At 39.3% G+C, this 576,716-nt stretch overlaps 4 protein-coding genes and 2 long non-coding RNA genes across 9 annotated transcripts; 2 read left to right on the plus strand and 4 right to left on the minus strand.

Moving 5' to 3' along the window:
• Nucleotides 1–1,950: 1,950 nt before the first annotated feature.
• GTPBP4 (GTP binding protein 4) lies at nucleotides 1,951–12,925 on the plus strand. Its single transcript, XM_027720750.2, has 17 exons — nucleotides 1,951–2,039; nucleotides 2,683–2,853; nucleotides 4,086–4,189; nucleotides 4,266–4,402; nucleotides 5,021–5,121; nucleotides 5,516–5,608; nucleotides 6,123–6,314; nucleotides 6,403–6,468; nucleotides 7,169–7,258; nucleotides 7,705–7,815; nucleotides 8,073–8,150; nucleotides 8,260–8,311; nucleotides 8,900–9,000; nucleotides 9,864–10,061; nucleotides 10,960–11,025; nucleotides 12,097–12,231; nucleotides 12,728–12,925. The coding sequence occupies exons 1-17, from the start codon at nucleotides 1,992–1,994 to the stop codon at nucleotides 12,878–12,880; spliced, it is 1,896 nt and encodes a 631-aa protein (XP_027576551.1). The 5' UTR covers nucleotides 1,951–1,991; the 3' UTR covers nucleotides 12,881–12,925.
• A 1,392-nt stretch (nucleotides 12,926–14,317) lies between these two features.
• IDI1 (isopentenyl-diphosphate delta isomerase 1) lies at nucleotides 14,318–20,837 on the minus strand. Of its 3 annotated transcripts, none has more exons than XM_027720752.2 (5): nucleotides 20,741–20,837; nucleotides 19,696–19,856; nucleotides 18,621–18,713; nucleotides 17,242–17,372; nucleotides 14,318–16,195 (listed from the first exon to the last, which is right to left on the minus strand). In XM_027720752.2, exons 2-5 carry the CDS (start codon nucleotides 19,835–19,837, stop codon nucleotides 15,878–15,880), a joined length of 684 nt encoding a protein of 227 aa, XP_027576553.2. In that variant the 5' UTR covers nucleotides 19,838–19,856; nucleotides 20,741–20,837; the 3' UTR covers nucleotides 14,318–15,877. The 3 variants fall into 3 exon arrangements, with proteins under 3 accessions (XP_027576553.2, XP_027576552.2, XP_027576555.1); XM_027720751.2 differs by having other exon boundaries at nucleotides 19,696–19,859; nucleotides 20,741–20,834; XM_027720754.2 differs by lacking the exon at nucleotides 20,741–20,837 and adding an exon at nucleotides 20,657–20,675.
• Nucleotides 20,838–25,601: 4,764 nt separating this feature from the next.
• On the minus strand, nucleotides 25,602–26,783 carry LOC113987730. Its single transcript, XR_003540634.2, has 2 exons — nucleotides 26,557–26,783; nucleotides 25,602–25,789 (listed from the first exon to the last, which is right to left on the minus strand). It is a non-coding gene; the product is annotated as an uncharacterized LOC113987730 (long non-coding RNA).
• Nucleotides 26,573–71,650, plus strand: WDR37 (WD repeat domain 37). Of its 2 annotated transcripts, XM_027720755.2 has the most exons (15): nucleotides 26,573–26,954; nucleotides 32,119–32,150; nucleotides 36,005–36,182; nucleotides 39,490–39,586; nucleotides 42,028–42,123; nucleotides 42,286–42,350; nucleotides 46,069–46,204; nucleotides 47,506–47,577; nucleotides 49,515–49,559; nucleotides 51,806–51,882; nucleotides 53,456–53,693; nucleotides 54,221–54,362; nucleotides 66,056–66,190; nucleotides 66,868–66,982; nucleotides 68,480–71,650. In XM_027720755.2, exons 3-15 carry the CDS (start codon nucleotides 36,045–36,047, stop codon nucleotides 68,609–68,611), a joined length of 1,488 nt encoding a protein of 495 aa, XP_027576556.1. In that variant the 5' UTR covers nucleotides 26,573–26,954; nucleotides 32,119–32,150; nucleotides 36,005–36,044; the 3' UTR covers nucleotides 68,612–71,650. The 2 variants fall into 2 exon arrangements, with proteins under 2 accessions (XP_027576556.1, XP_027576557.1); XM_027720756.2 differs by lacking the exon at nucleotides 32,119–32,150.
• A 30,273-nt stretch (nucleotides 71,651–101,923) lies between these two features.
• On the minus strand, nucleotides 101,924–402,786 carry ADARB2 (adenosine deaminase RNA specific B2 (inactive)). Its single transcript, XM_039391362.1, has 10 exons — nucleotides 402,464–402,786; nucleotides 208,553–208,639; nucleotides 200,208–201,115; nucleotides 158,954–159,068; nucleotides 143,518–143,686; nucleotides 136,453–136,604; nucleotides 120,170–120,338; nucleotides 109,525–109,706; nucleotides 104,161–104,339; nucleotides 101,924–102,885 (listed from the first exon to the last, which is right to left on the minus strand). The coding sequence occupies exons 1-10, from the start codon at nucleotides 402,561–402,563 to the stop codon at nucleotides 102,709–102,711; spliced, it is 2,238 nt and encodes a 745-aa protein (XP_039247296.1). The 5' UTR covers nucleotides 402,564–402,786; the 3' UTR covers nucleotides 101,924–102,708.
• LOC120325342 lies at nucleotides 297,998–325,008 on the minus strand. The gene is made up of 3 exons (XR_005567289.1): nucleotides 324,949–325,008; nucleotides 321,373–321,492; nucleotides 297,998–298,116 (listed from the first exon to the last, which is right to left on the minus strand). It is a non-coding gene; the product is annotated as an uncharacterized LOC120325342 (long non-coding RNA).
• Nucleotides 402,787–576,716: the final 173,930 nt, after the last annotated feature.

Consider the following 576,716-nt stretch of genomic DNA (forward strand, 5'->3'; position numbering starts at 1 on the left):
GTGTGTTTGGGGTTAGGAATCCAGTAGCCTGATGGAGGTGAGGCTGCTGCAGCCCCATGGCCCCAGGCCCAGTTGGAAGGACTGAGTGCACACCCCAGTGGGAATACACACACAGTACAGATGTGCCTGTGCCCACCCACAGAGAGCCTTGGCACTTAGATCAGCCAGTAGCTGGACCCTGGAGCCCATGGTCTCCCAACTGCACATACACACACATACAGAGTGATTTGGCTTGGAAAGGACCTTAAAGATCATCTTGTTCCAAGCCCCCTGCCATGGACAGGGAGGCCTCCCACTAGACCACGTTGCTCCAAGCCCCATCCTGACCTGGCTTTGAAGACTGCCAGGGATGGGGCAGCCACAGCTTCTCTGGGCAACCTGTTCCAGTGTCTCCACCATCCTCAGAGTGAAGAATTTCTTCTGTATATCTAACCTAAATTTCCCTTTTTTTTCAGTTTGTACCACTTACTCCTTGTCCTGTCGCTGCAGTTCGTGACGAAGAGTCCCTCTCTGGCTTCATTTAGACCCTCTTTAGAGACTGCAAGGTTGCTGTGAGGTTTCCATGCAACCTTCCCTTCTCCAGGCTGAACAGCCCCAACTTTCTCAGCCTGTTGAATGTGTACATATGTATGATATATGTATGTACATATATATATGTACACTGACATGTAGCATGCATGTACCTCAGTCCCTCCGGTTCCTGGCACCACAGAAACATGGCTACTGTGGATCTTTGCTTCTTTTCCTGTGGCAAGCACTTGGCTTCATACTCATATGAGCAGAATAGAGAGTCCCTTCAACCAGGAAAATGGTCAGAAACAGAGTTTAGTAAGAGTAACTGTGGCAACAGGGTGTGCAGGCCATGGTCAGACCACAAAGTGCTACTGGCCTATTTTATCCCCTTTTCTCTCCATTTTCCCACAGTTTTTCCTCCCTGCTCCATCTTAATCCCTCCCTCCTCCCAGCTTTGGTCCTTTCTCTTAACATCCTGTATGTCCTTCAAGACATTCTTTAAGATATATTCTTCAAGAAGACATTGAGGTGCTGGAGTGTGTCCAGACATGGGCAAGGAAGCTGGTGAAGGGTCTGGAGCACAAGTCCAGGGTTGTTTAGCCTGGAGAAAAGGAGGCTCAGGTGAGACATTATTGCTCACTGCAGCTCCCTGAAAGGAGGTCGTAGCCAGGTGGGGGTTGGTCACTTCTCCCAGGCAACCAGCAACAAGACAAGAGGACATAGCCTCAACCTGTGCCAGAGGAGGTTTAGATTGGACATTAGAAAGAATTTCTCTACAGAAAGGGTGCTCAGACATTGGAATGGGCTGCCCAGGGAGGTGGTGGAGTCACCGGCCCTGGAGGTGTTTAAGGAAAGACTGGATGTGCAATGCCATGTCTATCTGACATGGTGGTGTTCAGTCATAGGTTGGACTCGATGATCTCAAGAGGGCTTTTCCAACCTAACCAAGTCTGTGACTCTTGCACAATCCCAAAATGCTTTTCCAGGCATCCCACGAGGAGTCCCACGGCTGCAGGCAGTGACCCTGGGTGACCCAGAGCTGCTCCTGCTGACCCGTGTGGTGGGTGGCACTTGGGGGACACGGAGCTGACCGCCTGCTGTGACAACCTGGGGAGGAGATGAGTCGGGGGACTCTTGGTCCTGATAAGGTTTTGGGGGTCTTTTCCCCCATCCTTATTCTCCGCTCATTTGCGGTCCTAAAGGGAATCAACCTTTACACATCACTGAGCTGGATGAAGGTGTATTTGGCCTTCTCGGCCCTACGGGGCACAAGCCACGCCTGCCCTAAACGACACCCGAGAGCCATTCCCGAACCCTCCAGTCGGTCAGGTGTTTCTCGGGGAAAGTCCCTACTTGCCCCCGAGCACCTCCCCTCTCCCTCCCCTTCCTTCCTCGCTCCCCTCCCTTCCCTTCCTTCCTCTCGCGAGAGCCCCATCCGCGCTCCCTTTCCGGCGCGTGGCGCGGCAGCGGCGGCCGCAATGGCGCTGTACAACTTCAAGAAGATCACGGTGGTCCCGTCTGCCAAGGTACGGCCGCGCTCCCCTCCTGTACCCTCCCCTTCCCCGGCCCCTGCCCCGGCCCTTCGCACCACCCGTCCCGCCCGGCGACTCCCGAGCGCCGCGCTGCCCTCCCCGCCCCAGCCGCTGTGCCGGCGTGGCCTCGGCCTTCGCCTCCATCCCCTCCCGCGGGAGCCATGGACTCACCCTGGGCTGGCGCTGCTGGGCCCGGCGGCCCGTACCATGTACAGCGCGGGGGGGGTTCTGTCAGATGAGATCCTGAGCGGGGATCCCGGGGCAGCGCTTCTCCTCAGCCCCGCGCGGTGTCGGGGTGGCCCTCACGAAAATCCCTCCTGTTCTCCAAACCTGTGTCACGCCGAGCCTCGCCGCAGCGTGTTCTTTCAGAATACACCCCTCTGCTGGATCGAGGGGTTCAAGCACTGGTTTAAGCAAGGGGCTCGGCGTGGACGGGGGGCAGCCCGCGGTTGATTGAAAGGGGAACCCGACAGGGAATGTAGAAATTGCTTGTCGCAAGGTGGGAACCTGCCCTGAAACACCCCTGTCAAACCGTGGGCGTGCTCAGCTGGTCAGTGCGCTCCTCCGCCAGAATAAAATCGATGGCTTTACAAGAACCCGGCAATTCGTGTGATTAATCACGTTTCCTTAATTGCAGGACTTCATAGATTTGACGTTGTCAAAGACCCAGCGGAAGACGCCCACTGTGATTCATAAACATTATCAAATCCATCGGATTCGGCATTTTTATATGCGAAAAGTTAAATATACTCAACAAAATTACCACGACAGGCTCACACAGATCTTAACAGATTTCCCCAAGTTAGATGTAAGTGTTTTGTTGCTTCATCATAAAGTAACTGTGCTTGTGCAGCATTAGGAATACTTTAGCAGTGTATTGGTTTTATTTGAATTTATTTTGGCCTGAGCAGCATCTTGTTGATTCACCACGTAGATGATTTTGACTGGTTCCCAGTAGGTTTTACTGGGAGGAGTTGCAGGCAAGTTTGTTCTGCAAAAATACTGTGTTCCTACTGAGAAGAGAAGTCTATGCCCACGGATGGTCATTAAAAGTTTTACAGGCTTTGAGCTGGTCAAATATGTTTGCCAGAAACTGCTGTTGAATGACGAGAAAGTATGTGGGGTTTTTTAAATATGTTGTGTCTGCTTATTTCTTTTTTGTGTATGCATATGTAAATTGTGCTTATGGTTAGTCTTTCTTAGAAAATATGTGCAGGAAGTAAGAAATACTCTAATATTTGCTTCCCATCATCAGGTGTTCAGAAGTTACTTTGACAGCATGAACATTGTTGCAAACATGCTCTGACAAGGTGCACATACTATTAACTTCCCAACAACTGCAACTGGATCCACGTGTCCAGTGGGGCTTTTTTATAGGCAGTTTTCTGCTTATGCTTGAATTGTTGGCCCGCAACCATATTTTTTCTTTATGTTTTCATACCCAGTGAGTATTACTGCAGAATTCCTGGATTTTTTTTTTTTAACATCACATGCTGAAAATTCTGCAAGTAAATACATAAGTAGCTGAAATACTTTGTTTAAAAGGTTTGAACCAGAGATGCTGATTCCTTGGAAAGCTAAAAGATTTATTCGGGTATTAAACCTTTTTATCTAGTCTTGCACAGAATTTAATGTAGCGCTCCAAAAAAATGAGGAATGAATAGTGTTGCTGTGTTTTCAGTATAGTATGAATTTCCTTTTAGAGACTATGTCTGTAAGCTTCTTGCAATTTCTTACTTAAAAAAAGCCTTCAAGTTGTAATATGAAGTATTTTCAAAGCAGAAGATCGAATGGAAATTCCCTATGAGTAAGTGCAAGATTTGTTTCACAAGAAATTCAAAGTGATGAAGATTTATGCATTTAGTGACCAAGCAGATTATTTTTCTTACATAATATAGTAATGAAAACTGGTTTGCTTTTAGTGTCGTTTGTGTTACTGTACTGGAGAGAAAAAGAAAAGAACTTATATAGTGTCCAAGAAATAGTCATCTTAAAGAAGGAAAATACAAGGCTTAATTTAATATTTTGCTTTTGTTTTAGGATATTCATCCTTTTTATGCAGATTTGATGAACGTTCTGTATGACAAAGATCACTACAAGCTGGCTTTGGGACAGATTAATATTGCCAAGAACCTGATTGACAAGTAAGAGACATTGATTTCTCTGACTTTGTACCTGCTTGGTTGGTCGTTTGGCTAAATTCTTAGTTCTTGTCCCCAGTGTTGCCAAGGACTACGTGCGGCTGATGAAATACGGGGACTCTCTTTACCGCTGCAAACAGCTCAAACGTGCAGCCCTGGGACGGATGTGCACCATCATCAAAAGGCAGAAACAAAGCCTGGAATACTTGGAACAAGGTTTGTCTTACATATAGTCTACAAAAAAGACATGTGAGTTGGATATAAAGTTTATTATGCTTAATCGAAGTTAAAAGAATGTGTTTAGTGCAGAATATGGACACAGGAAACGCAGAAACAGTTTCAAAATCCCCAAATACTTAAGAATTTATTTTTTAACAAAATAGTTTTCTCTTTGGATATTCTTTAAATTTTATGGTATTGCTAACAAAAAAAGTTATAAAACTTTTTTCTTTGCCTAAAAGTCACAGCCATGCTTTTATTTACCATTCTTTTCACTAACATATATTAAAAAAATAGTGCTAAACATTTTGCAGACATAATCCCTTACTTCAGACCTACTAATCCTTCAGGTTATGTTGCCTGATTTGCTGTGATCATTCTAGCTATAATATATATTATAGCTCTTAATTTTTTAAATATTTCTGAAATTTTATTTTTATTGTACATAGATACTTGTGTAGCCTGCAGACTACTCTGTGTTTTCATAAATGATCATATCATAATATCAGAAAAGTTATTAATTTGTATTTAAACAACTCAGCATATGTATTTTTATTCCAGTTCAGTAAAACTTAAATTATCATAGATATTTAAAAACATCTTTTAACATTTTAGTGCGACAACATTTGTCTCGTTTGCCAACCATTGACCCCAATACACGAACTCTTCTGTTGTGTGGCTACCCGAATGTTGGGAAATCCAGCTTTATAAATAAGGTATGTGACTGGTTTTCTCAAAAATAATACCGAGGTGCCATTTAATTAAAATAGGGTAGCATTTAAAGACTTTGGTGTCATTGTGGTAGTGTCTGACATGAGCGGTAGCAAATTCAAGTGTCTGAGTAGAGGTTGAATGAAATTCCTGAAGGGATAAATGGAAAATTATGATAGATTTCACCCTTAAAAATCCCTATCTTTTCCAAAATAGTGTGTATCCCATGAGCATATTTTCTGATAGAAAAAATGCTTGCAGAGAAGTAGAATAACCATTTTTTAGCCTTTTTTTAGTGTTTTTTTTTCTGTAGCAAAGGAAGTGCTTTATAATTATGATATACTACTTGGAACTTCAGGAAATTTTAAATAAATGTGTGTGACTAAATCTTGTTTTAAGGTGACAAGAGCAGATGTAGAAGTGCAGCCTTATGCCTTTACCACGAAATCTCTCTTTGTGGGACATATGGATTATAGGTATCTGCGTTGGCAGGTAAGAACTGTTACTATTTTGCATTTCTTTGAAAGAACGAATTGTTTATAATCTGACCTGCCATTTTGTAATGGGAGTTGTGTTTTTGTGTCTTGGTGAGATGTGCTGTGTCTGAGAGCTGCTGTGCAAGGTACAGTGTGCCAAATGAGGGCAGTAGTCACAATCTGTTATAAAAATGTACACGTATGGGTGTGTTTTCAATTTGAGGGAAGAAGGGAAATGGAATTATTGACTAAAGACTGCTCACTTTTTATCACTGTCTAATTCTGGGCCAGGCTGGGGCAGTGCTTTCTCTGCCTCTTCAGTACTTACAGTGTTGTTATGCTGAAACCTTGTTCTCCCGTTTCTCCATTTTCACATTCTCAGCTTGGCCGAATTTACAGTCATTTGTGACTGAAAGGAAAAAACATTGCTGTCTTAAAAAAGACAATACTGATGGAAAATCAAGCACAAGTTCTAAAATAGTCAGTCAATTATCCTGTAATAACACCTGACTTAATGATGCTGATTTTAGGTAGTGGATACTCCCGGTATTTTGGATCATCCCCTGGAGGACAGGAACACCATTGAGATGCAGGCCATCACTGCCCTGGCACACCTGCGTGCTGCTGTGCTGTACGTGATGGATGTGTCTGAGCAGTGTGGGCACAGCCTGGAGGAGCAGGTGGAGCTCTTCAGGAACATTAAGCCATTGTTTGCTAACAAGGTGAGTTTGGTTCATATTATTAATGAACCCCAGGGTTTTATAGTATGGTAACTTGAGTTACGATTTTTTTTTTTCTCATTTTTATCAGCCGCTTATAATTGTTGCAAACAAATGTGATGTGAAGAGGATTGCAGAACTTCCTGAAGAGAGTCAGGTTAGGATACTTCTCCCACCTTTCTCCCTGTCTTCTGACATTTACAAAAATACTGTGTTCAAGTGTTGTGGATGGTTATAATTTCTATTGGGCCAAAACTTTTACATGATCATTTCTTTATCAAACTCTTTTAATAGTGCAATGGAAAGCAGCTTTCCAGGTCTTGACCCCATTTTTCTTTACTCCTGTCTAATGCAGATCCTTGCTTGAATATCATAAATGCCAAACAGCAGGTCCTTAGTTGTCTCAGGAATCTCTGACACTGTGGGAACTTTCAATTAGTGCTGTAGTTGGAAGTTAGACAACAGCCTTGTTCAGTTATCATTTCAGTGAGAGTTCGGAGACAGTCAGCACTAGACTGAGAGCTGTTGCTTCAACAGTCACAGTAGAAAGTCCTGCAGGGCTAATTCTTTTGTATTAACAGGTTATAGCAGACATAGGATTTGTGTTTCACTGTATTTTTCTGCCCTTATGGGTTGTCTGTAGGTGCTTTTTAGAAAGTAGTTATTTGCTTATAAAATAAGAAAGAGATTAAATAGAGCTGTAGTTGTAAACTTTCTGTCACCCTTTTAGAGACCTAATAAAATAGCAACATGTTTGGTGCATGTATTAATACTGGATTAAGATTTCTGTTCTTAATGCATTAGTATGTTAAGAAATGCACAGAATGTCATTATTTGGGAAAATTTTTGTATTTTAGAAAATTTTTGAAGCTTTTGAAGCAGAAGGATTTTCTGTAATAGAGACAAGTACTCTAACTGAAGAAGGTGTAATTCAAGTTAAAACAGAGGTAGGTCTCTTTTCTCTCAGTTTCATTCCAAATGAACAGCTAACATTTGCCTCACTTGTATTAATTAATCTCAGTTAAATTAATAGTGAGCAGCATTATAGTGATAAACTTTAAAAATGTTTTCCTTCATAGCTGGTTGAGCTCCAGTGGACTTGGGTGAAAATGGAAAACAATGTTTAATACAAATAATTAATAAAAAAAAAAGAGGGTTTTCTGAGTCCTGTTGCTTTCTCTTATTGTCAGATCATTGCTAAAAAAATAGGTATCTGTATATGCATCTTCCCATGATACTTTTAATATAAAATAGTCCAATGTTTTCTTTAGAGTTAGAGAGGTAAGAAATTAGAAGATGTGAAGCTGGATATTTGGGATTGAAAGCTTGTGGTGTCATTTGTTGTATCTGGAAGGCTTCATTCCTCACCTAATGTTGCTGTGTGCACTTTCAGGCCTGTGACAGACTGCTGGCCCATCGTGTTGATACTAAAATGAAAGGAAATAAAGTGAATGAAGTATTGAATAGATTACACTTGGCCATGCCAACCAAAAGAGATAACAAGGTAGGCTACATGTTTACACTGTTTAATGTATTTCCCAGTACTCTTAGGTAGGATAGGAAATCTCTCAATATGCGAAGAGATTCATGTGATGAAATTTTCGTATTTATTATCTTTAAGTTCCTTTCCTGGGGGGAGAGTCAGCTTGGGGTTTTATATTCTTCAGAAATACATTACAATGCAGCCGGTGATTTGTAGCAGTATTAAAAAAAATGATTCAAAGTTCTTTTCCCTTTTTTATTGGGGTGGATTAATTCCAGGAGCGGCTGCCTTTTATACCCGAGGGAGTAGTAGCACGTAAGAAACGCATGGAAGTGGACACTCCCAAGAGGAAGTTGGTAAGTGGCATCTCTTAATTAGGAACTTGGCAGATGGATTTTTAGATTTGCTATATTAGCCTCTAGATTCTAGATTAGGTGGTATATAAAGCCATGTCTGTCTTTGCAGGAGAGAGATATTGAACTGGAAATGGGAGATGATTATATTTTGGATCTTCAGAGTAAGTATTACATAAGAATTGGTATTATTATTAAGCAGTAAAGTTTGCCTATTTCAGTCTTAAAGGGGAAATACCTAAACCTGACTCCTTTCAATTAAATACCCATGCCTTCATTTTACTGCATATTATCCTTCTCTTCCAGAACTGTTGATCTTCCGTGACTGTTTCTTGTTTCATAATGTCACTCAGTTGTTTCCCATTTTAGACTCACAGACATAAAATGACTGGTCTGATGATTCAAGTGATTTTTCCCTTCCATTCTCATTTCCCTTCCATTGTCATTAATTCTTGATGCTGTCTCTGTTAAGAAAGTATCAGTATGAGAGAGACTGCCTGATTGTGTTTCAGCTGGGTATTTGTTGCCTATTATGGCTTGGCAGTGGATCATGCTATTATTGAACAGTATTTGGTGGTGGGATGGAGATCAGAAGTATTTGTGAATATGTCAGAGATGCTGCCAAATTCTTGCCCCTTAGGGGATATGGTGCTTTTTTTTTTCCCCAGTTGTGTTCTGAGGGTTATTTTCTGTCACTAAACATTCTTTGAAATTAATTTTGTCTCTTTATTAACTTGTCTTGTGTTTTTAAGAATACTGGGACTTAATGAATGCATCTGAGAAGTACGATAAGATACCAGAGATATGGGAAGGTCATAATATACTTGACTACATTGATCCAGAAATAATGAAAGTGAGTTTTCCATTAGTTGTTTTACACTTTTCTTGCCTCTTTAGCTCCATTTGTTTAGTGTAAGTTACTATTTGCAGATTAAAAACAATATATCATAAGAACATATTCCTTTTTGTCTGCATTTGCCATGAGAGAAGATACTATTTTTTGAATGACCAAGGACAGAATTTCAGAATGGAAAATTGCTTTACCTTGTCAGAATGATGGTGATCTTATCTTTTCCATCCTAAAATATGAGGTTTGCACGAGAAGTTGTATTTCTTCATTCTTTGACTGCAGCCAGAAGAAATGTAGCTATCAAAATTTATGTATTATTAATAATATGAAGGCCATCAATCAAATTTATGTCTACTGGAGTATGATGTTAAAGGAAATGGACTGAATTCTCAATTTATAACGTTTTGATTTAATAACAAGCACTGCTTGGATTTCTTGCTGACTGTTAAGGGGGAATAGTGAGTGCAGCCCAGGGAGCCTGCCAGTTGTGCAGTTGGGTTCCTCTGAACTGGCGTTGCAGTCTCTGCTGAATGTCGAAAGAGAAGGGTTTTTCAGAGTGTTTCCAGAAATGGTACAGCTGGCAGAGTTCACAGGATAGTACAGCTACTCTCATGCACTGGGCAGCTTCAGGGCAGTCAGACAAATGCAGCCAAACTCTAAGGTGATGTGATGGAGAAAGTGTGCACAGTAATGTGCCCACAGATTCACAGCTGCATTAATTGTGGCTGGAGGGGTCATTCATTATCAGGTAATGTAGTCCCTTCTTGGAAGGACCTGCATGTCGTGGCCTTGGGCCATGGAGAAATGTAGTGTTAAGGATTGTAAGTCAAGGATCTGATTTCCATTTCACCTTTTCAAAATCTAAGAAACTGGAAGAATTGGAGAAAGAGGAAGAGCTGAGAGAAGCTGCTGGAGAATATGACAGTGAGCCAGAGAGTGAAGATGAAGAAATGATGGAAATCCGACGATTGGCAAAGAAGATCCGAGAAAAGAAGAAACTGAAAATCCTGCAGTCAAAGGAAAAAGATGTTCATGGTCCAAGGATGCCTAGAACAGCTAAAAAGGTGAGTATAGAACATGTTCTGTAACAAAATCTTCCTGCTGTGTAATAACATCATGAAAACCTGGAACAGTACCAGTTAGTGGAAATGATGGCTTTTTTTCCATGCTTGGCCCTCTCACTTGCTGCTTACTTCCCTCTGTCCTCCCTGGAAACTACTTAGCTGTGGAGGCCATACCACATGAGGGATAGTAGCCCTTTTACTTTTGTGTCACATAAGTGTTTCTTTTGTAAAATTCTACATATATTGCAGAAAAAGTTTTTGAACAACACAGTTCAGTTTGTTGAATTGGGGTGTTTGTATATTTTTATTGTTGTTCTTGTTGGTTGGCTGTTTTAAATTCAAATAGTTAGAAGAATTAGATAATTACTTAAAATCACAATCACGTAAAATTTTTTCTGAGGCCCTCCCAAGTGCTTGAAAAGATGATGTTTCTTTTTGGAAGCTGGGTATCACTCTTTCTGATAGCAGAATCTCTTGTGACCAGTCCAGGACGATTGCAAATTACTAAGCTCATAACCAGACATTTTGAGAAAATGAATCTAGCTGATGTTGCTCCCAGTATCTCTTACTTTCTCCAAAGTGTGTGCCTTTTGGGAGAAAAGGAAACATTTCTGACCGAAATACCTCTCTTTGCCTTTCAAAAAAGGCAAACTATTTATAAGGTATTTAGAAAATGCTGGGCCATTGCAGTCTGTGAAGCAGGATTTATGGGTGAAGAGAATTAAGTTGTAAAAAAATGAAATGTGAAGGTAGGACTTCAATTATCTGCTTGTGGGATGTGACAAAGGAAAAAATATATAGTGAATATAATGGGCTTGTGGTGGTATATTGAGACAAAAGATAAGGTGGAACCATTCTCTTCTGAAAGAAATATGTTTTCATAACTGTCTTTTTGCAGGTCCAGAGGAAGGTGCTAGAGAAAGAAATGACCGATCTTGGACTTGACATGACTAATAAAGATGATGTAAGTTTTTGCTAATTAAACACAATCTTTATCAAAAAGAGATTTAAATTTAAATGCGTATTACAGTTGGCACAAGAGAGGGGGGGATCTGTTAAGGACAAACTAGGAACCTCAGATGAGGCAGTTGGTACTGGAATTTTTTGAGTAATGTGATCAAAACAGGTTGGGTAAGCTGAAAAACTAAACTGACATTTAGCAAGAATCACATATATATGTGCACTGCTTTCTTGGAATGTATGTAGGATTCAAGAATGGTTTTGGTTAAACATACTTCTTAATTTTCAAGTCTGCTTTGTTGGATGAGACTGCCAGAAATAGTAAGCCTGACCTGTCATTGTTATCTTTTTACCGTTCACTCATTCTCTGAGCTGTAATGCAGCTGGCATCTTTAGATAAAGTAACTAAAGCTAAAGTACTTCAAACATAGATTTGCCTTCAGGAGACATTTCATTTTAACTGAAATTAAAAAAAAATCCATTTTGTGCAGCAAATCCAGCAGTATTATGGCTCTCTAGATCTTGAGACCTCAAATTCTTTAGCTAAACAAGGAGTTAGGAAACAAGGAATGTCAACACTGTCTGAAGCAAGCACTTACTGTTCTCAGAGCTGACATCCATTTGATGTAGGAATGATCTTAGTGAGAAGGAGTTTAATACTTATGCTATAGCATGATAAGGTCTTCATGTCTGAAATTCTTAGGGCTTTCCCCTGTACACAGGACACTAATCAGGGTAGGTTTCTTCATTGCTTTTTTGCTGTTGCAAAATTACTTCAGTATTGCTATCCATTAATTTGTGTCTTTTTATGGATTACTTATCAGTCTACTCACAAAACCCAGAAAACTGTAGTTAGTAATTGTGGAGGAAAAAAGTTAATATTCGTTGAAATTTGAGTGTTACTGAGGACAGGGAGTCACTGACCAACAGTTGACAATATCTTTATGGTACTATGAAATAACTGATATAATTTATCACAGCAGTACATGTCCTGTTTTTCCTCTGATTAGAAGTGGAGCATGTCTGAGCTGATTGTTTCTGGTTTTAATGGCTAAAGTGATGCTTTGAATTGCAGGCACATTATGTGAGAAGGTCCCGTAGCACCACAAGGAAACGTAAACGTGATGAGTCTGAAACCCCCACATCCGTGGCGCGGAGCCGCAGCTGCTCCCGCACACCCCGGGATGTGTCTGGACTTCGTGATGAAAAGGTTTGTTATTTACCTCTGTGGCGCTTAAACCAGCTGCTGGGAAACTTCGGAGCAGGCTGGTTGTGTTTGTCCAGAGTTCATGTTGGGTCCCTTTGCAGCTTCAGCATCTTTTCATTTGAACTCTTAAATGTTCAAGTTCCCTCTTAAAAGTAACATGTAACAATACAGACCAAGGGAGCATATCTTAAATTTTTGTCTCTAAATCCAAGTCTGAGGGAAGAATTCTACAAACTGTGGAGTTCCACCTCTAGTGAGTGAGGAATTCCAGGGGTAACATGATCCTATGTTAGTGTACTGGAAAAAGTTCTGCTGAGGAGGGTTAGTGCCACCTGCAGTGATACTGCTCCAGAGTTGCACACGGTGGCATGTGTTGGGTGTGAATGTCCTTGTTAAAACCGTCCAGCTTTGTGGGTTTTTGAAAGGTAGAGCTTGTTACCCAAGTTACTGGGGAACTTACTCTGCATGTTTGTTTGTTTGTTTGTTTGTTTTTAAATAGATGGTGAAGAAGGTCAAGACCATGGCAAAGAAAGCTCAGAAGAAGATGAATCGCCTGGGCCGGAAAGGAGAGGCAGACAGACACATATTTGACTTGAAGCCAAAACATCTGCTGGCTGGAAAGAGAAAATCTGGTAAAACACAGAGAAGATAAGCAGTCTTGTGAGTCAAAATTAAAAACTAAGTTTATTAAAACTAATTTCTAGTCCTGTCTTCCTTCTAATAGAAAGTGTTTAAGAAGCGTGTAGTTTGTGTTAGTGGTTAAGATAATTCAAGCTGAAAGTTCTAATACCTTGATCTTGCAGTTCTTTTAAGCAGTACCATGAGAAATTTCTCAATACCAGTGGCAGAAACCCATTTCTGAACAGACATAAAAGTTACTTTGTGTCATTTTCTTATTCCTGACTTTGATGTATCAGTAAAGCATTTAGATTTCTACATAAAAGTAATTTAGAATGAAGTTAAACCTAAAAATGTGAACTACCTGTTAAAATACTATCAAAATTAAAAATGCCCAGCTTCACTAAGGTTTAGGTTTCTGTGTGCAAGTGATTCTTAAATGTAGAGAATGTGATGAGTTTATGTTGCAGGTGAAGGCTGAAACTGGTGGGGAAGTAATAGGGGACTTAACAAGGACTGCACAAGGTTGGTGTTGGAGCACTGAACCAGTTTTGAATGCAGGGGAGAAATGCTGCCAGTTTACTAAGCTTAATTGTGACTGAAACTGGAGGAGAAATTGCAGTTTTAGTACCGACCTGCCATCTGTAATAATAGCATGGGCAGGGAAGGTTACACCTTAAAACTGTTAATTTTTCAGTATAATATTAACATTTCAGATATGTAGAGAATGAGGGTCAGACTGACTTTTGGTCCTGAGTGCATGTGAGTTATGCTGCTGTCACCCTCTGCCTAGGAAGACAGTTTCTCTTCAGGAGCTGATAAGAGAAAAATTCAGTATCTGTTCAAGGCAAAAGATATTGTCAAATGTGAAATATTTCCTTTGTGTCCCTACTTGGTCAATAGTTGCCCAGAGGCTAGTAAAATTATGCATTCTAAATGTGTTGCCTGGACAGTACGCTTAAAATGCATGTTGAAAACTAACACCCATAAAAAGTAAGGGGGGAAACCCTTAAATTTATTTATTATTTTTAAATACAGTAAGTAAGAAGAGTGTTCAGATGTCAGCTTTAGCATACTGGAGCTTCATGCGTAAATCCCTGTTGTTTCCCTCATCTACCTTGTGTAATAATTTTGGTACTAAAACACATTGTAATTCTGTAAAGATGTTCATTGTCGACAAAAGCTTTGATAACAGAACTTCTAAGGGATGTTGAGGAACTGTTTGGCAAAACTTTTCTTTCACCTGCCTTATGCACAGTATTTCCACTTCTAGATAAGCTTTGCCAGCTTTTGCTCCAAGCTGGCCCTTTGAAGTAGAAAAGCAGAACTTTGTTCTAATACATCTGTGCCCTGCTGCCCACATTGTGCTGCTTCAGTGGTGTGTAAGGGGCAGGATGGTGTTTATAGTGTAGTGATGACAGAGATTATTCTCATGTGGCTTCATGTCTGAAAAGAAAACAACAGTCCAAGGTTTTAGGTTAGGTATTTTAATCATAATCTTTAAGATAATCCTAGATTTAAAAAGTATTTGAAGTATTTGAAAAGTACTGTAATTACCTACAGCTGGGCAATGCAGTTGATTGCAGTGAAGTGGAGGGAGCTGCTACATCGCATCATTGTTCCCTCACCCACTGTTATTTACTTCAAGACAATACATCAGTTCTGGCCAAGATACAACAATATTGGCTCTAAAACCTCTAAGTGTTGAACCACTGGAGATGCTGGTGCGGAGAAGCTTCAGTGTTGCAGTCACAGTTGGGATAAGAAAGAGAAACCTTGACCACTGGAAAAAGTTAATTTCACCCTTAAACCAGACACAACCAGTTACAAACGTATTTTCCGTGCAATGAGAAGTGGAATGACAAACATCCTATTTCATTAAGACACCTCTAGGAAAAGTTGGCTTAAGAAATCTAGCCTGAGTAGTGTGATAACAGAAGAAATCACAATTAAGCTTTTTTAGAGAAAAAAAACAACCCCAAAGTCTAATTCAAATTGAGAGACTTGAGTATTTGTCTTATTGAAAAACAGCTTCCATTTTACTCTTGTTACTAGCCATTGACTGCAAGATCAAAAAGGATTACCTCCAGTACAATTTCTAACTAACTGTACTGCAAGACTCAGTGTAAGCCCACAAATTGTCAGTCTTAAATTTTGGAGTTCAGTGTGTTTGAGTAGTCTGGGAATGACTATTACAGGAGATGTTTCAGGAAAAAAAATTTTTTCAAGATGACTTTGTTTTCTGGAAGATGGAGAAGAGCCATTTAGTGCATATCCCATCTCCAAAGACAGGCTACTTCCTGTATAAGACAGGTACCATTTACATTTGGCATAGTTAACCCTTTTTGTTATGTAAGAGATGTCCAGTACTCAGACTTCAAATAACCAGAAAAGGGTGTCAGGGTGAAAATCCCAACCAGACCACCCACTGTTTGTTATCTAAAGCTTTGACACACAACTCAGCACCCCAAAGTGAAACTCACTCCACCCTGACAATCCAATTACTTAAGCTTTTATGTGTTTGGTTAATTATAGAGTACGGTAGCTGAAGAATTTGCTTTCTGCAATTAAAATAATCCTGATTACTTTGCACTAATTGTTTTTTTCTTCAGGCAACTCGTCTTCCCAACACCAGTGCAGAACCAAATTCCTGTGTAATCATTTAAGGCATACTCGTGTTCAGTGGGAACGTACCAGCCCTCCCAGCTGAGCCAGGCTCCCTCCCCAGCTGTGCAGGGCACACACAGGGTGAGGATCTTTCACCAGGCCATGGGGAAAGAGGAACCCAGGGGTTTCATGCCATTGATACCCATTTTACATTAGATCAAGGTAATTTGCACAAGAGAACAAGGATGAGGGGGCAGAGGAGGTGATGAAAGCAGAATTAAAAACGTTGGCTATAACAACCTCTATACCAAGATACTAAACATACTCCAGGTAGACCAGTTCTCTGCACCCAAGTCATGATTTACCACAGTGTCAATGAGACAGCACATCATTGCTGGCCTTCAGCACCTTTTACCCCAGCTATTTACATTCGGTGTATTTTTTCATGCTCAACAAATTTGTTCAAGTTATTTAAGTTATCCCACCACTTGAACAGAAAGGTCTCTGCTATGAGCTTAAACCACGGAGTGATCTTCACTTCATTCTTGGCAGCTTTGTCCAGGAGCTGTTTCAGTTCTTTCTGTGTCACATAGCAGTAGCTTTGGATCTCATTGGGGTCAGGATTCAGTGTCACATCCTTCTGTACAAATAAGATATAGTCTATCTCATGTTCTCCCCAGATCCCATCAGACTTGGCCTTGTAGTGAATTCGTGTCAGGTAGGAGATTTCTTCTGGAGTTACCTACAACCAAAACACTTGTCAGAACCGGTGCCAGACCAGAACAATTGCCCTGCTGGGCACTGCAATACTATTATCAGCTATCATCCTGTTCCTTAGAAGTTATTTTCTCCTAAGTGTACAACTGCAATGTACTTCTTCACAAGTTACTATGAAAAAAACTTTTAAAGCACTTTGATGGAATGAGTGGCACAGCATTTCTCTAGTCAGACTTGCCCTGTAGTATTTTCAGTGTATTTCTCCTACACAGCAAATTTTAAGTAATGTTTACCAGACCTTACCACACGCTTACTGAGCACAAACAGTTGCACCTACCCCTCACCTCCCAAGAAAAGGGCCTGGCAACTACTTGAAGCCAAGGTCAGAGCTGTGTAACCCTGACCTCCAGGGAATCCCCGTGAATTGCAGACTGGGTGGTGAATTCTGGGCACCACCTCACCACCATATTTCCCAGGAGCACTGGGAGCTGCTGCTCTGTGTCCCATGGCAGAAATGTAATTTACGTGTAATTAATGTGGAAAGAGATTTCAACTCAGAGCATAATTCAGTCAGCTGCACCCTGCTCTCTGTGCACCCCCAAACTGCCTCCAGAAAGGAAGGTACCAGAAGTGGGCTGTGCGACTGCTCTGGGAGAAATACCGAGTGCTCAGGCCACCTGAATTCCCACAGGAAGCTTGGGATTGCAGAGGGGCTTGTCTACAGGTGCTGGCAGCAGCAATGCCCTCCAGGAGCACCAGGTGTAGTGAGCACGTACAGCACTCACTCTGCCAACAGCAGCCAGTCAGACATGGAGCAATGCAATCCTTCATTAGAGTGTGGTTTACTCTTTGGCTCGTATTCAGTTTGAGCAGTGGAATATTCTAAAATACAACCTACTGGGATAAGCTTTTGAGAGTATGGAATATAGAAGACTCAAGTTCACTCAGTTCTCTACACCTCCAAAGCTAAATGCATTTTTAGGTTTGAGGCTGACCCTGCCTGCCAGACACAGTTAGTCTGTAAACTGGCAAACGTTGACAAGAATTCCTGTTTTTCCCTCCTTCCTTTACCTGCTCCATGGGAATTCCTAACTCTGCTTTCAGTCGTCTCTGTGCTGCTCTCCGAACACCGATGGCATTATTTTCTTCCAGTTCTAGTGGATGGCTTAGAGGGTGGCTGCAACAAGTGTTGGTAAAACAATCTGCAAGAAGTTTGGATCAGTACATTTTTGACATGTATAAAGCATCAGGAAAAAAAACAACACAACAACCAAACCCCCCAAAGGCCAGTTATTCAACACATCACATCTTTGTTTCGTTTTCCCAGAGAAGGGTCACAGAAGGTGGAGGATATTTTCACCTATTATTTTTCTTTACATATTTTGCACTGGGATTTGCCTCCACCAAGCGCTACTTTGCGGGTTAGTATGGATGCATGTGAAGACAGGCATTCTTATCCCCAAGAAAACTTAGAGAGCCAGTTTATAAAGACCTTGTTTATCCCTCAAATGCTAATTAAAATTTACTTTTGGGAGTTTATATGCAACAGAATATTGAAAATATTCCCAGAGCTTCAAGACCAGCTGACAGTAAGTAGAATTAAATACAAAGTTTATACTTGTGTTTAAATGACAGCCCATCTATACTCTGTCTCAAACTTTTGTCTATAAAAATCAAGATCAAAAGCATCTAAAATAGAGTTAGAATATCTACAAACCATACTCAAGCATTTTGGTTTTAATTTTTTCCTTCACTGCTAACCAATCAATCTCTAAAGTAAAGATTCCCTTGGAAGGAAGAAAAAGGTCTTTCCTCCTGAAGCTGGAAATGCTTGAATTTGTTTTCCATTGAAAATTCTGCAACAGACAGCTTAATGCTCCCTCCGACACATCTCATGTAAGCTACTTTTCTTTCATTCCCCTTCTTATTTTTATGCCTCTCCATTTGCATTTGATAGTAATAGTTCAAGAGTTTTCAAAAATCATGCACTGTATAGTTTGGCCACGCAGTCTCACTTCTTGTGTAGTTAAATCACACTCCTCGAATAGTTAACTGTTTGTTGGGACATACACAGACAAAGGTCCACAGATTTCCCAGGCACCAGGGCTCTCTCCACAGATACCAGAGCCATTTCTTCAACTCCAATAAATATGTCTTGCAGCAGAAGTGGTAAACAACACACCCTCTGCCTTTGCATCCTCAGGATCAAACCTGTCAGGGAACAATCCTTTCCCAAGAATATAAATAACAATACCCTAGTGTTCCCATTATCTTACTTCATCCACAAGATAAGTACAACTTGAACTCTTAAAAGTATTGGAAGTATCTCCTCTCCAAAGCAATAAATTCTAAAACCTCAGAATGAATTACACTGCAGGATTAGATTGACGTATTTTTTTAAAAATATTGATTTCAATAAAACATTTTGATAAATACATTTCATTACTAACCTGGAAATGTAATTTTTGCATTTGACCTCTGCTGCAGCAACAGTTTATTTTCTGTATTAAATAAGAAAACACTGAAAGCTCGGTGTAGTAAACCTAAAAGTAAAAAATAAAAAAATCCTGAGCTACTTAACAGAAGAGAAAAAAAACATATGAAGACAGTTTAAGGGCTTAGAATGGCCTCATTTTTGGGTAACTCAATTTAAAATTAATACATGTTAAAAAACAAGGATTCGATAACTCAGAGCTATTATTTGGGTTTCTATGTCAGCTTATGCAAAACACTATGAAATTAGAAAAGTGTTAGGAACGACAATGCAACAGAAGAGTTCTACTCTACTCAGTTCACAATTCTGAATATGCACATTTGGGCAAGCTTCCAAGGAGGGCTCAGCATCCATAAATTTACTATCAAAAAGGGATGATTCAAAAATTCCTAAAAAACTATGGAATTTCAAGAACTGAAAAAACACAAGGAAAACAGGCTCCCTTACAAACAGTATAAGTGCAGAATTGCTGTTTTCTTCACTTTTCAAGTTTATCATTCCTCACTCTCCAGGAAGATGCTTCCCCCAGCTTCATAAAAGGAGGTCACACACTACTATGAGAGATTCATGGATCTGATCAACCTCAAATAAACTCACAATCAGTTAAACCCCTTGTTATCATCAGTATTTGAAGTAGAACTGGGTGTGAACTACTTCAAAATCAAAGCCTCTACTTGTAAAGAACTCAGCAAAGAAGCAAGTGGCATTCTTCAGAAAAAACTACAAAGAATCAGGTGTCTATAATAGGAAAAAAATACTATTTCATCTTCAAAATGTGATTCAAAAGACACAAAGCTTGTATCTGCAATCACACATTTCTCTCCTTTGCAACTGCCGCCAATTCAGTGTTCCTCATATCACAGAATTTTAACATTAGATGTTGTTCGCTGGGGAGGAGGAGCTGTGGGGAAGCACTTGCTCTGGTTTGATCCAACACTCACCTGAGATTAAGGCTTCAATTTAATCATGACTATACTTCTGAAAATATCCAGTCAACTTAATGGTTCAGTTAGAAGGTAAGTAAGCTGTACCTTTATCAATGTTTTCATTCAAGTGACAGTTTTTCTTGGTATCTGCTCCAATCCTTTTGTCATTTTCATCGATAAGGATGCACATCTCTGCCAAGAGCTGCACCTGCTGCTCATCCAGGTGGTCTGTGTTTACTTCAGGCATGGTGATGGTAGCACAGGTCCTACTGAAAACAAGCAGTGAGTAGTCATTCAGGAATAACAACATCTGCAAGGCTGTGGGCAGACTGTGGGAGATAATCAAATGACTCAGTTTTCTGACATGGTGTAAACTGTGCACCAATTGTATTTTGGGGAGTTTACATGCTTTTAGGTTCCTGAAATTTCCTGCCTACGACACGAATCACACAGCACACCCCTAAGGGCTCAGGAACGAGATTTCCCTGACCAGGACACGCAGCCCAAGGCACCTCAAAAGCAACCCCCGCCCTGCTCCGAGCCTCTGCCGCCGTGCGTGCTCCCTCAGCTCAGCCACAGATGGGTCAGGCTGGAAGGGACCACAGCGGGTAATCCGGTCCCTGCCTAAGCGGGGTCGTCCCAGAGCAGATGGCACAGGATTTGTCCAAACGGTCCTGGGATATCTCCAGTGAGGGAGACTCCATACTCTCTCTGGGCAACCTGTTCCAGAGCTCGGTCACCGCACAGTAAAGAAGTTCTTCCTCATGGTCTTCCTGTGCATCAGTTTCTGCCCGTTGCCTCTCGTCCTACTGCTCGGCACCATGGAGAAGAGCCTGGTCTAAAGGCACCCCCCCTTCAGACGTTTATACACATTGATGAGGTCCCCTCGCAGGCGTCTCCTCTCGAGGCTGAACAGGCCCAGCTCCCTCAGCCTTTCCTCGCAAGAGAGAGATGCTGCAGTGCCTTCATCACCCTCGCTGCCCTCCGCTGACCCGCTCCAGCAGCTCCACGTCCCTTTGGTACTGAGGAGCCTAGAACTGGACACAGCGCTCCAGACGCGCCTCACCAGGGCTGAGGAGAGGAGCAGGATCGACGCCCTCGGCCCCCGCTGCCCCTCTGGCAGCCCCGTTTCCGCGCTGTCCCCGCTCACCTCCGTGCCCGCCCCGGCGGTACCTCAGAGCCCCTCAGTCCCCTCGCGCCGCGGTAACTCCACAGGGCCCCGCGCCCGGCCCCGCGCAGCGCGCGCCACATGGCGCGGCCCGCCGCCTCGGCCAATGGCGGCACCGCTCGCCGCTGACGTCACCACATCGCCCGATCGCCCCACTGCGGCGCGGGGGGCGGGGCCAGCAGTGACACCGGGGAGTGGCGGCGGGAGCAGCCAATCGCAGCACGGTCTGGCAGGGGCGCTGGCCAATAGGGAGAGAGAGTAGCGGCGGGGCGGCCAATGGGAGCGGGGCGGCCGCGTCGGGCCGTGCCCGGCAGGGCGGGAGGGGCGTTCTGAGGTGGCGACCCCGGCACAGGGGGACCGGAGTCGGGATAGGGAACGGGAATGAGAAGGGGATCGGGATAGGGAACGTGAACGAGAAGGGGATCGGGATTGGGCTCCATTACCAGGGAGAAGCCTTCAGCTTCTCCTAGTAACCAGGGATCACTGAATTCATGGCTAGGCTTCGCCAACGAAGATTTGGGAAGGTCTCTACCGACATTTGCTACAAGCGCGCTGGTGGCTAAAAGAGGCAGGAAAAGACCTCTGAGATCATCGAGTCCAACCTATGACCCAACATCACCCTGCCGGTCAACCGGACCATGGCACCAAGTGCTATGTCCAGTCTTCCCTTAAACACCTCCAGAGACCTCCCTGGGCATCCCATTCCAGTGTCTGAAGCTTGACCCATTTCTAACATTGAGCCCTACCTGTTGCCTTTTTACCCATCCATGAAAACCAAAGGACCACTCCGAAGTGCCGGTCCTACAGATGTGGAGATGTTTGTTCAATTTCTGTTCAGCTCTGGGAGTGTTTCAAGCAGCAGCCATAAGCGTGGGTCTGTAGAGTCACAGGGTGTTTTGGCACATCTAGTCTTGGATGCTTTTCTTTGCTCCATAGCAGCATCCCTCGAGCCAAAGATTCATGTGTGTCATACAGCTCAGAGTGGGGCAATACAGGCCACTTGGCCCCCCTCCTGCACTGAGAGCTACAGCTTGTGGAAAACAGTTCCTGTGCTAGTCAAGCTCTGAAACTGCCTGACTCATCGAGTTCTTGAGGGGCAGAGAAAGAAACACCCAGTTTCCTTGAAGGAATGGAGCGTAGGCCAGACGTCAAGATGAACTGGTCAGATAGGGGACTTATAGATATGCACAGATAGAGGCAGAGAAACTTCAATAGCAGCCTCTAGAAACTTCACACCACCACAGCTGAGTACCTTCTCAGCAAGACTTTTACTGCAAGGCTTTTACTTTATTGCCTGTCCACATATTTGGATTTATAACTAGATTGCATAAAAGGCCTAGAAGTGACATTTCACATGCCTTGGGGGCATGGCTCTTTCTGATTGTCTCTCAGCTCAAGTTCCAGTATTTCCATCTGGTTGGTTTGATTTTTCCTGTGAAAAGGACAGATGGCCTATCATTTAGAGATACGATTATCAGCAGAAAATGTTCAAATGGACAGTTAATATTTTACAAGGGTGGTATCTTACAGTGTTTCCCTGCGCAGAGCTTCATTAAAGGAGTGTGGAAGTGGTTTAAGTGGAAGGCACTTGAAACCAGCAGAGTATCAAAAGTAAAAAAAAAAAAAAGTAAGAATGGTCAAGCTGCTGCATTTTCCTTTAACTACACAAAATATAACATCAGAACATTAGTATGAATTAACATTAGTAATTATGTTAATATTTTGCTATTCATCAATATATTACAAATCTAATGTTATCACAAGAACATTAACATAAATATGTACTCTCACAAAGGACTGGAATGTACACAGATTACTTTTTATTGACTTTACTTATCATTACTTTACAGATTACTTATTGCTGAGTCACTGTTTGGCATGAAAACACAGTAACTGGAGACTGAGCTTTGTAGAAATAAAGAGAATATCCTTTACCACATCAATTACTTGCTCATTTGATTGTTCCAGATAAAAAAAATCTGTAATTTTTTCTTCTATGATTTTCCTAATGTAACCAAACAAGCTACACAAATCCATCAAAAATATAACTACTAAGATGCACATACAAACCAGCATTTCATAGGGAGACAACAGAGTTAACAAGCAGCTCTCCTGTGAGTGAAGCTTTTTTGGAATAGTTACTTCTACCCCGAGAGGCAGAGGTGGGTCTGTACATGAGGAAAAATGGATGTGTGACACACACCAATGAGCAGGTGTACACAGTGGTGTTCAGGCTACACAGCAGAGGGAAATATAAAAAAAAAGTCCTTATAGATAATGGAGAAAAGAAAAGAGATTCTTATTTTCCTAGTAATAGCTATTGAGAACTTCTATACAGGCACTTTAGAACCTGACAGTCAGAAACAACTACAGTTTCTGTCTTGCCGAGACAAACAAAGCACTTCACTGCAGCAAGGCTGGTGAGCACCAAGTGACAAGTCCTGGATAATGAGAGGCAAAGAAGGAGACACAAAGGATGACAGAGACAAACCCAAACATTTTCACAAAACAAACAAGGGAGAGACCTCCCAAGCCTTTAACCGAAGACACTTTCAGGATCAGGTGTTGTATGTCACCTGTCTCATCTTTCATCTCGCTCCCCTCCAGACTTGCTCTGTACTTTCAAAGCTCTTTGTGTTGAAAATAAAGCATCCTAATTTCTGTAGTGCACCTCACTGAAACCTCAGAACTTTTACTCCACCTGGCATAAACAGAAGAGTGCCTGAAGTGACATATAAATGCCTTTGAGACTTAATTTACACATCTCCTGAAGTCTGCTAACTATTTTCAAACACCACAAACAAGAGGAAAACTGTTTCCTGTCACCACTGGGAAGACTTTAATTTCACCTGAAAATCCAAACAGCTGCAAATCAGTGACAGACTTTTGCTGTCTACGAAGATAAAGGGAAATGCAACCTCCATCAAACTGGAGGAGAACATTTTAGTTCTCCTGCAAGTTAAACAAGAAGATGGTGAACCACAGGATGAAGTAAATTCTGAACAAACCTGGTATTTGACCCCTGCCTAGAATGCACAGACTCCTGAAGCATGCTTGTCCTCGGTTTTCAGATTTGCCTAGGAATATTAAGGGCTTTTTCCCATACTTCATGTCCAACCTTCTTCTTTTTCATCTTCCTGTTCACTTGCCCTGATATTTAAGACTTCCAGTTCACCCATCTCAGCTATAGAGCTATCCTTTTTCCTCGTCTCCCTGGAGAATTCCTCTCGGAAGTCTGCTCCTGCCTCGGAGCCATAGCTCTCCAGAAAATATTTGTCTAAGTGATCCACTTAGGTGGAGAGCAAACAACAACCTGAATGTTATCTAAAAGGGGAGGTAAATACCTCCCGTTCTTAACTAATCTGCTGTTGTTCACTTGAATCTGCTCTCTTAAATGACCTGGTTCAGGGAAGAGGATTGGCTTCAGCTTGCTCCAGAGAAGACAGATGGCTTTGTAGTAAAAATGTAATACATGTATGCTAAATATATAAGTAGGATGTTGTATTTGCATTTAGGTTTGCTATCTCAAGTGTGATGGAAAGAGTGCTATGATGGACAGTTTCAAAATGTTTTTGTACAGCATAAGGTGAATGAATAACGATATAGGAAATGGCTCTTTTAGGAAGGAGTTATTAGAAGCATTCCTATAGGAAGAAGTAATGCTTGACCTCTTAAATCTTTTTGTTTGTTTGTTTTTCTTACTTTTAGTTTGAACTCTGGATAGGAGGTTTTGTTTTTTCCTGCTACTTTTACAGCTTTGGAAAATGTTAATTTGGGAGATTCAGCTGTTATTCAGAAGTAGGTCTGGAAGGTGATGTCCAGGACAACCTAACTTTTCTCGCTCAACTTATTACAATACTTATTACGAAGGCTTCTTAGCTGTTGAAGAGATGCTGACTGGTACTGCCCCTCCCGTTTCCCCAGGCTCCTGTATTCCTATCTTTGTCTCTTTTTTTAAAACAGGTAATTTGTGAAAAGCAGTCTTCTGTTCTACTCTTTCTCCTGTACATTACACAGTGCCTGCTACTCTTGCACTGCCACAACAAAACCAAACCAGCAGCAGAGCTGGAGTGACAACAGGCCACTCCTTGTTCTTTTCTCATGGAAAAAGCAAAGGCATCTGTACAGATGTAGGATACTTCCAGGCTATTTGGGATTCCCTGTTAATTTTCAGGTGAAGCACCCTCTGCCAAGGATAAAGTTATTTAAACCCCTGTCTTTGTTTATTTTAGTATTTTACATTTCTTCAGGAAAAAAATGGTCATCTCTGTATTATGCCCAGCTGCTAGAGAGAGAGCTGCTCCAGAGGACAACAAATTTGCCAAATGTTTTCCCAGGGAAATCTCAAACATGGGTCCTTGTGCTCTCACTGGACAGTTTTTTCCTTCACAGTTACAACTAAAGCTGTTATGGTACAGTAGTGTTATATTAGGCCAAAGAATTTTAGTAGGGATAATAAGGCTTGAAAAATATTTAGTTAGGAACTGAACAGCTGAGGACTTGAGTTGTGCCTTGGCTGAGATGGCTGAGCCACTGCAACTGCACCATCTGGAGAAAGAATTCAAAGCATCAAACAGTGGCATTTGGTCAGGCTGTGTTCAGGCTTCCTCCAGGCATCTCTGTTCTACCTCTTGTCCCTTTTCTTTTGCCTGTTCAGTCTCCCTTCTTTTCCACTCCTTAAAGTCATTTAGCTATTCATTTTACTCCCTTTTGGTGGCTTTGAAGAACCAAATAGGATACAATTATGGGAAGTGCTCAACCAGTTAGGCTGGTTATCTTGGAGAATGACCTCCAGTAATGAAAAATAAGCTAGTAAATAGGTAAATCACTATTTTTGTCGGTGTTTAATACAGCTTTAATTAAGACATGACTGCACAGAAGTGGACAGAAAGGAAAAAGAAGACAAAAAAGAACTGCTGGCAGACTTGTAGCTGGGAAGCACATGAAAAGAAAATTTAATATTTCCAGCCCTCACTGAGGCACATGTTCTTCTGGCCTTTTCACAGACCTCTTCTGAGGCAGCTAGATAATCTGCAGGAAGTGGAAAAATAATTAGGCAAAGGCCTCTTTTGACTTTCACTATCTGCTACGTTGAATAAGAATTTTAGGTGAAGGTTTTTTCTAAGTGTTAATCAGCAGAGGAATTAATCACATTTCAATTATGCGTTGTAGGCTTCAGAGCGAACAGCCTACTTGCAAATCATGGCTAGCTTTGATACACTGCTTCTGTCGTACCGTCTGCAGACACAGTAAAGACCAAAAGCAGTATTTCCCAGCCATTCTCTATTAAAAAATATGGAATTCCAGTGGTGTTTCACGGAAGTTTTACCCCCCAGTGTTACTGGATATACTAAAACAGTGTTAACAGTAAACAGTAAATCACAGAATCAACTAGGTTGGAAAAGACCGCTGAGATCATCAAGTCCAACCTATGAACCAACACCACCTTGTCAACTAGGCCATGACACTGAGTGCCACATCCAGCCTCTTCTTAAAAACCTCCAGAGACTCCAGGTGACTCCAATACCTCCCTGGGCAGCCCATTCCAATGTCTGAGCACCCCTTCGGTAGAGAAATTCTTCCGAATAGCCAACCTGAACCTCCCCTGGCGCAGCTTAATACCGTGCTCTCTTACCCTGTCGCTGGTTGCCTGGGAGAAGAGACCGACCCCCACCCGGCTACACCCTCCTTTCAGGGAGTTGTAGAGCGTAACACAGCGTTACCCCCGAGAGGCGACAGTCGGGATGAAACACAACTGAGCTGCTTAAACACCAGCACTGAGCTGACCCCGGGCTGACCTGGGTCAGCGGGGATGAGCCGCGGGGCGGCGGCGGGGCAGCTCCTGCCCGCTGCCATTCCCGATCCCGCGGGCTGCTCCCCCAGCGGGTGGCTCTCCCGGGCCCAGTGCCATTCCCTATCCCGGGAGGCTCCCCCAGCCCCTGCCCGTCGCCATCGCGGCCCGGAGCGGGGGCCGCGCCGCTTCCGCCGGATGTCGCCTTGAGGGCTCCGCACCGGGGAGGCGCGTCCTGCCCGAGCGGCGTCGGGATCGTTGCTGTTGCTGCTGCTGCTGCCGCTGCTGCCGCTCCCGCCCTTCTCCTCCTCCTCGCCGTCCTCATCCTCCCCCTCCTCCTGCTCCGCGCCACCCGCGGCCCTGCCCCTCCGCGCCCGCCGTGTCTGACCCGGCCGTGTCTGACAGGTGAGTGCGGGGGCAGCGGGGCGCGGACCCTCCGCCATCTTCGCGGCCGCCCGAGGCGCCGAGGGGGCCCGGGGGTCCGGGCGCGGTGCGGGGGCAGCGGCGGTGCCTCCCCGGCGGTACCTCCCCGGCGGTACCTGCGCGGTGCCGCTGCCGCCGCCCGGGCCCGCGGGGCTCCCCCCGCCGAGCACCCCCTGCCAGCCCGCCCCGCTCCGCTTCGGTTCCACGTGAAATGGCTCGCACTGTATTCCTTGAACACCGAAATAACCGAAAACGAACCCTTCCTCTTCTGCTCCCGGGTGTCGGGGTGTTTTAGCGCTCCCAGCCCAAGGCTGTAGGGATGGTTCCAGGTCTGCGGACGGCGGAGCCGAGGGTGGTGCTGAGGAGACTCGGCTCGCTAACTTTGTTCGTGTGCTGCTGCGTATCCTAAGGACAAGCCCAGCGTAGTGCCTCGTTATCTTACAGATTGAGTTCAGAGCATCTGACACATGTACAGATGGAGTAAAGATGAAACGCCCAAATTCCCTGAAGTGGGGCACAGCTGAATGAGGAAGGGAAGCACCGTTTGTGGTGGGATGGGGTGGATCTGGCCTCCAGCAGTGGGAGAATGACCTAGCACTGTCCAAGATGGGTAAAAGTTGTCTGTAAAGAGCCATTTTCAGTATTTCTCTCTTTTTCTCAGCTAAGACCTATGAAAACAAGATTGAGGGAAGAATTGATATGCTTAATGTATTTAAAGCTTGAGTAGACGTTAGGTTCCAGTTCCTTATGCAAAGATGAGGAAACTTTTTCAAGTTAAGTGTTGATCTGTGATTCAAGGACATCTTGGTGTTTTTAAGAAAAGAGAAACTTCTACATGTGTTTTTATCCCTCTTGGTACATCTTCCAGCTTGTCAAATTTGTTTTGTTTTTGTGGCTTACAGTGGGCTTTCTGTAATAGTAATTTCATGGAAGGTTTACTTAAAGAACTGGTGGAACAGCTTCTTTGAAGTGATTCAGTGTCATTGAGTACACCTTGAAATTATACAAATGTCAATTGTTCAGGCATTTTACAACATCACAGCAATATTTTCTCCTTAAGCAAATTTCTGAAACTGTTTTCCAAGCAAGCTTGCTGTTGGGGTTTCTTGATGGTTTTGAAAACGAGTTGGTAACCCCTAGAACCCACAAGTATGTTTTCTAATGAGTAGTTTGGCTTAGATAAGATCTTTGTGCGTGGTGTCAACTCTAACCTGTCTGGTAATAACTTTAAATGTAGCTTTATGTATTGTGGACTTGGGCAATTATTTTATGAAAAGGTGCCTGCACCAAACATTATAATTTAAGGCAGAGGCCACTGTAATGTTTGTTTTTTAATGCCAGTTGTTTATGTGTACGTTTGTCCCTAAATTAGGTTTATCATGTTAAATCTAAAGATTCTAAGATGAGACTGTCTCTTCAATGTAGACAGGCCCTTCCACCATCTATTTCTTAAATTTAGGATTTGTTTAAAGGATGCAGTCTTTAGTATGGACTGAGACACTTAAGTTTATTGGTACAGTCATGAGATAAATACTCTGAGTGTGGTGATAATGTCTTACAAGAAGAGCTTATTTTTATGAAATCCTGAAATTGCAAGCCAGAACTAGTGCATGCCAGGTAAGGAGTAATTAAGTGATATTGCATTTTATAAGTTCGAGGTGAGATTGGAATCATTTTATGTCATGGAATTTTAAGTCTTGGAGCTAAGACTAGTAGCTTGTCTTGTGAGGTGAAGGCCAGGGTGAGGGGCTTCTTCTGGAGACTACCTTTTCACACCTCTCTGGGGAGAGTTTATTACTCTCTGCCTGACCACTGAGGAATGGATAAGAATAAGGATGGTCTCCTTGCAAGCCAGAGTGATTTGTGTTTTCTCATCCTCAAGTAATACACACAGGCTATTTTTAGGCTGTCTTAGTGTTTCAAGAGGGTAGGACTGGGTACTCACAATGCTGTCACACAGACTGTTGGAAGGTTCTGTAGTTCTCTGTGCTAGGCCATATGAGGTAATGCTTCAAGAATGTGCTGTACAGAGATTATTTATTAGTGCTTCAGAACAGCTAAATGTGTTATAGTTAAAGTTACTTGGCTTTTGTTGAAGTCTCAAGCACTATAAGATTCTAATTTACTGGCAAGTAATATATTCCCAAATGAAGAGCAAAGATATTAGAGGTCACTCTCCCTCAATAAAACTATAATAGCAATTTATCTGGTACATCTCTAATAAGTACATAAATATTGAGTGTTTAGAGACTAGCACAATAAGATTCTGGCCTCTGAGTGTAGTGCTGTGGTTCCTTAAATAAATACCTGGTTAAACCACCTTTCCTCTTGAACTTAAGATTCCTCACCCTCAGGTCTTGTATTTGCATACCTGTGTATGCATGTAGGCTACTTCTAGGCTGTTGGGGATTTGGTAATACATAAATGGGAGTTGAAATGGCTGTGAAACAGGTAAGAAAATAGAGTAGCCTTCAAACATATTTTAGGATTTAACCAGTAATTTAGCAGGATGTGATGTTGTCTGTTGAACTCTCCAATAAAGTCAGTGAGTCAATACCTATAAATAAAAAAGGCAGGATATATACTCATAGGTAACTAATTAGCGTTGAATAAGATTATATCATACCCTGTACCATTTAAAGTATTTGAAACAGTGAGCATCCTCAGTGAGCATCATGGCACAGGTCTCAAAGGGAAGCTTTCAGGACATCAGCAATTTCACTGAATAGGTCTTAGTCTGATGATGATTAGTGGACTCAGGAAAATTTCTTCTGTATTCTAAAAAAAAGAAATAAAAAATGCAAGTTTGATAGTTATAGTTGTCTAATACTAGTTAATATAAGCTTGTATGGTGAGAGTACCATTTCTTGCTTTAGTTGACTGTATGGCAGGCTAGGTCTGCATTTTGGTGTGATTGCAGCATTTGCTGACATAGTTGAATTAGCAAGATCAAAGCTTGCTAGCAGCAAAACTGGGCTGGCTTACATGTTGATGTTGGTGTTAGACGCTTGCTTAGGGTAGTTACTAATGTGTTAAAGCTTTTATTGTTGATTTCAGCTGTATAAAGTATTTACAATTCATTCGTTCAGCTTCTTTACTCTGTTTTCTGTTGAAAGGAGGTTGTCATCTTCAGTGGTGGATGTTTGCTTTCCCCTTTTACATTTTGAGGAACCTCCAGTTTCATTTGAAAGAATACTGCACTAAATTTAGAAAAAAAATCAATAATGTAATGCTTGAGTGGATTCCACAAGGTTTGAGTACACTCATTAGTGGTTCCAGCATCATCTGTGATGATCTGGAATGGTTTTGTTTCCTAAATATTTACCTTTAGCCAAACAACTAGTTTTACAAAGCAGTCTGTTTAGCTTGATTTTTCTCAGGTGTGCTGTATTCTTGGGGATTGCATTGAATTAATGGCACTTGAATGTGCAGCATCACTGAAGGAAATTGTTCACTGAAGACCACAAAATGGAAGTTTTACTCCTTTAAATTTGATTTCTTTGCATATTAATAAAGATTGTAGTGGCGTATGTTGTTACTTAAATTCCCTTAACTCATGAATAATGCTGTCAAACTGAGTTACGTGTAATTAGGAACTTAATAACTGTAATCATTCTCCTCTTTCTCCTTTCCCTCCCCACTTTCTGGAAAAAACCCCAAACCAACCACCATGCCCGATGTTAATGGGCATCTTTGTATCATAAGGTTTTAATGCTGCACTAGACAATAATTACTATTGCAAAAATGCCTTTGTGTTTTATGTAGTAAACAGTGAAATTTTCTTCTATGCCATGTTTGAAAATGAGAGACATGAGACTAAGAGATTTAAAAGCACAAAGATAACAATAAAATTGTATGTGTTTTTTTTTTTTTTTTTAATTTTGACACAATCGTTTAAATAGTAAGTATTAATATTTCTAAACTCTAAACAAAATGGAGTTGGGAGATCTAGGGTAAGATGTTGCTGAAACTTCCTGATGCTTTCCCTTTACAGACTTGTGTGTTGTCTTGAATGAACAAAAAAGGAAATGCAATGCTGTGGCTGTTATGTCTGTGCTCTGACACATCTTAAAACATATTTTCTCCCTGGCTTCAGCAACATGCATACCCCAGGAATTCTTTCCTTTCAGCAGTTTGCCTGTTCTGTGTTCAAGAGCAGAAGTAAGCAAGTAGAATTAGTTGATTCCTGCAGTAAATTTTTAAGTCTGGTAAGGCCACTTTTCGTTAGTGCCGTTTCTCTGTTGTAGCTGACTAAAACAGTAATTGGATACACATCTGCTCTTAGCTGTTGTTACTCTGAAGTATTTCCTGTGACTGAATACATGGTAACATCTGTTACAGAAAGGTAGGTGGCGGAACTTTAATTTAACACACTGTAACATATCTTGTGAGTTTAATTGAACAGCATGTTTGAAATACTGAAATATCTTTGCATTCAGCAAGTAGTAATCACCTGTGGTCTAGATGTTTTCCAGGACATCTTTTTCTCCCCTACTTGTGCTGATTGACTTTATCAGAAGGGTTCTCTCCAGACTTTGACAGATCATTGTGTGAGGAACACTATGCAAACGTAGCATTTTCCAAAATGATTGAGCAGAATAGCTCAATATGTCTCATAAGCTCACTTTTTAATAATATAGTACTTGTGAACTGCCACCCTTAATGAATATAGTTTAGCAATAGTGAACACTCCCTCCCTCCCCTTTTTATTTCTCAGAAAGTACTTTTGTTCAGCTTTTTTTACTCTTGATTGCTAATTTTTCGCTTTTGTGAATTCAGCTCCGTTTGATTCAGGAAAGAAGATTCCAACAATTCTTGATGATTTTTCCATCCTATTTGTAGTATTACTAAGTAGAAAAGGAAAGTGAATTTAGTGAAATTTTCTTCGCAGGACCCATTTGGAACACTTAAAAGTCATGATTAACTACATCTGACTAATAATATACAATGAGTTGTTTTGAAGCACTTTTTTCTTATTTTGTTTGATTGAGATTTGGTGCTTAGACTTGAGCTGATGTTTTCCCTTGCCCCCCTTTCCTGTCGTCTGGCTGTTCTAACTACAAAAGTTTAAAGAAATTGAAAGACTGTGACTAGTTTGTATACTACTGACTGTTTTACTAATCAATATTTAATATGGTTTTCATAGGATATGTAACATGACACTGATATTCTGGACAGGTAATTTTCATTGTTTGAAAACCTTACATAATAAGGGGAATCAGGTAATTGCTAGAAATGAGCACCTTATTTATTTTTTAGCATCATATTGCCAAGGATCTGTTTTGTGAAATCTACTCTTGAAAAACCTATAGCTTCTGACTGTTACAATTAGAGTCAAAATAGTTCCGAAATTGTCAAAGTGAAGTTAACATTTAAAGGGACACTGTCACTTTTTTAAAACTTACTTTACATCCTGGCTCTAAAAACCCTTAATTATTGCTCCCTTACCTGAAGTTTGTAAGGCTATTTGGTGGAATTCAGGACTATATTAAAGGTAGTGAAGCTGGTCCCCTTGGTGTCTCCTTCCCATCCTCTGTATGCACATGCTTGTGGCCTCTTTGGTTTCAGCTTTGCTGTGGCTGTGTGCACCCTCCTGCGAGCCTGGGAACAGCGTGCATGCTTGCTCTCTCCAGAACCGTGCATGAGGGATGTGTCGTGCTGGTGCATGAGGAGAGGGCAGTCCCTGGCAGTGACACTGGCTGCAGGTGAAGTGCTGCTACCAAACAGAGACAGTGATGGAGGTGTGTCCTGCCTAAAATGTTCTGTTTGCTCACGAGCTGTGAAAGTAGAAACTGTTGTGTAGTTAATGTGAGAATTTCACTCTGTGAAGATGTAATCTTGTGCATTTGACTGTGTCCCTTTAAATTCTGTGTGCTAAAATGTATAGCTGCCAAATCTGTACGTGCTGATGTTGAGTGGCATAGTTCATTCCTTGAGGGAAGGGACACCACCCGGAGGGACCATGACAGGCTTGAGGAGTGGGCTGTGCGAGCGTCATGAAGTTCAACAGGACCAAGAGCAAGGTCCTGCACCTTGGGCTGGGGCAATCCCCAATATCAGTGTAGGCTGGAGGGTGAGTGGGTAGAGAACAGTCTAGCAGAGAGGGACCTGGGGATATGGGGGCATGAAAAATGGGACATGAGGCAGCAGTGTGGGCTTGCAGCCCAGAAAGCCAGTCCTAGGCAATGGTACAGGAAAGATGTGGATCTGTTAGAACTGGTCCAGAGGAGAGCCACAAAAATTACCAGGGGGCTGGAATACCTTTCCTGTGAAGAAAAGCTAAGAGGGTTGGATTTTTTAGCCTGGAAAAGAGGATTTACTGGGGAGACCTTATTGGAGTCTTTCAATACTTAAACGGAGCTTCTAAGAAAGATGGAGAGAGACTTGTTACCAGGGCCTGTAGTGATAAAATAAGGGGTGATGGTAAATCTACTTAAAAGGAGGTAGATTTACATTAAATATAAGGAAGAATTTTTTATGGTGAGAGTGGTGAAACATGGGCACAGGTTGCCCAGAGAGGTGGTGGATGCCCCATCCCTGGAAACATTCCAGATCAGGTTGAGCAACCTGATGCCAATGGAGATGTCCCTGCTTATTGCAGAGGAGTTGGACTGGATGGCCTTTAAAGGTCTCTTCCAACCCAAATAATTTTATGATTTTATGAAGCAATCCAGAAAAGGATATTTCTTGGTAAAATCCTTCAAAATGGAGTAGCTTGATAGAGAGGGCAAGTGGAAACTAACATAGTTAAAACAATGCCTGGTAAGGCATAACTCACATGAACATCTCTATGTATAATTACAGTTCAGGAGCCATATCTGGCAGGGATTAGAAATAGGCTTTTTTTCCCCCCCAGATCCTAAGTAAAATGCTATTAATGGGTTTATGGGATTATGTGTAGTTATGTGTATGTATAGATATAAAACTCTTAACAAATGTCTGTGTGTGCACGCAGAATTTAGTGCTTTAGGCCTTAAAAAGTAATCTTGAACATTTCAGAAAATGATAACTGAAAGCTCTTGAAAAAGAGGTTCCCAAGGCAGATAGGAAGGAGGGTGGAAGAGGGGAGAATATACACGTGTTTGGGATCTGATCCTATTTTGAAAAAAAATAGAAATGTGATGAGCACTGAAAACCGGTTCCTAATTCTTGACCATATGTCCATGAACAGGAAGATACTTAGTGAAGCCCAGAAAATTGGCAGTAAATGTTTATGGGGTGAGCTTTTTTAACTTTGGTCCTATCTTTCTACAATAGAGGAGTCTAGCCACAGTGAATAAAGAAATCTAGGCAAATAAGAAACTGCCCGATGGTAGTTCTTTCTATTATTCTTTAATTTGTGAATAAAGCTAATTAGTTACTACTGATTAATCACACATAAAAAACTGATGGGATTAGGTGCAGTGGAGAACTGTGCAGAGTCCAGAGGAAAGGAACAAAATCATTTTAGTGCAGTACAGGTCACTGGTGCAACCTGAATTTTATTTTAGATTCACTGTGGAATTAGTGTCAGGTTCCTGTAATTCAGGTGTTCCAAAAGCTAATTAAAATATCAAGCTTTTTAATGAGGATGGATGGGCATCAAAACCTTAACTAAATCTAGTCTCATTTTGATATAAATTTCTATATCTTCATACATCTTAATATAAATTTTTATATCTTCATGCATTTTCATTTTGTGATGTACAACCCAAAGGAGATTTCAAGCTGTTTTTATTCATGGTGCATACTGTCTTTTTAGTAAGGTATGCTTTTCCTTGGCTTTATGATCTGTTAAAAAGCAGAAAATACCATGTCAAAACCCCAAACTGGTTAATGCCTGGTCTTGTTAATAGTGATGGTGCTCATTCCTAGCGTGTTGGTGGATCTTAAACTGGAACTGGCCCTGGGTTTGGTTTAAATTTTCTCTGATCAACTTATTTGAAGGGAAGCTCAGTTGCCTTGTTAGCTTTGCCAACTCTGCTCTCCTATTTCTCTGCAGGCTGTTGCACCTATTTTAAGTTGTAATTGTTGTTTCAGAAATCATTTATGCTGGAGAATGAATTTTTATTTTGTTCTCAGTTTGCATGATTGAAAAATTTTGAGTAATCAATCCTAAAACATTTGGAATGTTTAGCAACTGGTACCTCATGAAACAAAAATTAATTTCTGTTGAATGTCAGGTTTAAATTAAAAAAAATCCTGTAATTAAATGTTTGTAAAAAATAAGATTTTGACAATAAAGAACATATTCTCCACGTTTATGCAATAAATGAAACATAATTTGATTTTTCTTAAACAGGGGACAGCAGTAGATCATGCATGGTAATATTGATTGGTGATACTGTCAGATGTTTTTAGGGATAATAAAATGCATATATTTGGCTTTAACAAGATGACAAAAATGAGCCACATCAGCAGCAGCCTGTTAAGTCAGCTGCACTTTCACTGTTCTGGTAAGTTCATGGGCACTTTCACTATCAAGAAAGTGAAACCGAGAGCTGCCAAAAATGGCAGAAAGTAGTTTTCAGAACTTCCATAATGAAAATTAATATTTACTTATGAGTAAACAAGGACGTCTGTTAAATTCTGTATAGTAACACTTAATGTCGAATAATACATTTTTAACCTGACAGTGTCCCTAAATTACCATGTCTATTTGCTTTCATTTTCCAGCTGGGTTTTAATTTTGCATGCATTTCAGTGAACTCTAGTATGCATATTGATTGTTTCCTGGAAGCATTTTGGGGCTCTCTCTGCTGGTGTTCTCCAAAATGAGCAAGGAAGTGGAATTTTTTTTCCTTTTGTGGAGGTTTGTTAGCTAACGAATAAGCAATGCAGAAGTGATTCCACTGTATTTATGAGTCTGCATATGGTTTTGAACTTAATGTTGTTTGAAGAATAAATGTAAGTAAGAGGGATCTCTTATTTTTGACGACAACCCAAACAACTCAAAAGTTTAGTAGAACTAAATATTTCTATTTTGAGAACAAAAAATTTGAACTGTGGTTGGTTTGGCAGAGCACTTTGTGATGTGTAATACTTGTCCTTAGTTTATCATAGGAGCCTCTGTGAAGCTGTTTTTTTGAAGTAATGCCAATAGAAAGTGGAAGTTGTGCATCTGCTCGCCAAGCAAAGCAAAAACGTAAATCACACAGTCTTTCCATCCGGAGAACCAACAGTTCTGAGCAGGAACGGGCAGGACTGCAGAGAGACATGTTGGAAGGGCAGGTAAGGTGATGCTGCTTGGGCAACTTTGTAACTTTAATGTGTGTTTTCTTTAATGTGTGGGGAGAAAATAAACAAACTTAAGTAATTAAATAGGTCCAGTAAAGCTGCAGGAACAGCAGATTTTGTTGCTTGTAAGTGCTCGCTGTGTTCGGAGACCATTGATGTGGATGTTGATGGTGTTTCAGGTTATGTTGAGAGTGAACCTTTTTATGGGCTTGTGTGTATTCTTCCATGAATACATAGACCCATAAAGCAATACAAAGAAACAGCCTGTTTACTTCACTGCAACCTTCTGCACCCCCCCAAAAAGGTTCAAGATTGTTTCTTGATTTCCTAAGTTAGAATTTGGAATAATATGAATAAACCAAAATAATTCTTATGGCGACTCTAATAGGAAAAATATTATTTGGAATGCTGTTCTGCATTCCTTTCCATAAAGCAAACAAACACTGCCTGCTTGACAGAGGTGTGAGCTAACTCAGGTTTTTGTTTGGGTAGGGCTTTTTCTTTATTTATTTTTTATTTGTCTCAAATGAAGGTGTGCTCTTCTGTGTATTAAACTCAAGGGAAAGAACAGCATCCACTACCTTCTGTAGCTTCTCTTAATCACGTCAGTCTATGTAGTGGGTGCAGTCTGGACTTGGAATGTGCCACCTAACAATTCTGAGATTAGGTAAGGCTTCTGCCAGAAGGGTGTGAAGCAGTGATGGCAAAGATAAGCAAGTACCCCTTTGAAGACTATTTATTGTCAAGTTAACTACACAGTGTTAATGTGGGCCTGGTAAAGATGATGCAAAACTCCATCAGAGAGATGGTTTAAAACACTAATAGTGTTTGCTGTGAGAAACCTCACTCTGGAGTCTGCAGATCCTCTGAAGGGAAAATGGAGTGTCTTGTCAGTGAATCTTTTTAGTTGAATCTATTATTCAGTAAATCATAGCATTATTTTTCTGGGAACTAACAGAGCCCAAGTTGTTACTTCCAGTCATCTGGAGATTTGAGAATGCAAGTACTTGGATAGAAAACTGTTCATGCATTCGGGACCTATGGCAACCTTACTTCAGGAAAGGAATGAATGGCAGCTGAGAGGTCAAGACATGCTGTCGTTTCTGCCTAGTACACTAAAATTTTAAGCTATTTTAGTATTTCTTAGCAAACTCTAAGTGATACATAAATGTTTTAAATGTTTTGTCTACCATCTTTAATTTCATTGACCTTGAACAGCCAGTGGCAGATTCTAACAAGTAGAGTATTAATGCCCCTTCACAGTGGAGCTGTAAACTGCATGAGATCTAGCTAAGTGCTTTTGCAGATAAACAGATAACATTATTACATGCTATTTTAATAAGCTAATTTAAATAATGCCAACTTTAAAGAGAATAAAGGAAGTGGATGCATTTGACTATGCTGGTTATTTCATTACAAGTTTAGATTTGCTTATGCTTTCAGACTTCGAGAACAGGATTGAAAACCTTTTCTACATCTCCTTTTTGGTTTCCAAAGTTGTAGGATAAGTTAGATTCTTTCATAACCTTGATGTATGAAATTATTTGGTTATTGAATTAGAAACAATTCCTCTAACTTAAGTGTCTCTCTTAATAGCGTTTCATTTCTTTAGTATTTAAATAATTTTGTTTCAAGTTGGTTTTAATTTGGGTATGTTTTGTATTCTCATTGTCTATAAATGTGTGAACAAAAGTACCCTCTCAAAGGCGAGGCAGATGAAGATGCAGAAAGGAATGACCTGGGGGGCATAAGGAGCGTGGTACCACTTCTTTCAGCCCAGTGCCATGGCTTAAACCAGCTGCAAAACTGGTGTAAAACTGAATTGTGCACAAAGCAAGTGTCTTCTGTACCGTGGCTGTTAGTGGTTTCTGTTCAGAAATAACTTATAAAATCGGGATCATGAAAGGCCTTTCTGGCTGTTCCTGAGGACAGTTACCTGGGCTATGGAGAAAGGTATGGGCGGGATGGATATGGAATTGCTGGAACATTGAAGAACAAAACAAGCTATAATCATCCTTGAGCTTGCATTGAATCATGAAGCTCTCTTGAAATTGGGTGATTTTCTCTGCCAACACTGGTAGTCCCATTCTAGTAATGCTTCTTCTGTACTTCTGGACTTAAAAGAGTAGTTTGGGCTGTGGCAGAAACTGACTCAGTTTTCTTTTTTTGCTCATAGCTGATGATTTCAGGAGTTTGAAATTACATACTTTTGCTCTCTAGCAAGTAGATGGGCACATTCCCTGCATATTTGATAGATGACCATTGATATATTGATAATATATAATGCCATATTAAATTCACTTTAAAATTCTTTAACTTACTTCCTTACATATGTATTTCTTGGTTTTTGAATGCAGCTGTATTATTTACAGGTTTGTCCAGTAAAAAGCTGTTGTCTTACTTAATTTGGAGATAATGGGTTAGATTGCTACAAAGGAGAAATTGAGCTTTTTCACTGTCAGGGTGAGGCTCGGTAAAGCCTGAAAACTTCTTTTCAAAAAAGCTTATAGCTGGGTACCTGGGTAAATAATAAGTGCAGTAAGATAACTTCTGTATTATGATCTACAGGCAACTGAAGAATAGAACAGGTTTAGTAGAATTTTTTTACATGGTGAGCTCAGATCATCTAAATCCTGTGTTAGCTTTTATTACGTACTTGTTTTTTTGTACCTTGGAATTGCTGTGCTGTTATGCTGAAGAAAACAAATAAGCCCTGTTCTGTGAATGTGCTTCAAAATACTTTCTGTGAAGAAGAGATGCTTGAGTAATATCTGGGGAGGGAAGGATTAGAAATTGCAGTTTTCTTCACACTTGGCTATGGTTAGTGACAAAAGTAGGTAAATGTTAAAAATGCATTTAAAAGGTTAGTTTGTCGCAAGCTTTGGTGTGTTGTGTTGACAACTTCCTAACTTACTGCATAGTCAACTTCTGAATTACTTTGCTAATCAACGGTATTTTTTCTTCTTGAACTGGAAACACCTTGACAGTATATTGAATCTTTTCTTCCACCTTTTATTTTTTTAAATGAAATGTACATATATCTTGGTTTTGTAATTTTTATCTAGGTAAAAATCCCCAAAACCTAGGTGATTTGAATTCTGTCCCTTGAAAGAGAAAAAATATGTAAAATGATGCACAGATGCACAGAGCTTATGATGCACAGAGCTTTTTGTTTTGTATTCTACTCTAGCAGTAGTTCTAATTTCTTGCTAGGACATGGAGAGAACTGTTTAAAATTGAAGAGCAATTTATATAAAATATCTGTAAAGAAAATTATAAACCCCAATATTTTGCTTCCTAGGATTCTAAGCTACCATCTTCTGTCCGGAATACACTCCTTGAACTTTTTGGGCAAATAGAACGGGAATTTGAAAACCTGTATATTGAAAATTTGGAATGTGAGTATCTATGGAAACTTATGGATTGTTTGGATTTAAGACATAGTAGCACTAAGTAAAGCTTTACCTTGTGTATTGTAGTGCAATTAGCGTTGCTTTTCTGTGGGGAGTTTAAGAATTGTTTTGAACTTGTAGCTGAAGATGGAGTTTGTACCTTTTCAGAAAAATCGCTTTCTTAGTCCTTGGCACAAGCAGAGAGAACTGATGTGTGTCATCCCTCTTGACTCTTGGGCAAAGCCAGCGAAGGGTCTCTCTCCTTGTCATTGTAGGCTCTGGTGGACACCATGTTAACGTGGCAGAAACTCCATTGCCTTTGAAGTTTGTGGCTTTGTTCTATGCTTACAGGTTAATGATGTGATATATTAGTAAATAAAATTGGAAAGGCGACTTGCTGGAAAAAGTGTATACTGGGGTGGGTTTGTGTCATCCTGCTTATACATTGCATAACCAGCTCCTGCAGCTGTTCATGAGTTTTGAAGTCGAGTACTCAGATAAAAACTCCAGGTGTTATTTGTTTAATGACAGTGCAGTTCTCTGATAATGTAGGTGATCCAAGGTGATGTAAGAGGATCCAAAGTAACACAAGCCTGTACAGTAATACAGTAAAGCCTCTGCTCAATTTCCCTTGCTGGATTTTGGAAGCTGTGTTGCATAGCTTGGCTTCTGAATTGTGGAATCTGTCTGATTTGGCTCCAAGTCAATTTTTTTTTTCCACACCTAATCTGTTCCCACAGTTAAACCAAACACTTGTGTTAAAAAAAAAAAAAAAGCCCATTCTTGCCTGCTTTTTCAAAATGTGAGATTGTGTTGGTTAAAGGCTATTATCAAAAGTACACATTTTTTAGTGACAATCTGCACAACTGAGTTCTCAGCCCCCTGCTGAGAAGTTGCCTGGTAGCAAGAAAAGTAGGGTTTCCTTGCCCAACTTTCAGAAATGCTTGTCAGAAAACAAGTGGTGGATTTGTAGCCCCCAGAGTATGATTATTTTTCTTCTATTCCATTTCTGTTTCTTCATCTTCTTTCTCTGCCTCAGTTCTAATTCACTCCTGGCCTTTGTGATCTTTTTATACCCCTCTGACAATTTCTAAAATTTTCTCTTCTCATATTCAGTCTGTTATTTTTTGTTCTAGTGTTGCAGTTACTGTACAAAGAAAAACTGTACAGTCCCTTTCCCTTAGGGCAACTTATTTCTATTTTTTTCCTTTTCTTAATCCCTTCCAGACCTCAGTCTTAGTCCTTTCAGACAATTCTTGTATCTACCTGCTTGTTTCAGTCATATGTAACTACAAGCCTCTCTCTTTGTTTACTTCTCTTTCACATTTTTTATGGTTCATGAAAGTTTGGATTTATGTGAGTAGGAAGACAGGAAAGAGAATCTTACCTTGCTTATTTCAAGTACTTGAGTGTGGTATGGAAGTGTAAACTGGCTTTTATAGTGCTTAGAACTGAGAATTCATTCTCAGAATGGCAAGAGTCATACTGCTGCTCTGTCACATTCTCCCATGTTTCCAAACCTGGGAGTGAATGACTTCTTTAAAAGAAGTCCAAAGAATTTGTGAAAGACAGGCCTACATTTCTTCTCAGGTGCAGCAAAAAAATGTGTGGTTAAAGCCTCTCAGTAAGATTTCACGTGAGGAGAACACTTTAAAGATCAGCCCAGATTTTGAGAAAAAAATCTTTAAGCCACTGAAAATGTTCCTATAAAATGAAGTTGAGCAACTTTAAGCCAGCCCAGCCACTGGAGATCATTTATGAGTATCTGATTTGTTCATCGATGCCATCATTCTGTCTTGTGTTAAAATGGCACCGGTGAGACTTGTAGAGGACAGAAAAGTGTAATCTTGTTACATATACATGCTTTGTCTGATGTGCAATGAAAATGTTTTTGTCTTATTTAGTGTTTCTAAAACAGTTGCATGTAAAATGTAGGTGCCATTCTACACTTTTAAAAAATATATTTCAAAGTACAAATAATATACATTTGGTGCACTACCTTTCCTGTGAAACTAACAGTGGACAGGCATTCAGGGGGGATGCTATTTGGTGATGAATAAAACCTTTGTGGAGAAAGGAATACTAATTCTGTGGCCGAAATATTTATGATGCTGCAAGTTTTCTTCTGTTGGATTTAATTCAATACAGATGTGCCATGCATTTCACAGAAGCTGTTTTGTTAATCCTTAGCCTCATTTATTAGTGAGAGTAATTAGAAGCCACCCATACTTTCCTTGGAATCTGGGTCAAGGTTGATCTCTGGAAAGTTCAGCATGGGTCTTGGTTTGTCTCGGTGAGACCTGTTTTTATAAAATCGCAGTTGATCTCTTTTCCTTTCCTTATCATAAAATAGATTACTTACTAACCATAACTCTTAAATAGTATGTTAATGATGTTGTTAATGATACTCAAATTTTAGTAATAATGTGAATTTTTGGTTCTGTTAGTGCGTAGAGAGATCGATACACTGAATGAGCGTTTAGCAGGTGAAGGACAGACAATTGATGGAGCTGAACTGAGCAAAGGACAGCTGAAAACAAAAGGTAAGAGAGCCACAAAGAATCCTAAACCACTGTTTTAAACTTCACTTTTTGTACTTTGCTGGCCAAAACTTAAAATGTTATTGAAGGGAATTAATACCAGTTACTTAAACAAGCTAATGCTGTATTTGAAATATCTGCCTTTGAATTTATTTGTCTCAACAGCCAGTCATAGTACCAGTCAGCTTTCTCAGAAATTAAAGACAACTTACAAGGCATCTACTAGCAAGGTATGAGACAAATTAAATCTCTACTCATCAATGTGTACTTGTGGGACTAACGTGACTGTCTTTAAGTTGTAAATTGTGGTTTCTTTAAGCTGAGTAGTGCTGGTGTGTAAGTAAACCTGCCTCGTAAGGAGCCATATCTTTATCTTGGGTTCATTCATACCCATTACTTCAACCATATTATATGGCATTTTTACAATAATTGCTTGCCTTTTTTCAAGAAGGAATGTTGGAGGGGAGAGAGTGTGCATAAGTGTGTATGTGGGATTACTGTTTTGTAAAGAGAACTAAAATAAATACTTCAGTGGGTATTGACTGAACAATGCTGTTTCCCAAAATGGACTGTGCTCCAAACTCACTGGGGTAGTGGATCACAACTTTTCTCTTCAGTCCATCCTTTATACTGCTACCGTATAGGGGGTTGGATTTTTTTTGTGTGTTTTTTTGGATTGGTTGTTTTTTGCCCCAGGGGAAATTAGAAGAGATTTAAGTTTCACAAACCACTCGTTTTGTATAATTGCACACGATTACATTTTTCTCATTGCCAACCTATAAAGAGTTTAGGTTTTTTCTACAAAGTACTTTCACTATTTGCTTATTCTTATGAGAAGGCTGATCCTTGACTGCTTTAATATTGGTAAAAAATACTAGGACTAAAACAATCTGTTCATTTTCTTTGGGAAATGCTGAGGTAAACATTCTTAATTTGAGTCCTTCATGTGAAATTTCCATACCGGAATACTTTTCATCCCTTAGTTAAGAGTCTGAATATTATATTGCCAAAACTCATATCAGAGGATGCTTTTAGCAGCAAGAGTTGTCCAGTAGTGTCCAAATTCTGAAGAGATAGAGTAGAATTAGTGCTTGGTACTCTTAAAACCAATTTTTTTTGTGTGTGTTAATGGACAAGATTCTGTAACTTAACTGCAGTTGTTTGTAGATGCAGGAATCCCTTATGTGAAATTCATATTTTGATGTTAACAAGATGTTATGTTTGTTAACAATCTCTGGCTATGACAGTTGCTAAACATCAGGAAAGCATCAACTGTTTATGCATCAACTGTTTATGCAGAATCCTAAAATAAACTGAAATGCTCCATCTAAACTAAATTCCGGGATCTCTGATTCTTTTTAATCAAGAAAAAGATTCTTAAAAGAAGGTATTTCTTCACCCCATAATTGAAAGTAATAAAACTTTTTGGACTATATAGTTTTTGTTGTTACTGCTTAGTGTTGTTCCACAGGAAATTCCATTCCTCAGTCACAGTGTAAGCTGCTGGACTGGTCCTGAGTTGACCAAGTTTTCATTCTTATTTCTAGTGTGTCCTGTCTGCATAAGAAACATTTTTACTTTGTTTGCAGTTTGTTTACAAATTGTTTCAATTTGTATTTAGTTTTCACTTGTTTACATAGTAAACAATTGTTTCCTTATTAAAAAACCTCTGTGTAGAAGGAAGCACATGAAACTGTGTGAATTTAAGAAAGAGGACAAAGGTAAAAGACACTCAGGATATGGTTGCCCACTTATTTTTGTATGATAATCCAAGATCTGCTGAGGTTAGTTAAAAAATTTTCTGCAGTACAGAGACCTCTTTTTTAGCAAGTTGCATGTTATTTAAAAATTTCTTTTCCTGACTTGGAAAATTGTTTATATATGGTTAACAAAGCAGGAAGTAATCCAGGCCCTGCCTAGTTTATCCAGTTACTGGTATGTGAAGTGAGGAACAGCAAAAACAGAAAGAAAAAAAAAGGTGTAGAAAAAGTATGTGATGAATTAATATCTGTATTAGGATATTTACTGTTGTTTAGTATTCTTGAACTCTTATCTTCTGTATGTTCATTCAAAACTTCTAGTACTCCAAAAGGAATTTTACGTCCTTGACATTAAATGATCAGTGAAACCCCTGTCCAGTACTTCTGGAAAATCTGTGCTTGTTGATGAGTAGGGGATAGTTTCTCCTAGAAAACTTTAGCATGAGGGTTTGACTCCACATTAGAAAGACAGAATGCAAGCATAGTTTGAGTGTGGGGTTCAGAGCTGGAAAACTTCAAGTTTGGAGTTTGACCTGAATGCTATATTAGTCCTTTATTGTTAATACTTAATTCAGCTGTTCCACTTCTCAGACATAAGTCCCTTTAGTTTAAGGACTATATTCAATGCGAAAGTTGCATCTTGTTCAAATTGTTCAAAACTTGTGAAATTCTGCAGCGTCGCCAAACTAATAATCTTTATCATTAACCCATTTTCCTTTTAATGCTTCCTTAATGACTGTTCCTTCTTCTGCTGTGAAACCAGAATGCATATTAGCTGTTAATTTGGAATTCAAATAGGGCATTATCATTTCATCATTGGAGAGTTGACTTGCTCAGGATTTGGAATGCTCTTGCAGATTTTCTTTTAGCTTTAAAAACCTTTTTTGAAGTAATTTGCTCTAATGACATACTTAAGACCTTCTATTTTAATACCAAAACCTTAATGGGATTTTAACCTTGGTTTATTGTAACTGAAATGTAGACTTAATTAACTTCCTAACTTTTACTAAGCTGTAGATAAGTCTTAATGTGATTTGTGTTGAAGTATTTAAAGGTTTTGATTTAGCTGGTCAGATAAATACCTGCCCGTAATTGCATGCACAGGAAAACACTGATAAATGGAAGTTGTCTTTTTGTTCCAGTTTAACAAAGCTTTTCGGGTAGTTTTTCTCAAAGAACGGTTATGAGATTGAAGACTTGTGGGTTAAAAATAGGGTATTTGTAATGGTGTTCTTACTTTTAAGTCATCTTTCACGACTTTTGGTTTCAGTTGTCTCTGGAAGTGTTCCAGTTTGTTGTTTGTTGTTTTTTTTTTTTTCCCTAAGTATTGCATTCCACTTTATCTGCAAATATAGAATTTCTGAAATTTGGTTCCTTTCTGTAGGTACTGAGTGTTTTCAGCCTTCCTGTACTGTAGCGCTTTGTAGTTTTACCATTTTACTAGACTTGTCTTCCTTTCATTTGGTATTACTTATGCACATACTAATTTGGATTTAATGAGTCTTCTCTGCTTTTCTCTTAATAGCTTGTCTTTGAGGAGGGAGTGTGCTTATCAAATGTTTAGATGAGTTTGACATATATTTTTAAAATAAGTTTTATTACACAAATAAACAGGCATATGCTCTCCGTTAATGTTTGGTTTGATTAGCTTCATGCAGTTTTAAAGAAAGACAGCAGTGAGTGTTCTGGATTTTACTAGAGTTAAGTAATAAGTGTATTTTTTTCCAAAGACATTACACTGGGTAGCATGGACTGTCTTTAAGTTATCAAATGTACTTCTTTGGGAATAGGCAAAGAAAGTTTTAAAGTCTTTTGCAGGGTTTGGTCTTTTTTTTTTTTTTTTTTTTTTTTTTTTTTTTTTTTTATTATAGTCCTTACCTAGACTGAATGGGAAGTGCACTCTGCGCTTGTACAATTCATTTCTCCAATGACATTGCATTATTATAGTACAGAATAGTTTGTCTTGCATTCTGAAAAAGGGGGAGTATTATTAAAATGAAAAAAAAATTAAGGTATATGCTTGCATCCAGGCTCACTCTTCTGTCATCAAAGGTGAAATTTTTGACAAAAGTGAACTGTCAGAACATTAAAGACTCATGAAAAAGTTAATATCTACTTGTATTCGTGAGATAATTACTTTATCTTGGGTCAGTGTGCTAAAAAAATGTTGGTCTCTCTGCTATTTCAGATTGTATCCAGTTTTAAAACTACAACATCAAGGGCAATCTGTCAACTGGTAAAGGAATATGTTGGCCACAGGGATGGTATTTGGGATGTCAGTGTTGCGAAAACTCAGCCAGTGGTGTTGGGAACTGCATCTGCTGGTAAAATTTTATGTTGCTTGAATATGTAGAAAAATCTGATTTAGTCCCTAAGCTCTAGCAAATACAGATCCAAAGCATACTTGAATACTGAGCTCCACACTGAAAGGGTCCTTTTAAAAAAGTTCTGTAGCTGAAAATGTCTTAAAATTGGAATTTCCTTGAAATGCATTTAACCTGTAGAAAGTTCAAACATCCTTGTTGATCTTTCTAAAGCATGTGCCAGTTAACTTCCATGCAGGTCACGCTCTCCTTAGTCAGCTCTAGCATGTTGGATGGTGTGAGTGGGTGGGATGGGAGCTGGTCTCCAGTGCAGTACAGAATGCCCTACGGCTGGATACAGAGATCCCTGTAGGCTTTCTATCCTAATACTGTGTAGCCTTTGTTCTGTAGAAGCTGTAGGTTTGGTCATAGTTTGCATATTCTTGTATTCTTGCATTCATCTGGCTTTTGCCTCAGGATACAGGGGCAGCTAAAAATCTTTATTTTCAGTCCTTTTTACTTTACGAGACTCCTTCCTTCCCATTGAGGGGGAACAAGTACTAGTGAATAAGTCACTAAATCTGTTATAGTCCAAAAATCAATCTAGAGGCTTGTGTAGTCTTGGAAAATTTTTATGGAAATAAACCATAACTAGATATAATTGCTCAAGTTTGAAGTGACAGTCTTCTGAAGCTGGAACAGGGACTTGAATATTATGGACTAGAAACGTTGGCTTCGTAACTGAACTGTTAGAATTTTTATGTGCCCACCAACAGGCACGTCTTGTCTTTGTCCTGATTTAACTTGGAAACAGCCATTCTCCAGTTCAGCATTAAAGTACTTCCCACTTGCATACTTGTATTATTTATATATTTTTGGGTGCGGCAGGATAAAGGTGTGGCATTTGGAGTGATTTCCTCTTTAAATAAATTTTTGTAGTGCTCTGCAGTGACCTGTGTGCATTTGGGACTTCCATGCAGGAAGCAAATAGATTGTGCATACAATTCTTGCTTCTAGTGACTGCCTTTTTCACCAAAGAATGCTTTCTCTGTGCTTCCTGAATCTCATGATACACAGGTGGAACATTATACAGAAGTATATAACCAAGTTAGGAAAAATATCAAAAGTAGAATTTGCCTTTCAATACTTTCTGCAAATCAATCTGATTAGGACAACACTATTTTTTGGGGGAGATATGTATTAAGTTATAATGATAAGAAGCTTTTATATTTTATATACAGTCGAAGATAACTTGTTTGTTAGCATTAAAAATTAAAAACATACATTTGTAACTATTTACAACTACTTCTTAATCTTTGTAGATCACACTGCTTTGCTGTGGAGCATAGAAACAGGGAAGTGCCTTGTCAAGTACGTAGGGCATGTTGGATCAGGTAAGATAAGGGCATGTTGTGAAAACTGGGAAGGGAAAGTGGGTTTTGGACAACTACAGAAATGCTTATTGTGGTTTCACTTGCAGGTTTGCCAACACCATTAACAAGTCAGTTGTGAAGTTCCACTAATTTTCATACAGAGAAGGTTCTGCAATATGATTCTTTCTTGGAGAGGCACATTAAGGCAGTTCTGCAAATGCTAAATGAATAAACAACTCCATATAAAGAAATTTACAGGCACAGTTACGACACTTGGAAGTTAAATGTCAGGACTCATTGAGGTCTCATGCATATGCAGAACAAGAGAATCTTATGTAACCAGAAATTAACTGTCTTGCAGGATATGTGTCATATTTGGGATACAAAATACAGATGCTGCGTGAATATCTGTTTGCACTTCTTTGTTTAACACATGATCCCATGTATAATTTGCTGCATAATATTAAATTGTCATCTTGTTTTGAAGACAGTTAGTTATGTATTGGCATTTGTCTTCCTTTATCCCAGTATGAATATTTCAGAAATTTTTTTTAAACCCCTCTTTGGGTGGAAAGGTGCAGTGCAATGAGTGCTTTTTATGTTAATCTTAAATTTTGGTGTCCAATTTGACAAGCACCCGATTAACCTTCTTCTCTCTCATAGTGGGTTACAATATAGAATTTTATAGACCAAAATTGAAGAGGTTTTCCTTAGCTTTAACTTGCTGTTGAGAATTGAGCACTTTGAGTGGAGAGTCATGCACCCTGAAGATGAGAAATGCAGTTATTGACCAGGAATGTTTGGTTAAATAGCACATTACATGACCCTTGTGGCAAGGATACAAATAGAATTAAGTTCTCCAGGGAGTGGTCAGTTGCTTCAGCCATGTGTTCTACTTTTTCTTCCCTCTGTATGTCTTCTAGTTCCTACAGCACAAAGATAGATGCAGATAAACAACTGGCAACACTTTAATTTGTTCAGATATCTCAGGTTGCTTGCTGCATGGACTTTCAGCTTCTATGAAGTCATGTTTAAAAACTTCAATCGCACTGTCATGCTGATAGTTTTCTTTTAAAATTGCTATTTGGATAACCATGAAAATAGTAAGTTCTAACCTGTATTTTAACAATTGTGTTGAAACAAAAAAATTATAAATTATACTGTATAGAGATTTTATATAATTACATACATATAAAAATTACATTAGAAATAATATATTTTTTATTTAATAAAACTTTTCTTGTTTGACGGTTGATTTGAAATGATGCAAAGGTGCCAGCAGTTGATGCACTGTTGATTAGTTCAGTTTAAGAAGCGTCTTCTCAGACTTATTACACCACACTCTCCCAACAACATAAGCATCTATTTTACTTGTATGATGGATGGAAATAATTTCAGAGTTCTTTCTTGAATTGAATCTTATGCACTGAAATAAAAATTAAGAGCTTTGTAGGTTGATAGAATTCTTGCAGGACTATTTTAAGTCCATCATATTTTGATTACATATGGTTGCAAGACTGAAATCTGATTTGTATTATTTGCATCAGGTTTTCAGGCATTTATCTTGCAATCCTAAGTAACAATCAGAACGTTGATGGTCCTATATAATCAGTTTTCATTAAGTTAGAAATAATTATGAATACTTGAATTCTCTTTATGGAAGTCCAGAGCATTATCCGCTGTCAGCTCACTTATGATTATTTGAATGTGGTTTCTTTGTCCTCTCTAACATGAACTATTTGTACTAGATTCAGGAAATAATTTTCTAGAAAATATGTATTGTTGTATAATCAACTATAGCTGCTTTCTTTGATGCTACACCTTTATCTCACCTAAGTTATTACTATAAAAATTACTCAAGACTCAAGATGACTTGATTTTTCAATGCTTTTAAAACAAAACATTGTGTAAGAATTCTTTTTGTATGCTAACTTAAAAATTTACTTTGTTTCACACAGTAAACTCCATAAAGTTTCATCCCACTGAGCAAGTGGCTCTTACAGGTAGGTAAAATTTTTTCATATGCTGATTATTTTAATTACTGTAGAAAATAAGTGTGATTTGCCAGCATCTGTGTAGGTGGGAGCATTGGGCAATGGTTAATGGATGAAATTTAACAAGTTCAAATGCTGGATTCTGCACCTATGACAGAGTAATGTTGAGCACATCTATAATTTGGGACTGGAGTGGCTGGAGAGCAACCCTGCAGAAAGGGCTCTGGAGGTGCTGGCTGACAGCAGATTTGATGTGCCTGCAGTGTGCCTGGGCAGCCCAGAGGGCAAACCTCATCCTGGCGTGCATCAAACACAGCACAAGCAGGTGGACAAAAGAGGTGCTTGTCCTGCTGTATTCGGTGTTGGTGCGGCCTCTCCTGGAGAACTGTGTGCAGTTCTGGGCCCCACATTTAAGAAAGATGTGAAGGTCCTTGAATGTATCCAGAGGAGACCAGCAAAGCTGGTGAAAGGGCTGGAAGGCATGTCCTGTGAGGAGCAGCTAAGGACTTTGGGTTTGTCTGTTTTGGAGAAAAGGAGCCTGAGCAGCAGCCTCGTTGCTGTCTACAGGTCCCTGAGGAGGGGAATTGGAAATGGAGCTGCTGACCTCTTCTCCCTGGGATCCAGCAATGGGATGGACAGGAATGGTTCAAGGCTGTGCCGGGGAGGGTTAGACTGGACATTAGGAAGGATTTCTTTACCAAGAGGGTGGCCAAGCACTGGAACAGGCTTTCTAGAGAGGCTGTCATTTGGACAATGCCCTTAACAACATTCTTTAAGTCAGGTCTGAAGTGGTCAGGGAGTTGGACTGGTTCATGATTTTATGTCCCTTCCAACTGAAATAATCTGTTCTATCTATCTATATCCATACATGATATTCCCAGAAGTAAAGGAAAAGAATATTGTGCTACTGAGTGTGCAGAAAAAGCAGTGTGAAAATATGATTGTTAGTGTAAAGGTGTTTTCAGGCCTGAGTGTACCATCAGTGCAGCTTCAGGTTTGAAAACTCTCTGGTGTGCCTAATACTGTGGTTCATATAGTTCAATAATTAGGCCACTAGCTTTGGAATGAAAGAGGTCTGGATTGAATTTGCTGCTACTAGGTAAGTCATTGTAAAATGAGGATAATTATTACTGAGGTTAGAAATGAAAACACTTCTGCTTTCTGCATCTGCACTGATCACTTAGAAGGAAGGTAGGGAGCATCAGGCCTTCTATCTAGGCTAATGATTTAATTTTATTTGGATTTTCCTGTTTTCATTTGCTAACCTTAGCCCTTGTTTCAGTACCATAAGCAATGTTGCTATGTAAACTGACTTGTGAAAACCAAACTAAACAAACAAAAGCTGCCTGTAGATAGATTTTTTGTTCTTCCATTATTTTTTCGAGAGATGGTTCTGCAAAGTATTTCAGTTGCAAGTTTTCAGGTGTCTTGTTCTTCAATGACAATTGATTTTATAACTGATTAAAATAAAAAAAACTTTCCCCCTAATCCAGAATAGTGACATCAGGCATAATGTAAGGCTGACCTTTCTTCTAGCCTTCTTGGTCCGTTAGACGAGTTATTTTTCTTAGTGCTTTCATGTACATTGCACTTGCCAGAGCTTTACGTGCTCATTACAAACTGTTTTTCTTAATCTAGAATGCTCAGCACTGTACCCCCAGGTATTAGAACTTGTTTGTTCTGTCCATAATAAGGAAAATCTTGGGTTTCTCCTTAGTAAATGGGTAAGTCTTTTTCAAAACCTGAGCTGTAATCTGGTGTTAGTTAAACTGAGCTTTTCAAGGCAGAAGCAGAATAGCTTCACACTTGCTCTTTAGGTTTCTCATTAAAACCCTGCTAAAAACATCTAATGGAAGAAATAATTGAATGAAGAACCACAATATTTTGAGAAATGGCAAATGAAGAATGGCACCTGTGATGTATTAAATGCCTTCTTCAAATATTACGTATTGGAATAACGCAGATACTCGTCTTCTGATGTGTAGTATTAGAGTGGGTGTTTCACTGTAGGAGTGATTAATTTGGTACCTATTTATATTTTTCAAAATGAATTATGTTCTTAATCAGTATTGAAGCCAGGAGAGTAACTGTTGATGTTGAGACTTGCTTACCATAAAGTTTGCAATGGTATCTGTTAAAAAAAGATGGAACTCAGACAGTATTGCCAAATGTAACATTAAAGGTTGTTTTTATTGCCCATGGAAATGCTCTTATTTATTCTCTATCTCTTTTTTACCTCTCTTCCCCCTGTGCAGCATCTGGAGACCAGACAGCTCACATCTGGAGATACATAGTACAGTTGCCTACACCTCAGCCAACTGCAGACTGCAATGTAAGCAATCAACTTACTGCAACTAAACTAATTGCACAGCAGTTTCATCAGATACAGGTTTTGTGATGAGACTGAATGTTAAATTTACATATAATTAAAAAATAACATGATTTGAGGATTGCCAAAGGTGGGATTTTAAGGTTTTAATTTAACAGCTGTGTTTCAGCCTTTCTTTGAAAATAGACTTGCTTCACATTTTCAAAGGTGTGTGGTGCAGAATAGAATTGGCAGCTGCAAGTGCATTAATTGACTTTTTTTTCAAGGTAGTAAATGTGTAAGTAAATGAAGATGAGTAATTTTTTTGGCAATAATTCAAATTATAAATAATGAAGTTCTTTTAAAAGTAATTAAATTCTTGTAGCTTTACTTACTGAGGCACCTGTATTAGCTATATTGAAGACAGAGGTTATAGCATGAGCTTCTCAGTAAGCTAAATAGGGGCAAAGAGATGGCTGTATCATATGAGACAAATTTCTGAATGGAAAATATTTGATTCAGTTTATTTGATTTGGCATTTCCCATTTTGAAAGAACAGTACAAATGTTATCTTTTTCACATCCATGTAACATAAAAGAAAAATGGTTTTGTCTTGTGTAAGTGAAAAAGAGGTTCAGAGACTGATGTTTCATGGTTGACAAAAGAATTTATTTTGCATCTAGTTTACATCAGCACTGCATGATGACTATGTATTGACCAACAGACAAATATTGATGTAATGATTTAAGTTTAATGGATGAAAATATGTCTGTAAATGATTGTCTTCCTGAAGATTAAATTAGTCAGTGTCCTGTAAGATGCTTCCTATCCTTAAAAATTGAAAGGAAAAAAGTCCCTTGATAAATATGATGCAATGAAATTCTAGGGTAATACAGTAAGGGAATATGAAGAAACCTTACCAGATAGTAAAGGGAACAGATACTCAGAGCTAAAGAGTTCAGAGGAGACTTTAAAATGAAGTAGAATTGTAGATTCATTTAGATTGGAAAATAAAACCCTCCTAAGATTATCAAGTCCAGCTGTTGACCCAGCACTGCCAAGTCCACCACTAAACCATGTCCTTAAATGACACATCTACATGTCTTTTAAACACCTTCATGGATGGTCACTCCACTCCAGCTTCCCTGAGCTACTTGGTCCAGTGCTTGACAACCTTTTGGTGAAGAAATTTTTCCCAACAGCCAATCTAAACCTCCCCTTGGTGCATTTCCTTTTGTTCTGTTGCTTGTTACTTGGGAGAAGAGGCTGACTCCTACCTTGCTCCAACCTCCTTTCAGGTGGCTGTAGAGAGCAATAAGGTCTCCCTTAAGCCTCCTTTTCTCCAACCTGAACAACCTATTTCCCTCAGCTGCTCCTCACGAAATTGTTAATGGAGTTATTAAAACTGCAATTAACTCACTGGTTATATTCCTTCAACTAAGTTTGTGATAGTGAGTACCTGAGTAGGCCAGGTGCTGCAGAATTAAGTTACACACATTCTCATTGAGGGGATTGGGAAGCATTTACACTGCAAAATGTAACTTTGAGACGTTCCTTCCCTTCTATAGTAAATCTTTTTTTCTCTCGTATTTTATAGCAAGTGACTGGAGAAGATGAAGTTGAGTTCTCAGATAAAGATGAACCTGATGGAGATGGGGATGGTTCCAGTGATTGCCCCACTGTCAGAGCGCCGTTAACTTCTCTGAAAAGCCATCAAGGAGTGGTCATAGCAGCTGACTGGCTGGTTGGGGGGAAGCAGGCTGTGACAGCATCATGGGATAGGACAGCAAATCTATATGATGTAGAGACTTCTGAACTTGTCCATTCTCTTACAGGTATTTGTTCACTCACAAAAAATTAAATTGGTAGTTTGTTTTTATACGTGGGATTATTTGTAGATGCGAAAACACTGGGAAAGTAATTTGTTTCTCTGGACCACAACATGAGTGTGTACAAGACTGAAGCTGCTGCTCAATGCTGTAGTAGTTTCTAAAATTACCACCTTGTAAATCCCCTGAGCGTGAATTTGTCTTCTCTTTAAGCTTGTGATTTAACCAATGAGAGTAGTTGTTTTTAAACTGAATGTACTCAAATTCTAGTTCTTGCAAAATGCTTTTGCTGTGTTCAGGGCATATAAAGCAGCAATAACCTGTACTACTTGGTGTGAAATGATAGTGTGTTTTTTTCCCTTCGAATACAGTCCCAAACTTTTACACTGGTGGTAACATTAAAGTTCAGAATGATCACTATTTTCTCAGTTTGGGGAAAAAAAGAAAAAAATCATCAGCATTTCGTTCCAAGTGTATGTGGAAATGAAAAGTCTTACTTTCATTGCCTTACATGTTCTCATCTGTGGTTGTAGGGCATGACCAAGAGCTCACGCATTGTTGTACACATCCCACCCAGCGTCTTGTGGTGACATCGTCACGCGATACAACCTTCCGTCTGTGGGATTTCAGAGATCCTTCTATCCATTCCGTGAATGTCTTTCAGGGCCACACAGAGTAAGTGACAGCTCCTTCACAGGTTTTTACAAGTTCCAAAAGTAAAATCTGAAAGAAACTGTTTCAGTGCTTTTTTTGAGGTATTTAAGTTCATTCCTGTTCTGTGAGACTGATTCTCACAGAAACCTCTAACTGTCCTCCTTCAGATGTTACACAGCAGTACTTTATTTCCCAAATAGCAGCCAGGGCTCTTGATGTGATATTGCTTATGTGGTTAAGTCTCGATAAAAGTTGTTATAATTAAAGGTGATTTAAGGTATGAGCTTGTTTTTGGTATTGGTTATGCCTGTAGTTCGGGGTTATTGCTGTGATGCAGAGGGTCAAGCAGATTGCCTCTGCTTGCCATGATACTCAGTGTGAAATAAAGGTTACTTCTTTGGAACCAGTGGACCAAAAAGCAGGATTAATTTTTACCCTTTAAAGCTTCTAATTTTTACATTAAATAGGAAATTAAAGTAAGGGCACTGATTGCCGTGTTCTGTCAAAATAGTGATTTTGATGCAACATTTTTAGTTACCAGTTCAGGCTTAACATTATTATACTGACGACTGTTGAAGAGGGACAAATGTAGTCCTGAGAATCTGTTACGGTGTTGACTTAACTGTCTGTTTATCTCAGCTTTGATACATGGAAAATACAGGAGTAACTTGGAAATACTTTACCCAAGGAAGCAAATCTTTTTTTAAGACTTCAGAACTTGTTAAGACTTTTAAGCTTGACTGTATCAGAAAAAATTTCACCTCCTTTCTTCAGAATAAAAGATGATTGTTAATCCTAGCTCAAAACAAAACACACAAATGTTTATTCACATTTTTGGTTTTTTGTTAATTCAAATGTGTAATTTGCATTATGACTGAGTTTCAGTATCCACTTCTTCATTTCCTCAGCTATTGGCTAACCTATATATAAAGTAAAACCTCTTTAACCCTCCCTGCCCCAGACTCCTCATCTTTATAAATTATTTGGTGCATCACAATCATCCCATGTAAGTAGACATCGTCTCCTGATAGAATAATAACCTTGATTTTGTGGCCTGCATCCTAGAATTGTTTCATGCCATGACTTTTGTACTCTTCTGTCACTTTTTCTAGAATGACTTGCAAAACTTGGAAGGTTTTGTATCCAATTGGTGCTTGCATTTTTTTCTGAGCTGATTAACTTCTTCGTCCCAGGACATTTTTTCAGAGAAAGGATCAAGATTGACATTCATGTTTTTTCCGTATGTTTGCTGAGGCCAAATGATGTTGATCTGGGGTGATGGTGCAGATTGTAAAAGCTGTTAGCTGCTGTTTTGGCCTCCATTGCTGAGACCTACAAGCTAGCAGCACGTTTTTTTTTTTTATGAATGGAATAGACCTTGTGCAACCTCTTCAGTCACTCTTATTCCAGCTTTTAATCGTCTTCATATTTGTGTTTGTTACATCACCTGTCTCCATTTTGTTCTTTGAATGTATGAGTTATTAGTATTGACATAGGCTTTTCCACTAAATACACCCTAAATTTAAGGGTCTCAAAACTGACTTTACCATTCAGTGTCTAAGGCTGCTGATGTCTCTGTTCTCTTGAGTAGGTGATTCTGTTAGGGAGGTGAGTGTTTCACTAAGAAGTGCAGACAGAGCAGAGATGAGGGTGGTATTTGGCAGTTGAGACATGGTTTGAGGGATTTTATTTTTGGACATTAACTGTACTGCCTTGTGGGAAAATATTTTCAAATTACTCTCTAATCAATGCTATAACAATCTCCCCACGTTAAGCAGCATAGAAGAAACTTTTATCTATTGACTAGAAAATACATACACACAAGACTTTTTTTTGGCTTTCCTGAGTGTCTCTTTGAACAATTTGCCAAGCTTTTAATATTTCGATAGGCCCTTGGCATCAGTTCTGTAAATTGGATGTTACAGTCATTAACACTGATGATTTAAAGTCCTCAGTCACCGGTTTTAACAGCCTCTGGCTGAGCAGCACCTGACGAGGAGCTCGTAGAGCAGCTATTTTTTCCCTGTGTATTTCACCAGATCAACTCTTAATACGTTAAACCAATATAATTAGATGCCAAACATCTCAATCATGAGGCCAACATACCGTGTTTTTTGTGTACTACAACACAAAATCTTATTCCATCCGAAATTCCTTCTCACTGCGGCTGCACAGCGCGCCTTGGCCGGCAGGTGTCAGCACTGTTACACTGTGTGAGGGTCCGCGGGCTGAGGAATTTGGGGGAGGGTGTAATTCCATCTTCCTTTTATTTACCTTAATGTGTTAAAGTGAAGATTTATTCAAAATGGCTCATTATCGTCTTAAAATTATAACTGATGTTGATCTGTTTAGAGAAGAAGGAATCTTGTTACATGCAGAGTATGATTTTATAAAGTAAATTGACATCAAAAAATGAAAAGAGTTGTTGTGCGTTGTCATGTACTTTAATGTTCTGTCAAAGGCAGTGTATATTTTTTAAGTGATTATTTGTATCTTAAGTGGATCTATTTTGGTGTCCTGAGCATATAGCTTCTTTATTAGAAGCAGAATGTTCCTTATTGTCTACTACTGTGACAATTTAAGAAAATAAATTATCTTCCAGTAAGGCCAAAAGGAATCGTTGTGATTGACACATCTGTCTTGAGCGTCTTGCATTGATAACTGTTAGGAATTAGGAGGCAATTTTGGGAGAATTGCTAACTGTATGTGAAGTTATTTCAGTGACAAAGATTCCAGCTTATTTCTTGGTAAATTCTGTATGTTGCTTATTGCAGTGTTTAATTAACTTCCCTGTTAAACTTTTTGCACCTCCCTAGTCTGAGTTTGTCTAGCTTCACTTTCTGTCTTCTGATTTTTATCTTGAAGAGCTTTGTTTCCTGTATTTTCTTTTGTACAAATTACCAGTTCTTATATACAAGTTACCTATTTTGCCTTAAAGTGTGTTTTTGAATATATTTTGAAATTTATAGACCAATATAGTACATTGACAGTACATTTGCACTTCAAGCCTGCATTCAGCTGAGTCTTTGAAGTATATTAAGGTCTTTTTCGAAGTTACATCTTCCTATGGAATTTTCCAGATCTGTTCACATTTTTCATATATATGACTGTTTCAGTTCAGTACATGACTTGTTTGCCTGTGCCTTGCTCACATAGTCATAAAAATACCTTGTCACATTTTGGTTTACATTTACCATGTTCATCTCACTTACTTATTCTCTACTGATTAAAATCATAGAATCATAGAATCAGCCAGGTTGGAAAAGGACCTCTGAGATCATCAAGTCCAACCCTTGATCTAACACTGCTGTGGTTACCAGACCGTGGCACTAAGTGCCACATCCAGTCTCATCTTAAAAACCTCCAGGGATGGAGAATCCACCACTTCCCTGGGCAGCCCATTACAATGCCTGATTACCCTCTCTGTAAAGAATTTCTTCCTAATATCCAACCTAAACCTCCCCTGGCAGAGCTTAAGACCCTGTCCTCTTGTCTTACTGATGCTGCCTGGGAGAAGAGACCAACCCCCACCTGGCTGCAACCTCCTTTCAGGGAGTTGTAGTGAGTGATGAGGTCCCCTCTTCTTCAGACTAAACAACCCCAGCACCAGCTGTTCTACTGAGAAATTTTTGAATTCAGTGGTTACTGATTAGAACTCTTCAAATTGAACTAAGGTTTTGTTCTGAAGAGCAAAATGGTTCTGGCATCTACCTGGCAATTTTCATTCCAACTTCGTTTTTGTTTACCAATGCCTGCATAGCTGTGTCTTATTGGGGCTGTGAAGGCCTTTCTTTTACCAGCATAGTGACCTAGTTGAATGACCAGTGTTGACATGCTCTTGCATATGTACTTGATGAGATTTTTTGTCCCTTTAAGTACCCTGCATGCACTTGATGTGTGAAACCTTCTAAAATGTTCATGTTGGAAATCTTTACTATTTGTAGCTTAAAAAAAAACCCTTAATCTGTACAGGTCTAGTCAAGTACTTTACAGATTTTATTTACTTGTTCTGTCAATTCAGTAACACTGGAAATAAATTGGCAACAGAATGCTTATTAGCTAGTGGATTTATATACAGCTTTTAAACTGAACAGTCCTTTTGCTGTATATTTGTATGCTGATGGTTATATGCAGCTGATGAATTACTTGGTAAATAATAAAGGGTTTTGTTTTGCTTAGGGACCATCAAAGGTGCACCGTGGTTGGGGACATCTCTCTTGAAAAACTTGAATAAAAATATGCAGGGCTTCCAAGTCTAGACTTGCAAATACCATCCTTCAAAGAATAAAATGATGTCTTAAGAAGCAACTTTGGGTTGCTATCCTAAACTGAATATCCTTTGTTAATGCTTCTTGATTGTTCAGTGTATAGCAATGCACCACCACCTTGTCTGGGCAATTAAATGCATTTTTGGCTTAAAAATAAATAAAAATTTGACTAGGTACTTTTGACCTAGCCTGAAAAAAAGTTACAAGGTTTGTTTATTGCTTTTCAAACTTACTGATCTTTGTGGCTAGATTGAAGCAGTGCATCAAGTGTGAATGTGTGTTAGTTGTGGAATCTGTATCTTTGTGTTACTTTCTAGAAAACTCGGTGAAAAATTAAATCTTACGCTATTTCTTCCAAAGAGCTGAGCAAGCTGGCTTATAACTCTTTTGGACTATGGCATATTCCTTCTCCTTTCACTCTGGTCGTGTGGCTGTAGGAGACCAGAAGGGAAAGTTCCTGTTCATTTGCTGCTTGAATGTCTCTGAATATGCAGCTGGATGGTGAGTTGTGCTTCATCCAGAGAACTTTGAAATTAGAGAGCTGCAAATATGTCTTGTTTCAACTTTTCATTTTCAAACTCCTACACTTGCTGGAAAATCTCAATTAAAAAATGTAAAAATGATTAAGCAGCTGCTGATTAGGATGCAGGGCTGAATTTTGGCATTTAGTGAATTGAGAGTTAATGTCAAAATGGCATTCCATTTCAAGAGACTAATAATTGCTTTAGTTTCGTGGACACTCAGCTTTCCAAGGTCAGCTGGCTTTCCCAGATTCTTGATTCTGCAAGGTTTAATTCTCATACCTTATATGTGTCTGTCTTGAAAGAGCAAATCATGGAGGGGGGAAGGGTCTTTTCTGCAGGCAGTGATGTCATTAGACATCCCTGTTGGAAAGTAGTCTTGTTATAGATATGCCCAATATTACAAGGACACTGTTAGGTATTTTTATTCAGCCACATTTTCTTGGTGAAGTTAAAGTGTATGTAGATGTAGTTCTAAAAATGCAAGCTTTGCACCTTTGACTAAAAGCTGTGCTTGTGCTTTTAGTCAAAATTTTGTGCCAAACAAAACATAACAAGTTGGATGCTATCAGTGGAGTTTGACCAGTTTAAAGCATCTGTTCTTTTCAAGATAGTCCTGTTTTTGCTTCAGCTATTAATGTGATCACTGATGCTTTGTCTACCATTTTTCTGTTGTTTCTCATCAAAGAGTGCCTTAGGCGTTCACCATGTGCAGATATCTCAATCCAGCTTCTGTAAGAAGTGCAAAATTTTTGTGATGAAACATTCAGTTTTCTCCCCAAGCCTCACTGATTAACTAGATGGTTCTGATATTGCTGTTAATATTTCTACCTTATTCTGTCTGCCGTGGGTTTTTTTTCTTCTTGCATTTCATTGAAAAAGGCTCCAAAGTCGTGTTTCACACACTGTTCTGATCCCACATTTCCATGTTGAATATTCTTTAAGTGAAGATTATGGTCTGGATTTGAAGCTCCAGGGTTATTTTTTTTTTAATGCTTTTAATGCTTCTGAACATGTTTCAAAACCTTTTTGGTTTACATTTATTACATACATGTAACTGAGCATACTAAGGATTCAACAGTTTTCTTAGCCTTGTTAGCAGCCTTAATAGCTGACAGCTCAGGCATCCAGCTTTGAATTTGTCTCACTTCCCGTGCTGTTCACTTCTTTGTCAGTCTGTCAGAACAGACTAGAGCCAGCATGTTTTACGTGCCTTCAACTCATCCTACTTACCTCTCTTTGCTCTCTTGCACAGCTTGAAATACCCCATTATCTCTTCTAACCTTCCCCCAACCCAATGTTGGAGTTGCCAAAGTGCCACAAAAAGCAATTCTTTATGTTCTTGAACCTTCTCTGGTGTCATTGGTGAACTCCTCAAGGCAGAAATGGCTTCCTAATTAATGGAGAAATATAAGAAATTGAATAATCTGCTCCTTAAACTATAAGACGAAGTGCTTAAAAGCCCTATAGCTAAAAGAAAAAAAAAAGTGTTTTATTTTGGGGTGTGGGGTGTGTAACATGCAAAGTTTGATTGCACTCAGTGTTAGCCATTAGAGTTTTGTCAGTTGCTTTAAAAAAGATGTAGATGATAAGTCTGTATCCAATTGCTTTTGACTGCTTTAAGCTTCACTACATTAGATGGAAAGAATCTTAATTCCATTCTTGAATGCATGCAGTAAAAAGTGCTATGATTTTTTTTTTCAGCTGACCCACAGAAGAGGGTTGTAAGAGGGTCCTTTCTTTGTATTCTATCTGTGCAGCAGTAGTGCAGGGATAGATGGACCTTTTTTTATCCCATCACAAATGTAATGGAATTGATTTAAAAATATTTGCACCTTAACTAATTTACTAACTTGCCATTGAGTAATCTTCATACAACCTAGTTACTGTTTTCATTGCTGTATCATTTTATTATTTTTAAGATAGCGAGAAAGGGAGACTGGCAATTTTCTGTAAATGTCATGAAACACATCTCTGGAATACACATTGTTGATTTAAATGCTAAAAAAAATGACTCTTGAGTGCTAACATTCATCTCTGAATTCCCTCCCTTTCCCTTCTGTGTTAATTCCTGGAGAAGAGGAGACTCAGGGGGGTCCTTATTACTCCCTCAACAACTCAAAGGAGGTACAACTACCTCAAAGGAGGTTGTAGCCAGGTGAAGCTCGGCCTCTTCTCCCAGGCAACCAGCAACAGGACAAGAAGGCATAGTCTTAAGCTGTACCAGGGGAAGTTTAGGTTGGACATTAGGAAGAAATTCTTCACAGAAAGGATGATTAGATATTGGAATGGGCTGCCCAGGGAGGTTGTGGAGTTACCATCCCTGGAGGTGTGTAAGGAAAGACTGGACGTGGCACTCAGTGCCATGGTCAAGTTGACATGGTGGTGTTTGTTCAGAGGTTGGTCTCTGATCTCAGAGGACTTTTTCAACCTAATTGATTCTGTGATTCTGTAATTCTTCATGGTTCATTCTTACTGTTTCTCAAGTTGGAGAAAAAGGCTTTGCTGGTATTTGGATATAAATCCATAGGCAGACTTTGGCAATTATACGTGTAGCTCCTTCTGGAATCAAGTGCTTTTAGCACTTCGGAAACCTGAATGCACTCAAATGTGGAGGTACTGGTGTTCTCCTTACGTGGGACTCCTTTGTTCACTGTCATCTCCTTGTGAGATGGGCAGCCTGTTGTCCATATCTGGAGGTTTTAAACACAGGTCCTGGCTTCCCCCCAGGCTGCAGATGGCTCAGTGTGGGGGTACACTTTGTTCCCCTGGTGCAGGAAATTTCATCCTAAATAGAGATTCCTTTAGGTTTTGTTTCTGAATTTTCCTGCTTGAAACGAGAGAGACATATTTGAGCGCTCAAATTTTGCTGTTTACCTACAATTTGATGTACCTTGAATAAATTTATCTGAAAACTCTGGTTTTATCCATTTTCATCCCACACACAGATTAACGCGTGTATGTAGATGCCTTTCCAAGGGTGCAAAAACATGTTGTCTCCCGGCATTCAGTGGCAAATCCCAGTTTAGGTTGCAAATCAAAACGGAAAGAGCAGTGTTAACTTCTTTTTTTGGTGCATTGCCAGCGAGGGTTCTGCATCAGCATTTCATGGTCCAACATTTCCAATGTTTGTTTCTTTTCCCCCTTCCCCTATGTGTAAAATTTCAGCAGATTGTTATGCAAAACAGTTTTGTGTCTCAGTGTGACTGGGGAGACAGCTGTTCGGCCTAATGAGGAGTGCGAGCACCACGGTATTTCTGGTGATTGAGACCCACGGAGGGAGCAGGATGTGCGAGGCCAGGCAGCGGTGTGTGGTGAGGAAGTGCCACGCTGTCAGCTGGAAGTACACGCTCGGCTGCTCCCTATGACAAGATAAATGAGTTTTGCTGGGGTTTGGCGGAGGCTGAGGCTTTTTTGGAGAATGGTTGTAGCACACCAAACTCCCTGTGGGACGCACAGTTTGAAGTGTCATAAGACTGCTTCCTCTTTGCCTGTTTTTTTTTTTAATGTCCTACAATACCTGTCATCTTTTTGAGTTATTAAAAACCTAATGTCTTCTAGCATTCAATTAACATGGGGTCTGATGATCTTTTGTTGACACTTTTTATTAATTTAGCCAAGGGGATGTTAACCAGAGTTTTATCTGAAGACTAATACAAACAGAAATTAAATGTAGCCACATGAAAATATAGGGAGAAGGCTTTTAATTTTTGTGATATGGATGAAGTTAGAGAGGCAATACTTTTGAAAGGTTATCTGTGTATTGGCAGCTCTGTTAACTTCTTTCTTCCCACACAGACTTTGCTTCCCTTTCTTCTCAACTTCCCCCTTTATCTGGGCTGAAGTCCTGTTTTAGTTTATAAATAGAAAGTGGCTTTTCTTCTTGTTGCTATTTTGTTTTAATTAAAACAAACAAACACAAAAATAAGAAAAAAATTGATGAGATGCATCTATCTCACATTAATAGATACCCCAGTTTGGAATAGCAGAGGACACAAAACATGGTCTGTACTGTGTAAGATCTATGAGCTCAGCACTTGCTCATGTTTTTTTAAGTCAGTAGTGTTGTGCATATTTTTGAATTTACATGTATATGGTTTTTTAAATATGAACTCAATATGTTTCACTTTATTTAAAAAAAAAAACCAAAACAAACCAGCCAAAAAACCACTTGGTCTTTACTCAGATGACAATGAAGTGCTGATAACCCTCCCCAGAGTTGTCAGGTTTGTGAGAATGATACTGCTTTTGCCTCTCTTGACTTGTTGTTAAGTTACATAAAACTTCAAGTCTTGCAATCTTATTTTGAAAGTGAGATATATTTGAGAATTGAATCAAGTGTATCTACAGGTTGTCCTAGAAGAGTCTTGTTTCATTTTGTTAAAAGCACAGTGTCTGGGAAGTGTTATGTAGACATCCATATACTGTTTGCTTTGGAACTGGGACCAAAATCCCTGATCGTAAACAGTGGGTTCAGTAAAAAGTGCAAAGCTCTGTATGTAAAAGGCTGTTTCCATAGTCACGTGTGCTTGCAAATAGTGCACATCCCAGCCTGCAGTGCCTTACAGGGACAAACGGAGGGTGGACAGAGGGCTAAGACCACTTAACACCTTTAAAGTTGTCAGTGAAAACAGAGCAGCCTTCCCTTTCTCTTTCTGTTGCTTTCCCTGTTGCCAGAGAGCTACAGCAGAACTTAATTGCATTTTTATTTTACAAACTTTTTCTTTGTGTATGCAGTAATATCTGAATGGTTAAGCTGAAAACAGTACAGAAAAGGATTTTGTTATCTTTTAGGAGTCTTCATTTTACAGGAGCAGGAAGGGTTGAGCTTCAACCTAGGGCTGACATTCTGTTCTCCTGGCAATGGTTCTGAGTGTTTTAATTTTAAAAATGTAGTCAAAGAAACCATGTTTGAAAGTGATAAGTGATAAAGGAGAACCACTATGAGATCAAAGAAGCTGGAAAGCTGTTTAAAGTTTTGAAAAAGAAAGCACCCAAAATCGGAGGGTTATTTTAAGACAGTTTCACAATGTATTCCAGCTGTAATTGAGATGAAATGTGTGATGGGAAAACAGGTCAGATTTGTTTGTTGGCAGCACAATACTAAAGCACAGTATATTCACTCACCTGGAGAATTTTGTATGACTTGAATTCCTTATGCTGTTGTGTACAAGGAAGTCTCCCAATGTGTGTGCAAATTATGGAGATTGAGAAGAGAATTTTAACCTTAAGGTGTTGCAGCAGTATAGAATTAAGGGAAAGCTTGAAATATTTTTCTGAGGTATTTTGCAGCTTGGGTAAAGAAATAGTGAGAAGATAAATGCAGATGTTGGTAAGTTTAAAGGAGGTTGGGCTGGTAGAAGACAAGGTTGGTGCTAAGAAATGCCAACTGTGTTGTGCAGCAGCTCAAACTACATGAATGAGTTTTCTTCCCAAGTGCAAAGGTGCCTTATGAAAGAGATTTAGTAGTTGTAGCCTTCATGTATGTTTTAACTTCTAGACTTTTGGTTCATAAAGTACAGAAGATTAGTCAAAGACCTCTTGGTTCTTATTGTAATCATCTCCCTGGTAGCTTTGCTGCACTCTAATAATGCATTAGGAAACTTGGTATCATGAATAAAGTGGGCCTTCGTCCTAATTAAAGCTTAATTTGGTGTCAATTTAAATTAAGAGGCTTGCATAAACTGGTCCATTGTGACCTGGCTTGTGCTAATCTCAATCAGCAGCTTGGATAGGACAGGAATTCAAATTTCTGCAGAACAACAAAAGTGACAGTAACAACTGACAACTTAAATTAAAATTACTAAATTCTAAGAATTGACGTGCGTGACCCAAGTTACAAGATAGGTCATTAAATCAAATCTGTAGAAACAGAGTTGAGAAGCCTTCCCTAATGATTGTAGGGAGAGATAGAAATGCTTTGTTAGTACATTATGTGGGCAGAAAATAACTGGTTATGGATTGGGAATTCACACAATTACAACGAAAATAGTAGTACAAAAGCTTTTACTTGGTTAATATGAAGTAAAGGTAAAAGATTAAAAAAACCCACCATTGACTAATCATGAAAACTGTTCATTTGAGCCCAGCAGTATACTGTCTTCTGAAAGTATAAAATACAAAGATAATAAAATTCTAAAATAAAATTTATTATAAAATCTCTTCTGGAAGTAGTGTTTTGCACTTTCAGTTGCTACAAATATTGTCATAAGTCTTTCTGTGACTGCCCTTGTGCATTTATAGACATAATGGGTATAATTTGAAAGAACTGTATGATCGTCCTTCTTACTACTTTTTGCCATTTTTTCATCTGACTCTCAGACTTACCTGCTTGTAAAACAGGAATAGAAATCACAATTAGAAATTGTTAGATTGCTGTAGCTGTTGGCAGTGGAGTTATACTGGAGGCTCTGTGTGTGGATTACAGCATGTTTATGTGTGTGTACAAAATAGCTTTAGCTACACCTCATGTAGGTATTGGGACCTCCTCGGTGTCTGTGCAGGGAGTGACAAATGCCTGGGGTAGTTCTACAGAAGTCTTTGGATGGAAAGAAAAGGACTTGACTACTAGTCTCAAGGCACTTAAGAGGAAGAATTGTACTCTATGCTACAAATTCAGTTTGTGTTGTCTGATAACTACTGGACATTAGTGCAGAACTTCAAAAGTGAATTAAGGTTTCAAGACTGGACATGTTTAGCTCATATCAGGATCAGTGGAATATGAAAGATGCCTCCAGAGTGAGTCTCTAGTGTCGGGCTGCTTCTCTTAGCAATTGGGCCAGTCAGATTATTTTTAAAAAAATAAAATAAAAAAGACATATGTTAAAGGAAACACAGGAACAGAAACTACAATTTCTAAATCAGATGTTAGTTTAATAAAAAACTTTAGAGCGTAATGTCTTTCTCTTTACTTCTTATTGTTTAGCACTGTGACATCTGCAGTTTTCACTGTGGGAGACAATGTTGTTTCTGGTAGTGATGACCGTACAGTAAAAGTCTGGGATTTGAAAAACATGAGATCTCCTATTGCAACAATCCGTACAGATTCTGCAGTCAACAGGTAAGCGGATCTCTGAGTTACTGTTTTTCTTCATTCATGTCTTCTTAATTAATTCATAATTTCTTTCACCTGTGGGAGTGGTCCAGAGCTGAGACACAGAGGTTTAGACTGGACGTTTTTTTACTAAGAGGGTGGTCAAGTCCTGGAACAGACTTCCTAGAGAGATGGTCGATGCCCCAAGCCTACCAGTCTTGAAGAGGCGTTTGGGCAATATCCTTAATAACATGCTTTAAACTTTGGTCAGGCCTAAATTGATCAGGCAGTTGGAATAGATGATTGCTGCAGGTACCTTCCAACTGAAATAGTCTATTCTATTAATTCACTGAATATACATTTAATTTTAGTCCCTAAAATTGGAGTTGAGATTTGTAGGAATTTGAGAAAGGTCTGAAATGGTTTTGTAAAATGCTTGTGTAGTCAGCATTAATTTTCAGTAAATACATAGCATTGTTTTTCTGAGATTTTTGTATACGGGATGCAAATGTTAAGGCTTTTTGAGGATCTGGTACAATAGAAAGTACCTTAATGGTTCAATACTTTTTCCTCTTTCCATTTGTGAATTCTAATCAGGAAAAATCCAGCTGCATCCGTTCCCGTGAGCTTAAATTTGTGCTGTCAAGTTCTATTTGCCAGGCTCGTTGTTTTGTGCGTAACCTACTTTTGTCTCTTCTGTGCAGGATTAACGTATGTGTTGGCCAAAGAATCATCGCCCTTCCACATGACAACCGACAGGTCAGATTGTTCGACATGTCAGGAGTGCGATTAGCTCGGCTCCCTCGCAGTAACAGACAGGTAACTGGGTATTTATAGCTCTCAAGTACGTCTGCTCTTATTTCACACAAGGTTAAAAGCAGGATTTGGGCTCTCCAGCTTAAAAGCTGAACAAATGATGAACAACACTTGTCTAAATAAACGCGCTGTCGTTGGTTACTGAAAAGAACCAACATGCAAATATGAAACATTTTGAACTTTTTTATTGGAATTGCAAATAATGTTTCGAGTGCCTTTCATAATTTTTTCTCCTTACTAAAGTGAAATGGAAGAAGTGTGTAAGAGCCTTTCAGAGGAGTTTCAATGCCTTGATGTGAATTGTGTCAGGAAAGTGGCTCACTATGAGATATAACAGTGGTTTTCTTGTATTTGTGTTTTGGGGTTTTTTAATTACGCAGTTTAATTTGATATATATGCCAGGTTGGATGAGGCTTTGAGCAAGCTCGTCTGGTGGAAAGTGTCCCTGCCCATGGTAGATGGGTTGAAACTTGATCTATAAGGTCCCTTCCAACCCAAACCATTCTATGATTCCATGATGCAGAAGCAGAAGGAAAAAGTGGGGGTCAGTTTTGTGAGCTCACCTTTTACGATTTGGTGATAAATTTTAATTTTTTTTTCTTCCATGCTTATGCGTGTACATTCTTGATATTTAGTACTGCATAATAAAAAAGCCTTGCTGCGCCCATCAAGCTTTGTGCATTTGTGGTGCTATTTAGCATGGCAAGCATCACTAATAGAGCAAATTAGACTAAGTGAAATTAATTGATTATGCCACTTCAGTAGGTGTTTTTTGGATTGATTCAGCAGTTCTTGACAGAATTTAGGAAGGAGTTTTAAGACTTATTTAGTCTATTTTAGGATTTTTCTAATTTGGGGGGGTTTTTTAGTTCATTGTAGTCTTGAGGGGTTTTTTTGTGTGTTTGTGCATGTCTTTTTTTTTTTTTTCTTAGTAGTTCCATTCAGACTGACACTACTGAAACCATGGTCAGTTTATCTATTCATCTGTCTGTCTATCTGTCTATCTATTTATTTAATTTTTTAACTTAAATGTTGGTCAGAATCCTATTTCGGACACTTTTGTTACTATTGGACTTGAACTTGTCAGTGTGATATTCCTCCTGCTGTGGTATTATCCCTTCTGAATTATGAACATGATGGACACTTATTCTTGCAGGCTTGTAACAACGTATTTACCAGCAAGTAGTTCCATATTTAAAGATTGCTTTTATAAATAAAAATTCTGAAATCAAAATTCGATTTGCTTTTGCAAATAAAAGATAGCAAACACACCCTGGAAATCTCAAAAGTTTAGATGCACCTGTTTCTGTGCCTCTGTCCTCATTGATCCAGTGCTGGATCTCATCATTGTAAAGACTTACCTTGCAGATGAAGGTAACAGTGACTTTTAGGATTCTCAATAACTGTAAAAACTAGGATGAGCACTGGCAAGTTTGCCTTGCTGACGCAGAGGTTTCCCTGTGCCGTGTCGGTAACGCTGCTGTCTCCCGGCTGTCGCAGGGGCACAGGAGGATGGTGTGCTGCTCCGCCTGGTGTGAGGACCATCCCATATGTAACCTCTTCACGTGTGGGTTTGATCGTCAGGCTATCGGGTGGAACATCAACATCCCTGCTTTGCTACAGGAGAAGTGAAATCCTGAAGGAGTTTCTGCGTTTGTGTCGCCATGGACTTCTACACTTTGGCAGACTGCTCTGAACACTGGTCTGCTCCCGCTGTAAAAGCTCTTCCATAAGGGGAGGCTTGAGCAAATGTTGTTCTTGTTACCACATTGTGCACAGTTTGCATGAGTTGTACAGAAGATGTGATTTTTTTAAAGATTAGTTTGTCTTGTGTATGAACTTTTATATTTTGGCATCCACTGGTCAATATGTTCACTGTTGCATAGAGCACATAAATGTTCATAAGTTATTTAGCATTCAGTAGTTACACAGTAGGGCATTACATTTGTGACATAAATGTGAAACTTATGTAATTACTGTAGAGAGTGTATAGCAGTCTGTTATGTTTTTCCATGACTCTACATATCTGCCTTGTGTTAAAAAGAATCTGCAGGGCTAAAACTTTGAAATGAAGTGTGAATTTCACTAGTTGTATGATTGTAAACATTTTCCTGTTTGCATCTGATTTGGAATACTTTTTTTAGTGCTGCATTATAGTGCAACTTCAGCTCCATTTTTATTCCAGTTACTGGAGAAATATTAGATTTGAGAAGGAAAATGCAAGCAACTTGTAGTGAATATAGACTGCCAGGTTTATTTGTAATGCTTTTTGTACTTTTTCTTTTGAAAAAAGAAAAATATTTGTTCTGCCCTTCTTATATAAAGTGATTCTAAAACCTCATTGCATTTCATACTAGCAAAAATCCAGAATATTATAATTCTAATCACTGAATCTGGTCAAACAAATTCTGAAGCACTTTAGTTTATAGCTGTTGTTATAAACCGTTTATGAAAGTTTGACTTTACCAGTGAATGTGAGCTGACCTTTGTAAGAAGGATTACTTCTTTTTGGTGATCTGCCCAGAAAGGAAATAGGGTTTTTTGGGGTGGTGTTTTTGTTCATGTACCTACAGTGAACATATTTTTAATTGTGTTCACTTCCCATATTTTTATTTTGAGCCAGCAATACAAAGCAAATGAGTACTACCTCAAAAATGAATGTTGGTCAAGATGCGTCGAATCTCTCTGTAGCCTAGAAAAAAGCACTTTTGGTCTCTGCCTGAAGTACTATCTCTGACACGAGAGGAAAGACAATCATGCTACATGTGATCCTTAAGGTAATTAACACTTAAAGCTAGTGGAGCAATACAGTCAGTAATCATCTGTTACCTTTCTGTTCTAGGACGACAAGGGCTGCTGCAGTCCCTGTCCGGTTCCAGAAGGGGATAATTAACACAGGTCTCCTTTCTTTCTTCCAAATGATCTTACTCTGGTTTTGCTCTTCGCTGTGCTTGGCTGTTTTTTGCACTGGCAGTGGGGTGTTACACTGCAGCTGCTGCTGATGTAAGTAAATGCAGGTGGCAGCTGATGTCTTCAAAAGAACAGAAAGGCTGCTTCAGACAGACACCTCTTTTTGGCTAAAGGGAGATGCTGCCCCTATAACTGTCTGACATATCACAGTATAATATGAAGGGTGAGGGTAAGCCAAGAGTACACTCTTACAGTGGGAGTCATGGGGTTTATGGTGGGTTGGCAGAAGTATTAGGAACGTTTTGTCTCATCGTTATGATTTTGTGAAACTGCAGCTGTGCTCATGTCCTCTACAGCACTGTTTATAATGACATGAAGACAGATGTGTTAGCTGGTTCTGTTAACTAACATATATATGGCATGGGAGTGCAATGGGATTGGATGATGAATGCATCAGTGAGGAACTGTAGGAAAACAGGGGTCCTAGACATAGTTTTGGAGTGTAGCATTAAGGAAGCTCAAAATATTTAATGGAGGATATATATGCAGTATCTGTACAGTACAGGTCATCATAGTAGTTTGATCCCTTGTTTTTTTCTTTTGTGGAGTTTGGGTTGTTTTTTTTTTTTTTTGAGATACAAGATACATACACAGCTGTGCTGAAGTAATCTTAAATACCAAAACCAGTGAGGTTGCACAAAGTAGCTGCAGAGTTTTAAGTCTTCTGCTGATAAAAGTTAAATGATGGTGTCAAAGTTTATTTTCACTTTTTTTTTCTGGGTTTTTAACTCTGGGGTAAAGCCGTTTGATGTTGAGTTACAGGTTTTATTCCTTAAGAAGACAAGACTCATTTTCTTTTAGTTGGTGACAGGAAGAATTTTACAAAGGTTTATGCTGTTTAAAAATAGAGAGAAAAATGTCTGGCCAGTTAAAGCAGTTTCTCCAGCGTGGCCTGCATGTAGTATCTTGAGCAATGGCTGTCCTTTATTACCTGAGGTGGGGGGAGAGGCTCACTGGTTTTGGTCCTGCTATACTAAAGTGTCTGTTTAAGCTTCTCTAATACATATGTAATACAGGACCACTGGACTCTATGCAGTTTAATCATCATTGCTGCAAACTTTTTATATCACCAGAGGGACCGTCCTCTGGTACCAGGAATGGGTTATTACATTGTTTCATTTTGAAAAAATCAAGCAAACAAGGTGCTAGAGCCACGTTCTTATGAGCAGGCTAATACTTAAATCAGCTGAACACTTAACTATCACGTAGCTTAATTTTATATGCTGTACTGAAGGGTAAGCAGAACTGCCATTCCCCTTGAAGCAAAACATGTGAGCCGTGGTGAATAATACAACATTGACTTAATGTGTGGAAAGCATTTCATGGCTTTTAATGTTCTAAAGAGTGTTTTTCAGCACTGAACAATGTCTAGCATTTCATAAAATGGAGGAGAGTTGCAGTTACAGTTTCAGTATTGTGCAGAATTTCACAGAAAACTCATCACTGGGCAAAACCAAGCTTCTGTGTCTTTCTCTCAAGCAATGCACATCAGTTTTCACAAAGTTTGTGTATAATATAGAGTCAGACAGATCTGGAATGAAACATCTTATTTGTTGCCTAAATCTGTGAAAACTACCTTTTGGGGAAAAAAATTTATAAGTTATGTGGAACCACTTTTTATTATTCTGCTAATTTGTTTTTAGATGTAAAATGTTTTTCTTCATTACAATTCAAAATGCATTAAAACATTCAACAATTTTTTTTTTGCAAGTTGCTGTTCTTCTGTGTTGCATTAAGGTTGGTGTCAGTATTTCACTTTGTTAGTAGTCAAAGGATCTTCCTATCCACATTCCACTCTTTTTCACTCAAAAAGATTGTTTCTGAGGCATTGATGAGCACAGCTCCTCTGGAAGAGAGGGACAAGGCTGTTTACTACAGCAGGAGTTCTGTAGTGCTAATGATCATGCTGCCAGTAAGGTGTCTAGAGTGAAAAGGTACTCAGGCCTGCATTTGTACTGTCTTCTCCAGTTCTGTATGGAAAGAAATTGTAATTGCGTTTTGTTATGCAAAACTGTCCATGAGACTTTTCACAGTGCTGTACAAACTGACATTTTTAAATGAAATCTAAAGCAGGTTTTTTAATATGGGGTTTTTTTTATATGTTTAGACTACAGCAAAAGTGTTGCAAAACTACTCTGGTGGAGAAACCCCACCATCATTTTATCTGTAGGTTAAAATAAATGATGGTTGATCCCATATTCTGAACAAAGCCTTGTAGTGTTGAAATAAAACCCAAAAACTTGGTGTTGTAGAAGGCCATGCCCTTGGGTTTCAGAAGCCAAAACCTGGTCAGTATCTGACTTTGCTTTAGGTGCACCATATTTTCCTTTGATGTGCTCTAGGATCCCTCATTGCCACATTTGGAATTAATCAGGGATGCTGGGAAAATAAAAGAACAGAGTTACAAGGTGGCACAGGTGACATAAGGGCTGGATTGAGATAGAATGCCAGTCCCTGGGCTTTAGATGATTTTAACTGAGGGATTCCAATCAAGACAGGACTTACTGTCAACTGGCTTAAACTTTTTTTTTTTTTTAAACCAGTGAGTAAATAGCACTAAGTTGTTTCAGGATATCTGTGTTTAAACTCACAGATGAGCTGCAGGAGAACCACTCTGTCATGCACCATGGTTTGCTCTTTAGGCCAGTCTAGAAATTATATTTAATGCTCTTTTGAGACCTGAGTGTGTCACTGAAAAATTATTCAGTCTTGTGATATTTTATTTTTAAGTAATGTTACCTTTTCTAATTCCCACAGGTCAGAGTTTTCGGAACATAACTAATCTGCAGGAGCTTGCAGAGTAAATCCTATTTAATTTAGACTGTAAATCCTGGTCAAAACATACCAATGACTGGGAAAGGTGTCATACTGGAGCGGTGTGGGATTCTGCAGATTTGCTGCTTGTCAGGGTCCTCAGAGTGAGAATATTGAGGAGTATCAGGAGGGACTGTTTCTCAGAGGTACAGAGGTGAGGCTGGCGAGCGTTTGCAGCATTGAACCCAAGTGCCTGAATTAGCAGCTTGGTCGCTTTGTACAATTTTGGGGAGTTTCTGAAAGGTGGTTCAGCGTGCCATGTAAAATTAGAATTCAAGCATTCAGATTTACTGCTGAAAAATGGAAGTGGTGCAAAGTGTTGGTGATGGTGTGTACAATAGAAGGGAGTTACAAGTAGGAAAAACAAAAGTTCCGACTTGAACTGCTTTGAAAATGGAAATTTGTTTTCTGTCTGGCTGGCAACTGCTGCGCAGTGGAATGACAGCAGTGTGTGTTAATCGTGCTGCTTGACTCTATTTGAAGCTTCATTTCCAGCTGTTGAAAATGCACAGCTCCACCTGCTTCCGCCAAAACTTGACACACTGGGTATTTGCTCGTGTTTAGCATTGATTTTGTGTGGGTCCCTTCTCCCATTTGTATTTGTCTAATAAGACTCAAAGAATGGTTTGGGTTGGAAAGGACCTTTAAATGTCATCTAGGCCAACCCCCTGCAATGAGGAGGGGCATCTTCAACTAGACCAGGTTGCTCAGAGCCCCATCCAACCTGACCTTGAATATTTCCAGGGTCAGGACATCCACCACCTCTCAGGGCAACCTGTGCCAGTGTTTCATCATCAACACAAGTGAAGTTTTTAAAAAACTTCTTACTTATATGTAGTCTAAATTGACCCTCTTTTAATTTAAAGTCATTACCCCTTGTCCTATTATAACAGGCCCTGCTAAAAATTTTGTCTCCATCTTTCATATAGGCCCCTTTCAAGTGCAGAAAGGTTCTGTATTTTAAGCTTGAGCAGTCTGAATTGACTAGGGAATCTCTCTAGCTGAGCCAAAATAGAGGCATCCAAATGTATAGATTACATCAGAGAGGTGCTGCTGTGTTTTCAGTAGGGTCTTAGTTCTGGGAAAGGCCAAACTGTCCTTTCCTTCAAATTTTCACCTTGCTGAGATGTCAAAATTTGACATCCTCCTTCACAAATCCAATGGGAAAAAAAAAAATTGGCTTTAGTGATCAAACTTCTGACTCCAGTTGGCCCCAATGACTTTTGGTCAAAGTATACACCTTAAATACAAAGAGGATCAGTCTTACACAGATGTGGCATTTTTATGGAAAGGAGAATGAATAACTGGCTAACTTCATCAAATTAATGTTCTAAACTTATGTGAGTTTAGCATTTAATACTTTTGTTCAATTTTTTCCCTTAATGTGCTTATTTGGATAAAGGCAGAAATCTGATCTCAATTTTCTTGTTAGTTTTTTTAAACCTTATCTAAATCTTTGCTGTGTCACTGGGATCAGCTTTGTACAGACTCAAACCCAAACCTGAGTATTCTGTGGGACAATGTGTGTCCTCTGAGGCTGTAATCACTGAGCATATAGGAAGGTGAGTAATCCCAATGGTAAGAAAGAGTAAAACCTTACACAGCACACAACAAACAGCACTGAAATCAAGTTGATGGTATGATAAAAACTTGAAGTACAGGATTAAGTATTAGAGAGAAGGGAGAGAAATGAAGGAAAGGCAAAACTTCTCAGCGGCACTTTAAGGGTAGAGGGAGTAGCGATGATATCATTATTAATTAAGATTGTTTTTCAGTGTGGATAATTGCAGGACATGTTATTTTGGCCTTTTGTGTTTTATGGAGCTTGTGAAAACTGTCTCTGCCAGAAGGCTGTCAGAAAGTTGGATGCTGTCATTGAGTGGAGCCACCTTCAGAAGTGCTGAGCTCCCATCAGTGTCCTGCGCAGTCTGGCGGGTGGTTAGTAGCTTGGAAAATCAGATTCATAGGTCTAAATATGGATCTAGAAACTTCATTTTAGGTGCCTGTTTTTGAAAACGATACCCTAATTTTGTATATTTTATATTGCGGCTGAATTAATGAGCTGAAAAGTTCTTGGACACAGATGCATGGTTTACTGAAATATAAGAAAACCAGAGAGATGATTTTCCCTCCCAAATTATATAAGGCTGCGTGGAGTTTACTGTTGGAAAACTGGAGCTACATTGCATCAGTCCCAGATATAACTACTTACTAATCACTGAATAAACACTTTCAGATGATCATTTTTCATCTTGCAAAAATCTTACCCAAGCAAATGTCATAGTGTGAGCTTTCCGTAGCAAAGGCAATTGCAGGATGAGCTGAAAATATATGTATGTATATATATTAAAAAAAAATTTAAAGATCCCCCACATTTCTGCCCATATCAGCAAAACTGAGGAAATCAAACCTGACTGTATATCTGTATGTGGCTCTGACCATTCAAACTGATGCTGTATTTTTGTGAAAATGTGAGGTTTTGGTTAGACCTCTCCTGTGCTGACCTACTGGATGCCCATCTGCAGATGAGCTACCAAGGGGCATCCTTGATGTCTGAAAACAAGTGTAAGAACAGCAGGTCACAGAGGAGGTACGTACATATGTGTCCAGACAGTTTTTGACCAGAAAATACAACTCCCTTGAACTGAGCAAGTCCACAACGTTTATTTACCTTGGCGCAGGCACAGGACCTTGACCTCGCATGTCAGTTACTGCATCTGAAATGGCATCAAATGAAACTTGATTGTAACTTTTTGTACCAACAATAGGTGGAGCCACATGGAAATAAAGTGAAGGGTTTTGCCTTCCACAGGTGTTCAGGCCAAACAGGAGCAGGTGTACAGAAATCAGGAGGAAAGAGCCTGCTTTTACACCAGATTGTTGGAAGAGAAGGGACCTGAGAAGCTGTGTGCAGAGCCGAGGGTGCACTGTTCTTCCCCAGGACTCCTGTTGATCCCAGGAGTACCCGTTTTTCGGAGAGAGGCATTTTTAAGAATGCCTTCAAGCATTTACACAGACTCTTTCCTATTCAATCATAGACTCACAGAGTTGGAAGGGACCCCTAAGGATTATTGAGTCCAACTCTCAATACTTGGACATCATTTGTCCACATTAAAACCTGGAATTATGTTCCTGATGCTCAAGGCAGCCATTGTAGCAAAGCCTGATTTTGCAGTTAGAGAATAACTAGGCTGGAAGGGCCTCCTATATCTACCTTTTAAATGCTGAATTTTTTCTTATCTTTTTCTTGCTCAACTGCAGCATCTCCCTTATTTCATGAAGGCTTGTGTTTGCACTAGTATTTTTAATGATTCCGTTTATTTTGTCAAACTAGTATCTTCTTTTGAAAAACATACTGGCAAGGTCTGCAATGAAGCAGCTGTAAACAGATCAACTACAAACAGTGCATTAAAGGAAGGTTTAAGACCAAGAGCCAGTTAGAGCTGTATCCCTGCAGAGATGAACTGTGGTCCACATAAAGCCAGCAGTCATGAGAAGAATATGAATATCAGCAGGCAAGACCATCCAAAATCTTGAAGTTTTGCTCTGCTGGAAATAGAGACAGATAGAGCTAATTGTGGAGAATAGAGCCAGCAAGGGAGTACTGAGAAAAACACCCTGCAAGCACAGCATCCCAAGGGTTGCTCCTGCTCCACAGCTGAAGCCATTAGACAGCAAGCAGATGCTCACAGACACACACAGATATTGGAGGCTTCTCCTTCACATTTTTTCAGGCTCCTCAGAACTTTGCAAGTTCCCTCTTTCTCCTTCCACCTCTTCACACCAGCCTTTTGCACTGTGCCGGGCTGTGTGGGAGCCACGGGGGCAGAAGAATGTGGAGAAGAATAACAACGGATTTACAAAGAGTATTGGTATCACGAGGCACTGGTTAAAAGTGTTTGTTTGGAAAGGTATTGAGTGCCTGTAATTGCCAGGGAACAGGTTAGGGGGGGCATCCAAGAGACTGGGAGAGAGGTGGGAGGAAGCAGCTGCAAAGGGCCTTGCAGTGAAAACAAGAACCTTGTGAGGTCGTGCAGCCTTAAAAAAAAAATAAAAGAGAACAACTTATGATGTTGCAGAGCTTTTAAAGAGATGTTTGATATGATCAGAGGAGAATGCCATTTCGAGCTGTATCATATGAAGCCAAAGGAAAGGAGTTTACAGTAAGTTGGGGTGTGACCGGAACCATCATTTTAGTTTGGCTGAAGAGGGAAAGGTAGAGATTCACTGATGATGTAAAATAACATAAATAAAAAAGTCCAGAACTAAACTCTGAAATAAAGGTGACATCTAAGGGTGATACCAAACTTATGGAGAAGCAGTTGTCCTCTACTTCAGTATCAGCTGAGAGCTGGGAGAGATTAATTCAACAAGAATTTGGGTAGAAGTAAAAGTTCTGGAAAGAGGTGGCTTTATGAGCCATCAGTCTACAAGCTCAGCTGGTGTTTGCAAAGAGACTGATGACAGGGCCCTGTGGTGCTGCAGAAGTACCATGTCCAACATCCCTCAAGAGCTCTGCAGGAGTGGCAGGGCTGGGGCTGGTGGCTGTGCAGAGGGCTGGAACAAGGACCCCAAGGAAGGGCACATCAGCTCTGGCATGAGATCACAAGAGAGGGTGAGAAGGTGTGAAGGTGATGGGCTTTAGTCACTGAGGTGAGCGGAGGTGTTAGAAGATGAAAAAATTGACTTAAGTCAGTGTCTGTGAGAGAAAAGAAGAACAGGCTGTGGGACGGGGAGGGTGACATCATATTTTTGCCCTACTTTTCTTTTGGAGGAGCTGATGTGATCCAGAGCAGTGAGCAGGAACACCATGTATTTGAGGAGGACTCAGCTGAGGCTGTGGGCGCAAGTCTCAGTTCAGGCAGATCCTGACTGGTGGTGTCACAGGTTGAGAAATCAGGTTCATGTGAGTTTTAAAAAAAGACACACTTCCCTGAACTCCTAGATTTGTCTTACAGCTGAAGTTTGAGAAAGATTGGAATAATTTCTGCCTTACCAAAGAGGCCACAGTTTCTATTACTGAATACAAGAGACTTTGCCCAAAGGTTGAGCATTTGATATAGTAATCTCTCTGTGAATAAGCTCTCCCCCAACAAGATACTGTGTTTGCAGCACGGCTGCACATTGCCCCGAGTGCTCCAGGAACACTGTTTAGTGTTAAAGGTACCTAAGTGCCCTATTTGTTGGGCTCTTTGGTGTCCAAACGTGCTCTGTTTCTTCCAAGCCCCATCCCTCCATGCCGTGCTGTTGGCCTCAACAAGCCTCCAGCAATCAAGTGTTTGCAAGAGTCTCATCTACTCGTTTGGGTTTTTACCTTGAACCACCTACAACTGTCTTTGAAATATAACTTATTTCTGCTCTCCCACTAAAAGCCACAGCCACTGGGATGTCTCCTTCCACTGTCTTTCTCCCCCTTGCTGAAAAAGGTTTTTTTTTTTCACTGTCTCAAAAGTGACTTGAGGGGACAGAGAAAGGTAAAGCCAAACACATGAACAAGTCCCCGTCAGGCTTTTTCCTAAGCAGCTTCTGTGATGCCACAACCAAGCTGCTCTGTCAATAGCCTTTATATTTGTTTTCCCATACTGAAGGCCATAGATTAATTTATCTGGAGGTCCACTCCACCTTGCAACACAGCCTTGTGTTATACTTGATAAGATGTAGAGCTATTTTAATGCAGCTTAATTTGATTGTGATCTTTAGTTAATGTCCTTTTGATTTTTTCCTCTAACCTGTTTTCCTGAAATTTACAAGTATAAAATCATAGGAGAAATGGTATCTAACTTCTGATCCACTTTGTTAATATGCTGATTACAAGTATTTAAAGTTATCTCCTCTTCTCCAGCTGCAACAGAACAAATGACCTCTAAACACCATCAGTCTTGCCAAAAAGTTACAGAGCTTTTGCTGGAAATAAACAATGTCAAAATGCAGATGGAGACCTTGATCCTGCAAGTCATTTGTGTAAATCCAGCTGAGCTCGGTGGAGCCCTATCAAGGCATAGATTTTCAGTCCTGTAGTTCCATCAACTGTGCAAGCTTTGACTTGAAGAAACTGCCATAAGGTGGGTAATTTACAGAAAAAAATTGGTATTATGATTTTTCTGCGGGTGGTAGGTAGTTTCCCTCTCTGTGGTTAGAGGCAACTCTAGTGCCTCCTCTGAGGACCTGTGGAGGGGCAGTTAGAAGATGAATGGGAGTGTGCAGTTTTTAGCACCCGAATGCTGGAAGGAAGGAAGCAAACAAGCAAGCTCCTTGCCCCAGGGAATCTGACTATCTGGGCAGCGGCGACTTGAAGTGATGGGGCTTGTCTACTGATTTTAGGTCTACAAGATACCTGTGAGTTGCCAGACTTGCAAGTGAGCTCTGGCCATCAGAGCTCACTGCAGGCACAGGGACAGTGTTATGTGCTCACTGAGTGATTGGCTCTTGCAGATGTGTTGAGAATAACCCTTGTCCAAGGGCTTTACACTGCAAATGTGCTGCATGCCAAGAGCCCGGGCCATTTTTCCATGTAATAGAGCCCATCTCTTCTCTATGACGCTGATTTTGTACTGATGTACCTCCGTTAGCCAACATCAGCTTTGCATGGGGCATCTGAGAGCAGAGACAGATTCTTTGTCCTATTTGTGAAGAAAACAAGTCTTTTCTTCTTCATTAGGAATGGCTCTGCAGGGAAAAGATTGAGTTTCCTGTCTGTATGCTCCCTGGTCCTTTCAATGTAAAGATCCTATTGTTTTAAAAATGCGATTCTTCGGGAGTCAGCACACACTTAAAGATGTTAAATGAGGACATTTCTGACACTGACCCTAGAGCTCCGTAATTTAACAAATAATCTGCCAGACTGAATTCTTAATTTTTGGTGGTTATGTTCCATTTTTTTTCCATTTAACTGATTTTCAAACGGTAAATCAGCTCCAATCTCTGTAAAAACCTGGAGCAAGAATGAAAGAAATGTTCTGGCTGTTTAAGGGCAACAGGTACATGCCATATTTGTGCCGGAACGTGGTGTTTGTCAGTGCCTGGTGGCCGCCAAACCATCTCTCCTACTCATGTCAAAGACTTGTTGACAAACCATTAGGTGGGCATATTTGGGATCACCACTTCCAGCCGCCCCATCCACCCTTCCTGGAGCCCCTGGCTTAGGGCTGGGGAGACCAATTTCAATGTTCACATGATGTGTGCCCTCATCTGACGGCTCTACCCAAGTTCTGCCCTGTTGCTAATGCACCTGCCTTATTTTTCTTCCTTCAAAAAAAAAAAAAAAAAAAAAAAAAATTCGTATCACGTGTGTTTACCAAAAGCTCTTCCTGGGTGAGCAGAGCTGCAGGCCCCAGGTCTTTCCCAGGGAGGAATGTTTAGGCACACGGGGATGTGTCGTTAGGAATAAATGCCAGCAGAGGGCACGCCAAGATATGCAGATGGAAAAAAGGTAAAATTGTGTCTGTTTGTTTTGTCTGAGGAGTTAAGCAAAACTCTGTTGGTTCATAATTCATGTGCCTGTAGGACATTATAAGGGAATATAATTGGTCGTTCAGGGCAGTGGTGGTCTTTTGCTTTGAAAAAGCAATCAGCAAAATATCTTAAAACATCTATGAATGTAACATGATTTTTAGATGTGCTGATGGAAAGAAAAGAGTCTCCCTTCCCCTGGCTCACCTGGTCCCCTTCCACTAACTTTTCCTCCAGCACACTTAGAGGCAATAGTGCAAACATACTTTGGCCGTTTTAAAGGCACATAAGCTTTTTAGTTTTTAATAAATACATCTCTCATTTTTATGTCATTTGAATTCAGCATAGATTAGCTTGCTTCTGAAGTGCCCTTGCAATTCAGGGCTGGATTTACACTATATCAGTTTGTGGTGTGAGTTGTTCTCTAGCTTGTGTGCTACTCTGGGTGGGACTGTGCACATCCAACACCCAAATGTGAAACTTCCTGGGGAATAGAATATCCCCACATGTCTGTGCAACAGCAGATGCAAGCAGCTGGCTTGCAACCACCTCCAAAAGAAATATTGATAACTGCTATTAATACATTGGCTGTAATTTTAAATTCAGCAATGGATGGCTCTGCCTAAAGGACCCCATGGAAAGCCATTGAGTCCAGGTTGTCCTTGCCTTCTGTGTCCATGGGTTGGGAGCTTTAGATGGGTGCTTGCCTTCTGCTGCACCTCCACTGCTGCTGGTGAGACCAGGTGGTGGTGATGGGACCAGGGGCTGGTGGGATGAGGTGCTAAGATGACTCCATGGCCCAGACCAACCCAGGAGCAAGGGAGTTGATGTGGGTGGAGAGGGAATGAAAAACGTGTAGCACTTAAAAAAAGAAAACTGTAAGCTTGTTTTTTAAAGTATTTAAAGATAGTAAAATGTTTTAGCTAATGAGGTAAATTGTTTAATCAGTCTCCTGCACTTTTGTTGCTCATGGATCAGGAACACAACTCTTACCTCAGAGTCACTAAAATACAGGTTTACTTGGCAGTTGGATAGAGGGAGGTTGATCCTTACTGCACCAAGCTGACACCAGTCTGGAGCAGACACTGCACTGCTCGGGGCCGTGCTGCAAACCCAAGCAAGGGTCAGACTTGAAGTTCCTTGCTCAGTCCCTGCTCACCAATGCTGAGTCACAGTGACAGTGCCAGTCCTCCCCACCAAAATGGTCAACAATGCCCGCCAGAGAGCACAGGGAGTGCCTGCAGCTGGACTGAGATACCGGGATGCCAAAATGCAGAGCCTTAACCCACCAGTAGATGGCCAGGGGCAGCACTGGCTCCGTGCCAGCTCCCCCTGTCTGGTGGGACGGGGCTTTCCTGAGGGCAATCCTCTCCCCAGGGAGAACAGATCATGTAAAAAATTCAAATTCCCTCAAGAGGAATGTGTTCTGCAAACTCCCAGCATAATTGACTCCTTACTCTCTAGAAATGGGTAATGGCTCTCCCCCTGCCTTGTACCTGTTTGGGTTCCAGGTAAAAATCGCTTGGCTAAAACCGTCTTGATTTACAGGGGAAGAACCTCATTCATATAAATATTATCTGTATGTGTTTATAATGGAGTGAGGTGATATCTCTCCACCAGGAAAGCCTGGTGTGCTCAGGTGGACACCTGGAATCAGCTGGGAGATGGCTGATCCAACCCCAAAGCTGATTTGGGAGGTGGCAACTCCAACACCTGCAATGGCTCTTTTTGGCTGCCATGGGCTTGAATTGAGCACTTTACTGCAGGAACCAAACAGGTAAACCAGCCTGCACATACCCTCAACCTAAGCATGGTGGTGATACAAAGTACAAAACAGTACCTGACTTAGGTTTTTCAGGGCTTTTTTTAATTGTCATTAATTTAATTGTCATTTGGCACAAACCCATGGGTGAAAGCAGCTCCAAGGTGTTTATCATTACTCGTTTAGGATTTCCTTCAAGGACAGCTTGAAGTCTTTGCTGTCTTTTCAGGTAATATTTCTTTGAGAAATACTTTGCCACACAAAACTACCTGTTGTAGTTATGGTTGGCCAACATAGTTTGCAAATCCATCAAGTAATTTCTACCCCTGAAAAGTTGCATTGCATTAAAGTAACGTGTTTTTTCAAAGTAACTGAGCAGTTTTTGATTCTTTTAGCTAAGCAGCAAAAAGATTCCCAAATGAAATGAGTCTGAAGTCAACCAAAACATCTTTTTCAATCCAGTCAAAAATTTATTTTTACTTTCAGAAAGGAAATGATAGATATATTTGGATAGTCCAAACTGTGCCTGTAAAAGCAATGTGTAGATGAAAAGCATCAAACACTTTATGAGAAAATTTCTTCAGATACAATAATGTTTTCAATACTGCCTTTGGTACCTGATCAATCTCCTAATATAAGCCTTCTGCTGAATTACAATGACAAAAAATCCTCAAAAAACTTGTTTTGTTTGGCCAAAACATGCATAAACTCTGACAGAGAACTGGTGGAGCAATAAATACACATGTTTAACACCTAAGGCACTGGTACCCTCCGTGGACTCTGAGAGTTCATTAAACCTTGCCCTGTAAACTTATGGACCAATTTTGTCTCATGCTGTCTACTCTGCCAAGTTCTTGCTCTGTAATTCCCTAAACAGGATAAACTCCTAAACATTCAGCCAGCAGCAAGAGGAGCAGCAGCTGAGCATGACTAGCAGTCCCACCACCTCTCTCGCTGCCATGCCCACAGCTCCCTTTGATCCCTCCTTTAAATGATTGCTGTAATCAATGGAGCAATCAGGGAAACAGCCTGCCTTGCTGCCTGTGCCTTTGCTCTGTGCCTTAGGCCATCCCTAGCACCAGGATGCCTCTGGTCTGGCACTGGGCAGCTGAGATCTTGCTTGGGGTGATAGCACATGCCAGCAAGGCACTTGTCTGTGCTAATAGATAATTCATCTCAGCTCTTTCCCTCCAAAAAGGAGGTGTGATAGCAATAGGTACTTACCTCCAGCTTACACCAGAAGTCTGGCTTGTGGGTGGCAAATGCTATGGGAGATAAATTCCTACATACACTCTGTAGGTATAAAGTTTTAAGTTAGCAGTTTGTTCCCAGTGAGTGAGGTGGGAGGGCTTTATGAAACATTTTCAAAAACACAAAGTTAATTTGAAAAACCTATTGTATTTTTACGTCTCTTGCCATTATAACAAAGTATTCAGCAAAATGGCAGGATATCGTGGTTTTTCTAGGATAAGGGAGGTGGTTAAAGAAGCAAAATATCTACCTATAATTATTTCCTTTTTTCTCACCCTTCTTATACCTTTTTTCTTCTCTATGAGTGAGGTCTGTGTTTATCACAACTTAGTCCCAGACTAAGTGACAGCCACTCCATGCTATTAACCTAAGTTATCCTATATTCTTTATAGATTACAGATCTCAGAAATGTCTTAGAAAACTTGGAATACAATCATTAGGCCTATTCTGTGCTCCTCTAACTGGCAAATCATGCAAGCTCCTAAAAGAGAAAAGTGTAAGTTGGTAGTCCATAAATAGTCACTTGTAAATAGCTTTTCAGCCCTCAGAAAGTCATACTTTAAAGTCCCGTAGATGTGGCCATGGCTGGTTCCCAGAGGGGATCTATGAACTGCTGTTGTCTTCCAGAATGAAGCCTCCATTCCTGCCTTTCCTGGAACACTGAGTGGATGAGGGTTTGAATGGAGACCCGGCTTGTGATAGAAATGCCTGTGCTGAGCAGGATCCAGCCATTCCCCTTCCTGGTTTTAGGCAGAGAAGAGGGGATGGGTAATACTTTGCACTGAGGGTGAGCAATAATTTGACCTTTTCTTTTATAAGGATGATGCTGTTTGAAACAGTCCAACTTTGCAGCTGGGTGTGGGGAGGTGGGAACCAGAGTGCACTGACAGGAGCGGGGGAGGGTGGCCAGAGTCACATGATACGTGGCTGTGTAATAGGGGAGCAACCTTGTCCTGCACCCCCAGGGTCTGGATGCTCAGGGATGTCTGGGCATGGTGCCAAGGTAACTTTAGAAAATTGCCAAGTTGTGAGACAGAACTATCAGAAACTGATCTGTAAGTGATGCACCCATTGAGTCAGGAGCTGCATTAAGCTCGGTCTCTCACCCTTGATCCTCATCTGAACCTACCCAAAGACTTGTTTTCCTAATTTGAATTTCCTGATTCGTTACCTTTGACTTGCCCAGCAATTGCTGTGCCGTGGCTGTTCCTGGTTGCTATCAGCAGAACTGCTTTGATTCACCTTTCCTTGTGATGTAGCTGGTCCCTGTGGCTTCCCAAGTTTTTTTTCTTAGTTTTATCTCAACTCCATGATTTTGCCACCATAAACTATTCAAATACATTGACCAGCACTCAAGAATCAATTTAATTACAGGTTAAGTTGGATTTCTGAATTCAGGGCAAAACTACTGTTGTAGGATGACAGTGCTGAATTAAGGTTATTTGGGATTTGAATGTTTCCTATTGACATCAACATCAGGCTTCAGCTAATTTCAACAACAAAAATTGTAATAAAATGTAGAAGTATGCATGTTTAAGTCACTATGTGGGAATGAAGCATTTGACTGTGATCTGGATATTGTGTACTGTTCAGAATTTTGCAGTAGTTACATTTGTACTGGAACACATTTTCAGTAAATTTTAAATAACTGGAATAATTGTATATACAGTTCTAGTAAACGGTTAACACAAATGATATGTTCCTACAGAGAAAGGATGATAACAAGTTCAGTAATTATGGGGAATGGGAATTAAACTTGACAAACTGCATGGGCACAGTAGAATTGCAGTCATGAATTTTGCTTTTGATTGATACCAAGAATCCATAGTTGCTGGAGATTAATAATAACACTGAAATATGCATCATCCCAAGCAGCAGTATTTGTACTGCAGACGTACAAGTTTGTGTACGTCTAAGTTAGGTGTTTGTCTTGAAGCATGTGATTATTAAAGAAATACAAACTTTGGTCTGCAGAGATCAAGTATGAATGTGCAGCAATCTATTTAAACTGGACATCTGCTATAGCTAAATTAATAAATATAAATAAATCAATTTTTCAGAAATTTTATCTGAAATGTTCTTTCCCGAATTTTTGAGTTACAAAACTTCTGGTGCAGTATCTCATACAGTGATGACAATGAGTGCAGGAGACTGTCTTAGAGCACAGAGCTAGACCATGATGAAGCTCATACCATGGCATTTCCATGTGTGTTGTCCAGGAGCTGATGCAGGGCCACCACAGCTCTGCCCAGCCCATGTCCATCACCCCAAGGTGACAGGCTTTGCTCGAGCCTCCCTGCTGTGGGTCTCAAGCAAGTGGTCACACCGGGGAAAGGACAGATCACTGCTTCTGAGAGCTGGCTCTGGGCAGACAGCTTGTAGTCTGTTCTTAAACATTTCTGGTTTCATGCCTGTTCCACTCCTGCCTTGCAGTGAAGTGGGTTGTACCCTTCTTTCTCAGTCCCTTGAAGCCCAAGCTTCATTTTCACAGGTGGTCTGTGCCCAGCAGTGTCAATGGGCAGCTGGTGTGACTTGTCGGCTCAGTGAATTTTGGGGCTGATTTCTTACCAAGACTTTCTTTCTTTATAAGCTCCTTTGGAGAAGTTGCTGCTGCTAATTAATCTTGTAGAGGGCCATGCTCACTCTTGGCCTTTAATGATCAGTAGCGTTTGATCAATTTTGTACTGATTAGCGCTGGTCATTCCTGGCTTAAAAAGGGTAACTTCTATCTGACTCACTAATGTTTTGGGGCTGTAAAATGTCTTTTAGCACATTAGCACTGTTTTGTAGTGTGATATTTGATGGATGAATGTGTATGTTATCTATAACCTATTTTCTCCGAGCTCAGCCCAGAAAAGCAGCGTGCTCTACTCTCTGTGGGAATATTGCAGCGTACCTTCATTTTCAGTCATAACCACATTTAGACATAGTGCTGCTGCTTTAAATTGGGGTAATGAAATCTTGACAAGTGGTTTGGACAAAAACAACACAAGCAATAACAGAGGCTTTAATAAAATGAAAGGATTTCCAGGGAATACCTTCATTTCTTCCCTCCTCCAATTTAATTCTTTTTGAGAATAATCAGACCATAACACAAGACTAAATTCAAGAGATGAAGTTCAGCTGGAGAGGAAATAATGTCCATAAAATGTTTTCAAAGGTTGTTCATTTGTTTGAAATGAGTTCTGTGAGTCAGACTGATGTGCCTTAAATACTTTATAAGCAAAACTATTTAGTGCTTGAAGTACCTTTTCATCTGGGATCTCGGAGAGTTTTAGGGGAAGGGGAAGGAATAACTGATGTTACTGCCTGTTGCCAGCTAATAGCAGGCACTGTGTCTTTCAAGGCAGCTCCTCCAGACCTGATTCCAGTGGGGATGGATTTACTATGTCCAGCCCATGACCTGGTGTATGGACTGAATGGACACATCTACCTTCCACATCCTCCTCCCCACCAGTGGTGAGCTCTCACTGCAGCTTAAATCTGTGATATGGAAGAAGTACAAAGGTTTTGTTGCATATTTTGGGGCATTTGGCTGGAAAACTAGAGGTGTCATGTCAAAATACCAATGGGTTTATTAAGGAAATCTCAGTCAGAGTGAGCTCCAGTTCAGATGATCAAAGTAACCTTCAGGCAGGTCCAGAGAAACTCCAGATACCCTCCTTCCCCACACCGTTACACAGTGAACAAAGAGCAAATGCTCAGCATCACCAGGACCACTCTGTTGTCAGACCTCTGCTCTGAAGGCACATGCTCCTCACCTGCTTTGGTCTTTGGCCATGGTAACCCTGGTGAGGTTCACAGGGGGTGTGTCTGTGTCACAGCTAATTTACTCAGTAGAATGTGGTCTGACATCCAGCAAGAACTCTCACAGAGCTCCAGTGATAACGACTTGTGCCACAGGGAACAAGTACAGAGAAAAAAAAAATCTACTTTTATCTCTCCTGCTACTGGGAAATCTTGACCTTTAGTGGCATATAAGGAAGTGATGGCTGGGGAGGGGTTGGGGGCATTGTGCACCACCTTTTAATGTGGGAAAGAATTGAGGATTATTCCATACTTCTTTGTGGCCATTGGCTCACAGTGCACTCACAGTTCAGCTTAGCTGATCTACCTGGTTTTGAGTCAGGTCTCAGTGAAGGACATTTCACTTCCAGGTGAGAGATGAGTGCCTTTACTTGGATGTGTATCTCACAGTTTCTCCTGAACACCTTTCTTTAGGTAGAGGCCTAACAAAAGCCAGTCAGAGATGATGAGACTGCGTGCTTCATTAGCACCTTTTGTGTTTCAATGGACAGCGGGACAATTAACACAGGGCTCATTACACAAGAATTTTGATCATTTTCTCTGCTTATTCATCATAATATATCCTCTGAGAATAGCAGAGGCTGTGATTAAGTGCAGGAATAATTCATGTAGTTTCTTCTTTGAGATTTCAATCACCTTTTTGGGATCTAATTGTTTTACAGCCTTCATTCCTGAGGTACTTCTGGCAGATATGCATAGAGCCCTGCACATAAACTATACTCTTCAACTTCTGATTGAGGTTATTTTCTGCTTGCAACACAGACCAGTAGCCCTACTTGGAAAAACCTCAAAGCCACAGTCTCAAGGTCTAGCAAGGTCTAATAAAGTATGAGAACCACAAAACAAGCCAGAATAAGCCCCAGGGGATGCCTGCTTTAGTCCTGATCCTTAAGATTAATGTAAAAACATTACAGAATGTCTTTATTGGACTAAGACCCCTCCAATTACCCCACTGTTTGTTATTGTCAGCAGACAATGGATGCCCTTAGAGGAGAGTGTAAGAACAGGACAAGTGAGCAGTGATACTTCTCAAGAATACTGTCCCATCCTCCAGCAGCAGGACCTTCTTGAGATGTTTATGATTTTATATTTCATAGTTTTAGATGGAATTTTCCTATATTAATTTGTTCAATATATGCATCATGAGAGGAGTAAACCACAGTCCTTTGTGAGGACGGGAGAGAGATCTAGAATATTCAGTTCACAAGGAGCAATATGATGTTCTGCCAACCTTCCCAGCATGCAGGTTGGGAGATGTGGGACCCATTTCCATCACTCACTGGGTGGGATTGGTGTGGATCACTGCCCTGTCTGTCCTGGTGCTGCTGTTTTCCTTTCTTCCCATCTTCCTCTCCCACCAGTTTCCATAAGCTTGACTGAAAAACCTCTCTCTGCTGAAGCTAGACCTGCTCTGCTGGAAATTTCAGACATGGAGGCATAGGTTGCATTTGTCCAAAGTCTACCTAGGAAGTACTCTGAGTGCAACAAAAAGGGACACACCCAGAAGAGAAAAAGACATAAAACAGGTTTAATTTTAGACAACTAGCTTCTCTGGGCCTGTTTTTCTTGTACCTATAAAATCCTCTCACTATGATGTCAATGGGTACTATTGGAAAACCTCTGTCAAATATCATACACACACAGGATTCTGACTCTGTAAAGGGTGTCTTTGAAAATCTGAAGAGAGAAATTGCATAGAAAAGTTGTAGTAAATAGTTTTCTGTTGGAAAGTCAGGTTTTAAGATATGGATACTCTGTAGGATTTTAAAATCTGGGGAAATACAAAGACTTTTACTTCCAAGTGGCAGGATAATATGAGAGAAAAATATTTTGTTTAATAAAATATGAGGAATGAAACTTCGAAAATAGTTTTCAACAGCTTTGACCAAAAACCAGTTTTAGGTTCCTAAGTCACTTAATCTTTACCTCTGTTTCAGAGTGTTGACAATACTTATTGTGTAGCTGAAGGTCTGCACTGAAAAGATATGGGTCATTTCTGCTAAAGTTCATGCAATTATTGAAGTTTTCAAACATTCAGAATAAATTAAATGAGTATCTGCTGAATATTCACAAATGGAATCTTTTATTTTTTAGAAAACTGGAAATGTATTTTGACTACTTGGTAATGAGCATGTTAACAAATCAGGGTTCCCATTATTTGATTAGCAGGGGCACTAATATATTCTGCCTATGAAGCTATGATGCAAAGATGAATGCTGAGTCCAGTCAATTCAGAGCTGGAAAAAGGTTTTCTTATTCCGCAAAGATTTAAATTCCTTTTCCTGTTCAGCACCAAGCTGATACAAAGACCTCTCAGTGAGAAAAATAATTGTGCTTAGGGCTTGGCATGTGGAGACACAGGGTGTAGAGTGTGCAAACATCCCAGCTGGTGGGAGATGCTAATACCTGGAGAGGATCCAGCTTCCCAGCCTCATCCCTGCTGAAAGCAGCCACCTCCCTGCCTGCAGAGCTTTGCCTCAGCATTCTCCTGCACCTGGCTTGGACTCAGCAAGAAGAATCACCAAAAAGCCACCAACCCCACTCACAGTCATGGCTGGTCTTGGCTCAGCAGGGAGGGACCAGCAGTGCCCCTGGGGTGGGCACTGCCTCCTCAGCCCCACAGGAACTGGAGTAGGCTCCTGAGGGAGATCCAGGATCCAACTGTACATGTTCAGCAGCCCAGGCAAGGTCCTAAAATAATGCTCTCTGCTCTAGGGAAGAGCTCTGCTTGTGTCTGCCTGTGAGCTCTGCCTTGGACTTATGTGTGTGGTAAGGAGACTCCTGGGAGTATTCAGATTCTGATGAATCAACAGCTTTTAATTTGAAAAATAATAGTTGTTTCAGTAAGTGTTTCCTGGCTGGTGCTGCTGGAGTATTTTCATCTGTGCTAGAATATCATATTGCTAGGAGGGGAAGCTCATTCCACCTAATTGTACTAAGCGTGTGGTGATGGAGATGGGAACCTAATTATCTTCATCAAATTGATTTCATTTTGGTTACCACATGGCTATTAGAGGAATGACAATAAATTTTGGTCTCTTTGATCAGGACTGGAGTTTAACCAACGTTTCTAAAGTCATTAATGTGTTATGCCTCCCCCAGGCTAATGATTTGATTACCATGTAAATGTACTGAAGCCAAACACTTCAGCTATACATTATGGATGATGGATAGAAAGTTTTGAGAAAATACATGTTGTACTAAATGCAACTGAAACACAGAGGATGCCAGATAGCTACTAGCAGTCAGGGAGAGACATAGAATTGTGGAATCATAGAAGATCTTAAGTTGGAAGGTTCCCATAAGGATCATCAAGTCCAACTCCCTGCTACGTTAAGGAGTACCTAAAATTAAATCATATGACTAAGAACATAATCCAGAATATTTTTGAAACACTACACAGTTGTCACTTTGTAATTTATCTCTTTTCAGGACTTGCTCTTTAGGTCTGTTGATTTCTGAGTTCAGAGAAGGCTGTTTCAGCCCCTCAGGCCCATAATGATGGTGTAAGAACAAAATACACCTGGAAGCTTTATTTTAGATCAGTCCTGAGCCTGGAAGTATTGAGGAACCCTTGAGGATTAAATCCAGCTCCCATCACCTTGGATGCTTCCCCACAGCTTGCCTGCTTGAGGGGGACTGAAGTGCTGAACTGCCACTGGGAAGAAGCTGGGACATATCTGTTATAGCTTTTGTTCTTATGTATCTATATATACAGTTATATAGTGCCAAGGAACTCCACGGAATTTTATCTTTGTGAATTTTTAGTCTTTTTTTTCCTGATATGCCAAAAATATGGGTTACATCACGATATGTTAGTATTTGTGCCTATTACAAAATATACATATGTATGTACAAGTTGATAATATACTTGTTACTAATGTGCTGTAGCTGTCACTTACATACCATAACACAATGTGACAAATTAATAGATTTTGCATTTAAATATTCTATAATGTATTTTAATGTGTTTTATCTTAAACCCTTTCTGGCTTGCTGCCATCCTTTTTTGTCTTTCCCAGGTTGATTTGTATTGAAAGGAAGCAGAACTTTGCTGTGGCCACCTTGGCACTCTGTGCCTCAGTTTCCCATCAGTAGGGGATCAGTATATGTACTGTTCAGGTAAGGACAGGGGATGGATTAGACGTACTACAGCCGATATGGGTCTATTAGGAACAATAAACATCCTACCTATGCATAAAAATGTATTTTTAGGCATAAAATCTTCAACCTTGCCAAAGAAATGTCTTAGAAGGGCTCTGGCACACTCAGGAGGTGAGAGGAAAGGAGCTGGAAGGGGCAGGAAAATCTGCAAGGCTGGTCCTTCTGTCACTTCTGTTTCACAAACCATCTTGTGCACTGACATCAGCCTTTCCAAAAGACTTCTGTTCTTGCCAGCATCTCTGCAAATGCCACTGTTGGTCACTCACTGGGGCAGGGTATCCCTGGTATTTCAGCCAATTCCCCCTTTCCCCTGGCCGGATGCTGCTGCCAGGGCAGAGGTGTGGCTGTGCTGAGTGCCCACACAAACCATCGCTCCCCATGGGGCTGGAGATGTCCCAGGACAGCTCCAGGGCACTCTGGGGAAGTGAGGAAAGACAGAGACATGCAATGTTGAAAGGTGGGGGGGGAAAAGGGCAAAACCTACTTGTGCTTAAGGAGGAAACCACAGAGCAAATGGCTCTTTACCACGGAGAAGGAAAATCCCTTCTCCGTGTCCCCATCCTCATCCCTCTCCTGCCCTCCCCTGGCTCTGCAGCATGCTGATCCCATGGAAAAACAACTTCAACTTCCCAGCCTAAGAGATATTTATCTTATTTTTTTTCTGTGTCAGTTTTCTGCCCATTTAGTGACTTGAAGTAGTTTGGGAGGATGGTAGGGAGAGGGTGGTAGATGCAGGCAGGAGCAGGGAAAGAATGGTGGAGAGAGGCACAAAAGGGATTCTTCCCTTTTTGGGGCAGCAAGCAGGGAGGATGACTGAACCTGCTTCACATGGCTGTGCCCTTTAGAAATGTACACAAAGAGAGGTAGAGAAGACTGGCTCCAACTTTTGATTTAATTGATTAAGAGCAGGTATTGACTTGAGGTGAGGGAAGAAAAAGTTCTTCTGTTTGATAGCGTGACGCTTACGATTCTAGCCCAAGTACATTCATAAAGAGACTTCAACAACAGTTCAGTGTTTATTGTCCATGTGGAAGAAAAAGGAGGTTCATATGATTTTTCTGAAGCCTGGAAAGGAGCATGTGGGAATAGGCCTTTGCCTCCTGCTTTCTCCTGGGTTAAAAATTTGCCATCCTTCTTTGCAGCATATGCCTGCTCCAGCTTTATGGAAGGCAGCAGGAAGGGAGTAGTGAGTGATGCTGAGAGGTGGAAAGTCTCAAAGAGAACCAAAATACATTAAATGGCCAGAACCATGAATACACACAATTCTCCAGTTGACAGAAATGTATTAAATACAGGTGCTCTTGTCACGGTGCCTGCCTGAAGAACCACTCCATTGTACTTCAGTGAGAACAGGCAGCAAGAACCCCCATCCGCAGATCAACAAGAATGACCCCCTGCACCACGCCCTTGGGCTGCAATGTGCAGGCTCCCCAGCTTCTCCTGATACATTTTCTCTCTTACTCTGCAAACATGTAGACATTTAATGAGGTTTCTTTCCAAGGGAGAGAAGTAACATCAGAAGGAGAACAGCAGCTTCCGCAGTAGGGAGATCTGAGAAATACGGAGACCTCACAAGTGAACATGTGTGTTACTCCAGTGTTATTTGCAAGTGCTTTTCAGTTATGTGTGTTCACAGGGAGGTGAGGACTGATAGTCTGAGTGTAGGTAAAAGGGGGTAAGGGGACCTGTGTTTGTAGTGTCACCATCACTGCACAGAATGGTTCCTTCTCCTGCTTTCCTTTTAACCCCCTCCATCGTGTTGGCACTGGTGCACGTGTAGTGCTGTCGTGAACCAGACTGAACAGTTGGATCCACTCTGAAAGAATATCCCAGGATAAAAAAGAGAAAGAAAAGGATACCAGATGTTCATCAGGATCAGCTTTCCTGCTCTGCACCACTGGGGACCTGCCTGGACTCCAGTGACAGGGACTTAGGGGGCCATACCTTTTTCAGAGGTAGTCCTGGGTTAAATGCAAGTAAAGCTACTGCTTAAACAGTAGGATATACAGCCCTGTATACCAGCTTTTCTGAGAGAGGAGTCTCTGGGCTGATGGGCCATGGAGCACCAGTGTCCTGGTTCAGCACACAGGATGGAGTCCTTAAGCAAATATATATAAATATGAGTATGTATACAAACACAAACATACATATATGCCAAAGCTCCAGGCCCATGGGCTGCAGCAGCTCCTTGGATACACTGAGGGTTTTTTCCTTTAGAAAGTAAACCAAAGGCTGGCCCTGACAAGCTGGAGGCAGCTGGATTATTTGCTTGCTTTTCCTGGGCAACTCCTGCCATTCCCCCAGTGCCGTCTGATGCTGCCAGTGCTTGTGGAGAAGGAGGCGAAGGACTGAAGGGCTCTAGTCTGTTAATTTATTTTAATGAATATAAATTAATGCAGTTTTCTCTGGCTTGCAGATATTGAAGGCCAGTATGACTCATAAGCGTGATCTATCTTATCATGGGTGGCAATAATACGTTAATCACCTCTGATGGAGGTTCCTGCAGCCCTGTTGCAGGTGGGGGGAGCCGACAGGCAGGGCTGGGTGGAGGAAAAGGAGCATGAACACTTCTCCAGCTGCTGCAGGCACAAGACAAGCAGCAGCAGTAACTCAAGCATCTCTGCAGCAATTTGTCCCCATGTGGTTTAGGACCCCTTTAGCAGTAAAAAAGTTAGGTTAAAGGCTGAAAGGGCTGTCAAATTATTCACCCAGTAATAAGAATAACTGTGAAGTCAGGAACTATTTCAAACCTCCCTGTAAAAGACACAGAGAACTGCTCAGTTCAAGCTGTATTTTTAGTTTGGTTTACTGTTTCTCCATGTGTTGTTTTACATTTATCTATATTAGCAGTAGGCACTTGGCAGTGCTAGCAGGGGAACACAAATGCGCCTGACCTCAGTGGCACTGTGGCTCTGAAAACAGTTGGTTTGGGACATCATTGTGCATCTTTCTGTCAGGTAAATTTGTAGTGAGAGTTGGCAAGGAGAAAAGCTCAGCAGCAGTAACTAAGCATGTTTATGGAAACTTAAGCTGACCTTATGGACCTGATCCTGGGACAGAGGCACTGCTGTGATGGGGGGACCTCATTGTCCTTTCCATCTTCCCAGGAAGGTTTGTCTAATCTTACCTGCAGCAGCTGAATAGAGCTTTTTCCCCATGAAAACTGCATGAAGAATGACAAAGGAGGAGAGAAATTAGCAGCAGGAGTAAAGTATGGCACTCCCTGGCCAATCCCATAAGCACTAAAATGCTTCACCAGTTTAATGTCATTTCACAGGGTAATCTTCAGCCAGCCTTGTCTGGAGACACTCACAGGCTGATTCGGGCGCTCAGTGGTGCAAATCATTGAGTTGCTCTGTGAAAGCACAAGGAGAGGGAATGATGAAGCCTTTTCATGTACCTTTTTCCTGTGACCTTAACCCCCTAATTCCCTTCATAAACTGAATTCTGCTCAGTTGCACTAGTCTAAGTCCTTTGAAGTAATAGATTTGCATTTAGGTGGCAGAGTTTTACCTTAGCTGGACAATTCCATTTAGTGAGCCAAATTTTTTTTTTTTTTTTGCATCTCACTAACATTTTTGGGATAGAGTGATCTCCACATCCCTCCTTGGGTGAAAAAGGGGTCATTTTCAGAATGATTCAGTCTTCTCTTTTGCCACAGTTCTTCAAGTAAGACCAGTAGGTTATGAGACAAATAGATGTACAATTTAGCTACTTCTGCTCTGTACCTCACCCTTCAAGTAACTGAAAAAGAAGATAAAAGAGTATTTTAGGAAAACCACACATGGAAAACAGAGCTGAACTACAGCAAATGTCGCAAATAATGAGAAAGGTTCTTCCGATGTATTTTCACTTGTTAGAGGGTCAAAGAGGTACTGGGTCAGATGAAAAAAATAGGTCTGGGAAATGCTGAGCCACCACAGGGAAATTCTAATGCAAAAGCTCAGATGGCAGTGATGTATGATTTTGGTTTTCCAGTGTGTACAGATGTGTCTGGGCTAGGAATGAAGATTTGGCACAAAAAATCATTCACATGGAATTAATACTCTTAGCTCTCAAGTTGAAACATGAATCTGGTATCCACCTAACCCTATTGCTTTCTGCCAGTAATGACTCTTACAATGATGACAATGGCAGCAAAGTTATGTTAAGAATAAAATCCTTTACCAAAACTCTAAATAGGCACAGTATATATTAATTTAGTCAACCACCAAAACTGATGGCTGGAACGTCTTTTTTATAGAATTTGAAAATGTTCACACAATGTTAAAAGCAAATCAATCTGTTGCACATATATATATATATATACACACATATAATATATATATACACACACATACTGTATTCTTTTCTTACAGCCTGATATTATTAATACTCAAAAACCAGCTTCCTGTGACAAGGAATACTTGCTGGTTTTTAAAATGGAGAAACAGAAGGTCCTGTGGTTTGCAGATACTTTCACTGGGAGTCATGTCCCCGTACCCAGCCCTCTGAATGCAGGAGTCCAGATTCCCTCTCTCATCAGTGGGAGAAGCAGACCCTTGAGAAGGCAAGTTCTCCTTGTCTCTTAGACACTGTTTTAAGTGGCATGAATCACCTTATGGATCCACTTTTCTCTATTCAGGGAGCTTAGAAAATGGATTCAAACTAAACACCTGTCCTCTGGGTGGGTGAAATGGCTAAGGTGAAAATGGTCCTGGAGCAATTTCCTGTGCTGTGAACTTATTACTGGAGGGAAGCTGCTCCCCCATCTGGTGGTCTTCACTTGTTCATCTCTTCCTCATTTCAGAGGGTAAAATCTAGACAAGAGCTCCGGTCTTCTCCTTTCCCAGGTAAGTATCCCCAAACCAGCTATGTTATCAAGTCTCTTTTGTTCTCTCTCATGCCAAAAGGTTATTAAATTATAATATATTGTGAAATGATATAAGCATGAGGCACATCCTCTTCACAGCTTTTTTCTCTAGTGACTTTCTGGTGGTTGTGATACTTACCTGTCCCTTTAGGCAGCAGCCTGAGGGGTTTATCAGTTGAGTCATTCGATGCAAAAGGACCCTCCTCTTTTGCTGGGATGTGATCTCGTAGAGGCTTTGAGAGGATCACAGGTAGAAAGTGTAGGTGTAGTTCATGAATCTGGACAGGTCAAAGCATGGTGGGGCTCAGCACCTGACCACAGACCAGGCAGCCAAATCAAGGCATGCCCAGAAGAAGATTTGTAGACTCTATAGGACATTTAACATCAGAGGCTGAGCAGGGATTTGGTACCCAACGATGTGGGGTTTAGAGTTGATAATGAAAGTTAGGTTAGCAAGTCCCTTTTGAATATCAGCTCATCTCCTACTGAAACCTGAGATTTAGGAACCCAAGTCCTCCCACTATTTTGTGTGATAGTTAGAATTTTAGGAGCCTGTGGTGTCAAGGGGGTGCTGTTGTTACTACTGAAAACACTTCCCTTAACCACTGAGACCAGGATGTGAATAAACGATTTGCTTTAAAAAAAAAAAATTACTTTAGAATCCACAGTAAAAATGTGTTGTCTTATAGATTTAAGAGTTAACACTCTTAAAAGAGTAAACAACTGAATTTACTTGTTAAAATAAAATGAAATAAAAGCAATTAGTAGTAAAGAGTGTGCCATGGAAGGCAGGGCTGGGTGTAGTTGGGCTGGTGGTGCTGGGAAGGAAGGGTGCTGCACCTACACCACTTCCTTCATGGTATGTCAAATAAAGCTCATGCAAACACCTGAGTATGACTTTGAGGTTGCAAGAGATGGAGAAGTAGGCACCAGTTAGCCTGTCAGAGGCACTGGTCAAATACAGCAGTAGGTACCATTCTTCACATATTTATTTTCCTTTGAGGGAGGTATTTTTTGGTAAATTTGGATGTAAAGGAAGGATTTGTCTCCCCTTGGCTTGGGTCATTTCACAGTGTTATAGGCTGTAAAGGCATCTGTTCAATGCCAGAGGAGAACGAACGGGACTTTTTCCTTTCCATGGCAGAACAAGACTTTAATGGTCTGGTGGTAGTAATTCTGTATTGCAAAGGAAGTTGATAAAATAGAACATAAACTTCTCTAATAGAGGATTTAATTACCAGGAAAGCCAGGTTGAATGAAGCATTTGAGCAGAACTATTTCATTGCTGAAAAGACGATGATTATTAATCCCCTTTCTCCAAGGCCACGTCATTTATTCAGGAGGACCTGGAGTACTAAGAAACCACATATATCTATGGGTGTGCATTTGATTGTATGTCTTTGTGTTGTTTGGGTTTTTTTTTCCTGTTTGCATCCAAACAGACTGTCACTACTCTTTAAAAAGTCTCAGATTTTCTCTGACTTTACTCAGATTTCCAGCTAAACTCGTGTATCCACATGATCAAGCTGAAACCAGCCAAAGTAATCAAGGGGCTGGACAGTAGGCACAATGGTAATGAATCAAAAAGCTTAAAAAGCTCTTAAATTGCCATTTCATTCTTCAACACACGAGCATGGCTATCAAGTTTTAACTGCAGTGGAAGGATTTATTTGTTTTATCTTGGAAACAGACGCTTCTCTGAAACCCTCTATTAGTCAATATATCATCTTGTTCATGTTTTATGCTTTTGCTTTTCCAATATACAGTTGGAAAAGAAATAAATGTGCCTGATCACACCGGGGTGAACACCTGTAAAGTTCTAAATGCGGTTCTGGTATTTAGCCTTTAAACTTAATGAGATTAAACACGGAATCCATCCATACAATTCACCCTAATGACTGCTTTGTGGTTGTTTTCAGCAGACAAATTGTGTCACAGTGTGTGCCATGGTCAGGCAGTAGCAGCTACTTTTGGAAGAGAAATCAGGCTGGGAGCCTTCTGCTGTGCTCCCAGCCATGGGCATACTGCCCAGGAGTGGGCTGAGGGACTGCCAGGCTGTGTGAAGCCCCCCCAGAGACGTCCTCACCTCCACCTTTTGCCCTTCATGGCCAAAGCTGATCTCAGCACGTCCCCTCCATAGCCCCTCTGCAAAGAGAGCTGATGCTGTGCGAGGCTTTTGCCAAGTGAAGAATTCGGGTGTTCACATTTTTTAACACAAAAATAATAAGCTCATCATCTTGAGGGTGGATAATGCCACAAGCTGCCTTTCCACTGGTGTTGCTTCTCTTCTGTCTCTTTAAGACAGTGTTATACTGCTGTGACCATTTCTACTGGTAGGAAGGCTGTGGTAAGGATGAGACTATGGGTGGGGTTTACTTTACATATATACAATTAAAGCAGTAAAACTGATTTGTGCAAATACACTTTGAGATTGACAAATACTGAGAATCTGTGGCTTTTTTTGCTCAAGGCAAAAATCCACCATGGCTGACGGAATCAGGTCAGCCCACAGTTACTTTTTTTCCACGCAAACAACTTCACTCTGTCAATGCTTTCTTCTCCCTCCTCCTTATCCTGCCCAAACGCCTAATGACATAGATCCAAGCTAAGGAAATACAACTGCAGCAAAGTCTTCACTTGAAAATAAAGCTAAGTATAGCCCCTGCTGGGGAATGAAACCCATGGGATGGTCTGTGAGGGTCCGGCACCAACTTCTTCAATGAGAGCAAGCAAGGAACTGTGGGGCCAGTGAGCTGGTGGGGCTCCCTGAGATCTGCTGGTGTTCATTTCATTTTGGAACCAAATCTTCACAAGGAGAGGGATGGGGAAATCTCTTTTTGGACAATTTTCACTGTTAGTATATTCATATTTTGACAGTGAGTGCTGCTGAAAGGCTTGGGATGCTTTGGTAGCACCAATGACCTCTATAAGGACTGGCCAAGGGAAATCATCTCAAGACATCAGGTGATGCTCATACAACAATGTTAAACCTTTGTGGGGATGGTGCGGTTTGGGTTCAGTGTAACATTAGCCTGCTGTAGCTGAATACTGATTGTTCAAAGCAAGAGTAATCCAAGACCACTCCATCAATGAAGCAGAAATCTGCAGAGAGGTACTGACCTTTTCTTCATCACTTCAGTTTTCTTAAGCAGCTTTGTACACCAAGTCCCGTGTAGTGTGAGTTTGCAAAAATGTATTTAATTTTTATTAAGAAAGATCTTTGAGAGTAACCTGGAAGAATTAAATTAGAGATGTACCCAGTTCACTCTTCTTCCAGGATAACACTACGTCCCTTTATGGCTTCATCTACATAAGCAGGCAGATCCCTCTCTCTGTCATACAGGTGTGTCATTCCCACAATACATCAAATCCAAACTGAATAAGAACATGACTGTAGATCTACAGTAGGTGTGTGCTAAAGTACATACTAGCACTCTGGAGCACGTTCCAATTGATTGCTAAATCATAGGGAAAAATGGTCAACAAACAATGAAAGAACAATTTTACTTGGTATTTTATTCACTTAACAGAAACATTCACTTATCAGGTATCACTGAAGTGCAATTTACAGAACTTAGCAGCAAATTCACATATGTAAATTCAGATTTATTTTCTTTTGTTGTCTTTTGTCTTTCTTTTTCTTTTTTTTTTACAAATATTACAAATGTACATCCATTAGTACAGTATTGCCATTCACTCATGCGTGTTATGTACAGAATCTTCACTGCAGAATTACTACTGAGCATTTTTTCCTTTGCTTCAGGAAATGCTGCATGTAGGTCATGTGTGCTTCTGGGATGAGGTCCCATCACACTGTTGCTGCACATAAGGAGAAGAAACAGACATTTAAGGTCGTATTCAACCCTGGTGCACGCAGGTGCAACTCCACTGCCTTCAATGAGATGAACTGATGCCCACTTGCAGGGGGGACTTGGTTTGGTCCCCAGTATTAAATTCATTCTGGCAGCTGAATCCAGGGTTGCATTTATGTATTTCTTGCAACAAAGGTTAATTCAGTCCCATCGCACTTTTCTTTATGTCCTTAAAAATAACCAGGCATGGTGCTTTGTTGTCACAGTAGCTGCAACACCAGCCTGTGGAATCATATGCATTAATTCAGTTGACGTCATGCCACAGCTGGAGGAGAATGGATGAGGGCAGGGAGATGTAAGGAAGAGCCATTGAGGTCTCTTGTGTGCTAGATAAGGATGAATCTGCAGAGGAAAAGCAGAAGATGTGCTTCCTCCTGCCCTGTGGATCTCTGCATGAGAAACCTTGTCCTCCTCTCTGGTTGCGCTGTGGTTTCTCTCCAGAGAACAGAACCCCTGGAACCACCACTGCCAATGTCACCGGCAGCTTGTCCCACACCTCCAGTCATTGGCCTGGCCCCCCACCTGCCCACGGCCCCTCTGGTGCCCAGATCACACTGGAGGTCTGCACCAGTGACAGCTTTGTTAGAGGACAGGACCATGTAGAGGTACCTGGAAGCTCCAGAAGGTGCCAAAAATATTCTGAATGTTCATCAGCAGAGCTGACAAAGTGGTCAAAGTATTGAGAAAGCGATTACTGCAAGGTGTTTCCATTATTGAAACATCTCAGGTTTTTGGTTGATTTTTTTCTTTTTTTCTTTTTTTCTTTTTTTCTTTTTAAACTATTTCTACTCTAAGGATACTTTTTTAAATATTTTTGGTAGTTAATATGGAATGTATTATTTTGTTGAAAAGGTTTCTAGAAGGGGAGAGCTTTGTTTTATCTAATTTAAAAATTCTAGTTTATCACAATTGTTTTTATACAAGACACTATAGATACATCTTGTAGTTTATAATCTAAAAATAAAATCTCATCAAAATACTGTAGCTATTCTATTGTGGGCATCAATAAACAATGTATTTACTGTATATGGCTCTCCAAACATGATAAACCCTATACAAAGAGCATCTATCTTTATTGATAGGAACAGTTTCCCGTGTAAAGGAAATTACATGGAAAAATATGAGCCTTGTGTTGTTTGAGAAGTAACTCAGCTTGACAGTTCTGAGAAAATACCAAGACAATTATCACAAATCAGTAGCAGCATGTTATATACAGATTTAAAGAGAATCACAGGAATAAAAAGAAAACTGTAGTCATATACCCGCAAATCCTGTCATCTAAAAACCCAAAAACTTAGAGAAATGTACAGGGCATTTGAAAGTTGGTTTTGCAATGGGACTATCAAAGCTCAGTTCTCTCATGACTGTATCTTCTGCATGCTGATGAAATTTGGGATGGTTCAAAGATGAGATTGTATCAGACCCAGCCACAGTTATGAAAAAAATATTTAACTGTTGGGGTATACTTGTCTCCTAAGTGAAAAACTCCATCTGCTTTTCAGGCTGCAGATGAACATGAATAATAATAATAACACTTGGCATTTACAAAGAGCTGGAATCTGAAAGCTCATGCATTGAGTAAGACCTTACCCAAGCCTGTAGTTGCATCTGCTGTGCTTATGTCAATTGGACTGTATGGGGAGGTAAAACTCACTGCAAAAGTGACAGAATCTGGCTTACACTGTTGCATATGACCAGGCATTTTGATCCTGCCAAATTCCTTAGACATGAAGTATTTAAGCAGTATTATCCCCATTTGACAGGTGGAGAAACTGAGGCAGGAAAGAGCCAAGTATCAAATGTGCTCTCTTGTTTGGGGATGTCTTAGTTGTGGGTACCCAACCCAGTGATTGTTCAGATGCATGGAGCATCCTGAGCTCACATCCACTTAATTCAGAGCTGTGGATCATCAGAAGCTTGCAAATGTGAAGCTCTGGGTCCTGACTATAGCCTGCCTGATTTTAGGCAGCTACCTGAAGATCCAGAGCCAGCAGCATCTGGTCTTCAGGCAGCGCAGGGTTGAATTGCCCTCTTGACAAGGATCTGCATCCTGGCTGGTGTCTAAAGGGCATGTGTGATGAACTGAGCCTGGAAAAGTAAAATTTGCAGCATGCAGAGGCTTGTGACCAGAGTTGAAGATTTGGTGGGAAGTGGTTGTCCAAGGCGTCAGAGGGAATATGTGTAAAAACCAAGGGCATCCTGACGCCTGGCTTTGTGCTCAGAGCCAGCAGTGGAAAATGGAATTTAAAAGTGCTCATTATCTTTGAGGTCCAAATTCTTTATCACAGATTTAGGCAGCTAACAGAAAGATTTTTGCATAGAGGTTAAACACCTTTTATTGTGAATGATTATTGGGTGCTCTGAGAGCTGCTGCCATGCTGTGTGCCCGGGGTACTTCCATCTCTGCTCATTATTTTCCATTATTCACTGATGACTCTTGCACTGATTGTGTGAGGGAAAACAAACTCTGTTTTTGATCAGATCCACTAACACCTCAAATCAGTAATAACCAATAAACAATGAAAAGCGGAATCTTGGTGGGGATGGCATTGTAATTTGGGCAGGTACGTTCTTGGGAAGGGATCATGAAAAATCAGTTTTCTAAGGTTGAGTTCAGTGCATCAGACACCTTTCTACTTATGTATTTCCAATACAGAATTAAAAGCAAATATTCCAATGGAGGTTGCTATTAAATCTCAGACTGCTTCAATTCTCTCTGCTCATGCGTCCTGCCTCGCCTTCTCTCCAGCTGATTTGATTCAGTCGTGTAGCAAAGATGCCGAGTGGTTTACACAGTTAGTAGGAACTGATCTTGCTCTGGGGGTTTCTTCACCCAGGTGCCCAGACCGGCTTTCTGAAATGCTTTAAACAGCTGCTGCTTAACAGACTGGTACGTCTGAGCCACCAGCTTTGCCTCGCTGTACACTGATGGCATGTCTCCATGGCTTAGTACTCGTGTGCTCAGCTGCAGAACAAAAATCAGGAAAGGGGAAAAAAAATGAAATAATAATAAAAAAACCAACCAACGAGCCAAAAGAAACAGGAGGCTTCAATAGCTGTATAATCTTCTTACATTTCATAAGCAGAAAACAAACTATCACTGTGCTTTGTGTGTTTGCTTTTAGTTTAACAGCCAAAAAAACAGGGGAGCAATAAATGCCGATGGCATGGTTTTGAGCCATTGCAAGGAGCAAAGGGGTGAACAGCTTTGCCTTGGATTGGGCATAGGTAGTAGCAAATCTTGGTGTGTTCTACAAAGGCAGGATGCTATTTCTCAGCTAAGATGAATTTTAGGGACAAAAAGGAAAAAAATCCTTTCTGGAGATCTTTGAAGAATGTGCTCAGTTTAGCCAGGGAAGCAGAGCAGCTCAGTGCTTCCAAGTAATGCCAAGAGACAGAAGACCTTCCACACTCTACCATTTCACCTTTGTAACCTGTTATTGGTGGAAATGCCGTGAAACATGCCCTGGACAGGGCAGAAATCAGGCATCAGGTTTTGTGCTGGTGCAGGAAATCCAAGTGTTCTGTTCGAGCACTGGAGTGACCCACCAGGAGAGATACCTCAGACCAAACCAGTGTCCAGTTCTCTTTGCTCCCCAGAGGTGGACAATGATGACATTATCAAACATTGTTTTGTCAAGAGCAAAGTGCCCCGTTCAGCCACAAGTTCAGCCACCTGTGAGCCTCCTGCTCACCCCGACCTCATCCCTGGTGTGAGCCAGATGCAGTCCAGCTCTCTCGGCCATGGTTCCAGCCGTGGCCCTGATTTTGTTCCTGTGAGGATCACTCCATTCTGGGGGTGGCAGGAGTGCTCCTCGCCCTGCTTTCCATCTTCTCTGCAGGAAATAGGCTGGGACCTGTGTCACTGAACTGTGACTGAGCCCTGGGCACAAAGCCCAGGTCAGTCTCTTCTGTTTACCTCAAGGCTCAGAGTCCCTGCTAGGACAGACCATGCCATCAGCCTCCCTCCCTAGGGATCTCCTGCAGAGCAGAACAACACTTTGGGCTTGTCATCAAACCTTGCCACCCTGCAGGTTCATTTTCCTTCCTTAATGACTTCACCGATGGGAGTGTCTCCACACTTCCATACCATTGCTCTGTCTTGTGTGTTTCCACTCATTTCCCACTAGGAAAGAGGTTTTGGCACTTAATAAAATAATATTTTCTTGTCTTCACCTTCTCTCACTCCACATGGACTGCAGGACAATTATTGACAAGCCTCTTAGTGCATCAGACCTACCTTGCCATGAAGCTTTGCCCAGCGAGTGAAGAACATGTGCTTGCAGAGCCGTGAGGGACTCCCACAGGTCCTCTTCCCTGTCGTGGCATTGATAACCTCCAGGTCGGTGTTCCCCACAATCCAGTTCACGCTGAAGCTGGGAGATTTTCCGGGCTGCCGGGCGTCAGCATGGCTAATCCCTGAAGGAGAGAAGGACACCAGTAACCTCCAGGGTTCAAAGCACTCAGAGGGTGCTAACATGTGGCGGGTTGTTGTGGCACATGGGACATCCTTGAGTGAACCTGCTGGCATCGTGGACTGCACGTGCTCTTGTCACCGTTGGTTAAACATTACCAGACCAACTGCCTTGCAGAGACATAATTTAGCAATTCCTATAGATTTTTTCCACCTTGCAGGCAAACCTTTCATTAGCCTAAGGAAAGCCTTTGGATTGTAGTGTGAGCTGTTGACAGCAGTGTGACAGTTGCTGAGTGAAATCTTTCAGAAAGGCTTTAATGGGATAACAGCTTTTTAAAAGGAACTAAGCAGTAAAGTGCTTTTGCCATATGTCCCTTCAGGTGAGCTTTCCACAGTATGCTGGCATATTTATCTGCTATGAGCTCCTAGGGCCTTTGTTGTGATGGGATGTCGAGATCACAGGGGATATATACAGGGAATAAGAAAATACAAAACATACACTTCCTCATCACAGAGAGATTATTAGACCTGAGTTAATAATTACCTTGTAGACATCACAGACTTACACAGAATAGTTTTGATCCCAGCCCTGTGTCTGCCTGTAAGATTCTTACCCCGTATGGGAGCATCAGCTCTTCAAGAATTAGTTAGTATCCTAACAGTGATATTTTGGACATCTTTAGGTGGAATGAATCTTATTTAATTTTAGACAGCTGCAGTGATGAGGTTTACAGTCACCTGAAGTGATTGCATGACCTTAGTGTCATTCACATGGACAGTTTTGGACATCTGAGCTACATACTAAACCACTGCCTTCATGGGTGAGATCTCCCCTGGCTCTAAATGCAGACCAGGGCTACAAGGTCAGGAGTGGGTGTGTACATGAGTTATTTTTAATCAGGTAAACTCCTGTCTCTTTTAAACCATTTAGTGTAGCTCATGAATCCTATTGCTTTCTCCTTTCTTGTACCTGAAACAAGGGAATGATTAGCCTTTGCAAGAAAATAAGAGGAATAAAGGAACTGGTTGGTTTATTTTCCAGCACAGGATAAATGCAAGCAAGTGAGCTCTGCCTTGCCCTGCTCATTAGTGCTTTTGGAGTAAAGAATCAACACTCAGAGCTTCCAAGGCTGGAAAAAACAGAGTGACCTGAAGCAGTTTGAATATTTTTGAAAACATGGGCATTGGATCATGTGTCTGGATCCAGCTGTTGTGTCTCTCTCTGCTAATTTGCTGTATGGGCCACTAGCCTGCAAACCTGGAAAACAAAAGCCAGTGTGGTGAGCAGGCAGGTGGGGACTGTGCTGGTAGGCAGGAGCTGCCTGGCACAGCCACGCTGGCACAGGACAGTGCCAGGGCTGGGTCTCTATTTCCAAATGGCAGTTCCTGCTGAAGCCCCTGCCTGCAGCAGCTCCAGCGGCAGCTCATGGTTTGCACAGCTTGGTGGGACCTGCTTTCACTGCTCCTGGGTGCAGGGAAGCAGAGAAAGGTCCTTTGCATTTTCTACTGAGAGAGTTACAAAGAACTTTTGCAGAGGGCAAGAAGTGCTGATATGAGCTGTTCAGAGAGAAGGAGATTAAAGAAAAGACATCAAAACCCCTCCTTTCCAAAGTGCCCCTTCTCACTCAGGGATGTCATTTTCAAAACAGATTCACACCATGAGCATGTGCTGGTCTCAGGCAGAATGGGAGGAGATGGGAGCTGGTGGGAATGCAGCACCTGTTGCTGTGCTGAATGTGTTGAGCTTGGTAAGCCGCTGAGAGATACCACAAGAGAAGCAGAAGGCTGTGCAGGGTCTGTGGTGACCGGGACGCTGCTTCTGCAGGCAGCCCCTGTGTCTCACTGGGCCCCCTCTGCATCATGGGAAGCAATGGCAGTGAGGGACATGCTCACTCTCTCCCCGGTCATCTCTGCTCTGAGAGGGAGTTGCAAGAGCCAGATGGTACTCAGCACACAAAGAGACAGAAAGGTGGCCACTGAAGGAAAAAATTATATGGCGCAAGCACTTTTTACTTTGTACTGGTGACAAAGCTGGAACAGCAGAAATCATCTCAGTCACTGGGACTGAACTCACTATCGTGTGTAGAAGAGAATTACAGCTAAGTCATAACCTCACCCAGGATTTGTAAACACATTCATGTCGTATTAATACCTCTTTCAATTTTTCCCCCCTGAGATAACAGATCAGTCTGCATCTAAAACTCCAGTTCACCTAGGCAACAGGATTTAAACTGAGAGCTTGAAAATCAGATAGCTGTGTGGCGCTTGAAGAGTGCCTCTACACAGAATGATATGCAAACAGACCAAAATCAGCTGTTTGACACTATGCATCACTCTCTGTCAAGATAGCACCCAAAAGCTTAGAGCATTTGAGTGCCAAAAAACATGATGGCAAACACTCTGCCATGAAAAATTGCCACAGGCCACTAAACACATAAAAATGTTGTGAAAGCAGTGGCCAGAAGGAAAGGCTGCACGGAAGGCAGAGCAGGTTGTGGGTGCCCATCAGATGGGGGCTGTGCACTCCTGCCCAGCCTAGGACCTCCCTCTGGTCTTGGACTGTGAGAGTAGTCCAGTCTTGAACCAGTGCCTGGAAAACCCTCTGGGCTGGTTTGGCTTTCATGCTTTCTCTTCCCACCTATCATGTATAAGTATACGTATTTAGGTAAGTAGAAGATATTTTCATATCATTTTCCAAATGCAAGAGAAGATATTTTAAAGAAAAAACCCATGAAACTCATGACAGACACAAATATAGAGCCTAGATATATTCTCTGTTGGTTTTTTTATCGTTTTTAAACACTTCTTCCAGATTTTCCTTTTGATTCAATTGTTCTAATTTTATTTGGAAAGTAACACCCAAATAACCTAGATGATTTTATCTCCTTTATGTAAAACATCCTCCTTAAAATCCTCATGACAGACTACAATAGAAGGCCATAGAAACTGGAAGGAAAAGAAACATCTTTGCACAAATAATATGAATTTGAGTACTGTGGGACAGGAACTAAAATCTGTCCTCATTGTCCTCTCTCTCCCAGCAAAACCTTGTGCCTCTTCAGGATACCCTTTAGAACAGTCTGAATCTCAAGAGAAGGGGATATAAAAAATACCCAGGGCTTTTCTTCTTCTAAAAATTACGCCCAAGAGTAATCTCAGTGAATGAGTGGAGTTCCATCTAGCTGGGACTGGTGTGAGTGGAAAACCTCACTGATTATTTTTCAGTGGAGCCAAGGAGTTAATCTCAGGATATCTAATCACACGCCATGCCTCTCCTCTCCATTGAAATGTTTGTACCGCTATGATCAAGTGACAAAATAATTGACACCCCTATAATTTAAGGACTCCTGCAATCCTTGACTGGCCTGATCTCCGAGACAAGTATGGGAGGTGGAGTTGCCTGGCTGAGATTGTGGAGGTCTGGTTTCTAATGCATTCAGCATGGCTTTTGCTCAATGCCCATCTCCTTAGTCACTGGATATGCTGTCAGCACAGTTTCCCAGGAAAAAGAACTGCAGCATAAGCCTCAGCAATGTAAGTTTTAATCAGCATTGGCTCCCTGGGATTTGTGGGGGAGGGAAGATTACAAATAATGGCTTTAGAGACAAAACCAGTGCAGACAGATAGAGAGAGAGATTCCTCCCACTGCTCCTGAGCTGGGGAAAACTCACAAACACAACCAAAAGCAAAGCAAATCCTTTTCCAGACAGAAGTCTCTCGGAAGGAGGAAGACAGCCCTGAAACATGCAGATGTTTGAAGCGGCACAAGGGCCCCTCTGATGCATTTCGAATTGCCTTGAAAACTCTGGCAACAACTCTTGGCATACATACACACTTGGGCCAAGTATTACCCACTGCTTTTACTCTGCAAGGCCAGCCCTGCAAAGAAATAGCTGTTGTGTGGTGAAATCTCTTATAAAATCCTCTACTGTGTTTTCAGCCCTCCCACAGTTCAAGTGGGTTTCCCTGTACATCCTGCAGACACAGTGGTAGTGTGTGTGCCTTTGATCTTAATGTATGGGAGCACTTATAACGAGTTAGGGCTGGCACAGGACGAGATCCGCTTTCCCAGTGCAAGATGCAGAGGCTTCTGGCAGCCAGGGCTGCATTGTCAAAATAACAGTCAGGTTTGGGAAATGGGGAGATATTTCCTGACCAGCTGTGAGTCCTTTCCTCCCTGCCACGATGTTACATGGGAAGGAAGAGGGGGCTGGGTCATGTCCATGCTGGAACAGGGTAGGTGGGACAGGTAGGGATATAGACTGGAGGGGGAGTGTGGAGCACAACTTCTTACCTACTTGCACTGCACAGTCTTTGGCTAGCTGCACTGAAGAGTTAAAAAATGGAGATAAGCTGCTGAAATAAAGATAAGCCTTTTGACCTATTCACCTCATAACACCTACATGAATATTACACTTGCCAGATGTACTAAACCACACAGAAACTGAGAATTTCCCCAGTGGCTAAACTATCACTTCTACCTCAGCCAAACTAATTTTGTCACAAGGACGTATTAAAAAAAAAAAAAAAGCCCATGAAATAGATAAGGGATAAACCAGCACTCTCCTGATTGAGGAACTTAGAGGACTTTGAAAGGCAATGGTACTACACTAAAGCTTCCTGACGTCCCAGCTCTGTAAAGCTGACATTTTATTTGTGTCTCAGGGAATCCTCCCAAAGAACAATTATAGAAGTCTAAGAGTAAAATAGGGATCTAATCTGATGCAGAACTGGTGGCCCTTATCACTCACATGCCTCATGAGGACCTCAAGGCATTCAAGATTTCATGGGATTTTGCTGGGATGAGGCTGGAGAGCTATTACTGGATGGGGGTTAAAGAAGTGGGAGTAAGGGGGATGGAGAAGAAGGACCAGAGACCTGGGGTAGGGACAGGGACTGGTTAGGAAAAGTGGTGGCACATTTTTCCCCCACTTTGTTCAGTGTACAGTGGTTGTTCTCCTAGTCAGCTTGTATCAACTACTGATCCTTTTTGTGGCCACTGCGTATGAAAAACGGACCTGGATTTAAACACAGTTTCTTCATTCTACAAATTCATACTCTCCAGGGGAAAAAAAAGAAGACATGAGATAATGGTTTGCTTAAACCCAAAAAACTTTTCTGTTGGTGACCAGCACAGTTAGTGATGGGAGAGGGGATCATTTGTCTGGCAGGCAGGTGCTTGCTTACCACTGAGAAGCAGCTGATTGCGCCGGTACGAAGCTGGCAGCTGACCAATGTCTTCTATCCTATGGCTCATTACCCGGGAAAGGTGACCAGTGTGATAGAGGCTTCCCACAATGATGCTGTGCAAGTACATGGGTTCGATGAAGGAGCTGAGGAGAGCACCTTGGAGCCCAAGGATGTTCCATCTGAAAGAGAAATTAAGCAGCAATAAAGCACATGGATGGAGGAATAGCCACAGTAGAGCTACCCTGGAAAATCAGCATAGGGCAGCACATGGCTTAGAGGGATGAGGGATGAAACCTTTCCTGACCCTGTCCTATGCTACACAAATCACTGCTGGGTTATTATACACCCATGGACTGATTCCCCCTCTGTGATGATTTTCGATTGCTGTGGTGCCATTGTCTTAAGGGATGTATTTCTGTCTCGTGTCACTACAAGCAGAGACTTCTTATTGGGAGCTATTCTTTCTCAAAGCGTTTTGTGTTCGATGGATGTTCGTTTAGTGTGTCTTTAGCAGAGTTTTAATGTTTTTTCCTGCGTCTATAGTTTTTCACTTGCAGTGGTAGAGCTAGAATGAGAGCTTTTACTACTCTACCTGTTCGTCATATATTACCATCCCCATGTCATACAGTCAAGCTAACACAAGACTTAAGTGGCCAAAATTCACACAAAATTTTTGAATGCCTCACAGGCTGACATTTCTTTGCAGAAATGACCATGAATATATGAAGACATTAATAAGAATTAAATCCTGGCCCTGAATAGAGAAAAAGAAGGACTTACAATTTTAGGAAATTAATTTTTAACCAATAGTTTGACCTGATTTAAAATGTTTGGAGTGATGAATACGTCTCACCCTGTTGCTGTCTTAAAGGTGCAGCGGAGCAGTGGTGGAAACCTTGGGGCCTTCTGCCTGTTAATGACTGTGAGCTCCATGCTACTGGTGTTGGATTAGTTGCCAGAATGGTTCTGCATTTTAGTAGCCTATGATTTTTTACATCGAGCTAGACACAAATATGACAGCATGCTTGCTCTAAATTCTTCAGAGGACAGCTAATTGTTAAAAAGTGGAAAAATTAAAAAGGGGAAAGAAGTCATTTTGCAGTTATCTTCTTGGCAAACCTATTCAGCTCAGCCCATCTAAGAAGTTTTTCCCCGCCACACAAATGCTAACATGTTCTCTTACACTTGATAATATTTTTATGTAAGTCAAAACCAGTCAATCTGTTTGAATAGTTTTGAGTTCAGGAGTTCAAACTGAAAATGCTTCAGAAAATGTAGTTCTGGAGGGTGTATTTTGGCTCATTAAAAACCAAAACACCGGCAACATTTGGAACTCCGTAGCTGACTGAAGGAAAGGGTATGAGTTGCCTGCTATTTAAGGCATCATCCAGTGGCTGCCATGCTAAATAATGTGTTTAAAGCAGAATCTCCATCAGCAGCAAGCATTATGGTGCTAATTTCTTACATCATTGTTCTTTTCATTAATTAACATTTCTCAACCGTTAGTGCAATTATTGCAGTGCCTCTGTGCTGTATGTCTCTTTTCATGATTAATAAGGAGTCATTATATTTCCCTTTCCTGAAGCAGTCAATTAACACGGAATACTTTCCATTAATTACTGAATGTTTAAAACCAGCATGCTGTACCTGGAGAGCAATCTGCTCTAGGAACCTGTGACACCAATTGCTTTAAAAAGTTCTCTTTAAATTTTATTCCAAAAACACAAGCAATTTAGCTGGCTGTATTAATTTGCCTCCGAAGCAGGGCTGTGAATGAGAAACATCTTTTAATCTCATGCAAGAAAAGGCAGCCATCTGGCTGCTGAGGATTTCAGAGTCAGACTCTCACTGTCTCCCTCTGTAAATGCAGGCCATTAAAGTAATGTGTTCATCTACATAAAACTCAAATGAAATATAAAAGGTAATATTTATATACAAACAATTTAGTCCCACAATTTAAACAGTCATTGGTTTTATGAAACATTTACTTTAGTCGATCAAATTTGCATAACTTCATTTTGGGGAAAAAAAGTGTGGTCATTTCTGCAATAACATCACTTTTAAAAGAAAGAACTAGTTACCTCTTTGAATAAATATCTTATCATGATGCAAAATTAATAATGCAAGCTTAAGAAACAGAGTTAAATTCAGCTAACAGTACTATGCCTCCAACCAGTGTCTAAGGAGAGTAAAAAAATTAGACATATATCTTTGTCCAGATGGAAACTTGTAAGATATCAGTGTTGTTTTCAACATTTGACATTTTCTTAAAAAAAGCCTTGCATATTGGATTGAAGGAGAGAAAAGAAGCAGCTAAACAGAAAAACAACATATGTTCAACAATATTGGGATTTTAGCAATATGCAAATTACAAGAAATCATCTGAGCTTTATTTACCAAAATATGGGACTGTGTTCAGATTATAAATTAGAAGGTTATAATGATTATTTAATTTAAATTCTTCACAAGGAACCTGCTTTTTCTTTAGACATATTTCTTTGCCTAATTCTGGGCATATTCATCCTAGTGTAAAAAGCCATTCAAATGTCAATGGAATTACATTGTTGGAAATCATAATATAAGCATGATCAGGTCACCCACTATGTATTGAAAGCATTCCATAAACATGAATTAATCCTTGCGGTGCTGCTGTAAGGTAAAGCCTCATTTTTAAGCCCTGAGGAATCAGGGCAGAAAGGCAGCATGATTTGCTGAAGTCTGCAAGAGTTCATGGCTTCTGGACAAAATAGTTGTTCCTTGAGACAATTCTGTTTTCCCATTCCAAAAGAAGGCACAGGCAGGTGCAGGGGGTGATGAAGCTTCTGTATCACACACAGTGGGTTTTGACTCCAGGGTATAAGTTTGACTCCAAGATAAACTGGACAGAGGAGCCAGACTAAAAAAATGAGGAAGAAGAAATTTAACAAAGACTTCAGAGCACAAAAGCAAGTCGTACCTGATGGGTAGAATGTGGTGCACAAAGAGACTGTCCCAATACCAGATACCATGCCAAGGTTGGAAGGACAGAGAAGTCAGGCAATGTGCTGACAGTGAGAAGGCAATATTTGATAGGGTCTGCTTGCTGGGTCTTCTTGAGCTATGTCCAGCATCAGCATGGTGGTGGTGTGAAAGGGGATGAGGGTGATGGCCACCTGTACAGTGGCCACTTCCCAGTTCAACACGGCACTGGTTTAGCAGCATTCAGTCAAAGGGATGAAGAAGCAGAGAAAGAGCTTTGCTTCCAAATCTGGCCCAGGTTTGTCAAAGTGTTTAGAGAGTTGCTTCTCTCTGGAAAGCAGCTCTGAGCATGTGCGAGTCTCACTAAGTCAGCACAAGTTCTAGGAAAGGTGAGATCCTGTGCTGAGCTGGCCAAAACCAGACCCTGGCACTGCTGCTCTTGTCCGTCAGAGTACAGTAAAAGCACATTAATGATGCGGGAAATTTTCAGTTTCTCATTCTGCTGCTGTTCTGTGGATAAAAGGGCCTACCTTGGAGGGCAGCCAGTCCAGTATTGTGCATAAACAATAGATTTTACTGACAAATATTTGGGGGAATGTCTTTTATAATCCTCTGTATTGTTCATCCCTTGACCAACACACGTGGCTGATGTCCTTTGATATATGAACAGCTATGGGATTTTTTATAGGTAGATGATAGAGAAAGGTCCATCTGAGCAACAATGAAACTATCAATAAGGGTATAAATTTTGAAGGAGCTATTTCTCTGTAGTCTAATTTAGGTCCATGAAAGTAGCTGTGTTCCCATCTGTGACAAAGTACTCTTTTCAAATGTGGCTTTTCAAAATAAAATTATTATTCAAAGCAATGCAGTGTTACATTTTGGGTCCTCAATATATCAAAGTGACTTTTCTCGCTATGAGGAAATACGCTGGATCATTCTGAATTTTCCTAATTGTTCAAGATTTTAAGGGCTGTTTTCAAGGACACACATCTCTCTAATAACTTATATGCTATGTGTTTTGTAATAATCTTTCCAATAAAGTGAAAATCAACCCACTGCTCCCTTAGTCACAGATCTTATTAAAAAAACCCCAAATCTTCAGCAAGCTGGATCAATAAAACAGAATGTCTTCCCTTTTCACTCAAATAGGAGAGCTTTTTGTGCTTTAAATGGAAGGAAAGTATAGCCTTCCTTTTGTTCAAACAGTAGATATTACTGCACTGTTTACAAAGACAAAATCCCGCGTCCAGTTTTCAATATAGATAATCCTTGAATAAATATATTTTTGTCTGTTTGTCAATCACAGAAATGCCAGCGACAAGCTGGGAGGTGTCCCAGAGCAAGCAGTCTTTCTTTAATTAAATGCCGTGCTCCCCAAATCCTGGGTGCAGAGCGGGTGGGGGTGAGACCCCATAGAAGCCCCTCCCAGCTCCTATGTTCCTGACAGCTCAGGACCACCAGTGAGGTGTGCAGGGAAATGTGCCCCCACGCCAGAACCACAGCAAAGCCTCTACATGCTGAATCTGTCTACACCCCCTCCCTGGGATCAACAGAAATATGGATGATAAAATTAATGAGGAAGGGTTTTGGAGGCAAACCGGTGGGGGTGCAGAGGGCTGCAGCCTTCCTCAGGTCAGCATGTGGTTCCTTGCCCATTGCTGAGACATGGTGTGACACCTGGAGTCCCTTTGGTGGTGTTTCTAGCATTGGTTTGCACATAGAGTTACTCAGAGCTGAAGGCTGACATGCTCCTGCCCTCAAACCCCTTCGAAACTGAGATGTGGAGAAATTCACACAAGGCTTCAAAACATCTCAGGGAACTGTGTCCAGCTGAAGTGTTTCCTTGGGACCTTTGGAAACCTTGCCCATTAAAAAGCACTACTGATGAATTTCAAAGCTTATTTTGTTAAGGCTTTTTATAAAATACTTTTTTTTTTTTTGGTCATTATTAAGAGCTTTAAGTCTTATCCACTTGGTGTGTTGTTAACCTCCTGTACCACAATTTCTATTACCAATATTTCCAGCTATGCTTCACACAACATAAATTGTTATTCAGGGTGGCCTGTGCTCAGCAGAACACCTGTGGTGTTCCTATTTATATGACCATTTAGCTATTATTGGTTTGGAAACTGGAACTAGTGCATTAGTTTTTGATCTGTATTTTAACAGTGGGTGGTTTATATATGTTTTCTGAAACATACCTTGTGGTGAAAGATTGAAATTGAACTCTCAGTCACACAGAAAGGGGTTAAGAGAGAAAATTACAAACTATGGGCACAAATCATCTCTAATTGAAGATCTAGCTGTGTTAATTGATTTTCATTTGCATTAATATGCAGCCTTTGAAGTAGCTTTTCTTAAGAGTTACCTTGTCAGGCTCAGCCTTCTGTTAACAATGGCTCTGGTCGACAGGCTAACACTAAAATAGATCTAAGAATGCCAATTTCTAACACTGACTTCTAGTCTTGCATTTTTATATGCTACATTTAAATACAGCTTAATGTACTCAACTCATCTTATAAAATGTTACTTCAGACTCCCACTGCTAACTCCTGAAATGGTGCCTTAAGGCTACATTACCTTGCCATACTCTGAACATATTCTCAAGAAAAATTCCTTCCTATTCTCTAGCTTGTGGGTTCAAATAATCCACAAACCTTAGCCATGGGACATGGATAGACTGCTCATGCTGTAAGGTAAAGTTTGGAGGTCCATTGTTACTGTTTGTTTTGTTTTGTAGGTGAGGTATAATTTAGATGTTCAAGGTCTTATTTGACTTCCGGGCTTAATGTCACTTTTTTTTGTGTGGTACGAGGAAGTGGATGACCATTAACCTGGTGGCAAGAAAATACACAGTCTTTTAAAGGTGACCTTTTGAGAAGCAGTAGTAAGAGAACAATTTTAAGGCCGGAGCTTACAAAATAAACACTGAATCCTGGCTTTTATCTGCTGTATAAAGACAGTGTTTGGGAGGATAGTTCCCTTCAAATCCTGCAATACACAAAGCACATTCCTCAGCCTGCATGCTGTCAGGGGTCTCTTGAAAGAGGACAAATGTCACTTTTCATGCATTTACAAATAAGTTTACACACTGCTAGTGTGTAAGATGCAAGTTTGCTGCACAGAAGGCTGGCCTCTCTCCAAAGTAAATACACCAGCTAGACATCCAGTGAATGTGAATGTGCTCTGCCCTGACCATAGCATGAGGTTGCCGGTCCCTTTGCTAAGGTCTATCAAGGAAGAAGGTTTGGGAAAGAGCAGTGCAATGCAGAACTCTGGGATACCCAGACAAGAACTAATTTTTAGATTAATCCTTAGTGCTAAATACTTGCACCAAGATCCTCAAAATAATTTGCACACATGGTAGTGGAGTTGACGTGGTGACATGGGACCTGGAAATTCCTGTTTGTGCCATGGGTCTGCTGTGCTGTGGAGGGCTGTAGTGGCCTTGTCTGAGTGCTCCCAGCACTTCTGCAATTCCCTACCAAACCACAGACAGTGGCAATCACTAAACCTTTCTGTGCAGCTACGCAGAGGAGAACCACTTGCTGTTTTGGGTTGCTTGACACTGGGAGAGGGAATTTCTCCAGTTTTCTGCATGGAAGAAGAAGGGACCCAGGTGCTGGTGATGAGATGAATAAACTCAATGAGCATAGAAGAGCACAGAACAGGAAAGTTTATACAGAATGGAGATGTGTGCTGTCAAATTCAGGGCATGGTGGGCCTAGAGGATGAGCCATGGTGGAAGGAGACCAGCCTGAAGCTCAGACAGTATTCCTCTGAGTCAGAGCACAAAGCATATGGAAGGGAAAATGGTTTCTCTACTCTGTGACAGACTCTGAATTTCATCTACAAGCAGTCAAGAGGGGTGATGGAATTAGAAGAAGCGCAAAGTTCTTTGATATTTTGTCCAGTCTTTCATATTTCTTCTGATTTAGGAATAAGAAGTGGAGACATTTGGAAATTATTATTTTATATATGCAATCATTTGACTGTGTGAACTGTGACCTGCAAATCTGGCATACACATACACACTGTGTGCTGTGGGAAGCCAGCATGGCTGTGCAGCAGGGAGGAGAGGCTCAGAGATGGGCAGGCTTTGTGTATCTGGAGACTATGTCACTGAAGGGTACACAGAGAGCCAGTGTCCCTGAGACCCCAGGATGTGCTGCACATGCCACCCCTGAAGCTGGCAGAAACCTGTGCACAAATCAGTCCTGAAAGTTTTGGAGGATCAGAGAAAGAATGTAGTGCTGCTGCTTCCTAGTGTTTGGTTATTGTGTTTAGATTGTTTAGATCTCCAAAGAGGATCTGAGCTCTAGAGACGTCTATTTTTCCCCCCTAGATGCGTGTGCTTGTGTGTGTGTATGCCTGTGCATATGAAAATTTTCCTTCAGACATTTGTCTGCTCCCAAATAGCAACTGCAGAGACTTCATCAGCAACAGCAGCATTAACCTTGCACTGACCTTCTAATAAGCAAGGTATGAACTGCTTCTGTGTCCATCCTTAGTCTGAGAGATGGAGATGAAAGGAGGTTTAATTTGGCCCATTGAATGGGTTTGTTGTCACAAAAAGCCTAAACTCCCCTACGGCTGTAATGTCTCTGTTGACATAAAGATTTTAATATAGGTTATGATTAGCATCAAGAAAATGTTAAATGACATAAATTTACCCCCAGATAATAATTTTCAAAATTATTTTTCCTATGTTATTGCTGCTTTTTCACAAATGTATACATTACAGAGGAAAATGGAGGTCAAAGGTGTTAGCGTAATTAATGAAATATGGGTCTAAAGAATGTGGTTTAATACTAAATTCTATGGCACTGAGAGGCTGAACTCACTTCAGCTGCACTGTGAGACTCGCAGCAGTTGCGAGTGTAAATCTGACGCTCTCTTAGGGTTGTTTAGGGATTCACAGAGCCCAAAATTTAATTTTACACATATAAATGCATAGGTTTTAAAGCCAGAAGAAACTACCAAGATCTAGTCTGACCTCCTTTATAATGCAGCCACAGAATTTCACCTTGTAATTCCCTGCCTGAGCCAAATAACATGACTATTCATGCCAGAAGGGTTTGTGCTTTAATTCAGTGAGAGAACAGGTATGATACCAGCCTGTATCAACAAAACCACAGAACACAAATAATGCATGTCAAGCATCAAATTCTCTCGAACTCGTGGTGATAGTAATGAAAATTGCTAAATGTCTTTGACTAACAAATAAATCTGATTAAACTACTCTGTGATTATAGCTATCCTGTGAGCAAGAAAGGACATAAATTGTTAGATATGTGATTTATAGAGTATTATTTGATTTTCTCAGTAACTCTCTATGTTCTTGGGTCTTTGATATTCTGATAGCAATGTCCTTTGCAAATAATGCAAAATGATGTATATTTTAGCAGCTACTGGCTAGATTCTCAAGAGGAAGCATTCTCTAATAGCCCAGTGCTCCTGAGGGACTTTTACAAGTAATAAAATCCAAAGTATACAAGCCAGATTTTCAGTCAAATCTCACTTATACAGACATGAATTTCAGCTTCAGAGATCTTTTTTTTTTTTTTTTCTCGTCGCAAGACAAGCCCAGATGATGTGCAACCAGATTCCTCCATCCTGCAGACATTTGAAGAGTCAGCTACCTACGTGGTAGGGCAAATATTTGGTGTCTGAAGTGTGGCACAGAAGCCAACTATTGATCTCTTCAGTGGGGCAGGAGTGGGGAAAAGGTCCTTACACAGCAATCTCTTTGTCCACTGAACTCCTTTCCTGCCTGCACTTTCTATTACCAGAGGTAAAGAAGGCAGAAAACAGTCCTGTATGTGCTGATACAAAGGCCAAGTGAAGAAATTTTTGATTTTTCCCCCTTACAGGTGAGGATACTAATGGTAAAAAATTATCATAGATGGCATTTAATGTGGTAAACTGAAATTTCGGATAAAGCATAATGCAGATGGCATATCCCCTCTTCTCAGCCTCTTTTTAACTGGCCCTTACTGGTGAGAGTAAACATTTGCTGTTAGAAGCAGGGAATAAGTCTTTTGGTTTAAGACAAATCCAAGCTCATTTGAATTACAGTGTAAATAAATAATAAAAATTGCAGTAATTTGTACAATTATGAAATAATAATATTAATGATGAGAGCTGTGAGATTTTTTTTTTTATCTTGCAAAATCTTTGTGCAGATTCTTTTTTTCTTCACAGCTTTAATACTGTTCAGATGTGTGGCAACAAGGAAAGGATTCACTGAAAGTTCTTAGCAGATGTGCTTGGAGAAAACCCAGCTCCTGAGACTGTGCATTATTGTCACCATCCCCATCAACAGCAAATGTATTAGTGTTTGCAAAGCTCATATATAATTCACTAGCTAATGTAATTCAAAACCACAGAGAATGCAGTATTTCTGTTCTTGAACTTAAATTTGTTTAGTTTTTTGAGTCCATATGATTCTGAATTTGGAAAACCCAGCTGCACTTAAATCCAGTGCAGGACACCCACTGAATACAGTTTGGGTTTCCTGTTATCTCCTTATGAATAAATGAAAACATTACAGCAGAAGTAGCTCTTTATCTTTCATTTAAACATAACAGTTGTGATGATTACACTTAGCAGAGGGTGGATTTTGTGATTGTGGTAGTATTTCCATTTGTTGGTTTGCTCCTATATTTTTATGCCAAAATGGCAGGCATTGCTAAGCTGACAGACTAATTTAGCTTCAGTAGGTCATCCAGTTAAAGCAAAGAGCAGAATTTATGCATTTGCATTACACAAAAGATTTATACTTTTTTAAAAGATTATGTTTATATTGGCCTTTAGTAATTGGGCCAAATTCTTGGCTGATATGATTTAACTGAATTCTTTAGGCGTGATATTTCAGCAGAGAATTTGATCATAGCATTTACATTTTTATAGCTATAATTTGATATATTTTACATGCAGATCATGTAAACATCTATGGTTACTGCACTTAATATATATATAATTATGAGCATAAGTATGCATGCATGTATAGATATATACTAATAGTACAATAAGTAAACATCCAGGAGCACACACTTTTATTTCGGTTTATGATAGCCATCATTTACCATTAGCTAGCATCCTAAGTTGACAATGGGGAATGTATCTACATTTTATGTGCCACCATGGAATAATTATGAAATATTTATTGTATGGAAATTATTTACATAAATATGTGTTGTATTTACAGGACAGAACAGAAACTTGCAGAGGGGGCTGTGACATGAGAGTTCTGCAATGACATTTGAAATAATAGGAATATTCCTAGCAGCTTTTAGGACACTTTATCCAATTGGGTACAAACGAGCTGCGTTTATCTGTGTGATGGTTGGTTTGCAAGTTTTGGGGTAAATGATCCAAGAACAGCAGAGTTGGACATATTTTATTTGCACAGTGAAATTCTATTGGCAAAAAAAGCTGCAAAGACAGTTTATATTTTTGTCACACTGTAATAAGCGACTAACGACCCACAGAGAATTTGGGAAAATGTCCTATTTACATTCCGTCCTGTTTATGTGGTCTGTTTTTGCATACAAAGGAGGTTTTTGTTTCCACAGGGCTTGTCAGCACCTTCTAGATATTCCCCACCAGTCTCCACAGTCCTCTTTGGCATCAAACTTCATTTCCACACGTAAAGACTTTTGTATGATGTGTCACGTACCTGGCGATTTTGTCTGTACAGGACATGGTGATGAGCTGCTCTCCCAGCAACACCCCGTCCCACGTCTGAGCTGCGTTGTGACACCGCACAGGTATGGTTCCTTCCCCAGACTCGATCTTTGTTCGGAGGTGCCCACGGTATTTTCTCACTATGTGCTTGCTGCTGTTCACTGCGCAAAATAAACACAGGAGTGACAGTAATTAAATATTTTTTAGAGAGAACCTGAGAGACTGTGTTCATGCCATAGCTTGCATTTGCAGAACCACCTGTGGAGGTCCTTTAAATTGGATGCAAAATTAGATGAGATTACGGCCCATGAAAGCAGCACAGTGCAGAAAAGAAGGTGCTCCCTAACATGGTTGTCTTTTCACATCAATTAAAACTTACACACAGCACACGCAGAGCTCACATTCCCCTTCTATTTCCCTTATATGTTTAAAAAGAACAGAGAAGCTTTGTTTTTTAAAGAATCAGTACAATTTCTTGGTTTAGGAGTGATCTGTGATGGGGTAATATTTGGAAAAGCTTGGTTCAATGAGTGTCATCAAAGACTCAGCTGCATGATGCCGACCAGCCCAATACTCCACTGCGATAATCAGTGACATTTCCTGAATAATTTCAGAACTGAGGTTTTGATTTTTTATCACAAAATTTCTTTGAAAATTCTGAAAAGATAAAGGTTTATACTCTGGATCAAAAGCAAATCAAAACTTGCTAGTTATTCACTGCTCGCTGAAATACCTTCTGCAGTCTACCTGAAATGATGTACCCTCCTGCCTTGTGTCATACCTTTTATCACTTCAGTGATATTATATATTTGAGTGCAAGGCAGCTACCTCTGGGATGTCACAGGGCAGCTTATGCACTTGTCCTGCTCTGCAAGGAACTGAGTCCTGCAGATATGCAGTAAGTATAGAAGATAATGACATTTCAAAAGCACTTCACCTTCATTATTATGAAAAGAGAAAAACTGAAGTTCATGATCAAAATCACTCTTACCCTCCTTACACTGCTACTTTACCCCTGGGTATTTGGATTTTAAGAAAACAACAAGGAACAGTGAGGAAATTCAATGGGTCTGCTCACCACCTTAGCCTCAGAGGATTTCACTGGAGGACAACTTCTCCCTGAAGCAGACCTTTCAGTTTCCCTCTAGCCCAAAGGAAAATAATGCAAGACAGTACATGATGGCCTTTTCTGTGTGCTTGAGGAAAAGGAGATCTGCTTCTACAGACCTGAGGCTTTTGCCCACATTTCCAGCCGTTCAGTGTATTTTTCCATGCCTTCCCCCTCAGCTGTACCAGAAGGTTTCTGCATGTGAAGGTGATGCTCCTCAGTTAAAGGTGATGCTCCTCGGTGGCCCACGGGGCTGCTTGCATTCCTGGCACTGAGTAACACCAGTGTGTCAGAGGGGGCTGATGGAACCTCTGGCCACGAGCAGGTGTCTCTGTGCATGATCCCCAGCCACCCACTCCTTCCCTCTGTCATCTTTGTACTGTCTTTGCTTTGTATGGCTATTGTCTGTGCTGTGAGCTCTGATGGAAGCAATGGATTGACTTTGGCTGCTGCCAATGGATGGTTTGCAAAAAGGGAATGGAAAAATAAATTGCTTCAGCCTGTTGGGATTAGCAGAGGCAGCAAACATATGTAGAACAGCAGAGTCAGCTGTGTCCTGCCAGCAGACGGGCAGCAGGGCCCCCACCAGTTGATCATTGCCTCTTCACTTCCTTCCTGATTTTTTTAAATTTAAGATGGGGGTGTGCGTGCCAGTAGGGGGCTGGACCAGATATCAAATAGATTGGTTGGCCATGGCCCAAACTGCTTTCCACCTAAACTCAGGCTCCATCATTTCCAAAATATTTGCAGATACTGTAGGGTTTGTTTGTGCTGCTATGGGATCTGAGTTTGAGGAAGAGTTGTTGTTCCACTGCCATCTCCATCAGCAGCCATGTCCCAGTAGGGGATGTGGAGGGGCCTTGTGCCCAGCTGTCAGAGAGTACCTTACAAACTGAGACGTTGCAGTAACCACAAGACTTGAAGTATTGTGGATTTTCAAACTTCAGTTATGAGGTAAACTGGGAAGAACCAATGGGCAAATAAAAAAATCAGTAAGCAAAAATGCCAAAGTCTCACAAATGTCTTAGATCCCTCTACTCTCAAAATTCCTGGTTGTACCAACACCGTCAGGAAACCACTTTCATGGCCGTGTGTGTTGATCCTTTCTATATCCCTCTTGTCTGGGGTGCTTACTGCAGTATCATTCAGAGGATGCTCTTTGGACAGAATTAGTTATCTGGGAACTGGTCCATATTTTTCTTGAGACTCTGTGGGGAAACATTTTTTAAAAACTTGAAACAGTGGTGAGCAGCATTTTTTATTATTAAACCACAGAGTCTTCGAAAAGGTAGCATGAAATTTGGACAACAAAAGTAGAGAGTGATCACTTCTGCTTAGCAAACACATCTGGCTGAGCAAGAGTGAGAAATGTATAACACAACCATTTTGCCTTTATCTGCACATCCTGCAAACCGATGGCAGGGCAGAGCTAGATCTCTGCCAGGGAAGCAGTGAAGAGTGACTCAAGAGGCTATTGCTGTTTTGTCTGGTAGAAAGTTTGACTTTAAGCAAATCAGTTCTCTTTTCCTAAGCTTTCCCACAGGTATAATGAAGATAATGATGCTTTCTTCTTATGCAAATTCATTTAAAGGTACTGCTCAACAGCTATTTATGAAAAACAGATGCTATTCTTTCAGTAAAGATCTACCACAGGAGTCTGCCTGCTGGAAATCCCCCAGGATAAAATGAATTTTTAGTGTTTCTTTCTCCATTTTTTTAAAAGAAAAATATTTTCTCTTGTTACACTTTTCTGTCTCCATTTCCCATCTCTCTACATTCTTCTCACTTCCTCACTCCTGCTCTGACCCTCCCCTGTAGCTGCCTTGATGTCCTAGATTGCTCTTTTTTTTGGGCAGTTCACCATGTTGATACACACACATTTCACATACATGAAAAAGGACATGTAACTGTTAGGGAATTCTACTCATTGCAGTATAATATGAGCAGCCCATCATTTACATAACTTTGATTTCACTATATAAATGTTACCTAAGTGAGGGGCAAAGCATCCCACAATATGCTGACAGAGATGAGGAACCAGTTCAGGAGAAGAAATAGCAGCAGCCCTGCAAACAACTTTTGAGCACTTGGAGAATTTAAAGCCAAAAATTTTGGGGGAGAGGAATCTGAAAGACTTCAGTGAGTTTGATGGGGGAGTCTGCTTATTTAATTTTTCATTTGTCTATCTGATCTTCTCAGTTTCCCTCAGGACCAAAGGAAGTATAAAAGCCAAAGTACTCCATGTATGGTGGTTCTTACAGCATTCTGGGCCTGGCCTGCAAGTACCAAAAACTGAACAAAAAAGTTTTTAAAAGCATCAAGGAAGTGTGTGCAAGTGCACTGATAATCTCAGTTTCCGAATTATCATATTAACTCAGTGTCAAACTTTGCTCCCTGTCATGCACGCTCTGCCCAGGGTGCATCCGAGCAGAGGGCGTTGGCTGATAGGATTCAGGCAGCTGTGGCCAGTGTCCACTCACCCCAGCATACACTTCCACAGTTCTGATAAGGGGTTTTAGCTGCTCAGCTGCTATTAAATTCAACAAATAGGGTGTGATTAAAACCTCGTGCAGTACAGCCTGTCTCAGGTTGCTCACATCGCTGGGATAGTTGGCACGCATGCTCCAAAAGATTATCTGTGGCATTTATATAAAACACTAATAACCCAAAGCTCTGAACACTTTCAGATTGCCAATGATTAAATAAATCCAGATCCGCAGTTGGAACACACTGAGTTCTTTTTTAGCTTGTTGTTAAGTAGCACAGGAAGATATAAATATTGAACAAAGGAAAAGATGAGGCTCTGTGAGTATTGCACTGAAACTGCAGACAGAGTCCAGCACATAAACTGCATGACAGCAGTAAAAAATGCAGTCCACTTTCTGGCACAACCTGCTATGGATAATTTTAAAGCAGTCTCAGAAATGTATTTATTTATACATTTTAAAGTCACAAACTACAGCCTACCGCTGTTCTGCTGTTCAGTACGATCAAAGCATCAGTGACTATAAGCACTTCTGATCTTTGCTGTGCTGGTTCTCCAACTGCTTAATCTCAGCTAATTGCAGGGGAGAAGGTGTCTGTGGATGCCACTTCAACCAGAACAAAATGTCAATTCAAGCCGGAATTGGAAAGGACAAATTTGAAAATCATTTGGAGTGGATTTACGATGTGTGCTACACTCAGATGTGGAAATTACTCCTGAGAGTTCCTAAGATAAAAAGGTGCTGGATTATTAATTATTGGATTAGAAATGTACACAGGTGCCTTGTATTTAAAATCAGTGAAACCCACTGATTTCAAGGCTCACCCCTTATTTTTGTTATTTTCTCCAGGACCAGTTATGGCTTACATGGTAATGAAAAAAACCACTCCATATTTATTATTTAGTTAAAGAGTGAAGAGGAAATGGAAGGTGATTAAACAGAATCACACTCTGTCTGAAATTTTGCATGACTGCCTCAGATGTTCATTTTCTGTTTCCCCGCTTCAATGGAGGCTGCTCTCTTCTCAGGAAGGAAGAAATAAAACAGCCTATCTTGCATTTTTTTTTCCGTGGTTGACCCTCCATCCCTCAGCATGGTTTATAAAGCATCCTTAGAGCAGTTTGAGATAAAGGGGTGGAAAGAAGAATGCTAACATCTGACTGCCTTTGTATTTTGGTGGTTATTAGAGATGCTCTTTCCTCAACCAGGTGCTGAATAAATGTACAATATTACTGTTTCTGGAGGTGTTGAAGTGAGAATCATGGCACAGCAAACACTTTGGATGTGTCTCCTCTGCTGGGAGGGCTGGCTGGTCAGATAAATCACTGCTGTGCTGTGCTTAGTGACCAGCACAGAGCCAGCCTAAAATGCCATGGGCCAGGTTTGGAAGCAAGAAACTTTAGGGGTATTCTGAAAGAAGCCTGAATTTAAGGAAAAAAGAATAGGCAATCTCACAAATTCATGCAAAGCTGAATTGTGGCTTCTGAGGGTAGGATTCATCACACCGAGGGCTGGAAGGGAAAAGCAGTGGCCTTGTCTGAGAGTCTGCGGAGCTGCCTCTGTGGTGAGTGCAGGGATGTGTCCTTCCCAGGAGGGAACACAAGCACCTGTCTTGCACAGGTTAAATGGGTTAAAACTATGTTGAGATGAATCCCTTAAAGTCTAGATGAGACTTTTAAATATAAGCCATGAGGTCTATTGCATCTGAATGCAGTCCCAGGAGGGATTTGCCTGCTCCCAGAGTCATGTGCTGCCTACCATGTTGTAGCAGAGTTCAGTTCAGATTGACATGTTGGACCTTATCATTAGGCCCTATATACAAATATAAATGCTGAATATATACTTCATCCGAGAATGTCACAAAACCTGGGATACCTGTAATTTTTTGAACTGAAATTAACAATTGAAATTGAACTTCTTTACCTTTTCTCTCCTTCCTGCATCTTTCCTTTCTGAAATACTGTCTTTTGACAGCAGTCCTTACCTTGATAAAATCTGCCATCTGATAAATGATGTTACCTTTGGTATATTATTCTTTCTCTTTATCTTCAATCTATTCTTAATCTTCAAATAACAGTTTTCACTCTTTCTACTTCTTCCATAATTTTTCATCTGCCAATAGTTTCAAGTGATGTACTGACAAGGTGTAAAAGCAAAAGCAATTTTTCCATTCATAGGTTATCAATATGTGGCATTTAATCCAGAAGAACCAATGAAGGGAAAAATTTGAGGTTTGAATCCAAAAGAACATAAAGGAAATGACTGCATTATTTGTCCTCATCTGTTTTAAGTACCTATTAATTAAATTATGATTTTTGGATTGAACTGTGGTGTTAGAGACAGTAACTGTAGGAAGGTGTAAGAAGGCAATTCCAACATGTTAAAGCATGTCAGTGGTGTTTTTTATGAAAACTCTCCATTTTGGTCCATCAAAATACTTCCATATATGATCACTGAGGGGTAAAATTTCATCTGTTCAGATGACACAGTAATTTATCGTGAATTTTTATTATTTTTGTAGACTAATATGAAAGTATTGAAAGCTCATCCTAGGGAGAAGTGCCAAAATACCTTTATTGAGTTAACTGCTAGAGTAGAGAATGACACTTTAACACATGAAACCCATTTTACCACTGGACTAACTTCTAAGTAAGCCCTGGACTCCCAGCAAGCTTTAATCACTTCAGGGGACAAAAAAAAAAGATCTAAGAAATAGCTCAAAACATGTACCCTACAAATAGGTTTTCTATAATGTCTGTCTTTGAGGAATCCTGGGATTCAAACGTGAGTAACTAGTTAAAATTCACATTAAAATCATGTGTTGGCAGCAAAGTCATGCACAGCTTCATATAAGAGTTATAAATAACTGTTCTAGGCAAGGAGGAATGAGCATACTGGGTCAGGCATCAGGGAGAACCTTTGTGCCACCCACAAATCCAGGCTGTGGACTCCAGCCTTCTCTGGAGTAGAAAAGCATTAATATGTTGAAGCCAAAAGTAGAAGATTTATCAGTGGAATTAAGATTCTGTGCATGTGGCAATCAAGGAAAGTGCAACTCAAACACTTCAAGATGATTATTTTTAATTACTAATTGCTCCTCTCATCTAAAATCAGATATGCCATGCCACTGCTTTGGAAGTGCAGCTGCTCCCACAGAGGAAAGTCTGGAGATCTGGCAAAGGGCTGCACAGGTGCTGTGAACTCTGTAATGGAGAAGACTTCTGCCTCTGAAGCTTTCATAAGCCTTGTCACCAGTCACAAAGGCATATTAGCTGGTCTCCAGCAATGACCAGCTCATCTTTGACAGAGTAGAGAGATGCTGCTGGTTCCCAGGTCAGCAGCTAATCAAAGCCAGGGCAGTGGCTGGAGGCTCCATGTGGAGAGAGACATCCTGCATCAGTTGGAGGCCACAGGGCACCAGCTGTTCACCTGTGTCCTAAGCTATGCATCGCTGTACTTTTTTTTTGTTAATGAAAAATGTTTTCTCTTAAAGTTAGGCTTTGTCTTTTAAAAATAGTTTGTGTGAAAAATGTATCAAGATCACTGGAATTGCCCATTTGGTGACAATTCTCTCCTCTGCCATGTTTTAATCAAAAAGTTTACACAAACATAAAGAGAATGTGTTATTCATCATAACCCTCTTTCTTTTATCAACAAAACATGCTGTTATTCATGTGGCTTTGGGATTTTGTTGTTTATGTGAAATTGAAATCTTCAAGAGTGATTTAAGAAAAATGTTGTGAAAGAAGTCAATGAAATATGAAACCAGAAAATGAACACCATGAGACAGAAACAACTTCAATCTGTCAATACTTTTCAGCCACCATATGGTTGGTATGAGTCTAGAGAGGCTGTGGTTCCTGATGCATCTAGTTGCATCTGATGATATATTCTAGTTCAGCTTCTGGAGGAGCTGTAGAGTCCTATGGTGTCTGGCTGAAGAAATTAAACCTAGTTCATCAGGAAATGGTCCCTGCTGGGCTTAAAAATCTATAGATTATAGTTACTAAATTATTCTGAACAATGTTATAATAGTGCTTAGAATATATAGTACTTTCCATTTCAATATTCTACTCTGAGCATTAATTACCCATTCTCAGAGCTGTGATAGCTGGATACCTTTTATTCCCATTTTAAAAGGATGGAAATAGAAATTACCAGGATGAGGTGAGTTGCTCAAGGCTGACTAGAGAAGGCAGCTAGCAGAGTCCTAGTTAGAATTAAATTGTTTGATGCTTTTATGCAGATGTCTTCAGATTTTTCTCCTAAGAATCTGAGAAATTCCCCAGGAGTCTAGGGACTTCCAGAAGTCTCACAGAGATCTTAACTGGACCTGGAGTTGCCTGAAAACCTTTATAAAACTCAGCTCATGAATTTTACCTGTGATTCCAACTCAGTGGAAGGGTAAATTAGACTAAATTAGATCCGAGTGGGTGTAGTTTTTGCCTACAGAGATTTTTCTGCACTACGATTTGATATTTTCCACACAAAATATGTGCCTTCAGTAGGTGCATATCTGTAGCAGGCTATGGGATGTTGGGGGTGGAAAGGAGGAAGCCATATCCAGGAGCATGTTGTCTCTTTGTCCCTGCTGCAGAGGACCTTGGAGAACCTCAGACATGACTATTCCTTGTCCTGGACAAATTCAGGGACAAAGAGCTTTTCTCAGTGAAATATTCTACTATTATTCTGAAAACTTCTCAGGCATGGTCTTTTGCTGATTAATGTAGCCTTTTTATCACATCTGCACATTGCATCCAAATGCAGTGTTTTACAAAGCTGCAAACCCCATAACAAAGCAGAATCAATAAATACAGTGCAATGCCCTTTGGCGATTCAAGCATTCTGTTAAAATTAGGATCTGATTATAGCTGTGGAAACCTGTTTTTCTGAATCCTAGCAAACACATTTTGCTTTATATGAAAGCTTTTCTAAGATGTGGCCAGTGCTGGCTCTCAGCAATCCATACTTTTCAGCATATTCTTTCTCTTTTCCTGCACTGACATATACTTCTAAAAATCTTATTTTCTACTTTAAAACTCCCCATGAAACAACAAAACCCAAATAAAGCAAAAGCATCCAAGAATATCACAAGCAGAAGGAATTGGGACATTTTCAATGCATTGTCAAAGGCAAAGGGTTTTCTCATGATGTGTCAGTTCTGACAAAGTTTTATAACAGAGACTGAAGAAAGGGAGCTGTCTAGCTCAGCTGATAGGGAATTCACTGATCCACGACTTGGGAGACACAGATTCAAGTTTTTATTTGATTCTAAGTGGCCTTGAATGAAAAAGCTCACCCTGAACTAGGCACGAGAGGAAATGAAATAGGGTTTTTCTACCCCTTGTTACTGTGCTGATGACCAGGAGACATGAAAGATGAGATCCCAGTTTCACACAATTATTTTTTAAAAAAAAATTGCCTGAGAGGTTTTGCTTTCTTTCCAGCCAGTCAGTATTTTGAGACCTGAAAATTGTCCATGAAGTGGTTATTTACTAGTCAGTTTTAGCAAAACTCCACTAAAAACCTAACTACCCAACCTAGTGGAGATTAATAATGGAATATAAAGCAAGAGCAACTTTCACAGGTTGATTAATTGGCACTGAAAGCTTCAGGACTTTCAATGTAGCAAAATGAGAGCCTCTTTCTGAGGTGTATTCCAGAATAAAACTGTAAGTGCTTTCATAGCTCTCCTAAGCCTGGAGACTGCTGGTCTCTCTGTCAGGTTTAGGGGCTGGAGCTGACCCTAGTGACTGGCAAAAGGTTTATCAGGGCTGGCCATGTAGGGCCTCGGACCTCTCCTTTGGATTATCCAAACTGATGGGTTTTCCAGACCTTCTGGCACTGCTACTCTGAGCAATGGGTACATCTGAGCACTGAGATGCAACAGCTGCTGCTTCTGCAGCTTTCCCCTCAGGAGGCATCAGAAGGGCTCCAGGGTTCACAGCCAAGAGCTTGGCCCAGTCACCATCTCTATTCATTCTAGTACCCCTGACATGAATCTTTTCCACCCTTTTCCATTCTCTATCTTCTCTGCAGCCCTCGATGAGCAGAGAGTGAGTAGGAGATGCTGGGGGAGGAAAAGCTTCTTGCAGTGCTGGAGATGGCTCAAACCAGTGCCTGCAGGTCCTGTGTGGGTGTTGTGCATTGGAAGAAGCAGAGGAGCTCCACCCATCTTGAAGAGTCCCCACACAGGCTTTATGTTGCTGTCTCTCGCCCACTTCCTTATCATAGCTGAACATCACAGACCCACCTTCCCTCAAACTTTTCCATCGTTGCTGTGGCCCTCCTGTTCCAGAGTCCCACTGATTCCTCTCAGCCACACTTCCTTCTCCCGAGATCCCTTTGTCCACCTTCCCCAGAAGAAGGCGGCTCCCCCGCAGTCCCAGTGTGGACTTATTTTAGATGCTGGGAAGAAATCTTTGAGCTTGGCTACATGCAGTACCACCTCCACACCTGGGAAGCCCTGAGCTAAATCCAACCATTACTCAGACCCGCAGTGCTTGGGGGGACAGAGGACCATTACATCCAGACTGGACTCTGCTGTCCTCTTTGCCCATCCTGGCAGGAGCACACTTCACCTCTGCTCCCAGCCACAATGTGGTGATGTGTGTAAGTGGTGAAACGAATTCACCAGAGACTACTGTCCTGTGACCATTCTTTCCCTACCAAGTTAATTTGAGTGAAAGCAGTCACACTGAAACAGCATTTCAGCAGCCTGGGAGGACTGAGTTAGAAAACAGAGCAATTACATATAAAACCAATGCCTGCTAACAGTCCTGAGAAGGGACACAGCCTCTTGACAGACCAGCTTGTAGTTAACTGTAGAATATAGTTTCATTCCCCTTGTATTTACTTAGGAAAATTGAGGTTGTGTCAGCAGCACAAGCAGGAAGGGGCCATTGCTTCCACAGAACTTGGTCTTAAAGGAGTCTGACAAAGGGTTTACACCTGAACCCAAACCTTTTGTATACATCCCAGTCCAGCCTTGATGAAGTGAAAGGACAATTTCCTTCCACTTTCTTTAAAACCAATTCCCTAGCCCCTGAAGTAATCCAACAGCCTCGTGCTGTATCTGCAATTTCTGCAGCATCCTTTACATGACAAAGCGATCTGGGCTGACCGCAATAATTCATCCAGCACTAGGATTATTTCTCCCGAGGCAGTATTCAGCACGACAGCCTACAGTGTTGCATGCATTTTTTTTTTCTTTCGTGTTACTTCTGGGCATGGCTCTCTGTGATAATTTTGTTCTGAGATCCCCCGAGGTATTGTTCTGCTCAGTCATATGAAAAATAGGAAAATAATGCACCTTCATCCCAGTTCCACAGACGGGCCATTCATCAGCATAAAATCAACTTTACAGCCTAGGAGGAAGGTGCTCCATGCAGTGAATAGCTACGAATTTCCAAGATGGTTTCCCAAGCTGCAGCAGGCCAACAGTTGTGACAGAGAGATGTGATACCCAGGAGCATTCGTACAATGGAAAAAAATAATAGTGTCCAAGTCCAAGGGATGACCTATGGTTACCCTTGATTTTTGCAACAGGGAAGTATATCAATCTGTTAGAACCTGTTTTTTTTTTTGTAGTTACATATATCTAATTTCTTTTCAGCTCCCTAAGTTAACTAGATGGTTCTTCTTGAAATGCTTTCCCCCTTTACTATCTACTCATGAGAACATAATTTGTCCATTTAAACAAAATATGGGACTGACAAAAGGAAGGCAAAGATTTCTTTCCCTTGCAAATCCAGAGATGTTCAACAAACCCAATGGTTTTGGGAATAATACTAGCTCAGTTGCTGCCATAAACATCCCCATTGTATTTCCATCCTGATAGCTGCCTACAGGACCCTGAATTCTGGGCTCTGGGGTTGACAGTCTCCTGACAGTTGTGGGAGATCATTTGTGTCCATCTCTTGGAGGCTGCTTAGATGGCCTCAGTTTGAATCTGGCCCTGTCCATCCAGTCTGCTCAGGTTATCTGATCTGAGGATCATACAGTGATGCAATTCTGGGTCAGCCCCATCTGAACACAGAGTGCTGAGTTACTGGTGTGAGCAGGGCAACCCTTCAAGGCAGCCCTGGATTTGGGGGTTAACAGAGAGCATGTTTTCTGAGAATGGAATAGAAAATCCAGCAGCCGGGTCGCAAGCAGGGAAAGCACAGGTTTGCACAGTGAAAGCACACTTGAAATAGAGAGCACAAACTTGTTTTCCTGGGTACTCTTCAGCTTCCCAACTCTCTGAAAACCGCAGTGCACATCTCATCACATCACCTACTAAGGCAATGATCTGGCTCACGTGGTTGCAAGTGGATCCTGCTTAGATGAGAGCTCTGTCAAATGTGTGTGCATGAGAGCTTCAGCACAGCTGTAGGTTAATAGACAAGCAGGAGGAAGACCCCATGTGGAGCAGATGCAATGGTGTGTTTCAGACCTAAAGGGAGTGTGGGATAAAACAGGAGCTGGGCTATCAAGGAGTCAATGGTACAAGGCAATACAGCATGTTAGCAAGAGATAGAAAAGCAGCCCAGGGGAGAAGAACTGAGACAAGCCCTGGGGCAGACTCTGTTTGTCTCTTTGGCAATTCATGTAGTGAAAAAGAGAGAGTGCATCTCTAGAAAAAAGATGGACAATGAGGTAAAATCCTGCCAGAGAAGGAGGAGTGGGGAAGCAGAGGGCTTTTTAGCTCAGTTTTTCAAGCAATTCATTTTGCTTTTCAAGAGGCTTAAAAAAAGCCAATGAGTCAAGAACCACTAAATTAGCTAGGAAGGTGCTTTAGCAAATCAAGGGCTTGATTATTCTGTGGCTTGACCTAGATTCAGGAGAAAGTGTAAAATATGAAACAAATACTACAGGGCTAGCTGCCCCCAGGGCTCCACCTCATGAGCTGGAGCATGTATGCTGTAATGGGAAACATCAGCCCCCTTAGAACCTTCAGGAAACCCGTGTTAACTTGGTGCCATGATACCGTCCTTGGAAGAAGTCAGAAATCCAGGAACACCTGGCTCAGATGTACACAAAGGGAGAAGGTACCAGAAAGGGAGATGTGCCAGGCTTTCTGTCCTGCAGCACTTAACTGAAGCAGGGGCAGAAGCTGAGTGTGTGAGAACACTGTGAACATGCTGCCTTTTTGCCATATAGCTGTGCTATGACCTTGAGGTTGACCTTGGAAAATGCTGAAAAAATTCTTGGGAAGGAGACTGACTGGAGAGAATGAGCCAGAACAAACCTGTAAAAACTCTCACAAACGTCTGAAACTCCTCTGGCATTTCCCAGCCTCCTATTCCTGCAACACCACCGACCCTGACTGGTCTCCTCTCCTGCTCTCACCAGCCAGCTCCTGCCCCTCTCCTCTCAACCTTCTCCCCTACTCTTTCAAATTGTGTATTCTTTCAAAGCTTTGACTTCACTTGGTTCCCCCTGTAACTTTTTCCAACCTCCTGACTTGCAGGCACCAAAAAAGAGATATAAAACCCCTCCATGCTCATAGCAGCCCTGGTCCAATTGGATTTTGTCTCTCTTTTAGAGCTGCCTCAGGAGGTATTAACAAACGAGTCATCTTACTGACAGATCCAAGAAGGCCATCTCTGCAAACCAAAGTGAGATTTTACCTCTTTGTTCCTAATCTCCTGTCTTCCTGCATGAACCTGGCATGGCGTGGGCTCCCTGGACCTCTCTTCTGCATTGCAGCTGTTCACATGAACCATGGGAAGGGCAGACTTTACACATGCCACTAACTTTGTACCCTCCTCTATCTGGTAAGAAGTAAACTGGGTTTCAAATGCATGCTAGCTTACCTCTCCCTTACCAGAACAAAGCTCATAAGAAGGAAATGTGAGGCCTCCCTGAGGGTGCTGGAAAGGCACGGTGGATAATAGGAAATTTTTGGAAGGAGATTTGAGAAGTGGATTTTACTCACTTCTTATATTGATAAAGGCTTATCATATTCCTTCTCAAAACCAGAAACCACATGGCGAGACACTGTTTTTAAATGTTAATGCATCTTTAGAGAATAATCAGTAACGTTTGATGGCTGTGCTAGCTCTAGGAGAGGCTTCTTTGTTGTTTAAGAAATGAAACAGCATTCATCTGGAGTTTCTTGTCATTACTGGATGAAAGAAAGGTTATTTCTTTAGAAAAAAAAAAAAAGAAAAGATCTGAATGATAAACATTATAAAATACTTATCTTCCCAGATGTCTCTGGGATAATGTGAACTAAAACGAAATGCTTATCTCACTGAAGGACAGCTTTTGGCAGGATGGCTTTCTACACAGTGGTAAATTATTTTAAGAGCACTGGACAAAGGTAGAGGGATATGCTTAAAAGAGTGAATTACAAACCTGATGTAACACTACTGAATCACTGTGTAACCTTGGCTAAGCCACACAGCCCTTTCTGCCTCAGCTTCTGCATCAGGACAATAGTTGGTGTAATAACCAACAGAAAAAGTATTTTTGTGATTATATACAAGTTTAGTGCTTACTGTGTGTGTCAAGTATGGGGTGAGTATATATTTTTAAACACAGTTTCTTGTATATATTGTTATCTAAAGACTCATTCCCTCATTAGCTGGGAGATTTATGTGCTATTTGAAACAATCCATGAGTCAAGCAGCGTTCACCTGCAGGGCTGGGTTCTGCTGCCTATCAATGGCCAACACTGGCTGTCAGCTGCCCAAAGCACCTGCTTTGTCATGCATGGACGAGCAGAATCGAGCCTGGACAGCCTTTGACGAGAAGGCTGTTTAAAGGTTCTTGAGAATGGACCACATTTTAAAAATAAGTACAGATTTTGGTGCTTCCACTTGTGATGTCAAGAAAAGAGCAACCTAGGAAACCTACCTTCTGGAAAACATGAGGGCCTTTAACCAAACAAAAAGCTTTTTTAGATATCTCTTGATACACCCATAAAGTGGGAAGCCAAAAATCACTATTGGTTTTTGATATTCATAATCACTCCCTTTTTTATTTTTAATTTTGTTTTTAAGATGTTGCTATGTCTTCTCATTTTGTTACCTCATCAAGAATTTGTCAATGTGCTTTTTGCCTTTTAGGCATTTAGTTGCTTTTCTTCATTTTATAAACCCTGCTGATAGAATGTAGAAATCATGTTAGGCAAGGAAATGCATTTCCTTCCTGAATAGGCGAGTTCTGCTTTCTTGTCCCATGTTTCACATATGAAAAAAAGATTCCAGTCTGGGCAGAATAATACCTAATCCTTAATAAATAACTTATACAAATACGAATTCAGAAAGGAGTGAAACCACCATCTGATGGATTTGCCTGTGAGGAGGTGAGGTCGTTGTGTGACCTTGGATGATTAATTTTACATTCCCATGCCTGTGCTTCCTCCTCCATCTATTCTTCTGTCTAATTTTACATTCCCATGCCTGTGCTTCCTCCTCCATCTTTTCTTCTCTCTTGCCTGCTTCACATTCAAGGTAGTCAGGGCAAGGACTATTTCTCATGTGTACATTTGGCATCCAGCACTGTGGGTTTTGCAGCACTGTAAAATGCATGTATGAGAAGCAATACCTAAGGGCAGAGATAAGAGTGTACCTTTCACCTTGTGTATTTGATCATGGGGTGACAGATGTGTGATAAAAAAGCCACAGCTCCCTGGAGTCCCCTGTCCCTTATTGGGGGCATTCCCTGTGGCTAGGCAGGGGCAAAGCTGGTGCAGTGGGAATGCAACAAGGACATGCCTCTGCCATGGCAGGGCAATGACAGGGACATGCGTGTCTGGGGGAGCGATGAGGTGAGAGTGCCGGGTCATGTGGTGGAAATGGGGTGTGTCTTCATGGACAACAAGCCCTGCAGGTCTGTTGGTGGCACACACTGGCTCAAGACTTGTTTTATTTGCCTCATTTGCAGGATCACCTCTAGAGGTGAAATTCCCTGAAAAAACGTGTTTTTGCTTAAATGCCATAGGTATGGGTCTAGGGACTCCAAAGCTGACCTGGTGGACTCCAACTAGCCCATCTGCCATGCAGTGACTGTGCAGTTGATTTGACAGGCAAGATGGCCTGGGAAGGATCCTTTCCATAAGGGTTTTTACATTATTTGCTGCAAGTGCAGGTAGTATTTGGAGAGAGTATGACCATCAATCAACACTACACATGTGCTGTATCACATCATATCACAACACATCTTATCATATCATACCATCTCATTACTCTACTCCAGCAGCTGCAGCCTGGACAGCACTGGTTTATTGTAGATGCAGCCCTTCAAACTACACATACTGTGTGAACCCTGAGAAGAGTCTATGCATCTCCAACTAGAGTCTCGATCCTCTAGCCCAGCCTATGGCCATGGCTTCAAGGATTTCTTTCATCACAGAAAGGCATTTATTTACTGTTAGGGTTGCACCTCCTAGCAGGAAATGCAGGCTATTGGGGATGTATTCCCTAGCAGAACCACTGAGCCTCAGGAGTGCAGAGCAGTCTCCCACTGCCTTGCCCAGCTCTGATTTTCCCTGCACACCCTGGCTGCCCCAGCAGATGGGGTGTGTTCTACAGACACTCACACCCCCTCCCCAAAACTCGTAGTAGTGTTTTTGCTCTCAAGCAAAATGCTTTCTGCCAGCAAACAAAGAGAGAAAGGAAGACTGATCTTAAAAAAAAAAAAAAAGACAAAGCCCACACCAAAAGAAGAGGGAAGATGCTTTTTCCTTACAGTCGGTTGTGATTTCGTAGGGGGAGTTGAGGCGCGCATCTCCGCAGGGTGAAGTGCTCACGTACAGATGGAACAGGATGTTCTCCCGCAGCCTGTAGCCTCCTTCTTTTAATCGCACGAAGATTGATCGCTCCCAGTCTTCTCGCCGTTTGCTATGATCACAAAAGAGGTTCCAGGTCATTTGTTACATGCCAAATCAGAAACATTTCTGTGCTCTCTCTCTCTCTCTCTCTCTCCTTTTCTCCCTCTGCTTGTTTGTTTGTTTTTATTAGCACCTGGCATCATATATTTTGCCTAGTGACAACAAGAGGAAAACGATAAGCTTCTCCATGTGAAGGAATGTGTAAAGGGGGTCAAAACCACCAAAGTGCTTTTGGCTAGCTTACCTAGAAAACATTTGAATGATAAAACATGTGGATTTTTGAAGGATAACTCTCCTTCCTCACATGTGCGGGATGCATAAACATATTGATTTTAAAGTGGTTCTGGTGCATAAAAAGAGAAAAAGTTCTCTTAGGCTCTCATGTGAACACATCAGCTCTGCTCATCACAATGCTGAGGCACATGTTTAGACATCAGTCACTGCAGCCAAGATATGAGTTTATATGTTCCACCAAAAAGGGCCTCTGATGAAGCACCCAGATTTTATGACCACTGCCAGCCCTCCCTGCTCCCCAGGTGTTGCTCTTTTCCCCCATTCTACCAGAGTGACCTACAAGTGCTCCACCTAGGCCAGCTGCGTCCTCTTGGTCTCTCTGCATTTTTGGAAATCAAAAACCATCCTGAGAAGCGAGGACAAAACTTGAGTGAGCTTTTCTCAGCTGAGTTGAAAGAGATACTTATTAAGCTGAAGCTTTTATCTTCGCAGTGGTTCAGCAGCTAGATGGGGACGCAGTGCACATATTCCATCAGCAACAGCTGCCCAGGAGGCCAAACCCTCCCAGTCCTGCCGTTTGCAGCAATAGCAGAGCATTAAGGCTTCGCCACTGTGCAGGTCCTCTGATGGGTTACATTTGGGAAGATATGGGTGATTTCTCTGACAGGCAGCTGCCTCTAATATGTACATTTGGGTGATGGTCATGATTGCAATTCTGAAGGTGAAAATGTGATTAGTGAAATTATGATGAGACTCCTTTCTGTCTGATGGCCTGGTCCTTCCCTCAGAAATGCAAGGGTCTTTTTGTAGGAATATCTCTGAACAGAACAGCACCTGCAGGTAATGGTATCCTTGGGATGCTCTTAATAAGCGGGGATCCTACCCGTTTAATTCACTAGAGGACAGCCCACTAACCAAGGAGATTTCTGCTGGTGTCTCTGCCTCCTGTTAGTGCAAACGGGTGCTTTCTACTCAGCCTTTGAGCAAGTCCTTGGCTTTAATCCAAGCTGCCTCTGCCTGTTTTCTCCCAGTGCAGCCTCTGTGCTATTGAAGCTGTTTGGCTGTCACTCTTCCATAGTTTGGGTGTTTTGTCATTTTTTGATGCCAGGATGCGTTTGCTGTCAGGAGGAATTTACAGGCACATTAGCTCGCCTGTCAGGGACAGGGAGCAACACTGGCTGCTGAGCTGGGGCCACCACATGCAGCTCCTTCATTTTCCATTGGCTGTGGTGGAATTTCCCAACTGCACTAATTATATGAATGCCCTGATACATGCCTAAGAATACAAGAATAAGATATCCATAAGTCCTGCTGCTTGGACTTTGGAGCAATTGCAGGTAGTTTTAAATAATTCACTGCAAAATCAGCTAGGAGAATACAAAGCTGTGCCGTCCAAATGCCTGCTACTATTATGTTAAACCTCAGCAGAATCAGCTTGCATTACTTAGAGACAGTTGCTATGTAAGGTTGGAGCAGTCATGCTTTGGGCTGGATTTCAGGAGTTTAGTGATCAGCTCCCATTCTGTTTTCACTGGTTATTGTTTTTCACTGATTAACCTTGCTCTCTTACCTCTCCCTGAGTACCAAGAAGGGTCTGCGGCCATTGTGGCTGACAGGTTGGGTGATAGACAGCTGCTCTAAAAATAGATGGCAGGGCTGGAGGACTCTTTCCTCCAGGAGGCCGAGATTCTTTGTATCACATATGGTCCTGACCTGCCTTCGGGATGGTTTTCTGGGAGCTGAACTCAAACATGAGATTCATTCCTGCACTGTGGCTGAACAGGTTTAATAACAAAACTCTGAGAGCGCTGTTGTAAATGTTTGTGTTGCAAAGCCATCTGCCATGGCTTAGCAAAGATTCTTGTGGATGGGATGTTCAGGGTATTTCAAAGCCCAGGGGGACTCAGGGATCTTGTGAAAATTGTCCAGGTGAAGCATGAGATGTGCTTCTGCAAAGTGACTTCTACTCCAGCACCGGTACACTTCTGCCTTCCCTCTGGGATAGATGTTTTGAGCTGTGAGGGGGCAGATGACTTTGCAGTAGCTGTTCTTTGCAATGCCCTTCTCACAGCCATACACACCTGCACAAACCAAGGGAGAAAGAAGCCCACAGCGAGCCCACAGATTCCACTCATTCAGAGGGTGGCATTAAAGTGTCATTTTTGCATGCTGGCAGTTACTAAAAGAGGAGAATTTGTCCCTAAACCTTTGCCTGTTATGAATTCCTGTGGGAGAGTTAGGATTTGAGGCTGCTTCAAGAGGAACATTTAAGAATGTGTGAAATTCTAATCTTCTGCTAAAGTCCATTATTTAGCATAACACATCTATGTTTTGAGCTGACTTCAAGAAGATACTTAAGCACATACTCACGGTTTAATATACATGAAGCATTTTGGTGAAACAAGGTCTAAGAAGCAGAGGACCTGTTTTTAGCATGTAAATGTATGTATGGGAAGTTTCTGGTACTACATACTATGACACATCATCCTAGAGAAACTAACAGCAGATTTAAAAGGAAGGAGCTGTGTTCATGAAGAAATACTAGATTTATAACAAGCATCTGGTTTTCCTGGGAAAAAAACCCTGAACTCTACTGGATTAAGACTATTCTTTGCTTTTTATCTATAAAATAAATAGTGGTTTGTGTCTGACTTGCTGGAACAGTTTACTTTCTGGTAAAATCATCTCTCTAGCACCTGCAGGGCCACTGCAGCAGCACGCTTACTGTGGTGCTGATTTATTTTAAGAATAGTCCATTAATTTTATTTTTCTTTAAAAAATAAGAGTTGGATTTTCTTTTCTTCCCTATTGGCCAGCTGGTATAAATAATGCCACTGAGATCAATGTGAATTTTCCTACCATCATTGCAAGAGAATTGGACTGTGGTATTTGTGTGCTTTTTGATGGTGATTTTTAGAAAAAAACTTCTCAAAAGGTCTTTCTTGTCCTTCTTTTGTACATCAGAAAATTTACGTCTTACTTCTCATCTCTTTCGTGAAAATCTTGAGAACTGGAGGATTATGGTTGTCATAAAAATGAAATCTGGGAGGGCTAAGAGTTTTAATCAGACAGGTTAGAAGCTGTCAGGTTTTAGTCGTGCTTTTAGCTTTTATTTAACTCAAGCTTTAGACAATGAATTGTTGAAAGAAAGTTTCCTTTTGAAGTATTTGTTGCTCTTGCTTCTTAGAGAGGATAAAGTTCCCATTCTGGAACTCTTTCCCCAAAAAAGTCAGGAAAGCCACACCTCTAACATTTAGCAATAAGGAGAGAAGGGGAAAAAATAATTTATATATTGCTGAAACTTTGGCTTGTAAATGGAATTGTTCTGCAGCTTAAATATGTGAAGATGTTACCTTATTCTCTCTTTATAGAAATGGAAAAAAAATTGCCCCAGTACATGGCAATTAATATCCCCCACAACAGATACTTATGTAGTATAGGTACATGATAGTCCCACCTCACAGATGCCAATTTCTCCCCACTGGTGATAAAAGGATCCTTGAGGATCAGGGTCATATTCGACTGCCAAGAAGTAAATTTAATTCAGTGAATCTGTGTCTCCTGGCCATTAGTTTTATATCCTGGCTCTTGCTTTCTCCAACCTGCTTGTCACTGCTCTTAGAAGCCTTCATGTTGCACTCAGACAAGTAGGTGTTTTGCTTTCAATGAGATCAATGGTAGTATTTTAAATTCTGGAAAAGAGGATCCTTTTCAAAGACAGCATAATATAGAAAAATAACTCTTGCACTGGAAGTTCCTGAAGTTTGAAATCCAGTTGCAGAGACCAGTTAGAGTAGTTAGGCTTGGTGGGAGGCAGTTGTGTGGAAAATAGGAAATAATCTCCACAGAACAAACTTGCCTTTTTCATAGTGAGTGGTGGAAAATTCAAGCTCTTTGGGTCAAGAACAATACTTTCATTGTCTGTTTGGGTTAGGGAACCATCTTTTTATCTCAGTTCATATATGACTTTGTACAACAGGTTCCTGGCCTGGGAGAGGACTTTTATTTGGGCTAGGTTACTGCAAATGCATTGCAATGCAGAAGCCATATTTGTGTTTCCTCCAAGCCTGAAGTGGTGTGCAGGGAGTCCCAGTGGAGCTGAGGTAACATGTTTGTCCTAAAAAGCCTGTTCTTTCAGCTATACAGGAGCACCAGGTGTTTTCTCTGGCAATCGGAGATGTCTTTTTCTAGAGAAAAAGGGGTAAATGTGACTTCAATATGCAGAAAATGCATTTTTTATTTAATTTTGAAATACCCCATTTTCTCATCATATGATGAAGCTACCAATGATGGCATGTAGCAATAAATATTAGAATTGAATCACAGAATCATAGAGTATATCATAACACACAGTTTTGCTTCCCCATGGACTTTAAGGAAGCAAAATCTGATTTGACAGTATCTCCAGCTCTGTCTTTCAAAGGTGCTTAGCCTTGACAATTTTGGTTGAGATTTTTATTGTGTGTGCTGGTCAGGGCAGCAGTGGTGCCTGGTCTTGGCTCAACAGAGAGCAATTTGAAGTTATTGTGAACAGAGCTTTTGCTGCACTGAGGATTCTCTTAACAAAAGACTGTTAACATTGATCCAAATAAAATAATAATATGACTGAACACGTTAAGGACGTGGATCAATACAAGTTTAAGATACAATGTTAGCACTTGTTTCCCAAGAGACCATAGCACAAAGCAAGTACTAGGGCTGCTACACTGCTGAAAACATAATAATTTAATGTAAACTAGAAAGCAATTCAGAAATAGAGAAAATATTATTTTTGATTAAACCCTTCAATGCTCTTGTCCCTCTTTGTTAGCCAAACTCATGTACTCAATATACTCTCTTGCCTTCCACTCCAGCCTGAAGTGAAAATAACCATTATTCCTATTATTGTTGCTTCAGTGCAATAGTATCACAAGTGCTTACAAGAACACAAAATCCTGTTTAGATTAATCCTTGTGTCTGTGACCTGATGCAAAACCTTCTGGAGTCAAAGGAAGTTTTTACACTGAGGTTAATGGCCTTCAGAAAAAGTCACATGAATTTACACACAAGAATGGAGGGCAGAAGAATGACCTATAGAGAAGGGGTTTTTTTGTTTGCTTTCTTTCCTCGCTTCCTTCATTCCTTGGTTCCTTCCATATAATAACTGCCACCTCAGCTTCACTTCTGCTCAGTTTCCATAGGATCATAGGATAATTCAGGCTGGTAAGGACCTTAGGCCTCTAGCCCAACCTCCTTCTCAAAATAGTTTGACAGGTTGCTCAAGGCTTTATCCACTCAGGTTTTGAAAATGTCCAAGACAGGAGGGAGGCTGCACAGTCCTGCTGATTGACCTGTCCCACTGTTTGCCTATTCCCATGGGGAAAATTAATCTTCATACTCAGACTGAGCTTCTCTTGTTTTAGTGTGTGCCTCTTGTCTGTCACCTTCCCACTGCACACCTCGGTAAAGATGTCAGCTCTGTTGTGTTGCTGACATATGTTCTGCTGGGTCTGCCATCCCACCTCCAGGCTGAACAGGTCCAGATCCATCAGCCCTTCCATGCAGCCCAAGTGCTCTGGCTCCTGAGCATCTGGACAGCCCTCGCTGAGCCCATGTAAGATGGCTGATGTCTTTTCTTTACTGGGTGACCCAAAACTGCACATAGTATTGTAGATGTAGTCTAATGAGTGCTGATTAGTGGTGGAGGATCACATCCCTTGTCTGACTCTTCGTACTTCCAGGGATCCTGTTGACCCTCTCTTCTGCCAGGCACAATACTCTTTGACATCCATCTTTCTATGAACCCTATCTCTTTTCAGCAGAGCTGCTCCCCAGCCTGTATTGTCGCAGGTCATTCTTTCCTCCTTGGTGTGAGAATTTGACAGAAAACTCAACAAGGACAAATGCAAAGTTCCTACTGGTCCAGTCCTCCAGTTTGCCTGGATGACAGATTAGCCCTCAAGAATATTGGCTGGTCCCCTGCACATTTTAGTGTCCTCTACAAAGCTTAAAAACAAGCACTACATGACCTTTTACAGATTTTTTGTAGACATGATCAGCGAGGTACCAACACAGACTTCTGCAGTACCCCACTTATTATCATCTTCTAGGCTGTGTATGACCTGTTAACCATTTAAATGGTTACCAGGTGGATTTGGCTGAAGAGAGTATCAATAATTCCACTGTAATGGTTCTACATGCTATAACATTTTAAGACATCATAAAGAAGGAGTGAGTGATAGCATCTTACACTTTGGCACAAAGTTTACTGTGCTGTTAACACTCATCGGTTCTCTAGTGAGTCAATGAAGGTATTAATGATCAATAAATCACTTCCTTGAGATCTTTCAGAAGTAGCAAGGAAGATGGGGAAATGGCTGCAGTGAGCAAAATGACCCCTTCCAGTCTCTGGCCAGTGAATGATGCTAATAAGTCTGCACATAAAGATTTGTACAGAATCATCAGGCTTCATAAAGCCGTACTTTATGAGTCATGTCTAATCGCTACTGAAAGAAAATCAGCTGAAGTTAAGGAGCTTTAGACTATCTAACTCTCATTTGTTTTTCTGTGCAGTGTATTGGTCCTTCATCACCTAAAGACTCAGAAACAATGACATATAGAAACAAATAGTTCAATTGTCTGGAGGACAGATCGATCTGTGCCTCTGAAGGCCATATAACAGTCCCCAAAAAACAACAGAATTCAGTTACCTTAAGTGCAGCTCCAGCTGTGAGTAGAGGAAGTGAACAAATGCCCTTCTTGCCAAAATTTCTGCATGGCAGTCATTGACCGCAAGCCCTTGGTCGTTAATGTATTCCCCATTTATACATTTGGTACCCGATGACAGCACAATAACCTGAGCTTGCCTGATGTCCAAACCTGTAGGAAGAAAAACAAAAAGGTTGTGAAAGTTGCCAGGGGTGAGTATGATATCATGATTGTTAAAGTTCTCACAGCCCACGTTTTGATGTGGCAGCCAGGCAGCCCTAATAGGATGCTTGTTAAGGTGATGATACGGCCTCTGGAATATGCGGGAATCTCACATCTCTGTGTTATTAGAATAATAAGGGCTCTATTTCAATCTTGCTGCTAATTCCAAGATAAAAGCTCACCACGAAGTTTACTTGTTAAATCAATAACTACATCATAGGAGAGCATATGCTGTAGGGAGGTAATAAAGATCTCCTGCAGTGCTGATAAATGGCCAGGTTTTTATGAACTGTTGAAGACATTTTCTAGTGGGAACACACACTCCCTGTAATGTTAGGTTTCATTGCTGTTGCACTATAAGTAGTAAATAAAATGCAAGTAACATTTCTGGAGCTGGTCTTTAAAAAATGCCAAGAAAAAAAACCAGATCTGACTTCCAGTCCAGTTTACTTTTAGTTTCTCTGAGAGCAGCTATATTGGTGCCCTTTTCACTGTGGTCTCAGGGATGGAGCATTCATTACTGGGATCAGCTTTGTTCCTCTGTTGCCTCTTCGGATAATGGTGATGGCAATTGAAAGATGTGCCTTTTTTAGTCCAGATAGACACTTTCTAGGATTAAATCCTAATTTCATTGGAGTCAGTGGCAAAATGCTTACAGACTTTTCTATGATGTTACTTCAATTTTAGAAAAGCTTTAGGAATTATTTTACAGAGTTGCCAATATTATTTTTTCTTATGATGAAGCCTATTGGATTAGCAGAAAAAATGAAAAACTACAGTGAGTTTTTGGGTTAGCAGCACCATAGCTGGGGCCATGTTCTCTTGTAAAATCCATTGATGCTATATAAGAAAAAAGCTGAATAGAGAAGGAAATTATATTTTAAACATAATGAACTGGTGCAGCCAATGATTCCCCACTTAGTAAATGTGGTCAACAGTACTTCATAATCTCCACACAGCACTGGGACTAGTAGTGGATGACATGGGATAGCACTGTTGTCATGCTTAATGTATATAATTGCAAGAGATACCAAAATTATTTCACACCTATATCAGGATAAGAACGACATCAGTTTAGTAGTATTGTGGAATTGCAGCATTGTGACATTTGTAGGGGAGGTATAACTATTGTGAAAAATTCAGTTAATCACATCTGACCCCCTGGTTGCAAGAGTCTCATAGAGAAGTTGTTGTAAGTCTTGGTGATGAAGTACACAGCACTGTATGCCTGTGTTGAAAGTTCAATCTCTATTTTTTACTGTAAATGTGGCCCTAAAAAAGTGTTTGGGAGTATCTATTAGAAAAAAAAATAAAAAAGAAGAGCTGGAAATCTTAAACCCCAAGCAGTGGAGATGGGAGCACATGGGAAAGATACAGAGGAGAAATGGAGTTACAAAGACTTTGTGTTTACTTGTTTTGTTACTATGTATGAGTTGAGTTGGACAAATGACAAATGTACTTTCCCTACAAAGAAAAGTGTCTATACTCTGTACATTAAAATTGCTTTGCTTTAGGGTCACTGCTTTAATGAGAAAAAAAGAGGTTATCTTAGATTGATGCATGTCCGATTAGTTAACTGTGTCTTTCTCGTGGACTAACATCAAACATTTCACAAGGCACTGCCTACCACAGAGGCATTTGAGTCCCACTCAGCATCTCAAAAAAGTAATGTATACTTTCCTGAACAGTATATAGTATTTTGCTGGTTGGAAGGTTCACAAAAAGAATCAGCTATTTTTTTTTCTATTTTACTTGTTTGCCAACATAGACAGAGTCTTATTTTCCTCAGTGCAGCAGGAGTACACCAGGAGGCAATTCCCTTGTACAGAAACCCGTGAGCCTCTCTGCCTACCACTGAGGACCTCGGTCAATATCCTTCTCAGGGCAGTGAGACCAACTGCTTCCTTCTCCTTACATTAGCGTTCCCCTGGTGTGCCTCCTCCTCTCCCCCTTCACCTCTCAGTCAAAGCACCAGGCTCTGCAAATATAAAGCAAACCATCTGGGGAAGCCCTCCTGCTCTTCTGCTCTCCGGGAGCCATACCTTCTTCACCCCTCCCAATCAGTCCAGTACACAGTGTTATGTCTTTTATTATTTCAGACATTTTATCCATAAATAAACTTAACTCTTTTTCTCTTCTCATCTGAGGGTAATTGGATGAATGCACACAGGATTTTCTATAAGATCTGGACTTAGCTACAAATGAAACAGAAAAGCATCCAACGCCTATTTAATGCAGCAATAAAATGAAACCCTCTGATGTTGTTTGCTATCACAATGTCCACCTGCACAGCAATAGCCAGTGTGCTTAGGGTGTTCATTTTTGAGTGAATTAACTCCATATGTTAGCTCTCAGTGATATGGGGCCCCAGTAGGTAGTCATGTGTGGACACAGCCTGAGGAGTCTGCCAGTCCTGGCAAAGTGCAGTTGTTTGCAGAACATCACTTAAATGTTGCCTGGGGCTGGAGGCAACGGTTTCCAAGAATTTGCAGAAGCAATCTGACTGTTAAACATTAAAAATCTCCATGTATTTTCCATTTACAATGTCAGAAAATAATCCATGTTCCTCTGTGCTCAGAAATACCCAAGAGTTATGTCTCACTACTATGGCACTGAGAAACACAGGTGTGCATGACTTATGCATTAGCTCTGAAATATTTACACCTCACTGGGGAGCCAAATGGGGAAAGTGATCTGTGACCAACATAGCACCATTCAATGCTGCCTGTGAGGGCACCCAGAATTATGAGAAATACTTCCAACAACCTGACAGTTGCCCGACGTGTTCAGGAGCATCTATGCTAACAGATTGTCCTCTAGCATGCCTTGTTTTGTACATACACAGAGTTGGAGGTTTATCCCCTGTGAACTACTTGATATTATTTCCAGTGAGCATGGGAGGAATTTTTCTCTGAGAATAAGACACGTGATCCCTAGCTGATGAAGGCGAATTTTAGCATTGAGTAATCACATTGACATTTTAGGCAGCATTTCCAACTCTGGAGCCTAGATACTTGCTTCAGTGATTCAGAATTAATAGGCACTTCTGTACATTTGTCTATTTTGCGTTAAACCCGGTAATTACTAACTCTTGTTATTAATGTTTACTTCCTATTTTATTTTGCCTGCAGAATACTTCAAATTTCTCAAGTCATTTCTATTTACGAAAGTAAAGCTACCCCCTAAACATTGATTGATTTAACCTCAGACTTATAGCAGATCTAGACTGTGCACAAAATCAAATCATGCCAGGAAAGCTACAGCTTTGTGAGTGGGTAAACCCTACACTAGCAGTAGCTGGCACCACCAGCCATATGGCACCTTCCCTACTTAGTGTTGTACAGAAGGCTATGACCCTAGACCAAGATTGCTCTCTGCAGGACCCATGTTCTTACTGAGGGGAGTCAATCTCAGATGAAAGATCCAGGGATCTAACTGTGCTCAGGTTATTTGACGAACAAGGAGAAATGGGCTACATTATTACGACCTTAACTCTTGAACCAGTGATCGTCAGAGTTCATGAGTCATTTCCTACCCTCACTGCCTTCTGCAAAGTAATGTTTGAGAAGACATTAGGTTAAAAGTAACTAGTGAACAATTTATAACACACACCTGCATTAGGTTTCTATTATTTGCCTAAAGACTTCTAATGGTTTTCAATTTGAAAAGGAAATGGAGCAGGGGAAAGGAAATTGGGGAGCTGTGTCAGCATAGTGGCTGAGTCCTGGATAACACCCTGTTGTTGAGGACAGCTGAGAGAGCAGGAAGGAAATTCACCGCCTTTTGTCTTCACAAATTTTGTCAATTAATTAGTTGCATTATAGAACAAAAATATATCCATAAATGACACATTGCCTTTGATCACAGAGTCAGTCTAATGATCTGGTGAGGTGATGAGTCTTTCTGGTGCTCTGCTCCAAGCCTGAGCCCACCATGGGTCTAGAGGCAGGGTCTCCTCTCACAGGCAGGGAGGGGCAACCTGGAACCCCCTAATATTCATTTTTTTTGTGATAGCACAGACTTTCACATCAGAGCCAAGCTGTAGAAAAGAAACTGGGTTTTACCGTAAGCTATTTTCAGTTTGCTGACACCAATGATGAGACTAATTTCAGCTGTTCCGGATAACTAGAGTTGAGATGTCCATAGCTGAGCTAATTGCTGTAGACTTTCTTTATAGTCAAAGGAGAGGAACTTTCCTAAGAGGTGATTCATCTGGCCTAGTTCAGATACTTGCTTTTGGATAGTCTGCATTATACCTCAGTATTGCCAACTTCTCTTCATGGACCCTGAACACCTGTAGACAGCCAGCAGAAGTACAGCTTTCTGCACTGTAGACAGATGCTTTTACTGAGATTTCTCTAATTACAAGTAAATATAATTTACCAATCAAAATACCGATCAAAACCCCTCAAATCATAAGAGGGTAAGCAGGACAAATTTGTGGCCTTTAAAACGTTTTTCCTTCCTTAAGTTTAAACTTTTTGAGGTTTTTTTTTTCAGCTTCCCCCCCCCGAACAATTAAGGATAATTGTATCAATATTGATATATTCATGGATAGTCATATTGCCTTGAGCTGAGCTATTACACACAGAAAGCAAACAGCGCTGTCTTTTCTACATGACCTCCCAAAACATGAGTCCTGCAGCCACAGAGCTTGCAGAAGAAATGATTCAGAAAGATGCTGACAGAAGTGACAGTAAGTAAAAAAATATGAAGGCTTGCTCAGCAGATAAGTTGGATATGGAGAACTGGATGACATCTTACAGACTACAGTTATGAGGTGGGCTTTTTCAAGTCAGTCATGGCTATAAAGAAAAAATGTCTACACCCATCTTGGAGACACAGCTCTACCAATGAAACAAGTGAGTTTTGGCTAGTCTAGTCAATGTTTCCACTGATTTTAATACAGTTACCCTCACATCTAGTGTGCTGTAATCATTAGGACCTTCCATAATATAGAATTTGTGGCCCTGCATATTTATGTGTTGGAAACGGAGAATCAAAATCACCAGGTAATCACAAGAGGTGTTACATGCAATCAGAAAACTGAATCACACTGGCTGTGTTTTGGAGAACTCCTGTGACACTCATTGAGCTTAATTCACATTGAACAGGATGGAGTTTACAACTGCTAACGCCAGAGTACAGCTGGGATCACACTTTGGCTTCTCAGCAGCTGGCACAGCACATGAAGAAACACCAGTCAGTGTGCAAGCGACTATTGCACTGCATGTTTTAGACACTGCTAGTGGGGGGTGATATCTATCTTCTTTTTCGACATGACACCGTGAAGACAACTCACTGCTCAAAATATATTCATTTTAAATTAGAAAAAAATAATCAGAAAAATCAGGTTTGATTAATTAAAAAAACCCCGCCTCTTTCATTGGGGGGGAGACAACTTACGCAAAATCCTACATTGTAAAAAGGAAAGCCAGAAATAATGATAGTGTAACATCAGCCCTTGTGAATAATTCATGGGATACAATTTCATGTTATTTTAAATGGTGCTGCTTCTCTCTCTGATAAGCAATAATTTTATGCTCTTTCTTTACCTTTTTTAACAAATCAGTCAAAAGGATTGTCTATTGTTATCTGCAAAAAAGTGTATTTGGAATAATTTTCAAGGCAGCTTAATTGAGCTCTGATCACAGAGGATTTTTTTTCTTTTTTAATACCCTCTACTCATAGCTGAATAAGTTCAGGTTTCCATTTCAGGTTTGTTTAGGGAAGGAAAATTTCTTGATGTTACATAGCACTGACAAGTCTCGCATTATTTTCTCTTATCTTCTTCCCTGGCAGCTCTACCACATCCTTAGAATGGCTTTAATTTTGTAATAAGAGATAGTCAAGACATGAAAGGGCAGTGATGCTGGAAAAGCTGTCTGCAGGGACACGCTGTGGACTCAGTCCCACATCCCACTGTCCCAAGGCAGGTCCCTGAGCCCATGCAGAGCCCTGCAGGGACTGTGCTGCCAGGCTGTGGGATTCTGCTCAACACCCTGGGAGTGGGCAATGTCCCATTGAAAATACTTTTGCAAAAGAGGCAAAGAGCTCTTCTCATCTTTTCCCTCAAAAAAATCAGGAAAAGGACACATTTCTCTGGAAGCTGAAACCATTGTCCACGTATGTTATTTATTGCACTGCGGGTAGGTCTATGGTTAGAAGTGAGGAGTGTGTTTATCCAGGTCCATTAGTCCATTTGCCCTGCAGCTTGGTGATGCATTTACAACACCCTCTATTCTGAGGCTTCATGAGGAGTGAAATCAAAATGTCTGTGCAAGGAAGGAGCTGAGGACTGAGGGATTGGTGTGTGACATGTTGTACCTTGTCTTTCAGTTTCGATGTAGAATATGCACTCCTGACACAGGGAGCTCTGCTGTCCCCAGCTCTGCATGGAGAGCAAAACCACACTCGTGACTCCAAAAAGAATGAATATGTGGCCATAAGAGAAGAACTGTGTACAGCAGGCATGACTATAAGTATGCATACATCTATTACCAGCATGCATTTTTCTACCAGCCATAAAGACTCTGCTGCAGCTCAGTTTTTTCTGTCTATTTTCTGTTGTATCAGTGGTGGTGACTGTGATCATTTCAGTGACAAGCAGCAGCCTGGAACTTCAGTGAGCACCCTGTCTGTATCCCATGGTTTGCAACTAGGTGCTCTGAAGAACTGCCCTGAGGTGGATGGGAGCAGCTGATGTGAAGTGGCTGACTAAAGTCTGGGAAGAAAGAAGTTATGTTAAGGGCTTATGAAAAGTAATAGCAGAAGTCTGAACAAAAGGCAAATACACAGCTAGCAAATAATAGGAATGAAGAAGTGGCTAGCATTGAAGTTACAGATATTTGGGGGTATCAATTGAACATAGTCTTTGAAATGCTGGAGTTGCACAGGGATTTCTTTTCCTGACATCAAACTGTGGGTTGTGTGGAACTGAATATATTGTATTTCTGTGGAAAGAGAGGGTTTAGAGGGAGCCTCTGAGAGCTTCATATTTTCTTCCTTTATTAATGTGTTGAGTAATCCTGCCTCTGACTGCACTGCCTAGGGAAGGCTTTTCTTTGCAATGGCCTTCATCTTTATCAGTGAAGGAGCAGGGGCAGAGTCCTGGTCCTCTCTGCCCTGATCTCTGACCCCCCTGTGCTGGGAACAAGAGCCAGGGTATTGTCTGAGAGTGGCTGTGGCTCTCCTTTCACAGCCAGGCATGGTAAATTTTCCCTCAAACCATGGATGTGTGTCTGTGTGTGTGCATTATTTGTAAACAAATTCCAAATTCAGCTCCTCTGGAAGAAAAATCCCTTTCTGACACAAGCCCATTTTGTACTATTTGATCACATCGTGGATGCTTGCACTAATCCATTTTGCAAGATACTCCTATGCAGGTCTTTCCATTAAGCCTCATTCAAAAGATGGATTTCCCAGTTCAGAAAAGAATGGCAAGGAGATTGCCAAAGTGGATGTGAATCAAAAAACAGAGGCAAAACTGCTGGGCCTGAAGAGAATAGTGAAAAGCAGGAAAGACTACAAAAATTAAATATACAAACTATGAACATGCTGTAAGTGTTTCTGAGTACCTGAAAGGTGAGAGGTGGGTACTAAATTTAGAGCAGTGCAACTGAGGTCCTGGGATGACATCAAAGAAAATAAAAGTCAGGCTGAATAACTGGTGAAAATTATTAGCAATGAGATCCATTAGGCTTGAATGATCTCCCAAGGTAGTGTTGAAAGCCCCATTGCTAATTGATTCATTTAAATCTAGACTGGAAAAAGCACTTGGGAACGCACCACAGGGAACAATCTTGCGCTTGCAGGGAGATGGACTGGACGACTTAGTGGTCTTTCCCAGTTCTAATTTCTATGGTCCATTTTTTTCCTCCCCTCAGTGGATGGAAAGGATGAAATCCCATCAGCTTTGCTTCTGAGGAGTGTGGAAGGAGACAGTGCTTGAAAGCACCCGTGCCCTTTGTCTTCCCTTCCTTTCCTCAATGTGGGTTTTGGAAATCCAGAGGGGGGGGAGGCAGAGTCAGGCCAAGCCCCTGCGTGCTTCATCCTGATACAAAATCCTTGAGGATTTTTTTTTAACCTAAATTGTTAGTGGCATAATCAAGTTATTTGGGGGTCCTTTCCTTTCATGTGAATTTGAATAGTGTCTTTCTCCTCAGGAAGAGAGCTGTGTAGGGGCTTACACATAATTCTTAATTTTTAAACAGGACTGTACTGCACTTTTCTTGCCAGGTCCTGACTGCGAATATTGGTGTTTTCTCTAATAAATGCTCTGCCACTGATATCTGAGCATTAAGTAAATTGACAGTCTTATATAGTAGTAAGGTCCTTAATTGCAGTGAGAAAGGATGAAATCCTAAATGTGGATTTTGGCAGATAAGTGCAGGAGGAACTTAATTCTTTTTTTTTTTTTTTTAATCTTAGGTGTACTTGGATCTAAAAAAATCTTCCTGTGTGTTTTACTAGGCCAGTACGGTGAAAGAAATGGTTGCTGTCACCAAGCCTTTATTCACCAAAGAAACTACTGTTTTTAGGATGACATGCACTCTTGGTATTGAGACTGGGACAACTTCCAGTTTGGCTTATCACAGAGCAGAATGAAAGTCTGACCTTGCCAGCTCCTTGCTTGACACACTTAGGAAACAGAAGTGCCTATTTTTAATTTTCATGTTTTATGCTAATTATTATACCCATCCCTGTGGCCAATGCAATTATATGTGACACAGAGCCAGGACCTTGTCTGCGTCCAGGTTTTGAGAAGTGTCAGTTACTGTTTCAATCAGAAAAATACTTTAAACATCAAGAATGGAAAGCTGAGGCCAAAGACTAAATAGTCAGGGATAAAAGGCCCAGTGTCTGAGAAGAGATGGTTGCTCTGAGATGGGAACCAGAGTAACCAGTGGGCAAAGCAGGGAAGATATTTGCTGCTGAAGCTGCCCAGAAGGCACCAGTAAGATGTGCTAGAGGCACCCACAGCTTCTTCTGCTGGTGGAAACTGAGGGACTCAATTCCCTTCCCATTTGGGTAATTTTCCTGTGGAAGTGCCTAAAACTGCTGATACGAGAGGGTTTTTTCTCCTCTTCTTGCTAAATCTGTGCTGCCTGACAGCTAAGAGGACAGAATTAGGTTAGACAATAACAGCAAGGAGGGGCTATGTGATGTGCTGTTTTGGGTGCTCACCTCCAAAAGTGAAGCTCCGGTTCTGTACTTAGTCCCAGCTGGTGCACGCATTTCTTGCTGTTTTGTGCAATATATATAATCTGACCTGGGGAGATGACACTGAATCTGTTTTTCTCTCAGTCTGCTCAAGGCTACAGGACTCTGTTCCATCTCATGTTCTGTTTCTAAGTAATCTATCTTCAACTACTTTCTGCTCCTTAGCACTGATTTAGCAGAAAAGATGAAGAAACAGTGTTTCACTTGTAGGGGGAGTACTTGCAGTGGCATGCCTAAGCCCACATTTTAATAGAAGTGATGAAGCTGGTGGAGCCAGAGTTTTAGCTACAAAATCTCAAATGTCCTTTCAGCTGGAATTTGGAAACCTAAGTCTATTGAGCTGCATGAATACTACTATGCCCATTATAGGTCCACATTACAAAATCCAGGAATAGAGTTACAGCTATGGAAAAGGGATAGTTTTATGGGGTTCAAGGTTATTTAGAGAGACTTTGAAGATTATTGGTTTAGGGTTTATAGCCAGAGAAAAACAGATTTCTGAAATACATGATTGCTAATTACATATCTATTTACCTGTTTTAAAATATTTTGAGAAAACCTGTCATATGGTGATGATGTGTCAATCTTGGCACATGTAAGAAGTTGATAATGTTTCCAAGAATGTCAAAGGACTTTGTGCCATGTCCTTAGGAGCATCAGACAGCAGAAGATGAAGAGACCTTATGAGATTTCTGAAAGGATGTCAGCAATTTGGACGCCCAATTTTGATTTCAGAAGTTTCAATTCTCATTGAAACATGGAATCTCTCTGGGACCAGGCTTTTAGCATCAATCTAACTGTGCAAATGAGACCTGAGAGCCTAAATTACTTCTGTGTCTCTCTTCTTGAAGGAATGGGCTCTGGACACTAATCTTTAAATCATTCACAGTTTCTCTAAGTGTTTTGGCCACTCAGGTGCAGCATGGGATGGAGCAGATTGATACTCTGAAGACCTGAATTTCTATATTTTACTACTTTGCAACTTTCCTATTTATACTAAGGATCAGAAATCAATTGGACATCAGTATTCCTGATTGTACTTAGATGTCAGGCTTTATGAGTCTTAATGTAACTGTTAAGATCCATGGAGACGTATTGTCAACTTTAGTATTTTCTGTTATTCCACTTAGCAATGATTAAGATCCATTCCATGAGATACAGATGATAATTTACCATCTTTTATCACAGCATGAAATTGCTATTTAGGGCTCTTTTGTCCAGTTCATCTTTATTTCATACAAGATAACTGAGAAGACCTCCTAATTCGCTTTTAACATCAAAATGATTGTCAGCCTTAAAAAAAAAAATAGGAGGGAGAAAATTGAAGTGAGAAATCACCTCATAACCTTTTTCTGTGAATGCCACACTGCCGTGAAAAGGACTGAACTTTCTTAATGCTTCATTTTTAACAGAAAGCATGACAAAAATTTCCTATCAGTATTTAAACTGCTAAGATTTGTCAAACACAAGTGGGAAAATAGTGTTTGAATAGCAGTTTCATTTTGTCCTTAATGATTATGGGAGGGGTTTTTTTGCAAAGAGGACCTCAGCAATAATAGATCATCTCTGCACTGAGTGACAGGAATTCTTTACTGTGCCTTGTGATTTCAGGTAGAGCACAAATGTGTGCCCATATCTGTTCAGAGCTGGCAAAGGCCAAATTCTATCCATGGTGTAAATAGTGTGAATGCCACCAGCCTCTAGACTGTGTGTGGCGCACACCTCCCACCCTGCTCTACCCTGCCCTGTGACTTCCTATCTCCTGGCTCCTGGGATGGGCAGCACTATCCATGCTCTCTCCTCAGTGCCCTGTGCAGTGGTGAAGGCAGCTGCCCTGCCTGGTGACCTGTGGTGGGTCCACACTCTTTGCTGAGCCCAACAAGTGCTGCTTTCTCACCAGAGGCTCCTCAGCCTCCTAATCTGTGACTCTGGGCATCAGGACTGGAGGTATATGAGAGTGCTGCAGTCTTGCATTTGGTGCCCTGTGTTAGAAAATATTACCTTTCTTGACTTTTCAGTGGGAAGGTACAGCAGATCAGTGGGTTAAAGTAAGATGTCCAAATTGCAGCTGAGAGACAGAAAGACAGGGAGTTGATGGGTCACCTTTCCATGACAACAACATCAAGAAACAGCTGCTATTGAAATGAAATATTGGTTGTTCCTAGCTCAGAGTCAAATACCCACCCAGCCTCTTGCTCACTCCACTCTCCCGTGGGACTGGGAGGAAATAGAAGGAAGGCAAGACTAATGGATTGAGATAATGATAGTTCGTGGTTACTTGGCAAGATAAACGCCATAAACCCAACTGTCTCCCCCTTCTACTTCTTTCCCTGAACTTTTATTGCTGGGCACAGTGTCCTATGGTAAGAAATACTCTCTCCATCAGCTGAAGACACCTGTCCTGGCTATGTCCACTTCCAGCCTCTTGCCCACCTCTGGCTTACAAACTTTGGATTTATCCAAAGCCACAAATGCAAAACACGACAAAGGAAGTTGACTCCTTGCATCACATGCCTGGATAAATATGCCTGTTCTGAGGTGATGGTTTGTGTTTGACTTGGTGTTTTCCAGACTGTCTTTTCCACAGGTGAACTCATGTTCTTAATTTACCATATGTGAATCCATTGTGTCTTCAGACAAATCAGGGGAATTATCTGGATAGTTCGTGTGCAGTAAAACTTAGGTCCTCATATTAATACTATGCTACAATGACAAGTACATTTATTGTTCTACTTGGAGATATTCTGTGGATTACAACTTCCTGTATGTGGAAGATTTGAATGCATTGTCTTATTTGTTAAACACCTTTTCCTAGAGTGAATCAAACAATTTTTCATAGAACAATCTTCTCTGAGTGTGTTTCAACAAAATTGGAATATGTTAGAGTACTGGCAGATTTCAAATACATTATAACCGAAGAACTACTAAATAATTTATTTCAGCTCTTCTGTCTTCTGAAACATTTATTTAGATCTGTTATGTGAGTTTTAAAATTATTATTATATTCAATTATTATATTACATCAGCTGGTATCTAGTCTGATAATTTGCTACTGCCTAGGCTGGTTTTTTCAAGACTATCTTGATGTCTACTAATAATATATTTTGAAAACTTACTTTCAAAAAATGCACGGAGATTTTAATTGTCATTACAATTCAGAGCAAAGCATTTCTAAATGCGTTGGACTGCCTGTTTTTCTGACTAGCAATTTATTACTGCAGAACTTTCACAGTCGGTCAATAACATAATTTTTGACTTTTTTTTCTTTCTTATACATTGGAATTTGCCCTGGGTGCTACAGCATAAGTCAATTACACTGCCCAAATGTAACTCTCTTTGGTTTCCCTGGGAAATTGAAATGAGAGAAAAAAATGTCAGAGTTCAGAAAAAGAAAACCGATCTAGCACAATTCTGTTTCCTCTGTACAGATTTTGCATTATCTTAACAGCAGTTATCACAGAATCACACTGTGCTTTTTACCAGCTTTACCAGAAAACTGTACAAGCACAGATAAATCTACTTGTAGTCCAGGTGACATTAAATTGAAAAGAAGGTAAAACAAATCAGGTTTTGTCTCTTATGGGTGTGTATCATAATAAATGCAACAAGACTTGACAAGATTTGGTTTTGTTGATGTCGTTAGTAAATTGTTTGCAGAGATCTAAGTGACCTTCTGACAAATTTTATATTAAAACTACAGGGAATTGGTACTCATTTGAGTGTTTGATGTGGAAAACCTCTCTGTGCAATCTTTCAAAAGAGTGTATTGAAGTCCTTGCTACCTCTGGGAACGATGGTGAAGAACAAACCACGAATCTACAACTTCAGTACAGAAAATAATGACACAAATAGCAAATGATTCATCTTGCCACGGTTGGCTGAGATTCTTGTGCTGGAAAGAATTCAAATCTTCCTGGAGAATGTACTAAGACAAGGCTGTTTCTAGCTTTGCATCTTCTGTGAATCACTTCATATCTGCAAGTTTCTTTTCTAGGCTCCACAAAACTAGTGAGATATTGACAAATTGGATGGCTGACAGATTGAACAAATCCATGAAAGGGAATTCATAATTGAAAAAGAAGCCTTGAGGGAAATGGTTTGTGAACATAAGTAAAATTATATTTTGTCTTAATGCTGACTAAGATGAAATATGAAACACAAATTTGTAAAATCCTACTGAGGGCATGGGACTCATCAAAAAAACAGACAGCATGAGGACACTTTCAATACAGACAGCTCCAACTACCTAACAAGGCTAACAAAGGTCTGGAAGTGCCCTTTCCTTCCCCTAGCATTGCATGCACTCAGAAACCATGATTTTGAAAATTATTTCTCCTTTCAGTAACCACTCTTCTCATATGGTGTGGAGTTTTAGTCCGCTGCTTTGGACATGTAGCAATAAGGCTGCAGTGTGCTTTATAAAGCTGGTCTAGACCTGGGTTAAAGAATGCAAGAGTAGTTTCTCAGCAAGGTAGAATGGGATGAAATTCCTACAGGCATTTCTTACAATTCTATGTTGAGTATAAGAAAACTGAACTGAACACTGAGCTGGGTACAGACCCTCTCCCTCCACCCCGAATGTGGTTAAAGCAATAGTTCTTGGCTCCTGTAGCTTAGTTTCTTATGAAAAGTATATTTAAACATTCTTCCTTGTGGTTCTGCTTGGAAAGAGCTCCTCTAAATAAACCACAGAACTTTGTTTAAATCTGACGTGTGCCACAGTCAAGAAATCTGATTGACAAGGCAGGTGGTATGCTGGGTCTAGTGTGCATCTTTCACATCCCAAAGTCAATTACACTCTTATTTTCCTTCATACTGAATATGACTGCTGTGATCTAGGGGACTTATAAACCATGTTTCCTGTTTATAAAACACTTTGTCTGTGCAGGACTTAAAATATGGAAGACTTATCCATCATTTCAGATCCAAAGTAGAATAAGAAAATTATAACAAATTTAGCTGAGGAGCAGTTTAGTTTCAACCAGAGGTCTAAAAGACTTTTAGGTCAACTTCTTGACTTTTAATGTCAGGAGAGGATTACTTATTCTTTTCATATCAGAAAGGGGAAGAAGTTGCTGAGCACAGAAATCTTAGCTGCATTTAGGCTCTGTGGTTGGAAAAGATCCATCAGAAAATCCTGTCTCCATCCTGCTGTCTTGCAATATTCACAACTGTCTCTATTGAATGTACCTAATGCAATTGTTGAAAGGAAGGAGTAAGACAAGCCTGGATGAATTATACATGCCTTCCCCCTCTGAGCTTATCCCCTCATTTCTACACTCGATCCACTGCTCTGCGTGTCAGAGTGAGAATGCAGTTCATGGAAGCATCTCCACTGCTGACATCCTCATAAATACTGAGATGCCCCAGCTGAGGTGTGCTCGCAAAAGAAAGAAAGACCATCTACAACTGCTTCATGAAAGCACTAAAGATTTCCACATAGTATGTGTCAATCAGTTAAGTCTTAACAGGAGTGCGTATCAAATTTTGGCCCTGCTGATAAGTATAAGTATTTCCCAAGGCTAGAGCAGAGCAGAACTAAAATTACACATGCTCTGAGTTTGATTTTTTTTTATTGGAAAGGAAAAGGACTGAGATTTGCTTCTGTTGTCAGTCTAAAACAAGATTTATGATAGCCTTGTACAACAGGAACTTGGTGTTTCCAGAGTTAAGAAAGCAATTAATAAATAATACCACTTTTATTGATAAATAACACCCCCCCTCCATCTAAAGAAAACACAAAATCAGAGGCCTGCATTTTGTCCTGTAAACAAAGCAACATAGGGACATATTTATGAATAAATCTTTAACTCTGTTGCCAATATTTTTAGTGTGAACTTACTTGAGGTGTAAATATTTAATGCTTCTTTTCACTGCATTACTATTTATTTTTCTGTGTGTGAGTAGTCATCCTTCAATATTGTGAACCAGGTAAATAATGTATTACTTAGTCATGAAAAATGCCAGAGGAAAATAAATGAGAGGATATCTTACCTTTGGTCATCACAATGCCTGCAAGAGTTTTGTGGCGTGCATGCATGGAAGTGAAATTGTCTGTCAGTTCCTGGAACTTCTGTGCAACCATTTGGTATACGGAGTCAGCAAAATCCTGAAAGACACAGTCAGAAAGAACTTTTTCACTTCTTTGATTGAGGAAGTTGGGCGTTTCTGCAGATTATCCACCTGCTGCCAGCAGCTGAGAGGTCCCTTTTAGAATTAGCACCACCTACCTGAGCAAAGCTACAGTGAGTCTCTCTCCTTTGACTACCTACAGCACCCTCAGAAATGGCCAAATTAACTGCACTACAGCTAAGAGACCCACGTTGACTAGGATTGGGGGTAAAGGGAGAAGACTTCAAGGCTGACCTTTTTTTCAGTCTCTTAAGACACTGGTCTAGATCACCTCACAGGAACTTAAAGCACTTTATTACAGTGAGCTGAAGAGGCGGATGTGTGTCCTACCAAACCGCTTATTTCTGTGAGCCCACTGAAAATTTCCATTAGCCCACTGACACCTGAGAGCTGATCTGAGGCCTGGTTTATAGGTAAAGACCACCTATTTCTGCAATCAAGGTGACTTTTTAATGACTCACAGCTACTATTAAGGTAAAGTGATCAGCTCCGGAATTTGTCAGAGGAGTACCGTGGTCTGTCTGCTTCTACCTTGAGAGAGACTGGGAAGAAGGGAAGGGGAACCTGTGCCTGCACATCCTACCAAAGATGTTGCTTGCAGTTCACAGTTATGCAGTAGTGCTGAGGGACTGGTCTGCCATGTCTCCTCCAGAGCACAGCAGCTTTGTTAGAAAGGCAGATTTTCCCACGGACTGGGCACTAGAGACTGTGTGGTCTGAACCCTCAGATATGAGTGAGTCCAATCACCAGGGAGAGTCTTGGGAAGCTGGTTACTAAAGCAAAGTAGGTTGAAAAGGTCTAAAAAGTGAATTCTGCGGAATGTGTATGGATGAACAGGAAACTAAACCAGTTTTGGTGCTCCTGAGAACACTACGACTTGGAATGGTTCCCTGCTGCAATGTTTCATATCTTTTCATTTACTTAATCTCTGCACTTTGTTTGGCACTGTGCCTCTCAGGCATACATTAGAGATAAGTCAGTGGAATGCTCTTTGTAAGCATGAGTTGTTCTTAAAGTGCTTTGCAAGTCTGAACATAAAAAAATAGCATCCCAAGGATTTTTTTTAAGCCATATGATTTCTTGAGGGGAACCAATCTGTAACTAAAAATCATTCTGGGAGCAGTTCCTGGGAGCTGGAGCTTACTCTGGAATGCTTATAGAGATCTCCTGGCATCCTGAAGTCTGGTTACCCACAGGTGATTGAGCCTTTCCTAGGAAAAGTGGCTTGACCAAGCAACAATTCCAGTTTTTCTTCTGGTGTTGGGATATACTACCTGAGAGGAGGCTGTGGTAAAACAGACCTCCTTGAGTTCAGCTGGTTTCTTTAAGTGGGTTCATGGCACACACAGAGGAGATGTTGAGTCTGATACACAACTTCCCTAACCGTGAAATATCCACAGAAATGTGGAAATAAGGAAATGTATTTAAGAAGATCATATCCATTCTTTTACTCTCCAGACTGCTAATGGCAACGAAAGCATGTTGGGGAAAACACAGTATTTTAAACTGGGAGAACACACAGCTATTTTTCAGAGGAAAGCAGGTTGTAATTCACAAATATCAGCAACGTTACTGTCATTAAGTGCATCTGCAGGCTGTACACCATATGTTTCTACAGTTTGTTGTGGAAATTCAGTTTAATTTTAAACATTATTATGGCAAACGTAAGAAAATCTAATTAAATAAAACATAACAACAATTAGGCAACCCCCTTTTCATAAAACCTGGAATATTTTTTCTGTGTACAATCCTTGTAAGTGATTGCAATTTACTCAAATACATAGATGATAGGATTTCTTTGACACAATAATTTGTCTTAATTTTGCTAAATGTAGCTTTCCAAAATATTGTTCTGGGATCAAACCATTTGCCCAAAAACCAGTTTAATTTAACATGGAATAAAATATGCTGGCTTTTTTCAAAAGAAGAAGAGAAGCACATAAACACTTTCTGGGAGATTCATGCAAAATTCTACACTAGTATTAGATGAAAACTAAGCAAAATTATCAAGAACAGCTTGACAGTTCCTAAATGGAATTTCACTTTCACTGCATTTATACCTCTTCTAATCTAATTGTCCACAATCACTATGTGAGCAAGGTATTGTTAATACAGTGCTTCTGAAGGATGAGTTTTGGGTCAATTCTCATTTGTCAAGCATCAAGGCACCCTTGTGATATAAATGCAATTATGGTTCCTTTACAGATGAATGAGTGAAGGCACTAAAAGGGTGAGGGACTGATCCAGGGGAATAGCATGGAGCTGGGCACAGCCAGGTGTTCTGATTTCCTGATGCTCTGGTTAAGTGCTCAGCGCTGGAACACTGCCTGTCTTTCATAATATGAAAGTTTGTTTCTCAACTTGTTTTCCCTACTGAACAGTGACTTCATCCATAACGGAAAACTAAAGTGTGTTTGCAGAACTGATATAACTGGGCCCCATATGGTGGACTGAAAATCTGATCAGCTTTATTTAGACTAGAAAGAAAGATGAGGGGAAAAAATGAGTATCTCAATAAAAATATCTGCACCATCATTTAAAAAAAGAATCAAATCATAAATTTCATCTCCTGCAGTATTGCAGTCCAATCCATGCCTGTATTTCTAGAGTACCCTCCAAATCTGCATCCCAGGGCATTTTGCTCTCATTAAGAGTTAATTAGCTTAGAGGCACATACAATTCCTAAAAGAATCATTTTAAAAATGCTAAACAGAACAAATAACTTTTAACTTTGGATTTAGAAATCCCCACAGTCATGGCTTTCTTTACTTCATTTGGCAGTGGGTTCCAAAGCCAGAGAGCAAAGAAACTCACTAAAGGCAAAATAACGACATGACTTCAGATAGCATTTAAGGACGATAAGAAATTCGGCATTTGCTGATCTCTAGGAGTGACCTGGGACATTAAAGAACAGCAAATCCATTAAATATGAAGCCTCTTAGCTAAAATAAGTCAGGCGAACATTTTTTTGTCTTGAATCCATTGCCTAAAAGGAAGCCAGTGAAACTAATAGAAGCAAAGGAGTGACATACATGAATATATGTAGGATGCTGGAAAAGCCACCAGAAACAGTGCCTAATCTAAGAGGTCATTTCCAGGCTATCTTATTGCCCTAAATTTCCAAATGGATATTCCAAAGTAAAGTGGAAAGGGGGAAAAGGAGTAGTTTATTTTGCAGACAGAGAAAAATAAGAAGACAAGAGATCCATGACTCAACCCTGAAGAGATTTGATGCCCTGAAGATTGATCCTTGTAGTGCAGCATTAATTTAGGGGCTTTGAACACTCCGACCCTGAAAGCTGCCCTGGTGACAGAGCTGGGTATGGTGTTAGGTTCCTTGCCTATACTTATACACACAGCACCCTGCTTTCCCCTCTAGTGCACACCAGAACAGCTATTTGGCTCGACCTTGTTCTGTGCAGTGAAATCAGTGACAGCATTTCTGCCTATTTAGAGCCTTTAGACTGGTTCTCCATGCTTCTGTGAAACACAGACTGGTTACAAATATATCTAATGCACACAGGAGAGATATGGTGGAGATAAGAGTCACTACATTTACCCCTGCTCAGTTTAGAACGACAGATTTAATTCCAGAGATTTTCTAGCTTTACTTTTAAACAATAATCCCAGACTACTAAAAGATACATATCCAGATGGTCATTCCTGATGGGATATAAACCATAAAAATCCAACTATTTACAGCTATTGTGAGCCTCACTGAATTTTCAGGATACAGGCTAGACTATGTTATCTGCTGTCAGAAATAACTTACAAACCATGCGCAAAAGGAATGGTTCTTTTGTTCTATCAAAACAATCTCAGAGAAAAGTTGTGTTTGGTGAAACCACAGTTTTTACTGCCAGATATGAGTGAAAATAAAAGTCTCCATCTGGAGCAAGCACAAGAGCCAAATACATCTTGGCAGCTTCTGAACAGCTATTAGGTTGGTAGAAGACAAAGGGAAAATTTCTGAAGATGAGGGAAAAAGAAGAGTAGGAACTTTCCTTGTGAAAGAGTAGTTCAGTGCATGCAATCGCTCTGGTCACATAAGGGCAGAGAAATCACAGCTCAGGGCAGGGGATGGGGTGAAAAAAATTAAAAGATACAATTAGAACTCTAAAAATTTTTGCTGGAATACGTGGCAGAATAGATACTCAAAAGCTGCTTGAGTACTGGAATTAGGAGGGCTTCTGCTTAGGGCATTAATCCCCTTGGAAAACTGTGGTCTGATACAAATTGCCACTGAAGCCAGTGGAAGTATTTCTGACTCTAAGATGTTCCAGATAAGGCCCAAGTGGCAAGGATGGGAGCTCAAGCATGCCCATGCCCTGGCCAGGCACGGTGAGCTCAGCTCAGGGTATTGGGAGTAAAAAACCACAACTCTGGAGAAGAACTGACCTTCCAGGGGCTGAGTTATTTTCAAATCCCATGCTTTGCTTTGCCTGCTATCAAAATCTTACCTTTCACAGGTCCTCACATAGATTCTTCTGTACAAACAATATTTGTCTCAGAGAGAATTTCTTTGAGATCAAAACTTTGCTCAGTCTTGTGAATACAGTGAGTGATATGAGTAAGGCAAAGAAGATTGCTGCACCCCCACTGAGGGGTGAATCTGCCCTTGGTTGGACTCAAACCTTGCACATTGCCTAAATGCTTACTGCCACTGGTGGAAGCAAGTTTCTTGTTCAGGCAGCTGGCAGAAGAAAGAAAATGTAATGCTATACTGTTCACTGTGAAAAAAGACTGAAAGATTCTGCAGTACTTAATGAACTATATTTTAACATATACAGGGAGGCTGGAAAAATGAAAAATAGGTGTCATTACTATTAAAACTGCACTGTGCTGTCTGAAGTATTCATCTGTCCTTGATTACCATATCAAATTACTTGTGTTATTCACAAAGGAAAATCAAACTTTAGATCATACCATTACAGAACCAGAAACTTTTTAGTGATTTCTTGGCACTAATATTTCAAATGGTATAAATAATTAAATGTGTTCAAGTTTGCAATGGAAGTCTTCAGGGTAAAACTGACATTCAACAGGAATAGTAAGGATATTAAAATCAATAGATTATAAAGGAGAAAGCCTTTAGTAAACATTTCCTATTGAAATCCTGTCTTAGGGTTTATAGGGTTGAAATATCAAAAAGGTTAGATTTGCATATGGATGGGAAGAAATATTCAACTATACAGATATCACCAAGGGCTCTGTTTCTCCTGTCTTTCTAGTACTTTATTTTCCAGAATCTCACTGACATTTGGGGGGTAAATGTTGAGCACAATGAATGAGGATCAGGTTGAATTAAGTTCACAACTCTCTTCACAGATAAAAGCAGATGCATACCTCGTTCTTTTTGCTGTCTGAGGGGGAACATGCGCTCATTGATACCAGGAGCGTGTATTTCTTTCCTGCAGAGAACTCTCACTGTCTAACTGGGAGGGGAGGAAAACAATGCACAGAGAAGATCAATCCAGAAGAGCTGCTTCTGGTCAGGGTGTGTAGCAAATTGTTACACAACATATTTTTTCTCAGGCTTGTAAATAAGTTTGCTGTAGCTAGTTGGAGATTCATTGCTAAGTGATTGTGTCCTCAAGTCAATGAATTAGTCAGGCTCTTTCCAGGTACTACATCATCTTCAAGATGCAGCCTTGAGAAGAGAAATAGCCGAGGGTCATGGATTGCCCTCCACCATCAGTCTTCTAGCATCAATTTAGCACCAGGAAGTCCCCCAGTATGGTGGAGAGGGCTGAAAAGAACCTAGAGGAATGGAGAGGCAGGATGATCTGTGGAAGGAAGGAAGGAGGGTAGCAGCTCCCTGGCAGTGGGCTGCAGGCTGGGCTCAATCCTTGCCCTGCTTTGCCATGAGTTCAGCTTCTCCAGAGGTGAAAAGGGGCAATTTTAACACACCTTTCAGGAACCTATGAGGCAAATGGCATTGTCAGTGATGAGATTCTCCAAGCAGAGTCGCACAAGGACTTCTGCAGCCAGATTGGAGGCTGCAGTCCACAGCCCATCATAACTCAGCCATCCTTCAGAATGCACAGGCATTTGCAGAATATTACTCAAAACCAAGGCATTGTCAGGGAATTCATCATGGTGCTTTCCTTGAGATGTGCAGTAGTTATTTCTCTCTGATCATAACTCCTACAGTATTGATCATTATGTCTGGTTTTGGCTTATCACTCAAGGTCAGCATATATGGGCTTTGTTTTATCTTAGATGGACATGGTTTTATTTTGTCTGGCTATATGTTTCATTTTAGCTGACCATGCTCGTATATCCTGTGTACATCCTGATTCAGAGAGGTCTTCTCATTCATGCTTTTCAGAGGGCATGGGGCACATGCTGCACAGGCTGCATGGGGCAGCAGCTGGGTGCACATTTCTACACTGAGCTTCTAATGAAAACTCCAATAATGCGCTTCTGACACTAAATATCCTCACAGTTTTCTTATCAAGATAGATGAGGAACATCAACTGGTCCTGTTGATTCAGTCAAAAGAACCACTTTCATCACTCTCCCCCATCTGTTCATAGTCCTATTACAAATGCTTTAGCTACATATGATGCTGAGCTACCTCAATGAATTCTTTTTTCTGTGATCATCAAATGTCCCAAATTTGCTCTGCATCAATGAAGGCTCCTCAGTGGCTTAGTTGACCTCAACTGACTTGGCCAGCTTGTCCAGACTGTGCAATTGGCTCCTGGGCTCAAAGTGATTATTTGCTGCCTACTTCTCTCTCCTCCCTCACCCCGGCTGGAGGCTGATTGCTCTGCTAATTTCCCAGGCCCCACAAAACATATTTGCCTCCACGCAGTTGCTTCTATCATTAGTGATCATTTACTAAATATCAGCAGTGTGCTGGCTGCTGTGAGACATACTTAGAACATAGTCCCTGTGTGGCAGACAGAATGATAAAATGCCCCAAAAGACCCAAGAATGAGGGTCAGAATAGAAAATTCCTTCTCTCACCCAATTGTCTTTTGGGTTTCACAGCAAACTTAGGGTTTATGAAAATTATAGTACTGCCTGTGTAGTTCGGAAGATACAGCATGCATGGAGAAATTAAGCTGAGACATGTGGAATGGGAGGATTAGTTAAGGTTCATCTTTGGTGAATCTTGGCATAAGATTTCCCAACAACTTCTTCAGGTTTTAGATTTGACCCTGTTTTAATGAATGTGAGGTCTGCAAAAAAACATTTAATCAGATTTTGATGAATTGTGCATATACCAAGCATATGCTCCAGCAATACTTAAAGGATGCAACAGGCTTCTCACTTGTGATGTTTCTTGAGTGGCTAAATGTCAGCTGAAAGCCCTCCTCTGCATCTCAAACTTTTTTACTAGGGACCACGAAAAAATATTTAAAATTTTGTTTTAAATATTTTTAGTGAGATTTTGAGCCATGACTGGCTAAGAGGTACTGTGCCAAAGTTCATAAAATTTTTTCTTACAATATTGAACTTTTATATACAAATATCAGGTTTGACATGGGGGACACTCCCCCCCAGCTTTTACTGGGGCATTTAGGGTGGGGAAGGGACAAATTTAGAAACCAATAGCTATGATGTAAGTTCAGCTATAATGAAAACATTTCTGAATTTGTACCTGTACTGCTATGGAATCCTGTAAATGAGATTAATCAGTGTTAAATATCTCAAAAGAAATTTGTAGCAACAGTAGGAAGTATAAAGATCAAAGAGAAGTTTATTCTACAAGCTCAGTGAAAAAAAATGGTCTGTTTTCTCAATATATCCTTTGACTACAGGGAATCAATCAAACAATATAATGTATCTTTTTATTTGTTTCAGAAACCCCTGGAGTGACTGAAAGAAAATAGAACACATAAAATAAGCATACTATTGAAAAAGGAAATACTGTCAAATCCAAATGCCCCAGCTCCTCCAAAAAGTATGGTTTTCTATTTAGAAGGAAAACATTTTGTATGTAGATTTAATTAGAATCTTTAAATTCATGTTAGTGTGCTAATGTTAGGATGCTAACATATGAGCCCCTCTATTTGAGGTTGATTCATTACTGTCTGCACTCATCTTGCTCTAAAAAGATGCTACCAATAAGTACCATTTCAATGAATTTAGAGTAAACAAGCTTTTCCACCACCATGAACAGTTGTTCCCTGAAGGAGGCCATGGTAGTTTTCCAGCTTTGCTCCTGCATACAGCTCTGCATTTGTCGCTCTGGTAATGAAGAATGTCCATACCAATTTTGCAGAATCATTCCTGAAGTCAGTACTGCACCTGCTAACAAACACCAGAAAGGAGGGGTTGTTTGTTTGGTTTTTTTCATTTCTTTTACTGATTGTTAATCCAAAAGCCTTCTTCCTACAGAAGCACACATAAGGTTAGTTGCAAGTGCTGAATAATTCAAAAAATGAAGTAGTGTTCGCTTTACAGCCTTGTGCCTGCTTTAGGACAAGCCTCAGGTGTCAAGCTGTTGTACACTACAGATATTAAATTAGCACTAATGGGTTTTCTTTAGCTAGATAAAAGCTCTATAAAGCCACCAGTGTCTAGGAACGGCTAACTCTGTAAAAAGGGTTTTATGGTCTCTATGAAAAACTAGATTTTAGATTCATATTATGAGATGTCTCTTTTTAATAAAATCATCTGAGAAATATAATTTCAGTTTTCAGTTTCCTCGCTTTATCTTTCTTAGGTGCATGAAAATGAATATCCTTTGGAAACTGATGGTGTCAAAACCCTTGTCACATACAATTCTCTTATCTGTTCGAGGTCCACTCTCTTCCCAAAGCCTAACCAGTTAGCAGCTCTTGGGTAAATACTCAAAGCAGGGAGAGAACAGTGCTTGATCAAATCCCTTGAGCATCACTTTGAAAATCTATGCCTGTGTGTTTACAGTTCTCATTAAGGGTCTGCGCTATTAAGCGCCTTTTCCGTCACACATATGCTTTGTTAGACAAAGCAGGGTGCAGGCAGTGTCCAAAACAAGTTTAATCTATTCTGAACTGCTGATCCCAGCAAGGCGCGGCACCGCTCAACTTTCTGAGTCACTGCAGAGCAAGGCATATAATACATTGGGCGGCAATTACTATACAGACACTGGAATTTTTTTCCTTTCCTGTTGAAAAAGATCTTGCTGTCATTTGCTGTAAGGATTCTCAAAATCTGGCTGTAACCTTTCCTTTGGCTGAGAGAGGTGGTAAAGGAAACTACATTTCACTTTACCTCATCCTTCTCTGGTCTTCTTCTCACATGTATAATTAGCAGGGAGAGTTCTCATCATCTGCAGTGGCTTTGTGCTAGGGAGGCAGAACCATGATTTCACCTGAATCCCAATTGCCACTCAGGTACCCACAGAGCCATTTCGGACTGGTGTATGCCTGGGGCTGGAGTTAAAGCAGTCCCTCCCCAGTTTTCTGTCCCTTATTGGACAAACAACGGCAATTAAAATAACATTGCTGAAATTAGGAAAGAGTTTTCATATTTTTACATCTGTCCAGAATCTGCATCTGAAGCTAAAAATTCAGCATTAGTTTTAGCCCATGCTCTAAACCCCAAATATCCCTACCCCATTACCTTCCCCTCCATCTCAATTTAGTTTAGCTACAAATTGACCAAACCCTGTAAAATTTATGTCGGATAGGTAAATATACTTATTCCTATATAATTAATAATTAAATTGAGAGACAATCTGCTTCAATATTTTGCCCAGGCAAATCAGTGTCAAAGACAAGAAATAGAATATGCAATTCTTACTTTACAGATTAGAAAAAAAAAAGGCTAATACGCATATAAATATATTCCTTCTGCCAGCACACCATACTTGAGGAAGGATACCTCAAAGCATCTCTAAGGTGTCTGGCATTACACCTCTGGGCTCCTTTGTACAGCCATGGGATAAGAAAAAAATCTCCCAAAATTCACAAAAAGAGGAATACTTCATACCCAGCTCTCAGAATATATAAAACTGTCTCACCAACCTGTCTTTTTAGGGTAATCGCTGGTTGTTAGCTGACTTGTTAAGCTGCACATAACCTAAAGGGCGCTCTAATAAATTACTTTTGTCATGTTTCTCTCTCCTACCCTGCTCACAGGGATCCTCAGCCAGAAGGAGCTACCACACAAGCCTTATGCTACCCTTTTCAGTCTATGAAACTGTCCTGACAAAACCTGGGCAGGGAGGGTGTAGTACACAAGGGATACACAAAATTCTTGGACTCAAGAATTGATTAATATGGACAGCAAGGTAAAATATTCTGCTTAGAGGTCCTGAAAATGATAAAAGCAAAAAGGTGAAGGATTTCAAGGCTGTCTGCCATTACACCTTTGTCTTCTTGTCTTTCTTCTTCCCTTCTTCTCCGGTGATTGTGTTGTTTAACCATTTCCCTCACCTCTTCTGTACTTTGTGTCTGTACTTTGCCTCACAGAAGCATTGTTTAAGTGGTCTAGAAATGCAGACAAACTATTATACAAATCGAAGTCTGTCCAGTTTCTGATAACACCAAACTAATTTATTTTTTGTTTATACTCCACTACCTTTGACAAAGCTTCCTCTAGAGATTTATATCTCCATCCTTACTGCCTTCCAACTGTTTGTCATTTTTTTGTTGTTTTGCAACTGACAAAAGGAAAAAAAAAATCTGACATCAACCTTGGAAGAGGTACTGAGTACAGAAGTGGGTTTTTTTCAAATGTGATAAAATCTTGCCTAAAACCATGTCCAACCTTTTCAGCAGAAAGTCCAGATGGCTTTGCAGCCTGTACAACAGACTTTATTCACTGATGCTTCTCTAAGTGTCAGCAGGGTGTTGTCTTCCAGAACTAGCAAATGTGCAATGAAAGGCAGCTCTGAGGGGAGAAATAAACACAAACAAAAAAACCCCCCTCACTTAAACACCCCTGCCTCCCCCCAGAAATCAAATTAATCTGAGAATTTCTACACGCATCTGGATGAAAATTCCCCCTGGGTGGAGAAAGGCTTTGCAAACAACTGGAGGTGAAAGCGATGGGGTTGAGGTCCAGGCGGCTCCAGGGTGAGCAGTGATTTAAACACTCACTGCTGCTCTTGGTTGCCCTTGCCTGCATTGCAAATATTTCAGCTACAGGATCAGGACCCTTCCCAAGACTGTATATAGGCTTCAAGCTGCAGCCTCATTTCACCATGGTCAAATTAGCACAAAGAAGCATTTATGAGTCTGACAGGAAGGCAGGGATGGGTGTGGGTGAAAGCTCAGGGATTTGGAATGAGTTTCTGCCCCTGTGCCTAGATCCGCTGAAGCCTGATGATGCCAGGCATGGCATCAACCACTGCCTCAGTTTCCAGCCTGTAAAATGGGAACACTTTGGGGGAGTCATACATCTGGTTTCTTTGACATAGGTGGGGTCAAAGTACTGTTTTACTTCAATTTGTCACCCAGCTCTGTCCTGCCCACCTCCCCACTCTGCATAGTACCTGTCTTTAGATCTAGACAATATGGGAGGATGAGTGGAAAAACAGGTCTGCTATGGCCAGCGCTGGCCCTGTGGCCATGCTGAGCCCTGATAACTGCTGGATCCTGCACTCAGCATCACGAGCATGGACAGTGTCTGCCTGACCTACGCCAGGACAAAATCTGCCCATTCTCGGTTCCACTTCTGAGTCCTCCAAGGGAATCAGGCAGAATAAAAAGCTCCAACCAATATGAAGCTCATGCAGCTGTTGTCATTTTAACCATCACCTGTGTGATACTGGTGGCAGTGGTTAACACTGCAGCTACTTCGTTGGTGTTCCCGATTCTGTTAGAACTGTGTAGCCCTGTGGTTGGCAGCAATCTTGCCATGTCTGTGCAGATTTTATCCCAACGTGGGCATGTTCCAGGACCAGTCTACCTTGGTATGACTGCAACGCAAATAATAACTGATAGCAACAGTGGGGGAAATTCTCAGAAGAGAAAAGAAAAAAAAAACAAAACAAGAAAAAAAAAAGGAAAAAGAAAAAAAGAAAGAAACCTGGTGCACAAAAAGCCTTTCCAGCACGTCTCCAGTTTTGTTTCTTGTTGACACACTATTCTCATTCTGAGCTGACAGCTGTGGTCCAGCTTTTGTCAGGTAATTAATCTGGGTAGTTCATTTTCACAGGTGAGTAGCAGGTTGGCACAGTCTCCTCTAGCAGTGGTTTGTGGGTTTGTTTTTTTTCTCTTTTCAGTGCAGCACAGCTATGAAAGCGTGCATGTATCTGTGTGTGAATATGGCACACTCCCAGACCGGGCCAGTCATTTGCTCCTTCCTTACTGCAGAGTTATACACTGCTGGTATAATTCCTGTGCTTTGCAGGGTGAATGGAAGGAAACCTCGGACAGGAATCTAAAAACATCAGACTTGCTCTCATTGATTACAACTGACAAAACATTAAAAACCCTGAGTTCCTTTGCCAAGCTTGAGCACTGCTGGTCTGATTCACACAAGAACTTCTGTGTCGGTTTATAAATGCAACTGATTAAAAATAAGAAACAGAGAACATGAGAGACAGAAAGAAAAGCCATCATATCTCTTGGCGGGGAAATGGGGAGTGACCTACTGCATTTCAACATTTGGTTAGTTGTGAAGTAATGCAGTAATAATAATATTTTGCCCATACAGAAGTGAGTTAAATTGACCACATTTTCTTTTTTAAATGCAGACAGTGCACTGCAAGGTCACTGAGCTGGGAAACGTGATTCTATGGGTCTAGGGACAAAGTGCCAAAGTATCCTTTCACTGAAGCCATGCACCTTCAAGCCATCCCTGAGCTTCACAGAGCCACTTTCTCTGGTGGTTTCTTGTCACTTCCACATTGCGCCCCAAAATGTCTATCTTGACAAATGGTTGTGTAATACATGACTGGGCAACACAATTGTACCTCAGCATCTCTGTCCCCCCCAGCCAACATGGGCTTTCTTTATTTCTTCTTCCTTATATTCCTTCTCCCTCAGATTTCTTCTTCCTTCTTCTTATAATCCAGTATGTTCTTAAAACCTAACCTGCATATTAGTCCTTTTTAGCTGCGTCCTGGGGTATTGCACCCCCTCTGTTTCCAGAGGCAGTCGAGGGATGGTTCGATTGAGATTGTGCTGTGAAAGGATGCAATTTATGTCATACATTTTTGTCTCCTTGATTAGTAATACAAACAGCTGGGTGAGCTGTAATGTCTCTCTGTCGAGGATAACAAGCTTTAGTCCCAAGGGGCAGACTATCCTGATGGAAATCAGTACAGTGGTCCCTAGGCAGCTGCCTATGCCGGGAGGGGCTTGTTGGTAGAGATGGATTTAGGACACTGAGCACTCTTCACCATATTTTGAATGTTTGAGGTAGTTATTTCTAGGTGAACATTCCAGAAGCCACCCTCATTTCCAGTGGTTGACCCACAGAGTCATCCAAGAACCCTGAGCGATGGTCATATTTTGGTCATCTGTTCCCCCTGACTGTATGGAGAGCCCTGATCTACTGACTCAGCAGAAGATTAAATTGCTTGTCTACCCCTTCAGTTTGAGTGCTCTAGTAATAGTGAATAGGTACCAGAAGTAAGAGATCAGAATAAAGTTATTTCCTTAAACAAGAAAATGGAATAAAATCTCCTCAGCTAAACCCCACTTAGCTCTACATTCATCATGTTGCCATGCTGTTGTAGTGAAATGTTCAGATCCTATTGAAATGCCCTAGATATTAATTTTCATTGCCAATAACAAGAGTCCTGTCCACTTAACACCGTCCTTGGAACACAGTAAAAATATGTTTCAGCAGCTAATGAAATTATCACAGACCCTGTGACCTGAAAAACAAACAGAATAAGAAAGGCTTACCCTTGCTGGCTAAAATGATGTGGTGCAGCTGTATATATATATATATACGCATATGTCATGCCAAATTGTAGATTGCCATCTTATATATATTAAGGTGGTTAAGGAGGCTTTTTATAGATGACATTTTCACAACATCTCAGCAACTGTTTTGCTAAAATCTATACCATGTATCATGTATTTTATGATTTCTTTAGCACATATAGGGTTTAACTGTTGGCAGACTAACACTTACCAGCTTCTAACAGAGATGTTACCATTTTTTTTCTGTCCAAACTTTCACATCTCAGTTTTTACTATTTGTATTTTATCCTTAATATTTTGCCTAGCTAGAACTAAAAAAACTCACAGAACAAACTCTCACTGAAGAGGAACAAAGATGTTTTTCAAGGCAAGGATGATGACAAATCTCTCATGGTACAAAAGTGGGGGACACTTGAAGGAAATCATTGTCATTTCAAAATGCATTGTCATACCACAGAATAGGGCAAAACCTGAGCTTCCCTGTTTTTTTTAAGTATCAGACTTATATAGGTAGATGGTTGGAGGCTTTTAAAGAGCTCATTCTCCTTGCAGGCCCAAACTAGATGTAAGGTTGTCCTTTTATGTTATGTGATGCCAAGGACATTAGGCATCCAATGCTTTTTGGTACAGACATGACAGACCAGGACAGAAGCTGAGACCCTTTTGTTGAAACACCTATGGAATCTCTCTGCCTCAAGTCCTCTACCTGCATTTATCTGCCTGCAGTACCCCAAAGATCACGTCTCTCAGGGGCTCAGTAAGTAAATCTCTGGGGCAAACTGAAGTATTGTGATTGAAGTGTTGGCAACGTGGGACCGCTCATCTGCGTTAGAGACAAAAATGAACATTTATTTCCTTTGCACGTGAAATTCAGCTATAAACCCAGTAATACAACATGTTCAAACCAATGGGAGATGACATCCCAACCCCATTCTTCTATTTCTGTCCCCCTGTATTTAACATAAATGGGCTGTGGTGTTAATTTTGCCCTCTTGGCTGCCCTGCCAGGAAGGCAGGGGGCTGCATGGAGTGTCACAAGTTACAGGAAGGAGAACAACTACTTTCCACCACATAGCTCCAGTAGATGATAGAAGATCATCAGCCATGAGCTCTTCGGGGAGTTACACAGCTGTTCTACCAGAAACACAGAAGAAATCAACTTGTCCACCACTCGTCAGAGGCAGCTCTTCAGTAACATTACTTGGGCATGAACCTCCATCACAGCCAGGAACAGCAGTGCTATTAAGTACTATTTGTTTTAAGGAGAAAATGGCCTTATGGAGACTATGGGCTGGTTCTTGTTCTGGTTCAGTCCTGGTCAAGACTGAAATGCTTTTGCAGATTGCAGCAGCTTCACAGGTATATATGGAAGTGTTTCAAGGCCAGGTTGGATAGAGCTCTGAGCAATCTGGCCCAAGGGGTGGCATTTCTGCCCATGGTGGGGAGTTTGGAACTAGATGATGCTTAAGGTTTCTTCCATCCAAAACCATTCTATGATTCTACAATTCTACACAATGCAGAATAAGGGAGAAGGAACCCTCTTAGCTTGTGATCTTGTTTTATTCCCTGGAAAGTGGAGGATTGAGAAACATTCATACCATAAACCTTTCTAAAAATCTCTTAAGAGATTAACAAAGTCAAGAAACACAATGTAAACTACACTGAGAATTTTAGGTTAGAAAGCCTCAAATGTAAAACCCAGCTCAAAAGGCACGGGCTAGCATAAAATAAAGAAGAAATAAATAATTATTAATGACTGGTGCATGTTCATATCAAGTTTGGCAAAGGAACTGCAGCTTCTGAGGTCCTCACTTAGTAAGAATAGGGTGAGCTACCTTCATTTTCATGTGGCAAGCCCAATTGTACGTGGCTGCGACTGCCATCCAACATGCTTTAATTTTAGTACTGAAGCACTTCTAGAACCAACTTCTAAATCCACCATCAACAAGAATTTCAGAAAAGTGGTGTGTTTTTTTTCCCTTCCCCCCCAAATCCTTCTTGCCAGAGTATAGTTGTTTTACATATGGAAACAATTCAGAATCTGAGCCAAAGCTTGGAGAAATCCACAGAAACTTTTACCTTTGCTAAAGCAGGCTTTGGTTTGGACTTCCTGTGTTTTTAAAAGCGGAACATTTCTGCTATTTTATGAATTGAGCTTTTTCTGCAAGGCTTTTAAAAAAATTTGCTTGTGCATTTAATTTCAGTCTACAGCTGGAGAAATTTGGAATAGCTAATGGCTATCAGTGATGCCTACCAATACATTTTTTCGGGCCAACTGGCATTGATGAATACCTGTAGCATATCTTTTGCTAACTAGTATTATTTCTGAAAATCTCAATGACTAAAAATCAGTCACTCAGAACTTACTGCAGGGGATTGCAAATAGCAGCTCTCAATTACAGATTGCAGACAGACTATAAACCACCATATGAAACAAGGGATGGGATACCGAAACAGACTCACTCAAGAAGAAAAAAATTCACAAATGTCTCTTGAAAAAAAGCAAGTGGAGATGACAGCCAATAGTCCTTGTCCCCTGCCTCTAATTCCAGATTTCTCCGTTTTTTCTTATGAACTACTTGCTTGTTCACTTCCTCTTCAGCTTTTCACTGTTTCTTCTGATTAACAATGATGTTCTTTACAAAGGTTTATCTTGTTATCCCACACTAGCTTCTTCCCCTTGTACTCTCCAGATGTGCCTTTTTATTTCTTTTTTCTTCTGCTAACATTTCTAGTCTGCTTGGAGTAGAGAAGGATCCTGAGCATTACAGGTACCTGGCAGAAGGGCATGAAAAGGGAAGACTATGGTGCTGGATCCAGGTGGTACAAACTAAATTTGGACTTGCCACACATCGAGCCAAGACGATGCCCAGTGCATACTCTGGACAATGTGATCATCCCTGCCACCAGCCATGAGACATTTGCAAACAGATGAATATTGTGGGTATCGTGGGCCCTCACAGGAGGACTATCCTTTAGCAAGATGAATACAAGCCTTTGGATCAGGTACTGGATGAGGAGGGACAGCACATAACAGGAATTAAGCTCATTTCCTTCAGTGACATTTCAGTTTCAAAGCCAGCCCAGACTTCCTCACCACCATCCACTGCTGGAATAAGAGAGCAGAAAAATAGACCAGCAACAGTAAAGTCCCTGGGTCTTTTCTCTTTTCATGCTAGAGAAATTTAGCTAGAAACCAGGAGATCACTGCTTTGTATTTAACAATAATTGCACAATTCTGTCCTAAAACCTACCTATCATGCTTTCTGTGGGACACAAGGAGGAAATTTCAGTCATATCTGAAGATTAATAAGAAAGAAAAGTCATGAAGTCCTAGATAAGTGATGTACACATGGGTTAAATAGCTGGATGGAGGAAAAGGTGCTTGCTTTGGTGAGAAATGCTGCAAAAAACCCCAAGCGTCTAAGACTACACGACTATACAGATTTTACTGCAAGTGTTTTTAGCTTACTAAGACCCTGTTTTTACTCTGCTCAGAGGGGTGCTTAGTCGAGCAGCAGGGGGGATTACTGTACCAACTCCAAAGTGAATAAAGATACTCAGAACCCCAGCATGGACATACTGATTTCACAGGCAAGCAAGTGCACATGTGCCGAATAATAGAAGTTTGGCAGTGGCTGGGAAATGCACAGATTCTCTTGGATCTGTAGGCACATCTCACCATGTAGGCTCTGTTCTCCTACCCCTTGCTGCAGATCTGGGCACGCACTATAGCTGGGTGAGCGCAAAGCATCCCGGGTGTCACTGCTGCCAGGTCCAGTGTTTCCTACGCCTCCCAGCAAGCCATACATCATCAAATATTGATATGGTTCCAGTAGGCTGCCACTCCTGACATTTGATGTATAGCTTTAGGTGCTCTTGCTTTAATTCCAAGGAGTCAATGAGGGATCAGAGGAAATGTCGTATTTATCCTGTACGGGGTGCAGTGCGACACCGCGAACCGTCGAGGAAGAAACTACAGGGCTGCCAAATTCCCACTGGCTCTTTCCTTGGTGTCACCCAGTTAAGAGGAGGAAGGCTAGACTTTTAGTCAGCAAGCGAATACTGCAACCTGTTCTCTAACGTTTCAAATATTTATCGTGTTAAATATCAACTTGGAGAATATTGCGTTCGTTTAAGCTTTTCACGTTCCAATGATTTTTTATTATTTCCATCGACAGAAAATAAATGAAGAAAATGTTTCAGACTGTACATGAAAGCATGTAAAAATCAGTAACTGGATTTTAAAAGATCTAGAATGTCTTGAATACATTCATTTTTCAAACATTTTTCTCTGATCTTTAAATAGCTTTTCTTGGAGCATAACATTATTTTGAAAAGTCAAATACAGAGCATTAAGGGTATAATTACCATTTTAATTATAACTCAATCATCCTATCTACTTTGCATAGAAATTACAGCTTTTATGTCAGGATTTTGGGTACTCACAAACATTCAGGAGTAATTAATGCTAGAGAATTTCACTGTATATGAACTTTACTTTGTAGCACTTATTTCAACTGGGCTTCATTCAAAATGTGTAAATATATTGAACTTTATATTCATGATTTTCAAGCAAAAAATGTTTCTCCATAAATATCTGTAAAACTAAGACAAAAAAATCAAAACTTTACAATCTTGAAAACTAAATGTATTTCCCTCCCTCTTCAAATGTGACCCACTTATGTAAATACGGCCAGATGAAATTCAAGAGATAGTAATGAAAAACTCCTGCTGATCACTCAGTGACCAGACTCATGGAGCATTTCTGATAATTTTGCAAATATTTCTGGAAGGTATTTAAAATTCAAAATTTTATTTCCAGACAGCTCTAATACCTATTTTTCCATTTTGAGATTTTATTTAAAAAATCTGTTTTAAAAGACTTATTTTAGAAAATGAGTTTACCTCACAAATTTGCATTGCGTTCCTCTTCAATTACAAGCATAGGTATGGGGGTGTGTGTACATGTGAAATTCAGCACAATCAATTACAGCAAAGCTGCTTTTCATATGGTTAACACCATGATATTAGATTTAAGGCATTTCTCCCTGTCAGTGTTGAAATAGAAAATATTTCATGGATATAAGGACATAAAATGATCATCCATTTACAGATGGGCCTTGTTTCTTACTTTACTGACTTTTTGTCCATTCCACACGTCACAAAAGACTATTCTGTGCATTTCTATCACCCTCCACATGTTGTGTTTTGCAGTGTGCTGGACTGGTAGATGCCTTTTTTTCTTTCCTTTAAAAGCACGATAAAGCCACAGAAATTTTACAGACTCCTGTGAGACTACCTCGCAGAACATGTCCCTCTGTCTTTGTTTGGACATTAACGCTATCATGACTCTTTCTGTGCTCATTTATCATTTCTTGGCTCAAGTATTTTTGGGGAGGAAAAGGACTATTCTCCTGACAACAAAGCTCTGGCTCAAGCTGCAGTGCTTTACCTCCCAGAAGTCTTTGTGTGGTGCAGTGGCTCTTCTGCACATGGAATTGCTTTTGCCTTCAGTGAAAGCCTTGCATGAAAGCCCAGGCCAAATCAAACCCGTCGTCTGGGAAGTGCTGCGGGATCTGGAGGAAAGATTCATGATGCTTATTATCAGCCGGCACTTAAGACAGATGTCTTAACACTCTCAGTTGTGGAGCTACAAGTAGGTTACACCTGAAATGCATGTGATTAAAGCATTTATGCCAAGTCACATTGTGCATTCTGCATATATATGTGTAAATAGCTCGAAATTTTTTGATGGATGAATGAAAAATATTTTATTATGCCCATCAGCAGCATAAAGTGAAGGTGAATAGATTTTACACTTGGTCTGCTCCATGTTCTTGACAGCTTTGCAAGCAGCCCTCTCAATCTCTCAATGTCCCTAATCTTTGCCAGATAAAACTAGAATCCTGATGCAATTTTCATACAGGTATGTCAAAATAAAATAAAAAGAGAGAGGATGTGAAATGGGAGGCAGAAAACAGATTTTATCAGAATCAGTCAGCTGGCCTGACTTGGTGTTGACCTGCATGTAGTCACTAACCCCAGGGCTAGAGAATTTCAAACTGCCTGGTACCAGGGAAGAATTCAGAAATGTCTAAACCCATTGATTTCCTATCAACTGGAGTCTTGTCCACACAGGAAACTTGCACCTGCTGAATTTAAATCAGCTGTTAATCTCTGTATGGAGCTAAACTGGTGTAAACTCATGTGAGGCCATGTTATTGTCATGTACTTACAAACCGGCAGGGAGACAGGAATGGAAGCTCTTTCCTGCCTCCCTATCTCATTTTTAAGCAAGAGTCAATCCTAATTTCACCTTCAGGCTCAGGAAAGCAGGAGTTGAGCTGACAAGGCTCAGTTAGCCCAGGGGATGACTCCAGTTATGCTGCTGGACAGGTTTCTGTGTGTTTGAGCACTAATGTGACGGGTGAAGCAGAGCTCGCTGCCCAGTCGAAGCTCTCTCAGTACACAGGGAGTGGGCACCCTCCAGGCACAAAACTGCTTTCTGTCCCATTCCTGTTCCTGCATACTGATGCTGCTGATTCAGCCCATTATGGGCAATAGGAATAAGCCCTGACTAAATCCAGATGGCTTACACCATGCAGCACAGCCTTACCTAGAGCATTCCATTCAGTTAGAAACAGGGTCCTGGCAGAGCCTGTCCAATGTATATCACTGTCCTGACAGGAAAGAGCTGGGTTGGCGTCTGATTTATCTGGTGGTTGTGGTAGGATCCTGTTCCTATTGAGGAGCTGACTGCTGCCATATCCACAGCCAGGGCCCTATGTGCAGCCCACCATGGCACCACACAGCCAGGACCTCCTGGACATGGGGAGCCAGGGGGAACTGCATTCCCAGTCAGCTGCATGTGGTGCCAAAGAGCTGCCTGAGCAAATGGTGGGCTCTGTGTTGGAAATATGCTTAAAAGCAAATTTTTCCTCCCTGGAGCTACACTGTGTGGGTCATAATGGGAGATGGAGTGATGGTCAGGCTTCCTTTACCAGAGCCAGCCATGCTGGCTGGAGACAGGCTGTCCCCAGCAGCTCCTCAGCAGTGCCCAGCTCTGCTGGCAGCAGGATCCAGTCCTTGTCCCAAAGCACAGGCTTTAGTCACCTCTACTGCAGGCATTAGTCTAACCCTTCATCTCCTGTGGGTTTCAGTGCACTCTGCTGTGTGTCTCAGCAGGAATAGGCTGTGTTTTATTTTTTTCCTCATTGAGTGGACACTGTTTTGTTAATCTATTGTGTCAGTACTGGGTTTAAAATAGGTAGATCTGCTCATCTGCATTACGGGTCTGCTGCTGATCTCTTAATGAAACAAAACACCTTGAAGTTGGCCTTTGGAGTACCAGGGATTCCTGAGTTTTTGTATTGTATTTGAATATTTATGTACTGTGAAAAACTAGGTATTTTTCTAAATAAATTAAGCTGTTCATCTGAATGGGTTTATTCTAATCATTCAGAGTTATAGTAATTTCCCAGTAAATGTTAGCAAAATCTCAACTTCCTCAGATCTAAGTTCTTTACTGCAGGAATGAAAGAGCAATACTAGAAAGCATCTGAAATAATTAATTTTTATGTCCCTCTCCTGTAAATTTTAAAAGGGCTAGGCTCAGCCTTCAAAGTGCATTAAAAAAATATTTTCCCCCAAACAAGTCTGGACTGCAAATGATCACTCATCTCAAGACTCATGTAGAAAACAGGATTTATGCTGAAAATACTAGGTCAGCATCAACCATAATGGTGCTGTAATGATGGTGAAGACTGGATTGGTTATTTCAGTTTGTTTCCTATAGAAGGAAAAAAAAAGAGGCATATATCCTTACCTAAAGAAAAATGACTGTAGAACAAGCAATAATTCTTACATTCTGTTTTGGTAATACCTTCAATTTAACAACTGTCTGTGAGAAGGAGTTTTTCACAATGAGTTATTTAGTCACTATGCCATCTAGGGTATAACTGTCCTTCTGAAGGGAACATCCATGCTATGATTTGTTGTCAGACTGTAGTACACTGTAAGTCCATTCATTTTTTTCCTTAACAGGTGAAGATAATGATGAGATACACAGTAAAAGATAAAACCAAAAATGATAAAAACAATTCTTTAAGAAAAAAAAACAGACAGAAGGGGTTTGGGAGAAAAATATGATAAAATGTTCCATTCTTCCTTTTAAAGTACTATAATAAAACATGTCTGAGGTGAAGTACAGATAACAAAACAGCAGAGCATGGGTCTGCAATCCCAGCAAGATATCGCATAAAGAGCAATCATGAAGCATTCCTATCACAGTTGCCTGTCACACATTATTAACAGGAGTGTTTAGGACTATTGAATAATCTTGCTAAAGGGACATGATCAACTTTCAAAAAAGGTGCTGTATTTGTATCAGTTGTATTTGACTTGACAGAATTAAGAGTAATGTCAAACCGAAAGATTTTAAAGTCAGAAGAGGCTGTTTTGATCTCCTCAACCAGCTTCCAGCACAACACTGACCATGGAAGTGTTGTAATGGTTTTTCCTGAAATTAGCTCAGTAACTTGCTGCTCAGAGAAAAAACAAATCAAAATTACCCTGCTCATGGTAACTGATAGAGGTTCCTGAGGACTAGAGGGGAGCAAACCTCACTCCTATCTTCAAGAAGTACAAGAAGGAAGAACGTGGGAATCACTGGCCTGACAGTCTCACCTCTGCTCCTGGGAAGGTGGTGGACAAAACCCTCCCTGAAAGTGTTTTCAAACGGGAAGGACAAGGAGACTGGGGATCAGTATGCATATATTTATGAAGTGGAAATTGTGCTTGGGCAACACTGACAGCCTTCCAAAATGAAGTGACTGGCTTGTTGGATGAGGGGAGAGTAGTGTTTGTTTACCTTGACTTTAGTAAAGCCTTTAACACCATCTCCCACAGAAGTATAATGCACAAGCTGAAAAAGTGTGGGTTAGATAAGTGGACAGTGAGGTGGATTGAAAACTGGCTGAAAGACTGGGACCAGAGGGGTATGAACAGTGTCAGAAAGTCCAGTTGTAGGCAGGTCACTAATGGTGTATCCCAGGGTCAACACTTGGTTTGATACTATTAACATCTTCATAAATTATCTGGATGATGGGGCAGAGCGTACACTCAGCAAGTTTGCAGTGATGCAACACTGGGAGGAGTGGCTGATACATCAGAGGGTCACACTGCCATCTAGAGGGACCTCAACAGGCTGGAGAAATGGGTTGACAAGGACCTTATGAAGTTCAACAAGGAGATATGTGAAGTCCTGCACTGGGGGAGCAACAACCCCAGGCACTCAGACGGGCTGGGGGCTGACCTGCTGGAAAGTAGATTTGCTGAGAAGGACTTGGGGTCCTGGTGGACAACAAGGTGACTGTGAGCTACCAATGTGACTTCATGGTAAAGAAGGTAGTCTCCTGAGCTGCATTAGAAAGAGACTTGCTCAGCATTGGTGAGGCCCGTCTGGTTTGCTGCGTCCAGTGCTGGGCCCCTCAGTAAAAGGAAGAGATGAACATACTGGACTGAGTCCAACAAAGGGCCTTGATGAAGAGACTGGAGCATCTCTCATATGAAGAGTGGCTGCAAGAGGTGGATTGTCCATCCTGGAGAACAGAAGGCTTAGGTGGACCTCATTAATATGTAGAAATACTTAATGGGAGGGAATAAAGACAAGGGAGCCAGACTTCTTGGTATTTCTCAATGACAGGACAATGGCAATGGGCACAAATTACAATGTTAAATCCAATCTGAATGTGAGAAGATTTTTTTTTTTATTCTCTCTTCTTCTGTGAGGGTGGTCAAACACTGGAACAGGCCATGAAGAGAAGCTGAGGAGTCTCCATTTGTTATCGCACTTAAAACCACAACTGGATATGGCCCTGGACAGCCTTCTGTAGCTGGTTGTGCTTGAGCAGGGACTGGACTAGATGGCTTCCAGAGATTCCTTCCAACCTCAACTATTCTATGACTACATTTATCAAAAACTTTTACGATCAGCTTCATAAGGAAGCTGAACACGAGCCAGCAGTGTGCCCAGGTGGCCAAGAAGGCCAATGGCATCCTGGCCTGGATCAGGAACAGTGTGGCAACAGGACCAGGGAAGTGATTCTTTGCCTGTACTCAGTGCTGGTGGGGCCACACCTTGAGTACTGTGTCCAGTTCTGGGCCCTTCAGTTCAGGAAGGACATTGAGGTCCTGGAGCAGGTCCAGAGAAGAGCAACAAGGCTGGTGAAGGGACTTGAGCACAAGTCCTATGAGGAGAGGCTGAGGGAGGTTGTTTAGCCTGGAGAAGAGGAGGCTCAGGGGAGACCTCATCACTCTCTACAACTCCCTGAAAGGAGGTTGTAGCCAGGTGGGGGTTGGTCTCTTTTCCCAGGCAACCAGCAGTAGGACAGGAGGGCATGGTCTTAAGCTCTGTCAGGGGAGGTTTAGGCTGAATATAAGAAAAAATTTTTTACAGAGAGAGTAATCAGGCATTGGAATGGGCTGCCCAAGGATGTGGTGGATTCTCTGTCCCTGGAGGTTTTTAAGATGAGACTGGATGGTTACCACTGCCTGGTAACCACAGTAGTGTTGGATCAAGGGTTGGACTTGATGATCTTGGAGGTCTTTTCCAACCTGGTTGATTCTATGATTCTATGAGTCTATGATATTTCCAACAAACTCCATAGTTAGCAATCATATTTCCTCTTTTTTGTTTTGTTTTGTTTGTTTGTTTGTTTGTTTTTAATTTGAATCTGTCAACAGCAATCAGGGAGAAAAAGAAAGTTAAAATAGGTAAAACAGTCACAGGCTGTGTCACCAAGATGCAAACTATGATATTTAGCACTACAGTCAGTTCTGTGCCTAGGTTTCCAGTTGACAATATCCCTTTAAACTAAAAAAGAAAAATTATCTGGTGACACAGCCAGTTACTTTTTGTCACCCTGTCTTTAGGCCACTTGGAGATATCTGCATTGACATTAAAAAGCCATTATAAGCAATTTAAGCTCTGAATTGATCCTGACATATACAGTCAGATCTTCCTCATATGCCCTTTCAATAGTTCTCGATTCAAACTGAGAGCAAGCATCACCCTATAAACAGAGGAGATAATTATGCTTTATTGATTAGTCCCTCAAGGTATGAATGGAAACCAGGCAGATTATCTGAGAACAGCCATCAATGTGGTTTTTACTTTGTAGTATCTCAGCATTTTCCTTTCCAAATATTCCCTAAATGTGGTCTTCTAACATGGAACCTGTGCCCAACAAAATTTTGCCACTGGTTTCAATGTAGATTTGTAAATGGTGATTTTATATACTTCCCATAATTGTTTCCCAGTGTTACTGTTCTGGCTACCTTGGCAGGTAGCTCAGCCCCACACAGCTGCTCCCTTCCTTCTTCCCTCCCAGCTGGATGTGGAAGAAAATCAGAAGGGTAAAAGTGAGAAAGGACAATTTAGATAAGTCTATTATTAACGCCTTAACTCTGTGTGTCTTCCCCTCCTCCTTCTTTCCCAAGCTGCTATTGTTGAGTATGATGCCATATGGTGTGGGATACCCCTTTGGTCAGTTGGGGGCAGCTGTCCTGACTGTATTCCCTTCCAATTTCTTATGCACCCCCAGCTTTCTGGCTGGTGGGGTGGAGTGAGAAGCAGAGAGTCCTTGATGCTGTGTAAGCCCTACTCAGCAACAGGTAAGACATAGTGTTTTATCAACACTGTTTTGTTCAGAAGTCCAAAACACAGCACCATACGAGCTGCTATGAAGAAAATTAAGTCCATCCCAGCCAAAAGCAGACATTCACTCAGTTTCCTCCTAACACTGCTTCATTCATTTGTGATACGTGGCTCACAACCCCTCAGAGGCATTGTGGACAGCCCTCTTTCTCTAGCAAACTGCAACCCCCTTCACAGCTGCCAAATGCAACAAATACTCCTGTTTAATCCAGTGTCAACTTTGATTGGCTTCAATTTTGCTAAGTAAGGATTTTAGCACCTGGCCCATCTATCCCATAACAAATCTACCACAGCAGATTCATCAACAGGCATCTGACTGAGGATATTTCCAGTTTACTGCTGAACCTCTAATCAACCATTTCACAACCTTCTGCTTTTTGCTAATTAAGCCCATCAGCAATCAGAACTAGGTATGTGAGAAAAAAAGGAGAATTTAACTGTTCTACATATGAGTTTATCTTACTGTTTGAGAGGAGGAGAAATAGCTTTGTTAGGATTACTGACAGTCATTTGAACTGGCAACACATCGCACTGAAAAATAGTGAAATTATTCACAGCTGTTACTACAATAAATTTAAACTCAGATGATTGCTTTTGGGTTACTAACATATGTATAAATAAACCAAATACTGCTCTTTTCTTGCCTGCTCCTTTGGCCCCACCAAGTAAGCACTGAGATGACTGCTCTCATATTTACCCTTTCCAGTTTTGTCCCAGACCAACAAATGGGTTCATCCACAGGGAACCTGTCAGAGCATGCTTTCTGTGCCCCAGTAGTTACTGCAATGTCACCCACTATTTTGTTCTGTTCAGTATATAGCAAAAAGAGGTCCACAGATTTCATAAAAGAGAGGAATTTTCTGTGTGAAAATAGTTAATTAGTACAGTGAAGTCCAGGTATACACTATATAAATCTGTCTCCTTCTTGTATTGTGTATTCCTACATTGACAGCTAATTGATGCTGGAGTGCATCTGAGTGATGTGTTACAGAAACAAGACTTCTGGATGCACTGTACCACTCTATAGAAAGCACGAGATGTTCATGGCAGCCAGGAGACCTCAAGAGAAACTGCAGAGGCTTTGTGTCTCTGTTGTGCTGTGCCTCTACTTCCCTGTCGACACTATATTTGCAGCAAATGCCAGTTCTCCTCTTCCAGCCTTGTCAGGGCTGGCATGGGAGGAGGGAACTGCCAAGACATTGCAGAAGGGGGTTTTGCAAAAGTGCTGGGTAGGTATGTTCAGGAGCCAGGTCTGGGTTGCTGTGGGCTCTTGTGCTTGGTACAGGCGCAGCTTGGTGGAGGTGACGAACCTGTGGCATCCTCAAAGTCTGGGTCAGTGTTGTACTACCAGAAAAAGGATTCCTGCCTGATACTGAGATCAGAACCAGGTGCTCCACGAGTCGGCCAGATGCCCACATTTTTACACAACTCCCACCCCATCCTGAGGAATTTAATTTTAAGTGAAAAAGTCCATCTGTGTCCCAGAGGGAACAGATTGAGATGCATCATATCAAAACCTGTTTCAGGACACAGAAACAAAAATATCATGATTGCACCAATTGGATTCATTGTGTAGGCTTTAATTAAGAAATAGTTTGATAACTTGCAGCTATAGGGAAGTACTTACTAAGCCCACACCTCCTCTTACACTCTTTGTGATTCTGTAGGCTCAAATTGACTCATACCTGTCAAAAAGAGGATGCACAGGCTCCCTGCATTAAGAAGAGAAGAAACAGGACCAAATGGAGACACCAGAATGTCTCAGTGTGTCTTGCCAACATGCTGCCTGGCCCCCTGGCTCCTGCCTTGGGGGTGACTACATCGTCCCCTGAGCAGGACTAGTTTGGGTTGCTCATGTTTCTCCAAAGTCCCCATTTTTATCCTGTATAGATGAATAAATGTCTTAAGATATCTGCTATTATCATATATAGTTGAACAGTCTCAAGGATTGTTAGAAGCAGCAGAAAGCTGATCTCAAAAATCTAATTTTGTTAGGAAAACAGTCTGAAAACATCCACAGAAATCTCTTCTGCAGAAATATTCACATCACATAAATGGCTGCTATCATGAAGGGAGATAAAAGGATGGACGAATTTCTCTGAGTGCTTCATTGGCCCTTCTAGATTCTGCACTACAGCAACAGCAAAAAATGTATTGAAAAATGTACAAAAATGCATAGCCAATAGGTCCACACCCTTACAGAACCACAGTTCCCATGGATTTCATTAAAGTTAGGTAAAGAAACCTTGCTTTGGACTTGCAGGGCAAATGGTCCCTCTGCAATTGTTTTTAAAAGCTTTCTGTTCATGAAATACAAGATGAAAAAAGCATGAACAATTTGTTGTGCCCAGAATTATCCCACTAACTAAACGTATGAAAAGGCTGTGATATACAGGGCATATTTTCCTCAGTGATAAAATAAGAATGACCTCTGTGACTTCATTTAGGTTCCACCTCTCCTGAGTTACGAGCCACTCCTCACTCATAAGGTATATCCCATATCTCACTCAAACTCTCAGTGGACCACAAAACTCCCTTCCAGAAAAAATTATGCTTCCCTCAGTCTGTGGAGGATTACCCATGTCAGGCAAAGTTATATTATTGTCTTTAGTGCTGCTAGGAATTACTTGCAGGATGTTTCAGCTCATTACTCCAAGTTTTCATCAGCTATTTTCTGAGCACGGTAACCTTTCTGATGCAGGTACTGTATATATCTACAGTATTGATTCTGCTTCTCCTGCTACATTACATGCAATACATGTAAACAGAAGAGTGCTTTGCTACTGCTTAGCAAGGTGCAAAATGGTAGCGGAACTTGCAGCTACAAAACACAGATAAAACCTCGAAGTAATCAGCTGAACTGTCATGGAATTAATTCCATGATAGAGTGGAAGCAATTATTTGCACTGTATGTCTTATTGGAAAATACAATCAGTGCTAAACCAATCCTGTTAGTGTTGTCAAGGACACATTTAGCTCCAAATGCTCCCCTTTTAATCAGTAACCAGTTATTAATTAATTAGGTAGTGATCATGTTTTTCATACATGTGTATTATTATTGCACTTGATATTGTGCCTCTGCACAGATCACTGTTAATTTGCTGCGAGTGCAATTGTGCTAATGTGCTCTAATGCCAGCGATTATCACAAGGACGGGGAACCTAACATTTAACCTAAAATTGTACTGAATTGTTCTCACTTCTGCTCTCTTACTTCCAGCTCCAGCCTGCTCCTGCCTGGATGAGGGGTGCCAGGAGAGAGGAGAGAGCTTCTAATAGTGGGAGTGTCAGAAAATGGAAACCAGCAACGGGACAATCAGAGTCAGGAAAAGGAATCAAGGCTGAGTACTTTGGAAGACACATGTGACCCTGTGCCACGGGAGGCTGTGCTGTGGCAGTGGCAGAGCTGCCCACTCCCTGCCTGCAGCCAGGTCACTGCCTGACACCACCAGGGAAAGAGGCAGCTCCTAAAGCAGATGAGCAGGTAAGCAGAATATGAAACAAAGTGAAGGTGTCTCATAGCTCTCACTTGTCTGCTGTATTGCAGGGAAAGATGTGGTCCCTTTTTACCTTTTTGGTCAGAGCTTTGCAAAATCATCAATTTTAATGGTGTTGTGTGGCTGCCCATAGAAAACAACGTATTTGTTAACAGCTCACACAGAAGAAATACCCTGTCCTCCTAGTATTAGTGATGCTTAGTTATGCTTACTAAATAATGTATTTTTCAGATTTTTCTTCCAGTCTTAAAGCTTTTAGCAGGACCTGATACCAACTGTGTCAGGAGAGAAACAAATACTAGTAGAAAATAGAATTTATCTGAATTGCACTTAATAGGGGCCAGAAGCAGTGAACTAAGGATATTCAGCAGAAGTAGTTCAGTCAGAGATAGCTAAACTTTATACTGTGCTTATTTAAATGGAGAGTCCTGAACTGGAGATTAGCTATTTATCAGCTGCATGATGGAATGAGAAACAGCTGCAACATATTTCAGGGTAAGCTTGATATTTTATTCCCTATAAATCCACAGGTTCAAATTCAGCTCTGGTTTATGCCTGTGGGAACATGGAGTAAAGGTATTAGCTTCCCACATTGTTTTGTGGCTTCATGCCCAAGTATATCAGAGCAAATTTAGTTTATGTTGGTTCAGTTATTCACCTTAATTTCCCAGATACAAAAAGGACTTTTAATATTTGTAATGATAGCAAGTATATGTGCAAAAAAAATAAGCTCCCAGAATATAGTATGTGGCATAGATAGCAAAACACAGCTTCCAGCTACTGTTAAAGCATTTCCCTATCCATGCCTTCGCAAGGATTTCACTTCAGAATTGTGCTGTAACTCCAACAGTTTCATTCCCAGACTTGTGGGTTTTTTCCTGCTTTTGCCTGATCAGAGGGTCAGTTCTGCCTCTCACTCCAAAAAGCTGTTCCCAGGTCCCCAGTGGAGTAATTTCTGTATTTTAAACTTCTATTCCTGACCCCACCAAGTCCCCTCATGTCTGCAGCTGCAAGCAGCCCTGCTCCTGCAAGCCAGACACCACTGCCTAGGAAAGGCAAATGGCCCGTGCTGATCTCCCCGTTGGCATCTCACATTTCGAATGGGAGAACAAAAAACCGACTGCTGCTAACCACTGCAGTATGAGTCTCTAATTTGTTCAGATCAATTTCTGTCAAAGGCAGCCTGGAAGCTTTTTTTTTTTTCCAGCTTGTCTTTGCAATGTTTCTTTCTCTCCCGCTGCTCAGTTCAGCCTCATTGGCTTTTATCTGGTGACCTATTGTTATCAAGGGCTCCCCAACAGATCCCTTGGATTTGCACAGGTCACTCCTGGTCTGCCATGGGAAAGCTTTGCTCAGATATCTGCTCGATTTCAACTCTTTTGCATGGTAAGGATGTTAGTCTACCTGTAAGGACTATCTAGATTGGCTTGATTGATTGATTTTTGATATATAAAGGAGAATACTACTTTTTTATTTTTTTTTTCTTTTTGAGAGAGGGAGGGCTTTAGATCTCTCTAAGTTCACGAATGTCTGAGAAGAGATGCAGGCAAAGATATAACTTTAGGCTCCTGCCCATTCATAAAAGGAAAAATTTCAAAATATCTATGTCAAAGACTAGTAAATCTGAAAGTCGTTACTATTTTTCATGAATATAAGATTTAAAAGGAAAATCTATTCACTGTAGCTTGTCAGTGTTTTGGGGAATGCTATTATTTCTTGCCATCAGTGTTTTCCAGATAGCAGTAGCCTATCTCTCTTGTACTTTGATCTCCCTCAAAGTCAAAATATAAAATATGAAGGTGAAGGTTCTTGCTCTGGAAAAGCAGAGGGCATCTCCTATCAGTAGGATTATGGTTGTTACCAAAAATATAATACATTTAAATAAAAAGAACAAAGCGAAGGAAAAAATAATTTCTACTTGAGGGTTCATATGGCAGCATTTTGTGGTTTTGTTTTTCAGAATTTTTTTGTGAATTTGAGTAAAATAGTCAGTTTCTTTAGCAAATAAATAAATTTTAAGATATCTTGCTGTCTTCTCCAATTAGTAGCCAGCATCAAGTGGAAGGGCAAATACAATCTACAGAGTCCTTCAGCCATGATGAGATACTTGACAGGGTAAATGTTGCTGTTTCAGGCCATGCCCAAACCATCAGAGAACCAGACAGACATGTATGAGTTATGATCAGCAGGAATGTGTTGCAGCAATGAATGTGTATTTTTGAAGAAGTCAAGAACAGAATGGACAAAGATATCATGTCAAGAACTCATGCCTGCTCTTCTGGAAATGTCCATGTAATTCTATATAGAAAAAAATCCTGGTTGGCCTTTAATTGAGCACCGAAGGGAGAACATGCAATGCCACAAAAGGCAGCAAAATATGACAGTGTCTTAATGTGTTGTCAGTCCTTGCTGGGAATAGCAAAACCCTTGGGCCAAGTTGCAAACTCAATGATCCATATGATCCATAGGAATGAATGTGCTAGGAATTTTTTGGTTTTCTTATGTAAGAGTTGATAACTACCTTTACCATCTGTGAACGTGTTTTCCAGAACGGCAACCCTCATGGGAGATTCCTCATCTCTCCATGTGATCGTGTTATAGCTGCTATAAACATTATTATAGGACACTATTTTCATGCTGCTTTCCAAGTGGTGCCTGCTAACTTTTGGCTCAGAGAACAGTTTTAACAGCTACATGATATGTTTCTTTTTTTTGTGCAAACTGCTGATATTCAGACACAAAGATTCAGTGTGTCTCTGATTTGTGTCTTGTGGTGTGCATCAGTCAGCACACCTGCTGCTCATTTCTGCCATAACCATGAGCCTTCAAGGAACCTGACTTTATGCCTGCTGTACTACCAACCACTGCTCCCTATTTTTTTTCTAGCTCATTTTCTGTTTTTTTGGCTTCTTCATGTTGATGGCCACTGCCTTGGTTTGCAGAGGGCTTCTGTGTAGCTGGGTCAGGTTTAAACAAGAATGTTTGATTTCTACACCTCTCTTGGACAGCGTTTCTCTGCAATGACCAGGACAACCAAGCCCTAACAGTGTCTTTGTGGTGCTGCTATGAGCTGTTCTCCATATGACGAGTGTACACAAGGGTCATTAGGCACCCAGGTTAGAATGACTTGTGTGTATATCAAAGAGAGTAGAAGAAAAGAGGGATTTGATGCAGGAGTAATGAGTTTATTTGCCAATATCCCTGAGAGGATTATTCCTTAAAAGAATAGGGCAAAGTTGATTTGGATAAGAACTAATTATCAAACAAGAAGAAGCCAGGATAGCTGTCTCCACCCTCCCCACGAGACCTTGGAGACACACATTATTCCTTGTGTTTAACCCAGTAAAGCAATGACCCACATAGGAGGGAAAAGAGTTGATTGTATTTATTTCTGTGAGTATTAATGCCCAGTTCATAGAAGATGGCCTCAGAATAGGAACTCAACAACAAAATGACAAGAACAGAAGAACTTAGAAATCATGGGATGCTTAGGATATTTTTCTGAACAAACCGAAACATTCATTTTGTTCGTTAACTATGATTAGGGAATGTTCTCTTTCCACCTTTAGTTTTTAAAGGTGAACTAGATAAAGAGAGCAGCAGAAGAAACAGCCCACAAGGAATTTGTGCAGCAAATTTGTGTGACTTCAGTAGCATGGGTTCATTTGGGTGACATCTCATTTTAGCACTGATTTTAAGGTGCCATCATCTAAATTCAGGTCTGATTGTGGGGCTGGTGTCAGAAGCAGATTTCGTGACAAGCAGGTTAAGAGCAATCATGCTATGGTGTTTCCATATCAAATGACTACTCCAGTTCAGAAGACAAATAGGAAATAATAGTTAGCTTACTAGGAAGTAGACTTTGACTTGTCAATTAGAAAACTAGAAAGGATGAAAAAGCAACATGAATTTGTCTAAACATTATATTGCAGTATTTAAGGTAGAAGAAAAAAGTTTTATGGATGCATAAGTATTTTATGTGTCCTAGAATTCAGTCTAAGAAGTTGATGGGTATCATGAGACATAGGCAATATTGATTGCTTTAATTGAATAAAACTTTATGATGAAAAGAGATGGATATTTTACCCATTTTCCCAGTGATTGTGTGTATTTATCTCCCATTTCTATTTCTCAGGAGTTTATAAAAATATTTTATCTTAACAAAAGTTCACATCATGCATCATGCACATGCAAAAAGAAAAAAACCCACCCTTTCTCTAATAAATTTTGCTCCCATTGGAGATCCAAACTCACTTGTAAGATGTTCATATAAAGAAAGCACTACATGAACAACAAAGGATTTTACTATCTCAAAGAACCTGAGCAAATTCTCTGTTTGGCTGTATAAATGTCTGAACACATAAATCACGTTTTACATCCAGGATAACAAGTCCAAAGTCTCTTCTGTCCATTACTTCTCAACAATCCTAAGACTAAGCCCTAAATATATTCCACCCATTGATTTTTATGACCTGTATGCTATTTTGTGTGTGTATGCGTGTGTACGTACATAATCATTCCAAGCTGCAGTATGCATGAACAGTTTAGCTGAGATGAAGGGTCAGGAGAAATCTTGGTTTTCTCCGTGACTACTTCACAAATGCACTCTTTAAAAGCTAACAGATGCAATAAAATAAAATAAAATGACAAAGACGTTCCCCGCTATCAGGGGAAAGGGAGTGGTCCTTCTGCTGCAGGTGGCACTGGGATTCTCAGCAGCATCACTAGGGAAACTGGAGGCTCTGAGCTGATACCCTGTCAAGGTGCACTGGCATTTTGTGCTGTTAGTGTTCCCCTCACATGACAATGATCTGCCTGCCACACGGCCGGCACAAGGACCACAAGAGGGAGGTAGTCATCATAAAATAAATGGTAGGAGCTTGCTTCTGATACACTGAACATAGGAGGGAAAGTCTGTTTGAATAATTAAGGCTTCCTAGATGTGACTACAGACAAAAATAGATAAAGAATGTGGTCTTGGCATGACTGTAACAATCCAGCTCAAACAGCAAAGGCTTTGCATGGAACTCAACCAAAGAAAAATTCACTCTGGGCACTTGTATTACAGTTCCATTTAGTGGAGTGGAACGATCATGGCTTGTATTAAGTAGGTAATAATGAAGCATCATAAACAAAGTCAGTATGCAAGTCCAAGATTAAGCGGCAGCTTTAACGAGGTCCAGCTTGCCAGGAGCTTTTTGAAGTGTCCCTAGCTCACTTACAAAGCCAGAAAACAACAAAGGCAACTCTGACAGCTGTGAGAGTGCCTGGTTTAGAAGGAGGTTTTATGTCTGGATGACACCAGACTGGGATTCAGCTTTCATGTACTAACTAGCTCTGCTCGTTGCTGGAGCCCTAATCATTCTGCACAAACTGTCTTACCCTAATGGGTTGCACAAAGAATAATTCTTCACAAATAAGATCCACACCATCAGCTTCCCAGATAGGCAAGGCTGGTTTATCATGGTAAATAGCAGAAGTCAGCAGAGTCCATGCTGTGTCTCACTAGCCACGTTTAATAAGCAATGTAGACTGAAGGGAAGAAATCAAATGCTGTTTCTGTGGATGCATGGATGGTATGAAGTATTGTCAACTACAGCAGCCAAGTTAGATGGTTAAATCAGATTTACCCTACTCTAAATGCACTGTAGTCACTGTGGACCCTTCATAGTTTTTATAAAGGAAAATTAGATATTTTTGCTTTTCCTTTTTTTTCAGAAAAAGAAGAGTTTTGGATTGCTTATAAACTTAAATTACGTAAGTGTATATACATTTGAGAAAGATGCCTTTCAGCCTTAAAGATTTTTTCCTTGAAGATGTTACAATTATTTTTTCACTTCTGTAAATGAAGATCAGCCATTCATTAACTAATTATCATGATTATTACAGTTCTCTTAAGTATTATTAATTAGGTGAGTGGTACATTTAGAATTTAACATCTCTTGTTAGAAGAGTTCTGTTTAGCATACCTAATGCTCCAAAAGCCTCAGGCCTCTCTATCATATAGGACTTAAAGACAAGCACAGGGGAATCTTTTGGGGATCCTGTTGGAGTTATCTGTGGCTGGGAGTCACACGTTACAGCAACTGAGGAGCAAAAGACACTTCTTTCTGCAGCAGGAGCTGCAGCATTACTGTAGCCCAGATGATGCAAAGTAATGCACTGTTTTGCAGTGATGACTGGTTTCCATGTGCAAGCCCTTTAATGTGTCTACATATATGTTCTGATGCTGTGAGAGCAAGTGACCAGAGTCCTTTCTACCCTGTTTATTTATTTCCAGTAATTCCATGTAGGTAACCCTTTGGCATCTCCCTTTGATCTTGCATAGATTATATACATTAAAACATGGTCACCTCATCTAAGACTCAAGCTGCAATGTCTCTGGGGCAATAATTATCTTTTATGTCGGACTTCTATGAAGGGTGAGGGCGTGGTCCTCGTCCCTCATCTGTGAGTCTAAAAGTGACTACAATCTTACTAGCATCCAGGATAATAATTACAGTATACAATACACTAATGCTCTGCTTCTAAATTGGTTCTTTTGCCATTGCTTTGCTTAAGGAACTGTAATCCTATAAATGTCTTGATTGCCTGTAGCTGTGATTATAAAGAGCAACTTTCCTCACCTACAGAGTTGGAAATAGATGGTTGAAAACCAAACATTATTTGTATTGCAGAGGTATGTCTCTGGTCACCACCATTCCTCTTTCTTGCATCCCCCTGTCAGGAGCAACATGCACACCTATCAGCTGTTTCTCTTCGTGCAGCAGAAAACAGAGAAGGTTATAAAACAATGTACCTACTCACTTGACCACAAAGCTCTTCACAGAAACGTGTTGGAACAGCTCCTCAAAGCTCAATGCCTGCTCTGTGTGCTGCTGCCCTTAACTCTGGAGTCAAATCTATCACTGCCAACCTCAGCCCTGGCTTAACTGAGACACGGGCGAGAGGGCATGGTTGCAAGGAAGTTGGCAAATGAGGATAGTGAGAGAAATAAAGTGAAGGAGGCAGAAACAACTGACACAGTATGAAAATGAACCAGTTTGGCAACACAGGGAAACAGGTTTCTGGAGGGAAGTGGGTGAGAGGTGTGGGGTATGGGGCTTTCCCTGACATGGTGGTTGTTCTTTCCATGGTACTGCCACCTTCACACCAAGGTGACACTGAAGTTAACTGGCAGAAATCCTTGACCTGCTTGAGGTAAAGAATCTTAACAATGGGATACTGAGGTTGTTTCAGTCAACAAGTGAAGTTTTGGCAAATAGGGGATTTAGCTGGATTCAAAAGGTTAGCTGTATTTGCCAAAGGAAAAAACCCTGCCTCTTTTTGATGATACACACACAAAAGACAATGAGGTTTCATTTAAATAAATAAATTGACAACCACTGCTCTGGAGGCTCTGGATGTGAACCGGTACCAGCAGCGTAAAGTCATTTCAAAGCAGAGTGAATGTGATTTTCACACCTATTCTTTTCTAATTTAGGTCCTTTTGAAATCCAAGCACTCCTCTATTACTAATTTGTTATGCCAATATTAATTAATGGTTTTACTCTACAGCAGTAAGAATGCTGTTTAGACTGAGTGAGATAGATTAGAAAGACTTGAAGATTAGTAAAACAATCTGTAAATTGGTCAGATGTGGTTGGGAGCCACCTTGATCTTCTGAAATGAGCACACTGTACTTGGCAACTCCGGGAGTGTGTTGTGTGCGTGAATTCCTGGCAGTGCAGACTCATTAGAGCTGGTTAGGTCAGCACTCTCTGATGTCGCCTCCTGTTTTGGAATGTAAGAACATGAGCTTCAAAGGTGGGGAGAAACAATTGTCAGACTTGCATAAAAGCTGATAATTGAAGAAATTGCATGTTATTTGATGGACAGTAAGAATTCAGAACAAATGTGCTAGAAAACAAGGAGCAATATTTAGTGACTTATAGAAGGTGCAGTGATACATTGTAATTTCCATTCTCCTGACTCACTTTATCTCTGTCGTGAGTTTAGCAGATCTCCAGGCTTCTATCCTGGCTATTTTGATCAACATGGTATGCCCAGCCTCAGATTATCAATAGTATTTATCTTACACTTCAGTGCATGGTACAGATAAAACATTTGGTTTGAGGAAGAACTGGCAAATCTTGTGACCATTTCAGCTGGTTCTTGGATTATCTCTTCACCCTATACACGGGTAAGAGCTCAGGTCTCCCAGTCACCATTGTGGCTGTATGAGACTCACAGAAGTGGATTAATGCACTGCTGATGGCAGTAAAGAAAGCATGACCTTAATTATTTTGGCTTTAAATTATGAGATTAATTTTTTTCTGGTGTAAATTGTAATATACTTTTGTTTTCCTTTTGGGTATAAGTTTGCAGTTAGCCCAAACACATTGTGCAGCAATCACAGGAAAAAAGTCAGAGGCACAGTGATGCTTTTTTAAGAAAGCACTGGTTTCGTAAAGTGCTCCCAATTTCACAGCGTGTTTTCAGCATTAGCAGGTGAGGGGCAGGAGAGGCAGCTGAGGAAGCAAGCTGGATGGCAGATGACCCAGGGAACTGACCTATTTCTGGCTTTGCTATTTTTGTAGTTCTTTGTTTCATCTGATTCCGAAGAGATCAAGGTGATAGGATTTTACATCCGTGCTCTACATTTCCTGGTGGTTCAGGAAGCCTCCTGTGTAGACATCACTTCTCAGGACAGACTGGAAGGTATAGAATCATAGAGTCATAGAATTATTAAGGCTGGAAGAGACTTCCAAGATCATCGAGTCTGACCTTTGACTGAAGACCACCATGCCAATTAACCGCAGCACTAAGTGCCACGTCCAGTCGTTTCTTGAACACCTCCAGGGATGGTGACTCCACCACCTCCCTGGGCAGCCTGCTCCAATGCTTAACTACCCTTTCAGTGAAGAAATTCTTTCTGATGCCCAGCCTGAACTTCTCTTGGCACAGCTTGAGGCTGTGTCCTCTCATCCTGTCACAGATTGCCTGGGAGAAGAGGCCAAACCCCACCTGGCTACAACCTCCTTTCAGTTAGTTCTTCTTAGGGTGCTTCTTTTGATGTTTTAAATTGAATCTCCCTTAGTCAGCAGAGAAGTGTCTGTCAGTCCAAGGTCATGCCCAAGGCCCAGGCTGAGGGGCATCGGGTCCCCTGGAAGCCCTGATGAACAAGGTAGAAACATATGTGGTTCGGAGGCCCAGCTCATAAGACGTCTGACTTTTGACACTGTTTTGGACACTGTGAAATATAAAAGTTCAGGATAACTGGACTAACGGTGTTACAAGATTTTTGGCTATTTCCTGTTTCCAGTCAGGCTGTAATCAGGAAAAGCCAAATTGTGACCACCTACACATCATTGGCAACAGCAAGGGGAACAGGAGCAGAGACATGCAAAGTTGGAATAGTCTGTGTAAAGGATAAATACAGAGATAAATACACTCTTGGATTCTGCAAAATACTCAAAATATAGGTGAAAATTCTTACAGCTGATCTTGTTTACCTCTCGCCATAACCAATGAGATAGCTGTTTGGTATTCCAACAAATACAATTAAGCACATGAGAAGAGTGAATGGTTGGATAGAACAACAGTAGCTCCTTATTCTGTGAAGAAATCAATCCTTTCTAACAAATTTTACCCCTAAGCTGTTTGGATTTCAGGCTGTTGTCCTGCTTTTAAATACTTTTGCACATAAACCAAGCCTACTTAGCAGGAATACTTTTGAAAACTTGGCTTGAAACCTGTCCTTGAAATTGTGGTTCACATAAAATCTGGGAGACAAGAAGGAGCTGAAACGTTTGGAACAACAAGCTCTGACCACAGCTCATTGAGAGCTACACTCTCCCCAGCATGGTTACACCACTTTGACGGACCAACCAGCCAGATGGGCTGAATGAAGCAGTGAGCAAAGGCAGTCACTTGAGGAGATGCTGCATAACACAGTGAGAACAAGAAAAGATGCTTCCGGATTTAGTGCTTAAACTGTAACTCAGCTGAAGTCAGTGGAAAGAGGTCTGTTGGTTTCTATGGAAGTTGAGTTATGACTTAAGGGAGCAACTCAAATTCAGGTTTTGTGTCACAGCTGCTATATCTGTTGATGAGAGCAGCTAGTAAGGAGGTCAACAGAAATCAGCGTTAAGGCTTATCTCCCAATTAATGTGCTGAATGCTGGCATTAAAAGGGCCGAGTAATCTCGTAGTTGGACAATACATAACCACTCAAAAAATACTGACAGAGAAAGTTCAGTGACACCTTTTCACTGACATTTATACTTCCATAACAGTGAGAAGAAGAAGATAAGGAGGGCAGCAGTCTACAGAGAGGAGAAAAGGCCATAAAAAAGGGAACATCGACTGAAGAATGTGCCACCTAGTGAACAGTTGGAGACTGAGGTAAAATGTGATATTCAGGTAGAAGGTGATTTTGAAGCCAAGCAACCAGGGAGTATTTCAGAGAGTTCAGGAACTGAGTTAGTGATACTTGTGCTGCAGTTTCAGAATGTGACAAACCATCAGTTGAGGAATTTACCTGCTGACACACCCAGCAAGGTTCACTGGAGCAGCAAAGCACCCAGCAGAATGGGACTACTTCTTACCAGAATTAATTTGGGTAGGAAACACTATAGGTATCTCATTGAAAACTATGTGTACTTTGAAGGAGCACTGGAAGGATGAAACTGCCAAGTTGGCCAAGGTTTCCAAAATGCCTGCAAAGCACGGTGTGAACATCACTGCGATTACTGAACTATGTTATTATCCCGCTGGTTCATGGAGTTTGCAAAACAGAATTAAAAGAAAGGGGTGGAGGGTTATGGTGTATTTTAGAATTTCTCATATTTGTCATGTTTTCTTTTTGGAAACATAGGAAGGAATCTTATGGGTCAACAAATAAATTCTTGGGTCCTGCAGGCAATCACGTCACCTCACGTCACCTCTCCTGTCAAACTTGTTGAACATATAATGCACACTTTTACTAATGTTAATGAGAATTGCTACTCATAATTTGCATTTACACACTACTTAAGGATCTTGAAGTGTTCTTTCATATAATATGCTCATTTTTATTACAGGCATGTTGAATTTAAATGACTTGCCTAGGGTGTCACTGCAAGCTAACAGCAGAATGACTCTTAGTGCTCCTAGTGCTTTGCATTAAGCCCTGGACGTTAACAACTTTTTTCATAAAGGGAGTTTTGTAACGGTAGATCACCTCCCAGTGCTGGTGAATCAAACCTTTTCTGATAGTGCAAACAAATCAATAAATTACTTGAACACATGTAATGCTTCCCAGTGTCTTCTAATCCTGGCTTCCTTTGAACTTAGAAAATTGATGCAAGTCTGAGTAATGCTAAGATAGCCTTTGGCATATGACCAACTATGAAATTCTTATGTGTGAAGTATGTACCTCAGATCTATATTTTCTGTATGAATAGAGAAGTAATCTCTACATTTGTTCCAGAAAAACTTTAGAGCTTTCACTATCCCTTATGCTGTTGGAGGTATATATATGAAAACAAAAAAACCCCGAAACCAATACAAACAAAGAAAAAAAAACAAACAAAAAATCGACTCCAAAAGTAAGTCTATAATAAGCAAAAGTCCTTAACTTTTCCAATGGCAGAATTGCTGTGATACAGGCACATTCCTTGTCATTGCTGTCTCCTCTGAATGACATGGTCCTCATAAAAGTTAACTCTAAAAGGAGGAGATGGGACATCCTTTTGTTTATGGTCTCCTTTCTGTAAAGAAAGACGCAGTACCACAGAATGACCTGATTTTTCTGCCTGTGTCAATGTCATTGTCTCTAGAAAATTGAAATGTTGATATTTCCCCTTAAATTTTGGCCTCTCATCTATGCCTCTTATGGAAGGGGTTGAAAATTCTACCCAACGATTTCAGGATACTATTTCCAAGCTTTTGCCTGTGGCATCTGGCTCTTTCTATGAGAAAAGAGTTGTTTTGTGGCATGGCACTAGCTGTAGCACCAGAGGAACCATCTGGTAGAACAGTAACACCTGCAGCAATACCAATCCCACTCATCAAAAGGGTTCCTCCAGCGTGGCAGTGGCCACCCAGGAGCTCTCACCTGTGGCAAATGGTGACATTTACTCCTGCTGGGAATGTGGCTGGGCAGCCGAATGTTAAAGAGGGCCTGCAGGGCTGCCTGTGCTGCTTGACCCTTGGCCAGCTTCTTGCTACGTCCTGAGCCCTCAAACGTTCTCCCGTCCACTCGCACGGCCATCACAAAGCTCTTGATGTGCTGCTTCTCCACCGTCTCTGACAGGCAGACATACCGTAGGCCCGACCGCAGCTCATTCAGCAGCACCACAGGATTCTTCTCACTCTCGGCTTTGGATGCCACCCTGTGCTTGCTCTGCTTCCCGTGGCCCATTAAGTCCAGCGTGTGGCAGAGCAAGCGCCCATGTCGGTAAGCGGTGGAGAGCAACTCGTTGTTAACGGGGTTGTAGACTGAGAAGTCCTCACTGTGTGTAGATGGTTCAAACTCCTTGAACAGAGTGTCTGGAAAATCTGCCTGATCAGAAGTAAAGTCCGTGGATGGGTTGATGCAGTTTCCCATGGCGAAGTGGGCTTGGCAGGCGTTGGGGAACTGAACGAATGACTTCAGGGCTAGCTCCGCAGCACGCATTTTGGCTTTCTTTTTTGTGGGCCCCGTGCCTTCAAAGGTAAGTCCATTTACTTCCACAGCAACAGCAAAGACGGGAGCATGCACTGGACCAGTCTGGGAAACCATTTTATATTGTAATCCTGGTTTAAGTTCGTGTAGCTGAACCAGAGCATTCTTTGGCGTCACTGACCATGAAACTTTCTTCCAGATGAGCTGGAGTTTGCAGAAATGGCCATTATTGCCTTCCTCTAAGGGTCTTTTTCTCTTACTGCTAGGTGTTCCCCCTCTTGCCCTCTCAGTAGAGGCTACTGGATGATCCTCCAGGTTGCCAATGTTTCGATTTTCCTTTACTTCTGCACTGCTGGTACCTGTCAGTAAAGAAAGAAAAAAACTCACATTACAGTTATCATCATAGTAGCTGACATTATGCCTAGGGCTGGCAGAATAGCCAAAAAAGAAAAAAAAATTAATGATAGATATCCTTGCTCATCCCTTTCTATGACTTTTCCTTCAATATTTGTATAATGGTTGGTTTATTATTAATAGCACAGATTTTTTTTTGCATGTCCTGGATGTTTACTTGTCTCTAAAGGTCCACTTCTATTAGTCATTAGCCTTCTGTTTGAAAAAAAATTACATCATTCAAAGATGAAGCATAACAGATGCCACGTGACTTAAATGAACTGCTGGATAATTACTAATAAAAAGTGAATAGTTTGTAAAATTCCCTTAGGCTTTCTATAATCCATGTGGATGAATACTTATGAACACATTATTAGAAATCAGAAATGATTCCCAAATGATTCACAAACAGAAAAATGGGCCAATGTATTGAATAATCTATTTGCAATGAATAAATTGACCATCCCTGCTCATACCATAGGCTCTTGTGCTGTCATGAATCCAGCCTAGAAAATGATCTAAAAGACCTTTCTAGCATTTGAAACAATGATTTGGTCTGGACTCATGTCCCAGTTTACTAAGTGAATGCCTTTCTATCAAATTCAATTGCAGATACTCATAGTCTCTGCATCATCAAAAACTAATCTAAATGAGACCAGGAAAAGCCAGAGCATCATGATGGGAACAAATACTGATGTAAAGGATGATCTGTGTCAAAGAAAAGCAACGGGAGAGAGTGACTGCCAGGAGTGCCAGGAAGGGAATGAAATGACAATGGGGAGCTATGGAGGGAGTACTCTGTTGCTGTTGTTGAGCCAGTGAATCCCCCAACGCTCTGAACTGTGCTTGTGCAATGTCCGTGCTGCGAGGCAGTGCCCTGCTGCAGCAGAGGCAGGACTGAGAATGGAGATTCATCTCCCTGAGGTCCTGAATGAGATACAAAGTATACTGCTGTCTAAATAATCATCCTATAACATTTCTGTCATTTCTGATGAGCTTGTTTAAATGTGTTGCACCTCTGATACATCCTTCAGTGCTCCTGTGCATTCCTAGTGGCAGAGACAAGCGGAGAAATTAAATACGAGTGTAACCAACCAACCTATGAGGCAACTCATCCCTGGAGCAATGCACCTCCCTTTCCAAGCAGAGCACTGCGTGGCTGCCTGCTTTACTGCGACCAGCACTGGGCATGAAGCCTTTCCTGTGGTTTGTTATTGTCAGACATGAGCATGCCACCTGCACAGGCTGTGTCAGTCCCATGCTCTGTGGTCCTCAGAGGACAGAGAATAGTCCTCCCTTTGGGAGGGACCATGGCTATGGTCACATTTGGTTTCCTCTCTGCCCTGATGTACAAGTTGGCTGCAAGGACGTAAGGGGTGAGCTCCCTGCATAAACCTTGAGAAACTTCTGCTGGAGGGGTGCGTCTTTGCTGCATCTCAGTATTAGGCTGGTCTGACAGATGCACAGGAGCCTGCAGAGGATTATGTGGAACAAACCATCATGATAAAAAACCTCCTGACCCATTGCACTTGTATTAAATATCGAAAGACTTTTTCCCATCAGAGCACTTATGTTACATGTGAAAGTTGTTCCACAGAGAGCAGATTACTGCTTAGACATGAGTGAAAATCATGGCTCAAATGACGCATATGGAGGCCCATTTGGAGAATTGAGTCTTTAGGCTTCTTGTTCTGAAAACTCTTCAGCACATAGTGAGCTTCCAGCCTGTGCCTATGTCTCACCAAAGGTACTTGGAGAGTTATCTTCTGCAATGCTTTGCTAAGGCAGAATGTGAACTGACAAATTAAGGTCTTAGTGACTAGTTAATTTTTAGTTTCTGAAGCTAAGGGGGGAGAACAAAGACAAATGAGGAAGGAAAGCAAAAGAAATACATAATAGAAAAAGGAAAGTTTCATCATATGGCATTCAACTGTATAAATTATAACATCTTTAAAGCAGCCTCTCTGGAAATAAGACATTTAAAAGTCACGATAACTAAGGCACAAGGATAATGCGGTGTTTTTTTCACTGAGTTCACAACTCTCTTTGTAGAAACTCTGATCTGATGGGAAAGGACATGCTAACTTTAACTTCGTCTATCCAGCATGGCATTGGCTTTGGCCAGCTATTTTCCATCATGACCCTTTCTTATGTTTCCATCCCACTCAGAAGATATCTCTTTAGTTGTGTGCATTTTTTAAAATAAAGATGAAAATTTGATGCAGACATATTTTTTAGCAGGAAGCAGATTTGGTTCTGTATTTCACACCACCTCTCTCATCTTACCTAATAGGTTTTTACAGAGCCAATTATGGTACATAATGATATTGTAGCCAGGAAGCATGAAAAGAAAGATAGCTCCTGCTTCACACAATATTCAGGTCTGAAAAGAATTTGTATTGATTATGCACCACTGAATAGGAAAACTCAAGGGGTGATTTGTGTTTATAATTCAAATTGTTTTATTCCAACTGTTTTTTCTTTCATAGTCAGAGAACCACAGATTTGTGAACATGAACGTCTGACCTTAACATCTTATCTTAACCACCCTCAATAAAACAGTGGTTCACTAAAACCATGGCAACATAAAATAAACATTGCTTGTTTGTCTTAAATTGTGTCTATGAAATTGTCTAGTCCAGGCTTTGGCCAACAGAGAGTTTGCGTTGATACAGTGAAAAAAATGCAGAGATCAGGCACAAAGGATTTGTGGACAAAGCTGGGCATTCATGACAGTGACATGCCTGTATTTATGGTGCATTTTGACCTAGTCACAGTGAAGGAAATCCATGTAAGTATCCTTACAGTCAACCAGATTTTAGAGGACCTGATCCTGAAACACCAGGAAACAGCCCAGTTTTTCCCAGGCCTCAGCTGGAGCTGCAGCAGCCAAAATTCACCATGGCATGTAAATCAGAGGCAGCATAAACTCGGGGAGTGCCTCAGAAAGTCTGGGAGCCTGATGGACTTGTGTGATACCTGGCAGCTGCCAGGAAATGTGGAATTACTTTATACTTTCAGGTATCTTTGAAATAGGAAATCTTTGAAATGTGTCTTTTATGAGACCTCTGTGTAGCAGACATAAGATTACCTCTCTAATGGTGGCACATGTAGTTCTATTGTGAAAGTCAGACAAAGCAGGCAAATGACACCAAACTACGGAAGATAAATACTATAAGCAGCTGTAATAGAACAATCACAAGCAATTTTAGAAATGAAGAGCACTAAAAGGAAAGGGGTAAGTCAGAGGATGCACACAAGGAAAATGCAAAACTGTGTATCATTTTCCGTCCTGTCATCTCTCATAATGTCTTTGTTCTTGAGTTCCCCAAACACATTTTGGGAAAAAAGAAAGATAATAAATTATGGTTTTCCTATGATGAAAGGTTGGAGAATAATAACATTGTAAGGGGACAGAGTTAAAGAAAGGAGGAATAAAAATAACATAAATTTTGGCAATAGTTTCTAATTTATTGTGTAAGTTTTCTAAAAAGTCCCACAGCTTTGCACTGCAATATGTCCTCAGGTAACTTTATTCATTGATTTTTGCAGTTTCATAAGCAACAGGAGACATTGTGATCTTGACTTTGCTTCAGTAATTGAACGGGAGAGAGGAACAGTTAGTGAAATATATTTATTTATGCACTATTCCTCAATCTTCTGTCTGCTCTTTCATGTTTTTTCTCCTTTTGGTCATTATGCACAGTAGAGTTAACCTAGAGAGTTTGCATCATCAAGAGCATTTCAGAACTATAATGCATCACTAATAATGACACTGCCTATGTCTCTAGGTCGTAAGGGCTCTGCAGAACTAACCATCCGATACTCCACGCTACATTTGAAGAGATAATATTGTTCCTGTTGAAGGTTATTCTGCTGCCAAGACAAGTTCTAGGGAGGATGGGAGAGGAGAGGTGGCATCTTCATTCTGGCTGGCATCTTTATTTTGGTTGGCATCTTTACTATTGAATTACAATGGGCACTACATTATTGAAAAGCTGTGGAAAGAGAGAATTTGCAACCTCTATAGCAAACTCCTGATTCAATGATAGCTCTGACACAGTCAGTTACTGTCTTTAGAAACGTTTAGTAAACACTGTATTTCTATGAACACATTTTTAACAATAGAGGTAGGACTTAATTCTTATTTTTCTGTGTTTTGAAATCTAACCCTTGTTTGACTTGCTTATGTAGAGTACATTTTTGCTGTTCATCTATATCACATTGACTGCAGAGGCTAGAAGGATTGACTTCCATAATTTCCTGGTATACTTGAAAGTGAAAAATCTTAAATCAGAAACAATAGGTATGAACCCCGCAGCCAGAGCCATGGCATCTTTGTCCAGGGTCAGCTACTACATCAAATGCAATGTAGGGAAGTCTCCTCTTGGAAACAAAATGGCATTTCATACAGTTATTGAATCCACAACGGAGGTTTGAGAACTATTCTGATGGGATTTTTAGGTTGATATTCTTGACTTTGGAATAATAAACTTGTAGCTAACAACAGAAATTATTCCTTCATCTCTTACATGAGAACCCACATAGGTATCTTTAAACCTTAATGTAAACCCATGATTTTTCTGTGACTGTGGAACCCTCCTCTCCAGCCATCAGCTCCCTCTGCAGACACTGGGGAGAAGTATATGCTGCAGTGAGCCTGTGTTTATGGCAGCATTCCATAATGAGATCTATAGGAATCATACATTCCTGCTAGAGGTACAACCTAGATTCAAAACTGTCTGTGCCTGGTGGTATTCTGTCTTGATCCCATGGCATAGTGTGGATGGAACGATTAAAGATCAGGGACAGGCATAGGTTTGTAACATCATGAAAGGCAGGCAGGCAGGCAGTGAACAGGGAAAGATTATTCACTGTTTCATACAATCCCAGCACTAGACACAGCAGGCTTGAAGCAATAAAAGGGTGTACTTTTTGACAGCACTCTAAATCACTCCCTGTTCCTGGCTGTTGTTGAGATCAGAAATATCAGTGGGCTCCAGAGAGGACTAGACAGGTCTGTTGATGTCTGAGAAATAGGATGATTAGGGTGCAAACTCTAGCAAAGTAAATTTTTGCTAGGTGCTAGAAAGATATACCAAGGGGAGGATCCCAATTTAAATATCCTTTTTCTCAGTCCATCACTAACAACAAATGTTGAAGACATTGCACAGAGCTAAACTTCCTATTTCTAATCCTCTGTGAGACTTCTTATGTTCTTAGGTACAACTGACTTCTGGAGATGAATAGGTCCTTTTCTTGCATGTTTAAGATTAGGTCTTCATCGGAGACTGATGATTACTTTATACAAAATTCTATTCCAAAGGTGCATGGTGACTTTGATACTTTTTCTAATACTAGTTCATGGATCATAAACCACAAAAATAGTGTCTATATGCTAATAATCACCTGTTGAAAATGAAGCTGTAGTTAACCTACATGGCTCTCTTTGTAAAGAAGGACTAAAGGAATGTGAAACAGGATTTTTATCCATTTCAGCTAGTGGAACTCTGTCCATGGATACACCACAGTATGGGAAGCGACACTCTCATAGTATGCTCAGTGAGCAGAAAGCTACAGGGACAAGCAACCCACTTCTCTACATTGCCAGCATTCTCCTGGGCTCCTGTTAAATTGTTAACACAAAGGAGGTTTCTCTGCTTGTTCAGAGCAAGTCACTGAAGCTCTTTAAAATGCCGAATTACTCCATAGGTACATGTGTGCTGTAGGCTTTAGTAGGATTTATACCACTATATTAGAAGTGAACACTGAAATATAGATGACTTTAAATTAATTCATCCTTTTTTTTTTTTCTAAGACTCTAATAGTAACACCTAAAATGTGTTCTATGTACCAAAAATAAATAGCTGCCTTTTTGCTGGAGCATATGTTTGACCAAAAGGAGAGCTGGGTAGGATGACCCTGAAAACAGTGACATTTGCTATTTTTCTTTCAGAAAACATAGCTTATCCTGTCCACGTGAGCTATTTTAAAGCCCACGCAGGCACAAGCTGTCTTGGCATCACAGTAGCAATAAGAAAATGGTGTTACAGTGTTTGGCTTGCACAAACTTCCTACATTACCTAAAAATAACTAAGTAGCACATTTGGGAACTATTACGCAGGAGGTGCCTGCACAAGCTTATCGTGTGCATAATATGTTTCCTGGGTGTGTGTATACTTCTCATATGTCTTCCTGAAAATGTAGCCTTCCTGGGAGCAATTTTGAAGGATTTTCAGGATTTTTTTGCCTTTGCTAAGATCTGTAAAAGCCTTCCAGTCACTGTGTGCAGCAGAACTGTGTGATGTCCATGTGATGCTCAGCAGCAGAAAATAGCAGGCTGTGCTCCTTCAATCCTCCAGCAGCTCTTCCCCTTGGTGATGCACCATGACCAAACCATGGCAGTTTAGCAACAACAGGGGAAAAATTGCCAATTCCTCCCAGCAACTGACTCTAATAGGGCAACATGTCAGCATGTGTCTGACTGGAAAAGAAACCCATCTGGTAGGTGATGCTAAAATGTTGCTCATTTGGTTCAGAAAGCTTCTCTCTCTCTTTTTTTTTTTTTTTCCCCCACAAAGATTTAAGATGTGTTACAATAAGCAGGGCTGGATAACACAAAATAATTGCTTCTAGGTGAAAAATGGAAGAGCTTACTGAGCGTTATTAAGTCCTAACTGCCCACTCTCAGACTTCGTTTTCCTCCACCTCCATAGTCATGGGCTGAGACAGTTGGCTGAGGTATAAGGGCCAAAGAGAATACAGTGGCTAATTTTTAGGTTACGTCTAGTTTATGTAAGTCTGGTTAATCAATTCTCAATTTGATTTCCTTCCTTCCTTGCTTCCTTCCTTCCTCCCTCCCTTCCTTTTCTTTTCCCTTTTTTTCTTTTTCTTTTGTTCTCCAGGTCATATCACAGAAGTAAACAGCTTAAGTGGATGTCTCAATCCTGCAATCTTTACTTTTACAAAAGTCCTTTTGTAACTGAGGAAATAAAAGCAGGAGGAACACACACCAGAAAATGTCCTTTTTCATGAGAAAAGCAAGTGAGCAAAATAAAGTAACATAAACAGGAAAGGAAAAGGATCTCCACAGTCTCGTGAGTACAAACATCTCACCTTCGTAAGAAGTTTTTCCTTTGTATTTGTGACATACTGTTTACAGCTTCCCCTTTCCAGAGTGCACAGAGAAAACTGGGAAGGTGAGTTGAGATCAACCCCTCCTTTTCTGGAGTCTGGAGAACATGTTTGCACTCAGCATCATGGAATCTTATATTTTACATGAGGACTGGACTTATGGTCTGCCAACAGCTGCAAATCTACCTCATTTCCACAATAGCTCCTACACTGCAGAGCTCTTATTTTTCAACTTTATTATTCATCTATGGAGAAAAGAGACTGCTTACTCAAATTGTCTTCATCCTCCATGGTGGTTGGGCCAGGACTCAGGTACTTGAAGGGTGCTATGAAGGTTGACAGTATGCTTAGTTTTTCTAGAAGAAAACAGAAGAAAAGATACATATAAAATCAGTACTCAGTCAATGCATTCAGTTCTACTTCACAGTTTTACTGAGGTCAAAACATCTTGGCAAGTCTGTTTCTTTTTTAAAATTTTTTTCTGACTCTACAATCCCACCAAAATTCACTGAACTTCGATGAATTTATTACAGCTGGCACACACAAATGCCAAACACACATTTCTCCTGGTTTCTGGCCCCATGTAATGTTCCTTGGCTGCACTTCCCAGAAGTGGTGCCTGAGCACTGCAGAGTGCAGGATGCTTGAACTGGTCCAGCTGGGAACAGGGGAGGCAGTCAGCCCTGGGAGAAGGGACATGAGAACTGCTCTAACGGATGAGACCATCAGCTCCAATGCATGAAACCATCAACTCCTCTTGCTTTCTCTCCCTGATGGAAATTGAAGCAGAAGACTTAGAGAAAGCTCAAGGGTTGATGGTACAAGAGACTACAACGGGTTCTAAATCTATAAATTGTTATGATTTTTGGGAAACCCTTATAGTGTGCACAGAAAGATATTATTCATACAATAAGAACACTATTTGAAATCCCTCTTGTGCATATTCATATTAAGTGCTGTTCCTTTTAACAGTAGTTTCTGTTTATCCTGCAGAGAGTAGATGGCAGAAACATTTACTTCCATGTGCCACAATCAGAATCTGCATAAGATGCCAGGACAGATTCAGCAAAATGAGAACTGATACTGATTTATACTAGCTTAAAATTTGGCTAAGGATTTATCTATAGGGAATTGCTGAAGTTAACACAAACACTAGAAACAGAGCTACATTTAAATGTTTTATTTCCTTTGATAACTAGTTTATTTATCTGGACCTTTACTTTGTTTAGGCCGAATTTCTCTTGACAAACTATGGGGACCTTACTGGGGACCAATATTAACAGAATTCTACTTGACAGAAGAAACAAAAACACACCTTACAAAGGTGATCCACAGCTTTGAAGAACTCAGTTGCTTTCCTAAAGTACTCGTCTGCTTAAAGAGCCTCAGCTATGGCTGAGGAAATAGGTAGCTGAGGCTCACCTATTTCTTCAGGTGGAAATGCTCTGCATCCTGCACATTGTGAACAATGCTGGCCTTTCATCCTGTGGCAGAAGCATCAAAACCAGACCAAAAATATATTCTTTCAAGTGACCCAGCAAAAAATATTTCTATGTGGACTTTCTTTACTAGTGAGAAAATATTTCTCTGAATTTCCTTAAACTACCTCTCTGGTAAACTACCACAGGTCTGGACGACATTCCAGCTGAAGAGCTTTTAAACTTTTTCAGCAGCACACCTGTTAGCTTTTTGGCCTGATTCTTCCTACTTCTGCAAATAATCCTTGCTCTTGTTAAAGACTGTTATCGGAACCCATCAGAAATGACTGCATATGTTTGCCCTTAGCTGGGTAACACTACAGCTCAACTCTATTACGGGAATTCACAGTAAAAACTGACTGCTCTTTGTTAAGTAAATACAATGAGCAGAATAAAAGATTGCCTGAAGAAAACCTTTTTCCGTCCAGAAACCTTTCAGCCCAGACTAATATATAATTAGAGCACAAATTAGCCTCCTTCAATTGCAATTTCGTTAAGGGATTGCAGTGATGTCAGGAACCAAAAGAATGAAGCTATTTATGAATGCTATAGCCAAAAGATTTTCCTAAGTGAATCCTTTCACACTTTTTTGCTAAGGCATTGCTCACTGAGAAATGTGATGTCTCTGTATGACACCATCTCACTGCTTGTGAGACTGTTGGGTTGTGATCACAATAAAAGCTGGTATTCACTCCTGACTTTCCCAAATGGTTTCTTTGATTAAAGTGAAAAGAGCGTAGGCTTTTGGGACCTAATCCAAAAAAACTACATTTGGTAAGGGGAACGCTTCAGATGAGAGACATAGGATCAGGGCAGCCCTTGGCTTCAGCACCAGCAATGACTGTTGTGTCTGGATACTGAGATGCAGTGAGCTGAAGTATGTGTACTCCAGCTGGGCCTGACTGCTGACAGCTGTCATATCTTCAGAACTAACCCTCACGACACTGGATGTCGCACACAAACCTAAATCTTCTTTGCTGAGAAGATACTCTCACTTCTCATAGAGAGTTAACTCATTAGCCAAACAATGAGGACATGTGCTTTCTTGCTGCAATGACTAATGCTTACTTCTGTCACCAATCAAAAAGCAAGCCCATGTAATTTTATACTATATTATTACTAGTTAAATTAATACTTTATGATTTAGTTTTGTGCAATTGATAGGCGAAATTTACTATGTGGATTTAAAATTTATCAATTTAATTTTCCTTTTGCCTTAAGGGATTGTTTAGCCATCTTAAGCTATTGTTATTACTGGTTCTCATCTGTTCCCAAAGACCCTGCTGGTACCTTTGCTTTGTGTGGCAGAGAAACAGGATGTAAAATTTGCTGCACGCTTAGAGCAGCAATGGATGGGTTTGTGTCAACCAAACTCAAGCAGGCCCTAAAACCAGGATATCCTTCCATCATTACAGATAATAAAGATTGTAGTTCAATATTTCAATCCATTGATTGAGCAATGGAAGATTTTGTGTATGTCTGGAAGGAGGAGAAAGGCAGGATTTTGAGTGATCTATGTAAAAAGAGAAAAGCTGTAGTTTACACGTTACACAGATGAATTATTGAGCCTATGGAGGAGGAGAAGATAAATGACAGGGTAATTAAATGTACATGTTTACAGGGAAATAATATGGCTAGGTATAAAACTATTGGTATGATTGTGCACTTCCATCTTTTGCATGTTATTGCCTATTGCCATACAGACCATGGAACACTATTTCTACTTTATTATCAATGGTGAAATTCAGCGTTAATTTAGTTTACCTTTCCAGAACAAGATAGGAGAGTTGTGTATTCACACTTTATGGTTCCTGTGTATGTTAATGCCCATCACAATTAACCTTATTTGCTTAGCAGTTTGATAAAATCTTATGAATAAGAATAAAGGACAAGTTTAGATTAAAAAAAGACATTCAGAAAAATATCATTAAAGCTTCCTTTCTTCTCTCACTCTCTTCTCCTTCCACAATTTTTTTTTTCCAAAAAGAAGCAATGACAGGTAGCCCAAAATTAGAGCAGCTATTTTTACTTTATAATTGTAAATGTTCTCTGTATTTGTTTCAGAGGAAGTTATTTTCCAAGGCTAGGAGAGAGGGTTTAAGAGAAGAAAGCAAGACATTTCAAACCCTCTTTTCTGCAGAAAGGCAGAATACATAACCCTACATTTATGAGAACCAATACAGGAAGATATTATTGCTTGCATTACAGTTGTACCAGAAGCCTCTGATGGCACGAAGAAGAGATTTCATGAGGGCTTACATGGACAAAAAGGAAGCTTTGTTTACAATGGAAATTGAGAGACAAAGAGCAGATATATAGGAATTTATTTCTAGCCACCCTGAAACACTAATGCAGGATGATAGCATCATATTTTGTAGTGCATTCACTATAAAAACAGCCTTCCAAGTGGAAATCTGCTCCAGTACTCTAAGCACAAAAATCACCATTTCTCCTCAGAAGAAACCTCACTCTCCTGTTTTGGAATGGAAAAGGATTTTGGTTCACTCTTCTTAAGGATATATTTTCCAGCAGTAGCAAATAGTTAAAAAAAAATCATGAACACTGTTTTGACAGTAGCCATATAAATAAACAAATAATAAAACCCCATGGGACAAGATATGTTTTGCATGAAATACAGAAAATGGTTTAGTTCGAATGATTCAGCAAAGCCTGGCATATAAGGCAGGCAGCCAAGTTTCCACTAAAATCTGTTCTTTTTGTGAAGTTGCTCTTGCCCTGGAGATGTAGTCAGAAGGCTGGTCACAGGTCTTGTAAATACACTTTTATTGTGAAGACAAGAATACACATATACAGCTATAAACAGCATTCGTGCCCTTCATACCTGTCAGTATTTAAAGGGCACCAGATAATACGGCTTGATCATCAACTCCACGGAAGTTCTTTCACTCTCAATCACCAGAATAAAAGCAATAGAAACAGCAGGAGCTCAACACTTTTAAAAATCAGCCCTTATAGATGTTGGACAAATTGTTTAGCTTTAAGAAGAGCAGACTGAGTGGGGTCATAACAGCAGCCTGCAAGCACATAAAAAGCTGTTGGATAGAAGAAAGGAGCAAACTGTATTCCATGTGCATTAACACAACTAGAAGTAATGGACTTAAATTGCACCAAGGAAAATTCACTTTAGGCATTAAAAAAACCCTTCCTAACTCTAAGGATAGTGCAGTGCTGGGATGGCTTGTCTGGTGGGGAGGTTGAGGAGCTGTTGATGCTGAAGGGCTGTAGGGGAATGGTTTGGCATCTGCAGGGGGTTACACTTGTCCTTGGGCCCATTCCTTGTACTCTCCTATCCCTATGGACCTTGGTAGAAAAACTTGTCCTAACCATGAGATCCCACAGCAGGTTCTAGTTCTTGGAAACTTGGAAAGCCAGTAGTGTCTGCTAATATTAGCTAATCTCTAAGCAGAAGTTTGTGGCATGCTCTTTTGCTTGGCAGCTAATGAGAATTATTAATAAATGTTTTTTAAAAATGCAACCTCCAAAACCAAGAAGGATTAGACAGATGCAAACCAGTGGCTTGCCAGATCAGTGTTAACAATATTTTACTGAATTTGTTTCATTCTCATGTTCAAATTGATTACCATAAGCTACTTTACTTGTCAGAGGTTTCTTCAAAAGTATTCTTTTAAAAACACAATGTGGGCATTATAAACCAGTCCTAAGTAATTAATTTGGTTTGTGTGGAGTATGAAATTACTCAGGAAGGGACAAATGTGATGCAATAGTGTAAACTCAGCTGCAAGACCTCTTGGAAAAAACCATTTTTTTTTTTTATTTCTCTAAAGCAGCTGTTGCAGCTACTTGGATAGTTACATTTTTACAGTTGTGTTAGCCTTGATTTATTTTGAAAGAGGGGGGATACAGGGAGAAGAGAGCCTGCACACACCAGGAGATGATTCTTTATCTTCCTTGTCATATCTTAGTCAGTTCAGGTTTGGGCTGACAGTGACTGACAAGATGAAGCGATTCTTAACGCAAAAGAAAAATATGTCAAATTTGTGGGGAAACTAACAATGTCTTTAAACCATGGCACTTACCGAGAAGGGCTCACAGCCTTCTAAATTATGGCTTGTACAGCCACCATGCTGCATCATTTAGTTTAAGCAGCCAGTTTCTAGAGAGGGATTTACTGGCGTGGTGTCAGAATCAGCCTTTACAGCTGAGTTTGCCAACCAACTGTTGAGTCACGGATGTCTGAGTATGCAGGGCTTCAGCAGCATTGCCCAAGTGCTTTTTGCTTCACAGGCAAGTAGGAAGGCCCTGTGTGATTCTCTTTTATACCCACACTGACAAAACTGTGCTGGAGTGCCTGTGAATTGCCACCACAGTACCAGTGGGGCTGGGAGGACAGTCTGTCCATCTACTCCTGCCATATTTAAGTTGGAATTGTGCCTGCCCTAAACCCCTTCAGAGGGCTGATGTTTCTTTGCAGACACAGAAGCAACTTTGATACAGCTGTGTGCTTCTGCAGCAGCAGCTCCAGTCTTGCATGGGTAAGTTCAAGCCTGCATATATTTGCAAGGGGTTGTTGGCACATACCCATTCCCCCTTGATTTCTGCTTTTTCCTCTCAGCCCTACACTGTGAGGCCTGAAAGTGAACTTTGCTGTTACCATGGACCCCTGAGAGCCATCAGTCAATGCAACCTGAACAGCACATCTGGCTGAGCAGCCTGGGGTAGGAAAAAGAGACTGTGGACTGGAGGATATGAAAGGGTTAAAATATGTGGGACTGTTCCTGTCTGCAGCTCTGCTGCTTGGCACCCCTGAGAGTGTGGCCTTCAAGGTGGGCAGTTACCAAAGGTCTGCTTTTTGTAATTGGTTTTCAATCCAAGGCATTTGCAGTGATATCCCACCCTGGCCCACGTGGGAACAATAGGGAAAGCATTTCTTGGAGGTAGCAGAGGAATACGTGGAGACAAAAAAACCTCCTGGTTAAATATGATTTTTGAGTGGAACATTTTTCTTAAAAGCAGGGAGAAAAGGTAACATTCAGATTAAGGGATTTAGGTTTTTATAAGGAAAAATGTACTCAGCATTACTGGTTTTGTTCTCTGCTTCAGCAAAGACCTGAAATAAAGACATAAAATATCAGAGCACAATTTTTTTTAGCCTGATAACCAGAAGGGAAGAAAAAATCAGGGAACATTTGGATAGTCAGCATTTCAGGCGAAGGTTTTCAGCTGCACGAAGCAGGTTGTGCCTTGAGTTAGAAGTCAGAGGTGTGAACCTGGAGCCATGAAATCTTCCTCTGAAACAGGGCAACAAGCTGTTCAGTGCGATGCAGCGCCCAGACGCAAAAGCACCTGCCCCTCTGCCTTGCCTGCAAGTTGAACATGGTCTGCCAAGTGCAGGGGGCTTCTGTAAATAGACCTACTTACTGCCTTTATAATTTATTTATCTAGTTCTTGGGACACAGAATACCTTTTTGCTCTATTCTTGTTCAGTGCTTAGCAAAACGGGATCTGTGTCCAAGATGAGAGCTCTGAAATGCAATTATATTAAGTAGCAATAACAGTTTATGGTATTATGATACTGCAGAGAACATTGAATGTGAAACACCGGTTAGCTCAGGGGCCTGGCAGCTGGACTAATTCTTTGTGCATCCTGTGCATTCCAGCTGTTTGCTGACCCAGAACTGCTACCCTTGGAAAGCTTTGGAGAAGCTATGTGAAGTGTTTTACCAGTGCCAACCCAGCCCCTAACAGGCAGCGGCAGGTTCATGCCCTGTGCTCTGTCTGCTCTGCAGACCTGTGTCCCACCAGTGCCTCCACTCATGGCTGCACTCATTTACTCTGAGGCCAAAGCAACTTCTGGTTTATCACTGAGAAAGCAGAAAGGATCAGCATAAAAGCCATGCATGTGATTTGTATGGATTCGTCGAATATGGTCTGAGATGCACGGGAATGTGTTTAATTGATTGCATTACTCATTGGGACATTATTTCTTTCTACAGTGGTATGTCCTGCAGCTCTCTTCTCCTGCATTTTCAGAATGGAGATGATGGGGTTTAGCTGCAGATTCACCCTATGAATGTAAATAGGTGTTTGCATAGACAAACCTCAGGGGCTGTACTTCAGCACTCCCTAACAGCTCACTCCAAGCACCTTCACCATGAAAGACCATTTACAGAATGAAGCACGTTGTGTTGTAAAATATTTGTTTCTTATTACTTCCAGTAAAGAGCAAAGTAAGTAAAAACACAAGGTGGTTGATGGGTTTTTTATAAGAAAGGCATTGTGTATGTGTGTTGTTCTCTATTAGATTCCATGGAAATCAATTTGAAATCCAGTTCAGCCTAGTAAAATTAGATCTAAAACTATTTAATTTTGTTGCAAGAGTGTTTCTCCTGATGCCTCGCTTGAGGAAACATGGAGATAAAAACTCTTGAGTTATTATCAGTTTATGTGCATCGGTCTGCCTGTGGAGTGTACTATATTATGTATTTCTAAGTGATCTGGCTGTGGCTTGGAGATGGCAGTTTAAAAATCACATCTTTGCAAACTTCTTATGCTATTTGAACATTCATTTTGGAAATATTTTTATTTTGCATTCTATAAACTATGACAGGGTGTTATTTCCTATTTTTATCCTCATTTTTTTAGGATATTTTAGAAAACAGGAGAAGCACAGAGAATAAATTGCATAAGACCCATCAGTTCTCAATGTGTGCTGAATGGAGATGCAATGGAAAGCATAAAAATGTCCAGTGGATTTTTTTAAGCATACAATAAACCTTTGTGATTAACTATGACTATTTGATTGTATGCCAAACAGTATTACCAAAGAGCAAAACTCTTCAGTCATATGGGTAACTAGTTTGGCCATGATTAAGGTGAATAGACTAGTTTCTCATTATCCTGTGTCTACATACAACTCTGCATTACTTAAGGAGACTTTGTTAAGCTGAGGTGGAAAAATTATATGAAAATTCTCTATTTGGGTTAAGAGAAGTTTGCCTATTACTCATTTAAACCTGTCAAATAAATTATGATTATGTGAAACATGAGTGGTCTCTGCCAGAGTAAGAGCACCAAAGCTAGTAATGGTATTCAAAAGAATACCTGGAGCCGGTGAAGCTGAAGGCTGGGGAGGCAAAGCGGCTGCCTTTGCAGGCGGTAGGACTCTGCATGCAGAAGGACATAGAGGATACAAAGCTTTGTGCTGCACTACCTGATTTTGAAATGGTTTGTCACCTTCTGAAAACAGCAGTCCACTAAGGTAGATAAATTGTAAGGTGGGGCTGAGCTGTTAAAACCAAACTTCAGTTTTCCAAACTCTGACTCCAAGTTCAGCCTCCATCTGCTGTAAGAAAGACTGAACAACCCTAGGAGGGACTGATTTCATCAGCATGAACATGTACAAATAAATGCCTTCTGAGATAAGTACAATAAATGACTCCCAGAAGATGCCTACTGATTTTACTTCAGACCTGGATGATTGATTTAGACTCAAAAACCTAACTTGTGGATGTCCAAAGTTAGGAGACATGATTTCTACCCTACCTTGCCAGGAAATCTTGATCTGTGTTCTGATGAGTGTTACCACTGCCTGTGGCTGGATGATATGGTGCAGTGGGAAATGTCCTGCTTTCCTGAGCAATGTAGCCTCAGAAAGAAGGTTCTAGTGTTGACACATTTTTTTGAGAGTTTCAGTCCTTGATCTTAACAGAGCTTTGAGTAATGAACAGAATGATGTGTTACTTCAAGAGGGATCAAGTCTCCTTTATGCTCACAAAGCTCCCACTGAAGGCACTCAAAGAACTGCAAACACTAGGACTTGCTACATGGGGAAACTGAAGAAGATATTTGTGTAGATGCAGTGTGGATGAACAACTAAGTATTTATTTTATACCTTGTAGGATGATAGTTTCACTGTAAAGTTTGGATCACCTAACATGGGTATAACAATGTGCTTCACCTCAACACAAAAAGCTCTTTTAGTTCTTTTAAGATTCCATTTGCCAACCTGCAATAATGCCTGTGAAGGCACATGCAGATATAGCTGTCCATCTTCTTTCCAAACTGACTATGAGACCAATGTGAAACAGCCCCAGCTGAGGGCAGACACTGCCTGTCAGCACTGCCGTTTGACACTGTAACTCCCTCCTTCCCAAACTGAATACCTGCTTAAACATTAGGAAATGAATGGCCTGCATCAGGAAGGTCTAGTCAGCAATTAGTGGTGAAAGGCTTTTTAAGATCTGTTCTTTGTTCATCTACTGTAAGAAGCCAAGTATGACCTCTCTCTCTTGTACTGCCATAATAATAATGCATATTTAACCTGAATCCTGCCCTAATTTATCCTTGGTAACACGAGGCAGTCTTGTGTTAACCAACCTGTCTGTGAGCAGAAAGTTAAAGGTACCACCATTATAATTTAGGGATGCTCTGAGATGCATGTGCTTACTGAGAGCAAAAATTAGCTCCAGGTGATATGAGAGGGTTGAGATTTACAGTGCTTTCTCAGACAAGATGCTACTGACAGAATTCAGGTCTGCTAATTAGGCCAGTTATTTAAGTATTTAGGCACTTAAATTCTCATTTGATCCTGTGGGAGTTAAAAGGACTTAAGGGCTGCCCTGGGTCTGTCCCGGCTGTTGTTGATACTACAGTGCCTTTGACTACAAAGCAACTGCTCCAGTTTCACCTGTTAAGGCATAAGCCTTCAATATTTATTAAGCTTTCCATTACAGCTTGTAGAGAGTCTGATAGCCTTAGGTTCATCACTGCTACTTTGTTAGTATTTTCTTTTAACCTTTTCAGTCTTTATTCAATCCCAACACAAATGGCTTCAAATCTTTTCCTTAAGAGTGGTGACAGAGGAAAAGTTTGCTAAAGCTTTACAATGAAGGCCAAGTTTTCAGAGTGATGCAAAGGGAACCTGACACCTGACTCCCATCAACAATAATAATGGGGGTTATGCATCTAACTCTTTCTGCATTGTGCTGACATTGTACCCTTGAATGTTAGTACAGTCCAATAATTCTCCAAAGATGAGGCAGCTTATTTTCTCTGCCATTGCTGCTTTGCTGGCATTTTTATGGCATTCCCAGAAGTACTACCTGTCAGAGTTAGTACTTCCAAGGATGGCATTGCTTTGGGGTGATTGAGGATTGATGTAATTAAAGAGAAGGCAGTCTACTGCTTGCCTGTGGGTATTTTATATTAAGCGTTTCACTGCACAGCTACGATTGATGATTTAAATGATGACAAAGTTGGGCTGCTCTGTATGGGCAACAGTGATTCGAACTGTGAGTTCAGGGATGTGAGTCCTCTACTTTGCACTGAAAATTCTGAGAATGCAGCCTCCTCACAAGCCATTTAACAAAGGAAGGTGTCTCTGCCCATGGAAAGGGGGTTGAAACGAGATGATATTTAAGGTCCTTTCCAACTGAAACCATTATATAAATAACACTACTGAAAACTTGCAGAAACTTGTCACAGGACTGGGTAGTCCCAGTCACAGCTAGGGACAAGTAAGAATTGAGAATTATTTGGAAAAGAATAAGAAAAAAAAATTACATCATTGAATAAATCCCCTGGGTGCAGTTGTTGTTGTCTTAAGTGGGATCATCTGATTAAATCTACACGTGGCTTTTGTATATCCACATCTGAAACATTCACTGTAGTCTTTCCGTATAGTCAGTGAAGACTTAGGTCAATATAGCCTTTGACATCAAAGTGCATTTATTTCATCCTAAAGTAAGTATGTGTTAGTCTTGTTCTGTAACTTGGACATGTTAAAAGCCATGTGAAATATCAGGTATATTATTATCTCAGTGTTTACCCCTTAATAAAATGATGAAGTATGAAAATCCAACAGAAAAGTTTCTTTTTAACACTGCAGACAGAGTTTGATAAAGATAGTCTGGGAACATAAACCAGCTCTTTGTGCAGAAAGAAGAGGAATCTTTTTCTTCTCTTCCCTGCCATAATGTCCATAAACTCCAATTACATTTATAACTTTACATTAAATAAAATATGTTATTTTACACAAGCACTTAAAAAGTCTACTAAATATCCAATAACAGTTTTCTTTATTCCCTTGTTAGCAGCTGCCATGGCAGCAGGACTCACACAAGAATGAAAGTGATTTAGTGCATTGATTTGCAGTTGGCTCAGCCCCCTGTTCTCAAACAGAACTGATTAGCTTAGCAGGAAAATGCCATTTACTTTTTATCGTTTCTTTTCTGCTCATCTCCCTTCGGTGGCTGCCAAGAGGAACAGAAGGGCTGTAACCTCCTTAGCAGGTTGCTTGCATACTTTCTTCAACTCCAAATTCTGCAATTCTAAGGACTAATTTGTCTGGATAGTTCTACAGCATCAATACAGATGCTAGGGCTACTGCTTTGGTGTACTGAGAACAGGTCTCAGTGAGCTCTTTCAGGATGTTTCTACACAAAATTAACCCTGACTATGAAAATTCTCTGTATGTCCAAAAAATTACATCATTGAATAAATCCCAAAATAAATGTCCAAAAGTCCTATCTAAACCAGGATTTTAGATTTTTTTTTCAGCATTTATTGGAAAAGTTAATAAGACAAAAAGGCAAAATGTCTAGCTGCAAAGGTTTCTTTTGAGTATCTCACTTTTGTTTTGTAAATTGATCCTAGGGCTTATCTTTTAATACATAACATTTGGGAGACTGTGTATACACTTCTGTACCTCTGATCTTCTGTATATTGAAGCTGCTGGGGAAACTCTTGATTCACCAGTTAAAAGTAAAGATTTTCTGCAGTGCAGAATGACTAGCAGCTGCAATAAAAACAGTGGGAGTCATTGAATTAGCAATTATTTTCCCTTGAAGACCAATTCATGACACAAGTTCAGTTTGCTTTGGATAAGACTCCATAATTTCATGGGTCAGATCCTCAGCTGGAGTGAGTATCTGTGGCTTTATTGAACTCCATGAACATCCATGGAGCCATGCCAGCTGAGGTCAGTGGAATAACACTTAAATCCGTTAAGGTTCTGATCCTATAAACTTGTCATGACTATTCAGTCTTGTTAGACCTTTCCAGTTCTCACGCAAACTGGTCAAAAATTCAGTGAAGCCAAAGCTTCTCAGGGGTGTTAAATCTTTCCAAGTCTGTTTCTACTAAGAAATAATAAGGGGGAAAAAAAAAAAAGAATGGGTGAGAGGCTGAAATTCATGGTTCAGAGTTATTTCTGGAAACAAAGATTAAAAGATGAAGAGGGGAGAGAGAATTTCCTTCCTACTTCCTAGCTGAAATTCACTCTTAATAATATTAATCCTTTTGGACCCTTTACAGTTAGTAGAGATGAAGAGGCTAATCTCTTCTACACTGGAGGCTCCATTAGTTCTACTAAATAGCTGGTGCAGCACCAGAGAAAAAAGTACATACACATTTACTTCCCTTCTCCTTTGATCTCAGCAAGAGATTATACAACAGCTCCCATATTCTGTTCTTTCATTTTAAAATGCAAAGCAATTTGTAACTTTCTTCCCTCCGGCACAGGAAATCCTGGTGAGGAGAGGGGCCCTTTGCTAGAAAATGTATAGTTCACACTTTTCAAATGTATCTAACTCCATTAGTCATGTGAATTCAATATCTTTTATTCCCTCCTACGAGCCATCTTTCCTCCTTCCGCAGCAACAAAGAAAATCCTCTTTTCTGGTGAAGCAGGAGTTATTTGAACTTCACTGATGCAAAAGATCGCAGTCTCTGCCATAGCTAACGAACTCCTGACAAACTAGGGGTGTGCTGATTGGGCAACATGACTACAGCCCTATCCTAAACCACCAGAAAATAAAATACGTCTTTACAGGACTTAAAGTACTACAGAACTGGGTATACTCACTGTCAGCAAAACCTTACTCTTTTGGTGCTATATACTATTTGTTCTGCCACTGCTGGCAAACTTTAATAATCATGAGTTGAATTTTAGGATAAGATCACTCATGCTTTAAACTCCACTGATTACAAAGGGAAACCCATGTGCCTGGTTCAGATATAGAAGTAAACATTTGGTCATACAAATCCATAGTCATCCATCTGGTCATCCTCAAATCTCTCACACTTGCTTCTGTGAAATGTCCTCCTTGGCTAGCATCTGGGTTTTCTTCTTGTGAAAACACAGACACAAGGTGGCAGAAGAAGGGAAAATAATGGCACCAGAGTGTAGACACAACACGGTGTCAGAAGGTGGCTGAGGCTCGTACCTATATCTGGAGGCATAGAAATATAGATACACAGGCACAAGATTGTGGCCTCCAAAGTGGAACCTGTAACGCTGTATCAGAGCCTAACAGAATTATTTAGGTTTGGAGAGCATCAAGCATCAGATACCTCAAAAAGGGGCACGCAGGTGACAGCCGCCTTAGTGTGGTTTTGACGAAAGTAGTCAGTAATAAACACTGAAGACTGGAGTGTATCCAAAATCTACTCCCCTTCAGGGCCTGGGGAGCTTGTAGTCACTGGGAGGGACTCCTCCTGTTTGGGACTTTTTTCTGAGGACTGATGTCCAAGCCCTGTCTTTCATGGGAGGAAACGGGAACAGGGATCACATCTTAGATGGGGATGGCAGTGAGAGTAAGACCCTTGTGTGACACAGTTACTGCATTTATCCAGAGCAGGGCTGTGTCAGAGCTGGCAGCAAGTGCCAGGACAGGGAAGAGCTCATGCTGCCATGGGGGTCATTTGAGCAAGCCCTGATGGGGCCAGCCTGCAGCCTCACATTCTGCAGGTGGGTGGTTCTCTGTTACGCTGTCACACATAAATGCTAGGTCAAAGTAGCAAAACAATATTTGTAACCTCAATTTTCACTATTAGAAATAAGATGTGCTCTGATTTGTTCAGTTGTGTAGCATTGTTCAAATTTGGAATCCAGAAGAGTGGGGTATATTTGGAGTTATGGGGGTCACATCTGTAGTGCCATGGCTAAAGACACTGTAACTGTATATATTAACTTTTCCAAGGCACTTGATTGTCCAGGAGCATTGAGAATGTTCAGGAGCGTTTGTGCTAACAAAACTGAAGAACTTGGGCCTTGGCTGAGCCTCAGAAGATAGATTTGCTTCATATTTGTTAACAAAAGAGACCGAGAGAGAGATGGAGAATGAAAAGGTGACAGTTTGTCTCCAGAAGTAGCCACACAGTAAATCTCCAGTGAAGAGCTTTATTGGAAGAAATCCATTTCCACTATTCTGCTTCCAGGCTTTATAGACAGTTATCAGGATAAAGGTACTTGTTTAATGCTGATGATTTCAATACAAACAATCCAATCATTCGTTTCCTTGGCCCTGAGTGACAAAACTTCAGAGCTGAGATGTGAGCTCTGCCACTTCCACAAATGACTTACTAGCAAGAAATGAACTTTCTCAATTCAACAAGAAATGGAGGAAAGCAAATCCATATCTTTCCCCTCCACCCCAAAGGGACAAGAAGATCATAAAGTCATGCTCCATATGGCCCTCATACTGTAAGGTGGATCAGGCTATAGATTGAGGTCTGTGCCTTTGACATGTGTAGAGCTCAAATCTGTCTAGCTAATGTGTGCTGCTGAGAGAGTGATTTGTACCAAATTTGTTCAGTAGCTTTTCTGTTTGTATCACTTTGATTTTTCCAAATATATTTGTCAGTAGAATTTGCTCAAATGCACTTTGCAAACATATTTCAGCCTATGCAAACTATTTGTTTCGACTGTTCACTACTCATGCTGTGTAACCAGCCACCTAAGGCAAACTGCAGTTTTCCAGTGCTTTTGCAGATGACTGATCCCTGACGTGCCCTGAACTGCTTTACAAATCTCTACTGTAATATGTTTCCAGTCACCCAATAAGGTTACCGAAAGCTATTTTTCAGTCACGTAACAAGGGTCTCCTAACACATATGCTCAGTGTCCTGACAGAAATAAAAACAGTGATGGAGGGATTTACACACACAAAATTAGTTGGAAAAAGAACATTTTCATGATTCTTTTTAACCCAGATATATTTAAAGTGTAAAACTTGCTTCCAAATCTCTTAATAAACTAATAAAAAATGCAAATGCTAGCTTGTGGAATTCTTAACTGAAATAAGTACACTAAAACTTCTAACAGATGCATATTAGGCCTTTGCTTGGCATATCACTTATCAGGCTGCTGCTGAAGAAGTCTGGAGGTCTGGACTGCACAACTGCATCCACAGTTTGAATCCATTGGGTAAGTTAGGGCAATACCCCATGATTTTTACCCTGCAAAAGGAGATGTGATTTCTGCTCCCGTTGAATGGCAGTGGATGTACTTTCCTAGTGAATAAAACCAGAGAGTCTCACAAGACTAAGTCATAACATCTTGGCTGTCCCAGAGTCTTTCACCTGGTCAGCTTGATGCTTAGTGCAGTAATGACTAAGGTTAGATGAGATGAACCCCACTCTGTTTTGATTTGTAACAACTCCTAGTGCCAGATTGATAAAAGCCTGGTGTGTTAGTACAGAAGTATCAGCTGCGTTTATCAGCAGAGACCCCTATGGAACAAGGGTGTTGTTTTTATGGTTAGTTAGCAGGGATTTTAGGAATGAACTGCAGAAGAAATCTGACTGCTAATGACACATCTGCAGGCAAAGGTGCCACAGCATTCAGAGTTCAGCAGAATAGGGCTCTCAAACGTGCGTCACTTGCCGTAGCTCCATCTATCATATCATTGAAGTCCCAGGCACCTCTTGGGGACGTGTTTATTTCTGAAAACCTAGTTAGAAATATATGTTATAGACCAGAATATTTTGCATTTTTTAATGGCCGCCCTGGGGTCGCACCCAAAGGCTTCCACTCTCTTGCAAATGACAAACTCTGACTCAGGCTGGGCATAACCCAAAACACCTTGTCATCACTCCTTGTGGGAACATCATTACATATGGCAAAATTAATAGAAAATAAAGATATCTGACCTAAAATAGACAACATGTATTTTTAAGCAGAGAGGAAGGTCATTCGGCACTGTTATTTTGAGGACTCTGCTGACAGAGGTTTTTCTGTAACATTCTAATTTCAATGCTGCTATCTATAGCTCTTTGTGTAGATTTGTCCTTTCAATGTGCACTGTTGTCAATGGAAAGATACTGTAAGCTGGTTTCAAGGTGTGACTCAGAAAAAGCTGGCAAAAAAGATGCTCTGAAATTTTCAAAGCCATGTTGCGTATCTTCAATTCTTGTGGATACGCATGCAATCCTCTACAGCTTGGCAAATCCCTTCCATAAGCTGCCTCCCACCTACAAAACAGAGCCAAGGTCATCCAAAAGGATTCTAGTACGTGTTTATCAACTCCTGTGGACAACCTTGTATCTCTGTTATGGCTGATGTCTATGAGAGAGTGTACGTATAGATCACCTTTGCATGCAGACACACATACATTTACAGGAACCTTTGTGGTTTTCTAAACATAAGCACAGAGTTTGTAAATCCTAGTTTCTAAGAACCTAAACACATACTGGACCCACCTACACCTCAGAGTTCTTGGCATCCAACTAAGACACTCATGATTGAAACAGGGTTCCCTGTGTCCAAAAAAAAATCTTCATACTTGTTTTGAGGAGTAAGGCTTGGAAGACTCACAGGTTAAATTTTAAAGCCATTATGATGAGGCTTGTAGAAGGGAAATCAGGGCCATACAGAGATCTGGAAGGAGGTAGATCTAGATGAATGGTAGCTTTTTAAGGAGCAGCACAGAATATACGTTTAGAAAGAAATCCCATTTTGATTTAAGATGCACAGCTATCCCAGATATTGACTATAAGCCCATTAGAAGAATAGGATTTCCTTTCTCACAAGGATGATTTTCTTTTTGAAGGTCTGTTCTACACTACTATTGAAAGACCAGAAAATATCATAGCTTGTCCCAAAACAGTTTAGAGCCATGTTTCCTCTTTCTTACATGCTGCCCTTTTCTGACAGGCTGCTCAGGAGGATGATGGGGATTTACTGTTTGCTCTGTGGCACACAAAAAAAGCATTAAAAAAAAAATCCTCATGTAAATAATTGCATCAATTTTGCAATCAACCAGAAAACAAACAAACAAAATCCAATGAGGCCAACACTAAATATACTAACTAATCTTGCCATGCTCTGTATAATTAAAACAATTTCACCTTGAAATCTGGCATTAATTAGAATATGGAGCATCTCCAGACCTTAGCATTTTAGTTTCTTTTTATGGACCTAGCTAGAACAGAGGTTTGTACATGAAATATTTTCTAGTCTTTTTACTTCTGATACATTTAGCAATTATTTACAGAATCTATCTGCTGAATATCAGTTGTCTCTTGTTTCTGTTGCTGCACCTGTATGACTTAGGAAATGCCGCAATGCATCTCATTTGGCAGCAAAATTCATCACAAAGTCATTGATATCAACGTACTGGCAAAACCCAAGTAAATCCCAAATCTGTGTTTGCATTCAATGCACAGAGCATTGAAGAGATTTGCTGCTGTTGTCCTCTAGACAGTGATAGAACAAAATTTTAAAAACTGTTCTTAATCTCAACATTAGAGTTTCAGATTTCCCATCTTCATATAGGGGTTCAGTTTACAGGAGAAGTCTAACAATATCCTTAAACAGTGTTGATACTTTTCTGGAAATCTATTTACATAAACCAAAAAGAAAGCACCAAAACTTACATACAAACCCCTTAGCTTTGCCCTTAAATTTAGCAGAGAAAATGGATTTCAATTTCAAACTTTAGGAAAATGTAGATCTTATTTTAAACTTTAGACCTTACACCTGGGTAATTCAGGTTTCTTAGAGTCTAGTCTGGTTCTAGTACAAGTCTGATTCCTCACTTAAATTTAAGTTTTATCACTTGGGCCTAGCTTTAATTTAAATACTGAAGATTTATTCAGTTGTCTTCCTTCTTCTAACATCAAGCAGTTTCAGCCAATGAGATTTGTACTTGAAATACATGCATTTAGCATCAGTACTGTTAAATTAACAGTGATATATACGTGTTTGTAGGCATAGTGACCTTTATTAGCTTCTCATTATGTTTGAAAATAGTTCTTGTTATCTGACTGAATGAATTATGCTGAGCATTGTTATGGCTCAGATAACCTATTGAAACTAGTTATTTTTCATGATATGTTAAATGTTAAAACTAACAAGCAGTTAGTTAAGCATTACACTGGAGACTATCATTATATCTTACATTTCAGAACATGCACTTTTAAAACTGTTCAGATGAAAGATGAACCAAAGCACTTCAGCTTCAGGGATAGGACTGGAGGTGCACATCCCTTCAGACTGAACTGGAGTATAAAATCCAACAAAAATTGCTTTTAAAATTTAATAATTTGCAAAATCTATGGTTAAGCACAGCCTGGCTGCGGTAGATAAGTAAAATAAATACTGCAAAGTCATTTTTTAATAATCTGTGGCATGAAATTTAAGCACAAGAGAAAACATTTTGCAATCAAGTCCGAAGCTTTTTGTAAATGATCAAATGAGAATTTAAACCCCACTCACCTACCAATGCAAAATACACCCATTTTATCCTTCAGTTCACACAGCATACTCCTAGATTCTTTTGTTTAAATGCCTTTTAATTCTAGTAGAGCCTTTGTTGTAACCCCTTTTTTGAACTAGAGTTATTTACAACAACCTCAGAAGAAGATAGACAGATCCTGGAGCCTCTTTGCTGGTGAATTGGCACATCACATGCAGTCACAGGAAATAATGTAATTAGTTCCTGTGCTGGTCTGGTAACAAGTGGTCTGGTATATTTATCTAATTATTGAGACAACACATTTACAACTGAGGGGATTTTGTTATAAGAGGTTTATAATACTCTGATTTAGGCTGATCTTCAGTCTCTTAATGCCAAATAAAAACTGGCCTTCAAGCAACATTTTTGTATGATGAAGAATAAAATCCCAGATGGATTATGACAAGTCTGTGCCGTCCTAAAAGAGAAATCAAAATGAAAAGCTGGGAAAATTAAATGGCAAGGATAATATATATACACACAGTTGTTCAGGGGGAGAGAGAAAATGTGAAGATTTGTACATATTTTATGCATCTGGAATCAGTATTCTAACATGCTGTTTATGCTAAGAGGTGTACCATCTGCAAGGAATAAAGAAAAGGGAGAGATTATACTATATTATGGGGAAATCATATTTTGACTTTATTATTATGGCTGTGGCTATTTTATGAAAAGGAGGTGGATTAATAATTGTCTAACCAACCGAAAAAGAAAGAGAAAGCAAAATGGATTTTTCAGAGAATATTTCTCATAAAATAATAAGGTGCTTGTGCGATAGAGCAGAAGGAGGAAGGGAGGGCAGAGAGAAGAAAGGGAGACTGAGCCTCGTGGTGGGAGAGAGATGAGCGCTTGAGTGTCTGCAGGACTGAGTGTGGCTGCAGAGAAAAGAGTGAGCATATATAGTAGCCACAGGTAAAATAACCAGTGAGAGTAGGGTCCTCTGCTGTCCTGGACTTATGCAAAGAGGATGCTGATGAGCTGTAAGACTTGGCTGCACATCCCCTAAGCACAGCTGCCTCCTGGAGTGCCTGGACATGGGCAGAGGAGAGGCAGGAAAAGGAGTTGCTGAAATGCAACCCTCAGTGCCGAGAGGAGAGCCTGCAGCCCAGGCCTCATCTGGGACGGGATGCAGGCCAGAGTGTCTACACTCTCTCATGTCTCCATGTGAGGTCCAGGTCACACCCCCATGAGAGCAACCAGGCTTGGTCAGGACACAGAGGATGGTAACACTGGGAGTCAAAAGTGGCCCCTGAGCTGTGAGCTGTCAAGAAATGATTTTCTGGTTGGAAATTGTGGGGTAAACACACAACATTTCAATCTAAGGTAAAAGAGCTAAAAATGGGTAAAGCTCAGCCCTACATTGAGGGTCTGGACCACACCTCCTGCTCCTTATATTTACATTCTATTATTATAGATATTTGTCATATGCTAATGCATCTCTTCCTTCCCCCGTCTCCTACTCCAAGCCAGAGGCTTTTTGTTCTCAATGGAAGGACAGCCCCCACAAAGGGCCCTTTTTCCTGAGAGATATTGGTTTCATTTACAGTGGGCTAGAAATGCATGTGCTGCCATGCCCTGGGCCTTTCAATCACCCGCCGAGAGAGTACTCACTTTTCATTGTTTCCATTTTAACGCTGCTCTTGCAGCTGCAATTGCAGCCTCTTTGAATTAAATCTGGGTTAACAGTCTGAGGACAGATAAGCCCCAAGAGAGGAAACGGTGTAAATCCAAATGGCAATTCTTTAACCTATTGCTTTTTATGACAGGCTAAAAGCCCTGCAAACGATTGGAAGCAAAGTGCATTTTTGCAGTCTATTCTCATTTACATAAACCTTTCTTTTGGTATTTGCATAATTTTTCAATTAATCACCAGGACAATACTCTAACTCCTGAAGATCCCTCTACCAGGCATTTAAGGTATTCTTGCTAATATAAAAGCTTTATACAATGATGATGAGGCCAAGACCTGGGGTTTTCTATTTGTTTCACACGTAAAACCCAGTCCAAATGTTTACTGTACCTTGTACTCCACAACAAGTGCATCACTGATTACTGAAAAAGCACAGATGGGACGTAGACAGTTTTTCATTCCTTGTTCCATATGATAGAACTCAACACATCTGGTATGCTATGAAAAGCATCTTTGCACTAATTTGTTTGTCAGTATCTATTGAAAGGACTATCTGTCATCCTGTCACATTTTGGTTGCCCTGAGATGTCTGAAGACAAGACTAGTCACAAATTGCGACTGCTGGCCACTGGGGACTAACTGGTAGAAACCACCAGCTGTTCCAAGGATCATCAGTGGTAGATTTGTTTCTTTTTTTGCATTTTTTATACGTGGAAATTTCAGTGTAATGTCTCCTCAGACATTTTGTATTTGCAAGAAGAGATCAAATCACTAGAGTAAGAGACAGTTTGTCTGTCCTCACTGTCCGTGTGCACATTTGCATCTGTTTCTACAGCTGGGTGAGTTTTCTTTGTACAGGAGTGATGCAAGGGGCAGAAGAAGCATGTGCTGGTGGTGTACATGGGGTGATCTTAACACTCATCTTTGGATGCTATATTTTTTATGTCAGGAACCTGACATAAATAGATTGGTTTGTCAGGGAAAAGTAAAGATCCTAAAGGAACCTTAGTGTTTATATGGATTGATCAATACAGGCTGAGAATGCTTTTTCCCATAGCTCTTCACACTGATCATCTTCTTGAAAGACATCCCTGTGATTTATGATTTGTTATGTTTATTTTACCTTATCTCCTTGCCAATGAACCAAAGTGTTGGATATCATTCCTTTTCCAGTCTTATTTTTTTTTTGTTTTCTTATTAAAAATGCTGTATTGCATTAGATTCTGTTTGTGTGGCTAATTTAAATCATTTTTCTTCAGTCAAAAGCTATTCTGGCATGAGAGTGCAGCTCTGATTGAAGGTGTGAATTTCAGATTCTATTAACAGTTGGGCAATATATACATAAAGAACTTCCAGAAATATGAGAAAGCCTATGAAACACACTGGAAATATTCTTATGCCCATTTGATGGGTATGTAACTTCGAAAAATACTGGATTGAACTGCCTGTAGTTAATTAAGTACTCATGGCTTTATGTAATTAATCTGAATGATCTGCAATACACCAGCATAACTTGCACTTAATGCCAGCCATTTCAAAATAATGAAAAGATTTTTCTATTTAATGACATACAATCCTTTGAAACTACTGATCTGAGTAACAGGCCATACCCTGTTTCTCTAGCATTATTGAAGGAAGAACCAGCACCTTATCTATATGGGAACAATTATGACATAAGGTAAGTTTACTGGTTTTTCACAAGATTACTTCAAGTGTCCAAGTTGAGCTCCTAAGCTTTGAACATCAGTTCCACATGAATTCTGCCTAAAATTAATGGTGTGTTGTGATCCAGCATACTCCATAATTGTGATTATTCTTTCTCTATGCTAATAATTGAATTACATATGAAAGATTTAAACCAAAATCAACCTCGCAATTTGAACACCTTCGAATAAGTGCTATCCTCTCCAATATACAGAGATATTGGATAGTTTAGGGAGCTGACAAAAGATGAGCAGACCTTCCTTATATTCTGAGAACCTGCAATGTTTACTGACTTTTTGGGACAGTTGTTTCAAATGGTCTGAGCTAACATATGGTAGATATAATCAAATGGCTCTCTTAGTTCCTATTGTCTCACATGAGTTTTGCCCTAACCAGTAGATGACCACACTTCTTTTATCCAAACACACTGTCTAGGCAGTATCAATTTACAGTATTTGGAAGCTGTGGTTATTTAAGACTTGGATTTTTTAGATTGCCTCTGGTTTGTGAGTTATTAATTTGCAGAAATGAGAAAATTAATAACTAAATTTATTAAACCCAAAATTCAGCTCAGCCTAACTGATGCAATACCAGTAAGCCTGAGAAGGAAATAAAAACTGAAGTTGGCTCCATGTCAGAGGCTCACCCTCAGACAGATGTCTCAGAAGAGTATTGAGCTGACAGACAACCAAACTCAAGATGCATCATGATTGTGAGTAGGACTATTTGTAAGAAGGGCCTGTCGCTGTGACTAAACACTGCAGGAACTGGGGCCAGAACTGGCAATCAGATGTGATGGAAGAGGATGTTCCTCACTCCTGCCAATATCTGGATTATGGTGTATGAGAATTCTGCCAGTGTGTCTTGTTTTCTTAAATCCATTTCATGTCTCCAGTTGGGTAAACCTTGTTAAAGTTGTGTATGACAGACCTTTATTTTGTTATGGAAAAGAAAGCATAAATCAAGCAGACTAGTAAAATACGCTGAGGGAATCCTTAAAAATTAAGGCTACCTGTCATGAGAGCAAAACACATTTTGAGCTGAATTATTTGAGGACTAAACAGCCCATAATGTAGCCAGTTTCACATAAAGTATAATTTGATAATGAAGTGTTCTCACACAATTTAGGCTTTTCAGATGACTGCTAAACACAGAGGTGTGGTGTGCACCAAATGAGATTATGTTCTAAAAAATGGTTGCAATGAACATGTAACTGTTGTGAAGAGAAGCAGTACGCTGCTGCACCTTGAGTTTATATAAAAATTAATTTCTTGTAACATTCAAAACAAACTACCCATTTTTACTATTTCTTCTTTCACCCTAACGGTAACACTGTCTCTCACTTCTTGGCCTTAGCTTGAAAATCAGCTTTGTGGTGTCAGGATTCATTCTTCGCATAAGAAGATTATTTTCTCCCAGGTTTTCACACACTAGAAATAAATTCTTATCTCATCTGAGAATCCCAGTGGAAAAGCTGGAACTCCAGGAACTCAGAGACTTCATGTTCCTCCTTCTCTCCTTACTCTGCAGGTCTTCCTATTACAAATCCCATTCCTGTAGAACTGCAAAGCCTTGGAGAAAATCTGATGAGAAGAGCTTTTGCCAGGAGACTTTCTGTGTGTTTTACGTTTAGTAGAACAGAAAATCAGAGTCAATTTAGAGACAATTTCACTGATACTGCTTACAATCAAAGTTAAAGCTAGACAGCACAAGGCAGGCACCTGAGAGGCAACCTAGTTTTAGTATCATTTGATTTAAACTTCATAGACATTGCAAGTCTGGGCAGATTTTTTTTTTGGTGTTGTACACTGACTCTGTCAGGGTCAAACAAATAAAACTTTATTTAAAAATTCCTTACTTGTCTACTTCTGACTGCCTTAGTGTAAAATTGATGTGACAGAGATTTCTGAAAACCCTTTCTTCCTGCAGGGATTAATTCTGGTGGTACTCTGTGTGTTACGTGTTTTTATAATCTCTGCTGGCTGTGAAAAAGGACTATAACACCTATGGAAATGACCATGCCCTTTGCTTCTGTCAGTTTTTAGTGAATTTAGAAAGTCAAAAGTAGCACAGACTGAAATGAGTGCATGATGGGAGAACTCAAGGTAGGATTTTTATTTTCTTTTGAAAACCTCCACATTTCAACAGTTTCCTTCTTCACTGCTACCTTCATTCTTTAAGGCCAAGCAAGAGATGAGAGACCTGAGAGATGAATGGAGAGTGTACAACAAGAAGAATCGATCCATAACTCTTGAATCTGACCTATGAAGGGATTATATCCTGAATGTCACTCCCAGCTTTACCCTGAAGTGGCATTTGAATTCATGGTGCAAAAGGCAGCCATACATATCAACAAGGAGGGATGCAAAGGCTGGCTCTGCCTGCCTGTGCTGGCATGGCCATCCAGAAAGGCTCTCTGCAGTGGTTTGCATGTTTTCACTCTGCTGCCAGGTCTCCTTTCTTGTTAGGGGCCATGTGTCCTGTTGACCAAATCAATGCTAGTTGAATTGGCTGAAATGATTTATTAACCAGGAAAAGGCAGGGAGATATGTTAGGTTCACTGCACCAGTCAGGATCTCTTTTAACCTAACATCAGTTTATGGTAAATACAAATCTTTAAAAACTCTTGGCATCTTTTATGAACAGAATGAATACTTTTATGCAAATATGAACTGTTCTGCTGAAGCCACTTACGTTTATGAAACACCCATACATTTCCTGAAGGTTTGTAGCACAAGGACACAGCAATAAACCACCAGCAGCTTTCATAGCAGTGATCCCTATTTTTGAGACAAGCATGACACCTATTTTGGAAGATGCCTTGTGCCTTCCTGTAGTTGAAGATTTTTCTTCCCGCTTCAGTCATCACCTATGAGCTACCTAGGGCTGGTATTTGAAATCCCATTTACTATTTGGAAAAGGCAGAAGAAAAATAAGAAACAGTAGGTAACACTTGGTCTCTTCTATTAACCAGTGTAATAAGGACAACAGTCTTCAAAGGAATGCACGTGGTGATATCACATTTTCTAAGTGATATCATATTTCCTAAGTGATATCTTTAAACCTGAGGACAGATCCTGTGATTCTTTATGCAGAATGCAACATGTACTTCTTAGGGACTGCCCCTACAATTTTGCTACAGTCTTTATGGAAATGGTTAAATTGTTAAGATTTAAGGTTCTTACAGGAGCAGCCACAAGGGAACATTGTCCATATCAGAGCTGGCAGGAAATTTGTTATTGACAACAGTGAGGACAGGATTTTACCATCTTTCAAGACAAATATGCTGGTGGGAAGTAACACTACATTTGCGACTTCCAAGACTGTGTATCTGAAATTGCAGTGGCTTCGAGGGGGTAAAAAATCAGTGCTGGAACTCTTAATGCATCCAGGTACATCTAAATTTCCCCTGAGGATGGGATAACTTAACTGTCATTTCAAGTTTTACATTCTTCCTTTAAATCAGCTATTTCATTTAAATAAAAAGGTTCTATATTCTGGGATGGAAATGCAGCTGCTTCAAGTAACCCTGCAGCATGTTGATTTATTACTGACTATATACTCCTTCAAGGAGAAGATTCCTTAAGAAGACATTCTACATCCAATTCCATATTTCTTGCTACATAGCACTTTATATTAATCTCACCATATCTGTATCCATGAAATTTTTGAGGAAAAATGGAAAATAAGGTAATTACATATTTGGATAAATACATTTGCAGGATTTAATGCTCTGTGTTCACATGAATAAACTACTCTGCTACCTGCTATTTATTAGAGATATTAAGAGAAAAATCATGTATCTGAAAAGAATCTTTTCTGCATAAATTGAGAAATGAAAAGTTTCCACTTCTACTTTTCTGAAGCTGTATCTAGCTGTCAGTAAATCTAGGCTTAGGATGTACCTTTTTAAAAAAAAACAAAACAGAACTCTGAAGGGAAAACCATTTATTTTTGCTGAGAGTCTTCATCTACATCTGCTTTTTAGGTGATGAAAAAATCCTTCCAGTTGCATTTTTTCTATTACTTTAAAAAATGAAGGCTATAATGTTATATAGCTTTGTATGATCACAACTTCATTATTATTTTGCAGGAAAATTGGATGAACCCTCAAAAGGATGTTTCACATAGTTTTTCACTGAGGCTGGTTTTGCTCATGCACAAACCACACTTTGTAAATTCCAGCAAACACTCACACACATAGCAAAACCTGCCTTTGTAGTGGAAAGAGTGCAAGGACCATACCTGGACCTTACATTAATATTTAAGGAAGTGTCTGTCCTAATAGTTCCACTGTTACTAATGTGCAGCCAAAGTCTTATTGAACTGAGCTCCAACAGTAAACCAGAAATGCATACTGGTGGTGGAGTATGGCTCTTTAAAGAGAAGAAACATGTAGGAAGTTTTCTAAGACTACATACTTACAAAATCAATGTTGCTGTGATAGATAGAAGGCTGATAATTTTTTATTTCAAATTGTAAATATATTTTTCTCAAAAAGATCCAGCTATGCTGAAGCAAAGTTTGCACAGACTCATAAACTTTTACATGTTTTGACCATCAGGGAAGGACCATGAACAACAGGATCTTGAGTGTGAGTTAGATATGGACTGCTGAGGCCAATAGGCATCTAAATAAAAACCTGAAGCTGAACAATATCTAAAATTGGTCCACAACAGAATGTACTACCTAAAATCAAGGTACAGGCTGGGGTACTAACCATATGATTGCTACTCTGCGCAGGATGCTGCTGTTGTCTCTTAGTACTGCTCAGAACCAGGAGAGAGACACTGAATTAGGAGGAAAATCCACTAGTCCTTATTGGACACCACTTCTTTCCTTGTATCTGGTTCTGAAGGAAATGCTTTGTGCAAAAGAAATGAGGAGGGATGGCTGATGACTGGGTGTGACTTCTTACAGTGGGCAGGCACGCGACTCATTGCTGGATCCCATTTTCCTCTGGGAGGAGAATTCATGCGGTTAAAAATATGACCTGATGTCTTTCTGCAACAGGACAGTTTGAAATTCATGAAATTCATGCTCATATATAATAAGGAAAGGTAAAATGGGATACAGACCATTAATAGCATCATCAGCTTGATGGAGTCAGGGAGCTGTCACTACTACTGCACAAGAGTGCAGTCTGCATCCAACAGCATCCTTAGAGAAGAGCCTTGGTTTAAATAAATAGTAAGACTTTTCCAGTACTATATAGCAGCTGGGTTCACTTGGATTTTCCATATGTCTGTACAATATAATGGTCTGGGATGCATCAATTATTACTGCAGGATCAATATTGCAAAAGAACTCCTCCCCTGCTCACAATAAATCCTATTTTGGTTTAAAAGCAGTTGAATGGTGTGAGAGAAACAAAACTTAAACAAACCTTAGAATTCTAGCTGTCATTTCAGATTAACAATCTCACTAAATCAATGTTTTTTCTTTCTTCTGGAGACCTGAATTTAAAATCATAACATCTTCCTGCATAAGTGTGTGGAATATGGTCAGGCCCTTTCTGAAATAAAATGTAGTTATGCCAGTGTGCTAAGACACAATTTTCTCCTTTCCTGAATAGGAAAAATAATAAAAAAAATAATTTAAAAAATATATGAGATACAGATTCCAAAAAAAAAGTGTCTCTAATTGGATATTTCTGTAAGAAAATGTATTCAAGCACAGTATATGCTGAATAATGGTATTTTAGGGTCAATATTGGAGATACTTTATATATAGTGTTAATAAAATATGATGCACTGAAATAAAAAAGGTTTTTTATTGCTGTGAACACAAGCCAAATACTGCCAAACATGTTGAATAGGGCAGACTGGTTACAAATGCTCTGTGTACACAGACCTTTAATGAATAAAACTTCTCCCTACGTGGTGTGACAGCCTAATTTTTAAGATTACTTTGTGGTGTCAGTTGAATCACTGCTAAGCACAAACTGTCAAGTCTAGTAGACAGGCACAATACTCTATATTGTTGTTACCTTGTTCCATTTGTTATAGGCTAGTTAATAATATCAGTCCCATACATCACTTTTTCCAAATGTGTAGGGGAGGGAATCCCTGTGTTTATAGAAATTCAGAAGGATGTAAAATGACATTCCTCCCTTTTTGTGCACAGTTTATGTTATTTGCTTTTCATAATATGGATCTTATTACATCCCTTACAACAGACTGTTTTAAGGGTTTTTTACTGGTTACTTAAAAGGCCCCATACAAAGCAACTTAGCACTTCTGCAAAAGTAATTTTAGAAGAGGCTGCTGCTTGTAATTAATTGTTATTATATGATTCTTATTTTTATAAGACATCCTGGATAATAAATCCTCATTTACATTCCTATCCTCTGTCTCTGGATTTGAAGAAGCCTCTTAATCTCAACAACAGTAGAGACGATGATGAGTGTCTGTCTTGGACCTCTGCATTCGCCTTGTTTGTCCTCAACTTCTGGTCAGTGTAATTTGGCCATAGCTGAAGAAAACGCCTTTACTTCCCTCCCATTGTTGAGGAAAGTGCTTTGCCTTCCCTTCCATTGCTAAGTAGGGCGAATGGCAGGAGGTGCTCATCACGTTACAGGTCAGAAATCAGCTGGGTCACTAGCAGGACATTTTGATGCACTCTGGCAAAGCCTATGGAGCAGAAACTCCAGTAGGAAGGCTTCCAGGTGCTCTAGATTGCAAACAGTGATTGGGCTTGTTTTCAAAAACCACTACATAATTAGGAAAAGAAATGTACATTATAAATTGTGGAGGACATGGGTTTCAGAGAGGTAGGTAGTGAAAATTTAATTTTTCTTCCACGTGAAGAAGAAAGAGCTGTTATTTGTATGCTAAGGAAGCTGGACAGGTTATTAATTAACTGGATATTTTCACTCTAATCAGATCTTAGAGGATGTTATCATATGGAGCAGTGACAGAAACCCCTCAGAACCATTCACTCTATGTCATGTAAGTTCATTATTTTTTCTTTGATTTCCATGGCTGTTTCTTTTCATAATGAGAGAAAACCACAAGAAATCTTGAAATGGTGTAGTGGTCTGACTTAATATCAGAGCAGTTCCTTTTATGGAGGACATCATTCTCTCTGTTTGCCTTCAGAGGAAATACTGGACCATGTCCTCCTGAAAAGAAGCAGCAACTCCTCCAGACATGGCACTGACATGAGCTGTGCTCAAAGAGATGGTCCTGCTGATTTCACAGGCACCTTCCGTTTACAGCTTTCTGTCCCATCTGGGCCTGGATATTTATTGTATCATTTCCAGAACCTTGACAGAAAGGGAAGCAGCTTCACTGCCACAGCAGATGAAAAGATCCTTCTGAAATGTTTTAGCACAACCACTCATGTTGAAAAGAGCTAAGAATGGTGGATACATTTTTCTGAACACAAACACACATTCACTGACAGACTAGGGGTGCCTTGCTGTACAGGTTGTAAAAAAATGCTCATGTTGAAACACTTGCTCTCCAGCAGCTGCCACAAAACCTTAACTGCAGACAGAGGAAAGAACATACTGTCAAATATCACCTGAGGCACAAAGGAGGGTTAGTAACAGTCTGAATACTCAGACTAAAAAATTGGGTAATGTAATTGCCCAGGGATGCACCACCATTCAGCTTTTGACATGGACAAAGTTGCAAAATGTAGGTGGGATGGAGTCATCAACCCTGTGAGCAGTTTTTATAATGCAGATGCTCAGAGGCCATTAGATGAGGTAGAGCTCCCTGGCAAGGCCAGTCAGACCACGTAGGGTATGTAGGATCCACCCTTACCTCCCTCACCCAAAATCTGTGCCAGGCCTGGAGATGAAGGGCAGGAGCAGTTGCATATGCTACCTATAATGAGAAACTTATCCTGGCATGAAACTTGGTAGCTGATTGTCTCCCAAGTGGGCACAGAAGTAATCTGTAGCAGACAAGAGCTTGAAGGGGTTGTGAATTCCTTCAAAAGAGTTGAAATGACATGTGCTGATTCCTATTTCATCTTCTGGAACACTGGGGGAATAAAAATTGACTACATCAACAGCTCTCCTGTAAATCATAAACAGGAAAATCTCCTTAAAGGAAACTCTACTGATTTTCCTTGGGATAAACTCCTGATAATAAGAAGCTAAAAAATATTTTGTTCCTCTGCTCATGTCTTTCTAGGTCTTACTCAGACAGGCACCTTTAGAAACAGAAATATAAATCATTATAACCAAAGTAGGGAGTAATATTATATTTCAATGATAAAATAATATCAAGACTGCAATAAATTATACAAAAACAGCACTAGAAAACCTATCTAAGATGTAGAATTATTATCTGAGGTGAAATTGTAGAGTTATAAGTTCATAAATAATAACAAAGCTTCTGTTGGCAACATAAGTAATGTTTAAACTGCAGAGTTTAAGCTCAGTTTTTACTGAACAACAGCTTAAAAAGAGGAAAGACACAGAGAAGAGAGCACAGCCTCAGATAAAGCAACTGTTATCATCCACAGGCTGCGTGGGAATGGCAGTCCCACAATTGAAATATAGCTGAACCCTGCAATTGAAATATAGCTTAACAGGCAAGTGATGAGAGAGCCCTGAGCCATTGCTAATACCATCCCTAAACAAATCAACCCGGGGAGGCTCTGGATTCTGGAATATCTGGTAAAACAAAACCCAAAGTGAACTTACATTTGAAAATAAGCTCCTATTTCCCTTTGCAAGTGACCCCAAAGAATCTGACCTGCCATGAATACGGTAATTCATACTTGCTAAGGTACAAATGGCACCTCCTGGGAGTGTCTGATGAAAATTTAATGGCACCTCTGAAGCTCTAACTGTGAGAAAAGGCTAAGCATAAACCGAGCGATGCACTCCTATAAGATGATGTTGTTGGGTCAAAAGAGTGTGTGCTACAAATACCAGCCAGTCTCTGCAGGATCCCACTGCACCTGAGAGGGTGATCTGACCTTGCTTGTTCTCTAGCACTGCAATAAAGGTGTGAAAACCCTGGCAGTGCGGGACCGAGGCTGGTAATGCCAACTTTAACTTGTCTGACTTTGAACTGAACTTTGTTCCCACCTATCCCAAGGGACACTGCAAACTGCCACAGCGAGGGATGAAGCCTTCCCTGCTCTGCTCCCAGCTGCCGCCAAAGGATGGCTCTCCTCCCCTGCCTCCTGTACAGCTTGGATGACTCTAAGACTAATATACCTGGGAGAGTTAAAAAAATCCTACAGAAGCCTTATCTAGGTATCAGCACTGTGTTTTGCTAATAAGCTTCAGATAAACTATGCCTATAGCTCACTGAGCTTCTTGAGCTGATAAGTGATTATAAATGAATATCTGAATAGAAAATATACTGTACTACTGAACACTGATCTGTTTCTAATGAAAAAAAAAAAAAGACAAAAGAGGGTTGAGATAAAGGAAATAGGCTTCCCCTGGATGGAGAATGGAGACTGAGCTCAAACCGGAACCTCCGCAAGAAAGCAGACCTCCTTGCTACAAACACTTCTGCTGCTTCATTTCCACAATAGTTTTAATGAGGAGTTTCAAAAGATGATGTGTGAAAATCTTACCCTGCTGAACCCATGGCAAAACTGCCTTGGTTCCCATGTGTGAAGTTACATGCATGATTCTGTATGTGTGTTTATTTATTGATCTATATAATATATTGTTTAATACAAGAGAATTGAATCTTGTCATGCCCTGGGTAAGTAAGTTGCATTAAACCCATAGCACTTACAGCCCATGAAAGCCTAAGAGCAATTATATGATCTGTTGAAGGCTCACTTTCCCACTTTTGGTAAAAATTACCTTGAAATTGAGAGTGTTTGTTTTTCAGGATGATGGATCTTGTGTAAGGGTCATCAGTCTATCAAAGCCTCTTCTTAATCTCCACCATTCTCTACCTGAATTTTGAATGTTCAACCGTGCATTCATCGATGCAGACTACAAATTTTTATTCTGGAAGCAAAAATCTACACTTTCCAGCTTCTCAAACTCAATTGATTTTCCCTTAAAAGGGAAATAATTTTTGGGGAATCTTTGGTTCAGGTTAGATTTAGAAAAGGCTGGACAGACTTTGAATCAAGTTGTTAGCGACCTTGATCTGTGCCCTCAGATACTCTGAAAGAGGAGAGTTCATACTCCAGATAAGCGGTCTTTTTAAAAATAAACACCAAGCAGTGAGAAAGTTACTGTTGCATTTAAATTACCTATTTATTTAGAGTAACCTTCAAGACCTGATATTTACTTTTGCTAGAATATAATTTATCATGAGAAAGAAAGTTGCACAGTTAGTGAGAATACATGGACATTTAGCTATTTTTCCTATTTATTAGTGTAAATATTTTTATTACCATCTGCTTTGTTGACTAGCAACTTGCCATGAAGGAAGAAGCCATGGAGTATTTTATTATACAAAAAGACAAGAAAGCTTACACTGGATTTCTGACCTCAGATCTGTCTTTTGTCAATAACACTGGCAGCATTTTATCTTTGCAGAGTCGATCACTATCTGCAGGAAGAAAAGCTCCTTAAATAAAAAGCCAACTGAATATAACCATTTTTTCCTCAGCCAGCCACGAGCTGCTGCAATAATTCTTGCAATTAATGATATCACACAGCAGTGACTCACAGGGATAGCTTTGGTATTTGTGAAGGGATCATCTTTTCCTAAGTTGCAATGGAAGTAGACTGTTCTTAAGCAGAAAGCTTCCCACTGGAGCACCACCGGGTACTAGAAACCCTTTGTCCTGGTTTGTAGTCATTTATTTATATCCTCTCCAGCATTTAGGCCTTCCTAACTACAAATAAAGCCTTTGGAGACAGGGAGCACAGTCCTTGCTCCAGTAATTTCTTCTGTCCCTTCAAAACATACAGAAGTCTGGGGACTCAGGGCAGCATCCGAACCAGTTTCTAGGACTACATTTGATTGCCCCAACTAATCTAGCGGCCAGCAGCAGAAGGTAAAGAACATTGAGGGTTGCCTCTTATCAGAGGCTGTCAGGAGAGGAAGAGGAGAAGCTTGGTGACTACACTGACATTGGCAGCAGATGATCTGAGTTTGGGTCACGGGGACCTTACAACAGGAACTAATGTTTAAAAATGGAACCTTGAATAATTTCTGGAAAATTTCTAAGCTATTTAAAAGTCAGTAAAAGAATCTGATAATGTAACAGGCTGGAATAAGCTTTGAGATGGTCTCCATGAAGGACCAAATTAATTTTCCTCTTAGGGATTTTTGCTTTTGCAGTGATTAAAAGAACGCTCCTTTTTATATCTATGACTTCTGCCTACACCACAACACTTACTTGCCCTCAAAAAACTGTGTTGTCTGTGTTTTCCCATTTTTCCTTTTTCTAAGTCTTTCAAAGTCTTTGACATGAAAGGTGTCTACTTACTAGAGGGGCTGTAGAAGATCTGGATTAGCAGGACTTTACTTTACATCCAACTTGAAACACTTTTTGAAAGTTTCCTGAAGGAGTCCTTCCCCTTCCCTTTTATTCTGTAGAGGGAAGAGCTACACCACATGATTTTCACAGGTACAATTTATTTACAAGCAAAATCCACATCCTGCTTATCCATACAGCCAGCTGACAGATGCTTGTTAGCAGGTGAAAAGAAGGCTACTTGTTAAAGTGCAGCTGCTTCCATATTTTTTTGCCAGCTGTATATCAGACACCACCTGGCAGGAATTTATTCATTAGATATTACTTTAAAAACCAGCAATGTGATGCATTTAAAATGTTAATTTAGAATGTTTTAAGGACTAGGACATTGATGAGGAAATACAATGCTAATTTGCTGTGACTAGCATTGCTAGTGGCTATAATATTTGATTACTTTTCTAGGTTTGCAATTGAAACAGCCATTGTCTTTCTGGAACAATAAAATAGCAACAGTCCTTTCCATATTTATTAGTAAATAAAAAACCTGATGGATTCTAGGTCACAGTGATTCAGCTCAGCTTAGTCTTTTGATGGAAAGTTAAGCTCCTGATAGTTGGAGAAAGCCACTGTATTCTTTGTATTAACATTTTGTCTCACCATAATGTGACAACCTGAAGATCTCTTAAGGGAATTGCTCACAATGCCTTCATTTTACCTTCCTGGGGTTGTATTTTTAATGAGGCGACTTGTCCTTTCCTCAGTTTATTATAAGTTAAAAAAAGGGTATTGTAGCATTAAGCATAAGGAAATTTCATTCAAGCTATAAAACTCAATCATGGAGAATTATCTAAAATAGAAAATTTGGGTTTAAGTGATGTATTTCATGTATAAGGTATTCAATCTGAAATAAATGAATGTACTTCATTAATGGTTTAAATTTTCCTTTCCTTTGCCTCTTAAAAATATAACAATCCTCTCTCCCACAGGGCTGGTCTGAATCCATGTATCGGTAACAGTGAAAAAATAAAATTTCAGGAAAAGAGTTCATTTATAGGACTGGGACTCAGCTCACTAAGAACATAATTCAGTTCTGATTATTACATTACTGGATCTCTTCCTGGATAATTAATAGATGGGATAATCTGTAATATATAATTACAAGAAGGCCAAAGAGTTTCAATCTAATTTATTGACTTAGTATTTTATGAGATGGAAGTTCATTATAAAAAAAGAGGAAGTGTTTTTTGGTTTGACCTTCTCTTTATTTAAGTGATACTCCACAGATACCTTCATGTCCATTTATTTTCTAACCATGTCATATGTGCTCTGTAAATTGCATAAAGTCACATGGACTTTCTGTTATCACATATTTACAGTAGCAGTGTAGCTCCAGGGCTTCAACACATAAGAAGTTTTAAATATATTGATCCTTTCTCCTTTCCCTTTATTCTGACCCCTGGAGGTGAAGCAAGACCTCCTGTAAGTTAGAGAGATGTGGCTTTAGAAGTGCTCTTGCATCATGGCAATGCAAGCAGGCATCTGGGTAAGATGTAAAGGGAAAAAAACTTGAGGGAGATTGAAAAGGAAAGGTTTGCATGAGGTTTTCAAGAGACAGAGAACCTTTTCCTGTTAAACCTTTCCGGATGCAAGAGAAAATACAATCTTCTCAAATTCACCCCGAAGAGGATAAATTATCACCTCTTGCAGCTTTCAGGAATATGGGACACAGTAAAATGCATGATGTCTGTTGGATTTCCAGGCATGATATTTTCCTGGAAATCATGTCTCACCAATTAGATTTTTCCTTTTAAAATTCTCATAGTCCTGCTGTGTTCTGAAAAAATAATAAAAAAAGTATCTTACATTCACAGTAAAAGTGAAGTTATGCTAAAGTTTCTGATGAAATTCAGGCTTTCTGCTTAAGGAAAACTGAGAGTGTAAAACCCGGTGAAATGGTGGGTACAGATCCAGTCTGGACAGGAGGATGTGTCTGTGAAACGTGTGGCTGTATGGAGGCTGGTCAATGCCAGCTAGGAAGAAGGAGAGGAGCTGCTTGACCTCTGGTCTTCTCCAGCCTGTCAGTGCTTGCTAAAGAAGCAAACATGAGAGCTGGTGATTCCCAGTTCCTGTGTCAGGAGGATTCTGCCTAGGAGCCTGTCCCAGGCTAGTTGTTGACAAAAGATATTATAGATTTAAAACTGAGGAGAGTGGGAAGCACCAAATCTCATGCTGCTGGATAGCTTGCTCTTCTCAAAACCAGGGTCTGTGAGGTGGTGCATTTGGGGACTATTGACATAGATATTTGTCACAACAAAGCAGAACCCAGAGTATTTCTGATGCATCATCCAGGAACAGGCTTAGATTAACAAGAATTTTTTAAGGTCAGTTTTTGTCTTCTGTTTTGTTTCTTTCACATGCTACCATTACAAAACATGTTAGCTGGCCCTAGGATGGAAGACAGTCACATATCACTGCCTTTTCAGATTCCCTGTTATGTCCTTAATAGATATCTGACTCTTTGCAACTCTCCATAACAAGAGCAGAGTGCATCTACACTCAAGATTTCCTGCAAATAAATCCCGCGGGCAAATCAAGCATTTTGTACTTACCTGCTGATAGACATAAGCCATCTAACAGCAATAAAATGTTAAGAAAATAACTGAAAACTGCACTGAAGAGTCTAGCATTGCATAGTGCCGTGTGCCCTTTTCCCTAATTTCATTCCTTTTTAGATGAATTTTTTTCCAGTTTTCAGGCGTTTTCTGTGAGCTGCACCATTGTATTTCAGATTGATAAAAATAAATGATTAAGGAATGAATCACTAGAATTTTTCTTGTAAAATTGGATCATGCAGTTACACTTATTTTTATTTCAATTTCGATTTTTTTCTCACACATATATGTATTAAAAATGTCCTTGTATAATCACCATTTCTCTGTATTTACAAGGTTTGGTTCTGCTACTACTAGAGTCACTAGTAAGAATAAATCAGTAGGAAAAGCAGGACTGGTCCTCATAGGGAGTAATAGATGAAATCAAATATGTAGTAAATTAGTTACTGGAGGATATTTCTTTCAAGTACTTAGAACAGATACAGTCCGAGAGAAACTTTGATGGTTTCTAAAAAATTAAGACAGGAGAAGGAATTTTCTTTCTATATGTTCATTCAAATATTCCAGTGCTCATTCTACATGCTGCTTAATTGCAGAGATCTAATTAAGCAAACTGAAAGAGATGTGCAGAACTGAAGAACGATAATGGAAGATTAATTTAATTTCTCCAAAATTAGAAGACCTGGATTAAAAGTAATGTTATTTTCCCCTACTATTTTTTTTACCTAAAGTTGAAAAATGAACAAAATAAGCTGCTTAGCTAAAGGTCATTAAAAAAAAAAAAGAGAGAGAGCAGAGAAAGATTATAGTATATTTTTGGATCAGTTGTTTCAACGTCTTATCAGCCCAAGCTGCTCAGAGGACAGTAAGTGTCAGTATGAAACTGATAACGATCTCATCAGATTGTGCTGCTGGTGCATCCAGGGAAGCTGTACAGAAGCTCTCCAGCACAACAACTGTTTATCTTTGCATTCAGCAAAGAGACATAACAACATTCTTCAACCCATACATGCTTAGAAACTTGTCTGTATAGTTGTATGTGCACTTATGTATCTTTACACACAGACACATTTATAGTTAAAGGATATAAAGATTCTACAGGAATTAATGGAACAGATTCTTGTTCTCTTCAGGTAAAGGAACATGTTAACCATCTGATGAGCCAATGGGGAGATATAGGAATTTTGAGTGTGTGATTCATTCAACCAATTAAGACATCTAGTGATGAACTGCACCCTAAATTTATTAATTTCTCTCCACCAACTGCAAATAGAGTTTAGGCCATTTGTGGATAACTACAGTTGTTCTGATGAAGCTGTTCAAATGTAATATGGAGAAACAAGGAACTCTGCTAACAGGATAGGAGATTCTGTGAGTCAAGAAAACATTTGCTGTAAGCCATCAGTATGAACTTCTAACCAGTAAGGGTTAAAGAAATACAAGGGAGACCAAGCACTGAATAGGCAAATTGTAGTGGTATTTGGTATTTGATGTAGTATAACCAATGGCGGAGAACTTCAGTAAGATTTGGTGTAACAGAAGCGATATCTTAAGCAGAGATAAAAGAGAAGAAAAATTAAAATGGTCCTGGAAAGAATGCTATATTATACATATTTTTAAGGGGTGAAAAGTATTTGGTTAAGTAAAGAGAAGATAGAAGTCTGGACAGCAAAGGTTGTAAATTACAGCAATTCTGACCCCATACAAAGAGAGAAACAAAACACAACCAAGGTGGAAAGCTCTGGATCAGGTAGCCCAGAGAAGCTGAGGAAACACTGTCACTGGAAATTTTCAGAACTTGACAGGATAAGGCCCTGAGCAACATGAGCAGGAGCTTGCACAAGATGACCTCCAGAAGTCCCTTCCAATCTAAATTATTCTTTGCTAAGATTCTATTAATTTGGGGTATGTGCTGTAAGTAGAAACTCAAGCTTAGCCACATGGAATGGTTAGCTTATGCCCTTTATCATCAAAGGTAGGTATTTTTAATAAATAAAATGTCATTCATCTTGTGGGCAGATGTCATTATTTTCATCTCATTCACTCACTCTGTAAAACATGCTGAAGTAAAGTGGATTTTTTTGATTGCAATAATAGCAAAATACTTGACTGTTTCCTTCCTTTCTCCATCAAGCTCTTGCCTACAAATTCAAAGCAAACTTAGAATTGCTGACCTCAGAAACAAGATTAGTTCATTTACCTGAGCAGTAAGAATTTTTTCCCGACTTTAAAAGATATGTGTAAAGAAATTCCAACAGCCTGGGATTTAATTAAATATCTGTTTGCGCTTTCAGAATGTTATGGAATACTTGTACATTTCCCATCTTCCTTCCATTTTTACATGCATCCTGATCTAGACAAAAGATGCTTTTTTTCTGCAAATGTAGTTTTTCTATATAGAAAGGAGCAGCTTTTGCTCTGTTCCTTCCAACAAAGCCAGATTAACAGAACAACGAGTTTAGGAGCACACTGCAAAAAACAAGTCAACTTAAGAACAAAGGAGATAAACTCCCAAGCCTATTTTAATATGTTGAAAACCAATATGTATTTATTTTAAAAGGATTAGGGATTATTTCCCACTTAACTTTTCATAGGTAAAAAGAGGTGCTTCAAACTGTAAGCAGCCTCCTACATCCGGAATAATGCTCTGATCCTTTGACTTTGACAGATAAATATCAGAATATTAAAAGACCTTTCATGTGAAAGGTTACCCAAATGAGCAATATTGTTTCATTTCTGCATACCAGAGCCAATGTTTGCATAAAGAGAAAAGAGGCAACCTTCTCCATCAAAGCAATTCAGAAAAAAGCAACTCAACGAGCCCTGTTTTCACCACCGCAAGCATATGCAAATATGCACCTTGGTCATACATGTCCTGATTGTTGTCTCTCTTGGTGTGGCTAATGTCCACGAGCATCTGAACATGAAGACTAAAGAAGTAAACTTTGATGTGTATTTACATGGATGTTTTTGACACAGCTGCCAATGTAGTCTCAGATGTGCAGTGAAGACTGTATGGCATACACTACAAAGTTATTCTTCACAGGATCTGAACTGATGCTTAGCTTCTTCACGGCTGAAATGACCTCATGACAGATTGGCCATCTTGATCTTCCAGTTTCCTGTTCAAATAAGTTTTCTTCTCATTCCTGTTAAAAGGATCAGCCCGTGATTTTCATATTGTATCTAATATCTCTTCAGCTTCAGAACTGAGTTTTTCATCTTTCTATATTATGTTCTGCATAATATCTTGAATCTTCTGAAAGATTCAAGACATTAATTGATCTGAGACAGTACTTACTGCTTTTTGCACATTTGCTTCATATTAATCCGAGACAGAAAAAATACCAGGCATGCTTAAAAGTATATGTCCTTAGCTGAGTTTCCATCTAACCTAATCTGATAGATTTTTTTTCATAAGGTGGATGCCTGACTACTTAAGTCCTGGTATAGTGGTCAAAAATTCCCCAATAACTTTCTCTTTTCATAGGCAAGCTCCACTGGCACTTAGGTTCTCCTGTGTCCTTTAAGAATTTTTGAATATGTTTCCTCATAGCACTGCACACGTCACATCAACACCAACCTAGTTGTTCCTGAAAAAACTCAGATCATTGCTCAGTTAATTCTTTACCTTTCTGCTGACACAAAATCATGATTTAAACTGGTGGAAATACTTTTTTTTCCCAGCAAATACATCCAGAGCATGTTTACCCTCCATAATCATTTCCAGTCTGTGTGCCCTCGAGGCAGAAGAGCACAGGCTTAGGCTGGTGATCACCTTTCCAAGGGCCACAGATGGAGCATTCAGTCTTGACAATGGAAGTCAAGGTCGCCTTACCCACATTTTCTGGTTTTCGAAGCGTTGCTGATCTCAAATTCACATTGATGTGAAAATCAAGGCCATTTTACACTGTGATCCAGGATGTTCAATGGGAAGTTGCCCATCGGATTTACTCAGTTTGTGATTAGGTAGCTACATACTGCCTAAATAGCTACTAATTATCAGTTTAAGAAAATACACTTTTGTATCAGTGCATAAATCTGTCTTGCTTATGTTAACACAGTACATATATTACTTTTCTCAATTTGTAGTTACATTATTGTCAGACATTACCATAGACTATAGCAAAAGGATTTAATTCAGAATATTTTACAGTGTTTAAAAGGGTGATGTTAATCTCTAGACCTAATACCTAGCTTTATTTCATGTTTCAGAAACAATTCTTAGAAGATAATAATTTGTTAGAAGACTAAAATTGTTAAACCAAGAATTCACTGCAGTGTTTCATGAGGGTTTTTTTGTGCTTGTTAGGATTCCTACTGACAGAATGACACTTTGAATCAAATGTCCATCAACACGTTCAAAAGGCCCAACACATCACCTTCCTGAAAGAGTTAAACCCATTACTGATACAGCATCCAGTGAAACTAATAAAAACAATCTATTATCTGGTACGTTTTGTTCCTGGGGATGTGTAAAACTAAAATCAATACGAACAATGTGAACATTTTGAGGCAACACTGGTGCTGCTTGTTTTTGAAAATAAGAATTGTATCTTATGTTGGTACATTGTAAAATGTTCTAGTATTTCCTTCAGTTCACCTACTAGTTTTAAACAGAAGACAATAAGCTCACTGGGAAATCTGCCTCTGACACAACACTGATTTTCTCTTTATGAACTGAAAGCAATCTGTCTGACTAGGACATCGAGGACCAGTAATTTACTACCTCAGCTGTAATTTTAAGTGCTCACCCAATGCAGGGATTGAAGCTTTCATTCTATAATTATAGAGGAATCAAAGACTAGCACACTAATGTATTGAGCTACAATGCCAACTATTTATAACCATCACTTCTAAGGCAACATGTTTTTAATATGTTAGGATGGTACAGTTGTCAGAAACAGTCCTTTTTTTTTCTTTTTTTTTTTTTTTTTAACATAGGCTCCCTAAAATGGCTGAAAAATGCAAAGTATTTTTAAAGCTTACAGTATTATAGTATTTTTAAAGAAAAGGAAAGATCCTGTGAAATTTATCAGGATTAAAAAGGATTAGTTTTGGTCCTTCCTCTGTAAATAAGGTACAAGGAATATCAGAATAAGATACGTGCATTAAAGGAACCCAAACCAAAACAAACCACAAAACCAAACCACCATGATGTGTAATGAAACCAAGACAGTAGGTTTGGGTTCAAGATCAATCTACCAAGCCAAGGCATTCACACCACTCCATCAGTTCAATCACCTCATTGAAAATGGTTGTTTTAACTCTCTTCAAATACAATACTTTGGCTACACTTTTACATTAAGTAATCTGAGTCTAAGGGATGGGTTTGCTGTTTTTTTTCTGATCTCATCACCCGTCAGCCATCCAGATCACCAACCTTTCCTGTCTCTAGCTGAAATATGTGTTACACTTGACATTTGTTAGGCAGTTAGCTCTAGGCTCTAGAGAAAGCCATGTATACTTCTGTTTTTTAAAGTTTGACTGTAAGAAAGCATCACCTGAATAAAACCATCACCTGGATAAAATCAAACTTTCCTTTGGGGAAGTTTTCTTGGGTTCAGTGGAGAGTTTATGAACAAAAAGAGAAAAAAAAATTATATGGAAAAAGAACAAGATATCATTAGTAACCACGGTGTCCCCGTTACAAAAGATCTGCCTCACGTTGCATTCTGACCTTCCTGATCTGTACTGAGGCTTGCACCCAGAGCTGACAGTTTAGGGATTCCATGCCCCCAGATTTACCAAAAGCTGCCTTTCCCCCTCATAGTAGTGTCATGTTCTCCTGACCCTCTTTTTGATATTGCTGGGCAGTTTGAACAGGCCTATGGATCCTCTGGAAACAGAGTTGAGACACTTCACTCTCAGACAGTTCTACAGTGAAATCCATTATGATGAGAAAGTCTTTCCGGGTAATGCTGATCAATTCATTCAGCCCACTAAAATTCAACCTGTCCAGTACTATGTTTGTAGAATGTCCAGCACAATGAAAACCTACATTTATTAGGCCTTTTGATGTCATATTATTGTACAAATAATTATTAATAGTGGAAAAACAGGTTGAAATTTTTCATGAATAACCTGTTATGAGGTTGATTTACTGTCTGGAAAACCCTGACTTGCATACTCAATTAATTAATACAGTAGCTCAACATTCAAGTGGTACAGTTTTCGGCAAAAGCTCTCTGCACTGCTCCAGCAGAGCCTAATGCTCATTCAGCAGGCAACAGCATTTTCTGTGCTTTTCCAGCTCAGTGATCTGACGACACTTGCTTTAACTAGTTTCTTGTATCAAAGATTGACTCAACTGAGCATTTTCGGAGAGGAAGCTGAAACACGAGGAAGGGTCTCCAGGGCGGACTGACAGCACATTCTGGCAGTCCATCACACTTACCCAGAAACATCGAGGATGGTTTATCCTCATCCACAGCCAGCTAATGGACACTACAGACTCTGACCCATACTCGTATTCTGTGACTGTCTCCATTTATTCTTGAATATATAAAGGATTGAGGCACAGTGGAAGCCTCTTGTGTGCTTACACACCCTGTGCTGTGGAGGTGAACAATTTACCCGACAGAATAGATGGGCCTACGACTACTTGTCTCTCTTCTTGCTTCACACCAGCTAGATCCCTGGCACGTGAATACACCCACAGACTCCATCCTCCCCTCAAAACTTTTATCCAAATGTCCATTCCCTTGGCTGGATACAAACTTAAGGAACCTACGTGGGTTCAAGTGTCAACTCCTTACATTCATTTCTCTTCCCTTGTTCACTTGGTTACATCTCTGATATCACTGACTGATGTGGGATTGTCTGCAGATTCAGTGCTGACAGCCAGGTTACTTTTTGACACCCAGGAGGAATTTAATTGCTTTTTTATACGCTGACTGCAGTGTAGAGTGTGCCCTTGATAGCAATATGAGTTTCAGAATAAAATAAAAAGCCAAGATATAAAAATTCCTGCCAACCAGCATGAAAGCAGACAAAGCTTTTTTTTTTTCTCTCCCCAAAATCATTAGTTTTTTTTCATGGAAAAGACATTTTACTGTTTTATTCAGGAAAGGAAAATATTCTGGATGGATCTATAAAAATACTTTCATTATGTCATAAAGAGATATGAGAAGAGTAAATATGAGGTGCAGCTAATGAGAGACATTACATTTGTGGAGGCCAGCTCTGGTGTTTTATGTTGATTCCAATACAGATATATTTGTAATGAAGATTTTTCAATGTACATTCCATCTCTATCCATTCCTTTTCTGTACTGTTCAGTGTCTATTTCTGAAATCCTACCCTACTGTTTTATCTAACCTTATCCCCCTGAAAGGTCAATTTTTAAGCTAATTGTCTTGAATACCTCTGGCTCAGGACAAGGCAGACTCCCTCTGGAAGTGTCTGTCTTCCTTATCATTTTACTGCAGAAAGTTCTTCAGAGCCCATGCCTAACATTATCTGAGACAGGGCACATCACAAACATATAAAATTTCATACACTATCAGTTCTATTAAACTAGTACTTACGGTGACAAGTTTTCCCGTCTAACTTACACTGGTGACACAGGCCACTTCCTCAATGCCATATCCCCAAACTGTTGAGTAGCAGGTAGAATTTCTTTTACTCAGGTCCCTTAGAAATATGCCATTTTTTCCATGAAAGTAAGGAAAAATGATCAAAGGTTGAACTTAACTGATGATGCAATTGAGAAGTGGTCCTAACACCTGCCCTACAAGGTGCAGCCAGGAGTAATCGGTTTACTTGCAATGTCAAAGCAATTTGACTTAACTGCTGAGCAGCCAAAACTACACAAGCACTATTTTGACTTGGTGTGGTTGGTGCTGCTCATGTTTCATTAAATCATATTACTTATTATACCTCTAAAGCTGAAGACAGATACGTAAACAAAAAAAAAATACCTGAAGTTAAGGTTCTCTCTGTTAAATGTCATGTAAACTTTGGACTGATCTCGTCATACACATATGTGAGTGTGTGTGTATGTGTACACCCAAACAGAGGTGGTGTTACATAAGTAATAGATAGAAATAGAACATATTTGCTTTCTTTTCTATAGAAATGGACAGCAAAAAGATGAAAATAAGGTAAGATTTTAAAATAATTAAGGGAAAAATATCCCCTAACCTTTCTTTCTGTAATCTGACCTTGGTTTCCATGGAAACAGGATCAGACACTTGCGTAGCAGGAAGAACTCTCACTTAAAGGTGTCAACTATAGAGAGGAACTGGTACTCTACACTGACATACACACCAGCATAAACACCCTGAGAGCTCAAAGTGCCAATTCAGATCTGATGTCAGTGGTTTGAAGGAAAATATTTAACTTTCAAAAGAAAAAAAGGAGAGCCAGACTCCGTGCCCTTTAGTTACTTTGGCTTCATATTACATATATATATATATATGTGTGTGTGTGTGTATGTATGTATGAATATACACACACAAAATTTACACCAAAGGGGCAAGGTCTGTTTTTCTAAGTAGGAGAGGCTTAAACTGCATGCTGCCAAGCCCCCTTGCTGTTGAATAAGTTTTCAGAATCCTAGAAAAGATCCTGCACAGAGACAGGTGGTGGCTATGGAAACATCTGATCCATTTGCAGCAGCAAGTAAGTCTGAGGTTCCATCAATAGTATATTCTACAAGTAGGGAATGAACACTGTCATAGCATCATCAAAAACAATCAAAAAAAAGGAGCTATTTTCCATAAAATTCCAACCATATATATATATATATATATATATAAGTGGATGAGCCTTGGTACATAATTTATTTCATCTTAGTGATCCCATCTCCCTGGAGTCTGGCTGACTTGGGCCATCCATCCACTGTGCCTTAAGATCCGTGACTCAGACCTGACTCTCATGGCTCCTGTTCATGCTCAGAGTTTTCCCATTCCAAAGACAAATCTTGCTCATGAGCAACGGCATTCCAGATAAAGATTTGTTACTTAATTAAGTTATAGAACTAATTGTCTATAATGATGTCATCAAAAGGCTGTTTAGAGTACAGTAGTGGAATAATTTATATAGAAAATCTTAGAGGTGGACCAGAAATAACTTGCAAAACCACAGTCTCCTTTGTTTCATTATAAAACAAGAATGAAGGGAGTCAGTCACTGTGATCAGGGTTATTGACAATACAGATACACATCAAGCCTATTATAGAACCTGGTTTATTGTCTCTTTTGATTTTTTTAGCACCCTATGTTTCTTGTTTAACAAATTGTTCTCAATGTGACGTATTCACAATAAGCGCATAAGCACAAACTGAAACACAATTTCCTGCTAGCTTCCGTAAAAATACATTAATCCACTGGATATTTCCCAGGACAATATTATCTCTCATGTGCAGGCTATATTTCTCTCACTGGGCTGCAAAGGGGAGAAAAAATCCTTGAAAATCTGTTTGAAAAGCGACATGCAAGAAAGTCACAGGTAAACTGCCTCTTGCTTATATGAAGACTTCCCTATCTATTTATCTATCTATCTATCTATCTATCTATCTATCTATCTATCTATCTATCATTCACATTTTTAGCAGTATGTCATTTACTAAAACTCTCCCTCAACATGACAGTGAAGTTAAGTAATGAAAGAAAGACAAGAGAGTAGTTAGGCTGTTCTACTGAATGCTTTGAAATACTACTGTCATATGTTTCTAACTGCTTTGTATGACGGGAGCATTTTGCATATCAGGAAGGGAAGAATGCTGTCTGTTTTGTGTTACAAGACAGGCATGTTTTAAATACTCACTGCTGTTATTCACCCTCACATTCTCAAGGCCACATATGCTACCATGCCTTAAAAAGATGCAAGAGTAAATGCTACCAGGACTCTAGGGGTGGTTGATTACTGGCCTCTTATGATTCACAAGGCTAAAACACTAACTTACTCTTTACTGACTTGTCAGCTGGTAATGTGAAATGCTTTCCTCCAAAACAAATAAAAAAGGGAAACCACATTAGAAAAAGTTCCAGTTTTAAAGACTAAGAACAAATCTCTCCGCAATTCAGAGAAGAGAGAGAGCTTGGGCTTGGGATACAGCCCCATGCAGATGACAATCCCTCTGAGTGCACATCCTTGCCTTTCTCAGTCATTTTAAGAACATCAGATGTTTTAGGATACCTTCTGGTGAGGTCCTAACAAATTCAGCTTGTCCTGACCTTCCAGAACATTGTGTTCCTGGCGTATACTAGACCAAATCTGGTAGGTTGTGATCCCTGATCTTACCAGGGAAAGGTGTAATCTGTGAGAGATGTGTGCATACCCCCAACACCTGCCATGTATTTTCTGGGGCCATTCTGAGGAAGTGACCCATGAATATTTTGCAAGAGCCAACTCCTTGTAATTGCAACTGTTATAATGAAAACAGAGCCCAAAACATTGCAACCATGCAGTAGAGGAAAGAAGGACAGATAGTTGGGAAATACTAATTTTTGGGCAAAAGTATTACTGAGGTAACATCAGGCTACTCAGAGGAAAGTTTTCAAAGAAGAAGATTATTCAGGGAGATTTCTGGCTAGGAAGAAAATCTATAAGAAAGGCTTTTTTCTTTAGTTCCTAGTAATTTCTGCTTTGGGATGGAGCTGGACATCAACAGTGCTGAGAAAAAAGCATGACAGTGGAGGGGAACAGATCATGGCTACTGAAGGCTTTGATTTCACTCCTTCCTTGAAAGCCGCCTTTTTTCAAAGTGCAGAGATGGAGATACTCCTGTCTTGGTGATAGCTAAGTCCAGCTGAAAACCAAATCCATGATCAACCTGCCACAGGGGTTTGGTTTGAATCTACCTTGTAATTTGCGGGAGGAAAAGAGGGTCGGTAGTTGTGCCCCTGATTCAAGTGTCCCTAATAAGTCAACCTATGAAACCTGAAAGCAATAGCTGGGTTTAGTTCATGTTTAATCAAACCACTCACCCTTTCCAGTAATAAGCACCTCTGTCTTCCTCACTATTTGCAATAGGATTGTGGTTTCAAAGGCACTGCCATCAACAACAGGTGAGTACTTGTGTTTTTCCAACTGATGAGCATTCCTCTTGGGAAGTAAGAGCCATCCAAAACAGACTCCTTTTCACTATGAAAATAATTTATTTAGAGTAGGAGTTAAAATATTTATTTAGATGATGAAGCAGGGACAGAAGCAAAAATGGAAGATTTGCTGCTGAATAGAAATGGAAATCTCGAAAGTTGAAAGGGGTGGCTGTTATGGCTCTGATCATAGAATTGCTAAGGTTGGAAAAAACCCCCAAAGGTCACGGAGTCCAACTGTTAACCTAGCACTGCTGTGTGTCAATCCTAAGCCATGTCCCCAAATGCCACATCCACAAGTTTTTTGAAGACTTCCAGAGATGGCAATTCCACCACTTCCCTGGGTAGCCTGTTCCAATGTCTAACCACCATTTCTGTGAATAATTTTTTTCCAATATCCTCTCTAAACCTCCACTAATTCAACTTGAGGCCATTTCCTCTTGTCCTGTCACCCGGAAGAAGAGACCAACCTACACCTCGGTACCAGCTCCTTTCAGGTTGTTGTAGAGAGCAATTGATCTTTCAGCTGTCTCTGGAGGAGTGGCTTTTGTGTGTCTGTGCAGACCTGTGAATGCATAGAGGCTGTCCCTTAAGGAACTGCAGGGGAAGGTTTGAAGCGAGAGTGGAAGGGGTTACAGAGACAGACTTAGGAATGCAGTACTCATAGGTGCTTATGCCTTTGACCATAGCTAGAGCTTTGGGTGCTTTGGATAAAAGGGCTTAAAAGTTCTGATTTGGAAATGCATCCAAACCAAACTTTCAGGCTTGGCAGGCAGAGAGGATTTGTCCTTGGTTTGGGAAGAATAGCCCTTGGAGCTCCAGAGGGAAAGAGCAGAAAAACAGATGGAAGGAAATTAATTCAATAAAAATAAATTAGACCTTTTAAACAGTATTGTTTTTAATATTTATGATGCAAAGAAGATTTGCATTTTCCTATCAGTAAAGTGTGTGTCTCCATTTGACCTTCACTCCCTAAAAGAAGGCTTTATTTAGCCTGAATGGCAGATATTTTTCTGTCTTTCCATGGACATTTAAAAAAAACCTGGATGTTGCTAATTTTTTATTCACTTATAAAATGATCCTTGATGATAAGAAAATGGTAATATTTGCTCATACCACATGACTGGATCAAGGTAGCCAATGATCTGTATCTGGGTTGCTACAGCGTGATGTATTATACTTCATACAATTTGCTGCAGGCAGAAATCTTAATTAAGGCCTTTCCTAAAGAGTGACCTTCAGGGACTGCATTTTTTAAATTGGTGTAAAAATAGACAAATGCCCTAACAGCACTAGGGGAGTTATTGAAGAGTGTTAAATGTACATTTCCCCATCTCCTCTATACAAACAATGATTATTTGCTGCTTTTATCGAATGAGCTATGAGGCGTTTTCAGTAAACAATCAGCCTTAATGTGTACAGAAAGAGATTTCAACTTGATGTGCAGAGCTCAGTTATGCAGCTTCTCCTCCACTTTCAATGCAAGCTGCACGTCTGATTTGAGAATATACTCCCCTGGGCTCTATTCATCCATATTTTACCACGCTCATGGATATTCACTGTTTTGGGATCCCTCTAATTAGCTCACCACATGTGGTGTCTTGCTCAGCTTTCATCAATAATCCCCCCTACCCAGCACTCATTGGCATCTGAACGGGTTTGGCTGGGAAAGAAAGGGATTGTAGACAGCACTTAGGAAGCAAACTAACCCTTCTCACAATAAAGAGTTTGCAACAGTAGGTACAGGCATGCAGGATGCAGTGGGATTCGTACAAGTGTCTCCAGGCTGTTTCACCATGAATTCTCCGCTGAAACATCCTTATGATGCCAGACATAGACTTCCTTATTTCTTCCACCCAAAACAAACTGCCAATCCTCCTGGCAGTTTGTGCTCTGGTAGCACAGAGGTTGAGATAAGGCCACCAGCCTCACCTCCTTCTGTAGATCCAGGCTCAGATTTGATCTCCAGAGACAACAGGAGAAGGCATAAAATGCCTGGCACCCTTACACCCTCCATGGGGCTGTGGCATGTCGTGACACACACATTCTCAGCATTATTGGCTCCAGGCTGGCTCTTCTGCTGTCTCCAAAATTGCTACCTCAGCTGAACTGATTTTGGAGACTGACTGAGGGACACCACACATCAATACAAGGAAAGTTGATTCCAGTTGCCACAAGTTGTATAAACCACTTAAATTTTGAAGATGAAATATGCTTTCAAAGTAACTTTTAAAAAGCTTTTGACACAAGTTATCCCCACCCTGCTCTATGATACAGCTTTCTTCATGGGCAAAGCTGAAATGAAATAGCTGCTGGAGCTTATAGAGAGGTCTTGTCAGAGACGTAGCTTTTGTCTACTTTTTTTTCACAAGCAGAAAAACCCTGGCTTTTTAAAGCTAAAGCCTATTGTGAGAGGTACAAACCAGACTCCTGGCTAGACTCACATAGCCCATTTCCACTGAAATGACTATGCTATGACTTTACACGAGCCAAGGACTGGCTGTACCGAGGAGGAAATGTGTTTTCAGGGAGTGCCACAGTCCAGGATGTGAGGACACGGCACTCAGAGAGAAGCCTGAGCTGCCTAATGGCTGATCCCTGCTGCAGTCCCCATGGGGATGAGCTGCACAGCAGTGGCACTGGTGGCACCAGCCCATGGCTGGGCCTTGATGCACCACATAGAGTGCTTGGAGCACCAGCTCCCATCCAAGCAATTTGCATGAAATGCTTCTATTGTCCTGTGCTCACAGTTTTTACCATCACGGTTTTCTATAAATAAATATTCACCCGCAGGTTCCAGAGTCCCCAGCCTGGTGGGGTTCATTCCTGGCGTGAAACACTGTGGCATGTGGGATAATTTCACTCCCAATTCTGCTACCACTCTTCAAACATGACCTGAGGAAAATGACCTCATCTCATTGTTATACTTTCCCAACCTACAAAACAGAGCTAATTTTGCTTATCTGGGGGAGCAGGGAAAGGCTCAATGCTTGCCAAAGAGCTTAAACTTGCTCAGATGCATGATGCAATAGATGCTCAGGGTGATCACAGCCAATCTTCTCTCCAAAACACCGGACTGCAGAACCTGCTAACGGCCCCAGTAAAAGTCTTGGCAGAAACAACAGGTAGCAAGTCAGCCATTCTTCCCAGCAGCATGTCCTGTGACATCCCTGCCCTCCTGCCACTGCAGAGGGTGAGTGCTCCAGCATGAGTGGAGACACTGCAAGTGCTGTGATCTCACACTGCTCCCTCCACACGTCGAGCTGTACCCAAAACGGCTCCTCAGCTCTGCTCCAGGCTGCTCGACTGGCAGAACCCCAAGCTAAGGAAAAATAAATAATGAACCAAGGAGACAGCTCACTCACAGCCTCACACATCGTGGAGGAGATAACAGGCCAATGTGTATAATGATCTGCGCTGAATCATTTGCCACGTTGGTATCAGGAGCTCTCAGCTTCACTCAAGGGCTCTCTCATCCCGTCTGCATGTGAGATGACAGTGTTAATACATCAACGCCTGCAACGGCGACTGTAATGAAATCTGTCAGTGTTGCCCCTGCACCAAACACTACTTGAAAAAGCAGATGTGTAGCTCAGATTCAGTTTATTACTGTCTGAACCTTCCTCACTTACAAAATCAAAGAGTGATTAAGAGGGTAAATCCCTGGCTACAGCTTGGCTGTAGCACACAGCTTGGACCACAGCTGAAACACTTTCTGGAGCCTGTTGCTCCATTATTATTACTATTATTATTATTATTAAAGTAATTTTCAAAGTCCTCCTAAATGATATTATTATACATTTTCAAAGACTCCCTAAATATTTCAAGATCTTTGTAAGAAACCTCATAAATCAAAATAGCTGGTCTTTCTCTCTGTTATTACACTGTTTGGATAGTGTGGAACCCCTTGGAGGATCAAGCCACTGTTCAAACAGTGTGCTGCAGCCCAGAGCTATGCCTGTTTTACCATGTGGCCAGTGCAAGTCACCGTAGGGAACATTTTTATAAGTGTGTAGTACTTTTCAGAACATAAATCCTGATGGTTGTTAACAACAAATAGGTTTATGTGTGCTTAACACATTTCTGAAAATGAGATAAAGTCGTCTAAAATTTTTTTTGCATTTCGAGAGTGAATGAACTCATCTGAGCTAATTATTCTGTGTCCTTTGCTGTTACTGGACAGAAATAGGGCATAAGGATAAACACAACTCATCTGTGATCCCTGAGATACTTCTTTGGATCCTCTCTTGAATGAGAAAGAGTCAACACAGGCACTAGAAATGCCGGATTGTTCTCGTTGACTCTAGACAGCTCCAGTGGTGAAGTCTGCATGGCAGACATCTAATATTAAGTTAAATACATTCATGCCCTTTGTGTCCTTCTGTGAGACAAAGATAAAAACATTTCCCATATCCTCAGAATCACTTCTTTCTGCTCAGGCCTGTCCAACACTGTAAGTTTACACTATGCACACAGAGTGCTCCACTCTTGTTTCAGGTTGTCCAGGGTGCAACACTCAAAAGAGCATGACCAAGTCCTAAGAAGACAACTGTCAGACACCAAAGACAAGACATCTTGTCATCCCAACCTACACTCTATGACTTTTCCTATGGATGAGGCAAAATTGCAAGCAAAGGAAATTCTCTTTTCCCTTCTTCTGTCCTTAGAAGGCAAAACGAAGTTTCCAGAAGCTCCCCTGTGCTGCTGTATATGGAGAAGACCATCTTGTTGGACCATCTGCCTGTCTTCTGCAGCATGAGGAAAGCCCTGCTCTCCATCCTGAGCAGAATGATGAGCAGGAAGATAAAAAAGTTTTCCTTCTCATACCTTGTGTATTCTGGTAATTACAGTGAATCAGATGGATTCAAATAGAGGGTTATTTTGGTAATTGCCTATCTCTAAGGTATAAAACAGTACATTACGTACTATCTACAAATTAGGATTCAAAAGCAAAAACATGTGTTTAATTTTGATTTTAATTGCATTTTCACTTCAAACATCTATTTTTCTCCCTGGTGCAAACAGACCTGAGCAATCTTGCAGAGATCAACAAAATCTTCCACAAATGCCAGACATTTCTCTAATAGTGGTACTTGGCTCTGTGAGCATTTAATCTGCTAACTTTGACAGAAAGGGCAGTCAAATTTCTATAGCCTGCTTATTTTTAAAACAACAAATATTTACTGCACACTGCATTCTAAAGGATACAATTATTAGTGTACCTCTGTTTGATTACCAATGACACAGTAATAATACCAGCAGCTGCTGAATTGTAAGTGAAAATAACCCTTTGTTCTCATTTTTCTCTTCTGTAGACTATAACAGCACTCATGGGGACAATAACCTATGAAATAGATTAAAAGCCTGTTAAATGCTATTTTCAGCTTGGCAGATCACCAAACCCTAGCTTACCCTTAAGCTCTGTTTCCTTTTAAATATTCCTTTTAGTATAACAATGTGACAACAGTAATGTGCCGTTTCACAGTGATTAAGTAACTTCACAAACAAGAGGTCTTAGGTTTATAAACTGAGTGGAACTGATCTCATAGGTGAACAGAACTGTGCTCCACCAAAGACACTAAGACTTCTGGTAGAGGATGTAGTGGTCTAATTTGCAAATTTTCCCTCTAGAAAATTCTGGTCTAGTGACTTTAAACTAAAAAAGGGAACGCTGTGGGTTTCCTATTTCTGGTTGAAGTGCTGAACCATCTCTTCTGTTTCCAATCTCCCTTTTACAACACTAGATTCAGGTTAGCAGGGAAATAATTAATATTTAGTCACTGAATAATTCTGAGAAAGTTTCAAATGTTATGAGTGCTGAGGGGGATTATCGGCAGGAATGAGGCAGCCTGGAGCCTTCCTCAGTGTGACAATCTGCTTTTCCAAAGCTCTGCTGACTTGGGACTACTTTATCTGTCTGAACAGGAGAACAATAAAAAAGGAGAAAAAACCCCAAAACTGTAAGGACTAAAGGAACCAGTAACCCGCAAAGAGCTTCCAGTACTCTAGGAGGGAGTATTATGAAGAAAACAGATGGGGAAAACAGGGAAAACACAGACCTAGGGTAAAATTGGAAAAGGAGTTTTAGTACCAGCAGGGGAAGAAAGGGAACGACAGAGGTAGCCTTGCACTGCTCTAGTGGAAGCAGTTGTTATCACAGGGTAGGTTGTGTATCTATTTAGACATGGCACAGATCTGTCAAGGATCAGTGTTTTCTGCTTCCTGAACTATTTTAGCACTTTTGCTTTTGACAAGAACCTCCTTCCTTGAGCTCAGAAACTCTTCCTGAAGAAAGCTTGGTTGGAACTGTAACATTTACCTTCCATTCAGCCTCTTTGTATGAAAACAAACCTGTTTGGTAAAATCTCATTCATTTCTGAATGCAGCCTTGAAAAGATCAACGTGTGGGAAGAGGACCATCATCCAAGAGCCCTCAGGGCACTCTGTCCTCCTCTGCAACAACCCACCTTGCAGTTCCTCAGCCACAAGTCATTCCTGGAGGTGGTTACTCAGGTTCCTGAGCTGGAACAGGAGCTTTGTGCTTTTTGAACTAGGCCATTATGTTCTTTAAGAGAACTCACATAAAACACTATTCTCCAAATCTCTTTGTATTCTTCTTTACTTACTGCTGAACTGTGATACTCCCACGCAGACTTTTTTCTTCCTTCACTTTACCTCTACATCCATATTCAGTGTCATATGATTTTTAACATGTGGTTGGATTTCATGCTCAAATATGCTTCTAGTGTAGCCAGTATCATGATACACCAAAAAAAATAAAATAAAATAAAATAATAAAATAAAATAAAAGAAAAGAAAATAAAAGAAAAGAAAAGAAGAAAAGAAAAGAAAAAAGAAAAGAAAAAAAGAAAAGAGAAGAGAAGAGAAGAGAAGAGAAGAGAAGAGAAGAGAAGAGAAGAGAAGAGAAGAGAAGAGAAGAGAAGAGAAGAGAAGAGAAGAGAAGAGAAGAATAAATTCAAGCCTTCATGTCCATATATGATTTGTACAGCTACTGGATACTGGAAAGCATCTTTTTGAGGAGACGGCAGGTATTTTAGCATTTATTGCACTTCCTGCTTCAATTTCAATGTACATAAGGCAGACCTGCAGGAGAAAAGGAAGGAGACAACCCTGTAGCCTCACAGAAGCCCAGTACCGGACAGGATGCTTAAGGCTGGAATTTTGAAGAAGTCTTTGAAGGTCAAACCACAAAACTCCAATGTAGCTTTAAAATGGATGGTGCCTTAAGGCCCCAACTGGAATATTTTTGCATGTGACATTTTAATGCACATCTTCAGGTTTTTGCTCATTTTCCCAAATCTTAAAATTTCACTTTGAGCTCTGGGTTGAAATGAACTGGAAATATAAAGTGAAACTCAAATTAAAGCTCTAACTTTTCCTGTTTTCAGATGAAAACTTCAAATCCCACTAGACCCTTCTGTGAAGAATGTTTTTGAAGCAAAAGCTTAGTTCTCTTTCCCTGATGTATGCTATTATCTTTGTACCTTAATTTCACCCATTTGCTCATATTCCACAAGGAAGAACATGTTTCTGTACATTCAGATGACCTGGTTAGGGAGACAGTGTTTGCAGTTAAAGCAACAATATCACAGCTCTGAAATTGAATACTATTTAAAGTGCATTCCTGTTACTTTGGGAGAAATTGAAGATACATTATTTAATCTTCCTTTGGTTTTTCTGTGATTTGTGATACCACCATCCTAGGTTTATAACCACAAGGGTGCTGGGAAGTCACTGATGATTGCTGAACACACCAAGGTTCTGCAAAGAAGTCAGGAAAAACATGCAAAGGTTCATCATAAGTGGTGACCTGGATACTGGTACAGGAACATAACACAAATCAGCTATATTCTGAGCATTACTTTTGTTTTTCTGATTCACTATAATTTTTTATTCAGAGCCTCATGAAATTTTTCTAGAAAAAAACTGAAGTAGTCCTGAGCCTGAACTCTAGCTATTGTACAATCACAGAGCAGGAGAGATGGGCTTCGAGAGGTCACCTAGTGCCTTTCTCTGCCCCCTACTATTCCAGAATAAAATGTATTTTTCTAAATTATTTTAAAAAGACTGATCCAAAAAGCCAGAGCCTATTGTCAGTGTTGGATTTCCTCATAATGCTACATAGATCATGACTATCCTAATAGGACTTGGGTACCTGCGTGAAGCTGATGGCTGGAATGTGAACACTGTAGTCAAACTGTGAACATTTATAATTTGAGCCAAAACAGTGGGTTATCTAGCCACTCATTCTTAAAAACATAAACCAGCAAGGAAACCCCAGCCCCAGACGATTGCAATCAGTTTGCAGCTTCCATTCCTGTGGAAAGATAAGCTTTCCTTGCCTGAAATGGGACAGATGGCAGCCCTACAGGTTGCCACTCCACAGTGCCTCCAAGCAGAGTTCTCTGTGCTGTAGCTGTTGTTACAGCAGCATATGCTTGGGAGATGCAAGCTGGTTTCCCTGAATCTAGCACTCTAACACTGCATGCTGGGCATCCACGATTCATTGCTTGCCTTCTAAGACTCTTCATGTTTCATTTTTATTTTTTTTTGTCTTTAAAGTGAACTTTTGTTTACCAGAGATAGAGAAGCACAAATAAAATTTTGTGTGTACAGATAGATGTGTTCCTGTTCCTTTTTATGTTCTGTAATATGCGTAGTCGTAACAGGAATTTTACAGGTGGTGTTCTCAGATTCAAGTCTCCACAAAAGCAAATGGAGTCACAGTTATTAGGCCCTGATAGCAGTGTTGGAAATCCATGATTTTCAAGGACATCAGAGAGGCCATTGCAACACCAGGGAGCACCCACATTCTCCTGTTCATTACTGCATGAATAAAAGCAGATCTTTGCTTAGTTGCATGATCAGGAGGACAGTTCTAGCTTCCAGAGGTAGATGAGGTCCCATAGGATCCAGTGCTCAGTCTCTGGGGAAAAAATTAGCTACTTACAGCTAATGACTTGGGTTTGTCAAAGGAGAGACACCACACAAGGTAAAGTGACATTTTTTATACTTTGTATAGTTAATCTGTGGAAATTCTTGCAGTACGATGCTGAGCATAGTAAATGCTTTCCAAACCCAATTAAATGAATTACTGGAACAAAACTCTAACTGGAGTTAGACTGAGGTCACAGAGATACTCCTGATCCTGAGCTGCAGATCATAGGAAGTATATTCTTAGTATTCTTACTAAGCTATTCTTACACATTTTCCATAGACATCCAACAGGGTCATTGTCAGAGAGAACTTACTGAAGAATATGAAGAATAGGAGTGATAGGACTGAACTGCTACTTGGCTGCTCATGGCAGACTGACACTGGTGATGGTGTTCTCACTGGTAAATCCTGACAAAGAGCAATGCTGTCATGCAGTCAGCACATAACAGAGGTGAGACTGGTGGGATGCAGTGTCCTAAACTTAGGTGTCCAGTGTCATTGTGGGCACTGCAGTATTTCCTGACTCACTCCCAGCATAAACCCATGCAGACAAGTTGAGCATCCTGGGATGCTCAATTGGTTCAACTCACCAGAGGTAATATACTCAAAACAGAGTTGAGAATGATTTGTCTCCTCTCAAAGAAGGTAATGAAAATAGACAAGATGAATTCTGTGTGAAAAGTGTCTAGTCCTTTTCACTGACTACGGAAGGAACTGTGGGTGACTAGCTGTCACCCCAAATTAAGGGGACATTAGCTTAGCTCTGGACACACTAGGTGGATGTCTAAGATTATGTGAAACATTTAGTGTTCATTGATGTGCAATTGCACATGGATAACAGCTCAGATTTCTTCTGGCTATTCAAAGTGATTTTCACCCAATGTTATCTTGAAGCAGCTTGGGGTGACCACTGGGACCTACCTTCATTAACTGGGACCAGAACAAGCATCTCTGAAATCTCCCCCAGGACTTACCGTGCTGGGTTTAGCACAGGTGACACTTGCTCAAACATTCCATGAGAAAGTCTGATGTGGGAAGAAATATTACAGTCGCAGCCAGTCTGAGCGATAAAATGCTGAAATACTGCACTACCCTGCAACCATGAGTCTCCCCAGTCCTAACTTCTGACAGTGTGACAGCAAAGTTAAGGCCCAGCACCTTTAGCTGACAGATGACCTTTAGCTGACTAAAGCTCTGTTAGGTTTATTCCTGAACCCCAGAAAACAAACCTGGTCTTATAAAGATTTACAAAGGCCATGAACATACTGTTCCTGCAGATTTTTTTGAACAGGGTATTTTTACTCATAAATAGTAGCAAAAGCTATTCTGGTAATACTCTGTGAAAAACAGGGCATTAAATTGGTGTCATTTTAGTGGATTAGTACTGTCACATCAGCTGCCACAGCTTTCCGCCTATGTCATCAACTGTGCTGCTGCCATTCTCTGCCTCCATCACATTGCAATAGCTGCAGACTCTACAGTTAAAGGGGGAGTCAAAGGCAAGACATGTTCTGAATGGATCCTGAAAAATAAAGGGGGAAATGCTCCTATTAGAACTAGAAAAAGAAGGAATGATCTGTTAAACTCATGGGGTTTGGGTCATATCAATGCTATTAAGCGTTAGAATGTTTGTTCTTAAACGCTCTTATTTGCATCAAAACAAAGTGGATTTTGTATACCCCAATTTCTAAATATGGGCCCAATTTAGTTTTCTTGAAACGATTAGAAGGATGAGTGTGATGAACTTTCTGATGCTTTCTAGGTAGGAGAATATGAACAATTTTTATGGTATTTATGACTAATATCTTCTAAGCTGGGTCCTGTATAGTACCAGGGGACTTGCTGTGCAGCCTTGGGTGTATTTTTTATGTGTCAATTGTCCCAAGATGTGAATGACTCATAGAGGAGTTTCAGGTCCTCAGAAGGCCTAATTATCCAAGTGATATTCCTCCAATGTGTTTTGACTCTCACAAGGGTCCTTCTTATCTATCTTTTAAGATCCCAGAGTACAGGGGCTAAATGTGTGCAAAGTATTATTTCTATAGCATGATAAAATTCAGGGCAATTATATACAAGAAGGAGATGATTCCTACACATATTTATGATCCCTTAAAATAAAACTAAATTATTTGGGGTTGACATTTGAGCAAAAATACATAATCTACAACCTAAATGACTTCAAATGCTATTTGGGCCAGAAGGAAAATGGCTCTTAAAGACTGAATCCAAGCTTTTTGACTGTGCAGTGAGCTGGAATAGAGAGAGGTCTGTCACCAGAACAAACCTTTAGCTGCAGAATGGAGGTGGAAATATCTCATTTCACATAGGGCTTGGAAACTTGTTGAAACAATGACTCTTCCTACATTGGTACTTTTCTAAAAAACTGTTAAAATATGAAAACAAGAGTTTCCATTTATTTTGATGAAGACTTTATTTATATACGACCTATACTTCTCAGGAACTTCCCTGACCTTGTTTCAGGACAAACTGACATAAAGGGACAGAATTTTTAACAGGATGAGAGGGAATGGCCTCAAGTTTTGCCAGTTAAAAATTTCTTCACAAGAGAGGGTTTTCAAGCATTGAAATGGACTGTCCAGGGAAGTGGTGGACTCACCATTCGTGGAAATATTAAAAAAATGTGTGGATATGGCACTTGAGGACCTGGTTTAATGGTGAACATTGTGGTGGTACTGGGTTGACGGTTGGACTCGATGATCTTACAGGCCTTTTCCAATTTTAATGATTCTATGATTCTGTGATTCTGTGATTATATTTTGGCATCCCAGCCTTGAGGCCAGGAGAGTGGGAGTTCTTGGCTTCCAGACCACTGAAGCAAACAGCACTACTGTTTCCAGGAAAGTCCAGTAGAAGCCTGTAATGCTGAGGAAAGGCAGATTTCAAAAGGGTTCAGAAGTACTCCTCACCTTGGTTCAGCCAGGACTGTCATACCAATATTCCTCAGTCTAATGGCATAATATACCAGTTCTTCATTAATCATGATATTCACTCTGTCTTACTGAGGACAGTAAGAAAAGTTCATTTCTACCTTATAGAACTTGAATCAGGCCCCAAATTTGGCTTAATCAACTAAATTTTTAACATTTAAACCAGACCTCTTTTTCATGAACCTTCAAAAAGAATCCTCCACTCCCTTTCACTCAAATCTGTCCTCTATGCCTATGGTTTTTATTTCTTTTTTTTGCTGCTCACAGCCCCCAGAGGGTAAGTCTGGGTGTTTTAATGCCCTGCTGAGCCCAGCCCACATAGCTCCAATTGTTTTTACACTGTGCAGCCCATCTGAGACACAAGATTAAGTGACTTGCTACAGTCCCAGCTAAATGTGTATTCAGAGAGAGGTGTTTAATTTGTTTTACAGTCACAAATTCCACAGTATCCAAAGCACCTCAAAATGGTTTTGAATTTTGATATATAACCCACTTCTGTTTCTCTCTGCTTAGTCTTTGTTTAGTTTTTTTTCTTATTTCTCATAAACCCTAAACAGAATGGTCACTTTCAGTTCAATAGAGGAAATAACTTTCTGTAATTTCTGGTCATCCTTTGGTGAGGTATGGGGTGAGGAAAGGATTTAAGATCTGATCTACTGAGTTACATTAAACCTTAAACAGCTTTGCCCTTATCTTGTCTCCTGTCAGTTTCTTCTGATTGAAGAAGTCCTACCGAAATTATCAATTTGCTTTCCAGTTGTGATGTAATTTTGTGTTTGTTTTTGGTTTTAAGCAAAAAAGCATGCAGTTCTTGCCACACAGACCTACTCACATTGACCTGTGTCTTGCAAGCAGTGTGGTGGATTCAGAGAAATCTGCAGGACAAAGATGAATATTCATCTCCTGTGCCTGAAAGTGTAGCCAGCTATGGATCTGTGTTCCAGTACCTGAACACAGCGAGGCCAATATTATTGTTAGACAGGTACTTAATGAAGCTTTTGAATGCATTGTAAAAATTGTCTTTGATATTGACACTTGCCTGAGCCAGCAACCTCTTGCCTTGCAAATGATGAAATGCTTTTCACAGTACAACAGTGTGCTGCAGTAATAAAATGTGAAAGCAAAATCCTCCTGACAACCCTTGGGAAACTTCTATTTAAAAATGTCTCATGTTTCCTATATTTCCTAATGCTCTTTACTAAGATGTATTAACCAAATTGTCGTCTATCCAGACTCTGTTACACAGGGTTACTGTTTTACCACTTGAGCTTGAAGGCAGCAGATTCTCTTATGTTCCTCTAAAACAGTTTTTTTTTTCCCCTTGGGAAGAACCTGGATTTTTCTTGGTTTTATGCACCTGTCTTTCACTGATATTATTTTCTTCTCTCATTTCCCTCCAGACTTAGTTTTGGAAGTCACATCTCGAAACAAGTATTTTATATGGTTCTATACCTTATTCTAGATGTTGTCAGGAGCATGGTTGATTTGACATTTAGCCTTGACTCTGATTCAAAGTCCATTTAGAAGGTCCTGTCATCTCTGTTGGAAGTCTTGTTCTGGTACCTGTCAGTTGTTGTTTCACAGAACTTCTTGAGGTAGATGATTATTGCCACAGATGATTGGCACAGTGAGAAATGGGGTCAAGGAAAGAGTCAAGAACCAGACAAAGGAAAGTTACGAAAATAAAGATCTTAATAATAAAACACGGTACTGAACAAGGAGCCAAGGGTGATCAGCACTTATAAATCTGTGTTGCTGATGTGACAGGTCACCATGTGTTGAACCATCTGGATCCTCTTCATCTTGTTCTCCTCAAACCCCTCTTATAGTAATGTTCAGTAATTTAATGTAAAGGTGACAAAGAGCAGGTTAGTTGATCTTCCTGCCGCATGGCAGGAAAAGATGCAGTCTCTGGCTTAGCTAGAACAAGGCATTTCTACCTTAGGCAGGTCTTGAGTACTCAGGGGCAGCAAAGTACATGGGACCTAGCTGAGGTGGAAAAAACCTTAAATGATCCCTTACACCAAGGACAACTCTTGTCTTAATCAGTTCTTTAAAGTTTTCACTGCTTCCCACCTGCACTTATATGGTTCATATCTAATGTCTTATTTATTTCAGTCAAACAGGGATTCAGCTGGACCTTGACACAGACATAGGGATGATGACACAGAAGTGAGTAACCAAGAATTGTGATAATTTTGACTTTTGATACCATCAGTAAGCTAAGAGAAAGAGAAGGCTTTACAAATGTTCATTATTTTGCAGCTTTGCCTCCATACACACCAAATCCCAGAGCTATTACCCTTGAGCCCTGACTCCTACCCAGTCCTGCCAAGCTCTACCAAGCACAAATCATCCTGTCTTGTTCCCAGTGCCTATCAACACACTATGTCATTCTCCATAGAAAGCCTCCCTGAGCCCGTACGTTTCCCTGTCCTGCATGCAGTTTGAGGTGCCCATTTCCCCTGCTCATCCCATAACACATGTCCACATGGAAAGGCAGAGTGGATGCTGAAGGTTTCTCCATAAGGGGAGAGGAAAAATCAAGGAAATTAAGGTAGAACACTTTATAGCAGGAATAGGTCTACTCTACTTGGTTAATGATTGAGAAATTACTATTTATAAAAATTATAGCAGGGAATTATATTTACATTAAGACCCCTCTCTTGAAGCCATGCTGAGGGACAGGGTAAGAAATAGGACTGTAAAAGCACAAAGTTCTGGTTTGTATTCAGAGGTACTGAAGATGGAAGATGAGCTGAGGGCTAAAAGTTGTTCAGAAATGCATAGATTTGGCTTTGGTTCATTTTCCAGAAAATGTAAATGTGAGTGAATGAGAACAGGGCAGTTCCTGAGAAAGACCAACCCATTCTTAGTAGGTCCATTGTTTGAGAGGTGAGCTGTTAAAATAGAAAGAATCCAATTTGAACTGTCATGCGTGTAGTACAACAGTTGCCATTTTCACCCAAATAATAAATGAAGTAACCGGAGAAAGAAGAAGTAGAAATACAACAGTTGGACTGCCAGACTGAAAAAGATTTAAAATGAGAAAAACTGAAACAAATCAGAATCAGAAGGACTCTATAAGACAATGCAACTGCAGGAAACAATGTGTGTCACCAGGACTTGGGATTTTGAAGAGTATGAACATGTAGAATATATCCCAAAGATCACACCCAAAAACCCCAACAGTGACTGCTAAGGACAGGTTGCCTTGCATGGTGTCATGGCACTAGAAGAGGGATTCTTTCCTGGCCTTGCTGTGATCTTGGGAGAGTGTCTTCCTTAACTCTTCCCCCTGCTATTCTCACTCTTTTTGTCTCTCTTACCTAATGCAAACACTTCTGGGAGAAATGATATGTGTATGAAACCCAGCACAACACTTGGAGTATTGGCTACGACCTTTGGCTCTCTTTCATAGTGCAAGCAACATTGCTGATATAACAAGGAGTTCAGGCTGGGAGCAGAAAAGGTTTCTCCTTGAAAAGCTGCACAGCACTTGATAATTGCATCCCCTTTCACACATTTCCTTCTTGTCATACATTAGCCCATCAGTATGCTTCTGTGACTAGCAGTAACAGTGCATCGAAGGAAAATGCCACTTTCTACAGAGAATGATCAATCTCTTTGACTTTGCCTGTAAACATGTTTCATCAGGGGGTCACTAATATGCTTTTATTGCCTCACTGTCAGAGATGATGCCATTACCAAGCCTGATAAAGTATTCTGTAGAGGGTTCCTTTTAATTTTATTTTTTATGCGATCATGAGAGACCGTAACCGATAAATTTAGTTCAATGCTTTCTCACTATTAACTAATTCTGAGTAAATCCGTTGGGGCAGACTGGATACAAACACTTCAAAGAATTTTTACAGGATATTGAAAATGATATTCACCATGGGACAGAGGTTTAAGTACTGAGCTGCTAGTGTTTTCTTTACCATTAAAGCTACAACACTGCTAAATGTCATTTAGTCAAAACATTGTATTCAGAAGGATTTGTAGCACAAGATGACTATTTGCTTTTAATAAATTTGTCGCATCAGGGTGGTTATGCTAGCTTATTTCTGGGGGGAAAGGAGTTTGAGAAAAGATGATGCTTTTTCTCCTAGTTTCTTTCTTAGAGTCCAATCCAGGTCCCACCAAAGACAATGAGAGTTTTGCTACTGCCTACAAAGGGAACAGTCCCATGATCTCTGAGGGCTTTGAAGTGTCCAAATCCAAATGAAAATGCGGGGCTTTTTCAGAGACAGGGAGGAAAATAAAACCAACCTGAAACCCAATCAAACCAAAAACCTGGAAAAGAAATAAAACAAATAAGGGAACTGAAAAAAAAAAGGTTTTTCTCATGGAGATTTTTTTTCCCAGCCTCCTTTCATATCCTATATAGCACCCTAAAAACTAGAACACAGGATATGAAACCATGGAAACCGCTGGATGCTACAGGATTTTTGAACTACTTTTGTTAAGGTTTAGACTTTGGGGATTTGATTTTTTTTCTTAAAGTTTAATTGATTTTTTTTTCCCTACTGAAATCCATATAATATGTTGAGCTTGTTAAACCTATGTTATAGGTCACAGACTAAATTTAATTGGTAGTATTTCTTTTGAGCCTAATTTAAAGGTTGATTTGGCTTTATGGACAGATTCTTAGTTGTAGTAAATCAGTTCAGCTGTAATAGGTCTCTGTTAGCATCAGTAGAAAATATGATCGTTGGAAGCTCAAATGACATGCAAAATCTCAGGAAGAACATGAAAAAAAAAGTAAAAAAATTCCTTTCTTGAAAGACTGTGTGTTAATGAAACTCTATGCAAAGTTAAATATTTTGGAAGGAGGTTAAAATACATCTGTAATTCTATTTTCATTTAACTCACGAAAGTAGGGTTGTCCTGAATATGGTTATACCTGATTATATCTGGATATATCTGTAAATATCTGGTTATAGGCACTAAGAGGAAGCAAGCGGCTTATAGACATTGTGAAGATCACGAGATTACTTTGCACTTACAAATGCAATTTTGGTAAAATGTATTCAGAAACTAGAGTCTTTCTGGTAGTTGTGGAGGTGCATGATCAGTGTGAACGAAATGAAACCTGTCAGAAAGATGCGTGTGAAACTCAGCCAAAATGTTTTTAGATCGGGTTTGGTTAAGATTGTTTCTCCTAAATCCAGATGTCCTGGAAGGAAGTACTAGGAAACCAGGTAAAACACTGTAAAAAATGCTAGTTCATCAGCTTTTCTAACTCAATCAGCAGTTGCACTTCAGAAATCGTCTTGTTTTTTTCTGAACAATCTGGTAGATGTGAAAGGTACTGATAAGCTTTTGACTGAAAGAAATGAAATTCCTAATGTTTAAGCATTCTCTCCTCACCAGTAAATGTGAAAGGTATTGAAAAAGTCCGTGGACTAAATGTTAAAATCATTCATTAACATCCAATAATGACAAAAGTGGTAATATCAGCACAAAATTAAATATAACACAGCCTCAGTCTGAGTACAGTGGGTGAAATAACAGAACCGGGACAGCTCTGAGGGCTCTGATCTGAGCACCCCATCTTCAGTCTATCCAGTATTTACACAGATGTTCAACAGCAGTGCAATAAATCTTTCGCTGGTGTTATGGCACTTATGTCCATTTTTCCTTATATCTATTAACTGAAAAAGTTATTTCTGTATACATCATGCTTCAGTTAACTCACCTTGACAGTAATAATGTGGAGTGACGATCTCCTGAGACAAATCCAAACTTCTCACCTCTGGAATATGTACTGGAAACACTCTCTCCTTATACTTTACTAAGCACAGGTTTTGACAACATGAGTCATGGTATAGTGGTGACACAAAAAGCACCATAATGCTCTAGCTGTACAAATCAACATTCAAACTTGCCCTTGAAACACTGATATTGCCGGAGGCATTGTACTTAGAATGGGGTTTTCTGCTGAAAGGAAATATTAGAAAGATCATCATTTAGACAGGTTAAAGGTCTTGAAAAAAAAGGAGGAAGATGTGTGGAGATAAGAAGATAATTCTAGAAAGGATGAGCCTCATCAAAATGAACCTCATGGTGGATTCTGATCTCCAGGGAGGAACTGAAGCCTTCACAATGACTTAAAAGGATTTTGGTTATGTCCTACCAAAAACAATAGCAGCGACAAATGTGTCTCAAAGATAGAGTTTTATCTATGTTACAGATGGGAAACACTATCCTGAGGGCTACTTTCTCATTAGAGCAGACATTAGACACACATGAGCTGGAGCTGAAAGAAGATCTGAATAAAATCTTGGGCTTATGCAGCGCAAGGAGAAATATTCTCCACTGTGGCTGTGACCTTCTGCCCAAACACAGGGTAAAAATATTTCCTGTGTCATAGAAAGTTATAATGCCTTCATAGAGAAAATACCTGAGGGTTGAAATTTGGTTCTGAAAGAAACTCCTCACTGAAGAAATGAAAATTTGATTCTGAAAGCCAGTGCATGACCAGCTGAAAATTGCCATTACACACTCTCTCAGTACTTGTACAGCTCACAACGTTCGCAGCCAAGGCAAGATGCTCTGAAGAAGTCCAACCCTCAAGTGACAAAATCCATGAATGTACTTGGAAATCATTGGCTGAAATGGAAAGATCACACTCCAGGATACTACAATGAATCACATTCTACTACAACCCTACTCTTCTGTCAGCTGTGACTGCAGCACTCTGTGTGTGCAGGACACGAGCCACATTCTCATCAGTTTTTACTGAAATCTCATTATACAGCACCTAAATGTCATGTTTCAAGAAATTGTGTAAAGATACTTCTTCAGGTGTCCATCTGAATATTTTCTAAAGTTTTATACAGTCATTACTCATCTTAAGTTGTTGTAAAATAAGTGGACAAGGAAGTTTTTTGGTCTTCAAACTTTAGGAGTTTGAATGAGTTGCAAAAGATGTTTGTGAGATCCTCTCACTAACAGTTTAGGCTGACCAAATAAATGAAACAAGCAACAGGCTAAGTCTCAGAAAGCAGAATTTTTACCAAAATTAAAGAATTTCACTTAGGAAAACTGACTTGGCTGAAAAGAATTATTGTATCCCTTTTCTGCCCCTTACGTATTTAGTTATTTTTACTCTTCAAAATATCTTCTCTACTCATATCTGATTTCAACAAATTATTTCACAAACCCTGTGAAGAGCAACAGAAAGTGTAATATTTAAAGGACAAGGACAAATAAAGTACATATGCATAAGGTCCAAAATTCAATTAAAGTCAGCAGAAACTAAACTCAAATAAATTGCAACTGTACCAGAGTGAACAATTATGACAGTGCATTTGCTTGATTGTTTGCTTAATCTTAGTACATCTTGAAAGCCTTCTCCCCAGATACCCCAGCAGCCTCATCTCTGTTTCAGTTCTGAGCTAGTGATGTCCACCTGCGATTCCCTTCTAGTTCTCAGATGGAATTCCTGGTGGGTTCACGACTTGGGTCTATGGTGCCAAGTTTGGGAGCTATGGCTGCATGGCCATCAACACGCCACCATTTCAGGCAGTGGCAGCTCTCCCAGTGGAGACCCCTCGGTTGCTCTGCCTGTTGCTGCTGCCAGCGGAACAGCATAGCTCTGTCCATCCCTGCTGTTCTCTCTTCTGCTTATGGACAGTGAATTAGCATCAGTGTCCTGACACCAAAGCAGGAAATTAGAGGGGAAACAGAAAGCTTGAACAATTCCCTTCTCCAAAGTTCTCCTAAGATAGTGTAGCTGCATGCTATGCCTTATAGAGTTGGTGGTTGATGTGGTTTAATTTTGAACAAGTCTTTACATATGTGTGAAATGTCCATTTAAGAAGCAAAACATCTGTCCAGATGGTGTCTGCATAGCTCACCCTGCCTTTAGAAAACGAGATGGACTACATGACCTTTTGAGGTCCCTTCCACTTCTGTTTTCTCTGACTCTATTTTCTACAGTGAAAACTAAAGTGTTTTAACACCATCCACAAGTGAGCACAACTGCCAAGAAAATACACACTGGAGGGAAAAGTCCCCTTTGACTGCTCCATTATTTTTTTTAACGTAATGTACAGCCAGATCTTCTCCCAGAAAGAGACTAATTTTTTACTGTTTCTTTTGAGTGCTGGCTATTTTTACTACTTTTATAGCTCTCATAAAGACATTTCTTTCAGATAGAACACTCTCAGACCTGTTAACTTTTTGATCCTTTTTTTTTTTCAAAGTACACATCACATTCTAACCTTAATGCTTTGTATTGTGATTTTTATCTTTTTTCTCCCCCCCCCATTTTTTTTTTTTATTTTATTGGAAGTCTCTGTAATCTAAATATGTCTTTATTTCCAAGAGGATGACTGTTTCCTAGGGGTTGACATTGCTTCTGGCCGAGACAAAAGCTGTTCCACCCAAGAAAATCTTTTGAAGTGCTAAACACAAGGATGTACTTTTCATTTCATTCTCAGGGCAAGTAGCTTTTCTCTCCCACATGAACACCTCAGCTGCTGTGTTACCAGGTCTGGCATTTGAAGTTGCCCTGTGCAGCTTCATTTATTAATGGCATCCTTGGCACTCTGCTTTGGTAGCCATTTAGCAAAGGGTTCAAGATGTAACAGCAAAAAATGGTATAACTGGAAAATACGTGCTCTGAACATAAGCACAGAGACCTTTGGGATGGGTGAGGTATGGAGCTGGTCAGTCACAGAGCTGTGGCTGGAGGCATGCCATGGAGGGAAGGATCTTAAAAAAAAGAAATCAAAGCTACAGAAAAACCCAAATAGTTGTGTTGTCTGGAAACTGAGGAAAGGGAAATATCTATGTAATAGACCCAGAACCAACAGCAGTTAGTGCTGTACGCTTGACTTGCACTGTGCTGACAGGATCCTCCTGCATCCTGGGAAACCCAGTGATGGTAGATTGAGCCCTGATTGTTCAGAGGAGTCCCCAGTTGCTACAGAGATGGGTGACAGCACTGAAAAACATTTTAGCAGGGAGAGAAACTCCTGAGTGAATAAGTTCACAAAAAGAGACACAAACCCCTCTTTTCTGTCAACAGAACAATTTATAATATGCTTTCTGAGTTTACAAAGGAAGATAGAAGCCTTCAAGTACAGGTTTACCTCTCTAGTCCAAACTACTCCTATTAAAGCACATGAGTATGAGGCCACCATGAAAAATATGGAGTTTCAACAAAAAGAAAGTGTAGAAAGGAGGGCAGAGTGAAGGAGGAGAAAAAGGGGAAGTACAGGATGTAGTTATGGCTACTTAAGTGCAAAATGCTACTTACGATCTGAATGGCACTTAACTGAGGAGGAGATTAAGTAACACAGTTCTCTGTTGTGTCCAGTCTTACTGTGTCTAAGTTTTCCTGGGACTGTGTGCCTGGAGATAGTTGATCTTCCAGAATTTCAATTTGAGATAAAATTATTTTTATCTCGCTTTGAAAGTAGTGGGAATATTTTTCATGCACACTTCTTTGTCTCTATTTTTTCATCCTTGATGAAATTTTCTCAGTATTTAGTAACATGTTCTAATGCGTATACTGAGTCAGTAGTGATCCTGATTTCTGGAAGAGCCCAGTCTGGTTCTTTGGAAACATCCACACTGTTCAGTATTACCCAAGTGGTTGTCAGTCCTGGACCACCACTAAGGGCTCATGAAATATAGCGATAAGTAACTCTGGGGCATTTTAACCACGTTAATTGCCAGAGAGGGCTTTGCTGTGGAAAGTATGAGCATAAACTCCGCTGATTCTTTATTGCACTCAGGAGAGAAGATGTACCTTTTGTCATCAAGATGAACACAATGTTTTTTAAAACTTAGGGAATCAAAAGATTCCAAAATGTGAAGAATTTGAGTCTGTTTGTTTTTAAAAGATATTGTCTGTGGGAACCCTTCAGAGTAAAACTAGAGAGTACTCAATTTATTTCTTTCTGAGAGGTAAAATGATGAAATGAACCAAGCTGGGATTTAAAACTGTGGTTTCATGGAGTCCAGGTGTTTCAGGTCAGTTGCGTAGATCACTAAATGACCCCAAAAAATAGAATATTATGTTCTGCCTTTTTGGTTTCTTTTATCCAAAACTTGTTATCTAGGTGGGGTTTTGTGGCTCTGTCTGAAATGATTAGCTCTGGAAATATCACAGTAAAGTGGTGAATGCACAGCCCTTCCATATACTCCGAGCAGTGGACAAGGATTTTCTATTTTATACATCATTTACAATTTGCTTCAGCAATTCCACAAAGTTAATATATCTCCTTAACTCACAGAAGGGTTAAAAGGAATGGTTCTATATTTCTTCTTCCCTATTTTCTCTGTGAAGAGTGGACATCTCAGCACACACTTGTGCACATTTCTTGAAAGCCTATAGCTCAGCACCTGTCCAACTACACCCTTGTTATTAATTTCGTGCCATTTTCTCCTGCTCCAACTGGGAAGCCAAAATAGGTAAAGTGTTTTGTTGCATGTTAAGTCTTTTACTTGCAAATTGAATTTGAAAACCCCTGTGACTATGTAGGCCTGACTTAACTGTTTTCATATGGGACTGGCATGTTACTGGATTGCCCCAGTTGTGATTATAGACCCTATAGCACCCATCTCTTTGAATCCCCGTCCATTAGTCTAAAATGATGAAATAGCATTAATTCTAGCTCTGCAAAAATCAGCACACAGGATGACAGAGATATAGACCATCCATTAGTCATATTTATACAGTTTGATAAATAGATGCAATCCTGTGAGAGACTTGGGTGAGAGTTTTTTTAGTCCATTCTTCCTGAGATTTCAGAACGCCTCCTCTTTCCCAGTGAGATGCAGCCAAGAGCTCCTGGAGGTGTTTCACAGAAGCCAGAGATCCTGACCACTGCATATCAGCCAGCCTGACACACACAGGGGAGTGGGGACCCTGGTTCAATGTGCCGCTCTGTTTAATTCACTAATGAGGTACTAATAGGGCCAGAGAGCAGAAGTGATTGCCTTGATAGCTCAGTGATTTGGTCACTCATCTAAAACATGGGAGAACCAGGGTCATGCCCCTGATCTAAATCAAGCAAAGCAAGTAGCTAAATGAGTGTCTCCAGTACTCTGGCTGAAGCTCTCACCACCAGATCAATGTCGTATAACCCTTCCTTTTCACGAAAAAAGTTCTCTCTGGAACTGAGAAGGCACTACACAGGAAACAATGTAGTAGAGGATGGTTCAAAAGAGCTTTGGCTGTCAGGCTGCAGAGTGGGGAAAGGAGACAAAAAGGGGTAGTTGTGAAATGCCTAGGGTTGCGTGCTGCACCTCGCCTGTTCTTGACCTTGATTTGGGACCTGGGGGCATCAGTCCTTCCTTTCAGCCTGCTCAGCTGGCAGCACAGAGCACAGGCACTCACTTATGGGGGGAGTGCAGAACGACTGCAGGATTTTAGAAACATGGAAGTCATTTGCGCGGGTTGCCAGAAGGACAATGCAAATTAATTGCAAATTCTCTATTCTGCTGTAGTCTGTGGAAATAATGAATTTAATATATATATTTATTAATACTTGAAAATAAGACTTTCTTGGGAAAAAAACCCCTTCTTTTCATTTCCACTTTAGCTCTTTCGATAGTTATTGATCAGACATGTACTGAAGACAGCTGGGTCATGTAGTCAGGAAGAAACACTGATGTGCTCCTGAGAGCACAGAGAATGTCCTGTTCAGTGAGAATTAGTGTAGACACCAGAAAACAGGGAAAACACAGAAATACTGTGTGAACCTGTATATGTGTGTGTGATAGATACTAAATGAGGAACAGAAACAGCAAATCCCACGTGGTACCTGATCACTTGTCTTTCTAGTCGGGGTTTATTTCAACATCAAATACTTGAGAGTAACAAGCTAAAAACTTACTGTAGAAATCCTACAACAGAGCAGTTTTTCCTAAAGATTTGTCTCTAACCTTGATTAATTACAGCCTGGCTTGAGGCCTGAAGCACAGGGACTTGTATTACTTCTTAAATCTTCTAATATCCTAATATGGCTGGATATTTGTGTTGCCTCTATACACACCAAATGGTTTTTGAATCCTGATATATTCTTGGCCAAAAAGATACAATAAAAATAAGTCTTACAGATTAACTCTTCACAGCTTGAAGGCAGTGCTTCTTATCCTTTTTAAAATCTTATTAAATATACCTTGATTTTTAATTATGATATGAAATTGTAAAGGAAAGTAGACAAATAATTGCATTTTATGAGCACCTGAGTGATTCAGGAGTACAAGTCATACAGCAAATGAGCTACATATCTTGCAAATATAATCCTAAAACTTTGGTTTTTTTCAGAACACTTTAAAATACTACTTCTACTCAGTTATAACAAATTTACATGGACAGGTTAATAAACCATACTTCTAGCTTCTTCAGTGAAGGAAGATCCTATTCCTTATTGAAGAGTCACAGTCTTGTAAAATGTATTGAAATGATTCAGTTCCAACTGATCTTGCTTCAGGCAAGCATTTAGCTATCAAGTAGTACTTGATAGTAGTACTGCAGGTTTAGGTTTGCTCTTGCATCAGCATCTTGTGAGGTAACATCAACTACAGTAGAGGGCAAAATACTAGGTTCATGATTCTTAAGAGATCCTGACTTTAAGAAAGCAGTAGGATCACCAAGCCCACATCTAAGATGTACCTTGTACACAAGTTGTCCTAGAATGCAGAGAAGTATTACTATACCCATTTCACAAATGAGGAACTAGGGATCAGTGGTTTGTCTAGAGTCACTGGGTAGGTCCTTGATAAACATTTATCTCCTCATCAGCACTGTAACTTCCTTTTAAATTAACTCCTGTGCTTTAGTTAGACCTACTCTGCACTTCACAACAAAATACTGTTTTTGATGTTCTGCCTATCCCTTTCCCACCACAATCACAAACTCTCAGCCTACCATTACAAATCTCTGGATTTTCCTCTACTTTTACCATCCTTTTGAAATCTGCTTAAATTTCTTGCAGCTTCTGGGCCTAAAATACATTGCCTCATCACCAGACCACTGGGATTCAGATTCCCAGAGCAATTTTGTATTTGCCAGAAATGGAGAAGTCTCTGTAGTGCAGTGACAAGGCAGAGCCCTGTCCTGTCCTGTTATGGTGTAAAGCTGTGACAGTGAAGTGGTTTGGGAGTATTATCCTTAGTAAAACTAGGTCTTCTTTTAGAAGACATTTATTACTGTAGCTATGCCCAGATGCCTACGTACGATCAAGTTAAACACTGTTCAGAGAGCTGTTGCAAATAAACTAAGGTGTCATAACCAACTGGGGCAGGCACCAAGACAATGGCCAGCGTGAAGTAGAATGTGTCAGACTAAACCACTCTCATGTTATTATAATAACAAGTCTGCTTAGGGAGTTTGAACATATCGTTTCCAGCCTTGGAATGTTCTCAGTTGCAGGGCTGCACTGAAAAACAAAGGTGTAATCTTCTTCCTCTCTTAACTCACCTGCTGCAATAGCATCATCTAAATGGCCACCTGAAACTTGACAGGTATGTGAAATGGAGATGTAAGACATTCAAACGTTTCTTTTTTATTGCAGTATACCAAGATATGCTTCTCACAATAAGGCAATATACTGTGAAGTAGATTATATTGTTTAGCTGTCAGGAGGCTGTGAGGAAATGGAAAACTTGTGAATGCTCTCCAGTGTCTCCTCATCCTTTGTTACGCCACAGCACCAAGCAGCTACATGGTTATATTACAGAGGATAAAGCATCAGTCTGCACTGGTTGGCTGTTAAGCTGAGTTTTACTCATAACATATATTCTGTTATATGATACAACCACTGGGTTATTGTACTGTTTTTCAATCCAGCCCACTGAATGAGGAAAGGCTAACAAGGTTGCTAGAAAATTATATCTACCATCTCTCCAAGGACAAATGCAGATAGAGGCATCTAATTTACCTATTAATTAGCATCTCTCTGCTGGTTTAAGTGAACAATACTGAGTCAGATTTAAAAGGAGCCATTGCAGCTTTTTACTTTGCAGAAATAGAAGAATCACTGGGTTCTGTGGTTCAGAAAAGGAAGGTAGAAGTTATGAACTCTGTCAATATTCTGTGGTAATGGCCCAAGACAATTTGCTGATTTGCCTTTGACTACCACAACATAGTCCACTTTCATGAAAAAAAAAGCATTCTTCACAGTTTCTTTCCGCACACCAGTGGGCAAGGTACAAGCTCGTTAAAATTGTGCTCTTACCCAGAGTTAGATGACATGAGGTAAATTAGTGGATGGTTAGGACATACTGATTATAGGAGACTGTCCACCTCACTTAAATATTCAGGCTTCAATACATTTTAGGCACCTAATGAAGCAGCCTACGTACAGTGAGTTTCTAATATAACCAATGGAGAGAAGCAGATTACTGTGATTACATTCTAAAGGATCTAAGGAGCACACCCTGTCTGTCTACCTAAAATTGGTAGGAAGAAGCTCCTTTTGGAAGACTCTGGGGGCACTTCATTATCTGTGTTGCACATATGGGAAATGTGAGCACTTATGTAGCTGCTGCATTAAACTATGGAAAGCTGAGCATGAGTCAGATCTACAAATAAGGTGTACAGAGTTCCATCCCTCATTTTTCCAAGAAGAGTAAAAGTTTGGGGTGGTAGGTCTAGGCGAGTGACACTTGTTCTGCCAGCAAACTCCAGCACATTTAGTCCTCATGTGCTCTCCCAGTTACATTGGCACTGAATGCAAGAACACCAGCTTTCCTCTACATTATGAACAATTACACTCCACCATTTTTTCCCTTGCAAATAGGTCCTACATTCAGCATCCCACAATGATCGGTTCTTGCACCACCTAATCCTCTACTTACATACCATTCTAAGAGATCACCATGACATGATAAGGAATTGATATTGGTAACTATAGACTACAGATGTGGTACTGTCCATTTTATTTTTGGAGAAGACTGTAGGAGCTCCTTGATAAGAAAGAAGAGAAAAGGAAAGAAAAGAAAGGAAAAGAGGAAAGAAAAGAAAAGATAAAGAAAAGAAAGGAAAGAAAAGCTTCTGTGAATTTTCTGTGTTCTAAACAGGTCTTCTGTACAGAAGCAGACAGCCAAGGCAAGTATATCCCAAGGATCACAGAGAATATTTTGTTATTTTGATGGAGTGTGGGGCATACGCTGCTAGGAGATGGAAGTAACTGTAGAGTGAAACTGAGCTATTTAAACATTGAAATAAAGCTATGCAGATGAATTGATGTCTAAACCATAAAAACAAGACTCTTCAGAGTTCATGGATATGTAAAATCATTTATAATCATCTGCAATGCCATTTGATCCACACTTTATTTTTAAATAATTCCAAGTATCAGCAATATCTTTCTTTGGTACAATATAATTTAACATTCTGAAGACTCAAATGCATTTGGCTGACCTAAGTTATTGGGCTCAACTCTGAGCTAACTGGAAGAAATTTAATGTCCTGTGATATATAGGATATCAGACAAGATGATCTTTTCTGGTCTGAGCTTTATAAATCTACGAAAAGTGAGGCTTTGCTGTAAGTTTCTCACAAAGGGCTGTCACAGACAGGACACATTGTCCTACTGGCCTTCTTTCACTGATATATGAGGTCTCGATTTAGCCAGTTGCTGGGCTTGCTGAGTTGCAGCTGTGAACCCTCTAGGCTTTCCAGCTATCCTTTCCTTTGATTATTTTTCTTGGGATGTTGGCTCTGTATATAATTGTGCTAAATCATTTTGTCTCCATGCATCTTCTATTATAGGAGGTTTAGTCCTCAGGAACTCAGAAATATGAGGTGTAATTATTTATCCTACACCATTATTCCCACTGAGAATCTGTGCTTCTATATTTGACTACTTTTTTGCTTAGGTTGATATTGTAAATTTAACCCATACACACCTTTGGTAAAAGATCCCCCTTTTTGCTACAGAAGGAAGCACTGAAAACACAATAAATTTTCTTTGACTAAACAGCAATGCGACTGGTGAAATTTTCTGTTGCCCTCGAATCATTTTATGCAAGTGTCTTTTATTTCACAGTACAAAGCTCAGAACAATGCAGGAATTGTGGAATACATTTTAAGTGGATGCTTTGGGAATTATTTATCTCACTCAAAATTAGACATCTGTGGTCTTTATCTGAGCTAGTTGCCTCCTTTTGTAGCGGCATGGAAAACCAAGTTCACCAATGTGCCTTTGCATTTCCAAAGAATCTAGAGATCAAATGGGTAGAACCGAAAGTGCCTCTTTATTTTGCAGGGTAGAAAGAGAGTCTACGATGACTAGCTGAAATGTAGATGCAGTCATTTCTAATATCAGATTAAATAAAATCCCACCATTTGTAAATTCTTAGGAAAACCTGGTTTCTTGGGACTAAGATAATGACTTTGGGAAGATGGTAGTCAGCCAGGTGAATACACTTCTATAGGAATAATCCACATTTCATTTGTTGTGTTTAGTCCCAAGTATAAAGGTTAAGAGAGTTTTTGGAGTTTATAAGCCTCCCACAATGACTTGCAACAGTTTTTGTAGCAGGGTAGAAAATTATCACTTTTTCAGATCATTCCATTGCCGGTTGTAGGAATTCAGAGGCTGAACTATCTAAACATGCATTCAATGCCACCATCCACGTCTATAACACTGCTCAAAGCCCTGTAACAGGTCACTGTTCTAACAGGACATAGGCTCTGCACTGAGTTTGCAAGGACTCAAGACTGAGGCTTGTCAGACTTGCTCGGCCTGAACTTCTGATCTGCCCACAGCTTTTTCTCCCCGGTTTATCTGCGACTACAATTCCTCTAACCAATCAGGTGCCTATGGTTAATCTGTTTCACTCATGTTTATCTCTGCATTTTACAGACCTAGTTTTATGTAGACAACAGAAAAAAGAAATTATTCTGTGAAGATTTATGACTCTCATAAAATGATGTTGTCAGGAGTCTTGGTATGGAATTGGTATGACAGCAGAGGTCTTGAGAGGTGGAAACAGAGCAGGGCACATAAGAGGGCAGGTATAGGCTGATAAGACACAGGGCACAGGCTGGCACTGGGAACCCCATGGCTATAAACTACTCACCCATAGTCCCTGATGCAGGCCCCTGGGAACTGGACAAAACTGATTTTAGGTTTAGCAAAGGTAGCAAAGAAATCATTCCTAACATATGCAAAAGATAGTACATATAGAAATTTGGATGTAATTTGGAGCTGCAGACAAGGAGACTGTAAGATGCAGAAGCCTGTTATCAACCACGTAAAATACAAGTGTAGTTCACCTCGCAGCTGCTTATACCCTGAGGCTAAGGATGTCCAGGTTACATTCAGTATGGCACCTCTAAAAACACTAAATTAACTTTAGACATAGATTATGAACCTTATCCTTACATGCTCCTCTAGAATAGACACTGTTACTTGTTACAGAGCCGTGTCACTGTTCATGATATACACCTCAGCCTCACCTCCCAAATATGTAAAAGTCCCATGTTTTGTCATCAACTTATATATCAATGTCTTTGCAATTTCCCCTTCTCAAGGATGATACTATATCGAGTAGAGAATAGATCTGCTCCTTCATCCTTCATTCCACCGCTTTCATGATTTTTAAGTAGTGCCAGGCAAACAATGCTGCTGCTTAAGGTATTTTGCAATTTAGATTGATTATTGAAAGATACAGTGTTCAGGCAAAGAGTCTATGAATAATTCTGAGATGGAATATCTTATTATTCAGAAGGTCCCAAGAAGCAGCAGGGAAAATGAATGAGTAAACCCATACTGTATTAGCTGCATATAATGAAAATTTTGCTAATTGGAAGATCTGCTGAAGAAGGATCTGCCAGGGGAAGTTTTGAAGTCTGACGTTTGGGGACACTAAAAGTCCTGTAGGGCAAACAAACACAGTAACCTGCAAGAGCTTGTTCACTGTGTGGTGTGCATTTTTATGATACATTTTGCACCAATAAAACCAAATGAAAAGTCAAGGATTCACTAAACGAGTCCTCTGAAATCATAAGTGATTGTGTTTCTGTAATCAGAGTTCTCAGATCCAAAATACACTTCTTATAGTTCAGACATAATTATTCTGCTCTTTACAGAACTCATGTGGCCAGACAGCAGACAAAGAGGGGATTCCCTAAAGAAAATGAACGCTAACGAAGTTCACATTTACAGTAATTTTCAGAGCAGAATATGCTCTTTATTATCACACTGATGAGAGGGTACATTCAGAATGGCTGTACAATTGCTAGGTACTGAATTAGCATTAAATTAAGTTACAGTGAAATTGAGTTTGGCCCTAGAGCACAGGCAAACTGAGCAGGGCACCCTTTCACCCTTTGCCTTTGCCTTCTCCCCAGCCCAGACTTGTGGAAATAGGTGAGCAATGTGACATCCACCAGCAGATCTGAGAACTGAGCCACAGTCCCTCTGTTCCTCCTTTCCCCTTCAAAGACTGGGCAGCCATCCTTCCCCTGGGGCATAGAGGCTTTCTGCTGATGAGAGAGTTCTCCCAGCTGACAGGCTCTCCAAGTCTTTGAACCAAGAAAAAACATCTGGTAGCCTGAGATCTCCTCTTTTCTCTCTTCAGTTTGCTTCATAAAAGCTAGAATTGGCCAAAAATGGCTTACAGAGAACTTAAATTTGGTGGAGTGCTGTTGACAGAAGGGTGGAATAGGAGAGAGGAAAACCCTAGGACCTCACCTCTGGAGAAGGTGATGAGAAAGAGGCGCACACAAGGCAACTTCTTTTTCATCTGTTTCATGCTGCAAATGTCTATCACTTGCTCTAATTTTTATTGTGGTGAGTTGTTCTACGCCAAGGGACAATAGTCAATTCCCTAAATATCTATCAGTCTACACAAATTGAGAGGTTATTGACAAGTGTCACTACTCCAATCCCAAACACTGGGAATCTGCAACAGGTCACTGTGTGAACCTGAACAACTCCAGATCCTCTCTGGGCTAAATGACCATTGTCGCTTTATATATGCACCAAACTGCGAAATCATGACTATTCTTGCTTTTAAGTTCAAGGGAATGAAAAAATAATTCCTATTTTCTACTACTGAGAGAGGAGTTGGAACTAGAAGATCTTTAAGGTCCCTTACAACCCTAACCATTCTATGATTCTACTAACCAGAGCTGCTAGAGCACAATGAAGATGATCACAATGTCTTACTATAGATCTGGACTAGGTAAGTTATCCATGTTCATACAATGACACAACAGAAAAAGGAGAAGAAAATACTGCTCTGATTCTAGGCCTTTGCTTACTCCTGTAGATCATTCCTATTCCAAAAATTATATAAATGTTTTAAGATTAATAAGGCCTAAGAAATGACATTATGCACTGCCTGTGGTTCCCTCAAACCTGGGGTATCTTACAGCTTGCTGCAGTGAGAATCAGTAAAAGAAGCAGAACATATGGTAACACAGGAACAAATGCAGAGAGATCAGGAGATCACTAAGCAGGTGACTGAGTCACTGGAATGATGCCGCTGCCAGCAGGACCAGCGGGAGCTGGTGAAGCAGCAGACACCAACCAGCAACACTTCACAACTTGTTCTCACCCCGGCTGCTCCGGAAAGTGCCGGCAGCAGTTCACGTACTTCTCCCTGGCCTCTCTTGCAGTTGCCTCTTCCCCTTGTTGACATTGCCCATGAACCGCTTCCATGCCTGAAGCAGCATTACAAGGTCTGGCAACAGCTTGGAAGTGATACAACTGCAAGGATTTGTTGTTGTTGTTGTTAAAATACTGAAGAAGTCAAGAACAAAAAAACTGCCCAGAAACAACTGGAGAGCTAAAGGTTATCTGAACCCTGGGGGGCAGAGAGGTGGGCAAAGCAGGAAGCAGTTTGCACAGCAGTGACACTTAGAAAAAGCGGCATTTTCTGCTGGAGAAAGGCATTGCTGCCCTTATCACCTTCCATTAATGGCTGTGAAGCACCTCGGGGTGCCCCAGCCAGTGATTACATCTCCCTCCCATTGCGTAGAGAAATGTCCAGCCACTTTCCTTGGGTAGCACTCACAGCAAAATGGATTGAAAGGTTTTCAGGATTGTTTCGATATGACTTGAAGGTCAGTGCAGAGGCAAAACAGTGAGGAAATTTAGACAAACAAATGCACAAAACTCTTAAAAGTTTACACTGCTCTTTGTGTCTCTCTCACTCATACTTCATGCCAGGAGAATTGCAAACCTCCATCCCACCCTGCCCATATCCGCTGTATCCACCGGCCCAGGCACAGCCAGGTCTCAGTCACAGCATCTTCTCTGCTAAATTCAGATTTTGTCCGAAGGAAACTACTCTGCTGTGTGAACCTCAGCTGCTCTTCAGCAGCCCACTTTTGTGTGTGTCCCTGCAGGTGCTGGGGGCACTTACAGACCCTCTCACTCCATCCCACACTACTCTGGGTTTTAAGTGGTTATTGACCATTGCTTAGGCAGTCTAGACCATGCTGAAAGAAACAAAGTGAGACTTCTGCCCACCTGGTTCCTTGGTGTTTAGTTTAGCAGATGTTTCCATGCTCTCAGTATGCGCTGTGTGTGTGCTCATTGAAGTAGTAAATTGGTGCTGATCAGTGAGATGCTGAACTGCTTCTTTCCCTTTATACTGAATACCTAAGAGTTTTGAATCTCTCCTATGTTAAATGCTGCCTCATGATGGAACTCAGCTGTTTATTTTTCTACACTAATTTTTTGACTTTTTTTTTTTTTTGCCTCTAAACAAAGACAGCGGGTCTTTAGAAAGAGGTGTGAAAAACATCTGATAGCATTTTTGGAAGGAGATCAGAAGCTACCTGTGCAGTCAGATCCAAGGAGCTTTCACATACTGTTTATACATCACTTCAGCAGGGGAAGGAATAGTCTTTCCTTCTGCTCATGTGATTTTCATTCTGTCTAAAGCAGGATTACAAACCCACTGCAGGTTCCTGAACACTGGCAAAGACATGCCAATTGGTGCATTCCTGACAGGCAAACCTTTTAGAAACACACCTTACTTTCCATGAGCAGGAGCCACTCATATTACCTCCTCTTTTAAGAAACAAAATGAAAATACAATCCTAACACAAGCATGAAAACAAATGTCCCATTATAATTTCTATGTATTAGATGCACTGACAAGTGCAGAGCTCAGGAAATTAGAAAGCAACAAAGGTGCAAATTGTGAAGAGAACTACTGTGGGCTGCATGCAGTGTTAGACCTCATGACATCATGAAGGGCTAAAACAAGTTGAACCCCATCTGTAGGACAGCAGGAAGAGGGAAAGGCAGCAGTAAAACCTTTCTTCTTAGACTATGCTAAAGTTGCTGTCACTTCGACAAACTCAAAACACCTGCCAGTTTCTTGTGGAACAGCGAGCTGACATATTGAGAGCTCCGGCTGAGACTGTGTTTTAGGGAGAGTGATCCAGTTTCCTCACATATGAATTACTGACTTTGCAGGCTGCGAGATTTTCATACTATCACACTGCATCACCGCGGCTTGATTTATTCAGTAGCAACTGCAACACCAAAATGTGTTTCATCTCTCTTCTGATAACACCCAAATGCAGAATGGGTGAACATATCATCATCTACTCACTGATATAAAAACTCTGGGATTTATGGAAGTAAAAAGTCAGGGCTTGGGGAAGGGTTATCTAGGTGAGTGTCAAATCAACATTTACACCTATTTCTCTCTTTTTATGGTGTAAGAGAAAAAAAGATGCATTGTCTCACCTGGGAAATGAAAAATATTGTTATTAAAGTAAATATTATTAAAGAGGACTTTGCACTTTTCTTTGGAGATCATTTTACTCATGGACCACTCAAATCGTTTTACAGGAAGGGTGAGGAAGGCTGGCAATGTTCTCCTCTTATATGAGGGTAAATCATGATACAGACAGGCTAAACAACCTACCCACAAAAGGCAATGATTAGCAACTGTGTCTTCAGTTTCTACACTTTCAACACTCACATTCCTTTCCATGTGTCACCTCAAATGGTGTTTGCTATAGAGGAGACAAAATCGATGACCTAGACTGTGGCCATGTAAATATCGCAAGGTAACCACTTCAATTTAGTTCTGTTTTTTCCCCAAAAACTTGTCTTGAGAATGTCTTTTCAGGCTGTGCCATCATCAATGAAGGCAGATAGAAAAGGTCCAAGATACAGCTTTTGGGAATAATGCCTATAATCTGGACACTTCCAAAAGTAATACTAGGTTGGTGGGTTTGTTAATTTAAGAACTGCAAACAGGAGAGACTATGAAGAGGGAGCCCTGGATGTGTAACAGTGCCTTGTCTCTCTCTGGAATCCCACTTGTAACTCCACAAAATATTTCTGTTGTCAACAATGAGTATTACATATTTTTTTTGGAAGATATAGTATTTCTGCCTTTCAAGAGAGGAAGTACAAAATATACAAAAGAATCTTTATACCTTATTAGAATTTTTATAAAACAGTCACTTTGATTTCAAAGGGTAAAATGAAATGAGCAACCTGCAATACCATGGCATCATTGCATCTAAGTTTTTGGTAAACACAGTATACTGAGGTGATATTGTAGTCTGTTTCTTCAGATTAAATATATCTTGTCCTCAGATTTATACTGGCACTTTATGGCTTCTGCAAATGACTGTCTCAGCACTGCAAAGTAATTCCATCCTGTCATATTTGTCTTTGGAAATTGTAACAAATTATGGTGATTTATAACATCAAACTCAACTCTTCCATTTTTCCCCCAGATGGGAACATCGCTGATGGCAAGATGCTGGGCCATCCATTTAGGCTGTGTGGAGGGTGACAGTGAAACATGTTTCATCTCTCCTGCCTGACACTCTCTTTCCCTTTGAGGGGAGGCTGTCAACATAACTCAAACTGTCAAGACACCTTTGCAAGAGGCCTGAAACAAATCTAAAGCTGTCCTACCTGCATGACTACTAATGAGGTGTGACTCCCCACTCCTGCCTGGCCTCGACAAAGCCCTGTGCCTCTGCCCCCTCTACGTCTCTTCTCAGTCAATAGAAGTCAAACCATCATTTGTCATTGAGTAAGGACAGGCAATGATCAGAGAAGGAAACTTTGGGGAAACTCCATGTGTATTCTGCTTTGCTGTGTTTTGTCCAGGAAAATTACATCTCATGGTAGCATCATGACAGCCAAAAGAAAGCCCATCCAAGGGGTTAAACCAGCCTTGAAAAGCTTCCCTAACCACTTACCTAAGACAAGTATGCCTTTAATTGGCAAGTCAAGCACTGAGTGTTTTTTCAGTAAAGTATTTCCTTCCATAGCAAAAGATGTATAATAGATTATGTTCTTTTACTGAACATTTTTCGGTAGCTTTTTTAAGCAGAATTGCAGAAGGATACCAGATTAATCTCCAAATAAATATATTACTCTTTCTAACATTAGAAAGGGAGAGTAAGACATGGTTCAAGCAGTGTAAAATATGTGTAGCTTTATTTTTGCAAATTAACTCGTGGAAGTTTTCCACTGGGAGCAGAAAGATGCTGCTTACCTTTTGCAAGGTCCAGACCTCTGTCCTAAGAAGTGTCATAATATTTTGAAAATCTCCATTTTGGCCAAAGAAAGCAAACCCCAGGAATCTTGCATGCAATATCCTATAGAGTGGCAGAAGCAGTATATGACACAAATAGACTAAGCTGGAGCAAGCTCTCAGCCCACCTTGGTAAGGTGTACTGCTCTCAAGTTAGGAGCTCAGTACAACCCAGTATTTATTTGCCATCAGTGATGGCATTACAGATCCCAGTTTATGGCAGAGATCACTTACAGGGCTGTACAGAGGGAGAAGGCAAGATGGGAAAGGGAAGGTTTTAACAACCTCCATTGGAAATATTTCCCGAGCTCCCTCTGCTTCAGTAAAATAGATTTCACATGATGTGAATGGAAAATTGGAAAGCTGAGGAAGTGAAATATCAAAAATCTACCAGCCAAGTTGGATGCAAATGTGTCATGTGCTTTATCATGGGAGTAGCAGGCTTCAGTCATTCCAGCTGTATAAGAAAGCCATCATGTTCCATGTGGTGGCTGGGAGGGTGTGTTCAGTGATTGCCAGCACCACCAAGCAGAGGGGAAATAAATTGATCAAGGATATCCTAGGCACTTGCATCCTCCAAGATTAAGTAAGCAAGTAAATAAATACATAGAATGACTGTCAAACGCAATCAGTCCTGAGATTATTCTTGAAGAGGTGCTTTTATTTCTCACCTCACCACAGTTGCAGAGAACTATCATTTGACAATTTTTGCTTATTTTTACAGTACCTTGATAAAATGTGTGCAGGCAAGTCTGTATGCCTGTATGTGTTTATTTTTAACATGTTAAGTCTAACGTGCCACACATAACGTGGCAACAAAGGAAATCATTTCACCAAAATTACATAATGTAAAACAAATAATCAGAATACCTACATTAAATACAATTTGCATGCACCATCACGTTATACAATTGCTGACACGCTGCAGAGAGGTATTAGGTTTAAAGTAACTACGTTTAGAAAGCAATTTGCAGAATTTCTGCTCTTTTTGCTGGTTTGAAAAGCAGTGATAATATGTTTTTTGCAGCTGACAAGCGAACAAAAAACAATAATTGAATGGTACCATTTTACCCACAAGGCAAGCTGATAATTAGAGGTTTAACAGACAGTTTGGATTTAATCTGAACAGTGGCAGCTACTCCTTTTTGATTTTTTCTTGTTATTGTTTAGGGACCAAATAAAGCTGTGTGTTGTCCTGTCCCATCCCTCCCCCTGCCCCCCACCACACACACATGCTAACAACAATGGAAAAAACAAGTTATTTTCTATCCCTGGATCATGTTAGACCCCAGGCTCCCTGGAGTGCAAACATGGGAAATGATTATGCACTACAGGACAATGTCTGAAGAATGTGTATGTGGAAACAAATACAAGAAAACAAGGGGGAAAAAAATAACCAGGGTAGGGAACTGGCAGCCATGCCTAGCCACATCTTTCTAGGGCACGGGAAGGGGTGAGCAGACACAGTGTTTTCCCTGCCCCTCTGCTGCACTGTGTGCAGGGTGTGGGTGGAAGGACACTGGTGGCACTTGTGCTACTTCAGCAAGGGGGCTGGCACAGCAGGATGAAGGTGGTGCATTCTGTCAAAATCCCTAAAAGCCCTGCCAGAGAGGTGGAGGAACAGGCTGAGAGCCCGTGTTTACCCAAAGGGCAGGTAGGGCACTGTCCAGAGATGAGAAGTGCCCCAATTCACACCCTTCAGGAGTATGTTGGGATCACCCAGAGGATTCCCAGCCCATCTTAAGTCACATGAAATCTGGACCTTTTTCAGGTCAAAAGGTGCAAGGTGATACCCCAACTATTTCGTATTCTCCTTCTTGAAGAGGAATCACAATTCTTTCAGTCCATTGAGCCTTTTTGCAACATCATGTTTGACTTCTGCTGAATTTTAAGGAATTGTATTACTGATCTCAACAGTAAAATAAAACTATTACTGAAAAATACAGTCTATTAAACACTAATGAGTATATAAACCTATTTTATAAAAGCACAGAGACTTCCTGGAGGGCTAGTCAGCCTAGAAAAAGAACGAGAACTAGGCAGGTCATTCCCTTTCAAGCAACATTCAATTGCTCTTACATCATGTCCAGAAGCAGAATTCTGGTTTTGCTTTTGGCTTTTAATAGTTTATTGTGTCTGAAAGTCAGATCAATTAAAGCATCCTCAGAAATCTTAGGCTTAATTGGAGGCCCATTAAGAACTTCAGCAACCTACAGATGATGGTACTCATTACTAAACATGTTTATTTCCCAAAGAATTCACATTGAATAAATCTGTTCTTATCACTTTTACCCTGGTTTACACTTGAGGTGTGAAATGGAGACTAAAAAGCTCATTGTTCACCTTATTTTAAAAGATTTAGAAACTAGTCAGGATAGGTGAAGTTTTAAGTATCAATTACTTTCCTTGAAATAAAATTAGAAAAAATTAGAAGCACACCAAATTTTTCAGTTGAAGACTATATTAATACCTAATGCATAAGTCATTATTAATACTCCTGTAATGAGTACCAAGTGAATTAATGATGGCTGGCTGCTTATTTTAAAATTATTCACATTTTTTATGTTTATTCTCAACTCAGCCATTATGCCCTTTTTATAGGACATGTGCTTAAAGAGCAGTTGAATTCAACCTATAATAGAAGCATGAGAAAAAGTCATTGGGAAAAATTGTTCACATGGGAATAATTAGCTTGTAATATTCCTTACTATTTCACCTCTTGCTTTAAATGTGTGTGTCAGAGTGGACATTTTCCGTTCTTCTGTCGTCCATTAATTGACAGAAATACTGGCTTGTGTGCTTTCAGAGGCTGACTGCTCAGACTCCAGAGCACTCCTTTCTCTGGAGATGAAAGAACAGAAAATCAAATGTGATTCTTCCAAATAAGAATGCAGTGTATTACCACTCAGTTATTAGGGAAGAAAAGTACTCCTCTGAATGCTCAACATCAAGGTCTAATTCCTAGACCTACCACAGTAATGAAAGTAATGAAAGACCTACCTGAGTAATGAAAGTCACTGACAAAGTCACTTAATCTCCCCATGCCTCAGTATCCAAAGTCACACAAATGAGTCTCAAGGCTAGAGGGAACTCAAGTTAAACTGTGCCTCATGCTAAAAATAAAAATAAATTTGACATCAAACTTGCAGCCTGATTTTCTGAGACTGTGGCAGGAGCTCTGGGTGAGCAGTATGCACTGAAATTCAAGCCTTTGCTTCAGATTGTAAAAACCCATTGAGGAGATGGATTTTGGGAACAGCTACACGAAGGTTTTGTGCTAAGTCTCCAGCAAAGCACCCTACATACTACTGCAGGGTGTCTTCTCTTGTCTTTCCTCAGCTATCCAGGGCAGGCTATGTGTAGCCTTGATTTGCTTACCACATCTTGGAGTTTGCATGGCCACCTTCACCTCCCCTGTGAAACCCCGTTATGTCCAATTTTATGATATTCATCATTTGGGAAAACAAAGCTCTTCTGAGCTCTTCAGAGACACCAGTGTCATTCGAGCCCTTTGGAGCCCATAGAAATCAGGCAAATGTTCTGTCACACGTATTGCAGACTGGAAGTACCTGTGTTTGTAGAGCAATAGGACCACTGTGATCTCTGATGAACCACATAAAATAATTTTTTCCTTATATCAGCAACCCATAATTGATCATGGGGCTTTTGCAACTCTAGCAACTGCTGTCAACAGCTCCAGAAATAACAAACTACACGTGAGAGTTGTTTAAAAGCCCCAAAACCAACAATGAATTTTATTTTGAACCGGTGCACAGCTTCTTTTATATTCAATTTGTGATGGCAAGATGTTTAGTAATGTGTTGCCTACAGTAACAATCCAGAATAGACTTGCCATTTTCTCACAAGTCTTTTGCTGGAAAAGAAATCACCACATGGGATATTATATATGGAAGTAAAAGGATCTATAATGTATTATGTATGTAATTTTTTGTGTATAAGGATATGTATGAAATATTCACTTCACACTTCTGTTGCTTGAGGGTTGGCAATATGAGAGACACAATTCAAGGGAAAAAAAAAAGTAAAAATAGGACAATGCTCTAGTATTTTGTTGGTTGTTCATATTAATTTTTTTGGTCTTAAGTAGCATACTGGACTCCCTGAGGACTACCAAGTCCTTACTTTTCTTAGCAGTTTGAATCTCGTTTTTCAGCAAGTTATTACACAAAGAGCCAGATAGTCTGACAGCACCCACAACAACAAGGAGTTAATGCTTCCCCTCCAGTCTTAATTCACCCCATTGTGTTTGGGATTGCAGGGATGGAAATGATCACACAGTGAAGTGCTGCAAAATGCAATCTCTCTAGACACAATGGGGTTGAGTTAAAGGACAGGAGGCACTTAACTCTGAAATTCCTTGCTTTCATCCAAACACTGTTACTTTAACAGCATGTTTTTGCAGTTTGTTCCTTTTGGTTTTATTTTTCAACACAGAAAAAGTTACATGCTCATTTGATGCACAACAAAGTTGTTACATGCCTTCATTTCCAGGCTGAGATGGGTTTCTGTATAAAAAAAACTATATACCAAAATGGAAAAGAGAAAATAAAAGAAAAATGAAGATGGATTTAAACACCTTCTCTTTTGCGTGTCAGTTTGGGCCCACAGAGATGTGGTCAGACAATGGGAACAAGGTGGTTCTAGATTTAAATCCCAGTAGAATGTGGTTCATATTAATGAAAGCTGATTTATTTACATGTTAGTAACTTGCAATGATTTTCTTTTCTAAGTGTGTTAATTTCTCTCCTTATCCCTCAGCAATTTTTTAGATATTATGAAGACTGGTGTTATCAGCCCTCCCAGGAGGGACAGATAACAGGTTTTTCTCTCTGTGGCTGTCAGATTACAGTGAAACTTGCTTTTCTTTTAACAACGCAGTCATGTCTATATGAAGTGAGCTCCCATGCAGAATACTTTCTCAGAACAGGACAAATCATTCTTTGCTTCTATATCTATCCTTTAAGGTCATGGCAGATGGCCTGAGGATGGAAAACTGCGAATTAATTGTAGAGTATATGGAAACATTTTTTATGTTGACATGGAAATATGCAAAGTCATGTTAAAACAGCAACAGCCCATAGAAAATTATTTTCTTAAGCATATTTTCTGTATCACGTAGTCCAAGTTATGTTCTGCCCCTACACAAATATCCACAGCAGTTGGCACCTATATACGCTTGGGGATGTACAGGAATATGCTCCAGCCTGGTTCAAGCATTTCCTGTGTCCATGGACAGATTTCATTTTCTGCAGAAAACCTGTGCCATTTCCATACAGGAAACCCCACTTGAAATTCCCAACCTCCCTGGGTTCCCCAAGGTGGACACCTTTGCCTTTTCTTAACCTACATTTACCCCTTAGGGACCTAATGTAGCCCTATATAATGGAGGATGGCTTTAAGGAATGACTCTTCTAATTATTAATTACATAATAAATGTAAATTCAGTAATATAATACAAGCACTGATTTATGTTATAAATTGGCATCTGCATTTCATAAATAGTTTCATTTTAATGGATTATAATTGCTATGCATCTGAAAGTTATACAGTGCAAAAAATGCTGGACTGGTTTCAAAATCAATTGGCATGCGTGCAATTACTGAAAATGGGAAAAAAACCTAGAGCAAATATTTAATTTAGTATTTGCAACACTGTAGTGTTATCAGCTTGCACAAATGCTATAATTGTCATCTGTAAAAAGACCAGAGTAAAGTGCTCTGGAAAGAAAAAATGCGTCTCACATGTCACGGCCTAATCCATCAGTCACTGCATTCACATGTAATCTTTGCTCAGCTGAAGTCAATGGTGTTAGTTATCAAACTGGGCTGACAGGGCTGAATGGAAGTGATAAAAAATGAAAACCTTTTAATGAGAATTTTTTAGTCCCTGGGTCTGATTCTGTCAGTATTTTCTACTGGACATGCTGCTTACTCCTGTGAGTAACTGAGTTTGCTTTCCTTATGCCCTTTGGAAGTGCTGGCAACATGACTCTGTGCTTAAAAAAAACCAAACACGGCAAACTAGAAGAGACCAGCCTTAGCAGACCTGCCTGTCACACATCTGCAGCCCAGCCTCCTGCAGTCATCCCTCATAGCTCAGAAACATCTCAAGCCCAGCAGCATCTCCTTTCCTGACAGCTATGCCAAGGCCACATCTACCTGGAGGTATTCCTGGTGTGTTTCCTTAGTCAGTGTGCCTGTTGCAGAGGGGGGCGCTTGTGGGGAAGTATCACTGCACTGTCCCACCTAAAGCTCTTCCCTCATACGCAGCAGTGTTGTGTTGCTCAAAGGATTTAGGTCCGGTTGGAAGACTTTCTGTTCAAGTAATTTATCATAATATTTAAAAAGAAGAACTTTTGTATCGAAGCAGAAATCACTTCCTGCTTACAGTTTCTTTCAGTGACTTTTCAGAGGGTGAGAGTCCCAGAGATAAGCCCAGATGAAGGATTTGCCTCAGATGCTCTCTCATACTCACCCCTGCCTGCTGCATGGCTCACTGTGCCTACCTCACAGTGCTGTCCCCATGAAGAGGGTCTATTCTAATCATATCTTTGAGCTAAATATAACCTCTCTCCTTTTCTTGGAGGTGTGTTTTTAACCTAGGCCATGTTAATAATTCAGATTACAGAAAAGCTGCTCGGCCAGATAACTGGCACGGCCAAGCCAAGGTGAAGGTTGTGGTGGGAGCAGAGAGGAGCAGGCAAGGTTGGTCGTGCATCATCATCCTAGAGTGATGCTATCCGGGTTTCCTTAAAGACTTCACAACAGGGTGAAGCAACGGGAATAACCTCAGCAATGTTTATCTCATTGAGCTTTTGAAATCTCATCCCTTCTCCCCTCTACTCTTGTGGAGTGCTAAAATTCCTCCTGTTACCTACAGAGGAAAAGAAGGAGGCCCTGAGAATATGTAACCCAATTGATCTTTCTTTAATCCCCCCTGGGTCCTTTTGCCTTGGTGGTGACAGCAGCTCCTCCCCACTGTAAGTTTCATCACTGGCTCAGGTTCATGGGGGCTTTTCTCCCAGCTGTTTTTGGAGTCTAACTGAGCAGTCTCCACACATTAACCTGTTTGGACAATAAACACATTGATGAAATATTATTAAAATATCAGTGCACTTGAAGAGAAAAACTATGGAAGTTTTCCTTAGAAGAGGGGAATCACTTCTTGTGAGATATATTTTAAGAGCATTCATAGGAGTATTTTTTGAAAGCCATATGCTACTTATTCACATGCATGTGAAAGAACTCATATATGAGGAGTGATACAGAACACAAACGTAGGTGTTGCACATTTCATATGTGCATATGTTCATAGCCTATTCCCAAGTTCTGTTTCTGAAATGCTTCATTACATGTACGCCATTTTTAGGTTCAGTATTTAGTTACCTTTGGCTTAGGAAACATGCATTAAATTTATAATTAAGATGTTCAAAAAGACGTAGGATCTAAAACTTTCTTATTGTCAGAATTAAAATAGTTGCTTTTATAAGAAAATGATGTCAAAATAGGACTAAATCTTCAAGATTATTCAGTTTGTCTTTGTATGAGTTGGGGTACCGCCAGATTGGAACACCACAAAACAGCACAAGCTCACCCTCTTTCACCTCATGTTGTACCTAATTTCCTTTCCCTAGTGAGCATAAATCATGAATTCCAGGAAATCGCATTTCATCTGCAAGCTGACAGCATTTACTTTTCTTAATTGGCCAAAAAGTTGACCCTCATCCTACCAGGACTAAAGTAGAGCGTGAATCATTTATATGGTATAACTGAGACTTAGTGAAACTCCAGATATATTTATAGCAATCTCAGGGGAATGGAAGGGAGGGGGCTTCTGAAGCAGGAGATAAATGGTAGCCCTTGCTGAGTAGCAAAGGACGAGGTCTCCTGGCCACAGATTCACACCCAGCCGGACCCACAGAGCAGATCTTGTGGGCAGCTGGTGAGGATCAGCCAGGGCGGTGATTCCCACGCTCCTCTGCTGTTGCTCTCGAAGAAAAAGACTTTCCAAGGGCTTGCATTGGAAAAGTTATTGACAGGAAGAACAAGTGCTTGAGCAACTACCTTTAGGTTGCTCAGGATATAATGCAGAAAGTGGTAGGCAATCAGCCAAGATAAGTGGGCGACTGCCAGGAGCAGACTCATTTTTTCTTAATTCATGACTTCCTCAGGTAAAGCTATTTTTGACCACTTTTAGACTGTAATTATTGTAACCATTTAGTTACAGATTTCAGCTTTTAAATTGTCTACCCTCAGAAAAGCTTAATGAGCTACAGAAGGACATAAACTTCGTGCTTTTCCACTCGTGAAGCAAAGAAGCAGAAGGTAGACAAATAAATGCTTTGAACATCTCTGGAATTATACTACTTCTAAGCACATTAGAACAGACCTCTGTCTTCCAGAAGCAGTTCCTCCTAAACTTGAATAAAACTTTGAAGAAAACTTTAATCTTCCATGGAATTTCATCATCCTGCTTTGTAAGATCTTTCTCTACCAGACATAGTCAAGGTCAAAGGCCCAGTACTCTCAACTCCATGGAAAACATTTAGCATCTATTTGAATGCTACATTAGATGGAAGTACAACGTAAATTACTCTTACAATCATAAATAGAAAATAATGTCACTGTACTAAGGACAGTTGTTTAAAATAAACAATTTAATTTTTCAGATGAAATATTATTAACCCCTAATTGACAATACATAATTACATCCTCTGTTTCCTCCAGAGAAAACACAAGTATCTTTGTGTGGTGAACAACAATGTAAAAAAAGTTTAAAGGCAGTTACTGAATGAAAAATACACTTAGTAAGTAACACACCACTTTAAACTGGAAATAAAAAAGTGTTTGGAACAACGAGAAATAAAATAAGGAATAGTCCTTCATGCCAAGATAAAAATGAGTTAGAAAGAGTATAGCTGATTGGAACAGTTCATAATGAAAAAAAAAAGTGAGAACAAAATAGAACAAATCTTTAAACAATTTTTAACTTTTCTACTTTTTTTTCCAGTCAAGAATTATACCCAAGAACAATTCGAATATATTACTCATCTGTTTTCTTTCATGTATTTATAATGTTATGGTACACTTCATAAATCAGTTAAACCAGCATTACTTGCATACAGAATGGCTCTGGATGGCAAAGGGACTCCATCACAAATCTGTTGCTGAGATGTTCATTTAATTCAAGTGGGAACAGCAGGAGGAAAAGCCTGGCTGGCAGATTTATTGATTACACTTCACCAATGACCAGCAAAAGGCAAGCACTCTGAAAATCCCCAAAGGTGATCATTAGTACTGAGTAACTGTCACTAAACATTAGCTCCATCAGCAGACTGGAACTAAAAGAAAGTGTGATGCTTTAAATGTGAGGCCCAAGAGGGATTGCTTGTGCTCCAAAGAAAAAGTGGGACATCTTACATCATGGCATCTGTGTTTGAGACAAAGGAAATCCTTCATATATATACATATATGTGTGTGTGTGTGTATGTGTATATATATATACATATATATATATACACATATAACACATATATATCTATTCATGTGTATATAGAGAGATGTAAAATTGGTCTAGCACAGTCAGGCAAATTGGGCAGGGCTACCTACTATAAAACATAAAATTAATGTGTCAAGCTAATTTCGCGGTCCACTTGCCTGGAGCTGATTAGGACCAAATTAAACTTGGTCCTAATCAGCCTGAGTGCTTTGCAGGTAATACAGAAATCCATGGGATATGCTTATTACTGTAAAAGCACATGCACATTATCTGCAAAAGCAGTGTAAGAACAGGTTTATCAGAATAATTTGTGGTTTCACACTTTCTAATGCATTGCTAGCTCACTTATTTTTGGTGCATTTTTATTTGAAAGTCCCATGTTTCCATGGCACAGAAGAACCAGACATCAAACACATGATTTTTTATTTTTCATACTTGAATTTGATCTTATGATCCCTGGCTTGGCCGAAGGAGCAATTTCTGTATCTGAGGCAATGAATTTAGATATTACAGGAAGAGAAAATATATGAAGGTTTTTGCCACTTCCCATTAGCTATCTCCCCTCTTTTTTTTTTTTTTTTTTATCACATCCTATGATTCCCTTATGTGTGCTTTTGTTCCATGGGAAGCAGCGGGAACAATACCTTTTGTACTGCTGGAAGACGACTACTTCTGATACAGACACACTGCTGCCTTTTGCGTACTCAAAGAATTGCCTCAGCCAGGAAAAGGAGGCCATTTGAATTCCACCCTCTTGGTCAGACCATAGCCCTTGCTTCAAACACAATATCCCAGCAGAGAAAGTTATTTCTTGTAGTGACCTAGCACCAGCCCCTTTCATCGCAAGGCCACACCAACAAAAGCATGATGCTGTTAAAGGTCCTCCCTCTCTCCACGGTACCTGGCAGTCAAGACAGAAAGCAGAAGACATGGGAATGGGCTCTGGGAAAACACGTTCACCAAAAGCATCTTATCACTGTGGGCCTTGTGATTCTGCAGGAACATGATATAGGAACTACATCGTCCTACACAGAGGCATGTCTGTTGTATGTAATCCAATGAGCATTAAGGGTGAGAACTGCATGACCTTGAGAGACTCATGTCTCATGACACATGTTTAATTTAAATTAAAACTTGAATTTAATTTAAATTAAAACTTGAAATTAGGTGTGTAGTCTATAAATATGTATTACCAGAGGACAAGGTCTAAAGCAGCAAAAGGAAGATGAGCTTTGGGAAGACCCAAGTTCTCTGGTACAATGAGGAAAGAAAACCAGTGGTTTCTGCATGCAGTATGGGGCACGGCATCAGGGGATGAGGATTCAGATTGGCTGCTCTTTACTGAGGCCACATGAGTCACTTTTGTCCTTTTTTTTGTCAAAGCATTCAAATTTGTTCAGATTTAACAGCACATCCATGGATCAAGTTAGGCTCGTGTGTCAGGCAGGGCTATGTTGCATAGCTGGCAGCAGAGCTGTGCTGGGTGACCAGAGTCCCTGGGTGCTGGTGGCTACCAGGCATTGCTGAGACCTCACTGCCTGTGGCACTCCTGTGAGAACTCAGTCTAGTGTCATCACACAGTCTAGGCATGGGACACCTGGGAAACATCTGCTACCTTCTGCCCATCTACATCTCTCAAAGAGTGGCCTCTTTGGTGGAGGAGCAATGAGGCTTCTGAATGTGAAGGCACTTGGACACACCTTACGTGGGCAGTGAGTCTGGTCATCCCTGACCTAGACGACAAGTTCTGGATGAGAGACTCCTGCCTGAGTGGACACTCGTGCAATCTCTCTGGTAAACTGTATGGACAGTTTACACATAATACAGGACTGTGATAGAAATCAATTCTTTAAAATCAAGATAAAGATGAAGACAAGAATAGGCTCACAAAAATGCAGCGATTTATACTGGGGGTGGAAGCAGCTCTGCAAGGTCCAGCGCAGTTGTCTCCATCTGTTTTACATTCTATTTTCCATTTCCAATTTGTATTTCTAAGCTTCCACCCCTTGAGAGATGGATAAGAGACAGCTTTACAAAATGCTTACTTATATGCCAGAACCTGTATGTTCATCTTCAGAACCTATTAATTTTGTATCTATTTGAGTGAGTTAAAGTTGAAAAAAGGACCACTGGCTCAAAAAAAAAAAAGGTATTGTGATCATCTTTTCTTTTTTTGTGTGTCTGACAGCATCTCATCTCAGCATTCAGGTGAGATTCTTAAACTGTGGCATTTTCACTCCTTTTAAGAAACACATTATTTCTGAATAATGAACTCATGTTTATAATTGCTGTAGCCTTAAAAAAAAAAAGTAACTTTGCAACACTTTGCCATGTCTTATCCCTGTATTTCCATATTGTTCTAAAATACTGGCAATTATTATTTAAGTCAAAAGGGAAAACCAAAATAATTTACATCATCCATCACAGCTCCCTTGCATGAATAAATTACAAGACACCATGGTAAATCATTCGTGGGGAAAAGAACAATCTGCATCAAACACTGTATTTGTGTGCATAATCTTTTTAATATTTCTTGACCTCGTGTATCAGAACAGCAGATTGAATTCTGTGAACTTTAAGTAATACAAAGCTGTTTGTCCTAAAGTCCAGCGGGGAACCTCTAATCTAATCAGTTTAACTCAGGACACAGCCATCATAATGAAGAGAAGCACTCCAACTCAGTAAAACTTACAAAATCTGTGTGCCATTCAACTTAGTTTGTGTAGACAGTAAGGTCTTAATACAAGAATCATTTCCTAAGGGTGTATGGATGACTCCATATGCAAGAGGACCTGGTTGCTCATTGTAGCAGCTAATTCTCCAACAGTTGTGTCTAAGGATTTGTCAGTAGACGTTTGCCAAGAGACCCTTTTCCCATGGAGTATTCTGAGTTGGAAGGAACCCACGAGGTTCATTAAGTCCAACTCTTCAGTGAATGGTAACTTTGATGTTGCTTGCACCATGCTCTAACCAATTCAACTAATCTTAGGGTCACCTTTGCCTTCTTTAGGAAAAAATTAAGAAGCCCATCTACTTTTGCCTTTTGGAAGACATCTTATTGTCAGTCTCAGCTAACAGGACAAGGTGGTTTGTCCAGGGTGAACCCATTGCCTTCTTGCTTTGAGATGCTCCCAGTGCTCCAGGGCAGGAAGGCATGGGATGGGTGAGAGGATGTAAAGGAACTTGTTATCTTCAAAAAGATAAAGGACAAGTATTCAGTCTGAATTGACCAAGGGAAACACATTTTCCATTTGTGAGGAACGCCTCTACAATAAATATACATGTGAATCTCAATCACTGCGTTTCACTTCATGGCTTCCAGAAAAGTTAGTGATGCAAAAGCCTCCACAACAGTGTTCTCTTCAGCATGCAGAAAGTTTGTGTGCCAAAACAGGCTTGTTCTACTGCATAAGTAGAAGCTACACACATTTACTCTCTACAAATGCGTCATTCTCTAGGAAACAGATCTTAGATGGTAAAACTTCACCAGGACTCTTGGCTGCATTTCCTAAGGCATGCAGCATATGCCTGCCCTCCTGCTGAACAATCACTTGGTATCTTCTAACATCTACATATCCACTCTTATTTTTTCCTACAGTTAAATCTTCCTTTATAACCTCCTGCGTCAGGGTCACAGCTCTGTAGAGACTGGTATTAAGGGGATTCAAGCAGGCAGACTGAAAAGAAAATAGACCTCAGAGTTAATTTTGATAGGTGCTGCACATATCCATAGCCAATCCATGCTTCAGAGGGTTCCTGAGTGATGACAATAAATGGAGATCTAAAAGAAAAATGACCTAGTCCTGTTTCACAGATGAAGGATTGGAACACTGTAAGTGGTAAATGCTGACTGACTTGCTCAAAATCATAAAGGAACTCTTGAGCACCTAAAAATTGGAATTCAGATCACTCACATTGATGGTTTAAGTATTTTGGTTTAGGCCTTTGGTGGATTTGGTGGGGTAGAAGAAAATCTGTTTTTTCTTTCTCTCTGGGAAAAAAAAGAATTTATAAAACTCATGAAGTCTTAGCAATAGACACAGTACTGCCTATTGTGGAAAGATTCACAGTATAACCATTTGTTCAAAAATTGCTAGCTGTTTTTTCATCTAATTTCTTTTCTGTTTCTGCAAGTGTGTATGGATGTGTGCATGTGCTGAACGCACATTATAAATGTTATACCCCTGTCTCTCTCCCCTGCTCTATTTTCCTTCCTCTCACATGAACTAAGTGTCCTAAATTTAATTTCCCCCCTTAGTAATTGGCTGTCCTTTCATGTCAGGAGAGAAAACGCCCACTCAGCATAGCTTGAAAGGAACCTGTCTGCGGTTGGGAGGGAAAAGTCGAGGTGCCACTTTAACTAACTAAATTAAATACAACTAGAGCTCGGAGCAGCTGGCAGGTTTGATTTGGATGTAGGATGCTGTGAGATAGTGATAAGTGAGTGCTCAGGACCAAAGGGAATTAAAAGGCTGTACTTTGGTTTAATGGAGTCACTCTCTTTCTGTGGCTCATCCATTAAGGACACCGCGCTGGCACGCGGCGGTGCCTGCACCACTTACACTGCAAAAGGCCAACTTCAAATGAAACTGAGCTTTGGGCTCCAGAGGACATGAGCATATGGCTTTTGAGGGGGGCAGAAAGAAACCCCTGCTGTGCTGTCCTTAGGCACGTCATAGCCTTGTGAAAGAATGAACAGCTTCTACTAGAACAGAAGTTCAGATCCTGCTCTGGACCATGTGGGAAATATCTGCCAAATCGCCCAAGAGGTGGTTCAGAGACTGAAAGAAAAATAACGTTGCCCTGAATGAGAAATTTTTCTCTCTTTATTAAAGAATTCCTTAAAATTCGTGATGAAAAGAATTACAGAAAACATATTCTTCACCCATCTTTTCAGCTTATTTAATAGTGCATTAGACAGCAGTTTGTGTGTAGTCTGTATTCCCTTGCTCTCTCCTGGTATTAGTATTTTTCTTGTTCATGTAAGCCCTTCCCTGAGGAACAGTGAAGATGGGAAAACATTTTTAAAGATTATGATTCAACTGTAAAACCCCTATTTGTCACTGTCATGAACAGGCAGGTGTAATGCCTGAAAGTGTCTTTCAACTGTGCTTTCTAAAAGGACTAAAAATGTAAATGAAACTTTGATTTCATAATTAGCACCACGGATTTGACACTTTTCTGCCTCTGGTAATGTGGGGAACTTTCCTTACGTTTGCAAAACACTATGAAACCTCCTCAAGGAAGATGTTGCAGAAGCAAAAAGCTGTGACTGGGTGCTGTAATATGCTGTGTTTCAAATGAGCTACCCAGCAAGACACCTCTGCAGGCAGAACAGGTTGAATATTCTGTTTTAAGGCTTTTTATTATTTTTCTTTTAAATTTACTAATTTTTTTCTGTATTTTGAGAATTTAAATTTTAAGTGTTGGAGCACAGAAATATTAGTCACTAGATGCTGACAGTGTTTATTAACATAAAAAATCCCCCTGAATATCACATTTTCTACTAATATAAGTTAGAAGACTGAGCACTAGAGTAATTATCATGACAGTGAATTTGAGAAGCCCCATTTCCACAACAGAATCTTTGATCTTTTGCACAATTCAAAAGCAATCTTTTTTTTTTTTTTCTTTTGTGTATACATGTCAATCTAACTTATGTGGTAAAAGAACTTTAGAATATATAAGTGTTTGTTTCCTCATGCACAGAGATGCTTATATATGAATAATTTTCTGTAAATGGTGTGACAAAGAAAAAGGAGAAATTGTTTTGAATAAGATTTTTTAGTTCTGTACAGGGAAAAAAAAAATTTGGTTAAGTGCCACATAATTTGACTGATTATTGATTTCAAAAGGAAAAGCACCAAGTCACATGAGACTGTGCGTGTAGTACATACAAAACCAAGAGAGATTCACAAGAAGGAAAAGAAAGAATATATCCCTTCAAAGATGATGGCTCGCCAACCAAATTCAGACCTCTTCTTCACCTTTAATTTATTTTATCTGATAGTTTTTCATTTGTCCTCTCTTGAAGGTGAGGTCATTACTACCCTGCATTACAACAGCGGCCAGAAATCCCAGCTGTAATCAAGATCCCATTGTGTCAAAAACTACTTTGGAAAGACACACTTTCACCAAAATGCCTCGGAAAATGTCAACTGTGTGACTAGGAACTGAATGCCTGAGTTGGTATACTTGCCTAAGCGAACAGTGCAAAAAAATAGGCTGCATTTATGCAATTAGAGATTGCAATTATGCAGTGAAAGCCATGATTTCAGTGAAACTCCTCCTTGCTTTAAATTGCCAGGATTATGCCCACTACTGCGCTGTAATTGGTAAAGATGAGAGAGAAAAGTATTAGGAAGGTGTGATAGTTATCCCTTTGCATGCAATTATTTTAGTTTATAACAAAGATACTTCATCATGTATCTGTAGGAGGTTCTTAATGGAGTTTCTCTACATCAGTTCTAGAAAATGGTCTTATTAGATATTTTAGCTGTTGCACCTGGATATCAAGATGCTTCTGGCTGCTTATTTCATACTACGCTCTAAAACAGTGAAATGATAGTGATTTAAGTATTTCACTGTAGATCTATATTAAAAAATGGGAAGAAATGAATGGCTGTCTGACATTTCCTAGCTTATCAGGCTTTTTAGATGACCATTACTTTCCAACTAACTTCCCATTAGAAATGTCAAGATTTCCCAAGATAGAAAATACAATGTTGCTCTACTTTCTGTAGTCATGACAAAATTAATTTCCAAGGAAACTTTATTGGAAGGGGAAAATGAAAGCAGGTGAACCTGACACTGTTCATCCAGAAGTTATTTTGAAAACCTGGATACAACATCCTGATGCATAAAATTAAACTCTGCCTGCGAAGTAAGTGACTTTGGCTCTGACTAATTTAGTAAGAGTCAGTGGTATTCAGGATGCATCCAAACACACTCACATCTTTTGAAGCCTGAGGATCTCAAACTAATGTACAAGAATCTAAAAGTCTTGGCAGGGGTTAAGAGGGACCTTAATGAAAAAGAAACTTGAGAACTGACACAGCAAAGGACATTTTCTAGAAGACTGAATGTGAAACAGCACTGCATGTCTAGGTGCCTTCAGTTATCAAACCTGACCACTGCCTCTGCTGTGAATGTAGGGCTCTGAAGGTGAATTTTTAGCTGAATTATCTGTAACTTAAGAAAACTGTTCACTCCTTCCCTCTCCCAGACGTTTCCAACCCCTTGCCAGAGCAGAAGGGAGCAGGTGCTGGTACCCTCATCATGACAGACAAAGCCATCACAGCACCGTGACCATCTGCTACCATGTCAGAGAACACTGTAACCCTTCTTTTACAGCCAAATTAAGGCCCTTGAAACAAAGACTATAGGGATTGGGTCCTTGGGGGAACACACAAGTATTTTCTGGTACCTAGTGGTTTGGCTTTGGAAGGGAAATATCTCCCACAGTGATCATGGGATGACACCTTTGCCTCTGTTACCGTGGAGGAGCACATTCACTCAGTGCTTTGAAAGGCCACCTTTTCTCATAGAATCTGGCCTATGATGTTCAACTTCCACTCTTCTGTTTTCACAACACTGAAGGGGTCCTGGGAGAGCTACCACAGATTGTCTTTTGATTCAGAACTGTTGTTAAGCCTAACATGTGAAGGCAGTTTAGTGATATAATTACAGATATACTAGTTAAACCTGTGTAACAACCCTCAAGGATCTCTTATTCCACAATATAATTACTTTTTTTGTTTACTTTTATGTTATTTAGCTTATGGTGTAGGAACCCTGAATTATTCTACAAGAACCTCTGTAATTATTTCCTTTCTTCAAAGTCAAACACGGTCCCATCATAGCCCCACATAACAACCAGCAGCACTCCTGCTCTACACGTTTTCTCAGAGCTCCCAGAGCAACACAAATGTGCAGGGAAGAACAATGAACTTATGGAATTAATATAGTGCAGAAAGTAAAATTCAGTTAATAAAGCAATATCCCGTAACAGTCCACTGCAAACCAAACCTTGTTTTCCATGAAATATAGAACTGCAACTTTCCAAAGACACCTCCAAAAATACAATACCTTCCTTATATTGGATTAAACTTGATCAAAGGAAAAGCAAGCAAATATAGATAGACTTGAAATAGCAACTCTCTTTTTGGCAGTATTTCTCTTAATTTCTGCAGAATGTTCTGCTTCTACACTGTTTGTTTTGGATAGTGTAAATGTTCCACTAAGTCTTGTTTATAGCTGTGTTCTAAGTATGCTTGTAAGACAATAATAGGTTTTTTACACAGTGTCCGAATATAGTGGCTGTGCAAATCCAACTGAACTGTCAGATACTGGTTCACTTTCCTGAATATTATTGTCAGATACAACTATACATTACATGAAAATATATGCTGATTTTTGGTTAAATAGTGAAAAAATTTTTAAGCATTTTTTGTGGTATGGAGCAGATATTCAGCTACCAGAAGTAGTTTTATAATACATAGCGGTATATATAGTGTATTTTATTCCATTTGTTTATGCTGGAACTGTTTCACTTCCTCCATTGGCTAGGGTTTTCTGGTGGTATGTTTAAAATCAGTTATTATCTATCATTACTCCTTCGAATGAATAGTGATACATTTTCTCACTGCAGAAATAATCAGCAGTAATAATGCAATATGAAGCTGCTACCTTTTTAATGAGCCAAGAAACATAACCATTAATTTATTGCACCTTCTCATGTCACAATAAAAATACATCAATTTTTATTTTAATAAAGACAAAACCACTGAAACTACCTGTAAAACACACTAATAAACATTTGATTGAATTAATTAACATTACCTGTTATTTTAACTCTCTTAGTGAACTACAGACCATGAAGTCCAGCACAGTTTTATAATTCTTAAAAATTATTTTAGAAAATATAAAATCATAACATTCCAATTGGAGAATTACCCCATTTTCCTGTCATTTAATTATACCAATGATAAAATATCTAGGAATGCCCAGGTAGACAAAGAATATGAAGGCTGAAATTTTTAGAAGTTTGAAGGGGTCTGTTTTACAGTGTAGATGTAAAATACTTAAGGCTAAATTTTAAAAGGCATTTTTATATCTAAAGGTGCACACCATTGAGCTGTGTCTTTTTCAGTAATGCCCCTTTAGTTCAGGATATGTTGATCACGCAGTTCTGAAAACATGTCTACACCATCTGTGCCTTCAGTACCCTATATTTAGTACCCTATAGCAGCATCATGCTTTGAAACAAAAACAGTGATGCACCATTTCTACCCTTTTTCTTCTTGCTTTGCTTCTACTGCTATTTTATATTCTCACATAACCTGTACCAGTCTTCTACGTGATCATGTAGAGATGGCCTCGACTGTCCAGGTGTGTCCTACCAGCAAAACATAATGCCCGCCTGGAGGGCTGTAGCTTGGCTTGGCTCTGAAATAGCACTCTGTCACCAGGACTCTGCCAGCCTCACATGTGCCCATTATCAGGCACACGGATGTTGAGAGCATTTTCTCAGCAGAAGAAAAACGCCCAGAGGTCAGGTGCAAGCAAAGGGCCCTGACCCACGTGCGCTGTGGCAAGCGGCCAAGGCAGCGAAGAAGACCCTTCCAAGCCTTCCCTCCTGCTGATTCCCAGCATGACTGTGGGAGGGAAAAATGCATAGCTCAGAGGAGTCTAAATTTGAACAGCTGAGCTCAAATGAGAGCTTTTTACCTCCTCGGGGTTGCTTTATAAAACTGTTTGTCTTTTTTTTTTGAAGACAAGCAAAGCAGCAGTGGAAACCACCAAAAAATATTCCAAATTAAAACCAGTGCTTAAATAATTTCATATAAAATATATAGAAATACTGATGGACTAGCTTTATTCCCAAGTTATTTACCTTATTCCATCAACCCTACTGAACATGCTGCTTTATATTTTAAGAGGCTTCTCATTCATTCTGAGTCATTCCTGATCATGGTCCATCAGTTTTTTGTATATATCTTCAGTAAATAAAATGGAAAGTATGTTTGGGATCTGAAGTCCATGCCTATTTACTTAATCCAGTTGAGCAAAAAATATTTGCCTTAGCAGTCTAATAACCACTCAAAGAAACATGCTACATTCACTTGCATGATCACGAGATGGGAAAATAGATTAAGTAGTGGCTGATCACCTTGGGATAGTCAGAAAATGATGGAACCTCCAGGCACCCCAAGCTATTTAGGTGCAACAGGACTGCCCTGGTGCCTCTGATGTCTGTTTAGGGGATTCTCTTGAATACTACACTGCCACACTGTTCACAGTTTGCATCTCACAAAAGTTCATACAGACCTTGGCAGACGATGGGACTCTCTCTCCCAGGAGGGATTTTAATCATGAAGTCCTACTTATCTTCCAAATCAGCCAATGCCAGGAAGCCGTATCACTGCAGGACACCTACTTGTTCCTTCCTGACCCCTACTAATATTTTTCTTGACACACTACATAACTCTCATTTTGGAGAAATAATCATGAACAAATTTATGTGCACAGTAGTATAACTTCTGCCTCAGCAGACATTCTAAATCAAACAACTCAATTTTTTTCTTTTACTTTCTTGGTCACAGTGGCCACACAGCCCTGGTGGAACAGAGGAGCACAGTGTAACCCTTGGAAAAGTATGCATTTTCAACTATACAGTGCCCTGTACACCAGTTCACTAATTATCCCAAACCAGCCTTTTTCCTCTGAGACAGCAGGAATTCCATTGCTATGCATTCATGGAGGAAGGGGAAATCGCATTCTGTTGGTACCCAAGCTGGAGAAATGTTTCACTTGAGTCCAGAAAACTCCTGGGTGGCCTTTCTTGTCTACTTTTTTAGACACCTTTACTACCTGAGAGCTTGTTTAGTTCAAACAGATGAGTCCACAGAGCTGGCAGAAAAATTTCTGCCACTCTGGGAAGTGTAAGTATTTCCATGCATGAGAGGCAAAAAAGTAGCTGATGTGTGAGGTGACATTCAAAGCACTGCTGCCTCTGCAGAACAGAATTATTATTTTCTGCTGTTGTTCTCTGCATGTGAGTTGAGGCCGCGAGCCAGGCTGTGTCTGTGGCAGGGAGACAGAAAGAAACATGAACATGTTTTCATGCCTTATAGCTGAATTCTGCAGGGCATGGAACATCTTTTTGGAGGTCATGAGCCTCCGCAGCTAGGTCAAATCAAACACCTTCGGCGTTTGTGCCCCTAAGGAGAAAATATGCATTTTTATAATGTAAATGTCAAAGAGCTACGGCCTGTTAAAATGTGTTACTGCCTTCTGGGTTATTTTACATTGACTTTAATTATGCTCCATCTTCATTTGAAAGCCTGATTGGCGCATTGTCCAGTTGAAGTCACATTGCCTGCCCAGCTGTATGCAGACCCAGTGGGGAGGGATTTCAGAGACATGCCAGAGACAGAAGATTCTGAACTACACCAGGAGAATTTCACACCTGTACCAATTTAGTATCCAGAAGAAAAACTAAGAACCTCTTCTGCTCTTTCAACCATTGGGATGCCTTGACAAACACAGTTCAGATGCTAGAAATCCCATTCTGACTTAAAACTATGCAGTTAAGCAAATTTCTCATTTCTGTTCCCTAATTAAAGCTAAGCAATTTATACCAACAGAATTGTTGTATGTATTTCACACATAATGAAGACTAACAGAGGAATTTAAAGCTGTGGCTGATACATGATGGTGTGCTAGGAACAAAGATATGCAACTATTTGTCATTCAGGTTTTATTTTTCTTATGCCAAGGTAGGGGACATTTTTGTTCATTAATACTGAACAAACATTTGTTTCACCTGACTTTATTCCCATCTAGTGTGACACTGAAGCAGCACAGATTTCTAGATCACCTTCAATCAAACCAGCTTCTCAATATTTATGTTTTTAATGTTAAGGGCAGGATATACCAGGATTGCGTAACAAGGACTACAAACAAAACAAAGTGATATATTTCCACCTTGCTGTGATACACAACTTTTGTTATACATCATGCACTAGGACAAGCACGTCCATGTAGTTTCTTCTTCTTCACCCCAGGACTCACTCGGATTATTTTTAAATGCTTGTTAACGTGCTTATGCATCATTGCTTATTTTTCACAGGTATGCAGCTCCACATATTCAAGTTTCCTTACATGATGACTTTTGCATATGTTAGATATTACTTTTATGCTCTCTGAGTTATCCCTAAACCCATTTTTTTCCATCTCCACATCTTCATTTCTTTACTGACCACTACTGAGCTGTCCGTAGCCATGGGGTCCTCAGTACTTGCCTGCATGTCTCTGTGCCTATCCTATGTTTTCATCTCTCAGGGCACCAGCTATGGTGCCAAAGTCTGTATTTCTCTGCCTGACATTGCTCTGTTAGAGCCACAAGTATCTTATTCTACTCTGCCATACAACTGCTACTTCTTACTCTACCCTTCTGTTATAACTGCTTGTTACTGCTATGTGTATAAGGATATAGGTTGTACCATACAAAGACAAAAAAAAAAAATTAGCCACATCTACCTGGTCAGTTAAAGAATTTGCTGTCACAGCTAAACTAGGGAAACGAAAGCTGCAGGCAAGTCAGGAGAACTTCAGGCAGAGTAAACCTATCAAGCCTCAGTGATACCTGTTGGCAATGGCAATACCTGTTACAGGAGTACATGGTGTACATAGTGTCAAATGGTGCTGGGCAAAAGATGGCTGTGAACTGGAAATGGAGTAATACCATGGGGAGATTTATCCTATACACCTTTATCATGTCTACATTTCCAAGTTGGGGCAGAGGTATTTTTTCCTCCAGTAAATTAATCATTTATTAAAGATGTCTCAGGCTCTTTATCCTATCTGCAGTCACTTTAGGAGAGGTGGACCCTGACAAGATGTTTACTTTGAGGGTATGAAGATGAAATAGGTTCTGATCAAGTGAGATGTTGTCCTTTTAAGTTTATACAGCACTGATTTTTTCTTTTTTATTTTTAGCAACAGCAGATACTTCACTTTTTCTTAAAGAGAAACATTTTTTCCTAAGTATACATGGTATATAAAAGAGTGAGCAACACGCATCTAGTCAGTGTTAGAGTAAAGGATGATGTTGAAGTACCTTCAGTCACCTGGCATCTTAAATCACTCAAGTGAATACAAATCCCCTTGGTAAAAATACTTCTTGAATAACAGTCAAGCTATGACAGCATGAAAATTTAACATATGATCTTAACCTTCCCCTGAGTAATGTCTAGTATTATGGAACTGTAATATCACATGTATCCTTTTTAAAATAAGCTGACATTTGAAAATTGCTTTTTGGCTAGGCTTTAGACATTTTGGAGTCCACCAAAATTTAGGACCTAGGTGGGTCCTAAAAATGCAAATTTGTCTTCTCCTTTCATGTTGTCATCTGTCCTCTCCTCTATCCCAACCTATATTGCTTTTGACTGTGTTTGAGTCCTCAAGCAAGACTAGGCCCCCTGTTTCCTCCCTCTCCTGTCCCTCATCACACCCCCATCACACTCATCCTCAAGTTCCTGCCTCTCACAAATGCAACTAAATGTCCCAAACTAGGGGCACAGGTCTTAGCTTAGTGTCTGTTTTAGGGCAACAATGACCTGGAGGGAAGTAAACCCTCAGCTCTGCAGCTACTACCTCTTTGGGTACCCTTTGTACCTTCAGAGGAGAGTTCTCCCCTCCTAGGGATATAACCAGGTAAGCTGGGTACATGGTGAGGTACTACACAACAATCTGGTCAGGAAACTGATCTGGATGGACTAAAAAGGCCTGTAGGGTCCAAATAATCCCTTAATTTTTTTTTCTTTTTATCTGAGACTGGCTCTGTCTATGTACTTTGCTATTTATAAAATATAATCAGAGTCTACCAATCTTGTGCATAATAAGTACAAATTAAATAACTGCACAATTTATTACACACACAATATAACAGAATAACAATGCAAATATATTATCTTATCTAATGCACTCTCATATTACCTGCTTATCTTGTGCCTATCAGTGTAGTCATCTAAGCCCTTACATGCACATCAATATTAACAACAAAGTCCCTAGTGGAGCATCACTGATGTTTCCTCAACGGCACCTTACTCCTCAGTTAAAAAATACCCTAACTACAGGTGAACTTCAGTTGGAGAAAAGAAACTTCTAAGTTTTTGGTTTTTTTTTTCCCAGTTTTGGACTCAACACTGAGTCTGGAAAATAATCCTGCCACAACTAAACCAAGCGTAAAATCTATCTACCAAGGTGATCTACACTGGTTCAGATTTTTGAGAAAACAAGGGACCTATCTGCATCACCTGTGTGTCAGTATTTTATTTCTCTTTACAAATTCTAATATAAACTTAGAGCTCCTGTAGGGCATCAGATCTGGCAGTTCTGAGTTTCTCCAATTAGCTGTGAGTCGAGATGGCATGAAGAATGCTGGTGCTCCAACTCTAACCCATCCAGGCAAAGCACTTTATAGGAAGGGGAACCCTTGCAGTAAAGTAAGCATCTGCACATGATAAATGATCTGAAGCCTTAGGTCCTTCCATTTCACAGACAACATCAAAATGCCATCAGTCATAGCAGTTTTCAGTCATGACATCAATCAAAGCCATACTTTAGTAAATTTTAGCAGAAACAATTTGCATCCTGAATTACCAGATCTCTGCCTCTCAGTGCTTATAATACTGTCACATTTTTCACTGAATTGCTTTGGAAAGAGCAAATGCAAAAGTTTCTGGAAGTGAAATGAAGTTGTGATGGCTTATGCTTAGACAGTAACTTCTACCATCACTCTGCAAGAAATAATGGCCAAAACTTATGTTTCTATCTGGTTAAAACAGTAGCTAGCAAACAATTTTCAGTTAGAGTGAATGTCCTAAGCCCTCATTTAGACAGGAAGAAAAACTGAATTTCAGCCCTTTTTGGAAAGAACAAAATCAACCTAATCAGTTCTTCAATTTTTATGCTGTTCAGAAAAAAAGAGGGCTTTTCATGCCAAGATCAGAACTAAATGGAAACACTGCACAAAGTGAGTTTTGAAAAACCTGATTTTCCTATGTCCTGCGGACAGGACAAGCAGGGACACAGAAGACATGAAGATGAGGATTTTGTGCTGACAGTCCACAAAGTCAGACTGCCTTGTGTCTTAGGCAGGACAGGTGTATTTTCAGAGCCTGCCCAGAAGCTGGGCAGCCTCAGAGAACGGTATGCTTTCCTAATTTAAGGAGGTGAAGTTTGTCTTCACATCTAAGCATCACAGCAACATCTGTACATCTGTGAAGAGGCTCAGGAGATATCGCCTGTCCTAATTTTAATAAGGTGGTGTGTCCAGAACTGAATCTCCAAGCAATGCAAATTGAGGCAGTGCTATGGGCTTTCACATACCTGTAGCAGGAAGTGGCACCAGCTGGGAGCCTGTATAATTCCTTTGACATCCCTCATGATCTTTTTCCCATGAGAGGTAAATCCAAATGTGTAATCCTGCTCCAAGTGAGGACAAGTGCAAAGCACTCAAAGTCCAGCAGAGTCCCCATGCAGAACTTGTAGCTTTCAACAGAACACCTGAGACCTCTCCTCTCAAGGCACAAGAGCTGGTGCTTATGGCCTGTTCTTCCTATAACTAATCTATGTTTCAAGGTAGGGTATTGACTGAAAGTATGTCCTTGTAATATCCACTGCGCAGGCTGGAAGGGTTAATGACCTTTCCCAAAATCTTCGCTCGCGAAGACTGGCCATTATGTCCTTGTACCACTTCAAACCTCACACCAACTCTCATGACTGAAGACTATCAGCAACTCTCAGAGAAACAAACCCTGTGCCTTGACAGCAACACCACAGTGGGAGCTGCTTTGAGTCAGCTCCACCAACAACTTCTAATGACTCCTGACATCTCCTGTGCATTTGCCCACCTGATGGTTGTGCTGTTGGCTTATTGGGTTAAGAAAGGCAGGATTTTCTCCTGTTCTTTGAGGGCATGAAGATTCAGATGTATGGATGTGCCTCATATCAGCAACAAAGCTCTGCTGCAGAGGTCAGTGCACAGGTATGTATTTTAGAAGAGCCTTCTAAAGCCAGGAAGCCAGATGGAACTGCCAGCTACCCCACCTCTGAATTTTGTGGCCAACTAATACACCTACTTTTCTAACTCAGATCCTCCCATGCAAAAGGCCATGTCATATCTGATGGGGCTGCCTTGGAGCAGACATGGGAGCTGCTTGGCTTCTGTTGTGGTCTAAGGAATTAGTTTGAAACTCCTTCTGTTCCTGGGGATGAAAGTGCCAATTGACATCCAAAAAGCAATAAAAAAAAAAGGAAATGAGTGCTCACAAAGGCAATAGATAGGCTTCAATTTAACATCACTATGAATGTCTTTGGTTGTAGGTTCTTTCTAGTTTATAACTTTATAATTAACAACCTGTAAAGAAAAAGCAACACACCTGCAGAGCTTTAAATAATTTTTTATGCTGCTTTTCTTTTTTGTAGCTGTCTTTTAATAGTTCTTTGAGACATATTCTGGAGTATATCATTACATAAATTCCTAAGACTGAACTAAAACATAGTCTTTTTTAAAAATTAAACTTGATATCAAATTTTCTTGAAATCTGTCATCTTAAAAATATAGTGGTGTTTCAATTTAGCTGAGATATATTGGAAGAAGAGAAGAACCCTGTGTTCAATTTTAATGTGTTTTTCAAGGTCTACTGATGTTTTCTACATTTGTTTTTAGCTGGTAAAAGGAAAATGAGAAAGGAAAAGAAAGTTGATCTGGGTGAACGGTTCATAAAATTAGTTTGAACTTGCCTAAACAGAAATTTTATGCACCCCAAACTTCATTTTTCTACTGTATGTTCAAGTCTGACTTTCAGCTACACTACTTTTTCTTTTTTCCCTGTATTACTCTAAAATATTATTACTCTTCATATGATTACAGAGAATAAAATGTTTCCTTATTATTACAGCAGTTTTTCTTTCACACTACTTTAGAAGAAAGTCAACAGAGCCACAACGATGTGAAAGAAGTATGAGAGAGACTAGGCTTACTTACCTCTCGGTAACTAAAATTACAATATGGATGGTTGTTAATAGTAAAGAGAACCAATAATCTCAGCCCTATTCTTCCTCCTGCACACAGAGCTAAGCCTGACAGTTTCAAGAGAAGATACATTCTTCTAGTATATTCAACTCCCCTAAAAGTTCAGGAATCCTTTTTGAGTTTAACTCACAATTTTTTTTAGACTGTCTCTTAACAAAGCAACAGCACAAGCAATATGAGCTGGCAGTTTGATTACAGAAACCACAAGAAGCTGCCTGTGGAGATTACCCACACAGGCATAATCCCTGCAGATTTGCATGGAATTGAATCCACCTGCAATGTTTGGCAGACATTGTCCACTTCCTAGAAGTCTCCCAGACCTAACATTTGCTAATTTTTTTTTTAAGATATTTACCAAACATATACAATTACTGAAATATTTCTATTCTAGGAATTACAATTGCCTTGTAATCACCTTCATTAGAAAGGTGACAGGACAGGGGGTAATGATTTTAAACCAAAAGAGGGTCAATTTAGACTAGATATAAGGAAGAAATAATCTTTGATGAGAGTGGCGAAACACTGAAACAATTTGCTTAGAGAGGTGGTGGATGTCTCATCCCTGAAGGTGTTCAAGGTCAGGTTGGACAGGGTTCTGAACAACCTGGTCTTGTTGAAGATGCCTCTGTTCATGGTAGGGGGGTTGGAACTAGATGATCTTTAAGGTGCCTTCCAACCCAAACTATTCTACAATTCTGTGATCTGTGTGAAAACCATTTTATAAGTGCTGTATCAGAGAAAGCAAAGACAATGCTTGTCATCATTATTTTTAAACAGAGAGAAATAAGAAAACATTATCAGATAAAAGAGGGTTAACAAAAATAAGCAGAAGATTCATTAATGAGATTAGTCCTCTGTAAATGAGGATAGCAGTCCAAGTATTAAAATAAAACCTACATAAATGGAAGGGAAGGTGGCTAAGAAATCTTTTGTTCTGATCCAAATGGATAAAAATATTGATTCAATGCTGACAAAAGAAAGTGTTTCAAAGATATGGTGAAGGATATACAGTATTCTCCTACTATCGAGCAGGTTCTGGACAAAGATGTGGTATTTGGATAAAGTGGTTTATGAAGGACATTGAGATGGGGCAGAATGTACAGCAAAATTATAGTGCTGTTTTTTTCCGGTGTTGATTGGTCTTGCCAGTAACTTCTAAAATAATTCTGAAAATCTATAATAGTGCTGGCAATAGGGGACTGCTCAGGACCCAAATCAAAGCCTTTGGCAGCTCATTGGACACCTCAGCCTTACTTTGGACAGCTCAAAGATAAACATGTCAGATGATGGTGACTATCACAAGAGTGTGTGCCACCCTCCTCAGGTGACTACAGCCCCAGCCCCGTGGGACAGCTTCCCATGGTGTTCAACTCCATCTGACTGGGCTGAAGCAGTTCTCTGAGATGAGACTATACATAAAGAATGCCTCAAAACACAGTCGCTATCTTTTAATAGTAACTCGGCTCTCCTGATATTTTGATATTTAATGAAGAACATTCAGACTTAGTTTAGTAAACATCTCTAGTCCCAGCCTCAGGATTCAATCAAAGTGTGTTTGTTTTTTTTTTTTAACAAACACCACTGGAAAGCCTGGAATGCTTCACTTCCACTGTCTGTGATGAGAATTTTATCCTAACTAGTTTGCAAATTTTCCACCAAAGAACATCTGCTAAGGGCAGCATAAAACATTCACGGCATGATCAGGGAGAATGACAAGCACATTGGTAATTCATCACTGACATAGTGGTGACGGCTCTAGTCCTACAGTCTAACCACATTTCCGAAAGGAAGCAGGTGGATATAAACCAGCAAAAAGCCTGAAAGTGAATCCTGGGAGGAATCACATGCACTGACTGTGCAGCCCTCAAGCTACCAAGTTACCCAGGATGACAACATGGCAATGGTTTTGCAAAAGGACTTGAGCCAACTTTAAACAACGATGGATAAGTCCACCTGCTCACTCTCCAAGAGACTCTCTCCACATATGCAACCTGTCAGCATATTCAACAATCTAGAAGTATACTTGTCTCATGGCTATGGTATTGGTTAAAGCACCAAGTCAGTCCATCCCTTCGCTGTCATCAGCAAGCAGTAACACACAAAAGAAGAAATGTTACATGATTGTAGGGGCCCTTCAGGTCAGCATTCTCGCTCTCCAAAACCCTCAGGAAAACACAGCCATCTGACTGCAAGCAGTCAACACTTCACATTAAGTACCTATCTAAAAATGATTTTAGTCAAAGGTGATTTTTGCCCTCTTTCCTACTGGTAAAATGTCAAGCATGCCTGCTCGCAGAAAGTGATGAGCACAAGTGTGTAAGGGGGAGAGAGAACGAGAGAAAGAGAGAGAGATCTAGAGAAGCTTGGGCAATTTCATTTATACTCATTAACTGAGGAAGATGCACTCTCCCCTGGGATATTACTACAAAATGGTGACTTCAGAGGCAGCAAGAAAGTCTTAGTTCTCCTGTCACTAAGGTTGGACATCTGGCCAAGGTGCCACTTCTTACCTGAGTAAGCCTGGATCTGGATATCCATGCCCTGAAGAGAAGCTGAACTCCACCTGCATTCCTGAGAAGAACTTTGGTTATGCAAGCCCTTTCTTTCTTTATAAAAAATAAAGAAAATATGAGCTTGAAACTTTCCATGACCGAAGTCTGTTGACTATAAGCACAGGGGAAAGTACATGCTGTACATCTTGGCTGCATCCAGACTTGCATTTGCTCCAGTCTGGTCTGTGTATGTTCCTTTCCAAATTATGGTACTTCAGAATAGATATATTGAATATTCACTGAATATGCACTAGAGTTGACGTGAAGTTATGCAGATAATTAGTTGTCAGGTCACTTAGCACAGGGTGAATACTAAAATACACAGTCTTCACAAATTTGAAGTAAAACCCTGTAGTTTGCTAACAGTAAAGCTCTTGGCAAATGCCCAATGCTTCTTTTTAAGCACTAATAACATTTCAATGAAGCTTTTTGGTATCTAGATGGACAGAAGAGGATTTTTTTTAAATGAGAAGAAAATTATGATACTTATTAGCTAGCAACGCTCTAAAAAATCAATTCTACTCTCTCAAAGTTATGACTTCTCAATACAAAAAAATGAAACCTTTTAAATAATATTGATTGCTATCGTTAAACTGTGAAAGAACAGATTATCTACTCATGCAAATAAGGAGAAAAATAATTTCCAAATTCAGAAGAGTTATACAAAGAACAATTCTACCCTAATGTAAGAGCTTACAAAGAATATGTCATTTATATGTTTTCTTCAATATTCTGCAAGGAGAAATCAAACTACGTGCTACATCATGGGGACTGCATTACAGCAACATTTTTTTCAAAAATATTCCAGGGTCTGCTATGGGGCTTAGATTGTGTGATATTTTCCTCTAGAACGCAGATGGTGACACAGAATTGCATCCTTGCAAATGATCCTAGAGTAAGTTGACTAGCTTGTCCTCCAGCAGATAAAGGTTGGAGAAACCACTTTGGAAAACCTGGAGCATCTCATAGGGTTCAACAAGTGAAATTCTCTGTACCAGGCAGAATTACCCACTGGGGGGTGACTGGCTGAGTAACGGCCCTGCTGGAGAGGACCTTGGATAGTGATGGACATTGAGTTGCAAATAATTTGCAAATAAAGCAAAAAGTACACTGGGCTTCCTGAAAAGGAATTTGGGTCTTAGGTCACAATAGTTACTACCCACCTCCACTTGGTACTGGTGAAGCTTAAAAATGGAATACAGTGCCCAAGTTTCTGTCCCCGTTTAGGAGTTATCCTGAGAAACTGGAGAGTTCAGCCCAAGGCTGCAGAGATGGTCCAGGACCTAGAGCATGGGACACGAGATATCTGAGGTTGCTTGAGCTGGGGAAGGAAAGTAGCATCCTATGACTACCTGAAGGGAATTTGCAAAGGTGATAGAGCCAAATTCTCCTTAATAGGGAAACAAGAACAAGGCAAGGAGGCAACATCCTTGGTTACACCTATCCAGCTGACCTAGCCCCATGCTGGCCACAAGTTTGTTTTGACAAGGAGATTGGACTGAACACCTCATGAGGCTTGTTTTAACCACAATTTTTTAAATTTTCCCAGTATACTATCCTAACATAATAGTTTTCTAACATATACAGAGGATTGCTAAAGTTTATGATAGCCCTCTATCACAGTCAGATGCAGCTTCATCGTTAAGGTAGTTAATTCATGACTAACATGACATTTTTATTTGGGAATGGTTAAGCTTGATTTACTCTGGCACATAAACATTACTCAATGAAAAATATTAAGAATATTTTTCACACATATTTGAGACAGTTATTTTAAAAATTCTCATGTAAAACATCCACAAGAAATCCTGAAATAATCAAATTCTTTTTAGAAGCTCAGTTTAGTTGCACTGAATATTCTCCAAATCTCTTCCAATTTGTGGCAAAGAAAGATAATGACAGGAACTTTAATAGCTCTGGTGTGAAGCCAAGTGAAACTAAGTAGTTTGAACCAATACGTTCAAAACATGAAAAATCAATTCCAAAAAAGTGAACATTCACAACTGAAAGAAACCTTATAAGAACAGCTGCTAGTGTGGACCACAAGGTTTTCACATGACTAATTAATTTTAAACAAAAATTATTCAGAAGCTATTACATACAAATATGAGAAATGTTCTTTCTCTCCTATATAACACATACCCATCCTATTGGTCCTGCCTCCTTTCTCCTGAATTCTCAGCTCTCTGTAAATTCATTTGTTATGGAGAACACCAAAGAGTAGTGCTTCTGCTGATAGCTACATGAAATTAAGAACTCCATTGACTACTTAGCATTTTTCCTACTTTGAATTTGGATTTCCTGAGACACATGAGTACTTAATAACAAAATACAATTATTTGTTTAAATTAGAGTAATTTTGATTGGAGGCCAGAATAATAGAGGAACCAGTTTGGCTATGACTTTTGTATATGGCTTAGACCATAAAGTTAGGGAAGAAGTAACATTTTGTGAGGTGACAAATTATTCTGCTCATTAAAAGAATATGATTGGAGAGTACTCAATATTCAGGTAAACCCCCCAAATAATAGAGTTTGCAAATTTTCTATAAATTTAAATGCTGTTAACACAACATTTCTAATGAATACTTAGAGAAGCACCACTTCAATGTACCTCAAATCTGTTCACATTCCAATTTTAAATTAACATGCAATAAAGAGAGCAGTGAGCTTTCCTATCAGTGCAGGAGGGGATTTCAGGTTTCCTGAATTAGTGGTTCATTGTGCTTTGTTATGAAAACTCTACCATGTCCTTTCCTGTGAGCCAGAACTTTCTTTAAGACCGTTGTCACTTACATTACAACTGAATTTCAGTCAGTTCAATTAGGAAACAAATAAATTGTACTGATGTGCAAACAACAAAACTGAAAAGTAGTGATTGGTGTAGTAAGGCACAGTCCTTTGCACAGGAGCCTTTTACAAAGTAAAAATGACTAAATTATAATCTCAGAAATTGCCTCTTTTAGTATAACGCTCAGTGGTCAATGGGAAGCATTCTGGGAAAGCTCCATGCACTACTCCCACTCTTCATGCCATTTTCACTGCTGAGAAGACTAACTTGTTCTGTTCTTTCTGAGTGTGTGGCCCTTACTACTGATGGGTTAAATCTATGGCACTGCTCTCAAGGGCTTTAAGGAGGTAAAAGAGATAAATTTTGACTCTGGTTCTGCAGCATGTGTCTGAGCTCACGCAGGGTGGCAATTTAGCTTTACTCTGACAAGTGGATATTTTAAACAGATTATTCAATCCATCCAACCAATTAAAGCAGAAAACCACAAGAACAAAACCATAAATTGCTATTCTCATTGTGTGAGAGTTACTCACACAACGGCAAAGAGCTTTGGAGAAGTACCAAGGACAAGCTAAAATAGTGAGCCTGTAAACCCCAGAAGGAGATGAGCTTGTGAGCTATCCCAACTGATACAATTCCTGCAGTGCTGCACAGTGAACTGCTAGATGCAGGATCACAAAAACACCCAAGTGATGGGTCTGTGATGAAGCAAAGCCTTTCGACTTTGATGATGAGAGAGCAGAGAGCAAGACAAGGGAGACAAATGCCAGTTCCATTGCTGAGTAATATGAAGGCCAATTCACGGAGAAGAACTGGGAAAGACTTCCATAGGACAAGCCTGTCAGTCATGTTAGTAGGAGTGGAGATGTTTAAGTTGGTTCAAGGGAGAAGAGATAAAATAGAACAGCAAAATAAATAATTTAGCTCAGTGGCAAAAAGTTTTTTTAATATCACATTTCAAATCTTTGAACTATTTTGGCAACTTCTTTGGCTTATTTGTCACTTGTCAGACAGAGAAGAACTTATCTCCATGGCAACACTTTATATAAAATATAGGAAGCAGAATCTACCTACCTAGCTATCTCAACATCTAAGCTTATTAAAGCTCATTAAATGGTTACCTATAGCAAGAGGAGAATAGGGACCTGGACCGGAGCATTTGTTCAAGGAAAATAAAATACACTAGTAGATACCGACTAGAAATAGAATATTACCTACATTTAAGAAATTGAAAACAGTATCCAAAAAGATTTTTAAATAGGAACAGCTTTCTAGGTAAGAGAAGATCTGCAGGTCTGCTCAGTGCTCTAAAAGTAGTGTGTAATGTAGAGAAATGAGATGCTGAGACACTTTGTGTTGCTCAGGAGGTAAGATGGGAGGAGCAGAACAGGGGGAGTTTTCTGAAATGGAATCCAGGCAAAGGAATGAAACATACAGTGATTAAGAAAAAAAGTGGTCGCAGGGACTCGGATTAGCAGCTAAATTCTTCTGGTGGGGGTGTGACTTAAACTCAATTAACTTTGATGGGAGGACATCTAGCACTTACAGGAATGGACTCATAAATCAGGTGAAAGCTGGGAAAACTACACTAAGGCAGCTCTAGAAAGAATAGCTCATATACAGTAAACTCAAAAGAGGTCTGAAATCAATGGACTCTGGTTTTATGCAATCATACAAATTAGTTTTAACTACACAATTTCTGTACATCAATCAAGTCATCTATCCAACACCTTTTCTTCCTGTTATTCCTGCAGTGGAAACTACTATGTGCAGTTCAGGAAGTTATTCAGCTCCTGGTCATTGGGCAGTGACAGACAGTTCAGAGCAGCAGAAGCTCTGCCCTCATGTCCACAACCAGCCATTGTCAAAGACACAGAACTGAGCTCCTCGTACCTCTGCAGAGAGCCACAGGGTCACCCTTACTTTTTTACAGTAAAAATAGTACTCACAAATCTCAGTCTCTTTTCATGTACAAGACCAATATTTCTAATGTATATGTTCGCTTTTATGTTACAAAGGAGTACTGCTGGAGTTTTCCTCTGTAGTCTGTACATTAAAAGATCAGTTCGAATGTTACTATGATGAGCTGCTTGCTGACAGTTGCATACCTGAGGTCACAGATACTCCTTCTGCTATTACAAGTGAGTATTCCCCACTCAGATGAGTGTTTGTGGCTTGAGCCCAGTGAGCCAAAAGCCATCAATTCTTGTATTGCTCTCAACCCACATCAGACAGTGAGTGGTGTGTGCTACAAAGGCTGCTAAATAATTTGACTTTCATAGAATCATAGAATCGATCGATTGGGTTGGAAAAGACCTCCGAGATCATCGAGTCCAACCCTTGGTCCAAATCCAGTCCATTTACTAGATCATGGCACTCAGTGCCACGTCCAATCTGCGTTTAAAAATCTCCAGGGATGGTGAATCCACCACCTCTCTGGGCAGCCCATTCCAATGCCTGATTACTCTCTCTGTAAAGAATTTCATGTTCCTTCAGTTAGCATTTGGGAAAAGGTTTGCTTAATCTGTTCTTATTTTGTCCAAACTATTTTGCATAACCATGGTATCCACGAAACATGAAAATTAATTAATAACTTTCTCTGTCCACTTGGTTCATTTTCACATGTTTCATTAATGAAATATCTTTAGACTTCCTATCCAGAGTAGGCATCAGGAGATAAATGAATGTACTAAAATGAAGGAACAAGGGCTTGTTCAAAAGTGTTCATTCTTGTTAAAATCTAACCGATCAGGAAAGCAAAGAGAATAAATGGAACAAAGGCCTGATAGAAAGCGAATCACACTTCATCTGTTCTTGCACCTTACAAACTGGTGCTGGGATTCCAATCACAAGGAAAAAATTATTTACATTAGTCCTCTAGAGAGATTCCATCACACCTTGTGGTGGGAAACACAGAAGAGAAATGTAAAGCAAAATAGGAATGAATAGTAGAGATACTTCAGTGGTTTTTAGTCCCACTCTGCTATGGGGAAAATAATTTTGGAGACAGCAACCTCAGAGCCCCAGCTATACTACTATTTTAGGAGTTGCCAAGTTCACCCAAAGCTATGCTATGCTTTCCCCGGCTCGTGGCTGCCAGCTGCAGCAGCATCTCTGAGACAGGTCTTCCCAGGTGTGTTTTTTACCAGCCATTCTATGTTGCAGCTCAAATGGAGCCTGAGTAATTTACTGTCACTCATACATATGCTTTACCATTTGTGCTTTGTGCATTCCTCTGGTACAGCGATACATATTTGTGAGCTGGGTATCTCACCTTTCAGACTCTGCTGTCTGGCACTCACAGCGGCTATTAAAAGGTAGGCTGAAGTCAGAGTGAACCCATTATGCCAGAATAATTTTCAGGAATAAGGACAACATTCAGTGCTCTAGTGATCACTCCAATTAATCCTGGCTGCAACAGAAAACCTACTCATCAGATTAAATCAATACTATTGTAAGACCCTTTTGGTCCTTAAACGCAGCTGGCATTACATAATATGTCCCTGTATAGACACAGTTCTAGTCAGGAAAAATACAACCTCTCTTTGCTTTAAATCAAAATAATCACGCAATCACTTTGCCAAAGCTCAGTCTTATTAGGCAGGAGCAATGTAAGAGTTACAGCTACTATATTTTCTGTGTCTGTCTATAACAGTTTCATGAAATTCATCTGTCTGAACAAGAAAATTTTGACATTGGGGTCTCAGAAATGTAAGTCATTACCAGATGCTACTGTCATTTTTCAGTGTCATTGCAATTTATTTAGGAATCTTTATATGACCATATTAGTACTTACAGTAGTCTGCAGACTGGTGGAACAATATTGCTTTTCTCAGCTTTTCATAGGTGCTTCTCTATGGTATAAGTCAGGAGCCAGTATATCCCTGAAAGATTTTGCCTAAAGGACAGCAGTTTGATGGAGCAGGGAGGCGCGACAAGACACTTTTTTTTTTCCAATTGTCTTCCTTCAGCTTCTAATTTGTTAAAGGAAAAATGCCAATATTCTTCAAAAGTTCCAAGATAATTTCTTCCTATTTTAAAACCAGCTATATGACACTTCAAAGGAGTTCTCTAAAGCTGATAACCTGCAGGAAATGACAGCAGAGGACTAATGAGCTGAGCTTTTTTTTTAAAAAGAGGTGGATTTCACCATTGTTTGTGGATTTATGCAACAGTTCAATCCCATTTCATCAGACCAACTAATGTGTTCTGCTCCCTCCCCATCAAAGCAGAACAAATGGTACCTTTTCTTAAGTGTGTCCTGAACTGCACAGGGAACAGCAGAACAGGGAAGAGAAAACGTATTTGGATCTAATGTACTCGACACTACTATAACAATGAGATTCTAATATGACAATAAATTATAAACACACATAACTTCAACCAATTTAAAATAGTAAGGCTAGGTTATATACAAAATCAGTAATTATTAAATATAAGGATGTGACCTTCAGGATGACCATGTGAACCTATGTACGATGTGTTTCTTCAAGAGCATTATGCTCTTAAAGCTCTGATGTATAAGCATGGGTGTCTTAGAGAATTCAGATATGAACCCAGAAAGACTTGTGCCTAAAAAATATCCATTTTTTGTGTTGCTGATATCTAACACATACTAATCTGCTCAACAGGTGTTGTGTAACCAGTGTAACAGTGAAGCTATGTTGGCAAACACAGACCACTTACGTTGGCAAAGAAGACAACACCACAGGAATAAGTGCTGGCCTGGGCATCTAGGAGGATTCACTTAATGTATTTTTGGGGTGAGCTACCAGAGCTACCATTTCTTAGCTATGTTGCAATGCCTAGGTCTAAATATCCATGTGATGTTCTATGGCAGGGTGATTTGTAGAGCTATAGAGAAAATGAAGAGATGCTACATATATGTACTAAAGGGATTTTTTTTAAATATGTATGTGGATAAAACCCTTATTTTTCTAAATTGCTTTAACCTCAATATTTTCCAAAAAATATTTCTTCACTGACCCAGGATAAAATTTTGGAATATTTTTTTAGTCCAAAAATAAAGACTGAAGTCTGTTTACCTTGCTTCTAAAAAGCTTTATTTACAACCAGTGTAATATGTAGATTTTCTTACAACGAGAACTCACGTGAGTTTGCAATTCTCCTTTTCATAAAAATCCCAAACATACATCTTGAGATTTGTTTGGGTTTTTTTATGTACGTTTGTAATTTCAAAATTGACTATGGCTCTTATTTTTCCCTGGAATACATTTTCAGAACAAAAGTCAAAATATTTTCCAGAGAATTATAGAATCATTAAAGTTGGAAAAGATCTTTAACATCATTAAGTCCATGAATACAAACTACAGAAATCATCTCTTAAAAACTCTTTGTGCTTTTAAAAATTATCCTGCTTTAGCAGAAGAGGCCTCCTCCTGTAGCAGGGAGCTTGGAACTACGTGATCCTTAAAGTCCCTTCCAATCCAAACCGTTTTATGATTCCATGATAAAAACATTCTACAAATAGTGATGTTGCTGTTATACAACGTCATTAAATACCACATAAATACAATATGATCATTAGAAAGACAGTTCTAATATCCTTGAAAGTACTCAGCCACATAAAGAATGGTCAATACTTCGATGCATTAGCCACTAATTAATCTCAACTGTTATTTTGAGGAACAGAACACTGACATTGCCACCACACTGAAGAGAGCAGTATATATCAGAAGAACATGTTGGTACTGTGTTTCTGTCCCCTCCAAAAAAAAGAGTTTAATAAATAATGTGCTAATTTCTACAATGTACTTCCACTAGTGTCCCTAGAAAAATCACTGCTTTAAGTCCCTATTCACAGCGCATCAAAGTCAAAATCTTTCAACACGAAGAGCCACAATGGGGCTCCCTGAGATGTCAGAAGAAAAGCAGGTAGGACTGAGAAGTTCTCAGTGGAGTCAGTTTGGGAAGCTCACTCCTGAGAAATTTGGTCTCTCAGCAGTGGTCACCCTGCCAAACTGGTCCTCCCTTTTGGGCACAGAGGACTTACTCCTTCATTTCTCCTAATTTGTTTACTGGGAGATATCCAAAGCTGGCACCACTGCCCTGCCACTGCTGGGATTGGATGGCTCAGGTCTCCCTCCTGTCGGTGGGCAAGGACATCACCTTTCACCTTGCACAACACTAGCCAGTCCAGATCCAAACCCAAGGTGAGCAAGGACAGGAACATCCAACCCATCACTTGGATGGTGCTCAGTGCTGCCTGTGCAGCACCTCACCCTGGGCTGGTGAAAGTATGGTAAAAGATTTTGTTAAGAGTCCTACACAAAGAAGTACAAGGTCTTTCTTTAACAAATATGTTACACTTTCAGAAAAAAATACTAGTTTTCTCCAGTCAAACCAGATTAATTTTTCTTTAAAGCTATTTCAGTTTGCTCAAGGCATCTTAAGTACCGTGTGTAAATGAATTAGGAATGACAGTTTCTCCAGTAAGGGAATAGGTGACCATGTTCTTTTCTTGTACAGTACATACTTTGTGAGAACAAAGAATAAAAGCCAGCATGTTATCAGTATGCATGTTATTTAAATGGTTCTCTTCCCTTGCTTTGTGAGAGTTTAACATTCCCAATGATGTGTGGAGAAAGACTTCGAAACATAAAAATGGGACTACAGATAACATAAAATTACTTCTCAGCAACAAATGCACATCTGCCATTCTATAGCTGTGCTAAGTAAAGCACAGTGGAATTTTACAAACAAATTTACAGTGTGTCAAAAGCTTCAGTGAGAAAGCAGATATTGAGTAATGCTCTGTAATAACAGTACATGTCTAAGGGTGCTCTACCTGTATTGCAGGACAACTACTGCTGCACAGGGGTGCAAATCTTAATACCTTAAATCAGACATACACTTATTTGTTCAACAAAATTTCCTGCCATCTTCTTGTAATTCTATGACCTTTTTTATGCCTTTGAGAGAGATTCAGCAATTAAACAAGACTTAAGAAGTCCTAACAGAGTGGAATGTTTTTTTCTAGGTAAAGGAGATTTCTACTTACCTTAAAATATTAAATAAATACTTAGTCTTAATTCCAAATTTATTTAAGTTTGGACTGCATGAGATAAAGTGTCCCCTATGTCTTGTCTTCTGATTCACAATAAAGTGCATCGATAGGCTCTCTCTCAGCATCTACAAGACAAGCCAATAACATGGCCAGATATCCTGGGCTGATGGGCATCCCCCAGGACAGGGACATGCAAGAAGGAGCACACAAGGTAATGACAGCAGAATCGTTCCAGTGTGCTGTGAGGCTGAGACCATATGAATCAAGTTATCAGGCAGGCTTGGGGCTCACAAGGAGGGCTGGGGAACAATTTTCAATTTTCCTCCTTTCAAAGCAAGTGAAGGAGAACAGCTTCTGCTAAGAGCTAAACAAACTTCTGGGAAGTATTTATGTACCCAGTCTGAGGTTTACCAGCCCCTGTTCTAATCAAGGGATTTGAGTTTCACGTGGCTGATGCTTTAGTTATGGAGTTACTCATTGCAGAAAGCCGTTACCTTGGTAGCTGGGTGACCCAGGGGGTTAATAAAGTGAATTTCCACCCCAGAGATCTGTGATTCATGCTTGGTTTAACAGACAGCAGTAAATGAGTTTGGTGGTCTAAAACTAGCCCACAGACTCACTGTAAAATCCCAGCATCATTTTAAAGGAATTTATCATAGCTGGGATTTTCTTTTCATAAGAGAGCTAAGACTGGAATAATAGGGTTATGTTTCAGGGCAGAATGAGAGGCCATTAAGTAATCCTAGTATATTATTAAGTAATGTAAGTTTAAATACATGTGCATAAAATGTCTGAAATTAAATAAAAAAAATAATTTAATTCCATTATGAGTTTAACTTTTGACCAAATAGTTGCAAGGAAAAAATGAAACAGCCTTTCCCACAGAGTGTTGAAAACCACTGGAATAACCATTATCCATGAAGTGACAGCGTACAGCTCTCTAGGAACAATAGTATCACTCCTTGTAGAAATGCAGTGCTTCAGAAGTGTCTGAAGCAGTTGTTTTCAGATTTAGTCCTATGAAGATAATTGACTTGTTCATGCCAAGGCCTGAGATGGTTTTTGAATATTTCTGTCAATGACAGTCCTTAAAGGCTTGTCTCCTCCAGAAGCTAAAGATTTAAACGTCATTATGGACTGTTATCATTATCCCACAGATATACCACCTTCTGAGGGCAATGTGTACTTTAGTCTCAGGTTCGTTAGCTCATCTAACATTGTGCATCATGCCAGAAGGAAAAACTGTAGAAAAGCTATTTATAGGTAATTTTGAGAAAATCCCAGAGCAATGTCAATATCCTGACAGAAAAAATGCTTTTGCCTCTTTTGGGGAAAGTACATGTCAAACACTTCACATTTGGTTTTCTGTTCTCCAAAGGGGTAAAAAGAAGGTTGGACTATGTTTTATCTCTGCCCATAGCTCTGACTAGATCACAAGCTCATGTAAATCAGTATCATTCTGCTGCGGTCCTTAGTTTCCAGATGCGGATCTGAATCTTTACTTACTGTCTCAGCCAGTGAGAAGTGGAGTCCAGAGCTGTCAGAGGGCCATCACTGGGCAGGTTTATCGAAAAATCCAGCAGACTGTAGTACGTTTTCTCTTTATAAAGTATAAACAGCCTGCATGTTTATGGATGACAGTGGTACCGGGAAGGAGGTGAGAGGGAGAGATGTGGGGAGTGACTGTAAATTAAAATTAACTGCATCAGAAACTTGAAGGAAAGATACAAGTTGGGTGCTGTGCGTAGAAAATATCTTATTGCAGTCAAGCCTGACCCTGTTCCTTGAAAAGCATTTCTCTGATTTGTTCAGGTCACAAGTGGGATGGAAATGAGCCTCCGTACTGCTTCTTCACACATCCGGATTTAATAGACTTTTTTCCACTGATAAAAGACCACTAATGAGTTCATTTTCAAGCTATTAAATTGGCTAGAATAGCTAGTTCTGCTGATGATTGCACAGAGACCTGACGGTCACAGTGGGTTTTGTCTTTGGCTGTTAACCATTTGCTGTCTCAATGTTGCAATACAAAATTTAAATAGAAAAGGAAGGGAAATGAAGCAAAACAAACCTTGCCCTGTCCCTCACCCCCCACCCATCTCTTTGTTCTACCCTTTCCATTTTGTGACTCTGTGCTTCTCAGATGCCTGTAAACACAAATATCTCCTTCCCAGGTAGCTGTTGTATCAGAAACACCTTGCGTGATCCAAGCAATTAGAAACACATTTACAATAACATTCGACTTTGCTTTTGGATGAAAGCACAATTAATATTTTCTTTTGTTCACTAAAATGTTTTACTTCAGAGTATGACAGTTCCTTCAAGGATCTCACACTCAATTTTTGACTGGGCTGGAGGCTGTGTCCTTACAAAATACATGGGATGTCGAAAGTTACACACTGCTGCTTGAAGTCTTAGGGGAACAACTTATTTCTTTAGCCATACAAATGATTGCAATTAAGGTATCACTAAGTGATTTTTCTTTTGGTTTAGATACATATCACTTGCACTACCATGCAGCCTATCAGACTTTTCCAGGCAAACAATTAGCTGCACTGCTGCTTGATTCTCCACCCCCAGTGCTTGGGGAGACAGGGACAGGTTTTCCTGACACTTGACAGCACCATCATTTTCTGTTCAGAGAAACTATCAATGGAATTGTGTAAAATATGTTAGAAATGGGTTTGACCTCAATGTTTAATATATACATATATATATCCAGTCCAAGGAAAAGAGAAATAGCAGCCATGAAGCAAGTGCTTCATGAAGCAGCCATGAAGCAGTAACATGGGCTGGTAAGGAACAGATTCACCAACATCTTTAGAGAGAAACAGCAAAACATATGAAAATGTAAAAATAATAAAATGAAAATTGTCTTCACAAAATTTACTCCCAAAAATGGGTGTATCAAATGTTGATCATACTGTCAGAGCCTAACCAGTAAGTCACAGCCTACACTTTTTAAAAGAGGAAATTTTTCAAGCTACTTTTCCCCCCCCCACACCTCTCCCCCAGCTGCAGTCATACTGAATCTATCCACAGAATCTCTTGCAAGGGGACTGCAATCAATCACCTCATCCAGAATGGAGTTGCCACACGAGTGATGTATCAGTGTCACAGGCTGTTTGTTTGACTGCACACAACCAGGCTGCCTGCAGAGCAGTCACAGCCTGGAGCCCTGCCCACAAAACAGAGGAAGTATTTAAAATCAGTCTTTTGTCAATTAAAATCTTCACTTAGAGATTTAATTCATTCTGTTAAAAGCATCAGAAGGCAGCTTTCCCCTTCTTAATAGAAAAATTACTTACCTCTTCAAAGATTTTAATCCAGTATCTCTTGTTGGAACAAAGTTGTGTAAGTTTAAACTTATCTACAAGCAAAAAAAATCTTGTTTTGTAATGGTTTGTAACTGCATCTCATGAGAACGATTTTTGAAGCTCAGTACCTAGTCATCACCAAAGTGATGGTGACCTTATTATGAATACAGCAACAAGAAGTCACAGAAATTTAAATGTAATTATGCTTATGACGCCTTTTCATATGTGTTAAATTTTTGTGATGCCTGATTTCAAATATCAAGAATCTGATGACATTTCTGTTCAATTAAATCCTATTTTCTGTGTTATGATGCAAATTACTTGTGGATAATTAGTCGAAACTAAAATTTAGCTTAGAATAAGTTGACGCCAGAAGAATTTATTTCTTTTCAAAGAAAGGGGAAAAAAACACCTCTAAACCAAAAGCATTGCATTTAAGAAGCTTCAATGGGCAAGCAAAAAAAGGTGATTGGAAGAAAAGATGGCTACAAACAGGATAGCTAAGAAAAAACTGAGTAAAAATCAAAATGCACTACTTTTCCTTATTTCTCAATGCATGCCCAAAGACTCTACTTCTGAAGAACCTTCGTCAAACATTGGAGAATCCATTTAATTCTCCACAAATGATAATTTTCTAGGTTATGCAGACTCACCTTACAAAAGCCACTGCTTTTGTGACCTACTTACTCAAAATGCAAAGCAGGGCCCCCAGCCCACTGCTCTTCAGAGCTGACAGACTTGTGCTCAGAGGGAGCAGCATGCTTGGCTAGGTTGGTGTTTCCTGCCATATGAAAGCAGTTGCAGGAGAGGGTCTGGATCATTCTGGAGCAGACAGCAATGTCTGTCTTTTAGAGGTAAGCCCTGAGTACTACAATATGTTATGATGAAACACAGTCATGATGCAAACACTATTCAACAGAGGTAAAACATGTAGCTACTTCTCTAATGTTTATGAAAAGCACTGGTTTGACAAAGCAAGTCTTTCTATCAGAGAACCTGTTAGAGAACTGAATGAGTAATACTCCGGTAAGTTACACTGAAGGAGCTTTTAAAGTTGACTAATTAAATACAGACATTTCCAAAGTGAATTAAACTAAATCCAGTGAAGACCACTTTAATTTTGAACAAGGGATTTACATCATATGGTTTAACAATGCACTTTAAATTAACATTTTCAGGTAATTTGGATTCAAATTTTATAGCGTATGCTGTGCAGGCAAAACACAAAGTCCAGTGCTAGCAGTGCACTGTAGCAATGAAATCTGTAACAGGTGAGAAAGATTTCTGTCTCCATGACAATATTGCTTAGGTTTTCTGACTAAATCATAAATGGTATATAGCACTATTTTTAGCAATTAAATGTAAGAGATACTATTTAAAATAATGATTAGGATTGGAGTCTTGCCTTACTGTAGAGGTCAAGAAGTGTAGCCAAAGGTTGCTGACTTCAAATTCTGACCACCAAAATGAAGGCAAGATAAAATCCAAGAAAGAAAATGGAAGAGGTCAATGAAAGCAATGACCAAGAAAGGTATCATTACCAAAGCAGTGTGGGTATTGCAACTAGCCTCAGTTATTCTGAGACAGACAAAATGCTCATCATCAAGAAGCCATCAATACACATCGCACTAACAGTCCTGTCTGGCAGCCTCAATTCCCAGCCGTTGTGTTACAGGTTAATAATTCATCTCCTCTCACCAGTCAGACTGTACCTTGACTCTAAGCCAATTCATAACAACTGCTATTATAAAATCACAAAAAACTCAGGTTAATCTAATGTTTAAGAAGACAGATAACTGAGTGCTGATGCAAAATTTTCTCCTTTCCTCTGGACTTTTCAAGGATTCACAGCTCTTTTTTTGACATACAGGTGCTGCTGAAAAATAACTGAGCTGGATTGTTCCTGATACACAAAAGGCCATGATTATTTTTAAAAATGAAATACAAGGAAACCTTAGAAATTTCATTTGCACATTATCAGCATCCATTTCTCACAAATGCAATGCCCAGTCAACCGGAAGAAAAGTGACTTTTAAAAGCAGGTGTTCTTTCTAATTATTGTTGATTCGAGCAAGTTATTAACACTTACGTGCACCCACGTTTACACTAACGTGACCTTGTTTGCCTGTCAGCAGATACCTGATAGAAAAGAATAACTTTTCATTTAGTCCTCAAGACTGGAGTTTAGCAACAAATAGTTCAAATTAGCTAGTCCTGCTCTTACATGAATAACACATTAGACCTTAACATACAAAGCTAATAACCAAGATAAGAGTATATAACCAAGACAACCGTGCTGTTAACAGCCCAGCATGCCCTGCTGTTGCAGCTTGGAGGGAGGGTACCAGATGAACAGAACAGCAATGGTTAAATGTGCACAGAGAACTCTGATATATTCAAGTTGTTTATTTCTCCAGGCTTACAAATTTGATTACCATGGAGTGCAAAGCTATTAAAAATATGACCTTTTATACTGTACAACTTGGCAAAGAGCCGAATAATAACTTTGCTTGACTTGGGTAGTATGATAGAGTGCCTATTCAGCTGGAAATAAAATTACTTTTCTTTACAGAAAATTATACCTGGAAGACTAAATGTTCATCATGAACATAACACACATATGGAGTCATTAATTCAGACTCATGACAACCACTCTCATAGAAGTAAAGGGAGAATATTTCTAGGTGTAGCAGAAAATGATGTAAAAGTCTGCTACTTGCCTGGCATTTGCTCTGTGATGGGGAGAAGTGAAATAAGTACTGATAATAAGTGAAAAAACCCCACACTCTACAACTAGTATGGCACTGATACTTTATAACTCCTTGTCTTGAGCAAGCAGTTCTATTTTCATCCTTTTTGATATGCAAACAAGGGAAAAATATGAATCCTGTGCTGATGTTAGGTAGATAGACATTTGATTGAATAAAACCTCTTATTAGAGCTTCCACTAATAACACAGACAAAACTAACAGATTTCAGGCCAGTAAGGAGTAAAATCAAGAAGATACACATAGAAGAAAAAATGCCTGAATAGTCCTCCTGTTTTCAGCACTGCTTCACCGAATTCTAGCTTCAGAAAAAAAGTCAAGAAGACAGAAAACAATAGGTGATAGGAAAGAAAATGATAATTTCATCTTTGGCATTAAAGATGTCTTCTACTTTAATTAGGCTAGAGTGACATTTGACAAATACCATCCTTGGAAAAAAAAAATAAAAATCCTGCATATTTAAGATTGTCCCCATACTCAAAACACTGTGATTAATTGTTTTGCTGACTTCTATTGGTTTTCCTTATTATTTATTTATTTATTTATTTATTGGAATACAGAGAACTTTTCAAAATATTATTTTTCTGTGAAGACAATATTTCAGTAGACTGAAATTTTGATCTTCTCAGCTGCTTGGTTTTTAAATTCTGCTTCTTTTTTTATTGCTGTGTAGTACTTTCCCCACAGATTATTTCCATTCTTTCATATTTTCTGAAAAAGAGCGTGCTAACCAGAAAGGTGTTATTAAAAGACCCTCACTGGAATACGCAGAACCACTGAAAAATCATGAATACAAGATGATTAAGATATTGGAATAAGGACTTTCTAATCCTTTGTAAAGTTATGTATACTCTGTAATTACCACCCATGCTCTGAAGTTTTATGTCTTGTCTGAAAATTGAATTTCCAGTGGGTTGCATTTTTCTATTTAGCTGTGAAAATCAGGCACAAGAGAATCACACTTCACTTAAAGCAACGTATTAGGAAAGCAGTGACTATCTATCACTCTCCAAAGCACTATGGAGGAATAGCTTAAGAGAGATGACAATGAAAAAAACCAACCTAGTATTCTTTACAGAGAAATATTGTCAGTCATATTTCTTGCTTTGTTTTCTTGACTTTTCTTATGAAATTGCTTCAGGATGTAGGAGTTTCCCCAGAAAGCTAAACAGAAGTTGCATATCATATAATATCCTACTGAAAACAACTGTTCATATTATATGCTCCAGTTTTGAGGAAATTCAGGTGAGGAACAGTCTGGCCACATGGGAGTTTTCCATTCCCTCAGTTTAATACTGTTTTTTGCCTAAACCCCAGAAATTTACATCCTTTCCAGTTTAAGAACACTCATTTCATGTGCTCCAAAATTAATAAATTAATAAATAAACCCCAGAACACTTCAGTGGAGGTTTTCACTTTTTGTGAAATGGTATGGAATCCAATTAAGCTTTCACCTTAGGCAACTTTTCATGCCCACATGCTCCCCAGGCTTACTATGAACTCTAAAAAAGCAATAGAGGCAGCAACAACAACTCTACAGCTGTGTTTTCATTACCAAAGGAGTTTTGATAGTCCAGTTTCAGTCAGTCTTGAAGAACCCTTCCACCCATGTCAACAGTCATTATTCATTCTTTCGGCCCTATTGTCTTCTAAGTGTTTTGTTGCTGTGTTTGGTCTTGCATGTCCTTGAAGATGATTTGCTTTCATCAGCAGACCTTCACACCTGAGTTGGTTGGTGACCAACAAGGACAATTAAGGGTCCAGCAGTGTATTTCACTTTCTATATTCAGAGAAACAATTAAGAGTGTATTTCTTTTGATCAGCCTGCCAATGACCATACCTTTCATCTACCAGATACCTCGATTACCAGTGGAGTTATTCCTTCACATTTAATTTTGAAGTTAAAGCAAACTTGCGTACACAGAAGAGGAGATACAGCTGGTCTAGGAATGGGTACCTTGCATCCTTCACTTTAAAAGTCACTATTTCCTCCTGTCACCTTTCTTGGGAATAAAGTTGGACTGTGACTTGTGTTTGAATTGAGTTTTCTATTACTTCAAAGCTAACATTAACTTCAGAGTTCTAGATATTGAGATCCTTTTTGCTCATCCATGAAGAGTTTCAGGTCGGACTGAAAGTGTGCTGCAACGTGACAAACTCCTGTGTCCTTTCACTTCAGGGTTAAGAGAGTAGTCACTTGTCAAGTGCCAAACAGTTATTAGTGTGGATTGATCAAGTGGAACATGATGGCAGGAACAACAGAGAAGGGAAAGAATGAATTTTGTATGAAACTGCTATGCACACAGCACTGATCGTTGCTTACCCTAAGCAAAGCTGAGAAAGGACAGGTTGTTTTTAGGTTGTGTAAAGGTATCCTGTGTCAAAACACTGGCAGTTACTTGCCACTTTGGGACTGTATATATATTTCATATTGTCTTGTCTACTGGAAAGATTAGAGGGATGAACTGCTTCTGCTTCTCTATGATACTGCCTTCCTATGAGAATACCAGCCACTAGCTGCATAATGGAGTGATAGTAAACATATTAAGAAATACAAGTCTCAAAGCATTCCTTCTGCTTTCTTCTGCTCATGGTGAAGAGATACTCTTAATACATACAGTGTGAAAGATCAAGAGGGGACCTCATCAGTGCTTTATAATAACTGAGTATAAATCCAAAGCTCTATGGGTAGTATCCATGATTAATTGCATTCAGTTGACATTAGACTCTGTCATTATCAGCTACTTGCTGCTCAGTACTTGCTACACTGTTAATTATTGTCGTGTGGTTCTAAGGGATGTTTTCAAAACATTTCAAATTTTGCTACTGTAATAGCACAGGGTAGAAATCAATAAGTTGCCATTTAGCAGAGGAGAGACAAACAGATACTTTCATTAACGTTTTGAATAATTTTGCTTTGTCTGAGACTAGATAATCTATCTCTGATCATAAAGGTTCTTCGGAGACAGTACTGATATTTGGCATCCTATCTGGACTTCACTGAAACTCTTTGTTTTTCGTCCAATCACACATAGAGCAATACCTTCTGGCACATAAGGAAAGCGAGAAGAGTAAAAGGGTTACATTCAGATTCCAGTTACTTGAAATGGATATTTTAATCAAATTTTTGCTAGCATATCTCTCATGACTTTGAAAAAAAAAACCCTCAAATTATTTCTTTTTATTATTAAGGTGATGAACATATAACTAATGATCTTTTCATAGGAGAGAAAATACTATGTTACCAAACCAGAAAAAAGAGGTTGCCCACTGATATAAGGTGTGCCACTCACTCTATATTATGTTATTACTTCAAAACTAACATTAACTTCACCAAAACACACACAATATGTTCTTTTCAGTTGATGTTCTGTTTATAATGGTCATCTTAAAGGTTTTATCCATGGTACAGTCATGAGGAAAACAGACAAGATTGCTGTGTAATGTGCAACAGTGGTAATAGGCTGCTATGCCCTGTAGTAGTCTAGATCACTAATTATCTCTGATAATTAGAAGGAAGATTAATTTAGGTAATAATGCTAATAATGGAAATAATCTAAAAAAGACAAAAATATTTTTTAAAATCCTTTCAAATCTACTTCTCCTGACATTTCCCAAAATAAGATTTTTCTTTTGTTCTGATCTGCAGGAAACACCGAAATATACTCTCTTCTGATTCAGAATTAAAGAAATTTCTGACATGCCGAAATTTCTGACATGCCGAAATTTCTAGAGTTAGGATCTTTATTTAAGCTAAGTGGAACAAATCCAGTAGCTGAAAGAAATAAACTCCACATTGAGATTGCTGTAATACATACATTGGGTGTAGGAGAGTAGGAAGGGCCAATGCTGGAATATGAATGATGCACAAAATGTGACTTACTGGTGCTTGTTTATTCTGATATTCTATGACTAGATCCTTCTGACCACAAATTGTGTCCTGGACAAGAAAATCTGTCATGATCAAATTTACAACCCCACTGGCCTCTCTCCAGAAAAAGGCTTTAGAGACTTTCAGTTGGTTTGGATTTCTTAGATGTACAGGAATGCACCAAGTACCATAAGTTACCAAATTATTATCAAAACTGGTGAAACTTGTGTTTCATTTGTATGTCTTGGATTCTGAACTATAAAACTCCAGTTAGTTCCAAAAGGGAAGAGCTACAGCTAGACCTAAAGTGCAAACATTTAAAAATAAATAAAGTGCGTAAGTGATCCACTTAACGAAAACCATCCAGAGCCCTTGTAAATCAACTGCTACCAACTAATGCTATTATCTAAATGAGATGTAGTGCCTGAGAGCATCTGCATATGCGTCCCTGTGTCTATACAATGAGATTACACATACAAGGGATGTGTACCTACATGCAGAGGAGCCTAAAGCAATCCAGAGGCACGAGTTTTACAAGCCCACGTTTGTGGAACAGAGATCTGGATTACGCGTGTCTGAACCATCAGTGAGAGAGAAATTGCATGTCGATTACCAGAAATGGGAGAATGAGCAAGGGAGAGACTGAGAGCAGAGTGTGCCAGAGGCCAAATGATTAATATATTTTCTCAGTATTAGCATCAACAATGTGCTGCCTCAGAGGAAGTCACGGTTAAAGAGTATCCACTAACTTGATGCAAAGCTCAATAGAATATTAGAATAAATAGGATAAAAAATTACCTTAATATCATGCAGGAAGGCTTCTCGATCCAATATGTCTCATATTGCTTTGCTGGGCTAATTTCAGCCTTACTTTATGATGTTCGTGAAAAATCAATTATGTGACAGAAAGAATGAGAGACCTAAGAGGCATCCACCTCTGTGCCCAGCAACACCACTAGCTGGAAATTGATGCCAGACAAGTTCTAATTAGGAATAAAGCACAAATTTGCAACAGTAAGGGTGACTAACCACTGGAAAAAATGATTAAAGGAAGTGGTGGGGTTTCTATCTTTGTATCACTTCCAAGTGACCTTAGAGGCCTTGCTGGAAAGCATGCACTGGCTGAGCACACATTACAGAGCTCAGCAGAGTCAATGGGATCTAATGGTTCATAATAGACTGGTCAGACTGGACAAAACAATTCTCCCACTGGATTTAATTTTCATTAATCTGCTAGCACGAGGAAGCTACCAACTCTGTCAGGAAGCAGATGAAGAAGACAAAGCTCCCTTCCCAAATTTGAGACTTCCAGCTTAGTAACAGTGTTTGGCAGAATTCCCCCTAAACAAAATATGAGAGAAATGTAAAAAGTTATGAAAAGGAGCACTTTTTTATCTTATGCTTAAAACATAAATTCCTGTTACCAACATATGTTGTTATTTGCACCTGTTTTTCACCTATGATGGCTATTTTTATTTAAGCATCACCTTAGCTACCCAAATTGTAATAGAGGTATTGCAAAATGTGGCAGCCTAAAAGAAGATTGTAGTTGGGTATCCTGTTTTTATTTTAGCTCTTATAGCCCTTATAAATTGGATAAAATTTTAATAAAAAATAGACATTTGCTTTTACTCTCCAAGGAAATAAGAGATGAGGAGTTAGTGAAGAAGCTTAAGTATGGTGAGGTATTAGTGATGGACCTTCAACTGCATCCTGAGTTGCAGCAAAAGCAGCGTGACCAGCAGATCAAAGGAGATGATTCTGTTCCTCTACTCTGTTCTCGTGAGATCCCACTTTGAGTGTTGTATCCAGCTCTGGGGTCCCCAGCACAGGAAAGATATTGTTGGAGCAAGTCCAGAGGAGGTCACTAAGATGATTGTAGGGGTGGAGCACCTCTCCTACAAGGAAAGGCTGAGAGAATCGGGATCATTCACCCTGGAGAAGAGATGACTTAGGGGTGACCTAATTGCAGCCCTCTAGTATCAGAAGGGAGCCTACAAGAAAGATGGAGAAAGACTTTTTACAAGGGGATGTAGTAACAGGACAAGGGGAAATGGCTTCAAACTGAGAGTAGGTTAAGATTAGATATTGGGAAGAAATTCTTTACTGTAAGGGTGGTGAGGCATTGGAACAGGTTGCCCAGAGAAGTTGTGGATGTCCCATCCCTGGAAGTGTTCAAGGCCAGGTGCAGGGAGCTCTGAGAAACCTGATCTAGTGAAAGGTGTCCTTGCCCATGACAGGGGGGTTAGAAGTAGATGATCTCTAATGTCCCTTCCAACCCAAGATATTTTATGATTCTATGATTCTGTGATATAAAACAGTAGAGTTTTAGGCAAAGTCTATCCTGGGAGAGAAACTATGTTTTGTAACTAAACCAGTGGAACAATTTAAAGGAATACACTAATCATTACACATCTCTACCTGTAAACAGGGCAGCTCTTATGTTTTCACAGCCTGCTATACTGGCTTTCAAGCAAATAGCTCTCATTTCTCTTTCTCCATTTAGATCTGAGAGATTAATTAAGCTCATCAACAGTTGATTAATGCAGGTAGGAAGCCTGTGGCTTCCTCCAATTACACTCAGATGATGTGGTACCACTAGATATATTTATTTGGCTTTTAAGAAATATATCTGTAAGAACGATCTAGGCAATTGTCGTGTCAGATTAAAATACATTATAAAATCATTAGTGAATGAAACCAGCAGCACATTCTGCATAGCCATCTGGAAAAGAAGATGTTACAGAACAGATCAACATCTCTTCTGGTATGAGAAGGCACCTCGGTTCAAATATACTTGCACTTCACTAATAGCTGCTCAGTTATTTTATTACTGTGGAAGCAAGGAGTTGCTAAGCTATGAAAAAGGGATGTGGCAACAGAAAAATATTTATTACAAAGCAAACTCTATGACCTACTCCTCACCTGGGGTAAAACTCTAGACTTGTGGTAATTGCCCCTACTGTAAAACTATTACCCCTGACTCTCTTTGGATCTCTGACAGTTTCATCAGCTGATAAATAAGTCCACAGGTTTAAATGGGTAAAATCACAGCACAGGAAGTATGCTAAAAAATATGAGTAGATAAACCGGGGGCGGGGGGGGAGTTGGGAGTTGGGAGGGGGAGTTTTTTGGTTGTTTAGTTGGTTGGGTTTTTTGCTTATTTGTTTATTTTTTTTTGTTTTGTTTTGTTTTTTGGATTTTTTTTTGGAGAAATGATTTCAAACATATAAAATGCACTTTAGAACTCCACTAAGACAAGACAGAGACCTCCCAAAATCAGAATGCCTTGATCCTAAAAGAATGATCTCATGGCCCTTTCTTTATGAGGCACATACTGAAATCAAAACAAAACAGGAATGTTCCTCACCTTGAGAAAAATGCATTCCTTTTATTTTCCTTTGCTAACTACAAATCCCATTGCAAAAATTACACCAGTGAGAATTGGGATTGAAAGTTTTTGACTAGGGGGATGTTCTAGAACTATGGACCTGAGCTTGGAGGATGAGAACAAATGTATTTAATCACATTCCCATCAGCTCTTTGATCTGCCTAGGTGTATGGATGCATATGAGGTTTCCTGAATTAGACAGCTCAATTCCCCCAAGTTTACGTACTGCCTAAACTTTACTTTGAGCTCCTTGGAGTGCTCAGAGGAAACATGAGTGGAGTAAGTCAGGCTCAAGCAGAAGTGAGATGGTACCTGTGTGCACAGAGTATTCCTCGATGTGGTCTTGCCTCAGTAGAAGAGGATAAAGTGCAGGAAGGTCACACAGATCATCTCCTCTCTGCATTAAATATACTTTGGATATGTCTCTATTAAGTCACACATAAATCCGCTTCCTAATGCACTAAAAACTATGCATAGGTTTAAAACTACATAAAAGAAACAAGATAATAATGCAGCAAAACATTACGTGAATGTGCCTCTCTGTATAATTCCGACCTTCCCCAAATATCTTGATTTTCCATTTTTCTTTTTCCAGTGCATATGATCCCAGATTCCTAAACTCTTGCATATCCTAGCTGGATTTGTTAAAGAACAGCTATGCATATATTAACAGCTACATCCATGTTTAAGCACCATGTTTAATTGCTGCTCACAGTTATATATTACACAGTAGAAACATACACAAACTGTACATCCAGGATATCTCTTCAATTCATTTATATTCAATCCAGTATCTGGGGTTTATTCTGTGCTTATTTTATCAATTTCAATGGGATTATTCTTTTTGCATCAAAGACTTAGGTGTTACTACTACTGTTGCCAGTTTAATTTTTCTAATTGATATGGCTTTACTAAACCCATTTAATTGAATTTGTTTCATTAACAGTGGAACTGATACTAATATATGAAAAGAATATGGTTTAAATAAATGAGCAAATATTGACCACTTTTATTCAGCCTGATATGGCTGTTCACTGAAATCAGTAGTCACTTCTCAAAACAAATGCATTTTAATTCCTTCTGATTTATTTCCCCTTCTACTACTTCTCTGTCACAGTTGGATGCATTTAAGTAAACCACTTGGTATTTATAGAAGCCAATTTTCATTTAAATCCTTGAAAGATAGTTTAAATATTTCTTTAGCACCCACTGCACATTAACTGAAACTAACACATTTCTGAAATGCAGTAGACTTGCTATTGATAATACTACAGGATCTTATTTTAATGGTATACTCATTTTCCTCTTCCTCCCAGTAGTTTAGGTAGATCAAATTTATAAACAGGACAGATTGGTTTAAGGTTTACATGCAAACTTAAACCTCCACATCATGTTCTTCCCTTTCTGTGACACTTGTGGACTCCATTGATTCAGGCATCGCTGATACAGCAGCCAGAACTCAGGGCCCACTAAAATGATCCCCAGTGATGACCAGATGTAGACAGCAGCTCTATTCAGAAACGTGAAATTTACTTGTCACATCCATCATCACTTGATTTTTAGCATCAACAGAACAGCAACTTCAGGAGTTCAAGATTCAAGTCAGGGCTGGACCCACTTTCCTAAGGGGTAACAGGTTAGCACAGATCAAGATGCACCCTGTGCTCCTACAGAATTACTTAACTGCAGTGCTTAGGTGAGAAGTGCTACCTTTTTAAAACCCAAATAATCACAAAGCTGTCTTGAAAGTTTGAATTCAAGGCAACAATCCCTTACAGTATGCAGTGCCACACTGATCTGAATGGTGCAGATTGGGTGCAGTACATTTGAGTACCAAGCTGTCTGTTCAGCACTGCTTGGTTGTCCCAGTGAGGTGATCCAACATGGCAGCTTAACTATTTAGGCTTGCTATGAAAGCAATTTATAAGTTAATGGCAAGTGTACTTAAAAACTGGCTATAGTGGTGTTCCCCATGTATGATTTCCAGCTGATGCATAGGTTTTCACATAGAGTTTGGAGTATAGACAGAGCAGGACACACACTTTTCTCTGATCTCCCAGTTGCTTTTTGAAGCTTCCTAAGTACATTCTTTTTATTCTTGTTTTACATGCCTGTCTCTTACGGTTTTTTAACATTTCTTTACTACCAGTAGTTGCATACCAATACTACACACACAAAGGCAGCTACTGTTCTGTGATGTTTCTATTGAAATTGACTTCATAATCTCTTTGCACAGCAGGAATATAGAAATTAATGAAACGTTCTGTTCAGTATTTGAAACTGGTTATGTAGGATTCCAGAAATCACCTCACTTCCATGGATCAGTTACAAGATCTTTCTGCTTGTGGCACCAGGTATTTAATAATATTTTTAGTACATATTAGCAATATGTCCCCTCCTTCTTCTATTTAGCAATTTAGAAGTCAGCTCTATCTCTTCTAGGATTTCATATGAAGAGAAAATCTTCCTTGAAGTGCATGTAGAGCTGGTATTAATAGTAGACTTTAGTATGATAAAAAACCCACCATCTAGTAGAGCCTTGCTAATGTTCAAGGTGATCTGAAATTGAAGTCCAAACCCATAGAGATGTTGAGTTCGTCTGAGCTTCACAATCACAGGAAAGTTCCCTGACTTCCTGGCACTTATTTACTCTCTGAAGCCATCAAGAAAGCAGTCAAAGATATACACTGATTTTGCTGCATTACTTCAGTGATTTGTGTATGGATTCCACCTGTACCAAGGTCTGTATGCCTTATTTAGGTGGAAGAGAAACCCAAGCAAAGGGTAACAGGACCAGTGAGGATCCCTTTCTTAATTTTTACATTGTTTTGTTTCAGCTTCCAGTGCCCTTCTGACTTAAAGATTAAATCAGAGATCCAGAAACAGGCAAAGTCTTCATTTTGGTCTTATTGTGCCCAAGATCTTGCCATCTCTTCTAACCTCCTGGACAGCTGGCTTGTCCCTGGGTGTTGGTGGTTTTCTGACTCCTTCAGGCATTGGATGGACTTTGCCGGGATGATGTTGGGATTGCACCTTTTCCTTGTCAAAAATAGAGTTAAGGTATGTCAAAGTCTTTCCCATTTTTTTTTCCCTAAAAATGAAAAATTCCTGTATTCCCTGACATCAAGCCATCAAGGACCAGGTACTAGGTGTACTTGGCAATTGGTGACCCAGAGGAGCAAGGGACTGCAACAGCGCACACATTATTCAAGAGAAATATCTCCACATAGAAGAATTAGCATTGTGCCTGTCATAGCTGAGAAGCAGGGAAGGGAGGACAGATTAAAATCACAGGGAAGACTCAGTTTATAAAAAAAGCACAGGGTCATAAAATATTTCCCTGTGTCCTTCCACAAAGAAATTATTTCAAATACCAAATTCCCTTGCAGCTTGTAAAACCTTTACAACTACTTCAGCCTCCCTGCGGCCAAGTTCTGAGTGATGGGCCCATATATCAAGTACCAAGGTCAGCAGATGAAGGAACTGGGATGGACGACACCTGTAGAGCATATCAACCCCAGAGCTTAGAATCTACTCAGGCACAGGAGGAGCCAAACCTGCCACCTCACAAACAACCTGAACATTGTCTTGTACTTTCATAAATGCATCAAATTTCCATGTTTCTGCATCTTAATAAGACACTTCACTTAAATGTGATGTTAATGATTTATTAGTTTAAATAATTTATTTTACAACTGAATTAATTTACCAGCCGTGTTGCACTCTATAATGGAAGCAAATCCTTTCAGAGTACCTCAGTAATCTAATTAGCATGTTCCTTCTCTTTCTGCCATGTTTCAACAGTTACTACATATACCTGGACCTCAAAGCATCTCTCCCTTGGGTTAGATGAGGAGAAAGTGGTTAATTTGGGTATGTGAGAAAGGGAAGCTGTTTAGGAGCCATCTCTATGTCACACTTTGATAAAAAGATTGGCAAAGGTTTCAAATGAACATACATGACAGGAGCTGGTTTTGAAGCTGGCAGCTTCAAAGGAGATGCAGGATTGTGTAGTAATAATGGCCATTAAATTACCTTCTCTCCAGCAGTATGTATAATTTGGAGTCGGGTCACAAACAGGATAACCGAATCTTAGCTTTCTGCTCCTTGCTATACGGGCACTTTGAGACAGCAGAAGACTCTCTTCACAAGTCTCATTAGATGGCATTACCATCCTCAAAGGACTATGTTAAACTTGAAATTAAACAGAAAAAATGAACCAATTTCTAAGAATTTATAATGGTGGGAATGATGCAGAAACTCTATTGCAACAGAACAATAGAGTTGCAGCTTAAAATATGGGTTTCAGCCTTAGAAAATAACAAGTCCAACATTTTGGCAAATATTATACTTGTCTAAGTATTCATGTTGGCAAAATGTTCATGTAAAACCAGAAAAGCTGCTTAGATATATATAAATTTACACACACAAAGTTAATAGTGGACTACACAAAAGATGAAGTAAACTAAAGCTCAGGGTCCTGTGCTCATCTTCGAAATGCTTCTTATATTTAAAATGTGAATGCAGACAGATGCTGGCTACTTTTTTAAAAATTGATTTTATTTGTAATCTTGTAATTACAAATACTTGTAACTTAATTAATAAAATGTATGCATTTTATTAAAGCTATGTGAATTGGTGAGTTTTGTCTATGACACTTTAGACATTTAAAATCTTGTCTAGTTAACATGTGACATTCCAAACCTCAGGATAATGATCTTTGGTGAATGTGACAGGAAATATTGCAAAGTTACTGATTTGTAATTTAAATTTTAGTAACATCTAGGAGCTTTGTAAAACATTGAAGCCAGCTGAACTAGGTTCTGAGTATATGCATGCTATGAGACCATATACAAAGCTTACAGTTTAAATATTTAGGGCAATATTTTAGGGAAACTGAAAATGCTGAGGAAGTGACATAAACCTCAGGGAATTTTTCAGTTCTCCTGAGGTCAGTAATTTAATTCTGGCCATCTTTCATTTCCTTTTAATAAAAGATTTGTGTTGTTCACTGTGCACATGATGTGCTGTAACTTTGTGTTGTACAGTTATTGCTATTCCTTAAGACTTCATAACACATAGAACCACAAAATATACAGAAAATAAAGTTGTTACACTAATGGACAGTTCTCTAACAAGGAAACAAATGAAAGACTTAGAAAACCAGAGGAACTAACTCCTGTGTGATTGCATGTGAACAGGACTACTTTGTTCTTTCTGAACATGTCTTGTGTGTAACAGCCACAATGTGGCACAGGACAATTGTCCCTGTGCAATTTTATGCAAATTTAAGGATATGTGTTACCTTATTAGTAATCTGCCATGGCAGTAACCTTATACTGGATACATTAGCAATCCACAGTTCTACTTCTGATGACAGAAATGATGCAAAACATGTCACAGGTTGTCCTCAACTTAAATTTTTTTTATGGAAGATGGGGGAAAGACACAGATAGCTCATGTGGCTGCAACCTGTTTTAATAAGAAGCAAAAGGCTGGTTCTAAAGCCTCTTAGTTGTCCCTGCAAGGATGTCAGGAATGAAGCAGATGAGCAGGGGGAGAGAATGACCCAGCTGCCTAATCACTGGGCACCTGGGCCACCTCTGGCAGCTAAAGGACAATCACCTGTGACCTGTCAAAAACTCCCTCAGATGAGTGGGAAATGAGATGAGATGCAGAACAGGAACGGGCCAGCAGGTGTGGTATCCTTGGCAACCTTCTTGCATGTTAAGAAGGGATTTGAGGAAGGACATGGTAGTGGGGAACTGCCACCAGCACAGCTAAATGCAGCCGGGGTAGGGAGGGTGACTTCTTTGACAGGTGAAGGTCACCAAATGAAAACATTAACATAAAAACTGGAGGCATCACTGGAAATGTCCCACTCTATATAAAGCAGGCTGTTGGAGGGGTATCAGTCAGACTGGCAGGACTTTGCTGTTAGGAACCAAAGAGAAGCCCAGACTTCAGCCTACTGGAAGAGCAAGCACCTCTCAGGCTGTCAGGTGTCAACTGGCCCTGGGGTGCGAGGCAGCACATTGCCATGGCAGGGGGAGACATGGGAAGAGATGCTTCCAGCTCACAGAAGCTTGATTTGCTGACACAGGACATGGTTCCCTTTCACAGCTATTACAGAGATATCCTTATTGTGGATCTGCCAGGGGTCTGCAGGGCTTCTGGTTTAAGTCCCATATGTGCTCAGCAGAGCCAACCACTGGATGGTGAACTCTGCCAGTTGGTGAAGTCAGCTTTCATATCTGGCTGCCAGTGTCAGGCACGAGAGAAAATTACCTAATTTGCAGGGTTTCTAGCAAGCAAGGAATACTTGGAAAAAGAGCAGTGTGAGGTTAATTCAACATCTGATTTTAAAAAGGTGCAAGTTTAAATACTAATAATGTGGAACAGGAAATCTGACATAAAGACCCAGCAAACCAACAATGTTTAAGTAAAGGAAATTAAATGCAGCTATTACAGGCAGTGAGGCATCTTTGAATAGGCTGGAGACACAGATAAATGGTGTTCAAAGAAACACTCCAGAAGATGTTGAGTTTGTCAAAGGCAATGACAAGATTTGAATGGAGTACAACCAAATTCAGGGGGTATAATCGTAACCTCATCTCAACTAATGATATGAACAATCTAATACAAGTCCTTACAGTGGCACCAGGTCTTTTGTTCACAATAGCACATTTAAATAGGGAAGTGGAGGGAAAGGAGATTTGTCTGAACTATTTGCACAATGAGAAGAATGTGGCTATGGACTGCATTTATTATACAGAGGAAAGGATCTAAGCATCCCCCCAGATCTGTTTTTCTTGCAATGGTGGGACAAACAAACATGCTGAGTAGAAAATTTATATCTCTTAGATCATATGGCTGCAGTAGGAATGCAATTCACAGCTCATTACTCTTACAATTAACAATACTGAGCACAGGAGGGGAAAGACACCCTGTTCTGTGCTGCCTCTTTGCCCCCCATGAGCAGCATTGCTGCCATCACCCCTCAAATAGCAGGTTTGCTTCTCAGCTGCTCCCTTCATTGTCACCAGTGTAGCAAGCCTGGTGAGGATACGAAAGTGCATCCTTCTGGGACATGAAATGCTCCATCTGGCAGCAGGAATGAGAGGCAAAGAAATAGGAAGCTATAAAAGTTTTAAAAGGATTTCAAATTCCCCAGGGAAATGATTCTATTCCTTATTTAGCACTTAATACTTCTTGTAAAACTCAGCCTCCCCCTCTTTCCAATTAGGAAGACACCTGCTTTATTCCAGTTGCATCTTCCCTGAGTCTAAGCAGACTTTCTGAGGCAACTCCATAAATAGGTCAACCCAATAAAAATACCCGCTGCTAAAGGATCTGGTTAGTGGTAGGTCACTTAAGCTCTTGTACTGCTTTGGAGTCAAATGTGTTCTACCGAAGTCAATAGGAATTTTGCAGTTTGTCTTCAAAAGATCAGGATTTCATTCCATATGATGAAAACTCCTCCTAGTAATAGTCAGTATGGCATTAATACATTGAATAATTATAAGATTTATACTCACCGAAGTCTCAAAATGGAAATCTTTATAGTGGATTTCCTACTTGTCCAAAAGTCAGAGCACAACCCTGTACATAAGAGCTGTCCCATCTGCTGTAATTGTATGAAATAACTTCCAGATGTAAACGCTGGTGGTATGAGAGGTACAACTACGAAAACTTAAACTGATCATGATAGCTTCTCCCCAGATTCTATCCAGCATTCACTGTAATTTTTAGACTTCCATGCCCTAAGACAATTACACTTGTTGCAGAGATATATATGGTATATTCTCAGCTAGAAGCAGAGAATCTGAAAATCCAGGAGGCAGAAGCTGCAACAAGTAATATAACATGAACTATCACTTGTTACTGCAGGGTTCCCACACTGCAAGGATAAATTATCAAACTCCTAGTATAAAACAAGTGTATCTCAAGTATAATTTTTAAATGCAGGGAGAGTTTCCCCAGGGCTTTTCTCTGGCTGCAGAAGCATTGGCAAATGTGCCAAGTACTCTGCCACTGATGTAGTGGGTTGGAAGCTGCACTCCATCATTGTACCTCATCTGCCATTACCATCAGGTTTTTGCTATCCCTTGGCATCCTGCTTACAGCAGAAAATTATTCACCTGCTAGTATGGTGCACAAAACCCACACTATTTTTAGCCGGCTGCATCTATCACAGCAAGTTTACATCAAGACTTCAGGGATGAAGGAAAGGGAGGAGGAAAAAGAAACCTTGTTTCCTTTCTCACACTCCTCTACCCGCCTGCTCCCATGAGGTGCCACAGGTTAGCACGAGCAGTGACACAGAAAGGCGCAGGATGCTCCTTGTGCTGTCACTCCAGCTTTGTCTTTTCCTGGAGAGTACTGCACTGAATGGACAGACGATGATCACAGTGCTATGAATGCAATTTTTCTTGTCTGCGGCATCTTGACTCAATGGGGTTTTGCAGACACAGTCATGGCCTCTATTTTTCACAGTGACTCAGAAGCATTTTAAATTATTTTCCTCATGAAAGTGAGCCTTTTGTTGGCAGCTGGAAATCTCTGCCACAGACATTTTACATTTTTAGAGTCTAACTTTCTGACAGGAAGAAATCTAATTTGTCATGTCATGAAAAGTGCATTCAAGGCCCTTTCTAACAGCACTGTGCAAATACCACCTCTAGTTATGCCCTGAGAAAAGCTACCCAGCTCATTTCTTGCACTCTTTCCCAATTCCACACGGCCCCCTTCCCTAGCCTGATGATCTACATGTCCAAGAATTTTTCTGAGGACATAAAGGTTGTCCTCACACATTTGCAGTCAATATTGAATATCTAACCTAATGTATTCTAGTCACCCTCTTAGTTTGAGGAAGATTAGCAGATCTTTAAATGCAGAAGAGCCGATTATCAACCTATTGGACAAGCCATGCAAGGGAACCTTTCAGATTATTTTCTTTCTTTTAAAAACAGCACCTGAAAATTCGACACGGAAAGCAGAGCACAGACAATAATACTGAAAATTTCTATCTGCTGTATTAAAGTCTGTTGCTGAAATAAATGAACTGTGTGGATAGGAGTTTTGTTCAACTTCTGCTGGAGACTGTAACACAGCCAGCACAGGTAGAATCATAGATCATAGAATTGTTAGGACATTAATATCCTGTGGCAAAATGCCAGTGGTGTCTATTTCCCCATCAATACTCTCTATGGACAGTTGCCTAGAAGCAGATGGCAGATAGAATGGAAAATTCAACATGAAAAAAACTAATCCAAAATGTTATTTGCTGTATTTGGTTGAGGAATCTGAACAGAGGAATCTTTCTTTTATTCAGAGGTCCTCACTCTATTTCAGCTATGTCAGTAATGATGCTTCTGCCAACAAAACACCTTCTGTTGGACCTTCTGGTGATCCTGGTGATGTTCAGGATTCTGGCTTGCTCTGATGCTACCGGACATGTAACTATTGGACAATGAGTCCTGGCCTGCAAAGGAGTCAAACCATAGAGGCATGTCAAATACATATTGACAGAGTTTAGATCCTAAAAATCTGTATTACATTCAGGGTTAGGTTCAGCCCTGTCTTTAGGGGAGGGAAAGGAAGAGGGACATGCCATGAATGACACCTGGGGCTACAGCAGACTGTATTCCAGTGTAAGAGTCAGTTAGCCAGGCTCTGTGTATATGTACAACATAGTTTAATTTGGATAGTTCAAATAATTTCTGACATTAAGAATATTTCTAAATACAATACCATGGTGCCCTTGGGTTTGACAGCTCTTTTTGGAGCTGATAGCTTCTGAGAAGTTAAAATGTGTGCAAAGTGTAATAGTTACATACTACATGTACAGAAGGGAGTTTGCAACTCAATAAGCCAAATCAAATACTCCATTGCTGATAAAAACATAGAACCATACATTAAAAATACAGCGAAACTTGAATCTTCAAATAACTTCTCTGTATTACAAGTTCTACAAATCATTCTTCTATGAATGTTTTTGTTGCTTTATGGTATTGCACTATAGGGTTAAGTTGTGCAGAATACATCAATCTTTAATTTTCAAATTATATAATTAATCATTATATCTGTTGGAAAAAAAATTCTGTGCTCTGCAAAATAACAAGTCAGAACTATCGCTATTGGAAATACACTGGAGGGGGAATATTGACATTTTTCTTTATCATTATTATTTTTTTTAAAGGGTTGAAAATTTATTTCAGGGCCTGACGTTACATTTAGTAAAATGTATTATAACTGACTACTAACGGATTGCAAAGTGTAGACGTAAATCACAACCCAGTCTTATCTTTCTAGTAGCTACATCAAATCTGTTAACAATTGAGAAGCCATTAAAATGCTAATGAGTGGGAAGGATGATCTATGTTTCACACTCCAACTTCTATTTTTGCAAAGGCAAAACATACATGAAAATCCCAACAGTTCTCTCCTGCTGAAAGAAATATGAAAGACTGTTTAGCTTCTGAAGTTATGACATTGCTGTTAGACTTGTCTGTAAGATAAATTGTTACATTACTGCCAGCATGATTACAAAAAAGCTTTAGGGCCCAAGTTATACCAGAAAAAGTCTTAACTAATTCCTTTTAATTTGCTTTCAAATACCAAACAACACTAAAGAGCAGTGAATTTGACTGCCCAAGCTGCATCAAACATTAAGAAAAATGCAAACTTCAGAAAGATGCCATTCACTCTACCTTTGGGAAAGCAAACCTCTTTGTAAGGGTCCTAAATGAAAACATCTCAATTTTACGCCCTGTAAAATTCGTATTTCTGAAAATGCTTCCACATGCAGAAGATCTGGACTAACACAAATCCTGAAGCACACATACCCTTCCTAGAAGGTGCTTTGAGAATTAAATGTGAAAAAGATCATTCAGCATTACCTGAATTCCTTCAAAAGAGGTATCAATGCTTTCCCTATCCTCATGCAGGAATGTTATGTTTTGTTTTCTTTTTCTTTTTCTCTAGTACCAAGGTAATAATAAGCTCTGCTCAGCCTTTGGTGGAGGTGCTACATTTCTGCTGTGCTCAGGTGCGACTGTGTGTGTGTATCTGGCACTAAATTTGGGAACTCACTGGTCCCTGAGTAGCAGCACATGCATCATACTAATGTAATCCTGCCATCTCCTGTATCCCCTTAATCAGCAAGCAGCTGTGTTTCACTTGCTTCCAGAAATACAACCGTCTTGAATACCTCAAACAACATGGAAAACCCCACACTTTTATGGAGGTTAAAATGAAGAAGGTGAGGGTAACACATTACAAGCAGCTCTCTGCGCTGTTCCCTTTATTGTTGCCTAATGTTATTTATTGCAACACCATCTTTCTTTTGAAGTATAATTAAAAGAGATAAATAACCATACAGTCTCCCACAAAGATAAATTGATAGCTTGAGCCTTTTCCTGTTGGATTGCCTTTTTCTAACATATAAGAATGAACAAACCTTTGATACCTTTCTTCTCGTTCTTCACAGGAAAAATGTCCTTTTAATCTACTTTGGGGTTCCCTGAAGTAATCCAGTGTTTTGCTCTGGGTCACAGTAAAGTAATCTATTGTCCTGCTGCCATTTTTGCCCTTCACTGCATGGTTTAGGCAGCTGTTTTATTCCCTTCTTGATGGGCAGCCAGGCAGTTCTGTGTCTTGGGTATCTGTCCTGCTTGCCTCTTCTTTCACTCAGAGGTGTAGCTCCCGTGGAAAACCCTTCCTTGGAAAGGCACTCTTGCACCTTCCAAGATGGAAGGGATGTGGTTGTAGCTTCAGGCTGCTCTCATCTTCACGGCCTCGTTTCTATATGTCATTTTTACCAGTGTAAAAATAATGGCAGATCAATTCTGTTCCAAGTTTTGCAAACTATATGAGACACTCTTGTGCTTTTTCAGTAGCAAGAAGGCTGAGCAATTTTAGTAGTATTTTATTTATTATGAAGTGTTTGTATCACAGAAGGAGCAATACAAATCCAAATCTAGACACTTCAGACATAAACCACACCAGATTTTAGCTGGAATACAAAGAATAAGAACATGACTGTCAACCTGTTCCATGCTGTGTTGACAAGTGAGACAGGCAAGTAAGGAGAAATCTGATCAGTAGGAGTCAAAAATGCCAGTTAATACCAGTCAAGTGCATATAAAACCAGAAAAATATTTCCACTTCACCCACTGTCTCCTCCACTTTTGTAAACACAGCAGAATTCACAATGCAGTAAGACACACAACAACAAGCTTTCAAAAGAGATTTGGCTGAAGGCAGCAGATGATCATGAAGCTCTTACATTGCAAAACATTTTTGTTACTGTGCTTTTAGCTCACTCAATATACATGTTCAGAATTATGTCTGGAAGAGACAACCAGGATTAGTGACTTTGTTTTAAGAATAGATAATCTCTTGGTAAATATTTGTACTGCGTGAGTTAGCTTTGCTGGCAAAATTGTCTTGACAGTTTATCAGGCTGAGCACAAAACTGACTTGCTGATTCTTTCGGGATGTTGCTAAAAATGATACAAACTAATGATGCTTGTACTTGCATACGAAGCAAAATTATTAAAGGGGCAACTAGACTGGCAGAATTTTAGTGAACTGCATTAATTCTTAGGTTTAAAACTACAGACTGAAACTCTTTGGATTCATTTGTGTGAATTTTAAAACGTATATCTATGCACTGTAAGAACTATACACAGAAATTAGCATCTGTGAACTATGTGTGCATCTGAAATGGCATGCATACCCAGAAAAGGTGAGAAGAGTAGCAAAATACAATTTCACAGAATCACAGAATGGTTTGGGTTGTAAGGGATCTTCAAAGATCATCTAGTGCAACCTCCTGCTGTGGGTAGGGACACCTTTCACTAGATCAGGTTGCTCAAGTTCAATTTACGGTATTCAAACACAGCAATTTAGCTCTGCAATGTCTAGCCCATGAAAATATCATATTATTAAAAAAAAGGGTATTAACTTACATCAGGAAAATGATGGAGTATATCACCAGATACAGAACAATAATTTAAAGATACTAATATTTTTTTAATATTAAGAGATCACAGTGGACTGTTTGCCCATGAGATTAATTTGAACGATCACTTCAGCTGCTTTCAGTACCAAGTATTAGTTCCTTTCAATTTCTGCAGTGCCTCAATCTTTTGCTTCTTAAGGTAAAAATAGGTACCTGACATATGTAAAACTTAGTGATTTATTGACATACAGATTTTTTTTTAAGCTATGATGCCTCCTCTGAGGCTACTCAGACTCTTGAATTCAAGAGCCTTTGACTCTGCAAGTGCCAAGACATGTCACATCAGGATTGATGCTGGAACTGAGTAATACAGCTCGATCTGCTTCCTCTATAACAACCAAGAAAAGGTAATGGTTGATAATAGTAGGCAATTCTCTTCTGAGAGGTACAGAGGCACCCATCTGCTTACCTGATATGCTACAGAGGTGTACTGGTGCACTTCTTACCTGGGGTTTGTATCAGGGATGTCACTGTGAGACTACCAAGCCTCGTACATTCCAGTGGCTGTCATCCACTGCTGTTGTTTCATGTGGGCACCAGTGATACAGCCAAGAGCAGTATAAGGAGTATCAAGAAGGATTACAGATCCCAGGGAGTGATGGTAAGGTACTCTGGAGCCCAGGCAATTTTTTCATCAATCCTCCCAGTCAAAGGAAGGAGGTTTGAAAGGGCCAGCTGAATCTGGTGATTCAACAAATGGTTACATGACTGGTGGCACAGCCAGAAGTTCAGCTACTTAGACCATGGGACTTTGAGAAACCTGGGCTGATGGGAGCTGATGGGATCCATCTGTCAGAGAACCACAAAATGAATCTTAGGTCACAGGCTTACCAAGATGGTGAATAGGGCTTTAAGTTAAAGTTGCTGGGGGAGTCCCATGAGATAAAGGCCTTGAGGGAAGAGGGGCCCAAGAAAGCTGGTTTATATTCAAGGATCACCTCCTGCAGGCTCAGAAGTGATGCATCCCAATGAAGAGGAAATTGGGTGAGAAGGCCACAATGCCTACATGGAGGAATAAGTAGCTCCTGGACAAACTTCAACACAGAAAGGAAGCCTATAGGGAGTGGAAGCAAGGACACATAATCTGGGAGGAGCACAGAGAAATTGTCCAAGCATCCAGGGATCAGGTTAAGAAGCTAAAGCCCTGACAGAATTAAATCTGGCCAGGAATGTCAAAGGCAACAGGAAAAGCTTCTATAGGTACATTGGTTATAAAAGGAAGACTAGGGAAAATGTGGGTCTTCTCTGGAAGGAAACAGGAGATCTACTTACCTGTGATAAGAAGAATGAGGTTTTTGACTTTTTTGCCTCAGTCTTCACCAGCAAGTGCTTTGATCACACCACCCAAGTTACAGAAGGTAAAGACAGGGACTGGGAGAATTAAGAACTGCCTGCAGGGGGGTTGGAACTAGATGATCTTTAATGCCCCATCTAACCCAAGCCATTCTATGATTCATTTATAATGGAAACTGTTATGTTTGCATTGGGTGAACTTTTTTCTGCCTTTACTTTAGTCAGCACTGACATTATGAGCCTGTAAAAAAAAGAGCTGATAAAATATTTGACATATTAAGTGCTTTTGGGGCTTTGGAATAGGCAGTGGGTTATACCAGAATGAATAAGTGCTACATAAACACTAGTGGATGGGCAAATGTGAGATACAATTTTTGTTTGTGTTTTGGCTCATGCTTTCTCAGATATTACCCTTAAAGAGGTAGTGGTGGTTTTAACATCATATAACACTAACAGTAACACCATACTGAGAAGAAAATATTGATTTCAGCTTTTATGGCAGTTATTGTTACCATTTTTTCCTTTAACTGAATTAACCCATAGTTTTATCAACTTACTCATCTTACAGAATGGTTACAGTTCTATGAATTCTCTGCAATGCTTTTCTTTATTTCCAGCTCCATCACTTGATAGGATTTTGTAGAACTAGGATTTCTTAAAAATAGCAAGTTCCTTCTGTCCAAAAGGTAAATTCCCTTGTTCTGTGACTTAGCAGGAGTGAAATTTGTATCTGAGGTATATATACTCCTGAACAGAAACTAATAGAACACATTCTCACTATATTGTTTTATTATGATGGCATAAAAGAGGGTATGTTGAGAAAAGAGAGGAAAAATCTGTTCCCTATATTTGGGTTGGCTGAAAATGGAAAGATTGACTTGACTTTCAGGGACTCTGCCTGAATTTCTCTGCTGAGGTTATCTGAAGGATACTGTGCAATAGTCTCATTTCTCCTCAATGTGCCAAGGTGAACCACACAAATGCCTCCAATAGCTCTCAGCTATTCTCATGTGAGACAGATTGCTGAGCTTCTGTTTGGCTTTAGAGATGTTCGCGTGCCAGTCACTGGGCCACACGATGACAAATTACCTCTCTGCCAATATGAGAGCTGGGACAGTTCTCTCCACAGCCTCCACCAGATGGGCCTAATTAAACTATTAGCCAATGACTGAGGTCTGATGGCTCCATTAGGAATCCTCCTGTGCTTAAATAAACAGCTCAAAATAAATAGTTTTCTCAATTACAGTTTTTTTCATGTCCTTTTCTGGCATATTCATTAGCAGAGTGTGTCCTTTGTCTCCTATTTCCTAATGGGACAGGGCCTTCTTGGCACTGTACAAGAGTTTCAAAAGGCTATAATGGCATTAACCAGTTTCATGCAGCTTCACCCTGACTCTAGGTTTTGCTGCCTGTATGCACTGAAGCCTGTTAGTACCAGTGTACCACCCCTGCAGCCTACACTGCCTCCAGCTCTCCTCAAAGAGTGATCCCACAACCCATGTTGGAAGGGAGGGATAACCTCTTCTCTTTTTTCATAACTACTACCTAGAACTAAGTTCTCCCACCTTAATAAATATCCTCAGGGTCCACCTTTATCCCTTCCACTTCTACTTTTTCCTGAAATTAATTTTTAACTCTTGATTCAGTAATGATCTGATGTATCTTATCTAGAAATCTGTTCATGGACCACAAGTGTCTCAGCTTTTTGATGTGGAAAATCTAGTTGGAACTCGATGTCAAACTACATCTTCCCCTCTCTTCTCTCATTTCAAAAATTTCCCTGTGAAAGGTCCTGCCTACTCATTTCTTGAGTTCTCCTTGATTCTCAGATTCCCAAGGACGTAACTTTCTGTCTTTTCTGCTCAAGCAATGTAAGGAAGATGAGATCTGCAGTGACTGATAGCTGTGATTAAATACTTTTTTTTTGATTTGTTCTCAGAGGAGAATTGCTGCTTTGGGGGTGGGTGTTGGTCCCACAGGAAAAAAAATTGGATACTTCACCCATTAATAGCACTTCTTGGCAGCAGCGTTTGACTCACTGTTTGAAATGAACAACCAGCACTTTACATAAAACAAGTATTAGACATCCTTCAATATACCTCATGTCAAACATTGTATTATTCATGTAACTAATTAGGACTTTTTGAGCTCAAAAATAGCAAGATGTTAGCACCACAGCTTCATGTATTTAATTATAACTCATTTGGTATTGATTCCCCATTGGCTCTGACAGAGCCATTTAAGACACTCTTTTTCTAATCGCTCCAGAAAGAAACTGGCATTTAAGTTTCATAAGTTTTAAAACATACTGGGTTGTGAACCCAAAACTGTGTCTGTTTAGTCACTGAAAGGAAATGAAAAATTGAAATTGTTAACTATGTGAAAAACCAAGATATTTCAGAGGCAGATCCTGTGACAACCTGAACCAGTAAAGGACCTGTTCCTTGTTGACCATGCAAGACTCCCGGGTAGTAAAATTCTTCACTATTCAAATGAAATTATTTCACTGGTTATGTCACCATTAGCCCCTGAGAATTTTATTGAGATCACCATTTAAATAAGCCATTTTCTTTATGTTACTATTGGACTGAAAATAAATCTAAGTACCTCACCTCATTCAGTCTCTTGCAGCTTTTAGGAAAGCTGATGAGTTCAGAAAGAGACTAAAATCACAGGTATGTGGAGGTAGAGGTATCACTAGAATGAAAGATTTCAATAACTTTGTGTCTAGATCTTCTTTTGAGCTCTCGGGGGCAGTCTGCAGGGTGGGAGTATTTTGGAGAGTGGTGTTTTCTGTGCATTCTGCTTCCTCCTGGTACTTTACCACCTGTAAAGTTAGGGATGTGTCTTGTCTCCATCACAAATGAGGACCTCAGAGAAGAAAGGCTAACATGGAAAGGGGTGTGTTTGGAAGCCTGTAGAGGATTAAAGAAGAGAGATTTTAAAAAGGTGTGCAAGAAGCTGCATTTTTTTCTTTCTTTTTATTGTTATTGTGTTCTAAGGGGCTAATGGTGCTTCCACCAGATGAGCCATTAAGTGGAGAGAATGAGGAGCCAGTTCAAAAACCAAATACAAAGGAAGGAAGTACCTGATGAAAGTACATGACTTGATGCAAAAAGCCCCTGTGAACAATAACAGAACTAAGAAAATGCCTATATTAGAGAAGGAAGTACCCATGTCTAAAAGGCAGAGAGTTTTCTTAGTCAAAATCAGGTCCATTTGCATTTAAAAGCTAGCCCTGTTTCTTTTACAAAGTGGATGTGATTAAGTATCTTAGTTCACAGAAATAACCTAAGAACACATCCTTTCAACTGAAGTCAACCAGAAACACGTTTTCTCAGGCTGCCCCACCAATTTATCTTAACCCTGGTGTTGGCAAGCAACTTTTTAGCAGCTGTCTCTTTCCATACCCAAACTCCTCTCTTGCTGAGCACTCTAACCCCCTTACTGCCTTGCATCCACCCAGCTTTCTCTATGTCAAGAGAAGCAGTAACATTCAGTGGCTAATGCTCACAGAGGAAATTCAATCAGAAAGAAGGCCATTTTGTGTGACCTGAGAGGAAGGTCAGATTAATGGAAGGAGCCAGGAAATTCCCACCTGCTGCAGCAGGACCACTGTAACGCTTCTATTTGTGCCACTCAGTTTGTACTGAGATATGCAGAATTCTGCTAGAAAAGCTGCACAGGTTTCATCAATTACCACACAGACATGAAAATTACATATTTTCATTTTCCTTTATTCAACTCAAAGAGCTAAGGTTATTTTCAGGGCTGAGGCTCTGTATTGATTGGACTTGGGTGGTTGATGGTTTTCTTTTTGTCTTAGTCCTTAAAAAATAAAACCCTTAAAGCCTAGCATTAGTAAAAGAGCCCAGATCATGCCTGTGTTTGGTACATAACGTTTAATTGCATCTCTGAGCTAACATGAACACATTGTTTAAACTTCAAGTATTGGAATTGTCACATTGTAAAATTTCATTGAAGTCCCACTTCTCTGCCTGAAGTGCCATAATGTTATCCAAGTGGGGAAAAGGGTTCTTCTGAGATTGATTTTTCAGACACCGTAGTTCTGTTCAATTGAATTCACTCAAGTAGTGGTTAACATAAACACTGTGGAGAGTATGACATGTCAAATTAGCAGCTTTGCAAATCTCCTGTTAATTGTCAGCCTAATTAAAAAATTGCTAATTATAATGTTTATAACTTCAAATAACTGCTCAGCTATAAAGCATTGGCTGTCAGGTGTAAACAGGGGGACTGAAGGAAAAAAAATCAATCGACATCTGTTAATTTATCAGAGGCAGTACACTAAATTGAAAAATGGATTGCCTAATGCACTGTAAATCTGCATTACGATAAAAGACCAATTCATTTCAACACCTGTTTAATAAATGATAATGGCCATCTTTAGTGGCTAGCCCTAGGGTTTCTTCTGCCAATCAGACTTAGAATCCTGCCTTTACTAGCATCAGACAAGAAACTGATTGAACCATGTTAAGATGTATATAAAATCTCCTCCCTTCTTTATGGTGATTAAAATGAATAGTCTTTACAGAGAATTTTTGTTAAAAAACCTCCTGGATTTTTTCGTGCCATAGAGTAAATCTGTCTCATCCTTCTAAGGTTCCTCTATTTTAGATGCACTCGTCAGCTTGAAAAAATTCAAGTGCCAGTTCCAATCACTACCATCTATTGACTTTCTTCCTTTAAAAAGCTCTAGAGCTGAAAGACAGTACTTTTGTATTTTTCTCTTAAATATTTACCTTGATCAGATACATGATGAACTTCTGTAGCTTACATGACAGTAAAAATTACTAACAAACATCTGTGTTTGCAAACTGCAGTCTTCCTAAACACCACTTAGTTCAAAGAGCTGCAAAGTTCTAGAGAGTAGCTACTCAATTCCTCGACGTCAGACGGTGTTAAAGGTTGTATTTTTACATTTGTGTATTTTTCAGGGCACTGTAGACTGCTTCTAATGGCTAACAACAACCCAGATTTTTGGGACAAGCAGGTGTTTTTCATTTCCTCTGTGAAAACCCGGATTGTTCCCAACAAAATTTGAATGCAGAAGATCTATGTTTTGGGAAAGGACTCAGCTTCTCTAGAGTTTGAGAAATACATCTTCTGAGGATCCTGCTCCTGTTTGCTAATGCCCAAAGGCAGCAATATAGATTGCTGCCTCTTGTCTAACCAACAGCACACTCTTTCCTGTTCATTTGCAGAAAGACACGCTTTGAAGCTTTGTGCCTTTCCTGAATTGAGCAACACCCTTCAGAACAATGTCCTTGGCAGTGTGGCAGCAGTTGCCATCTCTCCCCCAGACATGTGTCATGACATTGTGCTAATGGTTCTCATTTCTGGTAACATCACCAGCATGCAACACTGCTTCTCTTTCTCATTTAAGCACATTTTGTGGGATCAGGCAGCTTCTGTATTGTATTATATAATTCATCTGTATGTTTCTTTTTAAACTGTTGGTTATGATGAGAGGGTCAAGTATGACTGAAGATGAAATTCGACCATTGGGATCATGTTTTACTTCCTCGAATTCTTATTTCCCCTTCCACTTCAAGATTAAAACATGTTTTCATTTCCCATTAACTCTTATAATGCATCTTTTATCATTTTATATTATGACTTCATGTAAGAGCTTCAGACAATGCTGGACAGGTACAAAGACAAAAAAAGGCAAGTCCTTGACCCCTGCAGGTAATGGTGAAATCAGGACAGACTCAAGGAGAGAGGGGCAAAAGGAACAAAATGATTCATAACCAAACTCTGCTTCCTAGCCAGAAATGAGTGTAAATCAGATCCCGAATAAAAACATCTATATATCGGATAATGCTGACCATTTCAGCTTATTTTCAGAAATGTTACGTTATGGCAATGGTTCTGGTAATTAAGTTTCTCCTACAGTTTCCTCAAAAAGAGACTCCTGCTCATAAAATAAAATGCAAAATCAAGGAGTTTGCAGTATAGAGGAGAGAGATGGTATGGGAAAAGCAGGGCGAGCACAGAAACTGCTGCTTCTTAACTCACACACACACAAAACTCGTCCTGAATCACAGGCTAGACAAAGGTGTCCAGAAAACTGTATCTGTAATCCTCTTGCAACTAGGAAACAGTAGTAGCTTGTATTCGATATTTTTGGAGGTTAGAATTCAGTTATCATTTATACTTCAATTTCCTCATGTCAAAGTAAAGTGCAAAATTTGGTTGTTTATGGGATCAACATTACTAATCTCTAACAGTGTATAAGCAATACACATACACACATAATAATAACTCTACCCAGTTTGGAATAAACATAACCATTTTTTTATGTCATGTCTTAAATTTCCATTTTAAACTATGGACCATATACATGTACTGACAGAAACTTCCTTTATTAACTTGTAGGGATGAAACTATTTTCTTAAGTAAATTATTGACTTAGATTTCAAAATCATTAGGGAAAATTTTTTACAAAGTTTTGGTTTTTACAAAAAAATGTTTCCATAACAATAGATGAATTTTTACAGCCCCATATGACTTTAAAACCTCTTTCTTGTGCCTGGCAGCTTTTCATTACTGTTTCCGCTTAACCTCATGTGCTGGTTTTGGCTCAGGTAGTGTTAATTTTCTTCACAGTGCCCAGATTAAGGCTGTGTTTTGGATTTGTGCTGAACATGGGGATGATAATACAGAGATGTTTTTGTTATTGCTGAACAGGGCTTACACAGTATCAAGGTGTTTTCTGCTCTTCTTATGGCCACACTGGAAAAGAAGTTGGGGGTACATGGGAGGTCGGGAGGAGACACAGCCAGGAGAGGTGACCCCAACTGACCAAAGGGATGTTCCAGACCGTATGGCATCATGCTCAGTATGTACAGTTGGGAGGAAAGAAGGAGGAAGGGAAGTTTGGAGTGACGGTGTTTGTTTTCCCACGTCACTGTTCCATGTGATGGGGCCCTGCTCTCCTGGAGATGGCTGAATACCTGCCTGCCCATGGGAAACAGTGAATTAATTCCTTGTTTTGCTTTGTTTCTGTGTGTGACTTTTGCTTTCCCTCTTAAACTGTTTTTAACTCAACCTGCGAGTTTTCCAGCTTTTACCTCCCAGTTCTCTCCTCGATCTGCTGGTGAGGGAGTGAGAGAACGGCTCTGAGGGGCTTGGTTGCTGGCTGGGGTTAAACCATGACACCCCAGAAGTAAAACATTAGGCTTTACCCATTGCATACGAATATCAGGTCTTTGGCACACCTAAGCACACACCTTTTAAGGGAAAGCCATTAAAATTAATGTAACAGCATGTACATCCATCTGGTGCACATAAGTCAGCCAGAAGCGAGTCCTTTGATGGATTTAGTCTGCCTTGTAGTATCTTATGAATTCAAATAGTTAAAAATGTTGTGACCTTTATTCCCAATATTGTGCATAATTTTCAAGATTTTAGAAATGCAAGTTTTCTATTTTCTGAATTTATTTATGAAACATAGGTCATCAAGCAAACTTGAGAAATATTTTTGTAAAATAATATTTTAATCTATTAAAAGATGATGGAGAATTTAATTTACTGTCACAGATGACATTATTATGATCTAAAATTCCACACTAAATATCCCCCAAAATTACATTTAATGCTGCAAACAACAGAAGACCAAGGTAATATCTAATTTATGTTCTGGCTTAAATAAACCAAATTCTGAAGCCTGAAATGAAATCACTGAAAGTGTTGTGTAGCTACTTTTTAAAAAGTATTATAAAGAAATGTGTCTTAAGTTTTACCCAGACTGTCCGTGGATTGTAGGGTATCAGCAGTACTGTCAAATACCTTAGGAAACATGTTAATTCTGGTGACAATAATAGTGACAAGAAAAGTAATTTTACATTTGGACAATGCAGACCAAGCAATTTTTGTACCTCCAGTGATAAATAGCAAATTGGTTCCAAAGCTAAATTACAAAGAAAAGAAAATTTACAAGAATTGTGGGATATCTGACACCTGAATCCTCCCTCAAAATAATAACAAGAAATATTCATTGCAGGCACAGTAGCCAAATAAGAAACAGGATGCTGGTCACGCTACATGAACTATGCTGTGTTATGTTTTCACCATTTTTGCAGATGGTAATCACGATTTTGGAAACTTTGGTTAATTTAGGAAAGAAAATGAATAATACTCTGCAAATAAAGATTCACAGAGGAAAGCAATTCAGTTTTCAGTGGGACCTGAAAGGATAACTCATCATGATATTTTCATTTAATTTTAACTGGGAGGAAAACAAAACTTGGAAAAATACCAAATAGAGTAGACATCAGTATTTTAATGCAAAAATTCAAAACATAGATTTATATGAAACAAGGGACAGAATTGACCAAGACAGATCACTACGCAATATAAGCAAACAAAAAAAAGGCTATTAAAAAAGTGGAAGAAAAAGATCATGTTTAGATTTTTAACTGGTAAGATCAGTGCATATTCCATGACTGATCAGTGTCTCTGATAATATATAAGGTCCTTGATAGCTGCATCTACCAGTCTTCCTCTCTTGTGGTTTTTTTATTTATTTATCTAAATAGTGTCATTATAACTTTTACAGACGCAACAGGAGTTTCTCTGGTGTTGTGCTGCACAATCAACCATTTCTTAATGTACCAAGGCCCTCTGGTAGAATCTTTTATTTTAATATATATCACACATCTACTACAACAGTGTATAGATACTATAAGCATATATCTCCCTATATACATATGTATATTGCTGTGAGGATATATTCTACATATAAGAAGATGTGTGAATACATAAATATAGTTAATTGCATCATGATAATTTAGTCTGTTACTGATTAAAAAAGTCCAAATGTAAAGAGGCACATTTATTCTTACAACTTTTTTTTTTTTTTATTTCCTAATGTTAAAGGAGTGTTGAATACATCAGCTAGGGACACTATCCTGTTAGTCACCACGTTTAGATAATTCATTTGCAATATCCAATTATCCACTGTGTTAATGCCACACATCTGTGTGCAAACCCTGCCAATGAGATCATATTCACATTCAAAAACACTCTAGGCTCGTACTACTGCAAAATAAATCCCCATCATTCCATCCAGTATTTTCAGTCACTTGGTCTTTATAAAGGGAAAAAAAGAGTACAAACATCACAAAGTCAGGCTTATTCTTTTGAAACATAAAATAAAACCTCCTGCAATTATTTGTTGCCAATTTCCTGAACCCTCTGCATTGCAAAGCAGAATTAAACATTTCGTATGCACTCTTCACCTTCCTATTTGATGTTCCATACAGAACCTGAAGGTTAGAGCTTTACAAGATCAGTGTTACTAACCTGTGTACATCATCATTTAGAGGTCAAAATACTGTTCAAGAATATACTGGAAAAAGCAGAATTGAGGTGCATATGGGAAAGATAAAATCATACTGTTGTTAGTCTATTAATGACAAGAGAAATAAGTGATTTCTTTGTGAATCTTATAAAATAAGATCAGACATTACAGTAATTCTTACCTAATTGAATAGTCATACTTGATAAATTTCCTCTTTTTGCAATCAAGTGCATGCTTAACTTTAACCAGCTATTTTGTACATCACTTTCACTGAAATTAGTGAAAGTAGCAATGAACTTAAAGGGACTAACAATATGCATGAAGTCAGACATTTGTATTTGGTTGTATAGATTCAAGGAGTAAAATATTATGGGGATAAAGTCAAGTAATAGACTGAAATCAAAAGCTAATAAAAAGGCTTCCAGTGAAGCAGTGAGGGTCAGCGAATATAAAATATCGAATAAAATCAGAAAACATGACTAAAGAACACAGGTAATTAACAAGCAGAATACAGACAAAGAAAGTTTCGATAAAGCACAGCTGAGGTATTTCTGGCCTAAGTATGCAGAAGGAATGCAGTCTGTGTCCTGTTCCAGATCACAACATCAGTGTTACACAGCCTGATAACTCTTGCATTGTTCTGCTCTACACATGACAGAGCTTTCCCAGTGTTTCAGAGTCAGAACCTTAGAACTGGGACAGGTAATAAACCTTGTTCTCAGTTGTCCACTTTATTGTATCAACCTCAAACCACCATAAGTCACCAGGTAGGACAGTCCTGAACTCAATCTCAAGACACTTCAAGTGCTGCAAAGACCATGGATGTTGGTATAGCTTACCAGATGTTTGCTTGCTGAAGCTCACAGCTTGTCTACAGTGAAGTAAACATAGATATTTGAGTACATAACAAATAGCAAGGCTACCTGTGGTCTTCATTTCCTCCTCATAGAGTTTTCTGGTTCATGTCTTCTCACAATTTCTTCCGCCCAAATACAAAAGAGATGACAAGCTGGAGCCCACAAGATTCTGTGTAGAACTGTGCTCAGTTCAATGACTTGTTTAGTAGATAAGTCAGTAGAAAAGAATATCCACAATGCTTTTTTGTGTGTCCTCTCTGCAGCAAAGAAGAACATTATTTTTTTTTTTTAATTTATTTGTTTGCTGAAGACAGGACACAACCCTGAATACAGTAAAATATGTAACCCAGTATAGGAAGAAAAGTTTAGTACAATTTTATGGTCTTCTAAAAAAAAAAAAATGTAGCCAATTTTTTTTTTTCAAGAGAGTAATCCGTCAAAATAATCCACTTAGCTATTTTTAAATTCCTTTGTTTTCCCCTTCTTCCCTCATCCTTTACCTTTTTTCACCATTTAATTCATGGAATTGGAAGCAGTATGGAGGGCTCAACCCACATTTTTGCACAACTTATTTATTTAATTACCTTTTGATTAGATCTCTTTGCAGATCCCTGATAAGAAAGAGGTAACTGTTTACCAAAGAAGGATGTTCTCCACCATGAAGGACATAGGAAAACACTTGCCTGACCTTTTAGAGGAACATTAAAACTCTGGTCTCACACAAAGCAGGACTCCAACACGAATAGTCACAAAAATTCATTTTCATCTCCTGTGCAGTGCCATCTTAGTAACCGAAGATCAATTTTATTAGTGTTTACTGTATCCGTAAACAGTAACCTCTGATATCAGAGGAGTGTTGGCTTATGACTGTTGAGATTAGGAAGGGTAAAGGGCAAAATTATCTGGCAAATCATCATGGACCCTCTGCCATCAGTACTCGCGGTGAAATCAAGGGTTGCTTTTTCTGTCACATAAACATACACACAGACATCAAATATGCCAAAGATGTTTCTGTGAAGTCCTGAAGTCCACATACATTGTTTTGACCTGAGAGCAACAAACTACATTATGGGAAATGTAGAATAAAGATTAACAACTTGAGAAGTAAGGAGAGGCATCATATTTTTACATCTATCAAGGAAAACTTGGACATGAGGAAAGTGATGAGGGATAATTCATAGACACAAGCACATTTTATCTCTCTTTAAAAGAAATGTCATCTGAGCTCAGCCTCTGTGCACTTGACTGAAAATGCTGTGAATAGCAGCTGGGTAGAACTGAAGGGATTTGGTGTGCAGTGAGAACCAGGCAATTTTGAATCCCGTTAGCCTTAAACAACCTGTAACCAGGTGTATCAGTGAAATAGTAGTACTTTTCACATTTAAGTTATAGACATCCAGTTTGCTCTGACAGTCATAAGAAGCAACAGAAGCTCCTTCACATGAATTGCAACCTACTTCCTCAAGTCCTACAAGGTGGATCACTCTGAGTTAAGGGGTGAATAATCATGTGGGCCATTGAATAACAATGCAGAAAAGGAATTGTGCAAAGGAGGTTACTGCTTAAATATAATTACAGAATTATTAAAGTGCAAGTTCCAGATGGAAATTGCCATAACCGTTATTTTACTGAGTCTTCCAGAGTATACTCAGAGGAATCAGAGCATTGACATGACAGGCTGGAAGGCTTCTTATTATGCAAAAGGTCAAAGTTTCCCTTAGATTATGTCTACTCTGTGAGTCATTGACTTTTATAGACTGAGGTGTTTAGAAAAAAGTCTCATGAAATTTATGGCAGCATAATGTTCTGGTTATAGTCTGTAACCTTATTTTAAAAGAAAATATAGCTCATTAAGTATAATATTCAGCCTATATCATATATTATTGTTTTTCATTTAAATGGTACCATAAATGTGCACTGGGCTTTAGAGCCTGGTTTGAAAAATTGGCATGAAAAATTTATACCTTAAGGACTTGCTCCTTGAAATACCTATTCAAGTGACTAACGCAACTGGAAGTCTGACAGATATTAAAGGACTTCTCATACAAGTAAGGACTTTAAGGTTCACATCCTACATCTTTAGGACTTGCTGAGGGACAGTATATAGTGGTGAAGAAAAGGTTTTTTATTTTGTCTGTGTTATAACTTGTTGCTGCCTTTGAACTGTAAGCCACAGCATCCTGCCTTCCCAAAGCTTTCCCAGCTTTCAGGTCTCAGACCCTTCTCATCTGGCTCTTTCATTTCTCCTCTAAAGATCATACTCTGTCTGAGGATCTTATCTCCATTTTTTTCACATAATTTTCTTGATATTCCTTCGTGGTTTAGTCTGTTTCTTCATATCTCCCACATTCTTATTTGTGAGCTCCTTCCATCTATACAACTCAGCTTCTCATTTTACCTCTCTGAAATTTCCACCTGAAGGTCTCATTGCTGAAACTTGGCATGCTCAGCCTGGAAATCTTCTGAAATCCAAATACTAAACACAGCAAATAAAAGCAACTATTACATTTTTTCCCTTTTTCAGTAAAGAAAGTTTTTGAGAAATTCACAAATGAAAATGATGTAGGGCCTGATCAGAGACATTGCAGGGCTTTTTCTTCAGCATTTATGCAATCGCTTCAAAGAGAGTTTCATCAGAAATAAGCATTAACCTTATAGTGAATATTTTTACTTCTCAGCACAGAAAAATGATTTGGTTTTATGACTAAAGCTGAATACAATCAGCCAAAAAATAAAATAATGAAATAAAAGTTCCTTACTTGTCACTTAACAAATGAGTTAAAAAAATGTTTTTTACTTGTCTGAGCCTGAATCTATGCACTTCAGGGTAGTTTTAAGGGATTCTAAGTGTGCATCAGCCACTATAGTGCAAATGATTTGTCTGGATTTTCACAACGTATGTGTTTAGTTTTGAAGTACTAAAGCAGTTTAAGTACATTTGTCCAAATGACCTGGGTGATTATTCTGAGCAACTTAATGGACTGAAAATTAAATGATTTGCAATCATGTGGTTGCAGTTATAATGATGACACATTCTCCTTTCTTCCCCTTCCCCCTCCTTTTTTTTTTTAAGAAGCAAATAATATATCAGTTTGCTACTGGAATCAGGAAAAGAGAATTCAAACTAAGTTATACTTTTTTAAGAAAGTGAACACAGTTTATAGCTTATTGGTCTTAGAATAACTCTACTACAAGAGTAACTTTTTCTTTTTATTTAATGTGCCACTGATAGCAAAGAGTTAAGCATGTAATTTTACATGTTTTTATTTATTCTTACTTTTAAAGCTCAACAAACAATTATACATTTGCATAATTCAATTAGAGTTTTAAAAAAACATCTGCTTGGCAAGACACTCACCTGCCCCTTAAAGCTAAAACATTATGTGCCAAGCATCTCCAATCCCCACCGATCAACAATAGCATATTCCAAATTTATAGGGTCTATTACAAGCCATCTGAAGAGCAGCCACTGTGCCAAATCTCCTCACCCCCTCTCCAGGGAATCCCTTCTCAGATGCTCTTTTCACATCCAGTAAACAACATTTTATGTCTTTTGCACAGATAGCAGATAATTACCATATGGTTTAAAACATGCTTGCTTCATTCACTTTCCCACTGTAAACGTCCTTCATTATGACAGCTAAGGAGCATCTAGGGAGGTAAACTATAATTTAGCCTTCTATAGGCTTAGTGGTTTAAAAGGTCAGTGTCTATTACAACACAGTTAGAAGCAAGTGTAAGCGACTTTGCAAGAAATAATTTTTTATTCCAGTAGAACCGGAGAGAGAAGCTGATGGAGGTGCAGGAATGAGAATCCGACACAAATTGCACTGAGCACCAGTATATTTTCCTATTGCAGCCAGTGCAGTTAAAAATGCATGCTCAGGAACAGTGTAGCAGAACAGCTAACAAAGATTTGGGAAGATAAGGAGCTAAAAGTGGCCTCTTTGCTGGTTTCCTTGCTGTTTCCCTGCCTCATTGTTCACTGCATAGTATGGGGCTAGAGCTGGGAAAAAAAAAACTGAACCAAGTCTTTGCGTAGTAACTATACAAGAATGTGACCCTTCAAATCCTGCCTGTCAACACCCTGGGTGAGAAGAAGGACCCTAAGATCTCATGCACATAATATAGCAGACAAGAGTTGAATCTCAAAAGGGATAAGTAAACCAGATTCCAAGAGATCTGTCAGAGTCTCAGGGAGGCTCAGAGGCTGTGTTCCTGGGGAGCTGCTTTACAGGAAAGCTAATTATGATTTCTCCCAAGCTCAATGCTCAGTTTCACCAGGCTCCCTCTCTATTGTCGTTGCTTAATCTGCTCCAAACTGAAAGGCTGGTTCACAAATACTTGAGCACTTTTGACCTCTCCAAGATTAATTCTTTGTGACTTGGCTAGTTACTTAGGAGTGCAGGTGACAGACAAACCCAAAGAGAAAAAACCTTCAAGTATGTTGGATCCTTTTGGTACAACTGCCATTCCACGGCTCCTGGAACACAAAAGCCTCAAAGACAAGGAGAGGAGAAGAAGATTCTAATTCCTGTTGAATTTTATGCCCTGAGCTTTCTAAGAAGCATATTTTTAACCACCATAACCAATACTTCTTTAAACTGTAATTCAATTTTATCTTTAAATTTTTTTTTGCTAATTATATCCTCATTATTGGTTGAGGTAGGAAAAAAGTTTTCATGTACATGCGACGTGCTAAATATTAGACTTTAATGAACCTGACATTACTAAAGACCTGATCCCAGCCATTCCCATTTTATACAAGCCTAGTGTATTATATATTGTATACAGTTTATATAAGCCTAGTGATACCAGCAAAAACAGCTGATGATTTTGAATGCTTGCCTTTCAGGTATTTTGATGATCACTTTTATTACTACTTCTGTTTAACTCCTTTTCCTTCCTTATCCATTACCATTACAGAGTGTAACAAAGCAAACAGCCTTCTAGGAAGAAACAGACAAAAATGTCAAGGATTAACATAAAGAGACACTCAATATCTCATATGAAGAGACAGAAGATTCAGAATTTGTGTTATGACTCTCTTACAGTCTGGATGCACTCAATATACAGAGTGGATTCGGGCTACCCAAAGAGGGTAAGATCTCATCTGTGCCTAGATAAATTAAAATACGTTAAATTAAACTAGAACAAAAGTGGTAGAAATGAGAAAAGAAGCCAGAGGATTAGAATAGCTTAATTTACACCAATAAGAGGGAGGCCAAGACAGGTCAATGTCCATAATGTCAAATGCTGGGCAAGCAAAGGGGCAAAGACAGTGACAAAGTGGAGCAGTCAGAGCAGTGCAGCTGCTGCAAAGGCTAGTCCATGGTAACACTAACTATAGTTACTAATGTATTTCAAAGACAGAAATGAGAATGATGATTCACTTGTTATAGACATGTCATCCATCAGTGGAAATTGCCCTCTGCAGTGGACATGCTGTCAGCATTTCATCTGCTCCTCTTGCTTAGCTTGTGGAGGCTGGGGTGCAAGAAAGAGCAAGAAATGACCATCAGGGAGCTGATTCAGTACTCTAGAAAGGAAAAGAAGCAGCTTTTTAAATGAGAAAAACTAAAATCTGGTATCTGTCTGTATTGCCTGTAGGCTAAAGCAGCACAATACAGGAACTGAAAGTCAACTTCCCAAGAAATCTCTGTACTTGGCAAGAGGGTCCCAACATTTTAAAGCCTTATTGCAAAACTGCTCATTTTTCATTTACCTGGGCCACGGTGTTCTCCATCAATCTAGAAGAGCTTTCCAAAACTCTTATATGGGTCACAGGATAAGAACAGAGGACATTAGGGCCTCATGTCTCATACTAAATGTTGTGAGTGATGATGAGATATATTCTGGAGAAGAATAGTTCCGAAGGTGTGGTCTTATGTGAAAATGTTTGTGTGGTTGATGGAAAATAGGAGTAGAAAAAGTAAGTAGGAAAGGCAAAATAAAGTTGTCTCAACCATAAACTGGTTAGTGATGACCAGCCTGACAGGTTTTGTAAGCCTGAATTAATTTGAATTAGGTGTGTGGAGAACTGACTCACATTTCATTTCCAAATGAAAACGACAAGGTTTTTCATCTACTGAGTGCATGCATCCAGAATGCATCAGATCTAAGAGACAAGCTTCATGATAACTGACAATTTTTGTAGTCACAGATATCAGCTCTAAGTTTTTCAAGCCTTAATTTTGTTTATTTATTTATTTATTTAATGCGCTCTGAGCTTTCACAGAAGCTAGCTTAAGTTTTTAATGAATATGGCAAGAAGAAACAATGGCATGTTGTTTCCACTGTCATTAAACTTTGCAGGTTTGATACCTATCAAAATATTTTTTACTGGATACTTGCTGCCTGTGATGATATTTTAAATTATTAAAGTCTAATGAAGTTCTTTAAATAATTGATTTAAGGGTGTATTAGACACAGCCAGGACCAAAGGATGCAAGTATATGAAAAAATATATAAGGCCTTCAACAACAGTGAAATTAAATTAATAATAAAATTGGATTGAGTTAATCAATTGAGTAAAATGATGGGAAGGTTGCATAAGAGAGTTGAATTAAAGCACTTTCTCAGCAATCAGTTTCTGCACTGCAGCTGCTCCACGTTTGTGTAATAACAGAGTTGATGAGCAGCTAATTTGTATGAAACTGAAAGCGAGTTAAATGTTGTTTGGGTTATAACAAGAGTCTGCAGCTAATGCACAAAGTGTTTCCATTGGTTTAGTGCAACATGCTAGAATTTCTCAAATCTATTAATGATGGTTTTGGCACAGCAGTATGTGGCAATAATGGCATAGTAATGGAAAGCTTAGAGGCCATTTCCTTTCTGCAACCTTGTGCTTTTCCTATTGTTTTGCTGGAAAGAGAACAATAAGGTGGGCTTACAACATTTGTCAAACCTCTCTTGCTTTCCTCCATAACCCAAGGCAGCCCCACTGCCCTTGGCAGTGCAGGAATGGCTGAGTAAATTCAGCAAGGCATTGAAAGATGTCATCATTCGCTTTAGTTTGAAGTTGCGTTTCCAGGGCTTCATGCAGCACTACCTGCAGCACATAGGCCAGCTATGTGCCCAGGAAACAGTCTATGTTTTTATCATCTGTGGTGATTAGGAGTGTTTTCATTCAATCCATCCATGTGCTACATCCCACATTCAATGTGGTGGATGTTAATCCACTGCCATGGCTGTCACTGCAGTCACAGACGGGCTCCAGTTAGTTTTAAACTAGTTATCACAGGTGGCAGCACAAGTCTTTGGAGCAGAACAGAGCTCAGACACAAAAAAACAACCAAACAAAAAAGGGTAAATCAGCATGTATTAGAGCGTTGTGTTACCACAGCTGTGCAACTAGGAATACTCAAAAAAAACCCCAACAAACAAAACACCAAATAGCTCCTCTTGGATACATCTTTATAAGCTGCAGGTGCTCCAGGAAACAAGGATGTAGACATAACCTTAGCTTGGATGGAGTACAGTGAAGAACTTGTTTTCTTGGCTGAAAACATACAGATTTGACAAAAGCAACCCTACTTACAAATATTGCAATATCTGTAATGGCTCAGTTTAAAACTTTTAAATTTTGCACTAGTCTTATAAATGGCAAATAAACATTTTATTTTTCATGCCACGTTTTAAGTCAGTAACAAGGCCACTGTTTCTTGACAGAAATATATTTTTCCAGTTTTTCAATTCACCATAAATGTCAAAATGTGTTCCTTAAAAAGAAAACACATTTCCCCCAAAATCTGAAAGCATAAATGGACTAAAAGTAGTTATAAGCTATAATTTATCAGTAATAACCAATAAATCGAGTTTCTACCTTTTGAATATTTCAGCATAGGAAACACTATATTTTTAAACAGAAAAGGTTAAAAAATGTTTAATTAGATGCACATGCGCTCTATAACTTTACATGTGTGTCTATAAGCCCCAGTTCAACACAGCTTGTTAGAAATATACATGTTTTAATTCAATAGTGTACCACTTCTTTTAATAGGTGTATGCATGTGGTTAGATAAGAATAAGGCACATTATGGCACCTATGGATGCATACAGTTGGTCATAATCAACTGTCTGCATCTCATCTAAAGTTTTTGGCAGTAACAAAATGCTTATTACAGTCCAATAGATTTTAAAAAATAGTGTCATGGTAAGGGGGACATGTAGTCAGCAATGGAAATGCGCTGAGCAGTCAGGTTACAAGGATAATTGGATACAGGGCTGTGTACAGGAGACCAGGTCCCCTGACACTGTGAGCTGCAGACTCCAAGCTGCTCTTGCTCCACAGGAAAATGACTTCTTTGGGCCTTGCCAGCTGGATGGATTGTAAAACTCTGGAGTTGACATAAAAAAGAGAAATAGATGTGTTATTTTTTCCTCACTCACTATGTTGTGGTATTAAATAACAGGAATCATAAGAACAGTAATTTTAGAAGTAAATAAGATTTTGCCTATGAGTATCTGCAAACCCAGTACGTGGTAGCATAATAGTAATTAATAGCAAAACATGGTAAAACAGTAAAGTAAAAAAAAAAAAAAAGTTTAAATTTCTCAATGGTAAAACTAGAGAGTTAGAGCTTCTTTTTACAATTACTGGTAACCGCAGCACTGACCTAAATCAATACAATCTGCTCACTCCACTGGGGTTAATTTGCCTCTGTGATCTCCTCAATTCCTCCCCTAAGACCCCATGGCCCCAAGAACAATGTAACAGAAGCAGCTGTCTTCACTGCCCATGAAAACCATCCAAGGCTGGGGCTGGCACTGGAGCAGAAGGACGGAGCTGCTTCAGTGTGGGGTGTCCTGCAGATCCCAATGGATACTGGTGCATGGGGAGACCTCCTTACCCTATACCTGGGTTTCTGTGGTGGCATCTGGGGCACCATAAGGGGAATAAGGATGCCCCCCAGCAGGGCCATGGTGGAAAGCCCTGGAGACTGGATATCTCACACCAAACCTGAACAGCCCCTACGTGCTGGCTTCAGCTTGCAGGTGAAAGGAGAGGTGTTCAGAATGTGACCTCTATTGCTTATTTTTGTTTGTGCTGCACATGCAGCATTTGAGGTGTGCTGAACGAATGCTTTGCTGGTAAATAAAGAATTGAACAGTTAATTATAGGTGTTACTCATCATTATAGCTTTATCGAAGGTAATTTATAGGGAAAGTCTGGATCTTGCAAATAATTGCAAGTACCCACCTTTCAGTGAGCACATTATCTTAAGCAAGACCATGCATATATTAAATTACACACGTTCTAAAGGACTGGACAGATTCATGCCCACCAGTGGCCACTGAACACAGCTGTTCAGGTGTAACTTCTGGCTCTGGCATTCCAACAACCTTTTTGCTTTAAACAAGCAGGAGGAGAAGATTTCCTACATATCCTGCACAGTGCTTAACCCCTTCCTAAACATGTGATCTGCTGCCAGTTGCTGTCAGAGACTGAAAGCCGGCTGACTCCCAGCTCTGAGCTAATACAACAAGTATTGTTCTGGGCTGCAGAATCTTAAACCTCAAACCCGAAATCAATGGCCAAAGGAATGAGCAAAGAAAATACTTTAGTTGAGATTTCACAGTTAAGGGTGTTTGGCGAGCCTGACACTTCCAGTTTCCACGAATTTGAACAATATAGACCCACTATTACATTTGTATAAGAAAGTTTTCATATTGACAGCTCAGGATTTTTGAGACAAATTAAATGAGATAGATTTGTTTCTAGCTGATTATGAACATTTATTGCAAGGTGCCAGGCAGTAATACACTGTGTAATACAGAAACTACAGACAGGTAGGCATATGGTCTCAATAATCCAAGATCTGTATCCACATAAAAATGTCCTTGCTTGAATTCAGCCTCAAGGCTTATACATTCCCTTGAACTAAAATACCTACTCTGTTATTTACTGCATTACTTAAATAAACTGCTTCCCTATATTTAGAGATCCTCATAAATGGCATACTTTGTTGTGCAATGTACTAGCTTGTGTGCCAAATCATACATCACTATGCTTTACCAGATGTCAGAATTTAAAGCAGATCACAGCTCCTTCTTCCTTTGAAGACAGAAGGGAAACTTGCAGCTCATGCCACAGCAAGATGAACTACTACTTGTTCTGATTCATTTCACCATGACTACATCAACCTGACGTGGGCTTAAGCTCCGCCAGGGGAAATTTAAGTTGGATATCAGGAGAAAATTCTTTACAGAGAGAGTAATTAGGCATTGGAATGGGCTGCCCAGAGAGGTGGTGGATTCACCATCCCTGGAGATTTTTAAACGGAGATTGGACGTGGCACTGAGTGCCATGATCTAGTAAATGGACTGGATTTGGACCAAGGGTTGGACTCGATGATCTCGGAGGTCTTTTCCAACCCAATCGATTCTATGATTCTATGATTCTATTCTATGATTCTATTATCGGTATACAACTTTGTGTATCCTTCAAGACCATGATATGTAAGATATACACTGAATGGCACCTCTATTGTATTAAATCATGGAATCAAAGAATGAATCATAGAATAGTTTGGGTTGGAAGGAACGTTTGAGATCATCTCTTTCCAAACCCCTGCTAGAGGCAGAGACATCTTCCACAAGACCAGGTTCCAGTGCCTCACCCTTCTCACAGTGAAGAATTTCTTCCTAATATCTAAACTAAATCTACTCTCTTTCCAGTTTAAAATTGTTACCCCTCATCCTATCACTATGCTCCCTGATAAAGAATCCCTATCCATCTTTCCTGTAGGCTCCCTCTAAGTATTGGAAGGTGCTCTAAGATCCTGTTGGAGGCTTCTCTTCTTCAGGCTAAACAACTCCAGCTCTCTCAGCCTGTCCTCACATTGGAGGTGCTCCAGCTCCCTGATCGTGTTCGTGGCCCTCCTCTTGACTTGCTCAAGCAGGTACACACTTTTCTTTAGCTGGGGCCCCAGAGCTGAATGTATTACTACTGGTGGGATCTCATGAAAGCAGAGTAGAGGGTCAGAATCACCTTCCTCGACCTGCTGGCCATGCTTCTTTTGATGCAGTCCAGGCTGTGGTTGGGTATCTCCTTGAAATCATGCATATATATTGTTATTTTAGCAATGGCCAGTCCGAGACACTGGATTAAGAGAACTCTACCAAATTCTCTGTTTCTTTTCAGAAAAAAAAGCCCCAAATTGAAAATACAGTCTATGTGTGTGTAAAATAAAACAATTCCTTCAGAAATGAGAGCAAACACTTGGGATTTCTTTTCAAAACTGAGTTAAAATACTTTTTCAAACAGAATGTCATAGCGAGGGGTAAAATTAAAATGATCGACTTCACTGATTGTCAAATAAATTTAAATGCCTTCCAGAATACCACTAATGCACTCTTACTCCTCGAGAGATTGCTTTTTCACCTGTTTTACAAAGGAATCTAGTCACCTTCTAGCTCATCCAAAATTTTGCCATCTCCCAGCATGTGAAATATCTTTTCTGCTTGCCATGTTACCTAATATAACATACACATACTACCTTGAACCATGTCTGAGGTCAGCCACTGATGACTTCTACCTAGGGAGTGGTCTTATTCTACAACAAAGCTGCCCTGGAGAAAATTTTGCCACTCATTCTTTTAGACATCTGCCTGTGGCTTTCTGTGTTTCATAGCAAATGACAGACTAAGAAAAGTGTTCTCATTGGTTTCCTGACCACTCACAGCCTAGAGGACCTGAAATGAATTTAGTACCATGTGAGAAGCAGAGAGAGCCTTGTAGTTTTCCACTTACTAGAGTATGACCTACTGAAATAACTCATTTCCCCAACTTTCTATTAATTATAAGGCTTCCAGTTGCTACTACGCTATTTTGCTCGGGGACAGAGAAGAGATATCCTTAGCTCAGCATGCAATGGGGAATTTGTTTGACTTTGGCAAATGTAGAAGCATGGGATTTTTTTTTCTCTAAATTTAGTAAAAAAAATAGCAAAGCCTAAGGTACGTCATGTCCATATGGGCTCAGACTGAATCTAAAGCTTGTTCTGAAACAACCTTTAGAGGTCAAGTATTTAAAATACCTTAAATCTCCTTATGCCCTTTACCTGTTTTGTTAGTGGATTTTGTTACTGCTGATGTGGTTTTTTTTTTGTTAAGCTTAGGGTGGGCTTATGAAGGGGGGCAGTGAAGGGATGAGAAAGACACTGACAGGCTTCCCATGTCCTGCAGCAATTCCAGACTATAAGAAGGGACAAGGGACAACCCAAACAGAGCTTGTGATCTGAGACTGGGACCAGTCACAAGACCCTTGAAAGAGTCTCAGACAAATGCACTAACAACTAATGGTTTTTCAAATGCTGTAATGATGGATGTAGCATTTTAACATGAACTAGTTTGAGGTACCCATATTAAAATGGTCTCTTTCAAGTATTATTAAGAAGTGGCTGAGAAAAAGACGGTGACAAGGTTCAAGATATGAAGAAAATCTGTGTGCTTTTTTTCGTGTGAAGCTGAACAAGTTTTTCACCCTTTCTGAAGAGTTTAGAAAGCTTTTTACTCTTTCAGAAAGATATGAAAGTATAGTCTATGCCTTAACCAAAAGCTGAAAAGCAAATAAAAAGAATCTCAATTCATTCTCCTCTCATTCATAACTTTCCATGACCCTGTAGGAGAAATATTAAAGTAATGGTTTCTTAACTACATGAAAAATTGCAATATTATTAAAAACTGTAGAAGGCAAATTAAAAAAAATGCAATGGGATTTATATGTGCTCACATGTGTATATATGTTTATGTACTCCCTTGGTTTATTCAATAAATGACCTTGTGCTGGTAGCAGCAGATAGAATAACATTCTCCCTGTCTATATTTTATAATCACCACCCAGCATTACTTGTGTCACTAATCATCCCCTCAGACAGGCACCTGGCTATCAAAATGAATAGAAACCAAACCAGCAAGTTCTTTATAGCTAAAGCAGAACTGCACAGGTTAAAGCCTGATCATGGCATTCTCAACTATATAATGTGCGCTCCAAGAGTTAAATAGGAATCATGACAGAATTGCATAAAACCCATTGTCTGCATCTCCTGAGCGTTTAGTAGTTTATCTGGAGCTAAACAAGTATACAAGATAAATTTTTTTCTAGTGTTCCAGTTCATTTGTACTTTAGTCATTTAGAAATGGGAGTTTCAAACCAGGGTGTTGGTGTTATTTAACAAATTTTATAGGAACATTCAAATGAATTAGAGCTTTATTTTCTGTTATGTTTCTTTACCCATTTATCTTTTTCTAATTTCTTTTCTGATATCCTCTTCCAGTAATGCTCAACCAGCCATTAACTTTTATTAGTAAAGCTAATATGAGTGACACTAATGTGAACAGCATAAAACCTACATTGACCTACTTTTATTAAATGAAGGCCTTATAGGTCTGATGGGTTGTCAAATTTACTCTTACACTTAAAATTACTGATATTTTCTTACACTGATCTATATATACAGGTTATGCTTAACTCTGTATGAAAGCAACACAAATGTAATACACAACATATTCTTATTCAGCCTCTGTTCTGAATTACCAACAATTCAAGAAATAGTCAAAATTGATGGTTCCAAAAATTGGAAAGGGAAAGAAGAAATAGAACAATATAGCAGCTCGACACAATTAAATGCTACCTGTGAAGCCAGTACGACCCAATGGCATTTTTTAAGAGAATGAATTATCCTCAGGTATTTTTCTGCTCAGATAATTTTTGCATGTTTCCCCTCTTCCTTGCTCTGTCCAATTTTAAATGTCCAATCCTGATTGAAATGCTGAGCATTGCTCTCTATCATTGATTTTAGCAGAACATAAACACCTTTTACACCTCACTAAGGTTTGCCAAGAATCACAGAATTAGGCCAAATAATTAATTGTTGTCTGACAAGATCTAATGTCACAGATGTACCTTTGAAAGTTCGCCTGCAGGTTGCATGCTCAGCTTCCTCAATGTCTAGAAATAAAACTTAATGCCACAGTAACTTTGCTATTATTTTTACAACATCAACCAGGAGATCCCAAATCAGATCAGGATCATGCTATTTCAGGTATAATTTAGTGGTCTCTAAAGGGCTCACAGAGAGAGCACAAAAAAATTAGAAATAACAGTGATGACAGTTATTCTGTCTGTCTTTGCAGACCCAACGCAGAGGGAAGGCAAGTGGATTGCCACAGTCACAGAAACAACAGCAACAGAGCCAAAAATCAAACTCAGGTTTCTTGAATTTACCAAGATTTTCTTTCTAATGAGCTTTACAAGCTGATGAGACACATGTGCTACTACCAATTGGTTCTCCTATATTTCTCAAGATGAGATTTAAGAGCAAAATGAAAAAAGATCTGTTCTGAAAAATCTGCCCTAAAAATCCAGTCTGGGGCATCAAGACAAATCAACACTCACCATCACCTGCTTTGAGGGGAAAAAAAAAGTCAAGCTAGTGTTCACAGATGATTATTTTTTAATAGTTCTGGCCTCGAAGCAGCATCTCACATTCTCAGCATTATAGGGAAGGAGGAAAGCAGAAACATATCAATCACTCAACAAAGAGGCTTGTCAGGGAGTGGGCATTTTTCTTTTGTACTATTTTCTTCTCAGCAGCTGCCCACGTACAGTCTATCAGGAGATATCTCAGGTGCCCATCAGAATATTCTTCGGCACTCGCTCCACTGTTAGTGCTTGAGCTTAATTTATTTGTCAAGTGCTCATTTGGGAGTAGGACTGGTTGAGGGGAACAGGAAGAAATGTGTTCATTTCATCACTGTACTGGTCCATCTCCCTTCTTTCTGTCAGCCTGCAAATACTTATATCAGACCTGCTGGATTTCTGCATGTTTTAGGATTTTTTGCAATTAATTCAGTCTCAATATTCTCCTAATTTCCATACTTTTCAAATGTCATTTCATCTCTTTTGATCTGCTTCCATTTCTTTTCTCCCTTCTCCCTTTTTGCTTTCATGCTCTTTCTCAGTTTTGAAATGGATTTTGTTGGTTGATAGAGGCATTTGAATTGCTTTCAGAGGTTGGGCCTTGGAAATACAGGATAGCAGCTTGCTTAATCACATTTCTCACCTAGAACCTGTATAAGAAGGGTGATACATAGGGTGTGAGGTCATGAAGCTGCTAGTGAAGATGAGCTAATGGACCTTGGTCAACCTTAATTAGAGTTTCTATGCCAAACCTTTTCCTCTTTTGGCCATGAGTGTGTCAGCCTATCAGTTTTATAACAGCTGTCAACCTCCTCTGACTAGTTTATCTTCATCTTCCCTATTTTATGTGTTGACACAGCACCAAAAGAGTTATTTCCCTGCAGTAAATGGATCCTTCACTCTGCGGGCAGAACAAAAAGTGCCTCTTCTACAATGCACCTGACCCTAGCCCAGGAGGGGCCATGTGTGGCATGAACCACTGCAACCCTTGACACTCTACACTTAAGAATATATTTGCATGTATGTATATATATTTATGTATATATGTATACATACATATATACATATGTATACACCCCTCTCCCCAAAAAAACCAAAACCAAACCCACAAAAACCCATGAACCTACACCAAAACAAAAGCTCTGCAAACCATCACCACAATAAATCCACTGCTGAATTGTTGGCACTCAACATGAATTGCCATGCCTACCAAAGAGGATAGAGTGAAACAACTTCTTTTTCTATTTCAAACTAGTTTTGGAAGGCTTATCAATTGTATATGTGTTTCCCAGTGGAAAGTTTCCAACCAGCTGTGCAACATGTAAATCAAACCAGTGCCTTCTTAGTAACAAAGGCTTGTTTCCACCAGGATGGATGAATAAATTGCTTTCTGCCTGAGGATAAAGAGGACTGGGCTTTAGGTGTGTAAAAATGGTAAATATTTCTCTTCCGCTTTTGTTCTTTCCCAGCCAAAAGCATCTTAAGAGAACCATCTGTTTCATTGCCACAAAAAGAAAAAAATTAGGGTTACCAGGCTCCCTGTGCTTATTCATCCAATTTTGCCTTGAGTTAAATGTTGGAGAACTGTTCCCATTTGGGAAGGTTTTAGTTCTGCCACTGACTACTATAAAGGCTGCTGTTTCTATCCACTGCTTGTCTGTCTCTGGGTTTTTTATTTCAGCTAGAATTGCAGAAGAAATTACACTATTTTAGTGTAAAATGAATGGGATTTCCTCATTTTAGTTTATTATCTTCATCTGTTTCTCTCTACTAAAGAAGAGAGAAAAGTCCCGCTCATCCTCCTGCCCTCCCCTCACCCCCAGAGAAAGTGGCAATTGTACCATTAAACCTGGAGTGCTTTACATATGCAAACAAAAACACAGTGCTTACAGGAAAGATCTTCCCTATCCATATGTTCATCTACTTTCCTTTACCTAAACCAGACGATTACCTCAGCAGCTCAGCTGTGTTATTGAGACATTTCAGCGTGAAATTTGTTTTTCCTCACTGAACTTTAAGCGGAATTTCAAGTGCCAAGTCTCCAAAGCCAAGTGGGGCTATTAAGAGATAATTACTAATTATGCTAATTTGAGAAGTTGTGCTATTTCTTTCCCTGGTCATTTTATCTGCAGCTCTCCTGAGAGAACAGTCCCCATTCAATGCTAATAACCTTTCCAGGCTAAGCATTCGATGGAGGACAGTGTGTCCTAAACCCAGGAATATTTTACAGTTAATCTAGATATGTGCCTGTAAATTAGAAAGAGAATCAAGTTGCACTAATGCAAATGACTTATGTTATTAATTTTTTGCAGTAGCAGAAATATCTGATTCCTCTCCATTCATATATTGATACAGCCTTTTGCTGATTTTTTTTTTTAAATGAAGAGAGTCCTCGGTGACTTGAAATATTCAGCACACCAACAATATTTCTCAGTGATCATTTTCTAATCCTACCTACAGCAAGCTCCCATAATAATAGATTAAAACAAAGGAAAGATCTGATTTGCATTTTCTAAATGTCTCATTTATTTTGCCTTATTTATGTAATGGTATGAAACAGATCTCTCTCAAACTTTATATACCTTTTTTCTTTTCTTTTTCAAGATGGTGGTTATTGGGTTGATCATTTAGCCTGCAGAATATGCTGACAGAATAAGAAACTTGATAATTTTTTAAAATAAAATAATGACTTTAGATTTTATTTGATCTGTAATTCCATCCCCATTCTGTGGCAAAACATTCATATTTTACATCATTTTTAATTTGTGGAGTGGCAGTAAACAGACCTTTCTTGACTTGGTTTGCCTTCCTGACGCAGAGATGCTGGGACAAACTCCCTGACACAATAGATTGATAAAATCCTGTTTCTCTGCTCCTCAAAATGGATGTCCCAGGTAAGAGCACACAGACAATGTCAAAGGTCAGAGCACTCTACATCAGGAGTCTGTGGCTGTTCTGATGTGTCCTTGAGGGCCCATTCCTGCAATACCTGGGCTCAGGCATCCTCCAGATGGGAGGCATGAACAGCTCCCCAGGGCAGCTCCTGGGGGTACAGGTTGCAAGGTCACCCACTTTGTCTGCCAGCACAGCATGAAACCCAGAAACACTCAGTGGAGGTCAGCAACACCTGAAAGCAGAGAACACATCATAGCCAGGCAGGGCAGGGCAGGGCACCAACAGGCTGGCACAGACTGTTACCTCCCCTTGACCCAGCCCTAAGGGGGACAGGGGCTGCATTTCCACAGTAAATATACTCCCATCCTCATTGGAGTCCTTCACCTAGCTGGACAGCTTGTTAAATGGCATTAGCAGGGCTTTTAATGTAGTGGGGTTCCACTGAACTCCTTGTTCACAACCCCTGATGCTGACCCAGCTGTCCGGGACCATGTCCTCAGGGGTGCTGGCAGGGGGGTCAGGATGCTGGTTCTGGTATCACAGGCCCCCTCCACGGCAGCCACAGTTCCCATGGCTTGCCAGTTTGCTCAGCCATCTCTGCCTCCCAGGTTGTGGCGGGGTCAAACTTTGCCTCCAAAATCCCCTCACTGCCACCTGATGGCACCAACTGGAACCTCCTCTGAAGGCCAGACCCTGCCCTTGCTGCACATTAGAGCTCCCACAAGAGAATTTTTAGCAGAGTTGACCCCCCTGAGCAGTGGCTGCAGATGATCTGACAGGATGGTAATGTCAGTGTACTGCTGGACCAGGTCTCACACTGGCTGCTGAAGGTGGATGGGCTTAAAGGTGACCAGAGCTGTGGCTCTGGAGATCCAGAGGTGAGAGTGAAAAATGGGAGACAAAGTATTTTAATAGGAATTGGGCCTAAACTCTTGCAGTTTGCAGCATCTAGATGAAAACTAAGACAAATTTCCCTTCACACAACCAAAATAAAAATAGGATGGAGTGACAAACCCCCCAAAGGTTAGCAGCTTCTACTTTAGTTCTTAACTATTTTAAACTCATATACGGGCCTAAAACCGGTGGGTGCATTTTTTAAAAGGCAAAGAATGTAAATATTCAGAATCTTGGGTTGCACCTATTTCTGGAAAATGTAATGCACAGCCCTCAGACTCCAGTTCAGTTCTCCCAATGTGGGAGTGGGAGGACTGCGTTCACATGAGACATGAATTAGGGCCTAAAAATATGTCCTAGTAATAAAGGAGAAGCTAATTTTAACTGTCAGCATTGCCAGTTTCAGAATAGAGCTTCATTTAGAGGAAATCCATTTTGCAAGTGTGTGAACCTTCCCCCAAACCCCAGAAAAACATCAGCTAAGACACAAGTCTTCCTTGCTGATAGGGCTGGGGGGACCAGCAGGCCACTGACTCCCACCATTCCACCAGGAGACTTAGAGGAAACAGGGCTGTGTGACTTCCTAGTATTGCATCTCTCACAGATCCAGGTGAGCACATCCAGCAGAACTGGCTGCTGTTTGGACCATTCCGAGCCCAACATTTCAGCAGCAATCTAGCACGTGTCAAGCCAATCGCCCTAACCTGTACCCTGGACAGACACACACAGAGTTCATAGACTTCTTTGTAAAAGAAACATGCACAGAAGGTGACATAGGTGAGTGTCTCGGGTGTGAGTTTCACATCAGCTCTCCCTCTGGCAGACAGATTGTCATAGGTGGGGTCTTGCATCTCCCCTAAGCCTTACCACTTCTTGAGACATTGCATCTTTTAAAGAACGCTTGTCCCAAAATTCAGCCTAAGTCACATCAGTCTCATCTGCTCCTTGCTGATACATTGCTGTCCAAAGACAGCAGCTAAAGGGACCAGCTGGAAACTGAGAAGAGAGCAATGCATCTGGGCAATACAAAGCTGTAAGTGAACAAACATCTGTGAGAGAGGAGAACAAAGAGGCAGTCAGAAGAGGAAGTTGCCATTTCTCCTGAAAGGTCTCCTGGAATATTTAAAATTAGTTCTTCTTGGGGAAAGAAATGAATACTAGAGACTATTTCAAAATGCTTCATGGGCTCCATTGGTCTCAGCTACACTTGTTCTGCACTCTGTGGGAAACTGGCAGACTGGAGTCAGAGCCCCAAGAAAGGTGCTTCACATTGCTAATTCTAGCAGAAATGAAGTTTTCTGCACATGTTATTTCTTATTCATGTTTGAAATTACTTTTTAATCTAATACCTAGAAAGATCACCCAAAGTCCTGAAGGAAATAAAAAAAATCAGTTAAAAAAGTAACTGACTTTAGCTGTTTTCTTTCCTCTTATATTTCCATAATGAAAATATTTATAACTATATTATACTACTATTATTAGTATCATTCCAAAACCTGCAGGAATGCTATTGCAAGGTGTTTGGAGCTGTCACAGATTTTGAAAGGCTCAGATTACATGAATAACACAAATGTGTACTTGCAAGAGAGCCCAGCAGCTGAGTGACACCATCTAACTGATGTAAGAATTTATGTATTGGAGAGCCTGAATACGCCCCATGACCCAGTTCAGGCCAAAGACAACACGGTGCTCTGGATGCACATGACATGTGGGTATCAGCTGTAGCAGAAAGGAGAAACAAGCAATTTCTGCATAAATTATGAGACATTTGGAGAAAAATAGTTCCTTTTGGAGAAAAAAAATATCCTCCCTGTGATGTTACCTGGTGTTTGAGATGGTGAAAGGAGAGTAGGTGGGATGAGAAAAGAAATTATTTTAGACGCCACTCTTGTACCTGTGTTGAAAAATGTACAATGCATTGGAAAAATTTCTCTTCCACTATCACTTCATGCTGGGAGTCAGTGAGGGGGGAGAGAAAGCTTGCCATCCCAAGGTTTCCAGCTGGAAATAGGTAATGACAAATGGGTACTTGATCTCCCTTCAATCCCTCAAAATCGCAAACCCAACTACATCAAAAAACATGTACAGCAAGTGCTGCGGGGAAAAATGTTCCCTGCAGAAGCTGTGAGCAAACAGGCCTCACGTGGAAATCTTGACAAGGAGTCGAGGGAAGCTCAGAACTAAACTTCTGAAGGAGGGCGGTCCTTTCACTGTCACCAGTAGCTGGGATAGCTGCAGGTCCCTTAATGGGATTTTCTGAAAACCATAGATTTTGGCACCTGACAAGGGGATGAAAATGTTGGATTTCTTTATTTTTTGTAAGTATACAAATACATGTACGTTTCTATCCCACATCTTTGCAAAGTAAATTTTGAAAAGAAACAATTCATCTACTATGATCTTTTTTTCCACCCACAGGTCCTTCAAGTTGATTCTTGGAAAAAATGGACCTCTAATGTCCCAAATTCTACAAAAGAACATGAGTTGTGGACTCCTTGACTTTCATTATTTCCTTATGGCCCATCTGCATGGATTTATTTTCAGGCTATGAGTCCAGATAATGCAGAATGTAACATTTCACCCTTAAACCCCCCAGTTATAATAAAGAGCAAACAATAATCATGATGGGTACAAGATGCAAAGAGATTAAATACAAGGCAGATGTTCAATCTTGTCTTTTCAGCTGAGATTATAAATGGTCTGAGCCTAAGAGAAAAATTCGGAGCCTGAATGTGAAGGTTTGCTAATTAATCAGTTATAATGGCATAGGGGATTAGAGAGCATGATTAAAACACACTGAAAGCAAGAAAGACAAAGGAGGTTAGAGAAGCAGCTCCGTCAACAGAGAAACATCTCTACACAAGCCAGTGAAAATGATGCGGCTCACAACAAACCTGTGCTTAAGAATTAAAAACCAACTACAACAACAAAAAGACAGTACTATGAATTAAATAAATTCCTAGAAATTTGCTCCAATGCTTATTTAAAAAAAAAACAGAGTTTGATCCCATCTCCTTATGAAGCGCAGGGCAGAACTTCCATTGAGTTCAGTCCTTTACATAAACATGCATGTAGGTTAATATGCATGTTGCTGCAACACATATTGGTGCACTAATATGCACAGTACTGGAGAGTCTGTGCTTAATTATATAAATAGAAATTGAATATAAACATATGCATTTGTGTCTTTGAAGTTCCATTAGTAACAAAACAACATAGAGAAATTATTAGCATTTTTACATTGTGATTTCTGTTTAAGTCAGATACTGAAGTGCTACTGATACTTGTAAGGCATTCAACAGATGGGGAGTCTAGACTGATAACTTCTGTGCTAGGCAAGTGTATTTTTAAACCTCCTTTAATGTTAAATCTGATGCTGTGCTGTAGGGATGAGCTAAAGTGCTTTCCTGAGTGTGAAATTTTAACTTCCTTGTTTACTTTTTGAAACTCTAATTTGGCAGTGATTCACTACTGAGAGTGCCAGTCAGCATGACCCCAACCCCTACAAAAATTATCATCAAGATCAATCTTCACTGAAGAACACGAGACCACCAATATGAGAATGACCTACGGGATGAAGGTCTTATAAACCATAGGGCCTGGTGCTCTGGAAAAAGAAAGATTCCCATCTAAAAGGGTAGGATCAGGCTCCTATTCTCTTCATCTTGATTCTGCTCTCAATCTTTCTCTCTTTTCTACTGGAAAGACTAAAGGAAATTGTGCTTTTGTTTGCAAATTCTCAACAATGTTGATGCATGCATGTTTGCTGTAATAACACCTATGCAACAAAAAATAATCTATAACCTTAACGGATGAAAGTGAACATTATACAAGTGAAGATAGAAAATATTTTTCTCTAGTTCTTTTCTAGCTTTGGAAAATTAATGCAATAGTGATATCTCTTTAGAAATACTGCTGCTTACAATTTATGTAATTTTAAACAATATTACTAAGGTAGCATTTATTAGTGTGGTCTATTGCTTGCTTTGAGAGACCTGCATTTGTTAAAAGTATGAACTTATTCTAGATTTAAAATTGTAAAAGAAAAATAATGTAAAAACATAATGAAATCACCTTCAAATCTGCTTACATTCTCACTTTTCATACAAAATTATTTTCATCACAAAAATAATCCCCCAAATTTGTCTGAGATTATTCCAGCAAATCCCATGCCCAACAAATCCTAAAACATACTCCACCTGCTAGTGAAACTATCACAGTAATTGTCTGGGCTTTTATCTAATGAATATGCATTACAGCAGTCATAACAAAATTCTAACTTAATCTACATTACTGAGGAAAGTTTCTGAAACAAGCTGTTGCAGGGAAATTTATATAATATGTTGTCAACATTCAGCAGAGGCAAGCTGTCTGCTGGAAAGGGCTGATGGAAACAGTTTCCTATATTTGGTCAGGGAGATGTACTTTTGCTACCCTTAAGCCACGCTTTTGGCCACAGATGTGCTGAGAGCATCACATCTCCTGGTGCCTGTAGTATGCCTGCCCACCTGTACTTCATCCCTCTGCAAAGCCTGAGCTGACGATGACTGAAAAGTCTCTTTTTGCCATGTGGGTTTCTGTGAGTCATCACCATCTCCTCTACAATGCACAGTCTCACTGGTACCTGTTGGGGCACAGGGAAACGACAGATGGAAATTCAGGTGACTGCCTGTACAAGGCCTGTGCATGAGTACATCTGCACACAGGTATGTGCCTGACACCAGCGTATGCAACACTGTCGTGTGGGGCAAACCAACAAAAAGAAAGTTATTGGAAACCAAGATTAGCAAGATTAACAAAATTAACCAAGGTTTACAAGCCACTCTTTTCAATCAACTGCCTGCATACCATGCTCACATTGCTTTTGCTATAATGGCCATTAAAATAATAGTCTCAGACTCTTACCTTTGCTTTTTGCTGTCTCCCATTTCTGCCTAAACAGCACAGGAAAAAACTTTACGTACCAGTGTCAGAGAAACATCTAGGCAGCTCAGGACATGGTAGCAAGATCAGTTTGGATATGCTAAGATAGAATGAGTCCTAAAAATATATATGCTGTCAATAAAGTGCATTATAAATTCTTTTGTACATAGAAAATTTTTAGGAAAATAATAGTAACTTCTCATCCAGTTTCTGATCCCACAAAAAAACCCCAAAACACCTGCACATTTGTATGCAGATCTTGTTACTTATTATTTACTGCTTTTCTGAGCAGCAATAGAATGACTGAAGAAGTGATTTTGCTGAACCAAGGCCATACGTTACCCCAAAGACCTTTGATGATATATTGGTCCTATCCAGGCACCAATCTCACATATACTTTCATTTTCATAATTTGTATGAATAACAGTTGCTTCAATAGGTGAGGATACAAATAAGGGAAGTAAGATAATAAAAAGAAGGAGAGGAAAGAGATGGGCGTTTTGGTAAAGAAGAAACACCTTCAAAACACGAAAATATGTGATGAACATGGATTTTTAGGGTTACATACACTTTTATTTTATTTTTGGAGCCTTTGTGGTTACCTTTTTTATCACTAACAATAGATTGAGATGGCTGCTCATATGTGTAATTCATATTCCTGTTAAAACAGCACTCTACAAGACCCAAAACTTGTTGCTGCTTGCTTTCAGTTAATTTTGGAGACTCTTTATGAGGGCTGTTGTATTTTGAAGCAAAATTAAAGTAATAATGCATAAGGAATAGATTTTATTTAATTATTTTTAACTTTTAGCACTACTTTCCTAAACTCAGAAACAAGTGCTTGGTGCTTTTTTCATCTCAAGAATTGTCTGCCACATTTTATTCAAAGAATAACTGTTAAAGAGTAGAGTGAATTTACAGTGGGTTTTAGAATAGTCTCATAGTCTTCCAAGAAGTTTGTGCATAAACAAAATTGATGAACTACAGGCAAGGTACAAATATAGGGGTTGTTACTGTGATTTTGAATGGAAATGAAGGTTATGAAATTTAGATAATATTTAATTCTTCTGAAATTAAATTATTCACCTAAAAGGATGAATCTCATTAAAAAAAAAAAGGAAATCTGTAATAGTTTCAATCAATTCCATAAGCAAATTCTTGTAACATCTGAAGGAAGTATTGTATGTTACAAAGCTGAAGTTACTCTGCAGACTTGACAGCAATGTGCTGCTTAATACTGAAGAAAGAGTCGCCTTTTTAATACAAACTTTGCCACATAGAAACCTCACCCTCAGCATGTATAACAGGCCATTCTGAGTCAAATCAAAAGCCCTCCAGAAACCAAAGAGCAAACGTGATTTAACACCAAGGAAGACTCAGGTCCCATGCCTCTGTTTAGATACAAATAGATAAATAAATAAAAAGCCCTCTTCTTTCCAACACCACCAGGCAGAGCTGCTTTGCAAACAACTGCACAGGCTGCCTTGCAGGCAGGGATTATACCTGCTCCTGCCTGCAAGCCCTGACGACAGCGTGCAGCCTGGCACACTGGTCACCTTGGAATGAGCAGCTCCCAGAGACCTGCCATGTCACACAAGTAATTCACAATGACAAACCCAAGCAAAGTGATCCAACTACAGATGTCATACAGCTACAGCAAAGATAGGTACGAACTAGAACCAGGTTCATTTGAAACTTGAAACTGGAGCGAGAGGCTACTGAGTTTCTACCTCTTGCTAATTAATTCTGCAACAGATTTACTGACTGACTCAGTTTCCCTCTCTGTCCGTGAAAGTTAATAGCAACTTTTCATAAATAGTTTGAGCATGTACCCAGAGTGATTACACTGATGCACTTCTATTAACTCTGGGCAATAAGAGTCCTTGCTGTCTGGGATGAGTTGGAATTATCTGAAGAGAAGGAGGATCTTAGCCACTGTCAGAGAAAAATACTCCAATGTGCCTTACATCAGGAAAGTATAAACTTAATAAGGAATTCACTGGTAGCCTTCAGGAAAATCTGACAAAACAACTTTGTCTAGGGCTTCTTACTCCACTTAAGCAGAATGTATCACCTGCTTAAAAATGTTCCTAGGCTAACCAATCTATAAAGCAGTGTTCTGTTAAACTACGTCTATTACAAACCAGACATCTGACTTCAAAAGGCTATTTCATTTCTGGCTACTCAAAAAACAATGTACATTTTTTTTAAATCCCTGCTTTTTTTTTTTTTTTTGACACCTAATAACCATTTTCTGGTAACTGGTACTGTTAGTAACTTACTGCCTGTTTTTATCTTGCAGTTTATACCTTGCAGTTTATACCTTGTGCTGTAACATGAAAAAAATACAAAATTCTTCTTTTTCTTTTTTTTTTAGCAAAATGAGTGCAGAGATAAAGTTTCATTTTAAAAGTATATAACAGGGTACAAGATAACCTAGAAAGATTAGCTTTTGACTTGTTCTGGTAGAACTGAAATGATTCACATTTATGCTTGAACACTGTATATTCCCTCTTCTTTCCGTGTAGGAAATCTAAAGAATTCGCACGGTGAAATTTTTTATTAAATAAAAACCCCACATCATCAAATGACTTGTGCTCCTGGATTTCAGCTGGAGGCACAAAAAGTGTTCTTTGTGGACACAGCACCAGCTAAAGCAAACCTCTGTTGCACAGCTGTAAAAACTGATCATTATAAATGTGAATTGCAAACAAGTCAAGTACCTTGATTTTAGAAACAACGGAGTTTACATATACGGATCAGATGCTTTAGCATAAATAAATGATAAACATGGATCAATCAATAATCTTTGAAGCAGTTTCAGCTGGAGGAAACCTGCTCTCAGTGAGAACATTCCCTTTTTGTTCTGTTTCTTTTAAACTCCTAAATCCAAGAGCAGCAAGAGCTGAGTTCCAATTTAATTACTGCTCAACAATGAGGCAACGCCGACCACTGCGGCTCTGCCCTTGCTTCCCAAAATCATCATTCATATAGACATGTAAATAGCAATTCATGATTGGCATGAAGAAGGGAAACTACAACCTGGAAATCAGCTAATGAAAATTGATTTAAGTTTTGTTCAAGAATCCAAGAATACATAGGCATTTTGTGTGGTGGTTTGCGGCAGGGCTGCTGACATGGATGTAATATGGAGCATGATCTCAAAGTTGGCTTCGGCTCCCAGTTATGTTAGTCCTTCCATAACATTCAGCTGGAGAAAGATCAGCACACAAAGAAACTTAGGACCTTTTTGGTAAAGGTTTGGAGTTCCCCAACATTAGTATTACTGGCATAAACACCTGTTTTCACCATACTGAATTACCTAGCTACTCAAAAAACCTGCCTACATGTAGAAATATCCTAAAAAATCTGACTTATAAGAAGTTTCTTTTATTTCTTTCTTTCTCACTCAAAAAGAAAAAAAAAATATAATTCTTGTGCAGTTGTACCTTTGTGATTTGTCCGTAAGATTACTGGTATTACACAGAGAAAGACCACACACAAATACTATAAGAATGTTTATACATATATTTTTAAAATTACAATTTCATACAGTATGGATAGAAGGATGTGAATAAATACAAAAATTATATGAGTGTATTTTATTTTTATGTCTCTAAACAAAATACTTCAACGGAGTATAAAAATCCCTCATGTAAATATTTTTGAACTCTACAGGCTTTAAGACCCTTTGTCTAATATAACCTGGAGTTTATTACAGTCATTCACTTCATACAGCTAGACAGAAACAAAAGTCTGTATTTCACACAAAAATGTATATATGTACCTATGTATTAAGGCACAGACCCAAATTTATACAGCAACACAGTTCTGCCACCCTGACTCATACTGAGAAGTTTCAATTTCAATTTTACCCTGAGTAGGGGCAGCAGAATCAGGCCTTATGCCAAGGTAACCCATTATTACAGTTGGCTTGATAGCCATCATTTTATATTTGTTAAACCCCACTATTTAAGGAACAGATAGCCATTTCATAGTCTCTGAGAAGTGCTAAGAAGCAAGCAATTGCATAAAGTCAGTTATGTGTAAATCTCTTTCTACAAAGATGGAGATAAAATATCTGTCAAATTCTTCTTATTTCTTCCCACACTTCACAGCAGTTTTGACTCTTCACACTGATGTTTCATTAGCAGTTAGAGAAAGGTGATTCTGTTAATGATTTCGAGCGCCATTTCTCTTACAAGGAACAAGAAATGGGCAAAAAAAATTTCACACTTTAGCATGAAGTATTTTGCTGAAATCTACTTATTGCTCACACCTCATTCCAGAACTGCACATAAAATGCCACCAGCACATACTGCAGGTTTCAGAAACAGCACTCACAAGTGGCACAACTCCAAAATCAGATGCAGTAGTTGGTACAGCACTGGGACCAAACCTGAACCCAGCAGAAACACTTTCACAAACACAGACTACGGCTTGCAGGGGTAATACCCTGCAACACAATATTCATCTGATGACGATGCACTCGCGATAGTACCTGTCATTTTTTTCTACTTAATAAATCATCACGTATTTGTAAAGTTTGTTTTCACCCCCCTTTATTCCACTCTTTTGTTTATTTTTTCAAGAGAATAAGAAATGGGGGGGTGAGAATTAATTTTTATTGTTATCCTCCTTACCTCACTACAACGTCAAAGTAAAAACCTGGAAATCAGTCTCAGTTTCAGTCTAGTTTTACATACACCAGGCAGGGCGTTGAGTGGGAATGGAGAGGAAGGAGGCTTAAAAAAGCTGTCAGGAATATTCTAATGAAGTGTTCCTGCCTTCCTCACAGCTGTGTTCCTGGTTTTGGGAGGCACAGAGCGGAGGGATACGTGTCGCCACCGCTGTGAAGCCAAGCAGAAAGGCATCTCCTGAACCGCTGCCATGCTACAGCTTCAGCTGGGGAAACAGGAGCGTGCAAAAAGCCTCACAGTGAACAGAAGCGATTAAACTGCTTACAAATCACCTTTCCACATAATCCAAGCGAGTCAGGAGTCAGATAATTTCCTGAAAAAGAGGATTCATATCTCATATTAAAAAAATTAAATCTTTCTTAATGTTTTCTACCTAAAGCCAAAGCCTGCAGTCACTGAAGTGAGCATCAAACTTTGTAGCATGTGTCTCAGCTGAGCTAATCAAATACCTCAACTTCCTACATATAAGTTTTGTTTTTCCACACCCTGAAGGAACAAACTTCCCAGGCCAGCTACATACAGTCTCAACAGAAAAAGTCCTTCCATTCCTACTAAACATGCTGAAATTCTGCTTCCTTAAAGGCCTCTGTCTCTGTAAATAAAAAAAAAAAAAATCAGGAATAAATCAGAGCAGCTTGTTTACCTTCTTTATAATGTTTCCATCTTTAATATGAGTTTACTATATTCTTTCTTACATTTATCTCCAAAGTAAACAATATAAATCTTATCAATTTTCTTCTACTGAAATTTTACACATTTCTAATCCCTTTTGCCATATGTCTCTGAATCCTCACTATCTCTAGTACACATTTGGGATCCAGATCAGCCAGAACAAAACAAAATATGCCCAGTGAAAATACACCTTTCATTCATTAATGTCACAGTAATATCTTCGATATTAGCCATCCTACTCTTCACACACTCTGCCCTGCTCCATGCTCCCCTTCTTATCACGCTTTACTTGGCAGAGATTTTCATTAAACCATTCGTGGCAGTGTCCAGTCCTTAGTCTGGAGTGTGTATTGTTAAACTAGGGCCCAGAAATACATCCTTATGTTTCAAATCCATTGTAAGAAGTAAGAAATTCTAGACTGACTGAATGGCAATAGCTCCATCCATCTAATGCTTTCTGTTAAACCATTAAATTTGGCTATTTTATGACTCAGGGAGGGCTGCCTATTAGTACGGGTTGACAAGCTGCTTCCGCCAGTTAACAAAGCAGTCTTTTTAATATGTTATATATCACAATATGATGTTAAAACTCCTCTGGGTTGGCTACTTAATTTCAAATTCATACAGAGGGAACAAAGGTCAGCTACAGCAGAAAGGTAACCATTTCATTTTACTATTGCAACCTACAAAATTTACAGGCAAAATGAGCGGTTTTATACAGAAAACCTCAAGTTCATCCAAGATGCTTTGAGAATGATCTATCTACTGATGCATATCAGCCTTTTTTGTCTGTATAACTAATCACTTACATGGAAAAAACACGACACTGCCTGAAAGGTTGTAGAGATAGTTAGTTGTAAACACAGGAATCAATTCAGGTTCATTACTACTCACAAAACCTATACAATATTGGCCAGCAGTAATTCAAAAGTGGTACAGTTAACAGAGATCAGACAGATACCCTCATGTTCGCTTTTTTAATGAGACTTGCTAAACTATAAGGTGTTAGAGGAACCTAAGAAAACAGTTTGCACAGACCTTTAGTAATTTTGATATTTCACAAAACAATCTCATCTGACCTGTAATTTTTAGTGCAGTATTTTCAATTTGTAGGGTATCACTTCAGAAAAGGTTGCCTTTAAGTATTTTAAAAACTCCATTAATAGCACTTAAACTGGAACTCGTAAGCAAAGCTCTCCCCTTATGGGAGAATTTTACTACCAAAATCACTAAGGAGAAGTTACAAAATTTTAAGCCATATGAAACAATTTCCAACAGTATGGTCCTTTGCCACTAGCTTTATATGCCTGCGTTTTGGCACTGAAGAAAGCAAAACATCTGACAATTTCTGAGTTCAGAAATATAAAAATGGCTATATACATCATTGTTCATGTAAGATGTGGTCACTATTCATACCGGTGCTTTTTCTACTTACATAATTAATACTTTTTTGAGATAAAGTTGACATATTTTATTCCTTAGAAGTAAAAGACATCATTTTATTGTCCTCACAATTACATGCTGTTGCTAGGAAGTTACAGTTCTGCTATAACCTAATCATCTGCTATTTAGATATGGACTCATGAATCCCATATTTTTATTCTAAATTTAAGTTCAGTCATCGTAGCTAATGTCCTTGATGCTATCTCAAATTGCTGTCATTACACGGATCACCAGAAATTGGAGGTAATAGTAAAAAAGAAAAGGAAAAAGAAAGCTACCAAATTAGATGATGGATAAAGGTTTAATCAATTTAATTTTATCACCAAATCCAGTCCCTTCCTCTTGAGCTGTCAGGGCACAAGATAAGCGGAACACATCTTGAAGCACAACGCAATCCTTTTGTAGGGAAGGAGTTGTGTCCCTGAACCTCGCCAAGATGAAACACACTCATTTATTACTTTGGCATTGCAGGATGATGAAGAACCAAGCTGGCTTGCTCCCTTCATCTACAGTACAATCTTTCTATTTCATTAATTTTTCATGGAATTTCATTTCACAATCGTTTTGCCTCTCTCACCAATTTGCTGCCCTTATTTAGTTTATTCTGTCAACTCTTATTTCGTGTCCCATTGTATCTGCAGCGACCTCAGCCATGGTTTTCTACCACATCAGGGATACCTGATGTCCTCTCCTGTTTCCAGTAATTAACTTTATTCATTAGCTCTATAAAAAGCATTACAAATAAGGTGACTTATTTGTTGTCTTGTACTGGAAAATCACTCAGAATGGGTATATATCCAATCACCCATTTCATACTTACTGTCTATATGTTGATTTCTAAAATGATGCTGCTGAAAGGCTGCTGAAGTGTAGCCGTTTTAGTATTATCAGTAAATGGCAACTCTGCTTTTGTTTGATCTACTTGTAATCACTTATCTGGGAAAACAAGCCATGTTTTCAAAATCTATACCACAGGCTATGAAATCGGCACAAGCTGTGCTGAGGCCGCTGTGCTGAGTTCTGCCAGTACTCTGCCATATTCCAAAGCCCTGCAGAAAACACAACAAGAACCCACAAACACAGTAACTGCCTATAAAAACCTAAAAATTTTAAATGGATCCCTCTAAAATATTAGGCATAGTTTTCTAACCTCTGGTCATTTTGTATGCATTGATAAAAAAAACCCCAAAACAACAAAAACAACAAAAACCAAAAAAACCCCCACAAAACCAACCAAATGGACAGAGAGACAAAAAAATATAAAATATCTATTACTGCTCCTACACGGAATTAGTATGCAGATGATCTCATAAGCATCTGTATTTATTTTTCATTAGGTATTTGAAAAATTAAGATACTTACTTCCCACTAGGAGTTATCACACTTATTTTCTAAATGACAATGAAAATATTTCTACCTGTACTAATTTATCAAATAGCTCTGAGTATTCATATTTTATCTTTTTAGCACGCATCCTGCATAGGGTGTAAAACTGAGTGAAATCACTCTGCAAATATATGCTTGGAATATGACATTCATTGCATGGACATTTATTGTTAAGTCTTCAAGGCAGGATCTTTACGCTGAAAAGGTTGTGGGATTTCATAAGCATAAAAATAAGATGCATGCAAATTAATTATTGGACGATGATATTGTACAGTGGAATCATACTCAGTGTCCTACACTTTTCAGTGCTTGATTTGCATATACAGAAATCATCTCTCTCTCTGATTCTTGCAGCACATATTTATTATTGGTTTTTTAGGCTAAATGCACGAGGAAATTCAGCTATTCAGAGAACACTGTTTGCTTTCCTTGCTTGAACTTGCTTTCTGCCCCCAGGAAACTCCTAAAACAGGGTATCCAGGTATAAAAGAAACGGAGCGAAGTTCTTATTATAAAAGAAACAGAGCGAAGTGCTTATACCCAGACACAGTAATTTATAATTCACACTAACCAGAACAAAAAATATGACTGAGAAGATGGAAAATAAATCAGATGAGGATAAGCAACACTATTAAATAGAAAATAATAATTGTTTCTACTACTGCACATTACTATATATTCTATCAGGTGGCGTCTCAACCTGGTTTTAGGCACAGTTCATATGTAACATGTGTAATAAAATATATTAAGTTGTATAAATAATTTGTTGAGTCTATCTCCTTAAGGATTGGGGATTTGACAGATAATTTCCTTTCCTTACTCTGTCTAATAATTTAAATTTAACACCATAGTGAATTTCTTTGTCTACACGTGTCCATAGGTATCTCTGTGTGTGTGTGTGTAAACATATATGTCTAGATATACTTTAAAGCATCTACTAAAAGCCTTCCTGCTATAAAGAGCAAAGTGTGTGCTGGAGAATATTTAAAGGCAAGTGTCTTTGGTCTAACTCTCTGCAAAGATTTTTCACAATTTAGTAAATAGATCAAACCTGCAAAAGAGTGGGGCCCACAATCATTCTCATAAAGACACAGTAATTTACAAGCCTAATAAACGTTGTCTTGACTAGTTTCCAAGATAGTCTGTTAAACAACACCTTTTCATTTGATGCCATCAGAAAAAAAAAAAAAAAGCAGAAATATATGTTCAGTAAATAAAGTAACATAATAGTAAAATCCAACAGGTTTTATACTGGGTGTGCCTAAGTTATAGGATTTTTTTTGCCAGCACAAATTTAGATGAATGTGTATATTTATGAATATATACTGTGATTATATAGAAAAGAAAATAAAAATCATACCAACACAAGCCTGTAATTAGTATACTAACCAACTACATTATTTGAAAAGTGGTTACAATAGCACATTTGGAAGAATAAACAATGAACTCTTCAAGTGTACATTCTTATTGATATTGGTCAGTCAAGCACTTTCTGGAATACCATTCACCTCCAGCCATGCATTCTGCAAATAGCTGTCAGCTACTAAGTTATAGTGGAGCAACTTTTTATTGTTTTATTTTTTTTTTTTTTTAAAAGACATTCAACTTTCACCTTGTTTTGGCAAAACAGAGCAAGAAAGGATGCATCAGAAAAGTCTTATTGAAAGATCCTCACTTTTATCTGCTTCTTAGAAACTAAATTAACACTTATAATTTACCTGTATAACAAAGCACCTTTCCTCCATTGCAGAGATTAATGGATTACTCTTTTTTCCCAGCCAAGTAGCTAAAGCTAGGCTAAGTTTGGAATTCCCTAGAAAAGTAGTTTTGCTAAAACAAATCAGCACATAAAAAGTCTGCAGAGCACAACTTGAGTACAAGGAAATTTAAAGGGACTGACTAGGGGAGCTCTCTCTTTCTTAGCATTTTCAAATTTATTCCTTAATGCAGAATAAAAGGCAGCCTTCTCACCAAGTGTTAAACGTCCAGAGTAACAAGTCAAGGTTACACAGTTACTTGAACTCCTCATATATCTGTGCGTCTGTTGTTTCTACTTGTTCGCAGGTTAGTCTTTGTTACTATGATTTTGAATGTAGAGAGTTCACGAATGAAAAAATGACAATCAAATGATACAGTCTTGAATTTAGCATTTGCCTGTTTTTTTTCTAGTTACTATACAAAAGCGGTTTTGACACCTTTCTGAAAAGTTATTAAATACCGCACTTACGGGCTTTAACATAATCAACAATTAAGAGACTCTTAGCTAATTGCACCTACAAGTTAGGTTTTCTAGACTCAGAAAGAGAAACAGAGTATCCAGAGCATCAGCTTGCGAGCTAGCTGACTAAAACTTGTGTGAGTACCACATAAAGATGACAATTACAGATTAGATTATATTTACTGCTTAGACATACACTCGTACTTTGCATCTCTGCAGTCGAATGCCTTGCAGCTGGGCATCTCTGGCACTCTGCTCCTCGTAGCAGTTTATTTTACTTTTAAGTGCTCACAGCCTGTTAACTTCGGCTTTTGCAGGCAAACCATCAAAAATCAGGCAGTAGTGTGCCATCCCTTCTACAGGAGAAAGCAGACAACCTTGCGAAGAGCTGTTATCTAGGGCATATTCCCTGTCTGCAATGACACCCTGTAGCTTCACTTTTCCTGCTTATGGTAAATTAGCGCCTTCCTAACCAGGGTTTGCTTAGGGACAGGGAACAGCACCAAAACAGAAAAACTTGGTGGGCCTCGTCTAAAAAATTAAAAAAGCAGTAGTTTGGTGGGCGCGACAGCCCCAAAGGGCTCCGCGTCGCGCTCTGCCCGGGCGGCGGCACCTCCTGCCCGCGGGCACCGGAGGCTCGGGGGGAGGCTGATGGCACCTGATGGCAGAGCCGGGGCTGGTGGAGCCCCGGGACAGCTCCGCTGCACCGCCCTGCCTTGGACGGGGCCTGCCAACCCCCCCCGGCGGCACCCCCGTGAGGTTCAGCCTCGGCCCGACGCAACGAGGGGAGGGGAGTGGGCTCTGCCCCGCCGCGGGGACAGCGGGGGCCCCTCTCGACCCCGCTGGTGACGGGGAAGGCACTACCCGCCCCGCCTCGGCCGTCGGGGCAGCGCAGGGCTGGTGCCGGCGAGTGCCGGGCACACTGACAATAAACCCGGGAGCAGCCGATGCTGTGCAGGAGGCAGGCAGCGAGAGTGGGAAAAGGAAGAAAAAAAAAAAAGAAGAAGAAAAAAAACCCGCCTCTCTTACCTTTCCTCTTTGATCTCCTCCTCCTCCTTCTCTTGGACTTGCATCTCAGCTGCCCGCTCGGTCCTCCCGACGCCCTGCCGCTGCCCAGGACGGATGTCATGCCGGTACCTCAGCGAGCAGCACCGCGCCGAGGTGTTCTCCTCCCTCGGAGTTTCTCCTCTTTTCTGGAGGCGGTTTTTATAGGGCGGTGGGTCGGGCCGGCGGGGCTGTGGCGGGGCTGTGCCTCGGCTCCGCTCGGCGCTGCCGTCGCCGCGAGAGGGTCGCGCCTCCGCCCCGACGTGCCGGGCCCGGCCGGGGCGATGCCCGGGGGCGCCGCCGCGGCTCTGCCGGCCCCGCGCCCACTTTTTGCACCTCTGCGAGTTGCTGGGCACCGGCCGCTTTGAAGACGATGGTGCGAGGGTGGGAGGGGGGGGCGAGGGGGGCGGATTTGCTGCTGCAAAGTCTCCCGCAGCCCAATCGCTCCCGCCGCCCGGCGCTGACATCAGCTCCGCCAGCCCTCGCCCCCAAACTCCTCTCCCCCGGGGCTGTCGGCTGTGCCCGGCTCCCGGGAGAAAGCGAGGGAGAATGGCCATGGAGGGAACGAAAACATCCTGCCCCTTCGTCGAGGAAAAGCCGGAGGGGCAGCTTTCAAGAAGGGAGGCTGCAGGCAGGATTTCAAGCCTGTTCTTTTTTTTTTTTTTTTTGTTTGCGTTAGACCATGTGGACACTGAACACTCCGCTTTCACATACACAGAAATGCCTCTGCTGTCCTCCCCAACCACACAGTTATTAACTAGTTCACTAATTGCGATGCTTATTATTCCCAGAGAAAGAATATGAGTTACTGTTGAAGGATCCCTGTGACAACAAACCTTATGCAAGAGGATAAGTGTAGAGATTCCCCTTGAATCTCCAGTTATTTTTAAGGTACGTGCTCTGTTACATTCACGATCAAGGGCAAAAGCTCTGTGAAAAGAGGAGCGTGTTGTCGCTCAGACTAATACATTAACACTCTGCAGTGCCTCATTTAGGCAACTGTGCAATTAAAGTGTCGGGAGCAGAGGGGCTTTTACAGAGAGGAAAGATGACAACAGCATTCCTCTGAAAAGCTTGACTACAAAGCATTACATGTTCATTACAAAAAGCCAGGATACACAACAGATAAGATACTGCTTTAAGTTACAAGGGACCTACTGCTTCGTCCTTAGTTATTATATCATTTAAACACACATATCTGGAAACTTAGGTAGTGAGTGGAAAACGGAAGAATATCAAGGAAAATTATGTTAAATAATTAATGTCATCATTAGTGCCTACTGCATTTGTAGTTGGCTGGAGAAGCATAGCAAAACCCTGTTTATCAGAACTCCTTTAATCTAAAACTTCCTCTTGTTGGAATGTAGGTTACCTGGCTCCTGCTGCTAACCACTTCCACTGCAACTCTCCCAGCTATTAGAAACCCTCTGTGTTTGGCTGGTATACTGGCTTCTGTAATTTTTGGATGAGGCAGAGCTACCCGTTACAGATTTTTAAACTAACTAACTAAGAATACTTCCATAAAAGTCTCTAGAAGTCCTCATTAAACCATGATTTGGATAACTCAGGTGTGACAAGATAATGTCACCTCTTGGACCCTCTGTCCTCCGTGGAGCAGGTCACATAAGGTAAGAAGGCCCTACATACCCTCGCTTTCAGCTATGTGGCACAACACAAAGCACAGGGGGAAACTGCTCTCCCATCTTAACAGCTAACGTAAGAGAGACTGAGAATTCAGACCTGCATTGCTTGAATGTCAGATATAGTTCAGGAAGCTCTGCGTGAAAGTAGGTTTTTACTTGCCTAGTTTTTACAGGTTACTGGCAGGGGTTTTTTTTGCAATGCACACATCATCCAAACTGCTACACAGCTTAAATAAACATCTCTTTAAAAGTGCTTCTGTCTATTTCAGGGATAAAGCTTGTCTGCAGGAGAACAGAAAGGCGATCTGTATTTTTTTATTTTCAACTTGAGCCTTTAACCTTTAACCTTTGTCCCCTTTTCCTTTTGATTTCTGTTGTCCTGACCACAGCTGACCCTCGTCTATTAATGTGGCAAAAACTTGTAGCTTTTTGTGAAGTAGTACTGCTGTGGTAAAACACAACTGCATGTTCAACTGCACATACACACTTCTGACCAGTCTGGAATTTAAGTCACTCAGTTTAGAAGCCAGATTTAGAAAACTGTCTTCTATGCTTCAGTACCAATCTATACTCTCTCCAGTAGGGATCTAAAAGAGAAGCAAGATCCAATTAGAAGGAAAATGAGTATCCTGGGACATTCATTCATTTTTAGGAGTAACCTCAAGCTCAACACAGTAAAGTTTCTGAAGGCTTTATTTCTGGTAACATTTTGTCTCAAAATGACTGGGATCTAACATGTTAAGAAGATAGACTGGAACTGCCAATCCCTAGAAAAGTTATGCTACCAAGCCAACCCGAAAAGCCATGAATTCTCAGAAATTACTATTCAGTGCTAGAAGTTTCATGAGCTGCTCTTCAGTTCTAGGCACCGTTCTGAGAAAGCATCATCAAGGCAACATTAGCAACAGCTGAGCTATATTGATGGCATAGCTCCCTCCTAGGCTGGTTTGAGGATTGGCAAACACATGAAGACAGTGAAGTCATGCTGTTGGAAGGGCTCCCCTTGGCCACAAGGAGAGGTAAAAGGCAGTCCCTTTCTTTATACTATCAATCTACAAGGTCAGTAAGATTCCTTCAATGGGTTGTGCTTATTCGTCTTGTTCTCCGCAATGGAAGGAGTTGGCTTCTTTACCCGGTGATGTAACCCGTTTCAACAGGCTTTTTTTGACTTAAATACAAGGTTACCTCTCCAACACAACTGGATCTGTTTCTCCTCTCAGGCAAACATGTACATGTTTTCAAGCACTATGGTAAAGTGACATAAACTCAATCTAGGAAATGCAAAACCAGTATCAATGAAGTGGGAAAAAGCTAAGTTATAAAATAACACCATCTCTCTCTCAGTTATGTGCTTGTATCTACCACTGAGCAATGCACTTGACAGTTTTACCATCCCACAGAAATGATGGCTGTTCCTCAATGCCCTGGTAATGATCATTAGTGGTATTCCATGCTCCTTTTCATTGAGTAAAGCATCTTAGGATTTTTTCCATCTCCATGGGCCAACAACCTGTGGAGGTCGTTATGATTATAACTTGAACTTCCTTCAAACTGAAATAATTCAGACTGTTCTCTGTTACCTTCAAATAGAAATATTTCAGACTGTTCTAAAGACATAACTTCACACACCTTGACTTACAGCCTGTGGAGAAATGCACGTCACACCAATGCACAGACACCTACTCAGGCCTAGGTGAATCAGATAGGTAGGAGGGTTTAAGGTGTGAGTCCTGATGTGAACGCATCTTCCCTGTGCTGTCTGGGGAGCTGTGACTCCACTCATGATCTACCACAACCGCTTATCCCAGTCAGTACATCAAAACCTCTATTCCTGTTCTTGTGAGGTAGACAGGTCTCTCTTAGTGCTGGAGGTACCCAGACAAGAAGTCCAAGCTTTGCAGGATTTGTGACAATTCACTTTACTCAGGTTCTCTCAAAAGAGGAGAGCTGAAGGGCAGTCCAAATAGTTTATTAACTGGAAGACTGATGGTGACTACAAGAGTATGACGGAGAGAGAGAGTATGAAATTGGATGCCAGGTTGCACACCTTAATTTTACATTACTGTTTAAATTTCCATGCCTAAGCAATACAGTGTAGAGTTAGTAATCAACAGAAATGGAGAAAAATGAAACTAGCCAAAAAAAAAGCAGCCCACCCTTATTTCAGCTAAGTACTTCAAATGAGCAACTTTAGGAAAAAATCTTTGGAAAAGTTATCAAAATCTGAATACTAAGCCGGAGTGTAGCATGGGTGGCCAGTACTTTTTCCATTAAAACATATTTAGATGAAGTTTAATAGATATGAGATGCATTTTATCCTTATCCTTCTTTTATTTTAAATGTGGAATAGCTTGATTTTAAGTGACAAGATAATACAAAAATTGTAAGTGAAACAAAAAAAATTTGCTACATTGAACTTGCAGAAGTGCAAATATGTAAAATGATGTTGAACAGCTAAGATGTCCCAGGAAATGTACCAAAGAATGTTGCAGCATTTGCAGGGGGTGCTCCTCCCAGAGCAAAAAAGGTCCTGCTGAGCAGCACAGCAAGTGGAAGAAGCAAGGTCCAGACTGTGCACTTCCCAGAATATGCACAAGTTCTCGAAGAAGAGGCCATCTGGCTGCCAGGTTCCCTGTTTCCAGCTGCACTGTCCATTCCCTAAGGAGTTGTGGATACTGCAAGCAGCAGACCATGGTAGAGACCTTTGCAATTTGCTGCTTGGGAGCAGACATGCCCTATAGGCTCCTAAGAGGGGACAGGGATGCAGCAGCCACTATTTTTCTCCCATCCTCTCCATCCCATTTCTGTTTGATTTTGCTCTCTCTTGCCTGTGTAGGTAGAGGAAAAAACAGGCCTTTAGAATTTAGAAGATAAAAGATGCTCAAGGGCGTTAAAGCAGGACACGAATGCAATCGTGTGGCTGTGCAGGTGAGACTCCAGAGCCTTCCGCCGCAAAATGCCTGCACTAATCCACTCTTGCCCTACTTACAAGGAGCTGTCAGTGTGTTTTTTTGCAGCAAAAGCCACTTTAGCTTTGGGGCCAAACATCACAGGGTGGTGATGAAGCAATGAGGGTAGGGATCCATATTTGGTGTATCAAGTTTGCCAGAAAAATGCCTCACTGCAGACAGGTTCTCCTGTCTGCTTTGCATATTCCTGCACGTGAAATAGCCCAGGCTGGGTAACACTGTGGTACTGTGTAGCTGGAGGTTAAGGCAATGTTAAGAGGATTTTGCCCCCTCACTAAACTGAAACAGAATGGAAGGAATTTGGGATGCAGTATTCTCTGCTATGGATAAGCAACAGCAGCCAAGTTTCATCTCCCACAGGAGAAGCTCCACCTCCCACCTCATTTCTTCCAGATCCCATATCTAGCCTGATGGGGGTTCGCTGTGCAACATGCCAACAATAAGCAATGTCCAACTCCCTGATGAGCGTGAGGTAAACATTTCAAAGCTGCTTAGACAATAGTCTCTCTAATGGGGAAAATACCTAGATGCCAAAGACTGTAAATCATTGTAATTAGTAAGACTCTATATGCCACACAAACCAGCAGCAGTCACTGGGGATGGAACAAAACTTTCTAAAAGATGTTTGTATGGGCATATTAAAACATAATTCAGCAGCTCTGACTCTTGAGGGGAGTAGAGACACAGCTCATCACCAGGAACAGTTTTGATTTTAATAGTGTTTCCTGTGTTTGTAATAAACTGAACAAAAACATGGAATAAAAGTGTTCCCAAAGCAGGGATGTCTGAAACTCATTCTGCTTTTGGATGTTTCAGTCCCGGCCCAGACTGGTCATAGTTTGTTGTTATGGGATTAACTTGTTCACAGACCTTCTGGAAGGCCTCCATTATACAGATTTCTTTCTGTGCCCAGTGTCCCAATCCACTTTCTTCAACCACTTGAAAATGCCTCAAGGTATAACAGATTATTATTATTAATTTATTACAATAATAAATAATTTATTATAAAATTATAATTTTTATTTTCCTTATTATTATTTAGAAATAATACTTCTCTGACATTGAAATATTAAACCCACATTTTTGCCCTTCTATGTCCTTTGAACAAGGAAAACAGTGAGCCTGCTGGGGCAAAACTTCCTGTGCTGCAGGGTGGCTGTGAGCAGAGAGGAGCTGCAGTCTTGCTTACTTGGTGCGCATCTGGGCACCAGCTGAGGACAGTGGCCCAGACCATCACAGCCTGGTTCCGGCAGCACCCACGGGCAGAGAAGAGGGCACCCCCATCAGCCCTTGGTGGGGCAGGGGTGCAGTGTCACTGGCGGGTCCCCAGCCCACCCAATTCCTTGGCTGTAAAGAGTTCCCAAGAGATTGAGCCACAGAATCACCTGCATCATGGAGTTGCCTCAGGCTGGGAAATCTAGCACCCGAGAAGAGAATTGTCCAAAACAGTGACCTGACTTAAAAATGAAGACCTTCATTTCTCTGTGCTGACAGTTTTGTCATCAGTAAAATACAGATGCAAATACTTACCGCAGGGGATTAAGGAAAGCTAAAATGACCATGGGCTGCTTGCACACAATATACTTTTCACCCTAATCTTTTCAGTTTGGAAAACTTCCAAAAATTAAATGATGAATAAATTCTCCACATAGCAGCCATGTGGATTTCAAAGACTTGCTGAGTTTTTGATGAAAGACTGCCATCTTCTAAAATGAATGCTGCAAACCTGTGTTGTGAGAAACCTTCTCTGTGACTTTAAAAATGTTTTATAGAGTAATCCTGCAGTAACTGCATTGTAGAGAATTAAGGCAGTACTGAAAAATACTACAGCATAGCTATTGCTATTATTTCAGCAATGTAATGTGTTAGAGTTTAAAGAAGTTATTATAAAAATAGAATTGGACTGAAGTTTACATTTGAAGGCATACATATGTTTAGTGTTACAACCTTTTCCTTTAGACCTCCAGCAGCAGTCACTCACCTTGTTAGGGTCAGTGGCTGAGGCTAAGGTGTAATGATAGTCAGTATAAGAAAAATGTATAGAATTGCATTAACCTCTGGCTAGGTCTCCTACCAGATTCATTATGTTTCGGTGATATCCAATTACTTTAAAAAAGATGTTTCACTGCAATTTTCTGTCAACTTATTTTTAAACACACTTTTCAAAAGGCATTCAGATTTATATGATATATTATCACTGCAAAGTGGAACACAATAGTTTAGGATGTAAATGTAGAAAAGTGTATGAAAATACAGGAGGACTTCTGTACAGGTATATGCTTTCTAGCCCTTGGTCAGCAGTAGCAACAGTCAACTACAAATTTCTGAAATATGTAAGGCCCTACAGCTCCTACTGAGCAGCCTACAACAGACAGTCATAGAATCACAGACTCACAGAACATGCCAGATTGGAAGGGACCCACAAGGATCATCAAGTCCAACTCCTGCCCTGACAAGAGTCACACTATGTGCCTGAGAGTATCATCCAAACTCCTTGAATTCTGTCAGATTTGGTGCTGTGACCAGTTCCCCGGGGAGCCTGTTCCAGTACCCAACCCCACCCCGGGTGAAGAACCTCTTTCTAATATCCAACCTAAAACTCTCCTTACACAACTTCAGGCCATGTCCTTGGGTCCTGTCACTGGTCATCACAGAGATTAGTGCCTGCCCCTCCTCTTTCCCTGACAAGGAAGCTGTAGACTGCAATGAGATCTCCTCTCAGTTTCCTCTTCTCCAGGCTGAACAGACCGAGTGACCATAGTGAAGATCAGAAAAAGTATTATTTATCCTTATACATGCTTCTAATAAAACATCTGATACTATGATTTTCTTGGGGAAGGCTGTCTGTAGCGCACAGTATAGCCATTCAGAAGTCAGAGAAGATGCATTCTGCAGGTAGAGAAAGGCAAATAACATAAAGTATTGTTAAACAGCTTTGTGCATTTTATTTTTTATATGATAGCTAATTGATGTAGAATAGTTTCAATATAGCTCAAAGTTCTGACTACTGTTTCTCCTGATGGCCACACTAAGCAGCTGTTTGGTCCCTTTCTGTTTCATGCTGGGATGGTTCTAAATGATGACATATTGCTAAATGTAGATGGGCATCACTTGATGACTGCTCTTGTAGACTTTCCTATTACACTAGAGTATTCTATCATCATGGAATTGGTACAAGGTTTGAACATCCTTGGTCTCATGTCAGGCCTTAATTGACATTAAAGATCCTGTCTTTAGCTAAGTCACCTAAATACCTAGGTTCTGCAAAGTGACAACAAGATATGTTGCTCCCTGTAATTTTTGTTTCACTATTTTGTCAGTAAACTATTGAGGTAAATACTGCCTTTTGCTTGTGTCTAGGTGCAGCTCCTAAAAATATGGATCCTCAATCTTGCTTGAGATGTCTACATGATATAATAATGTGAATAAGAAAGCGTCATGGAGCTATTACTGCAATTGGAGATCTAAATAAGTATCCACCAACACTACTGAAAAAAATAGCAGTTCCTGAATTAAAAAATAAACTCCTTCAATTATGGTAAGTAAGAGAAAGGTATAATCCAATGCAGTCAATACTATTGCAGGTTTATCCTCTACCTCCCACATAAATTTCCCCATAATTTTATTTCTCCTGCAATACAGCTTATTTTTTTTCATTTTCCTCAGATAGGCATCAGGAAAGCAGAGGCCAAAGCCTCTACCTGCAGAAAAGAGAGAGACTTGCATGTAGGTGCTTGCATGTAGGGCTTCTACAACAACTGAGCTGCTGGGAAAGTCGAGCAGCAACAAAGATAGATGACAGATCTGAAACATGCATCAAGAGAAGGGGGTATTCAGGAGACACAGAGAGAACAGTAATTAATCTACGTATCTCCCTTACTCTAAAAGTCCCAAAGAATCATCTGATATCTCTGGGTGATTCAGCAAACCAAAAGTCTCAATCCAGACTTGATAAACAGATGGAAGTCAGGGATATTACCTTAAGATCCTGGGTAAACCTGTTAAAGCCCAACATGTCCATCTCAGTGGTGTATCCTGTATCCTCCCTTCATACAAGAAATAGATAAACTCATTGTACTTAATAGCAATTCCCTCCAGAGCAACTTGGTGACTCTGCCAATTACCAGGTTAATTAGCAGTACCTATGGAGCTCTTCAACTTAAAGGTTTTATCTCCACCCTCTATCCAAAACCCTCTTCCCTTAGTTTTTCTCAGTCAATCTATATTCAGGTATTAATTTCTATGTGTCATACCAGTAAAGATCAGTTTTACATCAGGATGACAATGACAGGCAGCCACTGAAGCTTTAAAACACAAGTGCTGTATCAAATAAAACCTTAGCCAAAGTGACATGAGTTATTTTAAAATAATGAACTTCTCTGTACCGCTGGACAGTTTCTGAATAAAATTTGCAGATCTAAAGTCTACCAAGCTTAGTGGTAGAGGAATATTCAGTGGGAGTACAGTTTTAAGTCTGTCATTTAATCACAAGGCTGGAGACCTAAGTCTAGACTCATCCCATTTAATTTCGACATATGACTCAGTTGAAGACCTAAGTGAAGAGTCTTGTTACCCTGTGCTCCTTGGCACACAAGTGGAGATAGTCCTTCAGATGGTAGCACCAAGTTTATTTTGGAAACACCTCTCTATTTTAAAACCGGTGAATTGAATAGTGAGTGAAGCTATGGCAACATGGGATTTCTCAGCATTTCTTTGAATCCTAAAACTAGCCAAAATTGGTAAAAGTAGACCTTGTCTTTAAAATATGTAAAATTTTATGGCTGTGAATTGTTTCTCCCTAGATTTTATTAGAAACCAGATTGAGTATGAAAATGAAAGTGGGACAAAGGAGAGTAAGGTTGAAATGACATCAGTGTAAAATAAAAACTATTCTCCTGAATCCTGGGTCATAAAATATACATTTCCATATATAAAATCAGTTTCACAAACATCCTTTTCAAATGCTCAATTCCTATTACATCTTTATCAAAGGGGAAACAGTTAAAGAAAATTATACATCTGTGCTTGACTTAATTTTCTTCCCTTTTTTTTTTTCTCAGAAAGAAGTATTAGGATCATATATAAGATGCTTTATTTAGAATCTGAAAATTTATTTTATGTTTTTCTGTTGACAACCAGAAGCACTGGGTAGAAAAAAAATAACAGAACAAAGAGCTCCCTAGAGATATTTCATGTTTGCTGACTTACTACATCATCACATATGACACTGCATTATTAGTTTCAGCAAATACTGAAATAGCACAAGAAAGCTTTCTTGCTCTTTTATCTTCACCATTGTTCTTGGATTTAAACAAGTGACATAAAAAGTTTTGGGAAAAACTAGAAATATAGAAAAATCATAATTTAGAGTGGTGTTTATTGTACAGGATGCCTCCTTGATTATATACTTCTATGTAGTTTCCTTGAGCTCAGAGGACAATTTGGATAGAAAACATTTTATACTGATACCCCCGATCCAGCGCCCACCAGGTTTTTAAGGATTTTTAGCAGGAATCTTCCCTTCTCTTTCTTCATCTACTGAAGTGACTCTGCTCATGCAGAGAGATTGGAATTGTGGCCTGATTTGTATCAGGCTGTGCTCTGCTGTTGTCTGAGAAGCACCCACACAATACAGCAAATTTTCCAATCATGTCTTACTTTTGAGTTGGCTATTTTCAGATTCCTTTTAAAAATACAAATAGTAGTGACTATCAGAATTAAGGTAGCCCTGTACAATATTATTTGTGTGGGGTGTCAAAACAGGAGTGAGCAGCTTGCCCCGCCTCAGTCCTGTGTACTTTGCAGTACCACTGACATATAGATGACCTCTCCTCACCAACCCCTGTTTGTGTGGGCTTATTCGATTCCTTTGGCCTTGACCTGAGCTGTAAATTTTTAAAGTGACACTGTGTTGTTCTGTATTGCAGGAACTGTGAAAGGTAAATGTCTGGGTGTGCTATGACTTTCATGACCTTCCGGCTGGGAATTGAAGTATAATGCTCCACCAAAAACCCTACCAAAACAACAGCACCAGATTGGCAGATAGCTCACTATCATCTACTTTGATGCAATAATAAATAAAATTATAATACTTTGCATTACTGTAGATACTGAAAATTTCTGAACTGACAATTTTTACCTGTTAGTTAATGTTGAAACTGTGAAATGATCAACACCAAGCTGAGGCATGACTGGCTTTTTTTCAGAATTAATTCTCAAAAGTAACTATGATAATTCTTGTTCTTTAGGTATGACTACTTGATTTTTTTTCACCCTGAAGACAAAGACAAAATTCTCATTTACCAATATTTTACTGGGATTAGATTGTTCTCCTACAGGGTGTGACTTTCATATGCACTTGTGTCATTTCTTTAAAATGCTGTGTGTGACAGAAAGAGAAAAGGAGAAGACAAAATGAAGCAAATGGATCAGTATGTTAACCAATACCATATACTGAAAGGAAGAGATAGAGAATAATCAGAAATATATATGTTACAATTTAAAATAAGAATAATTAGGATGGATTTATTTTAAATTCATGGTACAATTTACTGTGCTCATCTCAGACACTTTCTTCTCTTTCTTTTCTTCCCATACCCATTGAAAGATTTAAACACCTTACTTGTAAGTAATAAGCATTGATTCAGCGTCCCTCATGAAATGATGCATGATTTTATTCCATCACAGATAATTTCAGAAACATTTTGCTGCCTGCTTTTATCTACACTCTACTAGTGGAGAGGATTTGAAAAGGTTTGCGTAGTTGCCTGCTCTGCAGTAATGTGAGGATTTTGTTATCCCGCTGAGCTACCATCATTGGTTCAGATAGCTTGGATTCCTTCCTTCTGCAGCCAAAATCTCACAAAACCTGTCCCTGAAATACAAAGGTACAGGAGAGAAAGGGCAAATGAATCACCAAACCTTTCAAGAGGCTATTTTTATTCCTCCTGGAACACTGCAATTAGTGCTTTTCTTAGCCTCATCTGATCACCTTGTTGTCTTCTGCTTGTGCAACCACTTAAATAGTTTTTAGACACAGATCTTCAGCTGCTTCTGATATCAGATCCAGTCATTCTTCCAGCCAAAGACATCAGACCAGTACTAATGACTTAAACACTAACAGTATTAAGTGTTGCATCTCTTTAGCCCCAGCAAAATACTGTCATCTCAGTCAGGTTTGAATATATACACACCTACTACTGCCCAGCTGTGGATGTTATCTTCCTTGCATGTGCCAGCAGTGGTTGCTGAGACAGCAGCTTGCATTTGTGGAAGACACCCTTGGATTCACAGACACACTTGCACCCTCTGACAGTCTCATTCATTACAGCAGGGAAATAGAAAACCTAGTGCAATACAGACAACACTGACATTCATCTAATACAATTTCCCTTTCTCAGTCCTTCCTCAAGCCTCGATGCTAAAACACCCACCCAACAATTGTGGAAATTAGGGTCAAATGGTTGGCAGAAGGATATGAGTATCGAGTTCCTTGTGGCTATCTAGGAGGCAATCACAGTGACTTGAATTTACCAAGTGTTCTTATTCCAGCACAAGGACAGTCTCTCTGAGATCCTCTTGTATTGGGTTTCCCATGGGGGTGTTGAGCCCCTTGTCTGGGGCTGCCAGCTGCTGGAGGCAGCTGCCCAGAGCCCTCAGCAAGACCCTGCTGGCTGCTGGCCTCTCGAAAGGGACATCATTCCCTGGCAGGAGTAGCAATCCTTGCAGAGTCCCTGGCAAGGGTACCAGGCCCTCTAAGGGGCATCAATGCCTGTAAGAAGCATCAGTGCCTATCAGGAACATCACTGCCCAGCAGAAATATCAGTCACAACAAGAGGTGTCAGACTTTAGCAGGGCCATCAGGCCTCGGCAGGAGTAGCAGTCTCTATAAAGGGCGTCAGTCCCTCTGAGTGGTATCAGTCCCTATAGGAGGTATCAGTCTCCATACAAGGTATCAGTCCCTATATGAAGTATTGGTCCCTGGCAGGGATATCAGTCCCAGGCTATCAGTCCCAGGCAGGGGTATCGGTCTGTGTGAGGACAGTCGAGAGTGATCCATGCAAATTGCAGCCCTAGTGCAATCAATAGATGTGACAAGCAGCCGGTGCTGGCAACCGGTGACATAATGAAGGTGTGAGTGTGTAAATGGCGAACAGATAACAATGCTATAGGAAATTATAGGGCAGTGCTGTATTGAATAAGTGCAGTGCAAAATGAGCTGCGGCTCGCAGGTCATGCTTCCCCGCTGCTGAAGTGTCTCCTGCTCTTGTCCTTTGTAATTGTAAGTGGCAGCACTGGCGGCTGAATGCGAGGAGGGCATGTATCCAGCCCTCATTTGTTCTGCATTACAATGCAGCCCTCGCCGCCAGCAGCTGATCCGGAGTGTCAGTGCCCACCTCCCAAGTGGCCCAAGAAAACAGTGAAAACTCAATTTACTTGAGAATTAGGAAGGCTGTCATTAAAACAAGGCTGTCCTTGAAACCATGCTGGGTAGCTGAGCTGGTCCTGTAAGAAATAGGGTGAAACTTCTGTTTTCTTTTTTAAAAAACATATTTTCCCCTCAAAGAAACACAGATGCCAAAAGCCTTTTCTTTCAGGAATCGTACATAGAAAGTAGAAAATCCTTTAATTTTATTTGGTATATATATAAAGAAATATTTATAATGTATAAAATATTTTTTTAAAAAACTTAGAACAGAAGCTTTTGGTTACATACAGTCTTAATACAGCAAATTCTCCAGATGCTACTATTCTTCTTACCCACTTATTAATATTCAAGGAGAGAAGAATGGCTAAAAAGTGTTCATTGATTTTTAATTTCATTTTCAAGTCCAGCAATATGAAGTCCTTCTCTACATTTTGTTCTGACATTTGGATCAAACTCAGCAGTTGTTTTCTGAAACCTTAGGTCTTCAACGCTCTTGGCTCTGAATCCCATTTAAAGGTTTACAGATTAAGTTTAACATTTGAACCTAATCAAAGACAAGGAGGTAACTCAAAGTGCTCTGCACAGTTCACTGGTATTTCACCATCACTGATCGATACTTTCAGCTATTTATGAACACTCCTTACATCCCTTCCCCCCTCTTCATAATACCAGGCAATTTTATTTATGTTTTTTTTCACCTTAGCCCTGAAATGCCCATTTTTTATGGTTAAAGTAAAACCTACATTAAACACAACACATGCTCAATTTCTTTACAAATACACTGCAAATGTAGATCAGTATTTATTCTGTAACCTTATTCTTAATCACTTAATGTGGCTTCTTGCTTTCATTGCTATAAAGAACCATTTTGTTACTTTATATATACTACCTACAAATGAAAATAGTTCAAGGCAAAAAAATTCAAGCTCTTGATTTTCTTTTTTCTTTTTTTCTTTTTTTTTCAGTAGAGTGAAGAAACCCTGTCTTTTTTTCTTCTGGCTTATTTAGGCCAGACAGCTTTCAGCTGAATCAGGGCGGGTTTATTTTCCAAACTTTGAGGAGCCCACAGCAGGGTTTGCATCCTCTGATAGTAAGCAAAATGCCACAAAATCTCATTTTTGGCAGGTGTCAACACTTGCTGACACAGGAAGGTACTCCAGGAGTTAAGCCTACAAGTGATCGTGGATTTGGTATCTGTGGAATCCACTGTTTTTATTTTTCCATTGTTGCCTTGGATATGTTGAAGAAATCTTCAAGGATACAAATCTGTGGATCGCCCATCTTCTGCAGAGGTGGCACTGAGAAAGACCACGTGGCCACCCATGATGCCTCACCACTGGGTGGGAAGGAGACGTTTTGGGAGCACAGACTGGCTGCACTCTTCACACAAAGGGGCACATGGGACACGACCTCCACTGGGAACAAAATCAAGGGCCTGCCACAGTTAATCCTGGGCTTTATTATCTCTCCTGCACATCTCTGTGCTTCCTGACTAGCCCTGGACTGCTACTGCTCTGAAGAAGTGTGTAAAGAGAGATGCTATCGTCTGCTATCTGCCTAAGCCAGAAACAGGCAATACCAGAAAAGCCTGTCTTGTCCAATTTTCAGTTCAGCTTTGCAGACTCAAGAAGTGCAGATAGTTTGGACATGCTTTAGATAAGGGGCTGAATATCTGGGTGTTTTCCTGAGCACTGAATGCCATGCTTCATATAGTTTACTAAATTATGTCACTAAAATTTTACCTTTCCTGGTAATAGACTTTTTTTGCTTCAGTGTTTCTTCTCTCTACCTCTCAGCAACACTATTGGTAAATGGACAAATATATACATGCAACCACCAGTGTACACTCTCTAGTAACATTAGTAAAATATGCATATTTGCTCGATGTCCTTGGGTTCTTCAGAAATAAATGTGTGAAGCCAAGAGTGAGCTGGTCGCATGCTTACAAAACCCTGTGCCCACAGTGAGAGTTCACTTTTAAATGTATGATGAAAAAACAGACCTTGCCTTCCTGCCTTTGTAGAAAAATTCTGTGTATGTGTGCAGTACAAATGCACTCAGATGCAAAGATGAAAGTGAGTGTTTTGCTTCTTTCACACACAGCCACAAAGGAAACCCAGCACCTTTGCAGAGCCGTAATTGCCAGGTGCCTCTTTTAGAGGGAGGATAGATAGCTAGTCTGGCATTGGGCTAATCTTTTGGAAATGTAGGAAGGAGAAAAAAAGAGCTGATTACAGATTGCTTTGCTTCATAAACCTCTCTCCCATACTGTTTGAAAATAAATGTTCGTGCTCATGTTACATCTTTCCACACAACGTATTTCACTAGCATTCAAGGAGTTGGCTTTCTTTCTTTCTTTCTTTCTTTCTTTCTTTCTTTCTTTCTTTCTTTCTTTCTTTCTTTCTTTCTTTCTTTCTTTCTTTCTTTCTTTCTTTCTTTCTTTCTTTTCCTTTCTTTCTTTCTTTCTTTCTTTTCCTTTCTTTCTTTCTTTTCCTTTCTTTCTTTCTTTCTTTCTTTCTTTCTTTCTTTCTTTCTTTCTTTCTTTCTTTCTTTCTTTTCTTTCTTTCTTTCTTTCTTTCTTTCTCTGCTTCTCTCTTTCTTTCTTTCTCTGTTTCTCTCTTTCTCTTTTTTCTTTTTCTTTCTTTCCTTCTTTCCTTGGTTCCTTCTTTCTCTCTCTCTCTCTTTCTTTCTTCTTCCTCCCTTTCTCCCTTTGTCCCTTTCTCTCTCTTTTTCTCTCTTTCTTTTCTTTCTTTTCTCCTTTCCTTCTTCCCCCACCTCTCCCCACAAAGGGACATTCAGCAGATTTTCACCTACTTTTCCCCTTGTTTTTCTGACTGCTTTCTCCCTTACTTACCATCCCTGTTGCAAGGTGAGCTCAACCTTTGGGCAAGGGGAGGAGATGGGGGAGTGAAGGACACAGAAAACTGAACTCCAGCAGAGCTTTTTTCAGAAAACATTGCAAAGACCTTTTGTCTCCATCACATGTTGCAGTTAGGTAGATATCTCCTTTGTTATCTTGCTGTAGAACCACTTTTGTATCAGCAGACAGAGCCTCAGTCACTGTCGGGTTTATGGAAAGTGAAGATGAAGGAAACAGGGACAGGGGCAGGGATGGGTACGAGGACAGACAGGGACAGCAATGGGGTAAGATGGGAGAAGAAAACAGATCTGAAGTGATGCCTAAATCCTGCGACACAGGCTCAGCACAAATAGTGCTTTACTCCACCAACATCTGCAATGTCACTGGTATGGCAGCATATTTTCTGTGTGAATAAGCATAATACGAATGATTCTCAAAAGTTAAAAGGTCTTCAAAGTAGTTGTTTTCCTCCTCAAGTTTCCAGCAAGTTCTCATACTTGCTGCCCTGAAGATGTGCATGCCTTCACTGTGTAACAGTGAACTTTCTGGACTGTCAGTGTCCCAACACAGAGAAAATTCTCAAATGCTCTGCAGGAAAATCTTTCCAAAGCTGGGATTTCTGGGATTCAGGCATATCCTGATTTTATGTTTTTCATGAAGATCATGATGGATGCTGAAGCTCAGTGTCAAATTATTGTCTTGTGAAATAGCTGTTTACTCACAGACAGCTTCTCAATCAAAAAATAGCTTTTCTTTCCCCCAGTCTTTATGAACCTGAGCTGACAGTATATTCAAAATAGTATGTTCAGCAATATGAAACAGAAGTGGGAAACAAAGATTTGTATGGTTCATGTTTTGTGTGGGTAGAGTCTAGGGAATACACTTAAAGTAATCACGAGGAGCAATTTTTGTTGCTGTTTATTTCAACATTAGGCAGTTTTATGTACATAGTCTAGAAATCTACCAAAAGGAATAATGCTATTAAAACAAATTACAAAAAATATGTGCTTTCCTGTCATATGCCAGTTCTTCTTTCTGGTCTTGAAGTCTGATTTCCCCCACAGATATGGAGTACTGCCTTGTGTCATATCTGTCTCTTTCTCTTAAGCTTTTTCCATCAAAACATTCAGAGATGACAGACAGAAGACTCAGGCTCTAGGACTGAAGCAAAATGTTCACTACCAACTGCTTACAACCTGCGGAGCTGAGATGCTGCAACTGCTGACCTTGCCACCAGCTTCTCCATAGTGCCAAAGAGGAGCATCTACCATGCATTTGATTTCCATGTCAGATTATGTGACTGTTTTGTACGATTAAGATGCTGACACAAAATGTCTATGAGTCAGTCTTTTCCTTCATGTATTACTCACGTAAGATCTGTAAAAAAATTCTCTATTTTCTGAAAACAGCAAAGCCTTGTTAAATTCATCACACTGCAAATTATGACATTTCTCTTCAAAAGAGTAAAAACTTTTGGCATTTAAATAGTATATTTACCAAATCACTTTGAGCTATACTGTCATCTATTTTCTGTCTATTAAAAATACGTTATAGTGTAAAAACTGTTTTTATCTCTGTCTCCACAAAAGCATGGCAAACATTGATTCTATTTAACATTTTATCAACTGAACTAGAGAAGAGATATTACCTCTTTGAGCATCAGCCAAAGGTCTTGTAGCTAATGCTGACCTCTGTCAAATCTAGCACATTGTATAGGAAGGATTGACAATTATTGTTCCATTGTATTTTTCAAGACACCAAGGGTCAGAGCAATGGAATTGTTACATTGCAGAAGAACAATAATTCAAAGCTTGTTTGCCTGTGCTGTGGAAAGCTACTAAGGTCAAAAACCATTGTTGTGTTAGTGTATAGACAAAATGTTAAGGAATTTGTAAACAGATTTGCAGTTTACCCAGATATTTTAACTACTTCCAGGGATTTCCTTTGTGATTGACAGGTATTCTAAATCAACCCACTGCCCTGCTATGGGCATGATTCTTCTTGTTACAAAATGATAAATTAGCCTTTAATCTCAAAGATTCAGATTGCTTTGAAGCTTTATCTAGCCTGCTGGAAGGGAGAGGTGAATGTCCAATAGAAAGGGAAACACTTTCTTATTTCTTTGGAGCATGTATACAGCAGCAAAATGATGTTTACAAATTCATAAAAGGTATTTTGAATTATTTTGATTAAGTGTTAAGGCTCTGTAAAATAAAAATTATTCCAAGATATCTGTCTGCGAAGGCCTTGATTGCATCTCCTTGTGGTGCGTGCCTTTTTTTACACTGCTAATTTCTATTGACAGCATTCTGCTTAGTTGAAAGAACATCATCTTGTATTTTGGCATTGAAAGTACTGAGTCTGATACCTTCTTATCATCTATTATGGATGCATCTATGGTTCATTGCAAATAGACTATAAAAAAGAAAAGTATGACTAAATGCCTCTATATAATCAACAGACATGACAAACCCATTCCCATTGATGTTGAAGTCAATAAGGGTTTAATGGAAAACTTTAATACTAACAAGATTAGATATAATACTGAATGTGGTTATAGTTCATATATATGAATATGTATTCATAATACAGAGGAAAACTATGATGAATATCAATGCGGTTGCCTAGGTCATCTCTTTTGCCTACTGTAGGATCATTTTCTGGGGTATATTTACTGGTATTTGGCTCAATCAACCTGTGTCAGCATCATCACTCTGCTGCAAAACTAGCAAATTCTGTATTGAACTATCTAAACAGGAGTACCATCTACTGGGCTCAGAAAGCAATCTTTCTGACCTACTTAGCACTGCTAAGTTCTCAGGTAGTGTGTGTGATTTTGTGAGCTGCATGTTTGGAAAAAATCTGGACCAAGGAGAAAAAAAGTCTACAGCAAAGCTACGAAAATGAAGAGAGAGATGTAGGAAATGCCTGAAAAAAAAATCATAGTTTTCATGAGGGAAGACATACAATGGAGCTATAGGCTAGAATGGGAATGGACTCAAAAAACTGATCCTGGATTGTTAGTTTGAGTGCTATTCAGGGTAAGAATAGACATTAGTGAGTGAATTAAGCAATATTAAGAGTTGGGACAGATGTCAGAAATTTTAAGTCAGAGTATTTCATTGTTGTTTTCCTGTTGTGACCATTCATGCATCTGTAACAAATAGAACTCACAAAGTAAATTGAGACTCAGGAGCCAGTTGTGTTGTCACAGAGTCCACTACAAATCAGGACCCATTTTACTAGGCAGCTGCCTTCTGAAAAAGAGCACCCAGTATAAATGGTCTACTATCTACATCCACGAATGAAATCACACAGATATGTGGGTTGTCTGAAAGGAATGAATCAACAGTGGATGTTTTCTTTCTTTGTAAAACAGGTGCTGTGGCATGCAGTCCCCTGCAACTACTCCAAGGAAGGGAAGAATCTAATGGATGAGAAACTGGTGAGAAGTGTTCAACAACAGACCATATGAATTAAAATAAATTATGATCGTAAGGTTTTAAAAAGAGAAGAAATTGATGCAAATTAATGAAAGAAAAAAATAATCCATCCTAAACTTTAAAACAGGATGACTTTTGATTAAATTTCCAGAACTCAAAATTACAACATCAGGGCTTGGTGTAGCTCTTATTATTTGATCACTCTTCTTGTACAAACAATTACTAATGTTATAGTTCAGGATAAAAGCATTGTTTTCTTCCAGCAGGTGACAGTATGAAAGGAAGACAAGGCACAAGGTGAGCATGTAGATTATACCTCATTCTGATTACCTCTGGGCTGTGAAGGTAAAGTCAAATGCTCCCTGGAAGCATCTATGTGTAGGAGTCACTCGACCTTCTGAGAGAGAGTGGATTTCAGTTTTCAAAGCAGCCACCAGATAATTTTTCATGGATATTATGATCATACAAATATTTTTGTATTGCCTTTAAAATAAACAAAACCAAAAAAACTCCAAACAGACAAACAAACAAGACATATAGGATGAAGGTGATTACAGGCCAGAAAAAGGGCAACAAAATGCTTGTGTGCAAGAGCCTGATCTATATTCAAGCTACATCAGATATCCTAGAAACACTTGCAAGTCTTTCAACCTCACTTACAAAGGTGTTTGTAGCTACACTTCTGTTGCCCAAGAAATATATGTGAAAACACTTTAATCAATTTTTTTGCCATCCAAATAAATCACAAAAATATGTGTACATTACAAAAACATCCCAGCAAAACAGCTCAAGTAGAGAAAAAAACTTTCTCAAAGCTTAATTTGTTTTCTGAAGAAAATAAAACAATAAACCAAAGTTGAGGAGGATTTGGATAAGTCATTGCTATGCATGTCTTGCTGGTGGTCTATTTCTGTGTAAATTATGGTAGTGTGTCTAAAACACATAGCTTTGGTCAGCTCTTAAAATCATCTCCTATTAGATGAAGGAAAATGTTTCCTCTAAGCTCCCTATAATTGTCACTGAAGAAATAAATTCAAGTTAGATGAATCAGAAAGAAATATATGAAAGAAAACTCTAGTTAACAGAACTAGTTTGTGTGATGAGAACAATGAAACTGTAGCTGTGACAGCAAACAAGCCCTGAAGTTACTTGTGAGCCTTGAGTGGGTTTCACTCTTAACACCAAATCCTGACCCTGATGTTGTTGCAATAGTCCCAATGCTGTGCTGCAGCGTGGGCAAACTTCCGCTTGCCATAAGGCTCAGAGTGTTATGCAGAAGAGCAAAAACACTAGCCTTGACCCAGCATTCAGCAAAATGTCCTGCAAATCCTTGATTTTAAAGATTCAGTTTGGATTTAATTCTAGTATACAATGACACCGAGGAGACAAGGTTTAAAGGATGGTCAGTGTCCAGAGTTTATGGGAAGAACCCAGGCTAGTGATGACCTAAATGGGACTATGTAAAATGACTACTTAAAATCCTGAAAATCATTAAGTTTGTCATTGACATGACATAAATTAAAACAAAGACTAGAAACCTGAAAAAAACTTAATTATTGCTTTTAGCTTTCTTCTTCATCAAAACAATTGATGAAAAAGCAGTACCTATGACACTGGGCTTCTCCTGAATTAATTCAATTTTGGTATCTCTGATAGTATAAAGAAAATGTTTTCTAAATTTTTGCATAAAACCACTTTCTCTTTCATGTGCAAGTTCAAAATCATGATTGCTTTGTGATATCAATACATTTTAAATAGCATTTTTTTTTTTCATCAATCACATGCTAATAGAGATGGGGAGGATTATTCTTTCTTTTTTTTTTTTACAGTTTACCATTTAGAAGATATGAATGTTGTTGATAAATTAATAGAATGTGTGATGGAATAGTTTTAGTGTTAAGATGTCAAACATTGACCAACAAATTAATGTTATAAAATATGTACAAACTACAGTGTGATTTGTGTTTATTGAACCATGTATGTCCTTGCCAGATAAGCTGTCAGTAAATATTTTATCAGATACACATATTTAAATTAATGCAATTAAAGTGAAAAGCAGTTCATCAAAGCGTTGTTACATCTGAATAGAAAACAAAAACAACAGTAATTACCATTATTAGATATAGTGTGCAGTATACAACACTACACCAAATGGAATCCAAATCAGAAAAAATATTCTGTGTGGAGGTTTCTTAAGCAAGTGAATAAGAACAAAAGCCTTATTAATTAAAGCAGCCTGGTACAATTCATATTACATACTGGTTTAATTTATTTGTCTTTTTTCCCTGTACTTCTCTCATCTTACCTGTCTATAAGCTCTTTGGGGCAGAAAACTTTTATTGAAAAACTTATAGTCATTATCAATTGCATTTTTTTTATTGTCCACCATCTAATATTTGGGTTCAGCTAGTGATTCCTGGTACTTCTCACTTCCCACTAAATATCGAGAGTCTCAACCCAAGAGCAGATTTTCTTCCAAAGCAGCATCCCAGCTAACAAGTTTTGCACACTGTAGGTGTGGGCAGAAAATATGTGCAGCAAAAAATGCCTGGGGTAGTACATATGAATAGGAACTCATTCTTCAGGGCTGTCAGTCCATTACAAATGCAAAAGGAAAACTGGAAACAAAGCCATGTTCTTATGTAGGCCCACCAGGGTGAACTGGGATCCTCCACTGAGGCAGCCTCATCCTGCACAACAATTCTCTTGTGAAGGCGTTTTTCCACTATCCTCACTTTGACTCCTTGGACACAAACGTGGCTTTCCAGGTGTTGGTCCGAGATGGATGGGCTTTTGACCTGCACTACATCAATTCTTCTGGCTGCCTGCTTGTCCCAAATGGGGAGGTCCCAATTTTCAGAGGAGTTCAAGGAAATATGAATCCAGGGAGAAATTTTAATTCATGCTTTTGGTTCCATGATGAAATGCCTTAGCTGCTGTGCCCTATTCAAAAGATACTTACTGAATAAATCTGAATAATGAATGAATGAGAAGAGACTGTTATCTGGTCTGTACGCACAGAGTCTAAGTTTGTCAAATTAATTATTCACTGTGAATTATTCACTTAGCTCCAACAACCTCTTCATAATCCATCTTCTTCTGTCCTTCCCAACTGTTATGACCATGGTCTATGCCTACTTCATATTTTAACCTCGTTCTTTGAGTTATGTATGACGTAGATTACTAACACATAGAACAGACTCATGATAGCATTGGGGGAAAATAATATTATTCTATTTAAAATTAACGTAGTAGCTTGAAAACAAACAAACAAACAAACAAAAAACCAAACCCCAAGTACCAATAGCTGTGAAAAAGTAGAGAGCATAGTGGACATATCTAAGGTCTCAGTCTTGCAAACGTGTGGGCATGCATTTTCCAAGCAGCACACTTGACAAGGCCCATGTGAGGAGGGATGGTGTCAGAATTAAACATCTATTTATAAAAGGAGGAGCCAATGATCTCATGGATTAAAATCTGAAAGCATTTATAGGGTTGTTGTAGTTGAAATACTGCATTAACGAAGTTGAATCTTTTATAGTTAATACCATACTTTCACTATGTTCTTTTTTATTTCTTATCAGGGCCATTTAACATTTTTGTATTACTAAATGTGAGCAGGATAACTGATTTAAAATATTCAGATTTTGCTACTGCCAGTAATGCTGAGCAGTACCTTAAATCTGTTATGCAGAGAAAGGATGACACAGTCAAATTTTAATGCAATGTCCTAATGTAAAATATGAACTGTGAAGAATGTGGCCTGTAAGAAATGAGCTAAAATGATCACTCAGAAACCCTGCTGCAGTTCACCTAGTTTGCAGAATGTGTGAATCCCAGAAAACAAAATATTTTTTAAGATTAAGGGCACAATGTAGGCTTTATTTTTATCAAGTGAGTTTAAAGAGATATTTAAAGCTAATACTTCACTTTCTTTATGGCATACTTTGTTTCATGCTAAGCAGAAGCCAAAAAGACCCTATTAATGAAGATGGTTTAATGCCTGTGCATTATTATAATGCACTCCTTTGTTCTACACTTTCTCTGTGTGTCATAGACTAAGTCATTAATCAATGGGTGCTGAAAAATAATTGTCTAGTTCTTAACAATCTTCTATTGTTGAAACATTTGGAATTTTAAGATAAAGATGTACTGGCTGCTCCGAAAAAAAATGTTGTTTAAGATTACCCTTCATGGAAGTATGGGCTTATTGTTAGAAATGCAAAGCAGATGACCTGGTTTTAATGTGTTTTAGTGCACAGTTGTTCAATTGCCTATTCAAATTGTGCTCAAAAAGTAGACTTCATTAATGTCACAAAATAATGATTTTGTGTGTTATTTTATTGTACTGGCACATTAATTAAATGGCGAAGCATCATAGAATTACACAGGGTTTAAAAATAGAAGTACAAAATCTTTTTGGTAATAATAATAATAATAATAATGATAACTCTTAGTCCATTTAATACAATTTAGGGATTGTATTCTTTTTGTACTTCTATCCTTGATGCCAGATAAGCATAAAAGGCACATACTGATTGCAAATCACCTGGGAATATGTGTCTATAACTCACCTAAGAGATCTGCCTGACAACCTTCATATAGACTAGGAAATCCTGTGGAAAGTCTTCTAAAGGTTCAGGTTTCCAAACAAAACAGAGTAATTCTTTTTCTTCTGAGAGGAACATTGCAGAACTGGACATCGACTGACTTCTACCAGCTGTTTCAGCTCTACCAGCACATTGGTTTGGTTGCGAAGGTCACAGAAGCTGCCTGGAACACCACTGTGTCTGAATGCCCTCTAGTCCACTTCAAACTCTTTTAAATACTCTCAAAATCTAAATTAAAAGAAGAACAGTTCTTTTATCGCAGCTATTCCCAGAGAGCCCAGCTACAGGTACAGCTGTTCAACATGCTGGGGGTGGACACACAAAAGAATCATGATTGTGAGATATGAAGGAAAAAAAACTAAGGCCTGGGAGTTTTATTTAAGGTGATGTTCCTTATGTGTACAACATCATGTGATACTGGTTGATCCTTGGGGAAAAAAATGTTTTAAAAGTCTCCAGGAGGAAAACCTAGAATGAGAACGGAGGGTTTGGGTGTACAAACCCCAGACAGTAACAGAGTTCTGCAGGGTGTTCACACAGGTGGTCCGTTCTTGATAGTTTGGGAACTGGGTAAATGTGGTTTTAGGGAATAACTAAGGAAACAAAGAATATGGAAATAAAACATCACATTTATGGCAAGAAGGTAAAGGAACTAACAGAAACATACAAAAGACAGTAACAGCTTCCTTGAGAATGGGATTAAAAGAGGAAGAATGGGAGGGATTATTCCTACACTACTTCACTGGGTTAACCTCACAGATTATGCACAGTAATATCTCCTTCACTATTTTTTTGTTTACCATTTGCCACTGCAAACTCAGCAATTAGGTGCAAACTGTTATCCTTTATTGGATAACTGTATTAAACGGATGAGAATTTTAAAGACCAGTGTGCTGTGTTGTTTTCTGCCCCAACCTTCCCACCAAGGTGACAGGCAGTAAAACACCAAGTCAGAGTAAATCAGGATGGAATTGTCCTGTGCCACTGTAACAGCCAGTCCACACACGAATGCTACAAAGATGTCTTGTATAATTTAAATTGATGAAGGTCTGACAGTTTTGGCCTAAGGTGTTGTAGCCAGCTCATATACCAACTTATTAAAAGGGAACTTAAGAGCTATGAGCATGGTTTTAGTTATTGTTAACTACTTTCCTCAGCATGAAAATCACTGTGGGAGATTATTGAGTTAGAAATGTCATGTGAAAAGAAACAACAGAAACCAAAGTAGGTGGAGGAAAGACACAGGATATTCATGGTAATTTTTTAAATACTTTCAGCTTGCTGGTAGTTTCAGAGGGTGGTTAGATTGTTTAATCTTATCAGATTTTTTTTTTTATTTCCTGTTTTTTATTCAATTAAAATTTTGAGGTGATATATCAGTCCTTTTCAAGTAAGTGAGGAATGTTTACTGACCTCGATATCAAGAGAAATAGAAATAGCAACACCCAATTTCACCACTTATTTTATTCATGCTGACTACAATTTTACTAAAATCCTAAAACCAGTGACTGCAAGATTATTGCAAGTATGTTCCAAATTTAAAGACCAATAAACTTCAAATTACATACACATGAAAAAAAGAGCACAGGGTTTTGTCAGCATTCTCAAATCATAGAATCATAGAATCAACCGGGTTGGAATAGGATCTCTGAGACCATCAAGTCCAACCCTTGATCCAACACTGCTGTGGTTACCAGATCGTGGCACTAAGTGCCACATCCAGTCGCATCTTAAAACCCTCCAGGAATGGAGAATCCACCACTTCCCTGGGCAGCCCATTCCAATGCCTGATTATCCTCTCTGTAAAAAATTTTTTCCTAATATCCAACCTAAACCTCCCCTGGTACAGCTTAAGATCATGCCTTCTTGTCTTACTGATAGCTGCCTGGGAGAGGAGACAAATCCCCACCTGGCTACAACCTCCTTTCAGGTAGTTGTAGAGAGTGATGAGGTTTCCCCTGAGCCTCCTCTTCTCCAGGCTAAACAACCCCAGCTCCTTCAGCCTCTTCTCATAGCACTTGTGCTCAAGTCCCTTCAGCAGCCTTGTTGCTTTTTTCTGGACCTACTCCAGCATCTCTGTCCTTCCTGAACTGAGGGACCCAAAACTGGACACGATACTCAAGGTGTGGCCTCACCTCTCACTACAGGGGCAGAATCACTTCCTTGGTCCTGTTGGCCACACTGTTCCTGATCCAGGTCAGGATGCCATTGGCCTTCTTGGCCACCTGGGCACACTGCTGGCTCCTGTTCAGCTTCCTGTCAATCCAAACTCCCAGGTCCCTCTCTGCCTGGTTGCTGTCCAGCCACTCTGTCCCCAGCCTGTAGCGCTGCATTGGGTTGTTGTGGCCAAAGTGCAGGACCCAGCACTTGGCCTTGTTGAACCTCATCCCGTTGGAATCAGACCCAACTCTGATCCCTGGGGGACACCACTAGTGATGGGATCCCAACTGGATGCAGCACCGTTCGCCATCACTCTCTGGGCTCAGCTCTCCAGCCAGTTCCTGGCCCAGCAGAGTGCCCCTGTCCAAGCCGTGGGCTGCCAGCTTTTTCAGGAATGTGCTGTAGGGGACAGTGTCAAAGGCTTTGCTGAAGTCCAGACAGACCACATCCACAGCCTTCCCCTCATCCACCAAGCAGGTCACCTGATCATAAAAGGAGATCAGGTTAGTCAGGCAGGACCTGTCCTTCCTAAACCTGTGCTGGCTGGGTCTGATCCCTTGTCCATCCTGTAGGTGGTGTGTGATTGCACGATAATATTTACTGTTTTTCTTCTTCCTGTTGGCTGTTTATTTTTCCACGATTGAATACTGAGCTCCTTGGGACAAGCAAAGTGCTTATTTCAATGTCTGGAAATAATATAGCACATTGTGCAGGTTATTGCAAATAAATACTAAAGCCCATTATGGGAAGATGAGTCCTGCTGCTGCATTTTGTGTTTCTATTTTAGCTGCTCGAGGAATGGGTGTGCTTTATTTTCATTTTCTGCATATGCTTATATAAATGCTGGAGAACTCAACCATATATATGTCCACACCAAGGGCCAAACATGCAATAAAGTTTATAAACTCATATTCTAGTATGGCTACAATGATGTAAATTTTGTGTCTTGCAAATAAGGGGGAAAGCAGGGAGCTGCCAACTTAAACATACGCCTCCTCTTTAGCACCTCGAACTCTTGAGAAAAGGTCTTTGTGCCATAAATCATTGAGAGATGAAGAATAATTGTCTAGTTCTTAATCATCTTCTATTGTTGAAACATTTGGAATTTTAAGATAAAGATTTGCACTGAAAAAAAACATCGTTTAAGATTATCCTTTCTGAAAATGTGAGCTTATTGTTATAAATGCAAAGCAGATGACCTAATGTTAATGTATTTTAGTGCTATTTTAGTGCTGCCTATTCAAACTGTGCTAGAAAATAGACTTCAATAATGTCACAAAATAATGATTTTGTGCATTATTTTATTAAACTTAAACATTAATTAAATTTTAAAATACTCTAGATCTATAAAACATCTGAAAACAGAATTCTACCACATTGCTGTGAGAATAGAAGGCTGTTCTGAGGCTCTTGAAAGCTTATTCTCTTTTTACTTTTTCCTAGATGTGTGCCATAAACAAACAGAATACACTGCAAGTGGTTACAGCCCAGCTAGGAATATGCAGGTCTGTGCAAATCTAGCTTTAGTGTTCTTGTAAGACAAAGAGAATAGCTTAACAGGGTTCAGTTTTCTTTTTCCTTCAACATCAGTACCACGACAGAACTTGAAACAGAGAATTGCAATGCATGCTACTGATACCAGAGAAAACTCTACTTCCAAACTAGCCAAGGCTATTTATAAAAAAGTAATAGTGTTCTATAACAGCGAGATCTGCTCTTTCAAGAAAACTTTAAAGGGTTCCTGTAAAAATTTAGGGAATTGGCACCCTGGTTTGCAGAATAAATGACCTTGATAACAGAATCTCTGAAAGTGACTTTCCTGATGAAGCAAAGCTTAGGTAAATTAAGCATTTCCCCCACCCCCCAACTGTATTATCTGTATTCATATACCGCATTTATACTACCCATATTTTGTGAATATAAAATAGTTGGCACAATACAGCAATTCTTTCTACATGCAGTTTTGTTATGAAGAACAACTAGTTAAAACAAAATTGGTACATGATGGAGGGGATTCTGATAACAGGAAAATTGTCTGCAAAACCTATAACCAGTCATACATAATTCTTGACCTGCTCCTATTGCAGAGGGGGAAAAAAACCCTACAGCTTTAATATGATAAAAATTGCAACTATGAGAATGTAGAGCTCATTAATCAATTTGAACTAGCCCTTAGGGCTGGTGGTGGGGAACAGGAAAGGAAAGTTGACTATTGGGAAAGAAAATACTAACTCTCAGTCTTACTTATCAGCAATACAACAAATATAACTGAAAATCTGGAGAATCCAAATGCACCTATGTGGTCTTGTAAGGAATATGACCTAGTGGGATAGAGATGCATATTCTGGAGGAATGGGGCTTTAGTCTTAACTTTTTTAGTCTATTTTGTTTCACAAATGTCATGGAACCAGGGCAGGCATTATTCATCTAATTATTTTAATTTAAACAGGTTTTTTTCAAATTTTATTTGTCATCTTGGTTCAAAAACAAATCAGAGAGATTGTAACTATATGTGGCTATTTCCTGAAGTGTCTTGGGTAAAGAAAGAGTGATGCTTCTCCAGTAGCCCCTTAAAACCTGTAAAGCAGTGGTACAGTTACTGCAGGTAAGATTAAGATAATTTTAGACTTAAGCTTTAAACAAAGTAGTTTTCTTTCATGTTGCCAATGAGAGTACCAAATTATATACCACCTACCTTCTTTTGTATGATAGGTATACAGGGAAACAACAGTGATAAATGTATATACATAAAATTCAGCCCGTGTCCAGGCAGTTGCTGTTTGCTCAATATAAAGCAATTCCCAGATTTCTTCTTAAAATTCTTTTGGGTTTACTTGGTGTCTATGTAGCAAGGAAAACCACCATTTTATGTACATTACCTCCTACATACAATATCATATGATCATTAAAAAAACCAAAACATCCAAAAATAATTTTAAATCTACTAGCCATATTTACCTGTGATTATACTTCTCCACTGATTGATAAATATTTAAATTAATTTATTATGAAAGAGCATTTATCACCATATTTATAATTTTACACTTCATGTGTGGCCAATAACATTTGGGTAATATTCTGTTTATATTTAACTACCTTCCCCGTTGCAAGCACCATTTTTAACCTTAATATCATACAATATTTGCTCAGCAAACTGCATCAATTGTCTCATTGTATTTTTTAGCACATAAGCTTATCAGGAAAAGTCAGGAAGAGAAAAATTCAGAATTCTTTGGGAAAGAATTTGAAGGAATAAAAAGTTGTTATTAGTCTTAAGAAATCTAAGTTCAAATACAGTTATATGTTTAGAGTTAGTCCTCTAAAGAGTGTCTTATTCAAAGACTAAGCTGGTGAAAAGACTAGAACACAAGTCTTATTGTGAATGGCTGAGGGAGATGGGGGTCTCCAGCATCGAGAAAAGGAGGCTCAGGGAAGACCTTATCACACGCTACCTGAAAGGAGGTTGTAGGCAGGTGGGGGTTGGTCTCTTCTCCCAAGAAGCGATAAGACAAGAGGAAATGTCCTCAAGTTGTGCCAGGGGATGTTTAGATTGGATATCAAGAAAAATTTGTTCTCTGAAAGGGTGATAAGACATTGGAACTTAATTCCCAGGGAAGTGGTGGAGTCACTAGAAGTGTTCAAAAAATGTGGCACTTGGGACATATTAGTGTGGTGGACGTGGCAGTGTTGAGTTAATGGTTGGACTTAATGATCTTAGATGGTTTTTCCAACCTAAATGATTCTGTTTCTATGCGTATCACTCACAACTTAGAAGTATAAAATTGTCATACACAGGGTAAAACTAAACCTGATATTCTTGTATTAAAGAAACAAAATCCTTCTCCCCTGTAAGAAGTACCTGCCTTAGCACTACCTTGCACAAATTACTGGCTGATACAGAACACTGACTGATACAGAGTAGAAATGTATGTGCCATATACGTATATATATTTCTAATATTTTCTCATTCTGAGCAAAAGAATCAAAATATTGCTATGGATTGCCTTATTTGAGAAAGCCCATCATGCAAAGAAGTTGATGGTACATAAAGCTTTGATGCTTACCAAAACGGAAACACATCCACCTGGTTCTTGAGTTGATCCTGAATAGGACAAAGAGCAAACCAAGACCTTCTTGCACCACTGTGGGATTTAATCTCATTTTAGGGATAAACTGATCTGTGTCTGTTAGCACCCAGTACACACATTACAGTTACCCTTGTTAGATATATCTTGCTGGGAAAGATAAGCCCATTGCAAATAATGGGAAAGATGGATCAAACTGTGGATTGAGCACACAGAAACTGGAGGAAGGGAGGCCGTATTACAGAGGCTGTATCACAGCTACAGGACTTGGAATTGTAACACAGTTGACATGTGACTGTTGAAGCTTATGTTAGACCATACGTAGCCCCAATTTAATTCAAGTACTGAACTGGCACCTGTGACAGCAGAACGCTCAGGGCAGACTCGGAGCTGCTGTACAGCACAGAACTTCCAAAGGAGTCTCCTGCCAAGGAGGCGGAGGTGATCTGCCTGCATGATTTTTCACACAGATACATCCGTAATGCTCCTTCAGTTCCAGGTGGAAGCATTACATCACCACTTCAACCTGGAAAAAGTACTTTGGGTTTCCCAGCTGTCAGTTGCTTTGCTACAACCAGCAGACACCTTCCCCAGGAGAAGACAGAGCTTTTGGAAAGCTTGGCTGGCAGAGGGAGCTGGCCCACAGGAGTGAGGCAGGGTCTACATATATAGAACATCTTCACTGAAGTACTCTTTGTTATTTTATACCTTCTAGATGTAATTAGCTTTTGACATCAGTAAAGTGACTGTCAGGGAATAGCTATACATCTTTAGGATATTAGAGCTGTAAGAGTATTATTTCCTTGAGGGGCACAACCTGCTGAAAGGAGAACGGAATATTAGGCCTGAAGGAGTGTCAGTCTGTGTGAACTCACATAGGAATAGAAGCAAAAAAAATATTGCTGAATCAACATAATGTGCCTTTCCATCCCATGCTGCTCTCTCTGGCAGCTCTCTCATTAAGGTGTACATTTTAAACCTGGAAGTCTGAGTTTTCATTACTTTAATAGATAGCTATCCTCCACCCCAGATTTAATGATTTGGTCAGTCTGTGAACACAGTGCAAAATACAAGTGATTTTCCATAGAAAAATTAATAATTTCCAGCAGTAACAGTTATTGAACATGTGAAATATACACCTAAATACACACACACAAAGCAAGGTATAGCTATTGGTAAATGTGGACTTTCTAATAGGTGACCTCTGTAATCCCACATAGAAGATATGTCCTGGATATGTAATTCATACTGCACCCAGTTTCACCCAGAGTGCCAATTTCGTAGTTCAATATTTTTCATTTATTTCAGGTTTCCATGGTTTGTTTGTACAATGCTGAAAAGCCATTTAAGTTATTCTTCATGCTACATTTCTTGTTTTGGTATTCATGAGAAACTTCTTTTCCAAACAAACAACAAGCCCCCAAAATCCTAATCTGCTTTTTGCCCCTTCAGGGTGTGAAGAGGAAGAACTCTAAAAAGCGTTTGCAACTTCGAAAAGCCCACATCTGTAGAAACACATAAACTGAGAGGAGAAAATATCTTTCATTAAGTCAGGGCAGATCTATTCTCTGTTCTAGCCATTTACATAGAACAGGATTATACTTCAGCACTAAATAAGTGGTAAAGTAATACTTGGTAAAGTATATATTATCTTCTTAAACATAATCTTATAATCAGATGTAGCAGCATCTTAAACAAATGCATTTCTCAATAGGTGATGTTATACCATGCAAAGTAGGGGAATAATTTCATAGGAATTTGATACACTGTTAGTGCTGTTATCTTGTTCCTGAGATATGGTATTGTTTGGGCATTAAAAGAATATTAAGTCCAAAGTTGCAAAATGCAGTTTTCAGGCTGTTTCAATGTTGCTTGTTATGTTCTTCATACTTTGGTTTACAATCCTTTGTGATAGATTTAAAAAAAAAAGAAAGAACACAATTCCAATGACAGAGCACAGTTTATACTTCTCCATATTAAGCTACTACACATTTACTTCTATTAAAGGGAGCATATTTTACCAGGTTTAAGGCTAAGCATGAAAAAAGCAAGGTAGACCATTGCTAAGCAGACATATGTGAAGAAATCATATTTTATGGATAAAACCTGGGGGACACTGTTGAAGCAGTTTTCTAGGATGTGAAATACTTTAGTAATTCATTAAAATATATAAGAAATATGTTATGCTGTTAAAACTGCTGTCTTTGACTCCTCAGCACCACAGCCACATTTTCAGAGAAAAATTAGGTTTGTTAAGTGTCTTCAGTAAATTTGTCATCGAACACTGAACAACTGGTTCACAGCAATGACACTTCATCAGTATCTGCTCATTTGCCAAATATTCTTCATCTTTACGTGAGACTATTTCTTCTCATTAAGCGCAAAGTAAACTTCTGCATTGGCATGTCTTGTACATTTTGTGTTAGAGCAAAAGGATATATCTCAACTGATTAAATAAGGAAACTTGAACAGTTGAAGCTTTTTAAAATAAAAAGCATTACATGAAAAATATGAAGTTCATCTCAGGATCTTCTAGAAGCCTTGGCTGTTATGTATGGCACACATGACCATGGCTCCGTGGTCTAAAGTTTATAGCAGAGGAGGTATCAAAGTATCAAACACTTCCCTGGAAGTGTTCAAGGCCAGGTTTGATGGGGCCCTGAGCAACCTGGTCAAGTGGAAGGTGTCCCTGCCCATGGCAGGATTGCTGGAACGAGATGATCTTTAAAATTGCTTCCAATCTGAATCATTCTATGATTCTGTGATATCTTAAATACAGCCAATTTGAGGTTATGTGTGGAAGCTTTGGCTATTAAATAAAAGAAACAAAAATGTAAACAAAATAAACAAACCAACCCACCAGACACCACAGAACTGCAAAAATGCAGCAACCCATTCTCCATATCTAGTAGCGTGTGACTCATAAAGTGCTCATTAAACCCCTCCCTCCCTACCCTGCAGCCTGGAGTACACTGATTGCTCCTTTACAAATCACTGCAGGAGTAAGAAAAACACTAGTTTCTGAAGTTTTACATTCTTCTTTTTTCCTGACTAAAATTCACAGTTCTTTCTTATACAGTGTTCTCAGAGTAAAGTTGCCATCTTAGTATTTTCTCTACTACATCAAAAAAAAAAGAACAAGATAGTTGCATGCCAATGTTTGCTGTTGGTTCTTTGTGCAAAGCCTGAAACACTCACCATGGCATAAACAGATCAGCACCAGAAATCTTTCCTAAATTTGTAAGGTAAATATACCCAGTTAGATGATGTTAACCATCTTGCTGGTAGTGGTCATCACATCAACAAGCTGCAGAGTGCCCAGGTTTTTGAATCTACTGTGATGGCAATGAATGTCTTGTGGCAGAGCAATGACACTTACAACTACTTTCAAATCATAGCATTCTTAGTCTGTGTTAGATTCTGGGGTTGCTCTGTGTTTTTAAAATCTGAATATTATCATACAAAACAGAAATTTGCTAACCAATATGTGGCTCATTTATTTCATCATTTTTAAACTGAAACACTTCTCTCTCCTCTGCCCCAGTAGAGAAGCTGTTTTTTCTTTTCTTTCTTGTTTCTTGTGCATTTTTATTTTAAAATAAGGTTTTCCTCAGATAAAGAAAGGTAAATACAGTTACAGATAAATATGAAACCCACTGCTGTACAAGCTAGAAGGCAACAGGCTTTCTGCAGAGAAATATTAAAGCCTCTATTTTGCTAAAACAACTTGGATGAATTTTAAACATACAGTTCTCCCATCAATTCTCCTATCAGTACTCTCATGCCTAAAGATATGCAGATGCTTAAATGTTTGCAGGGATGGCTATTTAGTTAGTAGTTAGCAGTTAATTGATTCTACAAACTAATTAATAAAGCAGGCAATATTGCATTTCCTATTTCAGAATCTAATGATGAAGGTTACTTTGTTAAAAGGATTAATGAGATCTCTACTGGAAATTCCACATGTTTATCCTCATTCCAGTGCAATGGTTTCTTCCCTAAAGGAACTACATGTTAGAGGTAAGGATAATTTTAGAGTCACAAAATTTAGAAATGGAAAGGTGTGGATGTGGGGAAGACAAAGTCTTTCTTTTATTTTTCTCCAGGAAAGAATTAATCCTTTTTAATTTAAAGAAAAAATTATTTCTGTGGAATAAGAGTCAATGGGAGGATAAACAGAAGTTTTAGCCATGTGAATGAAGGTTTATAAAGAATTGCAACCATTGCCAAGACTACCTTGACTTCAAAGGAGCTCTATGCACAGAGCATCTGCAGTTTGGCCTAAGTGTCTAATTCTTTATCAAAGAGCACTAACCTGTTCCCCTGTCAGTATCTTCCGGCTGCAAATTCTACAGCTTATAGCTGTGTTCATTTCTCATCCACTTCAAATTTGCAGAGGATTAATTTAATTGACTCTTTCATTAGCCTTATGATACAGGAAAGGATAAAAGTAATCCTTAGCTGCCAAGAGATCATTGCAATGTAAAATATACTTGCGCTGAAATAAATATATATTATAAACACATGAGTATTTGTGCTGTTAAGGAGAGATTTTGTATCAAGACCTCCATTCACACAGCATTGAATTTCTCTCTGTTACTCCCCACAGTTTGCCCACCTTTACCGGTCAGTGGAGAAGGACTGAAGAGCTTAGCTGAGATACTCCAAACAGCAGAGCAGGGACTGGTGAGCAGCATCTACTCTCCTGCTTTGCAGGTGAATGCAGAGGCTGACTTTACTTCCTGTGTAAAGTTCTCATTTGCAGATGTTCATATCTGAAAAGCAAGAAGAGCTAATTATTAAAAAATTAAACAGTAATTCCATCAGTCAGTCAGCAGCTTCAGAAGTATGATGTTTCTGAAATATGTTCATTTGCCTAGACTGCATCAAAGGCATAAACCAAATTTTTTAAGATTGATGTGTGTGACAATTGCATATTGTTCCTCAGATTCTCTTTTCTGTTTGAAAATTGCTCAGTGGTTCAAAAGAAAGATTAAAAAACCAACTGAAGTATAAGGGGATAAATTAAGATTCTATGTAAAGATTCCCACTGCAGTTAGTGGGTTTTGAAAAAGTATACATTTCAAAAGACTTGTTAAACATTCTGTCTGCCAAAAGTAATAAAATAATTTACACTGGTGAAATATCTTTCATCAAATAATCACAGAATGTGCTATAAGCCTGGCAGTAAACTTATTTTTACTTGTAAGAAATTAATATACAAAGAGATTTAGACCCAAATATCTGTTACTGTCACAGATGTGATGTTATTCTGTGCCAGGATGCAAGAGGTGCATCCTCGTTATACCTTCAAGAAATGACAGACTTTTCTGCTTTTTGATGTTTTGCGTTGGTTGATGAGACATTGTCCTCTTGGTCTGGATAATCTTTAGGTCGGTGTCCCCTGCTGCAAAGCAAAACATATTACTCAAAGTCACACTATATCTACAGTCTTTTCATTGCATGGAAAATATTTAGCATTATCTATACTCATAATCACAGCTGGAAAGAGGGCAAGGGAAAAAAAAAGCACTCTGCTCTACAGCATCCTCAACTTCCCTTGGAAGGAGAAAGGTCTCTGGGCTGTGCAGCCACAACAAGCCTGACTCCACACATGTGGAGTACAGGTCTGTAGGCACCTGGTCTATAGTATTTATAGAGCAAAGGGTGTGGGGCAGGGGGGTGCAGTTAGGAATTGGCAGCTATACTCACACATGAGGTGACATCCCGTTGTCCCATTCCTCTGGCAGGTCTGGGTTCCTCTGACCAGCACCAGAACCTTGTCCTTGGCCGTACCCCAGACCTGCCAGCCAGCTACCACTAAGCACTGGGGAAACAAAGGCAAAAGCACGCTGCTCCTCACCTGCAACATGCACAGCATCACTAAGGGAACCTCCAAGTGGGAGTTAAAACTCAAAAGCACCACTTTTATCCCTTGATGGCCTAACAGTGCTCCAGGGCATGGAACAGAGATCCTACCCTACTGAGGCAGCACAGGACAGGATCCCAGGCTGCTTTCTGTAGCAAGGTCCAGCAGACAGAAACAGTGAGACACCATGTAAGGATCTGGGGATTGAGCTCCTCCTGTGTTAGATGAAATGTATCCTCCCACCAAGTCTTCCAGAGAAGAGAAAAAGGGAAACTCTTGCTTTTGTTTAAAAAGGAGATTTCTTCTGATGAATCTTTGCTTGAAACAAATCCAAAAGCTGTCTTGCTTTTGCAACATTTCTGGAACTAGGTTGAAGAGTGTTTTTACAAAAGAAGTTGTTCAGGAATTTGTGCCTTTAAGTGTTTGTTCACAGAGAGGGGAGGAACAATAAGTCCTGTACAGTGAAACTTAATGTAAATACAAAACTAAGCTCCACTTAACTACTTCTTGGACATCTAAAATTAGAAGTAAGCCCTCATGTGTAGAAAACTTGATTTTTAGAGAAGGGCAAATTTACTGCAAGTTGTGAATATGAAGGATGTCTGAAAATCAAGCCTTTGCTGCTGTCAAAATATATTGTGCTTTTTTATAAAACCCTGAGTTTGCGAATTAAAAGCAGGAAATGCAACACACACAAACACAGAACACAGAACCCCAAACCCTGACTTTCATTGAAATACCTTTATCTAAGTTTTATAGCACCTCAGTATTCCAGATAAAGATGGTTTTACAACTTTACTGACATTATAGTATATATATTTTTTCCCTTATATTGTGTCTACTCAAGTAAAAATTCATTTAGTTACAAATACTTGTCTAACATGCTTCTTAAATAATGAGAATCTTATAAACAAACTGAAAACATAATTGTAGGCATTACAGGAATAAAACACAAATGCAACCATCTGAATTTCCTGCAAACATTAGCAAGACATAATTGATTAACATTTTACTCCTAGGCTGTTTTTGGTTTTGTTTTTTTTTTTTTTTTTGCTTGTTATCATTATTTTTCGACTACTTTTTTGCAAGTCTTGAGAATATGGGATTTTTTTACCCAGTTGTCCAAAAAACTCTGATACATTACCCATGTGGGAATCCTGGCGGTACTTTGCAATGGAAGGGGAAAGAAGAATCAGGAAGAGAAAAATCAATTTAGCCACCAAGCATAAGGATCACAGCCAAATTAGTTTCAGCACCAATGGCAAGGTGCTATGATTTGAAAGGGAAGCCCAATAAAGTAAGAAAGAGGTAATAGTCAGCAATATTTTAAATCATCTGGAAATAATATGGACCATGACACAGCACCACTGCACTGCACGAGCAATACAGGCACTCTATTTTTCTGTCACAGCTTCACATTTCTTTCAGAAAATAGAAAATAGGTAGAGTGAATGTTTAAAGACCTGAGTACAAGACAAATATGTAATGCAGCAAGACATCTGCCAACTCTGTGTTTCTTAGCATTACAAGAGTAGAGGACATGATTTGAAATAGAGCAGAATGAGAGAAGAGGCCAAAGAGAGAACATGACCACGGCAATGAGACATAATTTATTCATACTTTTACTGCCAGGAGTAAATAAAGTTATGCTTGTAATTATTGCAGCGTATGTGCAACAAGAAGGAAAACTGCTGAAGCTTTATTGCCCAAATAGCAGTGAAAGGTAGTTAATTTATACACAGACACACTGAAGAAACAGTACCCATTATCACTGTTGTCCACTCTAATACATTCCATCTTCAGCCAGATTTAATTTAACAAGAAGAGCCTCAATCTGCCACTGCTGCAGTCTCTCCCTTCTGCACTTCACAGCTTCTTTTATGTGTCTGGAGAGAGAAGGAGGCACTGTAATTAGCTGCTGATATTAACAGGCTTTCTTTTGCTTTATGAAGTTGGAAATAAATGGTCATATTATCGAGCAGACTGCTGGATCCTCATCATAATTTTTTTAAAGAGTTATTTAAACTGGATGTGAGTGCTGTTGTTTTTATGCTGCTTTCTTGCCTTCATGTAATGGAGATTTTCATTCTGTATCAAAGCAAATTGGGATCCCAGTTCTGTTTATGTTAACAGTGTATCTCCAGCCAAGGAGATTATGATCTCTAACATGAGAAGAGGAGCAGATAGTGCAGCAGAACAGAGATCTGTACAGATATTTTCTTCAGCAATTTGCAAATCTGAGTCTTAAACAGTCACATTTTTTTTGCCTATTATTTTGTCTAGTAAAAATCAGATAAAACTTCCTAGAAAGCAAGACATTCTCAGAGGTGTGTGGCAGCAGTTTCATAGAAGTGTCATATTGTCATTGCTTTTCACAGTACTTGTAGGAACTTAATTTTCTCCAACCACTATCTCCAAGTTGGTTGAAACTGGCCAGAGGGCTAAAAAATTATTGAACAGGTCAGGAATACAGGGAAAGGTGGAAGGTGAGCAGAGGAATGAGTTTAATGGCAGATAGCTCACTTTGATGCTCAAAACAGTTCAGAAAGCAGCACACTTGACTGAGTTATAAAAGTCTCAGCAGCCAGAGTCTCATGTCATGGAAGGATTTTTGTTAAATGGACATAACAGTAAAATAAGAAGTTCTACCAAAGATAAAATCTATCCTTTACCCATACAATATCAGCTTTTCTGAAGCTTCATGAAACACCTGCCATTGGTATCCTCCTAACAATTGTACCAGCAAATTTTTCATTCAGGATTTTTTCTTTTTACACATTTTTTTTTTAATTCTTATTTAGAGAGTGATCATCTTCGTGGCCTTCTCTGGACTCGCTCCGAGTCCACATCTTTTGTATGTTGGAGGCCCCTAGATCTGTACATAGTACTGCAGGTGTGTGTCAGACCAGAGCAGAGGGGGAGAATCACCTCCCTCACCCTCCTGGCTACACTGCTTTTTATGCAGCCCAGGGTATGTTTGGCTTTCTGTGCTGCAAGCACACATTGCTGACACATGTTGAGCTTTGTGCTCATCAACACCCCGAAGTCCTCCTCCTTTGAGGGAAACCCCCCAGGCCCTCTTCCTTTGAGGGAAGGCTTTTCTCAATCCATTCTCTGCCCAGTTTGTACTTGTGTTTGGGATTGCCCTAACCAAGGTACACAACTTTGCACGTGGCCTTGTTGAACTTCATGAGGTTCACATATGTTCATCTCCCAGGCTTGTTTCAGGCCCTCTGGATGACATCCCTTCCCTCCGGTGTGTGGACTACACCTCTCAGCTTGGTGTCCTCACCACCGTCCATGTCATCGACGAAGGTGTTAAACAGCACCAGTCCCAATCAGAGAATCAGGAGAGAGACATTAGTGCTCATTCTAAAACATACATTAACACTAAGGTTTGCTTATACTAAGAGCTTGGGGAATCTTCAGAGATTTGTTGAACAATAAACACTGTAACCTTTCAGGCTGAGACTCATTAGTGGTACCCTTAGGGACAATATTAACTGACTTAATGGATTCTTGCATTTGTTTTAACATATATGCTTTTCTAACCCACTTTCAGTCTCATCCAAATTAAACTGAAACTCTATGTTTAAAGTTTAAGTTTTCTCTCTTGTCCATACTGCAAGTATTTTATCCTGATATCTACTCATCTTAAGCCCTCAATAAGTAATCCTTGATGGAACAGCTTCCAGTGCAAACCATTTGCAAAGCTGCGGAATCTCTAGGCAGTGCTGCTTCCTTTTGCCAGCCAATCAGTGAAATCTCTCCATATCCCTGCTTGCTTGTGGTCTGGAGATGTGGGAGTGGCAGCAAAAACTTGAGTTTGCTACAAGCATAAAATAACACTATCTACAGAAGTTTTTAATAGACTGAGTTTCTGTACATCCCTGCTTTTTCAATAAACGATAGACATCTTTTAAAACCTCATTTTTTATCCTTAGTTATACAGTAGTATTCCAACTGATGATATCATCTACCCTTTCTTAGAGCATATTTTCTGTGCTAGAATGAAGAGTAAGTTTAAAATTAAAGATCCTTATTTTCCATAATTATATGTAAAGGCAGGAAATGTATTTCTGTCATGTATTGAAGATTTTTACAAGAATTCATCCTTGAATTCTGAACGAAAGTACGTTTTGTATGTATAGAAAATACTAGCAGTAGCAGTCAAGAATAGCTATGGTAACAAGTCTAAGAGATTTTGACTCAATATCACAGTCAGTGAATAAAATCTCTTTATATGAAATATCCCTGAAGACTTTTTCTGAACAAAATTATACAACTGTTTTTCCCAGAGTGTGATGGTGTATCACACAGCTGACAAGACCTAGGAAACTGGTACACTGCTGAGGGCTCTTTTCACAACACATGCTTAGCAATGTGGATGCACACAGGGTCTGAACTCACTACCCGTCTAACAAAAGGTGTTGCTTTATTTAAAGGAAATTAATTTTCCAAGTAATCTTCCTGTAAAAGTTACAGGAAAAATCCTGAAAAGGGAATGAAAAAGGCCACAGAAAGTTCCTTTGGAAAGAGAGTTGCTTTTAAATTGCGATAAAAAAATTGAATGTTTATTTTACATGCATGATGAAGAGTACTTGTTAAGGAAACTTCCCTGCCTGACCATCCAGGAACCACTCCGGCAGTCATACTCCCAACACCTTGAGCCAGGACTGAGGTCTCTTTGCAGCCACACACATCACCCCTCACTCAGGCAAGGTTTCCTTACTGTCTCAACCTCAGGATTTCCATTGCAGAATCTCAGACGTCTGGATCCTTAAAATAATTTAATCATAATGCATCAACAGAATAACAGCTTTAGCTGCTGCCTCTGAGGAGGGACCCCGAGCAAAGGAAACCCTGGAGTTCTGTACCCTTACAGTCCAAACAGACTGGGGTCCTCTGCTCCTGCTGCGTCTCTGCGTGCCCGGTCATCCGGCTGGATGCAGATCCCTGTGCCCTTTGTTGTGCAAAGGGTCTGCAGTTCATGGCCTCTTGCCTGGGGCTCCTGACACCCAGAGCTCAGCCTGCAGCTCACCCCTCAGCTGCTCACTGAGCTACCTGCACTGAATGTGTTCCTCAACATAGAGATCCTCATTGTTGCAACATCGGTGCATTTCAACAGGATGGTTCTTCTTCTCAAATCATTACTGTAATTCAGAATTGTGAGGGAAAAAGTTTCACTTGATATTATTGACAGTTTGCACTTCAAGATCATCTGCTCTAATGTTCAACGGGGACACAACCCATTGTTGAAATGTCTATGGAAATTATTATAAAGTTAATGAGGAATTTTATAATGATGAGGTGATATAGTTTTTATAATGAGTCTTTTTTCAAATAGTTTCATTTGAAGTTAAAAAAATATTGGTTACATTCAGTTAATATCTCAAAGAGTGAAAATCTGTGCTTTCACTGACCAGTGTATTTGTGCTTTATTGGATGTTTAAATACTACCATGTTTGTAATCAGGCTACTTTGACTTCTGATAAACTTCACTGGTGAGTAAAGCCTGACCTAATGGTAGCCTACACATGTAGCTTTGCCTCTGTACACTTGACATTCTCATGAATTATTTCCTTGGGATTTGCAACTTCAACCACTCAAGTCTCCGCAACAGAGTTGTCTTAAAAAGAAATAAGCATCATCACATACTCCACTTTCCATCAAATGTCAGAAAATGAGAACTTGCCAGGAACAAATATTTTGACCCAAGGCTGGCTTTTAAGTAGATGTAGCAACACTGTGACTGCTTTACCTAACTTGCATTTAGAAAGCTGTAATTCACTTTGGACACTGCCATGATTTGTGCTGTGATATGAGTAGCCCAGGAGGCAAGTAGTAAAATACAGTCTGAGTTTTTCTTTTGCTTAAAAGAGAAACTGTCATAGTATGCCACCTGCAAAATACATCTCTATGTCCTGTTTCTGACCATGACTGGCAAATGATTCTCTTCTGAGGAAGAGAAGCCTTCATGTGTTACTAGTTCCTGGTCCAACAGAGATCACTCTCATGTGACCCCATGAGGTCACACTGGCAATAAGCAGAGAGAGAAACACTGTCCAGTCAGATAACTTAAGACTGCACTTTGAAGGTATCATTCACACTCTCAAATTCCACAGCTTTGTGACCCATTTAAACAAGAAGAAGCAAGGCATCTTATCATCAAAAAGGCTCAAAAAATCATCCTAGGATAGATTTTATTCTGCTTTAATTCTACAGTCTTCCATTGGAAAATTTCCCCATCTATCTATTTAAATTCATTGCACTTTTTTGCTCCATTTTGTAACCGGAGGAAAGTCTACTTACTTACATTCCCTGCACCAGACTGCAGCCGTTTTCCATATCCTCTGGATATTTTGATATTCTGGTTGAACTTTTTGCTGTAGTTCTCTGTTTACAGATTCTCCCTTCTGTTTACAGAAGCAAAGGACTTCTCTCTTTTATCTCCTTCCGTCTGTAACCATGAGGAGGAAACTTAGTGGGGAGGTTTCAGTCTAATTCTAGTCTTAATAATACCATACCTCTTCAGATATTTCTGTTGGGTGGCAACCAGAGGATCCTCAGATGCTCTCAGGGAGTACTGTGTAGCCAGGGATACTCTGCTGGTTCCTTCTTCTGAACCTTCCTTCTGTCTTTTTCTTCATTTGCTGTTGTGCGTTTTTGTATCAACTCTTAGTTCTGACCCCCCATGCCCTTTTCAAGGGTTCTTTGTAATTCAATATGGATTTCCTCCAACTTTTCTATATATTCTCCAATAAAGATACTTAGAAGAAGAATATCAGAACTGGGATGACACTGCTACCACTAGCCTGAGTCTTGGTTGGATCCTGAGGCAATATTACATTTCATCTTCTTCCATCTCATTTACTAAGGTGAATAGTATACAATCTGCCCTTGAATTCCAGGATTAAAAAAAAAAACAACAACAAACCACCAGGAACAAAAAACTCAGACATATACAGAATTTTATGTGCTTCGATGTATTATCATGCAAATGCTTCTACATTTCTTTACAGCTCAACAGCACATGATTGTTCTTAGTTTCTGTTACTGACCTAATTAAAACTTGTGGGGATCAAATTCCCTTAAAAAGATGTCTGGGAAATTCTGCCCTTGAAGTCACAATTTATCCCTTTGTCCAACTATCTGCTGCACAACACAATTGTTTTCTTTGGTTATGTATAGACCCAGCCACATCTCCAGACCTGCCATCATAGTCTTTTCTTCCAGGTGGACAGAGCCACACCAAGATAGATACAGTCTTCAAAGTCATAAAGGTCTGATAGGACAAGCTGAAAACATGTCATGGGTCAGACACAGGAACTGCAATTGTCTTATACTTGGGTAGTTTAAGAAGATACTCCCCTTTCCTTTATCTTTCCAAAACAGGAACAGAAAGAATTTATTCTTAATTTCCATGTGCAAGCTACATGTTACTCTCAGTGAAGTATTGAGGAGTTTTACCAGAATGCAATATTTAGTGTGATGTAGGAGAGGCTGACCGACTTACATGACAGAAAAGTAATCCATGACACATATATTTCAGTTCCATCCTGCAGTCTTCTAATTTCTGCACCCAATGCAAGGATAAGAAGAGTGTGTGACTAGCAGAGAGTGGAGCAGCAGTCCCTTTTGGCAGCAGTATACCTCAGATGTAAAATTAAACTACACACTAAATTTACACATATGCATTTCAGTGAGCAGAGCTGTGTTTGTGTAATGCATGACAGTGTTTGGTGTTAGCTCCTCACATGCATCACACAGTGAAAATCATGTTCTATTTTTTTTGGCGTAACAGACTCAGAGTATAAAGCCTCCTATTCAAAACGTTTATCAAATTATAGCCATAAATAAAACTATGAGTTCAAAGTAAAGAGGAATTTGTCCCAGTGATGGATTTTGTCTGGGAGATAGATTTATCACACAGAATTTGATCATGCCAAATCCTTAACAGTAAAATAAGTAGTTCAGACTTATCACTTGGTATTAAAAAATAATCTGGATTTCACTATTCTTTATGCACAAGTTTTCTTTGCTTTTACGGAGCTACACATTTGAGTTAAATGTCAGCGAAAATCACCAGTACAAATATAAAATGTGTCAGTGTGAATCATATCACTAAATTTATGTAGTAATTGACACTGGCACAAACTTCGTCTCATTCTTGTATGACCCAGTCTATTTTGGGCAGTCATTTCTTCCACCCAGTTTCCTGAGAATTATATACGTATTTACTTCTCTAACTGTCACCTTTAAAACTTATGGGATTATTTGGTCAATTTCAGCCAAAGCTTTCAAAGATATTCTATACCTACATATTTTATGGAAAAAGGTGACCACTGCAGCTCAAAGATTTTACTACTGTGCTGGCTAGAAAAAGGGCAGCAATATAAGCTCTTTATTGCACAGCAGAGTATATTCGTGACTGTGAGTCACAGACTCACAGGAAATCAAATTTTTGCTAGGTTTGATATGTTTGAACAATGCTTCAAAACCACTAAGGATTACCTGTATCACACAGTGGGCTCCTATATTGAAGTTCTACCATTGCATTTCATTTTTCCAAATCTTTATTGATGGTTGTTATAGAATCTTCATTTATATTTATCATATAAAAGAAAAAGTTAGATGCCTGTATTATAAAACTACTTCAATTCGGTAATAAAAATCTGATTATCTTGTTAAATGCCTATTCATGCATTCAATTGAAAAGGGTAATATTGAATGCTTGTTTTTGAAATACCTTTTCATTAAAGCAGCCAATCCAATACAATTTGTTCTGCTGCTTGCAGACTTATTACTGTGTGTGTCTTTCTCAACCAATTTTAAGTTGGTACAATATATGGTAGGGCAGGAAAGATAAAGGGCAGATTCTCATTCTAGAGAAACACATCCAAATTTGTCTAAGGAAAGGATTTGTTCAGACTCTCGTTTGTTTTTTTTTTTAAGGCAACATTGTGATCCCTGTGTACTGGGCTGTTTATAAAATCCATAGCTATTTGGGATCAATTTGCTGGAGACTGAGATGGCTAAAATCAAATTAAGTGCATTTAACTGACCTTGCCAGTCTGTAAGATTACAGATTGGTTCATATTCTGACATACAGATGTTCATTTTGAGTAGAAATCATTCTTATTTGCAGCCCATGCAATTTTCTTTTAGGGAGGAAATTCACGAAGTTGAAAAAAGATTAATTAATACAGTAGTTGAAGAATGTCATAATATAAGGAATCACTTTGTTAATTCCACTCACAGCCCACCACGATTTTTCTTTTTCATCGTTGCACAACTATAAAGGCTTCTTGACGTGTGATTTTGAGCCTTCTGTAGTCAGCTCATTATTTGGGGATGGGATTATCACATCATACAATTCTTTTTTCAAAAACATATATTTTCTGATATAGAAAGAATGGAAGTATTGCTAGTGATTCAATACAGTGAAAGAACTATGAAGCATCTGACATGAGGTCTAGATCCCATATAACCTTTGAAGTGTTTCCAGTTACATATCAATGGTCAAAACTTTTATTGAAGGAACAGAATGAGAGAAAAGCAGTCAATGCATCTTTTCTACCAGTTAATACTTCAGCATTACAGATTTGTGTCAGGAGGAAGAAGATAGGTGAGAGGCTTAATATATTGAGATTTTAACACATAAACAGTTCTGGAGCCCAAGATGGCTCATATAAAACAAAATTACTATCCTGAACCGAAATCCACTGAAAGCCCTTTACTTCCCCAAGCATTTAATTAGGTTGAGGGCATATGTACAGCACTGTTTACTGCTGGGCTATTGCCCATATCTTAATGGAAACAAAAAGGGGAATTCCTGTAGGAAACACAGGAATTTATACAGCTAATCAATTTGAACCTTGTTGCTCTCTCATGTGTGCCCTGTTAGCAGAAGTGGAGTCAGGGTTTCATCTCATGCCTGTTGCTGAGCACTTGAAAGGCACAGGAAGGGAGCAGGCTTGTCAAGAAACAATGGGAACTGAACAGTTACCTGAACTTAACAGGGACTAAACAGGCAGAAACTTGTTGCATGTTACACAGGATCATCATCTGGGTGCCAATCAGCAACAGACATAAATAACATTATCTGCAGATTCTTTTGCAGAAAAGCTTATTCCTAAATTACAAGGGCTAAAGGTTCATTTTCCACAGAAACAGGTACAATAGTTCTATAATATCCCAGTCCTATAATATATATTCAAAGAATCCTTTCTGACTTCAGTGTGGTTCTTTTGTACCGAAACATGCAGGTAATACACGTAACTGCAGAATGGGATGCCAAATTAGCAGAAGCTGGCTCTTCACTGAAACACAGAGCAACGATCTGAAGAGGCTGTTGATAAGGACTGTCATTGACTGCATGATTACACATGTAATTCCATGCACATGTATTTCCATGCAACCTATATAATTGTTTAGATTCCTTCCATTAATGTCAGTGATTGCTTAGTAACACAAAAACATGCCGTCCTGTAGGACAAATAGTAACATTTATGACAGTGGTGAAGAGAGGAAATGGTACATAATTAAGTGTCATAACTGCTTTAAAAAAAAGCAAACAAGAAAAACCTAGATTAGTTTGTCAGCTATGTTTGCTGTGCAAGCATAGTGGCCCAAAACTAGCAAGCACTACATAGGTTGTGTTCTGGGTCTCTATAATGAAATTTTTATATTGCATTTCTTTGGCCCACATCTTTATTGATGGCCATTGTGGATTCTCAAGTTACAATCATACCAGACTGCATTAGGAAAATACCTTGTTTTTTAAAAAAAACCCTAGTTATCTGTTTCTATTTCCAAATGCAGTATAATACCGAAAAATCATAATATTGAACACTCTGAGGAGTCTTCTTTTTTTTTAAGTAAAAAAGGTAAACTTTTCTCCATTTTATCACTAAGCTAGAAAATAAACTACTTTTTCTTCAGAGTTGTTTATCCAGTGTAGAAATGGACTTTATCCAAGAAGAAGCTCTTCAGTTTGGTGTTATAGCTGAGGGAAGTCTTTCATAATCTAGCAGCTCAGCACCATTGAGATCATCCTGGCTGGAGAGCTAGTACCTCACATGCCTTATTACACAACAGCTGGGATTACTACATGTAACACAGAGCTACATTTAATAAAAACAGGAGAAAAACGGAAGCATAGAAAGTTAATGTAATTTATGTTTAGAGACTGGAATGAAATTTATTTGACTTCTATAATCCCTGTACTATGCTATAACAGTCTGTTTCTGGCACTCTCTAAAACAATTCTGGAAGAAATGTTTTCCTTGAAGACTTAAGGGATGTAAATAGATTTTTCAGCTTAAAAACAAAACAACAAACAAATATACTAAGCAGCAAATCCATATACTAGATCCTCTTGTCTGCAACACCCTCAGCAGTTCTAGAGAGCAAAATATCCCTATGGCATTACTGTTTCTTTGCTTAACAATATGATTTGTTGAAAGAGCATCTTGCTATTTTTCTTCTCTACTGTCTGCCATAAGCACTCTGTTTCCAGTGAAAGTTCTCCTTAAGAGTAATAAAAGGTATTGTCCCAGTTGGGCTCAGCCTCCCTTGGACCAAACACCATTCTGGTGCCAGGTCTGTGGGGAGTAATCAAACATTAACTGACTGAAATAAGATGTATAATGGGCCTGCAACTAGACTTGCTGGTTTGTTTGTTTTTTTTTCCCAAAGGAACGAAACCATTTCTAAACTCCCCATGAGATGTACAGGCTAGCAATTTCTTTGATTGAAAAAACTGTGTCCATTGGAGATTTGGTTGGGGAAACTGCGTTCAGATATAAAAGAAGCAAATGGATCTATAAATTATATAGCTTTGTATTTACTTAGGGACTTTAATTTTACTAAGCATATTGTGCTATGTAGAGATATTAATCTGAGGGAAGAGTATGATATACATTTTTGAAAGAAGTGTATTCAGGGTTTTATTGTTAGCCCACTTCAAATTCAAACCTGCAGTTAATATGGCTTTGCTTTGTAAGATATCACCATAGAGCCTACCCACATTTCACTCTTGAAACTTCCCTTTTTTATTTCTTTCATAGCTACTGCCTTCCTCTACCCAGACTTTTTACACTTAAATTTGATGGAACTCTTTGCTCACTCACTCATCCTGTCCAACTCTCAGTATCACTTCAAGCATTTCCCATGCTTTCTCAGTACTTCTTAGCATACTACCTTTTGTTCCTTGCTAAGTTCTCAGAGCCTACCTCACTTCCATCATCTATTGAGTTGAAAGTCTCTGCTCTTTTGTCTCCAGTGGTAAATTTTTTTAACAGCATCTTCCATATCATTCTTTCTCCAACTTCATACCAATTTCACAACCTCAAGTGAAATTATTTTGTCATTACATCAGCAGAGCATTAAATGATGGGGAACTTTTCTCTTTTTGACAACCTTTACCTTAACCTTCAATGACTCTATTAGAAGGCAATGATCATTGCTATAGAATTTTTATCATATATATTCATATCTTATGCTGACTTCCAACTTTCGCTTTCCCCCTTAACTTGACTTAAAGTGCTAAATATGAATTATTTTACGGCAATCTGTAACTAAATGAGGGTAAATAGACAGTTCATGTCTTAAATCAGTACCTTGCCTGTGTAAAAGACTGTCATGTAGTTTTCAATCAGAGATGTTGCTGTTCAGGAGATGAGATTCTAATGGAAATGTTCTATATGGACTTTCATTAAATATTTTGAAATTACCCAATGGTATTGATTAGAACTTAATATTTCTATGAGCAACCTGGGCAAACGTGGGCATGTATCTGTGCTATTACACAATTTAGAATGAATCTGTCCTCATTTACAGATATTTGGAAGGTGATCTATATTTGGGGCTTTTGGGTAGAAGGCAAGTTGGACAACAAGTTTGATTTTCACTGATCTTTAGTAAAGTTTACAATAATTGTATTGAAAACTTTTGAACCATGAGAAAAATGGATAATTTTATCTTAATTTCAAGCTTGGATTTGGAATTTAAGAGATTGGAACAACATAATAGAAGTTAATTCAAGGGATACAGAGGCTGATAAAATAATCAGAATATGTAGAAACCTAGGCAGGTTTTTAAAGATGACAAAGAAAAGATTAATTCTTTTAATTTATTTTTCAAAAACAATGGCTCTTTTCACTTTGGAGATTACTTCCAGAGGCGAAACCACAGTAAAGGATTTTTTTCCTCAAAAAAAATACAATAATAAATGAAATTATAAGCTTTTGCATTTCCAGATGTTCTTATTAGATGGAGTCCCTTCTATATAGTAACCATGTGTGACATGAAATGTTTCAGCATAGATTTAATGTCACTGATAATTCCTGGATTTTCAATTCTCTGTGTGTCATCATTCATGAAGAGGAGGATATGCTTAACACTTGGGTTTTTTCTGCCATCTGTTTCAGGAAGCCTCCTAGTGCTCTGTCATCTCCTTGCTGCACCCTCTGCCTTCTGCCCCTTGCCTCCATGGTCCTAGGGAAGGAAACTCCGGTCATGGGGATGCTCCTCACATGTACCTGGGAGACCATTCGGGAGGAGGAGATGTCACTTGTCCCTGCCTTTGGTCACAATGGAAGCTGTGTTCTCCCTCGCAGAGCTCCTTACAGGGAACTGGGCAAAAAAATTTTACATTTCAAAGAAACAGTCTTCCTTCCTATTTTGGAAGAAAGCATAGAATCATTGAATTGTTGGCATTGGAAGACGACCCTCAAAGGCCACCTGACCCAACCTTCCTGCAATGAGCAGAGGAAATGGAAGGAAGGAAAGATGAACTGATCTAAAACTTACATTTCAAATGGGCAGACATTATGAAATCTACAGGTTTCTCATAGTCATGGTGTATGTATATCTATCTATCTATCTATCTATATGTACTGTAGGTTGCAGTTAGAGCAATTAAGTCATTCATTAAATTGCATTGAATAACACTAAGCCACAATCCACCCTCAGGAACAGCTGATGGAACAACCATATTTTAAACAGTGTTGCCCACTTGTTCATCAAGACTGTGGGAAGAAGGTTCCACCTGCTCAGTAGCATTTACCCTTGCAATATAAAATGCAAAGTAACTTCAGAAGTTATTCTGCACAGCAAAGGGGATATTAGATAGCAGTTGTTTATTAATGCTCTAAATGCAAAGCAAATAGGAAATTTTATAGACCATGTCCACATGTAGATACTAACAGCTAGAATTGTTAAGTGTCTTTAAGGCTTGCAAATCTTGCATAATTAGCCCATCATGGCCTAGGGAAAGCAAAATCCTCACTCTTTAAATGATACAATATTTATGGTAACACTGCATGGAATCTTCCTGTAGTAAAGAAAACCAGACTGACAAAATCCATTTTCAAGCCTGAGGTCCAAAATGTCTACTCAAAAGAATCACTTAAGCCAACAGGATTCATTGGTGTTTTTTTTTTTTTTTTTTTTTTTTTTTTTTTTTTTGTTTTGTTTGTTTGTTTGGGTTTTTTGTTTTTTTGTTTGTGGGTTTTGTTTTGTTTTGGATTTTTTGTTGTTTTTTTTCTTTAATTTTAAAATGTCTGCAGAATTTGCTGGCTAGAAAAAGCAGGTTTAAAATAAAAGAAAATTCAATGGTCCTTTACCTAAATTTTGAAGATTTATGACAAATTTTAGAAAGCTTTCTCTTCTATAATAAGAAACTGAAAATAGAGTATCCCTTAGCTCTGAATTTTATTCATACTTTAAATTTTTAAGGAAACACTCAGTTTTAAAAATTAAATAAATATTGCTTGAATTTTGGCTAGGTAGCAGCCACCCTCTGTGATTAGGATTCTATTCACTGTTGCCTTTCTCTAGGTATTGTAATTATAGCTTGCAAACTGAGAACACAAGATAATCATTATCTGCACATGTTTACAAGTTAAAGAAAATGCTGAAATATATTTTACTGCTCCACACTGAAAGTGTGAATGTCCTCAGACATTTGCTATCCTGCTGTATTATAGTGATACTTGGTGTTGCTGCACAGCCTTCTATCCAAACTTGGTCTTCTGCACTTTCTTGGAAAATCAGACCATACTTCTAAATATGCAGGTAACAAAAAGCCATGTTATAGGTTGTTACACCTTTTTCTATATGCAGTTCTCTTTGGCTTTGAAGCAGGGACAAATCTTTACAGTTCTAACTGGTGTTTTCAAATGCACATAGTTTGAAGCATAGCTCTGTTTAACACACAGCAGTTGAAAGAAAAAAATAATCTCTAGAATACCATCCAATTGCCCATGTCCCCATTACTGTTTGCTGACAAAATCCTAAAAATCCTTGTATGCTTGAGCCTATGGATTGATTAGAGATTCCAGAATCCTATAAGACGTCCTTTTTCTAACATTTGTAAAAAAAAAAAAAAAAAAAGAAGAGTGTTTACCAATGTATTTGCAAAATATATGTGAGCATGATAGTCTCTTCCAAAAGTGGTTCCTAATTCATACATTTGTTGAATACCTGTTCTGTGAAAAATTCAGTTGGGAACAGAGAGAGAACTAGGTGATTCTTTCTTTCTCACCCCTGCCCCCCTCAAAAGTAAGGAAATCTTTATCCTCCAAACCAGAACATCTGTGGAAGAAGTGGTAGTCAGTAATGTCAAAACACATTTAGACCTCTAATTTTAAATCCATAAAGTGACAATTCCAAGGACTACTCATACATCATTGTTCCCCACAGAAACACGCTCAAACAGCAAGCTGCTAGCACAATTTCTCAGCTGAAGAACCATCTATTTTCTGGAGGGATGTGTTTATGTATGTGGTGATTTCTTTTTCAGAGACATATGAACACATGTCTACTTAAATCAACTCCAGAGACGATTTGCTCTGAGGTTCTGTTTATCTCACCTTTACATTTATGCAAGGGCTGCATTCCACAATGAGCTGAGATTTTAGGAGCATATTCACCTCAAGGAGATTTTTCTGTTTTCAAAAGTGAAGATTGGGTTGATCCAAGGTAGAACTTCACTGTAGTGTTTGGCTGATTTAGTTGGACACTAGCAAATTTTTAACACCTTCAAGGCTGTTACAAACGTGCAGCCAGTGGGCTGCTGCTACTTTTGTGGACCTTTGGCAGAGACCTTTACAGATAACTTTTGGAAATGAAGGCACTTACACTATTAGAATAGCAGTCTTAATGATTTGGGAAATACTTTCAACTAATGTTCCTGCTGGCAAATTGACTATCCATTTCTTCTCAAAGATGTCTAAGATGTAAATGGTCTTTTCTCCGAGTATGGAGGTTGTGCGTTGAAACCTGCTGTTCAACAATCCCAGCTGCATGCATGTTATTATCCCAGCACTGATTACAAGATCCCATTGACCACAAGCTGCCTGTTTGCCTGTCTAGATGTTGTGATTAGTGTATAATCAATCTTTAATCCAATCAGAAAACTCTCTGCCTGCAGCTGATAAAGGTCTCTGCAGGGTACTGATGAGGCTGGAGCCCTGATATCTCTAAGGGGACACCTGCAGCATGTGAGGTGCAGAAGCTAAGCAGGCTGATCTAAGAGAAAGGAATTAAGGTGGTCTGCAAAAAATCTGATAAAAAGCATTCAAACAGAATAAACCAGGCAGCTAAAGTGTGGGGCTCATCAGCCTCACAGACCCTGGAGTGCTGCTGTTCTAAATCCTAACACATGGAGAAGATCATCTTTTATCTCAGGAAGACCATTCAAGACAGAAGATCTAGTTTCTGGTCTTTAAAAGAAAAAGCTAATAAATAGCTAAAAATAGCTAAAAATAAAAGCTAATAATTTATCTGATTGTATGATTTTCTCCAGTGCATGAATTCTTCTGTACTACTTTAGCTTTGTACTCCATTGTCTGCTTTTCTACGCAGGAGTCTGGAATGGAATATGACTGTGACTTTCCAAATTGTGGTGCAAAGAAATAATTGCCTGTACTTGGCTTCTTCTTTTTTAATTTCTTGACTCAACTTTAATTTTTTTTTTCTCTCTTTATCTCAGTATTCTTTCCTAATTCTGCAGATGGGATACTTATAATTACAGATCATATTAAAGCTGTTAAAAACCCGCACATTATTTTGTGATAAACCTGCATGATTTATATTAATCCTTGTTGCTCTGCTTCAGGGCAAACAGTTTCTCATAACTTCTCTTTCTATGATATGACCTGTTCTTATTACATTTACATTCAAAATTGGAGAGAATCACAATTAACTACCTTATTAAAAGCTAAAGAACTTCCAAAGTACTTCTTTTGTAACCATACAAATACTTCTTAACTGTTTCAATGGAAACCATTGGTTATATTTGTCGTATCATTATTTTAAACACAGTATTATGAACTATCTTTATTTCTAGAAATACAGATTATTTCCACTAACCCCGTGGATTTGATATTCTTTGTAACTCCTGGGCAAGCTACACTCCTGCTTTCAAGCTTTCCAGGGTATCTGACACCCATCTCAGATACTTGCAGCAAAGCTTACGTTTATCTATGTTCACAATATGCCTAAGATCAAAAGAAACATAATTATTCTGTCTACAAAGTCTTTTTTTCTTAAATGACCATTTCAGATTTAATATTTTCTCTGATTTCAAAGTCTCTAATCGGTAAACAATGAATGGCATCACAGTGAAATAATCTAATTGTCACAGCTCTGACTTTCAAAAAGAAAAGCTTTCAGACTACTTTAAATTTGATAATTTTGGCAAAACCTATTGTTAAAATGTTAATATGGCCATAGTGCATGCAAAAAGAACAACAATTGAGTACATACAGGTATTTGAAACATACACTTCAAAGTCAGCATGGACTACTGTAAACAGTCTGACACTGTGTTCAGTACATAGTTTCAAGATTCAGTGTGAATTAACCAACTATACCCAATCATTGTGCCTTTAAAGATATATGGAAAATATCTGCTCTTCATAGAATATGACCTTCATAACTCAATTTATGGGTCATTCCCTCACTTGTGGGATATTTTCAATATCATAATTGTAAAAAGAGAAAGAAAGGAAGCAAAAATGTTCAGTTATTCATTTTGCAGGGCCTTTTTATTAAAAGCAGAAATAACATTAGATGAAAATCATTTCGCTGATAATTTTAATGAAATATGAAGTGCTTTGAATATATTTTATTGCAGGCAATATAGAAAAAAGGCATTGGCTGCTTAATGTGTCATTTAATGAATGGATTCCATATTGCCTTACTTTGCTACATTTGGAAGTGAAGGCCATGCAAAGATGATAGCAAGTGCTTTCAGAAGGGGGCTTCTTCCCACATTTTTAAATTACACTTCACCTAATGGAAAGTGTGAAGTATAATGCAGCAGAAATGAGGCTGAACCAAAACACTGGAGCTACATACCTTAACAAATCTCACTGAATTTCATCCTGTAAGCGCATCTCTAATATGGAAAAAAACTTGATGTTGATAATGTCCTAGCATGCTGAAGGTCAGGCTGGTATAAGAAGGATCCCAGAAAACCAGAAATCTCATCTAATTTGCAATAAGCTAACGTAGCAGTTGCTTAGTTAGCCCAGCTGAAGGTGAGGAACCGGGGTGAAAGCTCTGCCCACAGGGATGCAAGGGTCATTACAGAGAAGGCTGGTAGGTGTCATTTGTTTACACCTTCTTCAGCTCAGAGAAAACCAAATGCGATTGCCAGTGCTACAGAAATACACCCTAATCTGCCTGATTTTTTTAACAGAGACATGAGGCTGATCCAGAAAGTTTCCCATTCTTAACCCTAAACTACTCAGGACTTTTTCTGGTAATAGCTGCCAGCTGTTGCCTCAGGCTTTTTCCCCCATAGATGCAGATTCATTACTTGTGTCTAAAATGAACAAAACATAAATGGTAACCATGCACTGGCCCTGAGGCTGGCTAGCACTGGCTGGCTGGGTCTGCCCCCTGCCTGTCCCTGCATCCATCCCTTCAGAGCCCAGTATTCTCTGTGCATGCTGTCCTCCTGATTGCCTCGGAGTGGGGAAGAGCAGCCAGACTCCATCTCAGAAACACTAACATTTGAACAGTAAGTGATCTGGGACCCAGAGCTCAGGCGTACTAGCTGACATTTTAATTTAGCAGTGCAGGCGTACCTATTGGTCCACTGGAAGAAACTCTCCACAGTCAGAAACGCTAGCTTTTTAACCAGCAAAGGAAAACTGTAGAGGTCCATCAGAAAACATGTAATAGGAAATTTTAACATGCCACTATACAAGTAAGTATCTTGCTTCCTGGACATAATACCCCAAGAGGGTTAGAGCCTAGACTCTATATGACAAAAAAAAAAAAGGTGTAAAGAAGGTCTGAAGCTTCATTACAAACGGAGGCTATTCTTCACACACTGGAGGAGCTTCGACATCAGATATCAGGAAGATTCCACACATGTTTTTTAGTCATTAACATAGTTATACAGAAAGAAAGGTGATCAGTATACCAAACATTCAGCATGAGTTAGGAAAGAGGCATTTTAATCGTAAGATATAATGTCTGTGAATTTGGACATGTCATACTGGGATGCAACTTTGCAGGTTCTCACCACAATCCTAATTGTAAGAATGACAGTGGGCCAGCAGGAAAAGGTATGTTGGAGATCTTGGAGGGATGGCTGCAAAATCAAGGACTGAAAACCTTACCATTTCTCCTATGTCATTGTACCTGGAATGGTTGTCCACAAGAGAAATGATAAACTTAAAGAGGAAAATGAAGACAGAAGAAAACCTCTGGCAATGCAAGGGATCCTGTAAATAACTTAATTTTCCCAGTTCTTCTATGAATTATTTTATGTATCGAAGGACTTTAGGTGGAAGTGAGAAATGCGCTGTAGATTTTTCATTGGGAAATATTGTAATTGGCCTTGTTCCAACAACAACAAAAATCCATTTTAATCTTATTACTACTTTCTGTTGTAAGTCAACCAGGTGTAAACTGACTTAATTTTGCATTAGTGGATACAAATCTCAGATTCACATCCCACCACTAAAATTAAAAGAATGGGGAATACTAATCTCAGAAGCTCATGAGAGATGGAATAATAAAAGCAAGCAATGTTCTTTCTTGGTGATGATGCTCAGGCACTTTCCTAGTAAATAAATCAAATATGATTCATAACTTTCAGACAACTTTGAAAGTGGTCCCATGCACACATACACATGCTGTTTTCAGCAGGTCTGGAGGGATGCTCACACTGCATTGGATAAAACCCTGCAGCACAGTGGAGGTACCTCTCCTCCACTGCACAGGATTGCATGAAATGGATGAATGGCAGGAAACCCAGAAGAGAAAGAAAGGTGTCTCTGGCCTATGGATGTAAGAAGCAGAGACAGTGTGCAAACTTTCACTCTGTGATGTTTTCCACATTTATCTTTCTGATGTCCAAACTCATTGCCAAGTTACTGACTCCACATTAAAATCAGTGAATGATGCAAATAGAAGTTTATATGTAACAGGCACTACTTGCTAGCAGGAAGAACACCTTTCTTTCAAGGCATGGTAATGAGAAGGAAAAAAAATACATATAATATGATCAACCTTCTAAAATTGTTTTAAAATAACATTTTCTCAACACAAGACCTGCAAGTTTGACACTATATGGTCTTGGAACCTAAGTCAGTTAGTGGAAGTGTCAAGTATTGTTAAAGATGCCGTTGTCATACAGATCCGTAAACAAACAGCTGTGTAATTTCTCAAATGATTATCGCCCATGTACACCTGGTGTGTGTTATATATAAAAAATTAACAAACAAAAGTGAGAATTTTACTGCAGTGCTGTCATGGCAAATTGCACCATCAAAATCCAACTGCACAACCCAGCTTTAGGCATCAGTATGACGACAGGACTGCAGTATATAACCATAGAGACAGTGCTCCATTAAATAAGATGTGAAACAGGCCAGCGTGGAGCCTGAAAAACCCAGGAGGTGCTGAAGGCAATGTAATAGGACAACATCGTCAACAGCATCAAAGGCTGCTGATAAATCAAGACAACGAAAGAAGGAGCTTCTCAGTTAGCTTGAAGCAACAGATCCTCATTACAAACTCTCTCAAGAGCAGTTCCAGCACAGTGGCAATATCTGAAACAAGACTGAAATTTATTAGAAAGATTTTGTGCATTAAAACCAGCCTGTAACGTCAAAATAGTGCTTTCCAGTGCAGAGAAAAATGATGGGTAAATAAGGTAAGCTGAGAAATTGTCTGTAATTACACTTTATAATCTAGTACAATTAAGAAAAGTATTGTTTTGACAGTGTTTCACTCATCAAAAATATTTTCTTCTGGCTATCCGAGTTCTGTTTGATCTGTGCTACTAAACAGGTATTTGCATATAGGAGAAAATAAACACCATATCCAAAACACCCAAAATATTCAGGAGCAGTATGACATAAAAAGACTGATCAGATTACAATCATCACATGTCTGGCCTCTTGATCTCAAAGTTTCCTCAATGCCTATGTTTTTTGTTTGGAACCTACAGGCTTAATCTAACTCCAGAAGCTACAGGTTCTGGATGCCTCTGTTCCTCATTAGGATGCAAAGGGGAAGTTTAAAGGGACATACATACTTTCAGGATTGGTCTGTCACACACTAGCAGAGTCAGACCTCATCACAGCTGCTGTTGAAAAGGCAGCTGGAAGACAAAAATATAGACCTACTAGATACAGTGTTCACTAAAAGACAGGAGGTACACAGGACTCCAAAGACTGAGGTACACAATCTCTTTAATAGACAGAGGTTTTTACTAAAGAGTTAATAGTGCTGGAAAGAGAAAATAAAGACCAGAATTACCTCAGTGCTACCTTATCTGCGGGGTTGCAGATTTCTCTTCCTCTTAAGGGTCCTTCCTGCATTTCCCACAGCACCTTGGCTTCAACAGGACAGGTCAGAATAAGCAGTAAAGGCAGTTTCCTGGGCAGCAAAAATAATGAATTTGAAAGTCCACAGGGTCCAGACCCAGCCCTCCACCTTCCATGGTTAGAGTAAACACAATCACAAAAATACCCTGTTGAGTTTTCATCCCAGCAAATTAACCTCATTCTCAGGTATCCTCAAATGAAAAACGAAGTCTGAAACTTAAGCAAAACAGCATATAGGAAGGAAAGCAAGTGATACCAGAAGACCCATTAACACCACTCTATATTTAAACCTCCAACCTTCTCATGAGCACTATTTCAATTTGGGAATCTCTGAAGATGACAAAGGTACTTCTGGAGTGCTGGAACTTAGATTCCAAACAATTTAGGGCCTCACGAAAGTATCACACAAAAAAACTCATAAGTGTGTACCAGAAGATACAAAGTGGTGTTAGTGCGAGATCTGAGATGATGGATATCTATATCTATATCTATATCTATGTATACATCTCTGGAGACATATATACATATATTCATAACTGCACACAATACTGAGCGACAGGACACAACAGGCCTACAGTTTCCCGTATTAGAGCAAGTCTTAAGTTTAACTTCTACATTTTGTGGCTTAGGATATCAGCTTTTATAAATGGCCATTGTAAGAACTTTTGAACTCTTAAATACAAATCGCCTCTCTGAAGCTTAGTTTATTTTTTTCAATAGGAACTTATAGCAATTTAGTATAAAAATTAAGCTAAGTTTTTGCAATGAATCTGACTTACATTGATAGTAAGAATGAGTTATAAATCCATATGACAGGGAAATAAAAAGTCGTAGATTAAATTCAGATCCTCTGCTACCCTGAATTACTTACTGATAATGTTCATATGGGGCTCCATTGGGCCTGCACTGTTAAAGTTTGGAGCAAAATCCCACAACAAGCTTCACACAACCTAATAAACATCCTCACCTCCACTATATAAACATGAGGTTGATGGTAATAATTCGCTTTCTTTGAAAGTGGTCTTTAACATGAAGGATTAGCCTAATGTTACCACAGCTATGCATTTCCAAGGATTTTGTCGTAAAGTCCAAGGAGTTTGTAAGAATTATGTGATAAATACAAACTAAAGGTAATATAGAAATTATACCATAGGTAGTCTTTTGAACATATTTCTCACTCTAAAGCTTGAAATGGTTCAGAATTTATCAGACATCAAAGTCACATCTCAATTGTACTTAATTAGAGCTATTGCCAATAGGCTTAGTTCAAAATATCTAGGTACTGTATATGATTTTATGGATTGGGATATACTCAAATTATAAATAAACCTGAAGGAACATTGCTTACTTTCATTTGATGTCATATCGACAGAGAAACATACTTACTCCAGCATATTTTGTATATTATAAAATCATGTCCTGTGTTCAGCTGTTCTGTTGTTTGGCTTACTCAGCTCTAATGAAGTTACTTCATCTGGTTAAGCAGCCTAGAATGCCCTTCTTCTCAGGCTTAGCAAAAAACCTCCAACATTCTTATTATCAAAACAATCCCTAGCATTCCAAAACAGAAAAAGTTTACGTGTTTCTTTGAAAGTGGAATAGCAAATTATTCACAGCAACCAGGTCCTGACAACCTGCACCCAGTTTTTACTCACTGCCTATAGAAATACAAGAAAAATGTTTTCTTGATTAGGAATCTTGTAAAAACTTGTCAAGTTCATTCAAAAATAAAATATTCAGAAGATTTGACTGATAGCAGCTCTATGCTGTTAACAGAAGATGGATGAAATGCACCTTTCTTTCCTCATATTATCTAGTCACACAGGAACAAGTAGCTTCAGTTTATTTTAAAGTAATCTATGTGTCTAAATTTTGGAAGATAAAGTGATACCCTTACAAATGCTCTGCTGATTGGAGGGCACCGAAGAGCGCTCCTGTCCTGTCCTGTCCTGTCCTGTCCTGTCCTCTCCTCTCCTCTCCTCTCCTCTCCCCTCCTCTCTCATGAGATGTTCTTTGCTGGGGACTGCATGCACTAAGTAATTTTTCTGGATACAAGCAAGAAACTGTCTTTCATCTATGCATCACTTAACCAAGGCAAAGAGAAATATGCTGAAAACTAGGATGTGACCAGAAGCTTATTTGTTACACAACAACAAAGAGGGGACAAAAACTAAGCCCACCTTTCTTTGTCATTAAAGACAAATTAAAGAAGTGACGTGACCCCCATGCTCTGAGATGTCATCCATCAAAAGTTGGCAACATTGTTTGAAACTGTAACAATCGAACTTGCTGTGACATCTTCATTGCCTCTAGGATGCCAAAAATTCTGTTGCTTTCAAAATTGGCAATAATATAACTGTTTAGAAACTCTCCAGGGAGGTCAGCATTAAAACAGGCTGGAAGGAGCCAAAGAAGCATATTCTTGAATTGAAAAACCTGTTCAAAGTAGTGAATACATAAAATAGTTATTTTCATTGTGTAAAAGCAATTATTCTTAGCCATAATGTATTAATAGCGTTACTCATTTGGTCAGCTGAGAGTGTGTTTAGCAGGCAGAGGATATGAGTCCACAGTATTCCCCGCAGTAGTTGGGCAAAGGGTGTTTGATGCAATACATGACAGTCAGGTTTCAGATGTTAACTCGTAGTGATCCTATGAAAACTCAAAGTCTTTTTCACTCAGTGAAAACAGTTAATTCTTAGGAACACTTGGAATATCTTAGGAACACATGGAAAAATATATACCATTCACTAGGACTCTGAATTTCTCAAAGAGGAACAGTCTGGTAGGTAGATGTAGACACCATCATAAGGACAATAGTCTAGTTTGAATTCTTCAGACCACTTTTCCTGGTGATGTGCCAATTTTCACATACAAATGTAATTTTTAGGTTCTATAAAAGTTTTAAGCAAGATTGAAAGAGACCACTCTATTAAAAATTGCTTTCGTATTTTTTTAAAGGTGAAGCCTTGGAGAATACAATGATCAACATCTTTTATTACATTGTTATTGTATTTGAACTGCAGCTTTTTATATTTTAAGTTAATTCAAGGTGTTTTGTCTGTTAATCCAACCTGTTTTTTCATCTTGCCACCTTTATTTTAAAGTGATAGTGATGTTAAATAGACAGAATTCTGAAGGAAAGAGATGTGTTTACCAAAACCCAGTTCTGTATAAGCAAGTGGAGGTCTTTTGTAAGACAGTAGCAATTTCTCTTTAATTCTGATGAATCAAGATCAAGATCAAATGTTTTTACCGAAAACTCTCCAGGCAGAAGAGTCTGTCAAGGTACTAACAGCAGGATGCATGCATTTCTTTTCTCTCTTGTCAAATTCGAGACTAGCTTCACCATAGAATTGTTCTGAAGAGCAGTAGCTGATGCCTTCCAAAGGCTGGAACAGGTAAATAACAAGACACTATTATATTATGTAGCTGTATTGCTGGAGTTATCTGTGACAGCAGAAAAAGCAGTAATATATCTAATCAGATTTTCTGTACTTCTACAGTATAATTTTCTGTGCTTAGGCAGATGCATCAGAACAAAAACAGACAGACAGCAACTGTAAAATAAATTTCAGGTTCTTCTCATACAAGTGCCCAATTGCCTGCTACACACTGACTTATTGGGGGAAGGAGAGAAAGATGTGTCACGTACATACATCCCATTCTGAACAGCAGTCAGCTAGTTGTGATAGATAAATGAAACATCACCAGCAAGAGCTGAGGTAAACCTTGCACTCAAATTAATAGGATCATGCTGTGCTGTTGCTGCATGCTAAACTTGGAAAGTCCAGCTGTGTGATTCTGGAAATGGCATAAACACAGGTCAGCACAAGCTGAATGATGGTGGTGCTCCATCTGTAAAGCTCTATTTGAAAGACAGTCGCATCCCTCTACTTTGTAGTCTGGGGAGAAGTTTTACTCTGCTGTGCTACAGCCAAGGGATGTACAACCAATAGCAGCTTCATCATGACTTCCTACAGGAAGGCATTAACTACAGCTTACTCTTTGGCAAAAAAATAAGACTTTGGTAAGCTGGTGACCAAATATAGGCAAGAAAGGGACTAGGGAGTGAAGCGGAAGAGGAGTAGCCTGGAATGCAGGCACAAATGTGAGGAGTAGCAGAGGGAAGGGGGAAGAAAGGGCATTTTCATGGGAAGGAGGAAGAGGCTGAGAGGAGAGCAGGATGGGGCACAGACAGATTGCAGGAGCAGCGTTGGGGTACAGCTAAGTTGGGCTAAGGATGGCACTCTCACAGGACTGCAGACTGTGTAACAGCTATGGGGGAAGTATGGACTGTGAAGTAGATGATTGGGTGTGTTAGCAGAGAGTTAGAGCAATAGCAAATGGGGAGAGGGAGGTAAAACACCGGTGTGAAGATGAGAAAGAGGTTGGGGAGGAGAATAGATAGAAATTTTTGTGTGAGTGAGATGGGATCAATGTTATGGGATGGGAAGACATGGAAGTCATGTCAAAATCATCAGAATAAAGATGAGGAAATCCTTGTGAGATTAGGGAGAATGAAGCGCAAGAAGTTGCAGTGTGTGACGATCCCAGGCCTATAGGAGCTACAAAATGTGTCATATTCCCACAAAAACAAGTGTTTCTGATTTTTCTTTGCCTAGACAGCTCCAATCTGCTCTTGTCTTGCACGCACGACTCACTTCAAATTTGCAGTATCTCCAGAAGTGCAGATGGTCCTGAAAGTAATTGAGGATCCTTGCAGAGTGAATCCTAATGTAAAAATACCCCACTTTTATCCTTTTTCTTAAACCATACAAAATATTATTTACCACATAATCCTGCATTCAGTCTGTTACTTACAGTAATGCAGTAAACCCCATGCAACTGGAGACCATCTGACTGTCAGGTTATATTTAACATGTTTAATGAAAATTTAATGTTCCTACAATTGATTTTTCTCTCAGTGGCACTGAATTACTTATGAATAACCTCATCTCTACTTAAACAAAACATACTAATATAATGAGGGACAGCTAAACAAAGATCAAAATTATCTATAATACAACATATAACTGGCAACACTCTGAGCTTATATTTTGGGAACAAACAAGATCCAGAAGAAGTGGACAAGGGAGAAAGGAAGATGAAAGTGGCTTCCATCCTGGAGAGTGCAAAAGGCAAGTGAATGGGCTTGAAAGAAAAGGGTTGACAAGTACTCATGCTAAAACTAGGGACTGCATTCCCTTGGGCTTCCTCTTCCTTTCTCCCACCTACATTTTCCTTTCTCCGCTATCCTTGTTCTTTCTCTTAACTTTCTTTCTTATTCCTGAATAATCACAAAATGAATGAAAGAGTGAAAATGTTGGATTTTCTCTGGAGAGAGAGAATGCACCTGTTTCAATGCCTTCCATTCATGAATTGTTTTTTACATGACTGTGCAGTAGAATGGACTTATTTCATGGGATGGAACAGAGATCCAGAGCAAACATGTATCAAAGGATGGGGTATCCTGACTTGCACTGATAAATACCTTGTGTTCTCAGCTCTTTACAGGCAAAAGGGGAAAAAGCCCACACCTTTCCTAAGGGCTTTAATTTTCCAGTGACGTGACTTCTACATTCTCCAGGGGTTTGGAGGCACCAAGGACAAGTTGGTATTAATTCCATTAAAGCTGCTTCCTAGATATGATTTCTATTAGAAAGCTGACTTAATCCAAGGATATATAGCAATGAAGAAATAAATTGCTCTGAGTCTTCACTGAGGCTGTTGATTCCCACCCTTGGGAGCTGCCGCCCTCCTTGCCATACTGCAAGCCCATGGGAGGATCACTCCATGCCAGTATGAAAGTAGTAGTTTTGGAGCATACTACACAGATGCCAACTGGTTAAATTACTAAAATTAAAGCTTACTTTAAGGCAGGTTACTGTGAAACACTAATCTGAATGCTAAAGATGAAGAGGGAACAAAAATTAAAAATAGTGTATTTTTAGTAAAAAATAAGACAAAGCTAAGTCAATCAGACACTAAGCATCATTAGGGCAGAAGTTATTATGCACACAGTGCTTGGAGAGAGTTGTTTACATTTTTCATAATGAGCTAGTTTCAGAAGATGAAGCAGGACTTTAACGTCTGGATTAATTAGGGTTCACTTTACACAGGAATGCAAAAGCCAGCAGTCAGTGTAATACACCCAGAGAACCACCAATCACTGAGCAAAGTCCTCCCCTGTGACAACCCATTCTCCGTTTGTGTCGCTGATCACTCACGATGCACAAAGTAGGACAACTGTGCCAAATGCTTCAGAAGTGGCTCAAATAACTCAGGTTTCAGTCAAGTACTCACTTGTGTATTAAACAATGAAAAAAAAAGAAGAGTGACAAAGAATTAGTTTATCAGAAAAGACATTTAATGAAAAAAAATTCTTACAAAAATTTTCTTTCTCATTAAGAGCAGAACAGCACTGCAACATATTTTTCAGAACCACCAAGGTTAAATTCTGATATGTGATGGTAAAACTCTGAACTGTGATTTTTGCACCAGTGAATATCAATGCATTGTATATTGACTAATTAAATGTCCTGACACTTAAAATCCTTGTGACTTATTAAACGATAATTTCTTGAAGTATGATTCTTTATGGATTATCAATATAAAACCAGCTCTTTAAAGCATTGTTTTTACAGCTGATTACAGAAACAAATGACAAAGAGACAGGAATTCCATTGAAAAGAAAAAGTCAAAGTGCTTTCCAGGACAGCTATGCTGACCCTTTAATACATCAATATACATTTTATAATAGCATAATTGTGAACAATATGACAATTTATGATTTACATTATAATTATAAAATTAATTCCAACTTTATTATAAAATTAATCCTACTATCTCACAGCTAAAAGATAGAATGGAATGTAAAATAAGAAAAAAGGAATGAAAGAATAGCGTGTGTGGGGTTAAATTTGTTTATGAAAAGATATTTTATTAGAGAATGATGGTATGAAAAAAATAAGAGTAATTGATCAAGAAAATTTTTACTGCAAATTCAACATATCTGAGGTACCCCTATTTACACATCAGTTCAGAATGACATCTCCAAGAAAAAACCTTTCTGTAGTAGTTTAGCATTACAAAGATCTGCTGTGTTTTCCCAGTGAGATCTTGAAATATTATCTGGTCAACAAAATGCCAAAAAAGTAGTTATGGGCTACCTCAAAGACTATAATCACCTCCAAAATGCAAGATAACCAGTCGAGCTTTGAATTGCAATTATTGAAGACAAGTTTTCATAAATTGATGTTAAATGAGAAAACAGAAATATGTGAGGATAAATGAGTCCCACACTGGCATCTGTACTGCTATGATTCAGCTCTAACAGAAAGACATTTTGTTTAAAAGTATGGCAGTGCACATAGGTCTTCAGGAAGTATCACAACAAACACTATTGGATTAGAAAGCTTTCCAAGGACTGGAAATGGACATACAGGTGTGTTTCACTCAGCTTGACACCAAACATTACCATAATCTATATTAAAAAAAGATAATACACAACTGTGAGGAGCTGTTGACTCCCTTGAAGGCAGGGAGGCCCTGCAGAGAAACCTTGACAAATCAGAGGACTGGGCAATCACCAAACATTTGAAGTTCAACAAGGGAAATTCTGGATTCTGGGATGGGGCAACCCTGGGTGTTTGTACAGAATGGGGAATGAGATGCTGGAAAGCAGTGTAAGGAAAGGGACCTGGGAGTCCTGGTCAATGGCAAGTTAACTATGAGTCAGCAGTGCCCTGGCAGCCAGGAGGGACAATCGTCCTGGGGGACATTAGGCACAGCATTGCCAACTGGGTGAGAGAGAAGATTGTCCCGCTCTGCTCTGCACTGAGGCGGCCTCACCTTGAATATTGTGGCAGTTTTGGGCACCAAAATATAAGAAAGATATTAAGTATTAGAGACCGTCCAAAGGAAGGCAATGAAGATGGTGAAGGGCCTTGAGGGGAAGCCGTGTGAGGAGTGACTGAGGGTACTTGGTCTGTTCAACCTGGAGGAGACTGAGGGGAGACCTCATTGCAGTTACAACTTCCTTGTGAGGGGAAGAGGAGGCACTGATCTCTGCTCTGTGATGACCAGTGACAGAACCTGAGGGAACTGTCTAAAGTTGTGTCAGGGGAGGTTTAGTTTGCATATTAGAAAGAAGTTCTTCACCCAAAGGATGGTTGGGCACTGGAACAGGCTCCTCAGGGAAGTAGTCACAGCATCAAGGCTGACAGAGTTTAAGAAGCGTTTGGATGATGCTCTCGGGCACATGGTGTGACTCTTGGGAATGGTACTGTGCAGAGCCAGGAGTTGGACTCGATGATTCTTGTGGGTCCCTTCCAACTTGCATTCTGTGATTCTGAGATTCTGTGATTCTGTGATACTACTGTCTGAAGAAAGGTTGTTTTGAAGTTCTACCGCTAAAAAGAAAGTAAATCCGTATTGCAAACTTAAGACCTAACCAAAGAATTATTAAAACTAACTCAGAAAGTTCTTTCGGAATCGAGAAAAGATAACATCTGTAAGCAGTAAAAGATAATGTATTTCAGTCTATTTCACAAATGCAACTAATTTGAATGTGTGTCAAAAGTCCTAAGACCTAATCAAGCTATTAATTGACTCTTCAATGTTCTTATTGCAACACCATCAGTGTCACGCTCAGAATTAAAACTATATAAATTTCCTTGGCTGACATGGAAATTAATGAAATCCCAATAAAAGTGGACAGGTTTTATCCGAGTTCAAAAAGGATGTTTGCAATGGTTTGTAAAGCTGGAAATTCTAAACAGAATGAGCAGCAACCTCTAATGTTTATCAAGGATCTTAAAAAAATTCATACTGGAAACATAAAGATCCAGTAGAATGAATTTCAAGCATGTTTTTAAGAAAAGCACAGTTGTGGTGGGGGGAAACAGTTTTCCCCCTGAAGTTATAAAATGGTAAAACCCCAGGGGGTGGTGACCCTTGAAGTTTTGAGGTTTTAGTCAATGAGTGCTTCTGCAAAATACAAACATATCACAAGCAGAATGGAAGAGAAGGTAGTTGTAGTGGCTGTAGAAGAAGTAGCCATGTTGTAGAGCCATGAGGAGTGAGAGCAGGAGCTCCCTGGGGGGGAGTCTGGCCCCCCAGCCCCCAGCTGGGGGCTACAGGGACTTGGAACAGTGTTAGACTGGGCTAGGTGCCTGTAACTAGAAAGCTGAAAGAAGTTTTCTCTACCGTGAGTGAGCAGCGGCAGGGACAGCAGTGAACAGAGGCTATGGTTGAAAGCCAACAGATAAGAACTGAATTGGAGAAGCAGCAAAAACAAACATGCAGTTGAGCAAGGAAGACACAGAGTTGTCTGAGAGAGAGCCAGCAGCAGAGAGAGAATTAGGCTCTACAGAGACAGAAAGGAAGTTGAGGTAAGAACCAAAATAAAATCCCATACCCCTCTGAAACCTCCGAGAAAGGAGGAGGATGATGGACTCTTACTTGAAAGAGTCTTAAAGTGCTACAGCACTCACAGAAAGGAGCTGAAAAGCTCCGAGAAGGAATGTGGAGGGGGTGACCTTGCCCCCCCCCGCTGCTTGAGACAGAACACAGAGCTCTGCGAAGGGGACTTGAATCCTCTGAAGATACAGACCATCACAAAGACCCCCGTGCTTCGTGGTATGACCGTGGTGACGCGACCGTTGTCTGGGTGAACACAGCCCACGGAAGAGAAGACCCTCGCCTGAAGACGAGTGGCCAAGGGGCTTGGATACCCCCTCGTGTGTACTGGCAGAGATCCAGCTACAGCTGCTGCATGGAAGAGCGAAACAGAGAGACTGCTGCCCTAGAGAGACTGCTGCTCTGAGAGTGGAAAGGGATCATTTCCTACTTCCTTCCTGGACTTTTATTTGGAGGGGAGAAGAGATTTGATCCATTGTAAATGCGTATGTCATGGTAGAGATAGCTAAGATTGTATATAATGTATTGTAGTATTTATTTGTACAGTCACTGTAATATATTTCCTTTCCCCCATTTTGAGTCTTGTGTGGTGTCTGGAAAACCCATCTCACACTGGGTTGAGATGTGGGAATTGGATGTTGGAGCTCTCAAACCATGACAATATTTAAAATGCTGGATATGCTAGCTGTTGCTCTAACATCTGAGACCTACACAGTCCAAAACTACACTGAAAAAGGTAAATCTATATTTATGCAATTTTCCCATGGATAACCATTTGGGCAAAGACAGCCATTGCTGTCATAATCACTAAAAAACTACTATCCATGATTTCCGATAATAATTTTTCATGAAAAATCCCTATAGCACAAATACAAAGTGAATTTTTGTGATAAATTAACAAGCACTACACTCTGTCTAATACTAACCTGGAGCACATATAGGCAGTTTTGATTTCCTCTTCTGCAAATACTTTGTATATCATCTCAGGCACAAGTCATGTTTTCCTTGATGTATACCTCTCAGTCCTCAAAGGTAAAACTGAATAGTGCTATGTATCAGCACCATGAAACACATACATTTAATAGTGTAAAAAATTAAACATCATACAAAGAAAAAAGGACAGGTTGCTCACATCATCATCTTAGAAAAACGTAGGTTCAACTCATTCTATCAATAGTCTAATTTTCATTATTTTAACCAGAGGAAATTAAATTCATACCATGTGAAGTTTTCATCAGATATAGTACAGGATCAGAATTTTAATGCTCCACTGAAGGATGAGGAACTTTAAAGCTTGTTCACTGAGTCATAGTTATAAAACCAGAAATTAAGTAGATTTTGGCTATTCAAAAATGCTTGATAATGAGGCCTATTGGACAACAGAGCTGTGTGCTATGAAAAATGAAAGATCTATGCACCAATATGTTTCAAAACTATATGAAAAAATATGCAAAAAAAAGAATAGGGTTGTTTTTTATTAGCATGAAAAAGATGGGGTGGATTAAATTGATCAGTTTTGACTTCTGTTTTCAGAACACTGTCTTCACAATAAGCATTAACAAGAATCACAAAGAGACGTTGGAGAATAAAGAAATGATCAAAGCTGTTTAGTTTTGTGAAAGGGTGGTTGGCAGAACGGCATCTAGAAGAGATGAAGCATTCCTCAAAACCTTCAGAGATAGAATTTTGTTATGGACAGTTCTGAAGGCAGTCACACATGCGTGGGAGACTGTCACCAACTGTACTTTACAGCACATCTCTTCTCTAGTAGCAGGAGGGAACAGTAATTTCCTTTTAATTAGACACTTAAAAGTTTTAGGCATACTTTTGCGATATTTCAAGAAAACCAACAGGAACATCCTGTGCTGTTCACTGTCCGTAACCAACCCATCTTTACACATATATACAATTCTGTATTAGAAACTAGTAGGGAAATGTAGTTAATTCAGGAATTCTGCTTTCAGAAGCTAAAACAAAAGCATCAGGGTAAACAACTTCTCTTTCTAATAGCATAGAGCAGAAAGGCATCAACCATCCCTTTCCTTGCAAAGAACCAAAAATAATGCAAAGTATCTCAGTGTTTCTCCTGGTTGTAGAGTGGTAGTAGACTAAAAAAAAAAAATCTTCTGTTGTTTGTTTCTTTTTCATGGAAAGGTCATTTTCACTTCATGGGCAAAACTTTTCATACAGGTTCCAGAATGAAAACACTCCTGTTTCACATGCAAATTGGATAATCCTAGACACCCGATTAACAAAGCCATGGTGTTAAGTCAAGCAGGAAATGGGTTTATAGTTCTGAGGTCATTGTTTGAATGAAAGATTTCCCCAATGCAAGTAAAGAAGAAAGCTTGGGATGAGTGTATGCTATACAATGATGTCCCAATACACAACCTCAGGTTCTGCTGAGAGCTACAGCTTGTATAAACATCAACAGCCTGCAGTTGCATTCTCTGTGAGCATTCTCCATGTGTACACAGCACTGCTCTCTGCATTGCTGTGATGTGCAAACATCAACAATTTGACAAACAAAGCTCTTAATTATGAAAAATCAGAGCATTCAATGTCATAAACAGAACTATAGAATTCCTCTTCATAAGATAAAAACAGAAATTAAGTAGACATTGTGGAATAAATAGTAGTTACTCAATGCAAAATTTTCATTTAATAAGAGGGGTTTTAAAGTTGAATGTGTGGAAATTTGTCATTCTAGACTGAGTGAGTTGTGCAGTCTTGTTTCCCTCTGGAAACACAGCATGGGAATGATCTTGCAAATGGTTGAGGGACAAAAGGATAAGTTATATAGCATTGAATAAAAGAATGAATGGGGTCAGCAGCCGTCGTGTTTTTTCCTGAAGAAGTAACCCATCTTATGCACCTTGTTTTCTTTCTCCTTTTCCTTCTCCCATTAACTCATACCTACTTGAACATGGCCCGTTATCCTGTAAGGTTTAGTCCATATAATGTTAAAAGCAGAGTAAATAAAATGGAACAGAACAGGGACAGCTGAAGGGACTCACCTTTTAGGTAATATATTCTGCCAGCATCTGTGCCTGCCATCACTGCCCCATGTATGCTCTGCAGCTTGCAGTCAGCATTACAGAACAGTTGTAACAGCTCTGCAAACAGTCTGAGCCAACCCTGAGATCACTGAGGTCAGCAGCTGGTCGGATAATCATAGGATGGAAATGGTAAACTGCTGTTCTACTTCTTGGGACACGGAAATGAGACACCAAAAGGTTTTGCACTTCTCCTTAGAGCACATCCTCTCTCATCTACTGTTTTCTGTCAAGAAAACTTTGCTGTTATGTTCCTAAAGGTCTACCTTTTTTTTTTTTTTGGATGTCAGGAGGCTGGTGTTCCTCAATTTTCATTGTATCCATTAATAGACTCACCAAAAGAATGGCATCATTTTTGCTCCCAGTGTCTGGCAAGGGTGGACTGGGGGACAACAAAAGGAGTGGTGAAAAACCTTGGTCTTCCTTGGTTTAGGAGGCTGTCAAATGCTCAAGCTGTCCCAGTGAGACAGAAATATATCACATGCTAGCTGAAACATGTAATGCCAGAGAACATTGGGAAATGTTACCAGTCCGTTCACCAGTGAGGATGAAAAGACCCAAGGGAGAGAGTTCTTTCAGAATTAATACAGAAGTTGTTCACATTTTACAGCAAGTGTTCACTGAGACTCCTATTAAGACTCAAGTTAGAATTATAATGTGAAACCAGACACAAAAAAATCTTCCTTTTTGTCTTTATGTTACAATACAGGAAGTCCCTTGTCACTGTCAGTGAGGTTGTATCATTACAGCTTTTCTCTGGACATGAAGGACATTCTCCATATTTTCCACTTCAGAAGAGTTTTGTTATGGAGAGTGAAAGGGATCAGAAACAACAGGCAGGGCTTGTGAGCAGACCTTGCTTTATGTTGGATTTTACAGCCTGGCACAGCACCTTCTTTTATTAAAAATGTCTCAGGGCCACTGGCCCTGGCATTGAAGAGGCAGTTTCATCCATAGGTGTGTACAACGCATTTGTAGCCTTGAGTGTCCTTGCAACTTTGGGCAGTCAGGTTCCATCTGGTTAGCAGAGTCTGAGGTGTCATGTGGTTTATAAAATAGTAAAGACTGTAAGTGTGAAAAGGTGCCAAACCAGTGTTGCCTGGACTGACAGACCTGGTCTTCATCTCAGCTTCTTTTTCTCTTGGGGAAGAAACATAGTCCAGAAACTCAGCAGTGAAAATACTAGAAGGAAACATCAGTCCTGAGTGAAAGGTTGCAGTGAAGTTGAACAGGAAAAAAAAATTACAGGAGAAACCATCGCATGAAGAAGAAATAATGCAAAACAATCTCCATAAACAATGTCAAGATGGAGAAAAGAGAAGAGATGCAGAGTCTTGAGGACTCAGTCAAAGATTAACCTGGGGGTTGTACAGCAGGCTGCAGTGGGAAATCCAACTGATATTGCTTCATGTGGTGTTATCATATTGATAATTATGGCAACTTTGAAGACTAACTAATCGTGACTATCACCAGTCAGAGAGTCTGTCTGTAGTTGGCCTGATGGGACAAACTTACAAATCTGGGCTATTTAACCGATCTGTACAAATTGTTACAGACAGTGTAAGTCTTGTATTTTAAAGGCTAAAGGTCCAAATTACACTGGGAAATCAAGCATTATTACACAACCAAAGATGAAAAGAGAGAGTAGAAAATCAAAGCTGATAAAGTTTTTTGATTTCATGTGGCTGAAACCATGACTAGCTAAAACACAGGATGGGAGATCTCTTGCATCTCTCGCTTTCTAGTCACTTGCCCCATTAAACAAAAGGGTCATATGTTCTTCAAAAAAAGCTCTTTCACAGAAAACCAGCAAGAAAAGGTGAATGAAGATCAGCATCAATCAATGTGTGCTAGTCTTGAACATGTTTGGCTTCTAGGGTCTATAACTTCCTCATGGGCCACCTGTTTTAGTCCAGTTTTTTTGGCCTGTCACTGAGCTGCAAAATGCAATGTTTCTGATGTAGTAGAAGTGACTTCACCTTGCCTCTGCATGCAATTGTATCTGCTTGAAGTTATTTCAGCAGAGGAAATCTTGACCTCAAACCCCCCTGAATATGGCATTTCAAATCTAAGGCTGAAATTTTCCTGCAGGAGACAAAAACCAGAATTCTTTTAATAATTTAACAAGAGACAGGTTCTACCTGTGTTCAGATTCCACTGTTATGAGAACTGCAGACAATCTTCCTTTTCTGAGAGAGTTGAATATACTATATATTTTAAATAGGTGCTGCAAAGTGGCTAATTTTTCATTTGGAAAGTTCTCAGTGGTTGCTGACATTTGCTAATTAGGGCTGCTACTTTGTCAATCGCACCAGCAGTTTCTGAACTGCATGAACTGCTTCAGTCTGAATCCTATAGATGGGAATTGTGACATAAATATTTTCTGGAATAACACAGAGGGCTGCAAGTCAAACTTGCAATAAGCCACACAATTCTTCCCAAATGATGCCTGTCCCACCTGCCCGAGTTCCAGGCCAGCACAGCTCTGGGACACCGCTGTACCCCAAATACCACCTTCTTGAGCAGAGCAGGAAGGACAGAGGGAAACTGGATGTGGTTGTGAGATGAGTTTTAAACTGTGGTGACAACAAACTCACAGCCCTTGGTGCAAACCATACTTGTAATGCAAATTCACCAGATGCTTACAAAATGAGAGCCTCCTGCTGTATATTCAAAACCCAAAACTGAAATTGAAAAACCCTGTTAAGATGCCTGTACATAAATATGAGGAATATGTTCAAATAAAAATTATTTGAATTCCAGAGAGGTTTCTATTTCATCAATAATTCATGAATTTGTAAATTCATCATTTGTAATACTTAAATGCTTCCTTGAAACTAAGTAGTTTTCATGTCTCTAGTTAAATATAGTGAGTGCAGGTTAATGTAAAGCTCTCTGGGAATCTATATTGACCCTTATTTCTTTATAATTGTTTCATATTTATAGAAGAACTACATCTTTCAATTTTGATTTGAAGCTTTGGAACCACAGTATAGCTTTTGGATTTAAATCCTCAGATGATGCCCACAATATAGTGGGTGAAATGTCAGGGGGGAAATGAAAAACTTATGACAGAATAAGGGATTTGCTAAACAATTGGAGAGGATAAAATGTGCAACACTGTTAAGAATGAGGCCCTTGTCTTCTGTGAATTGAAGTTGGCTGGAGAAAGGCAATTAATTACAGAGCAAACTGGAATCTTTTGAGCAATGCCTAACTTGTCTCTGAATTACAATAGAAAAAGGAAGAGCAGTCCCATGAATTTAACTGGCATCAGATGGTCCTGCTCACTGTGAAAACCTGAAAGCTTTATGAGACTTTTGGTGATTTGACAACACCAGAAAAATCCTGCCAGCCATTTTTATACAACCTGTGGTTTTGTCTTTCTGATTGCTGCCATGACTTTGATTTTGTTCTTACTGTGAATTTTGCATTTCAAACAGAAAAGGGGATCAATCCTGCAGAAACTTGTAAATGTGCATAATCTTATAAAATGATAGAGGAGAAGGCAATCTTAAAGCTAAACAAGCATGTGAGCCTGGGCTGGCACAAAGTCAAATGCTACAGCAGGTGATGGTGTTGGCTTCATGGAGGAGTAGAGCCTACATGACACACAGACTTTCTGCAGTAACAGGGCTTGTGTCAGACTCAACTGCCTTCAACTTCCCTATTACTTTCCTCATGTCATCTGTCATAAGGTCAGATCTTTGGCTGGTAAAAGTTGCTCCATCTCCTATGAAGTTAATGGAGCAACTTCATCAACTTCTACTGAACTATAGACTCTACTTTTGATTGATGTCCTCTGCTGGAGAGAGAAAGAAACACAAATATATTCAATAAAAATTTCCATTTTTTAAATCCTTTCCCTGAAGTTTTCAGTGAAACACAATCTTACAGTGACCATGTGATGGTATCTTAAGAGTTTGCTAAACCTGTAGGTACACTGCAAACAGACTTGCAGTGGAAAACTAATATTAACAAGTTATTCTCATAAAATCTTGCAATTCTACTTCTGCAAATTCCTCCATCCAAATTTCTATTTTTAGACAATAGTGATGCAGTTAGGATGGGTTCAGATACTTTGAATTGTGCTGATGACACTGAACACAGATGTAGTCCTGCAGGTTTCCCAAGGCATTGGGGATGTGAACAGATGTTCTTCATTCTGGGAAAGGACTTCTTGTTGAGCTGGTTTCAGTAGATCATCTCTCTACTCAAAAAAAATATATCAGCATTCAAGAGGTTTCTTTTATATTTCTGAGTCAGCTTTGCCATGTTATACTTACAAAAAGGAAAATTAAAAATTTAAACCTTTTTCTAATGACTAAAAATTAACGTCTGGTAATATTTCAGTGTCCTTGCTTGTCTGAGCTTTTGTCAGATCAAGACTGGTGTTACTGACTGTGGTAAGTCCTCAGGGTGACAGAATCACTCAGTTTTATTTCATGGTTTCCATGCTTTAAGAACTTAAGATTTTTAATCTGACAAGAGACACTGAAGCACATCTGAAGAGTTAGAAAAGATTTTTGCAAATCCAGAGAAATTTAATCTGTCACTTTGATTTTTGGAAGGAACTAAACAACATATGCAAGAAAGAACCCTAAAAGAAACCACCTGGGGGGAATTTGTGGAATTATTATTGCTTTAATTTTTCTCCAGTTGTGATTTATAGTGGCCTACTTTTAGTTTTTAGACATTACCAATAACATACGTATTAGTCTTATTAAAATGGGCAGGAGATTTGTTTGTTATGTGCATATATGTGCATAATTAATTTCCCAAGAAACTGGGAGATGTGTTGTCAACTCGTCATTCCCATCATTCTGACTGTTATCTTAGACTGCCATTGCATTCATTTATTTGCTGGTAAAATGTTCCAAACAGAAATTAGGTATTTTGTTACAAGATTAAAAATACTCATGAAACTAAGTATTACATTTTTTTAAAAAAAAATATTTTACTCTGGATGCAGAAAATCTATAGATATTTCATATTGGTTATGATAAACATAAAAAAAATTAAACAAAATAATTAAGCAGATGTAAGTGATTACACAACAAGAAGACTTATGACACTTTGTCATACTTGCTTTTCTCTATTAATTTTCTCATGTTTAATAAGAATTTCAATCTTACTGCAGGTTTTCAAGCATTGAAAGTCTCTCTCTTCTCTCTCTCTGATTTCAGAGAGATTTTAAGAACTTAATTTCATCAACATTTTTGTTACATTCAGTCACAATTGTGAAAAAATATGGGAGGACAGAGCAGACAAACTGTCAACACAATCAAATAGTCCTTATTCCTCCAGAAGCCAGGCTAAAACCAAAATAATTCAAACAGAAAATTCAGAGACAAAATTATAACACAAAATCAAAATTTTGCAATCTATACTGCAGAAATAAAGATAACTCCTGTAATTTACCCAGCCTCGCAAAGAAAATTTTATTCCAATAGTGGTTTTGTCTTTGTTACTCCCTCACAATTATTTGATCTTCATATAAATTAATTTGACTAATTCTCCAGTGAGACCACATCTGACATTTTTTCACTAATGTATTTCCTGCTGAGCAGTAAGACAAGCACATCAGAACTATCAAGAAAAGAATATGTTTTAAACCCCAGCCAATAATTGTCAGTATTTCAGATTTCTGCCTGAATGCGAAATGGAGTGGAATTCTTAGAGTACTTAATTCTTTGACATTTTTGCCTCTTGCTTCGGTGGCCATTACCTTCTTTCTTTCTCAAGTCTCTTGTTTATTTTGATTAGAAAATACAGTATTTTTGAATACACTTTAGTATACCCTACAACCTAGAATAGCTGATGCAGAGTATTGGCCTCATTTTACTTGCATGTGCTCCAACTGAGCTGATCACCTCAAATCACTCTATGGTCACTGAAAATCTGGTCAATATTGTAAAGTAAGCCAAGGGTGATTCAACCTTTGCTAAAGTGGGTCAGATGATTCAGACCTTAAAAAGCATACCTGTCCCATGAGAGTAACATTCGATGGTGATTTTTAAAGTTTGTGTCTTTAAAGTATTTATCTAAAAATGTGTGAGAGGAATTTTACCATTTTAGGAAACTCTAAGAATGCCTTGGATGGGTTAGGCTAATCCATTGCCATGGTGTGTTAATCAAGAAAACATAATTCTTAGTGTGACTTATGTATTTCAACACAGATGTGGAATTTTTCTCAAAATGTAAAATTTAGCACTTTCTTTATGATTTTCCTTATGTTGAAAAGCAATTAGGGCAACCTCACTACAGATGTACAATTTGACTATTAAATCTAGGTTTTCTGAGGCCTTCAAACTGCTGACATAATGTAAAATTACATAATCCAATTTCTTATAATTATATATATGGTTTCTTATACTGGGATTATGTATCAATTTCTATGAAAAAATACCTTTCTGGCATCATATAAGATGGTCCTAATAGAAGGATTCTGTACTTTTCAGTAGTGCCATCTTCACAGTCACAAGGGAGACTGACAGGTTATCTTTATGCCAACTTGGAATCCACAAATAGATTTTCTATGAAGTGAAACCTAGACACACATATTTTTCTCTGAAGATTTTTTCCCTACATTCTTCTCAACTTTTTCTTATCCCACTGTCAGAGGATATAGTGGGTGTAGAGGGCATAAACAGGGTTTTTTTTAAGTTATCAAATGGGTGTTTTATGAGAACAGATTGGTTGAAAGGAATTTGACTGTTTATGTTACGGAGTAAATACATAAAATGTAACAAAATGGCAGATGAAATTCTGTGTTCATTAATGCAAAGTGGTACATGTGTGGGAAAAAAAACCAGCATTATAAATAAACACAGATAGTCCGTATATTGCAGATTGCAATGTGGGAAAAAAGATGTCAGAGATGTAGTTGACAGTTTTATGAAAATAACATCTTCATACTGAACAAGCAGTCAAAAGAGCAAAACAAATGTTAGGAATTGTTAAGATGCACCAAGCAATCATGCCCACCACAAAACCCAGAAAACATGATTATGCCACATGCAGCTCAATGGTTTGCCCACTCTATGAGTATCTGAGTACAGTTCTGGTGTCACTAAAAACATATAGGGAACTCTAAGGAGTAGGAGGAAAGGGAACTATTGAGATCAAAGGTAAGGAATGGCTTATGCTTATGTTGATTAAGGCTCTCTGTATAGGAAAAAGGATGATTAAGACAGAGATCTATAAAATCATGAATTATTCATAATTTGTGTGAACAGAAAACATTTATTAATTACTTTATGAAAGAGCTAAAGGAGGTCTAAATAAAATGGGCAGGTAGCAGGCTGAAAGCAAACAAAAAGAAGTACTTTTTCATAGTGCATAATGAAACCATGAAATCATTGTCATTAGATATTATTGGATTAGCCAGATTGGAAGAGACCTTGAAAGGTCATCTGAGCCAATCTGTTGTAGGAAAGTGAAATTATGAGATTATTTCATCTTGAAAACCTCCAGTGATGGAGACACCACATCCCTTGGGAGGTTGTTCCAGGGAATGAGGGAACGGTTGTTCTCACTCTAAAAAAAAAAAATAAATCTTTCTTATAATGGGTTGAAACCTCTCCCAGCGTAACTTGTCTTCAAGTTACACTGGGAGAGGCTCTTTGTGAAGAGAGAGCCTCCATCCTCTTTGTAGCCACCCTTTAAGTACTGGAATACTGTGAGGAGGTGCCCCTGAGCCATCTCATCCCCAGGGAGAAAAAATCTGTCTCCTTCAGTCGTCTTTTCTCATAAGACAGATTCTTCAGACCTTTGATCATCACCATGGTCATCTTTTGGTTCTTTACCAGTCTGTCCATGTCTTTCTTGATGTCTGGGGATCAGAACTTCACAGAGCACTCTGAATGTGTCCTGACAGTGCAGAGTAGATTGGGATGATCACAGATCTCTCTCCTATTAATGCCCATGTGGCTGCAGCTCAGGTTCTGATTTGTCTTTGTTGATGCTATGTCTAATATTAAAATAAAAAATGGGTTAAAGAAGTGGGTATTGGGTTTGTGCGGCTAGGTTTTGGTAGCAGGGGTGGTTTCTGTGAGAAGTTGCCAGACACTTCCCCCATCTTCAACAGAGTCAATTGCAGCCAACTCCAAGATGGATACGCTGCTGACCAAGGCCAAGGCCATCAATGATGGTGGCAGCACCTCTGGGATAACATATTTAAGAAGGGGGAAAAAAGTCCCTGTGCAGTTGCAATTATAGGCAGGAGAGAAGAGTGAAAGTATGCTAAAGAAACAACACCAGGGTCAGTGCCAAAGGAGGGGGGAAGGTGCTCCAGGTGGCGGAGCAGAGATTCCCCTGCTTGGTGAAGATTGGTGAAGACCATGGTGAGGCAGCTGTCCCCCTGCAGCCCATGGAGGTCCATGGTGGGCACCAGGTATCCAGCCAGGGTCAACACACTGCACCCTCCTTCATCTTTACATTATGATTATTAATATATGGAGTGGTATAGTGATTTGACAGGGTGGTTATAATAATGACTGGAGCTTTCCAGCACTTGCTCATTCAAATTTTGCCAGCTTTGAGATTTCCTGAAAATTGTGGTTCTTGGATAACTGTTCAGTGCTCCGTTCTCAGTATTTTGGTATTTCCAATATGGTTCCTGAATTAGAGTAGCAAAAGAGAGCAGATCAACATTATGAGGTGTCACAAGTGAAGATAACCTTTACACTTATATTAGAGTGGCAAAGAAGACATATACTGAAATTTTCTGTTCCAGCTGAAAGAATCATCTCTCTTGTGGTCAAAAGTAAAAGATATTGAACAGAAATGCCAAAAAAATAAAAGAAATCATGGCGGACATGAAAACCATGCACGGGTTAAGATCTCAAGAGTATATGGGCTCTTGTATTGATTGCTAAAAAGTACTGAATCCTTTAGTGATAAATCAACTCAAATTGTACACAAAAGTGATGGAAAAAAAAAATCTCCAGACTCACAGATAGTGAGAGATAACAAATGCTTAAGCAGGAATGAATAAAGAGTCCACAGCAGACAATTTCCATTTCTGTCCCTTGGAGGTAAATTGTCTGACTTTAATTACCAAGAATTACTCTACCTCAGCGCATTTTCCAAAGCAAAGATTCCCTTCTACTGTCCTGAATCCTTGGAAGGATGGACACAGAACTTCATATCCAGATATTTGATCTCCTCAAGGTTTTAAAAGTTGTCAAGAGACTGTCTGGGTGAAAGACATCACTGTGAAAGATGTCACAGGCCCTCAGACCAATTTCAGACACTTTACATTTGTCCCAGTAAAACAAAAATTAGTCAATTTCATAATTTTTTATGGTGAAAATTGAAAAAACCTTACTACCCCACATTCCCAAGGCTTTTAATTTTCACTTATTTTGCCTCTATGAGTTCCAGAACTTGGTTGTGTTCAGCTCAAATGCTTTTGTTTTAGTAGATTAAAACCAGAGAGCTTTAGAGGTCTTAGAGATTGCCTGACAAACTAGTTATCTCAGCTAGAAATTCTCATGAAATTGATATTTTATCATAGCTATTTTGAACTAAACATTTCTGATGTTCTTTCGGAGAATGACAGGGAGTGATTTCTAAAACCGAAGTATCTCGGTACTTACTTGTCCCTCTTTCATATTATTCAGGAAATTGCTGCCAAGAATAAAAGGAGAGAAGCCTACACTAGTCATAGCTCTTATATGGAAACACAGGTCCTTCAGCTTTAGCTTAGCTGAAAGCACTATCCGTAATACCGATAGATATTAGAATCAATGGAAATTAAAAATTATACTGGTAAGAGAAAATAAGTTCTTTTAATGTATCTGGATTAGATATGTATTTTTGAATTACTTCAGGCTTCATATAGCTACAGCTTGTTTGAAGAAGTAAGACTGCAAAAATATTCAGCCTTATGTTTATTTATTATAATCTTGTTTTCTTAGCACTCTTTATACTACTCCATTGTGTGTAAGCATTAGAATTGCCATATGATAGGTGTGGAATCAGCATTGCATAGCTGTAAGAAAAGGAAATTCATGAAAGAAATTGCAGTTTAATGTACAATTCACAATGGAAAATATCTGAGAGCCATTTGTCAAAGAAAATTAGTAATGCTCTTATCACTCTACATTAGCCACCTTTCCTGGTAAGCCCTAATAAACACCATAAACAAAAGCTCCATGCTCTATGTCAGACAAAGAGCTCTTTTCCAGTCAAAGATATGATTTCACATTAAACACTAGCATTGGAATGGTGATGCAGTTTTTTTGTCCTCAAGCACTTATCTGGAGTTTGCACCCAGACTGACCATTTTTAATAGTGATGCTTTCTCCCTTTATCTAATCTCATAGCAGTTCAGTTAATAGAGAGGCACCTTTCCATTAATCTATTCTGTTAGACAATACCTTAAATCAGATTTATTTATTTATAGTTTCATAAAATGGTTGCTCCTCTGAACTAAATAACTTTTTCCCCCCATGAGGGGTTCCGGCACAGGGAGTTCAGTAGCAGCATTAGACATAACCCTCCTGACCTGAACCAAGCCATGCTGCAGTGCACAAAACAGCCTCCTAAGTTCACAGGGATCACTCTCATCTTATACAGGAAACAAACAAAAAAAGGTGCAGAGCACATTTTACACACTTTCACAGGTTTCAACCATTTCTGCTGATCTCTGGAGGCCTATCTAGAGTGCAGACTGTTTCACTCTCTACTTCTGCAGCCAGAAAGTGATGTTCAAAATGCAATATATAAAAAACTACAGAGATCTGAACCACTGACATTTGCTTGACTCTTAACTGCAAGATAGTCAAGAAAGGTCCAGTTTTTACTGCCATATCCTACATTTACCATTAGTTTTATTATATTATGAATAACTCCAATGTGTCCTTTAGCATATTGCTCTTCTAAAACAGTCCTAAAATGTGATGAAGACCACCACTTCTTCTTTTTTTTTTATTTTACCTTATAGAAGCTTTTGCCTCCTTTGAATACTTCTGCCTATATTTCTTCGTATTAGTTTTAGTGTAGCTTGCCATTGCACAAATAGAGCCATGTAGATAATTGAGGGTCCCTCTAATTTGATCCTCTGCTGTTACAAACTGTCAGAGCTCTGTTCATCCCTTCTGAGTTGATGACATTGGATCAGGTTTTGTGCTTCCTTTCAACTGATGCCACTCTGAGGACAAAAGCTGTGACACCCAGGGAGCTGCCTACCATCTCATAGATGAATGTGGTGTACTCTGGGAGGAGCAATGTTAAGACTGAATTCCCTAATAACTATGACAAAATATATGCATTCTGAGAAAAGTTGACCACATTGTGCTTTTATTCTGTCCCCTTCCTTTTTCCTGTGCACTTATGGAGTACAATTTTTACAGGCAGTTTTATACACAGTACTAAGACAATTATTTGTATCACTGATGAGTGTTCCTTTGAACATAAAAATTGGTATGTCACCTGTGCAAACAGCATTATCTCTGGAGATAAGTAAGGGTAAGTATCTCCCACTGTGCTTCTACCAACAGGAAGTATTATAATGGAATAAGCAATAAGTTGTGGGTTTTTTTCCTTTTGCACCCTAGACTTAAACAATGTCAAAGTAAATCTTTCATATATGCTGCTTTTAAAGACATAGTGCTGTACTCAGTATCATTTACTAATTACTGTCTATCTTATTTCAACAGAAGACTGAAAACAAAGATTTATAAAAAAAAGTTTTAAACATTTTTTTCTTTATTTATCAGGACAAAGTTGTAAAAGAGCTCTTTTACATAAATAAAATGCTGCAGGCCTAACTTGTTCTATTTCTCTCCTTCAATTTTATATTATTGATGGCATAATTTTTCATTATGCATTTTCCTACACTTCATAGGAACTCATAAAACATTTCTTATCTGAAAGAAACAATATGTTCTTCACACTACTTCCACTTATATTTTTTTTCTCTCTATCTACATAACTAAATGCTGAGTAAACCCATAAAAAATGTGTCCTCATTTCTAAGTCAATTTGTCTAACTATTCAGGGAGGTCTTGCATTAAGACCCTAAATAACCCTAAATTGGAAGAATACATTAAAAATATTTGCTTTTCATTTGCTCATTTTCTGATCTGCAAGGTAAGAATGAGTGTACAGTACAGATTTCAGCATATATGAAGGTTTAGGACAACCCAGCCTCTTCCACACTCCGTCTGGGACCCATATGAGTTCTTTTTAGCATTTACTCGGTATTCGGTAGTAAGCCAAGTATTCACTTGCCTGCTATAGTTTCATTATCTTTAACTGCTAAAACTTAATGTAATTTTTTTTATTTCTTATTAGTAACAATAAAAATGAAGGCTTTGCACCTTTTCCCACACCTTCATTAACAAATTATAATTTAGCCCTGGAATCATTAACTGCCTCTATTTTCTTCTGTAGTGGTAGAATGTACATACTATGGATATGGTAACTTCACTTAATTACTAAGCTAATACTTAATTGGCTGATCCAAACTACCCTCTGTGAGAGGTCAGAAGCAACTCAAAAGGGCAGTTCAGCCCCCAGATCTTACAGGCCTACCTCCCACCTCCTTTGGAGATGTCTGCACGAATTCAGAAAAACCAGGTGGTAGGGAAAGTAGGACATGTTCTGGGATAGTTAATGTCCTGCCTTCTCTTCACCTCTGTCAAGGAAATGCAGCTGGGGCACAGTGCACGAGTTTTCTACATGATCCCTGTAGGCTTTTTTTACACTTTCTAAACAATGTGTAAAGATTTGATTTTGATGCTAAGAGTTTTAAAGACTTGAGACTGGTCTGGTCATGATCATGCTTCTTGATACAACACAAAATTACAGGGAGATGAACTTTTGAAACTTGACTTTAAAATAAAGAATGGAGACACACCTTTTTTTTTTCCTGAAAGAATTCTTAACTTAGGAAAACACCGCAATGTTTTGTCTTTTCAGAAATAAATATTAACAGTGATTATGCAGATATTGTTTTCTTCTGTTCTTTTGGAGTTTTTCCTCTCATTTCCCATGTCCCCATTCTTCTGGCATATCTCTTTTCTTTGGGCCTTCAGTTAATCCAAAGGAATTTACTCAATTTTTCAGTTCTTGATTTCAAGATAGAAAATATCCTCTGTCATCAACATACCACTACCTCTGAAGGAACTTCTGTGTTGTCAATCCTAATTTTCCTTGGTAATATCTCACAGGCATCACTTACCCATTTTAATACACCCTAGTTGATGTTAATTTATCCATTTACCCTGGTTCAGATATTTGGACTAAAATGAGAGAAAGTCCACAAACAACTCATTTTTTTAAGCATGAAATAGATACTAAAGACCACTGTAAGAAGTCCTTTGACCTCAGTGCGTGAGCAAACACTTCGCTTAAGCTCCTGTGAAACACAATCTATGTCTGGGCATTGCCTGCCTGTCACCAATATGTGCATTTGGGAACTTGTGCCTTCTGGCAGGCTGCCACCACACTTTGCCCCACCGTGAGCATGTAGAACAGTTAAAGTACTTTGCTGTGAAGCAGAGGTACAAATTTGAGTCTTGTTTAGGGCATGTGCCATGGACTTGTGCTGGGGACACGTGCCATGGGCATGCCACCCATGGCTGTCAAGTCTGATTTACTGCTCTCTGAGGAGCTGCCAGTCATGTAAATAGGAACAGCTTAGCTTCAGTGGTCTAACGTAGCTTCGAATCATATGGATAAAGACTATGTTGGATTTTTTTTTGTTATTTTTTTAGTCTCTGGATATTTGCCTTTGTTAGGCAGCATTCTGTGTGTGCAGGAGCTGAAGTAGACGGCAGGTGCAGAAGAAGTTAAGGTGTCTTTGCTTTAAAAAAAAAAAAAGATAAAACTCCAGACCAGTTTAATACTGTAGGTTTTACTTCTGTTGCTGGTAAGACTACAATTTCCATTCAAACACTTTAATTTCTTGAAGAGTTATTTTTTTCTTAGCCTCCATGCAGTTTTCTCCCTCTTAAAAAGCTACCTAGCAATTTCTCTTTGAGCTGCCAAAGGAATCTTTGAATCTCTCTGTTGTTCTGTTTGTCCTCTTCTCAGTCCTTATTTATGTCATTTTACTTTTAAAATACAGTGACCAGACACAGAAATATTTTGCTTGTGGTCACATTGTGCTGTTTGAATAATTTCTTCACATTTACATTTGTGTTTGACATCTCTGTCAGACAGAAATTTTATTTTCCTGTATAAATGGCCGTTAGCTACTCTGGCAGAAGGCTTTCAGCTACAGCTATTCTCATTCAGTCACTATTTTCTTGATCAATGCTTTGTGTCTTTTGCACTTTCAAAGTGTGTTTCCTTTTTATTATTATGTTTTCCTCTAATCTTCCTGCATAGGTATGTCTGAACTTTGAACTGCTGCTGCAATTTTACCTAATAATAGAAATGAGATGTGGAAATAGCTCTGTGTGACTAAGTCTACTACCTGCTCTATTCAAGTTACTCTGAATAACTTTACTTATGCATTCTGTACAGATAAAATATTTTGATGCATCATGAAGACAACTAGTATGTTTTCAGTGGAGAAAATATCCATAGATATCAGAATGTGATGCTTTATGTAAAAAGGTTGTATTTTCTCAGGTGCGACATCCCTGGACTACACATCAGAACAGAAATACAGTCTAAAGCAAATTATAAAATGTTTCTTTTTATATGCACAATTTTTCCAGGACACGTGGTCTCTGCATCATTACTGCTTTTACTGAGAAGGGATGTTCATAAAACTATACATGTGCTACCAAAATAAATAGAGGGTGCCTCTCAAATATTTATATAAGGAAAAACAGAGTGGTGGTCACACACACAATCTCTCATAAAAAATGTGCATAAACTAAAAAAAGCATATACTGATCAATTACCCCCCATCTCTACACATCTATATGTAGAAGACCTTACCTCTTGTGAAAGCAAAAGCCACAACAGTAGGCAGTACCAAGGCAGTACTACTGAAATGTAACAAGTCTTTGTCTTGCTTAGGGCACCTTTAGATAGTGATATTGTTTAGAATGCCAACATTTATTGCTAATATTTCATTGTGGTATAATCAAAACCTGGTTATATTTAGAAATATAACCCTTGTTCTTACTTGGGTTTTTCTCTGGTGCAAATCAAATAGTCACCTCAGTAGTAAGTCATAGAATCACACAATCATAGAATTGTAGAATCAACTGGGTTGGAAAAGACCCCTGTGATCATCAAGTCCAACCCTTGATCCACTACCACTAGACCATGGCACTAAGTGCCACATCCAGTTTCATCTTAAAAATCTTCAGGGTTCTGCCTGGCTGCTTTCCAGCCACTCTGTCCCCAGCCTGTAGCACTGAATTGGGTTGTTGTGGCCAAAGTGCAGGACCTGGCACTTGGCCTTGTTGAACCTCATCCCACTGGAATCAGACCATCTCTCCAGCTTGTCCAGGTCCTTCTGAAGAGCCCTACTGCCTTCCGGCAGATCAACACTGCCCCCCAACTTGGTGTCATCTGCTAATTTGCTAATGGCGGACTCAGTCCCCTCATCCAGATCATCAATAAAGATAATAGACAGACTGGGCCCAACACTGATCCCTGGAGAATACCACTAGTGACCGGCTGCCAACTGGATGCAGCACCATTCACCACCACTCTCTGGGCACCACTCTCAGGCTTTGCTGAAGTCCATCCAGGTAGACTACACCCACAACCTTCCCCTCATCCACCAGGCAGGTCACCTGATCATAAAAGGAGATCAGGTTGGTCAGGCAGTACCTGCCCTTCCTAACCCCCTGTTGACTAGGTCTGATCCCTTGTCCATCCTGTAGCTGTTGTGTGATTGTACTCAGGATGATCTGCTCCATCGCCTTACCAGGCACTGAGGTCAGGCTGACAGGCCTGGAGTTTCCTGGGTCCTCCTTCTGGCCCTTTCTGTGGATCAGCGTGACATTTGCCAACTTCCAATCATCTGGGACCTCCCCAGTGAGCCAGGACTGTTGGTAAATGATGGAGAGCAGCTTGGCGAGCTCTTCTGCCAGCTCACTCATCACCCTCGGGTGGATCCCGTCTGGTCCCATAGACTTGTGGGTATCCAAGTGGCTCAACAGGTCACTAACTGTTTCCTCCTGGATTACAGGGGGGTTATTCAGCTTCCAGTCTCTGTCTACCAGTTCTGGAAGCCAGTTTTCCTGAGGACAACCTGTCTTACTGTTGAAAACTGAGGCAAAGAAGGTGTTAAGTACCTCAACCTTTTCCTCATCCTTGGTGACTCTGTTCCCCCCCATGTCCAACGAAGAATGGAGGTCTTCCTTGCCCCTCCTTTTGCTGTTGATGTGTTTGTAGAAACACTTATTATTGCTAACAGAAGTGGCTAGATTGAGTTCAAATTGTACCTTCGTCTCTTTAATTTTCTTTCTACATCACTTAACTATATTCCTAAACTCATCATGAGTAGCGAGCCCTTTTTTCCATAATTGGTAAACTCTCCTTTTTCCCCTAATTTTCTTTAAAATCTCCCTGTTCAGCCAGGCTGGCCGTCTTCCCTGCCAGCTTGCCTTTCTCTACACTGGGACAGCCTGTTCCTGTGCATTCAAGACTTCCTTCTCAAAGTATGTCCATCCCTCCTGGTCCCTTTGTTTTCGAGGGCTGTTTCCCAAGGTACCCTCTGAATCAGTCTTTTGAGTAGGTCGAAATCTGTCCTCCGAAAGTCCAGGGTAGAAGTCTCATGCACAGACAAGAAATGGACTGGGGACCAGATCCTAAATGCACTTTTTATGCTCTCTGGATTATCCTGCTGATGCTTTCTGTGATCATCATGCATTGTAAGTGCGACATACTTCTTATGGCCCCTATACTTCATCAGTACAGCTGTGAGTGTGTTTACAGTACTTGGGCTGTGAATTGCTGTTTCTTTGCAGTGTTGACTGAAAAAAACCCCATACCTACAGCCAAAGAGAGCACGAAACAAAACATAACACTCTTTGGATATCCAACTCTCTTCAAAGTTCCAGTTAATTTCAATAAAAACAGTGTGTATTCCAGATCTAACCTTAGGCTGTCTCTTTTGTTGATGGAGTATAGGCACTTCCTGGGTATTATACGTGTTATAAATGTTACATATGGGACCTATTTTTAACGTTTAATTTAGTATAAAATGAATTGCACCCTAGTAGTGCTTATTTCTGCCCATTCACCATAATAGGAAGAGAGGTATAGGTACAGATCTCAAATGTTAGTCCTACACAGTGTTTGCATCATGCTGTAAGCCTTTATGGGGAGACCAGGCTGAGGCAAACATTGTGTGAGTTACTGCTGGGATATTCAAAGTGCTGAACTTGTTTTGTCTAAATGAACTACAAAAAAACCTCCTGTGCAGCACATATATCTCCCTGATATGTGAAACCAGTGTATGTGCCTGCATCAGGGTGCCGTTGTGACAGAGTGGTGGCTCAAACCGTGGCATGCCACCATGGTTTCTGGTGTGATGCAGTGTGCAAATCTGCTTTTGAAAATGATGAGCTTTTCTGGTTTAAGTACAACCAGTAATAATCCAGTAGAGCTATGCTTTTTTTGTGTAATAAATTTAAGCTACTTCATCCTGGTATTCCATTTGAGTACTCTTCCTGCATTGTTTATATTTTAAGCTTTGTTAGAAGGAGAGGTAAGTGTTGATAACAGACAATTTGCCACCAGTAAAGACAATCTAGATGTAAGGTGCTAAAAACTCTCATTTTGAACAGGATGAGGGTTAATTAAGTTCAGATATTCCTATCAGGCATTCATTAGCCAGTGGTTTATACTCAGCTTGGTGCAAATGTACTGACATCTTGTATCTTTATTAACTTAATTGACTATTCACTCGTTGTTATTCAGACGGACTGTGAAACTGCAAGGATTTACCTTTGGTGCTCAGCAATGCAAGGAACCAAATTGTTACATTATCTGTTTTTAACTTATTCCTGAGGTTTATGCTAAATTTGACTTTCAGTAGAAGCCTAGAACTTCTCCAGATACATCATTTAGGCTAATACTAGACAGATGCCCCTTCCAAGGGCTTTCTGTCCTTTCTGATGCCTCATATGTTCTTTTAAATAAGAAGACCGCCCTGTGAACAGTACATCTATTCTATTAGTGTGATTATTGCACCTTTCACTGAGTTTCTGTGTAATGGATGCAGAGTTGTTCATATATTGATAAGTTGATATTAATCTGTTACAACATTCTGTAATAGTAAATTATAAATTCATCTAACACAAATACCACTATATAAAGCTGCAATTATTCAATTAACATGCCCACTCTTTTCACCAACATGCTGAAAGCATTAAGTGCAGTCTGTTCAGAGTCAGGAGGCTGCAGACTGCCTGTATTTTGTATTATGTGTAAAAAATTGTAGATTCTTTTTTTAAATGTCCTTTCTGAAGGTAACCTTGCTAAAATGATAGTTTCTATTATTGCCTTTTTATATTATTTTAATAAATCCTGTAAATGAGGATGAAAACTTAGTAGCACCCTTTGCCTCAGGGTGTTTGTCTTTTTAAAGACATTTTTGCCATCATTGCACATGGACTGATTCTACTGGAATCAGTAAGAAATAAGACAGTTCCTTTTGAATCTCTTCAATTTAGACTAAGCTATACTCTATAAAAAAACATGAGTCTCATCAGTTTTTTAATAAGCATAATCCAGCAGTAGTTGATGCATTTTGTGAGGGACAGGATCAAGTGGACACAATTTTGCAAATTCTTTTAGCTTATGTCTAACTGTAACTCCGTTTGGAGTCTCCCAGCTAGCAAATATTTAGAAGAGCCAGGACTGCTATTCTTCAAGTTTGTTGGTCTATAACACACTCCTGCTTTTATCAGGAGCAAGAATTTATTCGAGAAAACGCAGATGCCTCCTGCGTTCCTTATTCCAATAAGAAGAGTAAACACAGTTTTTCATTCCAATTCAAAACCCAGAAAACACACAGACAAAACAACCCTAATGGCCCTGGGAGATGTTGCTCTCCTAGCTTAAGGTGGAAATCACTTTGTCATAACACTACCATGAATGAAGTTCTTTGAAAGATATTTATAGGTAGGGCTTGCTTGTAAAAGGACAATTCATGTTATTAATTGTTATTAGTAACATAAATATTTTAAATTTAATTTTGTATTTAACCCTTTTAGATATCTAGTGTCATTATTATTATTATTATTATTTTCTTTCATTTTAACTTTTCAGTACAGTATAGTGTCCTTGAAACAGTTTGCTTTTTGATGGGATGAGTATTGTATCTCACATAAAACATAAGGAATTTGAAATACCAGAGTTTCTTTTAGCACAGAGGTGCATTTGAAGTTTTACAATGATTTACATTTCTGGAGATTACTCAGTGCTCTAGATAGGGCACAGCACAGAGGAAAGGGCAATTAATCAAATGTAGTAAAACTGATCCACTAAGATATTTCCTGTGCTGAAGGACTTATTGTAATAATTAAAGATTATTGTGACAGTTATTATGATGGTCATGGATAGAATTAATTTCTCCAAATTTTAGACATAAAACCATTCAGTGCCTGGGCCAAGGCTCTTCACAGGCTTCCCCAGTAGTCAATAGAGGGAGAGAGAAACCTTCAGGGATACCTTTCAAGACAGTTGTCCATTTCCAGTTCTCACCACAGATAATGGAGAAACTTAGATTTTGCATAGCTGCAGCTGAATAAGATAAAACCCACCTAAAAATCCCATTTCTCCCTGAGTGTTTTTCATTTCCAAGATGTCAGAGATTACATTTTCCTTCTCACACAGAGTTTGGTGAAAGGTTACTGAGTTTGGGCTTTAGAGGATCAAGTGTGGAGAACTGAGTGAAAAAACCTGTGATGCCTTCTACGATGAAAAAACTACCTGGATGAGAAAGGGGAGGGCAGTGGATATTGTGTACCTTGATTTTAGCAACATTTTTGACACTGTCTCTTGCAACATCCATATAGGCAAACTCAGGAAGTGTAGACTGGATGAGTGGACAGTGAAGTGGATTGAGGGGGTTGTGTTTAGTGACACATTGTCTGGTTGGAGACCTTCACTGGTGCTGTCCCCCAAGATTCAATACAGGGCCCAATATTGTTAACATATTCATCAGTGACTTGGATGAAGGGGTAGATGACTCCTCAGCAAGTTCACTGATGACACAAAGCTGGGAGGGGTGGCCAATACCCCAGAGTGGTGTGCAGCCTTTCAGAAGGACCTCAACTGGTTGGAGAGATGGGCAGAGAAGAACTGTCTGAATTTCACCAAAGGCAAATGCAGGGTCTTGCACCTGGGGAGGAATAACCTCAGGCACCAAGGCAGGCTGGGGCTGGGAAGCAGCTTTGCAGAGAAGGATCTGGGAGTTGTCTGTGTGCCAGCAGTGTGTCCTTGTGGCCAAGAAAGCTAATGGTCTCCTGGGGTGCATTAGGAAGAGCATTATCAGAAGGTTAAGGGATGTGATCTTGCCCCTCTACTCTGCCCTAGTGAGGCCACCTCTGGAGTTCTGTGTCCAGTTCTGGGCTCCTCAGCACAAGAGAGACACGTTGTTCCTGGAGTGTGTCCAGTGGAGGTCTATGAAGATGATTATGGGACTGGAGCATCTCTTATAAGGAAAGGCTGAGGGAGCTGGGCAGGTTCAACTCCTGGTTGTGATGGTAATTTTGGACCACAATGGAATAAAGTTTTTTATGTGTTTTACTTACAATAAATAAAAGCATACTGAAGCATGACAGTTTCCAACAAATTCAGTCTGCTCTGAATTCAAACAAGTTACTGGAGGAAGTGCTAAGCCAACCAGTCTCCTAGACAGAAATTACATTTTCACTGCACATATTCAGAAAATATTTATGTATAATTATGTGATCAGTACTGTCCCTGATTTAAATTGCTTAAGTATCCCTTAAAAAATTATGCAATGAGAACATATGGAAGAAATGCTGTCTTTTCTCACCTTGGGTGATTGAAATTTTGAAGAATATTTCAGTCTCGCAGCCTGTCACTGCCATTCTGTGAAAGGGTCTGCTGGGCTTGGATCACACCACCAGCATTTTGCAAATGAAGACATTTTGGTTCCTGTACTTGATAGGGCAGGATAAGTGAGGTTATCTCATTTGCACTTAAGATCTAGCATCAGTAGGTACGCTTTAGCATCAGGAGAAATGATTGACATTGCTATAAGTCTTCAAGCTGTCATTCGTGGGGAGTGTTAGCTACTGAAACAGCTGTTCTGTTATCCACATGTACTGCAGGAGGTGTGCTATGAGAGTCAGAATTATTCTGATTTCAACAGGTACCTTTATCCTCCTTGGATAAAGTTTCATAGTCAGGAAATATTTTCCAGCACTTTCATGCTTCCACTGGCATATTATATAACTTACGAAATGCAGATATCCAGTACTATCCTATCCTATCCTATCCTATCCTATCCTATCCTATCCTATTCTATGCTACTCTATCCTATCTTATCCATTCTATCCTCTCTTGGCCTATCTTGGCTTGTTGTGTCCTGTCCTGCCCTATCTGAAATATGATGGAATCATCCATTAATTTCAGACATAATTTCAGCTTGTACATTAGTCAGTCTTACCCTCTTTACTCAACTATGAACATCACACTCTCTAATTTAAATCCACTAGGTACTGGTAAAATTTTATGCCATTCCCCCTTTCACACCAGTTAATACTTTTACTTTCTAGTAGTTTTGTTTTTCAGCTTCCTGCTGTAAACATAAAGTGAAAAGAATGTAGTGAGTGTTGTAGGTAAAGTTTCAAACTGTTCTCAGTTCATTTGTACTTGTACCACTGTCCTAACTGAAGATCCCTTCAGAACCATAGAACAGGGACAAACACCCTGATTTGCTGCTAGAATGACCAGTGCTGACTTTGAAAGAACTCCCATTGGCTTCTATGGCCCAAATTGCAACTTTTGGCCAAAAGTTAACCTCATTCTGCCTTTCAGGGTCACAGCAGTGGAAACCAGTATTTTAAAAGCCAAACTTATCTGTTCCTAATTAAAATCCATGTACAAAGCTGCATCTTTAGGAGCTGTTCAGGGCATAATTTCACTTCAGAGTAAGATAGAGGATATACCCATAGTGCTGTGATGGCATTACCAAAGGATAAATAAAAAAAGGGATGTATATTCCTTCAATCCTATAAAAATCATCTCAAGTAACTTGTCCTCTAACATACCTTTTTCCTTGTATGAAGCTTTTCTGCAGAAATTTACACTAAAGCAGTACACCTTGTCCCCCAATAAGGACTAATATCATTGCTGTAGGACGTAGCCAGGGGTGAGGGATAGAAGAGTAAAGAAAGACAAATTGAGGTTTTAATGAACTGGTGAGCAACAGGAAGACAGTTCATATTTGCCTTGTTCCTCTCACCAGTGATATCTGAAAATTTCTTGTTTTTTTGTAACCTCATGAAACAACGCACTTCTACAGCCAAATAACCTCACAGCTCCTTTTATTATTAGTGCTATTGCATAGAACCTAAGCTTACACAAATATCCCTAGTGACATGATTAACTTCAGAGGTACTAGTCAGCAGGAGTCAGTCACAGAGCATAAACTGATTAATATTTGAGGACAAGGATAGGACAAGAGAGGTCACTCATCTAACGTGCTTTTGAGTATTTTCAACTAAAAATAGAAAGGAAACATAACACATCATCTTCAGGGAGTTATTTCAGCAGTAATTGGAGAATCTGTGGTTGCTTTCCTGAGTGCTTCTCTGTTCTTGGTTTTCTCTGGTCATAGATTAAAGGCAACAACAACAACAAAACCAACAACAATCACAAAAAAAAAAAGGGAAAATACAGATAGGAAAAGTATTTGAAATCTGCATATGGACCATTTAATCTGACCAAGAAATCTATCCAATAAAATAAATTTATGGAAGGTACCAAATTTACAGAAGCACAACAAAGTTAGATGGTGTGCCTGATGTGCTGGTGTTGTGTAAAAGAAGAATGAATTTGATATTTTTATCTCTTCAGATTTCTTTTACTTTTTGTGCAGCAGACTGCTCTTCTTCTTAGGCCTAGATGTTTCCTCCTAATTCTATTATGGTAAGCATTTAAATATGCTCTTATATACTGACCTCTATGAGAATTAAAGTAAAAACATCTGCTGAATAATTTGCTGAACAAATATAGATGATTAATATATGTTTAAGTACCCTGAATAAATGGGGGCCGTGCTGGCAATGTTCTTGTTTCATACACAGGATGGGAGGTTTGCAAATATAAAATAATGGAACTTTGCTGATTTTTATTAACTGAAAATCCTGTCTAGTTGACTTGGTTTCACTACTACATCTACTAAAAAACTTGGTTTTTTTACATTTCTCCATATATATATACTGCTGCCACCTCTGATTCATTCTGGTGGACTAATCTTGCTGCTGATGTCTGGACAGGAACCGAGACACTCTCTTGCCCAGCAGCCGCAGGTCAGCATCAAGTCACTTACTCTTGCACCCTGTCAGAAATGAAAGTAAGGCAGAGAAAGAACATGGAGACAATGTAGTCAGCATGGAGAAGAAGAGATGTGAATGGGCTGGGGAAAGAGTTGTGAAAGAACAGCTGCTCCATGGGAAGGACCCTGGTGAGATGAGGCTACAAAACCTGGATAAAGAGTGGGAGTGCTGGAAACTCAAAAGATCAATGGGCAGACTGCAATTAGGACTGCCTTGAGGCAGATTCAGCCTGTGATCTGGTAAGACATTAGACTGCAGTATGCTAAATGGGAAGGATAGAAAGGTGGAATTAATTCAGTGCCAGCTTTAAGAGTTTATCAGTTTGCTCTATTGCGTTCAAATAGGATATCCCTGTGAGAGCTGATGTCACCCGAGCAATGGACTGAGGCAGTGGGCGGGGAGAGGTGAGACTATGCAAGGGGAAAGAGAAGTTGGAACGGGTGAGTGTAACAGATCCAGTACATAGAGATGGGAAGCGAATGATACCAGGAGAGCCACAAGTGATCTGTGACCCAGGCTACGCTCCCAGGAGCTGGGACAGATGTATACCCAAATAGTTGTATTTCTTGCCAGAATTCTGAGACTAAAACAGACTAAAGAGGTAGTCCATTGAGAAGATTTTTGATTCATATCATATTTTGATTCATATCATCTTCAATATTTCACTTATAGATTTTTTTCATTAAAAGTAAGAAGAATCTTCTCATTCATACATCAACAAATAAGGACTAATAAAGAACATCTAAATTGCCCAGTCAAGATTTTCAAAATTTAGAAAGCTCTAAAAAAACCAAAATCTGAGTTTGTCCATCCCATTTTAAATTGATCGCAGTGTTCATATACATGTGTGCAAACAGTAGTTTTTCCCAGAGTCACAATTTATACAGAGAAGCATCAACTGTTTTACTTCTGCTTTTATCTCTCCTCTCTGAGTTGTTCTGTGGAACAACAAGAATTCTTTCAAGTGTTGTTTTGGCATTCAGTCTATATTTCTCTTTCCTCTGTAGTCTCCCTGCTGTAAGAAAATAACTATAAGCAGACTGAAATCTTTGACAAAAATTTTGCTCTAAGCAAATGTGACCTTATAGTTCTATGGTTCCACTGGCTTCTATATTTCCAAAAATAAATAATGGGCAGGATGTTTATACAACAATTCTATCCATGAAATGGATCTACCTTTTCCTTAAGGTATTGTCTAACAGGAAAACTAATAAATGTATATTTGGTAAAAGAAAGCCAATGAATTTGAAGGATGCTTTAAACATTAACTCTTGACTAAAGTCCTACTTGAGTTGCAAAAGTTGATCTTTTTGTCAATGTCTAAAGAGATGACAAATTCATATTGAAAAAAGGTGTTGAAATGTTAGTTAACTGTAGAGATTTTTTGAGTCATAAAGGCACTGCTCTTTATTGAATTAGAAATGACATCAGACAACATTCTGATTTGGGGAAAAAAGTGTCCTTTTCAGCCTAAAAGTAACAGTAGAGGAGAAGTCTGAGAATTCTGAGGAGCTATAGGATTTCATCCTCACCCTACTTCCTTAGTACTAACCTGCTTTTTTCCTCAAGGCATTGAAAGAGGCAAAAATTGATGCTACACTAGTGTGCTCTTGCGTGTATAATTTATTGGGCAAAATTACCTTCCTTTAGGCAGGAAGGACGGTCACTATTATTTATTGTAATAAATAGAATAGGGTGAGCCTTCTGTCTCTCACATCTTCTCAAAACATTATGTCTAGTGCCTCATTACCTGAAGCCCAAACCTCACTACATGAGTGCAGGCTGCTAGAAGACACACTCCCTGGGTCAGATTGTTAGAGAAGCTTTAATCCTTTAGAACAATTTTTCAATACTGTTTACACCAGGGACTTCCTTGTACAAATCCTCTTTACACAAGACAAGAATAACACAGGAAGAAACTATTTGTCTCTGATCTCTGTAAAGAAGGAGAGCAACTGTAAGTCCTCAGGGGGCTTTCTATCACTTAAACTAACCAGGAGGGGATTAATCAAAGATATCTTTGCTGCGTGAGGTACAGCCAGCTTCAAAGGTGCAATCACATTGATCAGTGTACAACAGAACAACACTCACAGCATCTTATGTTTTAGGTTGTGGTAGAGCAGAGACTGAAATGCCCAGTTTGTTTCATCAGTCCTTCTTTCCCATCAAAACAACAGCAGGGTACTGCCATGCCCTGCAATCCAAAGTATGCTGGTCAGGTGTTTGCATAGAACTCAGCCTTGCACTGTAATGAAAAGCAAGCACTGGACCCTCCGTGGTGATTTCATGTGCTAATTCCTTGCAAGCAAATCTAATCTTCTTTCCCATTCCTTTTAAAAACTGTTTTGTATGGAAACAAGTTTCCTCCATTTATGGAAGCTTGATTATCCCTGCATAACTCCATTTTACCAATGCCTAACTAGTGTTATTTCTATCCTAACACATTAGCACACAACTAAAATACTGAAGTAATTCTATTACCATCAATGAGAAAAACTAGCAAACTCTCAGATACAAGTCCTTTATACATTGTAAATAGAATAATAGATGGAGACCTTATTAATAAATTTGAAGAAATATTTCTGAGTGAAAATTTACAAATACTTTTTTCATAAATCTCAATTAATCCCCCATTTTACTAAAACATTTTTAGTTTTCTCTTTTTGTTGAAAATTATTAACTTGTATTACATTTGAAGAAAATATATATGTTACAAAAATGTTCCTCTCATAAAACACTTGTCCATTCTCATCAGTTACCTTGACATAAAATTTAACATAAAGCTTTTCCTAAAACTGGTTACAAATTTTTTAATGAAGAGTCTTGCTGTTAAAACTTCTAGGAAAAAAAAATGTTTTCAAAGTATTCTAGTATCTTCTAGGTAATGCACATAGATTTTTTTGGCATCAGGGAAGGATTTTTGGGGAGACAAATAGTGTGACCTTAATCACAGGACAACCATATGCTAGTATCTACAAGACTTTGTTGGGTCTTATGGACAGACCAAGACTCTGATTTATATAATTAAGGAAAAAGGCTTTTCCATAAGTGTCTTGCAGCCTAGCCATGTCCCTTTGTCATCAGGCCATAGATAACTAGTGTCTGCCTTTTTAATGCACAGAAAGTTTAGTTATTTATAGAAAGAGAAACAGAGGAAAGGAGAGTTCATATCCTTATTAAGTGGTCAGTTAGTTGGATTGTTGGTTCTATTTCATTTCTATTTGCCTCTTGTTCAGTCTGGGGTTTTTTTCTCCTTGAAAAACTTCAAAATATTTTGGTTCTATGCCAATATCGCACAAAACCAAATGTTAAGAACAGAAAATGTTTCAGTTGAGTGGAGTTGCTTTTATATAGATAATGAAGCTATTTCTGAACTCTCTAAAGAAAGGAAAGGTGAAGCTGAGAGCAGCATCCCAGAATTTTTCTATGCTTTTGCTAAAAATGACACCATTTCTTCTTTCTGAGATATGTCCACTTCCTCTGCTGCTCACCTTGTAGAATGGCGGAACAAACCTCAATAGAGCAACAACAGTTCCATTTCAGATTGCCAGTTGCCACTGCCCTCCTCTGCCCCAAATGATATTTATTGCCCAGGCAGTAAGGAAGACACAAGAGGAAGATCACAAGGGAGAAGGTGGTGTTTGTTATTTAGGGTCATCAACAACCATATTTGATTCTCTTTGTAACAAGTCTGACATTTCTCAGTAGGCCACACCAGTTTTGGATTTTCATCCCGTTTTCTTTATGTCCTGTCTCTTGCTACCCCTTCACTCCTTGGGAAACTCCTCTTTAAGTTGCTTTTGTCTGTGATAATTGGAAGAAAATGACCAGTTGTGAAGCAAGGACAACTTATTTTTTTTGCCATTTAAGAAGTGCCCTCAACAAGAGGAACTGGTCTCTACCCATCTCCCCATTCTCTGCAGCTGCTGAGCCAAACACTGGAAAAGGAATAAAATCAACTGAGTTGTGTCCTGAATGGAAGAAAGGAGTTGTTCAACCCCAGCGGAGTTAAACCCCTTGGGAAATGTGGAGGACAACTGGAGGAAGTTTAAAAGGAACTACAAGCAATGGGCAGCTGCTAAAAGGGAAGACTGAAGGCAGCCTGGTTTCTGACAGTAGGTGGTTTTGAACTAGTTGATGTTTAAATGGTTTTCAGTAACTCAAGCAGAGAGGCCAACTCTGAAAGTGAAGTAAAAAATTTAAGGAGTACTTCACACTTCACATAAAAATGAACCATGGGAACAATCGTTAGACAGCCTCAGATAAAAAGGTTTGCAAGAATTGTGGAAGAATTTGTAAAATTTCAAGCTGTACAAAGCTATCTTTCAGTTTGGATTTAAGTCAGTCTTTAACATCTGACTAAACTATGTTTTACCATCCAGGGTAAAGCACTTGAAAAGAGGCTCCTAAAAGATTAAGAACTCAACATTGACAAAGTAATTTTTTCCAGGCCAAAGAAATTGTCTGCTAAAGCTCCTGAGCCATAGTGTTTGCACATATTCGAGGTGATGGAAGATCTGAAGCATTGCAAGGATGGATACTCGAGGCATGAAGACATCTGGAGCAGTTCACAATTAAGAGCACAATGGTAGTTCATTGGAGATGGAAAATCCTAGGAACTACTTTGGTAAATTATCTCAGCATGTAAGTTTTAAAGTGTCAACAAGGGAAGCACAGCTTAGACAAAAAAGATAATGGTAAACCCTTCCTACCAAAAATCAACAGTGGTACAAAATGAGATAAACATACTGTAAATTTAAATTAATATGGAAAATACATAGATTTAAATTCAGACAGAGCTGTGCAAGTCAATGCAATGAAAGAAACAATCATAAAGCACCTGAAAGTTAATGGATGGAGTTCAGTTCTTAGTAGTGAATCAGTCTACATTTTGGCAAATAATCAGAGTCTAAATGGAGTGCAGATGCTTGGTTTCTGTAAAAGGCTTTCTTAGTCTGTACAATCATATAAAATCAGTTTTTGAGAAGCTCCCGCTCTGTCTTGCTCCTTCTGACTGTGAAGGGAACTTCAGATGGCTAGAACTTAACACAGGTCTTCCTTTTAAGTTTTGGAAGTAGAATCACATGGAATAAATCTGAGTAAAAACCAAAAATATTAAAAACAAAAATTGGAAAGAGTATGTTCACTTTCTACTTCACTATGGAGAAAAAAAAATCCAGGGCAGGTGAGAAACAGGCAGGGCTCAGTCAGGTAGTGAATGAGATGGAAATCTAAAATCATTAAAGAAGACTACAACATGCCCTCTGGCTGTAGGAAAACTATCAAAGGAACTTCAGAAGTTATCCATATTTCTAAATTTGAATCTTTAAGTCAAAGTCAATGGACATATTTTTCTGAAGAGTGTAGAATAAGTAAAAGAACCGGAATGAAAAAAACCACATTGGTCACTAAAAGTGTTGGAGAGTTAAATTATGCAAAATTAGAATGCTCTTCACTCTCTGAAAAGACAAAAGTTTTTTGAGTTACAGTTAATACCAGATCATTGTTCTATGCTTCTCATTTCTTCTGCCTTCCGTGATTAATGGGGCTGTATGTTGGTCAGAGAAATGTTAATTTATTTCTGTGCTTCAAGAATATCTAAAAGAGACTACGGACCTCTAATTTTACTGCTAGAAGTGACTCCCTGTGCCGCCCACAAACACACAGGGATCACTTTTATACTTGTTATGTTTTCTTAATTGAAGACAAAAAAGACAATTTTTTTTTCCTTTTAAAATTCACACTCTATATAATTTGGCTAAAGCATGCTGAGTCAGTTGCAGAGCTGAAGCATCGACTTGTCTTCTCAAGAAAGAAAATGTTCATCTTTCTAAGCTGAAAAGCGAACTGAAATAGTTGAAGACAACATTTTACGCAGAGAATAGATCTATTAACAAAATAGATTGGGTATTGCTGGGGTAAGATGTTTCAAGGCCATATTTTCAGTCTGAATTGCATTTTTATATCATGTAGTACTTTTGAAAAAGATGACATAGAAGTAATTCCAAAGGGATTAACAGGAAAAATACGTGTCATATAAGGATTGTAAAATGTAAGGAAAGCACAGAAATGTTTTATCCTGATCTCAAGTGAATAGCAGCATTGAAGTCAACATGAAACCTCATTGTTTGGTAAAAGACTTTTGATCAAAATAAACAAAAATACAAGTCTAGAAGAATAGAGGTAACTGGTCTCAGAATAAAACAAGCAGACCTGCTTGCATTGCACAGGACAAAACACACAAACAAACAACCCTTGTCTGTTGTTCTCCCTTCCCCAGGACTGTCTTTCTAGAAATTAAACTTCTCTGTTCATGCATATCAATATTCCTCAACAGATATGATAATCTGGCATAGAAATGTCAGTGGGATTACAAACATGAGTCTAAGCAGTTTGCAAAGGTATGGGTTTAGACATTTCACCACTATGTCCTTTTTGACCAGAACTTCAGAAGCTGGTTACAGAACAGTGAGGAAATAACTTCAACTTTTTATTAAGCAGCAGTTGGGTCACAGTCTGATCTGTCAATTTACAAAACAGCGGGAGGGAATTATGAGTTGTATCTAAAACTCCTAGGAAATTGTGAATCTTACAGGAATGTATTCCCTCAGATTAATCTATTTGTTTCCTTACTTGTTTTTAATGGTTAGAATATCAGTAAAACCTTGGTTATAAATTAGTTTGATATATTTTTCAGGTTTTAGAACCCATTTCAGCTAGACCACAGAGAGGACCAATTGCTGCAGGGAATATAGGCAATAGGAAGAAGCTTCATTGTCTTTTGATAGCACTTGTTATGGTTTTCATCAAAATTTGTCAGAGATATTTTTAACTATCTAGCAGAAGATAATCTATGTGTCAAAATCTATGACCACACAGTCTAATTTATTAGGAAAAATCCCAAGTTATTAATACAATTCTCATCCATTTTAAGTAAAAATTCCTGGGCTGTCAAATGTTACAGATGACGAAAGCAGTCTTTGTCCTACTTGGTCAGTTCTCCTACTAATAAATGATGTGTGCCATATATACCCTATATATATATATATATATATATAGGACTTTAGAATAAGCTTTTTTATTTCAGCTGATTGAGTACAAATTCTGTCATAAAATATGGTAATACATATACGTTCTTGTGTGTTATATACAGTTTTTATACTAAACAGATGCAAAAGAATAACAAATTCTATGCTCATGGCTGGAGGAAAAAAAGGTAGGAAAACTACACCCCATGACTGGAGAGTTATGCTTCAAAAATAGCCCTGGAGGTAGAGTATGGCCCTCAGGCTGAGAGCAGTTAATGACTGCACACTGGAGTCCAACCCCTAGCCTGCAAGCTGGATTTGAATTTGAGCTCCTGAGTTTGCAACTGTAAAACTAACTACTCTGCTAACAACCCACAGAGACCAGATGGACAAGTTAATAATTGCAAATCCTTGTGCATTTTCAATGTGTGACTGGGGATACACATTTGTGCATGTGTACATGTATACAAACAATAATGATTTTTATTAGAAGATGGGACCATTTCTGAAGTTTCATGGAGTCTTAATGAAAAGGCATCTCTCTCATGATTTCTTGTCCCCTTTTTGAGAAACCATATGGAGTATTAACGAGACAATAGAATTGGCACACAAGGAGCATGGGTTTTCTTTCACATGCTTCTGGGGTGACTTTGCACAACTCTCAGCAAGTTGTGCATTTGCAGGAGATAGGTAGGCAGGGGGGAACAGCAATGACTTTCAGCACAGCTAGATCTGGATGTGGGCATCTGCTCAAAAATAGTGTGAAGGAGCAGCATGGATGCATGCCCTCAACCTTACTCCTAGGAAAAGAAGTCAATTAAAACACTTGTAAGATGCCAAAAACACCTCCAGGCACCAATGCTACTGCTTTGTGGGCCATGTCCTCTCTACACAATTGCTGAATTCAAACAGGTGATCCTCAAACTAGTCTGTTATGGGGAGTCACAGGGGGTGAATTTTATTCACCCTGGAGTGTTTATTCACACCTGGAGTGTTTATTTTTCTAGGCTAACTAAAGGGGAAATTCAGGAAGACTGGGTTCCTGAACTAAGGCCTTTTAGTAGGTGTTATTGGGTAAGGTAAATATGGCCTTAAACTAATTTACTGAGGTAGAGAACTCATTCAGCTCTCACTTATGCAGTCCTGCAATTTTCCCACTGGTTGAATTTTAAGAAATGCATCTGCCACCTTGTCCTCCTTATGCAAACCTATAAAAAACACTGGAGTGAAAGAAGTAATTTATAATACAACTTTCTACTGGTTCTAGTGATTTTTGCAATGAAGAACTATACTGTAGATTGTGTAGCAAGCTGAATTGGTGTAATGGCATATGCATTGCAATGAATGCCAGGTGCTGTTTGGCAACTAAGGCTAAACTTAGTCTACAGTCTAAGCTGGAAAGGTTTTATATTGAGAAAAGAGAAAAAAAAAGGAAGGCAATAGGGGCTTACCTAATTTTACCCTTTCCCCTATCTGGTCAGTTGTGTCTTAGCAAAGCTGCATGGTGGGCCTTGGTAAAAGGAACCATTCCATATATCATATAATGAAATGATTCCATAAAGACTGATTAGAGTGGAAAGAATAAAACCTTTCTTCTTAGTGCTCTGTTGCAACATGAGAACACTTACCATGTCTTTGTTGCTCCAGAGAAGCAAGCACATGTCTGTACCACTCAAATGTAAGCTTTGTGAAGCAGGCTAGGCTTAGCACATCCATATTGCTTGTACAATGCAGCTTCCTGAGAGAAAATGTCTTCTGACTCTTTTTGCTAAGAAGAGAACTTGGTTTGCGACTTATATGCAGTGCAGATGACTTGGAGATCGGTGCCATGGAGTGAAAGAGGCGCTGAACCCATCTGACAGTAGAAATGCACACTGTGAAATCAGTGAGATTTTGTTACATTTCTTTTTCCAAATATAAACTTCACAGATTTTAATTTTCAGAAGTGTTCATTCTTTTTTCATAGCTGCAATAGCAGCAGTATGAATCTGTGCATTCATTACTTACATACAGCAGCTTGACTTTTTTACAGTGACTCATTGGAGCCTCAGGTCACTGAGTGGGAAGGTTTCAAAGACCTGCTAAGGAAGCACAGTCCCTGTCAGGAATTTTTGATATAGATTATCTCTACCTTGTGCAGCTGAGCTACTGACAAAGTGATTTCACAGGAGATCTTTATATATATTTAAAAGGTGATTCACTCAGCCTTGGAGACAACAGATATTCAAGTCAGTCGACTGCAACGCTGGAAAAATCACCCTATGGTACTAAATACTTTTTTTGTAACTGACAGAATCATTATTTTTTGTGTGCACTGTGGTTCCTTTGTGTCATATAAGCACTCATTATCCTATACTTGTTCGGGTTAAAAATCTCTGCTGGATGACACAGGGAAACTTGAGCAGCAGGGTAACAATTAACGGTCCTCAAAAGGTTTTCAGGTTCCATCTGGGTAAATGCAGATGGATTTGAAAATGGTTCTGCTAAAATGTCTCTCTTGCTTCAACTCCATCTGTTTTTCTTTTAATCCCTCTCGTTTGTTTTTTTCTTTAAGGCAAAATAATTTGATTTCAAAATCAGGTGGCAGATTTAACAATCTCAGATTTTAATTTGCTGAATTGCCATCTTTTAAATTTCAGTCTAGTTTAATAGTTCACTTGTAGAACCCACGTCTTGATGTTTTATTTCTCTTTCATATCCAGATAAGTTCTGCATTGAAATCAATAAATGATCCAAACTGTCTCTGTCTCTTTTTTTTCCTTTGAGGGTATTAGTGACTTGGAGACAAAGATATTAAGGAATTTGCTGACTTAATGTTTTCACTGAAGAACTTTAATTCATGGTATATGAAATACTACATGGTGATGTTTTGGTATCATAGAAGCTCTGGGTGTCATTAGGCATTGTTCTGGCTAAATGTAGCGCTGGTGTTGTGGGTATCCATTTTTAATGCTTGTTTTTTTCAAAATTGTATAGCTCATTTTTAGTAATCTTCCGGATGGACCACAAAGATACAACTCCCAAGTTGTTAGGCTCAGGTCTTCTACGGTTAACCCGAAAACAATGTCATGTCTTTGGGCTACCACTTCCCTGATGTATTTGGTCAGAAATCATGGGAACAGACATTTTAAAATTTCCATTTTTGGAGTTCAACCTCTTATCCTGAAATTCTTGGTCTGGGGCAGGCTGGAATTTTGGTCTGCCAGGTTTTTTTTCATTATAAATTTAGGCAGAGGTGAGAAGGTGTTGCTTCAAATTGAAGTGAAACCGAACACCAACTTTGCAAAATCATTGTATAATGTATTGAACCTTTCTTCATACCATTTATTCAAATAAATAATATAAATCTTAACTTAAAGTCCACTACTTCGGCTAATCCAATGATGAAAAAGCAATACAAATCCCCTTCAAATGGGTTATCATTATATTTAGTAAGAAAACACTTTTTGTTATACAGATATTTTTGTCTAGGAAGATGGATATTCTACACTGGTGTAAGACACTTATACTCAGCATGAAAAGCTAATGGGAAGCAGTTTTCCATGGTAGAATTTATACTGGTATAACTAGCAAATACTTTTACGTTTTTTTATGAAAGCTTTCCAAGTTGCCTTTGACAAGATAAGCCATGTTCCCCCAAGACGATATTGTTATCCACTAAGACTTATTTTATTTCCTTACAAAACTGACCCCTAACAGTTGGATGGTATGATGATCTATTTGCCAGAGCATATCAATACGTGCATGGTCTGTACCTGACAAACTTTTTAAAAGGCAGAGGACACTGCAATGGGAGCAGTGTCTTTAGTGATAAAAGTGGGAATAGTGTGATAAAAGGTGCTTATTCCACCTACAGTTGTACAGACTTGCTCACCTTCCATCTCCATTCCCACTACTCCAATGCCACACAGCAGTGTCATTACAAGGCACTGCAAGACTGCAAGGGACTCAGGATAGTAGCATATCTGAGTACCCTGCTTCCTGTGCTACCAAGAGTCAAGGTTAAACGTGTGGTCATTGTCAAGCTTAAAAAAAGAAATCTGTTGATAGTTCTCAACAGATTCAAGAATACCAGTTCAAGAGTTGCATTTCTCTTAAATGTCATGAGAACAATCCCAAAGAACTCTGCTTGTTGAGAGGCCATTAATTGGATTCCTGTTTCCAATATTACCTGAGAAACTGATAGATTCATAAACAATTTGTATGTGACATAGTTGTTTCCTCTGAGCAAGTGTTATGACCTTTTTCATTTATCTCTGTTGCCTTTGGAGAGAAGACCAACACCAGATGTCATGGTTAAGCTAAAATAATCACCAGGTTATGAGGAGTGTTGGTGTCACTGGTGAAGTTAAGGAACAGTGGAGAGGCTGTACATCTTAAGCACCTTCGTTTAGAGCCTCTCTGAATAACCTCTTCGGTCTCTTTGGCATATGTGAGCTATAGTAGAATGTAAACAGTGTTAAAATAGATTTTTTAGTAATAAATGAGCATGCCAGTTGCACAAATGGCATATAAATTGTGTTGCCACATCTTTCATACCTGAAAACAAGTGTTGGCTGTTTCTGTCATTGCTAAGGAGCTTATTTCCTTTTGGTTGTAGTTTTAGTTCTAGGGTGCACATAGAGCCTTTTCTTTTGACAGCGATATAATCTTCAGTTCAGTATTACAGTGTTGGATGTACTGGCAGAGATATGTCACCTCCACACCCTGGTAAAGTAAAGCTTACCTCAACCTGTCTGAAGATTGTCTGTAGTGCGTTCCTCAGCTGCAGCTTCATTCTCAGCCTTAAGACACTAACTTGCTGAAGTTGATCAAAAATGAAAGAGCTCAATTTTTGGACAGCTCACTGAGCTTATTGAGGTGGTTCACATGCACCTGCCAGAAGGTGCCTGTACATCTCTCTGCCCAAAGCTATAGCCCCCTAAACAAGGACAGTAAAATAAATCTGTGGCTCTGCACAGACCAAAAGTCACAATCTGTAGCAACAGGAGATCCATTTTATTCAACAGCTGAATCTAATTCAACTAGAAGACGAGCTGACAGAAGAGCTCCAGGAGCAAAATTCCTCTTCTACTTTCCAAAAGGTGCAACAACCTCTGAACAGCAGGGGACACCTGGGGCTGGAAAGATGATCCAGAAATTGAGACACAGCATGTTCAGAGATGTGTGTTACCATTTTTGTCTGCCTACAGTGATAAAACAACCCCCACCTTGAAAAGGTAAAAAACTCAAACCCTTATTGCAGAGCTCCAAAATTATGACAGTGCTGAGGGCAATACAAGAAAATAGACTTTCCTTGTGTTATTTTAAACACAATGTATAAATTTGTATTAAATAACCTCTCCATCGTATCAATCCACTGACTATAGGTGGAGAAGAAATTTACCCATCTTACTAAGGATCATTTTGTCCCAGTCACATATGTACATATTATGAAAGGAGTACAGTTGAATGCTCAAGATGTTATCTAGATTATCTCACTTCTGATTTGAACAGCAGATAACTCACCTAATTCTCATATCCAAACCCAAAAGTAAAATACATGAGTTTACCTACTTTTTTCCTCATTTTCACTACTAAACTCAGTAATGAGGTAATGCAAATGGTCTCAAAATGGCAGAAATTTTCTTGTAAGGATGATAATAAAGACAAAGTGTTCATGAAAAATAGATTACTCGCTTTGGCTAAGCTTAATGCAAATAATGCACATGCAAATACTTGCATGGGAATCTCATGCAGTTTAACAAGACCAAGTGCAAGGTGCTGCACCTGTGTCAGAGAAACCCATGGAATCAGTACAGGCTGGTGGATGAACAGATTGAGAGCAGCCCTGACAAGAAGCACTTGGAGGTTCTGATGGATGAGACACTGGACATGACCCAGCACCGTGCGCTCACAGACCCGAAAGCCAATCGTGTCCTGGGCTGCTGCAGCAAAAGCAGTGTGGGCAACAAGTCGAGGGAGGAGATTCTTTCCCTCAACCCTGCTCTGGAGACCCCACCTGGAGTGCTGCACCCAGCTCTGGGACGCCCAAAGAATGAAAGACGTAGATCTTGGAATAAGTCCAGGGGTGGGCCACTGAGATAACTAGAGGGATGGAGCACCTCTCCTATGAGGAACAGCTGGGAGAATTTGGCTTGTTCAGATCAGAGAAGAGAAGAATTAAAGGTGAAATAATTGTAGCCTTCCAGTACCTCAAGTGAGCTTCCAAGAAAGATGGAGAGGGACTTTTTACAAGAGCATGTAGTGACAGGATAAAGGGAAATGGCTTCAAACTGAAAAAGAGTAGGTTTAGACTAGGTCTTAGGAAGAAATTCTTTACTGTCAGGGTGGTGAGGCACTGGAACAGGTTGCCCAGAGAAGCTACAGATGCTCCATCCCTGGAAGTGTTCAAGGCCAGGTTGGATAGGGCACTGAGCAACCTGGTTTATTGGAAGGTGTTGCTGCACATGACAGGGGGGTTGGAACCATATGATCTTTAAGGTCCCTTACAACCTAGGACATTCTTTGATTCTGTGATTCAATGACTCTATGATCTTATGATTCTACATGTGCTTGAAATAATAAACAGAAATCAAGCATTAGTGACTGAAACATAAATATTCAGACAGAACTAATGAGAGAGATAGTAACTGTTTTGATTATGCCATTGGTTAGTTATTAAGAAAATGATGAAACCATATTCTGTGTGCGTAGTGAGGCACTTATTTTAACAAATAAAGCAAGTAATGGGCTGACTTCCATCTTAAACTACTTTCAGTGAAATAAACTTAATTCAATTTTCGCTTGGGTAGGCAGAAGACATCCCATCTAAATGCAACCCTGCATATTTCTCTTTTCCACTAAGATGCTATTGTTTTATTGAAAGAAAAATTATTTGACAAGTTTATATTTTAATTAATACAATTATTTTTATTTGCTTTAGAATAAGAGGGACTATGATGGTAAATCCACACTTTATACAGTGAAAATCCATTTTACTCCCACGAAATGATAGCTATGATACATCAATGTGAACTGGTAGGCTTGCTGATCTTCACAATTAAGTCTCAAACTTTTTGGTTTTATATGATTTGTTACGATTTTTAATTTGGGTTTGCAGTTTTCTTGTCTGTTGATTTGCTTTGTTTGGGTTTGTATTTTTTTTCCTTAGGGGGGATGAATAATGAGATAACAGAGAACTAGATTCATCACCATTCTAGCAGTTTGAAGGCTCATGGCAACTGTAGCTGAAATGGAATGTTGTAAGGAATGGTTCATACTTTTCTGAAAAGCATTTTTATTTTGGATTGGACCTGCAATACAGTAATTCTTGGTTTAATGACATGGGTAATGCCCTATGGTGCTGTCAGGGAGAAATCCAGGGAGAGAAATCCTGACCCTCCTACCAAAAAGCCTATTCCTACCTTCTTTGAGAAGATTCATGCTCCCTGACAGGCCACCCTTTCAGGGATGTGTCCTTCTGTCTCTAGAGCCCTACCAAGGTGAAATTCGAAGAATGGTTTCCCTCCCCTGAGGAGCTGAATGTGCAAAGAAGTTACTTGCTGTTTCTTCAGTAGTTATTTGGAGTTGGCTTTAAGAACCCTTCATGATATCCAGAAGGCAGCCACTTGACAGAATCTCTCCCAAAAGATTATTTATTAGGAGAATTTGTTAAGAATTATTAAGATTTATTTTATTAAGAATTCATATCTTGAATTCTTCTACACATTTTCATACTGGAGTCCTCTCAAATTTCTACTGACCTATTTTCAGTGTATGAATTACTTGCAAATCCCTTTGAAATTAATTATTTATCTTCAAGGACCTTGGGTTTGTCTGTTACCTGGTATTTTCTTTCAACTGGTACATTTTCACCAAAAAAAAAAAAATACTTCATTTGCAATGACAGAAGCAGAGTTTTACAGAATTCACTGCATTGCCATGGGAACAAATGAGTTCCTTCTGAATCATCATGGCCAAACTAACTCAGATGAAATAGGAACAAGCCCTAACCTTTGCCCATTCTTCAAACATACGTCAAAACTGATACAGTTTGAATGTTCAAAAAATTGAGAAGGTCCCTGGGATACATAGGTGGATTTCTAAAGCTATTTATATTATTGGAAAAGCAAAGAGGCACCTGCTGATTTATCTGTACCCTTTCACACTCAAATGCTTAAAAATATGTGACTTTCATGCTGTAAAGAAAAATTAACAACTTACTGAAAAACCTGGGAAGAAAGGATATTCTTTTTGAAAATTATTTCAGATTCACTTTCGTACTTCTTTCCTTTTAGGATTTTTCAATACATTTTTATGTTTATAATAAAAAATCATAATTTTGTTCAGTGTCACAAAATGTCTTTTTCCTTATTATCCCTAGATCCATTAGAATGTGTCATATGTATAACTTTTTTTGTACCTATTTTTATCACTTAGATTTTGTCAAAAGACAGAAAAATTTTGAGAAGTAACTTTGGAAGACTATTAAAAAATTGTGAGGAATCAACAAAATTATTTTATTTTATATTATATGACTAAAAGATAAAAAATTGAAATAAAAATGCCTCAATTTTTGAAAATCAAAATTAGAAGATGATTTGTTTCCTTATTTTTCCTGACATTGTCTTTCAAGGTAAAAAATTTTACTCTGTGGTGTCTTGCAATGAAAAATGTTATTTTATGACCAGACATATTTCTCTAGGAAGATTTTGGTATGCCTTCCTTTTGACTGACTTTTTACCTGATTTTATTGAATTTTGTACCTTGAAATGATTCATTCTCCATCACTCAGTAAAGTGAGTCTACAATCAAACCTACAGTAAATTACAGTATAAATTTCTGTATTTACTAATACAGAGTTTGAAAATGTTTACTTCAACATAGCTAACAGAAAATCTGAAGACTTTTGGCCTGTACAACCAGGTTTGGGGACTTGAAGGAATCTAGTTCCACAGTTAGAGTGTGGGCCTTAGATGAAGTACCATTAGGTTCTGCTTCCATGCAATTCCTTCATGTATTCCCAAGGTAGTAGAAATTCAGTCTAGTTGCAATTAAAACATCTGAGTCTTTTTGTTGGCACTGTAATAAATTTTACCTTTAAGCAAAGTGTTAGGACACTAACTTTAATATTTCTATGCCCCATTTTAGTAGTACACGTACATTAAAATAAAGAAGTAAAATTCACTATAATTGACACACACTTGCAGAGGACTGGTAGGTCATAAAATTAAAAGAAACTTTAGAATGATAAATATTTCTTTAATAAGGATAGTTTTAAAAAATTCTTTAATAACTTCTCCTGAGAATTTATTAGAGAACACTTTTCTGTATAAACTGTTATTTTGCCTCCTATGATAGATATCTCAACCAAGTCAGAAGACAGTAGGAGATGCTGAGCATAGGCATGGTTTTGAAAAATGCCAGCAGTGCTCATAATTGGCACATCAGTTTAATGCTTAGAAACTGGTCAAAGTTCAGAAATTTGGCTTCAGTAATTTACTCAGAGTGTAGATCTTCAGCCATCTGTTGAAGGAGTACACGACTAAGGGTACGGGGGAAATAGGTGAGAGGTAAATTCAATAACCTTGGTTCGGGATCCCTGAATTTAATCCCCTAATTCCAGGAATATTTTTCTGTTTGACCAATGTAATTCATTAAAAAAATTCATTCTTCTCAGGGTATAAACTATTGATTCCCCCTTATAATGTAAGGCACAAGGGAAATTATGCAGAAGCTGGGCTCTATTGCCTGTACCTGTATCTGTATTTTGTGAGATGTCCAATCCTATGTGAATTTGTCAGACATGTGTAGAAGATTCAATTCCTGCTGGGAATTAACAGGGAAGTGTCCATCTTCAGAGATCCAGGGTCATGTGCAAGGAGCAAACTCTCCTATTCCAGGACATACCTGGACATGCTCAAAAGGGAAGTGATTGGTGTAGAAGGAATTTCATGATCAAAAAAGGAGAGGTCCAGTGAGTTTAGGTGGTAGCCAAGGTCATCTTTCCTCCTTCCATCCTTCCTTCCTTGATCATCTTTGTGGCCCTTTGTTGGACTCTCTTCAATATATCTATACCTCTCTCCCAGGAATGGACAGAGCACTCAAGGTGTGGCCTCACCAGTGCTGAGCACTTCTCTTAATCTGATGGTAATATTTTTTTTTAATGTAGCCCAGGATATATTTATTCTTCTTTGTGGTGAGGATACATTGGTGGCTTATGTTCAGCTTGGTGTCCACCAGGACCCCCAGGTCCTGGTACTTTTTTTTCTAATTGCAGTCAGCCTCTTGGTTTGGAATTGCCAGATTCTGGAGCCTCATTTTGTTTCTGTGATGCTTTTTCTATGGTATTTTGTACTTTACTGTGTTTTGCTTTTCAGACTTCTCTCAGCCATGCTTCTCATTTGCATATTAAGCATGGTTAGTCAACCAAGCAACAGCTAAGTGTACAAAAGGTCAGTTAAGAACATGGACCTGAACAAATCCAACACATATAAAACAGTTGGAGCAGCACCTTACACTACTGCAACTATGGTATCCAAGTTAATCATGGCAATATCTACTAAAAGGAATTAACATAGCTTTGCTAAACAAAGATTTTCTGTAAATATGCCAGAAAATAACTGCCACTAACTCTCATCCATATACTACCACTAGACCTCAAGATATATTGAATGTATCCATGTCATGAATGCCTTTAGGGACTAGCAACAGGATCATTTATCTCTTCTGCTTCTCAGTCTCTATACATTCACTCAGTGGTTCAAATGAAAGAGAGAACATCCTCCACTTCCTATTCTGTTTTACTAAACAAGCCATTTCTGAGGTAGTTTTTCTGTGCCAGGACCTGAATTGTATCAAGTGTCCGTGAAGAAAATGACAAACCAAAACATTTAGATATTGATGCTTGTCTCAGAATAAATACACTTGTCATTACCCTGTTCTCAGAGAATTGAAGCAACATTTAATACTTACCTCTTCTGGTACAGTAAGAAATGGTAGGCCATGGTCTATTGAAAGGGAATCTTGAAGACCTACCTCCAGAAAGTATTAAACCCTTAACCAGAGATAGAATATTGTAAAGATTGCCTAGTAGGGTGCAGTGAGAGACAACTTTTAATTTGGGGCTGATCAAGAGCATGGCCAGGTGGAGAAGAAAGAAAGTAAGCAGTAGAAATTAATGTAACTGAGTTCCCACCATACAGCTGATTTCTTCCCTTGGAGGGATTTTTTCCTTTTGCATCATAAAAATATAATGGTATATGAAATCTCTTATGAAACAAAATATTCAGGAATAATTCAGCTTGGGTCAATATAAGATAAGTTTAATAAAATAGAAGTAGTTTAATTTGACTTTTATTGTAGTTTGTTCTTTTTTTTAATTTATAACAGAAAGAAAATTAATTAATTTTAAATGAAATCTTGCAAAATTCAATGATTCAGCTCTTGTTATTTGAAATGGTTTATATTTTTCTCTCTATGCTGCTTTAATAATAGAATTCCTTTGGATTGCTTAGATTCCACTGAACAAGCAATTTAAAATTGCCCCTTCAGAAAATTTTGACCACATTCTCAATTAATGGACATATTTTCACCTGTGATCTCTGATATATTTCAGCAATTAGCCATCTTAAGATCTCATAAAAAGAAATCTAAGTTCATGAAAAACCTCTCCATTCATGTTTTGAGACGTATTTTGAGACTTGGTTTGTTCAGCCCAGAGAAGAGGAGACTGAGGGGAGATGTCTTCAAGATCCTCACGATGAGAAGTGGAGGGGCAGGTACTCCTGTGACCAGTGACAGGACTCAAGGAAATGGCATGAAGCTGAGTCAGGGGAAGTTTTGGGTTCCATATCAGGAAAAAACTTTTCACCCAAAGGGTGGTTGAGCACTGGAACAGGCTCTCCAGGGAAGTCACAGCACCAACCTGACTGTTCAAGAAGTGTTTGGACAATGCTCTCAGGCACACGTCCTGCAAAGGGCCAAGGGTTGGACTTGATGAATCTGATGGGTGCCTTCCAACTCAGCATATTCTATGATTCTATGATTCTAATATGTCAAGTTTTTTCTAGGTGGAACCTATTTTTCCAGCACAGTCAAAGAATTTCCAGTTCAAAAGGACCCAGGTGAGCAGACCAAAACAAACATTTCTTTCTTTGTTCCTTGTTTAAAATAAGCCCTGACAGACCCAGCTGTTCCCTCTAAAGCTGTTTCAGCTGCAGGAGAGCTGATAAAAATATAGGAAATTGTTCAAAGAGATTGTTCTCCTTCCTTTATATTAGTGTAATCTGACATTAGAAATTAGAAACTTAGTGTTTAGAAAATAAGAAAAGCAGGGAGTTTTGTGACACACTAATTTTCCTTGGTTGACATTGTTTCACTTACTTCCATCCTTCTATGCTTTTACTGAAAAGTTTTTTTTTAATACTGTGCAATAGATTATCTTGACTACTTCTAATTAATAGAAAGATATTCCAGAAACCTTGTCAATTGTCTATATTGCAAAAATCTTAGTTCAGGTGTTGTCTAGAACAAGCCTTATTTTGGTTTAAGTACTGAAACCAAACAACTGTCATAATTGAAATTACTTCTCCCACGGGAGATATGCTTAAAGGAAAAGGTATATGGAATGCTTCTGCAGGACACAAAGCTCAAAGGTCAAATATAGTCCCTATTCAAAATTAAAGTAAACAAAATATCTTTCAAATTTAATGCTCTGGAAATGATCAAATATAAAAGTATATATTTTCACCAGTTTTCAAATAATTTTTAGACACACAGACGTACTGACATGAGATATTAGGATTAAATCTCACTAGTCTGTACCATAGTCTCTTCTTTTCCTAGTTATCCTTTCTCATAATTTGTATGTTGATTTGCCTTTGACATTTCTTTTCAATTCTTCTATGTTTGTGATCTTCTGGCAACATTTTCCTTCTCTCTACCCCTTCTCTGTGATGCCCATGTTTCAGTTTTCCTTCCTGCGTGTTGACTTCAGAGCCAATGCTGATGATCCATAGAGATTAAAAATCTCGTATTTCCTTTTCTGAGCTCTTTTATTCTGATTTATTCATTCATCTTTGCCATTCTCTGAAAGACATGTTCACTTGATTTTCTTTTTACTGTACACTGTAGGGCGCTCAGATATGTTTACTATAAATAATTGCTGAAATACCACTACCTGTACCTGAAAAGCAGAAAATGATGGTGGAAGTGGAGTGCTGGATTGCTTAAAATGTGACTGCTAAACAGCTGGACAACACCTTAATAAGCAGGGTGTCTGTAATACACCATGAGGTTAATGAAAGTCTGCAGCTGGGGTAGTGTCACTTTATGGTGTAAATGTGCATACTAAGAAATATCCTATAGGTGAACTGGTATATAGCAATGATTTAATTCAAGCTTGTTTAACTTATGGTTAATTAAACACACAGTAGACTGGTGATGAGTAAAAGGCAGATAATAGCTAATAAGAGAACTGAGCTAAGATTAAAAGTTAATATCTTTCAGGATCTCTGGAACTGGGCTGATGAACAGATTGATTAAATTTAGAGTCCACAGAAGACTTCTTTGCTTGATCCTCACTGAAGATTTGAATAAAGGAACCGTCGGCTGCAAATCTGATCTTGAGATACATAAAAAGGACTGAAATATTTCGGAGTTACTGTTAAAGAGAGAAACAGGCTCTGGAGTAGTCTGCCTGGTTGGGAGAGTGGCTAGTCTTGAAAAAGCTGAATGCTCTTTGAAATATCAGTTTTCACAGTTGGAGAGAACAACAGCAGCTGGTCTGGAAGAAGCCAACAATATTTGTTTCCTTATCTAATTATTATGTCTTTTACTGAATCACTCTTTAACTTCTCACTTAAATATAAGTGCATTAAAAGTAAAATGTTGAGTCTAGGCTCTGCAAGATGTAAAAATCAGGTATGAATCGGCCCCTTCAGGGTATAAATCACTTTTCGGAGACACCCACCTATAGAGAGCCATTCTATGGTGGTCAGGTGACTTAGACTTGGTAAATAATTTAAAGATATCTAAATAAGGTGAGATAAATTTCATGTTCTATATTTATGTAGTTTACAGTGTATCACAACTGATGGTGTCTCATTCACACTTTTTGCTGTCTGACTCTGGAGGTATTTAGAACAGCTGCCTTGAATTTCTCTGAGGAGTTACTCTTCTGTTCCATTCTCTGTAATGAAAACCTGCTTTTAGTTTTCTTCCACCAATCTCACATTCCTGAACAATCAACTATGCTTATCAAAGTTGACTATTTTCTTAGTCTAAAATGATGTTCTCCTTTGTCTTCTGTGACTGTTGGGTTGTGTCTCTTTCATCACACATTCCATTGAGAAGATCCTTCTCATTCACATTTCTGTGCATACTTAGGTTATTTTCCTTCAAAGTGACATTTTCTGGGCCTTTAAAAGACAAAATTGGGACTCTTATGACTGTATATGGTAATAAAGCATATGCTCAAGGTCCAGAATTTCATTGCAATATTCCCCTTAGATTTCGTTACTAAATTGAGGAATATAAGATTGTACTAAACCATTTGCTTGCACAGTTTGTTTTGAATGGGTTTAATACAGCTGTTTGTGGTTGATGAGCATACACACCATCTATAACGCTGCTGTCTCCTTCGAGAACACTCGCAAGATCACTCTTGAGGAAAAAAGGCAACGCAGAAAGAACCGTGTCTTGCAGAATACACCACCTAAGGAGTCTTTCTGCTGTGCCTTTTGCAATCGGATATGTCTGTCACGTATTGGCCTCATAAGCCACCAGCGTGCCTGTAGCAAATGTGGATAGAGCCTTCCCAAATCTTCGTTTGCGAAGCCCAGCCATGAATGAATGAAAGGTTGATGAGTATAGACCAACATTAAATCTATGTTGAAATACATGTCCTTCTGATACCTTTCTTGGTTACAGGCAGAATGAGATCTGATTTTATGGTGGTTTTTTACTTGGTTGTTTTTTTTTTTTAAAACCTGTTCCAAAATGTGGCATAATGTCTTTCCCCTTATTTTTAACCAGAAATGTCTTGATACTAAATGCTGAGCTAATGGGACCATTGATTAACTCAGTGGAATAAGTCATGTCAAGTCCCCAATAATGCAGATATTGTCCATCAGTAAATGGAAAAAATGTAGGGTATGACTGTGCATTTGGCAGGACATGAATGCAGACTATCTAGATGTCCTCCTTCATAGCAGAAGTTATATCAGTGGATGCAATTACCATGCAATGTATTTAATGGAAAGTTTTGTAGGTTTTTTTTCAAATACATTATTCAATGACAAAATCAGCACTGACCAATAAAGCTTCAATCTTCTTGCAAAAAAGTATTCAAATAACTTACCACGTGACACACAAACTAGTGTCTTGTGACAGTGACTCTTTCTGACAAAAATTACTTTCCTTTCCTTAAGAAAATAAATCTGCTTTGTGGTACTACATATGTCTAATAAGACACAGTGTCTTTGAAGAGATATTTTCATTTTCTCACATTTTAAACACTCTACCTGTCTCTTTCCTTGTTCTTTGTCAAAGGAATAGATAAAGGCATTGATGAAAAGCTAAAGAATACTTGAAGACTATTCTAACTAATGTTCATATATGTTACCTGAAAAAAACTAAACCTATAAAAAAGACCAAAAAGTTGGTGAAGTGAAATACTAGACTATATATTTTTAGTTTTTTTTAATTCTTTGACTTTTTTTTTTAATTTGACTGCTATGCAACTATTGATGATAAGGGATATTTAAGACATGAAGAGCTATAACTATAGTGAGATAAGAGGAAAATCAAGAACTAGGGGAATCAAGAACTAATCTATGAAAGAAAATACTATTTTTGAATAAAATATTCATCATTTTATTCAATAAAAAAACTCCAAACTATTTATACATCTCTGAAGAAAGGAGGAGAAAACTTTGGTTGTTAGGACACATACCAGCATATTCCACCAAATTTATCAGTCATAATAGACACTAGTACAAATTTCTTAGAAAATATAAACCAAGGCAAATTTATTTATCTCTCTCCATTAAAGATGGAGTTCCAGAACAAGGTTTGTCCTAGACAGCTACTGGGTGTCTACTGAATATCTAAAATGAGGTTAGATATCTCTGGCCCCTTGTTAGACAAAGTGGAAACTATCATGCTTTTGGTTGTTGGGATTCTCAACAAAAAGAAATTTTAATAGTTTTTTATAAATATGTGTATGAGTTTGCACACTGCACAACAGATGCTTAAGGGAATGACAGTATATACAAGAACAATATAGTTTATTAGCTATTAGGATGATATTAACAAAATAAAAATATTTAGTTTAGTTTTGAAAAAAAAACAAAATGGCAACCACCTTGTAAAGGTAAAATATGCATGAAAAAATGTCTCCTATATTGCATAGTTATGTATCAGACTAAAAATGTTTCTAAAGTACTGTAAAAGTCTTAAAACCACAGATGGAAAAAGTATCTGAGAACGCTGGGAAAATCCAGACTGACAAATAGATAAGTATATTTTATTACTTCTCATAGAACTCTTCAGCATTACATCCAAAACTTACACAAAAAAATTACTTTTTCCCACTTCTCTCAAGTCTAGCATGTGAATTTTGGCTTTTTTAAAATTTCTGATCCAATTAATCTTCCGCAGAATTATTTAAAACTTTTGGTTTTGCAATATGTAAGGTACAATTACATAAAGGCTGCTATGTTCATGGTGTTGTCTGGAGCTAAGGATAAGCAGAGCTATTGCAGACATCATGTAAGCAGTTAGAAAACTGATTTCATGCTACAAAATAGGAAGGAATGGGATGGTAGAAGGTAGAAGTTAAGAAAAACAAATTTAACGTCAAGGAAAGATGAGAAATCAGAAGTAGGTGGTTGAACTCAGAAAAGCTTATTGAGGTCTTTGTGGAATTTTCCTTATATCACTGGAAAAGTACCGTGATGACACCACTCTATGGAAAGCACAATTGCAGATGATTCTGATTGCCGGGGAATTGTGAAACTTGGTGCAACCTGCAGGGGAGTGTGCAGGGGGTCATAACACAGCATGGGCTTGAGTAAACAGGTTGCCCGGCTGGTTTACAGTGTCAGGATGATACAAAGCAGCAAGAGCAAAAACAAGGGACTAGCTTGACTTTCCAGTAATTTATTGCCTTGGTTGGTATACACTGGTCAGGAAGGCTGGTTCTTATTCTCTGTAAATGTTTAAATGTAATTTAAACATTATATGTTACATTTATGGCTGCTGTTGACAGTGAAGGGATATTCTAAACCTCTGGATAACTAGAGCTGCATAAGAATGTTTGAACTACCTGCCTGGACTTAGCTGTAGATATTAAAATTGCATAAATCTGCTCGTGTTTTTGTAGATAAGGGAATAATTCTATCAGTCACTGTTACTGTAATAAAAACCAAATCATATAAAAACCAGCAAACACAGCTCATTCCCTCATTCTGAATCTCTTGCATAACAAATTAATGGCAGTGTGCATGAATAATGAGAAATGCTTCAAACCTGAAGATTCATTTGTTTGGACAAATGTTGCTGACTGCACTGAAGTAGATTGCAACACTGGAATTATATTTGAGTAACTAGACTATTAATGCTGTTGCTATAGCTATTACAGTTACTGCTGTTACTACAGCAGATGAGCTGAGGTCAGATAGGCCAGTAGAGGACAAGTCCTGCTGTGTAAAAGTTAAAATCTACACAGATATGAGAGTGAAGAATTTTAGTTGGAAAGAAAATCAGGAAATTGAATAGCTCACTATCAGGAGGATAGCAGCAGAACTAGCAATGCAATCCCCACTTCTTTACTATGAATCTGTCAAACCACAAAACTTCTCCAGAAAACTGGAGAAAAACTTTTTATTTTTTTTTTTTTTTTTTTTTTTTTCATCTGTTTGGAGAATAAGAAAAGAGAACTTTGATGTAAACTGCTCTGCTTCTGATCCTGAATAGCAATCATCTCTTTATAGTAAGTAATTTGAAATTATAACTAGCAGATATTGATATGTATTTACTTCAAAGTGGTATGTTTCATGTTGAACTTTACTTGCATCTGATATAAGAAAAGCAAGGTGGTACTTTTGCAAGGTTATAAAAAAATAGAATGTCTCAATATCTGATTAGAACTCCCCCATATACATGATATATATATGAGATAGAACTCAATACAAGATTGTATTTTATTACAGCTATTCTATGACTAATACAGTATGCTATCTGAATGTATATTTGTATGTGCAAACATGCTTCAGCACCTAAGAAGCATACTTTAAAAGGAAAAATGTTTGCTCTGATTTTTTCAGTCTCCTATTCACAAACATAGGGCACTGCACACCACTGTAGGAAACTATGGCCCTGATTTTTGTCTCATTTATACATATAGAAATAGGTAACAACTCCTGCATTCAGAATTCCAGGTTAATCTCATTTATATTTTAAGTGATCATAAAGTTAGGTGGAATGTGCTGTTCTTAATTCCTTCTTAATTTTACTCTGCTATGAAAACACATTATTGACAAACCCTTGAGGCTGTCTTTTAGGATGACATTTAAGAGGAAGGGTTCCAGTGAAGGAAGACTTATCCTAAATGTTTACCTCCTTCTCGGGTCCTTTTTAATTTCTTTATGCATTTTTTTTTTAACATTTAGACCAGCTTTTCATGCCATCCTTTATAAATAAACAAGGAAAACTGGCAGGCAGCAAGACTGAAACTGATAAAATGAAGACCTTATAAAAATAATACACTGTTTGATTGTAGGACTTGCTTCTCTAGTTCAGAAAGATATAAACTACTCAAACATGCACTATTAAAAATATACATTTAAATAATCCATTGGCCTATATTCAAATAGATTAATTGCAATTGGATTTGTCCAATCTCTCAGTCTTGTGAAGACCTACCATATGAAACTTTCAAAATCTTTTAAAAATCATTCTCAGTGTAGCAATCCAGTTGAGAAAAGATGTTAAAGTGATCCACTGGGAGATGTATACTGAATCAAGCAGACTTGTCACAGTAACGTGTTCACTTAAATTCTGTGTTGATTACTTCTTCCTATCAGAGTATTCAAGCATTTAATTTCTGTACTGTAAAAACTGTGGTTGCTATGTTGCTTTGTCCCTTAATTTTCAGCTGAAAGAAATATGCAAAATTCTGGAGAGGAGTTAGCCTTTCTGCAGAGCTAATAATTAGGGAACCAACATCTATATCATTGTTCATGAATGTTAAAAGTGCAATATAGCTATTTCAGATCGACAATTTGATTACTATAACTTTAATACATTATAATAATTTAAATTATTAATATTATTACCATCATGATTTTTGTTGCAGAATGTGAATTAATTTCATTGCTTTCACTTCTTCTTTTTTTTAATATCTAACAGTATTAAAGGTTTTAATCTAATAAAATTCTTATAAAATCACAATTCATTTTAAGAAAGCTTGCTGTGAATTTCAAAGAACTAGGAAATAATATTCAATCTTTTGCTTTTCAGTCTATAAAATAAGTTGAAACGAGAATTTAGATATAGAGAAATAAGATGTTTTACAGTGATGTATAAATTAGTGCTAAATAGGAGACCCACTAATAAACAAAATGAAAAAGAAGTACTCATTTATGAATATCTGAATGGGTGGGTATTAATGGAATGTGAAAGGGTGTTTCACATAACTTGGGTGTTTACATTGCTGGTGACATCTTGGAAAAGAATTAAAGTGCGGGCAGAAAAAACTTTGCAATACAGGTATTCTCTACTTCAAAGTAACCAATAGTTTAAAAGGCCATGAAGCAGAAAACATAGATTAGTATTAAGACTGATAAATCACTGAGGGGCATAATAATTAAAATCACCGAGGGGCTTATTAATTAAAATTAATTTTAAGGAAAAAAAAAACATGTGTTAGAGGGTTTAAACACTTTTATGTGACATCTGTAGAGAAAAGTTGCTTGGTCAAAGCAGAATTTGATCCGGGAGAGGAGAATGTGATCCTGGTCACCATTAAATGCAGATGTTTGGGGTTTTTTGTTTTTGTTTTTGGGTTTTTGTTTGTTTGGTTTGGTTGGTTTGGTTTTTTTTTTTTAATTTGTTTTGTTTTCTTTAATTTTTGTTGGGTTTTTCTATTGCATTTATTTATTATTGTTATTTTAGGAAAAGTTTGGATTTCTAATCAATGAAATTAATATTTTTCCAATAAACAAACCGGTGAAACAAGCACAGAGTAATTCTATAGTAGATCTATGATGACTTGATCCTTGCTCTAAAGTCTGATGGTTCTTATGGACTTGTTTTGCTATTTTTATACAAAATATTAGTTCAGGCCAATAATACTGATACTTTGTTCTTTTGAATGGTCAGTTTTAAAAACTGAAAAGAAGAAGCACAGTCTGCAAAGAAAAAAACAATCAGATATATTACTCTGACTGCCAATTGAGCATTGCATGCAGAAGCAGTAGACAATGAACCTTTGCCCCATAGCACAATTCAGCAATCACAAAAGCTATTTTTGCTAAAAATAATCAAGCTTAACAAAAATTGAGAAAGAAATATTTGAATTGTTTTTAAAAGGAACACAGTGAATTTTTGAAGACAATGAGAACAAATCAGTAGTTTAGAATGCAGACCATGGATAAGTATAGGAAAAGTTCAGCATGAAACCCTTATGATGTAAATGGATAAGGATATGATCTAATGAAGAAGCAGAGGAAGAAATAGTAGCATTCCCAGGGCTCACAAAAAACAAGATACCATCAGCTGGTCTCAAGGCCTTTATCTTCAAATAATCTGAGGGCTTTCTAATTTTGCACCCTTCTCACTGACTTCTTCCCAGATACAGCGAGAAGGAATGTTTAAATACATCAGGAGAGCATGAAATCTCTCATACAGGTGCAAGTCCAGGAAAAAGTTGTTAACTTACGTGTCACCCGAGAAGAAACTCTGAAATATTTATAAGTTCTCTACAGTTGTTTTTTCAGGGGGACAAAGTAAAATATCTACTGGAAAAACTTAGAAATGTCCTGATAAAATAGACTTATATGTCTTATATTTAACAGTGCTATTCATCTCATGCTTATGTCTGACAAATGATGATAATGAAATATTTAATTTCTTTTTATTGTCAGTGGTTAGAATAATATCTGGCCAGAACTGTCATATTTAAAGGTTATATTCTTAGAAACAACTCTCACAAAACAACTCGTGCCTGAATTTCTTTGAAAAGCTCAGTGAATTCATTAAAATCTCAACATCAATTTGTGACAAATAGTGAAAGAGAGAATATTTCAGAAAAAAAAAATTACTCATCAATATTTAAAAAATATAGAAAATGGGATTGTGTGGGAAGCGTTTATATGATCTACATAAAATTACTATTGGAATAATCATAAAGGAATTAATATTGATCTGATCAATAAAGAATTGAAGGAGTTTAATATATTTAACACCAGGGAATATCATTTTAATGAAATTAGGTAGTTCTGAATAAATTTGATATTGCTTTTGATGAGAGTATATGTACAGCTGATGAAAGTATTGACATAGTGAATTTACTGTTGTAAAATATTTGGTTTAATTAAACATGATGAAAATTAGTACCGTACAAAATCAGTGTAGTCCATGTTGAAGGGATTAAAGAGTAGTAAACTGATAAATCCCACAGAAAACTGTAACATAATGTCAGAGGACAGACTCCAGTAAAAAAAAGTCTCTAAACTGCAGAGATCCTGTTTGTGGCTGAATCCTATTTCACATTTCAATCAGTGCAGTCAATATTGTGAAATAATTACAGCTACAAAAGATGCAGATTTGGAAGCCAATCTTCTTGCTATTCATGTTAGACTCTAGTCAGCATTTCTCAGAGTTCAGGACATGATCCCCTTTTGCCTTGTGTCTGAAACCTACTGAGAACCAAAGCGAAAAGGAACTTCACAGTTGATGGTATTTGGAGCAGTATCTGGCCCTACAGAGATTCTAATTGTTCCTGGCTCCTATAGCATCATACAGTAGTTGCCAAAGTTGGGCACTTGAGACTTTTGAAGTAATTGTCCAAATAAAAGGAAGTATAGCATATCCATAGGGGGTAGAAGGGGATGGGGAAGAGCAAAAACAAAAGTAAGAGAGCCTGTGGGTTAAGATAAAATCAGTTTAACTGGTGAAGTAAAGAGCAAAAACCCATTTGACACAAAGAAGTCATTCACCACATCTCACAAGAAGACTGATGCTGATCCAGTCTCTGACCCATGGCCACCCTGAAAGCCAAAGTTCCCCATTTCTTCTTTCTCTAATTCAGCTGTTATTTCTAAACACGATGTCATATGGTATGGAACACCTCTCTGTCCAGTTTACATCACCTGTCTCAGCTCTGCACCCTCATAACTTCTTGCCCTCCCCTAGCTTACTTGCTGGGAGACAGAGTGGGAGAAAAGAGAACGTGTTGGCAACGTGCAAACACTGTTCAGCAATAACCAAAATGTTGGTGTGTTATGAGCACTGTTTTAGTCCCAAACAGAAACACAGCACTGTAAAGGCTACTGAGAAGAAACCTACCTTCATCCCAGCCTGAGACAGTACAGAAATAAAACACCTTAGATTTATCATGACACAGAATCACGCCTTATCCCCTGTATCTATCCACAAGTTGATCCAAGTGCATCAATACAATTATGAGTAAGTCTGTAAGACACCGTGGCGTAGCAAATGAAAGGCATCAATATCATCTCATCTAAGCTGTTATGTTAATTACTACATTGTCTGTAAAATACTTAATAAGTTTATGCTAAAACAGTGATTCATGTAAGCTAAATCTGCAACCACAAATTTGGTTGCCTTTCCAGCATCTTCCTAGAAATTCTAAATACTTAGGGCTGGCAGTTTATTTACTGTCCCACAGTCACTGCTGGTCCATGACCCCCTGCTCCTTTTACATTTCCTGCTACAAGACCCAGTTGTGCAAGGTCTTGTAGTATGACCAGATAATGGTGATATTTCACTCCTATTGGCTGCAACAGAAAGAGAAGTTGAGCATTTTTCTGTGAATACTAGAGCTAGAAAGTCAGTGAAAATACCACCACTTCAGGAGCAAACCATTACTTTCTTCTTCAGAAACTGCAGTGTACAAGGCAAGTAGTGAACAGGACTGTAGTACTGCATCGTATCCTCATCCACTCAGACTTAATAAATAAGCAGAAGGAGTTGTAGAACAATGAAGGGGTCCACAGGCAGCTATGAGTTGATGTGGCTCACCGGAGATGCAATGATATGCACATTTTGATTATTCCATGCACTTCTTCAAACAAGTACAAAATGACGAGGTATATTTCTTATAATTCTATTGTAAATCCCTCTTTCTGTACTACATCATGTATTTTACTGCAGGGCTAAGTGCTAATAGTTGCCATTTTGACTCATCAGGAAATATTAAGCCAAATGACATAAAGAATGAGAACTATCTTAAATTTAGATCTCTGTAGTGGCATCTCTATTGACAGCTGCTCTACGCTCCCTTTAGAGTTGGTGGAGAAATATGTGCATAGTGCAGTTCACTTGATCTATTTTAGACATCAATTTTTATTAAATTAATCACTGAACTTAGGAAACTTGGGAACTTAGACTGGGAGTTTAGAGTGACATTGTCAGATCAATCCCACCTGGTATGTTATAGGCAAAATATTATAGAGGGTTGTAAAAATTTGATTAGTAGTTTCAATAAATATTTATAAAGATATTGAATATCAGTTGTTTATAAAAATATATTTTTGGATAACCATTCTATTTTGGGTATATTAAGAAGACACAAAAGGGCTTAATGTAAGAAAGTACCTTCATCCTGCTACAATATGGTGTTGCATATGTTATGTTTCATCTAATGATATACTGTATCCAAATCTATACCCTATTGTATACATGACATTTTTGATAACTGTTTCTAATTAAATATTTTTTCGCTTAGTTTTGGTTGAAATCTGGTATCAGCTATCACCAGAAATCTTTAGATAGCTACAGATTTCAAAATATCCTGTTTTAGAACATATTACAGTCATATAATATTAGTGCACTGGACATGGTAATGATAAGGTATTAAGGAATCTCAGTGGCCATTAATTATGCTAGATGAAATTACATGCAAGCTTCTTACAGCACCTTCATATCAGGAGAATATATATATATATATACACATACATACTATTTATTGTTCATATTATAAAGCTACTGCAACACCATTTATTTTTGTGGCTTTGGGGAAGTAGGGAGAGGGAGAGAGAGGAAAAAACAGCCATCAGGTACTACAGTGCCAATATAATATTGAGCCAGATCAATATTATATAAACATTTGAGAATCAAAAGAATTTCTTCAGGTTATGAAAATAGGTTGCAATGTTGAGATGGTTAGACAGGTGGCAAACTGAGACTACTGTTTTATGCCAAAAATATATCTAGTTACACAGTTAGTTCTGCTACTATCTAGTTACTTTCATACTTTCTGCTCTTCTTTTCAGTCCATCCATTGTACCCGTGCATAAACTTTGTTTTTGGGCAGGAAGTGTTCCCTAATGTATGTTTGTTCATCCACTACTATGAAACAATATTCATATCTGTAGGGATGCCCACATTTTAATAGGTTCTAGTGTTATACAAATAATAAGAATAATGGATTAAAAAATTGCCATAGGTTTGATTTCAATTGTTTAAAAACCAGCAGATTTTCCCTCTCTTTTTAAAAGGGATAAAGTCATAGGGAGTCTCTAAAATAAAATGCATGTGTGTTCTCAGATAAAGTGCCTGTTAGGCATTTTGTAGGACTGAGAGAGTTTAAAAAAGCTTCGGAAGCAAGTCAGCTTGCTCATATTTATTTTGAAAATGCACTCTACACTCACAGACTTAGAGAGAGCTTAATTACAATCAATGGAATAATTAAGTTGAGAGAAATGTGCAATAGAGAACTAAAATGAATAGAAAACATATGCAGAAGTGTACCTTTGGGCAAATGTGTTATAGGCACAATATTGTCATTATGCCTCTCAAATCACATCATTATTTACTCTGGCGTATGTGTGGGAAGCAGACTAGATTGTACACGGTTTTTACATTCATATTCTGATCCATTTTTAAACATTTTACAAAATGGTGCACTCTAGTAACACTAGCCTACACTTAGCATACATGTAATTTGTTGTACAGTTGAACTTTCACAACACATTCCTAATTCTGGAAATGCATAGCTATCTAAAAAGCTCTACTTCTCTCCTTCCCCTCACAGTCCGCACATTTTAGGAGCACTTACAACAATGTGTTCGCCAGAGTTTGACTCACAGTGAACAGCTCTTCACAGATGTATTATTTGCTGGTTCCAGTCTAGTTGCAGTAGCCAATTGCTACTGTTTCACTGACCACAGCTCTCTGATAAATAAAATGCACACCCAGAAAGAGTCTCCTAGAACAGGTAGTTTCAGAGAGTGAAATGGTCTTAGAGAGCCTTATCATGCCCTTTTTAAATTCTGAATTCTTATCTCTTGGTGCACCTTGCAGTTTCAAAGCCATAAGTCCTGTAACGGGAAACCTGCTTTTTTATCTCTTTTTCTAGAATTTGCCATGATAGACATTGAAGAAGGAAGGAAAAGAAGGAAACAACAATAAAAAATAAATCCAAACCACATTTTCAGGTTACAATTAGAGAATACTAAATACTTTAAAGTAGTCACCAGCGTGCACATAATTCTATCTTTGAAAGGGTTAATACAGTGCTTTTCAAAAATATTTAGAAATAAATATTTGACATCTTCTGGTGTGTATTTAACAGCAGAAATTCCTCTGTGAAAGTCCCTTCAATGTCACTAAACTGATTTCAGAAAGTTTAGTCCAGAAAATTTTGGCCCAGGGATCATGTCAAATTTTTAAATTGCATTTTCATTATGATAGAAAACTGATAGTGTGCATCCATATAAGAATATCAAGGAGATTAAAATATTGAAATTATTCATACTGCTTGTTTAAATTCTAACAAATAGATGCAGCAAGGTGTTAGGTGTACTAACTTATCTTTAACCATTAATGGGGCAACCTGTTAATGGATGGGTTTTTCATCTGAAATATGCAATATGCTTTGTATTACTCTGAGTAAGTTTGCAAGCAAGAAAGATTTGGGTTCTGTAGTGAAGGTGATGTAAATTATCATCTATTCTGGCATGGTAAAGCTGATTAAACAGTAACATATAATCATCATCATCATCATGGCTGGGCTTCGCGAACAAAGATTTGGGAAGGCTCTATCCACATTTGTTACAAGCATACTGGTGGCTACTGAGACCAACACGAGATAGACATATCCGATTGCCAAAGGCACAGCAGAAAGACTCCTTAGGTGGTGTATTCTGCAAGACACGATTCTTTCTGTGTTGTCTTTTCTCCTCGAGAGTGATCCTGTGTGCGTTCTCAAAGGAAACAGCAGCGTTATAGATGGTGTGTCTCCAGGTCTCCTGATTTGAGGCCAGAGTAGACCAGTTATGTACAAATACACTATTAATGTTAATAACTACCTGAAATGCAGAAATAATTTTTCCCACAAACCAAACATTCATCTTGATCTGAGACATCAAACATTGACAAAAAAAATTAGCGTGGGTGTGAAAGAAATAAGGAAGTAATTAGTGTCAGAAAAGGAAGAATAGAGAACTTATTTTTTTTTCAGGATTTTTTGCACATTTAATAACAAATTTCACTGGAGTAGAACTTAACCACAATGAAAATCAACCTTGTTAATAATGCACAGGTAGCAAGTGGATATAACTGTGAGGAGACACCTGGGTTTCCTGCAGCCTCTAGGGAGTCTGGAAACATCTATTTCTCATTTTTGTCTGATCACCACATAAGTTCACTTAGTTTCATTCCCTCTCCTCCTACTTGCACCTTCCCGTTCTGCCACATCTTCTCTTAGAAGCAATAGAAATGGTTCCTGTGTGAGTGTGGACAGTATCTAAATACGAGTTATATGTGTTTATATGGGGATTTATGACCTCCACGTGTGAGTATGATTTGTGGCCAAAGGCTGCAAAAATCATTGGCAAACAAGGGATGTCAAAAGAAGAAACAGAAAACAATATAGACCCAAAGACAAAAAAAGGGGAACAAGAAGGCTGAACTTTGTTTCATTTAGGGGGAAAGGAACAAGAAATCTCATATCAAAAACATTTAATGATAACAAGAAATTTAGAGTAGGTGCACCATTTGTTTTTAACCTAGCGAGTAAGCCATGGACAGAGAAGCACAAAACAAGCTTAGAAACTGGCAAACTCAAAGTGGCTGGATGGAAAAAAATTGTGTTTGTTGTTGGAGTTTTTTTTCACACAAGGAGCAGTCTGTTCACCTAATTGCTGCATGCTACTACTGACACTTTGTATTTTAGCAGAACTCTTAAATATGACTTTTCAATACCTAACAATATGACCAAGAACTACAATAGGAAGAACAGTAAACTTTAACAGAGGTTTTCATTGATTGCAATCTCACATCAAGGCATAAACTTGCCTTTAGAAAGTGAGAGCTGCAATAAACTTACTCTAGTAATTTTAAAGAACCATTATTTTGTGACCATTTTGTGCATGTCTTCTGAAATATCTAATAGAGTCTGTTACCCCAAGACAGGATAATGGACCATGGGAGTACCAGTCTGATCACAAAGCTTCCTATATGTGCATGCATGAGACACTGAAACAGAGCAAAACCTGGGTTTTCTGCCTTTCCTAATTATTTCTCAAATTAGTATGGCAACAATTTTCACTGTCTCTCAGCCCATGTATGTGTTTGGAAGATAGCATTATAACACCCATAAACCTAACCTAAAAACTCTGTGAGAGTTTTTAATCCATTGAATCAGCTGGCTGAAAGTGTGTGCTCCCACCTGCTTCTTTGAGTCACTGCATTTTCCAGTGTCTTGTGGGAGCAATCTGTCAGAGCAACTATGTCATAAAAACACCACAGAGCCAGTCTGCCAGTTTGATAAAAGCTGCAATAGGATTGACTAACATGCTGACATAACAAACTTAATATCACTTGAAGAGCTTAGGAAAAAGCAGAAAGGTAGGAGAAGAAGCCAGACAAAAGTAACTTTACTGAAGAGTAAAAAAACGTGTAACCCAATCTTTAAAAAATATTATCATTTTAGGCTGTGTGGCTGTATTAATTCTCAATTTATTCTTTCATCTGGAGGTAAATAATTAGTTATTTGGACTCCATCTTCTGCTCTGTTGGTTTTCTGCCTGTGTCTGCACTGCAAACATTGTTTCCAACTGCATGATACCGGCAGTGAATAATGCAGGTGGCCTTCAGGAATGTTCAACTATTGCATGTGCAAATGCTGGTGAATATCATTAGTGATTCTGGATCACTACATGATATTGGTCAGGCAGTGTATTCTTCTCCTGAGTTCGGCAGAGGTAGTGAGCTCTGCCACCCCGGAAGGGACTGAAAAGCAACAGGAATGATTTACTGGAAAGCAAACAAAATGGGAAAAGGAAAGCAAAATGAAATAGAGCAAAGTGAGTGATCTTTTAAAAAAAGATACAGTCAAATTACTAAATCTTGTTCTCACATGAAACAGGATGGTCAATTTGTTTGGTCAAATTCAATAGATGTTAGAGCCTTATAAAGCTTCTGTGCAAAAGGATTGGAGGTGACATCAAGGCAGGTAATAAAGTTACCCAGAGTACAGATCAGTTGCAACTTAGCAATCAGCTCTGTCAGCAGCTCTGGAAGATCTGTAACAAATCATAAGTTTTTAGTTAGCCAATGTAATAAAAGTATTTAACAGTGAAGAGAAAGTAACAGAGGCGATAAATGTGTATAAGCGTAGAATATTACCTTCTTATTACAATTACATGATCTGGAGAAAAAATGTATCTTATGATATATGATATTCTTATTGAGACAGAATATTAATATTCTGGCAGGTTAAGAAATATTTGTCTTTTTGACTTTCCTCAAATCTCATAGATCATAACAGTATTGGTTTCAGGTTGGGAACAAAGTAGTTATTATGCAAATTGCACAAACATCAGACTGAGTGGAAATAGAAACAATTGCTATAGGCTGAGAAATACAGCAGAAGTATGAAGAACAGAGATAAAGCAACAGCAAAGGGCAATTCTGATCACAAGAAATAAGTGCCAGCCCTTCATTATAAAAGTACGATTTAGGCGAGCAGGACTGAAAAGAAAGGAATAAAGCTTGGTAATTACCATCTTGTAAGCCCAAATTTGTCAAGTAGTTTGATATATAGCATAGCCAGAAGAGATTTAAGCTAGTAAAGTCACAAAGTAGGGTATTCACATCTTCAAACTTTAGGCATCTAATTGAAGCATGGAAATGAACTATCAAAACACAATTAATGGAAAAAGTAGTCATCTCCAGAGAGGATGAAGCACTTGAGTTAGGGGGCCTACCTTCTCCAATTGACTGTATAGGCCAGCTGAAGTTAGGTGGTGTGAATACCTCCTGAAGTGTCTTATTACAGCATATCCAGGAATATATCTAGGTGCAAGGTAAGGGCATTGCAGGGCACCAATTATGTACTTTAACAGTACATGCACCACTTCTAACAAAGTGGTATTTATATGTAATAGTCACTGATTGCTCTCAGACGAGGCTGAGGTTATGCACGGCTGTAATAGAAAGGTGGTTATATTCCAAGAAAAGTTAGGTTAAGACTCTGGCCAGCTTTTTGAGACAACATTCCTTCAGTGCAGCAGATGAGGCTATGGCAGAAGTGAAGGGGGAAGCTTCATCTTCTGAGATGTTTAAAAATTAACTGGGCTACAGGGTTGGAAAATCTTGTACTGGGCAGAGGTTGAGAGGACTGTATGATCCAACTTCATCTCTAACTCGCACAGCTATAGATATCTCACACTTTCAGGAAAATGGAAACTAGGAAAGGGCTCAAGTTTTTACTTTTGTCAATGTATTACTTGCCCTTACAGAACAGGTAATCACAGAAAGAGAAGGAATATATAGAAAAAGGATTAATATATAGGAGAAGTATTAAGAGGAAAGTGGCACATACAAATAGTGCAAAGCTCACAAGTAACACCTGTTGTGGCAGACTTGCCCAGCACAAAAATAATCAGCAGCCTCATTTAGCTAGTGAAATGGCACTGTTTGCTCACATCATTCTCTCTCCCCTCTTCTCCAGACAATCTAGCTCAGTTCAGCAGCAAAAAAACCCACAAAAATTTCCACTGTGTTTTAAATCACTGAAGTAGTAAATAATAGATATATAAGAATTCAAATTGCTACAAAATAATTTGACGTAGCTCTTACCAGTGAGCCTGAAGTGATGGCTTTAGCAGTCTCACGAGATCTAAACAACCGAACCACGTAAGCACTTAGGAGTGAACAATTGCTTACCAGCTACAATTTGATTTGAAGCTGATCAAAAGATGTAAGTAGCACAACTGGCTTTAAGTGCATGCAGGAACATCCATCACTCTCTTTGCTTCCTGAAGGGTTAATTCCAACAGCAGAGGTGCATAAAAAAGAAATAATTTTTTTTTTCAGCTACTTGAATTCATAGAAAAATAGTAATGGAAATAAAATCTGTCTGAATGAATAAAATAACTCTAATCAGAGTTTATTGTGTTTGGGCTATCAAAAACACCCACCTACCTTCCTTTCTCAGTCTTTCTTTCCTTCTTTTCTTTCTTTCTTTTCTTTTTTCTTTTTTTTTTTTTAATTCAGTTGTTATCTTTCAGGAATTTACTCTTTTCTATTATGCAGAAATAGGAAGTTTTTCTTATTAATATTATTCTTTGGGGATTCATGACACAGTAGTGAGTGATTTTGCCTTTGTACAGAGAACCATTGTAGGAAATGAGATTGCCATATCCTTGTTCAATGAAGGCTGATTTTTAATGTCAAATGCAACATGTATGTCTTGTTTTAACAGTTTACTTATTTTTCCCTTGATAGGAGGATGAACAGCATGTGTGGGAGTCTTTAAGTGCTTGCCACTGCCTATCAGTGACTGCAGGTTAATTGTCTGTTCTGTTTCATATGATTTTGTGGGTAATGAAGGTGCTCAGTACTCAGCCCTTTCAGACTTGAGGTTTTATCCTAATTGACTTTTTGCTACATTCAGCATGTAGTCTTAAAATCCATCTGCAAAGCTGTTCACCAGGCTTACTTCTTAAACCAGCATGGCTGGGATGAAGGGTTCTGGGACAGACAGTCAGGATACAGCTATTTTCTTTTGTACTTGTGGAGAGAATGGGTGCATCCCTCATCAGGAATGTTCACCAAACATTAGCTGTGCCTAGGTTTACTGACTGTGGTCCTCAGCCAGGCTTAACTGGCATCTTCTCTCTGATTACCCCCAGCTGAAGGGGTGTCCTGTTAACAAGCATGTGCCCTCTCCTTACCTGCATTCCCAGGAAGCTGAGAGTGAGCTAACCCTGCTGTGCTATTATCCCCGCTGGAGCTTTTCTGACTGAGAAAGACTTTCTCAAAAGAACCTTCTCAAAACATGGCTGCTTGGACACAGTATCAGTAGTAAAATGATGGTGTGTACATGAGGATCGAAGTATAACTCCCATGGGTACCACAGGGAACAGGATCATGACCTCTGAGGTGCAGTAGATTAAAAAGTGCTGCATGATGCTCCTGGGCACCTGGAATGCACTGTCTCTATTAAATTATAGCACGGTGTTGGTGCTATTTCTGTCCAGTCTAATGACCCTTCTCCCAAACTGGTTCTGGGTCCATTTCTATTGGGCAGTCTGGATACAATTCCGCATTTAATAGCACAGACTAGGGCTCTCTGGGTCAGCTGGTTGGGATGTTGGGAGCACTACTGGCCATGTGTTCTTGGTGGGGCATATGGAGCCTTCCAGGCTTCTTCTGCACACTCAGCTCCTCTGCCGTGTGCTCAGGCTTCACTGTGCCCTGCTCATAACTGCTTTGGGAACTGGGAAATGGTATTTCCCTGCACATCAGTGCTGCAGTACCGCCTCTGGCTTCTCCTCATTGTATAATGACTGACACCTCAACCTGACAGCAAACAATATGATTTCTGAGCAGGAACAGGAACAATCTTCTAACCCTTTATAATTAGCTTTAGGAATATTTGAAAAAAAGGAAAGTAACACTAGCCAATTACTTCACTTTTGTGTAGTACTACTGATACAACCACATGCTTCTAGAGCCCACTGCTTCCCGTACCCTCCCTCAGATACAGCAGTATGCTTTACACCCAGGTGAGACAGATGGGGGTAATGGTCCTCCCTTTCTTAATTTCTGACTGTCCAGGTGAGTTGGGAAGGGAATAGCAGCGATCAGGGAAGCAGTGAGACTGCTAGGGAGAAGAAACATTACCAGGGAGAAGAGGCAGAGCCCGCTGGAGAGCAAGCTCTGCAGTAAACCTCTTCTTGATTCCCCTTATTAATATATAGGCCACATTTCTCAGTACTTTTAGCAGCGTATGTGTACATAGGAATTGTTTTAAAAGGCTGCTTAACCAGAGTGTGTTTCCAGACACGTATCAAAGTATCAACATGAGAGACCCTAAGCTGGTGTAAATCAGTGTCACTTGTACCAGCCAACCATGTTATTTCATTATTTCTGAATTCTAATAATGTTCGTCTCTTCTTTCACACAGTGCTTCTGTGCAGTATATCCATTATGATTTGACATCTCCGAAGGCATTAACACTCTTTGGGGAATGTGAATCAAACAACGAATTCTCTTTGTGCATATTCACTTCTTGTGCTTTTATTTTAGTTTAGTCCTATCAGAACAGAGCCTAAGAAAGGATGTCTAGAAAGGACAATTTCCCAACAGTGATTACATTACAGGAAAATTTCTCTCATTGTGAGGCCGTCTGGAAAATTCTGAAGATTGTTTCTGCCTGGGAATAACAACTATATTCCTCATAAATGATTAGAGATGGCTCTATGGACTATAGATAATTAATAATAAAAAGTCCTCCACCTCGCTGCCTCTTACTGAAATAACAAATATAGAGAATGGTCTGCTAAACCTTAATAATTATTATCTTGTAATCATTATCTCATCCTATAGATAGCCAGTATCCTCTTAAAAGCAAACCAAACTCTTTTATGTTGTGGTTCCAAAAACTAATAGCCTGAAGGGTGTTTTCCTATTTATTTATGATAGCTCAAACTAGAGAATTGATATATTTGTGTCACTTATAAGCATTACAATTATTTTTCTGGGGCAGAATTATTCCTATAAACCATTGCATCTAATTTCCCCTTCCTTCTTGCATCTTAATCTTGTGAGGTGGTTAGTTTATTGCAGATCCTTTTAGAAGTTCTGTTAAAGGTTTATTTCTCTATGTGACTCCTCATTCATTTCTTATTCTGCTTCTGAAACTTAATTAACTCTGTAATCGTCCTGCTGCTTCCTTCTGCCACTCCCAGGCCAGCTTTAAATGAATATGGGTGCACTGTAACAAGTTAGTTGGGAAATGTATAGAAGTTTCTTCTTCTCAGTGCCAAGTCATTGGGTGATTTCAACCTTTTAATGATGTCATGGAAACAGTCAGTTTTACTCTTTTTTCTCTGGCAGTCCTGTGTAAACTTTGCAACTCCTGGGTGTGCATTGCTGAATGAAAGCAAGTTCTAGAGTTGTGCTGTCCCCTTCCATGGGTTGGCAGTGGATGGGCACCAAGGGCTCCCAGAAGGGACTCTTTTTGCTGATATTAGGAAAGTGTGGAACTAGTTGTCCCCTGTGACTCTCCCAAAGCAAGGGGCTAGAGTTGATGAGCCCATATTGAGCTTTCATTGGCCCAGAAGAACAGCAGGATATTAGAACTTGATCAGTGGTAGATTTTTAATCACTCTTTTGGGATTTAAAAAAATCTGGACAAATACTGTATTTTCTCCCCGAAACCAGTATAGATAGAACAGTAAATGTTAGACTTGTTCAGTATTTAGAGGATACAGCTATTTTTGCAAAGTTAACATATTCTGAGATACTAAAAAAGGTCTTCCAGACAATGTTGGGGGTTCCACTGCCCAGCTCCTCTCGGCTGGGGCAGCCAGGTCCTAGCAACCAGTGCCTAGCTTCTAGCAGCCCTGCTCTGGTAGTAAAGCAGAGGATAGCTTCAGATGCACCATTTGATACAAATGCGTGGCCAGCCCAAGGTCACTGGCCATGTGCCAGCGTAAGCTTGAGCTGGGGAAATCTGGGGCTTGCCTGCTGTGGTTGCAATTAAAGAGCAGCACTGGGTCCAGATCACTCCTGTCTAACGAGTGCGTGGGTGTCAGAGCTGCTCTGGCAGAAGCCTTTGTATTTTATTCCCTTACACCCTCGGCTTTCTTCAATGAGAGTAAGAAACATCACACTGGAATTTTATTTTGAGGGACATGCTGTGATACACACATATATTAATAGTGCCACAGACTGAAAGCTTCGTGTCCAGGTGAACAATCCTTTAAAGCATTTGGCAGCGATATCAAGTACCTCAAGGTTATGCCCTATCTCTTTTTTCTCTTTATGTCATCTGTAACAACTGTGGACTCTGACATTTACTTAATTAAATTTGCCCACAGTGTCTGACTTAGTTGTGCAATTTCTCTTGAGGATGTAATTTTTGAAGGTAGTAAGCAAGAAGAATGGTTAACCTTGATGAGTCGGTTTTCCATAGTAGTGTGTTATTCAAGCAAAAATTTAGAAGCTTTCATCTATTGCATAAATAATAAACTTCGGGACAGTGCATAGACATGAAATATTTAAAGAAGCATAACATCTTTGAGGACAGACATCAGAACAAAATGAAATTATCACACAATTGCAACTGCTGTTGTGCTACATCTACGAGTCTCTGTCTTTGATTCCCAGAGTTGCCTTGCCGAAATCCAACAGACACCCTTTAGTCTGTCTCTGGGTATCTTGAGCAGGCTTGGTGTGCCACCTGAGCTGTATGAGGTTATATGAGGCATATATGTACCAAAGATGAGGCTCCAGTTGAGCTCCCAAGCTCATAGTCTTTGTGGTGAGACTGATGTGGTTTTGGCCTTGGAGTCAGATCTGACCGAAAACACAGAGATTTTGAACTGACCTTTGTTTTACCTCAACATCTATTTTGTCTCATTGCCTGAAGTTGTATGGATTCCTTGTTTCAATTAAATAGCTAACAATAGTAATAATAATTACACTAGCTATTCTCATAATACAGTGATATTGCAAATTCATTTTAGGGAAGAGACTTTTTATAATTTAAACCTCCAGAATATCCCTCATTAAAACTTTTGGTATACAGAATGGACTCATTCATGGCACTAGCAGTGAGTGGTAGACAATTTTCACTTATACTTTACTCTTACCATCCTTGAAGAAACATGATTTGATATTCAGAGTTTCACCTCATGGGAAGAGAGGGATGTCATGGCACAAGCAGTAATTTGTTGACATCTGTATGGACAGACAGTGAAACACAGGGCCAGATTTGGTCCAGTCTAACATGTAGTGCAGCACATCTGAAGTCATTGGGAAGTGATTGTAAATCAGGTAATATTTGGCCCCTGAAAGCTAGCTGTAAAATCAGATGCAGATGATAAGATTTGTGTCACACCACACTGTAAATTTAAAACCAACCTATAAGAATTTTCCTTTAATCAGTGTGTGCCAGCTAAATGTATGCAGACGAGCAGTCATTCTAAGTCTGAGATTAGGCAGATTGATACCAGCTGTCTGACAAATCTCTAGCACTAGATAAAGCTGGAAATGGAGGGGAGAGAGTTATAAATTGCATGCACCCATTAATGCACTCATTTAAACATGCAATTTAAATGCTAATTGATGTTAATTCAGCCCAGCACTAATGCTGTTGTGTTCAGCTGTTAGTCATACACTGTAACATGGTTGAAGGAATAGCAGTAAGGGGCTTGGCAGGATAGTATAGATAAAGTCAGGGATCAATTCAATGTATGGTACATTTCTTTCACTTCATTTATTGTTATACCTTCTGGGTAATTAGAACTAGCTGAATACAGGCACAAAAATGAATTGTGACCATTCTGCAACTGCATGCTCACCATTCCTCTAATGAATTACATTTTTCATCTTTTACATTACCTGAAATAATTCTATGTCTCAAAAGATCTTGATGTTCTTTATTAAAATGCTCAAACTTAATGACAGAAACAGCTAAGAAGTCGCAAGGAAAAGAAAATATTTTCTTTTGATCTGAATAGAATACTCTTGCTAATTTTTTAAAAAATTTGCCTTATTTTATTTTAGTCCTTTAGGTGAGGGAAAAAGATTGGTTCATAAAGATTTCTATACAAAAAATTGTGTTAGCCATGACACTGAAAATCAGTTGTTTACTACGATGTCTATACTTAAGTAAACCCCATGTATTAACTTAAAGTGAAAATTTCACTCTGTGATTATATTTTTCAAGTGCATCTGCAATCACATGGTAAATTTAGCAAATACTCTAAATGTGTAGTGAAATGTTGCTAATCCACCTGCCACTGTTCAGTTCCTGTTACTCAAAAAGTTATTAATAGTAAAAAAGGTTACAAAATGCAAACGCTTGTGGCTGAGAAATAGTAAATTTTCTGGGCTAACTTGTTCTCATTGATCAGTCTGGTCTGCTTTCTTGTTAATATAAGTGGTTAAATGCAATGATGGAGGTGGTAGAATTTTTATTGAGCAGCCAGAGTGCAGATTTGGCTCATGATGTGTGTTAATATCATCTCCATACGCCATAAACCTACTGGGTCAAATTCTGGGCTCTCTGCCAGATGCTGCGCTCAGTTACACTGCTGTGAACCTGGGGCAATGATGTAGTTTCAGGGGTGAAACAAGGGGCAAAATGTTGCCCGGTTTGCTGAAGCCTTATAAAAACTGGAAGTGATGGAAGGCCCAATTCCTTGCTGTTTGCACCTAGGAAAAGTAAGTGTAAAATGCTAACAGATTGACTGCTGTGGCTGGATCATTTGAAACAGTGATATAAAGCTGCTGTCGGGAGGATGCAGGCACTGCAGTGTGTAACTTCCCATGAAGGGCTTGATTTGAGCCCGTCGTGTGAACAGACTCTTAACCGCTCAAGTGACTTTTGATAAGGACACAATTCATGTAAAGCTGAAGATTTTAAAAAATGACAAAGTAGGCTTCCAGAGGACTTCATATGGGAACGATTCTGGGATTTAAGAAATGCTGTATATAGGCCCATTGCAGGAGAATTGAAGAGGGGAACTGTAAACAGAAGGAACAACAACAGCATCACTGTGTACCTATCCCAAATTATATATTTGATTCGTTATCTGCTTTTGAAATATCATGGTCTTTGCAATTTGTTTGCTATGATACGGTGATGTTATAGATCCAATAGCTCAACTCTTTTACTACTGAATGACTGTATAATTTCAAATGATTTTTTTAAGGTACATTGCTGAGTTCATTTTTTTATATTATTTTTTTCCTCCAGGAAGGTTGAGAGGAATGGTGAGTTGGGAGGGATTTGTTCGAAGGTGAAGGGGATATGAGACTTTAAATTGCTTGGCTTATTGGTAGTGGTTTATCTTAAATTGTGCTGCTGCACTGTATTTTTAAATTATGTCAAGGGCACCTAGACCATATGGAATGAAAGAAAAATAATGATTTAAGAGTGTATCTATCTATTTCAAGAACATTCTCATGATGTGTCAGCAGAACCACATGGTCTACAGTATCCAAGAGAGATGATAGGTCTAAAATATCCAGTTTGAAGTGATGGATAAAGCTGTCATATGTGTCTACAGTCAGGCGCCTAATTCAGCTCCAAAAGCTTGTGAAAGGAACGTCTGGTTCTTACTGCTTTGTGACTACCCAGCACATCTAGTGCTATTCTGCTATTAAAAAAGGATTTCAGTGATACTGAAGGTTTTACCAGGAAGTAAAACTTTTGGCCTTGTCATGCATTTAAAAATATATGTACTCCAACCTGAGCCACTGGTTGTTTTGTCAGAGTACTCTTGTAAATTTTTCTCAACAACAGGAGATTATAAAAAGTTCATAACTGTTGAGATTACTGATATAAAAAGAGAATGTTTCAGACATATTTTCATAACTGATTCTTAGGAATATGAATCTGGATTGAATGCTATAATAGATGTCTTTAATTTATGTATGAATCTAAGACAATAGTTATGCAATATTTACTGGCTCTCTTGGTAGTAAGCTGGTACATTAAATGGCTCCTGCTACTTTCCCTCCTTAAACCAGTGCCTTTTTCAGATGCATTTTTTTTTAATGCAAGTTAATAGAAAATGTTTTCTGAAATCTGTGTAGAATTGTGTGCCTTGATTTATCTGAGCTTACTCTTTTAGTTATATATATATATATACACTCAAGGAACTCTACTAAATGTGTCTCACTGCAATAGTGAAATGGCTCTCTGTGTCATAGCTCCCACAGGGAGGAGCTCCATGGTAGTCATTAGTAGTACAGGAAACCTCAAAGGTGGCTACTGAGACCTGAGCCTTCCCTGCAAGAGGAAATCAAAGCCCAGTGGCTCTACCACTGCTAGCTATTTCAGCAAAAAGCAGGCAGCTTTAAAAATGATCAGTAGACATGGAAATGGCAGGATAAGTGGTAGTGAACCAGCTATGTAGAAGATATCAATTCTTACCCAGGAGCTGGGCAATGAGTTTGACCTGTACAGGAATGTGGGTTTTTTCCCAGTCTTCATTTTTCTTATGATTTTCTTAGGGATCTCTAACTGCAGGAAAATAGTGAGGGTAATGCAAATAAAATTGAAATCTAAAATGTAGGTGGGTGTGGACTTGGCCATAGGTGCAGAGTAGTGAAATTAGGTGCTGTGAAACCAAAGAAACTGCCTTCCTTGTAACCTTATGCATCATTAATGCTCCTTTCCTAATCCTGTCCAGAAGTCACACACTATCTGCTGTAGACTCTTCTTCCTAAGCAAGTTCTTAGTGACCATCAGTAGCTTTGACTCAGTGGGTGAAAGCTGACACACTCTACAGAAGTCAACATACCTACTTCTGTCTCATTCTTCCTGTAACATTTTGCTAAAACCCTCTGGATTTCTGTGAGGAATCTGCATACTATTTATCATACTGAAAACCAAACAATGGCTAAAAATGTTCTAAGCCGAAGCTTAGAATAAGCTGATATAGACTGAGGGTAGGATCCTTAACAGGTCAGGGAAACAACAGGATTGATTTGTTTTCCAGGAGAAGGGCTGAGATTTTAGATAGAGGCAAGTGGTTCTTTTCTTGGCTCTTGACTCTTCTCAGACAACACATTTTGCAGTGCCACCAAATAAATTGTTTTAATTTCCTAAAGACAATTTCAAGTTCTCTTGTGGTAAGAAATACTATTAAGTTCTTCCCTGAGGAAAATGTTCTTAACCCTCTAGACCTATCACCAATACAGAGCTTTACTCAGTCAGCTACAAAAGCTTTCAGTTAAGCAGAAAGTACTGTACAGTCAATAAGTGGAAGGAAAAATAGAAAGCTGACTTTTGAAAGCAGAAAGAAACAAATCAGTGTCCTCATAAAGAGGAGTGAAATTGAAAGCCAATTGTCTAGAATAGTACTGTAGGCATCTTCACCTCCAAAGAATAATGCAGAGAAGCAAAAGGCTTTTAGCACTCCAGGGAGGGATCACATCACAGCTTACATGGCACATTTCTCATTATTTGTGTTATGATGGTACCTAGAGCAGGGAGAGATGATCTCTGGCATGTGGTGTCACAGGCTGGTACATTTTGAATGGTGTAAGGTTGGGTCAGCCCATAGCTGGGGGACGTACCATCCTGTGGAAGACCAGGAGACAGAGGTTCATTCCTCAAGGTCCAAGTTCAGCAGAAGTTCAAGGTGGCTGCTCAACAGAGGCTTGCTTCTTTAAGAGGTAGCATTTCCTTGCTCCTGATGAGATCCTCCCAACAGGTTCAGGTTGGTATTTTTCAAGCAGAAAAAGAAAGCCCTGTGTGCCACCTGGAAATGGTAACAGTATGCTGGTTGCCTTAAAATATAAGGTAAACTGCCATAGGGGAAGCTGGGCACCTAATCCACAGTAGACAACATTAGCTGGGGCATCAGTGCCCTCAGCACAGTGATAAACTCACACATCATTCAAAATGGACACTAGAAAATAAGGCAGAAAGAAACAAAGGCCCAAACTACTAAGTAAGCAGGTGCCTAGCTGCCAAGGCTGTTAAAGCTGTGTAAGGCTTGCCAAAAATTTTATGTGTCCCAGTCTAACGTCAAAAGCAGAACCCAGCTTTTGAGCCCGAAATTAGAGCATTAGCTCTGGCTCCATGTATTGCTAATGTCTCTGCTCCTTGGTGGAATATGCAGCGATTTCTCCTGAGCTGACCCTTTAAACAAATCTTTTGGAGCATCTTTCCATTGGTTCAATGTTTTTGTGAAAATATTAAGTAAAATAAAACAAATAGTCAACTTTCGTAGCAACTAGCATGCTTCAGGAATTATTAAAATAGGACACTGAATGGTTCCTAAAATGTACTTTTCTCCTACCTGAAAGCCAAAGCTAATAACAGATAATAAGAACCCAATGTGTCTCATTGTTAGCTGTCTCAGTAAAAGCTGTTCCATTTGCCCTCCAATCATTTCTTTAATCACACTTTGGAGAAAATTGCACATATCTGGATTCATTGAAACACACTGTAATGTTTTGTTAATTGTGTCACATATAACACAGCAGGGCAATTTTTTGAAAGGAATAACAGGTGAATAATCATTCTGCATGAATTTTGCTAAATAAATGTAATACCTAAATCTTAGTACTGTTTTCACAGGGGTTAAGTTCCTTTCTGAGCCCCACTCTCATCTATGTTACTTACTAGCATAAAAGAAATTAATATATTTTTCCTTTCTCTCTGTGCTCTTTATTTTCAGGGAGACAAACTTCCTACCATCATTGAAAAGCATTTTATACAACAAAATTCTTATTTTTCATACTACAGATTCTTGAAAATGTCCATTCGACTTGTGCATACTAAATTTTTAGAAACTCAGAAATGCAAATATTCAAATCAATGCCATGAGTGTTTAAGAACATGAGTAAGGGATACTAGAAGAGATACCTATGGAAAAATCAAGTCTGGAAGGGCAGAAGATTGGGATTCTGGTCCTGAGATGCCTGGCTTTTTGTCTTTGTGGCTATGAGTGGAGTTAGGGCACTGCAGAAGAAAGGCCATACAGTATTGAAGTTAGTTAACGTGTCTCTGCCAGCATGGACTCACCTTTACTTGTCAATAAACACGAAGCTCCCCTTATGCAAGCCAGACAATCACCTTTCTGCTACCATGTAGTGGATTTTTCCTTGATACACTTGTCCTCATGAAGGATACTTCTACTCTTATGTTTGCTTATCCTCTGTTTCCTGGTTCCTTGAATTGCTAAGTTACTGGGGTGCACCCTGGCTGCAGAGAAAAGCAATGATGTCCCAGTTCATTTGCTGGCCAAAAGCTGCATGAGCAGCTCTTGCTGACACCAGTATTAAAATTGCACATCTGGTGGCTCACATTGCTCTGCCACCCAGCTGAGCGGACAGTCTTTGGGAAATAAACAGCCTGTGAAGTGCTATCAAGTTTGCATTTCTGTCTCTCCTCAGCTGTTCCTCTCCCATCCCTTCACCTTACTTCTCCTTCCCATCTTGCTTCTAGCTCTATCCCAGGCCTAAATCCAAGAAGGATCAGAGTAGTATTAAGGTTTCTTAGTTTCACTTAAAATTGCATTATCAGTCTGCTGAAGGGGATGTGGTAAAACAGCAAGGGACTGAAGAATATGTGGTGGTGGATGTAAGCAGGGCATCAGGGGATTAGAAGTGAATAGGGACAAAGGAGTCTGAAAAGGAGAAAAATCCTGGGAATGAACTTCACGGGAAAGAAATCAGCCAGAGGAGTGCTATGCTGTTAGCCAGAGGGTATAAACTCAGGAAAGAGATGTATGAAAATAAAGAAAATCAAAGAAGTTTGATAGGAAATAGAAATATGGTAAAAGGAAACCTATAGTAGTAGCAGGAATAATTACATGAATGGTTCAAACATGCAGAATAAAACAAAGACACAAAAGGGAAAAAGATTACACAGGTAATAAATATTTAGGATGGCTGTACTGTGAGAGTTTATGTGTAGATATGTCACAGGGAACATAAGGGAAAAAGAATGGTGTTACAAAATAGAAAAGAAAAAAGGAACAGATAAAGCATTTATATTTACAGAAGGCACCCTACAAGACTTGATTTTACACACTCTATTATGTATTTAAGTAGCCTTTCACACTGGGAAAAAAAGGCATCAGTATTTTGAAGGTCTTACAAATTAAATTCAACATACAGTAAATGCTGAAATACTGCAGTGAAGATCCATGTTATGAAATGTAAGGAAGAGAGGCTGAGCAGGACTGTCTTTCCTGAGTCAGCCTCTGCACAAGGTATTTAGAAAGAAGGATAGATGGCTTTAAAACTAATTTTTATGTCTATTTTGACATTTAATTGAAGCAATTTCTTATGTAAAAGTTTGATTTCTCTATCATACAACACTTATTAAAGTTTAAGCAGAGCACTTTGAAATGTCAGGATAATAAACCATGAAAAATAGAAATAAATATGCAGTATCTCAGGTCTTACTACAGATTTACACAACTATATGCGTTAGAAAAATTAGTATGAATAGCTGTTGAGAGAAGAATGTGGAGGTTGGTAATCAGATCTGGAGTAGCTTACTGATTGGAAAGTGAGATAAATGTCTAAGCAATACTAGCAAGTATTAACCAAAAACTTACTACGTTCTGAACATTGCACTGATGAGTTTAAGTAGGCTGTCTGTGACCAGAGATGCTCCAGCTGACTGGAGAGCATTTCACAGTGCAGGAGGGAGTATATCCAGTGCATGGAGTATGGAGAGTACACCTCCTCAAGGAGAGTGGTGTTGGTTGGTTGCAATCAACTAGAGATCACTAAATTTTTAGTCTTAAAATTCATTAAAAAAGCAAAGAAAATAAATGTCTATTATTAATAATATCTAACTAAAACTTCTATAAATTTAACCATGCCCTTGAGACCATGTGAGAAATTAAAAGTGTTATTTCCTTGTTAAGATTCTACCTTTAGTTATGTAATTCAGATGATGGTGGTTAATTTTGACTTAAAATTACTGCTGAAAATGGATCAGAAAAAAAGATTGGAAAAAATGTTATCTTTTGAATGACATAACCAAATTACCCTTAGTATGCTGATACCTTCACATCCAGATCTTGTTATCAAATCCCTTTCTACCCCTGATCCCATATTTCCCAGATATGTTCCTGTTACCTGTTGAACTTCTACTTTATTTTCTACATGGCTTCAAACACGACTGAAACCTATTTGGTTCCAGAACCACTGGGTCTTTACCTGTTCCATATATACCTATGCTATGACAGTTTCTTGGAAACGGATACATGGAATGTTGGGTTGGAGACAATGTAGAAAAGCTGAAGCTTCCTACCTCGCTTTCATCCTTTAGGATGCTTGTTTGTATCACTGTGGCCTTTCTAAGCCCTTCAAAGAGGGAAAGTACCCTCTCTTGAAAAGTAGTGTAATTAAGCTTATAATCAGAAAACTCATTTGCATTTAGTAAAGTTCAGTGTAGATATGTGATTAAGAAAATTGGGCTAAGCTTATAAATTTCTCACCTGCTTGACTTTTGGTAGTACACAGAGGTTGGTCCAAATCACATAGAGTCACATTGAATTAGAAGTATTAGAAAAAGCTTTTAGCTGAAGATTAGGCATCTGGCTGTAAGCTTGTATATGGAGATCAAGCCATACAGCTTAAAAAGCAATTAGCTTATCCTAAAATATGTGCTTTTATCTGCTTACTGAATAACTGTCTGGGCTCTGTTTGTGCTGACTAGGACCTTGTAGCTGTCTGGAGCAATGTGAGGTGCCCTCATGCATTTCATCAGATGTCACGTTACAGAATTCTGTGATGGTACCTCCCATCCCCATCTCCCTCAGGCATCTCAGATGCCACCAATCATCTATGTCTAGTCAGCAACTGAATCAAGGAATTGAGACACTGCACAGTTAAATCTGTGTTGTAATTGCAACCTGAGTCTGCACTTTTAGTCAGTAATGGGACACATCTCTGTTTATCAGTGCATCACCCCTGCAGAACCATCTGTCCAGTACATTCAATGATTTCCAAATATATTTTTTGTTCACAGAAACAAGTTCAGTGTGTTTATCAGGGACAGTCTTCTCCTGGATTAGAAGGCGCCAGTTTCACAGCAAAAAGAGAACAAAAAGCAAAACCAATTAGAATTCTCCCAGGAGGGGATGTGAGGATTTAAAGTCACAGAGAGTGTAGCTGAAGAACTAGTGGTTGATAATTGGCTGATTTTTATAGTAGTCAGAAAACGAGAAGCTTTGTTATTACAATGCTGGGAACATAGTAAGATTTAAGGTGGGTCTTGCCATATTTAGGGAAGACATTCTCTATGTCTCAGCAATCCTATATCGAGAGTCTACACCACCTCCTTGAAAGCTTTGATTGTAGATATACTAGCAACAAGCCTAGTAGCTTACTGTCAGATATGAAGATGTTAAAGAACAAACCAAAGAACAAACCATACAGGCAATTCCCATTGTCCCCATACAGTTGTTATTTATCCCAGCTGATTCTAGTGCTACAGTGAAGTGGGTGAGCACTTCTGATAGACCAGACAGCTGGCAAGCTGGTTAAAGAAGACACATGTAAAAGCATGAGATGGTGAAAGCTACTCCAAACAGCAAAAGAAAAGAAGTTTTTTTTCAGGTAATGTTCAATGTAGATGACAGGTTTGAAATGTGTCACAAAAGAAGGCTATTATTATCACTCTACATTTTGTTTACCAAGTAAATTAATCTATTATGACCCAAGTGGGTACAAACTATGTAGTTATAATAAAAACTGATTCATATTTTCAGTGCAAAATAGAAAAAAATTTGTTGAATTTTAGATGACATTTCTATTGGTAAAATCAACTTTGCCATGGGCCTGAGTCTATGTCAATATGAACTTATACAGCAATAGCCCTTGTCTCAAACAACTGTGAAATATTGTAGGTCAATATGACAACTACCACATTCGAACATTTAATAAATCATACAAAATAGGATATGTGGAAAGAAATAAAACAATGCAATAAGATTTCCTTCTTCCATGCAGAGGCAAAAAAATAAATAAATAAACACAAGGAGCTTAGTTCTTCTAAATCTCAATTTCAGCTCTTCGCATGCTAGATTTTAAATGGCTCCTTCACTATGGTACAAGCTGCCCATAGTTATTTAGAATATTAAACTCCTCCAATATTTCATCCATTTTTATACAACCATTCAAATATGTGGTATGGTTATCTAAAAAAGATGATGTGAAATCATACTGGTCATATTTATTCTATTTCACTGGCACTTTCTTTTCCTTATGCCCACTGTTTACTTTGGATATTTGTTTCTGAGTTTGTAAAGGTATTACAAATATTTTTTTTCTTCCATGAATAAGTAAGGAAAGGATTAGAAAAAAGGAACCCACTGGTTAAAATTTTAAAAATTGTTATTTTTTATTTAAGTCTGAAATCCTTGAAGCAGCCTTTCTGCTTGGGTGGGAATGGATAAAAATAAGTTGTTTCATGATAATAATTAGTAATGTATAGAATAAAAATACCATGGATAATTAACATTTATCTTTCGGTTTAATCTCTCCTATGGCTCTTCAGTTTATATGTCACTGCCTTATTACAAGAAACTTCAAACTTTTTTTCTAGGATGACTAAAAACCTTGATGAACTGATTATTGTTATGCTGAAATCATAATCATTTAATATTATCTCATTTTCTTCCTGTGCTTCTCTACCTGAGGCAAACTGATAAACAAGTGAAAGGAAGTCCCTTATTACACAGTCTTTTATTAAACTGTGAAATTTTTTGCTGTGGAAATTGTGGAAACTGTAGTTTTCCCTGTATTGAAAAAGACATATAACTCTAGGGTTATTAAGCACGATGAATTGTGGCATCTTATCAAATGACACCTGAGCCAATCATCTGAATGCCCTCCATGACTGATGGAGAGAAATGGGCCAGTGAGGGTTCAATTCATCTCATCCTAAAATAAATGTCTGAAATAGGTCAGGAGAACCACGCAGTGCAAAGACAATCTAGGGTGGATACCTCAGGTACACACCTCTGTGGAGAGATGAGGTTAATCTTACCCTGCAGAGAACTCTCTCAGGAAATCCCTGAAGCACAGGTCAATGGAAAAGAGATGAACATGCTGGTGAAATATCACCATATGCCTGTCTCATTTTCATATTCCTCTCTCAGCATTTGTTTTTGGGCAGTGATTGGTGCAGGACACCAGAGCACATTGGCTTTTCTCTGGAAAGAAACAGCAACTGCACTGTCCCTTACAGTCTGAATACGAAGGATGGTTAATGTTTTGCTTTTAAGCTGTCCTAATATAGGTTGTACTGTATGACTGACTGCAGTACATGTATTCCAGGCAGTACACATCTCTTGCTGAGGCAGGCACTGGTACCCAGAGGCGCATCTTCCCAGAGCTTCCTGCAATGGAGGGATAGGCTTCTGTAAGAATTGTCCTCTTTGCAGTAATCCTAGCTCCCTTTTCTTCCAAAGAGTTTGTGCTTCATGGCTTTTTGCAGTTTGAAATATGTGGTAGTGTAAAGAAGGCTAGCTAGTCCTGGACTTCTGTGTCTGTTCTTCTGCTGGGATGGTGGGTGTGCCAGGACAGGAAATATCCTATTTCACCTGTGTGCAGTGTGGTGCATTACACCAGCCCTGTCTCATGCCTTACCCTGTTGCAATAGATACCATATTAGCACATCAGAAATATGTGTTCCTCAGCAGCTACATGTGATGTAGGCATTTGTATGTTGGTTCTGCCCAAGTAGGAAAGGCAAAATTTCATGAACCCTGAGGATAGCAGCAGGATGACATGCTGTAGGCTTAGCTAGAAACAGAGTAGACCTCTGGTTATGAGATCTCCACCTCTAGTTTGAAAGATCTTACCTGCCTCATACAAACTCCACAAATAAGTATTAAGTATTGTACATCAGTTTCAGAAGATGTTAAGGATGATGCTACTACAAAATTAAAGCAAATCCAGTTTTCCGAGACAGCTAACTGTCGATGCAAAATCATAACAAGCTACGTATTCAAACTTCAATCGTGCTTATTTAAGTCTATACAACTGAAGCACATAAGCAAGCAAACTGAGCTGCAAAGTTCCTGGAGCTCTCACACATGTGGATTCTCCAGTGGCTTGTTCTGTGTTTGACCTTTCAGTTGTTTTTTGTTGGAGACCTTCTGTATAGTAAAAAAAATAATCCATTTATGTTTTGTGTAAGGCACTAGCTACATTCATAAAGCTCAAAATAATTTATTATGATTGAGAGATCCACTTTTATGAAATTTGGATGAAATTAGCTAGTAGCTTCAAACCTATTGAGGGTAGGTGGATAGATATATGTACAACTAAATCTAGTTTCCTCAAGAATTCAGACTACTAAAAGAGCTTAGAAGTTGATACGCTGTTTAGCCCTAAGAAGTAATTCCACATCATGCATCTTATGCCAATTTACATAGGAGACAACTTCATTGTCAAAGCTGGGAATTGATCTCAACAATTCTTTCATGGGAAGTCATATTCTCTTTCCCCACAATGACTGGTCATTCACTGTGCTGTGCCCGCACAGAGAAGCTGTGGATTCGCAGCTTGGCTACTTGTAATAGCTCCACACTGGCAGGATTTGGCCTGACAAAGTGAAAATAAATTGCACCAAGTACTTTGGCTCACTTGTGTTTTAATCTGACTGAATGAGATTAAAATTAAATAGATTTATCATTATTGGAGTAAAATTACTCTTTTTCTTTCTTAAAACATTAGAACTCTGCCTGTGTAACCAGAGGACATTTTGGTCCTCAAATCTCTCCTACTCTCTTTCACAGTGTGTGAAAGCTTGTTTGGGATATGCTTCTTGTGTCTGAAAAAAAAATAAAAGAAGAGTAGACACACTTCCTCTGGAGATGCAGGATGAGCAGGACATGAATCATCTCTTGACAGTTACTTTTTTCCTAAGTCCTAATGTTCTGTGCATTTCCAGTTGTCTTTTGCTTACTATTTTCCAGGTGGAAAAAAAAGAGTCTTTAAATATGCTCAACCATTATTTGAGAAAAGCATAATTCATAAATTTTTTTTCATAAATTCTTTTCTGCAGAAATCTTTGAAACCTGGTGTACCCTCTTTCTTGTGTTGCTGGAAGGTTATTTTGAAAAATAACTAGTTTTCATCTCCTTTTCCCTTGTAATAGTGTTTCTAATTACTGCAAAATACTCTGAACTTATCTTGTTGGTGATTAAAATCATGCAACCATCCAAAGTTTAAAATGTCAAGTCTACGTATGCCATTTATTATGGTAGATTTTATTGTCATTTTTAGAGATAAACAAAAATCAGTTTGTGTTGTCTGATATTCAGATATAGGCTTATTGTTCTCAAACGAGGATGCCCTTTAACTTGTCAAACTTGGGAGATGAATATAACTAAGGTATAAATAAATAAATAATAGTAGCAATAAATAATAATAAGCAAGTTTAGTTTTGACCTTGAAGTTATATCAAATTTCTAGGTAATTATATGGAGAAGATGCAATCATGGCTGCTGGCAAAACTTATTGTTTTTATTATGGATAGGTAACATAAAAACATTGAAAAGATACTACTTGCTCCAGTATCTGTTTCTACTTGTCTCAAAAACATAAAATGCAGGCTATCAATTACTTGGTTTTTATGATAGTTTTATAAAATTAAATATCTAATATAACAGGTAAGAAGGATGGATTGGTTGGATAGATACATATGCTTTATTTAGAGAATATGTTGCTGTGTAAAAATAGAATAATAGGTTCAGTATAAAATCTTTATGTTGAATAAACATAAATATCTTTTGAACTCTTTCAAAAGGTAGAATGTCTCCTATACCTTTCTGCAGAAGGCTGACAATACCCCAAAACTAGCTCCACTTGGTGATGCAAAAACAAGCTTTTAAAATTACATTACTTAGACAAATTAGCAGGCTTCTCTACTTTCCCTGTTTACCAAGGGCATAATATGCATTTTGTCCTTCTTTATGTCATAAGCATGAATCAAAAAATCATTGACTGCTCTCATAATTATGAGATTTTAAAACATATGGCCCATGGTGGCTTTGATGCCTCCTCCACCCTCAAACAGGAGGGAAGACGTGTGTGTGTGGTGCAAAAGACCCTGCTGCAGAAACTTGTTTTAACTGTGGAGTGGGAGAGAAACTCCAGCTCCTTGGTGAATATCCAAGATCTATTTAATGCATCCGCTCCTTCCCCTTCTGTATTTCCTTCAGCACTACTAATACCCTGGGCCCAAAACAGCCTACCAGAAACTAAGTTTGTCTTCAAACTAACATTGATTCCGTGTCTTCATCTTTGCAGGTCTTCCTGTCTGAGAAAAATACAAGGAGCTTTACCACTAACTCTTTGAGGAATAGTTGAAAGTCATATAAGAATACCTAAATATAGTAGTTTTGCTGTAAACTAGAATGGTATGTAATTAAGATGTTTCTATATACTATATTCCTGCCACCCCTAATGGTTTTAGGGAGAAGGTCAAAATGCCCCAGTCTCTAGACACGGTCTCACTTGGGCCAGACTGAGAGCTGCTTTCCTTATGTAGGAGGCTAAATCAGCACTTTTGCTCCTTTGCTACAGCCAGAAGTGTACAAATGTACAGCCTAGTGTCTTATCTTTGTGTAGGATAGTAGTCCTGAAAATAAACTCAAAGTCAGCAAGTTCCAAATCCTTTCTGCATATTTATAGATAACTGCTGTCATACTACTTCTGTTTGACTCCAGCCTACAGGTACAGATCTCACTTTCACCTGGCATCTGTAGGAGTTGTCCTCTAGGATGGGGTCCTGTGATGCCCCTTGATGGAAAAGCAAGCAGTGACCTCGGATTCAGAAGTGAAATTTGACACGGTTGAGTAAGCAGGGATCACAATATTTTCTAGATGTCTTATTGGGGTGCTGATGTTCAGCTGTTGCAACTGATCCCATATGCCCAGCTCTGCACCAAACACCTTTAAGGTAAAGGCTACTGAGTAGAAAGGGGTTTTCCTTGCCATTCTGCCTTTCCCCAGGTAATCAATATCAAGCACAAAAACTAGGAAAGTTATCTTGCTTCTACTCTTGATGTTGTACTGGCTCCTGCCAAGAGGGAAGAGAAAACCTTCCAACTAGTACAAATCATTCTATGGTATATCATTTCCTGCATTGCTAGAAGCAGAGCAATACAAAACCCAGGAGTGTTCAGGGTGGTAAAGAAAGAGGGAGTAGGCGTCTCAAACTACTTTCCAGTTTCTCACTGATGTTCTTGATGAAGGTTAGCTTTCTTCTGAGTTCCAGCTGTTCCACAGACCCTTGTGAAGATATGACAGCACCACTTGATATTTGATTTTCATGTGTCCATATCTTCTCTTTCTCTTCAGACTGAGAAATCCACTTCTGTTCAAAATGTGCAACATCTGTCTGAAAAGAAGTGTCATACTTGCCGTCACAAAAGATGCCTCGGATATGATTACAAGGGCCCTTATGTATGAATAAAATCACTCAAGTACAAAAGTATTAACCAAAGTCTTGTATACCACTTAAATGATTGATTGATGGTGATGAGTGATGATTGCTGTGCATTAATGCCTGAAGCTCTATCAGACATAAAAGCAGTATTCTATCTGGTAGATGAGAAACAGCTTTTGCAACCTATAGGCCAGATCCAGTGAGAGCATGAGAGGTCTTTTTACTGTCTTTAGTTTATATTTTGTCCTGGGGCTGAAATGGAGTCTGTTTGCTCTACAGTACCCCCAACATTGTAGTGGGTGTGATTCCCAGCAAACAGAACAGTGTGTCCCCATTTCCCCACCTGATGAACTGACTTTGTTCTCTTGTATACATCCTGAGAGCCATTTGGAGGAGGCAGCATCCATGTGGTTGTAGTAACAGGCTGATATGAAAACAATTAAATAATAACAGCCTCAGAAAACAGCTGCTCTTAAATAACCTATCAAACCAACTTCATCTTCTCAGACATTAAAAATATCATTGACATTGGTAAGACAATTTAACTGTATTTATTAAATTTGCCTATACTGTTAATCTGCAAACTGGAAAGAGTCTTGGGTGATTTCTACCTTCTAAAGTTAGTATGGTGGATGTTACAGCAATATAGAGCTAATATTTTTTATTTTATTCTTGCTTTATTCAGCACTAAGGGGAAATCCTGGAAAGCTTGAAATATATATCTGTTATTTATAACTTCTAGGTGGGTTGACCTTGATTGGATGCCAAGTGACCACCAAAGCCACTTTATCAGTCTCTTCCTCAGAGAGACAGGGGAGAGAAAATATAATAAAATACTTGTGAGTCTTTTATATAAAAGACAGGGAGAGATCACTCACCAGTTACCATCATAGGTAAATCAGACTTGAGGGAAATTAGTTTAATTTATACCAATCAAATCAGAGTAGCATAATGAGAAATAAAACCACATCTTAAAACACCTTCTCCTCACGCTTCCCTTCTGCCCAGGCTCAACTTCACTCTTGATTGTCTCTTCCTCTTCCCCCACAGCAGCACATCGAGACAGGGAATGGGGATTGTGGTTTGTTCATCACGTGTTGTTTCTGCTGTTCCCTCCTCTTGAGAAGAAGGAATTCTCACACTTTTTCTCTGCTCTAGCATGGGGTTCCTTCCGTGGAAGACAGTCCTCATGAACTTCCACAACATGAATCCTTCCCATGGACTGCAGTTCTTCACAAACTGCCCCAGTATGGGTCCATTCCATGGGGTCCAGTCCTTCAGGCACAAACTGCTCCATATTGGGTCTGTTCCACAGGGTTCCCAGTCCTACCATTAAACCTGCTCTGGCTTGGGTTCCCCTCCCCAGGGCCACAGGACCCTGCTCCAGTGCAGGCTTCCCATGGTGTTAAAGCCTCCTTCAGGCATCCATCTGCTCTAGTGTGGGGTCCTCCAGGGGCTGTAGGTGGATCTCTGCTCCACCATGGATCTCCACAGGCTGAAGGGGCACAGCTGTCTCACCATGATCTGCAAAATGGGCCGCAGGGGAATCTCTGCTACAATGCCTGGAGCTTCTCCTCCCTCTCCTTCTGCACTGACCCTGATATCTGCAGAATTGTTTCTCTTTGTTTCCCACCTCTCTACTCCCAACTTTTCTACAACACATGTATCTTCTGGTTTTAAGTTAGAATCTTAGATCCTTTTCATTGTGGCTAAAATTGTGATCCAAAGGAACTATCATGGTTTTTTTTCATCTTGATGGAGGCAAATAGTAAACCAGCAGTCTTTAATCAACATAGATACTTTATGTAGAAATTTGGTTTTCTATAGTGCAGTGGACTGCATCTAGTACAATGTAAAACATGAAGAGGCTTCTTCCTTAAAATTAATCTGTAGGCTACAGAGCTGTTTTCCTCATGAATTTGAATTTAAGTTGTCCCTCTAATCACTTTCCGTGTCTGTAAAGTCCCTTGACTGGGTCTTTTATTTCCCTTATACAGGCTAAAAATGCCATGTTCTTTAATTCAGTGGATTCTCTGATGAAATGTGGTTTGAATTGATGAGATGTTGCAAAGCTGCTTAGTTCAAAATACAGACTAGATAGAAACCTCTTATGGTAAATGTAGTAACAAATGCTTTGAGTGAAATAGATGTTTCCCTTTGGAAAACTCAGTTAAGTTCTAATGAGTACTGCCTACTGCTTTGCCAACATTGTAATATATTCAAATGGAAGGGGACAATCTAGATATTTGATGATAAATTACTGAGTGAGCCCTTTGTAAGCACATTATTTCATTCTCTTTATCAGTGATTAAGTGTTTGAGCTGTATTTTATGTATGTTTTACAATAGTAGTGAAACAGCACCTTATTAAACTGTGGGTACTGCTAAGGGCTAATTCACCTGACCGAGGAAAAATTTGGAAAAAAGATTTGAAAAAATGTGAAACACACTTGCCTTTGCTGAATGTTCACTTCCTGTTTCAGGCTTCTCTCTGTTGCTTATTGTGGTTGGTTGAACAAAACATTTTGCTCAGAAGAAAAAGAAGAGGTGAGGCTTGATGCTTTTTTTTCCTACAAAATCCACGCAAGGGTGAACGAACAGACCAATCCCACAAGATGCTAATAGCTACCCACTCCTTTGGGATGTCAAAACCTGGGATCAGGCATTTGCCTTCCCTTGTTAAGCCTCCCCTGTTGCAATTGCCCCTTTTCCACTGTGGTTGCTGAGTGTCAAGGTCAGACAGACCAGGTAGTCACTGGGAGAGAGTCACTCTGACCCAGGCACAGGTGACTTGGGCTCCAGCTGCTGTCTGTAGAGCACTCCTGACACAGGGAACCAGGCCCACCAACCTGCTTCAGGCTGTGGCTATTTTCCTCTCTCTAAACCTCACTCTGGACATAGTGTGTTGCTTTTTTTCAATAGAAATGACAAATGATGATCACCTTTTGATCTGCTTTGTCATTTGGTTATTATCTCTGCTCCCAACATTTTCTTGTACTTTCTTGGCTCCGTACTTTTTTGCAAGTCTGGTTCTTCCCAACCTGGAGTTTAGCATAACTCTGCTGTAGTGGGTTGACCCTGGCTGGATGCCAGGTACCCACTAAAGCCACTCTCTCACTCCCTTCTGCAACTGGACAGAGGAGAGAAAAAAAAACCAGCTAAGGATTCATGAGTTAAGAGCTGGGACAGGTCACTTACTGACTACATTCACAGGCAAAACAGACTCCAAGTGGGGATATTACCTAAATTTATAACTAACAGGATAAGAGCCAAAGAGTGAGAAATAAAACAGTCTTAAAAAATATCTCCCCCTGATCCCACCTTTCTTCCATGTTCTCCCTCTTCCCTCCCAGCAGTGCAGGGGGATGGGGAATGGGGGTTATGGTCAGTTGTTTTTTCTGCTGCTGCTCAGGGAGAGGAGTCCTTCCCCTGCTCCCACGGGGTCCCTCCCGTGGGAGACAGTCCTTGAAGGACTTCTCCAGTGTGAGTTCATCCCTTGGGCAGCAGCTCTTCCCAAACTGCTGTGCCATGGGTCACTCCTCTATGGGATGCAGTCCTTCCCGAATGAGCTGTACCGACGTGGGTCCCCCACAGGGGCCACAAGTTCTACCTGGGGAAAACCTGCTCCAGTGTGGGCTTCCCTCTCCGTGGGGCATAGGTCCCTGGCAGGACCCCGCTCCATCCTGGGCCTCCCACGAGGTCACAGCCTCCTTCCTGCATCCACCTGCTCCAGCATGGGCTCCTCCATGGGCTGCAGGGGGGTCTCTGCACCTCAGTGGTCCCCCATGGGCTGCAGGGGCACAGCTGCCCCACCATGGGCTGCACCACAGGCTGCAGGGCCTCAGCTCTGGTGCCTGGAGCACCTCCTGCCCCCCTTCTGCACTGACCTTGGTGTCTATGTTGATATTCCCATGTTCTCACTTCGCTCTTCCCTGGATGGAATTCTTTCTGTGCAACAACCTTCTGTTCTTAAATAGATTATCATAGAAGTGTTACTATTACTCCTGACTGGCTTGGCCTCAGCCAGTAGCAGGAAATCCATCCTGGAGCCGGCTGACATTGGCTTCATGAGACAAGGGAAGCTTCTAGCAACTTCTAACACAAGCCCTGTAGCCCCTGCCCCGCTACCAAAACCCAGGCACAGAAACCCACTGCACTCTGCCCTGATCTTCTCTAGCTGTTTCTGGGGAAGGTCTTCATCTGGTGTTCATTGATGTTATGATTGTCTAAATAAGGGGGGCAGGTATTACCCAATGTACAAGAGCAAACTACTAAAATTTCATGAGATTGTTTTGGTGTTTATAAGTTTTCTGTCAGAATGCAAACTAGGTAATCAGGTGTCCTTTACCATGTTTGAAGTTCTTGAATTTGTGTCACAAAATTAAGCTCTAAGGTCTCATGTACATTTGATGAGAACTTATCTTCTTGTAAGTTGCTTGGAAATGGTATAAAACACAGGACTTGGCACACTACTCTGTCTAAATTCTGTAGGTACCCTTGTTTTCTGAAAAAAATATAACAAAATATACATTTGCATGTTAGTGAGCAAAGAAGGATAGGAAATTTAGAATTGGGTGAACACTGTAAAAGAAATGGAGTGATCTGAAGTTTGTTTGGATCCAGGGCTGTAATGTGGGTTTATATAATCATAATAACAAAATAATAATAATTGCACTCTATCATGTCATTAAATTGATCACGTTAATGATGCATTGAGTTGTAGTAGGTAATTAATGGCTTGCTTGTACTTTGTTATTTAGAAGATAATAATGTTATAATTCACACTTTAAAATAATTTGAAGATAAAATCAATTAAAAAGCAAGTATGCATTTTTATCCCTCTGGATTATTGCATAATTTAGAAGAAAGTGGCACATGAAGAGAATAATCAGCAGAGACAACATATTGTTTTAAAGCAGTCAGGCATTTATAAATAAATAGAGAAGTTCATTCTGAAGGCCCTTCTGATGAAATAAACCCAGATGTTGAGACTTCTTTAATGGAAAATGTTTATATTCCATGGGCATTGATACTGTTAACTTCAATAGTGGGAAATCTCTTGAAAGACAAGTGGCTGTCAAACCCTGCTGTGATTCCCATGGTGACTTTTCTCAGAAAATTGTTTACTGTTAGTGGGATCCAAAACACAGAAATTTTCATGAAGACTGACAGATGCTATCATTTTTTGGTCACTGCTAAAACAGCACGATTAATTCATTTCAATAAAGAGAGTCAGGGGAGATATTTCCTTAGAAAATTATAATCTCCCCATAGAGGAGCAAGTTCACAGAGATATGGCTGGAGGCTGCTGTAAAATCCATAGCTGTTGCATTGGTATTTAAATTATTTATGAGAATGGAAATGTTAACTTTTTATATAAATAAAAAGATGAGAAGTTCTTACAAAGCAAATGACGTTGTCAGAGTCATTTGAATCAATAGGAGTTTTACCAATGACATTAGCACATATCGGATCAGATCTATAGAGCTTGATAGTATATTACACAGCATATGAATTATAAAAAACATATTAAAACAGTTTTACCCAACTTTCTTTAAGACCAAATGAAACTCATAGCTTTTGAAATTGTACACATCTTTGTCTGAGGTTCACTGGTAGGCAGAGACCCTAAACCACATGATTTATGTTCACAGTTAGATACTTAGTAATTTAAATAATTGAATCTGTGCATACAATTTACCAGAACTGTAAAATAGCTATGTATGATTTTGGCAGCTCTAAAATGAACTGGCAAAACAGGATATTATCCTTTCATATTATGGCCTTTGCAGCGTGTGATTTACTTATTTACAGGAGAGTTGTATTAGGAATCTAATATTTTCTGCCTGGAGCTACAACAAAGCTCCTTGAAAGTGGTGGACATAACATTTTAGTCCACTCAGGCTAAATGAAAGAGTGATTAACTGAGCTTCTCTTTTGAAGTAACTGAAACAGTACAACAGTGTCTTAAGCCACGAATCTGCTCAGGAGCCCAGACTTCTGCCAGCTCTGCTGTGGTGTGACTGCAAATAGGATGGCACAGTGCTGGTTTTAGATTGCAGCTGTATGTGAGCATGGTGTAAGGGAAGAAATATGCATGAAAACCAAAGAGACTCCAGAGGATGACTTTTGGTATGAACTTCAGACGAAAAGGTAATTAAGAGATATATTGATTTGGTTGATGATGGAAATTGGGTTTACAGTCATGAATAAAGGAATATTTCTCTCTTGTTTTGTGTTTTTTTTGTTTGTTTGTTTTTGTTGTTTTGTTTTTGTTTTGTTTTTTTTTTTTTTTATTTTCTCCATAATAAAAACCTGAGGTGAAGAAAATTTTGATCTTAACATCAATTCTTCCTCTTTACAGGCACATTCCATAAAACTTACACTTCAACTTTTTGGTTCTCAAATGAAAAAGGATTGCTGTTTGTTGTTGTCCTCAGAATGTGTCTGACACATAACCACAAAAATGAGGAGGATCTGATTCTGGTCTTATGTTATCTGTTGTGCACTATGCTTCATAGTGTAAATACTCAATTTAGCTTTCTACTAACAGAAGAGAATCTTTCTCTGCTATCAGGACTTACTTGCCAGGAAAAGAAACATCAGTTCACTCACAGATCCAATGGAGACTGGTTATTTGGTAAAGAACAATCCTCTTCAAGACTAAGTAACATTTTTATCTGTTAATGCCAGCTTGAGAAAGCCCAGACTTTCCTCCTGATTACCTCAGACAGTTGTTAAGACCCTAAACTGCATCCTCTGTTGGGGTGGCACAAGTGTTTGTGTGGCCTCATGACTGGAGTTATAGCAGGAATCTAAGAGATCGAAATTCCCCCTTTTTTAGTTTGCTTAATAATTTTGCTAATAATTAGGTTCTGCTAATGCAGGGCAGAAGTTGGGGGGGAGGGGAATAAGCAACTGTGGAGGGGGAGGACTTTTAGGCTGACTTAAGCAGCTTTTCAGCAGCAAATGGCAATTAGAGCCCATGGTGAGGCAGTGGGACCACCGACACACCTCCTGGGCTGTGTGAGAGCTGCACCAGGAATAGAAGGGATCCACAAAACAAAATTCTCTGCACTGAGAGTGCAGAGTGGAGGTAACTTGTATTTTGGAGTGTAGATAACTTAGAAAGAGTAACTGCTTTGAAAAGCACTTTGGTAAGGATCTAATTTTTTCAGTCTGAACGTTGTTTTGCAAAGATATGACACTCCAGTGTGGTTCATCATAGCTCACTGTTTGCAAGGCCCCTCTGACTGTTTTGAAAAGTGAAGGCAAATAATTTTTCTCTGTGCTTGTCCATTAACCTACACATGTACCATAATAGAGAGACCTTGTAAAATAGGCCATGTAAAATTTAGTGTCTGATTTGTGTCCTTTAATATGAAACATGTTACTGTTTCATATTGCAACCTCAAATTCAGATAGAGTTGACCATCAATAATTCATGGATAGGTTATCTCAGTTGCAGATGAGATATCTTGTACTGTTGATGCAGAAAACCTTTGTCTTCTTTCCTGTATAGCATTTTTGAATCCAAAGAGTCACCAAAGCTGATTCAGAGACATACTATTTGCTTCTCTGTGAAGCTGTACTTCAGTTAAGAAGCTCCAGGTATAAAGTTTATAAATCCTAGTGTAATTTTGCTTGGATACAGGTATATTAGTTCTGTATCTGAGTAGATACAACTACACTGCGTGGTGTTCTGCATCAGGCAGACAGAGTGCCGTGTGTTAGTATCACATCTGCTGTAGGGGAAAAAGTTCCCCAAATCTCTTATCTTTTTTTTTCTTCAGTATAATAACATTTTACAACTGAGTTTTCATTTTCTCAATATTTTTGTATTTTACTTTTGCATGTCCTTACACCCTCAGTCCCTCAGTCTCTCAGTCTCTAAGTATGAACTGCGTTAATTCATTTTTCTTGATCGGAAAATGTGGGAAGACAAGAATGTGTCTATGTCTTGACTTTCATTTACACAGTGGACCATAAAACACAGTCTATGAAGACCAAAGTGTTTTAGTAGCACAATATTGCATTTTAAAAAGAGGAAGAAGGGAAAAGAAAGCAAAGCGTTTATTATATATTTTATACCCATCATTAAGTAAAACAATAATATTTCTACATATGATACTAGAGTAAAAATAAAAAAAATATCATTTTAAATTATATGGGAAACCTTGGTAGGATAAGTTTCCTTGGCAGTTAAATCTCAAATCTATCCCTGTAAAGTGTTTGATCTTTTTACTTGTATAGGAAGAAGAACCAGAATCCAAGTACAATTTGAACAAATAAACCAAGGAAGTTGGCAACATGCTCCTGAATTTCAGTTAATGGTGAGAAAACAATCGACAAAAATAAGGAGTTGTCACTTCAGGCCTAACAATTTTAATCCTCCTGGATAAATAATGCTGCATATTTCATCCAGAATCAGTCCAAAATCCCTTTCTAAAAAGTAGAATTTAATTATTAGTTTGCTAAAAAAATCAATTAATAAAGCAAAAGCACAAAGTATTTCTTGGAAAAAAAGCCTAGTTGACAATTTTTTTATGGTATCTCAAAAGCTCAAGATTATGCCCTGTGTCATCACCCTTTCCTAGGTTCAATAAAATACAGCAGTGTCAAGGCACATTTTAGGACATTAAATACCAAGACACTTAAGATATAACAGCAGTTTCATTTATTTAATAAGCGATCTTAACACTTTATTCTTTAGGGAAAAAAATTTTTGAAGCCTGATTGCCTGTCTGAATCTGAAAGAGTAGAAGTTGGGGCTTTCTTTCCATATTTTCTGTAAAAACCATTCTGCTTCCAGGAGACCAGATCTGCCCCTCTGTCTGCAGATTCGTCCACTCAGCTGTGGCACGAGGAGAGCAATGCCACTATAGCTCAAACCAATTTTACCTAAGCTGAGAAAATGACCTCTTTGCAAGGAAGAGTGGTTCCTTACACTAAAAGGAAGAACCATGAACAGCTCATTGGTTCAAGTTTCCCTTATATGTGTGGATCACACAGTCATAATAAAATCTTTCTGTCTTTAAAACCCTGGAAAATTACTCAGTATAAGGAAAATCAGAAATGGGAGGAGAGGGTTAATGTAGACCCAGTATGTCAGAGCTGGATGAATAATTTATTCTTTGAAAATTTTCTTGCTTTTCTTTCTGAAAATTGCCTGCAAACAGCTTACTTTTTTGTTTCATTTAGTATTATTCAAAGTTATTTGCTGAATAATTTCTGCAGTTAATTTCTGATCTGCATATCCTTCATGAGCAGTTCAATAGCAATTCCTGTTAAACATTCAGGCTGCCTTAGCTAATTATTGTGGGATATGCAAGCCACACTGTACCATAAGCCATGCTGAACAAGTGTTCCTCAATATACTTTAAGATTGTTCCTCCTGTATGACAAGGATCTCCTTGCACATGAAGATTAATTCATTTTGATATTGAAATAAAATCCAGACTAAAAGCTTTAAAGAGAAAAAGTAGTAGAGGGATGAAAGCTAAAATTTTCTTTGAGCTATGGACAAATTGAATAGTAGAAAGACATAAAGTATTAGTATTTAGTGTTGTCATGGTTTGAGATAAAATCCACAGACCTACATTTCTCTTTCAGTCCTCTTTTCTTGTGTTTAAACAGTCCCCTGTCTCTCACCAATCTTGGAAATACCTTGCTTTGGCTTCCATTTGGTATTGTTAAATATAGGCCTTGCTGTCCCTACCTAAAGACTCCCTTCAGGATTTTCTCTCGCATACTTTGTTGACATCTGTCAATAGCATGGCCATCCCGATGGCCACTCCCATGTATATCACTTGCTACACACCCTGGCTTGTTTAATCTCTCAGATTTTGTCTCCAACTTGCCAATTCTTACTTCATAGCTAGTCAGGAAAGGTTCACAGTAAAAGAATCACAGTAGGCCTTTATCCTTTCCCATCTTACTGTAAATCCTCTTTTTTTGGGACTAACAAATTTGGACTTGCCCAGTAATACCAGTCCCGAGCATTGCTCCCGTAGCCTATCCCATTTCTTCCTTCTACTGGCTAAACTTTCTGTCTCATTAAGCACAAGTAATGGTCTTTCATGGTCTGTTCCTACTCTGCCTATCGTTTCTCAGTCATTCGGATGGACTGTGGTGCCAGTCTCCTTCAACAATTCTGATAAATCTTTAAAACAATGTTCTCCATCTTTTTGGGTTGCTCAGTGCTGCTCTATCCTAAATCTAGAGAGGACTTTCCCTTTATCACCTACAAAACTGAGCCTTCATCATTTTGCAAAAGCATTATTTACATGTACGTTATGATCATTGTCAATAATTTGATTATTTTGCCATCCTCATTCTTTTCTCTTACCAGTACTCACTTGCTTTGTCTTATATTAAGATAGCAAATTGTGGGAGCCAGAGTCAACTGTTTGTTCTCTATTCAAACATCATTTGCAAGCTTCAAGCTCAGGACTGCTTGCTTCAAGTCATAGAGGTGGGAAAAAAAATGAAATTTTACTTACAGAGAAGACAAGCTGTTATTTAATTTAATTATTAGTGATTTTCAAGAAGATACTGTGAAACTTAAATTGATCCTACTTTGTCAATTAGGTAAGTTCAAGAGGATTGTAGACCCCACAAAAGTAAAGTGGAGAATTGAGTGATTCAGTCAGCAGGTGACAATATCAAAAAATCATTTTAAAAGTGATCATACACCTGTCTGGACTTCTCACAGTTGATTTCCAAATGAAATAAAACTAGTTTGGGAAAGGATTCAGGTCTCAAAGTAAGAGCTGATTAGCAGTCTGGTCTGGTATTGAAATCTCCATTTTCCTGTGTGTAATTGCCTTTCAAATGTTCAAATGCTGAGGGTTGAAAAGTAGCATGCTGTGCTCACAGAGATCAGTGTTTGCAATGACTATACAAATTCTCAAATTTTAACTTGGTTTATTGCCATTTCACCCACATACAAAATTCATAATGAGAGCAAGACATAGGTTATTAAGTGTGACAGAACAATGTATATATTAATGTTAATGAGACTATATTTGCCTTGACCTCGCAGCCTTACAGGATTAATTGTATTTCAGATTCTTTGGTTTTCATATATAATAAGAAAGCTATGGGTGGTCATCATTTCATGACTCCTTAGATATTTACAGTCAAAATTTCCATAGCCATTTGAGAGAAATAGGAATTTTGTGGGATGCAATTGTCATAAAATACTGATTTTAAACTTTTAAATAAAGTGACTCACGTGTAATCTTCAATGATTGTAGAGGGAACCCAGACATTTACCTCTAAAGCAGATTCCTCCTCCATTCTGCCTGTGATTACAATTTGACAAAGTTTTGAAAATTCTTTCTCTTTTTTTTTATGATCTTCCATGTTTTTAAGTGTTCTCTGTTTGTTACAGTGCCCTAAACATACAGCTGTCAAACATCCTCAATAAAAGTGTTAGTTTTTCAGAATAAAAAAAATTCTTGTCTTCTCTTGAAGGGATGCAAGGTGAACACCTTTTAGCCTATAAAGTTCTTTTTTATTTTTTTCTCAAAAATCTCTAGTTGCACCTTGATTTTATGACTTTTTACTTCCTTGGTAAGCCCTGACAGGCCTTTATCACCTCCTGTGGAGAGGATGTTATTGCTATGATTATTTGTTTTGCCTTCAGTGACCCAAACACCGTGTGCACAGCAGTCCAAAGACAAAATGTGACAAGCTATGGAGGCTCTTACTAATTTATGTAATCACCTAAATATGTTTATCTGCAGGATTACCAACTTAATAAAATAAATTCACTTAAATCTTGATTATTGCTTCTAGCTTTCTAGACCATCAGATTGACTGCTAGTGTCTTTATAAATTAATGAATAGGAAATATTAATGATTATAAATTTAAGTGATGTTTCAGACTAATTACTGTATTTCACAGAAAATAATAACTTTAGAATAATTTTATCATTAAATTTGCACCAGAAGCTTACTTTGCTTTGAGATCTTCTATTTTGAGCTCTGTTTTGAGATATGAGAAATTAAGTACCTATGGGTCAAACATAAAATTTCAGTCTCAGTTTTTGTACGGTCTCATTTCATACATGCCTACAGCACCTCACCTTGATGGAACACAAAATTAAGTTCTCAAGCAAATTTTATCATAAATCATAGTACTTTACCTAACTTATATTGTGGATATTCCAAACTGCTAATTTAAGGCGTCAACAAGATATTTAATAATATCCAATATTATTATAAGTCTTATGTTACTCAAAGAGATCATTTACTTTGAGAAACTCATACTGAACTTAGCTTTATTTCAAACCAAGAAGTCAGCACAAATTTATCATTGATTACAGGAAAACTGCTTACAACAGAATAAGAGCATGTCCATGGAGGTGAAAAAACTGAAAGAGCACAGCAGCTGACACGCAAAGAGCAGAGGAGGATTTACACAACAGGTTGAAGTGGACTGAAGGAAAGACCAAAGGAACAGGGACAGGGCTGTGGCTAAAAGCCAAGGAACAACTAAAACAGAGTTTCAAACACAACTGAAGCAAAGCACTTAGAAATGCAAAGCAAAATCCACAATCTGAAAAAAAATGAACAAAACCCCAACCCTTTTTCCTACAGCTGGTCCTTGGCCCTAATTCCTGAACACTCCTGAAGACTCCTTGTGCATGAATACTTCGAAGACATAAAATACCTTCATACAGGGGTGTGGCTAAACTTCAGCAACAGCCAATCTGAGATTCTCCAGGTAGGCAAGATTTCATGTAGCCTATGTGTGGTGTTGGATATTAGACATGCTTTATCTTGAATCACCTTTATCTGAGAATTAAATATAATTTACCATTTTATACCATTTAACAAACATATGCCATATATTCCACCATACATTCCTTTACTGCTTTCCTTTTTTTTCTTTTTTTTTTGCAGTCATCCTACAATCCTAGCTACTAGATTGCTTAAACTTTTCTAAATTCTTTAAGAGAGGGTGATACGGGATAAATGTACAAGAATGATTCCTTTATGCATGTTTGAGTGGTTAAACTACGTGCAGTGAGCAATCAGTCCAACTCACCTTGTCCCAATTTTTCCTCTATTCCTACAGGAATAATGAACATTATTGGGGCACAACTATAGTATATATTTCCATATCACCTCCCTGTATGCTAAGTTTCTTTATGAGGTAAGAAACCATGCAATGAAAGGAAAGAAATTCCCATCAGAAATAATCTTGCCTCCTTCGCTCTTTGCTACAGTCTTGCATGAAGATCCTTGATCTGGGTACTGCCCAGTTGTTTTTTGGTTTGGAGGGGTTTTTTTCCTTTTCTTGGAAATGACATTTCTCCTTATACCAGGAAGTCCTCATACCCTAGAGATAGATTATTTATTTGTTATTATTAATTATTAATTTGCTTAATTATTATTAAGTAAAATGTTAAGAAATGTTTAGTCTGTTTGACAAGCTACTCCACCATAACATTGATGTTTTTACCTAGGACTTTTTTCTTTGTTCAAAAATAAAGTATTGGATTTCCTAAACTGAAAATTACATGTGGTTATCAATTGCCACTGTTTTCCAGTTTAAGTCTGTAAGGCAAATGATGCAGAAATTTACATACTGGGAACTGATGGACAATGTCAGTATTATTTCGTTGCCTACATAACCACAATTCTCATGGTTTAATTAGTCCTATCATATTATTGTAATATTTCATACTACTTTCAGTTTAATATTTTTGTTTTATGCATGTAATTTATTTCTTTCATAATTGATATGCGATGTGCATATCTTGTGAAGTGCTGTGAGATGTGTAACATGAAAGGTTCTGTACAGGAACAACTGTTTTTCTTATTAGAGTGAACTGCAACAAGACAGATTAAACATTCAATTAAACAGGAAATTTGCCCATGTAAAAAACTCACAGAAAGAAGCTTAACAATGTTCATTTTTATGAGGTACTAAAGTTTTTGGAATCAATTATTTTGAAAGTTCATCTACTTTGCTTACAGGTAAAATCATAACTAAGTTATTTCAGAAAAGGGGCCAAGTAGTATTTACATAAAGTTCCACTGTAAAAATATGGGTATTATTTCTTTCCTCATTTTAAAATACTTTGGTGAGAGAAATGAAAATACTCATAAAAGGCAACTACAGTATGTTATAAACCACCTTTATGGCTCATTATAGGTTTGGTTTAATGCTGTTGGATTAACACTAAAGGTTAATGTTTGCATAAAATATGCATGATTAGTTTAATACTCTGGAACTGTGATCGGGTTCTCTAATGTTATGAAAGGGAGTGACATGATACATGGTTAAGGCTGACACAAATAGAAGTGTGATATATTTCCAACAAAACTGGTCAAGGGTATTTTCAAAATCCTTGCTTATGTGATAACACTTCAAAGCCAATCTGTGCCAATGGGAGATTTTGTGTTCAGCTCTCATAATTAAACTGTTTTCTGGCTGCAGGAAGTGCATGCATTTCTAATTTGCAGTGTAGGCAAAGTGCTTGGAGAATGATACGTTCAGATTTTCTTCTTGCATTTTTTGAGCCCTAGGTATATGCAGAGTGTTTTTGTTTTAAGCATCGATTATCTCTGTCATGCTTTATTGCTAGGAGAATGATAGTATTTCTTATGCATAGACTTGGAAATCTGTATCTAACTGGCAGATTTCACTTATTGCTTGTGTAGAAGTATCTGCCAAATCTCTTCACTTACGACAAATGATTTATAAATTTAAGATTTATTCGTCCTAAAACCTACCTTGATGATGCCTCAGGGATAATTATAGTTAGGCATTCTTTCATGCTACAGGGAAGAACAGTATATTTAGCATGTATTTGGATAAATATCAGCCATAAAACTCAGACAGGCCATGAACTTTTGCTGCTGTAAAGGGTCTGGATAGCAGATAATGAGAAAAACCTACAGGCTCTCATAACACAAACAAATAATGCACTGTAATCACCATGACATATGGACACAACTACGAGTACACGTACATATAATGCATTGCTTTGTATCACTATGCATTGTATACCTATCAGGGCAGGTTTTGTTTGTTACACCTCTGGGTATGAATATTCAACAGAGAAGAAGCGCTAGCAAGCTCTAACATTTGTACAACCTCCGAATGAATCATGATAAATATTGTAACCTGTACTCACAAAGATGATCCAGTAGTTATTAAAAAAAAAGCACATAAGAATGAAATCAGGCTGGGTTACTTTACCTGCTACTCTCATTTTGAGCATGTGTCATCACGGTTACTTATAGGCTCTTCAACTGTTGTTTTCCAATGCGCGGAATAGGCTGTCTTATATTTTTATTTTCAATTTCCTATAGGATTCCTACACCTTATTTGCTACGTACCCTTTCTTTTTTTCTTTCTTTTTTTTTTTTTTTTTAACTTGGATTATTTTAGACATACAATTTGTACAACTGATACCATGGCCACAAGGATACGTGGATGGAAAAAAGAGGCCATTCATGGGTGCAGTGGGTCAGACAAGATCTCCTAAGGTCAGTATCACTGCTATAATTTGTGTAGCATGCACTACAGCCTTATGTAAGATGGGTGACTCCCTTCATGCTTTAAAGTGAAGAGTTTGGTGTAAATGAGACAAGAGACTCAGAAGTAGAACTAATTCTTCCAGGCAGTGTTTTTTCAAACATTTATGAATAAGCCTAATTTGAGCATGCTTCTTTGAGCATGGCAAAAAGCTGTATATTCCTGACACAAATGTCTGGCAAAGGTCAAGATCCTGTTTCAGAAAATTGGACTATTCTGTGAACTTATTTTGGAAGAAGTCATAGGACTGCCTGTCAGGGACAAAACAGTGCCCTTCCCCCAGCTTTGTTCTAGGAAATAATTGTAACATAATGGCTGTTTCCAAGAACAGAAAAAACATCCTTCCAAAGATAGCCTCATTTCACTTCACATGTGAAATTATAGTGTAGTAAATTGACATTTGGATAAGCAATAAGCCAAAATAAATAGTCTATAACTATGGACAGGTTTTTAATGGGCACTGCTATCGATCTTGTTTATTCACTATGTATTGGTTATGTAGTCCCTAGAGACCAACAAATTTAATGACTGAATACTCATTTGTCCTTTTTACCTAGGCTTGGTTCTGTAAAAGTTCAAAAGCACAAGTGCAAATTCACTGAAAATGGATCTTATGGAGAGCTTGTTTTAGAGGTTCACTCTTGTGGAAAACAAGTTTTTCAACCCAGAAACTACTAATCTGTTTTGATTACCAAAATATGGAACATTGAAATCAAACATTTGTGCAACATTTATTAATGCCTGTAAAATGCAAGGATCTCATGGTATAATATGAGCAGTCATGCATTTTTGGGAGATGAGGTAACATTTTTCTGCTAAGTGATATCAATCTTAATGTAATTAGTTTTAACAGCATGCCCTTCATTATTTTTTTCTATTTTTACCGCAGTTATCTTCATTTTGTCTTCATTCAGCAATATCTCTTCATCTGTCAGACTGACAAGAACTTTCTCAAAGACAAACAATGCTAATGAACCGGAGACGTGCCTCAATCAATGTCTTTCTTCCCCCATCTTGATGGGAATCGTATATAGCTGCTAATTTTGTACTAGGGGCTTTTTTTCCCCTCTTCCATTCTTGGCCTTGGAGGCATGGAAGGAAAGTGGTTTCAGCACTTATCAAATAGCTTTTTATCAGGCTGACTGGGGGGCACTCAGTGACATGGTTGATCACTCCCAGGAGGCACAGTTTCAGCCAGAACAGGCTGACAAAGGTCATTGAAAAACAATTCGCTCAGATTGTGTTGGAACACACAACAGTCGTGTGGGGCTAAATCAGATGTGCATAAAAGATGGGCTACCAAGTCTAACTCTCAGTGCTCTTACATTTAAATAATGATACATTCTGAGAATAGCAGCTGGTACGAGTCATATGTAGGCTTGAAAATTATTCTACAAAGAGTCACTGAACTCACATAAACTGTATTTATATGAGAATTTCATGAGCTCAGCTGTTGTTGTTGCCTGACTATGAAGTCTTAATTAACCAATGGATCACCTTACCTGAGACAGCAATGCAAAATACCCTGCTATTACGTTCAGTACACAGCATTAAAAGGGTAAAATGTCACATGCTGGACAAGATGGCGTTTTAGGTGATGAATCTTCTGCTGCAATTTTTTGACTTGGAAAAAGCCACGTATTTTACAAATTTCTACATTTCTCATTGGATGGGCACCTGGCATCTAGCGAAGGTCAACCCACTATCCTGTATTAGAAATAAATAATTCATAGCAGATTTCTTATATAAAATTAGAATATTCATTACATTAATATAATCTGACCAATTTGGTGTCTGCTTGACCTTAATTTTAATTGTATTGTTTGAAGATCTGTGGTGATTCACAGAGATTACAAATCAAGTGTCATTTTCAAATATGGCCAGTCTTGGCCATGCTAAACATTTCATGGTGTAGTTTCTTCATTTGCTGAGCCAATTCATTGCAGCAATGAAGCTAAATAACCAGAATGAGTCGCAGACCTGAGATGAGGCTGCCCCAGAACCTCAGAGAGGTTATATGATGGAACACAGTCACTAGAAAGCGTAAAAACAAAAAAACAAAATCAAATCCACAAACAAAAAAATCTTATTAGGTGTTTGTCAGGCCAACAGGAAGGAATTTAGAAGTCCTTCAGGAGTTAAAGATGTCATAGAAATAACAAATGTCTATTTCCAGATGGAAATACAAGACTGTGAGAGCCCAAACCCAGCTTTCAGCAAAAGGAGACTCGGTAAATTTGAATCACAAACCTTGGAAAACAAAGCTGACAAACATCTTGTGATCTCAAGAAATTTGGACCCTTGTCCTGAGACCTGCTGATGTGCAACCCGGAGATATAAACCTGGCTCCAAGCAGAATTAAGAAAGGACTTTTTGAGATGATTGTTAAAACCATGTCTAAACCCCTGTAATCCCTCTCATCATCATGGCTAGGCTTCGCGAACGAAGATTTGGGAAGGCTCTATCCACATTTGCTGCAGGCACGCTGGTGGCTTATGAGGCCAATACGTGACAGACAAATCCGATTGCAAAAGGCACAGCAGAAAGACTCCTTAGATGGTGTATTCTGCAATACACGGTTCTTTCTGCGTTGCCTTTTTTCCTCGAGGGTGATCCTGCGTGTGTCCGTTTCGACCCTCGCCCGTCGCTACAGGACTTTTTGCATGTGGGTAAAGCCTTCAAGCCTGCGCAATGGATTTTTTAGGTGAGATGCAGTATGCGCGGAACTGAACCCACCCTTTAATCCCGAGGTTCATCTGCCAGGGCCGAGCGAGCTTGGACGGTGGCAGTGAGGTCCTCAGGACGTAGGTTTGATTAGAGTGACCTTCTCTTAGATGGATGGCCTTACAGGGCTAAGCGAGCTCCATCAGCCCGGGTTTGGAATTAGAGTTGACCTTCTCCTAGGATGACTGCCAGAAGGCTAATGAGCTCATCCTGCCCACAGATTTATTGTATCCGACCCTGTAGTTTTGACCTGTCTGGCATGGGTGACCCTACTGAAGGCATGTACTATCGCCAGCGTAGCTCGCAACCACATAGGGGTATACAGGTTGCATTCTTACTATTAAAAATGATTAGGCCAAGTCTTACACTACCTAGGTTTCTGCCATCTGTCTATATTCAATCCCAGGGAAGCACCCAGGAACAGCCCTTTGTCCTGACCAACCTTACAGTATGTAACAGATAAATCCAGGACATACCAAACCTGGGCAGTAGCCACGGGTGAACCAAAAACAAACAAACGAGCGAAACTGTTCTGGCCACCGTACCCATCTAGGGCTCGAGGCCCTCTCTAGGTCCCAGTCCGACCAAGAACTCCAAGCCCCAGAGGAAACTATTAACCACTCTGATCTTGTCCTCCCCCACCGTGTTTCCTCATATCTTCCCACGCACTACTTACCTGACCACCCTCCAGTCCGAGGACCCCCACAGCCTGCCTGGTACCCCACCCCCCTCCCCAAACCAGACCGGCAAACCTCTGTGTATTCCGAGGCTTCAATTCTCCTCTCTCTCCCGCGCGGGGCCGCCCCGGGGTCCCGCGCGGGGCCGCCCCGGGGTCCCGCGCGGGGCCGCCCCCGGTCCCCTCCCCCCCCAGCGGGAAAGGATAGAGGGAGCCTCGCCGGCGTGACCTTGTGCCCTCGTGAGAAATCCCTCTATCCCCCATGTAATCCTACTTGAAGAAAAATTAACTATTTGGAAATTGCAGTAAAAACTTGTGTAACTCCCCAATTAACATAGGTTGTCTCCTTCATTAACACATCCAGCCCCAGATGCCTTTAAAATTGTGTTCTCATGTTCAATAAAGCATTCCAGTTTCCCCATACTGGAATACGTGTCTAGCTTTTATTTTTCAGACCGCCACTCAAGACCACTAGTAGCATAAAAAAGAAATTTTTGATGTTGCTTCTATTGTCTGTTTGCATGGAAATGGGACACATTACAGGAAGATTATGCACTACTTTCTACTCTATTAGTAAGCAAAGGATATATAAATCAACATCTGTTAAGGACATAAATATTTTTGAATCAGCACAGTGATTTGCACTAAATAAAATCAAAACCACAAAACATTAAAACAGTTAACTGAGGGGAACCTTAGTCTTCTATCATAATTGCTAATAATTCATGAAGTACTGAGAAAATTCAGAAAAGTGAAAGAATGTGAATTTTGTGCCAATATAAAAAAAAAATTAAAGGAATAGAGCTGAGTGATTGGAGCTGGTTTGTTGGACTTAAATGTCATATCAAAAAAAAAAAAAGGAAAAATTTATAGAAACTTCAGTAAGAAAGAGTAGAGTGTTGATTTAATTACTATAATTCAACATAGTTTGTGAAAAAGGTCATGTTAGAAAAGCTTGTTGATAAAGCTGTAAGACTTTTAATTAAGTTCTGTCTGATAAGCTGGTACAGCTATGTTAGTTCTATACAATAGCTAACAAAAATGTATGAAATGCAATAAATATTAATGTATAATGGACTGGGTATCTGATTGACTTCTCATGTAATTATGTCATGGAGAAAAGCCTTTTCATTTTTAGAATAATTATCCTGAGATCTAATGAATATCTTTAATTTCAATATTGAAGAAATAAAATTGTAAGTGATGAAATCTGTGGCTGAAAAATATTTCCAAGAACAACACGTATAATGAAGAATGCAGGGAGTTTTACAGATGCTCATTCAAAAACTGAGCCTAGAGGATTTTAGTGAAAGAAGGACCTAAGGTCATCTGCAATGGAATTTTAACTTTATTGGTGCTCACATGTGAATTCTGTGCTAGAGATGTTCCCTCCTGAACATGACCAGTGGAGTCAGTAAGGCCTAGGAAATGTTTTCTCAGTTTGACAATAGATATGAGAATCAGTTTTCATAACAGAAGCACCTTTTGCTGCTTTTAATCCCCTGAAGTGTCTGATACCTCTGCCTTATATGGACTATAGCAATTATTTAGCTCGTATGTGTCTCAATAGAAAATTTTGGGGTAGGCCTGTAGGCATGTGTTTGTGTGTGTGCACATGCACATACAGTTCAACAGAGATTGTACCAGACAACAACAGAATGATTCATTATCAAAGTAAGCCTAACAAGATGCAAAAATTTAATTGCTGCATGTCTGAAATGGAAAAATGGCCGTGCCATGCACTCCTTTTGACACTAAGCCCTTACTGCCAACATGCTTGTCTTCTTGAGGTTGGAGATCCAGGGAAATCCCCTCATGGCTATTCTGCAGATGTACCATAACTCTGGCAAATATTTACTGAACTTGCTGTGCCTCACAAAACATACCTAGTGTGGAAAGGGGGAGTTAGACCACACAGCATTGTACAGCAAATCCTCCTCCTTTATCTCAGAATGAGATGACAAACCAGCTACAGTGCCTTGGACATCTTGCTCCATCCTATATGTTGTTTTTCATATGCAGCCTGTACTTCCATATGCCTGTCTCCACAAGGCTGGGGATAACCATCCATGCCGAAGACTATCATGCCACTTGTGGATTTGGGTACATTTTCCCTGTTCTCATGTGTTGGGGTGCTAGTCTTAGCGCTGGAATATGTGTTATCCATACACAGTGCAGGGGGAGGTGAGATGGAGAGATTTTCCCAAGGACTAGCAGGTTCTGGTGAGGCTGAACTTCACCATCCCCATGGTAAGAGCTGACCCCACATATGTACAGAGCAGGTAAATACTTCCAAGACCCTACAGAAAATGCTGTCTTGGTTTCCATCATCCTAATGGGTGCTTAAACACTGAAGTAGTCAAATGATAAACAACTACTTGTCACTTGTGGAATCTCAGCAGTCCCTGGGCGCTGATCTCAAGCAGCTGTTGAGAAACAGGGGATCATATAAGTTACTTTGCTGATAAAACTCTCAGTAATAAAGTACTGGATTTTTTTTTTTTAGCAGCAAATATATTTCTCATTTTTCAGAGAGTCTGTAAAACAGATAGCAGTGAGGTTGGTTAGAGCCTGGACTGTGTTTAGGACTAACCTAGACTAAGTCACTAGTATCTTAATTTAAGATACTAGTTAAGTTATCTTGAATGACAAGGGCAAGGAAGCAAAACAGAAGATGAAAACAAAACAGAAAGGCTCAAAACACAGTCTAAGTAAATCTTTTTTTCCAGATGCTTGAGGGTTTCTGAGAGTAAATGTTTGTACAACCTAGAAATGGAAACTTGGAGATCTACAGGGCTGTGGCAGTTTCAAAAAGAGCACAGTCTCAAGAGTTCGGTAATGGTTGTTCAGTAGCAGAAAACTAGACTGATGTTCAATGATCTCCTGAGGGTGGCCGAACAAAACAGGCCTGCTGAGCAGACTGTAACATCTTCTCGAGGAGTTTATGTAAAACAGACATATGTTTACACTGTTGGTTGTTTTGAAATGTCTTTTTTCCCAGCACATTCTTTGTTCTCAGTGCTTAAATAAACAATGCTTTGGTTCAGAGAAGACTTTTTTGTTGCTGAGTATCGCCAGTTACTTTCTCAAAGGAAAGAAGCCCTGGTGCCGAATCCAGCCATACGTAATAAATAAACCATCAGGCAAGAGAGTGTTACCCACTGGCGGGAGACCACGTAGCAGAGAAAAAAACATAAAAAAAAGGAAAGCACAGAGTGAAGATGCTGATAAATTGCAGATAGCCCTGTAGCCAGGGTAACTCTTTTTTACAACGTGCTTCTAAGAACCAGTGGAGAAATGGACATACTTCTATACATAGATGTGAATGTAGATGCAAACTATGTCGTAATTAGGTAGCAAGTCAGATAATTTATTTTCCAGTTTAAATAATATATGCTTTTAATATAAGAAACCATTTTGGGAAGATTGGGTGGTTATTCAGACATGGTGCATCTGAATGCAGTTTTACTGATATAAGTCAATTTGAGCTCATTTACATTAAATGTCATTTCTAAGCCAAGATCTCTAGAAATGCTACGCACACATAGATTCAAATGGATTCCATTCTTTAAGTACATCGGCTAGATTTCATACCTTTATATCTTGTACCAGAACTGGTGGACTTAACACCACACATATGTTCTTCATTTGTTGAAGAAATTAATTAATGCATTACACTTGTGTAATAAGTTTTGATGTTGTGCAGTTGTATTAAATAATTAGTCTTCTTGATGAGCCCTTTTT

The sequence above is a fragment of the Pipra filicauda genome, unplaced genomic scaffold (assembly GCF_003945595.2).
Source record: "Pipra filicauda isolate LSUMZ 115617 unplaced genomic scaffold, ASM394559v2 scaffold94_size2452230_pilon, whole genome shotgun sequence".
Taxonomy (NCBI): domain Eukaryota; kingdom Metazoa; phylum Chordata; class Aves; order Passeriformes; family Pipridae; genus Pipra; species Pipra filicauda.

Coding starts and splice junctions, on each gene's coding strand:
- GTPBP4 (XM_027720750.2), top strand. CDS start 1,992: ATGGCGCTGTACAACTTCAAGAAGATCACGGTGGTCCCGTCTGCCAAG. Junction 8,151..8,259: donor ACACTCCCAAGAGGAAGTTG/GTAAGTGGCATC, acceptor CTGTCTTTGCAG/GAGAGAGATATTGAACTGGA. Junction 11,026..12,096: donor ACATGACTAATAAAGATGAT/GTAAGTTTTTGC, acceptor TTTGAATTGCAG/GCACATTATGTGAGAAGGTC.
- IDI1 (XM_027720752.2), bottom strand. CDS start 19,837: ATGCCTGAAGTAAACACAGACCACCTGGATGAGCAGCAGGTGCAGCTC. Junction 17,373..18,620: donor TGCAAAAATTACATTTCCAG/GTTAGTAATGAA, acceptor AACTTCTTGCAG/ATTGTTTTACCAACACTTGT. Junction 16,196..17,241: donor TAGGAATTCCCATGGAGCAG/GTAAAGGAAGGA, acceptor TTTTGGTTGTAG/GTAACTCCAGAAGAAATCTC.
- WDR37 (XM_027720755.2), top strand. CDS start 36,045: ATGCCAATAGAAAGTGGAAGTTGTGCATCTGCTCGCCAAGCAAAGCAA. Junction 36,183..39,489: donor GAGACATGTTGGAAGGGCAG/GTAAGGTGATGC, acceptor TTTGCTTCCTAG/GATTCTAAGCTACCATCTTC. Junction 46,205..47,505: donor GTTGGGAACTGCATCTGCTG/GTAAAATTTTAT, acceptor TAATCTTTGTAG/ATCACACTGCTTTGCTGTGG.
- ADARB2 (XM_039391362.1), bottom strand. CDS start 402,563: ATGACATCCGTCCTGGGCAGCGGCAGGGCGTCGGGAGGACCGAGCGGG. Junction 208,640..402,463: donor GAGGAGATCAAAGAGGAAAG/GTAAGAGAGGCG, acceptor GTTTTCTTCTAG/AAAAACTAAGCATACTGTCA. Junction 104,340..109,524: donor CAATCAGCTGCTTCTCAGTG/GTAAGCAAGCAC, acceptor TCTCTCCTTCAG/GGATTAGCCATGCTGACGCC.